Here is a 561,188-nt window from a genome sequence, read left to right on the forward strand (position 1 = left end):
ATCTGAACTGTGTCCATAGCACAAGTTCTATCCTAGGTAGGTTTGCCCAGCTCTGCCTGGAAGGCTGCATCCCCACTGAAGTCTGACAGCCCTCAGCCTGTAAAAATAGACACACCAAGTTCCTTACTGAGCAATCATTTAAAAAAAAAAAAAAATTAATGTTATTTCTTCAGCAGCCTTATTTTACCACCCAGGAAGAGTCCCTAACCTGGTGCTTATTGCACATGAGATATGCAGCTCTAAAACTTTGCTATTCCTGAGATTTGAATAGTTTAGCTATTTAATTGTTAATGTTATCTAAACTAATCATTCTAGTTTCTTCTATGAAGTATATGTAAAAAGCTGAATTAAAATGCCAAAGAGAAGGTAAAGACAAATTAATATGAAAAGGGCTTTCTCCTACAATAATCTAGTTCAAGGTGAGAATCTCAAGGGATCCAGTGGCAACCATCCTTCCACAATATCCCACCAGATAGGACTTTGCCCTTTGGCCAGCATATGTCAGGGCTCTGTGTGCATCATCAGAAATGCCAGCAACCAGCAGAGTTCTGGAGCAAAGATCTGAATCTGTCAGCTCCTGGGTTTACTGAGACAATGCTGCTACATGCCTCACTGACCACAGTTACATTCAAAACAAGAAGCTTTTCATCATTTATACCTCAGGCACTGACTCCTGCCAATTGGTATGTTTTTGCTCTGTCACTGTTCTTTTTGCAGGTGCTGTTGGACAATCAATGAACAGGAAGGATGGTCAGGCAGGTGGGCAAGGTGCTACTTTCGTATAGAAGATTTTCACTATACCCTGCTCTACATGAGCAGGGCCATAACTGCACTGCCCTGAAACCTTTACTAAGAGGGGTAATTTCAGCTTTTGTGCTTCTTTCAGGGCACAGCAATTGGCCTGGGACATCATAACTGAGTTCACTCACACCACAGAGCTATGAGCTATTATGCCATCATGAGAACCAATCTGAACTGCATCATTTTGAAGCCAGCCAGCCGAGTTAGAGGAGGTTTCTCTGGCATCCCACAGACTCCAGCATCTCAAATATGGTATCTGAATACAAGATTATGTCACCTATTACAGACACATTGGCTAACGTTCAAGCTGTTGAGAAGTAAGAGCAACTTGTTCCCATTGGTCTTCCTGTATGAGCTTCTGAATTACTCACCATCATCCAGAAAGTGGTAAAATTATATTTATGACTACTACGTAAAATTCAAACAAGACCTTTATTTACATTAGGTTTTCAAGCAGTGGGTGTTGCAACATACATAACAAAATTTCATACTACATTTTTTATAGGTATTCAGGTTGAAAAACTGATCTACAGAATCAATTTGTCAAAACTGGCTAAGCAAAAAATGTGTTAACTCGGCTTAAGAGTACTCTGTCAATTTTACATAATTTTCTATCGTTCAGAGTATTTCTGATGTCCTGGTTATAAAAACAGAATGCTCATGCAGGTTAATTTACAGTGAACTCTCTATAAATTTTACGTTCTTCACTTGTTCAGAAGAGCATACCAATACTCTCCCCGCCTTGTCTCACAAAGCAAGTATGAGTCCAAATAGGGAGAAAACTCAGGATATTTTTAACAAAAGAAAAAAAACAAAACAAAACAAAACAAAAAAAGATTTAGCAAGACAAGGAGTCAGAACTTTCATTCTGTGACTAAGTGAATTAGAATCTTTCATTCTGTAGAAAAAAGTTGTACTGTAAAGATTAAGCAAGTTCTTTTATTTCATACTAGCATTACGCAGCAACCAATATGAGTGTCTAGGTAAACAGAGACTTTGTGAAATGTTTTGCTGCAAAGCTGACCAGTAATGCACACAAATGATAAAGTCATCAACTCTGCTTATTGCCAGAAATAAAAAAAAAGGCTTCAGGAGCAAATAACACTGATTCATACTGTACTGTGCTCAAGCACTAGTAAACAAAATCTATTAAATTACATGGGTGGAAAAAAAAATCCAGAGCAGCTTTGTTATCTTAGTTGTGACACCTTATTTAAATTTCAGGCATTACTTCTTTATATCAGCATAAATATGTAGCCTTTTACAGGTTTTATGATGTGGTTACAGACATAAAAATGTTATAGTAGAAAGCAAGAGCTACTTCAAGGAATTCCAGACTTTGAAATCAGCAAGATACAAAGCTAAAATTCATATGTTCCTTTTCAAGTTATGAATACTTTCACTAAAACATAAATATTTTAACATATATTATTTTTTCTGACATTCAAAATTGTAAAGTCAATATGGCAGAATTATTGTTAAAAGCACATATTTACAAATATTCTTTTTTCCATACATAAAGTATTTGGCATAATTATAACAATCTTACTGCATACACAACTGTTTGCTTCTTTTTCACATAATGGTACACTCCTTATTAAAATTTACCAATTATGTACAAAAATACTTGAACATTTATTATAGAAAACTTCTATAACTACTGTCAACAGCTTGTAACTGCTGAAGGTTTAATTGAGAGAATATAAAAAAGTGGTCACTTTCTTCCAGTTAAGCTATCAACAAATCAAACACAGCTAAGATCAACATGAGCTTCCCAACAAAAGAGGGAGAATATTTTTAACAATGTGATTTAAAATGCAGTTCACACATCTGTTCCCAAGCACATTTAAACAGTCAATAAAAGAAAGAGGATACAAAACATACATACAGAAGGTGCTTTTTTTTTCTTTTCCCTCCACATTCCTATGTCTTGGCATTAGCTTTCCAGAGCTCTTCAGATGCCAGTCACTAAAATACAACCTAAGGCCAAACACCATTTTCAACAATAAAGATGATGGTGATGAACTCGAGCTAAAAAGCAAATCAAAAGCTTGGCTCCAATGGCTCATACAAATCCAAGAAACTGTTCAAAATTTTTGCTAGATTTTTACAAAATTATTAATGACTTTTGCAATTAGCTTTTGAAATATATGGATTGTAAACCAGCCATTTGTATTTTTAAAAATTGGCTCATTTAGTGAATTGCCTTGATAATAGTCAGTACTGACTCTTGTAACAAGTTAAAGGAGCAATTGAGTTGTACCTATTTCATACACAGATTGTATTTTAGGGTGAACTTTCAAGAACAGCAGAGAGCATTCACTAGAAAACTCCTAGCTTTAAAAAAAAACCCTAAAACTAAAACAACAACAACAAAAAATACATTAAGTGGAAGAATAAAAGTAAATTGCACCTCAAAAAGAAAAGGGATGTGTCACATACATGAATGGCACAAAACTTTTTCAGGATTCACCAGAATGGTGCTGTACGCTGAATGAGATACAGGTATTTTTCCATCTTAAAAGTAACATAAGCCAAGTGTGTGTTTCAAAATTTCCAAACCACATTCTTAGAACAGTCCTCTGCTGTATAACTTGCATTTTATCTCAGTTTTGCCACATACATTTGAAATGACCAACCTGTTCATCAGGTAAGAGAAACAACTTTCAGCCTACTTGCAGAAACATCCTAGTCTACAGACTACTTTGTTAGAAAGCGTGCATTTATCTCTAGTAGTAAAGATCCAGTCAGTATATTCTGCATTTTGTAAGAAGCATTCAGCTAACTCCGATGAGAGTTGTAGGGTTTTAGATTTTTCAAATAAAAATAAAGTACAAATAAAAGCATTTATCAGTATTCACCACCATGAAATTTAAAAAAAAAAATCCTCTCATTCATGCTTCCTGTAATATCTGGCAACCTAAATTAGTAATTTCATTTCAAATGTGCAACATAATATTAATAAGCATTTTGAAATTACTCAAAAGAAAAGGTGGACAAAATATTAAAGTGCCTAACTAAATGACTTTTACCATTTTTAAAAAATATTATTTCTTAAACAGTAACGAATGTGTAGCAATTAAATATAAAAGTGGCTTCTCATAGCTGAGAGACTTTGCGGGGCAGAGGCCTGGGCCGGGGAACCTGCTCAGTCCTCCTGCTGCTGTTTTCCAGGTTGTTTGGCCGAACCAGCTGTGGCTTGGGCGGCAGTGCCGGGGGGTCTGCGGTGGGCGGGATGGAGAGGCTGTGAGGTAGAGGAACAGGGCGTTTCAAAGTCCGCTCATACACGCTGTAAGGTGGTGGGGTTTTGCTTTCTTTTCTCACAGGTTCCTCAGAAATGCTGTAGCTTGGGACAGTCACTGCTGGTTCGCTGCCTTGGCTTTCAAAGCCTGATATTTCTGATGTGCTACATCGGCTGAGTGAAGAGATGCCGCTGCTGTAACTCCCTGACAGCGCTGGGGAGTTGGATATGAGCCCCGAGGAATGATACTCCACTGGAGACGGTGTGAATGATTGCACAGACCCCTGCTCAAAAGAAAGGGCAGAAGAAGAATTTACCTGGCACCCAGGAGGGAGAGTATTTCTCTGCTCAGACTGAAAATATACACAAACACAGTGCACATAACTCTGAGCTTTGATAAACAGAAATGGTTGTGCCCCTGTTTAATCAAGACCTGGTAAGAAACTGATAAAAAGCTCATTTCAGTAGTGCCTGGGTACACCTTAGATAGTGGACATGCCAGTAATTCTTATAAGTGGAAATAAAAGTGCTTTTAAATGTTATCTTACTATCATAATACCCTGGAAAAATCTGGAAGTCTTTAGAATACAGCCTTAGTTTTCCCAGCTGGAAGTGGAACGCATCACTGGGCACAGGGCATACCTGGGGGTATCCTGCCCCCTAACGCCAAAGCTCAGCCACTGCTGCTACCGCAGGCTCTCATATCCCAAATTCAGTTTCCAAAGCTTTTCCTCACATCTTTTAGTGCATTGCCATGCAGTGAAAAGTGCACTTACATCATGGCATCGTTTCTGAGGGTACTGTAAAACCAGTGTTGGGGGAGTAGCACAAAGCAGGTATCAAGGTAAGAGCCACTACTGGGTGCCAGCCCCCTTGTCTGCTGTTCCTGCTCCCATTTGGGGCAGCAGCAGAATGGCAGGAGATGACAGTATCACCACCCTTCCTCTCCCCCATCTCCCAGGTGTTCCTTTGACATACAAACACAACACATCACGTGTGCCTCAGGGAACAGGGCCATATGGAGGGCACAGGTGGCCAGAGGCTGCACCAGCAGCCTCACAGGTCAGTGAGGGAAGGTGAGGGACCAGGAGCTGAGGGCCCAAGCAGCAACAACAGTGCTGATGACAAATAAAAGGCATGGACAATAAAGGCATTCCTAAAACCACTGAGCAGTTCAGTCCACTGAAGCAACTTCAACTGAAAACTGTCAAAGGTTAGCTCATGCTTTCCAAGTTAAAATTTTTTTGCAACATATTTAATTATGACTGGAGTAATCTGAGACAATCCCAACTTATTGGCCTCAAGCCTCAGGCTAAAAAAGGGATGGAGAAATAAAAATAAAGACAAATTTCTCACTCCTGTTCTTGTTAGACTGGTTGATGCTCAGTTGCTCAGCTTGAGGTGAGAGTGGGAGCCATGCAACAAGGGATGGGAGTGGAGGAAGAGAGGGGCAGGGGTGTACAGAGCTGGCTGCACTGACTTTATGCTGTTGAGATAATTTTAGTTATCCATCTAGGACTGGATCCACAGAGCACTGAAATCAATGGAGAAAAAAAACTTCATTTATATCAGTGGATTTTGTTCTACGATGGTTTTCTCTGGTAGCTCGCTGTTAGAAGAAAGGCTAAAATCTGAGCCCTGTGTATGACTGGAAAAGCAAAGCAAGTTTTATTTAAAGCTCAACACCTGGTGAAGACATTTCAGACTTTCTCTGGAGCCTGTTTAACTACTCATTTCATGTTCCATTCCTCTGTATGCGAGGAAGCTCCAACTGCACTCCTACTCCCACAAACACCCACCGTCAAGGCTTTCAAATAAATCATGTATTTGGCTCCAGTTCCAAGAACACTGGACACTTGGAGTAAGTGATGATATATAATATTTAGGACTTTTGCTTTTGTCTTTCACAACAATGGCAAATATGTAAAGCCTGCATGGGTAACCACTTAGTTCTGGTATAGCAGCATAGACCACTTTTACCAGTAGCAAGTAACAGTCTAGACACTAAAACAGTCTCAAAGTGAGATCCAGCAGTTCTCAGAAGTATTTTGGGCCAGCATTGCTCTTCCAAGCAGCAAACCAGACCTTGTAAAATGCTTACATTCTGTCCAGACCTATAGAAGAAGAATGTTAGGACAAGCTTCAAACATCCCTAAGAATCATCAGTGGTCACAGCAGTATGTGTTCGTTAAGGATGAAAAGGAAGGGTCACTCCTCTTTGGACAAGATCCGAATGTTCTAAAGAGCTTCCTAGGAAGCAATTAGGGTGAAACTTGGGATCGGTACTCACTTCAGCAGAATGGTAATAGGACTATGGGGCACTCTGATGGTCAGCAGAATTGCTTTGTTATGAATTTGGACCACTGTGCAGACACAAGTTGTAATGTTACAGGCTTATGGGAAGGCAATCAGGACAATGAGTGTAGACTTGCAATTAGGGACCTCAAGGGGAAGGGAGATACTTTGGGGTGCTGGTTTCCTCCTCAGGCAGCGTGTATCTCTGCAGTATTAGTTAGGCATTGGGTTGCTGAGGAGTTACTTTGGCAGGGCTGCTTCCCTCTCTCCTTGCACCTGAGTGCCTGAAACACCAGTCATGCTCCTTTCTATTTGCTCTCCTTCCATATTGTTGACTCTTATATTTCTACCTGCAGAATCATCTCTGCTTCAATGGGGTGGCAAAGGCTATCTCCAAGACCAATGACATGTACTCTGCCAGCACTAGGGTTTGCCTGGAGGAAGCAGGCTGCATGTTTGTATGCTCCAATGCTGCGGAAAACACAGATTTCCCAGTCAAGTTTTCCAGAAAAAAGCTGGTACCAATATGTGGGTACCAACATATGCAAACATCTTGAAATAGAAATGAAATCTGCTCAGTTTAGCCTGGATCTTAAATTACTTTGGATGTTTAACTACCAGAGAGGAACCAGTGTTTAGTCACAGCCTATGCTTAATGTGTCCTACTGGCAGATGTCAAACTACTTGCATCTTCTTCTAACTGCTCTGGATCATCCTGCAGAGGAAAATGGGTATTAAAATGATTGAAGCAGGAAATACTGTCTAATGAGCCTCTAATCTTACAGCTCTGAATGCTGGAAGAATAAAACCAATGGGTTGCACAACAGGTTTTCCTGGCACCTCCCCCTCTTCCATGCTGGAGACAGAATGCTGGTTTTTGTACAGTATTTGATAAGAAAAAGAAAACATAATATAATCCCAAATAATGCACATTAAATATACACCATCTACCCCACCACACATGAGACCTGTCTCACAAAGGCAATTCACTGCAGTAAGACAGTACCTTCATTGGTGATCTTCCAGCAGGAGAAGGGGAAACGGAGGCTATGTGTCTTGCTGGTGATGCTGTAAAGGTAGAAAGATTTCAGTGCACTTGTGGCATTACAATTTTCACTAAGAAATCTTTTTAAGTGGATAGTCGATCATTTGATACATAAACATAATCTAGTTCTCTTGGTTGACGGCTGTAAACAGTTTTAGAGATTTTGTTTATTTTGATTTGTTCTCTGGGTTATCTTGCAGTGCAACCAAGTACAAAAAATTTCTGCATCTGCCTTTTCTGACAAATTTTATATCACTTTAAATTGATTTATAATCTACTAAATGATAAAAAGTTAAAAAAAGAGTCAGTATAACAACTTTTCCCTTTTTGTTCTTAAGAAATATCTTATGTATTTGTAAGTCAAATAAGGAAAATAGAAAATACATAATATACTTATATCAAACATTTACCTCCAAATCTACTAGAAACATGACTGGACAAACTCAGAGGCTTAAGTATAATACAAAAAATGTTTACTCACTTCTTTTAAAACAATTATATTTATAGTATCACTTGAGCAGCCTTTCCTTTAAAAGGAAATTAATCTTTTGAAAGCCAAAATGATTATAGTAACTGATGTACTTTCATGAATGCTGTGCATTTTCTGGCCAGTAAGATTCTTTGTGGTTAACGATCATTTCTGATTGCTAACCTCCAATTATCATAAAATCAAAAGACTAAATTTGATCATCCTTCCTCATACTAACATGAACTGTCTGAAACTGCTCATTCATTAGTGAAGGGGCAGAGTATTGGAAACTGCAGAGAACATTAATGAGATGAAAATACCCACAGAGGCAGTTCTACAGCCTTTCATGTAAGAAATCAAATAATAAGTTAACCTGCCCAAGAAGTTAAACATCAAACAGAGTGGAAAGAATCTAAGCCCTCAAGTACTGGAGCTTTACCTGAGATGTCCATGAACTCACCAGTCTGTGCAGGTCTTGGTGGTACAGGAGGAGATATAAGCTTTCCACTTTCTGATGTGTTTCTGGCTTCCTTCCCACTGTCCAGGCTCCAGCTGCTGGGGGTGGTGTTCACAGCTGGAAGAGAATGAACAAACTGTCATAGGCATCAACACTTCCAGTTCTCTGACTTGCTTTTATCCATGGCTGTAAAAACAGTCAGAATACAAGCGCCTAACAACATCTGCACTTACAAAGCTCTTGAAGAGCAGCCATCAATGCCATGGATGCCTGATGGATGCACCTGGCCCTCAGGTCAGTTTGTGACCAGCAGTGGCAGCCATCAACAGCAGCAGAGATTGCACTCTGTGCGCTGCAAATCCAGCCACAAAGGGAGATAAGCTTGAAGCCTTTTAATATAATCAGTTTATCTTTGCACCAGACTCCTATTTAGAGGTTTCCAGGCAGGAGGGAATAGACTATTCATAAACTGTTCCCATTAACTCATTTTATATACAAAAGGGACTAGAGAAAGAAACTCTCCAAATTCATATCGACCTCCTTCATAAAGCTTTCTGTGCTAACATTCCTGTGTTACCTGCATAGACTACCAATCCAGAATTGAGAGAAGATGGAAAGAAGGGTGCAAAATGTAGGGAGTAAAAATTGGAAGAAATTAAAAGTGTCTGACTGCAAAAAAAATCAAATTAAGAAATTATTATGGACTGAGAAAATTTCTGTACACTTTATATCTGTGGTCAAGGATCTCTGCTTGATTATGTAAATTGACTACCACCTTGACATGCATAAAAGTGGCTGTTTTCTTTATCTGTTACCCTGATCAAATTCTATGATTTTAACTAAATGATCCCATAAGGTCTGGAACATCTTCCTTGATAGAACTGGATTATCTCATGTCATCAAGATGTCACCAATATTGGAAAGAAGTCAGACAGAAGGAGAAGGCATTTAACATGGGCAGGACAAAAGCTAATTTGAAAAATACAACTCTCATTACACTTCTTAAAAACAAAAAAAAGGAGTTGAAAATAACCACTTCAACCTTCCATTTTTTTCCTAAATACTCCACCAAAAAAATCCCCCACCTTAAAACCTCAAACCTCTTGCTTTGTCATGACACTTTCCTTCTTGTTTACTTATTTCAATTGTGAGTAGAGAATCACATGCAAGGACCCTGTGTTTATTTACAAAGATGAAATGAAAAAGCAAAGTATTGCTGCTAACTGATGGCATCAATTATCACTATTGTAGCAACTCTGAAAGCTCTCAGACTGCAACCCCACTACACACCAGACTTAATACAATAAGTACAGTAAAAATAACACTAATCTCATATCTGAAACAATATTGTTACAGTATAATTACACTTTAGTTGACCCTGTGACCAATGAACAGAATAATCTATTTTCCAGAGGATCATTTTGCTTTGTTATTGCCAAAATATGCAATACAGTATTTGCTTTTCAATGCAAGCTGTCACCCAGCATGGCTTTGCCCTCATCCTAAAAATCACCTGGCACCAGACCTAGGTACTTCAAATGCCTGAATCTCTTGACAAGCCAATTTTTTTTCTTTTAAGTCATCCAAGCAGTCCATTTTTTGGACTGCTAAAGCCTTCAGGAGAGAATACTTCATTTTAACAATTCTGTGATGTACTTGGCTGCACGGGCCAGTGGAAAAGTTTTGCTATTTCCATGTTAAATTATTTCATATGTTTTTCTGCCATGTGAAAAAATTCCACCTGTGTTTCATAACAATGTAAACCCAAAATTAACTACAAACCCCAGCTTTTATTAAAGCAAATCTGATTCCTGGTCAGTACTTATTACAGTATATTATTAAAAGTTACTTTCTATACATTTATTTTACTGTATCCTTTATTCAGCATACCACAAAGGTACCAATATGAAATGATGGAGCATATTATTGATGTGAGGCACAAAATGAAATCATGGCAAAAAATTACTATGCTAGCAATATTTGATTTCCCCATATTCAAAATTATAAGAGGCAATCTTTTTTCTATGGAAATACATATATTTCCCATTTACGCTAATTAAAAACAAAAACCCCATAATGCAAGAAGCAGCAAATTGGTGTTTTCAATCCAAGTGTAATCAGAAGCACACTGAGTTCTATTTGATAAACGGGACTTGCAGGAACCAAACTTCAGGATTCTGTCCATCTCTTTACCTTCCCTTTGCTCCATTCTCCAGATCTGGCTTTTCCCCACATACGTCTCTCTTGAGAAGCAGAAAGAACAGGTCTCACAGGCAGCCCGATGAAACCTGCTGCTCCATCACTCCCTCCTGCAAACTTCTGGGCCTAATTTGAGTGCAAAATACAGTCCTCTCCTCTTTGGCAAAGTGTTTTGACGCTTAGATCTATTAGCATAATTTATTTATTTCCTTAGAATGTTTTGACACTTGGAGATGACAGTATGCACTCAAAAGAACAGGCACTCTACAGGAACATGACGGAGTAATTAAGTTTTCATTCTTCAAAGATTGGCATGTTGTAGCACGTCTGCTTACCTTTGTCAGAGCCAGGCAGATTGGAATCACTTCGTGGCAAAGCACCATCTCCAATATGATTAAAGAGCATTCTCTGTAAATTGAGAACAGCATGGTTTACACATAGCTCCTGCTATATTTCAGTAGCCTTTCAGAAAACAAATATATTTTTTTATTATCCCCTCTCATGCCCAGGTCTGCTTAGGAGGCAGAGTGATAAACATCACATAAGAACATAAACAGTTTAATTAAAGTATGTGTATACAGATAGGGAGTAGACTAGTTTTCTGAAGATTGCACACGCAGAAATTGGAGGGAGGATTATTATGTACTGAGTTCTGACAGTTTCCAGCACCTTAAAAAACATAAAAAGCTAATTCCTAAAGAGATATCTTAATAGATTAATTAAAATAATTGCAATAAATTCATTACAGAATTAGGATCTGAACAAGATAATATTCAAGTTATGGCTGTTACCTAAGAAAAGCATTATGTATTGTTTTCCAACCCTGACTTTTTTTTGGTAGCAACCTTCTTACTTCTCTTGTGGATAAGAGCTGACCCATAAAGCACGTTTGTCTTTAATTTTCTTAATATCCATTTTGTTTACAAATCACAGTAAATGTATGGAAAAGAAATTCTACCATTGATTTAATTTGGAGCATTCAAATAATCCATGGATCACTAGTTTGTCTTGAAAACATATATAAACAGCATACAGTTAATCCTACAAGTAATTCAGACATACTTTCCAGAGGAAATGGCAACAGATAAACATGCGGGGGTTTTCTTACTTTTTTTTTTCTTTAAAAGCAAGATCAGATTATCAGTGAAATCCAAATAAAATCCTATTCTTGTGTCTCTTTCCAGGGCTCACAGAGCACTGTGCCAAGCTGGTGAGGCACTATGCTGGGGTTCCACAAGATGGCAAACCCAGCTGCAAAGCAATCATCATTGATCTAATATGTTGCAGCTTTGTGTCAAAAAGTGAGGAACAAATACTTAGACTCAATTCAACTTCACTTTAAACATCTCAGAGACAGAATGCTTTTGGCACACTTTGAGCTACAGTAGGTGTGCTGTATATCATATGAGAATCATTCTAGGTCAGGCAATATCTATTTTCCTGGAGTTACCATTAAACTGAGGTGTTAAACCTACATATGTACTCTGATGTGACAGAGAGCGTGACCATATGTTCCTGCTTGGTCTGGATTGAGTGACCACTGCCTAGTGAGCCTGCAGTGCACGAGGATGTGATGGACAAGTGTTGAAGTCCATTTTCTGTTGCAAGGGTAAAGAGCAATGGCTGAAATAGCAACTGAAATTGGAGGAGATAAAGAGACAAAAGCTGAATGAAATATAAAGAAACAAAGACATACTAAAAAGAATGAGATAAAAAAACCATATGGAAGAACAAGAACAATCACAGGATGTTTAATGACACACAAATAAAAACCCCAAAAATGTGAAATTCAAAAAGCTTCAGTAGGAAGAATAATTGCGCAAAAAACTAAGGAGGCTTGTTGACCAGTCAATAACAGCAGCCATTCCTCTTCAGAGTACAGGAAGAGCTGGAGAGACACTGTACAACCATTCAGCCAGAGATCACAAAGCAAGCACAAATGGATGTTGACTGAAAACAGCTGTACATAACCTTGAGCATCAATTTCAATGAGGAAGCGGATGAAATACTGCTGTGGTCTTGTTCTGTGAAATCCATCAAACTTCCTTAAATAAGGGAGCTATGGCTTGAAAGACTTGAAGTTCAGGACTTTGCCCATGAATCTCACATCTCCTGGCTGAAACACTAATGTGAAAATTGCCTTCATCAAGATGTATGTAACAAAGTAATTCATAAACGGGTGGTCCTTTCCTCTCAGTGTGAAGCTCCAACCAACGCTGTTGAAGTGGTGTTAGAATGAAAGGAGGAAGGACAAGGAACAGTTTGAGCAGCTAAATTTAAATGAGAGTTGCAGATAGATAAGATAGCTCCTTACAATTGTCCTGAGGAATTCTTTTCCCCTTCTTTATCAGAAGGCAGAGAATCAGGATTTTGTTTCTGATCACAGTCCATTTTTACTGCTGAGGGAACAGCAGAGAAAGAAATTTCACCTTTCCCTGGAAAGATATATCCTTATTTACAGTTATAAGGGCAGAAAGAAACCGTCAGACTTTCTCATCTTTGAAATGTACTTCACTGTATGAGCAAGGAGATTTTCTACTTACCCTCTCATGGGACACTGAGGGTAGAGACAGATTGGGAGACTTTCCTGCTGGGCGAGTCTCAGAGAGAGCGGAGACTGGGCCTACGAGCTCCTCAGCCTCCCTTATGCAATCTCGGATAGAGTGGGGGACAGAAGTCGCATTCCACTTGGCAAAGCAAGAGTTTGTAGTCTGGGAGCAAAAACGGGATAATTTTTCTTTGCGGCAAACTGTAAAACCGCTTTATATAAAAAGAGCATCTCCTGATCTTTCCTGTCTGTTGTTTTGGCTCCACTACCACTGACAAAGTGCCCAGTAGATCTATCTGCTCTAAGTAGTTCCTGAGAAGTGTCCTTAAGTCTGGCTAAGCCTCAGTATTACTTCTTAAGCCCTCAGGTAATAGCATGAGGACTTAAACAGAAAAGAGATTAAAAAGTAAATCAAGAGCCAATTCAACAACCAAAGAAACAAGGGACAAGAAAAGAGCTAGTTAGAAACCCATAAATAATTTCTAAAATAAAGACTCCTGGAGCTGGTTTTTGTCAGTGGTAAAACTTCTGAAAGACATGAGAGTGTTGAAAGGACAGCTTTTAACACTGTATGTATGTTCTCATCTTTTTCAGCTTCAGCAAAAGGTGCATTGTGTGATGGCAGGGATTAAAACAGCAGCTGTGTTAAAGAAAAGCACTTTGGGAAAATAGGTCCATTAAGAAGAAAAGATGAAATAAGGACTCAGTATTGGCCAGCTTACCAAGTTCATGTTGAATTTCAGAATACTCAAAACCCACACATTTCATACATACAGACCTGTCTAACAATATTTTAAGGCAAGAACACAATACATTGTTTTCTCTGGTGTAACAAAATGTCTATCATTTTTTTCTGAAACTACATTGGAAAATAGGAATTGCCACATGGAATGGGTTATTATCTCACAGTGGCTACGATTAGATTTCTCAGAAGGAAAGAAAGGGGAGCTCAACAAGGACAATTGACATGATAAGAGCTTTTCGTTCTTTGTCTTCTTCCCTAGATTGAACAAATGCTTGTTGTTCCAACAAGCAGGCTGTGTCATCTGGTAAGTCTCTGCATCTCTCTCTCACTTCAGTAAGTAAATGTAAAGAAACAGACCTACACTTAAAAAAATCAAGCAGAAATATGACCAAGCACTATGTACTCTTCACATCTCTTACATCTAAAATATTTTAGAGTATTTGCTTATAAAGCTATTAAAAAAATCCCTTGAGAAGTTACAACAGTGAACAGGCACTGAATCTGCTCGAAGTTCAGTATGCACCTTTATTGTCTTCCTAGCTATCTGTGCTCCAAGGATTCCCAACAAACTTCTTACCTGAGAAGTTTCCAAAGGAGTCGGGTAGATGGCACTGCAGGGCCTCTCTCTGGGAGACAGGCAAGAGTTTTCTCGGGAATGCTTATGTTTGTCAGACAGCAGAGGAGAAGCTAGAATATAAATGTGTCTAGTGATTAAATTCATGCAGTGAAACTCAAGACATTTCAATTCTATGCTTATGACAAAAAAATCCTCTGTCTCTAATAATTCAGATTCTCCAAGTAATTGGCTAAATACCATGTCTGACCAGTAACATCATGCAGAAATTCAGCTGTGTAACATATCAAGAGTCTTTTAATACAGTTTACCGCAGCAGAGAAGCACTGACCTCTGGCACTGGATGGAGCAGAACTGGTCACATTAGGTGAAGCAGAATGAGTAGAACTCAGGCTTGAGGTAGATGGACTAGGCTGTGCATAGAAGAGATGTCATTGTTACCAGATCACTTTTACTGGTTTGGAAAACAAAAATTTATAGCATACTTTTCACTAGAACAAAAACCTTTAACTTCTTATCAGTAATTCAAAATAGCAAATCAGTATAAAAACCCTTAATCTAACTACACAAAGATGTAACCAAATACTAAATAAATAGAAATGTAATTAATACAGTAAAATAATTACATCACAATGTAGCAACTGTACAGAAAAGTCTATGCACTGTCAGATCACTTTGTATCATAGTCCATTGCTACTTACTACATTTGTAAAAAAATTAATGCTCTAATTTAAACGACAGAAAACAGTTATATAAAAAAATATTTCTAAGTGAATGAGTTTAACACCTCACTTAAAGATTTGGTTTTTAAAAGAAACATCAGCAATAGTTATGAGATTTCTGAATGAAATAATAGAAGAATTAATTTAGTAAATAGCCTTTTGAGAAAGATTCTGTGCAGTTTGAAGAATGACAATAAATTATACCTGCATGTTAAAAACTTCATCTGAGCTTTCTGACTGCCCAGTGATGTTGCTGACTTCAGCAGAAGCTTGGGATGACAGCGATGAGGAAGAATAGCGATTGACAGCTGGGTAACTCAGGGGGCTATGATAAGAATAGTGAAATATAAAATGGTTAACTCTAATTGTCAGTCATAATTTTTCATGTGAGAACAGCGCATGTTTATTAATCTTTAATTGGGGGTGGGAAAAGAAAGAAAGAAGGAGAGAGAATACATCTACCAGCTATTCAAGGCTGAACACACTTCAGCCAGACCATACAAGAAAGCATGCACATAACAGAAGTATTTATGGGTCATCTTCCATGGGTAGCAAAAATATGTGATTACTAATATTTAACTTGCCTGCGTCGTGGTATTACCCTGGCAGCATCAGGGCTCATAGAAACAGGTATGGAATTCCGGCATACACGAGGACTTCCATTTGGGAAATGAACAGGGCTAGCTTGTACACAGGCAGAAAAGTCCTGGTGAGTCAATAAAAGAAGATTAATTAAAATTAACATAATATCTTAAGCATTTAATAAAATAGAGATATGTAGATAACTACATATAAATGTAGTTACATGGTATTTTGGATCAGCTTAATCATTAATAAGAAGAATATTTTAAATTTTCAATAATGATAGTTAAACATTACTATTAGTAAAACATGACTACTTTTCTCTGCATAGTATGGGAAGTTTATGTTTCTCTTTGCAGTACTGCAAAAAGGCTACAAGCTGTAATAGGGACAAACAACCAAAAGATGTCACTGTTTATTGCTTGGGAAAATGTACCAGCCCTTAATGCAGCTGAACAGCCTTCTGTTCTATCCTTGCACCTGCTCATGTGAGTACCTGTATTCCCAAACTTGACTTCATCACAAAGAACTGATCCACCAGCTTTTTGTGCAACGGCCTCATGTCCTGTGGCACCACCTTCTCGTGCACTGCCAAGCCAAATTCTAGAATCTGGGCCTGCAGAAAGGAAAAAAATATTTTTGATCCATTTTCTTTAAGCTCTCATCATCAATTAGGATACCAAAAAAAAAATAAATATCCAAAACCTACCTAAATCTCTGAAAGACCAGTAACCAAAAAAAGGCTAGGACCAAAAGCAAGCCTCTTCCCGTTCAACTTTCTCAAAGGTTTCACTTATGCAAATTCAACTGTAATACTAAAAAACACTATGGATAACATAGTGAAAAATCTGACTTAATGGGAACTTTACAAAGGAGTAGTTCTAAACCCTAAATAAAAGCCATTTTCTACAAGAACAGCTGTAAAAAGCATGAAACAACAGCAATTTTCAAATCCTCTGTAATATATTGGCAATGAAGTCCATGGTCCCCTATCTTATTTCAACTCCCCAGAGACCTCCATAAGTGGTGGCCTGATGTATATCCTTGACACAAGGTATGACATGCTTCAGAATTAGTGCTAAAACCTTAATCTTGCTCAAATTTGGTCACGTGCATTCAAAATATTGAACTGGTTACATGAGGAGTCAGAGAAACTCAGATTTAAAAACAAAATAGCTAGGGAGTGCTGTAATATCTTTGGATGAGAGCTCCTGGCTGATGTTTTCAGGCAGCCTGTGATCAGGCACGCAGCTGTACAGCATCCCTGACCTGGGGTCAGGACTGCAGCACATCCATCCACACACAGAGCCATGCCAGCCCTTCCAAATGCTCTGTGCTAAATCAGCTCTGGGTGCCAGAGAGGGTTGAGCTGCTGTTGCTTGGAACCCACATTTTTCTTACAGGAAGTTACTAACTCCAGTTTTATATTGTAAACTTAGTGAGATTAACCATAGCTTGAAAAAGTTAGATTATAATGTCAATTACTATACATTCTCTCAGTGAAACTAAAGCAAGGTCAGTGAATCTGTTGTGATTTATACTGTCTGAGGACCTGTCACTTGGCTGATCTGACCAAAAGATCCGACAATGCTGATGAAAAATGGAATTTCCATCTTGCCAAAGTCTAAGCTGGCAATAAAATTTGAAACTTCAACATGCTGCATAGAACAAAAATAGATAAATGCCAGTTAAAAAAACTGAAGTATTAGTAAGATCTTTGATTTTAAAATATTCAGCATTTTCAAATGGAAAAACTTCATCTTTGAGGCTGGTAGGTGATTGGCTTATAAATGAATGGAGAAATAATGCAAAAAACATATAACACATAGAATACTCATACATTTAATTTGATCAATTTGTGTTTATCTTACTGCCTACCCACTTTTCCAATTAGTACTATTTATCTTTCATTGCAATAAGATTTTGAATGCTTTTTTGCTCTTAAAGCAAACCTTGTAGTGAAAATACTTTCTGTAATATTGGTAAAATAAAAATATATGCCAAAGCCATCAAATTTTTCAATGAAATAATGTTTATTCTGTCATAGTGATAAAATATTTTGTGCAAATATTTGTATATGAGCATGACAAGACAGGCCTCTCACTCAACCTTTATTTTACACAAACCAGTTTGAAATTATTAAGTTGATAATGGAAAGGACTAGGGAAAATATATTAGCATGGCCCAGAAACCTGCTTGTATAGAAAGCTACTCTGTTCTTGGAATCTAACTCAGAAAACATTGAAGACAACAGGGCAATTAATAACCTCTGATATTTTTTATTTTATCTGGGGACATTTTTTGGTAGAACAGCTGAACAGGCCATCACGTCAGTCTTTTCCCCACTTTACCTGCTCAAGTGTAAGTTCTCTTAAGCGTGTGATCTTCTCTCCATCTTCTGGATGGTTCAAGATGTATTCTTTGACAAAGAACGCCTAAGCACAATAAAATGACAAAGTAAAACAAAGTGAGTAAAAACACACCACTTTTATTTCTTTTTTTTTGAAATCAAGTTTCTTGATAACATTTTCAAATGTTTTCTAAGTTCCTTTGAACTGCAATAATTAATAATGCATGTTAAATAAGTAATTAATCATATAGTCATTGGTGGAGACCATTGGCAAAAAAATGTAGCCACTAGTGAATGGATAGGTTCAACATTTGAAATATGAAGGTGCTGAAATATGAAGCTTCTTCCTCATCAGAAAATAAAAAAAAAATACAGGAACTCATTTAAAGAGGAAAAAGAGGGAAGAAGGAAGACAGAATCAAGAAGGCAGCAGATAGTCAAAGGACACTTTTTAAAAGTTGGAAGTTGCCTTAAGGGAAGGAAGATAATAGTAAAGACATGGTCACTCTTTCCTTGAGAGCAAATGCTCCCAGTGACTGAACTTTGAGCTTTGTACAGGGCAGAAGGGAAAAGCAGGTGAAATGGAAAAGCATTTACAGAAAACAGGACAGCAAGAAAGGTAGAAGATAGAACTGGCAAAACAACAGGTAGACATATAAAGACTGAAAAATGGACATGCAATGAGAAGAATTGGAGAGAAATGGAAGAGAAAAAAAGCCTCACAATTATTGCTAACAGTTTTGATGTTTACAAAACAAACTGCTAAAAAGTCCTATTTCAATACAGTGAGAGACAGAGGGCAGAAGGGAATCGAAACATGAACATTGTCTAAGAGATCAAGAATTACAGCCAAGGACAATAATGAGGAGCAAGCTAGAACCTTTGATATGCTTGTGAGGAATGGAAGCTGTGCAGTCACTGAGCTAGCTCTGACACTGCTAATTCAAACCAGACATAGTTCTGACATGACTGTATTTCTCCAGGGACTCCCTTCATCGTGCTTCACTATGCTAAACAGTTTTGTTGTTGTTTAAAGGCAGTTTGGAAACATAAAAAATGTTACTGCTTTGCTTCGGTCTCACAATTTTCATAACACTGCAGTTTTGATGACAGATTCTAACACTTTGCTGGACTCAATTTCTTGTAGTTTAATTAAGATGCAGTTTTACCAAATTTAACACTGTTGAGTGAACACTGAATCCCTCAGCCTTTGAGACAAGTGGACAGAATGCTATTCAAATTGACATTTTCAAGGGAAAAACCAGCAGACCCAAATATCTCATAACACTATTTGGAGAAAGAGAAATATCAAGTTGGGCTGCAAAAAAACAGTAACTCTTTTTTTTACTGAAGTTTCATAATTCCACTGAATTTTGTATAAATACAGCATCCCAAACATTTAAGGCTTTCCTATTGTGATTCAGAAATTATAATAATGAGGAACAACTGTTAGAAACAAATCCAGTGCTAGACATTTCTAAATTGTATTTATTTTTTTAAATGCCTTTCCCCCCTCCCCCCAAAATAGCTTTTCTTAAAACTTGGAAAAGAGATACAAGAAAGATCAAGAAAATTATGATTCTTTAAGATAATGAACTACTTGTTGAGAATTTATGTGTATGTGTGTGTGTGTGTGTATATATAAAATAAAATATATATACATATATATATACATGCATATAAAAACTAGAAGGTTAGCACAAAAAATAAAATTTGTTAGTTGGCCAGAAGTAACTCCTAAGCCAGAAAAGCAGTGTATTATAATAATTTACCTACAATTGACTGGTTAATTGAAAATTTCAAAAAAAATCACTGAAGAATGCAGGGTTAATTGTGAATTGAGTCATCTTTGGAGTAAGTTTATGGTACTACCTAATGCAAAATGGTTATTTCAATAAACCACGTCACTTAACATTACCTAACCCAAAAGTGCAATATAGGTATAATTACAACAATTATTCATACAGCACTTTCTGTCCTTAATTCATACAGAGGAGCTGCATCTGTACAGGGAAAGAAATAGGATTTTTAATAAACAGAAAGTAAATTGCTTACCTCTTGGTATCTAGCAACTCCACCATTAACTGCTGCATCAATGACCCCATTTAGACACATTGTGAGAGGGTTAATGTTCTGCATCTGTCGAGTTTGACACTGACTAATCAGTGTTCTTAACTGCTGGTTTTTATTTTCTAAAACTTCAATAGCATTCTCAAGGGGGCTCATTTCCACCTGAAACATGAGTGAGAAGCATTGCAAACAACTTAATCTTCAGTTGAAAGATGAAATATATTGCAGGTAATTTTTGATTTCTTAACATAAAACAATATTATTCCATGTCGTAGAGTAGTTTCAGAGACAAAGTACTTCTCAGCTGGGGGAAAGATTTGATTTTATCATGCAATTAATGATCAAAATAATCAACTGTCACTCTTTTGTAGATTCATTATCTGTCCTTGAGAGATGACCCAGCCCTTGTTGCCAAACATTAACATACTTTCAGCCAGTGGTGGAACTCCTAGAATTCACGATTAAACCTTCCTTGGTAATTACCTAAAAGAGGCTTGGGGTCAGGGAGCTTAATCACTTTAAAGGTAGAGAGCAGAGCTGAAGTATTGGTGAGTTAGTTTCCTCATCCAAAGTGAAGTTACCAATGAGACTTTATGGATCAGGAATTTGAATGCAAGCTTTGAGCTAAAATAATGATCAAGTTACAGTCAAAGGCAGCCTTGAGCAGGATGTGCCCCTCAACTCTCAAGGGTGGGGAAGTTCTTTCAACAGGTAATGTGAACTGCCAGAAAAAACAAATGCTGAGTATTGGGAAGAGTACAGGCTTGCAGCTGCCTATAATTTACCAAAATACACAAATGTAAATCTGAGTCATGACCTCATACATGCCCAGGAAAATTTCTTGCAGTTTACTTTTGTAAATGGTGACTGTAAGGGTAAAATGCTAGTAAACTGAAGGTCTTCATATCAGTGGTCATATTAACCTAGTAAAGACTGAGCAGGAGTCAACTAACAAAATTTTTCATGTGACATACATTTTGATTTTACTAAACTCCACCTTTGGTTTTCTATAGGAGAATATCAAGATGGTGACATTTTCCTGCTACGATAAAAGTAAAACACAGCAGAGTTTTAGAGAAAATCGATGGTACTATGGTATCCTTATATTTAATGGGATTATTCTAAGACTAGCTTTGACAAGAAGGAAGAAAGTTACAGATGCTATGTATACTCCAGGGCTCAGCAATTGACCAGTTATTTAGAGATCTTTATAGGAGGAGCCCTCCTCCAAATATATCTAGAATCTATTTGAGGATTTTTTAAGTAATAGAACAAGGAAGGAAGAGGAAATTCCAGTGTGTCAATAACAGAACGGTACATTTGCTGAGTTTTAAGTAATTTACTGACATTAAATGTTGCCTTTGGGTGTCCATTATTGTTCTCAACTTCTTTTTCCTCAGCTGTTTAAATGAATCCTAAGGGTAGTTCTTAAAAATACTTTTCAAGACAAGAGAAAGCAGACAACTCAATATACTTTGTAAATAATTTTGTTGTAGCCACCTTGAGAACTTGGTCAAAGAAATTACATATGTGTAATAAATCTTAAAGCAGTTCATTCACCAACATATGATTAAGGAAGTAAACCAAGCCACAATATGTATTGACATGAGTCTCATACTCACCACTTCACGTTTTTCTACTTCAAACCAACGAGATATTCCAGGTAAACTCTGCACCAAGATCAGTGTGGTTCTCTCTACCCATAGACTCTGAAATATACAAAAGCAATTTATTTCCCTATTTGACTTTGTATCTTCCTTAATTATTACCAGTTTCCTTTATGAACACCTTCACTAAAGTAACAGTATACATTAAAAAAAATACTAACATCCAAATTCTACTGAAATGTAGAATAAGTCAATGACACTTGCTTTTTTCTTACTTTCTAGGTCCTACTACTAAGCAATAATTTCTGCTCATTCTTCACTCTTAAACTTTATTATATATTGTCCACAAATCCCCAAAAGTCACCCACAACTGCATTGGTATTTTAATATTTCTTTTCTGATCTAACATCTGAGAAGAACAAGAGTTCTGAAGCAGAATAACTTACAGATCAGAGAGCATGATTAGGTTTCCTTTGAGAAGCCCTATTCAAGATTCCAGAATGCATAGCTGATGGGAGACTCAAATATCATAGTGGTAAACATTTTGTGCCAGAGGTTTGTCAAATGACAAATCAACACAGAGGATAGTGCTTACAGAAAAAATATATGTAAGCTGTACAGTTAAAACAAAGCTCAAACATATATCAGAAGACAACAGTGACTCAATTTAGCTAATTTATTATCTTTACAGTTTTTTCTTCTAAATTTATAACAAAATTATTATGGGATAACTCTTTTTGTCAGACTGAATACCAGAACATATTCAGCATCAGGATGTTCTTCTAGTGGGTAAGAATTAACATTACACCAAAAGATGAATTTTCACTGTGACATTTTTAGTAGAAGGAACAGAAGTGATTTACCTATTAGGGAAGGTACTATTGCATTTCCCTGAGACATTGCATTTCCTCTAAGTTCAGAGGTAGTTTTTAGTCTTGATATCACAGGAAGAGGTCATGATGCTGCAGTTCAGTCTAAACTGTCTCTCCCTTGCTCTAGAGAGAAATAGCTTTAGGCAATCCTATCCATACCCCAGACTACATCCTTAATGTTTTCCCATCTGCCTGAGAAACTTTTCTGAGACTGCTCTGTCCAGTTCTGCCTTCTATACAAAACAACGCAAAAAAAAGAGGTAATTTTTTCAATTTTAGTCACATTTACAGCAAAACCTCTGCATCTCCCATATATTTTTGATACTATTTTATTAAAAATACAAAGTGAAATACTCAAACCTGAGATACCATCTCCTCTAGAGAATTTGATGTACCACACTCAGCTGAATAATGCAAATGCAGATGATTTTTAAATAAGGCACTTTTGTTGATGTTACAAACAAATCCATAGGTCCACTAGATCAGGAAAGGGCATGATACTTTACCTTGAATTCGTTTTCCTTGTCCTTGGTCCCTTTGTGAAATGGTCTGTCATATCGGAATCGCCAGATGTGATTTACTTTGTAAAAGCTCTTGATATTATCAGGAATGCCATCTCTCTGCAAAACTTCCTGGTTTTCTGGAATTGGTGTCACTGCATAAATCTGCAAATCTATGCGTAAGGAGTTAAGGCTATCCCACTTTATTCAAATTAGCAAAGCATATTGACTCCTGAAGCATTACAGAAGAAAAATTCTTTAAAAAGCGTGCCTCATAAAATGCTTTTATACTGTTAATGGTTTGGGAAAGGAACCAGAGAGATTTTTTGATTGAGATTTCTTTGTACTGTTTTGTTGAAATTTTCATCTTTATTTTTGAAATAGAACTACTTACAAGGAATAGTACATAAAGGGATTTAGTTAAATATATTCTTATATAATATGTCATGCTATGCTAAAATAATGTTGTATTGTAAGAAGTTAAATTACTGTACCTTGAACTGCTACACCATTATCACAGTGGTGATAGCTCTGTAGGTATTTTTAGCTAAACAAATAATGTCAATAACATGTCAAGGAATTCTTAAATAGAACCAAAATTACAGAAGGAACTTCTCAACATAATAGAGTGAACTGGGACAAAATGCAGGGAAATTCTCACCTGCCATTTATTTCAGTGGAGGCACCGTGTGATCGAAATTGGCTATAGGTGTACCGACATTTTTTACAAGCATAGAAAATGTAAGTGCAGAGTATGGCTTTGTGATTATGTGGATACACTGTGCTTCTGCCTGAAAGATGGTCTCATCTGGCTGATTAGCATGTTGCATAGCAATGGCATGTGGGAACTCATTCAACATTCGCTGCTGGAAGGCCTCCAGCCTTTCATAGTCATGTCCTCGGCAAACAAATTCCTTATTCTGAGAGGAATAAGAAAACAAAAAGCAAGAGCAAGTTGCATGAAAATAAGTGGGATCCAACACGCACTTAAATATTGATTTTCCAGACAACTTTTGCATCATTTAAAGAAGGGAAAAAGAAAAGAAACAAAAGGCAAAAAATAAGGAATACAGAAAGAACAGGTTACTTAGAAGAAGGACGTTTTATCACATAAGTTATGTTTTATTCAAAAGTCTGGAAAAATGTAATAATTACACTTCAAAATTTAATAAAAATCTAAAGGGAGAAATTTTTCTTAGTGGATCAAAGAATGCAATTAACGTGATATATCAGACTGCATAAAATATGTAACAGAAATATAACCCAACAAACATTTAAGACAATGAAATGGGTTCGAAGTCAATTCCATGAGGAGCTAAGAAACTTTGTTCTGATGTTGTATAATTCTGAAGAAAAATATTGCATAAGAAAATTATAAAGGCATTCAACTTGCCTTACCCTGTAAATGTTGATTAATTATCAGCTTGGAAAATTAAAATGATCTAGTTTTTACAACACAAAGTAAAAGGATGCTCCTGGCATTGAATTCTCAGAACGGAGACTTTCATGGGAATTGCTACAAAAAAACCCCTGTAACCATATTATTGTTCAACTACGAATTAAAATGCGAAAGCTTTATTACGAAGTTTAGTCTTTATTTCTTCTACAGCAAACACAGTCAGATTTACAAGCTGCTTTGCCATAAAAAATTTAAATCAAATGTATTATGCCTGTCCTTGTTGGTGTTGCAAGCATAAATACGTGCTGTGTATGTTTAACTTCAAAAATTCATAAGAGGATGCATAAGCAGTGAAAGACTTAAGGTTTGAAAGTACTGCACTGTTGTGCAACTCTTTCCATTACTTTTACTCTATCAGTTAAAGTCTTTCGGATTAGTATTTTCAAACTGGTTTATATAGAAGTTATATTCAGATGAATATTAGGTAATCTCAAGAAGTATCTTTCCATCAGACTCTTTTTGAGCATTATTTTAAAAGGCAGAGCTTCATGCTATACTTGCCAGTTAGAAATAGTCATTTTCCCCACCACTAAGGTAAAGACTAATCAGGCTTTTTAGGCCTCCACCACATGGGAGGCTCCTTCATCATTTATTTTAATTACCACAGGAAGAGGAACTTGGATTATGATTGCAGCTGCTCCATGAATAAGACAAATTCTGTTCTCTTCCCAAGGTGACAGTCAATGCAGCTAAACTACTGCAGACTGTGGAAGAGGGGACAGTGTAAACACCACTGACATTTTCAAGGGCACTTCAGTAACTTCAGAATTCCAGATTAATGATCAAGATTATTAACCTTTTTATTTGTCAGTTTTAGTACATTAATAATCAATTAAATTCAGCATATAGAATTTCTAAGTCATTTTTACAAAAAGGAACTTGGTAATTGCTTAAATTGCTAATTGCTTAAATGCTAAATTGCTGATTATCCCACCACCAATGGATACTACTTCTGACAGACTTTGCCTGAGTACCTTCCAGCAGGAACAGAACAGAAGAAAGGGAACAAACTACCATGAACCACTGGTCTGTGGAACAGTGTAGGTGCATGGTTTCCAATAGAAATGTGAATATTGTGTTTCTGTGTGACTCTAGAAGCCTAGAATTTGGCTTTTCATTAGTCAGGAACTTTTCTTAGCCATGAAACATGAAGGTAAAGAATTTCTCACAGGATAAGTACTTGCACATGGTATGAACAAATTTTAACACAGTGAAAGTGATTGTGAATGACAGCATTACTCCATTCTGTTTATTTTCATTTCACTTACCCTCAAGAAGAATGGGAACTTTTTCCCATAGAAACCAACTCTGAAAAATTCTGGCTCCAAGCGCTGTTGATCCATAATTTTGTCATACAGAGATGCTTCCATCATCTGTGTGAGATTGGGAAGAAATGCAATTAGTCTTTTTTGAAAGTGTGTTTTTACCATAAATTATCACAAAAGGGAATGTCTTTCACCTCTGGAGTAATGGAATTGCAATATATCTCTGAGCAACAACTAGGACACCCAGAAGTTTCTGAATGCATCAGATTAAGTAATTATACCTCTTAGGGATCTGAAGGTTTCCAAGAATTAAAAACTAAATCCTTTAAAATATGAAGTACTAATATTAAAGGGGTAAAATAGAAAGACAGTTTGAAACATATGACCCAGTAATCTGCTAATCACCCAAACACATGGCACTAATGTGGTCAGTTAAATCAGCAAAGTCTAATTTACATATTCAAGGCAATTGTGTCCAAATCACACCAGATTCCAATGATTTAAGCATCAAATATGAGCTCCTTTAAAATGTCCCAATAGCAATTAGCATAACGTTTGATCAATACATCTGTTTTTTATTTCACTCATAACACTGACACAAGGGGAACTTAATACCCAAGTTCCCTTTCTCTGATGATATTTTCAGCAAAGTTTTCAATACTGTGGAAAAAGCCAAACAGTCTTAGCCCTATTTCAGGTATCACAGACAGCTATTTAGTATGCATATGATATCAATAGCTGCCTAATTATAATGCTATGAGAAATCCCCACACCTCCATTTTTGGATTAACATTGGTGGCACAGATACAGCAAAAGAATATTTCAAACACAAAACACATTCAGTACAATTAATTAAACATGCATAAACTAATCATTTTATTCACATGACAATAGTCAATTTGCTTTTGCTTACAGGATTCTGCCATTGACATATCAAATTATATATGGAATAAGCAGATAACAGAGAGTCCTGCCACTTGCATAATTTTGCATAATGTTGTTAAGCAGCTCTGAATTAAAGGGACTTCAGTCAGTCCTAGCAGCAAGTATCCTATATGTATAGGGAGTTTATAAGGCATGTTGTAATACAAAATTGAATCCATCAGAAGGAGGTAAGAAAAGAAGACTCAATAATTTTTAAAAAATACTATCTGAATAAATGAGAAACAATGTTTAGAGTTCTAAAATGAAAGATACAAGAAGACTGTACCAAGAAACACAAGAAACATTCATTTTTACTATTTATTATTAAACAGATCATATTTTTAAACAGTAAATTAAAAAAAAAATGTGTGCATTGCCTGTGGCTTTGCTTGCAATTACAACTGCAAAGTCATGCTGCTACTCCTAGTGAAGGACTGCACACAGCACATTTCATGGATAAACTGTAGGAAACTAATGAAACTTAGTTTGTATTGTTATTTTTCTGCATAAGCATGCATACAAAAAGGATGCTGTACAGGTACAAATATTTTAAGAACATTAATTTATAATTAAGAACAATAATAAAATAAAGCAACCTGGTCTGGTGGAAGGTGTCAAGCAGGGGGGCTGGAGCTAGATCATCTTTAAGGCTTCCAACCCAAACTGCTCTATGAAGATAGGATTTTCTCATTTTTCTTCAAAAAGCTCACACTCCTTTTTTATAATCCTTATTGTAGAAAAGATGCCTCAGGGTAAAAAATAAGAGTGCAAACCAAACCTAAGAACCATTCTGCGGTAAATTTAATTTCCTCAGTAATATTTTATAACCTAAATTAAAAAGCATTTGGATTCATGATTGATGAAAAGTGTTCAAGTACATTACCCTCATCTTGCTGAGGTTTCTGTAGTCATAGTAGCTCTCATATTGTTCTGCAATTTTCCTGCATAAGATAATGCCATTTTCCCAACACTGCAAGCAAATAAAAGGTGCTCAGTAATTCAAAGCAACTGTTTGACAATTTGTGATTTATTAGTGGTCCGTTCTATATATACTAAGCCTTGTTGCTACTGAAAATATTTGAACCCACTGTCTCCTAAACATGCTGATAGCTTCTGAGTAATACTCATGAATTCTTTGAAGAATTAAAAATATATTTAGAGACTTATTTAATTAATTATTCTTTCTGCACTATGCACAAAACGTAAGTCATTGCAAGAGTGATGGATGACTATTTTGACGCTACATGAGATGGATTCAACACAGTATGATTTTTACATTTTAAAATTGTACTTTTAATACATCTACCCTAATTTTTTTAGGTTGTACAGTACTTCATTGCACCATGTAAGTTAAACTATATAATTACAGCGTTGTTTGAAAAACATGATGATCAACATCCATTTGATTACTTGTTTTAGGCTTACATGAATTTTACACTAGCTACACAAAATTGTAATGCATTGCATGTTTGTCAGTAAGATGAATCAGAGCACTATGTGGATATAAAATTTTAGACTACAGGATAATTACACTTGCTTAATTCAGAATAGGCATTTGCAGTAATGACAACGAACTGTGATTCCCTCAAACAAATTCATTTTTAGTTTTTAAGAGATACAACATGGCATTGTAAGGTGTAAACATAGCCTTTACAATCCTCACTTGGTCACTTAGTGAATTTCATTAGCTTTATAAGGCTCACTTTCACCACCTTTAAAATGGGGGAAAATGATACCACCTTTTATAAAGTGATTTGACAGTTACAAAGCCAACTGCTATGCACATGAAAATTATTCTTATATGTAAGTGGGGGATTTCTAGGATGCAAACACAGAATTAAACGAAATGTACTGCATCGGTAAGTAACTGCTTAATCAAGCAAGAACAAACACTTCGCCTCAATACAAGAAAAGAGTGCAACCCTGGAACTAACATCCTAAAATGAATAAACTACCCTTCCCAGATCCACTCAGTAAAAGAGGACTATTTTACCTTTCCCCTATCGAAGTTTTGAATGATGGTCAGATGGAGACACTCCTTGCGCTGCCACTCTGTTTGCATGGGGTAGTTGAGAAATTCCCTGAGCGGCCGGTCTGACCACTCCAGCAGCTCGTCGTACAGCAGGAGAGTGTAGGCAGCCTCTGCAAGACAAACCACAGCACGGCACTCACCAACTCCAAACACATTACACACACAAACAAAGTACACAGAGATGTGAATGCTTTTCTTGAGAGCCACCTTTCTAATGGGTAATTGATTTATTTTGAGTATTAGCCAGATGGTATTGGTATTTTTTGGACAGAGTTACTATTACAGCTATAATAAAAATAGCTTAAAATTTTCATACACTATTTAGAGTCACTGGGGCACTTCTTCTGGAGTCTCAAAATACAAAGGAGACAGAAATTAAGTAAGCATTTCCTGCATAGCCCCAGTCTTCCCTAATGCTAAGGAGAAACCCTCAATAACTCTGCTGTCTGAAAAAAGGAACAAGGACTGGAGGATGAGGAACATCAGTAGTGAAAGAGGAAAGACAACAAGACTGTGGACACAGTCCAAAAGAGAGGGCTGGGAGGAAAACAGGGAGGCAGATGTGTGCTTAATAGAATCCACTCCTTCCACAGAGAAATAAATTCCTGATAGCTGAGCCTTACCAGCTGGCCATAACAAGAAATTTAGAAGTGTAATATTTTTCTCTTTTTAATTTTTAAAATTTTATTTAGTTTTTGGTTCGGCAGGAATCAAACTGGTTGTCAGTCTCTACTCAGAGAAGTGTGTAGTAATCTTTATATTAATCAGTATAAATTATCTGGAATATAAAAATTATTATTTTTTTTACATTGATTTCAGAGATTCCTCAGAAACAGTACACTAATATAATATAAAATTAATATTTTTATTGGAAAGTCAGACTTCAGCAAATTACAAAACACCAGAATTACTACTGGCTACAACAATTCAATTTGGCTAACTGAGTATATGTATTATTGATTTCCAAGCTAATATTCACAGTTTATGTTGCCACTCACAGGACCACTTTGCATGAGTGAGTCAGCACAAAGATGGGCCATGTTCTGGAGATGACTTCATTGGAGAAAGAAGTTCCCTACTGACTTATTTTATTGCAGATTTTATAGGTTGTACATAAAGCAAAAAAAATAACAATAAAGTACTAAAGTTCTTTTTGTGCTAAGCTAAGTTTGCCCCAGACAGCCACATCCTACTTCTGCCTCTGCCATATGAGCTCCCATAAGACAGGCGATTTAAGCCAAATTTTACGGGATTTTTTCTAGCAGTAGTGTTCCTCTACACGTCCAACTGAGAACCTGTGGAGGAAAAAACATCACTGCAGCAGACAATTGTGTGAGAGAGTGCCTTGAACCCCAGTATTGCAAAATGCTAAGTGTGGTGCAAAGTGGTGCTGTGCTGTGGTACACCCATGCAAGGAAAACCAGCTCGAGTTCCACAGACAACCTTAATTCTGCATCACACTCAGCAGCTCTCAGGCTGCTTGACTGGTAACCACCTTTGTCATAGCTTCAAGCTACATTTTTCTACTCAAGAAATGAAGCACATCTATATGACAATTTTAAAAATCCATGAAGCTGATAATAAATTATTCAAAATCATAAGGAAGCAAAAGATAGCAGAACACAAGTAGCTGCTCAGGATAGCTCACTGTGACCTTACCTTTCTAAACTTGGCATCTAAGTCCTTAACAAAATTTTGTCTGCTCTAACAATGTAGTTTTCTTAAATTATAATAAATTTATACAGAAGGTTTCTAAAATAAGAATGATCATACTGGATTACAAGTCTGAATGTTTCCTCCACCCAGCATGTCTGGCAGTGGCCAACACAACAAATAAAATACTGATACCTCAGAGGAGAGAGGAGAGGACTGTAACTACTGACTTGCATCAAAGCACTAAGGAGAGATAAATAGGGTTGACTCATGATGTGGAAAATTCAATTTATACAGGAAATATTCAAAACACTAGATTTTTCTAAGGTGGATAGGTAAAAAGTCTCATTACAGTTCTCAGGAGGAATCAGTGCATTTATGTGATTCAGCCTCAAGAGTGGTATATTTATAGCCCCAACTGAGTGCTGTGTAAAGAAAGATTTGAAATAATGTTTTGTGTAAAAATTACTTTTTTTTTTAACAGAGCATTTTTAGAAAAAGTCCAGTAAATCATACTATGGAAATGAGAGAAAAACCATTTCATCCCTAGGATGAAACAATGCCATTAGCAAACTAGTGCTGCAACATGAAGGAATGCTGCTGAAGTATCAAGCTTATTTTCCTAATTCCAAATTCTCTAGACCAGCTGATTTACAAAAATCTGTATTGTCTCTCATAGGGCAAGGCAATGAACTACAAAAGTCTGTTTTCTAATTATGGGAGTGAGACAAGTCTTATTAAGGCTCTTAAAAAAATTAAAAATAATAATAAATTTTAAAAAAAGGAAGCAGTAAAATCTACCACAGCAAAGAATGCAAAAATCACACAGATGAATAACAACCACATGGGAAATATAACAAAGTCCTGGAAAAAAATTTTGAGCAAAATACTGTTTAAAATCAGAATGGATGGCAAAACAATTGCCATCCAATTGCCTAAAAAAATTAGGTTCATATCATAGTTGAAGGTAAACTGGACACATAATAGTACCCAGTGCAAAAAAGAAACTCAATACTCCTCAAAGAGTTACTAAGATCTACTATGCAAAATAATAGCTTTATACAAAAGCCAGCTGTGGCAAAGAGACTTCTTAATAATCAAAATTCTCTCGTGACTCACTATTGCCAGGTCACATGAGGAAACTAAAATCTCTTCTTAACAGATCCTGCTATCTAGTCCACATTTAAATGCATGAACTGCAAAGGGAGTGTGGAAATTCCAAGTGAACAATGTTTCTTATGGACAGCAGAAAAGCATAAGGAAAGTTGCTGTGACACCAGGTACCTGTAAGCTGTTTACTGGAGACTCCCAGCCAACTAACCTGCTTGTAAGAAAATTCAAAATCTAGAAATTTTGAACATATGCAATTGCAAAGACTGGGGAAAAGCTGGAGGTATTACAAGGTCAGTAAAATATTATGGCAAAGACAGTGTGATTTAAAAGGGTACTGATTTTATCTCCTCCAGCACTCACTGATGGCAAATAGTTCCCCAAATGAAATGTGTGTTTAGCTGTATAAACAACAGCCATGCACAATATTTTCTTATTTCTTCATGTAAAAAATAACATCCTTGGCACAAAATTAGAGAAATCTTGGACAATAGTACTGCAAATGTGGTATGTGAAGATTTAGAAAGACATCATGAAATTGCAGTACTTGTCATAGGTTTTAGGATATCTACCTCATTATGAGTAAGTTATATGGGTCTTCCTTTCTTTTATTTCTTTTTTTAAACCAAAAATGAGGTTCTGAAACACAGCTGTGTTGAAACACTTCACCAAACAGATAGCGAGGAGCATGACAAAAAAATGTATAGGCTCAGATACCACTGAATGAACTCATAAAAACTTCTTCCAAACTTCAGTCCTTTTGGGTGAAAAATGACCGTATCACACATTTATTGCTAGTGGGTATCAACAGAAGTAATTTACATTCACCATGGCTCAGCAAATAATAGTGCCGTGGGGCTGAAAAAAGCAGTATTTTGAGACATCAATTAGGCAAGGAAACTCAGCTGTTGCCTGGGTTGCTATGTTCTGCACTGAGGATACAGCTTACAGGCTTGCGAAAGACTGCAAACCACAGACCAGTCCTAAATATCTTTTTCTAGTTTGTATTCAGTTACCTGTGAAGTTTTGTGCTTTCAGATGTAGGTCATAGAGCTTGTGAATATAGCGAATATACATCTCTTCCTTGTTCAGTTCAGTCTTGTAAAAATTCTGAAATAAAATTGAGTTTTGTAATAAAATGTAGTAGCTAATAAATTTATGATAATGGTTGTAAATAAAAGACTTCAAACATAATCTTCTAGAAATATATGCACAGATTACATTTCTGAACATAAACCTGCTATTTGTTGTTACATGGATAAAATATGGACTACAATATCATAAATCTTAGTTCAAAACCTTCTTTATCTGTTTACAAGCCCTAAAGCAAGGTATGAAAAAGTTACAGGAAGAGGAGTGCAAGCCTATAGTGCTGTTCACAAGTACTGCCACATTCACAATGGTCATGCAGCTTAAGTCCTCCTGCTAGACATACTCCATGTTCAGGATAATCTGCTTTGGTTAATAAAAATTTATAGGCTAGAAAAGTCTAAGCACTGGTTCTCATTAGCAATTAACAATTTCTGTTTTATTATTTAAATCACTATTTTAAACGATGCAGTTTTTCTTCTAGTGTACAGTATTCATATTCTGTGCCACTGTTTCCTAAATTGAGTTATTATCAAGGAAAAAGGTGGGAGAAACACTATGAAAACAAAAAAATAAAAACTTTATAGAGAAAATATTTTTAAACTGATTTGAGAAAATTTAGCATTCATTGTCTCTCTGTTGTGCAAGAGTATTAAAAATTTCTTTGAAAATGATTAGGGTATGAAATCCACCTTAGCCCATATGAGTCATTGAAAATCGTCTTAAAAAGTAATATGGTGTTTTTAGATTTTAAAATATTTTCATTTTCTTTTCATACAAATCTTGGACACTTTGCTAATAATAGATTAAAACCTCCTTAGGGATGAAAATAATCCAGGTACTTTAAAGAATTCAGATCATGCAAGATATTTTGACAGCAAGCCAGCTGCTTTATAGCTTCATAGTAAATATCATCCTTATTTAGAGCACTATTTTTCTACTGAAGAAATCCTTTGTTCTCTTATGTATGACTGCTACTTAGAAGTGATCCCAAATTGTTTCACTGACGTCAAAAACGCAGAATTACAAGTCAGCTTATTTTGTTTTTTTCCCCTCTGGCTAAAAATACAGCTTTTCAAAAAATTCACCATGAAAATGGAAACTTTCCAAGGTTAACAGAAGTCAACAAACTTGTCAGTGGAAACTGGCCTAGAATCAAAATGCGTCTTGTAAACAAAAATGACATCTTTTTCATACTATGGTTTAGCACTGTTGGTTTGTGGCAATAAAGATAGCACGACAACAGGAGGTCTTGAGCAGCATTTCTGTCTCTTTTACTAGGGAGAGAATAGTCAGCCTGCAGTTTTCACAAGATATCCCATACTATATGCTATATTAACAAACTTGCATCAGTTATTGGAAGAAAAGGAACAAGAGAAATCATGTAGGGTTTGTTTGGTTTGGGAGAGGAGGAAAGGCGTGTTTGTTTCTACAAACTCAGAGACTAATTAAACTTGGAAAGTACTTTGGTAAAGTTTATCCAGTAGGAAGAGACTTAAAACTGAATAATGCAGTTTTGGAGACCTTTCAGAACCAAGCTAGGAAATGCCAAGGAAGACTATCTCCCTACTGCACCAATCTCAGCCTGGAAAAAATAATCAGTGATCATAAGTGTAGTGTTACTCTGTCAAATTCTACTCAAATTGCAACAAGAAGCAAAGTATATCCTATTCCAATGTGCATTTGTTCAACTGAAATCGAAAAGGGAAAGAGAAAGTATCATACAAACCAAAAGGCTAACGGTGCAGCCAATCTTTTTGCCATCCACTTCTCCCATTTTCATGCAGTCCCTAAAGCAGAAAGTAATGAAAGTCAAAAGTTTATCCTCTTACAGTGAAGGACACCTCAGAAAACAGATACATTTCACTTAGCAAGCTGACTGAAAGGATTGCATTTAGCTGAAGAGCTGACCCAAGTAGCTAAGAGATTTCGTGCCTCCTTTTATAGTACATTGAATACCTCAATTGTCAAGAAAGTCAATGTTTTCTTTTTGGCTCTGTCATTATTATGTGACCTTTTTTTATCACATAGGGAAAAAAAGTAGCCAGTATAACCATGCTGAAGTAAAAGAATAACAGGCAGGCATCACCACATAATCAGTAAAAGAAATTTAACATGACTTTAAAACATTCTTGCATACATGAGCCAAACAATTTTCCCAAATACTCTCATAACTAACAGCACACCACTGCTTTGAAAGACTGGGAGTCCTAGAGGTTGTAATCCAGCTGGTCCCTGAAGAGAAATAGCAGTGCCATACTTCTAGAAATTAAGAGCTCGGTCTCTTTGTTGATGAAATAGCTTTCTTTCCAAGCTATCAGTGATGACAGCAAGTGCAGTATTAGGTCTCACCATGTGTCCCTACGGAATGAGGGAGAAAACCTTACAATTAAGCTCTGGACAGTGCTATAGTTGGTGGCAATAAGGAGGACTGAGCTGAAACGTGAAGCCTCTACACAGGCTCATAATTGACTGGGAAAATTGCTTTTAGTCTCGCACTCCTGAAAGAGAGAGTACCTGCCTCTCATTTCCCTCTCCTTTGATCACATGGTAGAGTCAGATGCGAGGTGTTCATCCAGAGATCATGTCTTTGTATACACACTTACTGTGCCAGCTGACACCACAACTAAGCATGATTGACACAGTAATAAGAATTTTACATATTGTGTAAAACAACTGTCAGGTGATTAGTACTGAGCTCTGTGTCTTCAGACAGACTTGAGTCACCAACCTGCTGCCAAAAGTTACTACATTGCCTGACAGCAAACTCAAGCCCACCACTGGATTTTTTGCACCATGGGGAGCCTCCTTGGTTGTTTTCATCCTGCCAGTTGCATTTTCCTGTTGGCTAAGCAGCTGCTGTCAGAGATCCTGAGCACTTACAGCTGCTCTATCCACATATCCATGTGCAGTCAGCATTGAGCAAGATAACTGTATTTGTTTCCTAATATTTCAAAGACGACAACCCTACCTCTAAACTGCGATAACCACTCACCTGTAGTCCAGGAGCCTCTCCATGAGGCGAGTCACAGTGGCAATTAATGAAACACCACTTTCCCTCCATGTTTCCCGCTCAATTTTCTTCAGCAGACTGGAAAAAAACAAGCCAGAAAAATGTCACTGTTTATTTTTAACTGTCACTATGACAACCTCTCTGCTTTTACCACTACCTTAATACCTTAGCAACATCTCTGATAGTTAGATTTTTTTTTTTTTTCACAAACACCCTCCCAAGAAGTGCAATTTGCAAACAATGTCTTACCTAGGATAAGGACCAAAAAGTGGAATTCTAGTCCAGGAAGCATTGACAAAACAAATGATTTTTATATTAGCTGCATAAGGTTAAAAATATGTCAAATACCTAATTTTCAGAACATATTCATATCCCAAAGACTAAAACACAATTCTTCCATAAAATTTTTATATTCACTTCATGCTGATATGTCAGAAAATGAGGAATTTAAAAGTGCTCTTAGAAAAGAATATTCATCAGCTTAATATACCTTCTAAATTTTTTAAAAAGATTTTTCTTTCTCTCCTCTCTTCTCTAATATTTCAGTAAGCATGATATTTAAGAATAGAGTAGGGATTTGAACAAGATGATTCCCCCACTTCACTTAATGTTTCTTTCTGAGAACACACTATACTGTACATGTAAAATTCCAGTACCTTAAAGTGTCATAAGATTATTTTGTTAAAAACTGTTGTGCAATGTAAATTCCTACCATGCATTGAAGTGGAAAGATTTCAAAATGTCAGTAAAACTGTACAATATAATTCTCTTTATTATTATTGTTCTTTATATCATTCTGCTACAGGCCTCTGTTTTTCATTGCTTAAGTTTATCAAATATTTGTCATTTAGGCATGAATTTCCACATTTTCTCTATAAGAGTGAGCAAGGAAATATTTATCTACAGAGCTGTGTTGCTTTTATACTTTGGTACAGGAGCTCGGGTGGATGACATGTCCATGGAGATATTTCAGCAGACTCCCTGAAAATGTACTCAGTTATGGTTTATTTAGAAGGATCTGAAAATTCCCACAATCATATCCTTAAGAGCTTTTAGAGCACCTCTGAACCTTCTGTCTGTCAGCTCCACTGACCTTCATCCACCCTGAGCATGCTCAGTCCCAAAAACCTCCTACATCCCAACCTCAAACCTGTAACAGCGCTCAGGAACTCCTACCTGCCAACTGCACTAGCTGTACACTCCAGCTCTGCTCCTCACAGCCTCAGGGATGGCACAGATGCAATTCTCCAAGCAAATTTGACCTAAATGAAGCTGTGCTCTGCTGGAACCGAGGAGCAAATACTGATCTTCATCCTGCACTCTTATATGAATCCTAAACTCACTTCTTCTCTTAAGGAGGCAGTCAGATGTCTTTCCCTCACAATCAGAGGCTGACTCTTTTTCATTGCTAGCAGGCAGATGATAAGGCCATCCTTAATCAGGAAATGCTGAAGCATTAAGCTGGCACCTCTGTTTTCCATACAGAATACCTTAATTAATTTTTGAACCCCTTATGTTCCTTCTAATAGAAGCTTTTGTGTCTAGTAAGAAATAAGAGTAGATCCCGTCATGTTATTGAATCTTGATTACCACAGGGATTTTTCATTTCTACTGTGTTTTAACCCTATGTTAAAAAGGAACATTTCAACTTAGATTCAACAAAATAATTACTGATAGCTCCTCTAGATCCTCTAGAAAAACAACAGAAGCATGACTTCTCTTTCAAAACAGATTGTTCTTATCTGCCTTCGACTTATACATTTTCTTTAAAATTGCATTGGCACGTTCCTTATAAACACACAATTTGTAATAATGAGTTGAGTTGGTACATTCAGAGTACTTATACAAACTGACATCAATGTGGTCAGTTGAAAAAATTAAAGACTTGCCTTCTGATGCATTCCTCCCTCCCCCCCCCCCCCCCCCCCCAGATTTCCAGCACAATGCACAGAACAAACTCAGAATGAAAAAGCTACTCACATCCATTCTGCCTAAATCTAGATAGACCTGAATCCCTGTTCTTACAGATCCCAAAGCATAGCCGAGATGCTTGGCTATTTGTACAAAGCACTAAGGGGGTTAAACAACAAAGGGAAACTATAAAAATGTTTCTGTCTATGCATGCTAATATAGCCTAACACCTGAACTCACCTGAACAATTATGGTTTGCTTTGTTTTGTTTGGTGGAGGGAAAAGGAGGTATATTTAATTATTTTTAATCTTGGGTACCCCAGGAGTAAAAGAATAGTGATCCAGAGGACCAGAGTTCTCCAGGGACAAACAGCAGGCTTAGAACAATGTTCAGGCTAACTCAATCATGTAGTAAATGGATTTTGTATGCATTATTCAGACTTTTAGCACACAGGCAGCTAATCCTAGAGGTGCTTTAAAACATCTGGATGCTTCTTTTAGAGTTCAAAGACTTCACTATAGCCAGAGGTTCCCTGAACGAGTCATAAAGGCTCTCAAAAGGCTCACTCCAGACAGATTCTAATGGACTGGGCAGTGATGAATTCAGTCATGCATTTGGAGAAGAAATTAAGATGACTGAAGACAGCAGAAGAAAGGTAGCAGCCATCACTTTTTATATAATAGATTCATGGTTCAAAAATTCATCCAGAAACTGGCAGAACTCAGTTATAAGTCCCTGCTCAGCTGAATGTCAGCTACAATCTCTTCAAAGAGAAGCCTCACTGCCAGGCCCCCAAGCAGAACCCATTAGCCCAGGTTTTGTGCTTCAATGGGGCCACCTAACTTCCAAATCTGAAATGCCCTGTCTTAGGCCAAACTGAAATACAGCTGCAGAAGTAATAAACTGCCAGCATCCATCTGATTCAGAAGAAAGACCTACTTCTGAGGATTTTATTTTAACCACCAAAAATAAAGCAAAATCATTCTTTTCCCTGTACTAATAAATTCAGGAATTCAATTGCAGTATTACAGTGTAAATGTAGATCAGAACAGCTTTCATACCATATTTACAATGGATAGCAATTGCAACATCTAGTTTCTCATTATAACAAAATGTTCACTACTTCATGCTTTGCATTTCCTTCAAATGACATCAGGAGCTAATCAGTGAATGGTCACATTCAAGTCCCTAGAAAGACATTGATTCAAAACAAACAGCAGTCACCTTCCCCCTACTTTCTCTTTTTATTTGATATAGATAATTCCATTGTAGGCAACAAATTCTAAGCACATATCTTATCTATCTCCAGAGATGCTTATAATTTATCCTTGAAAATAGATGTTCAAAGGAAAGAAGCAGTGATTGTCTCTGGGGAAAAAAAAGCAGTTAATGGGGGAGTTAAGAGATTTAAATTCATTTTCCAAATCAGGCAAAATAAACAGCATGACAAAACCTGAAAGTCTCCCACCCACTGCAGTTCCCAGGCTGTAGGTGTGTGCATCCCCTTGGTTCCCAGTGATACCTATCAAAAGTAACCACGCCTAATCTTCAGAAAGATCAGGTAACATTGTAGTATTTTCTGTCATTGAAGACCATGAAACCACAGCCTGCTGCAAAACTGTATTACTATTCCAGCTTTTGGGTACCTGCTACATCTCTGCCACTTCAGCCTAAACAAGTCTGTTTTCGTGCACTTTGTAAAGACACCCTAATATTGCTTAGCTTAAATTGCCCATGGAAGAAATAAAGAAACCCCAGAATCTCAGGCTAACCAACCAACCCTGTCTCTTGCAGTCAACTCCCCAAACTGTCCATCTGATTTTCATAATTTGTCTTCACATGCCCTAGAACAATATGACATTCTCCATTTCAGATCATTAGTATCTTCTACAGGCTCTCCTCTTGAGAGCTGGTAATGCATACAGACAATCAAAGTAAAAAAAAAGAACAAACTAATAATAAATACTACCTTTTTCATTAGCTGGGAGTGAACTTGAGCACTTTGAAATTTCACAGAGTTTAGTTTTAACTTCTGTTATACCATGATAGAAACCACATGTATAATGATGCTGTGAGACATTTTGCAATTTAAATTACCATGACTATGTTTTCAGCATTTAGATTTATAAAAAGCTGTCAGCATTTTTCACTGTATCATGTTTAACATTCTCCAGTTGAAATCTAACTCAAAATCATAAAAAATTAGGCATTGTATTTGATACCAGTAAGCTTTCTTATAGAATTTTAAGTTATTTCAGGGATAGGCACACTGATGTATTTTACATAAGCTTCATTTTATAATTAGAGCTTTTCCTTAAATGACTTAATTTTACAGTTAGAATACTGTATTACTAAAACATTGAAAATATCTTACCCTTTATTTTCTTTACTCAGATTGGGAAAATGTCATGAATAATTACAGGAAAGTTCTGCTTAAGCATACTGTACTGCTGTTCACTATTATTCATTCAATTCCATACTATTCTGCCTAATTTTCACCTTTGCTTCCGTACATGATAAATATTTAAAAACTCTTTTTTAAACTCGGTACAATTACAGATTATGAAGTGTTTGCTATTTTCAGACACCAAGACCTGACTCTTGTTCTTTAACCAAAGACAAGAGAGCCAAAAACAATACTTAAGGAAGAAAGAATTATTAAGAAACAATACAAACAGGGAAAAAAAAGTCATGTTTTTAGTATTACTGAAGAAAACACAGCAGCCTGGAATCCTGAAGATGAACAATACATCTCCTACTGAAATAAACACATCAGAAATATGTGAAATCTTTCACTTTGGTGGAATTGAGCTCTGAGGAACGAGAGAGACGGAGCCCTGTTAGTTATTTTGCATCTGTACTCTGTGACAGTCATTTATTTCAGTCAGTGAAACAATTTATGCACAACTTTAGGGACTTCAGCATTATCATTAGCTGTTCCTATTAAATTTAAGTGACATATCATTTATTAAAAAGCACTAAAAGCTTAGCCAGTAATTTATCAAAAAAATTAGAAAGAAATAATCTTATCAGAATAAATACAATTGTTTACATCAAACAAGAAATCAACAAGTGACATTACTCAGAGGACTACAAGTAGCAATAGAAAATCACTTATTAAATGCTTTGTTGAATTGTCATGCCTTGTTTTCAAATGCTCCATCTGAGCTCTACCTGCACCCTATGCAATTATGAAGCATTTCTTGCTTTTCTGATTTTAAAATTAGTAGGTAGAGAAAGAGAATGCTCTGTGATATAACAGATTTAGCCTTTCCCAATTATAGCTGTATGCAAGTACTGCCAGACTTTACAGATGCTATGCAACACCATGAAACATTTTATTCTTCAGATTTTAAGGAAATAAAAAAAGAAAAAGAAAAAATGAGCATCCCAACTGGTTTAAGCATTACATTTCTACAATGACATTAGCCTGTGATACAACCAACTGAACTCAAGGAATGGTAAGATAAACATATTACTCACATACTGTTGAAGAGCTCTCGGTATGTTTCATCACCTTTACCTTCTGACATTAGGCTGTCCAGTTTGTCAATCAGCTTTGCTTCCACCTGCAACATATAAGTGTGGTGTAAACAGCTTCTTTTTCCTTTAATGAGATTAGAGAAAACGGAGGGAAGATCTGGTTTTATGTAAGAGACTTTGCTAAATGCATATTTTAGAATTATTGGTCAATCATGTGATAAGCCACTTCATCTCTTTGAAGCTGTTATAATTCCCGAGGTTTGTAGGGCTTTCTTTTTTTTTTTTTTTGTGGTGGTGGTTTTTTGAGTTTTTTTTTGGAGGGAGGGAGCTAATTTAAATTGAGCAACGTGACTTTAAAACTACAGGCTGAGTAGCATTTGCTGCTGCTAAGGCAGCTATCTATTTATGGAGTCGGAGGAAAAGCACACAGCCCAAATAAATTGCCTGAATTCTCATTGCAAGGCTGTAAGCACAAGATATTTTCTTAGGCTGAAGTAAGAATATAATCTTTTCCTACCTGCACCTCATTCATTATAATTTAATATACATAAATGTCTGCACTGTTCAGAATACTTGGGAGCTCAGACTCTCCCAACATTCTTACCTGCCCGTATTTCATTAGAAAGCAAATTTCCTGGACTTACATATTAGCTATCAAGGAAACTTGGTGGTTAAGAATATCCAGTGCTAATGATTCCTTCAATGCATGTTTTTAAGTGCATTGATTATAAAAAATATAGAGCTGATGGTACACTGTGTATTTATATTTCAAACCTCCTTCTTATCAGTAATATATTAACAATCACAAGTCTAGGGGAGAAACCAAGCTATTATAATTATTTTATTACAGAATAAATCTATTACAACTTACACTTGAAACCAAACTTAAAAGACAGAGTAGCAGAACAAGTGGATTTTCTTCCTTCTCATTACTTGTTAACATTTCTGTGGTGATTTTTAACAATAAACTTATATATTGACATTGAAAAGCTACCTACTCACATCACCTGCACTACTCTTGTTTTCAATAGTTTGGTTTGTGCTTTAGATGCAACTCCCACCCTAAGCCTTATGATTGCCTGGGAGTAATTAAAATACTTCTACTTTCCTTCAATTTGAAGCAGCAGGAAGGAGGGCACTGAGAATGGTTTGAGGCAGTCTTAACTGAGTGGGAGCTGAGGGAGCAGATGGCATTCTTGGTAGTTCCTTCCTAGCCCATTAAGAATGTGTTTGAGCAACAAGCATTCTTGGATCTTTACTGAAGAACATCTGGTCTTTTTCCATAGTAACCAAGAGGGAAGCTGGTTGAATCCTATCTAACCAGCAGTCTGTACCACTGTAAAGCAGAGGTGAAAATCCACCACAGCAATCTTGTTAAAAACAGCTCCAGTTTTGTTCTTCACTTCATGAGGCCATGGATTTTTTCCTCATCTCACATAAGTAACATGATAGTATTAACATCTCACATAACTAACATGATAGTATTAACAGGTGAATCTTACCAGCCCTGCAAAGAGAAAAAAGGGAAAGCCCTTGTGGGTACCTTCTCCACCCTGAACCACCAATGGAACTCCAGGTTCAAGTCTGCTAGGACTCTATGAAGTGCTTTATATTCAGTGCTGTTCTATAAAGAGCTTCACACAAAGTACCTGTTTGAAGTTGCCGCTTCGCCTTTGCTCCCAGTCCATCATGTCATGGAAAATAGGAATCATTACATTCCTCAGGTCTGGCTGAGGGATCAAGGTCACTTCCAGGAAAGGGCCAATCAATGCTGGAATAAAGTGAAGCTTGTGTTCCCCTAAAATGAAAATGAACATAAACCTGAATGTGAATTGGGTGTCCTGTGAGTTATCAAGCAATCCAAATGCTGTCTGAAGAATGAAAAAATAGCATTTTAAATGCCTATAGTTTTTTTCTTAATCACACATATATCATAGCATGGGCTATTTCTTAAGCCCAAAAAGTGAAAGCTATAGACAAATGAAGAATATAAGGCAAACATAATTTATGAGATTTTATTATGCACTACTGAGTTCAGAAGTGTCAGTGGGTTAGCCATATCTGAAATTAATCCTCCAGCAAGTTAACAAAGACAGACAAAGTACTGTCTCTGCATTTCACAGAATCACAGAAATTCAAGGCTGGAAGAGACCTATAAGATCATCAAGTCCAACGCATGTTCTAACAATTCAACTAGATCATGGCAGCAAGTGCCACATCCAGTCTTTTTTTGAACTCTTCGAGGGATGATGACTCCACCACCTCACTGGGTAGATGATTCCAGTATCTGACCACTCTTTCTGTAAAATACTTCCTCCTTAATTCTAGCCTGCATCTCCCTTGACGCAGCTTGAGACTGTGTCCTCTTGTTCTATCTGTTGTCGCCCGGAGAAAGAGACTGACCCCCAGCTCACCACAGCCACCCTTCAGGAAGTTGTAGAGAGTGATGAGGTCACCCCTGAGTCTCCTTTTCTCCAGGCTGAACAACCCCAGCTCCCTCAGTCGCTCTTCATATGGCTTGTGCTCCAAGCCCCTTACCAGCCTCGTTGCTCTCCTCTGGACACGCTTAAGCAACTCAACGTCCCTCCTAAATATTATTATATTATTATAATATTATAAATATTATATTTCACGAGAATAATTTGGTTTCTAATCTCTACATCCTTGTGTTTACAAAATGGTTAACTGTCTGGTATTCTGTGCTCATCAGAAAGAGGTAAGTACTTTGTTTTTTACCCATCTTTAGTTTTGCAAGTATAGAAATGGAAATATGTGTTTCAATAGCAGGAGAATAAAAATATGACACAGCTGTTCTCAAAACAACTTGCTTTAAAACCAGTTCTAAATCTTACCACATTCCACTTAAAGGAAAATTAAGTTCTTGCCAGAAAAGCTAGAAATGGCAGAAATGGCATACAGTAAACACTGACCATTCAGTTTCAGTTTTCCACAAGTGAGACTTCTGACATCCTCAAAATTAAGAGATTATGAATCAGGATGCATTGATTTTTCCAAGCTAGGAATTCATTTACATCCAGCCTACCTCTGGATATTCCAGTGGGCATTTACCCCTGGTTGCTGTGTGTTCAGTGTTTGAGTTTGCGCAAAGGAAAACAACAACTCCCTTTTCTGGAAACATCCTAGGATGCTTATCCCTATGAAAGCAAGGTGACTGTACAAGGATCAAGGCTTTGGTTACCATGACTCTTACTGCTACAAGAACTGTAAAATGTTGACCAGCACAACACCAATTGAAATAAATATCCTAGCATTTAGTTGGACATATTACCAGATGAGTTCCTTATTACAGGGGTGAGTTTTGTGGAGATGAGCTCCACAAAACTCACCCCTACTGAAAGGCGTCATTTGCCTGCATCCCAAGCTTCTATTGAGCAGAGAACAATATGAGTGGGGAGGTGATGCACACTAAGATGTATGAGCAGGAGAATATCCTTGGGAAAATATCCTTGATACACCAGTTCTGAAATACCCACCACGTATCCATGTAATATAGAGGGATGTCTCAGCAAGTCAGCAATACTAAATATTGTAAATTGTAAAGTTTTCTGCGTTCTTCTTTTCGCTGCTGATTTATGTTCGGCCGGGAGATAGTTCAGGGAATTCCACTTGCTCGGTTTCTCGGCTGTTTTGGTTTCTGTGGTGTTTTCGGCTGTTAACCGAAAGGTTGGTGGTTCGTGCCCACCCAGGGACGCCACTTGTAGGGTTTTCTGGCTGTTGCTGTTTAGGTGGCCTGGAAAGGCCCAGGGATGGCCTTGGAGAGCCGACGCTTCAAAGAACGAGGAGAGACTTCTGATCTTGTCTCGGTCTCGGTGTTTATTAATTGTTTATCTAAAAGATTTTCTTTCAGCCCGACAGAGGTCTGCACAGCAAGTCAGCCATGGGCACACTGCGAGCCCCCTGGGCGGTCACTTATCTTTATACTTGAAGTTACGTATACAATATTTACTATTTCTCCCCAATACCTTCTACCCTTATTAACCGGTGCACTTTTAGTAATGACCAATCCCAAAGTGCCACCACCACCACAGAAGATGGAGGCCAAGAAGAAGAAGAAGAAGGACAGGACACGCCCCAATTCCTCCATCTTACTTCTTTAGACCCCCCTGTACCAAAATCCTAAACCCTGTGTTCTACACTTTAACTAACTTATCCCTTCACCATTCACCCAGTGAATTCCTCCCAGCCCTCATACAGGTGTCGTCTCCTGTGTAGGATCAAAATCCTGCCACCAGACACTTCTGGCAACATTCCAGGATTCCCGAGCCCCCCAAGGGTGGTCTCGGCCTCTCTGCACCTCCATCCTGAGGTGCTGAGATCCCACAGTAAATAAGTAAAATATTTTTTTCCCAAACAATGTTCAACTGCATTTCTCTGACACTCATAATTTCAAACAGTTTGTACAATTATTGCCTAAAAATATAAATGTGTTCCTAAGTTTATATTCAAGCAGGCATTTCTCCCATGTTGTCCAAATTCTCATTTATACATTAGTCACTGACTTGTTTATGCCTTTATATTTTAGTGCAACTAAGACTTCAGAGAAGACTTGATGCAAATCCAGGATCTCAGGAGACCTTCAGAATTAAGACATGTCTTGTCCTTAAACAACAATTTGACAACAGGACTAAAAATAAGAACCTAAGTATATTTCAAGGCATAATAATTCTTCCCAAAAAGAGTAGTACTTTCTTTCTCAATTTTCTCTGATGGTATTTTCTCAGTTGTCAGGGAAGAAAAGAGGATGGGTCAGCTACAGTATCAAGGCACAGAAAGCTGAGTTTAGCTATAAAGAAGGGAATTATAAATGGCAAACGTTTTGCTAAACTTGAATCAAGACTTCATGTCTTGAATGTAATTATCAACAACTCATCTATCACTGGGAAGTAAAAATAATAGGCAAAGAACTAATAATTTGTTTTCATTTTAAGAGTTACTGATGATGTATTTAATCACTTACCTAAATTTTGCCACATACTGAAGATTTCACATCCCATTGTTACCCGCATGTCACCATATCTGCAGTGTATTAAAAAATAAAGCAAGAAAGCAAAAGATAATTTAAGAAAATCAAGTTTATATGCCATTCTGTGACATTAATAAATGAAATGTCTCATTTGTCATCTCCAAAAAAAAATCCTTTGCTGCCTTCTCCCAAGTGTTTTGCTCTTTTGATTGTACCCCGTTAAAACTGGATTTTTGAACCCAGGTTTATTTGAAATATTGTCAAAATGCTACACATCAGTAACACAGCTGCAAAGCAAAACCTATTTTTGCCACAACATGCTCCAGTTCTCTCTCTGAGAGCAAATGGTTTTGCTGTAGCTTCAAGACATACAATTAACTCATACATACAATAGCATGGCAGAAGCACCTGAACAAGTCTGAGTGACTAATGCTTTCACTGGCAATGAGTGGCTCTTTTCCTCCCAGTGTCTGAAACTCCCAGTTTAGGCACTTATGAAGGTTACTGGCTCAAAGACCTGTACAAAGGGCCAGAACCAACTCTTGTTCTAGTCAGTGGACATACCATTACGTTTTTCTTTTGGTGGGTCCTTTTGCAACATCCAATGTCTTGCATTTTGAGAAATTTTAAATCTATTACAGTTTTCTACAAGCTGATAGCAATACTTACTTTTCTAAAACCTTTTTTTTCTTGGAAGGTGTGAACATCTCCAGTTGCAGACATAACTGGTTTATAAAAATGACAGCAAGGAAAAAGTAGGAATCCCATATCTATAATAAGCACATGGCATGTGGTCATTTCATTTTCTCAGTACGATCTATGATCACCCAAGAAGCAAAATTTCCAATCACAGCCCTTGTTTCAGTTTCAACTGCTAAATTAGTCCACCTGCTTTAGACTAAATTTCTTTGACTCGAAATATACTTTCCACCAGCCCCAAGATGTTCAGCAGAAATGCATCTTTTACATATTCTACATCTCAAAATGCAAAAGTTTCAAAGTTACAGATTGGACTTTTTCATCCCTCCAAATCAAGAAGCCTTACTTTTGAAAGTTTCCGTTGGTTATATTCAAATATAAAACTATAAGAGTTATGTCCATAAGTCCAAAACCCAAAAAATTCTGACACCTCAGAAGTTATCACATAACAGGACTGACATTCTCTGTCCATCAGATTTTATAATACTATTTGCAAGTCTCACTTGCTGCAAGCTTCACTGGACAAAACTAAAGCCAAATTTTCTTAAGATGTTGCAAATATACAGATTTTTTTGTGCTCATGCTTTATGAAATAGATGTTGAATATTCTACTTAGAAAACTTAGCGATAAAATTAAAGATAAAATGAAATACTAATTACTATGACCCAATTATAGATGCTCCATGACTGGAAGTGTAAAGGGAGCCCTATTCCAGGCCCTGCAGTTCAGCAGGACAGCAATAACATTGCTAATCAAGTCTAAGCAATATAGAGGCCTTGTCTAAAGGAAATTCTTTCAGCAGTTTTAGCTCTGAATTTACATAAATTCATAAAGAATAGGCTTCCTCATGTTCAGTTAAGCAGATAAATCTGCATTTCCGCCTATCTATCTAACAGGAGTCTGGATTTTCAGAGAAGCATCCACAACCCTGCTGGAAGTCAACAGGAGCTCAGGGTCTTCTCTAGGAAGGACATTTTGCACTTTTCATGATGCAGCAGTTGGACTAACATCTCTTGGTTGGGCAGAATATTCATTCAGGTTTGTTCCCATGGAAATGTGTCTTTCCAGACACATTCCTAGATCTTCTCATCTGAATCCTAAAAGCATAATCTGTAATTCACAATTTATTATAAATGCAGTATCTCACTGTATGAGGTATGCACTAACATCTTTAACTACATTCACTGTGAAGTGTCATAATTTTCTAATTTTAATTATGCAGCATGTTAATTGGTCTGAGAGAAACTACAAAAATATAAATCTGCATTTTATATAATCTGCATTGATTAAAAATCTGAAATACTTTCCCCTCTGCAATAACTCAAAAACCCAGCTAAATAACTTCATTAGTTTTTAAGAACCAAAAAATTGCTACACAAAAATCCTAAGTAAGCAGTCTAACAAAGAGGCTCAAATAACAAAATGAAAAATTAGATGAAATTAAAAAAAAAACCTCGCAGCACTCATTTATAAGATAGTCCTGTATTTAGGAAAAAACATCCCTGAGCAGTTGAAATTGCTGATTTTGTACATATTCTAGCTATTTAGACGCTGGAGCTAAGTGTAATAACCACCAAGCCCCAGGATGATATAGCAGCTATTGCATCTATTGTTTACCTTGTAATCAAAGTTTTCATTCAAGAAGTTTTTACGAAGTGCATCTGAAAGGTACAGGACTGTAGTAATGATCACACTGGGAAGAAAAGAATGAAAAATACAGGAATTTTCATTATATGGAAATTCATATTTAATGCTCAAAGCAGGACAATTTTCCAGTGAAGAAATAGATGTAGCGTGTCTGGTGGCATTAAATAATACATTTTCAACATATCATATAAATACCTAACAACATCTATTAACAGAAAACATGCTCATTAAGATAATGAGCGCTGAAAGAAGGTGCACCAAAACCAGACATTCTATATAGAACATAATTTATCAAGACTGATCATAAACTTTGTTCTGAAAATAATTATGATTTCAGATTTATTATACACCTTAATAGTATTAATACCCACAGTTGTACAATTTGTTTTCAGCTTTCTTGGTATTGAAAATGTGTGCATACAGATTATAAATATAAAATATTTAGTAAATGCTAATATTCAACACTGACACCCTTATGGACAAAAAGTGTCTTTAATGACAACAGATAAATGCAGAACTGTGTGAGCTCTGAGAGAAGGATCTGCTTCTAAAGATCTCTATGCTGTAAATGTATGTTGCAAAAAGTCATATATTACCCTACATTTACACCTGCATGAATTATGATTATCTTAAATAAATATATATGACCAAGATCCTCTCACAGTGGTTGTCACCAGAGATCAATGATGGCTTTCTTTAGTTGTAGCAACCAACTTTGGTAATCTACGGAAACAGAACATTCTTTGAGATTATTTAAATACACCTAATTCAGTGGTTCAAACTTTAAGCTAACCTCTTGTCTTCCAACATATTTAGTCAAGCTAGAAATCCATGTAAAGCATTACATTACTTTTGAAAATAGTCAGAAGTGAATACTTATGGAGAGAAAAAAAGATAAACACAGAGAGACAATATTTTTGCTGTTATGTATTTTACAACAATCAACTGTTTAAAGATCTTCTGAGAAAAAGGGTTATATCTACACATTTCATTTAATTACCATCTGTCTATTATTAATACATTTAGTTCTTCTTTGAACAGAGATCTTGACCAGCATGTTGTTACAATGCTAAAATGTGTTTCCATTTCTATATTTTGGACTTAATCTGTTCTACTATTTTTTTGCAATGCTTTCAAGACAAAAAGACTTAAAAATAACAACAGCAGTATATATATTTCAAGGTTACAATATTTTTCATTTTACAACACTGGAGAATTAAATGTAAGCCAATCCACCTAGAATATAGACTATATTTTTCTTCTAGAACTTTGGACAGTTTTCGCATTTATAAATAAAAACTGGCTATCTGTAATTTCACATATTAGTAGTTTAAATGTTTACTTCCATCCTCCTATTTTTAAAATTACTGTCCCTGCCAAACTTTACCTTTGCATTTGATGTGCCTGAACACCTGCACCAGCCAGTTCTGAGACTGTTTTTAGAACAGGTCTTGAGTCTCAAGTTTTATTTATTCCTATTCCACTGCTCAAGTGTATTTTCATAGATATTATTTTCTCAAGGATTACACTGTAACTTTTCTATCCAAGTAGTGTTCCATGCTTAGCATTCATCAGTAAGTTAGCCCCACTTTTTCACCAATGGAGAGTTACAGCCTGTGTACAGCACTTGCTCTTGCAGCATGGAACACAAAGTGAAATGTTAGTAAAATGCAGTATAAGCAAAGTTAATAATGGAGGCATGGATAAGAACAGAGCCCTGTCATTCTTGTTGTTGTGCATGATTTAATTCAAGGTCCATATGCTTCACAGAATGGAAATAGTTGGTATATTTCAGGACGACATTCTGGTAGAAAAAGTCAGTTCATCTGAATTTTTGCTATATGAAATTTCCATCTAAGTCCAAAGTAATAAATCCCTGAAAACAGTGCTCAAGAGAAAATTCCACAAGATCCATAACCATACTGCCAAGTTTACATGACATAGTTCTATTTATGTCTGAGACAATTCCTTTCTTGCTACATTCCTTCCATGGCAGGTGAAATTGAAGAGAAAGATCTGCTTCGAGTCTTATGAAGTGAATGCAGCTTTCAGAATATTTTTTGAAGAATGTTCCTGAGATAACAGAATAATTGCAATGCAAGTATTTCTTCCTGCAGGGAACTTAGCTCAGGTTTCATTTATTTGGTAAGTCAAAGTTATGGTATGGATTAGTTGATAAAATGTGGATGTCTAACATGAGGGGATACGTTGTAGATAAAAAAAACCTCAAAACACCAGATGCAACACACAAGGTTGAAGACATTGTTTTCGACCTACCATCTGTTATTCTGAATCTACAGCAGTCTAAAATCAGGTAGAACAGAAAGCAAGCTAGCGCTAGGGATGCTCATAGACAAAAAAAGCAGAAATGCACAAAGCAGAGGCAGCAGCCAGAGGACAGCTGCCTGGTTCGGTACAGTACTCACATTCCAAGTTGATTCCCGGCCAGTGATTGCCAAACAACAACAACATTCATTTGAAATCCATCTGAGTATCAAACTATAAACTACTGAGCTTGTGACAAAACTTGCTTTTCTTCCACTTACCACCTGCCACATATTTGTTCAGAATACCTGTTTTACAGGAGAAAACCCTCTACTTTTAGCGACTAAGTTATTCTGGACTCATACACAGGATGCTAACCCAATGTCTGGTAAGGCCATTGTTGATGGAATGGCTTTTCCATCAAATTTTCAGGGCAAACCTTTCTGCAATAAGCTCTTTGAAAAACCCAGAAGTTCAACAACTGCTTACTGCCTGGGCTATGCTCTGGCAACTTGGCTTTTGCCTGGGCAGCCAGTGGCAGAAAATGAAAATTTCCTTTTCCATGGTGATATAGGACAAATGTGTAGCATTAGCTTCTCATTCCATTCTTTTCTATCAGAGTGAAATAATCCCAAACACAAAGGTATTCAAACAGAAATTTCTTTCATATTTCATAAAGAAATGAAATAAATCTTGAATCACATAAATGTGTATTTATCTATTGTTATAGGTTTATGAGCTTATTTATATATGCATGCCTATGCATATATGTTTTTTTGTGAAGGACAGAATGCCAGGTTCAGTTGCTAGCAACATTTTGCATTACATAAAAGCAAAAATTTGTTAGCAACACTATGTATTACATAAAAGCAAGAATTTTTGTTCATTGTAGGAGTCTCAGACTCCCACACCATGGGAGCTAACAGGATTCTTTAGAGCAGCCATTATGATGACACTAATGCTGATTTGATACCTTCCCTTACTGTGTATTCCATTTGAGTTACTTTTATAATAATAATAATAATAATAATAATAATAATAATAATAATAATAACAACAATGTATTTTAGCCATTACTGATTTTTATAACCAAAAGGATCCTCTGCTTAAAGTACTTATGCCCAACTGTCAGTAGATAGATTTGAAATTTCAGTGTAAGCAACATATCATGTAAACCTTACTTTACAGATAAATTATTTTACTATAAGTAATACTATCTGTACATCTATTTGCATGCTTATAATATTCAAATTGAGGATTCGATGACCTAGCATCTCTACCATTACGCAGAACGCTGATAGGCTATACATTTTTAAGTAATTAAGTAATAATAATTTAAGTAATTAAGTAATAATAATTAAGTAATTACACAGAGATCTTGAAAATTAAAGCCTCTTGTATACCAAGAAGCAGAAAAATAGTTCTTTGTGCATTTGCCTATGATACATAGGCATAGTATATTCTGAATACCAAAGATTTGCTCAGCAAGTAGTTGAAGCTCCTTTGCTCTCCAAGTCCCTCCTCAGCTGTTAATAATACAACATATCTGAAAAGCTCAGCTGAGTGTGTTAACTGCTCTCAAAAGAAGCCAGGCATTAGGATTAGACAGGTCATTCTTCTCCTAACTTTAAGGTAACTGAAGCCAGTGACCATTACACAGAGATTTCCAGGTGAAACTGTGAAGATCTTCTCCAGAAGTTTCATTTTTAGTCAGGCATATTTTGCTATAAAATTTGGTATTTCTCTCTGGCACTAGGCAACTGATTCTGACGTCTTCCTATATTATGTGGTGCTCCTCTGCAGTTACAAATAGAAGCTAGATACTACCTAGCTGATGTAGAAAGTCTACTTCTAGAACTTAGAAAGAAATTAAAATCATCATTTTCATCGTAAACATAAAGTCATATTTTTCACTTAGTAGTAACATTCATGTTAGAAATATTAAATGACCATAAGTAATTATTTTGCTTTCCTGCATGTGGGCTGATTATCTCAGATATTACACAGTTATGAAACTTTTAACAGTTATTTCTTTCTCTTTGCTCAACTGTTAGGAGCTAAGGATGTTTTTGCATGTTCTCTTTCCATTACAAAATACAACTCAAAAATGTATTTCTCTGCTTTAGTGCTAAATTTGCCTTTTTAAATGTTACTTTATTTCCCAAATTTTAGAAGTCAATTGGCAGTTTATAATGCTAGCCATTAATACTTTCACACATTGGGCATCAGAACATCCAGAACTATAGATCATGTATGTGTCATCTTGAAACATCTTAATTTCTGAACAGTTACAGATTTGACTTCTTGAGCTCATAGTATCTTCTGGTTTTGGTGGGTTTTTTAAAAATTTCCCAGACAGCATCCAAGTATCAGATGCTACATAATTACTGAAAATATTGCAACTAGAAAGAAGAAAAGCCCTTAGGAACCAGGGGGCAGTGAGATTTTTATATGTAAATACTGTATAGTGTACAAATTATGGCATTTTAAGACTTAAAAATATTTCATGTAAATCTAGTTCTGCATACATAAGAGAAAAAAAAAAAGTAATTTCTCTCTCAGGAAAAGCTTACTCCTTGATTATAGCCTTGCTAAGACTTATTTCTTCCCTAGGCTCAGACAGGCTAAATCTTTCTTCCTGTAAATATCAGACAGTGTGAATTCGTATATCACTCTAGGCACAGGGAGGAAAGCAGTGCAGCTGTTGATGTGATGGCAGTGATGGGTGATGTGACCACACACACACTGCCTTCAGGTGAGCTACAGTGAGTGAGAGGCCAGACAGATAGAAGGCAGCCATGGGATATAGGAAATACAGCACCTGCTTTATTCCTGGGAAGCAGAAGTTTGAAAAGACCTGGACTGTTATTGGATCACTCAATTCTGCTCTTAAAAAGATGGGCTAGAACTTCTAGCTTTTTCTTTTAGACATGAATGGAGCAGAGAGTTCAAGAAGTTCTGCTTTCAGTCCTGAAGAGTCTCAGATCCCTGGAAGTGCTCTGGCTGATGAAGTCTACTTCAAGCCAACTAGGACTAATAATAGCCACAATCAGACTAAACCTCCCCAAACTAGCCTTCCTCTGCATCTCAACCCATGCATTCTTCAAAGCCATGCTCTTCCTATGCTCAGGCAGAGCAGCTCACTTCTCTCAGTGGGGCAAGCAGTGCCTGATTTCACATCCTGCCTTTAGGCTATTTCCTTTGCACTTAAATGTTTTGGGCTGGAACAATTCTAGCAAAGCTACTACTCTGTGCTTTTGAACACTTTGAGGAAGCTGAAGGAAGGCAGTCACTGCCATTGCAGTGAGGAACACGAGGTAAAGGAAGAAGCTCCCATTCAGAAACAGCTCTGGAAAAACTCTCTGCAGCTGACGAGAGAACAGAAGCAGATTTTCCTTTCTGCTGCCTCAAAAAGGAGCAGAATAGGAACATAGGAATAACGAGGCTTCAGCCTTCACCACACATTTAAATACACCTGGTCAACCCTCTTTTTCACAGCAAACTAGCTCTTCCTCCACATAGGAACAAATTCCTAGCCAAGCAATTATTCAAAGCTGAATTGGTAAAGATGTGCTCATAGCCCACTTGCTATAGTGGGCAGAAGTGCTTATGGAATTGTGTTATCAGGATCAGTTAGCTGGTCTGATGAGCTCCTCGTGGCCAATTCCCACCAGCAGTTACTGTCAGCTTCTGCCTATCTTCTTGGCCTGACAGAACTGGGCAGAGACTCCTAGATGCTCAGAAACAACATGACATGCATTAATAAAGGGAGATGTGTTATGGTTACTGAAACACTGGAAAAGAAAAGTGCTCCTTTTGCAGAACTTGGTATCATCTGAGTATCACCAGCTATGTAGCTCATGCCAAGGTCATTCCTAAACCTTAGTTCTGTACATGTCAGCTGTTGCAAAGCCATCTGCCAAGCCAGCTGTTACTGGAATACATAAAAATTTCTAAGATTATTCATTTTGTCTAAAAGTTCCTATCTTTTTTTTTCCTTCCTTCTTTCTTGTGTTTCACTGTTTATTTCTTAAACATAATTACTAAATGTAGACTGGTACCAGTCATACCTTATTTAATATCATACACAGAAACAAACGATCATATCCATTCTTTAATTAATAACTTTTTTTTTCTGGAATTCAAACTTTAAAAGATTAGCAGCACTGAGGTAATAAAAATTAACAAAAAATTGTTTCAAGTCATGACAAAGTTTGAATGAGTACTGTTATGCTTAAATACCCATACACACACATAACAAATAAAGATCATAAACCCAAGTGTTGTTAAATTTAATTGTATCAATTATATTGCTACTAGTAGTATGTATAGCACCACAAATTTAAATTGGCCTTGAAGCTAGCAGGCACAATGCAGACTAAAACTGAATTTTAATCAGGCATTGCAATATGTGTCATGAAAGTTTAATGATCCTTCATTCTGGATTCCTAGGTCTCCCAACACAGCATCCTTCCTCTGCTGACACTCTTTGCATAACTGTGCTGACTGCTCAGCTGGGTTATCTGATCTAAAGCTAAGACTGCAAAAAAAGGATAGGTGGTAATAGACATTAAATAAAACTTAATATATTGTTTCAGACCTGTTGTAGTTACTTCTTAAAAATGCTGGGAACTCGTTTCTTTAAAAATAAGGCCTGAGCAGAGAAAGAATGGCTGATGGGCAGGATTCCTCTGAAAATCTCACTCAGCAGTGCTTAGAGCCTTACATGACTGTTGCCTTGTGCTGTACCGCATTTCCTGATTTGTGATTTTTCTGACAAATACTAAATGAAAAAACATGCAAAAGCATCTTTAACAATATTACAGTTAATAATTTCTTCTTGAGAGCAAACAGATCTTTACCAACTCAGAGTTTCAAGAAGCAGATTTGAAAAGAAGTTCCTTAGAGACTTGTCATTTGTTACTTGGAAAACAAAGCTGTTGATGCTTTGCAGCTTTATTCTGTAAAAGTGTTTCTGACTTTCCAGTTATATGTGCTTACTAAAATTCAGAACAGAAAGAGGTATAGATTATATCATAAATTTGTGGTATAAAAGAAGTGCAGAGATTTGAAATCTTAAATTAAAAGAAGAAAAATTGCAGCCAGCATTTAAAAACACATTAAATTTTTATTACAAACACCATATAACTTTATTTTTATCATGATCTGGGAATACTATTCATACTTTTTAGTAACATTAAAAATGCCTTACTTGTTTGCAACCAAACGCATGACTGTCCAGTCTTTTGGAAACATCTCTGGTCGTATTAGTATCCGAAACACTGTGAAAATCTGCAGCAGGAAATCCTTTGGAAGGAAAAGAAGTAGTCATATGTCTTTGCTGCTTTAAAAAGAGCAGTGAGCTTTAAAAGTATTTTAATCAGAGAGAAAAAAAATCATTATAGAAATAGCAGAATTCCACTTATTTTCACCATAGATAAACCTCTGAAAGCCTTTTTTTTATTACTTCCCAAGAATTTTCAAATAGTGATTTAATCCTTTCTTCTTAAAGTGATGAAAATAATATAATGTTCCATTTGATTGACAGCAATGCATAAAAGAAATGTCAAAGATGCATTTGGTTTCCACCCATACACTTCCACAAATGCGATGTTGAGAACAATTTGCAAATCAAAAAAGCACTTTACAAACACCAGAGAGTTCAGAATATCTCCTTAATCATGCCAGGTTTTCATCACTTTCAAGATTCATTCTAAAAGCAGCAGAGAGAGTGTAAGGACAATTTTGTCATTGACTTGACAAAGACCAGTGACTCCAGTCGAGATGCCCAGGCCCCATAAGTGGTAGTGCAGCTGGCTGGCTGTGTGCAGGTCACTTAACCTTTCTGCTTCATTTGCTGGATTTAAATAAAACAATCAACACCTGTGAGCTACTTTGAATGGAGAAAGCACTGCCTGAAAGCTTTTAACATTATCATTTCCTTTGTCATGTAACTCACTAATAAGTAACTAAACTATTCCTCTCAGCACATGGGTTTATTCAGTTTTTCTTTTCACAAATAAAACTAACAACAAGGAACCATCTTGATTATGTATGGTACTGGCAGTATTCTTTTAGTATGAAAATCGAGCTGTTGACAACATGAAGAGCATGAGGCAAGTGATATAAACACATCTAACAGAACCAGTGCAGTACCTGACCTTGAAATGTTTGGTATTCATTCTGCCCACATCATTTGTAGAGAGTTACCTCAAAACACAGATGAGATGAAGATACAAATAATTTTGAACACCAAAATATATTCTGGAGTGCATTTACCAAAGTGTAGATGACAGGCACTGCACAACAGATGCCTTTCATTAGAGAATCACTGTAAAGGGGGACGAACACAGGCACTGGGTAAGGCAGATGAGATCCCCACACCCACCCACCACAGAAGATTACATAAAAGAGACAACCTGTTTTCTGAGCAAAATGCCAAAAAATTATCTGTATTAAGGAGTATAAATAATACTCACTGCAGATAACGTACTGTTTGAAGGCAGGTGACCAGCTTTACAGATAAACAAGTACCTACCTCTACAAACAACACAGCTATGCCAGGCCATTTTTTTATAGGTTTGCACTTTGTATTTAAGTGCCTTTTTATTTTGCAGAGGTTACCTCCCTCCCCTGTGAGTAATCCCACAGCTCTGTGCCATAATCCCAACAATGAGGCAATAGCTTGAACATTGCTGCATATCATCTCCCAATAACATCCCAGATTCTTTCATATTCCCTTTTTATCTCCTGTCCAGACACAATACATGTTTCTGCCATTAGGGATCTCACCAGTGGACTGCTGAACTGAAGAGGCCAAATGGATGTTATTGGGAAACCATAAAACCATGCAGTGGTGTGAAGATTTAAAACCCAAGGTCTGTGTGAGGTGGAAACATAGCACCTTTGAGATAGCTTGTTGAAAAGTCATTAAGAATAACAGTTAGAAAGATCATATGAACTTCAATCCTTTGGGTAACTAGGCTAGAATCAGAATACATCTTTTATTCCAAGCAAACTTTAAAAACAAAGTAAATGTAGACACTGGCATTACATTTTGAATCATTAATACCAGGCTAATTATTTCTAATTTTCACTGAAAAAATAGAAAATTGTGTCATCAATGTAGCAATATTAGCTGCAAAACATAGATTTAGTAACAGATTTTAACATTTAAAAAACATTTCTGCCGGCAGTTTAAGTCAGCTAACATTTGGTTGGTTGAGTACAGATAGAATTAATGTCTCATATGTCTTCTATCTTAAAAGACACAAAGGAAGTAATTTTGTCTTTTACATACTCTAAATACCATCTCTTAATATTTCTACTTAGCGTTCATAAGGTCGAGTTCTATTTGTAAGATAATACTATATATTATCTTATTAGTAGTACTAAATTGGTAATAAACTATAAGGTTTACTAATTCCTGCCATTTAAACCACTTCACACCTGAAGGATGGGATGTCATCCAGAGGGACCTGGACAAGCTCAAGAAGTGGGCCCATGGGAATGCCATGAGTTTTAACAGGACCAAGGGCAAGGTGCTGCAGCTTGGTCAGGGCAACCCCTGTATCACCACAGGCTGGGGGATGAACAGATGCAGAGCAGCCCTGCCAAGAAGGACTTGGGGTGCATGAGAGGCTGCACTGAGCAGGCAAAGTGCCCTCCCAGCCCAGAAAGCCAATTGCAGCCTGGGCTGCACCAAGAGAGCGTGGCCAGCTGGGCAAGGGAGGGGATTCTGCCCCTTCTCCACTCTGGTGAGACCCACCTGGAGTGCTGCATCCAGCTCTGAGGCTTCATTGATCTCTTGGGGTACACCTATAAAGCATTTTCATTTGGGTCAAGAGTCCACTTTGAAGCTAATTGCATCATGTTCCACTTTGGTTCATGCTGTAGGATTACCGGGCTACATGATATCAAGGCTTTGTAGAGCGTCCTGAGTGCCAAAAGCCAGTAAGAAAGAGGGTGGTTCCACAGTGAGCTGGCTGGTCCTGGGCAACTCATCCATCCCTTGGCCAGTTCCTTTTCAAGATCTTCTCTGCTTCATTGCTTTCTTAATCTACATCAGAAGCCACCTAAATGAGTGGCTTTAGACCCACCTCTCTGCCCCAAAACTCATCCTTTCAGAAGTCCCACATGTGAGTGGATGTCCCTGCAGAGCAGGGGAAGGATGGTGGCTGGAACTGTGCTTCTCCACCAGAGACACTCCCCATGCCCAGGGATCTCACACAGCCTGTGTCCCAGGGGCCATTAGAGAGCAGGGGAATAAATCCACTTGGTGTTAGGGGATGGCACCCACCTTACCCTGCTCAGGCCCTGGAGCTGGAAGACAGGGATGACAGAACTAGTAAGATTTACACCCATCCCTATCAAATATTATCTTTTCCTTCATCAAATCTCTATTCTGTCACACTATGTCGGTACACTGCCAATGAATAAAAACTAGGCCTTCTGGTAGGTGCTTACTTGTTTTGTCTTCTTCTAATCTATTAATTAAAAACCCCAAACATATTGATCAATGCCACCATGCTTTGGTCAAAGCTGCATTGTGCTAACATAAGTTTTTACATTCACTTTCCCTCTGATCTCTTGCTATTCATAGCTTCCACTGTTACCTTATGTCATAAATTATATTTGAGATTTTCCACAGCAGCAAATAATCTGCCTAGAAGGTTGCCTCTGGTTCTATAAATTACTGTAAAATATATATACTAGGAGTAGAAAGCATTTTGTGGTAAGAAAAAAGATCATAACTTTAAAATAATATTGAAAGATAAAGGGAAGCATTTAAAATTGCTGTCTTGTTAAAGTCAGGGTTTCAAAAAAGAGAGTGAAGTATAGCATCTGGTTCTACCACTCAGTCATGAAACCCCTGTCAGTTCTTTTATACTTTATTTGCATCTTTTCAAATATAATATTTTCCCTATCTTCTGCTTTTACTGGAAAAAAACTCTCTTAAGAAGCTCATAAAACCAGTCACCATGTCAATTACTTTAGATAAATATATTTACAAGAAAAAAAGAGAATATTTGTATAAGCAACTGCTCATTTAAGGCATCACTCAGATGCATGTCATATAAATATGTGTACGTGTCATTCCTTTAAACTCTCCATTTTGCTTCTCTTTGTTTAGCAAGATGGAAACAGCCTTTAGTAAGTTTGATATACACTGCTAAACAACAAAAGAGAACTGCAAAACTTTCTTTCCTTCTTTGCAAGTACCTTCATGAGTGAGTATTTGTTTGGAGAAGTCATTTGCTGGGGGTATTTTTATCAACAGTATCACAAATGCTGTGCAAACATACATTCATGCAAGTACTGACATGGTCACCCTGAGAATTAGTCTGGAAGAAAGATGAAATGCCATGTGGTACCAGTGTCCAATTCTTTAGTATAGATGGTTATTATAACCAGAGGTAGCTAAAGCCAAAAAGCAGAGCACAAAGTAATTCAAAAGCCTAGGTTACACTCCCTTGTAAATAAGATAAGGTTTCCCTTGGACATATCCTATCAGATCTGTAACTCATAATGTGGCTTCAGGAAGACCCAGCTCACTTTGATACTACTGACTAGGGACAAAATGAGTAGTCAGAAATCCAGCTAGCTGATGGTAGTTATCACTGAAGCTTAAATCCCAACTAGCCACTAGATTAACTGAGGCTACCATTTTAGCTTCTAAAGCATCTCAGGGAAAAAAAATGCCTTATCTCTGATATTAACAGCTTTTGAATTTTCATTTATCCATACTGATATAGTTTTCTAAGATATCTCAAAGCAAAGAAAATTCCACACTTAGCAATCAAAGCTGAAAAGTAAAAAGGGAAGTAGCAAGATGGTTTTGATAGCCCAGTCATACATAATCACCTCATGATTAACAGCAGTGGTGGTCTCGCACACTAACTCTCATCTTTCCCTCTTGCTCTCAGTGATATTTGATATTTCCAAGTGAGGGGAAAAAACAATATATTATTTAAGATGCAGAAGAGAAGGAATGCTGCAATGATGATGATCAGACTCCTACCACTGAATCACAGGTTGAGCTGATGCTGATTCGATGAGATCTGAATGGAAATAAGAAATTCTGGACTTGAGTTCTTAAGACCTCTGTTGTGATAGCTGATGGCACCAGCTACAGCTGCTTTCCATATGTCTCTGTGTAATAGCAGAGTATGTGCGTGGGGGGAATTTCAATGTGTCAAATCAAACACCATTCAAGCATTAATTCCAAAGATTTTTATGAAAAATTCTAGAAGGAAGAAAAGTCTGAATAAACTCAACACTGTATTTCACAGATATATCAAACAGAAATAAAGCCTGAAACCTCTAGGAATACCTAGAGGTTCAGAACTCACACAAAAGGTAAAATATTTCAACTAAAAATGCCTAGGTTTCATAATATTTACTAAAAATTGCCTAAGGATAGCAACTATGCTAGGTGAAAATAGATGCTGTATTGCTTATATAACAATAATTCACCCCATACACCTCCTAGGTAGTGCTCTTGATTTCTTATAACCTCTTAGCAGCATTTTCTATCTGCCAAGCTCTATATGACCACCTCACTCAAAGAAAAGGCACTCATAAATGATATGCTCTCTTCAGCTCTAAGCAGCTATCAGGAATTTAAGTAAATCTGAAATTGCACCATGACAAGACTCCCCTTTCTGGCAGCACTCGAGTATATCAAATGGTAATTAAGGAGTGACACCTAAAATATATTATCACATTAGGACATGATTACTGGCTAAATAATGTGCATAAATGATTACTCAAGATTTTTTGTGTGGATCAAATTTGGTATTATGTAACTTTCCAGGGTCCAGTAGAATGGAAATCTTAGTGGTTACGTTTATGCAGGAAATCTTAACTTCAATAAATTTTTTTTTAATCCCACCCCTCCTCCATAAAGGAATTAAAAATGTTTTATGTCCACAAACCCAGTAACTCAATTCCTGAAACTGGTAGAAGTTGTCTTAAGAGACCTCTGCAGCTACTCTTTTCTATGATTGAAATGAGCAGACAGACATTAGAAGTCTGACACATCCTCCTGCCAATGGACATGCTGCACAGCTAAGAAAAATGAAGAGTTAGTTGATTATGCATTTCTCAAGCTGCATGTTTGCTATTGCCATACATAATTAATTGAATGAAAAAAATAAGCAAGTATAATAAGCCAAACATAAAATCCCCCAATTGCCTGACAGTAAGAATCTAACAAGAGCAGTGTAACCTTAGACTGACACAATCTTTAGGAGAGGTTTAGAGGCTAAGTTCATGGCTTTAAAGAAAATTTACAGTTTCCTCCATCCAAATTCTCTCTGCTATCATTGCAGAAGCAATAACAGCCTTGCCCCCTGTGAGAGTGGACACAAGTTCCCAATAAAAGCTGTGCAATAGTCAGCTAATCTGTAAAATACATTGCATTTAAATACTGAAGTGATTTGTCAAAGCACAGGGACATCTTAAAGGGAGATAAATCAAAAAGAGAAATAAAAAGGCCTAAGCAAGTGGAAACACAATTCTGTTACTCACCCTCAGATCTTCCTTTGTGCTGAAGCTATCCAGAAGCTGCTGATAATGTCTATCAGTCATTTGTCGCAAGAGTGACAATAAGCAGGAGACAAATTCCCCCTGTTCAGATAAGCCAAGAGGAGAAATTTTAGAATGTTTTCTGCACTTGAGCTTAAACTCTTATATTATAAGCACTTGAAAATAATTAACAAATGCAAGGGAAATTATTCTACAATTAGGCTTCAACTCCATATTTTGTGAAAATACATTGATTGCACTTCCTTCCCATTTAAGGAAATATTTTTTCCTAAATGGAGTTTATTTGCTTGGAAAAATCTATTTTAATTAGTTCCAGCAGGGTTAAACCAGTAAAATTTTTATTTGTTATTTATTTGTTTTCCTTGTATCTGTTTTTAAACAAATTACTTAGATTTCTAGAATTACAACCTCTTTAGTCAACTCAGCTTTGAAACAAACATAAACAAATATATTTTGCAAGAATTCTGGGAAGAATGCAATTGTTTTCCTTTAGGGAAGAATTAGCTGGGAATTATTAAAAACATTCTGTCATTTCAAACCCCCAAGATTTGTCAAAAAGAAAACTCATTCGTAGGACTGAACAAACTTCAAAAAAGTTTTGATCAGAAATTTCTTTGGGCTTACAGTAGAATTTCTCATTGAAAGAGCAGAGTACTGCACGGGGTATCTCCAGTGAGCAGACAAACCACTAAGATATTATAGGAAGGAAGAGGCTCTTCCCTTCACCCTTTCCTGTCTGCTTATTCAGTTTTGGACTGGGAAGAAACACTGAATGGTTTCAGTCAGGTCTGCCTGCAGAATTGATGAGGACAGGGAAGAGTCAAAGGTTTGGTTTGCATCCCAATGCTTAGAAAGAACAATTCTGAAGTCTCACAAGCTTGCTAAAGAATGGGAAATATATTTTTGCCTGTACCAGGATTGGAGAATGAGACTGAGAGAACAGACAGGTGATAACGGTACTTTAAAATTGTGCCTTTCATTAGCTCACCAAGTGAAATTTTGGGAATATTTCCCTCTATCCTTCATTAAAAACAGAAGATGATATTCAAAAGAAGCAATGTGTTTTCACAGGAATGACTGTTCTAGAGTTTACATTGGAAGGCCTAATTCATTTGTGATTATACCTGGTAATCATGTGTGAGGTGATGGCTTTCACTGGCAACATGGTGATATTTCTACACTGAAGTAATGATTCTAAATTTCTCACTTCCCTTTGTTTTACAGTAAACACAGCATTCATAGAAACAGAGAATCACAATCTCAAAACAATACCCTAAGGCTACAACATCTCTCAATATTCATGCTCCGGGCATAAACATAAAGGTTACAGCTGCTGTCTTGTAAATATCTGTATATCCAATTGCTAGCTTGAGTTACAAAACTCCTTCCCTGCCTAGGCATTTTAAGCAGTTCTTTTTAGTCACCTTTTTTCTGTGTTCCTACATTTGTTTCAACTTATATAGTAGTATATTAAAAATCACAACCTATTATAGAGAGCTGTACTATTATAGTTGACAGACAGATTAGTGTTATAAAAGTATAAACTTAAGCTTATTGTTAACTGACTTCTAAATTTGAGCTTTTAATTTGAATGTAGGTAGCTATAAAGGCTGATTTTTAAAATAGCAATGCACATTCAGCCTCACTTGTTGAGCTCAACATAAATGCACGTTGTAGGATTTCTGTCAGTGTTGGCCACAGATTAACTTTCAAATCATGCACAAAAGCAAATTCCACACACATAACAACTTTGCTAAAAAAAATTTAGGGTTCAATTCCAGTGTCAAAAGTCAAGCCAAGCAGTATATTAAAACCACTTAGGTAGATTCCTTAAGTAATTTTTTGTGTCTTATTTCAGGAGCACAATTATTAAAAGCCATGGAGCTTTCAATTAAATTGCAGCTCATTTAGGCTCTGAGGGACTGAACTTTCAAGATGTAAAATCAATTAAAGTTCACTTTAATTGGAGTGCTTTCTGCTAATTCTTTATATGCAAATGCATTTTTTCTGAAGGAAGTTCAAAGGTCTAATTCAGTGACAAAACAAAGCAGAAATTTCCCTTTCACCATTGCATTAAATTCCACGTTTGCCAACGCAACATCCGCAACACTGTCACCCTGAAGCCGCGTCTGCTTCGTGCTCAGTTTAAAGCATCACACCCACCTTGCAGGTTACCACTGAACAAGGCTGCTGACTGAAAATTAAATGGTATCCAGCTACCACAGCTGCTTGAAACAAGTGGTGGAGTCACAGCAGCACAAAGCCCGGAGCTGCCTGATCTGATGCTGTTTCTTGGTGAAGAAAAACAGTGACACATGGGACTACTTCCACAAGGAAGACTATGTCTCATTCAAACCTAGGGTATTTTATTAAGCGTGCTCCCATGGCACGTCACACAAGGAATTTTTTATGACACATGCAGTTTGAAATAATAGCAATATACTGGAACAGACTCTACTTCTGTACTCACATTGAGTACTTTATCATACATGCTCTACAAATAGTTCCAAGAATCTGGCTCCATGTGCTGCCAGAAGCCCATACTGCATGATATTTCTACATAAATGTATATAATTGCCTTATGCTGTGCTGTGAGTCACTTCCATCTTAAGTATTCTTTGAGAGCTTGCAGTGACAATAACATGACTTTTCTCATGCATAAAAGAAAATTTTGCAACTTGAAAGCACTTTCAGAGCCTAATTTTTTGATGGTGTAAAAGAATTACCCAGTCATGTTGTTTAATGAAAACTTAATCTGCAAGCAAGGGGATATCTCATAACAAGCCAATAAAATCAGAGCTTTGCTACACTAACAGTCTAACATTATCACCCTTTCTTTAGCTTAGATTTCCTTGTGGTGGCCTGATATGCCACATGGCATACATTTGCAATTTTTGTAATTTAAAGAAAAAACCTCCCAAACTCTTATATGCTTATTACTGTTGAACCACAGTGATTAAGCATTACAGAGCTTGGTCAGCTCCATAAAATACTCCATGTACATTTTGTTCTCTGTGGGTCTAAAGTAAAAGAGAAAACAAGCAAAAAAAAACCCAAAACAACGTGGCAACACTTTTTTTTTCTGCAGTTATTAAATGCTTTTGAAATGTTTGATCTCAGAGGAAATTCTGGTTTGAAAAGCAACCCTCTATTCATTAACAAAAACTATTACAGTGTAAACACTGAGCAACTAATTAATAAATGTATGAGATGATAAATCACTCAGCATAGTATGTTTTCTGCACTAAATGCTAACCCCTCACATTTTCTTGGGGTCACATCCCTGGCTATATTAGAACCAATTTTCCTTTAAAAAGCAAAGTGAAAACCTTGCTGCAAACAAAGCAAAATAACATTTCATTTTATTTGATCAACGCTCATCACAAAACTTTCTGTAAATGCCTGTATTTCAATCTTCTAATTTCCATGAGTTGTTATAGCAGGTTCACCAAAACATCATTTGCTAATCTTCTAAATCTATCCTGTATGCTCAGCTTCATGTGACAAAAACAAAGCTCAAATGCTCAGCCCAGAGAAAAACAAAATGCCTCTCAAGTAATAAATTTAGATTAGTACAAGTTATCACAGATTCTGCAGGCATCTTTAGAGTTGTTTCATCATGAAAAAATGTATGCATTTTAGGAACTATTATTGATTGGTACTCTTCTATTTTCAGGAATTCAAACTGAAGGAGAGTTTCAGAAAGTTATTATATTGCAAACAAAAGGAACATACTGAAATCATTATCAACCTGAAAGTTTCAGAAGAAGTGTTATCTTTTGGGCTTGTTTTTTTGCTTTGCTTTGGTTTTTTTTTTGGTCACAATCTATAAATAAACAATGAAAAAAATTACTATATTCACTAAAAAGTAATAGAATGCAAGAAAGGTTTTCATTGTTCTCCTCATTCTCTCTTTTATACACAAATCTAACACTGAGAATTGCAACATAAAGACAATATATTCACAAGTCTAGTAGTCCAACCAGTGACAATTGTGAGCTCTTTCATTGCAAGAAACTTACAGTCACATCTTGAAACTGGAGGCGCATAGCAGAGCCTGATGGTTGTGGTCGGCTGGTGATCTCTAGTATGGTCCTTAACAGAATATCTAGCAGACTGTTTACAATCACATCAATTTCTTCCAGGACTGATTTTTCCTTAAATAAGAAATAAAACATTTAAGATTTTAAAACAGAAATATGACCACAATTACAATTCCTCTGATGGAGTCGTAGAAACCAATTACACTTTCACTATGAATGCTACATTCAAGAAACAAGGACTATTGTCTAATTGTTGTTAGATATTGTTTAATTCTATTCTTTTTTTTCCTAACAGTTTTCCATTAATTGCATCACAGTTACAGGGATGATTTTGAATATGTAAATATTCATTAAATTACCATAGCTCTATTTTCTTCACTTGACATTTAGAAGAAAGCAGTAAATAATATACAAAAACTTTTCGGGCAAGATTTTTATAGGTAACGCTTATATATCTTCTGGGGAAATTGCCAAGAAAGGCTTAAAATCCAAAAAAGCAAAATCCTGTTTTACACTTTGAAACTATCAGCAGAAATAAGCAGATGGTGCTCAACCTTCAGGACATGCTTCATCAGTAAGGCCCAGCTATGCTGCTCCCCAGCAGCTGAGCAGCACAAACAAATCAGTTCGTGAATACCTCAGTTACCAGCATGAAAACACTAGATAAAGCCAAGTTGTAGTTACATCTCCTTTTTAATTCAGATGGAAATATGCTTTCCCTCCTTCAATGTTTAAAGTCTCCACTGCAGCAGAAACCAACATCTTAATCTGAGCAATTTTATCCATTGTTTACCATGACCCTTCTTCACAGAAAGAAACACTAAATAATCAAATGCACACAACCAAGCTAAAACTCAACTGACAAACAAATAGATCAGCTTTACTGACATTGAGGTGTAGGAGTGATTTGGGGTTTTCTTTTGTTTAGTTTTGCTTCCTAGACACCCTAAAGCATATGATTTGTAACAACACTCAAAATTCCTTTTTAGACTTAAGTTGAATCTAGTATCAAGCCATGTTCTCTATCCCTTCATCTAGCATCAAAGAACTGTTAAACTGGCTTCTTATGACAACAGACAGTACACAGTATATTTAGGAACTGCATCCACCATGGGGACCCTTCTCTTTACTACTACAAACTACTTTTGGAATGAGCAACAGCCTTAATTTTCAAAGCTGCCTTACTGCAAATTCACTTGTTCCCTCAATCTCAAAATCATCTTAATTATAATGGAAGGACTGAAATTCTGTACTGATGTACCAAAAAAACATGCCGAAGTCACCAAGTTCTTAACAATTTCAATTACTCAAAGAATACTAAAAATAGTATCTGTATATCCTGAATATTTGGGAGAGTCTTATGTAGATATCCACTTGTAATTGTGTACATCTCTGGTTTGGTGACTCCAAATGGAAGATCTCGTGAAATGCAGACAAGTTATGTAAAGTTTTGTCCCAGGCCAAAACCACAACTCTGCTTTAGTATCTATCACTTTGTCTTGTGATGAGATTTTATACTTATCCAGGAGCAACTGGAAGGAAGATGTTGTTGCAATGCCAAAGGTGCAAGCCACATCCTTATGAAATCCCTGGCAGAGCAACTTTAATTGCTGAAAGAGGTATGAAATGAAGAAGCACATAAAGGAGCTCGCACTAAGCATTACAAGGTAATGTATGCTGCCCTTGACATGCAAGTAATGCACTCATTACAGGCAATACTTGGTTTTAATTGCCTTATATCCTGCTGTATGTCAGAACATATCATCACCTTCCCATTTGCAATACACCTGTCTGAGCGAGCTCTCATATGCAGCTTTCACACATTAATTCACAAACTTCAGAAACTGGCCATGAAGTTTATCAACTAGCACCAAGTGCAATCTCCCTTGCAATGCTCATATCAATCTCTTTATCTGGATCAGCCCAGTGTCCCCTAAGAATACACCGCCCACAATAAAAAATGCCCCTAAAGAAAGCAGACATTTCTTTCTTTCCAACACAACGCTCAAGAAGCGCAAAAGCTTGTCAGAACACTATGTGATAAAATTAAAATACTCGTGCATGGAATGAAAAGGGTCATGAAAAAATCAAAATGGCAGGTTTATGTAGATTCATTACACAGAGAATCCCTTAAAATGCTCTTGGGCAAGGTCCAGCTTGTGTCATTAAATGTCACTGAGCCATATAAAGAAGTTCAAGTGGATGTGACACGGTGTTTACTCACTGAGCTGTTCTTCTTGATGAGGCAAAATATGTTGCTGAGGATACGGGCACACATTATAAGGTCCTTCTGCTCTTGTAAATGCATGTGGAGATGATGTAAAACTACTGGAAGAAGAATGCATCGAGAATCTGGAAAAAATGAAAAATTTCATGAATAGGAGCTTCTCATAGAGTAATTTAATTTTAATACATCTATCAAATATGTCTTCAGTCTTATTTCTGATAAGCAGAAGCTTTTGCTAGCTTTAACAAAAAGGTTTGAGAAGCAGAAGCTTTTACTTCACAATCATGAGCAAATGTTTGAAGAGTAAACAATATGCTCAAAGTCACTCTGTTATATCATGGATGAAGAAGAACACCACTGTGTGGAATATACTACATATAAAATAAATTTCAAGTATTTCTTGAACTGTCATCCAAACTTAATTTAAAAAACAAAAAGTAGAACAGTAATGTCTCTAATCATAACAATGAGAAATTATGCTCTAGTGTTCCTGCCATGTGACAGGATCCATTTGCACGCCAAGGTTCTGACAGACTTCAGCAGGAACTTATGTTACTCTACAAAAAAGTTCTACTTTACAGCCAGCAGCAGGATTTTCAGATTTCTTTCAGAATTTTTACTTTTACAGATTCCTCACTCCTACTGAGTATGAGCAACTTAGACTATTGATTTTTACATAAAATAATTTGCTTTTCCACTCTTTCATTTTCTAAACATAGCTCTTTGGTGTTATTTGCTGTCCTGATTTTGCTGAAAATTATGCAAGAACATAATTAACATGCTACTTATTTCTGCCTCTTTTTATTATGATTAAAGAAAATATTAAATGGGAAGAACCCTAATACTTATACTTGTGATAACACTTTAACACCTATTCACAACTTGATAAATAGGAAGGATATTACCTGTTTTCATTTTGTTGTTGTTTTAAAATATTTTCCATAATTAAGAAATTCTATTCCCATAGAAATGTACTTGAATAATTTCCTCTATTAAAATTTTAATGATTATAAGCTGCATTATAGATATATATTCATCTACTCTCTTTGTTCATTAATGCAATTATATGCTAAAAATTGATTTCTCTAGCTGGAAAATTACTCTTTTAAAACAATTTTGCCATGCAGTTATTGTTTGTGGATTACACTTTCTATAAACACTTTCCACCCCCTCAATTATTTCCTCTACTTTTTCGATGAGGAAGAAGAAGATATGTTTATTCTGAGATTTTATTTCTTTAATGTTTCTCTTGCTTACTGAAACACAGCACTAATCTTGTTATGCCTGACTATCCCCTTCTTTTCATTGTCTAGTCATCTTTATAATAAAAGACAAATCACATGGACAAGCCCATTTGTACACACTATTTAAGTATACCTGTATTTTTGAAATAAAAGCTTGTTTGCTCTTTCTAAATGGGTGTTTCATGCTTATTATTTATTCAGATATCCCTCTGTATCTTCCTGCTAAAGAAAATAATGATCAAAGGCTGTAAGGCAGTAAGTAAATGACCATCAAAGAGTTGAAAACCAGTGGTAGAGAAGCCCAACACTTGGCAATAAATAGCCTTTCTCCAGTGACAGCTTATTTCTGCAAGTGCCTCAGCAGGTTTTCATCAGGACTGCCCTGAGAGTTCCCATCTACCTGCAGCACCACAAATGGGGGAAGTTTCTCAGAGAAACCAAGGCAGCATATTCTTTTTCTCTTCCTCGGAACGTGGCTTAGCCAAGGGTTGTTCCTGGTGTTCTGAGATGTCAAATGTGCACAGCTGCCACTGACCGATCCGCTGCAAGACTTCTAGGGTTCAAAGGGTAACTGGGCAGGGAAATTGCCAATGTGCAGACCTGCGGTTGTAAAAGTGCCACCTTCTGATCCCCACTGCTAAATCTGCTTATTGATTCCTATTGGATGAAAAAAGAGAGCTAATGCCTTCAGCTGAAGCAGGATTTTCATATTTGTATAAAAAAGACTGAGCCCCTGGATTAGAGGGGATGGCTCCTTTTCCCTGCATTCTCTTAGGCCTTACACATATGGAATTCTTGACTATCTGGCAATCCATCATCAAGGGTTCACTGTAAACCAGTCTGTGACTCTGTGGCTGGGGTACTGTGCTGGCAAGCAGGTGACAGAAAGCTCAATCCAATCACTACTCAACTCCACATCTCTCACAGAGCAGTAGTAGTGGCTCTTTCACACATTTCATGTTATGAGCATTATGGTTTGGGCCACAGATCCTCTCTTCCAGCTACAACTCAAATCCCTCAGTCCAGAAGGTCAGAAGAAACCAGGAGTAGCCCTGTGCCAAGGTTTTTCTTCTTGGTTAACTAGATAGTTTCCTGATGAGCCCACACAGCATTTGGTACCTCACCTGAGGTGCCATCTACTCTGTGAACTGCTTACACATAAGTGCAGCATCATGAACTACATTTTGAAAAGGTCCCAAAAGTCTACATGTAGCAACACTTGACTTGTAAATAAGCAGCTTTTATACACAACATGACCTGAGGCATCTCAGGCAAAACTGAGCATCCTCATTCAACTGTTTCAAGTATCTCATTTTTGAAAAGCTTTATAAAATGATCAGAAACTCTGGTTAACCAGACCAAATGGACTAGCAAAAAGCATCTTACAATGACTTGCAAGTATATAAGGGAGGCAATAGTGCCAGTTATTCAAACAACCACCACATATATCACAGCTTTAGATATATTCCTTGCAAGCCCAGAATCTAAATACCCCACTGTCGTGATCTGTTTAGCTGGAGAGATGTAGTGGTATTACAGAAAAGGAGAGCTGGCTCATTCACCTCTGGATTCACCAAGGACTGGGTGAGAAAGTTTGAAGAATATTTGTCTGAGTTACTCTTTTTCCTGCTAATTGTCAGCTGCAGTGTTCGCCACTGGATATAGAAAAAATAACGAGTGCAAGGAATGGTGCAATAATCAGAACTCTGAGCCATCACTCACTGTCCTAATTTTTGTTCTATGCAGGAAGTCAAATTAGCTGACTGTTTTAAATGCTAATATTTGCCCTTTACAAATACTATACAGAAAGACAAGGAAAAAATCATGACACAGAGCTTTTCAAGTATGTGCTTGGCATAATTAGAAAGAGGGCAATCTTAGACTCTGGGCAATCCTTGTGACTTCCCTATGCAACATTAACATTTAATACACAACACATCTTTCCTCCCTAATTTCCATATAGTGGTAATGCCTCTGCAGAGAAATACTTTCTTCAGTCTTGTATATTTTAAAGATTACTTTCAGAAGGATGATACTAATTTCAATTACTGTACCTAAAGAGATGGTCAAAGCTTCAGCCTGCTTGGAAACATTTCCCTACACTATTTCCCTCAGCACCTGCTGGCCCAGGTACAAAGCACACAGTGTGAGCTCCTCCTCTGCAGGCAGCCCAGATAACCTCACCTGGGTTAGTGTACAGGTGACTCTCCACAGTTTTCCCAATGCTCTGCAGTTTAACAGTTTGAAGGGACTCATCCCCATGCATGACTGTTGGCAGGCTGCCCAAGGCATCGTGAACCAAATTTGCCACTTCTCTCACATCAAAGAGCTTCAGAAGTTCTGAGTACACTGATGGGAATGAGCTGAGAAACACAGCCTAGGGTGAAAATGGACAGTCAGAACAGTTTTGACATTTATAGAATTTAATAAACTATAGAAATTTAAGTAACTCTAGAGAAATGCCTGGCTTCCAGGGTAGGTAATAGCTTTAAAATTGTTTTATTTTCAGAATTAATAGGCTCACATTCATTAACAGACTTACACTTGTGACTACTTCCTTTAAGTAATATTTAATGATTGTTAATTCCTCCCAGGACAAAGTGCAAGTTCAACTCAGAGCAAAAATATTTATTCTTTAAATACACTTTTGCCTCTATGAGAGAAAATTTTTAAAAGAATGGCAGAATATAGCTGATGTGATACAAAAAATATTTGTGTCGGTTGGTTTACTTTGTTTTAAGGTAAGTAGTATAGCAGCCTCTGTATCTTCCATTTTTCAAATACTGAACATTTTTAATTTGGAGTGAGGCAGCACTGGTAGTCCTGGTTCCCTTCAACAATCTTTAAAATGGGTCAGAAAGTCATTGATGAATTTAAAAACAAAACATTGTAAAAATAAGGAGAACAATGCCAGAGGAAAGAAGCTAAAACTGACATTCCCTTCTACTACTCTAAATCCTCCTGTTTGTGAAAAGTTACACACTCACACTGGTGGCAGAACAGGCTAACATGAGTTAAAAACAATTCTAAATGTGGTTATTTGTATTCTTTTGTTGTCTTTTGACTCCAGCTGCTTACATGATATGACGTGGAAGAACTACCTTTCTAAGTCTGTTCTCTCTGATTTGTCATTTTCTTGGTGGAAGAGTTTTCTACAGAAATTTGGAAAACATTAATTCTTAACAGGATCTTAACCATCTCTGTTTACAGAAACGTGGGAAGAGGATGGTATATTTATATATTTATATATTTATATATTTATATATTTATATATTTATATATTTAATATACAGCGCTGTCTCCTGTGTTTTGCCTCTACACTGCAGCAGGAGCCCATTTTTGTAGTCACAAGTGAAATAAAAATATCATGTGAGTATTAAACCATATGGTTCATCAAGAATTAAAAACTTTCTGTAAAGCATGACAACTCTGATAGTAGTCTTTGGTATGGCTCAAATTCTTTGGTAAAAACCAAAACAGATAAAATGTTTTATTTGTATCCATCAATATAATTATAATAAAATTCAGTATAAATGTCAGCTTTAGGATTATCTATTCCAAGCATATTTAGAAGGTGCTGGTATGAAAATTTCACACTGTAGGATGGAAAGTTGAAAATGTCACTTTGTTCTAGCAAAAATGCATTTTCTTTCTGAGCAGGCACACATTTTTCACACTGGATGTGGAAAATGCCAAGAAGCCATAACACTTACTTGTAGCTGGGATAAAGCACTGGTTCCTTTGCTCTCCTGGGACAGGAAGAAGCGCACTGACATAAGGAGCTCTTGAATACAGCAGCGAAATTCCTCCTCATTTTGTCCACCAGTAGCAATAGAGAATAATCTTCTTGATTGAACTATGTATTTAAAGATATATTCCTGTGCCTATAAATGCCAAAATCAGAGGTAACTCACAAAAATGAACATGCTTATCTCCAAACAGAGTACATGTAATGATTATATCATTCAAATAAAGAAAAGAATCTGAAACAGGAGGCCATTAGTTAATTGTGATAAATCTCTCTATTGGAACACCAACAAAATTTTAATTTAAAAAACCAAACCAAAACAAACAAGTAAAAACTCAACACCACTTTCTCCTCCCACCCTGCCCCCCCTCCAAAAAAAGCTTAAATTAAGTTGCAAAACTGTTGGAATGCAAATTCAAAACACTGCCCTCTCTTAGTGGCAAGACACCAAAGTTCACAGCAGCATAGAAAAACACAGAAGGGTACCACATTGATACTTTATTTCCAAATTGTAGTACGTGTCCCACATGGGATTATTGTGTTGTATAACTCAGCCTGATGGCATGTTATGCTCTTCTGATAGCACAAACCAAGGCAACAAGAACAACCACAACCACCACAATCAGCAGAATTCCCTGGGGTCAGGACTGAACCACTAAGTCAGCATTTAGATTCATGCCATGGGTTACCAGTGTAACCTATATTTGATTCCTCTGCCTCATTCAGTAAGGAACATAGAGCTCCACAGACTAATGGTAGTGAGCCTCAATGGTCAGCTTGCTGACATAAACTGAAAATCTGCAGCTCCATAGAATTAGTACTACTCTTCCATCATTTATATATATTCTGCTTCATTCCCTAAGTTAAACCCACATGTACTGTATGAATACACCATTCAAATATATAATTCAATAATATTTATTACCTTTAGTACTTGCTGTATGTGATCATGAAGCTCCACCTCAGTGACTCGATCAATATGCCACTTCAGTACTTTTATAAGATCTCTATAATAGCACATCAGAAAGCATTACAACACAGAGGTGGGAGAAGGGTTAACTTTGCACATAAAATGCAAACCAAAAGCTGTCATATGAGAAACACTGGCAAAATAAAAAATAGATCACTAGATTTCACTGATCACCACAGACTCAATAGTACACTTAGTTTTAAGTCTGCTGAAGAGCAGCACCTAATAGATCTCTGATGAATGGCCAATAATACCAGCACTAAGTAAACAGTAGAATGATTTTAACAAGGATACACTATTTGCTTAACCTAATGATTGATTCTTTTAGTATAGTAAAACTGTCAGTATTAAATCAGATAGAAAAAGTACAGACTTCACCTGTATGCAAGTGCTCCTGCAAAATGACTTTCAATGTAAGTGTCCATTACTGGCTTAAAGTGGTGAAACTTGCTGTCCTGCAGCAAATTTATTATATGAACCTAAATGTGAGAGAAAAAGGAAAAAAAAAAAAACACCTTTTTTTTTTGTTTTACTTGGCTTTTAGCTAGTGCTAAGCATGATCACAAAATGAAACTTACCAAGCAATCAAATACTTTTGATCCATATTTTTGAGAATTTTCATCTAAAATACCAAATAAAGTGTCTAGCGTATCTTGAAGAAACTTTATGGAGAGAATAAGAGTGTTATTAACAAGATGCTTCTGTGACATAGAAATACATTATTTCCTTCGTATCATCTAAAAGGATGAAAACATATATACCTTCACTATTTCTGAACCATCAATTTCTTTTAATTTTGAGAGGCAACCTGCAATTTTGTCTGGGTGGGTTCTCCACTTCAGAAGGTCAAGCATATCTCCTGCAAAAACAAAATGCAAGATTAAAGTTGGAAGCAAAGCAGTTTTTCCTATTTTAAATTTTACTATTACAGTTCACTCAGCAAAATCTGGCATCATTAAAACAAAACACCTTCAAATTTGCTATAATATGATCTTTCCAAGAACACATTTTCATTCCATTCTGTAATTGCTCCACCAATACAAACATAAGAACATGTTACTGGGTCACTAAAATCACTCTCCTGTGGCCACTCTATCATGCAATCTCATCCAGATACTATCTTAAATAAAGCAGTTATTTGCCCTCTCTCATCCCATTGAAGGCTGCCTTCCAGAGGTACTCTGGAAGCCAGAAACAATCTCCTAATTGCTACCTTGACTGTATTTGAAGCACTCATGTTTCTATGGCCTTGTAGAGCTCAAACATGATGCCTCTAAGATCCCACTTGATTAACAAGAAAAAAATCTCTTCTGGAAAATGAACTCTTCTGAGCTAAAAAATACCTGAGTATGTCCAAACTTCCTCCAGTTTTAATTCCTTGTCCTTCAGCTTCCTTAACCAAAATGATAACTACATTATAGATAAGATTACATCATTTTCTACATCATTAGCAAGCTCATACATCTCTTGTAAACACCTGACATGTACATTCTAGAACTTGAGTGTCTTTTAGATAGACATATTCATGTCACCAATATGATGCTTCTCCTGTTTAGCACTATTCAGCTCCCTGGATAAAGAAGAATCCCCAGGAGTCTCCACTAGGATATCCTGCCTTTTCCACCATTAGAGTCAATCTAATTTCTACTCTTTCTTATTATTTAAATCAAAGTTACAATATTTTGCTGTATCATAGTCCCTCTCAACTGATGAGACCTTTCAACAACATATTAGCAGAAAATTGTCTCATATTTTAGTGAAGTCACTCTCATCTCCACATCCTTCCAGTGCTTTAAAACAGATAAATCCCAGAGATTTCTTCATATCTAGTAGTAATTTCCATCTGCTCAGGAAGGAAATTCCTTTCACTATAGTGCAACTTTCTGCTTCCATTTTAACTTTTACTTGCTTGTTTGAAAATTCTTATTTCTAATCTATATGTTTTCTTATGTGCTGCATTGCTGAACTGCTGCATTTCCTCCTGACAGTAAATAAAAAAATTGGAAAAGCAAGATTAAGAAGTTCATTCTGGCATTATTTGTGTTTGATAAACTCATCTTACAGCACATCTGAATTAGTTACACATTGATTTTTTCATCCACGGTTTCTTGTAAATACTACCAGAAAATTCATCATGGACAGATGGCCCAATGACTATATCTGCCCTTCCACATATCTTAAATGTAAGTTCTACATTTAGTAGTCTTTGAACACATGTTATTGCTTCACAGAGGTACTAAAAAGCCCACCTTGCTATAAGATTGAGAATTTCTTGTTCCATACCATTCAATATCCTAAAATAGTTTTGCAAACTTGGCTTGGTTTTTCAGCAGTTTTTCCTTGCTGAACTCAAACACATCTGCAGAGCTCCTTTCAAGCTGTATTCAGTAAAAGCTACACATATTTTTGACTGTTAAATTAAATAAATTCCAAATCTCTTTTATATTCAAGTTTACTACTGCCACGCTTCACTGACCAGCTTTTCAGAAATTCTCAGTGCCTAGTGGTTTGAAGCAGAAAACCTTAATCACCATCCAACCCTTCCACCAGTTTAAGCTACAGTCCAGCTGATCACTGCCCTGCACTGTGTCAGAAGGAGCCAGGGTTTCTGAAGAGTTCTCAGTAGCTATTAAAGTAAGAAGTTAATAGCAAGTTTTCCTTTTGGTTCAGCACCTTTTTGGCTGCTTTCTACCACAGACTGTTTTCAACACCCATGTTTGTGTCATCTCTTTCCTGGTTTGCTCCAGGGAAGTTCCTCTATCCCACAAAAAAATGAAGTAATAATTTTTACTTTATTAACACTAAAAAATCTCCACTTACATTCAGATTTTGCCATAGATGCTAATGGCAAACAACCAACATAAAATTCCACAAATATTTTGCTGCCTTAATTGCTTTTGATGGACACAGACTGTTTTGATGCATTTATGTGTTATATTTTTGCTTTACTTCAAGCTGTGTTGCATGGAAAAAAGACATCCTTGAATTGCACTGAATGTTGAAGAGTCCCACACATGTATCAGAGACACATCCCAAAGATCAAGGACAAATTATAGCTCTTATTATTCTTTCTGGCAGGAATTTTTAAGGAACAAGATTTACAAATCCAGCGAATTACGTTTGTCTTTCAGATAATTAAATGTCCTTCCACACTTTAAGCCTCAGCCCAAGCTGACGAGTAGCAAGCTATAAGTTCAGAGCAGGAAAAACACTTCTTTACAGGTTTGCTGGAGGAACTTGGTAGAAAATGGTTAACACTCAATATTAGGGATTTGTTGGGGGATTTAAAAAGAAAAAGAAAGCAAATGTAAGACACTCACTTCAAAGAATTTATTTCAAGGGAAGTGCTAAGGAGGAAAGACATTCTAAGATAACATTAGCAAATAGCCTAAGCATAAATGACATGAATAGAAAATCTGACGTGAATCACAAGGGAATGGATAGCAGTGTGTAACGTAGTAAGAGACATGAAAATATAAAACTGTTCCCAGAATAGGCCCACTAGGAAATCATAGTTTTGGAAAAGGGAAAAAGTCACTGGTGATGAGTAATTTTGCTGAAGAATAAAAATATTTCCAATGCATTATCTTCAAAATAATCAAGGCCTGTATGTTTAAAACAGACTACACCTGACCTGTTATCCCTACCAAATAAAACATGTCCTCTCTCAAAGCATGCAATTTAAATCCAAAGAGCTACATTTAATTGAAAGTTTAGAATCATGAGTTTAAGGAAGTGGTTTGGGATGATTTTCCATCTCTCTCACATAAGTCCTGAGACATCAGAAATTGACTTGTTATGACACTACTACACTTCAGGAGGAAAAGACTGAATTTCAGAACTGGCAGTCAGCATGTCTCTTCCAACAGGCTGCTTCTGTGGTCACCAACACTTCCTCCATAACTAGAGTTATTTGGAAAGCTGCCCAGTGCTATTTGTGTTTTATTGATTCACTGGTTTTTTTGGTGTTTTTTTTTTTTTTTAATGCAGCTAGAAGTATTTCACCTCCGCCATGCTGTATGGTGTGTTTGTTGCTCTGCTGCTGAACAGCTGCTGACCAGGGATGTCCCAATCAGTGCTGACAAACAAGTGGATGCCAACAGCTAAAATGTTCAGACTTACTGGAAGGATCCTGACTCTCTTGCAGCCAACAATCCCTGCTATATGTCAAACACAAAGACTGTTTTGGTAACTACTCAGTAGAAAAATACTGTGCTCTCAATCACTCTTTTGGGGTTTTATAGAGTAATGAAAAATAACTACCCATCTAAGAATATAATAGAAAAAAGCTAGTATACTTTTTGCTAATATTAACTGATTAGCTATCCAGGATCAAAAGGAAAAGAGAAGGAAAAACTAAATAGCAGAAAGATTAGATAAGGACGCGTTCTCAGCCATGATGAACGCACAGACTTCCCTGGTTAGAAGGTCTCTAAAAATGGTTTGGAAATAATCCTAACAACCCCTCCAAAGTGCCCAGGGTAAGGAAGTTATGGATCCCAACAACTAGGAGTCAGCCTCCATCCCCCAGTCCCCATAATTTTAATATGCATGAGAGCTGATGGCATGTGGGAACAATCAATGAGAGAATGACAGCTGAGTAAAATTTCCCAGCAAGTGAGTAAAGCTGCAGCCTAATTCAGTCACACCCTTTACAAGTCTGGGTTTGGGGTCCTTCCCCACCCCATAGCCAGACAACAGAATAATTTTTAATTCATTTTCAGACTGAACATTGTTGTTTGTAAACAACAGGTGAATCTCTGAGACATTCAGAAAAAATCTCCAAACTTAAAAACAAATTAAAAAATAACCAGCAATTTTCAAAAATACCAATACAAATGCTTACCAAAAAAAATTAAATACACAGATCTTTTTAATCCTGTGGTTTTTAATACATAAGCTACATTCTCTCAGGGATAACTGAAGTAATGCTCACATGACCAAATATCCACATGCTTTGCTCTATGTTCATTTTCTGAGCATGCAATAGATTTTGGCAAATTTTTGTTTAAAAGAATGGGGATTTGGAAACTCACCAAGATGAACTTCCCAAAGAAGATCCTTGGAGAAAATATGAGCCTGTCTATTGAAAATATTTCCACCCTCTGAAGTACTGCTGAAATAATTGTTAACTCTTTCAGAGCTGAAAAGGGGATCAATATTATTCAGATATTCTACACCCTCTTACTCAGAATATGGTTAAAAATAGGAGGAAATTTTGTGCCCTATGCCACACATCTACTTAAAATAAGTACAAAATAACTTCTGTACTGTAAATAAAAATTATTACTAGAACCACAGACAGCAGGGAACTATTTATCAGTGAGACACTTGTAAGTTCCAGGCAGCACTTTTATGCATGTCTAAGTACCAGTACATTAATGTAATTTCCTAAATCAAGGCCTTTAACTGAAGCAAATTTAGTCTCTGATTCCCTATTAGCTACCTTTGGGAAAATCTTTCATTGAGTAACTTCATTACTATGGTAATTGCTATGAAAATACAAAATGGGTGTGTGCAAGGAAACAAGCCACTTACTGGTTGCACACAGTTCTATTTTGGACACTTGGTATTAAAGGGTGAAAATTAAGAGCGCTATTTCAACTTTAAAAGCTGCTCTGTTTTTGCTAAACATCTTTAACCAATTTGCAGGCAGTTAGCAATTCTACCATCATACACACAAGATGAATAAAGTCACAGATATTCACACACCAGAGAGATCAAAGAATCAATATATAATTGTAGGTCTATCAAAGAATGGTCAGAAACACATTACCAAGCAAATACACAATATTTAGAAATTTTTGGAAAACTGTTCCACAGTTTTTTTGTTTTAGTTACAGGTAGATCAGTTATGGCAGGTAAACAAGAACCTCAAGAACTTTATACATAACACTAGTTAAAAACTTTACACAGAGCACTGGTAGAGTGTGTAAACACAAGTATTTAAATCTGCTGCTCCTTATAGCCAGTGTATAAACTGTTTTAAGTAGTAATAAATGTTTGTTGGCTTGAAGAGAAACAAAAAAGCAATATATGCCTAACTAGAAACAAACTGCTACAGCCGAAAGCTGACGATAAGTATTTCATAAAAAATCTACAACAAACAGATTAAGAGGTTTTATAAAGCAGCTGGGTTTTGATAACTGATTCCAGAAGTGCTGCATTTGATTCCAATATCATGATCATCTAAAAAGCATTCTTGAACTACTTAAAAACAGTGGTTCATCATGATCCATTTGTTTCCATCTGGATATAAAAAAATTATGAAGAAAACCAGTTCACAAAATAGAACATAAGCTATTTTTGAGTACATCCATGCTTGCTTGGCATGGAAAAGACTGACTATGACACTCATTTCAGCTCATCATGTTTTAAATAATCAACATATCCTACCATTTTGTGTGAGTTTGGTGGAGCAGAGAAAGGATGTAATCCAGAAGGACTCCTTAGTGGATTTTACTGCTTGGCTGTTGTTTCCTAGGGATATTCCCTTTGAAAAGGGGAGTTTGAGGTAGCGACCAGAATCCTGAAGGTTTGCATTTTCTTCACACTGCGGAAACAAACCAGTTAAAATAACTGTACTGCATAAAACAATTGACCAAATCTCTAAATTATATGAATCATTGTTTCTCTGTCAGAAACTGAAGAATTTCCAATTTGCCTGTTGCAGCTTTGGTTTTAGAACATAGCATTCAAATTTAACAAATTTGCACAGGTTACATTAAATTAATAGCTACAAATTTTCATGTTGAAATCTAAACTTTATCTGGGAGCACATAAAATCTGCTGAACAAAGTGACAGTTCTCATATGTGGAAAGAGAATTCCACAAAATTAAAATAACTTACCGTTGTGAAATTCATTGTAACACAATGTGATATAATAGTAAGACTTAGGAAAACCAATGCACTGAAACACATACCTAGATTCAATTGCAGTTTATATCAGGAAGGTGAATATTAAACAATCAGCAATGGATATTTTAATGGTGACAAGATTATCATTTATTTGATAATCAATACAGACTTTCTCAATTTAATGTCTCTGGACATTCAAAGTAGGTTCCAGTGGAATCATTACTGCTAATGACTGCTAATTCAAATTACCTTGTGTACAATTAGTTCATGGGTGCCATCTGGCAGAGTCCTCCCATTTTCCTGCATCAGGGGCACGAAAGAAAAGCCAAACAACTTCTTCTCACCCTTTTCTTTTGCTGAAATGCATGTATAAATAGCAGCAGTTAATATTATACTTTTTAGACAAAATAAATGTATAAATGCAACATAGGAAAGTACACTGGAGCTGCAGCTAGTCAGATGAAGATTATCTTGAATTGCTGTTCCAATTTGCACATCATCTCCTTTTTTATCTTTAAATCAGAAGGGAGTATTCTGAAATAATTTAGTATATATTAATAACAAATAATGTAAGCCACCAAGTATGCAAGCTTAGCAACATATAGAAGTTTATCCTCCTCTGTGGAACCTTTCTTTCATGCCTTGGAATGCAGAATGTGGAACCAGTCAGCAGTTTTTACCTCAAAATCATCTCTAAAATGTTTCATAATGTTTTAAAGTTTTTAGAATTTTGTAAGCAAAAAAAGCATTACAGAGAAAGCTCATGCAGCTGTCTTTTCCCTGAGGTGTTATGGAAACTCATGTGCTGACTGCAGCCCTAATGGGGAGGGCCAGCAGAAGTCATGAGCAGCACTCACTGGAGCAGTGCCGGAATTCACAGCGGATGTGAGCGCCTCGGAACTTATCCACAGGGATGGGAAGCTTCAGCAGCTCAGCCCACCTGGGGCCATTGTTGTGATAAAGCACAAAAGAATGGTACTCGCTGGCTGGTGGCTCTCCAGAGCCAAATGAGATAAAATCCTAGTGAAGGAAAAACACGATTAAGGATAGATCAATTCACTGGTAAAATAACATCAAGGACTGCTCTTCCAAGGAAGACTATTTAATGTTTACATTCATAACATAAATGCCAAATGTGGTACAATGTTCAGTATCTTATAACCCTCAAAAAAGGCAGCACTGTTTTTTATACTTGCAATTAGAAAATTAGAAACAGCAAGAATCATTCACATAATTCAGAGCAGAAGTGTTTATCAGGGTGTACTGGGTGATCAGGGAGGTTTAAGCAACACACGTGTTGTGGATTCCCATGACACAACGCAATCCTGCCAATGTTATGCCCCAGCAACAAAGAATGGAACTGAGACCAGGATAGCCCAGCTCAAGATCTTCAATCATCTGAAATAAGCCTGTAACCCCGGCACTATCAGTGGTATGTCCCAGGATTAGAAAATAAATGTGGATTCTGTGATCAAGAGGAAGCAAAGTGTTGGCTGCCTTTACACCACCCATGATGGACTCCCCATAGCAAGGCAGACAAATGGATTTGTCTAAAGTCCTGACTTGGGGATATCTATTAATTCTCTGTGGGAAAGGTAAGGTGCAGCTTTTACAATTATAATCTCAATATCATGTTTATGTTTAACATACACACACACTTATGTTTATATATATAAAATGGGTCTACACTGGATGCCACGGATCAATAAGCACAATTTCACTTCAGATACAAAAGCACACAATTTGAGCCAGGCTTTCTTCATTTTGTTACCCCACAAACCATGAAATCATGCAGAATATATGAAAATACTACTTCCAAATTTAAAACAAAACAAAAACCATATAGAAATATGTGAGGAAAAGTTTGAATGCGAACAGAAATCTTTCTGGTATAGTAAAATGTTGAGAAACAGTCATCTATTAATAATTAAAATTTAAACCATTGCCTGTTTGTAAGCCATCACCAGCCTCATAAAATAAAATTTGAAGATGAAAAGGAATATTAATTTCTTTTTTTTACTGATACATGGTGCTGACTTCTGCAGCAAGAATCCCTAATTTATTAAAATCAGACACAAAATTCACAATTATCAAGAAGTTATTCTGTGTAACATAAAAAAATTGCATATTTCTAAGAAGAATTTTTAGGAAATACAAAGTTTCCCAAACTTGATCTTCCTTCAACATTTTCCAACATTTTAATGGAATCATCAGTTATTTAGTTGGCAATTTTACAGGTTTATCCCAATCATGTAATTCATCACAGAAATAAAACAAACATATAATAAGGTTTAATAATATAGACATTTTATAAATCTTTTAAGCAAAGTGGAAACACTTTGAATACCTAAAGACAGCAAAAGATAAATATGTCCTTTCCAAAGCATTTTTGTATTCTTCAATCAGTGCCACAAAAGAGGATTTACACGTGAAAAAGTGTATCAAAATTAACTACAGCAAGGAAAAACATAAAACAAGGATACCTTTAAAATTTGACCACTGCTGTCCACCACATGCATTGTCACTTCCACATTTCTGGCCACACTTTTCCCTCCTTTCTCAAATTCTCCTCTTTCTACAGTGATATATAAATCATTCCTCATTTCACCTATTAAAAAAGCAAAAACAGAACAATGTGTCCAAAATTCAGTCCAACTTGCTAAATTTTGCTTTCAGTACTTCAGTAGATTTTCATGATATCTTACAAAGGACAGTGCTGCACCCACAATTTATCCGCATTTTTGGATTTTAAACAATAATTGTGCTCATAAACCAAGAAAAGCAAAAGATCTTCATCCCTCTCAAAAATCAAAGATTATTTGCCATACAAAAGCAGTTCTAGGGGCTTCTACTCATCTGTTGAGTCTGTTTGGTCTTTTCATTGGCTCCTCGAGGTATACTGCAGCCAGTGTCTAGCTCCACCTCACTTAATTCTTCTTCTAATCTAAGGCAATATTAATGTATTTCCTTTCATCTGTAACTGTTACAGATCTCTGTTTAATTGATTACGACTTTTCTTCTGCTTAATCTTAACAGGAAATGTATTATTTTGCAAAAGGGAAAACCAAGAACTGGTGCTCTTTCCATTAGAAGGGCAGTCTTCCCGGATTATGGTTATTACAATTTGTAATCTAAAAAAATCTCAATATATTTTACATTAATAGGGTGTTCCAAAGCTTTTGAGGGAAAAGTTTGCTTAGTTAGCTTATTTTTTGCTTGTTGGAAAGGCTTCTCAGAAATTAGACTCTTCATCAGGACATTTAAACTACAAATCCAATACAGACACCACCTAAGTACCATATGGTATGCACAAGGACTGCTAGCACATCTAAATTTAAATTCTTTTCACGTTCATGCAGTATCACACTAAGTAGTCTGTCAGAACACAAACAGATCATATGGACTAGATCAATAGTAATTTTATTTTAGCTTCAGTTGACACAAATTGCAAAGTTTGATGAAAAGAGGAAAGAGTGGTTGCAGTGGGGACCTGGCAGGGGTAAAAGCAGTACTGGTAGTGACTCAAGTGCCATAGTAGGGAAACCCCTGTTCTGTTTAAAGATGCTGAACCTATTTGTGAAGAGTGCAAACAAATCCAACTCTTGAACAAAGTTACCAGAACTACTTTGAAGCAAATGGACATTCCTTGTGAAAGGCAGAACAATGAAGGATGAACAGCATCATAATTAGAAGAATTTTCTAAAATTCTTATTTCTGGACTTTGTTGAAACAGAAATTGAGATTATATGTTTTCATCTAGAGAAACGCAAGTTCAGTGAAAAGGGAATTTCATCTTTTAATAAGGCAGATTTTCACTCAGCACTGCTGAAAGTGTGATAGTTTGGTATATTTATAGGTGTGCCACTTGGAAGGCAACCATGGGATGTGTACTTGTATTGTGGGTAAAATTAATTATAATATATGTAACATAAATAATTAATGCATGTTCAATTTCTAGCTGCATTTTAATTTGCAAGTAGAATTTGATATGCTTGAACTTTCCGTAATACTCTCATGTTTCACATACCTTACATTTTAATGCAACTCTCTAGTAATTTTTAAGTAACAGAAACAATGATCTTGCTATAGTTAATCTAATATTTTTATAATATTATTACATCACTGGATGCAAAATAATTAAATGATTCCTCCAAAGCACAATCTAAATGATAAAAAGATTTAAAGAAGAAATTGCCATATCACAGATGCCTCAAGACCCATGCCCACAAACAAGGGGGGAAATCTGCCATTGTATTACCTTATTATCAGTAACCTGCTGAAACAATCATGGGCAGAGGCTAGAATACAGCTAGACAGAATCAACAGAACAAATACAAATAGTATTCACTTAAGAGTGTCTGAAGTCAAGGATGAAAGAGCTGAATTACTAATAAGTGAGAGCAACCACCAGATCAGGCTCTGGTTCCTGGTGGGAAACAGGATTAAAATAAGCAAAAGGTGATGGTTATTCAGGTGATGGCCTTGTAAGAAAAAAAACCAAAAAACCCAACACCAAACACAAAAGCAATCTCAAAACAAAACCCAAACACAAACTCAAAGCTTTCCAAAGGATGTTATGAATGTAAGTAACGTAAAATGATGAAAGGAAAAGATGGAGAAATTGTGAAAAAAAAATCAGCTACAGGATATGAAAATGGCAATCATAAGGACTCAGGAAATCCCTTGAGTTGAAAATAGCTGGAGGCTGGGAGACCATCCGGGGGTAATTACCATACTCTTAGGTGCATACTCAGCTTTTACAAAAATGCCATTTTTCCACCTTCCTTAACAAAAATTCTCACTCCAAAAATTGAAATTGTCTGTTTAAATTAAGTTAGGGCATTAGTTTGTGGTTCCACTTCCCATAAAAAACATTCAAAATCCTCTATAAAGCATTCAAACATCAGCACATTGCTGAATATATCTATATCCTTTAACTGATCTTTCTTATTTAGGGTAACTATAATTACACATTTGATTATAAGAATATGCATCATTTTTCTATGGGATCTTTGCCTTCACCAGTCAACCAGACAGATTAAATCAACTCCTTGTCACTAAGGTAGTCAATTACCACCATAAGTAGCACTGAAAGGCCAAGTCCAGCTGAATATCAGAGTTCTGAGGTAGACTTAGGTGAGTACAAAAGGTATCTTCAGCTGAACTTATCTGCATGACTGAAATAAATCTTACAGGTGTATGTGTACTGAGACTTTACAGTGTTACACTTCACCAAATGTGAGGAATCAACACAGAAACAGGAAGGGCACATTTCAAACAGCACAGTACATCAGATTTTAATTACTGGTTGAAACATACCTACAGAATTAAATCTCTATCAGACAGAGGCTTTAGATGAGATTTAACATGCAACACACTAATTCCAGCCCATTTCTGTGTTGAGAAATACAGTGTCTCCTTCTCCAAGCTTGTCTCAGAGAAAACATCCAATGGCTGTTTTCAGCATGAAGTTTGGTACAGGAATAAGCAACTGAAAACAATATTAAAAAACGTGCTCAGCTTTTGAAGTGACAAACCTACCTCCGCCTATAATGATACTGAGTGGTACGCAAGATCTAGAGCACTTGAAAGTATTTGTTTCAAAACAAAGGGCAGCTCATTTCTCCCTGCTCTGATGGAGCATTTCCATTCCCTGGCCCCTGTTATTACAGGTCACTTTCACCTGTCTGAATTTAGGGCATCCAGACTGTGAAATGAACACGCGGAGAGCAATACTCGGTTAGTAACATTCTTAGCCAGAGTCAAATCCCACATCAAATCAGCTTTGTCTAGGACTGTCAGCTTTCTGGGTAAGAAATGACTATCAAATAATGAATCACACACGTTTAAAATCAATAAACATTTTCTGTGAAGCTAAACTACCTAAGTCTCCTTAGAAGTCAAAGATACTTCATGTAGGTTATGAACTGAGTCAGCAGATGCTGGAGAAAAGCAAATTAAAGAAGCCTTTTGTAGCATTTCTGTGTTATTTGAATGATTTCACTGCTTAAAAAGCTGTTTATCTTGGTAAAGCTACTTTCTAGACATTATTTCAAGAAAAAAAATGAGGTTAACATGTTACAACCAGCATAGGTAAGACAGAGGATTGTTGTACATTGGGTGTGAGATGGTAAACAACAAAGAAGACATAAAAAAGTTGGTGTTGGTCCCTATGAGAGGGGGAAGTAATAAGCTGTTTTGGGAAAAATCAGAACTGTGAGGACCAAGGAGTGTATCTAAGGAAGTTGGTTGTCCATCTGACAATCATGCAACTGAATGTGTTGAAAAGGGTTATATTCTGTCCTAATTACAGAAGTGACCCAATAAGCCCAACACTTTGGGACTTAGTTAGCACCCTATGATTTCACCTTTTCACCAAAAGCAGGCTGACAAATTCCTACAAGAGCTTCTAGTATTAAGTGAGGGTTAAAGCCATATGGAAACTGAATTTTCACAGAATTTAACAACGACAACAAAGTCAAGCTGCAGTGGTGTGAATACAGACATAACATGCACAAGCTTTCAGTGCACATTCTGCATGGACAGCCACTCCGGCATGTGAATTTAATTGTAAATGAAATGTGTTGAATTGAAATGTCTGAGTTGCTAAATAGAAATGTGTACAGCACAGCACTGGCAGTACCTGCCTCATCATATGGTCCTGCCAATACATCGCAGGTTTAATCTGGCAAAATTATCTTGAAAGGACTCTCCATGGGCTAAGAGAGGAAGAGCTCCAAACCCCTCCTGTCCCAGCTGTAGGGGCTTACCAGGTACATTATAGCTCAAAAATTCTGACCTATGAAGCAAAAGCTTCATGACTTCAATCCAGCTAGCAATGAATTGTACCAGGGCAGAATGGGGGCGAGGGACAGACACCTGATCAGCATCAATTACATGCAAAATCTAATATTAGGAACAGGAGGAAAGGCCAATTAAAGTCAAAAACAACCACAAGAGGACTGATGGAGGATGCAGTGAATAGGGTCAGCCTTTCTTAACCTGCAAACTACAAACTACAAATATTAAATAAGCAGTAAAGAGAAAAGAGCCAGGAGTAATTTCCAGGCTGGAGATGACAATGTGTGTTCAGGGACCTATTATGGCCACTGCAGAGTTTTATTATGGGATGCCTCTGCAGGCTGCCTTTCCTTCATAGGTTGGAGGCTCCATCATCACTATCAAGGACCTGTGTACAAGCTCTGGTCTCCTGCTGCTCCCAAGTTGGACCTGCATGTAAACTGCCCCCAGCTCAGAGAGGCTTAACTGCACCCACAGAATCTCAGGTGACAGGAACAACACAGGTAATCACTAGTCAGGACAAAGTCAGATCAGTACAAGCCTCAGGAGAGCCTTTGTATGAATCCATCATTTGCACTGCTATTTTTATAGAAACATTTGCACCTAACCTAAGCATCAAAGCAATGATTTTTCATCACAAAATTGCTTTTAAACTTACACTGACAAACCTGTGAGATGCAGCTGCAACACAGATATTATAACAAGACTTTTCTTGTATTTCAAACCTATTTAGAACTGCAAAATCTCTTGTAGCATATTAATATGAAACAAGGTTTTCAAGCAGAAGATAGCTGTCAAAGATCAAAGGTAGTGTCTTCGTTAGAAACAGGAGTTTAGTTTGCCAGTTATCCTCAAAAAGCTTTCTAGTGAAATAAATTTCAATTTTATTATTTAGTAGGGTAACAAAACACAGCATGAGTGTATTTGAACAAGCATCTCTGATAGTTACTGCTGTACTGACAACAGCCAATAATTTAAAAATAAGTATACAGACCTCACTAGGAGCTTTTGTTTGGAACTGCTTTTTTGAAAGCTTTGCTCAGAACTGTAGGACCTTTAGAACCATTAATTGCAGAAGAGCAAAAAAACCTAATTTCATTTAAAGGAAGTTCCTGTTCATCTGTGTAAAATAGGGGCTAACGAGATGCTTTATACTCTAAATATATCTTGAACAGCTCTTACAATTTTTCAGTTGTAGGGACTGAAGATCTCTGGCTGTGGCACAGACAAAATGGTACTAACCCAGAAGGTAAACCTTGTGGATGAAAACATTCTAGAAAAAAGATCCTTAGAATACTTTGTAGAATGGGAAAAGAGTTGTGTAGCAACTGCCAGTGGGAGGATATAAAAAAAAAAAAAAAGCAGCAGAAGGTGATTTAAACTTTTAACTTGAGGAGAGTGCTAAGGAAGCTTAGCTAATCCCCTTCTGGCAGTTGAATGTTGATGATTTCATAGTCCAACTTCCATGCAATGAGCTGGGACATCTTCAACTAGAGCAGGTTGCTCAGAGCCCTCTCCAATTTTTCTTAAATCTTGCCAGGGATAGGACAGCTACACTCTCTCTGGGCACCCTGTGTTGGCATTCCTACCTTTAAAAAAAGTAAAATGATGCAACGTTTCCTTTTTTACAGTCACTGGATACTCCATATGACTGCCATGACTTTTCAAATATCAAGGAGAGTGGCTTGGTAGCTACATCAGCCAATTCCCTTGGGACCCTGAGATGCATCTTGCCAGGTCACACAGACTTAATTATGTTCAGATTCCTCAGGTGTTACTGTTTTCCTACAGAGGGAGGAACTTTGCTCCCTTCAGTCCCTGCCTTGAGATCCACAGATTTGAGAGGTTGAGAAGAGAGACTTACGGTGAAGACTGAGGCAAAAATATTGCTGAGTACCTCAGCCTTTTCTTCTCATCTGCTGAGACCAGTTTAGCAGTCATGCTGATCACAAGGAGTATGCTTTTATTTTATTTTCTGGCTGAAATACCTACAGAAGTTCTTATTTTTCTTTGCATTCCCTTGCTGATTTCAGCTCCAACTTTGCCTTTGCCTGACCCCATCACTACACAACTGGGCAATATTTCAATATTTTTTCCAGCACACCTATTAGTACTTTCACTGCTTCTGCATTTCCTTGTTGTCCTTTAGTTTGACCAGCAGGTCTTCACTCAACTATTCTTTTTTCTTCCCTTCCTGATTTCTTACACATTTAATTTAAAAACAAAAATTAATTTTAAAAAAATCAAGTTAAGCAATCTAGGATCATTTATGAAAATTGTAATACAGAAGAATGTTATCTGAGAGAAGGGCATTCTTAAGGACAGCAGCTTAGTAGGACACACAGGCATGCTGCATTTCACAAAGAATTTCATCACTGTAGGAAATGAAATCCCATTACTGAAACAATTTCCTTTTTGTTTTGCCTTTTAGAAGATACTGAAAGACTGACTGGCTGCTTATCAGGGAATATATTCAGCACTTTCAAAAAGGGGGGCAAATCTCATTGACATGCTTGAAGCTGCCAGTGAACACGTTTGAGTTTTAAAGACTGTGACAGCCACCAGTCAGCTGTCTGTTCAGCGCTTTTTCCCCACTGAGCAGATCTTCACTTCTCCATCACTGAGGCAAAGAACAACCAAGCAAGTTTTGCACACATTCAAAATATTTATAAGTAATATACACACATGACTCAAGAATGAGAAAAGCTTTTATTTAGTGCTTAAATACATACATACAAAGAAAAACTCAGACTGAGACCTTCTGGGTGACATTTGACAAAGAATTATTTGGGGCAGGTTGTATGTCTGTATTTAAGTATATTATAGGGAAGAGGCAGAAAAAATTAAGGCAATTTCTACTATTTATATACTAGCAGCTACTTTATATATTATGACTAGTATTCTTGTTTATGTATGGGAAACTTAATTAAAACAACTCTGCATATGTTAGGATTTTAGGAGCATTGGTCACTTTGGTAACATCACTGCCTTTTTATTATTGGATTAAGTAGACTTGGACATTTAAATCAGAGATGAATAAACTGATTTTTTTAGTACTTCCCTCAGTTACTTTACTTTTATTTTTTAATAAAACATTATCTGCATTTTCAGCTTTACTACAGAAACACTCAACAAACTCTAAGACACACTCACCAGAAAACATCTGATTAAGCAAACGAAATGCCCTTTACAAGGAATTCTCTAATACTTTCATATCTCAAATGGATTGTACATTTACCACATAATACCCAATTGTTCCGTGACTTTTTCTCTTCCTTCTATCAATGAAATGAAAAACAAGCTGCTTTAAACAAGAGAGGAATAAAAAAATTGCAAGCTTTTTTCAACAGAAAACTTTGACTTGTTGACTTTGTCAAACTTCAAAATGAAGAAAATATTTCCAACACAATTGTGAAAGACTGTTTGCTTTAACAGAGCTAAAACATTCATTTGTTAGTTTGCCAGTGTTCCTTACCCAGTTTATAAAAAAAAAAACTTCCAAGCCATAACTGTCCTTGCATACACCTCCCATGCATCACTGCTACTTATTCTATACTCAGTAGAAAGCCAGCTTATTCTTCAAATACCATAAACTGCAGAAGACTCTTTTCCCTATTCTTCATTTCCAGCAATTTTAAATCAAGGGAAGTACAATTAAATTCTGGCTTGTCTTCCCTTTCCAGAGTTCTCTTCTATTTTTTCCCTCAGTTTCTAATGAACCAAAAAAAATAAGATAGAGGAGTAGAAAGGAGAAGAAAAACAATATACAAGTTCCTTACACTTGTCTAATGAAATGCATCATACCCTTCTTTTCTCCAGTGACTTGTATAAATGTTAATTCCTTCAACAGATAGGATTAAAGTTTTTAAATAGTATTAAAATAGGATTTGAAAAGCAGAGGATATTCCTCCTACAGTACTACAGTTTTGTGAAAGGTCAAAATGCAGGGTTTGTCTTTACTCCACCATATTGCTCACACATATTTTGTGTAACTAATATATCCAGTGGCAGAAGTTAAATTTTAATTGTTTGTACTTCATATAGTATAAAGAAAAGTTTGGGAAAATTCACTCCATTGCTAAAGGAAGAAAAATGTTGAAGTGTGTCAGATATAGATTTCTTCTCCTAGAATCTACAGCTCTTTACTAACTCCAAGCTCACTGGCAGATACAGACATTTACCATGATGAAGACAACATATTCTATAGCTTTCTTTATGTGGAGGCCTGAATATATGTATTGTTATAACAGCAATAAGAATACAACAACTGGTGACCCCGACGTGATGAAGAACACACAGCCAAACATCGAGAGAAGGTATGGAATTCCCTGGACAGCCGAGAGCTGTGGCAGCCAGAGAGCTGACACTGTATAGGGGTATGTGTATATTCTATGTATATATCTAAGACAGCTGAGAGCTGTGGCAGCCTGAGAGCTGGGACTGTATGTGTATTGTAATTGTGTAATTGCTAAAAGAAAAGGGGGGAAATGTGGAGCCCTGAATATATGTATTGTTGTAACAGAAATAAGAATACAACAACTGAAATGTAGTGAGAGTCCTATGTATTAGATAAGCAGATCCTAGCTATTCTAAATGAGTCACAGCTGCGAAGTCCTTAGTTGGCCAGCAGCTGTGGCTTGTAAAGATAGCTGGGATAAAAGGGGTGGGTCAAGAGCCCAGGAGGAGCCCCTGAGAAGAGACACAAAGGACTGTGCTGCAGAGAAGAACAGCTTGGTACAGTATGGGACTTGAGAAATATGAAGACAACATGAATACAACACCTTTACATTTTTGCAGAATCTTTTTCTATGCTTTGAAAGAATGACTGTCTCTAGTCAAAAATCACATAATTGATAATGAATGTTATCACAAAGATAGCATTTTTTGAGACCATTTGTATAAAAAGACAAAGATTCTATTTCTAGCTTTATTTTAAAAAGCTTCTGAAAATAGTAAGAAAGGTTGGTGTGTACTTGGACATGAAAAGGCCTTTTAATAATCCAGATGAAAGCACGATTAGTACATTCAGTAGCTTTGAAGGACAGGATCTGATGAGATTTAACTGGACAGCAAAAGGACATCTAATGAAGTTAAAAGGTGACAAACATAAAGCAATGCAGAGTGATAGGAAAAAAATTCAGTTACTTTTCTTGAATTAAGCATATGAAAGCTTAACATAGGAAACTTAAAAGCACAGCAATATCCCAGGCACCTCATTTTATCTGCTAAATTGCAAAAAAGAAAAAGACCATGTTGAAACAAAATGCAGTTTTTAATCTTGGACAAATAAGTTCGAAAGAATGAAAGTTCCTCTACAAAGCTTAATAGTACAGCTGCATGTAGAGTTTTTAGCAATGACATTTGTCAAAATTTATCGCAGAAATAAAAAAGGACCAAAAAATTCCAGGTTAATTATTACAAGCCAAGACTTCTCCAGTCAGGATTGACTAGCCCAGCTCTAGATACCAGTACAGATACCACACTAAGCTTGTGTACAAGGTAAACACTGGTCAATGTAGAACCATTGTAGGGATGCACCAATTCTTTAACCTCTTACAACAGCATATGATTTTAATAATTTGGATGGAAAGGAAGAAATATTAACTCTTATCCTTAAATCAAAGCATGTCATGATCAGCAGCAGCAGTAATGGCACCAGTTCAGATCATAAGCTGAAAAAAAGGATAGCTAACTGATATCTACCTGAGAAATTCTTTTGAGATGTCAGCCAACAGGCCAATGGTTTACACACCAAAGTACATTTTATGGATAAAGACATTTTGAGCTGCAGTCTCTAAGTCACTGAGCCTTTCAAAATCAAATCCCTAGCTGTTTTAAGTCAGAATTATCTTGTCATATTACTATAGACAAAGCTGTATAGAGGAAGTTTGTAGGTAAAATTCCAGGAAGGAAGGCTTGGACTTCACTGAATTGCTTAGTGAAAAAAGTATTCTACAGGAAGATGATGAGATTATTTTAAATGCTTTTGTATCACACTGAATGGATTTTGTCTTTGAATGTACCAAGCAGTTAAGACAACAACTACCAGTAAACTACCAGTAATAGACTTAGCACAGTTAAGATCAGTGTAGCTTAAATGAAGCAAAGCAGATGCAGTTCTGATCTGGAATGCACAACTAAAGGAGACATGCACCTGTATGTATGCTTACCACACAAAAGTTTAGTCTATTTACAACTGGGAGGCAGTGGGCATCTAGCAAAGCCAGTTAAGTCCTCATTTAGACAAACAGCTGTGCTAGGGTTTATTCCAATTCTAAAAACTCCAGGCAACACATATTAGTGATCAGCCTTATTTAGAGAATTAGATATTTTCCACACTGGGACCAAAGAATGTGTACATGCACGTGTATAACACATGAGCATGAACAGCACTGAAGGCATGCACTGATACAGGTGCTCTAAGTCAAATTTGAAAAGAGATTCCATAACACTGAACTACATAAAATAGCAAAAAACGCTGGTAAAAGTATGCATAGGAAAAGGACTTTCATATTTCATTACCTATTTTGTATGTAAATTTAACTTAGAGTGCTCCTCAAAAGTATACTAGATTTGTAAATACCAAATGTTTAATTTTATATATTAATAATGATGTAGTTGTCAGGAAGTGGTGAACACAGAAACTCAGTGTGCAAGCACAGGTATCCTTCAATGTTGTACAAAGCTTCCTGCGAATATTGGCTGTATATCTGCAGACAACCACACTAGAATGCTGGAAGAGAATTTACCAATGCTTGCATGGAGTCTGCCCTGAAATCCTGGTCAAACCTACAAAAAGCATATTGATTATCCTCACAAGTTGACACTTTCACTGCCTGCCCTTCTTTTGTTGGCTAGAATAAAATAAGTTATCTATTTCACAGACTTTTAAAATCATAGCCCTATACTTTTTTCCATCCATCTACTTCATTTCCTAAAATACTTGGAGTTCTTCATTAAGAAGTTCCAACTGTCCTGGACAGTGTATTTGTGGCTTCAGTCTGTCAAAGCTGCAGTGACACAAAACACATTACTCTATAAAAACATGCACTATTTTGTCAGTTCTGCTTTGGCATGTAAGCTGACCCCAGTTACTTTTCACAGCAAAACCTCCACAGAGAAAAGGATTGGTATGACAAAAAAGGAAGGTCAGAGAGAGTTTAAATATACCAGAATAGGAGAGAGACTTAAAATATGGCATTTCTAAGAGAGATACTGCAGTTTAGCAGCATGAAGCATTTCTTATTGAATAATTCAAGAGTCTTATTCACAACACTAACCTAAGTGTTAATTAGCCACAGCAACACCGTTTCAACAAAAATATAAAATAAGATCTAATTAATGACCATTTCTAGTGGCAAAAGATGAAGTTCTCTAATTTATCTGTGAGAAAAAAAAACCCACCAGAAGATAAATAGAATGAAAGAGGAGCTTTAAATTAAAAAAGCATTTCAAAGGCTAGGTTGCTGAGGGCATTTCAGGGCCTAGGGCATACTACTCTGCTTAGTCCTTGAAACTCATCATTGCAAGACTGAGATGATTATTTCTCTTTAGGAGAAATCCCTTCTATGCCAGCACACAAAGAAACTGTACATTATTTAAACTCATGCATGCATACAATTGGACTGAGACAGCAGTATACCAGAACCCATTATTTTTTAAATTTAAACAGTGACAAAGTGAACCTGCATAATTCTTTGAAACTGAGTCAAGAAACTCCTCCAGCAGCTGATTACACTACCCTGCTATAACATGTTTCTTGCAGTTTAGTACATTGTGTTATTTCTCAAGCGGAAAATGAAGGGATAAGAGATCTATTCATAGAACTTAGCAAATTTGATAACACAGAGCAGCAGGTCACTAAATCATAGATAACTGGGGAAATTATTCCTAATAGGAGTTACAGTGTGCTCAGTAAAACTGCTTCCACTGCTATCTAACAGACTATCTACAACACCCATTTTATTCAAATTTCAAATCCAACAGTAAGACAACAAATAAAGCCTAGCTAATAAGCCATAAAATGTCAATTGAATTGCTTGCATTAGGCATATATATAGAAACTAACTTCAATTTAAATGGCACCTGACTTATGCATTTCATTATTCTAAATACTGCAGTTACACCATTTTCATTGTAGTGCTGAAACTGTTTTATTAACTTGTGCTATTGTGCATGTTTTAAGTGACCAGTAGTGCTGATCAAGGATGCAGAAGGACAGATGTTTAATTGGCAGTAAGCACACAAGAGTGAATTCTCAGTTGTCAAGTTTCAGGCAGAAGTTCAAGAGAAAGACATGCCCACAGCTAAAGCTGAGCCTCATTACTGAGTTTCAAATGCCTGTTTAAGACCTCCTCGATCAGTGAAGTATGAAAGTTTATTTATTCTTGCCTCAGAACCCTAGTTTACTTCTGATTTAGGTCCACAGGAACGCAAAGACAGATCTTTATATGGAGAAGATAGTCCCTATTAAAAATCTGAAAGTCATGGGGATGATTTACATTTGAGAAAGTCAAGACTGTATGCGTGGACTCAGCTGAAACTAAGATATGAGCTCCTCCCTGCAACATTCCTCAGCAACAACATAACAGCATAATCATGCAAAACTGATCTGCTTGAAAGTATGCTTTGCCTTTAAAGAGACATTTGCTTCCTAATTTTCAGCAACCCACTGAACGTTTACAAAATTTCATTTCAGGGATGTAGTTATAAATTGTTCTATGATCTTCTTCCGCTATTTGCTTCTTCACAATCACACTGACACAATCTTTCCACACTCTTTAGCATTGGTTAAAGTATTTGCCTATTTTGTCATATAATATACACAAAATGAAGCCTCTACATCTATATTATTGTCCATTTCCAGTCATCTCTATTTTGGAGAAACAAACCTCATGAAAGCAGAAGCTGTACAGTATCAGTGAAATTCTGTGAGTCTTTATTTAAAAAGCTACCAGCTCCTATGAATTGGTTCTGCTGGTTATCTTTTTACCTGCATAGAGCTCAGCAGTTGCAGCTTGCATTCACTCATCTTCACCTCTGTAAAGGGGGGTTCCATCTCTCAAAAAAGGCTCCTATAGCCATAGTTGTTTTGACACTGGCATGACAACTATACAATATAATGTAATGGCGCCACTGGGACACGGTTTCTTCTATTTTTATGAAAAAATGGTAATATAAAAATCTCAGGAACTGTTTAAGATGTTTCAGAATGCAGTATTCATTTGAAAATCAAGTAATTTCTCATAAGTTCTTTCTTTTACTGCTTAGCAGGATAGTTTTCTCTTTAACTTACCAGGCATTATAATATTGGAAAAACCTAGTTTCCTTGTTATGGATACTCCATGCGTAAATCTGGATGTATACTCCCTCCTAATTTGTTCTATGTCTCCATGAAGCAACTGAAGAGAAACTGCAAGACCTGAAAATGAAGAGAAAAGCAATGAAAACTTAGACATTCAAACAGTTTATCAGTACTACTTAAAAATTTTATGTATTTGCAAGTATATATGCATTCTTGAGAACAGGAAATTCAGGGGAAGCCAACCTACTTCAATTCTAAAGTGTATTTGTGAAGGGTATCAACATCAAAAAATCAGTAAAGACTTGAAAACAACTACCTATGAAAACATTAGCAAATTATTACTGATGTGTAATTGAACCACAATGACATGAACGAAAATTATATCAGTAGGGACAGACAAAATTTTAACTAAAAAGAGAACTAGAAAGAGAACTAGAAAGAGGTCAATTTGGAGAAATTTTGCTATCAGGGCATTTGGTATCATTTTAATTTTTCACTTCCTTCAACACAACCCTGCCTTTATTGACATGCAAGAAAAAGTGCACATACAATTTTTGCCCTGAGCTATGGGTGAAACACAGAAGTCTCATCACAGTGTATCACTTTGTATTAACTCATACAGAGTTATATAATTTATTCATCTAAAATTTGAAGAAAAAATTCTAGTAAGCTAATAAAATTACTGTCTTAGGAACAGTAATTTCATAAGGACTAAAATTACAATTTTTGTTCAACATTTACCAGATTTAATCAATCATACTCATTATGTTCGCTAGAAGACACGCAAAATGCAAGGGTGGCCATATAATAATTTTCCAATTTTTATTCCTCTAGAACCAAGGAAGCATAACTCCTTCTACTACATCTGCAGTACACAAATAAATTGCAAAGAGCATACTTCATTACAGTTGAGATTAACAAAAGCAACAGGCATGCCTTTTGGTTATTGCAAATATAATCACTGAGGCAAGTGTCAGAATGACACAGCTTGTAAAGATTAATCTTGCCTGACCTTCAGCATTACTACGGCATATCCTGTGTCAACACACAGATCAAGGAGAAGATAAAAGCTTTGTATGCACTCAACAACTGGAGATAAACAGACCACTCAGAAGAAGAGTCATAATGAACTTGAGATTAAGCTGAAGCAAATAACATGTACAACACAGACTGAACAACAAGGTCATCAGTCCTTTTGGCTTTGAAAGAAATTTTCCCTACAACCATATTACTGTTCAACTGAATAAATTTACTTGAAGTCTGGCAGTTGCTAAAATCAGGGCTCAAAACTCCGCACTATGTACTGCCAGTCCAGGCTCCAGCAGATCATATTTATAATCACCATGACAACTTTTATATTTTTCCCCTTACCTATGTTTACATTTTCTTATTTTGGCAACTCCAGAGAAAGTGATACTCTGACCAAACCTTCCTTCTCATAAAAACAGCTCGCCTACGCATCTCCAACTGGGTGCATAAAGAAATCTTACAAGAAAAAGCATTCAGTAAAGTCTTTTCTATTTTAAGGACTGTATTTAATGCCATGGATATTAATTATCTTTATAGGGGAATTTGTTCTATGGTTATACAGTGAACGACCTTTAGGAAGAAGTGACAATCATTATTTGGGCAGGTGAGAAAACAAACCACACCATGGCTAGCTGACAGTACAGAAGCTTGGTACAAAGCAAAATTCAGGCTCTGTTAGAGCAGGTGAAAGGTTTTTCATTGCTGTATGGGAAGAGCTCGGCTGGGTATAGCTCCCTGATAAATATGGATATTTAGACCACCCCAAATCTTGCTGCTTTTATATTTTAAGAAATTGTCATACATACACATGTATAATCATGCCCTCATATGCCCCCATTGCACTGTTTCCTTGGAAACCTGAAAAACCCATTTACTATTGTTACAGATCACATCAACCACAACAGCATTAATCAGATATTGCACACCACCTGGTGTAAAGCTATTGTGTTTTCTAAACAAAGGTTGAAGACTCCAAATTCAATTTTCTTTCAATATAAATTTCATGGCATTCCCTTGAAGAATTTTATTTAACTTTAAAATCAGATGTCAAAAACACCTCATCAATGGCTAAACACTTTTAACTTGAGAAAAAAAACTATCTGTCAAGGATTTTAAGCACTCGCTCATGCAAGGAAAGAAAGATATAGAGCTCTGCATTTCATGACATTCATTGTTGGAGAATGAAGAGTCATCTTTATACATCCAAAAGTATCAAGAAATCTCTCAGTGAACACACCTGAAACACAGGTTAGTAATTTTACTTATAGTTTAAATACATCTTTGGAATATAAATGGCATGCATTCCCCAGCTCTTCAGAAAAATGAAGAACACTGGATTACAGATGGCAAAGTTACTTAAAAAAATTTGGTTATATGGTGTAAAGAGGCTAGTAAATAAGAAAGAGTGAAAGTCAGCCAGAACGGAAACAAAGCAAGGATGCACAGAGAAGGAAATCTGAACAACCTCCAAAAATCAAGTCTTCAAGTGAACAGTTTTACCACTGAGGACCCAGCTGTCAAAAAAAGGGAATTGACAAGAAGTAGAACTGATAATTTCGGTAAAATGCTTAAGTTGGGAGCACACGTATTCTACCTAATCAATGAAAAGAACGTAATTCCCAGGTAAGCATTCAGATTGCTCTGTCAAAGCTCCACAAATTTTGGAAGACACCCAGGCTACCCTCCATTAAGGGCCTAAAATCATAAGAGGCATAGTGTTACTGAGGTGTGATGCCCACATTACAGAACAGGTTGCCTGAATTCCCCACAATATATTACTTTCAGGATGTTGAGAGGGGCAATAGGAGCATACTATATATCAAAGGGTTGCCCCCAGAACTGCTTTCACTCTGCTCTCAAACCCACACTATTTGATGACCAATAATTGGCCACTGGTGAGCTGTCCACAGGCCTCTAGTACCATCCTGTGCCAGTACTTCCAAGGTGTGTTATGGTCACATGTCTTTATTCTTCTGTGTTCCATGTTAGTCTAGGGTTAGAGCTGGTTAACTCTACACTAAGTACATGTCATAGGTATTTGTTACATACAAAGCATACATCCACCACACAACTGCACAAAACTAAGCAAGAGCTATAATAGGGCAGATAAAATTGATTATTTTGTAATTTGATATATGCTTTTACAAGTCAGAACAAATCTCCTGTCAGAACAACACAGGGTAAGACAAGTCCAGGCAGTCAAAGCCAGATAGCTAAAGAGGACCTTGCTGTCAGCCAAACACAAAGCCTTTGGCCAGTTGCAAGCCACAGCAATCCCATATTCATGGGTTTATAAAATTGCAATTCACTTCCAGAAGAAAGTAGACACCCATCATGACTGAGGAACCATGCAAATGTAATAAAAATCATGGGGAAGAGGTACTTTAAAAAAGATGGAATAACTCACAGAGTCTAGAGTTTGTATGCTTATTATAAACTGAGCTACCGGAATCAATAAGCATTAGCTAACATAATTCAAAACATACTGAAACATCACATTCCGATTTTCAGAAGGGTGCAGATTCAGCCTAAGAGGGACTCCCTCAGGCACATTGCAAAACAAAGGAGATTGAAGAGGAACTCACAAGCTGAAACACATCACCCTTAAACTAAAAGAGAGGAGCTTCAGATCAAATGTGAGGAAGAAATTCCTTATGGTGAAGGTGGCGAGTCACTGAAAAAAGATGCCTAGAGAAATTGTGGATGTCCCATTCCTGGAAGTGTTCTAGGCCAGGTTAAACACAGCAAAATTATTAGTTTTAGAAAAACATAGAGCATTTTGATGGGACAGCTGTTCACAGACAAAGCAAAATAGAAATGTGCAGCATGTCACCATACACTCCATCTGACTGTGGCTGATAGGACCACTACACCATTTATTACACCTGGGAGCCATCAAAAACTTCCTAACTATACATTTTCCACTTCTAGAATATTAGGAGCTAAAACATAACAAAAATTATTATCCAGTCTCTGAAGGACTGGCACATTTTTTTAATAATGTCTGTAGCCTAGCTTTGTCCCCTCAGAAAAAAGCTTCAATTACCTCCCCAGTGATAATTAAAACATCTTGTGTTAGCTATTACTCTTTATTTACCCCAGTTCTGAAACCACTACAACAATACTCTGTAAGGCACTGCAAATAGATATGCTTTTATTTCTTTTGCAAGCACATGAAATTTCTTACTATTAACTTGTACTAAATTTGAACCCAAGACAGATTTTTATTATTTAGATGAAAGGCAATGCAGAAAATTGTCAATCTGCTGAATAAGAATACCAGATTTTTGTTAGATTTGTAATTTTACCTTCAAACAGCTTTTGTGCTGCATTATTTATTTCTGCACTTAGTTATGACAAAAGGCATCTGTTCAATATGCTTATAGACCAACTTTATTTGCATTTGGGCTTCTGGGGGCAGGGGAAATAATTTACAGTCAGCTTCTATCTACTGGCAGCAGAGAGTCCTTGATCATATTAAGAAGAAAATGCCTAGCAGCTGCTCAGAAAACTGATAGAAGAAAAAAAAACCAACCTCCGACAGAATGTTATTCAGCACTGTTTGTATTTTAAGAAAAGTAATAAAATAAGGCATCTGTCCAAACAAAACTGCCTAAAGATGATAAAGCTTTTTGAGGGCTTACAGGTGTTCCAATTTCCAGTAGTGTTTTAAGTAACAAGGTAAAAAGGTAAAGGTAAAACCAGCAGATTTGCACAAACAAATGGTTTACCGATTTAATGTGATCTGGGACCAACAGTTGTATAAATCTTGGCCACAGAAAACTCTGAGTAGAAAATCCCACAAATTACAGTCTGGGAATAGAGAGGTAAAGAAGGAGAGCTAGATTCAGTCCTTGATGGCCTTTTTGAAGATTTCATTCTGATTAATTGGAATTATCAAATTAAACTTCAAACTCCTCTTTTCCTCAGTTTTAAATTCTGAGGTTTAGCTCACTAAAAAAAGAACGCATCAATGCCATTGCAACACTTTGACAGCTTTCTTGGAGCTCTTTTGTCAGGATTTTTGTCAGAAATGCCCTCAAGGGTATAAAGTAGGGATGTTTTTCTTCCTCAAAGGGAAGAGAGACACTTAAATGCAAATGAGATTTAGTTGTCATTCAAAACTGGCTTGGAATTTCTTTACAAGGTAGGTGAGAGAACCTCAAGTATTTCTTGCCAGACTTACCACAGGATGAAGGACCAAAAGGCTAAGTTACTATTATAAGCATCTAGCCTAACTACCCTATAAAGACAATAAAAATTTCAGAAATATTGTCTCCAGTTCTTGCCTTAACAACATCACTGCTGCCCTTTTCTATTAACAAGTCACTGGGCATGGCAGCACCCATTTGCACACTACAGTGTTACACTGCAAAGGTGAACCATCTTGCACAAAGATTTTTTAAATTACATTTATACAAACTAGATGGTTAGCTAGAATATTATGGAGTGTGCAAAATACACAATTCTGCAATTATAAGTGGTTTATATTGCTTCTAGTGCAAATAAAAGGTTCCAAGGAAACACTTGTTATTTTCTCCTTCATGAAGTGCAGTTCTTCATGGAAACAGAATTGTATTAGAAATTTAGCTATTTGTATTCCAGTTATGAGTCTTATTTCAAAGGAAACAGATGTTTAATAGGTATCTGAACAAAATGTTAAAAATCTAATCCCCACCAACATAAGAACCTAGGTAACAATTGTAAACAACTTATAAATATATTCTTTGAAGAAGTTAAAATCTTGTGTATGTGCTATATTAATAATTTGAAAAATTTTGTTTTGAAAAATTTTTATTTTGAAAAATAAAGATTTTGTATTCTTTTAGTAGATTAAATGAAGGAAGTCAACACTATATCCAGCAAGTAGAAGAAATTTTTGGAAAAGGCTTATAAAAACATAATGCAACTCCAAGATAGAAATATGAACCAGCTATTGTTACTATGCAGCCTTACCTAGGAATTTCTGGGTTTAAATTGAGAGCCACTTGAACCACAGGCAGCAAGAGTGTGTCCAGCAGGACCAGGGGAGGGTTTGTTCCCCTGTCCTCACCTCAAATCCTGTGTTCAGTTTTGAGGTCTTCACCACAGGAAGGAAGCTGAGGTGCTGAAGCATGTCCAGAGTAGGGCAGCAGGGCTGGTGAGGGGTCTTGGAGCACAGTTTTTATGAGAAGCAGCTGGGGAGCTGGGGTTGCTTAATGTGGAGGAAAGGAAGCTAAGGGGAGACCTTATCCCTCTCTACAACCACCAGAAAGGAGGCTGCAGTGAGCTGGGGGTCCATCCCTACTCTCAAGTTACAAGTTGCATTGGAAAAGGCTGCCCAGAGAAGTGCTTGGCTCACTGTCCCTGGAGATATTTAAAAGACCCACTTGGCAGCCCTGGGTTAATGGTTGGACTCCAGGATCTTAAAGGCCTTTCTCAGCCTAAACAATTCTATGATTCTATTATTGAACAACAAATCATAGTTTCTACTGAATAGATAATCTCCCTGGCAGTACCACAATGGCACATTTTTCATTCTTCCCTGAAAACAACATGAATTTGACTCTATTACACCCTTATCTCTTCAGGGCCAAATGATCTTGGAACAACACTTCATGTGCAAAATTCTCTATATGAGTAATCTTTTGGCTTTAGCATTTTTTGAGAACAAAAAAGAATGCCTTAATTCATTGTATACATAGTGAAGCACATAAGAGTAGTATTCTTATTTTAAATGTATTTCAAACAGCTGCCTGCAGTGACAACTAATTCTTAAAGACATCAAACTGGAATACACAATCTCCTTGTCACAAAACAAAGATTAAAAATGACAGATTTATAACTTTTCCTAGAACTAGAGTAACTAAGCAAATGCACTTGCTGTTTAAATGTTAGTGATGTGAAATAAAAAATACATTTCAAAGCAATGCTGACACCTGAGAACCTTGTTGATAAAACGCAAACATCAGAAATCTTTTCTGTGATTATATGCCCAGGAGTTGCCTAAAAGCTATGTACTTCATTCTGTTTTACCTCCTCAGTGAAGTTCATGCTATCATTCTCCGGCTATCATTCCTCCTCATTGCTCCCCAGTCATTGCTCCAGTCAATTCTTCACTGTAAGCCTATGCTTTCTTTTTGGCTAAAACCCATAGCTCTCCCTAGCAGGGAATGCACATTTAGTTTCCCATCTGAGATTTCTTGTGGTGGTTCACAGGAAAAAGCTCTCCTTGCAACAACTCTGAGTGTGGTAATGCTGTGAGCTGCTGGGGTAGTGTCACGTAAACACAGATTACTTCTGGTAGCTAGAAAATACTTAAAGTCACCACAGCTCTACTCCTTTTTTTAAAATTTATTCATTATATTTTATATGTATTTTATTTTAATTATATACAAATTTTAAAACATATATAAATATATATTATTTTATATGCATTGTATTTATTTTTTAATTTATTTATTGTAGACATATACTGAGCAAGCAATTCCCTGCTGCATTTGATCTCTTGTAGCTCTTCATTTCACAAGTGTGAAAAAATGATGCTCCCTGATTAAGGGGACTCTGTAGTTTCTCCCCTGCAAGGTAAATAATGACACTTAGAGGCTTCCTGCCCCAAACCAAGGAATTTGTAAGCCAAAGCTTACTTTTTGTGAAAGAGGAAATGAAACAAAGTACTTGTTCCCTTAAATTTCTCAGTGTTTGACAGTAACCATGGAGAAATTATATCATCAGAGTGCCAAGGGGCTGCTGAATGCAGGTGAACAGGCATGAGAAAGCCCCAAAGCACATATCACTGTTTCTAACCAACTGTGTCCATTGTCATCCCTGCCCCAGAACTTATATCTTGTCAGATGAGCTCATGCAGTGGGCTGGTCTACCTCGTGTCTTTTCTGACCAAGCCTTATATGACCACTGAGACAGAGACTCAGTGACAGGTATATGGTGGAAAAAAAGTCCCACATATGAGGTAAAAATAGTTCTGTACACTGAAGGATGTTCTATGAAGCTTACTTTAGGTTGGTTGAAATAAAGTTAAAATTATTTGCCTTTGAATGAGCATCCTCACTGAACTTCAAAAACGTTTGATCTCACTCTGAGGTCGGTTCCTGTTTCTGCTGGTGTTGGACCACATAACTTCCTGAGGACCCTTCCAGCCCAGCTTACTGTGTGATCTGATGAATAACATTCCTCCTTGAGATGACAGATTGTCCTTCTTCATGGTGGTAGTGTTGGCAAACATCTGTCAACACATGGGCTTCAAGACCTCCTTGCTTCAACCAAGGAATTCTAGTTTCAAGCACTCACAGCAATTAATGTATAATTAACAGTGTTCCCAGTGGAGCTGCAAAGTAAGTTTGGCATTGGTACCACAGAATAAACCACACTGTCCTCAGTACAAATGCAATTAGGTTACATCAGTCTTGTCTAGTTCATCAGAAAACTCCAAGATAATGGCACAAGGAAATACTTTCCCACTACATCAGTTATTTCCATGGACTTCACACGAGTTCAAAGCTACAGAGCAGCCACAGGTATTTATAATTTCTTACATCAGTAATTTAATCTCTATAGGACTAAAAAGGATTTTTACCTCCTTTGCTGTCACAACTGAAAATCACATGTATCCCTTCCTCAGCTTCCAAGAATTACTGCATGAGGCAAGACTTTTCAAAACTTGTTATAAGGAAATCCCAATCAGCATTTACAGAAAAGCTTACACTTGAAACTATTAGGAGCCTAAAGGGAAAAGCAGAGTAAACCAGAATGTCTTGCTTCCCCTTAAAAGTAAGTCATTCAGTCTTTCTTTTCATAGGAGTGTGAAGAAAAAGAAATTCATAGTGCATTTCATGGACATTTAAATATGATTTTTATCAGGTAACTCAATGGGGAGAACATTCATATATGTCATGAGATCCAGGCTTAAATCTTTCCTCTGAGAGACTGGTAAGAGGACATGAATATAGATCACACTTAAGAAAATTATGTGCTACTCAGAAAGCTTTAGAGCCACTTCTACTTTCCCCATGGTATCATGAATATTTTCAGATCATATACAAAGTTGAACAGTTGCTGCAGGGAAGTTGGAGAAGCCAAGCAATTAGTGTGCTCATCTGGGACATGCAAGACTGGCTGAAAATCCTTTTCCAAATCAGATCTCTGATTCCACAGATACAAAAATAGAAATGTGCTATTTTCCTCATAAAACTGATGCAATTAGGTGTGATGTCTATGCAGGAATATTAGGTTTTCCACTGGTTTTGAATTTAATATTTAAAACAAAGTAACCGGCTTCTAATTCTAAGAAAAAATATTTTACAGAAAATAGATTTTACAGCCAACTCTGCTCCAGATGTTACTGAAATCTGGTTTGTGTAATAATGACATTCCACAAATACCAGAAACTCTATGTAAGAAATAACAAAGCTACTAATTGCAGCAAAGCTTGTACAATTTGGCCTTTGCAATATTCATTTCATCCCTTACACCAGGCACCCAGGTGTTTTCCAGCAACATGATACCTTACACCAGCTGCAAAGACCAGTGGTGAATGGGAATTGCATCCACTACCTGCTGCTCCACTCTGTTAGATTGGAAATTCTTACAGAAAACACATTCCTGTTCCCACTCCAGCAAAGGATACTAAATTATCCATGAGAATGCACCCTTCCTTCCATTCCTGCACCACTGAGAAGAGGAATGGGGATGAACGTCTGTGCCCTGCTCCTTTTTGAACTTTATAAAAAAAATGACATTCATTTGACTTTATTTGATCATTTTTAGACACAAGCTGAGAGTAAGATGCGAGAGGATTCTGTACTTAAGAACTGCCATGAGTTCAAGCAGAAAAGGTAAGTTTTTGGCACTGGGGGATTGAGTGGCAAACACAAATGCTATAGTATGTCACTATGCATTTTACATGCAAGACACTCAAAGTACATTTTGAGTTCCTTTTCAGATTGCCACAAAAAATGGAAGATTTTTTTTTTCCTGAAGAATATTATGAACTATCTGATAAACTATTTTAGCAGGGGGACACAACAATTTGTGGGAACTAAAACATGTAAAATCTCCTGACTTGAAAGAAACTGTACAGGAATATGAAGAGGGAACAAGCTTGGAGAACAGACAATAGTCTGAAGCATCTTTGCTGTTGTTTTTACCATGCTTCCTTTTTAAGTATTTTCTAAGTATTCAAGGTGATTTGAAAAGGGCAAGTGTAATATAAACCCAAAAACATCAAGTTTTCCTACATCTGGCACATACCTACAACAGTTCCTAAGGGAGAGAAAAGACATCTCTCTCCTGTAATGCAAGGTGTTATCTTTTTTTGACAACAACAAGGTGGCAGCCAAAGCTAATGAGGCTTCAGAACCAGCCACAGAACACTACCACAGAAAAAGACAGCAAATAAAAAATAAAAAGTAGTGTAACAACAATATTTTCCATGAGGTGTCAGCAGAAGTATCTGAACATATTGCTAAAACCTTGCAAGTGCTTTTTCAGGCTGCTAAGGAGTCACAGGAGAAAGAATTTCATGTGTGTGCTATAAATAACCTTCCATAGTTTATCTTTCACTTGCTCAGTGCTGGAAGTGGCATTACTGCTCACTTCCTCCTTCTCTCTCCAGCCTTCACATTCACTGCTGGAGTTCTGTGCTGCTCTTCCCTCTTTGCCTCCCTTACCCTGAAAATTCTTTTCAAAATGCAGCTAATCTTCCATTTGCTACCTTTAGTTTCCAGCCTCCTGCAACATGTAAAAACATTCACATGCCACATCTTTCATGCTGAATATTCACATAATTTAGAATATTCAAATGTATCCAATGTCTCCTAAGAACTGCACGTTTAACTGTGAACTTTAATTTCATGAGAGAAGAATAGGATTAGCAATGTATCACAGAGTAAGCACACATTATATGGACAGTCAGAACAATGAAGAATAAATTTTTCTTGATGAATATGATTAACACACATTTAAGAAGCCAAACATTAAACTTACTCAGTAATGTGTCTATTTTCAGTACATGATTTTCATACTTATTGTCCAATAAGAGCCATGATATTCTAAACCTTAAATATATGCATATATTGGGCTAGATTCTATTATGAGAAAATAATCAAATTAGAAATGGCTAAATATATAACTTCAGTCTTGATAAATGAGCTTTTATGTGCTTCTTGGTTATGCTCTAAAGATAGCTTAACATACATTTTCAAGACAAACATTGTGCTTGAAATCAAGTTAAAGAAGCCTGCAATGCACAATACAGTTAAAGAAGCCTGAAGTCTGCTACAGGAAAGGCATTACAAATACAATATACTGAAACCTTGAAAATGAGATTTCTCTATGGGCATATTTCAACTAATTGACATTTCACAGGGAAAACCAACATTTGAATACAGGGACAATAGACTCATAAGCCTACATTTCAGGTTTCATTTCAAGTTTGACGGCCCCTTTGAATGACAGAATTCAGAAAAAGTTAGCAAGTTGATATTGAAAAAAGAAAACAAAAAACACAAATTCATCATCTCCTGTGAGTCAAACCACCATCTCCTAATAGCAAAGGTCAGTCGTGTCCCATTCCTTAAGTCTCACACCCCAACTTATCTCAGACAGTTCCAGTAACATACAGCTGACCATGGGGACTATTGGTAAATTCTGAAATTACGACTCTTTGCATTTGCTCAGGTGGAATGCAAAGCTACCAGCAGGAATGCAAATTGCACTTCCATTTTCTTCTGAAGTGTAATAGATGATTGTTCTGGTTTTGGCCATGAGGGGTGAGGTCTGGAGCCTTGTGGGCTTGTCTGGGTTGCTGTTCTAGAGCAGCTACATCATGGATGGTGTGGAAGTAAGGAACTCTGGCTTCCAGGAAGGAGAGGTCAAGACAGAGCCTGGAGGGAGGGGAAACTCATCCACCATTGCTGATTGTTGTCCTTGGTGAGCATTTGCATGTGAATCACCCTCTTTTGTACACTTTTGTTACTAATATTGCTGCTGATTCTGTTTCTTTCTCTTATCTCATTGCTCTTTCCAGTGAATTGTTTTTATGCCACCTCAGGATCTCTGCCTTTCGTATATCCCACCAGAAGGGGCAGGAGAGTGGTTTGCTTTTTAGTGTGAATACTAAACTGGGGAATACCATTCCTAAAACACGACAGCAATGTCCATGGCAAATTTTATACTCCTGGTGAAAATGTGAAGAAGAAATGTCAAGCAATATGGATCAATAATTTGATCAGCTCCAGAACTAAACAGAACTCCAGCAAGCTGTAGGTCTTCAGCACAGAATAAAAGTTTATATTATATAGCTCCTTGAAAAAAATTAACTTATTTTTGTTATTTTTAAATGCACACATGAACAGCAGTATTTTACATTTTCATCTGACTATTTTTCTCTATGTGCAAAAATGTTTCTTTCATAGATGTTAGTGATGTTAGTCTTTCTACAATAGAGCTATTTAATTTGCAAACTAAAAAACCCCTAAGAATGCAAACAGAAAGGCAGCAAATGACTCACCTGCATTGGAGCCTGTCAAGTTGTAACGTGCATTCAGCTTTTTAATGATATTTTCATGGATCTGATACCAGTCACTCTCTGTGTTGCACCTAGAAAAATTATAACTTTTTAAATTCTGAAATGGGAACACAAGTTCATCAGACCGACTTTCCAACATATCCCTAAATAAATCCTCTTTAGCTCATGAATCAACTAACACAGTGGGAGCTAACAAAGCCCCATGGAACCGCCTGTCTCAATGGAAACAGTGCCCTTGCCATTTGAGAGAGGCACCATGAAACACCTGCTTCCTGTGGCAAAGGATAGGAGAAAGATTGGAACAGCTATGCTGAGGAGCTCAGCCATGACCAAATTAATTTCTGTATAGATCTATCCTTCAGGGCTAACCCACACAGAAATCTGTCTTGTGACACTCCAAAGGAGACACAGGACTCAGAGATGGTCTTAGTAAACAGAAAAATCTGTGCCTCAAAGTTACTTAAAAAGGTTGTTATCTTCAGGAGGTAGTGAATGAAAGAGCAAATTACATTTCAGTATACATTTAGAAAATAGCTGGTTTTCCATAAGGAAAACCTGACTGTGATGAAAATCTGACTCTAATGATCTGATTTCTAGTGATAATTCTTCTTCCACTGTTTTTGTTATCTTAAATCTAACAGGCAAATTTTGTGAAAAACCCAAAATATATTTGGTAGACAAAACTAACAATTTGTTAACCAAGAGTGAACATTTATCTGACTTTAATGTTCTGGGAGTCTAAATAAGAGCCAGCCCACCTGCCCAGTGTTGCACTAAGCTGCTTTTCTGCAGCACGGATTCCAGCAGTTCTAATTCACTACAGATGTAGACAGAGGAAAGACACCCATGCCTTCAAGATTTGAGTGCTACCCCTGGGAAGGGCAGAGCTTTCTCACACACATGACAATACGTGTCCCAGACCACTCTACAAAACAGTTCTTACTCTAAAGTCCAAGATCAGCAGGAAGTTGCATGCAATAAGTTACTACTAGAAAACTGAACTTTCTGCCAATTGCTATCAGCCAAAATCCATTACCTAATCAAGCACTCAATTCTAAATCTACTTTTGATTTTTCATTCTCCAGCACTGTCTTCTATATTTTTGTTATTCCTATTATATAGTTGCTTCATTTCATAAAAAGATACTCTGCTGTTTTGTTTTTCTTTTCTGTAGCTACAAAGTACTTCCACTAGATCCCTTGGCAGCACAAGGCATTAAAATTAGTCCAAAAAGCACTTTATGTTGCCATAATAAGAGAGCTCCAGAATAATGTGAAAAATGCTGATATATACACAAATACCTCAAAGCATGTGACCTTTACCTTTACTATTATCCCACTTTATAAGCATACCTCTAGAACTAGCCAAAAATTCCACACTGTGATAGAAAAAAAGCCAAAAAACCTAGCAACTGTGCATTTTTGGAAAAGAAAGGAGATAGAGCTGTCCAGTCACACTGCATTTAACACCACTGATTCTGATGCAAATGACTCGAAGGTACTTTCAAAAATTAAGGAAAAAACATCTCTTACATGTATACTTTTAAGACAAGGTCATCCTTTGAATCTCCTGCCAGCAAATCTGCAATACTGAGGACTGCACAGCCAAAGGGCCGCCTGTATTGGACATTGCAGGCGTTTTTCTTTTCTCCAGCTCCCATTCGTCCTGCCAAACAAAACAGACATTTGGTGCATCACCCATGGAACTGTGTCTCTCCAAACCACAGGAGGGAGGCAGCAAGCAGTCCAGCTCAGACAACGCCAAGTGTGCTCCCATTGGGAAAATACCTGGTCCATCTCTGTGCTAGATTCAGACAGCAAATGGTACAGCAAGTCCACTAAGCATGTGGTGACCCTGAAAGGTCTCAGACCAGAGGTTCTGCTCATCCTCTCATGACCCTCACTCAGCAAACACCACTTTGTAACACCCAGTCATAGAATCCTCATGACACTATCAAATTAAATTTAGAGCTCAAACATGACAGAGTGTTCAACATTCACTGTCTGGTAAGAATTATTTTACTGCGGTTGTTGCTACCTATCCTTTATGTCAGAAGTGTGATTGAACCATTACCATTTGGTAATCAAACGCTCTTTCCTTACAGGCAACTGGAAAGCATGGGGATAATTGACCAGTTGCAGAAAAATAAAGAGATGAAACACAGAGAGAAAAGATGAAAAAGGGCAGAACAACAATTCATGGCAAGGAAAGAAAGAAGGCAGTCAAAGAAAAGAGATGCAAAACAAAATTTTTTTTCTAGCCTTTTTTATTTGATTTGAATACAATTTATCAATCTTCTCACTGTGTTCTGGCATTTGAAGCTGCCCTCTTTCTATCAATTCTATTCAATTGTGCACTAGCAGTTATTTATCTTTCCCACCAAGTCCTTATTTCTGTCAAAAACACCTATGGCTGCAGTTGCTGCAGGACAATGCCTCCTCCAAATATCCCTATGCGTCACAGCAGCTTGAAGAGTAATTGTTCATTTTCCCACCGCAAAGCAGATAAATGTTGCTTCAACTTTTTCATATTTCAGTGGTTCACATATGAACTTGACTGTGAATATATCTGAAACTTATACAACTGGAAAAATCCTACTCTTTAATATTTTTAAAACATTTATTCTTCTAACTGTACTTACATCAGAATTTACCATATATATTCTAAAATCTTGTCAAAAAACCAAAACACTGTATTTTGATGAAATACCAAATTAGCATAAAAATGCATGGAAAGTTATTTCTCACGGCTGTAAAATAAAGAAACAATTCAGTAACAATTTGTTACTTTATATCAAATTGTTTCTGAACTCAGCATAAGTTACAGTGACTACACCTCAAACCAAAATGCCTTTCAAAAATAGGAAGAAAAGTTATATTTAGTACAGCACCGAAGCAACTAGAGGCAGTTTACAAAGAAAACAATATATCTAAGAGGTCAGAAGCAGACCCAAAGATTATTGCTTCACATCAGTACAGCCCAGAGGACTTCTTAAAATAAGTACACAAGCATACACTTTTCTTCTTCTCCACTTTTTCTCTAGAGGACTTGATATCTGTCTATAGCATTAGAGATTAAAATGTTTATGAAATATTGTCCATTTTTCCCCTGTCCTCCTTTTTCAAGGAGTCAGGGAGAAGACAAAATTCATCTGAACAGTATCAGATATACATCAGATATTAGATACAATGAGGTACACTAAATGCCCAGACAAGCTTTTCTATGTTCAAAGGATGCTTGAAATTACACTTCAGAATAAGAATGGACTCCCCAATGACAACTCCATCATCCTAACACAGTTCATCTTTGACCCTTTCATTTTGTTTTGTGATAGCGACAAAGTACACTGCATCTACATTCAGTTAGCAATATACCTGATAAATAATGTAAAACAATGCTGAGAAATCCAAGCAATTTTTCCAACAAACAACAGGCATTTTCTTTTCCAAAAGTTTATTCAAAAATCGAGCTATTATAGCAAATCCAAAAGCTAGCCCCAAGCAGTTTTCTTTTATCTACTGCCAAATGTCTAACAAATAAAACATGATACCTACCTATTCGGATAATGTGCACAGTGATATAGATGTCCTTCCTGAGTTCACTGCTACCCAAATCCTGCACAAGATCAGAACCTCATTATTTATGACTCCTAATTAAAATGCAACATTTAAAGAGACCTGTACACGCTGCTTTCACTGTCAGTGAGTTCATTTATACAATATTAACAAATCACTTCAACACTTTAAATTGGCAGCCATGTGTTTAAAATGAGTGTCCTAAAATATCCTGGTTAGGATTTGCTGTAATGTAGCAAAATCAGTGGGAGGGCACACAGACTTGCTGTGTGCCTTGAAGAGCAGTGATGCATTTGTGCAATTCCAAATATTCTGGAAGTACAGAGAGTGCTGCACAAGCAATTGTTTGGGTGTAAAAAGTACAAGGAGGAAACATAGCTGGTCTTTGTTGCAGAGAGAATGACTGGTACATATGCCTACATGGAAGTTCAATGAGTGTCCACACACTGCCATAAAACATCCAAACTGGGGGTTCACCCATGCCCTTCAGCCCCTCAAACCAGCCTTTAGATTTGATGTTCATAGCAAGGTACAAGCTTAGGGAGCAGCCCTGAGTCAACCACACAATAACAATTTAATCCAACTTCTATTCTCAACATCCAGCACAAAAAAAAAAAAGATTGAGATGAGGAAGAACTCACCACAAAGAGAGAACAGTGTCTTTCAGGCTTTTCTGGACATTTTGGCAAACCATTTCTATTCAGTCTTAAAAAAAATCTTTCACTGTAAGAAAACAAATATGACAGATATGTTGAACAACACTACAGCAAAAGTAGATCTCATTTTGATCTTATTTCCAGATTCAACCTTTCTCAAGATAAAAACAAATGTATTAATTTCTTTCTGAAAGTCTCAGATGTATGAATGAAAAAAAAGGGAGATGCTAGTGAAGGGTGGTGATTAACTTAATCACCTAAGAAAATTACTAAAAACTCAATACAAAATAGGAGACTGATTGTCATTTGGAAGAATGATATTGTACATCCTAGTACACAGAGAAACACAAGCAATAAAATCCATTTATCCTAGAACTAAAATTAGATGTGTAGTAAGTTGGTATTGATTCTTGTTAAACAAATGTCAACATCGCCATGTTTGTATTCAACCAACATTCTTTTTCATATGTAGGATGATGATTGTAGGACACATTTTACTTACACAGCTCTGTTAAAACCTCTTACTACAGAACACTGATTTTCACAGTTTTATAAGAGTCTTAAAGTTCCAGCAGGGCAAATTTCATTTTTGAAATCCTGTTTTGCAATCAACACCCCACCCTGTGGGCTGTTAAATGCTACAGCTGATACAAGTATTAATACTGCTAGTAGGGAGATGCAGAGAATTCTTATTTCCAAATAGAAGAGGGCCCTAGAGCACACTGGAAGAGAAATTATTTTTTAAAATATTTCCATTAGATAGTAGGATTTAGGGATAAACTCTAAACTCTATGCAAACCTGGCAATTCTTGCATGGTAATATTATGAAAAAGGCAACCTTCCATGCTTTGGAAAATTTTCTCTAAGAAAATTAGCCTCACAAGAAATGTAACAATCATATTTCTGTAGTGAAAGATGTGGAAGATGGAAAAGGCAAGTAAGTGTTACAGACATTTCCTTTCAGCCTCTCACCCCCAGCAGGCCAGACACATGAGTCTGGATGTCCTGTAATGCTCAATCAGAAATAACATTTCATAAGTCCACATATATTTTTTTCTCAGCTGTATCCACATCTTCTCCTTATTCCAGAAGCTAAACATGGTTTACCACTGCTCTATATGAAGCATAGCTTTTCAAAACGCAGCTGGAAAATCACTAGGAATATGTTGGATAAGATCCATCTCAATAGACTAATTAAATCTTTATTTCACCAGCATTTGCCTTGTAGAAAATCTGCATTGATCACTCACAGAATCAGTCATTCACATTAAAAGGGACCTCAAAGGGCTTCTAGGTCCAAACTCCTGCTCAGCCTGGGGTCAGCTATCAGGACAGGTTAGCTTATCAGAGCTTTAGCTGGGCCATGGAAACCTTCAGCTATGGAAACCACAAAGACTCTCTGAAAAAAACCCATCCCAGTGCCTGACTGTCCTCAGCTTTTTCTTTACATCCAGATGCACACCTTGTTCAGTCTGTATCCCTTGTCTCTCACTGTCCCACCATTGAAATAGTCAGGTTGGATGGAGTGCTGACCAGCAGGACTCCAAGGCTCAATGATCCTGGAGGACTTTCCCAACCTTAATGATCCTGTGATGATGTCTCCACTTGTTGCAGAGGGGCTGAATTAGATGACCTTTAAAGGCCCTTTCTGACCCAAAACATTCTATGCATCTGAGATTATTATGTGATTTAGCTCCCCTCTAAACTGTTTCTTCTCCAGTCTGAACAAGCTCCACTGCCTCAACCTGGCCTCCCAGTGCAGGAGCTCCTGCCCACAAACAACATGAGGCTTTCTGCTGAATTCACTTCAGCTCATCAATATTGGTCTTGCAGGACCCAGAACTGGCATGGTCTGACCAACACTGAGCAGGGGATGATCAATTCCCATGAGCAACTGGCTGTGCTCTTGTTGACACAACCCAAGATGCTGTAACACTCTAGAGCACACTTCTTGAGAGCTATTTCTGGAGAACTCCCCATGCTTTTATGTGCCAGCTATCCAGGCTGATCAACTACATATTTAAAACTTTCCTAATCAGATTCTTTGAAAACTTTTATGCAATCCATCAGTACAGCTTTTTTATCAAACACAATAAAAGGCAGAACCTAAGTAACAGTAGAGTGGAGCTCACATACCAAAGTACACGAAAATGGTATTTTATCAACAAAATGCTATTTTTCTCATTCACTTTTTATGATACAGCAAACTTCTGCAGCTTAGGTCTCCATCAGAACAATAAAATTGAGTTTTAAAGTCTGTTCATGTAAGTGTATTTTTACAGAAAAACAAGCTGGTATTTTGCTGTTGATTTACAACTGGTTTCAAAATAATTATGCCTTTTCATTTAGAATTGAGTTAATTTGCAATATTGAAAAATACAGTAAAAAAAAGTGTAGAGCTTTGTTTATAGGGCTCACACAAAATTAGTGTACACTGAACAAGAATTATTAATTATATTGTCAAAGTAGCTAAAGTTTTAGGACCACATTATGTGTGGCACCACTCCAGACTGGATAGAAATGAAAAAGTCTGTTCCAGAAGTAACAGAGCTTCTGTGCACTTGGTATGTGTCAATAAAAATTTGGCTAGTAAAGGTGACTCCGATTTTCACCACTTTATCTTCAGGCTATATAGCAATTTGAAAGCAATTTGTACATACATACACATCACATCTCACTATGTTTTTGTCTTTAAAACAAATGTTAGATATGTTAGTTCAAAGAGAAATACCATTCATAAGCCATCTTCATAGTTTACCTGTTAACTGGAAAATACAGAACGCACTCCCAATTAAATGTATTTAAGTTTATATTCCACACAAACAAAGGCATATCTTTTGAAGGTTTCCTATTCACTATCTACTACAATACAAAATTTTCAAGCTCTGCTTATACTCACAGATCATGAGATTATGATTCACAACACAACTAAAAGCCAAAGACTTGTGTCATGCCACAAAGAAATACACTGATTGCAACAGATATGTAATGGCTATGCAGATCTACTTTCCTCATTTGCAATTGAAATTTTCTTTCACTGAAGCAGAGTGAAGCAATGAAAAAAGCAAACCAAAAACAACAACAAATCTTAATCCCTGCTTGGTGCTTTATCATAGCTTTTTTTTTCCACTAGAAACATATGACAGAACCAGTTACACCTCAGGTTAAAATGGTTATCTTTGAACATTTCCAGGGAGCAAATGCAAGCAGTTAGACTTGCGAGATTACAAGACCAAAATGGCAGTGTTATATCTACGTACATAGAGCATGGGTATTTATATACCATTTCAAGGGATTTCTGTAGAGACCAGCAGGCTGGAAAAAGTGCTAAAGAAAGCAAACAGCCTTCATCAAACAAAATGAAGACAGACTTCCCAGGATCTGAAAGCTTGGCATCAAACAGCAGTAAAAATCTCAGAGGGTTAAACCTAGAGCTAGTATGTTACTGCACAGCAGTTTTCTCAGTCACACATACATAGATACAGCAAATATACACAGCAGTACCACACAACAGAAATACCTCTTCTTTGTATTAAGACAACTTGATTTCAATTTAGACTACAACAAGCTTTTCAAGAGCACCAATCTCGCCACTTAAACATGCCGTACACATTTAAACTCAGCTGTCTTCCTACTGAAAATAAGGAAATAACTAATGCTGGAGAGATTAATTTAAGAAGGTCAGCAAGGGATTTTTGTACTGTAACTTCTCATGCATTAGCAGAGTAACAACATGTTCCAAATCTGCAAGCTTAACAGATGCATTTTAAAGGAACATGGCTGAAAACTGTTCTATTTTCATATGTGACCCCTATTTCCTTAGTATTAGCAGGAAAATATTACCAGTCACATGGTACCAGTCTAGACAGATTGCTTGCTCTATGATTTATAAACACACTATCAAAAATAAAAAATCTGGCCAGATTTATACCACATGGCATATTCTTGTGGCAAAACTATGACATCAAATAGTCATAATTCTCAGTACAGCTCCACTTTCAGACATCTTTATAAATGCTCTCTACTTGAAAATAGGTTACAGTGATTTCCAAAGTAAACAATGAGGAACAATAAGAGAATTCTGCCACATAATTCACCACCTCAAGTTTATTACATTCCAGAACACTGTCAATGGATGTTCAATAGGAACTTGAATCTGAATTGACTTCATTTACAGCTAAAAGCTCAGTGGTTTCGTAAAACCCAGATCAGACACAAAACGTTACCCTCACATTTAGTGGTGAAATACAGAAGAATGTTGTACAACATATCTTAAGTTACTGAAAGATCATAAAGTCTTCAAGTATATCCTTAACCAGAGAATAACTGAATGATAAACGTGCCAACATGACTTAGCAGTACCAGCTGATTCACAGTAAGTCAGGTCCTGTATTGCATCTGTTATGTACTTAAAAAAACATTCTCAAATTTCTCACTGTAAAATACAAGGCAATGAGCAAAGGGGGACAGAAAAGGAAGAATGACTACTATAAAAATGTCAGCCAATTTCAGATAAAGATCAAAGCAAAAATACCAACAAAAAAACCACAAAAAAATCTTACTATGGTACGTCGAAGCTTATCTTTCTGTACCCTAGCCATGCTGACAACACGAGGGAAGAAAAAAGCATTCAAAGAATGTTTATAGATTTATGCAGCGAAGCCTAATTTCCCTTGGCTAGCTGTACAGTTAACAAGGAAAAAAGAAAGCAGAAAAGGGGATTGGAGGAAAAGCAAAACAGATTTACATAGTTAAATCAAGCTCATGCTCTCATCCTCTTTTACCTCTTTATTAACTGAAAATAGCCTAGAGAAATTAGTTTTTTTACAGATTTTATGAACATAACCTATATTATTTTAGATATTTGCACCTGTATTTTAAATGAAAGATGGCATCATACATTTCTTAGAAGAGCTAGACAGCAGTAACTTTAGATTACTTTTCATGACATACCAGGAGCCAGAGGAAGATGACAGTTTTAAAACAGAAAAGTGTTTTTAGGAATTTATCAGCATGTATTTACAACTAAAGAAAAAACATATACCAGAAGCTGAAGCCTTCACTGATCTTAGTCTGCCACCAGGGATAAACATTTTGCATCACAGCATTACCAGCACACAGACCTACAGATCCTTTAAGCTGAATTACAGTCTTGATTATTATCCTAGTCAATGACTGAGCTAACAGCATGGATACAAGCAGATTTGCAGTATCTTTCCCCAAAGATTAAGCCTGAAGGGAGCAGGAGAAGTTGGTAAAGTGAAGGGAAAAAACAGCATTTAGGAAAATTCCCCTTCCTCCAACACCTTCTGGCTTCCTATGTATTCAACACCATTTGGAGGTTTACAAAGAGCAAGCCTGTATTTTGTGTCAATCCTAACATGCTTTTTGCTGGTAGCCAGTGCGACTGCAATATGTTCCTCATGAGATGATCTTTAAACCAACTATACACACACACATATATACACATACACACACACCACTGGGGCTCAAAATAGCTCACAGTTACTGAAATCTAGATCTTTAAATCTAGTGCACACATGTCATGGCTGGTTCACATGTTCCTACTCCAACACCACATTATTTCTGAATGTAGCTAATTGTTTAAGCTCCACCAGACACATGACAGGTCACCTCTTCCAGGGTTTTCATCATCACATTTAAAAAAGAGTTATTTCTCCTGACAGCTTTCAATTTTTACAACAGAATCTGTAAGAGGGTTATTTGTTAACGCATTTGAGCAGCATAATTGATACCACGGGTTCCTCTTTGTGTTTATCTACTTTAAATATGTGTCTATCTATACACAAGCTCAGATCAAAGATCTATATCAGCTAGCATCCTTAGTCCAACTACAGCAAGTAGAAGATATTTGAGAAAGAATCTTTAAACAGTGGATAAGAGGGTGGATTTGTTTCACTGAAAATGGCTCTTTGTGAGAGGAACTGAACTACATCATGAAATACAATTAATTTATAACACACCCTCACTCCTGGGAAGGCTTATGGAAGGTGTAATTAAATGGGGCTCTGTCTACCCATAAAATGCAAAACCAAACCTTCTCAGAAGCATTTTCTTGCCAGACAAGACTTGTAGGGTTTTTTTAGGAGCTTATTCATACCACATCTACCTCATTTTATTTATTCACAAATGCAATTTGTTGTAAAATCACATGCAGCAGCTCCCATACACAGGCTGAATAGGACAGTTTAGGCCATCAGGCCAAAGAAACACACTTGCTGAAACATCAGTTCCTCAAAAAATACTTGAATTAGCCTGAATAAAAATGTTAATTCTCTTGCAATTCAAGAATGGCCAGTATTTAAAGGGCAATTTATCAAAACTGTCTCATTAATGACAACAAATTATACAGCACTGCAAAAAGTCAGATAAAATGAATGGTTCATAGAAGTGCTGTGGTTTAACCCCAGCCAGCAGCTCGATCACCAGCTCACTCCCCCACAGTGGGGTGGGGGACAGGATCGGAAGGGTAAAAGTCACAAAAGTTGTGGGTTAATGTAAAGGCAGCCTAACACATAAAGCAGAAGCCACACATACAAGTAAACAAAGCAGGGATTCATTCACCACTTCCCGTGGGCAGGCAGGTGTCCAGCCTTTCCCAGAAAAACAGGGCTCCATGACAGGTAACAGTGAGTAAGGAGGATGAATGCCATTACTCCACTGCCTTTCTTCTCTTCTTCCCCCAGCTTTCTATGCTGAAATGGTGTGTCCATGTCATATGCTGTGAGATATCCACCCCTGTGTCTGGGTCAGCTGGGATCAGCTGTCCTGGTTGTAACCCTTCCCATCTCCTTGTGCACCCCCAGCCTCCTCACTGGCAGGGTGAGGAGCAGAAAAGGACTCAACCTTGTATAAGTTCTGCTCAGAATAGCTAAAACATCCCTGTGCTACCAGCACTGTCCTCAGAACCAATCCGAAACACAGCCCCACACCAGCTACTGTAAAGAAAATGAATGTTACTTCAGCCAAACCAGCACAAAACGTAAGTATTACTGAAACTATTAGAACCTCTTACAAAGCAGGTTTGATCTCCTGGTGTTGTGGGTAACCCAAACCATCATTGCATTCCTGGGGTGGGCACCATTTGGAAAGCCTCAGATGCCATTTTCCCTTTGTGTCCCTACACGGACAGCAGTGGGGGCCACCATCTCAGGAGACGGTGGTACCCCACCAGTTTGGGTTCATTCCCCCTTTATTCCCCCTTCTGTGATTTAGCAATTTTGTATCTAGTGATTATTTACTGAGGGTTTTTTTGTTGCTGTTCCACTTGTTAGTAAACTGTTACTTCATCACTGATACCAACTCACACTTCCTCCTTATTGGTGGAAAGGGATTGGTTAAAACTCAGGGGAGGTAAACTCATTTTAGAGTGGACACCTTAGATTGTCTTAAACCAAGATACCCAGCAATGAAGGTTAATTTTAATCTGTAGAAAATATCTTTTTACAGAAACTACCATAAAGCCAAATATTTAGCAGGAGGATACAATAAACATTCCTTTCAGGCATCTCCTTCACACTAGATGAATCCTATCTACTTATACTATTGCTGTTAATGAATATGTAAAACTGAGCTATGAGTAAAATTAGTCAATTGTGAGGAAGAAAAAAAACATATATTTGCTACTGATACTGGTATCCCTGCCCATGGCAGAGAGGATGGAACTATGTGATCTTTTGGATACCCTTCCATGACTGTATGGTATCTGAAAACTAAAAAATTAAAATACCAATAAGTACAAAGCAGAAACAGGACAGACCTGTAGAAATATTTGTAACATACCAACCCATTGATTTTGAAATTTCTCATTGGTCCTGGTAGCTCCTGTCAGGAGTTTCTAAATCCAAAACAGATTTCAGGTCAAAACCTGGAATCAGACTTAGGGAAAGAAAAGACAAGCAAGCTTGAATACCCATGGGATACGTAAGAGCTCAATTCCTATGTTTGATTATGGAATGCTGATTACATTACAGGTCAGTATAATAGCTACAGTAACTGTTTTGCCATGTAAAACAACAAATGACAACGTGCTACACAGGGCACACAGACTGACTGGGCCAGTGCTTCCATGCTCCTGCCTGTGGAGGAATTCCACAGCAGGCACAGACAGTACTCTCAAGCAAAGAAGCAGAATTCAATTGAGGCACATCCTTCACTTTTCTAGTTTGACTGGGACCAAGAAGTAATCTTTTTGCCAATCTCCACTGGTAATTCCCACTCCAAAATATCACCACATCTAAGATCCAAGCAGAAAGACTTTTACTACTACACTACTCCTCCCAAGAAATGGTTAACAGCTTCTATATGACCTGACTATATTTCCTGCTCACAATGAGTAACTGGAAAAAATAAGTATATTTTCTGAGGGGAAACTTTTTAACTTTCTGGAACTTCAGCTTCTTTTTAAAGGTGCTTTTTGTAAGCCAAATTATAGCTGTACTAATATATTCTTGTCCACAAGAATGTGCATATTACCATATATCTTAAAGCTAGTAACAAAATAATTAAGCCTACTTAAATACTGTGTATATATAAGCATATATCAATATATAGGATATCATTTTAAAAAATAGTAACCACATTCAGCAATGTATACACCAAGTAAGCCATCTAAAGGGGTATTTTTATTCCAAACGCATAAAAGATTGGTACAAGAGTAGCGGCTGCTCTCTTGTCAAAGTGACCTTTACGTATTCTTGAGGTGTTTTAACCTTCCTGCTAAAATTCGGACTAACTCTTGAATTCGCAGGACACAAATAAAGCTGGGCTGGTTTTGTTCAATTTTTCCTTCTAAGGAGCAGCAACGTGACAAGAGCAGTAAGTGACTAAACTACAATGGAGGACTCCTTTAAGCATCTGCTAGCCAGAAAAACCAAGATGCTTCATCTCTCCTGCATCTATGAGGCATATATACATATATATAAATACGCACATGCATTGATTTTCTGTAATTCCCTGTAGCGCAGTTTTAATACTGTGCAAGATTAGATATTTTTGTGAACACAGCACAGGAAATTGAAAACAACACTGAACTACCCTAAGCTGTGACCCACTAGGAGTGCAATCATGCTTTTGTGGAAATACTGTAACAGAAAAGTAGCTCTGAGCTAATTCATGGGGTGTTCCCTTTATCAGAAAGGCTGCTAGTTCCTTTATCTTAAATCCCTGCACTGCTTAGCAGGCACACCTGCATGGAAAAAGTAAGGATCCAAGAGTACCTCAAGGCAAAAAGCATCCGTGGATAATGTGGAAGTATCTGAGGAATAATTTCTAAGGAACAGTATGAATGAAGGTTAAACACACTAAAAATAGTATTTTATGGGAAATAAGTGGAGTAGATTATCACCTAATGATAGATTAAAAATTCTAGGGAGCACCGGGATTGTGCTCCTAATATAACGAATTCATATTGCTGAAAAAGTACAACAAAGTCCAGCGTGAGCTCTGCCTTTAGTCATTGTTCACACCTCCCAGAAATTCTGTGCTATTGGTACCAGTTAATTATGTCTGAGGCACATTTAAAACACATTCTTAAACAACTCAAAAATACCACATACACTTTTTTTTCCCCCCCCAGAATGATACTAATTCTCATAGATAATGCTAGAAACAAACCCCTGTCTTTATGCAGGGTTATTTATTAAAATAGAGCCCCTGAATTTCCATGACATTCAGAGACGCAATGTGGTGCTGCGTCAACCTTAAATATCAAACAATCAAATATAGAAAAAGAAACCATATGCAGAAGCAGAAAATCTTAATACCAACTAATGTGTATGCATGTATGCTCATATATTAAAATTTTTTCACCATCTCTCTCCAGCTTTTGTACTTGAGATACATTGCACCATTTGAAATTATTTCCAAGTCTGGACTTAAAGTGTCCTCACAATTATTTTCCATACAATTTGCTTTCATCTCTGATGTCAGAATGAAATAAAGAAACAAGAGCAGTAAAAGAAGATGGAAAGTGATAACAGACTCACACATTGTAGACCTGGGCATCTTGATAGACACCAAGTCAAACGTAAACCAGAAATGTGCCCTTGCAGTAGAGGAGGCCAGTTATATCCCAGGGATGCATTAGACAGAGTATTGCAGCAGGATGAGGGAAGCGATCCTTTTCCTCTCTACTCAGCACTGGTTATACCCCACTTGGACTTGATTAAGGACGGGATAGAATGCTCTGACAGCTGGGTCTGTTCAGTTTGGAGAAGAGAAAGCTCAGAGGGGATCTTATGAATAAATTGGAATATATCTAAAGAGAGGGTGCAAAGAGGACAGTCAAGCAAACTTCAGTGGTTCTAAGTGAGGCAATGGACATAAACTGAAGCATAGGAGGTTCCCATTAAGCATCAGGGAACAAATTCTTCCCTGACAGAGGTGTCTGAGCACTGGCACAGGTTGCCCAGGGATGTTGTGAAATCTCTGTCCTTGGAGATACTCAAGAGCCATCCAGACATGACTCTGGGAAATCAGCTCTAGAGTAGTTAGACCAGATGACTTCTGGACTTTCCTATGAGCTCAACCATTCGATGATTTTGTGATTATGTGCAAGTACCACATACAGGCAGCCCAGACAGCCAGCTAGGTCATTTGGGTCTTTATGGAAATATGTTTTTCTACAGTCTTTTCCATCTTGCACCTCTGAAAGTTAGCAACTGCCATGATGCAACATTCTGCCACTTGTGCGCTTCCCCAGAAGTTCCAAATAACTACAATTAATGAACTATCCCTCACAACAACATGTGACATGTTTTTTGTGAGCCAGAGGGTCAAACTTGAAGGTACTGTACCTTTTTATCAACTTCTGTAGTCTTGCACTGAAGTTGCAAGGCTACAGCTTCACAAATACGATCTCCATCTCCTTTGTGGTCTAGAGTTCAACACGATTTAGAAGCAACAAAGAATTTATTTGAGCCTCCTGCATTTAGAGTGCTGATGTCTGGAGTACTGATTCTAAGTAAACGAGGTACTGAAAGTCAAGTGTAACCCATTTCTGTGCTTAAAATAATATTGAATCATTGAGCTCCTTTAGAAGAGAGATCATAGGGATATATTAAGACATCTTGGGCTGTTAGTAGTGAACCTTCAGGCTAGAGAAAATGCATTATTAGCTTGACTCTAGAGGTATCCAAGCCCTGTCTTTGCTGTTGCGAATGGTAATAGTGAGTTGAGTAAACTTTACTCAGAGTGATGGCTAAAAGAACAGTTCTTTGAGATGAGCAGCTCTCAGGTTTGAAGATGCTGATGGACATTGCAAAATATGTCTTTAAACATTCTCTTACTATACCAAAATCTTTTTAACATTGTTGTGGAATGAGGGGGAACAATGACAGTATGCTTTTTCAAAAACCGTTGAATAAACAGTTGTGTTATGTTGTTTTATAAACAGTTGTGTTATGCTGTTTTAAAAACTAGAACACCGAGTAGTGAATATTTTGACTAATTAATGTGGATTTTAGCTTTTGGCAAGTGATTTCACTGAATTAAATGAATAAAAAATCTGAAATAGGAAAGGGCTAAAAAGATTGATGATGTGGGTGTCGCTAAAAGGGTGACATTGAGAGTACAACAAAGGAAGGGTAATCTTATCCTTTGGTATGGTCTGGAGTTTACACAATCATTAAGGATATAATCAAAAGCTCACAAAAAAAAAAAACCAAACAGTTTGCTTTCACTGGCCTTGGATAAACAGCCTATTCTCTTTGTGGTGTTTAAGAATCTCTTCTCATTTGAGGGCAATATGATAGTTACAAACAAGGTTGTTCAAGGTGATAGCAAAAGGAGGATTAGCATGCCAACTTATCTCTGCTCCCCACACAGATGGGGCCAGAGGCATCAATCATTTCTGATAAGATGTTCATATCATATTGACACAGACACAAAATGTATATCAATGAAAGAAAATCTCAACAGGCTCCATCTAACTGAAGTGCTGCCTTGAAATTTTCCCACTAATAGTACTGCTATTTGGAAAAAAAGAAAATGTTTTAGAATGCTATCTAAGAACTATGGGTCACATTACAGATTTAAGAATTTCTGCAGCAGTATGTTGGCATAAGACAGAGGCACAAACTCTACATAAATGTAAAGGTCAGCAAAGCAAGCGGGACTCTGAGCAGGAGATGATGCAGCATTTTTATGCATTCTCTTCAATGCCAGGAACAGGGGCCACAGCCTGAACTGAACAAATGTAGGCAGCAGCCTTAACACCTTCCATTCCCTTTTTGTAATACACTACCCAGTTTTGCTGGTGTTTTCAAAATTCTCCTGAAAAAAAACCCCGGCAAGATCTCTAGATGGTAATGTGATACATATATTAATACAGCCCTATGGCATCTGCACTGGAAAGGTGGGAATTTCAGAGGACATGGGGATAACTTGATTTTCTGAACACAGTCATCTGGTAAATATTATCCTTGGGCTTTTTGGCTTTGTTTTTTTATAGCAGCAGAATATTCTTATAGCAACAAATAAAGTTAACACTGCCTTGGTGAATAATGTACATTGTCTAGAAAACAGCTAAGCTCTTATTTTGTCCCTTGCCACTTGTTAAACTGATTCTATTAAAAGCTAATAAGTGAGATATTTCCAGGATCTGATAAGAAAAAAAAAATCTATATTTTTGATTAAATGATTGGTGTTCTTAGAGCTCCAGTGTAAATGGGCCCCCTGGCTATACTAAGGTCATCATTGCTGAAAAAAAATGCTGTATTGAGTAGCTGACAGTACATCTGTACAGAAAGCACAGACTGCCATCATAATCTTTAATTTCTTTGAAAAAGTACCGCTACAAAATTTGTAACTGTGTAACCGCTTGAAGTATTTATCACTGGCTTTTTAAGTGTGATCTTACTGCTGAAAGAAAAGTTTGTTTCACTAACTTCTGTTTGGGTAAGAGAAAAAGATATCCCCAAAGCCAACAGTCATCACCACACCCACTCTTCAGTACTCTTAAAGCTGGGACTCTGTATATTCACCTTCATATTCCAAGGAATAGAAAAACTTCTAAAACTTCACAAGTGACCACACACACTACAAGGGATGCTAATAAAAAACATCAGAACACAGGATTGTTGCAGTGTGCTGAAATGTTGCAATCAGATTTCCAGTTTTTTTGAGCTGTAACAATGGCCTACCTCTTACCTAAAGTTATTGTTTCTCATTGCTTGCACTCAGAGTTCCCTAATCCCTTTGAACTCTAAATTGTTTTTGCAATGTGATTGTAAACAATTATGTCCCAAAGCACAGCTGAGTTACTCTCTTTTACAGAACTTTCCCCCATCCAAACTATGATCCTGCAATATCCATCTTACAAGCACTATTTTATGATCTACATGATCAAGTTGAATTAGGTGCTTTTGAAGACAATCTTCTGATCATCTCCACATTTTGATTCACAAGCCAGAGCTATGAGTCCAAACTAGAACATATGCTGCTGCCACTCAGTCCACACAACCACAGATTTAGTCCACAGTAAACATTTACACATTAACATTGAGTCTAGCATGAAGTTCTGCTCTACAAATCCACTCCTACAGGATGGCACTACTTGCATAAGTAAACAGCAGTCTTGGACTTGCAAATTGTTGATTTGCTGACAACAAAATTAGATTCTATAAAAGCAAATCATCAAGGCTCTTTACCACATTGGTAAGTCCTTCTGATTTTGCTTTTCTCAAACATTTGTGCAACATACATGATTCCAGAACAGATTTTATAAAAGCATTTCTTTACCAGCGTGAAGCACCAGTACAGACCCCCACAGAGTATGTTTGAGCTCATATACTTTAGGAACCACTTCAAGTAGACAGCAAAAGCTCAGCAGTGGCCAGAAAAATAGGATTGAACTAAAAGACAAATCTCATGAGATGTGACCATGGATCTCTTTCATTTTCCAACTACAGTAACAGGACCTCTCTACAACTGCACATGCCAAAATGCTTCCTTTAGGATTCTACACTAGTGAAATTACTTATAAAATTTAGGTGTCATCATTAGAGTATTTTACTTTCTTAAAGTAAAAGTGTTTTGGTTCTTAAAGAACCAAAAATACCCAAGGAACACAAAAACTGGGCTTCTGAACTTAACAGAAATAAAAGAGGAACAGAAACACATGATTAGAAGATAAAACAGCACATAAGCCAAAGAATTTTACTGGAAAAAGCCAAACGGTTGTATCATGTTAAAGCAGTGCCACTCACACTTGCTCTACCCCACTCAGGGGCAATTACTGTTCTAGCAAAGCAGCAGGAAGGGGAGAAAAATAGAACATGATACAAAAACAAACCAGGGAAAACTCCAGGAACCATCAGGGGCTGACTTCAGCTGTTTATTGCTAATTTAAGCAATAGCAAAAATTATTCCTAGCAGCTAGTTTAGCCAGAAAATATGGATATATACATATGCATACAGATCAAGTGAAATTAGCATGCACCAATTAAGTAGAAAATGAATGACTTACAACTGTAGCCTTAACAAGCATAAGCATGTCATGAGTCAGATTTAACTACTTGACTTAAATACTGACAGTTTTTGTGCTTCCATAGAAGTAAATAGTCAAATTCAAACAAAGTCTTTTAAAGTGGGAAGGCCCATATTAGACAATTATTTTAATATAGGAACAGTCTGGAAAATAATATTATTATTGTTTATTAACAGGAAGAATAAAGTCACAGATAAATCTGAATTTTATTATTACCCCTAACAATACAATCCATTATTTTGGATGCCAACATATTTAGAAATAGTTATTTTTAACAGCTATTTCCAGCAACAAAAGAACAGTCTGGAGAAAAGTACAGTCTCATCCTGTCCCAAACAAATGGAAAATTATCCAAAAAGAGTATTTACCTCTAGATTAGTAAAACGTATAGAAAACCATTCCTATGGCCCAAAGTGGGTGCTGATCTCACTAAGTTAGGTGTAAGCAAGGCATAACAACTCATATGAATCCAGAGAAATCTTTAGACACAAAGTCTGAAAATAAAAAAACCTTGAAGCATCTCTGATTTTTTTCTGTCACTATCTGATACCAGATATCTGCTCTGGGGAAGTTACTAATGCCTTTCAAAATCAGTTTTTCACATCTCATGAAAAGCCTATTATCTAATTCTCAGTACATATTACAAAAATTATGAGCATTTATACATGCTGTTAAAGATGAAAAATATTTAATAGAGAGTTATCTAGCTATAAATATACTTAATTTTTTTTTTTTATTCATAGAATCACAAAATGGTTTGGGTTACAGCACACCTTAAAGATCATCTAACAATGATCTATTCAAAACACTAAAGGAATACTAAGAAGCATTATCAAAACCAGAATAACTAGGAAATGATTTTATGGCTTTAGTTTCCATCTCTTTACATATTTTAAGAGCTGGTATCCCAAAGATGCACTGGTAGGTCCCACAATGAGAGCACTAATGCTTATGTTTAATTAGGAGAATATTCCTTAACCATATACATTGCCTACCACAACATATCTGCTCTACTTAAACTAAAAAAAGAAACCACCACATACTGAAAACAGTAATTTTGTATACATATATATATTTTATCAGGTTTTTTTGATCTGACTATCCTAAATCCTTTGCATATATTTAAGAGCAAATTCAGGGTGTTTTTTCCTATAGATTACACTCTAGAGGGCTGATGTCAAAAACTCAGATAACTAATACTGAGAATTTATATCCTGTATGATTTCAATATCAACTTCTTCTGAACTTGAAGCCTCAAACTTTACTGAGATCTAAAGTAGTGATACAGAAAACAAAAAGTAGTAGACTAGATTCAGATCAAAATTACTTCAGGACACACTGAGCAGCTCCTTAATCACTACCATCTATGGATCCTAAGGAGCTTTCCAAAATGTCCTAAAGAAGGTGCAGACATTTCACCAGCTGAATTGCTTTCTAGGCTTTGCTGACTCTAACTAGCAACTAGTTACTGGAGATGCAATTCACACAAAGATCTTAAGTTTAGACGTCTTTGGGGCTGGATTCCAATCCTAAAGTCCACTGATTCATCATTCTGAAATCAGACAAAAAGGAAAGCATTGGTTCTATGTCTTAATCTTGACATTTACTTGTGACTGCAGAAAGATACATCCATCTACACAGATTCCAGAGGTGATGCTGGTGGTCTGCTCCTCCCCCTGCCATCCACCTGAAGACGTACTTCATTTCAGGACTAATTCATGTCTAGCGATGCACAACTACTCAGGGGAACAAAAGATGATGAAGAGGAGCAAATTCTGAATTTAATTATAAAGCACTTCGGGGATTTTCCTTTTTTGTTTTTTTAATAAAGAGGAACAAAAGTGCAGTGTAGGTGAAGAATAGATTTATATTAGTAGGTGTGGTTCTTTCTTTAAGAGAAAAAAGACGCATGCCCGATTTCTCACTCTGCCTTTGAATATTCAAACTTACACCTCCTATCTGCCAAAGAATCTGAACTCTTAAGCCACAGTAATCTATATTATTATATTTTACAAGCCATAAAAGGAATTAAAATTACTACTGTTCTCCTTTTCCTCATCTGCTTGTCTCTACAATGACAAACAGTACCTACATTGCTTCATGTTAGATTACACTTCTGCCAAGAATAATTACTAAATGTAGCTCCTGTGGCAAAACATATGGGTCACAAGAATTAGAGAGAAGTTTTGTGCTGATATTCAGGCGCATAGCTTTCAATTTGATATCTAGTTTTTTTCCACTTTATACATCTGTATTCTTTTAATCTGTTTTTAGCAAGTAATGATACAATATTTCCTTATTAGACACTCAATTCTGGTCCCACTAAGCCAACACAAGAACTGTTAACACACTGTGCTTTCTCCTCATACCTTGGTTTGCCTCAGTTGTTACAGAATGCTTTTTTTCAGAGAGAATCTATAACTGTACAAGAAAAGATTTAACTATCTTTCATTGCTCAGTGGATATTTTCTAAGTCTGATAATTTCTTAATATTGCACAAGAAAATAGTTTTAAATTGCTTATTATATTTATTATCGTTTAAAATGGGCTAAGTAAAATCCTATTCTTGTGCTATAATACAAAGCTCAGCTATCAAACCATGCATTCCCTACGTTATGAAGTACCTTCCTTTCACCTGACTTTCCAAAGCATTGACTTTTCCACAGGGCTTTTTCTGGCACTAGTCTGGACTGGAAATATTATTCCTTTTTGGAGAGACTTTCCTCATCTCAGTATCCACAATTGCTATTCTGTTTACTGTGATACTTGAACAAATATTGCTGTTCAAACAGTTGAATATATGATACTGATAACATAAAACCAACAAAAAGCTGTGGAAAAAGATATCCAATCAATGGAAGAAGTAAACAGACAATGTTTTTTTAGTCTTCCAACCATCTTTTAAAGCTGCTATTTTCAGTGCATATACCTGAGGATAGAAAAAATAAGATAGATTTATTAGAGATAGATATATTGATGTACAAAGAGCTTACAATTGCAGGTCCACCTGAGAAGAAGCTAAGTTAGTTTTAAAAAATTGTATTATTAAATTTGAATTCTGTACTCTCTCCAACAGAACTCTTTAAGAGGCTACAAAGCTGACTTATGTCAACTTATATGAGGTAGACCATGAACACTCTATTATGCATTCAAACAGTCTCATTAAAATAAACAGGATTACCCACCTGAGGAAAGCTTGGTACACATACAGTTGTTGCAAAATTTAACATATAAAGTAGCAAAGTCCAAAGAAATAAAGTCCAAACAATTCTAATAATATAAGCAATGATTTGGAGAAATAAATTTTAAGTCATTTATATTCATATATCTTTACCTGGGCTAGTAAAAAAGTTTCATCTGTTCTTTTCATTACATTATTCCACAGGACCAAAAACAATGACTTGGGAAACCAATGGACAAATGACACAGCTAGGTTCTGACAGATCCTAAGGTGTAAGGATCTATACTACAGTACACCCAGCTTTTGACAAGCCCTTTTGCTAGAAATGAGCAGAAGAGTCGAGTGTCCATCCTCCTCAGCTCCACTGCTGCCCGTAGGCTTTGGCATCACTGCAGGGTGTGAACTGTGGGGGCTGAGGACACTGACTCCTCTCATGCATCAGCATCCTTCTGAGGAGATTGTTCATGTCAAACATGCATCAGCAAGGGCCTAAAGATCTCCCGCCCATTTCTACTGAATAAAAAATACACATTGTACCATACTGTTGTGCACCACAATCAACCAGCTTTGGTTTAAGTCTGTAATCAACCAGTTAAGTCACTTCCACATCTAGTCCAGACAGATCATATAAGGACCAATCTTGGACAACTCTGCAATCCAGAGTTCTTTCTGTGATACAGATATACCTTGCATTTAATTTGTTCTTGTGAAAGCTCTCTTAAGTTTAGCTTTTCCAGTACGTGAAGAAGTTTTTGTTTGTTTCTTGGGAGGGTTTTTTTGTTATGCTTGTTGGGGTTTTTTTGTTAGAGTTTGGTATGTTTGTTTGAATTGCAGATGGTGCAAACTACCTTCACAAAGCTTATCCTGTCATTCCCCCCATACCCTAGAGAAGGCAGTTTGGATTTGTAACAACACATTTCTTCAAGGTTTGCCAGTAATCGGATGAGGAAGTTTACAGCAGCTGAAAACAGATGCTGGAGTCAGGAATCAATAGCTAAAGGTCAGATCACAGCAGGCACGTGAGAAACAGCTCTAGAATTTGTGCTTTCATGTAACAGGAAATCAAATCCATTTGCTTTCACCACCACCACTGCCTTAACCTTGTTTTCAGCAATCCATATCACCCCAAATTGTTTTCTGTCAAAGTCTGCAGGTCTCTTGTAAATCTATCACCTGCTGTGGCATTCATTGGAGTGAACACAAACAACATGTCCTGATGCACTTTTAATTCTCAGAAACAACAGGAAACTGAATTTTCGTGATGACTGTCTGAAATGCCGACCAGAATGAAATGTCAGTATTTAACAGCTAACACTGTAACACTAGCTGAGTATACATGATCTCACTAACCATAAAAATTAATGTACTGAATATACTCTTCCTTCTAAGTACTGGTTACTTATTTTGCCTGCACTGCAAAGCACAGACATAATTTTGTCAAATTCAGCCCAACTTCCACACAGTTCCCCAAACTCCTATTGCCATATTTAAGACAACAGCTGTGGAAAGGATTCAGACTGGAGAAGCTCATGGAAAACAGCCTCCTGTGGGAGGGCCCCCAGGCTGGAGCAGAGGAAGAGTGTGAGGAGTCCTCCCCTGGAGGAGGAAGGAGTGGCAGAGTCAATGTGTGACCAACTGACCACAGCTCCAGTTTCCAACCCCCGTACTGCCAGGGTGGACAAAGGAGAGAAAATCAGGAATGAAGTTGAGCACAGGAAGAAGGGAGAAGTGGGAAGGAAGATGTTTGAAGGTTTGGGTTTATTTCTCATTATCCTACTATGATATGATTGGTAATAAATTCATTTACCCCATGTCAGATCTGTTCTATCTGTGATGTTAATTGGTGAGTGATCTCTCCCTGTCCTTATCTTGACCCGTGAGCCTTTTGTTCTATTTTCTGTCCCCTGTCCAGATGAGGAGGGGAGTGACAGGGTGGCTGTGGCTGGCTGCAGGCCAGGGTCAACCCACCACACCCATCACCACTGCACAGCCACTCAATGGTTCAGACGTCCTGGCCTATTCCTCAAAGGGAACTCGCTGAGCTCTTGCACTAACTGTACTCTCCTCCTGTGCTCATATTTCTTAAATGCACAGTGGCTTCACTACTAATCACTCCCATGTTCTCTCTCTTAGCCAGAATTCTGAAAATAGAAGTAGCTATTGAATATTTTAAAAATCAAAGGTTATCAGGTCTCTCACAGAATTTAAACTCCAGGACAGATTGATTTTGACAGTTTCACTGAAGAACCAGCACCTTCTCATAGAAGCAAAGTCCCCTTTTACAAAAAATATGCATAAGTCACTGACTAAGCATTTATTGGAGCCCTCCAATCTTACGCACCGAGGAGAATTTCTCTTATAAATATTACAGAGAAAGCAAAAGTTCAAAGTTTTGAATGTGCACTGATTAGGAGAGATGAAAATAGGGATACTTAAAAATTACCATTCTCTATATGTATATAAACTTCTCTACAAAGAAAAAAAACAACTGGAAAGTGAAATAAGTAAACAAGACAGATACATACATTTTTGAATACCTTAAATAACACTACAAACCATTAGACATAGCAACTGAATTTCAGAAGGAGGCAAAATATTCTCATGAAAGAAACCCACCTTGCCTTTGTTTCTAAATGTGGAATTTGTTACCTGTATCAAAATATACAGGTTTTATTGTAAAACTTATGTAAAATCAGTATTTAAATAGAAATCATATGGTACCTGATGGGTCGATTTTCTTTACTATCAAAGAGTGAAAAGATTACTTCCAGTTCCTCTCCCAGATTGGAGCACATTAAACTCTTCATCTGAACAAAAAGATGGTGGCTGCTAGCTGGTACTGGTGTGTCTTTTTTCCGATGGCGATGTTCCATCTAAAAACACCAGAAAAACAGTGACCAGTTTGAGTCAATTACAAAATTCTCAAAACAAAAAGCGGTAAAATATGTAACGTAGAACTACTTACTTATTTCAAATTAGTATTTTTTTAAATTAATACTAACTTGTATTTTCTCCTTTCTCTTTTTTTTTTTCTTTTGCATCTGAGAAGGAAAACACAGGGAATTTACTTTCCCAGTGTTACATTTCATCATAGTTATCTCTAGGTGAAAAACAGTAATCTCTAGAAGTTTGGTTTTTTTCTTTTTCCTCTGAAAGTGTGGAGCCACTTTAAAGCTTTGTGCTATAACAACATAGTATTTCTTAGCTGGTTTAAGCAGTTAATGATCTGATATTCCACTATTCAAACACATTAAAAAAATGCTTTTGCAGAACACTAAATACCAGTATTTTAAACTGGGGAAAAGCAATCATACCTGCATTCTATGATCTCTGGCAAACTGCTTTGTACAAGCTAATAAATTGTCTTGATTTGATGTCACAGTTTATACCTTCTGCATTTTAGTTACCCATTAAATGAAGGACAATATTAAGTTGTACTATCCCTCTCTTCCAGTATAACAAAAATAATTTTAAACAGCAATCTTTCTAAGTTACATAGTCTTCATACTGAGGTTATCTTTTTCCCAAGTACACTCCATGAGTGCCATTACTAGTTTTCTGGGTCATTTTTCCTCTGTATGTTTCCTCTTGTGATTAATGGTTCCTCACCATATTTCATCTAGTGCTTCAACAGGATTCCATAATATCACAAATCCCTTTGAAATTACTCAAAGGTATACTGATTCCAGCACAAAGAATTTACTATTTGTCTTGACCCTACAAGTCAACAATACAAGTAAAATACAAATTAAAAATTATTACAAAAATACGTCGTTATTTCAGATCCACAAAAGTTGTAGCAATTGATGGTTTTGGGGGGTTTGAACTTAAATACAAAAGTTGTAATAAATAAAATTCAGCTTAAATACAAGTTTAGTCTTAAGCACATAAAGCTCAGAACTCTGTATCTGTAGCAGCTGCAGTACTTAAATATGAGCCAAAGCCAACATAAATGAATTGGCAAGTTTTCTTAGACCTTGCTGGAGATTTAATCAGAATGAGAAATATCAGTGCTGATTTTAGTAGATCAAGATGGGCTTTTAGACCCAAAGGAAAGCTTTCTTATGCAATTTAACTGCTATTTACATTAATATATTAGAAAGTACCAAGAGCCCAGTATGATTAATTGTGACAATATTATACCATTATTATATTTCCACAAAGCTTATCTAGACAGGGTCATAAGCCAGGTAAAGCTCTAATGATAAAGAGTCCCATAAGCTTTTATTGATGATTAAATTCATATTAACATATTAGCATAATTTTAAAGGTATATGAGAAACCAAAACTTTTAACAAATAATATTTAAGCATGTATGCAAAGACAAATTTAATATCAAATCAAAGAATTTCATACATATTTAGGGATGACATAGCTGTTAAAAAAATTTCTTTCCTTATAGTAAAACTCATTGCATTATGAAATGCCAATATATTGGATCAAAAAAGATAGTTTCAGTTAAATAGAAGAGTGGACTTTCAATACGTAATTTGAGAGCAGAAGCATCAAACATTACATTCACCTACCAGCCTGTAGAGTTCTGTAATGCTGATCTCTTCAGGATCCACCATAGCATATTCTTTTCTTGGAACTAAGTCAAGTCCCAGTTGTCTGTATGAGAAATGGAATAACAGTAAGTAGCTTCTACTTTCAAAAGAAACAAATTAGCTCTGCATGCATTTGTTGTTTATTTGAATAAACAATGCACACGTTAATTTGTACTCTAGAATTAGTTGACTTTGGTTTTATTTTGATGCATTTTGGCTGTAACCACCATTCACATTTGACTCATTCCCTTTCTCCACTTTGCAACATTAATACAATGTTTTCCCACATTTTTAAAATCTGTTTCACAGAGTGGACAATGTGCAATCAACATTGTCCTTTGTACTATTGTGAGCATTTCAGTGTGAATGCACTAGTACCGTCAACTTGAATAACAACCACGGAAAGGAAGATAAAAAGAAAATCCATCAAATACTAAAACATCAGCTTATTTTCAGTTTGGAGTGGATGGTATCAAAAATGCTAGACTGTATCCCCTGAACAAAATAGGGAAATGAGCTTGAATCAACGGCAACACAATTTATTTCCAGCAGAGCAGGCAAGCAATAATGTTTAAGAATGCATAAGGACACGGAGGCAGTCATTTTAGGAATTTAGTCAATTTAGGAAAATTCAAAAGATTATAAAGTTTTTCAAACATATGTTTTAAGGAGCAGGAACTCTCCATGTAAAAAACCTTAACAATTAATTTCTTTCAGTTACTGCAAAATTCTAAGTAGACAGGTAATCATACACATTTACTCACAACCCTTTCACTCTGTTAGATATTTATGCTGTCAGACAGCTGTAGAAACTCTGGAAATTGAGGTAATCCTACTACTGAATATTGCTTCCTTTAGTTAGCATTTATCTGTACAAACATATGCTAAAGAAGAGACTTTGGAAACAGCACCTAAATACCAGAGGGCATTTTAACCATTTTCTTGCTTAAAAAAAAAGTAAGACAATAAAACTTGTGTAAGCTCATTTCAGTTATTCAGACTAAATGAAGATGCAGAGCGCAGTAGCTGAATGTATGTTAGAGATGCCCAAGTAGGAACTCAATTGTGTGACCAAGTTAGAAAAGAAGCAATGTCAACCAACATAGTTTCAGTTAGAACACAAAGCTCTGCTGAATGCATCATCCAGGCATCATGTGTATTAGAAAGATGTAAAATGCTGCTTCAGATTGGAATAAGTACTGGAATTGGAATAAGTACTATCTTATAGATAGTACTACTGCTACATAACTTACACAGATGTAAAAAAAGCAGAACAAAATAATCCACTTTTCGCTGTTAAAACACAGTGGACAGAAAAACAATGAAGGAGAAAGTCCATTGGAAAAAAAAGTAACACTTGTTAGAAATTTGTTCTTTATTTCACCATTTGGCAACCAGCCTAAAGAGCTGGCTTTGCAGTTTGACCACATTTGATGTCTGTACATTGACTCACTCGTTGCCCCAGTCCAGCCGAGCCGTGATGTGGCGCTTGACGTCCTTCATGCGGTCGTGGGTGAGGTGGCCAATGAGGACCTGCCTCCGCAGGTCCAGGATCTCGTTCATTATGTGCCACAGCCGGTGGAAGAGATCCCCCTCATTCCTCTGTGAGACACAAACATGATTGCCTCTGCATCACCTGATAATCAGGATACCAGCTTATAGACTGATAATCCTAATAAATATATACATGAGGAAACAAGGAAAACCCCCTTTTCCCCTTACTTAGTCTTTTATTCCCCATCACACTGTGACCATTTTACCTGCATGTGAGCGTGTGCATATAAAATAATTTCAGACCTGCCACAGACCTTGTCTATGCACCACACCCATCCCAATATTCCAGTCCAACTCCTTGTGTCTCCCTTACATTTAACCTAATCTAATGTACATGACAGGTATGACAAAAATTCAACAAAAAACGTTCACGTGTTGCATGACACAGCATTGTTTTATTCCAAGAGTATGTTCACTCTGTGCTGCTGTCTCATCCAAACTGAAAACATCATCTATATTTCAAGACTACTTGAACTCATACGCATAAGGGATAGAAAAAGCAATAGCTCTGAGCATTCAAACACTGAACCACAGAGTTAATTTATTTTACCTTTCCCTTGCATTGGTATAACTTTACATACTACCACCTTATCATAAATAAATAGTATCACACAGACAGAATCTTGTCCACACAGTTCTTCTTTATCTAACTGTGAAGTAGGAGAAATTACGTGAATATGATTGCTTTGAAACCACATCCTCCTACTCTAATTATATACCAGCTATGGGCATAACAATTTCCCATAAATGCACCTCTGTTCTGGAAAAATCTATTAACTCTTCCTTCACTAATTCTAAGTAATTTTACATTGTTTTTTTTAGAACCTTTAGGTTGAGAAATTACTACAACCTTCATCTAAGTGATTCATCACACAAAATTGAAGAAACACTCCTGTTAAGATTTGTTCTGTTAATTCTCGCCAAAAACCATAAGTCTTTTTCCCTTTGCTTTCTTCCTATGAATAAAAGGCATAAAAATAAAGTTCAGCTAGTTCTGCTGCATAAGTTAAACCTAAAATTCATTCAGAAGCACCATTACTCTCCACCAACAACTTTTATATTCCAAGCACTCTGAAAAATCGCAATTTGATAGATCTGCTCTTTTTACTTCACATTCTTTCACTTCATAAGCTTACTAAAAGGGCATTAATTTATTATTTGTCTTGGCTTTCTGTCTGGAAAGGAAGAAAAGCAGGGTAATTTTGAACATGCAATAACAACAGCAGTGAAGAAAATTTTTGCCAAAAAGAGCTGTGCAACTGCTGCAACAAAAAGAGGGAAATATGAATGTTCTAAGTAAAAGAAAACCAAGGGAAAAAAGGTCATAGCATTAGTAACAGGAGACAAAAAGGACTTTGTAGGAACATTATAGAGAGCTATACTGACAGTATGTTTTCACAATTTTCCATCAGACACTATAGAGCTTTAAAGCTATAGAGCTTTCATTTCTGCAGTCAAAAAACCAAATTGGATAAACAGTAATTCAGGTGCATCTTTGGTCCTGGTATCTGATAAGTTCTACTTAAGTATATTATTATTATTCATATGAATACAAGAGACACACTAATAACAATAAAATAAGATTTCAAGGCATTAGTAAAACAATTTAAAAAAAACCTGAATGTTTTGGATTTTTTCTGAAATATATACCTCAACTAAACCAGACCATCTAAAAACAGTACACCTTTTGAGATCACATTTATTAAGTCAAAGCAATAGTATTCAGGATACTTACCACATAGAGTTGTTTCCACATTGTTCCCCAGTCTCTTAGAGTGGATGTCATTTCTGTAATAACAGAATCTTCTGTTGGAATAACCATTTCAAATTGTCTGTAACATGCAGAAGAACACATGATATTGCACAAGCATTACTAATCCCATTGCAGTTACTAATATGTAGACTTCCTACTGCCAACAGTGATATCTGTCAACCTACATGAGTGCTCCCTTCAGACCATGACACTTTTTATTTGTACATTTATTGAATCCCCATGGAAAAACTTTGGGTGAAAATAGCTTAATCCCCATGCAAAGTCTTGGCCCCAGAGAAGTCAAGGTGAGTTTTTTCTACTATGAGATAAGCATATAAAAACCAACTTTCATAGCAGAATAAATCCCATAGTTTCCAGGGGGATCTTGACACTTCAGCTTTTCATGCCTGGATTACTTTTTTCATGATATCTTGTCTCTCTTGCTAAATTAACGTAACAATGTGACAGCTCTTGGCCATGATGTGCAGCAGGGAACATGGCCTGAATGGGAAACTAACTAACAAAGGAAATAGATGCAATAAAGATTGAAATCCATGCAAACATTCTCATGGTATCCACTAACAAAAAGTATTCTGCCTTTAAATTTTATTTTATTGTGATGGCTTACAATTTTGTTTCACCGAGCCTTCAGTTTTAGTTACAACTTGAAAAGGAAAAAGGGATCCTAAGGCATGACAAATCACATGGGGCTGTAACTTCATAGTGGACAACAGGGAGCTTAACAGTAACATGGGGACATTTTCACCCGTGAGAATGAAACTTGTTTTAATATTATTACAGTCTTCATTATTATTTCTGCCCATTATGAATAATGGATCTGCAACACACTCATTTATGCTCCTAAAAAAAAGGGTCACTTCATGTTCAGGCATCCACCTATTATGAGAAATGTCCTTACCTAAACAGTTTTCAAACTGTTTTGTATCAGTTCTCTACTAATAAATCCAAATGAAGGATACAATATGAACAATTACAAATTAAGTAAATCTGTGAAAAAACTGTTAAATTCACTGACAATTTTTAAGTTTTAAATTTTTTAAAGTGATACCACCAAGGCATCAAGTTTTATACATTAAAAAAAAAAAAAATCACTGTTTCTTTAAGTCAGACAACTTGTATTCCAAAACAAAATTTAAAGCCTAATATTAACCAATGACTCTGGTTTTTATCTGGTTTTTATTCTTCTAAATGTGAAAAAACATCAACTGCTGTCAAAAATAAATACTGGCTCTCCATCACCTGAAAAAAAGGAAAACCTTTCTCTAATCATTTATAGGTTTAGCAAAATTTTTTGCCATTAAACTGATACATTTTTTACGCTTTTTTTTTGTAAAATGGCAACTGGTAGAGCTACAGCCCTCAAAGAAAAGAGCTAATCTTAAACAGCAGGTTGAAAGACAGCTTATGTACAGAACAATTTCTTCAAAATAAGGCAATGCCGTTTTCAAGCCAAACGTAACATAATTGTTTCCCCTTTTCTCTAAGCAATACAGAGTGATATTCCCAATTGCATTCAGTGCCTCTTCTGGATACAGCATTCCAATTTTATGACTATGCAGGAGTATCAGGTTAGGTAAAGACAACCATTTCAAGTCCTCTGGCAGTAGGCTGGAGCCATCATAACATAACTAAATTATTTACTTTATAAGCAAAAGACATTTGGTACAAGTAACTGGCCGTGTTTAAATATTTGAAATCAGAACATTTCACACATACCCTTTGTTCTTAACACATGCATTCTTCAAGTGAATGTAGTTAGATGGAAATATGCCCTGAAAAATAAAAAGAGTTTAGGTAAAAAGTCCGCTTACATGAGTTTGGCATTCCATTTAGTATAATTCAATAAGCAAATACATGCTGAATTCAAAGTCCTCCAAATAATTAACAAAAAACACAAGGAAAGAATGCAACAAATACTCAGTAGAGCTCTCACAGAAACTAAAATGCCATATTTAGTAGAGTTTAAAATCTTCAACACTTCAGACAATTAGAAGATAAACTCATGTAGAACAAGGAGATTGTTTGAGAGCTTCCTTATGGCAGACTGTTTTATTCATTATTTCCACCTTGATAAGAAACAGACCAGCTGTTGGGGGATAATGTCTTATCAACTGCATCTTAAAAAGAAGCATTTTCAGAAAGGGATTTTTTAAATTAAGCAGAATAAACGAAGTTAACAATGTTCAATGAAAATAAAGTCAAGTAGACAGAGGAAATAAAAACAGAGTCTAATTTGGTGGCTGCTCTGCCTGCAGTGCAAGGAAAGTTGTGGCAGATGCCTATGACAGCGCCTGTGCCTGCCAGGAGCAGCCCCTTCCCAGCTGTTTAGGCTCCCCACCATCCTGGCGAGCACCCAGCATTGCTGCAACAGTGCCACTGCTCCCACAGCACACTGGCCTGCACAAATCACAATGAGCAAAATGAAGCAAGCTCCAAGCCTCTGGCTGGGAAGATAATACACTACAGCTCATGCAGTGAGAGAAAATACATATATGGTGTCTTCATAATAAGCACAGCTGCATACAGCTTTCCTTTGTGATGATGGTGTCCCATTTTCTTTTCACACAACCATTAGACCTTCAAAACCAAATCTACAGTGTAGAGACAGCTACCCTTTTAAATGCTCCTGCTCCTCTGTAATGCAAAGCAGTAGAGGGGAGCATCTCCCAAGGACAGTAGGGCACAGAGCCCTGCAGGTGCAACAGGGATGTGTCAGGGATGCAGATGCACCCTTACTGCACACCAGCTGCCACACATTACTGCTTCCAGTGTCAAAGCTGGCACAATAACAAGGCAAGAATATTTACAGAGCACTACCAATAATAAGAGGAGGTACAAGGTGCTCTTCTGATTTTACTTTTGGAGAGACTCCCTTCAAAAATCCAAGTCAGAAAAACTGTTTGCATTCACGCTAGGAAAACAGAGAATATATATCTCATCTCTTCACACATCAAGTCATGTTTAGAAAACCTATTCATAGCTTCCATCACACATCTGACAGACCACAAAGCAAGACTGACAGCAAGCATGTGGTGAGAATTGCAACAAAAGACACAGAAGATGCAATAACAAACCACAACTGCTCATGTCTTATAAATCAAACTGTAAAATACATCAATGAGGTCAAAGTAGTAAACATCAAATTAGACTCTGTGGCTAAATTTATTGTTTGAATCGACCTTCTGTATAAAGAAAGGAAATTTATGTGATTAGAGACCACAGGCCTTGGCACAAAAGGCCAATAATTGGATATAAGGCCCTTGAAACTTTTCAAAATTATTGTGTATGTGCCTTTTTTGCAGCTGAATCATCTTGGAAATGAGGACAGAAAAAAGAGCACAGCTTATAATGCAGGTTAAAGGATGAACAGGTAATTTAGGATCTTTCTTTCTCATGAAAAAAATATCAGTACAATCCCAGAGGCAAGACAACAAGAGAGGTTAAGAAAATAGAAAGACAAAAAAGACAACTAAAGCTTAAACACACAACTTGAACAGACACTGAAATATAAATTTCCATAAGTTTTCATGTCTGAATGCAGAAGAAATAAATCAGTGAAGTCTGGTTTAGAATACTATGCTGCTATGGAAACCAAAGACTACACATCAAAGAAAACCAAAACGGAGCATCTATTTTACATGGCAGTACATATGTTTTATTCAATTGATACCCGGCATGGGGCTCCTATAAACTGGCTGTCTCCACTGGCTGCTCTAAATTCATTCGTAGCTTCAAGAGAAACAGGCACTGTTTAACCAACTTTTCCAACAGTTTTTACATTTTTTATTCTCAATAGTCTTTTCCCTTCAACTCAGCTTTCTCTGAGTGGAAAATCTAAAGTTTGGAAATGAAAGAAAATTCACCACAGACCTGGGTTTGTGAAGTGTATTATCCTAATACACAGAAGCATTTCAAAAGGGTAATCCATGTCCAAATCTAATTAAAGTAGTACCAATAATATACTTAACATTAAGCTATGGTTTTCTTTTAAGAGTAAATATCATACACTTACAAGCAGATTATCAACTTTTAAAAAGTAAATATATATTTTTGCCCAAGAATGCAAAACTGCAATTGACCTTTACCTTAAGATTGGGGTTTTTTAAGGCAAATCCTCTGTACCACCCTGTGAAGAAAGCACATTTTGGTTTTTAAAGAGTGCAAATCATTTACATATGTAATACAGATTTCATCTTTCCATTTTGGACATATATGACAATTTCACAGTGCTGTCAGACTATATTAATTTAAAAGATTTTCCATACAGTGAAAGGTATTTAATTTAAACTAGTTCATATTTGGATGACTTCATTCACACAATTTCAGGAATTACTCTAAACCCTAAATGTTTCTAACAATATAACCTAGGTAAATTCTGCCTTGGACACCACAGCGGTCAAAACAGAAATAGTTTCTTACTAACTCAAAACATTTACAAATCACTTCTGGACTTGAGGTTCTACATCTATCAACTAGAATGCTATATAAAACTAATAATATACCTGATTCAACAGAATAGATCCTATGCCTTCTAAAAGAACATTTCTTACAAGGTTAACCATATATAATCCTGCTATGATATTACAAAAAAAAAAAAAAGGTCACCAACAAAAAAATCCCCAAACCCTATATGATCCCAAATGATAAAAAAAAAAAAAATCAATGTGTTGATTTTTAGATGTTAGGGAGGCAGATTATAAAAAGAAAATGCAACTTTATTTCTCTAACCTGAGCAACAGACATTTGTTAAAATTATATTTGCATTCTCTAATGCAAAGCAGAGGACAATGCTTACACTGCTTTAAGATTTTAAGTTGTGATTTTGAATGAATTTGAAAATGTCTTGATGGCAGCCAGGTTTCCCTCACAAACACCAAGAAAGCAAAAGAATCATGAGAGACTTTCTTTCTGTTACAATTCTTATCCTCTGTAAATGTTTATTAAAGAGAGATTAAATAAAAATTAATGTACTGCAAATTTATTATAGAGATTAGAGCTCACTGGAACTGTGGAAAAAAATTAAGAGGCCAAAATATATTATATTATTGATTTCAAAAATGTGTTACTTTAAGAAAATAAATTAATATTAATGGGGTTCAAACCATCAATACACAAATTCTCACTGGAATCACCTGTGAACTCACCATCGCATTTCTCTAATATTTGAACTGTGTCTCCAATCTCCAGTGATAGGCCATGTGGGACTGTCCCTCGAAAACCAGCAATTACTGAAAAATATAATATGCCTCAATTATTCACAACATTAAAATATAAACTATTCCTATTGTTAACAAAATAGTATATTATCATGAGAAGTTACATGTTAGAACAAACAGGCTTACTCAAATTTAATAAAGTGTGAAAAAAGTAAAAAAAAAAGAATAATTAAGCCACTTTTATGAGCAGAAAATTCAAAACACAGGACTCAGAAATAAACCTAAACACAGCCTTATGATACATGAATGGAAAGCTTGTACTGGAGAACACTATTAGCTAGTATAAGTACCCCGAAGGACAGAAAGTGTTTTATTCCAAATGCTTACACTAACACGCATCAGACCTCAGAATTTTGTGAGCTGAAAGTGCCAATATTTTTGTTGTCATCCATACCACTCACACACCATGAAAAGAAAACCTTATTTCACATTTGCTTAATGGATGCTATAGACCCAGCACTCCATAAAATCCCAAATGTGAGGAAATGGTTAGGGGGTGGAGGCCACTAAAGCATGTTGTTCACTCCAATACATCCAGGGCACACTAAGCTTCCCCTGCAGCTTCACCAAAGCCATTGAAGGGAGGTCATGAGCTCAGGCTGGGACAAGAGCTACAGAAATGGAGCTGGAGATAAAACAAAACATCCACCAGAGCAGTGATGGTCCCAAATATTTACAATGGCCAAATAGTAAGTCTTAAATTGTTAGTTCTAAAACAATAAGTCAGCTATTATTTCACTCTGAATTAAAACAGAATACCCAAAAGCCACTCAAAGAGCTCACTCCTAAAAGTGCTAAAAATCCATTAATATGTTAGATAGCAATTCAGCTATTCAATCCTGTTCTTTCTGTACTTGAAATGCTCAATTAAAATATTGCCTAATTCAAGCCACGAGACCAAGCAATAGTGTTTTTGGTTCTTTATATTGTAATCCTCTTTCAGAGCTGAATTTTGAAGGGGAAGAGGAAAACAGCCTATCCACCAGGGCATGATGCACAAAAAGACTTTGCAGCCTAACAGCAGTCTTACTGCTGCCAAATATCTACCCATCCAGACAGGAAACCTCAAATGTAATAGCAAAAAAGGAAACCCCACTAAGTGAGAGGCATGACAAGAAAACTTCACAAATAATATGCAAAAGGAATTGCATATATGCAAGGACATATATACGCTCTTGCCTTCTGTTGGACGTGTCCCCTGCCACAAGCAGACACAACGCTCAAACACAACATAACCTGTCATCCACCATCTGTGCCTGCCACATTGTTCATCAAAGGCAGCAGGAGAGGTTAGCTGGCAGCAACCACAGAAACCGAAAATTTATTTGTGAATCTTCAGAAGAAAGTTTGGGATTTTAAGAGTAAACCTACAGGATATGGTTTATGCTATACAACAGCACATTTAAAAATGCACAAAAAGTACTTTTTTGCCAAATCCTTCTCCAGAATTTGAAGACTTCAAAAACTCGTTGTATTCCCTCATCATTTCACTCAAGAGAAAATCATCACTGTGATTAACCCACAGTCTTTATCCCTAAAAAAACCCTGTGAGATTATATCCCTGGACAGTCCCTAAAAGTTTGACACAACATGAGACAAGTATTTATAGTATTGATCCTCCTCAAGAATGTGTATTGAATCAACCTCTATTTGTTTTGGGGCTATCCCCACTCTTCAAGCTTTTTACACTGAACTGAATACTGTGAGATTTGCAGCAAGAAATAAAAAGCTGCTTTGGTTCCACACCATGATCAAGTGCACCATGATCATTTGCAGCAGCTCAGTAACAAGACAGCATTAGTACAGTGAGAAAATTTGTCTAAGAGTTAAAAAAAAACCAAAACAATAACAAGAATTCTTTAATTAATTATTTTACAAAGAGCTGAAAATTAAAACAGTTTATTACCTATGTAGAAATAAAAATAAGAAGCAAACTCCCTGAATATCAATGCAAAGTGCATCTATATTCTAGTGTGGCACTGGAATGACAGAAGTCACTCTGGTCACCTTTCTAGTTTGAAAGACTCAAAATTTAAATATGAAGCCTGCCAAAACAGCATGCACAGCAACCAAAATAAAATTAAGGAATTAACTGAAGAAGTATGCAAAACAAACCAAACCCTCATTTGTTATTACAGTTATGAGATGTCTTATTTTTAAACTCCATGAAATAAAAAAGGGACAGTAATTTTGTCCTTATGAGACAATATATCCTGTCACATTGTTATGATTTGACTTTTCTGTGACATTCAGTTTTTATTACTTAGTTACTAGAGATGTTAAAGATCTTTTTCTCTTCTCTTTTTTAGGTGTTTTATTTTTTTTAACTTTCAGGATGAAACGAGATTGAAATCTGACACAGTGTAGAAAATAGCTAGAAATCATTTTAGAGCACTTATAGAACGAAATTATACCCTGAAATATCTCCTAGAAAGATGGCCTGCAGAGTACCAGAAAAAGACAAAAAGAAATGAGGGCACCATCTTTACCTCTAAGCACATTCACCTGATACGCTTGAAAAACACTCCCTGGATTCTTGTGGTGTAAGGTCAGGCTCAAAACAGGGAGCCTGTGGTGTTCAGCAGTGTCAATCAAAGCAAAATAAAGAGCATTGCAGAGCAGCAGAGGATTTAATGAAAAGCACAGGAACCCACAGATACATTTACCTCACAAATGTTGACTCAGATAACTTTGTAATAAATCAAATCATGCAACTGAACTGGGACCAAGACAGAAAGTGGCCAACACAACAACTGTTACAGCAACTGGCAACAACAGATGAGGGATGAAGTACCCAACAACTTTTTCGCCTTGGTCTTAAAGGGCAACCAACAAGATACTTGAAATTATTATCTCACATGAGATACAAGAGCATGTAGCCATAGGACAACGGGGAATGACTTTAAACTGAAGGAGGGTAAGTTTAGTCTACAACAGAAAAAATTCTTTACTGAGGGTGGTGAAGCACTGGAACAGGCTGCCCAGAGAGATTGTGGATGTGGATTCCTGTGAACACTTAAGGTTTTGGATGGACCTCTGAGCAACTTGGTCTAGTGAAAGTGTCCCTGCCCACAGCAGGGAAGTTGAAACAAGATGATTTTTAAGGTCCCTTCCATTCCTCCTATGATTTTGTAGATTCTATAGAACTGTACAGAATCCATAGATTCATCTGTTCTATGATTCATGTCTTTTTAGTTTTTCTGGGCTATAGATACATAGAATACAGGCAGGATAAAAATTAAGGCATGGAAGGAGGTAGCTGCTGTTCCACCAGAGAAGATCCCAGGGTTCAGCAAGGACATAGAGCTCTTAAGCAAGCCATAGCACAAATTTCATGTCCTAAACATCTCACCTTTTTCTCCAATGACCACATCATTCTGCAAAAGCAGATGCTCCTTAATTCTTTCTTCTAGTAACAGTAATTATATAATTAATCACTCTGCAGTGACCATGGCTTAAGATGTGGCTCAATCTAACTTAGGAGCAGTACATATTTATCATACTCACAGAACCAGACTTTTTTTATATAGAGCATTCACTGTCACATTTGCATTATATATGTCCCAATTTAATTCTTCTAACAACAACAGCTGTTGTGACTATCACTTTCTCTATCTTCATTGCAAGTGTATGCCAGACACCTTGAGAAGGAAGATGGACAGGAGAAGAAAAAGCTACTCTGAGTACAGATCATTTACCAATACCTGCAGTCTTCACAGATGGACAGTCACATGCATGTCCCCAGGAAACTATGTATCAAAATCACATCTAGATATATTTTTGTCATTGTAGTAGCTTAAGGTCATATAAATGTCCTTTTCAAGCACACAGTGACTGATATCCTCTTCAATCACCTCTTGGCCACAGGAGAAATTTGTAACTCCACAATAAAAGTTTGTAGCAGGATATGTCCTCAAATATTTTAGACACTGTGTTCAAATACTGCAGCCAGCTGGCATTATTAAATATTTTTTGGCTGCAAAGGGTGCTCAGAGAATAAGAAAACAAGACAACAACACAAGATACAAAAACCTAATCTATACAGAAGGTGAAATCATACAGTGAGAACTATACTGTGAGAACTATAGCCACATGCAACATTAAAGCAACTTCAGTTTTGGTCTGCTCTGAAGTTCAGCTTCTCAAAACAAAATTCATCTTTGTGCTCTCATTCAAAATTTCTGGTTGGACGTGCTCACTGCTGGACAGTTTTACGTATGGAAGTGCCTGGTGTGTGAGAAGATCTGTCCAAGCCCAAGGTCCTAACTAAAGCCTAAACTAAGTGGGGGGTTTGGGTGCAGCTTCTGCTCATGTAGAGTGCTGATAGCACTGCTGCTCTAAAAACTCAAACAAGATAATTTTCTGCTTGCAATTAGTAGATACAAGCCTTACCTACAAGTTAGCATTATAAAGAGGATTTGAGACAACCAGAGCAAGCTGTTTCCAAGGCTGGCTTAACTTTATGTTTACAAGATGAAAACGTCTCCCCACAAAGGGTGCAGACTTGACATGGTGCTCAAGATGACCTCGTCACAAGTTAGAATTAAGGCCAACACCACAAAAGGAGACACATTACATTCAGTTCTGGGCTGTGTGGCAGGACATACACCCCCATATAAAAGGGGATGAAAAGAAGTGATATCTACAGTAACTGCTTGATGCTCAAAAATTAGCACTTGTATGAAAAAAGCATATTTGGGTTTCACATAATAAAAAACAGTCTTTCAACTGAAGAGTGAGGAAAAGATGTGAGGTATAAGACCAAAAATTACTTTAATTATTGCTTGGCCATATCCACATGCAAAATACTTGAGTAAAAAATAGACTCTAGTTCAATGCCCTAAGTCATGATGCCCCAATTAAGAGAGGCACACAAAGCACACAGAAATGTGGTAAGTACACACTAGATGATCAGATTTGGAGGATGGGAACACCGTGTCAGAGGGACTGGCTTTGACAGGGAACAAGATGCTCTGATAGAAAAGGAATTGATTAGCTGGCAACAGGGGTGGTTGGCCCACATCAAAGTTTTGCTTGGGGTTATATTCTTAAAATTTTTATGCCTGAAATAACTGGAGATCTGCATATAAGAACTAATGAGGCAGACACTGTTGTTCTTTTCCTCCTAACAGATGGCCAGAAGCTATTATTGATTCCAGATATTATCTGCTATAATTGAAATCTGGTCCTCTTGGTAGCAAAAGCAATTTTTAAAGTTTTTATTCTGGACTTCCAAGTGCCATTCTCTTAAGAGATTGAGACTTTCAGGAACAACTTGTTTCAAGGGGCTTTGCTTCTGTTCAGCAGTTGAAAAAAAAAATCTATAACAAATGAAATTGGCATGTTTCTAACATTACGAAGTCATTATATTGGTTAAAACAGTCAATATAGCATTTTGACTTGATGACGGAAAACTGACCTTGCTTTTATGCAAGTTTTTAGTTTTTTAATGAGTAATGATATGTATATGTTACCTTTGAGGAAGGTTCAAATTCAGTGGTCTTTTTGCAGAAATATAAAAACTATCCTTTGATATGGCCTTATGCATAGTAAATACAACAGACATCTGGCACTGTGAGCAGCTGCAGAAAGTGCAACATCATCTTCACTACAGCCATTATTCAAAAAGAATAATAATCTGTCAACAACACTCCCGAGCATACTGTTTGTAAGTTCATGCCTGAAGCTGCTGGCCACAGGCAAGCAATGCAAGAATCCAGCAGTACAACTGTCAGCATTTTGTGGCATGGGGTTCTCCTGAGCCAGACATGGTATTTCTGTGTTTAACAACCATGGATGTCTTTTTCTTCTATGAATTTTCCTAACTAGAATTTACATGCATCATAATATCAGTGTCCACAAACTCACAGTAAGCTTTCCAGCTTAAGCATGCTCATGCAACAAAAAGTCTTCCTTTAATTTCACAATGCAATTTATTGCGCCCTTGTTCTTGTGGGAGAGTTTGAATACAAAATCTCTTGGCACCCTCTCTGCTGTACTTTTTTCAGGATGAAGCCTTTTCCTCCTCAAAAGAAGCTGAAGAACCTTTCCAGGTTTCAAAATAGGTAGGATTTCCAGCAGCAGAAACACATGGAGGCATGCAGCTTTCCTAATGCCAAATGGGCAGAGCTGACTGTAAAAGGCCATCACGTGCACTGAGCTTTGCCGACACATGAATTGATCTGGATGGAGCAGGACCACAGCACAGCTACACACTCGTGCTTCTCACACACGAGTTAATTCGGGCATCTGTTCATAATGCGTTGTGCTGCCTACAGCCACCCCAGGAGGCTGCTGCAAACCAGCAACAAGCTAATGAAGACAGAGACAGAAAAGAGAGAGGGAGCGGGGTGGGGAATCAATTTAATCTCCTTTCAATAAACACAATATATACAAATGTTAGTTTCAATAACAGAAGCGATCCTTAAATCTCTTGCAGATTCCCGAGGATAAACACTTTCAAATTTGTACTGAGGATAAACATTTTTAAATTCGTACTGAAAAGAATGTGAGTTCTCTTGTTTGTGTACACCACAATTAAAAGGATCAAATGCATAGTTCAGATAATGACAGCTCAGTGTGACTTTTGAATATCTCAAGTGCTGCTCACATGAAGCAGTCAGGACTAAATGTGAATTTTCTTAAGAGATGAGGGCTTGCACAGAATTTTCCTAACATGGATATCTATAGACAGCTATTCATGAATATATGTCTAGGCACATGAAAAATAATCAAAAAACTTTGCATCAATGTCCAAGCTCTATATAATACTGAAAATACTATATAAAGTAGAATAGATATAGAAAACTAATCTTCAGATGGCTGTGAAACAAAAATTTGGAATTCCTACTGCTAATATCACTGACTACCTGTACAGATAAGGTAAATACCAAGTCTGAAATACACAAAGGACATGAAGCTGCAGCAGATTGTATTCCCTCCTGTACCTGGCTCAACATTTGAATTCAGCAAGGTAATCACTTTCAAATCCCTGATTACAGTGCTGCCAAAAACCATAGGACAATTCTAACACAGATAATCAGTTTAGTGTGAATGTCTGAATGCGTGTCAAGCTCTCCTCATCCTGCATCTCAGCTACAGGCAGGCACGTTATAATCTCTTTGATGACAGCTTGATTGGTTCTCTCAATACCTGCAAACTATTTTGTTCACTCTTTGCTTTAGGTATTAGGACTATATATAAAACCAGAGCACTAAAAGTAACAAGGGCTGGTGATACCTATTTGCTCTTGAGAATAGCTGTCCATCTGGAACCCCAGAATTTTTTGCAATATTTCAGCATGCACCACCAGTGTCCCTGTCCTTGCAGGTATGAGATGCCATTAATTGTTTTCTTTCTTCTATCAAACATCTAGTTAAGCCCTTTATATTCCTTGAAATCCTGCTTGATATATTTTTATGTCTATGTCTTGTCTCTGCTAAGAGCATTTTCTTGTTATCCATTAGTTCTGGAACAAGAAATTTAAAAGTAAAAAGAAAATAAAACAAAACTCTTTACAAGTCAAGAAAATCTAGTACAACTTAAGAGTTTATGAATAAATGGCCCAACCCTTCCCACGAACTTGGTCAGGAATGTCCTTTACAGAGAAGGAATGTCAATGTAAAACCCACCAGAGACATGGAAGAAGGCAAGGTGGACTCCATACAAACAGGTGTAGTCTTCATGCATTTAATCAAATTCTGATAAACGAACTAGTCTGCAGCCAGTTCAACCAGCTGCTCTCACTTTAATTCTTTTCTGTAGAGCTAGAGATGCATTAAGACTGCCATGTTAAATAGGAAGGATTAAATGCGGATTTTCTTTTATTACTTGGAAATAGCAACAACTTAAAAATCCAGCTAGTAGAAAGGAGTAGGTGAAAAAAGTAGGCTATGTTCAAATGACATTATCTGTAAGAACAACCTCTTTTAGCTTAAAATAACAATGTCTTTTATTAAGACTAAGTACTTCCAAAGTTTTAATAATTTTTAAACTTTCTCAAGGAATTGCTTTAATTTTTAATATCATGACCAAGGAAAAGAATTACAACTATTTACTTGGAAAAGTATTTATGCTTCATTCATAGCCTCTGAGGAAACAGTTTCTGAGCAAAATCAAATAAACCAGCAAGGGGTTTTCTAACTTCATGTAAGTGTCAGGTACGATAAAGAAGGGATGATGAGAGAACATAGCCAGAAGCTGCATCAGGGGAGGTTCAGGCTGGAATTCAAGAGGAATGTCTTCACAGAAAGGGCTGTTAAACACTGAAAAAGACTGCCCAGGGAGATGGTAGAGTCACCATACCTAGAGGTATTCAAGAGACTACAGGACATGGCACTTACTGCTCTGATCTAGTTGAGAGGAGAGTGATTGAACAAAGGTTGGACTTGATAATCTCAGATCTTTTCCAACTGAAATGATTCTGTGATGTATCCACAGCACACGTGCATCATCTGAGGCCTACCACAGCCAACAAAGCTGCATATGCCAGAGCTCACAGCAACTCCTCAGTACATTTTGTTCCTCATTAAAGCCCACCAAAACCTCCAAAAACTTCAGACACAAAGTTGTACAATGTTTAAAATACAGATCTATAGTGTAATTTTGTATCTGCCAGAGGGTTTGCTGGCTACATGTCATATCCCTACAAAGCCAGCAGAAATAAGCAGAAAATTAAAAGCCTCACATGATTATAAACACAGGTGTTATCTTCCAGGAAACAATTAAATTTTCCAGAATAATAGGATAACAATTATTTCAAAGAAGGCTTCAAATACAAGAGTATGTGCTTACAATTGAATGCTGAATAATAATGACAGAGCAGTTGGTATGGTCCAAAGTCTAATAACCACACATTTCTCTGTTCTCCTCTTTCCTCCCCAAAAACATTATAACGCAACGTGCTTCTCTGAACTCAGGGGACATAATTTCAGAGCCCTGAACAAACTTTGGGTAACACCATGCAAACTCAGGCTCAGAAGGGCTGTAGTCTTATGGACTGGAAAAAAAAGGACAACCACTGTGCAAGAATTACTCTTCACCAGCTGAGAGGCACCCAAGAGGAACACGGGTAGACAACAGTGCAGTAGCTCAAACTCCACGTGCTTGCTATCAAAGACTTTGGTAAATGAGACTGGCTTCCTCTTAAAATTGCACTGTTTGCTCCCATTCAATTAATAAATAGCATTCCAGGAATGCCAAGAAAAGCAGAGCTTAATTTTCTTCACTAATACAAGAGACAGGACACCCTTCCTCCACAACCAAGTCAGGTCTGTCAATTGAGATGAAACACTTTCCATGTATTGTATGCGGTCTTGTATTTCCTTTGGAAGAGCAGGGTTTAATTCTATATTTGACCTGCCATCAGTGGAAGACAATTAAATAAAACCAAAACCAAACACACTAGAAACCTCACATACACACAAAACCAAACACAAAACATACAAAAAAATCAACACAGCCTGCAATTTTCAATGGCATTGTTTTTCAGCTTGTTTGGTATTGTATTTCAGATGAGTTTTAGCCTTCTGCTAAGCTGCATTTCTCTGATATTCAACCATATAATTATAAATGTATTTCAAGTACTTTCTTTTTAACAATAAGACTTCTGTTTACTTTGTCTTTAGCCTTCATGCCATGTTCTCTATGGCATTTTATAACTAAATAAATTGTCCTGCTTTTCTAAGCTATGAGCCTTAACCACATTGCTACTTACAAAGAACACTTATTAAATAGAATTTTTTGCTGCACTTTAAAAATTATTGCGATATTGTATTTTTCAGAAACGAAAGAAAAACCTTACCAATTTATTCAACATGCAAATTGTGCAATTTAGCTAACACAAAAAATAAACTGGAATTGTGAGCTTCTCTAGCCTGTCCCACAGATCAGCCAATTCTCTGATGATAAAAATATCAGAAAATCTCCTTAAAGAAAAGAAAATTTTACAAGGTGTGGAATTAAGTGCAACTAAGGAAGATGATTACAAATCACTTACAAGTACCTTGGCATATGCTTTTTTATCTTAAATGAGGCAGAACTTTCTTAATCCAGTGTAATTGAGAGGCATTTCAAACACACTGGAACACAGCTATCAGGACTAGTAAAGCAAAACTACTTCCTCCTGTGAAAATCCTCAGAGACAGCTGAATGCAAGTTTAAACATCCCACTCTGGCTTTAAGCTGGTTTATTAGGTTTAATGGTTGGAAATAACCACTGCACTTTTCAGCCTGATTTCAACAGCTGAACCAGCAGAATTCAGTGTATTTAGCCCTGCAGGATTTCATCACTAATCCATAATCTCTGTGAATTTAAAACTTCAAGTATATTTAAAGAAATCCTACAATTATTTTAAAATGTGTGACCAAATAGAAATATAACAAGTGCATACACTATTTTCCTTACTCAAAGCTCCAAAAATACTACCTGAATGTATTTTAACAGTGTTTCTGTGGCACAGTACACTTTCAAAACTCCAAGCGTAGGGTTTCTTGGCAAGTCAGAACCTTCACATTCTGCTCATTCTTGTTTAAGAATCGTACCTACTATTCCAAAATTAAGGGTGAAGAGAGTTTAGGTTCAGTTGGCAACTGCTTATAAACACACAAAAGAACATAAGAAAAATGTATCTGAAAAGTATATGCAACCAACTAAGATAATGAAGGCTGCTGACAAGGGGGAGATTCTGTTTGATGCTATGGGAGAAGGAGGTATATGAGCCAACAGCCCTTTTTAAAGGTTTATCTTATGATTCATTGATTCATCTGAACTTTTATCTTTTTTTTTTTTCTGTAAGAGTATTTCAAGAGACAAGATAGCTCCTTTGTTTTTTAACACCTTGGAAAAGTCACTAAAAATCCCTGTGATTGTAACAGTTCTAATTTTCCTCTAGATTTGCCACAGAAGCCCAGGAATGCGTTCAGATACCACAAGTGCAGAAAAACATGAAAAACAATGATGTTGTTCTAAGAAATTAGTACTGTAAGACACACACTATCATCTGGAACCATAAAATACTTCCTGAGGGAAACTAATCATGGTTTTGACAAGCAATTGGGCAGTTCCAGGCAAATCAGACACAGGGACTTATTGTATTTAAGTATTAATGCATTTTTCAACCTTTCTTCAGTTGAAAGTACATACAGGACTCTTTCCTGAAACTTAAACACAAAACCTCCCTTTTGTACCTAAGAAAAATTGGCAAATACAAGTAAAAAGATTTTTGTGTCAACGCAGTGTCTGCCAGCAGGTTAGGAACAACACTGAAATAAGCGAACACAAATTAAGGAGATTTGCAATCTATCCGCTTGGCCACTGTCCACACCATTAAGCCAGACGCCACGTGCTTGTTTTGCACTGAATCAAGCTACAAAACTCACAGAGTTAAAGAAAAAGCCACTGCCAAACTTCCCTGGATGTGGCATGGACAAGGCAGGGAATGAGGGGACATGAAAAGTCAAGGCAAGACCTTCAGCAAGGAATGCAGAGCTGCCTAGGAGGGACAGAAACAAACTGCAGCTCCAGGGTTGCACTTGGCCTCAGAGAGCCATCACATCACACACCTGACAGAATTAATACACTGATTTAAAATCATTCATTTTCATAAACACTGTAGGATTTTCCCTACAATTAATAGCCTCCAAATAGAATAACAGAGCACATGGAATTCATCCGGGAGCTAAAGTAAGGGAAAGACAAAATTGTGTTTTTCTCCCATGCTTGAAAAGACCTTCTGAAACAAGAATATGAAACCCATGCAGATATTAGTGTCTTGGTTCAGCTTGATAGTTTTTCAGTGTCTGTACTCCACCAAGCAGTTTCTGATCTCAACTTCAGTAGCAAAACACAGGTGTTGAACATTAGTAAATTAGGCAAACAGTTTACTGCAAGGTTGGTTTTGAAAGGAAATGAAACAAGTCCTTAGGACTGATAAGATGAACATTATGTGGCATTTCTACTACACGGAGAATTCTTTTTAAAGAAAAGACTTCCAAAGGCACTGAAAAAAATTTATTTGCTGAGAAGGAAATCAAATGGAGAAATTGAATATGGTTAAGCACAAACACACTTAAAAACAGTAACTTGCCTTAGTCATAGCGACTTTAGAAAAACTGCATGATTTGGTATTTCTGCATTATTCTCTTCCCCTCTCTCAAAAAATCTTTTGCCCAAGAACTCTGAATTTTAGTCAAGAGATAGATAGACAGGCAGACAGATAGAGTCATCTAGACTATGCACAAGTTCGTGGGACCCAAGGACATTCATCTGCGGGTCCTGATTTTTAAGGTCCATTCCAATCCTTAACATTCTGTGATTCTATGAAATATTGAACCCCTGGAGCACTATACATGAACAAACACTGTTTGGATTTGATTCAGCAGTTGGATTTGATCCGTATCCTAATTCCACTCAGTAATTAAAACAATTACAGATGTGTAAATAATCAAAAACAGACCTAGCCTGCAATGGGCTTACTTTTCCTAACAGCAAATTGAAAGGACCAAATGAAAGAAAAATGTCATTTTTCCTTGCAGAAAGAAAGCAGGAGTAAAAAAGAGCAGGAAGGGATTTGCAGCACCCTACACAGTTAAACTTGAGGTAGAAAAGGAAAGTAAGAGGCACACCAAGGCTTGCAGCTTGCTTTTAACTTCCTTAGACAATTCCAACTCACTTATTAAAAACATGTTATTTATTAACTCTAAAATTACCATCCAAATTAAAAGAAACCCCTCTTCCACTTCAGTAGGATTGCTTGAAAGGTCAGCCAACAATCACTGCTGGGCTCAGACTGAAATTCATTATTTCCAGCTAGCAGTAATGTTAATGGCTGTGATAATTAGAGTCATTGGTGATTTGGTTACTTCTTGTGCCAGAAAGAGATACCATTATGTGACCAACATAATCCCATCTGATTCTTGAAGGCTGGCATTTAAACCACAGAGGTATCACAGAAATAAAAATAAATATGAGCAAAATCACTGAATTGTTATGACTTTTCACACTTGTTTTCTAAAATGTATTGAAATTAGATTTTTTAATATTTTCAGTATCCCAAAAGGATAGGAGATGTCAAGTGAGCCAAAACAGAACATTCTTGCTCAAGTACATCTTGAGGAATTTGCAGCCTTTACATTTCAGCTGGATTAGAAGTGAGAAGACACTATGAATTTTAATTGGAAATATCCCTACCAATGCTTCACCTTTTCTGAAAGTTTATTTTCATCTTAACGCTATCATTTCTTGTTGTCATCTTATTGCAAAGGTTCCATACCTTCTGGGTGATTTCTCATGGGTATCTCCTCACAGCATTCACTCCGTCACAAAGCAACCAACAAAACTCCAGCTCTCTTCACAGCACAACCAACCAACCCCATCTCTCTCCTCACCCAGCTACCCCACTCTTTCACAGCACTCGTCTTCTCATTGGGCACAGCTGTGCCCCATTAAGGGCAGGCCTGTTCCTAATCCTTGGTGATTGGTAGAGCTGCAACTCCTCAGGTGTGAGACTGCCTTCTGCACTATCTTTATTTTCTTACATTCTGTCCCTCCACAATTTCTATTTTACTGTTTCAATTCCTCACCCTCCCTTAGTCATTTTAAGGACTGAAAAAAACACCAACACTGGCACATAGAGTGATCAGGTTGTGATCGACAAATTAGAATTAAATTAAATTGAAGACATCTTTCATTTGTGGCTTTGTAAAATCAGCAAAGTAGTACCTGGGACACAGAAAGGACGTGACCTTAATTGTGAAGACTGGTCACCACTACAAATACTAAATTGATCAATGGAATTATTGTAATGTAGGGCAAGTACCTGCCAAAGACCATCTCAACCATTTAACCTTCCAACTCGCTTTGTCCAAACTGTTCGGGTTTTGAATGTACTCCATCCAGGACTAGGGATTTACATTAAATATTCAGGCTTGACCCAGTTTCATCAAAGTTAGCCCTATTTAAAACTTGCCTAGCTAGGACTAGGAAGTGGAATTGGGTGACAGATCAAGGGTGTTTTGAGTTTTCTGGTTTGGGGTAGGTTTTTCTCCTTCAGTAATGCTTAAAATATATCTAATTTGTTCCAAAATTATTAAAAAAGACAAGGTCTCTGGTTTTAGCAATAGAAAAGCTAACCAAAGTATGGCAGAGCAAAAACTGGAACAGTTCAGATAGACGTATTTTATCTTACTCCTCATTAATTCAGGGTAGTACTTAATGAGAAAGAACTCTCCAGTTTTGTCTCCTCCCTTATTAAAACCCTGCTTTCTACCTTTGGAAGTGTATCTTTTGCAATTTAGCACTTCATACTTAATTTTATAGAATTGATAACTATAGAATTATAGATAACTGATAACTATAGAATTGATAATGAAAAGGAACTAATAATTTATGCTTTTCAAAGCTATGAATTATTCATAAACTACAAGACATGACCCATGTAGAATCATGTATTCTGATTCCTACTGAAGTAGCTTGAAATAGTAGCACCAGTGGCAAAATAGCCACTATCAGAGTCATAGAATCACTTAGCTTGAAAGGGACCCTTAGGACTGAGTCCAAACATAAAATACCCTGCAATGCATCCATATATGCTACACTGCACCCATTTCTCAGCAGGCTCATTAACTCCTGCCTACTTATCACACAAAAATATCTAATCTTAAATTTGTTATCAAGAAAGTTCTTCCAGAGAAATTTTGGTGTCTCTGCAAGACACTACACTCTGCCATAGAGTCACAAAAAATCCAAATGCCAGAGAGGCTATGGTTCATGTATGTGGGTTTTACTCTTCTTGTATTTCCAGAGTACCTAAATGACAAAAATGAAAACAACTACCAGATTTTGACAAAGCTGTGGTGACAGGAAGAATATTCTGGCAATGACCTACAACATTTTGGCACAGGACAAATGTTTCCAGTTGAGTTTGCCCAGGAATTCATAAGGCTGACACTGGGAGGACAGTTCAAAGCCTTTAGCTGCTGTATTTTGTCTGATATGTTAGAAACTTAAAAACATGAAAACAAGACAGTATTCTCTTACATAATGAACAATAAAAATTATAAAAAACCCTCAAACAACAACAAACAAATGAAAAACCAAGAATCAAAAAAATCACGGAAAATCAAAATAAAGTCAAGGGAAAGGTATCAAGGAATTAATCAGAAGCTTGCGATGAGAAACTGTGCATTATTCCCAGTAAAACAAAGTGGTAACAAACACAAGTGCTGAAACTACTGTATCCTGCAACAGGGAATTTACTGAAATTCCTAATCTCATCATAAGACTCTAAAGTAGGTCACAGCAAGCTTAAAAACTGACAAAAAGCAAAGAATAAGGGGTAATAGCATGCAAATCACCTTCTTTGCAAAGTTGATATTTCTTCCCCCTCCCCCCCTTGATTTTGACAAAGCCTCAAATACAAAAGGATTCATTGTCTCTGAAAACAGAAAAATATTTATGAACACACCATGAAAAACAGGTACTAATGACAAATCATGTGCTTTTAAACCATGTCTAATAGATCTAGAATTCCTTCAGTAATTATTTTTCCTTAATTACTGATTTACATCTGGTCAGTTTTATCTTAAATATTGTGATTAAAAGGTATTAAAAAGACCAGCCACATGATATTGAAATCCTAGTTAAAAATACACACATAATTATAAAAACCTTTTTTTGCCCCCCACAAAATTATACTCTCACAACTTAGGAGAATTTAACCTTACTTTTGCACAGAAGTATGTCCAAACAAACTTCAATTACATTATGCTCTTGTGAAAAGTAAAGAGGAAAACAACAGTTATTTCTTTTAGAGTAACAATTGTAAATAAACATTGTGCAACCAAATTTATCTTAACATTCAGCACATCCTGAAAAATATATTTTTTGGTAAAACAAAGAAAAATTAAACAAGAATGAAAAAGTCTGCGAAGTGTCTGGCTTGATTACATTCTGTAATTATGATTTTCAGCACTTAATATGCTTAACACTTAGTAACTAGGTGATAATTGTCTCCTCCCTATGCCCAACAAGTTAACTTGGACTAAATTTAGGATATCAGAAGCTCAAAACAGTTTTCTTTGGTCCAAGGAAAGATCAACGCTTGATAATAAACTTCTCCAGTTTTAAGTAAAATTCCTATAAGCAGCTCCAAAATCACATTCTTAAATCTGAAAGACATATTCTGATAGACAACTAGCAGCTAGAAATTTTGTTTCCAGCTCAAGGTTTCAGATTTCACTCTGGGAATAAAGCATTGCACTCATTATATATTCATTTAACAGTGAAATGCTACTGCACCAACTCTGCATTCAACACAGCATATCAATCTTATTCTATATTATTATACCCAAGAAATCATCTTCCTCCTGCCAAAAAACACTTTATTTCTTTACACCCTGTTTTAAAAACAATGTTTTCAGACTTCATTACTTTACAGGGCAGGGCTCTGATAGAAAAAGGACAAAACATAAGTGGTGATAGTAGGGAAAATTATGCTGGATACAATACAGTGACCAGGTGAAACCATGTGTGTTCAATTTTGAGTTTTGTTCTCTAGATTTTAAGAGCTCCAGTACAATACTTGCATTTATTGTCAATATGCAGTCATGTTTTCAAATGTCTGCTTTGTAATCAAGGTAATTGTAAGTAAGAAAATCTTTCAAACCCAAATTTTATTTAAAGTGCTGGAATAGAACTTCCTAAAATCACTTAACAAGACTAAATATTCAGTAAAACAACTGCCACAGTTTAGAGTATCTATCTATCCCTGCCCAGGTGATGCCATAAGTACTTTTCCTATTGCTAAGAGGTTGGTGACATGTGTCTGCCAAATGACCTTTGGGTGGCCAATGGGAATCAACAACATTAAACTTCAATGACTTCTGTGAGGACCAGACTATGTCTGTTGTAAAGGAAAAATACTCCAAGACATTAATAATTTTGTAAATTAATAACGCAAGTTCTTCTAAATCTTGATCTCAGGTGAGCCAAGGTAGAGAGATTTGGAGGAAGGCACAAAAGGAAGTGGAAGAACTGAGAAATCTGAAGAGGTTGCAGAAAAGTTCTGCAGGAGAGAGAATGATGGATGCCTATAGGCATGAGGTTTTCAAACACTCCAATGTAGGCAAAAGAAAGCCAGCATCAGAGAAGTTAGAAAACTGAGGCAGGGAGGAAATGTTAAAATATGTCACCTGTGAGAAATGGAACATTTATGTGAGACATCTTTTGGGAACATATTCTTAAATATTGTTAGTATCCTTTCAATAGAACATTTGCCTAGAGAGACAACCATGAACATTCAGTGCCAACAGTACGGCTACACCAGCACCTTTTCAGGACAGAATTCTTCTGAGAATTTGAATGGTCCATCAAATCAGAGATGGTCCCAGGACCTGCTTTCATGAAAAAGCAGAATACAGATAACCCACCCTAGGCAAGTGCAGCTGAAGCACTGGATGAATCCACCATAACCTGAGAAACTCTAAGGCTGTCGTTCTGAAGTGACACCCAAAAACGTTAACATAAGCCTACACTCTCACAGAGCTGGATTTTGGTATTTATTCAGACAGAAAGTTAACTGCTGCCATAAAGGAAACTGCAAAGGACCCTAAACTGGAATAAAAAAGAGAGGTGCCAAATTAAGAAATGCTGGGAAAAAAAGCATTTTGGTTTTGGCTTCTCAGACTTTTTGCCCCAAAGAAAATCAGCAAGTGTAAATGCTGTTTGGGGAGTTTTGAGGGGGTCTTGTTTTTGCTTTTTTTATAATATTGTCATTTGTTCTCAGAGAATGGGACTAAGACCAGAAGAATCATTCCATGTAAGCCACTAAACAAGGAGCAGATTGTTATGATTTCTGGACTAGATTGACCATTTCAAAGGTGAATGCCCCTTCTGACTAGGCACCAGCATCCCTTCCTGTTTCAAAACATTATTTATTGTCTCTTATTTAGGCAGAGGCCAAAATAAAATGCAGTCACCATTTCATATTTGACAGATTTCAGTATGAAGCGATTTGATAGTAATTACTGTGCATGAAAGCCTCAGTGTTGCAATTTATCACGACAAAAGCACTGCAATAAACAAAAAAAATTGGTGATGAAGGGACACTGCAAAAGTCTGCAACATCTTATAGACAATGAATTGTTGGTTTATAGTTGTACAAAGCTAAAATTTAATAGAAAGCAACAAACTAACCTAAAGGACCTGTATTTACACAAACAGATGAATTAAGGAGATTAATTAACATTATGATGCGCCAGAGAAATTAAAGTGTCAAGATGCGAAGGGAAGAAAAGATATTTAAAAGGTAAGAAATAATGTTTCTAGAAGAAAACTAATTAGCAGCTAATTTATCACATTGCAACCACCTACCATCCTGAGGGGGTTTCTGCCAAGCTAGGAGGGGAAAGCTAGAGAAATGCTGCGCAGCAGATCTAGGGCAGTATTCTAGGTCAGTGTGCCGAGAGCAGCCCTGCAGAGGCATTGCAGCCTCACAGCTGCCACGGGCACAAACCCCACCAGGACTCATCCCCAAAACCCCAGAGACATCCTCCCAACACAGCTGCAATAAAAGCATTCTTTTGGAGGAAAACCTCAGAGATACTGTGAGAAATGTGAAGAGAGGTTGTAGCTAAGCTCCTCCTCTCCATGAGCAGGGAAGATCTTGCTAACCCCTGTGAATTCCTGCTTTTTGAGGACATGGTGGACAACTGCCTGCAGGTGGGACAAGGCTTCACTCTGATGGCTTGAGCCCACCATGATGAACCTCCTGCCCTCTTCGTCAGCAGCCCTTTGTCCTACTCGTGGTGGAACTTGAGCATCTCCTTTCAAAATAGGCAATTAAAAAACAAGGCAAATCAAGTATTTCAGAAAAACAGCCGAGGTAACTGTGATTTTAAAGGCTGTTTTAGGACACAAGGAAGTAATAACAACAGAAAATAAAACAAAACAACAACCCCACAAACAATCAAAAAAAACCACCCCACACAAAAAAATCCCCACAAACCCCAGCAACCAACACAACCCTTCCCACAAGATTTGCATTAGTATCTCAGTCCCAAAGGATGACAATTCATTTCTTCAGTTACCTCCCCCATATCCTTTTCTAAGCATGTGTTAAAAAAGTTTGTCACATTACACTATATTTTAAACTCAAGATGACTGAAAAAATTATACTGCCATAAATATAACCGTCAAAGTTAGGTAACTCCAAACTGCTTTTTCTTCCAAACTGAAAAATTTGTAGTTTATTCTAGAGATCAGGATAGACACGTCCAAGTAAATTGCAAATATCTTTATCCCAGACTAAACATTCCAGCAAAATCTGAAGTAGCAATTACAAAATAATTATCTACTTCATTTTAAAGGACAAAAGGACATCAGCTAGTACCTACAAAGGTATTTATAATGCAACAAGCCTTCAGTTAAGACAAGCCCAAAGAAATGGTTCTAACATCTAGAAGGCCCTAGTCGACAGCTCAATATGCATAGTGCAGGAGTCCAGAGAGATTTGGGTTTGCTTATAAAAATATTTAAAACAGATAAAATACATTAAAGAGATTAATTATAAGACATCTTTAAAAGTTCAGCAAGGAAAAGCAGGAATCTGAAGCAAACTCATTAACTTCAATTGAGCTCAAAGTGTTTGCTGATCCTAAAATTCTGTGTTTGGACTGTCAAAAATGTGAGTCTCTAAAATTAATACTGTTTCATTCATCTGACAGACCTGCAACAAAGCATCATTCTGAGTTACTATACCTGGAACAAACAGAAGGCATGGTCACATGTCAGAGCCAAAGCAGCCTTTGTGAGATCCAGCTACCAAGTGGCAAATTGATAAAGCTTTTAGTATTCTTGAATTAGTTTTCCAGTATTTTTTCTCATAACTATTGCTTAGGCATACATGATGGTTTTGGCTATGGTTTTTCACCTAGCTGTATTATTTTGAACAAACATTCTGGGAGTCTGCCAAATAATTTAATGTAAGAGACAGAAACATGAGGCTACCATAGGCAAAACAAGTTATTTTGCTTCCTAATTTCCAGCTGTGGCATACTGTTAGTCACTCAATTTATTATTTATTTATCCAGGACCAACCTTGCCAGCCTGCAGATCCAAGAGAAATATGGAAAGTGAGCCTCCACACCCAAAAAGAGAAGTTAGCAAGTTATTTGCTTATATCTTGTGCTGGTTTTGACTGGGACAAAGTTCATTTTTTTTCATAGCAGCTCATATGGGGCAGTGTTTTGGATTAGTGCTGAAAACTGTGTGGATAACATAGGGATGTTTCAGCAATTGCTGAGCAGAGCTTACACAGAATCAAGGCCTTGAGGCTGGGAGTGCACAAAACCTTGGGAGGGAACAGAGCTGGGCACACTTGGCATTGCAGCCACTGCTGCTCACATGTTGCAGAACTAAAGCTCTTATAAAATGCAACTTTAAATAAGCCTCTTTTTATTCTTTCTTACTAAACTGACATAAGTATTTCTGGCAAGTTCCTACTTGAATATCTTACATCCCCTTTAGTTACTAGTAAATGAGGTTTCAGATATTGAGATAACAATCTATTTAATGCTCTCATTACAAAAAAATGGGGAATCCTTCATTTAAAAACTACCTTATTCATGAAACACAGAGTTCACTCACAGCATAACAAAGTACCAAGAAATCAAGCATGGATATAAACCTGAACTATTTCAATGTAGTAAGGATTTGAGGTCTTGAAGTCCTCCAGTTTCTCCAAGAACATACAGAGATTTGAGATCTGGCAAGAGAGCACCATTAAGAGTCACTAACAAGCATCATAATTGCATGAAATTCAGCAACTATGACATATCCTGTGAACCACACAATCCATTCCACATGCTGATCTTGATTATCACAAGACCTACACAAACACGTAGTACAAACACCTATCAAGCACACCCACCAAACACACCTTCAGGAATAAAGAAATAACACTGAGGTAGAAAGCAAGGGTTCAAAAACTAGAAGATCAAACTGTGCAATTATGACAAACAATTAACAAAGGAACAAAAGCAGACATTGCCTATTTAAAACACAAAAGCACACAGAAGTACAAAGGGACTTTCTTCACTTCTTAAAATTTATTAAAGGCTTCTGCAAAACAGCAATGAGGATAAGCATATTAGCTCAAACCTCAGAACTCACTGCATACATAGCGCAATCTGTTACAAAACTAGAAATACAGATCAGCAAATGTTTATCTGCAGCTTAAAGATACAAGCAGCAGATTAGAACAAAAGATTTCTTTTTTAAATAGCTTGACACCTCCTCTCTGATTTTATTAACTATGTCTTGGTAAGCAGAGTTGCATGCATTTTTCCCACTTACCACTCTAGCTTTCTGATGAAAACTTTTTGCTATTCTAGAGTTCAGTACTTTTTATCTCTTAAAAATGCATGGTTACTCCAATTTTAATAAGATACATACCCTCAAAAAGATTTTTACCTGTATTAAATACTGTTACCCTGCAAACAAAGTCTCAAGCTCTCACCCTCTTCTGTAGGTCACATTTATCAAGAAAAGCACATTTATTCCTAGAAATGGCCTTTGCTATGTCGACAGATTTGTAGGAAAGAAAAAATAGAAAAGAAAAAATGATATTCATGTAGCAGATTTGCTCACCATTTAGTACACTATGATGAATATTGCAGGTTACTTACTAAATTTGCCTTTTACAAGACCAGTTACAATGATTTCCATAGTGCATTGAATGGTATGAAATCACCTGGGAGCTTATTTGTTTTGAAGGACTTTTAAATCTCTTTAATTTATCCAATCACTTCTTACAAGAAATTCAAATTATTCCTGGAGATGAATGGCATTACATGACCTGGTCTCCAATTTATTTTTTTCAATATTTCTAGATAATCTCCAATTTCATCTTGTCTGAAGTACCATCTACACATCTGGGTAAAAAAACTACTTTTCAGTTCCCAATTAGTTCTTGGCTTATCTCTAATTTCATATTGTCCCAATAACAAAACTATAAACAACCATTTTAACTTGATTTCTGACAAGAAATAGATTCAATTCACTGATCAAGCCTGCTTCAGTCTATGTTGTGACATTAGAATTCAACTCTACTACTCTGGCTGAAGGCAAATCACCATGTCAATGGATATCTTTTCCACACTTTTGCCTATCTGTTTTCAGAAGAGCTGAAGAAGCCTATTTGCTTGTGGCAGTATAATCTTTCAAATACACTTTTAACTCATGTTATTCTATCCTTAAACAGAAAAGAACTACAAAATAACCATGACATCTTCCTTTGCTTTCCATTTGTACCAGGCTTTGAGTATCAAAGAAGCATTATGGTTTTATACATAATGCAACCATGAAAGCATTCTTTACCTTAGTTTCCTTTTCTGGTTCCTTTTGTCATCATCTCTACAAACTTTTAAAGAGCAGTGCTTGTGGGAGATTCAAAGGTTATGGACACATCACATCAGTGACACCAGGAGAGGTAGGAGGGAGGAGGATAAAATAGAAGCTAAAGAGGGCAAAGGTTATGAAGGAGAAGAATGGAGATAGGAAACATGAGATAGATTCCTTCTCCTTTTGAAATTCTAGATTCTTTATATCTGACTTTTGAAAGGATATAAGGAAAAACTGTCACAATAAGACAGTACAGCAGAGCAAGAGGTTGTCAGGAAGGTTGTGCAGTCTCCTGTACTCTAAGTTTTCAAGGGTACCAACCAGAGAGTGCGCTGAGTAACCTGGTCTCATCTCACAACTGATGCTGCTTCAAGCAGAAACATGGACTAGAGACTTTCTGACGTCCCTTCCACCCTGAATATGCTGTGATTTATTCTGAGCTCCCAAGCTGAGTTTGTGAATACATTTCTAAATCATGCATGAAAATTATAAAAGAAACCCGAAACAAATAAGCAAGTAAATTCTGAAGAATCCTTTTACTATGATTACAGCTTTCCTGGCTGCTGTCATGTTCAGAAGCAACATTAAGAGTAATCTGCTTGATCTTCAAAATAAGGAAGAAAAAACTGTTATTCAGTATTCCCACAAAATCCTTTAAAAGCTGTTCCTGGATACATTTTGTACCCAGTTGAGATGAGACTACAGTGAATATAACTTGTACTTAAATGAAGACAAACTTCTCTAGATAAAGCCTGAAGCTCTTCAGAGCAGTGGTTTGCCTGAGCCCTGCTCTCAAAGAGGGAAAGGGGAATTTCTGATGAACCACTAGAATCAACAGCACTCCCAGGTCTTGCTCATGTACATCTATCTGAGTAGCAAACACTGCTGTTAGTGACAGAACTGATATCCAAAATGACAAAGATGTAACAACAGTCTAACTACTGAAGGCCACCTAGGAAATCTTCAAGATATATCCAAAGCAATACACAACACCTTTCCCTCCATGTAAAATCAAAATATAAATGGTTTGTGGAGGGAAAGACTTAAAGACAACATACAAGTTATTTGGATCTGCACTTTACTGCACATACTGCAACAAAATAGGCATACATTAAACAACAAATTAGGAAGATGTAAATAAAAATTATAATAGTAAATAGTGACAATAACATTTTTAGAAAGTATGGTACATCCTGAATTAGCACAAAATAAGCATAAGCACAGTCTTATTGTGGAAAAAAGTAGTCCCTAAAAACCAGAGAAATGGATAAAATCACTTCTGTGTTAAAAGTAGAATAGTGAATGGCAAATTCCAACAAGTAGAGCTAGAACCAGACATCTGGACTTTAGATTTCAGTTTTTCATGACAACGAAACAGAACCACCTTTCACCTCACTTTGCGTTGCTAAAAGTGTACTAAAATAAAAGTAACAAAAGGAGAGACTGTATCTATCACCTCAAAGGGGAGGATGGGGGAAAATGCATTAAAAGAACACCTATCCCTCAAAAACCATCAACAGAACAAAGTATCAAATAGATAATGCCTGAAAAGCAGAAGTTCCTTCACTTTTGCACTTATAAACTACACAGAAATATATGTAAAATTTTGGTAATGGGCTGAGTGTGGGAAACTGAGACGGTAACACAACAAAATTATTCACTAGGAGACTGATGAAAAAGAGGCCCATTAAGTAACATCTTGCATTCAAGTTTGACTCCCTTTCAAACAAACAAACCCAAACATGAAAAACCACTCCAATTCCCAATAACCCCACTACCCCACCATCACACAATCATCAAGTTGCATCAATGAAAACATACAAACAAAAATCAAATATGGTAACAAGGTATTTCCCAAAAAGCTGGATATTGACGAGGTGATCCTGTTTGTATACAAAGAACTTCATATCTGAAATTCTTACAGTTCTATACAGAGTGGGCTGTTACACTGCCAGGAAGTCAAGCTAGAGGTGGGGAAAAAAAGCAAGTCTTACCTTCTCTTCTACCCAAATTACTCCTCAATGAAGAATTTACATTTTACACCTCTATTTGAAGTGAATGATAGTTAGGAAGAAAAGTTATCTATGGGGTCACTAGTGAATTCCTGTACCAATGAAATACTATATCTTGCAGTACACAACAATGTTTCATTCAATCTAATTTAGACACCAGTCAATAGCACTTTCCAGGGATGATTGATTGCATATACTCCATTGGAAAAAGCTGTGCTGTTTAATCCAAATATTGTGTATTTAATTTCTAGACTCCAGTGACAGGGAAAAATTTCCATCTTTGAGTTTTGTTCTTTGTAGTATCCTCCTGCTTTGCACTGCCAGCCATCCTCCACAATCCCTCAGGTGAAACTGCTTCATCCCATTGTTTTTTCCTCTCACTATGTATATTGAGACAGGGCTGTAAAAGCTGCTCAGCTCATGCAACACTTTCCACTACAGCAGCTCTGTCCAATACCAATTCAATACAGATAATGAATGCAAGGGAAGATTCTAGAGGCAATAATTTCATGGGATTAAGGAGTCTTGGGGAGACTGGTAACACCAGTTACAAGCAATTATGGGGAGAAAATAGCATGTAAAGCTGGGATAACAAATAGCTCAGGAGCCCTCAGCGACAAGAAAGAAAACCAAACAAAATCTAATGATAAAAAACAAAATAGGGTTTACAAACTTTATAATAAATCCTGAAAAAGCTCACCTAAACATAACTCAGATAAATCCTACCCATACCTTCAACTCATAGGCTTTTATTACCTGTGCATCAATGTTTCTGTGGCTGTGCTGGGTTTTCACCAGACTGCTCAGACTGCTCTCCCCCATAAATCAAAAGCATCTGCTGAGCCACAGTTTCAGACCTGTAGCAGACTGTGCTTTCAACTCAGTTGACAGGAAAGGTGGATCTCAATTCTTAACTTGCATTTTTACAGCTATAGTGTCACTTCTTTCAGCTGAACATTTACTGCAGGCCCACACACATCAGTGTGTTGTGAGTGGTGGTGTTGATGTCATTTGTCTGCTCGGTGGCACCTCCTAAGCACATGATTGCAGAGATGACTGCCACCACATAAACTCCATGCAGCATCTAGTGCTTAGCAGAACTGCAAAAAATAAGCCAGATAATGAAAGCCCAAATTGTCAGCTTGTTCAAAAAAGAGCCCATGGCCTTGGGATCAAGGTGAGGCATGAGCAGAGTAATAGCCTTGTCCAATCCCTATCTCACTTTGAAACAATAAACCTAATTTACTAAGCTTAACTTTCAGAACAAACCCACACGTTTAAACAAGATAGGCAAACTACCTGGGACTATGCAAATTGATCCATTATGGAATTTGCATAAAATCTGAGGGAGAAAAGCTATGAAACATTTGGCACTTATGCTTTAATCTTCATGCTGTCTCCCCTGGCAGGCAGAGAAAAGGCTCTCTTCAAATCATCACAAAACTCAGCATTATTAATGGCCACCTGCCTCAGAGACATTTCTGTGGAGAGGGTTTTCATAGCTCACATTAATATCTGTGCAGCAAATCATTTTTATTTCATTTTTCTAGTGCAGTAAGCTCCAATGTACCAATTACAATTGCTTCACAGAATTGCAAGTCTAACATTCCCAGACATTATCTCATAGAAAAGAAATAAAAAAGTAAAGACAAGAGAGTGTGGAGTGGAAAGAGATTACTTAACTGCAGTTATATATTTCTGTGTACTGTTACAGCATTTGGCTGAATGGAACCTGAATCTTCAGCTGCTAATAGTCCCTAAGTCACTAAGTAATGAAAGCACTTCTCTTCCTCTTGGTCCTGTCTGAACAAATGCCACAAGCAAAAGGCATTCCTAGTATTTATTTTTGGACTACTTAGTCTACCTGGCCCAAAGTAAAAAGAAAAGCCATTCTTACTTCTAACTGCACATCCTCATGTGGACAAATTTGATGGAAAAAGTTCTCCCTAGGAAGAAATATAAAGTCTACTAAAAAATTTCCTGTTATGGTAAGTCAAAGAATAATAAATCAGGGCTTCTCTTAATAGAGAGTGCCTTTCTATCCCCATGACATTAAAATCTTAGCAACACAGACTTCTTCAATGTTTAGGGGAGCCTGTGTCACTAAGAAGTTCTGTTTTCAGCCATTAAATATATGCAGATCAAGTAAGCTCTCTGTATTCCCAGGGAACTCCCCCACATCAGACATGCCTATCATGAAGGCCTAAATTAGAGAGAGAGCAATTTAACTTGCCCTGTGCACAGTGAAATAAAATCTTCAGTTATTTCACTCTCTGGAAAACAAAAACAGAATAAACTTCCAAAATACCTAGGAAAACAATAATCAGATAAACTGATAAAGCATTACAAATAAATGCATTGATTGCTAACATTTAACCATACTATTTCTAGCAGATATTAGATTGTTTCCTGCAGTTGAAGAATGGTAATCAAAATTAGTACAGGAAATCTAGTATTGAAATTATTTGGCTACCACTTTATTTCTCAATATTTAACAAAACTTTGAGACCTCAGGTACTTTTCAGATTTTTTTTTGGGTTTTGGACACTGCATATACACTTGATTCTGTTTCATGTGAAACTTCCCAGAGAGAGGAGATGAATGCAGTCAATAACTCAGTGTGAGAAACGATCTGCACCACTGAACCCTGTCCCACTTTCCAGCTAAAGTAGGTTAGCTCAGCTGTCAGCAAAACCGTCAGGCCCTTTCGGGGAGCCTGCTTGGCACACAAAGGGGTCCTCACCTGTTTTCAGCACTTAAAAGCAAAGACAGAAATCCACAAGTTATAGAAATTACTCATATAAAAATAGTATTTTAATACTATGACTCATATTGCTATCATTTAATGAGAATACTTGAATAGCATTTTGAAGCATCTTCCTAACCAAGTGTAGTAATATCTTATGCCAATGCAAAGATCAAGTTGCACAAAATAAATGTAATTTTTAATAATTAATTTCAATAAAAGTATTTCAGACACAAAAGGAAAAAATACTTTAAGACTGGAACTTTTTTTTCTATTAGCAGAAAGCTTTTACCAGAGTAGAAAGTTGTCAGCTCCTGGAATGCTGGTGAAGTGTTACCCCACACCAGGTACTGGCAACAACAAGCAGGTACAGCATTAACGAACTGCCTTCCCTCAATCTTCAAATCTCACCATGACTTAAACACAATTTGCCATTCTGCTCACAGAAAACCCGATCTGAACTAGTACTGATGCTTTTTAAACCCAACAGCCTGCAGCCCTGAGCAGTGTGCCACAGCTGAGCCTCCTTTGAGCAGAGCGACTGGACAAGATGATCTGCAGGTGTCTTCCAGCCTTTGCTCTCCTGTGATTCTGTGATCTCTGAAGAAAGCACAGCTGTGAGTCAGAAAGCTGTACACATCTGTACAGATGGGCTCCTTCTACCATTCAAAACCAAACAAAAACCAGATAAACATGAGCGACTTTGCTATGAGTGGAATGAATAACAGATGTTGAAAGGAAATGGCAGGACACAATTTTATTTCATCATGGCATAACAAGAATCCAGGTCAAAGCTACAGCATTCCCAGCATGGTAGCTCCTAAGGATACCATTCTTTTGATCCAATCAGAGCCCTAGCTAGGGAAAGATGATCTCTTCCTGTTGACATAAGGTATATCAACCTGAAGTACTAACCACAATAGAATGTTCAGCTATCACAGGTTCAAAGTTGGAAGAAACCCAATTTTCATGAAAGAACACTATCTAGACAAACAGAATAGCTGGTCAGTCTCTGAGGAAAAACTCTTGACTTGTGATTAATTAACTCACAGAATAAGCACAAATGCAGCTACACTGCCACAAAGAAAGCAAGATAGTCCTGCAAATTTTCTTCTTGTGTCCCAAAGGGCTTGATATCTGAAACATAAGTTGGAAGGCTGCCACTACCAACCACTCTAAGCAGCGCTCCTGGATCTAGTGATGATACCAAAGGACTTTATTCTCTCCTTTCCCTACATCTTTTGTACAGTTACACAAGGTCAGCAGTGTTCTGTCTCTGCTAAATGTTTCCAAACCACAGAAAACAAAGTCAGAAATAGCAAGGCAATGTTCCTGTTGATTGTGGATGGGATATCATGGAGACTTTTCCAAACCTACTGCTCTTTAAGCATCAACCAAGCCATTGTTTTGAGAAGCTTTTCACAGAAAGCTGTTATGTTCTCTCTCTTACCACATTAAGATAGAAAGGCAAAGGAGGACAAAAACAAGTAGTCTGAATAAGCAACTAGAAGCCAGTGGGAGCTTAATATTTTTTTTAATTCAAGTTAACATCAAAACCATTTGTTAAATGCATCCTATCACTGTAGTGTGATGCACCTGCATTTTCAGTGCCTTACTAGCACCAGCTTCCACTGCTTAGCAATGAGTGATAGCAATTCTTACCCCACTTAAGACATCAGATGCTCCTTATACAGCCAATGACAATTATTAGCTCCAGAATTCTTGAAAAGCTTCTTAATAGTAAAAAAGGCTGCTTGCCTTACATCAACCTCTTAATGATAAAAGAGCCTAATTTAAAGCAATAACGTTTGACAATCAGTGAATTCTGAGAACAAAGCATGCAGGCTTTCAGACTGTTTTAAAGAATATTACCTTACTGAAAATGAGCATACTGTAAGACTTTTGTACTCCTATTAGATAATATTTGAAAAATATTAAAAGAGTATCAGGTCTCCTACAAACATATCTATAAATTTAGTATAAGCTTTTATAAAATAAAACAACAAAATATTTCAGTCACAGTCTATATCCTACATATTCCTTCTGCTTTCTCAAACTGGTACTCATTTGCATTCCTTCAATGTTTAAATCACTCAAGAAAACCAAAACAAAATTTAAGAACAATTACCAACTACTGTAGCAACACTAGTCAAAAGAATGTTGTGTTCTTGTACCTCCCTTTATCAAAATTGCTGTTGACAGCTGAAGAGGGTAAGTTTAGATATAAAGATGCCACAGATATTTTTCAGCCCTTGAACTGTTGTACCTTACCGCTGCTTCGTACCAAGAGGCAGCTGGCAGTCTGCTCTGCTCTCTCTGGCCAGCCAGGTACACTGGAGCTGCTCCCCTCTCAGACACCATCGTTACCACTATCACAGTAACTCTTTGTTTTGATAACACATTATCATTATCACAGTAACTCCTCACAGCAGCTCACCAGGGCTCGGTGGGAGAGGCTCCCTGCTCCCTGCTAACCATCAACTCCTGCTCAGCAGCTCCAGATCAGAAATCTCAGTAAATTTCTCTAACTGCCTCTTTAAGAACGTAAAGAAAAGGTAGTATTTTAATAAAATAAAACAAAAAATTCTTTAGCGCAGAAGTTGGAAGACATGCTCAAAACTCCACTGCATTAAGTGCCACACGTAGCTTAGGTGATGATGTGCCATAAAGTAATTTTTAATTTTAAGCAGTAGTAATCTTCTGACAGAAAGAGGAAGTGGACTCATCAGCTGCAACTCTTCTTGGTAGCAGTCCTTAAATCCCACACCTAATCTCAGACTGTTTGCATTTTTAGTGCTAAGGTTCCTAAAAAACCAAAAAGAAAAGGAATCACAGAAAAAAAAAAAAAAAATTTTAAGGGCCTGAAACTGGCTGTTCAAACAACTAAGCTCCAGTTCAATTAAATGGATTTTTCAGCTAACTTCTTGCTACTTGGCATTTTGAGTCATAGGAAGATAATTACATTATTTTTTCTGTATAGGACAAGGGAGAGCTGGCCTCAAGAGTTGAGCAGAGGAAATGTCACACTTTTAAAAAATAGCAAACAGCATCTAATTTTTGTAGATTGACAGGGATGATTTCACAGACCTCTGCATGAGACCTACAGGTACCCAAAGCTTTAATGAAAATTCAGAAAATCATAGCAAGAGCATTAAAAAATCTGCACATGTTCTGTAGTGCTACTCTCATTTTTTCCACATCAATCAATTGCTGTTCTTTTCAACAGAGCACTAAGCTAGATCAAATACCCCATTCACTTACTACTCAATAGAAATAACATACTCCATAGTTCACTACCATTGATCTGTTGTAGATGAAGTTAACAGTCATTATGCAATTAATGGAAAAACAGATATATTAACATTGGGCTACAGAACAATGATGGCTTCTGATTGGAGCTTTGATATAATTCAGCAGTTCTATAAATTGGAGTAATTTGTTGTAGAATTAGTGTATCTTCACTGGCCTTTAGAGCCAGCAGTGCAGTTTTATAAGAGATGCTTTACAAGCAGCTGAGGGCCTTGTTTACATTAATAATTTACTCCTGTAGTAATACAGTATATGGTGCTTTCAATTACCAATTAATGTTTGAAAACAAACAAAAAACCACCCAAGCTTGTCATTCCAAGAACTAAGCCAAGAGCAGCAAGTTGCTTTTGTGTAATTCTGCTGAGTTCTCATTTTGATTTACTGCCTGTGCATGGAGATATGTAAAGTGGGGTGTGCTTCACTTTTTTAATCAGTGTTAATTTCTCCCATGTGCTAGCAGTGAGAGTGGCTGCAGCAATTAAATGATCATGACAGCAGCAGTAGCAGCTGGGGCCATGGCAGCAATCTCCTTTCTTTGTTTTCCTCCTCTCCCTCCAGAAAGGAAACAGGTAAGAGGAGGGAAAAGCCCTTCATTCCCATTTCAAACAGGAGGCTTATGATGCTGTTCATAATGGTTTTGCCCCCAGGAGTCTGCAGCAAGGATTGCTCCAGACCCTACCCTATAAAATGAAAAGCTCTACTGGGAAGGCGAAGTGAGCCACAATCTGCAGAGCCAGGGAGTAAATGAATGGAAATGAGAAAAGGTAGTGCAAACAAATGGAAGGGGAGGGAAAATGAGGGCAGCAGATTCAACGAATTTTCAAAAGGCATGAGTTTTTATTAAAGAAAAAGAAGCCACAAGTATAACAAAAAAGGGTCACTGAATACTGCTGACAGCACCCACCAGCTTCTGAAAAACTGCAGATTTCCAAAGCACAATGACCAGTCACAGGCCATGTGCTCAATGCAAGCCTCCTTTTAAGTTTCCTCCCCATCCCCAGAAGTCTGGCTCAGTTGGCAAAAAAAACCCCAGAAATCTGCAGTGTGTTGGAGTAGCAAATATCAGGCAAATGCAAAAAGTGTCACTAAGTTCTGTGAGAGAGGAATAAGGAGCTTGTGGTCTTCACAGGACAAGGTGCCCACAGCACCTGACTCTGTAGCCCCAGGCATGGACTGAGGTGCCCCAGGGACAGCAGAGCATCCTCTCTTCTCCCACTCACTGGGATGGGTGTGGCTGAGGAGCCAAGGCATCCTGATCACCTCCTGCCTTTTCCCCACTACTCTGGGAACCTTTCAATCCATAACCCATATTTAACCCATATACAATACTATTAAATTAAATATCTCGAACAAGAAATACCAACTTATTAAACATATACACCTCAGGTGGAAAAAAAAAATTAACTTTATGGTAATTAATCTAAAAATAGGAAACAAGGCGGCCATTGGAAAGTATGTCTATTAAGCTCAATTACAATCAATGGATGATTTCCAAAAACTACATTTACTATGTGTATCTAAACGTTTTTTGAATGATTCCTACATTGCAGATGTTGCTTCAGCTTCTTTAAAGCAATAAATTACTTCAGGTTTGTGGGGGTTTGTTGGCCTTTTCTTTGAGGATGGGGTTTTATTTGTTTGTGGGGGGGGTGGTTAAGTTCAGCTGCAAAAGAGCCTGCAGTCTTTATGGCTGCTGTGTGCTAGTGCAAGTGTATCCTAGCATCCAACAAAAGAATGTCTTCTACTATAGCAGGAAGCACCTAGGAGGAAGAAAGAAGCCTGTCCTCAAATCTGACTAAAAAGCTTCAAGAATTCTAAGAACTCAGCTGATTTAAGTTTAAATAAAGTAAAATACTTGTCAAAATGATACACTGATTGTCTAACACAGCAATATCAACTCTCTGAAACTAATCTCATGTCTGATCTCTATCTCAATTGCTTAGTGTCCAAAAATTGAGACAATAATGGAAGTAATTTGTTTTCTTCAAGGATTTATGGGATTTTCAGCCTGATGCTCAAGGAACCCGCTATCTACACTGCTATGCAAATCCACACTGACTGAAAAGCCTCATAAGGCTCAGGGCTCATTACCTACATATACGTTGTATTAAGGAATGTTGAGCATTACTGTAATAATGCAGTAGGAAGGGCAGAAAGCACACCTTCTACATCACTGCCATTTCCCCTCACTGGTTATATTACAGGCACATTTTTAATATCCTGCAGAATATAGTAATTAAATTATATTTATGGGTATTTTCTGTGTGGAACTTGCAGGACTACACAGATTTTCTTTTTCCTTTTACAACACTGAGCGAGGACTAAAATCATCAAGAGAGTTTTATTTCTAGATGTTTAATTGCAAAAGGAACAAGTGAAAGCCACACCTAGTATGAAAAAGCCTTTACACAAGTATACACACCCAGAGCATGGGATCAAAGAAGAAGTAAACACATTAATGCAGAGCTCCCACATTATTACAATATATTGAAATGTGTGTGTACCCAGCCTCCAAGTGCTGAGCTACCATTATTGGAATATTACTTCAGAAATTATTTCCTAAAGACTCTATTTAGAAGGTGAAATACACTTTGAGGTTTTTATTCTACACCTCTAGGCCTATGACCAATAAAAAGTGGTAAAACAGTTCATGTTAATGGATTCTTAATTAGTTTGGGATGCACAAAAGAAATTTAACATAAGAATAACTCCTAATTCTAAATTTTAAAGCACTAGAGAGCTTCTCAAACTCAGCAGCAGCAATGTGCATTCCAGTGTCATAGTAAATAGGAAAGCTGCAGGTTTAAATTTATAACTGTAGAAATCCCTCCTGCAAAAAAGGAAAGTTATTTTCAAAAAATAAAACATCAAACATAAAAGTAACAACAACAACAAAGCCCAGAAACCTCTACATTTATTTTGCAAGTATTTGCAGCACATTAAATTATATCAAATCAGATTTATAAACTCCCTGATGTTTTTAAAATCCCGGAAGACGAACAAAAAACAAAAAGCCAAAGACAACACACTAAGTTTTTCCAGAAAAAAAGATCTACCTCTAGTAAACAGGGAACAGCAAGTCCCACTGTTGCCCCAGAAGCCATCCAAACACAAATGTCCAAACATGACTGCAGAGCAATCCAGAACTGACTTGGTCTTGTTGCCATGGACCAGAGGTGTAACATTGATCTCGGCACCTCTGGGGTCCAATCCTAGCTCTGGACTCCTGGCCCCTCTCAAACACAGAGGCAGGAGCACAATTCCATATCACCTTTCAGCCTGGGATAGACAAAAGCACCATCTCATTCTATTGATGATCTATTGATTACTTGCAGTCATACCAGAATGTTCAAACATAATAAGTTAAAACAAAATTCAGGTTAGCATACACCATATCCATGACAAATATTGTTACACCAAAATATCAGACAAAATAGAGCCTTCCTCCACAAGCTGTACCATTGTACTACTTCACTACAAATCTGAACCACAGAGCACTCTAACACTGTTTTGTGCTGAAAGGTCTTCTATAGTACCAAGCATGGTGTTTTATTTTCCATGATGCCAGCTTTACCCTCCATCAGTGCTAAAGCAGAGTACTATTATATGTGGCTACACTGTCTTTGAGATCCCTGAGCAAAGTGAAGTATTGACTGGACACAGGGATCTGTGTTGATCAGTTTTGCTGCACCCAGTCTGGGTCCAGGAGACAAAATTTCCTCTCCAAAATTTCCTTTCCATTTCCTCTCCATGAATATGACAAAAAAGAACACAAGTCAGCAAGATGAAAGCATTTTCTTGGTAAGCCTTTCTGAGAGGCACTGGCAAAGACTGGAAAGCATTGTGCTGCTCTAAGAGGCAAGAGAGCGCAGCAGTCATGTTACAGCTAATGTACTGTGCCAGCACAGCTCAGGGTTGTGGCTCCCTCTGCAACAACTGAGTAAGGAGAAACAAAGAGTAATGTTAAGGCTTGAATTAAACTGGCAACCTACAGGAGCACAAAAAATTCACATGAAAGCCTTTAAAGAAGTCAGGGGAAAGTAGTTCAATTAAAAAGTGGGGGTGGGTTTAAAGATTAGTTCAAAAAATGCAACAGAATTATTTACACTACAGTATTTTGCTTAGCAGGAAATACCCTTTTCCCATTCATTTCTCTCTGCATTTTTCTGCCTTTCTTCTTCCATGCCAAAAATGAAGATTAGCATGTTGAATCAGTTAGAAGAGTCTTTGAAGGTGTAGAAGCTAACTTACAGGCAGAAATAATTAAGTCTTAACAATTCTGATGATGTTCGAACGTGAATAAATTCAACACTCTCCCACAAGTTGTTTACATTTCATGTGTGCATGTTTGTGTTCATGGCAGCCAGATCAAACAAAGGCTTTATCTAGCATTTAAAGATGTTTTGGTAGATCCTTCTTATAATCCCATCTAAGCACAAGTTTACTTATCACTGGCAATCAAGAAAACCTAACTTTAATGAGACATTAGTTCAGTTGCTCGTTGCATCCAATAAAGCTGACTTGAAGTTAGTCATAAACACAAGATCTCCAGAAGAGCAATACAGCCACTAGCAAGTTTAAAGCTAAGGTTCCACCTCTCAACTGTAATTCTACCACTTTTTTTTGTACTAAAATTGGAAACCTTTTATTCAGTTTATACATCTGGAAGTGTTACATCAAGTATTAATGGAATTCATAAAGGCAGGCTGTGCAGGGAGATGGAGAAGAAAAAATGAATTCTCCATACTTCATGAGAATTGAACTTGAAGGATTTCTGGAGGTTTAACAGAAAGGGACAAGTAGGAAGATGAAAACAGTAAAAGCCGAGGGCAGAGCATAACTAACAGAGACTGGTAGGCATAAACAACTCAAAATTTTTTACAAGTGCTTTGAATGAAATGTTATCAATGCAGGCTCTGATGTTATTTGAGGAAAATTGATCATTTTTTCTCAGTCTGATGTAACCAAAGTTGAAATTATTAGAGGGAAAAAAAGTCTCATTAGCAGGCTTTGAACACCTCAAGAGTTACAGAAAGTAATGTTGGGAACTGCTGATTGCAATTCTAATGACAATTTCAAGCAAAGCTGTGGGCAGGTATTAAAAGCATTCTATGAGAATCTTCAAAATGCTGCAATAATAAATGGATTATAATTCCACTGCAATCTTTCTTTTTCATTAACTCAGATACCTATCTTCTTCTGCTAGCTCAACATCCTATAAACTAAAATGATTGCTTTAACATCAAGGAAGTTATATCAACATCTGATATTTATTATGTAAGTACTAGTCCCAGCCGTGCCATTTAATCACCATTCACCTGATAATATGTGACATCAAGACATTTACAGCAACATTAACAGGTAACCCAACAATTCTGTTTCCTAAGAACTCTTGCACAAGACTCGTAAAAGATGTTTCAAGATAGCCAAAAGCAGATTTGTCACATTTTAAACCATCCTTTCCAGATCTCAAAATAAGAGACTGAGATGGTGGCTCAAAAGTCTTCAGCACATAAAACCACAACCAGAAAAAAACCCACTGCTTAATAGCAGTAGCTTTTGAAACTGTATTTACTTGAAATAATTTTGTTGATGTTGCTTATGATCCTCCAGACTGAACTAAAGCAGTAAAACTGTTTAATAAAACATATACAGTTCCAGAAAAGCATAAGATATCAAGCCAGATGTCTGTATTTCTTAATATTATTTATACAAGTCATCCAGACATGGATGCAAAATAGAACCAAACATTTCTTCCTTTTAGAACCAATTTAACCTTAACCCTTTGATTCCAGTTTATGCTGTCAGTCTTGTGAGAACTCCTCATAGACTAAAAAACATAACCTGAATGCAGTATTAAAGAATTTGGGTATTTTAATATCTAGTAGTTTTACCGAAATCTTTCCATCTTCAAACACTTGCAAACTGCATCAAGTACAAATTCAGATCTAAAGAAATGCCATAAAAAAATTGAGTTTTAAGTTCCTATTTGCTGAACAGTAAAATAATTTACCGTGAACTTTTCTGAACATGAAACACACAAAGTACATCAGCTAATGCAGATAACACTGTATGTCTTCACAGAAATACAACAAATTGCTACATTCAGACTCCCAGCAGTAATAGAGAGCTAATTCAGCAGGATTTTTACATCAGCCACATGAGAAAGATTGCATGCTTTAACTATTTGTTTTTAGTGCTCCTTCTGGATGACATACAAATTACTGTTTTGTTTTGCTTCTTATCCATCTTCACAGTAGTGAAGTTCACAGTAGGAACCACAGGCTGGAACAGCAATTCAACAAGCAAATGAGATCCAGATGACTTTCTCTAAATGTTTCATAGTGGTTTATAATATGCCACAAGATTTGTTTTTATGTGCATCATCACATGCAGAGATGCAGCTACAGCTGTGATCACAGAAAACAAGACAGAAAAAATTCTTAAAAGAATGAACATACTTTACATGGCATTTCTTTGTTCCTTTCCTCAAAATATAAATAATGGCAATACAGCCACATATTTTACTATCGAGACAGTGGCTTATTGTCATAGAAAAGTTGGAATTATACCCAATACACTCCATCAACTGCTTCTTCATTTCTAACAAAGAACTGATGATGGCAGAGGCTAGTCCTACAGCTCTCACATAACTGAGAAAGGGAAAACATGCAAATATATATTGAAGAGACTGCAATTTGTCTTAGAAGAAATTGAAAAGCCTGTTAACTTAGACCTGTAGCTGAAAACTAGAGAGCTTTTGAAAAGTTTACTATAATGGAAGAAGTGGCTTTATTGCTTCCAATCCAGACTGATTGCTTCCATTAAGCTTTTTGCATGTTAAAAAAAAATCTTTCAGTGTCAAAAGTGTACTTTCAAAATAAACAGAAGCTGCTGCTAAGTGGAAAAAGAAGACCACATCTAGTACAGCTCTATCATAAATCTTAAATCCTTGCAAAGCCATCTATGACCAAAAAAGGCCTTTTGCAGGGAACATGAAATAGACCCAGACTAGGGTTTTCCAGGTTATCTACCCATATTTCCAAGGTTGGAATTGCTGCTGTTCTCTCTCATTCACTCACATTTGTGGTTTCTGTTCCATGTCAAAATTCAGCAAAGCCCTTAAGAGTACCAGTGCTATTTAAATGTTGTGCCAAATCACATCCCTAAAAGCTGCAATTAAGGATGAAAGGTCAGGGGTACAATCCACACAATTTGCATAACTAACCATAAAAACCAGACATCCTCAGATGCTGAGATTTGATGAAATATGATTGAGCCTGTAGAGAAGAATTTGGTCTAAAATATGAGTGCTTCTGATAGTCTACAAAATTAAATACTTTGTGAACAAAACAAGGAGTGGGATGGGAAAGCACAGAGAAAAGGGACAAGAAAAAGAAAACAGGAATTAAAAAAGGCAGTGAATAATGAATTGCTGGAGTAAGTAGAAAATCCTGAAGAGAATGACCTTACAATGGCAGCAACTGGGAAGCAGTGGGGATGAAAGAAAAGAGGCACAGCCAATGACTACTTCTTACAGGACTTCTCTTAGTTTTGGCTGGGTTCACTCAGTTTTTATTTTAAACACTAAGCATCAAAAGATTGACAGGGAGAGGGGGGGTTTAATACCTGATTTAAATATATTGCCATAGCTGTTTATTAGGATTCCTTTTTAATCACTGAGATTTCAATACATGGAGAGAGACCAACAGGACACAAGTGTTAAAGTTTTAATTTGTATTTTACTCTTAATTTAGCACAGAAGATTCCTCTTTTAAATTCAAGTTCAAATTCCATGGACATAGTGGGAAGCTCTAACGGGCTCTTGTGGCAGAACAGCCATTTACAGAATTTAGAGAATGCAATCCTAATTCTCTCAGATTTTAAGACAAGTGTGAACAATTCTTTTAAAGAAAAAGCATCAGTAAGCAAGCCAGAAAAATAAGGCTAAATTATGTAGGATTCACTATGTACAACTAAATAGCAAGATGAGACAATTATGATTTCAACATTTTCCTGAATTTTAGAAGAAAGCTAATAGAAGACCTAGAGAACATTTTCAAAGACAGAGTCAGCTTTCAAGCATCCTAGTTAACTTCCCTGTTACAAAGTTATAATGGCAAGGGGGGGCAGAGAGAAGAATGATCACAGGCTTGGATTAACAGCTGTATCACTTCTAGTACCAGCATGGATCTGGAAAATTTACTACCCACTTGGACTATAAAGCTGAGCTAGTTTTATGCAGAAGCAGCTCAGGCATGCTAAGAACATAATCCTTGAATTGCTATGGACTCCAGGCTGCAGAATGCCCAAGTTCTCCAGGTCTGTCCAAGCATAGCCAGGGCATGTGAACTCCAAGGCACACCAGTTCCAGCTCAGCTTTGCTTGCCAGGGCACCGTGAGAGGTCCCTGCTGTGCCTGTATTCCTGCTGCACCCATGCACAGCCTGAGCACTGCAACAACACTGGTTTGATTTGAAAGTCACTTCGAGTCCTGCGTGGTTAATGGTGGTGAATAAATCCCATTAAACGTGAGGCAAACATTGCAGAGTCACTTAGGTGTTTCTGTGTTATGTTCCTAGCACTCCCTAGTTTCTTGGCTTCTATGGGGTACACCCATTTTACACAGTCCAGTTAAAATAAACAGTTAGAGAAACATGTTCAGACTGGAGACTTCACTTCAGGAGGAACAATAGTATTTCAGTGCAAGATCCAGGGCTGGTCTCCTGAAGGTGGCATCTTTACACTGAAGTCACATCTCATTAGCTCACATCATTTCACAGCCTGCCCTCAACATGTAACAATTACTGCTGTTGGGCAACTTGGCTTCCATAGCCATGGGCTACAGCACACAGCCTGCCTGAAAGATGAAGTGAAGGAAAAAGTTTTGACATACTTTAACGTATTAAAAAATTGTGTTTGAGGATTTTTAAATTGTTATTTACAATACACTGTCAATAACTTCTGACTCAGAGAAAATGTCTTCATCATGACATGTCTGAGATTCATATTAGAAGTTTCAGCCATAAAGAGAAAATTAACATTATTTGATTTTTCATATCCAATATATTAGAAGTCTAAGAAAAGCTTTCCTTTTCAAGCCTTCCCTATCAGCTGTAGACACGAGCATGTACAAGAATTAGTGTCCAAAGGGCCTAGGCAGAATTAGTTTCCATTACTCTATATCTATATATGCATACTGCAACATCTGCTACAGATTTACATGTATCAGCAAAGAAGATGATTATGAAAATAATGAGAAATAAGACATATGCATTCAGGGGAATATTTCTCCAGGAACTTTGGCTCTTCCATTCAGGCAGTCTACTTCAGACACACACTACCAGGTACAATAAGGCTACAAACTAAAGTATTCATTGTAACACAGTAAGTATTTAAGCAGCTCAACAGTTAACCACACAGAATCCACAGTCTGGATTCCAGAGGCATAGGGAGAAACAGCTTTGAGGAAAAAAAAAGTGGATTTTGCACAATAAGTTTCTGCTTCTTGCATAGTTCCAAATATTTATATGAGGAACAATAAATAGCAATAATTTTTGAGATAGCTCCCAGTGTAGACAGAGCAGTCTAGAATATTTGAAGCTAAGAGATCCACTAAGTCCTACATTAATATTTCAGAGAAGGGGAAGGGACATCATGTACCTACATTGCTGGAAAGCTGATTCAGATTGAAATACCAGTAGTTGCAACTGCATGGTCTTTATTTTAGGGCCCTGCATTTTAAAATACCTACCACAAATTGTATTTTACTCTAAAAAGATTTTTTTTTAAATCCTTTTTTTGCATGCTTCACAAAAGACAGTCAGCAGAGTTGCTCAAGCTCAAGCACTTGCTCTCAATTGTGTTGCGTATGGGCTGCCCATGAGCCTTTTCCTACAGAAAATCTGCCCCTGAATTAATGCCATTTTTGATCAGCAAGACCCCAAATTTAATGACTCTCTAGACAGACTCCAAAGTCCAAATTCTATTTTGGGTGAAGATAAGAATTTGACAGGTTTTTAAGTTTGTGACAGAGGGTGATGAATTCCACTCCTTTTGGTGTTCAAAGTCTTCCTTATGTTTCAATAGGAAGAGACACACAACTGCAGTCTGCTTGGGAAAGGCTGTGTTAAAAGCTCAGAGGTGTTCATACACACATGAAAGCGAGTACATGGTCATAAATATTTCACACTTCTTCAAGGCAAGGTCTCTCTAAAATTATTACTTATTAAATCACATTAAGCAAGTTTTTTCATCAAATTTGAAAAAGCCAGATGAAGAACACTAAGCACTCAGAGTTTTAAATCCACATAGATGCACTGACAGGTTCCATACCCAGATTTCACTACTCCTTAATCCAGAGCTACCCCATCTGCCTAGCAAGGCGTCCTAAAAAGCCCCAGCAGGGTATTTGTAGGATTTGCTAAACAGTGGTTTAACATACCAGAGATAGTTGCTTATTTGGGGTTTTTTCCAAGCAATCTGACAGAAGTTTTTGAGACACCCAACAGCCCCAAGGGTGCCCGAGGTGAGAGCTGGCTGTCGGGCAGCCTCAGCCAGGAGAGGCCTGGGCTGCACAGCCATGGACAGCTCCAACACACCTGGGCAGGGTATGGCCAAGGTCGGGGTGACTCAGGGAAGCCGCCTCAGAAAGGGCCAAATGCCTGAGGGACAGAGGAGAGGGCAACTAAAAGAGGAGGAAAGCAGCACCCCAGTCAGTGAAGGAATGGGAGGAGATGCTCCAGACACCAGAGCAGGTATTGCCCTGCAGAAGACCATGGGGAGGCAGCTGTACCACTGCAGCCCATGGAGAATCCCCACACTGGAGCAGGCAGAAGTGTCCCGAATGAGGCTTCTACCCATGGAGAAACCACACAGGAGCAGGTTGTTTGTAGTCAGCTGCACATTGGAGCAGCTCTTGAAGGACTGTGCCCTGCAGGGAACCCGTAATGGAGCAGAGAAAATGTGGAAGGAGCTGTCATGGAGTTATTCAGTTAGCAACTGCCCTGCACTGCTTGGGTAGATGCAGGAGTTGGGAATGAAGGAATGCAGCTGAGCCTGAGAAGAAAAGAGGGACAACTGCCAAGAGGTGGTAAAACTTTTGCCACTGTTTCTCACTATCCTGCTCTATTTTCAATAAGCAATAAAGTAGCTTTCTCCAAGTCAACCCTGTTTTGCCTGTAACAGTAATTCTGCTCCATCTTTGCCTTCATCCAAAAGCTTTTGCATCTTACATTCCGCAGGGCCTGCTTGAGGCAAAGAGTGAGAGCAGCTGGGTAAGCATCCAGCACCCATCCATGGTCAATCCACCACACCAATACATCATTAGTACCAGTTTTCTTGAAATACTAATTCCTCTGTCTGACCTACCTGAACCAGGTTTTAGCTGCTTTCATCTGCTATATACACAGAACAACTAAGATTTTGTTAATATTTTCCTACTGCAGAGAATAACAATTCTGAATTGGAACGGACACCGACTTAATATGATAGGAAGCATTATTCAGGGTTCCAGGCTAAATTTTTACTTCATATAAATGTCTCAATACACCCATCATTTAACCTTTTTATAGAACTTAATGTACACCTAATATACTTGGAGAAGCTATTTACTTCAAATTATCTTTTCTTGAATCATTTCTCCATTATGGAAATTATGTTGAACAGTCAGTTTAGACAAGTTAGCCATGACTAAATATTCATTTAAATCTTTTTAGCTCAAACTGGTACAGAACTTTATGATAAAGACCAAATCTCTTCTTACACACACACACAGAGCATAGTTAGAGACTCATTTCTTCTCTGAAATTACCATTTTCAATGTCTCAGTAATCCTTTACACCAAGCAGTTTTTTGGCCTTTACCCTGCTGTATTCTGGCCAGCACCTTCTTGTGAGCATCCCTTGTGCTTGTGGACACACAAGGCAACGACACTCAAAGGCAGAAGAGACAGGGAAATGGATTTTGGGTACCTGTGCATTCACACACACACATCAAGCAACAGAAAATACTTGTGCAGAAGATTGTTTCATTCAGAAAGATAAACTGCAGAAGGCAGAAGAACACTTTATATAAGTGTAAAATTTGCAGAAGAAAAAGTGTGTGGTTCAGTGTTTCCTTTATTTATTAAATTTCTGCTTTGAAGCCAAGCTTCCTTCTAATGCATTTCTAACACTTTCAATCTAGCTGGACAGCAGGAAGAAGGTCTTCTCAAGCTTTAACAAAAGAAATTTGTTTACAATTAACACATTAAGAGGTATTTAGTTCTTTCATAATGTTAATACTGTGACACAAAATAGAGGGGGCGCGCTTTTGGATAGCCAGCTATCGATTGTAACAACACTTAGTTCACATTTATAACCAAGAGGACATTGTCTACCAATGGCTTCTTTCATTTCCAAAACAACTATTTTAGTTTTAAAAGAGTTTCTAGTGAGGATCAAAATCACTACTTACTGAAGAAACTGATTCAACACAATAATATGTTGAGGCAACTCCTTAATATCCTCTTGGAAGCAGCTGTGCATTTCTGATTGTTCCTGATGCACACACATACTATCCCCCAAGCAGTCAGAAAAAGATCAGCGTGATGTCCTGCAATCTATTTCTAAAGCATGATTCTAGAGACATTGGAAACAACTGACAAACAGTGAATTGCAATAAGTATGCATCATAGGAAGTGTTGTTTCATAGTTGGTCTTTTTGTTTGTTCCTCCTTTTCTACCAGAGCAGTTTCAGTATCTTCCACTTGACACTTGATGTCATCAAGTGTGCAGTAGTGTGGAACACACCTCCTAATTCTCAAATGAAGCTTTAAGCCAAGGAGAGTCTTACAGGTATTTTTCAACCTTATAAAGACAACTTCTAATTTCTAGAGCATAACTGATAACTTTGACTTTTTTCATAAAAACAGTAGATGTTTCTCATACATTTCATTCAGTACTTTGATATTTGAAAAAAACTAATAATTCCAGAAGTTTATGGGGCATTCTTTCAAAAATCTTTATCTGCCCATATCAGATGAAGTATCTTTCTTTTGCATTTATATTTAGCTCAAGTGTAGTAACAAATACTTGACTTCAAGCTGGAGTTCTGTCTACATCTCATCAATTCTTTGAATCAATTTCTTTAATTCTTCTCAAGAGCAATTTTTATTAATATGTTCATCTCCCAAGTCTTATGTCTCCAGTTAGCCACATGAGAGATTTTAACTCATTTTGCACGCGTCAACATTTAGTTTGGCCTTTCCCCCATTTCTGAATAAGCAGAAACTGGTCAGAAGGAACTAAGTTCTGGAATACTTGAAATGAAATTAGTACTCAAGGAGAAAAAAAAACAAAATTCTGAGACTGAAACCAAGTATGTCAGAGAACACTCAACCAGATTTCTCAATTATGTCAATGTTGCCCCTTGCGCAATGTTCAGAGCTGCTTTGAACTGCACACATTGTTGACTGCTCACCAACTGGCACATCAACAAGGCCACTGACACTCAAACACAGCTTATCACCAACCTATCTCAGAAAATACAGCAAAAAAATTGTTTCATGAATGAGACTGGTAGATTCTAGACAGACAGGGAGAAATTGTGCAGACGTTCTGTATTTTAAGTCTCACTAGCATTTGTTTTGTGAATGCTATTACCACTGTGGTAACAGTAACTCCATATTAAGTGAGAAAATTAACATTAAAGGGGACAGAGAGGATGTATCAGACACAATGAACTTGAACCATCTTGTTATTTCCTGTACTTCCATGTCAACTGCATGGAAGAAGTAAACAATATCATTTTGCTGAGATTTTCTTTAGACTGTAGCCACTGACTCAGCTGTGGATTGATTTAGTGTTTATCTACACACTCTTTACATCTTGCCTTGTTTCTTCTTCATATGCACATTTATTCTGAATTTGCATATTCATATAAACCTTATTGCAAAAAGCAACCCTGGTAGTGGGAGAATGAGTTCTGTCCCAACAGCTTCAGCTTTTTCAGATTTCAGAGCCTGTCTTCTGCAGGAAACAAAATGAAGGCAGCAAAAAGAAATGTTTGCAAAAATTAAAATTTACTGTTTTTCTGTTTCCCCCTTAAAAGTTCGTTTTCCACAGCCCTTTCAAAAAAACAAAGGACTCCAGTGCATATGAACATGGTTACATGTTCCAAAAGGATAGGCTACATTGATGAAGAAAACAAGAGAAAAATGGTTTCTAAAAATACTTTGGTTTCCAAATGTGCCATGATGGGAAAAAAGGAACCAGCACTGTCAGTATCACTCCCTGTGAGGGAGTAGGAAGACAGAAGAAGTATTTCATAATCATTACAGAAGCTCATTACAGCTGAGGGCTGAGCTTCACCCCCAAGCTCCCTGCTCCCCCATGGAACTGCATTGAAATGACAGCCCTATAGATGCATTCTCTACAGCATAAAATTCACATTTCACCTGATTTCAAACTACATTTCTTCAGAAGGACATCCCACTTCTGAGCTCCCACCAGGATTACTGGGGAAATAAGTTAAACTGCCTTGTAATCTCTCATACCATGATAGGGTTCTAGTGTGCCTCTCTCTTCCTAAGGTGAGATGCTCACCATTACCACTTGGCACAGGCCCAAGACACAAAACTGACTGAACCCAGTAACACACAGACCCATACATGAACTGGGACAGGGGACATGACTGCCACTCAGAGGCCATCAGCAATTGCTGTTTGGATGACAGTTTTTCAGGGCTTGCACTTACTGTGTTGCGAAAGCAAGTCCAAACAGCTGCTTCCAGGTCAATTTTCCACACAGCCACACAAGTGCAGCAGCACCACCAGGCAGGAAAGGCTACAAGGGACCCATGGTCCCTCAGCTTCTCTCTCCATGGCTGTGGCTATCCAAGCCAGGCAGCCAACATTAACACAGACAGACATGCAGTGGCACTGCTGGCCCCTGCCCCTGTTGTGCTGCCCTGTCTCCTGCCCTGCTGACTTCCAAGTAATGCAGCAGCTGCTGCACTCTGCTTACAGACGTGTTGCCATCTCAGAATATCTGTTCCAGGCAGCAATTCTGAATAGCATAATATTTTTCGTGATCTCAGACTTTGGTTTTAGAAAACAAAGCTACATGATTACTGACAGGAAGCCATTTTTCCATGGCTTCCCAGAAGGAGCTCTAGAGAGTATTTTTAAAGTAATTCTTCGTCTATTTTCTTGAGCATCTCTTTTGATTTTATTTCACACATGCAACCAGCCAGAAAATAATTAAGGAGCTAAACTAAGGTATAGTGGGTATCTTCCTCCCTCTCTTCTCCAAATATTTTCTGAATTGGAAGTTAAACACATTTTTTTTTTCCTGTTATGGACTGTCTTTTGAAAAGCAAGTAGCTTGCTTTCATATTTAAATTTCATTCTTGAATTTTTCACCTAATCTAACATCTATAATCTCTTACATATTGAGATTTTGAGAGATGAGCAGGTCCAATCCATGATCAGGCAAAAAGATTACCCACATGATTAGTTTAGTTTCCCAATACATAGAAACACAAAGAGAAGTCCCTTTTCCTAATTGCATCCATGCCTATTCCTGTGACCATAAGTAATTTTTGTCCTGAACAGCGAATTTACACAAAAGCCAAAAGAAATTCCACACTGCCAATAAAGAATTATTGCCCATACCAGCTCTCACTAAGCCATGTGTAGCAAAGAGTAACTACTGTCTGCCACAAAGAAGTGACAGTGCAAAACTAAGCCATGTGAATTTGAGATCCCTACCAAACATCCACTGAAAGGGTGCCTTGAGTAGAGAGAGTTGGTGAATGAGTACCATCCATATATTCTAATGCATCTGTGGGACAGAGAAAGCCATTATCAGAACAGGGTTTGTCTAGAGAACTGAAGTAGCACCTGAAATAGCATTGTAAATAGTACCTCCAGATGAACCCCCAAATTCAACACCAGCCACTGCTTAGGTCCAATCTAAGTGCCAGCTTTCCTAGCTGTAAGCAAACTCTCTTTAGAGGCAGAAAAAAGTTCACATTTCCATAAATCTTCTACTGAAGTAAACTCATGAAATAAGGAAAATAGTCAAAGTCACAGCATGCTGTGATTTTTAGCTATGACTGATCTTACCTTGAGGGCAGAAGGAAAATTGCACACATGTAATTCAGTATCTAAATACAGGAAAGCTCATTCCTCTGTCCTGGAAAAAAATCTTTTTCTTGCCAGAGGGTAGGAGAAATAGTGGTAAAGTATCTAGAAGTGAGAGAATCCACCTACAGCAAGGTATTCCCACTCATAACAGCACCATGTTTTATCAGTGAAATATGAAAAAAGCAGAAGAGAATATTTCCCTGGAGAAAATATCTCCTTTCAAAAGCTTTCTTACCAGTAGCCAAAAAGGGAAAATAATGTTCTCTGAGGACTGACAATAGGGAGACCACAGCTTCTTAGTTTAGCCAAAGCAAATTTTAGATTAGGGCAGTAGAAATGTAATCCAATGAAGGGGTAGAGAAGGAGTTGTTCGCACTGAAAATAAAGTCCCTAAAGAGGCAACATGGTACAGATATACAGTGTAATGAACAGCACAGGAAAAGTAGGTCAGGAACATCTATTCAACATTTCTCATTAAATTAGGAGTAGACAATGCAACTAAATTAATACTGGTAACAGAAAAAAACTCTCTTTATATAGAAATACTTGTTTATACAATAGTTATTCTAATTACAAGAAACAGAAGGCAATCACTTAATAAAACTGACCCCAAAAAACTGGATATTTGCAAAGGTCCTCAGCAGCATAAGATGTAGTATTTAAAATGACAAGTATTTTGAAAGAACACAAACCCCCAGCTCTAGGTGATAACCATTACCCTGTAACAAGCAAGGAGCCTTTCCCCACTGGCAGGTTGTGTGTCTCTTCCCAGGGAGCTCTCTTCACACCTCCCACTGAAACAGACCCTGGCTTATTGGAAATTAATCACTCCTTCAATTAAAAATGCAGTTTCCATATACTTTAAACAAAGTCTACATGATCCATCTGTAAGAAATAATTTTCCATATTAAAATTTTCTTGTGTGCAAAAAAGAAAAAAGGTCATTTGTTTTTTAGCATGTCTGAAATAGAGGTCATTTTTTTTCAGTCAGTAATAGCATTAACCATGATAAAGAATTTTGTCATATACACATTCTACCTCAACTTTTCTATTTCCATTTCTTGTCAGCACCTAGGTTGAGGATTTTGTTTTATTTTTGGTGGTGACTTAGTCAATTTTTTTCTAATTATAGATTATTATTTCGGTGGTGGGGGTCACAATAAAAAGAAAAGTTGCCGGCTATTCCATATAACTTCATTTAATAAAAAGTGAACGTTTCCATGCCTACATAACTTATTAACTTAACTTGCAATGTGGTTTCATAATTAGCCGTACAAACTTTCAAGGACACTGAAAAACAGAATAAACACAGCTGAACAAGTCAATCCCTCTAAGCTTTCAGCCTTATACTCTTGATGTTTAGGTCACAAATGGAAGCATTTCGAGTTTTGTACATGTTAACATGTAGAAGTGAAGCAGTCTGTAAAACTCTGATGGATAATTACTTTCTTGAGCTCCTACTACACCCTACTTGAACACTCCTGATTTCTGTTAATTTAAAGTGATTTATTGCTGTTCCAGTAGCCAAATCTCTAGCCCAAGAACACAAAGTAGGTACGGGGAACAGTTCAAAGTGATCACACACAACACTTTACTGAACTGCAGGAAAATAAGGGGAAGGGATTGTTCCATATGGCAAGGTTAAAGTCCTTGTATCAAACAGAAAAACTGAACACTTGAAAGATATTAAATTGAGCAGCAGGAATGTTAAAAGAAGAAATTACTTTGGGAGAGTTTTGTGCTGAGATTCATTTATTATGCACTACACTAAGCTAGCATTTTCACAAAACCAAGAATTACATATCTCAAGTGACAAAACTCAAACTGTTCAGTGGCAAAATTTGAAATAACTCCCCAGAAAGTTACCTCCTCAATACATTTTACCATTTATTATATTGCAGTCCAGTCTGTATTAGCCCCCATTGTCATGAATATCAGTTCCATCAAAATTCATAACATGAATTTTTCACTTCCTATATCCCAAAACACCATGAATAATACCAGCTATTCACTCCACAGATTTCATTCCTTATATTTTTATTGCCTGGCTTGGTCTTTGTCATCTTGCAAACTGCTTTTTTAATGTCTGTTTTTATACATTTGACACACCCAATTGTAAGGAAAAATGAAAAAAATAGTAGAAAAGCTGCATTCACGAACAGACACTCAAGAAAAACTCTAAAGGAAGTAAAAATTCTGCCCTTACTCAAAAATTTCATCCACATGAACACCAACTCTGTAGTTTCTATGACATAAATATTAAAAACAGCTCCATTATCCCCAGGTCACCCAATGATTCAGAAAATTTGCCACCTTGAGAAGTGTCATTGAGAATCTCCCATTATTGCAGAATTCAGAATTCAAATTTGGTCAGTTAGACATGGAGACTGCAATTGATAGAGAAGTAGAACAGTAAGGCCTCTAAAACTTAATTTGAGAATCACTATTCTAGATGGCAACAAATAAGTAATTTCAGCTTTCTGCTACTGTTTATAGTCTTTAATATTTGTTTTCTTTTCCTTGCGTGCAGAGTGTGCGAATGTAAAAGCAAACCTACATTAAAGAAGCTGTATGCAAAGTGATTGCTTAATCATGGAAACATAAGTATAATGGGAACAAAAGAGTGAAGTGTCACCTAGAAGAGTCATACAAAAAAAGAAGTGGATAACTTCCCAAAGGGCCTTAGTCTACCAAGTTACTTCTTTTAATTAAGTTTGGCACCTTTTGAAAAAGCACATCCTAGTTCACACACTTTGCATGAAATCACATATTTATGTCTCCTTTTAGTATTTTCTTCTATTCTGGTATTGTTTTTCTCTGCATTATAACATGTCAAAAGATTGAATGGTTTCTTCTACTCTTACTCAATATCCTAGAAATTGCTCAGTGACAAAACCCAAAAATATCTTCCTTCCAAGAACATCTTCAACAGCAATTCTTAAAAGGAAAAATAACAAGAGAAAAACCAAGAAGTAATACTTCCCTCCATATACATTTTCAATTCATTATCACCACCAAACATTTGATGTTACAAAGAAGACAACAGATCTTTAAGACCAGACCATAAAATACACACACACAATTATTACAATTCAAAAGGAAGTTTTAGTGTTCTACATTAGTTCAATGTATGTTATAAACTTAAGTAAATTTATCTAAATGCTAATTCCCACATTTGAAATTAAAGCCTTCTTAGGAAAAAGGCATTTCTCATTTTCAAAGGACAAAAGGAAACCTAAATGGCTAGGTAAGGCACTGTTGAATTGTACCCAAGTAGCACATAAAAATCTTTAAAGTACAAAGCACAAGAAAATAATGCCATGTACATCTTTCTAAATTAAATAAAAATTTAGGGACAGAAGCTGTATTAAGAATTCAACTGATATCAATCTACTGACATCCTGACCTATGGAAATTTACTCAAAAAACTAAAATTCTGCTGAATATCATGAATTCATTACAGAAATAAAGAAATAGCTTCCAACACAGCTAAATATTAGTAAAATTAATTGTGATACTTCCTGTACAGTTCTTATCACTTGACAGTTACTGCTCTTCTTTCAGACAGGATGGGCCCAAGTATTGAAATTTAGTCAAAACCCCTAACTTCTTTTTCCAAAACGTATTACAAAGGGATTCAAGAATTGCTTTGTTCAAAGAATAAGACTAGGCACAATAAAAATAGAATGGGTAAGTTTGCTAAATGGCTTAAATATTATCACCTGAAGTTATATAGTCTTTTAAAGCATCCATCATTCTGTCCTTCATCTCATTTTCCTTTGCCAGCAGAAGCAGATATAGAGAGTGGAGATACCCCTTTAAACAGTACATTTATAACTTTTACATGCTGACTTATCAGATCTAGTGAAATTTTTAAACATTTAATGGCATACCATTCAATAAAAATGAAAGATTTATTCTCTTTACCCTCCCTGCTTTATTCTAGTACAAATGTCTGACTTCATACTCTGCATAAAATGTATTTGTTTTAACATGAATAAACATTCAGTCACAGTTCAGGGCTTAGCCACCAACACCCAAGTGCAAAAGCTGCTTTGCCTTTGTGGAGCCAAGGACGCATTGCCCAGCCCCAGCCCACCCTGTGAGGAGCTACAGATCTGCCACTCAGCCAAGCCACAGGCACTATTAGTTCAAATTCAGAGATGCACGTTCCCCTCAACCCTACTTCTTGTGGAGGACTCAGGAAATACAAAAAAGCTATTGAGCACTGAGAAAATGCTCTAATTCTTCCTCACATTTAAGGGTACACCACAGAAAAATGGAGGCTGGCAGTGAAGCCTGACTAGGTCAGGCAGAGCGTATTCAGCTAATAAATTAAAATGCGTTTTACCTGTGATGTAAGTGACCACATTAAGAATTCTCCCCACCACTCCATCCATCAAGCAACAACCAAACAGCTCCAAATAAGAAAGAAAATTCCCTGTTCTATGCAAAGAAGCACATATCAATGTCCACGCTCAATCCTTTTAAAAAACAAAAAGCCTTAGGGCCATAAATTTTTATCATCCAAGGGTAAGTTTACCAGAGGAGAAGCTCAAGTTAATGGAACTGTGCCTGTATCCAGCAGCCAAGCAGTTGACCTCCATTAACTCTGCTACTTCAAAATACGCCTTCAGAAAGAACAATTGCCATGTAAATACAATGGCTCCTTGCATCCACATACAGCTGGGGTTTGTTCATGGCAATCATTCCAGAATAATAGACTCCCTGGGTAAATGTTAATATGGTGTATCTTATGCAGTGATCAAGTACTTCAGACAGAAGGGAGCTCATCCCTGTGAGTCAGGTTCCATGGCACCACAAATCTTCTGTTGTTCTGACCAAAATAATTCACTTTCTTCTGAGCAAGAGCCAAATTAAAGCCTTGCACTGAAAGTGACTAAGTACACTTAAAATAGGACTGAATAACAAAGAATCATTCTTTCTTCCTTCCAATTTGCCCAAGTAACCTATACTCTAAAGTTAAAAAATAGAGAAAACCCTGGATTTAGCAGTTTGTCTCAAAATAATTACAACTGATCTTGGGAATACAACCTATCTTGTCAAATATAAATCTTTCTATTAATTATGACTTAACAAGCTATCACATTTCTTTTTTTTTTGAAGGCATGTCATTTCTAGACATTCCAAAATTATATACGTAAGTGCATACAATTACACAAGCTTAATACCAGGATAATTTTTTTCTACTTATACATTGTAAAAAGAGAGGAACACAACTAAAATATACCAAATGTTGTTTACTGTCTTGATTATTTAGCAAGCAGGTACTTTTACACACAACTACATTTCAAAACACCATACTACATATTATTTATAGTTTATCTCAACCATGACATCCAGAAACTCCCTTTCATACAAAAATCTAAAAATTAGGAGTTTAATTTATTACTTTCCTCTGAAACAAAGTTTATTTAATAGAAAAAAAGACATTTGGAAGGAGTAAAAAATACATACAGTACATATCAATTAACTGAGGTAAATTTTAATAATTCACAAATGTAAGGATAGAATTTTTTTCCTAGGCTTACAAATGAGTACCCAAAGGGATCTGGTGATTTGCTGTATGCCATAAAACTAAACTGAGGAACAGATAGAAATAGAGCACAGTTTCCTTATTCTCACCCCAGGCCCTGTACATTATGGCATAATTACTATGGCTAAAACTATACTGCAAGCAATTTGTGGCTGACAGCAGCCAGACAGTAATTAAAGGACATAAATGAACAATGCAAATCCCACAGTGGAAGTCCCTAAAATACCTTTTTTAATCCCTAAAGAAATTTATTTGGGTTTTATCAAAATTGAAAAGGGCAACTAGAGGTTTTGTCTCCATTAAATATTGAAATAAGAAGCCTGTGATAAAGACTTTAAGGTTTAAATACTAATCACAAACTGATTAGTTTTAACTGATTAATCACAAATCTGACTCTATACTTGGTCTACAGTTGTCAGGTGTCCCAAAGCAACTCTAAGAATCTCCGCCAGACCAACTCTAAACAAACATTTCATTTGTAGAGGGGAAATACTTCAATCCCCTGGAAAACCTGCACATTAAATATTGCACAAATACTTAAGACACAGACACAGCAACCCTCACCATTCCTGGGCCTTTGTTTGAGCTACAACAACGCCTGACAGGGCCCTGCCCAAAGCCTTTTCCTCAGACCTGCTCTTTAGGAGCTCTGGGAACGGGTACATAATGAAGTCATGCTCTTGGCCCATCACCCAGCACAGATGCGAGCACTCGGGGCTGTCCAGGGCACTCCTGAAGCCAGCTAACCTCAGCTAAAGCAGAACTGAAGCAAGCAGCTGGCCCATCACATCTTCTGCACCATCTACTGAAGGCATTAAGTCAAAGATAAAAAGAGATGCTTCCCCCACTTCAACATGAAAGTGATCTTTAAACCACTTTTTATAAATATGAAAATTTTTGATCCTTTCTGAATCTGATGCTACAAAGGACAGCTTCTTTACTAAGTCTGAATTATTTGCTGAGTGTGCCAACAGAAAAAAAGGCATTGAAGTTCATCAGTGGCTGAGATAACAATCTGGTGTTTATTCCCTTGTGTGCAATCAGGATTATTAGATGTTCAAAAGGTGATGCATGCATCACCTTCCACGGACACACTCAAAGCCTGGGGACAAGGCAGTGTGGGGAGAGGTATCCCCACTGATATCCCCATGTGCCTGATGGCCACCTCTAAAGTCCAAGATCTGACAAGCAGGACTTTAGGAGATGGTGTATCTCTGCTGTGGAAGACATAACCCTGTGCCACAGACCACGAGCTACAGCTTAGCAAACTCCCCTACAAGAGTAAAGGGCATTCTTTTCTACATAGTAATGCAAATATTCCAGATTTCCTTATCTTTCAGTCATGCCTTACATACTTCAACTTATTTATAAATTCAGTAGCTCGCTACTGTGGCAAAGTGAAGATACCTTACCTAAAATACTTAAAATAAAAGTACTTTGTCAACTAAGTTTTCCTTAGTTTTACTCCTACAAATTCAGTGAAGAGACAAACACATGTCCTCAAATAAAGCCCATAAGATGAAATTACCCAGGAAAACTCAGTGAGAGCACTACTGAATAAAAAAGCCAAAACTGAGCCAAATGACAGCAAAAGAGGAGATTGTAAGAGCTTAGTTGCTTCAAACACTGTCATGGGTCACAGAAGAAACAGAAGGGCAATCTCATCTGCAACACCTTCTTTCTGTCATTTCTAAAACTTCAGAAAAAGCAGGTAGCCAGTCACCAGAACAGAAACCCTTGTTCTGTATGACAAGTACAACATAATTGCATATTATGTACAATACTACTGCACAAACTCTGTCATTGTTAAGACTTACACAAAAAGCACATAAGCAAGAGTTTAAGGTTATCTTCACACAGTATATTTACCTTTACTTTTGCTGCAGTTAAATCAGTTCAAGTGTGTACATAAACCACATCCATTTCTGAAACCCTACAGTAAGAAGTTAGTTTCCATGGCAACATAGCAACTGTGGGATGCTTTGGGGGGAGGTTATTTGTTTTTAACAGATGGGGAAAAATATAATGCTATTCTCAAGCTTCAGTTTCATTTCAGATTTGCTAATATTAAGCCTTTAGGCAGAAAGCTGTGGTAGGACTTTTTAAAATTTTATATTTTGATTGAACAGTGCAAGGCTTGTTAAAATCAGCTTAATCATGTATGATGGGACTAAGCAAGAATAGCTTTGGCAGATCACTCTTTAGGTACTTCTCATGATTTTTTTTAAAAATAATTTTAAATACTTGAAGATGTCCCAAAGCTTGAAATTTATCATCAAGGCACTCCAGATTTAATAAAATATATTTATTCCCACTGAGCATAGTAGTAGTCATTTATCCTAGCTCGTAGAGTTAATAGCTTCAAGTGCAGAAGCCCAGGAAGTGATTTATGGTCTATACAGTGCAGATTCTGAAACAAACCTAGTGAGAGCAATGCTTCAAGAGTCACAAGTTCAACACTACAAACACACATGTGTACAGGCACAAACCTACACAACATCCTGCTACAAAACACAGTGACTGGCCTGGTAGCCAAGAGGAGAGCAGTGGGCAAGGTCCACCTGGACTTCAGTAAGGCCTTGGACACCACGTCTTGTAAGACTGTCCCAGAGAAGCTGATAAAGTGCAGGATGAGCCAATGGCAAGGTGGATGAAAGCTGTATGGATGGCCAGGCCCTGGAGTTGTGGTCAGAGAGAGGTGACCAGTGGCACAAAGCCAGGTTGCTAACTAGAGGTGTATCCAGGAGCCAACACTACACAGAACCCTGTTCAACATGGGCTGAGCATAATCCCAGCAAGTTGGCTGATGACACAAAACTGGAGGCAGTGCATCTGGGGGGGCTGATGGGAACATCCTGAAACTCAGCCATGGGAACTGCAAAGCCCTGCACCTGGGAGAGAACAAACCCAGGGACCAGTATATGCAGGGGGTGGTGGCAGCTATCTGGAAAGCAGCTTGGCAGAGAAGTATCTGGGAGTCTCAGTGGACACCAAGTTGAACACACACCAGCAGTGTGCCCTTGTGGGCACAATGATACCCTGAGGTGCCAAGTATTGCCAGCAAGAGTGGTGATCCTTCCCCCCTTTCAGCACTGGGGGTGGCCACACATGAAACCACACATGAACTATACCTATTTCTGAGCTCCACAGGGCAACAGACATGAACACATTGAAAAGCACCCAACAAAAGGTCAGAAAGGTGATGAAGGGACTGCAATGAAGAGTTGAAGAAAACTTGCTGCAAAAATGCTAGTATGCAAGGTGTAGTAACTGCATGGTTTAACAGATTTGTATAATTACATGCTTGCCAATATTCATTGAGCATAAAACTTTTTATGACATGTAATAAAAGAAAGAAAATAGAAAGTCTGCTGAACTCCAACCTATGCTGGCACTTCTTTGCAGAAAGTGGCAGGAGGAAAAATAGGATAATAGAAGCAGAATCCAACGTCCTTGGGTTGGAAGGGACCTTAAAGATCATAGAGTTCCAACCCCAAGAGCATAGGTAGGCATGCCACCCACTAGACCAGGTTGCTCAAAGTCCCCTCCAACTGGGCCTTGAAAACTTCCAGGGATGGGGAATCCACAGCTTCACTGGCCAACCTGTTCAAATGCCTCACTACCTTCTAAATAAAAAAATTATTTTAAAACATCTAATCTAAATCTCTTAGACCTTTAGGCCATTCCCCCTGGCCCTAACACTATCCACTTGTGTAAAGTCACTCTCTCTTCTTTCTAAGCCCCCTTTAGGTAGTGAAAGTGACCCCAAAGCCCTGTCTTCTCCAGGCTGAACACCCCCAGCTCTCCCTGCCTGTCCATGTAGGAGAGGCGCTCCAGCCCTCCATCCATATTCATGGCCCTCCCCAGGACCCACTCTAACAGGTCTGTCTGGTGCTGAAGACGCCAGAGCTGGCTGCAGCACTTCAGGTGGGGTCTCAGCAGAGCAGAGAAGAACATCCAAATCTCCTCCCCTGACCTGCTGCCCACAATGCTTTTGATGCAGCCCAGGACGCATTTGGGCTTTCTGAGCTCTGAGTGCACACTGCTGGCTCATCTCAGATTTTCAGCCATGAGAATCCCAAGTGCTTCTCTTTTGGGCTGCTCTGAATGTCTTCTCTCAATCTGTACAGGGCAGTAATTTTTCTTCAATTATATCCAACATATTTGCTGAGGTAAATAGATACTTTAAACATTTTAGTTTTACAATGATTCTGGAAAAAAGGAAAGCAAACATCACTTTGCTTCTAGAGTAGATCAAAAATTTAAGACCGCTTCCACCTTTCATAAGAAGAGTTTTAGATTATTACATTAAGCACTGTCTACTCTAAAAGAACCATTTTTCTCTGCAAAGAATTTGTAGAAAAAGAGACTGGCATTTATTCCTCCGTAAGATAAAGGCTCTCTGATATCTTGCAGAAATATTGGCACAGATTAATAAATCCAGACAGGATAGATCTTCAACAAGGCTCCTCTCTAACATAATTCCTCTTTTTAAAATACAAAGGCCCTACTTCATTTTGTCAATCATTTGAATCATCATGAGCACAAACAAGTCCAGTACAAAAAAATGACTGTACTATATGTACATTGACACAGCAAGAAATGCTAGACACATTGGAAAAAAAAAAATCACTACAACTGGTTTTGAAAATTATCACATAGCTGTCTATTCTCTGTATAGAGAGAAATGGAGGCAGTTTAATGATAAAAAAAGATCTCCAAGCTCTTCTTCCAGGAGTTTCAGAAGCAGTCATTAAAATTAACTGAGGAGCCAGAATCTTTGTAGCTTGCAGTAATTATTTCTTTTCACTAGCTTGCTTTTATGAGTTAGTGTTTTTGATTAACATTACATTCATTAATATAAAAAAAATCTATTTAGGCAAGAATGAAATTATTTGCTAATTATGAGAAGCTGCCAATTAAATTATAACACTTCATCAAAAGTACTTGTTAAAATAATATATCTACTTGAAGTTACACCAATAATTTTTTCCAAGGATCCGGTTTTTACTATACATTTATATAAATGAATTATTAAAAATAATCAATTGCTTATGAAAATAAAAGCACTTGGCATGGTGTGTAAGGAAAAAAGACAAGTCCTTCCTTCTTTTACTCTGGTTTAGGTAAGGTCAAATATCTTCACTAGTATTACTTCAGGCTGACATTAAAGAATGGTATTCACTCCACTACTTCCACACCCAGATGCATTGAGACTAGCTGAAAACTGTCACAGTCTTTGGTGTCGTGTGAAGCATGGAAAGATGACCGCTTCTCACAAGGGTGAGACAGCCCCTTGGAAATCTTTTTTGTCCTCATGTGCCAGACAGCCTTGAGGCTTGACAAAGGCACTAACCTACTAAACTCCCTGCTAGCCCAGGATAGCAGTTTTCCAAAATTTTACACTGCATGACACACAAAAACCTCTGCCCATATACATGTGTATTGTCTAGCCAAGTATGCAGTGAATGTTAACCCGGAATTAATTATTTGGAGTTTATAAAAGTGCTTTGACGACATATTTAAAGCATTCTCAAGTTCAAGTCTAGAGTTCTCACATCATGACTTGGGAGGTTTGCATTTCTGAACTTATTCTCAGCAATTACCTGGTGCAGCCTCAAGTTATCCACTGCTTGACAGAGCTCAGATAGCTCTCAAAGTACACTTTACACCAATCCACTAATATTTTGTGACTGCAGGTCAAAGGGAATCCATATTGAAGACAAGTGTGGTCATTTTAAGGCATAACAACTGGGTATGAATGGGGGTGGAGACCTCAAGACCACAATAAAGGCCATTACTTCTGTCACAATGGAGCCTGAAGTCCTTGGGACTTTAGCATGCTAGGTACCAAATATATTTCATGAGAGCTTTTAAGCCACCACTACTGAAGTCCTCTAGGAACTCTAAAAGCTATGACATGAAAGTAATAGGGTATACTTAATTTGAAGCCTTCTCCATTTTTGCATCAAAGGACATTGGAAACACTTTTCTTAGTACATGCAGGTAATAGGAAAAACTGTCTTTGCACCTCTCTTTTCCACCTTCCAAGCTGGTACAGAGAGGGCCTGAGGGATGAGAGGTACATCTATGCCTCAGCACTTGCCAGGCAATCAGAAACTGAGGAAAAGCAACAGGAGTCTGTTTCCATCAGACCTGGGCTCCTGTACATGCACCAGAGGGATGAGAGTATGTGGATGAAAAATAACCAAACAGGTTAGAACAAGGAGTCCCGGACAGCCATCTGCCCATTTGTCTGTTTTCACTTCCTCTCCTGAAGCTCCAGCCCGTGACAGTTCTGCTTTTCTAATTCCTCAAATCAGTCTCATTGTCTTCTTGTCACCAGCTCTCTCCACAGCAACCTGCTGCAAGGCATGCAGCTTGAAGAGGAGAGCTGGAAACAAGGACATAAGTTGGGAATCAACTGAGGAAGATGTTATAAAAGAGCTGAGCACACCTGCTCAGCCCAGGCTGCAAAAGGCAGTAGCAATCCAGCAGAACACAACATGCCTGCACAGGGCACAAATCAGAGCACCCACATTCTCAGCCTGGCAGTGCCAGCTGCACAATCACATCCCCACTGTCCCCTACTTTAAAATAGCTAATAATGAGGCTTCTGATAAATCACAGACAACAGGTGACATTCCTAATTCAATTATCTTCCCACATCCATGGGCTTAGGAAGAGTTTGAAAACAGCCAAAGGCAGACAGCTCCCCCATAGTCAGTCCTTCCCCACAAATCCTACTTCTGTTGCACCAAGGTCTTCTCTCTCAAATACTTTCCCTGATGGTTTCAAGCTCCCATTCTTACATGTCTGTGCTCTGGCTTCACCCTACCAAACTCAGAGGTTTTCCACCATTTTTCCTCTTCTGTCTGTTACTGCTTTGTATGTCCAAACTATGTGCAGAGTATAACAAAATAATGGATGTAGCTAATAAAGTCTCAAGGAAGTTGAAACATCTGAACTTCAACAGTGGTGCACTTCAAGGGCTCCTTTTATCTATCACTTTCAGAAATAACTGTTTCATGTTAAAGATAACTGTTGAGTGTTGCTCAAAACCAACAGCCTTTTTGTATTCCTTTAACTACAGGGAAAAATCTCTCATTTCCAAGTAAAATGGGAGAACTAACAGGTTTTTCATATAAATACTTAAGGACACAATCTCAGGGCTATCTGAAACACAGGATAGTGTAAGCACCTTAAAAAAAAACCAAGGAAAACATGCAATTAAAAATATTTAAAGTAAGCCATTACTCTTACAAATGCAGGTGCTTCTTCAGGGGATATATACCTCATTGAGCCTATAAAGGATTTCTAAGATTACTGTAACAAATCTAGAAATATATGGAAGTATTGTTGTCAGGAAACAATTCTGGTCAAGCTGAAAACGTTAACCCCAATTCTGCATAACTGATACAATCAAAATCTTCATATCAGCAGAAATACCATTAGGATCTAAACACATTTTAAAAATACCTTAGAATAAGTGGACATTTTTGAAGAAATTCCAATTTTACCTTGTCCATTTTTCCTTTCCTACATCTGCTTGCTCCCCTCCAGCAGCTAAGAAACTTCTAGTCTGACTGATAGCAATGGGTAATCAAAGTTTGGGTCCTTTCAGGAACTACAGATCTGTCAGTCAAGAAGTCTGCCTTTGTTAACAAGGCCTTTCTAGGTCCACACTTTACAGAACCTTAAATACTGACCCAAAATCAATGACCTGACAGCACCATTTCCTTTTATTTTGCAATAAGTATTTCCAAACACATCAGCCCCTCTTCCCCTCTGAGATGGGTTGACTCTGACTGGAGGCCAAGTGTCCACCTCAGCCACTCTATCATTCCCCTTTTCAGATGGACAGTGCAGAGAAAATAGAACAAAAGGCTTGTAGGTCAGAGTAAGGACAGGGAGAGAACACTCACCAGTTGCCATCATGGGTAAAACAGACTTGGCCAGGAGAAAAATTCATTTAAATTATTACCAATCTAAACAGAGTAGGATAACAACAAAACTAAATCTTAAACACCTTCCTCCCCACACTTCCCAGGCTCAATTTCACGCTGAGTTTTCTCTATCCATTCCCCCAGCAGCTTATGAGGACTGGGAAAGGAGGCTGCAGTCAGTTCAACACATGTTGTGTCTGCTGTTCCTTCCTCCTCAGGGAGGAGACCCTCACACACTTCCCCTGTTCCAGTATGGGGGTCCCCTACAAGTCCTTCCCAAACTTCTCCAGAGGCTGTAACTCTTCACCAACTGCTCCAGCGTGGGTCCCTTCCATGGGTGCAGTCCTTCAGGAAGACACTGATTCAGCAATGGGGCCCCCAGAGGGTGTCAAGTCCTGCTCCAGCACAGAGCTCCAGCTCCTCTCTCCACAGGGTCACAAGTCCTGCCAGGAGCCTTGTGGAGCCATGCTCCCACATGGGCTTCCCACAGGGTCACAGCCACCTTTGGGCATGCCCCTGCTCTGGCACAGGCTCCTCCATGGGCTGCAGGTGGATCTCTGCTCCACCATGGACCTCCATGGGCTGCAGGGGGATCTCTGCTCCACCATGGACCTCCATGGGCTGCAGGGGGATCTCTGCTCCACCATGGACCTCCATGGGCTGCAGGGGGACAGCCTGAGTGACCAGGTCTGCATGGGAATGCTGTGGCACCTGGGGCAGCCTGCCTTCACTGCCTCTGGAGTCTGCAGAGCCATTCCTCTCATGTAATCTCTCCTCTCTCAGGCTACAGCTGCTGCCATGTAGCAACTCTTCTGGTGTTAAATACATTACCCCAGCAGCACTACCACCAACCAGCACTGGTGGGTTCAGCCTTGGCCAGCAGTGGCTCTGTCTTGGAGCTGCGTGAAGTTGGCTGTGTCAGACAAGGCAACACATCAAAGTCCCACCTCTGTGCTGCTAGGAAAACCTGACCATGCAAACCCAATCCACCATGCCCTCAACAAAACGTTGGCCATTCACACTGAAGACCATCTGCCACAGCAAAACTAATTCACTGATGATTTAGTCATGCACTGAAGACTCTTCTGGGTCTTGAGAGCAGCTTGAGAACCAAGACCACTCTTTCTCCAGATGACACAAAAATTATCAGTAGCTCATATATAGCACATTCACATCATAGTTAATGTGGCACAACAAAGTCAGGTGTGAAATCTTTAAACCAGGCTAAATCTCAGTCTCTTTCTCCAGTGGCACTGTCTGGAGAGCACCAAAGAGAATATTGACCCTGTTTTTTCTTTCTATAACCTAACAAGGTAAAAATGGTCTCAAATCCTGATGCTACTACACCTAATTGCTTTTGACATTGATAGCATCTCTAATCCAAATACATGACAAATAGTTAAAGAAAAAAAGACAAAACAGGCATTGCATCACAGAATTTCCAGATCTGTGCATTTATTTTGAGAAACAAAGCCTTAAATCAGGCATAAAAACATAACTTGGCTTTATGTTGATCACTTACAATTACAATTGAAAACAAAATGTTCGTTTTTCCTCATTACCTTTTTTAACTCTCACTAGCAGATATGCATTGAAGTCTATCCAGGCTAAAACCTGAGTATGGTGAACACAAAGCCAGTTAAAAAAGAAGTAAATCTCTGGAGAGCTTGGATGCTCTACCAACACTCCCTAAGATACACCAGAAGAGCTGTTATTCATTATCCTAATCCAGATACTACCACTGCAGACTTGCAGTGGCACATTGCTGGCATACAGCAATCCACTACTTGTCTGGACACTACTGTGAACAGAAAAAACACAAAAAACCCCAAAAAAACCAAACAGCTGACAGCATGTGATTTGCACAAAACAACAACAGCAAATGGTCAAAGAGGTAATGCTTTCCTTAACCCATCTTTATAATACACAGTGTTTTACCACTTGGGAAGCAAAAACTCTATAAACAGGATGCACAGAAATCTTCCCCTGTATTAGATGACACCAAGCTAGACATTTATCCCTACACTTGGTTCTGAATGCTCACAAGTAACTAAAGAAAATTGTTCCCATGTGTATTGTTTAATTGCACTGTCTTTCTAATGTGCTGAAAGCAGAATACTAGATACTAACTGGTACATGTTGAACTGGTTTGCATTTTGTTGTAGGAATCTTTTGTGGAGTTTTGGTTTGGATTTGCTTTTGGTTTTGGTGAGTTTTTTGTTTGTTTGGGTTTTGTTTGTTTGCTGGTTTTTTTTTTTTACAAAGTTTTATCATGTTGCTTGTTTAATGGTAGATTCTTTTACAAAGAAAGGCAGGAAAGCAAAGAAATGAATGAACACTGTCTCTGAAGTTCATCTTTGGTACCCAAGAGATAAAAATCAAAAGAGATAATAAATATTTACTGTAGAAAGCTTAAGAGTGGGAGCTCAATTATTCCACTTTGGTTAAATAAATTATCAAAACCAGTGAAATATGCTCAAAGGATTCTTAATATTTCTGTTGAAGCCTCTGTAGCATGACAGCTTAGAGGAAGTTCAGTTTCTTGACAGCACTGACTCACCTTAACTAGGACCCTCCTGACAATCCTCTAGGATCCAGCCCCACACCTACAGAGAGCTCATACAGACCCTCAGCATCTCACAGCAGAGGCTGCACAACCACATCCTGATGCCAGATCCCCTGGTTTAGCACACCAAATACCCTCCCAAATGGTAGAACATGCAGACTTCCCAACCCAGGCTCTTTGCCTCCCAGACCAAAGTTCCCACTTCAGCATTGCCAAGTGACTAATCTGTCTAACAACTAATACTGCCAGATTACAAAAATCACACTCATTCAGACAATGCTGCAAGTGTGTGCGTAGCTGACTATACTTAGATCAGATTCACAGCCAGTGCCTGCTCAGTTCATTCTTTTCTCCTGCCTAAACCATGAGCAAAAGACAGTCCAGGTAGTCAAGCCACCTTTTGAAAAATGACATCTATTGTAGGTATTACAGAGTGCATTGGAAACAAGAACAAAAATAGAAGTGAGAGTTCATCAAGCATTTTCACAGCTTCTGCTGTACCTTCCTATTTCACTCTATCCACTCCACTAGGCCAAGCCTGTGGGAACACCAAATGCAGCCTTCAGATGCAATAGAAAAAAGCAGGACACAACTTCTTCCCTTGACTGATGCATTTTTAAGGTGCAAGATAAAAACAATCCATTGGCATTTACACTGAAACCAGAAGTAAATTATGATTTTTCTAGTTTAAAATTTAGTGCACCCAAATCACTGCATCATGGTTATATGTCTTGACAAAAATGGGGCAAAAACTTTAGAAATCACCAGCAGCATTTAACGCATGAGAAGCCACAGAACAGCCATCCATTTTTCCTTTAGTTTTCATCAACCAACCACAGACGTAACTCCTGAACTATCTCAGCTATGCCAGATGAAACAAGTACACAAGCCTTCAGTCAGCAGTGCTAGCCTGCTTTTCAGAGTGCTGCTTTACAAACCAGGCACTGAGGTCATTTGGACGTAGCCAATGAGCAGATCAGTAGATGTGGGAATGTAACTCACTACTGAAGATTCCCCATTCAGCACTCCAGTTACATTGGGCTATTAAGGGATTCATACTCAAAAGCATTTACCACTAGGTCTCAAAGATATATTTATGACTAGTGTTTCCTTTTATCCAGTTTTACATATTGAAAAGATATGAACAAAGACAAAGAATTTAAGCTGCTTGTTCTGAGAATTAAAGCTATATCCACACACTCCAACAGCACATTGACATTACCTGGATGTTTTCCACTGAGGACAGCCCCCAGGCTCATGCAGAGCAGGAAAGCTACAGCGAGACTGAACGCAATTACACGGCTGCCACTGAGTCTTGCAATCCAAAGTGTGGGAGCATGGCTGGGGAAAGCAAGCATGGAGCTGCAAGAAGGCACCATCCTCTGTTCTTTTCCAACAAGCCCACGCTTGAATGGCTGATGAAAACTGAAATGACTACAAGAGTCACAAAGACACCCAAGTGGTCTACAGTACAGACCTTACCTCACAATTTGATTTCTTTTTGTGAAAGGCAATGATGAGATGCCAGAAAACGAACAAAACCTACATTTGCAAAGGGAATGGAAAAACAGAAGCAGGTGGTCAAGTAGCTAAGCTGGCAGAGCATTTGGATGGCAGCCGAATGGCCTGAATTCGGTCGTCAGTAAGGTCACCAGTGTCTTCCACCACACACACAGCTGCACTATTTGAAAACTTAAATCATACTTGTGATAAGAAAACAGAAAGCACTTCCAAACATGTATTTAGGATTTTAGAAGTGAACTATGTAAGAACAGACATCTAAAACATTCAACTACAATTATTCATTTTTTATGAAACATGTATTATTTTCAATAAGAAGTATGACAGTATGACATCAGACAAACACTATAGGCATTCATCACACTTCTGCTGCACAGTTCATGATGATACAGACTCAACTCCTATCACTCTCTGCCACAGCCCCTTGTGATGATATTTTGAGCAGTACTGGTATACATGTACTCACACATGCTTGCCGTGTTTTCTAACCAAGAGTGCCTGCCAGCACACTGAAGGCTCACTCTACACAGAAACCTATTAAAATTAAAGAAAAAGAATTTGAAAGAAAAAAAAATCCTGCAGTCCATCTTACTTTAACAAAAAAACTGTCACTCATCACTTCCTACACTGCTGAACAAATACATACTCTTCATTTTATTTAATAAATAGTATTTTTTAGTACACAAGTTCTACTGGTCTGTACTTTACTGACACCTCAGTAAAATACAGACTAGTAGAACTTGCGTACTAAAAAATACCACTTATTAAACGAGGTGACAATACAGGGAATGGTAGTGTATTGTACAGCAAACAAAGCATTTCTTTTAAAGCCAAGTGAATGTGTAATTTAACCAAGATAACTTCCAAGTGGCGAAACCATACTTAAAAACTAATTCAGCCTCGATTCCCAGCAGACACAGGACACTGACAGAATCCACTACCTTGGTAAAAAAGCATGAACATCTTACAGATGAGATCTGCAGTGTCTAATTCTTTCAGCATCTACCACTGTCACTGTCTCTGTCATTTGTCGGTCACACAGTGACTGAATCCTCAAGTTGCAGCTGCATGCTGCCTATTCCCAGCAAATTCAACAGCACCTCAGTGGCTGGAGCACATAACACAGCAAACAGCATTACCCCTGAGCTCTCAATTCAGTCACTTCTTTGGTCACAATTAAGTATTGAGCCAAAAGTTTCCAAGCAGCCTTCTGGAAATGAGAAACTGCATATTTTCAGGAACAGTTTGCTCAGATAGCAGGGAGCCCTGAGACAGAGGACAAGGACTTTGATTAGCCCAAAACTCATTAGCAACATTCAAGAATCTCTCAGAGTCGTTATCTAGCAAACTAAAACCTGCATGACCTACAAACTAAGATACAGACAAGAGATTACAGAAAGCTCAAATCTACCTAAAATCACACAGCTAACATGATCCCAGAAAAATTCAAGCTGAATCAAGTACTGCAGAATCCTGACACGGTCTTGTTTCTGAAGAGTACTTTAGCAGGATCCAGCTAGCACCAGAAGTAATCTTATGTATATGGTTTCCAAACCATAATCCCTGACAAACACATCATCCAGAAACACTCCCCAGATCTGCTTCTCCCACTGTCTTTATTCTGCAAGTTTTGCAGCAAACCTTAATTACAACTCCCCTACTGGAAAGGCAGGCAGCAGATGCCACAAAACAGGCCATTAGTGGAGCATAAAAAAAGTTTCCTACAAACTTTTCCACACTTTATTTTTCTGCATTTCACTATAGCCATAACTCCTCCTTACTCTCTGTGTCTGACTACCAGCTTTTTCTCCTGTAAGTTCATTAGTAAACCCTGATAAAACCACATGGCAGTTCTGACCTCTCTGCCCCTGCCTGTCACTTCACTTGCACTCCATAATCCCTCATTCAGTCTCTTCTGAAACCCAGTACCTTCAATTTTCTTCTGGGTCTGCCAAGCCTAAATTTGTAGGCACATGTGTCCAAGTCTCCCTTCACTTCCAATTCAAACTGCTACAATAACTTGCATCCATATTTACCCAAAAAGCCCTTCCAAAAATACAAATAAAATACACACTTAACATAACTTTTTTCAGGTCACTTCATGAATTATAGCAGCTCACCTTTGCAAGATTAACACGCAAAAGGTTTCTAGACAAAAGCAGTTTGCAAGCAACCACAAAACAATTAGCATTAGGTCTTTGCATCTCCACGCAGCTGTGCAGGTAAATTTCTTTTTCCCATTAGGAGAAACATTAGCCAATTGTGCCTGAAATTGACTTGGTACAGAAAGTACAAAAAACATCGTATTTGGGAGAAGCACATGGGTAAATTAAGCAGGGGGAAGGGTAGAAGTTCAGCTGAAGTCATTATTGTAGGAGATGTTAGAAGAGCCAAGTGCCAGCAAAGCCTGCCAAGTGCTATTCACCCACTCACACACGAGTGTATAATGCTGCCTTGAGGAGAGCTTGACATGAGATTACAAAGCAAATTCTATGAAATTCTGCTCCATCTGTAAGCTTGAGGAATTCGAGGTATTTAAATCAGGTATGCCACGCTGTTTGTGTGCTGCAGCATTTCACAGCAGCAGTGGCAGCGTTTCAGGGCCGTATCTGAAGCTCCAGCATTCCTCTCACCTCCCCAGGGCCCCTGTGACATACCACAGGCTGCAGGAATGCCTCATGTATTCATTAAGTCAACATCCACACAGAACACAAATTTCTTTGTAGCTAGCACAAAATAACTAATACTAGGGAAAAGTAGAAGTGTTTTATGCTGAACTATACACTGATGAATTTCTGGAGGTAAAGTTCTCCAGAGAGGAAGAAAAACGACTGCATCATGGAATTACACAGTATCCAGCCTTTGTAACTAAAAAGAAGCCGAACCAGACCTGCCCAAACAGCTTTCCTATTAAATATAGATCTGAGGAGACCAAGCTATTCCTTTCAAAACCACTTTTGTATTTCATCATGAAGCATCCTTTGTATCTACTCTTCCATAAAGATATCACTCACCAAACACTTCCTTTTGCAAACTGATAGGAAGGAGTTGTCTAAAAAAACCAAAAAAGTAACATGCATACAGATGAAAATGCTAAGGGTTATCTAAACTCTCTTTGCAAAAAGCAAAAGGAACACCAATGCCTGATAACTATTTGCCCCTAGAATTTTAAAGGTTCTTCAACAAATCAAGACTTCATGACAAAAGTAAATATTGACATTTTCAGACAAGTTACATATTTTAAGATCACACTACGGAACTCTTTATAAACAGAACCCTGGATATGAGCCAAACAACAATTATCGGACATATGATAGCTCCTTTTTTCTCCTCCTCCCCTCCCAGTTCATTGTGGTAGGGCTGGACAGCAGGGACACACACATTGAAAACCTTGTGTGACAACTGGTAAAAAGCACACTTAATTGCAGTATCACAAGCCAGGTGACTGACAATTTGAGGAAACTGAGGAAAAAAATATCCACAGTTTATGTATGGCATTCCAGTTCCTGTTCTCATACATTTCTGTACATTAAACACACCCACTCCCAGAGGGCATTTCAGATTTTAAAAATGCATTGAACACAGTAAAAGCCAGTTCATAACTAGACTAATTTAAAAGGGGAGAAAACACTGAAGAAAATGCCTCCAGTATGATGCTACATATGTGATGTCCCAGCTTTACAGCTACCATACCAGAAATAAGGATGCTGTTTTGTACTTAACAGACACTGAGAAGTCTGGTACCCATATAACATAGCCAAATCAAACAATTCCTCCTGTGCTGAAGGTTCTTGTTATGTATCCAAAACTTATTTTGGTACAAAACAAACAATGCATAATTAACCAAAGAGTATTTTCTCTAAGCTTGAGTTGTAGTTTTCAGACAGCCAGAAGTGAGACAAATGAGCTGGGGGACAGCAGAGCCAGAAGGGAACGTGACTGTGGCCCAGGCACTCCACTGATGGTTTCCAGGAGAGCTAACACAGAAATAGCCACAGCAAAGAAGAAATGGGACAAGACTAGTAGAGATAGTTGGAAGAAGAAATTTCCTTCCTCAAATTTATTCCCCAGTCTACGCTGACTGAAGAGGCAATGGCAATGCTTAAGAGCCATCATTCTGGAGAAGCAGCAGTTTTTATTCAAGTTCTCATAACAACCACATTATTATATGTCATCATTACAAAATGCTTATTATGAAGTATTTGTATAACAAACATTTTATTGTGAAATTGTCAAATATCAAATATTGTTATTACATCAGGCAGAACTGTTAATTTTTTCTTTTGCTTATTTTGATTTTGAAAGTACCTTATGTTTACCTGCTTAAGTTCTGAATGCAGCAGTAGGACAAAGACTTCTCATAATTATGTTAGAAGCATGACATCTGTGCTCATTTTATTTTACTGTGTTATTTACATCTCACAGGACTCCTGATGTACATTTAGCAGTTCTCAGTTCTGTCACTTTCTACCTTTTTCCATAAGTTCTGCTCCATGGCATAATTTGACTAGTCTTACATCCACAAAATTGAAATTACATCTTTAGAGTTTTTATTTTCTGATCTTGTGACACTCAAACTATTTTAGCAGCCTGCTAAGGGCTCACAAAAATCAATCTCAACTTCATGTCCAAAACATATTTGGACAGTCCTGCTTGTTGCAAGGAAGACAAAATTTGAGATTGTAAAAACAGGTAGTTGCTCACAAGGTAGCCTCTGGAATAAGAAAGCACTTACTGTGCTTGGCAGAAACTTAAAGTGTGTAAGAGTTTTATAAATAACAGTGGATTGTGTAAACAAACCACGCATGAATCCAGACCAAGCAGCTGGATAAGATGCCATACAGTTTATGTATCAGTTTGTTACTTGCTCCTGCCCCATGAAAAGTGTGATATATTCTCAATAGGCCACCTAAACTCCTCATTAGGCTGTAGCTTTCTGTTACACCTCATCTGATGTGCCTGCAGGCACAAGCAGAGTGCTGGGGTCCTGCCATCCCCTGTGCTCCCAGCTGCACCCCCTCTCACTCCCCCCGCTCTGGCACACTCTGGCAGACAATCCAAACCCAGCTAGAGGAGCTAATGCAGTGTAAATACCTCCCTGCCAAAAAAAGTGATTAGCTTCCAGCCAGATCAGCTCTCTCAGTTGCTCATCAGAGAGGCTGTTACAAAGACATGGGGGGAAGCACATGGCCAGAGCTGGGTGAGCCCCAGAGCTGGCCTGGCCATGGTCATGGCTCCCAGACAATTAAATTCTGCTCAATATGCTATTCTGAGTTTCCTGGATTACTTTAACATTTGGTAGGGTAGCTGTGCATACTCATATATCCTACACAAAACCTGCTATTTGTAGCCTGCAGAGTGCTTTTCAAGGTTTTGCATAAGGCACACAAAAACATAAATGGTATTTTACACAGGTTATTAACAAGCCAAACTTATGATGGCTCAGCAAACAATAAATCCACTTCGTAGACTAATCAAAAGATCCTAACTTGCTAGTTTAAGAGTCCATTCAGTACATATCAGCTAAATAGGTTTATTCTGGACCTTTTCCTCTTTGAAAAGAGGCATCTCCTCATCAGCCCAGTCCCTTTCTATTTGGTCACTGTTTTGCTGGGGAACTCAAAAAGAGGCAAAGCACACTGATAATGACCACAGATTTCTATCATCTGTACAACCATATTTGCATGTCAATTATGAGGCTGTTAGCTGACTGCTCAAAAAGAGCTAGAGGCAATATTTATCAATATAAATCCAAACACATCTTTGTAAGAATCATGATGAAAACCAATGCAATTTTTCTAATGTTGCAGCTGCACTTTTCCTATTTACTAGGTTACATTTTTCAGATTAGATTGGGAAAGCAGGGACCAACATAATTTGTGCCTACTTGACAGATAAAGTGTATCTCAGCCATTAAAAATGTATATTTAATAGGTGTATTAAATGGCAGCAGTTTTAGAGGCACTGCTATTCAACCCCAGCCAATTTGGCAGAATCAAGTCTTTGCAGAAGTGAAACAAAGGAATACTTTTCTTTGCATGCAAACACATTAAAGATCAACAACTTTCAGTCTTAAAGGCTTCCCCAGGAATTTTCTGAATGTAAACAAGCAAGAGTACACTTAAGCTCGGAGATACAAAAGCAATAGATTCAGTCCAACGCTGAGCAACAGAGAGGTAGGAACAGCACGAGTGACACTGCTCATCCTTCATGCCACCAGGAAGCCAAGGCTTTTCATCAAGAGAACAAGTTTGATGTGTTGCTTCTTGAAGCACATTATAATTGCTCAGGTTGAGATAAAGCCACTATTCATATTTTTTAAAAAATAAAACAATAGTGTTTTCTAGAAACAACCACTGACAGCAGCTTAAAAGAAGTAACACTGCAGGCAGTTATGGAATAAGTGATTTCCATGTCACCATGTCTGAGGCTGGAGAATCCATTACCTCAGATTCCTCAGAATACTGCTCACCATGTTACCTTTCCAAACACTATCTCCAAAGAAGATTAAACCAACAGCTGTCTCACAAGCAAGAACATCACATATTTGCCTGGAAAAACACATTAATTTGGTATTTTACATATTTTCAGCATCTCTTACAATGCTTTTTTAATTAATTGGTGAAAAGAAATTGTCTTTGGATAATTAAATCATTATGAAAAGCTTAACTTGTCTGCTGTCTTTTGTCTTCCAATTCAATCTGGGAAAAAAAAACCTAATCAAAATTTAAATGATTTAATTGAGCTTTCCAGTAATGAAAACAATCAGAGAATCTGTAATTTGACATGCTTACTATTACCACTGGCACATTTCACCACGACAAACAAAATGGCAAAATATGTGCAGGCAGATATATCTGCCCTTACTTCACCTATTTCACCTGGCAAGCAACAGGAATAAGCCCATTGTTCAACACAACTGAGAACTTAGAACTAATGGCCCAATGAGAAAAGAGGATATCAATATGATGATGGTTTGACTTACAATCAGATAGTAATTTTTTTCTGATCGGGGTAGGTGGAAGAATAGAGGTTACAAACCAAACAGAGAAGTGACTTGTGCTTCTTACACTGAAACAGAACAACAGGGATCTTCTGTTTTCCACCTTAGGATTTCCTCTTTTTTTGTCCTAAGCTTTACAGACCAAAAAAAGGAAGGAAGCTGGGGGCAGGGGGCGAATGAAGAGGAACAGGGAAGAAACAGATAAGTTAAGAATGTTTAAGAAGTTTCCACTATTAACCATGAATAACAGAGCAGCTCTGCCAACTGCTGTCCATTAAATTGTTTCAAAAATACAGACTCATATTTCTTCTTTATCAGACTAAGAGGAAACAATCTTAACACCAGAAGGAGCACTTCTAAATCCCATGCAAAGACACAAACTGCATGTCAAGCTCTGTATCCTCTTTGTACTGACAGGCCTAGTACAGACATGAAGAAAGGAACCATGTAGACTAGGAAAAGAGGCATATTCCTCAAAGTTACAAAATATTATCCAACTTTATTTCTTATCAAAGCTACCACTATCACTTACCAAAAAATAGCATTTACAGCCTGTGGCCCATCTCTATCCTGCTTAGTTTCAAGCAGCATACCTCAGAGCTGCACCAATGTCAGAGTGCTCCTCATAGTTGTACCTATGGATTCTGTGGTTCATAGTGATACCTCTGCTGACATTTAAGTCACCCCATGCTATATTTTTCTCCAAAAGATAGATAATGCACTTAAAACCCAATAGCCATCTTCACACAGGGCTTTTCTCAGAAGAAAAAAAGTTAATAGTCTTTATTTTATAGGTAACATCACCTACAGAAGTATGAATGCTACCTTACAAAAACACAACTACTGCACACTTATATAGTCTATAACACAACTCCTGCTTGATCAAGGATATAGCTGTTATCCATTAGGTTTCTATAACAAAAACAATGAAATCATAGAAGATTGCACTCAGGGCATGGAACAAAACAAAGCATCACAAGTATTGGTGTATCCTGTTCCAACCTGTCCAACATCTTGTACATACTCACCTCACTACACTACTCAGGAGAAAATCTAAAATAAGACTTTATGGAGTAATCATTTAATTTCTGCACTGTAACCTGTAATTAAAGAGTTGCAAAAGAATAAACCAATATTCTTTTATGTAATACCCTATTATGTAGTAAATTATTTATGATAATAAAAGAAAATGCCTTTCTCTAAAAACAATGAAGGAGAATTCCATCATTTCTATTATTGAAGAGTCCCTGTTACGCAGTTATAATGTCCTGTCCACAGTGTACGTAGATTCTCACTTACTACATGGTAAGTATTCATGACAATGCTTCAGTATAGACCCTTATTTTGCACTTCCAAATAAAACTCAGAAATCATAATTTCAGTACAAACAACAACAAAATTCAAATCAAGAAATCCCAAGCAACGGATTTCAAATGGCACCAAATTTCTTCTCTGCTACAGAAAGGACTGAACAAGCACATGATTTAGCTAGTGACTGCATTAGACCAGCCACCACCTCCTTCCAGAGCCTTGAAAGCACAAAAACACACACTTGAAATCCAGTAACACAAAAAGCAGAACTGAAATAAATTTATTCCTCAAACACCTTAACTAAGGCTTGGTAATTAACAACTCCATTTTCAGTTTTATTACCTCATCTACTAGTGTGGTTTTGTACACAAAAACTATAAAGAAAACAAATTTCTTTGTACTGAGTAAACACACCTTACTCACTTTTAGTTGAAGTGATTTCAGTAGTTACTATTAAAGTAGATAAATAATTGCATTTGAATCCCAAAAAAATCAGTTGACTTGGTTCCTTAACTGAAGAAAAATGAAAGATGCAGTCAGTATCATCAAGGGGTTTTTTCCTACAGTAAGACTTTTGATTTTTTAATACTGCAAAACTAATTTTTATCCTACTTTCTTATTCCAAACAACAACAAAAAAAGAGCAAGCACAATGCATTACAGATTGCAAAATCCAAGCTTGTTTCTTTGTCCCTATAGCATAGGTGACTTTCACAGCTACACTGTTTGCAGCTCTCCTATTCACCCATGAGCATCTGGAAGTTAGATCAGCATTATTTCTAAACAAAACATTTCAGGTGCCTAAAAATGCAAAGTTGACAAGTTACCATATCATCTTTAAACTACGTAACTGGGAACATAAATTCTGAGTAACCAGAAAAATGCATTATAAAGAGAAACTGCAAGCAGCTGACTTTGGTGTCTTGTCACTGTAAAACTCTGAAAAATACATTCCTTTAAACATACAAATGCAAACTAATGGCAAATCATTGTGGCATCCAAGCATCTTTGGTTGCTTATCATGCTGTGCTTCTCATAAAAAGATCTGCTTCTGCTAGTGACTACAGTTCCTAAATGTCATCTCTCAAACCTGTCAAGCAGGGTGCTTCCAACAGGCATGTGAGAGAAGGGAAATTTGGGAGTCAGTGTGGCTGACAAATGGAATAAATAGCATCAAAGAGAAGTGCCATTCAGTAAGGAGACAGAAGCAGAAATCATCAGCTGACAAATGCAGGATGGAAGGAGGGCCGTCTAGACAAGCGCGTTCCGGAAAAGGATCTGAGGGATTGATCAGCAGCTCCCCACAGAACGTGACTCAGTGCAGCGCCGCTGCCACAGTTACCAAACAAAGGGCACACCAGAGTGACAAGCACACAGGACACAGCACCTAAAGCACACACTAAGATTCTCATGCTTTACCTGAGAAAGTTTCCCTGCCCAGTTTTGAACGTGGATCAATTGGTGATAGATAAGAACATATCATTTACAAGGACAGAATGAAATGACTGGAGCTACTTCATACAAAGAAAAGTCCTGGCAAGTCTTCATGTACACCTAATTTTACATTCAAGAGGAAAACTGAGTGCTCAACACTTACTAGGTAGTGAAATTGCTAAGTATTGACTACAGAAGTTGCAGATCCTCTGCTTTCAGCATTTTAAAAAACATATTGGCAAACATACTCCAGAAGTGACAGCTAGAATTGACCTGGCCTTGAGAAAGCAGTATAATTAAATCTCTCAAAACTCTTCCTAAACATTTTTCTATATTTCTATTGATCATCTTCAAGAAAAAAGAAACTTGAAAAGCAATCCTCTGTATTACATTATGCTAGAAGCTTTTAAGACACATTAAATGCATGTGACAAATAGAGACATTTCCCACCAGGTTAGTCACCTGGCTTCCAAATCACTGTGAAGTGGATGATGGTCACCTCAAAGTCAATCTGCCCAGCTCCTCACAAACAGATAGCAAGAAAACAAAGAAAAGCAAAAGGTTACTCAATGATGTACAGTTCCATGCAAAAAAAATGCCACAGTAACAAAAGAAATTCCATGAAATTGAAGCAAAACTTCTGCATTTCAACCCTTCTGTGAAGAACCAGGCTTTGATGGGTTATCAAGTTTGTTTCCCTGTACTTTCACAGAACCAACAAATCCAGTTAAAAGAAAAAAAAAAAACCACACACAAAAAAAACCCCCACAACACAAAGTCTTTAAAAGCCAAAGAAATGAAGTAACACATTCCCCAAGGGTGCAAACTGTCTGCTCAAAGTGCCATGTCTCAGTTGCTGAATACATTCAAGTGTCACAAATGATCCAAGCAGTCAAATGCTCTCCTCAGGATTTTCCCCAATCCCAAAACTCAAATTACAGAGAACTTTATAGTACAAAACCTACATATTGAATTACACTCAGAAATGAGCTGGGAACTATGGAACATCATAGAAAACATTGTACCAGGCTGCAAACATGAAACCCAATTTTATTCTGAAGTTTCCTTTCTGGGTGCAGGTTAGGGAAGCAGAGAGATGAGTCAATGGCAGACACTCTTGCAGCAGTGCAAAAGCTGCTGAGATCTGCATGGTAGGAGTCCAGTACCCAATTATAGCTGCCTTAACAGAGAAGTTAGTGACTCCATCTCATGCTGCCTGAGCGTGCAGAAACAATCACACATTACATTAGCCTATGTTAGATTTAAAAAAAAAAAAACAAACAAAATCTCCTTTTCCACAGGGAGAACACAGTCTCACCTTCATGGCTTACATCATTTAATTCACCATCGTTCTATCACATTTTGGATAAATCCAGCCCAGCTAGTAGCCTCACAAGCCCAACAGTGAGAACTGTGGTAAAAAACCCTCAATACAGCAAAAGAGGAAGAAAGAGTGACATCAGTATACAGCTAACCATGAAACAACCACCAGAAATTTTCCTCAGTAGCTCCAGATATGTAGAGAATACGAAAAAATTTGGTCTCTGAAGGGCACTATATATCATGCTAACAAGCCAGCCAGCTCTGAGCTGTCCTTGGGAAATAGTGAAGACATTCAAAACATTGCAAAGCCATAAGGAAGTCTACAGATTTTTGGAGGCAGCTTTTTAAAATTAATTTTAAAACCTTGATTTAGCCTTATTTCACCACCTAATTTGCCTGGTCTAAGACTATTCTTATGACCCAAAATTACTTAAGAATCTCAACTTTGTGTTCTGTACTCCAACAGAACACAGTCAGTGGATTTTTTTGTCCAAAAGCTGCAAGTTAATTCCATTTTTTTAAAGACATTGAAAGTTACTGCTTATATAAAAGACTAGAAAAAAATACCACCTTTATTTGACTGACATACTAAATTGATATAAAAGCCTCCATGACAAATGTGTCATGTGTCAAAAAGTTCCTATAGAAAGTGTGTGGGTCTCTGATCTCGGATAGCTGGAAATGGGGGAATATTTCATAATGGACTCCCACTGTCCCAGTGAGGCCAAGGGAGCACTGGTATCTGCCAGCCTCATTCTTGGAGCCCCATGGTACCTCACACCTTCACTTGGTTTCAAGTCACCAGCCATACGAACAGTTACAAGATGTAACTAGAAAGCAAAAATCACCCTTCAACTGCCCCCATTCAAATGAACCCACAAATACATTATATTTTGCCCTGCCTCAACTCTCAATAGTTATTTAGACAACTTGATAGAAGTTTTGGATATAGCCCATTTTCTGTAAATGTATTAGTCTAAGACAAAAATACAAAGTGAATTCCACATAGAAATGTGAGGCACAATTAATGGAGAGGAATGGAGGAAATAAGGCTTGATTAAAGACTTTATTTGTATTGTTTGAAGAGGCACACAGGAAAAGCAAATGAAGTGTTTATGTTTAACAAAACACATTATACCATGCTATTGACAGAGCTACTGTTGAGCTAAACAAATCAAGTTCATTTACAGTAAAGTTAGTGCAGCCAGAAAGGGGATTGCAGCATGGAGATAAGGATATCTCTGCTATGTTTCAACAGGACTGCTAGCAAGACTAGTTTGGCTGCAACTCAGAACAGGACACAAGCCAATTGATGTGGCTTTTGTCTATGTGCAAGTCAATACTGCTCCCGTGATCAACTAATAGGCCTCTTTTTCCTCCTTTGAACCTCAGCTTACAGCACAAAGCCATTTGAACCTTACACTTCTCCATCTATAAACTAGGAGATGCACAAATTTCATGGCCCTCTCAGAAAAGCACGTTTATGGCTTAACCACACTAAAAATATCAATCACTATTTCAGCTTGGCAGAGTTAAAATGGTATATTTTGCCATACAGCATCCGGAATACCATTCTGCTTATAAATTGAGTGATACATTCAGCAACCATTTTTAATTAGTCTCCTTAATTAATCTTTCCACCTTAATCCAAAAAATGCCTTGCAGAGAAATGCTGAGAAACTTTGTGCTCAGTGAAAAGGGTAAATGGCCTACTTTGCAGAAAAAACAACTGCACCCTTACAGATTCAGGTAAACCAAAGAAATCAGATGATTTGGCAATATGCAGATCTGGTGATACAAAAACAGATATCCTGAATATAAAGGATGAAACAGAACTTCTACTTTTCTCCAAACAGCAGCTACAAAGTAATTACTTAGTCCAGTGATGAACTAAATAATTTATTACAGCTGAAATTTTCTAGTACACACCAACCAGTAAGAGTCACTTTTGAAAGCTACACTAACTGCTTTGCTGCCTGCAGAGCATCCAAAGCTAGGCAATCTTAAATTATTCATATTAACAAAGCATTTGATGATTTTTCTAAACAACATTGGTCATTGGTTGGACTCTATGATATTGGAGGTCTTTTCCAACCTAAATGAGTCTGTGATTCTTTTGGGTTCTGAACTCACATAGATCAGCATATGGTATTCATGCAAGCCAAATCCATTTGACATCTACCACATTTAAACATTATTAACAGCAAAAAATCTTACCTCTCCTACCCTTTAATCAGCATTCTCTGTGCTAAATACTCCACATAACTGACCTCAGGATCCTTGGTACAATGCCACCACAGCTGAAGGTGTGACTCAAAACATATGCAATTTCAAAGTGAAATATACAGGCTTAACCTTCTGTTGTGAAAATACAGATATCCAAACCCAAACAAAGCAAGTTCTCAATATTGGAGAAATATTCCTATTTCACTTTTAGCATCCTGATGGATAATACAACATAACTGACAAAATCTTCAGCCTTGGAAATAAAAAACACACAGCTGTAGTATAAAAGGTGGCACACAAATTTGCAGTAGTGTTTTCCTCATAGCAGCATGAATGTCTACCATGAAATGAACAAGCATGTGTCTGCCTATTAGTAAATGAACTGTGAGTTAAGCAACACAGTCAGTGAAAGAAATCAATCAGATATTATCAATAGCTAGAAGGCAGAAGTTAAAAAAATATAGAAGAGAATGCTGTGACTTGTATTACCTGTCCCTCAAAGTGGGATCAGTCAGGCTGTGCCAGTGAGCAGCAGCCACCTGGTACCAGCAGCCCTTCAGTGCAACCAGGTGGCTCTTGTCTGGTTATTCATCCATTTTGGCATCACAGTAGAAATGTGCAGCACACAGCATGTGCTGCAGAATTCAGACTGAAAATGCAGATGAGGTCTGATGTTGATGCAAGTCCTGAGCTCTTTGCATAAAGGATGCATATGCTTGCTACAACTAATCAGGATTCTCAAAGGCGTTTCCTAACACACCCATTTTTCCAGAGCAGATAAACATACAAGTATGAAAATAGCTGTTTGGAAATGTAATAATTCTATCAGCAAAACAAAGAAAAAAAAAAGAAAACACATACGTTGGTCTAGGTGCAAAATGCAAGTTTGATTTATGAGGTCCACTTCATATAAAGTTTAAACAATTATGCAGCAAGATACAAGCCTTCCTCCTGCCTCCCCTCCACAGCTATGTTGTACAATAGCTTACAGGGTAATTGGGTGTGAAAATTTTGCAGACAGCACTCATCATGCAGGTGAGTGAGCCCACAGCACAAAAAGCAGTCCAAGAGAAAAATCAAATTTCTTTAGGTTAGTATTTCAACATTTTGCAATAGTCATATTGAACTATAATATCATTCCCATTCAAGGGGTACAGAGAAACCAATTTGAACAGTGGCTTTTTGTTACTATCTTGAATAGCCTTTGGAAGCCAAATCACAGAAAACCAGGAAATTAATTTAAATAAGAATACGCATCGTTTGGGTGACTATATTATATTTGCACAAAGAAAGACAATCTTTGTAGTGGGCCACATTTTCTGGTTGATGCAAAGGAAGCTCTCTGTTGAGAAATTGCAACTGTATCTCTTTAGCAGGAGTAAGATTTCAGTGGCACCAGCTCTGGTAAGCAAGGTAGAGCTGAAGGGCAATTCAATTCACCTCTAAGTGCCTGAAAAGGGTTACTAAACGTAGGAAAGCTTACTTAAAGGATATCTCTTAATTGTTTAGCAACGATGGGATAGTTATTCAAATAGGGGGGGCAGTTTAATCTGTTTTTTTCAGTATAAGAAAGATAGTGATTTTTAACTCATTTATGGGGGGGCAGGGGGAGAATGCTTTCAGTTGTGAAATAGCACACTAGGATCAAAAATAAAAATAAACAAGAAACAGACAGAGAGGAGGGCTGCAGCTTGAAATACTTGACTGCTAATATCCAGCATGCCATTCCAGGGAGTCCCAGAGTGATTTTTAAGCCTCTTGCCCATCCTTGTAAAGAAAGGCGGGTGGCAGGATTAATCAATATCTTGCAACCCAGCTGTGACCTGACAAATAAAGAAGTCAAGGAAAAAAAAAAAAATCTCATCGATGATCTGTGTCATTTAGCATTCGGAGGACGGCAACATCTGGGCTCAACTCCAGATGGGACGGAGCGGCCCCGCGCTCTCGGCTCGCCACAGCGCTGCTATACACACACACACACACACAAAGGAGAGCTCCGCGCTCCTCCCGCTTTTCTCCAACACGAACAACTCCGCGTTCAAATAAACACACGGAGAGCTGCCTACTACGCCGGCAGGTCTGTCCAACAGTTGAGCGACACCCGTGTCAGAGGGGGCTATTTTCCGGGACCAGCGGCCGGCGCTCACGGGTGTTGGCGTAGGCGGTGCCAAGAAAAATAAAATCACTGCGAGCCTCTCCGATCGCAAGTCAAACCCGCGGGCTTCAGAGCCCTGCACCGGGCAGAGGGGAGCGAACAGGCGAGGCAGCGCGGCTCCCACAAGCGACACTTTGTCTGGCTTCCAGCGAAGCAGCGACAAAACCCCCGACGCGCGAACAATGCCCGCGGCCCCGTCGCCGCTCCTTGCCGGGCCGCCGGCGGACACCGTCTCCCACCGGGTCTCCGCTCTCAGCGATGTTTTTAGGCTGCTTTGTTCCCCGTGAAACGCCAGCCTTTGCACCCAGCGCCGGCGGGGAGAACCGAGCGCCCGCCTGGGGGACCGGGGACCGGCCCCTGCCCCATCCCCTGGCAGCAGCGGGAGACGCCGGAGCCGCGGCTCGGGCATCGGCCGCCCTTTGTTGTGCCCCCGGGAAGGGGCCGCACCCCCGTGCCCTGACAGGACCTGGGCTCCCAGCGCAGGGCGCCCACACGGGCAGGGCGCTGCCTTGGCTCCAGCGGGAGAGAGCCGGCAGCAGCGCCCCGCGGGGCGAGCCCGCTGTGCCCGGGATGCGCTCCCCGCCGGCAGCGCCGCTCCTCGCCCCCGCGCTGCCCCGCTCGCCTTCTCTTGCACTCACCCACGCCGTACTTCTCGTGCTCCGTGGGTATCCACATGCTCGCGGCGTGCGAGGGCCCGCTCCCCCGCCAGCCCCTCCGCCGGGAGCGGCGCTGGCCGGCAAGCGCGTCCGCTGCCCGGGGCTCCCGCCGCGCTCAGCCGCGGCTGCCCGGCCCCAGCGGCGAAGGCATTGTTCGGGCGGGCGCACTGACTGAAGCGCGCTCGCCGCCAGCCACTTATATTCCCCGTCCCGCTGCACGCCGGGGAACGTAGTGCCTCGATGCGGCCGCGCCCCTCGCCGCCCGCGGCCGCGGAGAGACTACGAGCCCCGTCTGGCCCCGCGCTCCCCGCCGGGGCGGAGCGGAGCGGGGCGGGGCGCGGCTCCCGGGGCCGCCCCGTGCCGGGCGGGCCGAGCGGCGGCAGTGGCGGCAGTGGCGGCATGGCTGAGTCCCGAGGGGCTGCGGGACCGCCGGCAAGGGGAGGTGAGTGCCCTGCGGGAGGCGTGCGGGTCTCACGCTGCGCTCCCCCGTTCCGGGATCCCGCACGGACGGGGGGACGGGGCTGGCGCAGCCTCCCTGGGATGGGGAGCGGCGGACACGTGTGCGGCAGCCGGAGCGCCAGGGCCCGGCGCGGTGGGGCTCGCTCGTCGCCCGTCGGAGCGGCGTTCCGCAGAGAGCCACGGACAGCCCCGTGCCCTCCTGCCGCTGGTTACAGCGACCTGAGTCGCTCTGGTCCTACTGGTGCCCGTCCTTCCGCGTTTGGCACACGGAACTGCGGGGACAAGGAGAGTTTCCAACAGCGAGTCCGAGTGGAGAGGGAGCTGGTGCCGGCAGCGCGGGAGAGCGGTGGGACACGGGGCTGATGGTCCGGGGAGCATTTTGGCTCCTCACATAAATCCGTTTGTCACCGCATACATGCACAGAGATAGTGCAAAGCCGGCGGTGCACAGCGAGGAGCACAAATGATCCGTGGGGAGTTACTGCAGGGATAAGCCAGGTGCCGTAAGCAGCCAGAACAGCGGGGTTTGGGGTTTGTGTCCTTGTCGAGAGGTCTGTATGTCTGTCTGCACCCTCCTGGAAGGAGCTTAGCTAGAGCTCACCGTGGGTAAACCGCAAGAAATCCTCAGGCTACACTGGTCCTTCTAAGAGAAAGCTGAGTGTTTTGAGGCAGGAGCAACAGCTTGGGTTGTATCTTCTGATCCTGTGGAAAGGCACACGCAGAAAAAAGGGAGAAAAACAATGATAATGATGCTGCTTTGCTGGGCTTACCAGGTACAAGTTATCTCTAAAATTAGTGTGTCTGGTTTTAGAAAAGTGTCCTCCAATGAAATCCATATTCTGAAGTGGTATCTAGAGGTTTTATGGGTTTCTTTGGTTTGATCCAAATGAAAAAAGTAGTTTAATGTTTTTGAAGAGAGTAGCTTTCAGTTTAAGTTGACTTTAACTTCTACTGTCAAGTCATTAATAGTGTGAAGGACACAGTGAAAGGAAGTCATGTACAAGGAGGCAGTTTCAAATCTAGAGTTAGAGCACTTTTATTCTGTGTTTGGGCCTTTGATAGTGAGTGGTCTTTCAAGTGACATTTGTGTTGTTTAGTGTGTGTCCTTATTCTATTCATAAAAGTAATATCAATTTATGCTAGTAGTTAGAGCAGTACTCTTGCCTTTTTTGTGTGTAAGAGTATGTTGGCATGAACGTCATACATGAAAAGCCAGACCCTTTTAGAGCATTGCCACACTGGTGTAATTGCACCCGGAGGCAAAGCTGTGCTATTCTAACTATTGGAAAGAACATGTGCCTGAGTCTGTGCAACTCTTCTGTGTATACATTGGTCTGTGTGCTAGAGATGATGAGGTTACCCTGAGGTTTTTTAGATAACTCTTGTAAAGATATCAGTTCAAAGGAAAAAAGGCACCAGTTCAAAGGAAAAAAGGAATTTTTTTTGAGGAAAATGGAAATTCAGAGGCCTGTGCTGTTTTCCTTTTATTGAGCACAAACACTCTTTGAAATGACTAGTGGACTTTCTCTGTCTTTGCTCCCAAACTCGCTTTGCATTTCCTGGCAGATCATTTGGAGTCTCTAGGTAATGAAAAATGTAAAAATGACTGTTGAGAATCAAAATAATAGATGTCAGGCTAAATTAACTTTTATGTCAGTCTATAGACTTTCATGTCCATCCATGTGCTTCATCTCCCCATAAAACAGGTCTGCCAGCATGCTGGCTGGGAGTCATAAAATTTTGCTCCAACCTTGTAGCTGCTGTCTCTCATGTTAACCATGACTGACTTCAGCATTAACAACCTTCCCTTGGACAAAGGCAAGCATGTCCAATAGCTCTACCAGCCTTTTCAAAATTATTTGTTTGCAACACACTTACTTAAGGTCAAGAGATCTCAAGAGTATAAATCACATTTTCAATGGGCAAATAAATACCCCACCCTAATATTTATTATTTTTCTGCCTCTGAACAAAATATTTATTCATTCAGAAGTTTAACTTCTACAAAACTGGTCTCTCTAGCAACATCTTGTACTTGCATGTGCACCTGAGGTGTGTCACTTACTTGGAGGCAGCATCTAGGAAAATTAAATAATATACTATTTCCTGGCTTGCTGATTCTATTTACAGGAAAGCCTGTGGTTTTATATTCTAATCCATGACAGTGTTGCTTTCTCGTTAGTTCCTTCCAGCAGCCTTCACCAAGTGGCTTTTAATAAATATATCGCTGTCCACAGTACAGTTTGTTCAGTCTGCATATCAACACTTCTTTCAGCATCTGTTAAAGGATTTTAAAATGAGTATTTTTTCTGGAAGTGTGTCTTTCATTGTTGCATCAGTAATCTGACAGTTACAGTTTCCTACTCAAGTTCTTCTTGTGCTCAAGTGCTTTTGAACACATGCTGCTGGGGTGCACCATGTCCAAGCACAACATGTTTGATTCCTTCCATGTATCTCTCTCATACTCCATTTTTAAGAATATTCAGTTTGCTCTGGAAAACAAAAGTTTCACTGGTCTTGCACATGTCTGCTTTTTTTGTTGTTGTTCTACCTAGAGGATACTCCAGTGAAAGCTGGTTCATTCCTGAAAGTACAGCCATTGCTTCTTTTGCTCAACTCTCTAAGTTCTGTTAAGGATGCTATTAGAGCTGCTCAATGCAGTCGGCTCTGGAATGCAGGCTTTTCTCTTTCCTGGTCACTGAGAGGCAGTCCCATGTATGGAAAAGAATTCTCCATACAGGTTAATGGATGCATTCCTTGTTAGATTCACAAGCACTCCCATGTTCACAGGCCACTTCATGTATTAGTGCGGGTTCTTAAGTCTGTTTAAGTCCATTTCATAAAGTATACAAAATTTCACTATCACCTTTTGATCTCATCCGCAAACACCCTCGAAAATACCATAGTACATATGTCACACATTTCCCCTTTCCTATCAGTGACAAAAGTTCATCTTGACCCTGTTCAAGTATGTGTGAGTAGTTCCTTTAATGCCGTTAGTTCCCATATTGGCAGAGACAACTTACTGTCTGTTTTCACCTGCTCATTAACATTTGTGTGCAATCTACCATGTCTCTTGTTAGTTGTTGTTTCTTTTATACTGAATAGTCCTTAACCAAATAACTGATGGACTAGATGCCTCCCCAGCCCCTGCTTCATTACTCTACCACTCCTATTCACATCAGGCTGAGTGCTTTACTTCTTTCCTCTCTAAAATACCCACAGAATGCACGGTGGTGAGTGGGGAGCTGCTGGCTGCTCGTGTCTGTGGGTGAAACCTCCAGCAAGGTGGCAGAGCAGCCATTGCCCCGAGCACAGAGCAGCCCCTGAGCACAGAGCAGCCATTGCCCCGAGCACAGAGCTGCCCCTGAGCACAGATCTGATCTGCTCCTGAGCACAGAGCTGCCCCTGAGCACAGATCTGACCCAAGCACAGAGCTGCCCCTGAGCACAGAGCAGCCCCTGAGTGCAGAGCAGCCCCTGAGCACAGATCTGATCTGCTCCTGAGCACAGAGCTGCCCCTGAGCACAGAGCAGCCATTGCCCCGAGCACAGAGCTGCCCCTGAGCACAGATCTGATCTGCTCCTGAGCACAGAGCTGCCCCTGAGCACAGATCTGACCCAAGCACAGAGCTGCCCCTGAGCACAGAGCAGCCCCTGAGTGCAGAGCAGCCCCTGAGCACAGATCTGACCCAAGCACAGAGCTGCCCCTGAGCACAGAGCAGCCATTGCCCCGAGCACAGAGCTGCCCCTGAGCACAGATCTGATCTGCCCCTGAGCACAGAGCTGCCCCTGAGCACAGATCTGATCTGCCCCTGAGCACAGAGCAGCCCCTGGGCACAGAGCAGCCCCTGAGCACAGAGCAGCCATTGCCCCGAGCACAGAGCTGCCCCTGAGCACAGAGCTGCCCCTGGGCACAGAGCTGCCCCTGCTCATCTCCTCTTTCTCAAGAGACCCTCAGAGCTTGGCCCGATGAGCAGCCCACGTGTATCCGCCCGTTTCTGTCTCATGGGCTTAGAGGTTGATGTCCTCTCAGTACCCTTCCTTGAAAACCCCCACCTGTTCCAGATGATCACACATGGGGTTGCATCCTCATTGTTTTCCCCCAGGGCACTTTGAAGCATCCAGAATACCACTGGTGATTTCTCAGGTTAAATCTTTGTGTGCAGTAGAGGATTTCAAGACCTGAGGCTTCCACCATACTGCAGATTTTGGACAGAGAGAGAAGAGAGTCCTTTTACTAGTAGGCATTATGAGCTCTGTAAAGGATGCAGTTTAATCATTGTGAACTGAACAATTAGCAATTACACCTGGAGGATAGGTTCACTAATTAATTCTGGAAGTGAAACGCAATTTATTTTAATATGATTACCAGAATGGATCTCCTAAAGCAGTATTATTTAAAAATGTTTAAAGAGCCTTTTTTGTGATTTTTAATTAAAAATCCAATCTCAATGTAATTTTAAACATTTACCTGATAAGCAAGTGGATCTTTTGGAGGACTGGAAATTATAAATTATTGTTGCAAAAATCACCTTTTATGTGCTTTTCCGTTTTAAAATTGAAAAGGCAGAATCCTTTCATGTAACTGTTGCAGTAATATTTTAGAGGTTTTAGCCTTCACATCACATTTCTTAAATAACTGACGATGGAAGAATATACAAGTGAAACTAAATATTTCATTAAACAGGTCATAATGGCTTAATAAAATAAGTGATGGATTGTATTGGTTGGTAATAGAGATCTGAAGTGCCCATGATTGCTGCCATAATTTTACAAATAATTGTGTTGTAAATGTGCAGTGTATTTTATCTGAAGACAAGGGGCATCCCCACACCTCAGCATGAACGCATAATTTCTGTTAGCACAAGGCATAGGATATGTTGTATTCCCCAAAAACACCCAATAAAGATTTGCTATTTGGTTTTCTCTGAATTCAGAAGACTTTCATAGCTTAAAAGCAAAGATGGATGGCCTTTATCTTTCATTCTGGTGTGCTAAGCTGCTTCTTGCCCTCTCAGTAGCAGGTAAAGGCTTTGATACATGAACAAACTAGAGAGTATCAGCTCCTCTATACCCTAACCAGAGCTCATTTAGAAGTGAGCTGCTGCAGACTGCCTGGTGAGCAGGTACAAGCTCAAATATGGTAACTTGTTTACTTTTTACTGTGTTAAAGCCTCCCAGTTCTTTGAAACCTCTGCTCAGTCATGCAGCTACCAGCAGTGGAGTAAGAATGAGTGGTGTTCCATCAGTCCTCAGACTGATGAGGACCTTTAAACTGTTTCTGTATGGGAAAATATCTAGTTCTTACCCCAAAAAAGGGTTTCTCATCACTTGAACAAATAATAGATGTGGACATGCTTTATTTAGATGTAGAGGTATAGGCTAGAGAGGTGCTTCAAGTGTTCTGAATGTTCTGAGGGTAACACAGATGCCAGGATAATTTGTTATGCCTCTTGAAACAACTTGTTCACTGCTTTGTTTTTCCTGGCGAGTGCTGGTTTTCTGGAAGAGCACAAAGTTGTAGATTCTTGTAGCAATGATGACTGCCACAGGGTCTGCCTGACATATAAACAGATCTTAGAGTTCACCCTTTGAGACTTCAGCCTGCTTTCTTGATGAAGGGGTGTAGGGGTTAAACTAGCACATGGTTGTATATACAAACAGTAGGAAAGGAAGAAAAAACTTAATTTTTTATTATGAAATTGAATGAATTTGAATGAATTGATGAATGAAATGAAAAATTATTAATTATGAAATTACAAGCGTTAAGTATCTTAACTTCAGTATAGGGTAAATTTGTCTATCCAAAGAGCCTTCATAACCTTTCCCAGCTCTGTGTGCTTCCTTCCACCATGTCCTGTCCTGAAACCTTTGCTAGAACTCTGCAACTTTGTGTGACCATTTATATCCTAAAACTGCAGTTGTTCCCAGTCTCTCTCTGAGGTTTTTGCTTCACATTCTCATCCACAAACTCCCAGCAGGCTGAATCTGGGAGAAAAGCCTGAAAGCATTTGAATGTCTTTCTGTGGGCTTTTTAAAGTAGCTTTAAATATTGCATCAATAAAAGCCTCACACAATGGAGGAAAGAACAAGACATTCAAGAAGCAGGAGAAAAAAAATGTGGTGAGTTTTGTACAGCTTTAAAGCAGGTCTGTGCCTCTGAAGAGCTTGGCACATCATCCTGAGCAGTGTCTCACTGAAATCAGGGAAATGTGTTTGTAAAAGTCTGGGTTCTTTGCAGAGTTATTGTCAGTCAATAATTAATTACAGTCTCTTGAATAGGAAAAGACTAGTGTTCAATGACCTGATGATTGTTGTATTAAATAATGCATTAGTCAGTACCACTAAAACCACAAAACCAGACTAAAGTTGTGCTGTGGCATCTCTGCCTGTGCTGGGGGGCAGGTTGGAACTAGGTGCTCTTGTAGGTCCCTTCCAACCCAAACAATAGCAGTACATGTTAATTTTAATGTTTCCATAGGAAATTGTATAGCTGCAGTGGTCCAGTCATTGATCCCAAGACCTGATTTTCCAGCAGGCGTTTCCATGATCACTGCTTGTTTGCCATTCTGTCCTGATATGCTGCTGTAGTAGATCTTTAACTTAGAAATTGTAGTAAGTGTTTTGTCAGTGGCTGCAGTGGTCCACAGGCACCTGTCCTTTGTAATACATTTCCACTTTGTTTCTTGAAACTTGCCTTTTGATTTTTTTGCCCCTTGTTTTCACTGGACACTTGTCTCCCAATTGGTCTTTTTTTTTAATTTTGTGTATTTTTCTCTTATATTTTTACGACTCACAGGCAGTGGCCAGTGTGAAATGGCCCAGCTGGTTTTGTTTGATTCTTGCTCATTGAGATGTCATCTTCCCATTTGTCTTTGGGGACTCTGTACCCAAGGAGTAGCCACTTGCTCTGTGTGGTTGTAGCAAGTTAAACACCTTCTCTTTATCCTTCTGGTGTAGAAGCTCTGTAGCTTGACACTCCATCTGTTTCTACCTCATGTTTTTTTGTGGTATGTTGTGGCTCTGTTACCTGAACAAATGATAAGGCACAGTAGATGAAGGTGCCACGGTCCCTGCAACTACACTGCACAGTTTGGCTTTTCTGCTCACGTGAAGTGAGTGCTCCCACACGGAACAGCCCCTTGGTTTAGATCCAGGCATTTCTGTTCAGGGTTGGGATGCATTTTTCATATACCTGGGCTCCAAACAAACCCTGTTCACATGCTCTGAAGCTGGTCTCTAAAGCCAGCCAGTGCACAAAGCAGCTGGAGAGTGACGGGGGCTGCAGGACTCCTGTGAGGGTCAGGGGTGCGAGAGCAGAGTCAGGGCTGGTGGGCAGCATGGGGAAGCTGGCACAGCACCCTCCCACCCAGAACCTCGTGCCAAGTTCCTGGCATGTGCCCCAGGGTATGGCTGTGAGTCCCGTGGTGGAAGTGCACAAGGCTCACAAAATACAAACAGCGGGTCGTGAAACAAATGTGTGCAGTTCTAAGGGATGCTGCTGCCAGAGGAGCATTTTGCTAGCATTTGTCCTGACCAGTGTGCCAGCGCCGAATTTTATTATGACTCTGTAATGCATGAATAAATGAGGTAGAGCTTTTTCTCTAAAGACCAGTATGTTAAAAAAACATCCTACTGGAGATTTTAATTTGATTTTGTCTTATACAGAATGAAAACATGCAGTCTGTGCTGTATTTTTATTATTTATTATTACTGTACTAATTTAATATTCAGGACCCTACATGTATTTATACAATTAGTAAAATGTTGCCTGGAAAATACGAACAACTTGTATCACTAATTCAAACATTCTAATTCTGTTTCTTGATAAAGTTAATTTCAATTATTGTATCATCCATGTCCACGAGCTGCATTAGTAGTATCAGCAAGCAAATATCATACTTAGGAAGTCAAGTTTTGTGTTATATGTTTAATAAATGCGCTGAGACAGTATCACAAAAATATTTATTTCAAACTCTGGGACAAGGAATAATCTCATAGAAATTTTATATAGCTTGCTGTGAGATGTCTCTGGGATCTATACGACATAATTATTTGAGCCCTGACTTAAAAATACTTTCCTCTCAAAATAATTTTCAAAAGTGTATGTGCAAAGAGTATAAATAGTGGATTATTTGAAGTACAATCAAAGCTTTGTTTTCCTGAATCATGATATCAGGCTAAAGTATGTTGATTCACATCACTGCACACTATAATGAACTTTCCCTTTGAGCCACTGTTTTTCCAGTTTGAATACCAGTTTATGGAGGTTTGATTCTAAAAGTAGAAACAACTTATTTTTCTACTTTCCATCTGGAAAAGCTGCAGTTCACTGAGAAAGCAGCAACAGACCACAGAGATTGTAACATCACAGGGCCTCTTCTTCATACAGATTCTTCATTAAGTATAAAATTCACTTCGTTCAGCCTTGAAGGCTCTCTGTGTGTCAGGAAGCTCAGTCAGAATATCTGAGAGAGATTTCAGCCTGTTCTGTCAGTATGACACCCACACACCCGAGGATGCTAGAAACGAGACCTCTCAGGATGCATTTTGAGGTTAGTTCTAATTTGTATGAGTCTGAAAAAATTTAAGTGCTATTTAAAATAAAAGTTTCACACTATTTGCAGTTGTTTTTTTCACATAGTTGCCTTTTTCAAGGAAAGTCTACCAGTGGAAAAGTTGTAAACACTGCAATGCAAATGTTTTAGTTAGGAGCATGGCAGAAATTGCCATCATAATGACATGGGGGTGTCAGGAACTGCTAAAGTAGGCTTTATGTTTTTAAGGCAAATCACACAGCCTTTCCTGTAGTTACAGAGAGTAAAGTAATTGTTTAAAAAGACCACGAGGCAATTCTTTTAACATCAGAAGGATCAACGTGCTTGGAAATTGAATCCTCCTAGAGGAAAAGAACATGTGACAAGAAAAGGAAAATCCTTGTAGTAAAGCATTATTGATCACTACTAAATGATCACAATAAAAAGAAGAGTAAAGTAATTAACCTGCTTTACATAGCAGTGCTGGCATAGAAGTTACTAAGCTCAATACAGTATTTTTAAAGGCACTGCAAAGACAAATTATAGCAATGAAGTATTACTATCCATGTTAAACACATTGTTAAGACCCCTCCTTTCTGGGAGAGCTGAGGTCACAGACAGAATATGTAAAGTAAGACATGCCTTGTTCCAGCTTGCTGCTCTTTGCAGAGGGTTAAGCAGAACTGTGGCAATGGTAACATACACAAGTACTACATTTGCATATATATTTTTTTACTTGTGATGCCTTCCAGTATGTATTTTTAACATGTTTTTAATTATAGTCTAGAGCACCTTGACACAAAATTGTGCATTTTTTTTCTCTTCTTTTTTTCCCCAGGAGTTTTCATATGAAAATAGCAGAAATGCAATCTTTATACCTTAAATTTAAACAGCATTGTTTATGCTTTATTATGATGTCTCTGGTATATCTTTTTACTAAATAGCAAGTTTAACAGAAAAAAGCTGCTAATTTTTGTTAGATAGATTTGGATGATAAGTACAAAAGAAGAACCTGGATGGTCCCTTTTGTCCTTCCATTTCAGATTCTTCTGTTGGATATTTTCTTCATCTTCCTTGTAACTCAACATTCTGAGATTCAGGCTACATAATTACTGTGTTAATCTTTCCAGATAATAGTCTAGGGTTTAATCATTGCTTCTAATCCCTTATTTTAGTAGATAATGTGGATCTCAGCTCTCCATGTCTACCAAGTCACATGATCACACTAAACAAGGAAAGGTAAACAGAAAATTTGTTTAACAATGGCCATAAGAAATCACAGAAGCTCTAAAGAGTATAATACAATTATTCAGTATATAATGCTGAAGTAGATAAGTGTTCTTTCATATTTGTGACCAAAATATAAAACCCTCATTTTAGTTACCCTAATGTAAGTCTCTGTCATTTACCCAGGAATGAGGCATTATACAGCTCTGAACCTGCTGTAGTGTGTTAAATATTTATAAATTGCATATTAACATCAGCATTTAAATACTGTTATGAATACTTACTGGGGTCACTTCCATTAGTGTGTGTGTGTGGGCATGTGTGTCCCTCTGTGTGAGAGCAGTAGGTTTGCTCTGGTCTTTACAGATGTGGGGGTTTGTCTGGGCTCCAGCCGAAAGACAACAAGCAGTGGCATGTATCTGCTGCTGAACTGGGCAATAATCTAGTCTATTATTTAAACATGATCTTATTGGCAAGCACATTGGTTTTGTTTTATTAAAATTCCAGCACTTCACATTTTTATTAATCACTTTCCCAGTGCTATTCAGTTGTGTTCTGGTGCCTGTGCTGCGGTGCCATAGCAACACTTGTTAATGCTAATGAAACTGCACCATCCTGAGCTCCCCGACAGAGCAGCCCTGTTAAATATGGCTATTAAGCACAGTTGTATTTCTGTTGGTTCCAGCTCCCAGCAGACACCTGCTCTGCAGAAACTCTGTTCTGAGTTATTAGGATTCGGTAACTTACAGCTTTTCTTAAAGCTGTCATTTAACTGGAATCAAATTCTCATATTCCTAGACAGCAAATGCTACAGAATATGTACAGTGTCTGTAGAACTGACAAGCTTTAGCTGTAGGATTAAGTGTTCTTCTGAAGTGCTCATTTGCATTCAATGAAAAAACAGGCAGGGCTGGGACTGATTGATCTTGGGGGAAGCTACAGGATGTGTTCTCCCCTAGAGCACATGGACATTTTAACTAAATGTCATTCATAGTGTGTTAACAAGCAGAAGTAATAGGTAAATAATTCCTCATGAACTCAGACTTAATTCAACTTAATAGAAGTACTTGAGGGTTTTAATATATTGAGGTAGGAGATGATTATGTACATCAATTCTTCTTTCATTAGGAAGCATATTTGCATGTAGTATTGGTGAGGACCATGACAGGGTGTTTTATTTTCATTATTCTGAGTTTTGGCTTTGAATACTGTTTATTTGGCAAGTCATTAGTCATCCATCTTTTGTGCTCTGGAAAACAAAGGAAATATCCTGTAATCAGTGTAAAATTGCTTCCAAGAATATGACCACAAATTAGGGAATGCTGCTGTGCCAGCAAATAGATGCTGCAGTGCCAAGGCTGCAAAACAGGGAAGCTGTCATGTATGTATTTCAAGTGTCAAGCCCATCCTTCTCCATACTCTTGCACCATCTCAAAAACAATTGATTCCAAGACAAAGCTTTAAAACTGCTCGTTTCTTAAAGAGTTTTAAATGCAGCACTCTTTTGTGCAGAATTACCTATAGGAATACAGCCAGTTTCCCCAATGTACTCTCCAGTGGGGTTTGGTCATTTTGGCAACTAAATGGTTTTGCCATGTGGTCAGTGAGAATTTGGGGGAGGGTGCTCAGCCTTTTTGTTTTCCATTCAGCATCTGTTGGGCTGCCAGTGTGCAGTGCCAGGTTTGCTAGGTGTCTTTTGTTTTCCTGTCATTCCTTCTTCCCTTTGTTCTTTATGTGTCTAAAAACCTGTCTTTTGCTCGTTATTTGGACTCCTGTGTTCACCAGTATGTCTTTGTTATGTTCATTTTTGTTTTAGGATCATTTCAAGTTCTTATGCTGATCTCCTCATAATATTAACCAGCTGTATTAATGAGATAATAAACCAGATTTGTTGGTGATGAATTGATCCATTCAACTATTGGATTTAATTAGAAAGACACTTAACATTCCAGCAGATGTTCTTATTTTGTTTCATTATCCTTGTGTTACCAACAGTGGGATATTTACATCATAAAGTCCTCAGCTTAAGGCCTTGTTGCTGTGCCATAGACTACAAAAAATGACAGGAAACCCATAAATATGTCTTAAGCAAATTTTGATTAATTCCTTTTTCATAATTTCAATTCTCAGACTTTGCAATGCCTTGAATTTTCAAAGTATTCTTCATTTAATAATAAATAGATTAATCTGTTTTAAAATAGTTTGATTTCTTCTTCCCTAGTTAAAACCCCTTGTCTTTGGACTTACCTCCTTTTCGTCTGGTCCTGTGACTCGCACACTGTGGCAGGCTTATGCTAAAATTGTGTGAGACAGCTGAGGCTGTAAAGCTAAGGAGGTTCTGCTTCACCCTACTGCTGCTCACCATGCACCCCTTAGTTGGCTCTTGCCCTTGGTGGACTCTTGTGGCAGCATTTTCAACATTCTTGAGCAAAAAGGAAGGAAGGAATGGTTCATAATGGTAAAGAGCTGGAGTGACTCATCCAAGGATTTGGCAAGCCTGGGAGCCAGCACAAGCAGAAGGGCAATGGCAGATGGGTAGGAGTGGTGGGATAAGGTGGAGAAAGTCAGGATAATGAGACATCCCTGTGCTTCTTGAGGGCACCAAGTGGTTACACTGGGGACCATCTCTGGGGACCTTGCCTTACAACGCTCCCATTCAAAAGCCAAATCTTTCCTTACTTTTCTTCCTGATAATAATATCTGTTGTGTTGGCCATAGCATTGCCTTGCATATTGCTTTGTGATAATTGCATGTGTGATTGTGCAGGTGGAGTGCACTGCCTGCCCTGCTGTAACTGTGTTATAACTGTGTGGGTGGAACATTTACTTAATTGTGCAAACCAACATTGGTTTGGAGCTTAGAATAATTGTATTCAAAAGTAAAGATGTTCCAGTAAGGAAAATTAATCCATTTTCATCTTGTTGGTTCACTAGCTGTGAAGATTAACTAGTCTATATTGTAACAATTCATAAAATAAAATAAAGCCATGTAATTTCAAAGCCAAATGCCTTCAAAGTATTTATTGCATTTTCCCCTGAAGAACTTGGTATACTTCTTAGTTTTAGTTTTCAAAGAAGGTGTTCCTCTGTTCTCTTCATTCTACTAATCTACCTTTTTTAGCTCTGAATTAGGTGTTAAAGACCATAGTTTTATCTGTCCTGTTAAAGGTTGAGCAACGTGGTGTCAGCTGCCAGTTCTGTGACTGAGAAAGGGATTTTCTTATTTTCTGAGTTCAGGGGGCTTTCTGTGAAGCCTTTGGGATGTCCCGTTGCATAACAGTCATGCTGCTGTTCTATTAGACAGAGAGGAAAAACTCAGGGGCAACAACATGATTCATCCAAAATTTAATGGATGGGTTTTATAAGGCTCTCTTCTCACAGAGAGTCTCATGTGTCCTGTGCTGTTCATCACAGACACAATAAGCAAAGGTGATATATTTTGCTGTTAATACACCTTTTATTTTCCTAAGTGGTAAGCAGGAGGGCCAGCTGAAGCATTGCACGAAATCTCATGTTATTTGAGCAAATTGCACCCAAAAAAGTGCTATGCAATGTTAACAAATGCAGAGTAACACAGGAGTGAACACACAAAGAGTATAACCACTGTCTTGTGCATTCACACCTGATTTACAGTTTAAGAGACTGAATCAGAAGAGAATTCAGTGGTTAATTCAATGGTCCTAAAAGCAAGTGAAATACCAGAAATAAAAGGTAAATAGAAGAGAGATCAAAAAAGAAAAAAATCTGTGCTGATTTAGAAACAAATTTTCTTCCACTCTTGGACATTTTCAGGCTACCTCTTCCACGTTACATGAAGGGTAGAGTAGAACTAGCCTTGAGTTGAACCAGGACATCAAGGAATAAAGGAAAAATTTCATAAAATCATTACAAAAATATGAAAAGTTGATGCAAGTTTTTGTCGGTGTTAAAAAAACAAGAATTTCAAATAGTGCAGGAATATGTCAATGGAGAAAAAAAAATAAAAGCTGCTTTTCTGAGGGGCTCATATAGCCTTTGACTTAAACTCTCCCTAGTCAGACTTCTGGAAGACTATTCTGTTAGTGTGATTTCTGTTTGTTTGCCCTATTTTTGTGCCATTCCTAGGTAATTGCTTCTCACCCTTGTCAGCCAGGGCACATGCACCAGGGGAGTATTTAATCCTTCTCTGTGAAGTTATTCTCATTGCAATAGATTCTAAGAGAAAAGCTTGCTACTTTTCCCTCATTTTCAAATGTCTCTGCATGTAGGAGTCTTGGAGTCTGAGAATACATCTGAGAGTTTTTATTTCCCTGTTAGCCCTGAGCTGTGCTATAGTTAACAGCTTTTATTCAGTACCTGTAGCCACTCTGCTCCAAATATAGAAACAAAATTAGCTGCTTTTGCAGAGATTTCAATATTATGCTTGGATTTATTGGTGCTGTTTTGAGGTTTGTGCTACATTAGTCCAGTAAGTGCTGTGCTAAAGGCTGTACATTTGTTCAGCTCTGTGCATTTATTCTCTTGTTCAGTGTTTTTTGTAGCAGATGAGTATAAAGATATTTACATGGATTCCTTTTTCCTTCGCCTCTTCTTTTGAGTGCCTTCGAAAGAAATTGCATAAGCTTCTGCATTTGCCAAACTGCTCTGATAGCCTAAAGTTATTCTCTTGTAGCATTAGCTACTCTGTTTGGGCAGCAAAAAAACCCTTCACCCCAGTTTATTCCTTTCATCAACTCGTGACTACAGTTAAAGACTGAGCAGTTCTGTTTTTCCAGCCCAAGCAGTTGCTATTCACAAGTACCCTTACTAAACAAGGCTCCTTGCCCAAGTTTTGTACCAGTTCCTGCTGCACACACCTATCTGTTGAAAGTTGATTTATTGAGGCAGAAAGGTGCTTATTTATTTGGATTTCTAATGGTTTAAATAGGTTATTACAAGAGAGCTATACCAAACATTAGCAAAAAGCAGTGTTGCTCTTTGCTGGGTTAAGTTGAACTGGCTGACAGAATGTCTTCTTAGTTCACTTGGCATCAGCAATTGCAAAGGAAATTAAGTTCTGCTTTTCTCAGTAAACTTGGTGTAATGCTTCTTCAGGCCACAGGACTGACTGTAAGAATGGACAAAGCTGGACTCTTGCAGGTACCACAAATTTTGCTTGGGAGATTTGACCCTTTCATGAGGATTGCTCTAGCACATGGTGTAGCCACTGCTGTTCTTAAAATAGGGCAAAATGGAACAATTTCTGCAATGCCAGTTTAATAAAGAAATTGCTAAGGGAAGGGAATGAGCTGAAGTGTAGACTAAATTATGAGAAAAAAAAATGTTAGGTTGTGCACAGCAGCTGCATTGCTCCAGGTAACACCAGGCTCTGTGTGCTGCCATCCTTCCTCAGTGCTTGGTTTTATGTGAGAAATTGCAGTCAGTGTAACCCAGCCATCAGTGTTCAGTCAAGGCAGTGCCTTTCCAGGATGTTCTATGTTTCAGAAGTCCTAAATAGAAGCCTCAAGAGTTGTGCAGGACATATGTATATATATAAAATACATATATATTGTTCCAGGAGCAGTATAGAGCTGCTAAAGCTGTGTTCCTCTGCTTTTATCCCCTTTACCACCTGTGGCTCCCAGCAGCTCCAGCTTGCCCTCAGCCCCCTGGGGCAGCCCCACCATTGAGCCACTGCCTGTGCTGTGGCTGCTGTGGAGCTCCTGTTCCTCTGCCTGAACACAGATCTGTCACAGAACTCACACAGGCTTCCCAGGTCTGCCTCTCAATGGGATTCTCCAGCCCTTCTTTAGTTATTTCAGTGTCTTGGTAGAATGGGGGGTAGAGCCCTGATGTATTAACATATTCTCCTAGGAAGAAAGCTAAATTACTGTCATTTTTTTCATTATTTTTCAAATTTTCCATGTAAGCAAGTTACCAGACTGTCAGATTTAGTATACTTGCTAATGTATAACATATATATGTGATTTTTGTTGGGTGAAAGTTATCTGGTAAAAATTAAGGTTCCTTTAACCACGTGTACGTTAAAATTCATGTGTGACAAAATAACAGACTTGAGAGAAGGCCTTTTTCTTAATTCTTCAGGTATCTTCAGAAACTGATGCCCAGGAGGTGCTCTCAGAATAGCAGGAGATGGTTTTGCACTGTGAGGGTGTCTGAGCCTGGCACAGGTTGCCCAGGGAGGTTGTGGAGTCAAAGCCATTTGCATGGTCCTGTGAGAGGATCCTCCTTGACCAGCTGACCTCCAGAGGTCCCTTCCAATCTCATCCAATCTGTCACTCTGTGAAATTTCATTTTTCTACAGAGGTGTTCATGGCACTGCAGGAGTCCAGAGACAGAGCTTATTCTCCTGCTGCACAAACTAACTTCATAATACAGAACACCCATGTTTTCAATTTTCAACTTCAAGAGGGCAGGAACATGGGAGCTTTTTTCTGTTTGCTTTTTGCTATCCAAGATTGATGTATCTAAAACTGAAGATACCTGTTGAAATTGGCATTTGCTTCCAAGATAGACCCTAACCCAAGACTGAGGTAGGATTAATTTGGAAAATGAACACCACATTTTACTTCTGGACAGCTGGAATTTGGTTTGGCTAATGGGGCCAACTGTTTAACTCTCTTGGTCAGTGTGTCTTAATGAATTATACTAATTTATGGAAGAGCTTATGAGTTTAGACCAGTGTTGTTGAAATGGGGAGCACACACATGTAACCCCAGGACAGCATGTGGCAGTGAGTCACCTCTGTGTGGTGTCACCTGGGGAACCTGTGTCTGGCTGGTACAGTGTGGTACAAACAGGGGCCATTCACCTTTCCACATGGAGCCTGGCTGCCCCTTCCTCAGCATCTGTACACTTAGAAAGTGCTGCAGTGGGCACAGGCATCTGGTGGCAGTAATCTTGATCAAGGAAAGTCTTTTGTCATAGAACAGGGAATTAGATGTTAATGTGAAAAAAAGGCAAGACAAATACATATCTTCAAGAGTCAGTCAGAAAATTATAGAAGTATTCTGCAAAAAATAAAAGTATAATTGGGAAAATTAACATGCAAAACAGTTTGTGGTATGCAGTCTAAATCCTTCCTGACACTGAGCAATGTGGCTCAGAGTATCAGGGAGCCACAAAGAGTGGTTTCATTCATATCAACAGGTAGATTGGATAGTGAGAAGAAGAAAAGTAGGTTTCCCATCATAAAATTTCTTTAGTGGTAAGCAGACCACTTGGATGTGACTGACTTGGTGTCAGCTGGGAGTTTCATTTGAGAAAGACACCTGAGAACTGTCCTGTCCTGACCTCCCACTGTCCCTCTTGGAATCAATGCAGTCAACCTGCTTACAAGTATCTTCTCCTCAAGTGATCCATGAACAAAACCAAGACTCAAACAGGTTTTACATGTACTACCTAAAAGTACTCCAAGAGATGTACATTTATTTACTTAGTCAAAATTAATTTTTTTATTCTTATTTTAGATACCGAGTGTATTTTGGAGCCTCTATCTCTGCCAGAAAGTCCAGGTGGTGTTGATGCAGTAGAAAGTTCTCCCTATGTGCCTTGTATTTTCTGCACAGAATGCTATGTCTTAGCAGACCAAAACCAGCTCCTGAAGCACATGATTATTGAACACAAGCTCGTCATAGCAGATGTGAAACTGGTGGCAGATTTTAGAAGGTAAGGGTTATGTCATTTTAAATGAGTGTGTGTGTGTGTGTGTGTGCAGATGTTATTGAAAGCTTTGGAAAAGTAGAGATCATCTTTTTAAAAAGACATTGTGGGAGGATTTCTGCTAACTTTTCTTATGAGCAATTTGCTGCTGGGCTTTAAGGTTGTTTTCCTATTTCCTTTCCTCTCCCTAGTGCCTAGATGTTGCTGGGACTAGTGAGCTCAGTTTTAGAATACATGGCAATTCCTGTGTTTGGCATTTTTTAATATATCCAAGGGTCTTCTCAGGTCCTGTCACTGATCAACAAGTTGTGTGCAAACTAGAAAGCTGGTTTTTAGCAAAGCCCATTCCAGACAATCAGCTTTCCTACTCTGGGGTTTTATTTGTGTAGGGCAAAACTCTTTCTATCCCTGTACAATGTCCTAAAGCTGTGTATTGTACACAGAAGGTGCTCAGTACAGGATCTCTCACATTCTGGGATGAAATTTGTTTGTGCTACTTTAAGGACAGTATTCCCCCATCAAAATCACATTTAATCCTTAACTATGCTTTACAGTACTGTGATCTACACACAACTGTGACTCCTACAGCTGTGTCATTGATCATCTCACCAGGGTCACATTTGGCTTTCTCTCTCTTAACTTCTCCAGTAGCTGGCATGGCCCCAGCTGGCTTGGAACTTCAGAGACAGGGTTCTTGCCTGGCATTTTGCTTTCCACAGTAATGTGTGGGCCAGGAGGAAGGCTAGACAGTACCTGCCAGTCTGTAGATACTTCTGCTGTAGTATTTAAGTGTTAGACAGAAAATTCTCAACTAAAATGGGTTTTCTAGTAGGTCTTCTCTCACTAGTTACTAAGTCAAAATCAAGACCTTGTTTCTATCAAGACTCAAAGAAAAAAAGAAATAATACCATATAATTTAGGAAGAGAAATGTAAGCCATATAAATTAAATCCTTAATCAAATGTATGAGCTTAATGTTGCTTAAAATTGAAAACTGATGGTAGTTTTTGTTAGCTTTTCTGCTGAAGGCAGGCAGAAGGAGAATGTACTGTTCTTTGGAGATAGTACTAGTATCTTTGGGTAAGTGAAGGAATCAGAGCTGCTCAGTCATGGACCACCAGTCTAAGCGTGCTTGGGGGAATTATTTTGCATTAATAGAAATGTATTTTAAAATCACCCCTTCAAAAAGGGCCCATTTAGATTATTTTTGCTGCTAATGCAGTTGGAAGGTAGCCAAATCTTACAGAAAGTGGCCCCAGGACATGAAATGATGGAATTGTTGCTCTGAAGTGTGCTTTCTCTGATTTGCTGTATTAGTAAAATAGTCTAATACTATGCACAAAAAAGAGAATATATTCTGAAGTGTTAAACTGAGGTGAGGAAAATACAGGGATCAACTCTGTAAAGATAGTATTATTTTTATATTTAGCAATGAGTTACAGCCAGTCTTAGGAATACATTTCTTGACGGAACTGCAAGAAGTGGATAATCCATAAAGGACGAATGCTAATGGAAATTTTTTTTCTTTTCTTTTTAACTTTGAAGAATAAAGATAAGTTGGCATAAGGGCAGAGGGAAAAGAGATAAGGAGAATAAGCTTCTGCTTCATGACTCAACCTGATCACTCATTCTGTCTCCCTGGAAGTATCACAAGCCATTGGTTTTATCTGGTCATTGATTATTTGGGTTAAGTCTTATGACATGAAATCCCTTAACTGTAATTTCTGTGACACAGACAGTTGTGGGCAGGTGAGTTTGTACCTGTGTTCATTTCTCTCAGAGCAAGATAGAGACATTTATTAAATCTCTCCATTTGCACATTTATGCCCTAAAAGCTCAAGGATGACTTAGTCTGGAAGAACTGCAGTTCTGTGTAGCAGCTCTTTCAGTGAGCACTGCAAACAGGAGCAGGCAGGGGAGAAGGAAAGGCTCACCTCTCACTCACTGACATCTGAGATGCTGCTGAAGGAGCCCCAGCCACGTGTGCTGGCTCCACTGTGCTCAGCTGTCTGCTGCACCACAGCTCAGTCCTCTGCAGGTCAGAGTCAGCAGAGAGAGAGAAAGATGTGCTCATTCCTTGGCTGCTGCAGGTGAAGTCCTCAAATATATTAGGTGAGAATGGTAGAGGCAGTGTGAAACACTATGGGGTGTGATAGCTGTGGCAAGCAAACTTACAGATTGCACAAGTATTAAAAGCTGCAGCTATTTAAAAATGCTCTCATAATAATGAAAACTGATTTTTTAATTATCTTTTTCCTAATTTGGTGGCACAAAATAAGAAGAAATCATTGAATAGCCTTTGCCTTACCAACTCTCACATGATTTATATCATACATGAGTACAAATTTAAGCAAGCATTTAAACATTTTCAGACTAGTTTTTAGAGTAAAATTCTGATTAGTTAGCACAAGAGTTGCTTGGTTCCCTTTATCATATAAATGAAGTGATGATTTCTCCTTGGTTCGACAGTAGCTTCCTAGTTCAGTGGAAATCTCATCTCAGTTGTGTTCTGTTGATGCAGCTGTAATACCAACAAAGATAGTACAGAATGGTTTTTAAAACACTGTAGTTGATGGGTTAAACTTTCAAGGTATGTTTAGATCTTTTCTTATTCTGCCTGCTGTCTTACCCCCAGGTGTTCAGGGACTTCATTTTTCTGTCTTTCTAGTTGTCTGCCAAGCTACAGCTTTCACTGTAACTCCACAGGAGACCTGCCAAAACCTCACTTTTGTCAAGTTGTTGTTTTTTATTGAGTTTCAGCTTCCTGACTGCATCTTGCAGAACACAGAGCACAATATTTTGGGAATTTGAGAATGCTCTATAATATAGCTTTTCAGTAAAGATGCATCTGAGTGGCACTTCTGTCTTTAGATGTGAATAGGTCACAGTGTTTATGCAAAGCTTGGTGCAAATCTGCTTATTGAGTTCTTCACTTTGTCAGCATGGTTAAACCCAGTTTAAGTGAAACTGAATTAATTTCATAAATTTGAAAACTAATGTGAAGAAAGAAAAAAGGGACACAGGAGTTAAAGAAACAAAAACACATAAGAATTTAGAGCATGAGAAAAACAAGAGCTAATCAATTTTTTATTACAAGTTTTTCAGTGTTTCCTTTTTCACTGATCATCTCCCCCTTATTTTTAAAGCTACATCCTGTACTGGAAGAGGAGGTTTGCAGAACAGCCCATCACAGACTTTTGTAGTGTGATAAGAACAAATTCAAAAGCTCCACTAGGTAAGTATGCTGCTTGCTCACTCTCTGATGGGCAGATCATGGCATAATTTCTGGATAATATACTGCTGCTTTGATCAGCCAAGTGTGTCTGACACTAGGGCAGAAAACACAGGAGTAATGTTTAACTCTTAGGCACATATCTAAAGTTACCTTTTCCAAGGATTGCAACACATGCTTCAGCACTGTGCTGAGTGAGGATGAGATCAATAGAGGCTTAAATGTGCTGTGAACTGGGGCCTGCTGCAAATCAAGGCCTGGAAGCAGAGCTGCTCACATCGTGCCTGGGGAGACCTTGGTACCGATGAAACATCAGCGATGTCCTTCCAAAAAGATGAGAAGCATTCCCAGTGAGCTGCCTTTGCTGACTTCACCCTGCCCACCTCCTGCACTGATGCTGCTAATTCTTCTTGGACATCAGGGCCACATCCCCCTTCCTTTCCCCTGCCACAGTGCTCCCTGTGCCAGGAGATGTCATCCTCACAGGAGCCACACAATTGTGCAGTTTCCTGGGCTCCAGCACAAGTCTGAAACCACAGTTCACTGTTCTGCTGCATTGGTGGGGTGGCATATTCCATCCTTGGGACAGTGTTGGCTGTGTGAAGGAAGTGTTTTTCTCAGAAATAGCTCTGATGCATTACTTTGGCTTTCCTTTTCTAACAGAAAAACACGGTTTACCTAAAATAGATAACTTTAGAGCTTTTCTGCATCTTTAATTCTCAACTGAGACCTTAAAAGAGAGGAAACACTGCATACAGATGGTGTGAGAGATAGTTAGAAAGTGGAAACTGAGTACAAAATGGATGAAAGTAATTTTTTTCAATTATTTAAAGTAATTTAAAGAAAAGTAGCTCTGGAAAACATGAAAATCATTCCAAAAATCATAATTCTGTTTCTTTTACAAACACTTACCACTCAGTTTGAAAACTGCAAATCAAGCACCTGGAGAGCAGAATTATGAAATATCAATGAGCCTTCTCCCTCTCTCCCCCTCATCACCCCTCCCTCCCCCTCCAGAAAATTGTTCTTATCTTAACTCATTTTCTTTTGTATTTTCCTACATGCTGAGTAATTGTAATTCCTTTGAATAAAATTTGTTGCATTCTTCAATTGGATGTGACCATAAATAGTAAAAAGTTTGCTAAAGATAAAATATCTATAAAATATATAATTAAAAATGTAGATTAGGCAAGTCTCAATGTATGGTACTGAACAGTTGTGTATATCCACAGGTGGAAAACTATTTGATGGTAAAAGGTAATGTGATAGATCAGAGCAAGAGGAGGATATACCAAATTATGATAGCTTCTGAAAACTGACAGTTACTTAGGGAAATAACTGTTAAGATAAAATTAAAGGGTATTTCAAATTTCTTTCATGCTGACTTTAATCTGTAACCAATGTAAATGCTAATTGTTTTATGTATCCAGAAGAACCATCACAAAAATGAATAAAGCTGGTAGTGGAGAAAAGCTGTGCAGGACTTTCGCCTTCATACTCCAATATAAATATGCACAAATATTTAAACATGTTTCATTAAGTTATGAAATTAAACTAACTGACTTTTGTAGGTTAAAAATCACATCCTTACATTGTTAATGTATTCCAAAGTCTTAGCAAATTATCTGCCAGTAGTATCCAAAGCAGCTGCAACTTCCCATTCCTTACTCACACTTTCTAATCTCTTAACAGAGGAACAGGACAATTATTTTCTTTTATGTGATGTTTTACCAGAAGACAGGTTACTTCGAGAACAGCTTCAGCAAAAGAGACTGGTAAGAAGTTATTGTTTCATTTTTTAAGGTAAACACTCCAATAAAATAATATATAATAACTTAGCAGGCATTTTAAAGTGAAAGCATTTTTTGCAAGATGGCAAAATTCTGATTTTTTTTAAGCTCATTTCTCTAGCTGCTGCACAATCATACACAAATCTCCTGTTTATAGATTTTTCCTTGGGATAAATGTACAGGTTGTGTGTCAGTGTTCCACACAAGTGGAGAATACACCCAGAACCCTGAAAAAGGTTGAGTGTGCTGAACATTTTTCTGCTTGCAAGGATCTGCAATGCATTGACACACTCTCTTTCATGAAATAATACACATCTAGGGAAATAAGCAAACTAGAACTTGGTGTGAGATACGGTGAGCAGAGAAGGTGACATTTACCTACAAAACCTTTGAGCAAGCTGTTTTTGTGCATTCTCTCTCTCCCAGATTTCATTAATTCACAGTCTCATACTCACAAGCACCGTGGTGTGTGAGTGGAGAAAGTCTGGCCAGTATTGTTTCTGTGAGATGCAAAGGACATGAAATGCCAGCTCTTGGGTCCACATGAGCCATTCTGGTTCTTCTTGCCTGATGCCAGCCTAGTACTGTGGGCAGACCTTGCTGAGCTGTTAGGCATTGTCAGTTCTGAATGTATGTCAGTTCTTCAAGTTCAATCTTGCTGAGCAGCTTCCAGGAGTCTTGGGCCAGATTTTTGGGCAGTGGGGTTTTTCCTGGTTTCTTGTTTGAAATAGACATCTGGAGTCAGGTTTTGCTGTTGGGCTGATTTAGAAATGAATGTTACATGGTACATGGCAGCCTTGTTGACCATCTCCTCATGTTAGGATGCAGGGAATTCCACTGGAGATGCACAATACCCTGTGTCTGCACTGTGAGATGTGAGAGTGCAGGCCTTGGGGTCTTTACATTCCTCAGTTTAGTGCTGGCAGCCATGTCCAGAGAACTGTCAACACAGGCCTTTTAACCCTTTGTTGTGCTGTTTCTTCTGGTATGTTTATATTACAAGTTTGTACATACACAGCATGCAAATAAAGACACAGTAAGTGATGTGCATTCAGAATGAAGGAGAACCTTACAAAACCCAAGTTCTAGTCCTAGGGAAATTGGGATTGGCAGGCAAAATCCAGTTGGTTCAGCTACTCTGTGAGTGCTATTCCTGCTTGCTGGCAACAGTAATATTCTTCAGCTTAAAGTAGTGAATGACTAGTGAATCCCCAGAATTCGAGGAATATATACAAGTCTTACACAGCTTTCCATAGGATCCCAGCTTCTGAAAAGGAGAAATTCTGGTGGTAGTTCTTCAACTGGAGATTTCCCATGGAATTAAGAGTTATCTGAGCTGAAACCTGCCTTTCTATATAGGCCCACTGGATTAGCATGGATTCAAAAAACCAGCTGATGCAGTCATGCCTAGGATGCTTCCCTTCCAAAGCTGTCTGGGATCAATAAAAAAGGTTTGTCTGGATCAAAATCTTACCCTTGACAGCAGCTAAGTGTCTCTGGTATTTGCTGTCTTCTGATCTAGTAGTGATCCTTTCCCAAAATACTCACTTTGTCTCCTGCAATTGGCAGCTCAAAAATTTCTGAATTCAGTAATATGAGCCTCCAACTCTGAACCCACAACACCTTCCAGGATCCCCACTACTTGCAGGAGTGAGCTGTGCAGCAGCTTGACCACACACTGGGAGAGAGCCTTGTATTTGGTCATTTTGAACCTGTCATGTCACACCTGTCAGGTTTTTGTATTAGAAGAGATGGTGAAGAATTTGTCCTTAGTATTATCCAAACCATTCGTGACTTGTCTCCTGATTTATCTGCCTTACATTCTGTCTTTCATTAGTCCTGTGCTGGAGGGCACACTCATGGTGAAGAAGGATAACAACATCCTGGACTGGTTTAGGAAGAGTGTAGCAGTCAGGTCAAGGGAGATTGTCCTTCCCCTCTACTCAGCACTGCTGAGACCACATCTGCAGTGCTGGGTCCAGCTCAGGGCTCTCCAGTACAAGAAAGATATGGACTTCCTTGAGCAACTCTGGTGCAGGGGCACAAAGATGCTCAAGGGACTGTGACATCCTGCATAGGAGGAGAGGCTGAGACAGCTTGGACTGTTGAGTCTGGAAGACAAGGCTCACTAAGGGGAACTTACTGATGTGTATAAATACTTGACGAATGAAAAAGGAGACAGATTCTTCTCACCTGAGCCCTGAGGATAAGAGGTAATGGGCATGAATTAAAAACCAGGAAATTCCCCCTGAAAACAAAGAGACACTTTTTTTTTTTACTGGGAGGGTGGTCAAACACTAGAGCAAGTTACCCAGAGAGGTTGTAAACTCTTCCCCTGTGCACAGTCAAAAGAAAACTCAACACACTCCTGGGTAGCCAGGTAGAGGTGACCTTGCTTGGGCACAGGGGTTGGACTTGTTGCTCTCAAGAGATCCTTGCAACCTCAATGATTAAGTGATTTGAGGTTGAGGAATGCTATTTAGTGGTTCTTCACAGTGCATAATTTCTGCACTTCTCTGTATCTTTAACAGTTTTCTACAAAACTTCTGGGTTTGTGAAAGACATGTGGGCATGCAGTGTCATAATGATACTTGTTTCCCACGTGTATGTCATGTTTGTGGCTTTCAGGGAGGAAAAAGGGTTGTGTGCAGCTGATGTTTACATAGAACCATCTTATTACAAATAATATCTCCTAGCTGCTATAAATTGGAGTGTACCTTTTTGCTTTTTAAAGGGCATTTGTTTCTGATTTTGTGGTGTTTCTTACTATGCAGTTCTGTACCAACTAAGCCTTCTCTCCACTGCAGTGCCAAGGGCATGAGGAGTCTGTTGGCAGGTGAGCAATCTCATCTGCTCTGCAAGTAGACATTTCCTCAAACTCTGGAATGAGTGGAGAATTTAACCCAAAGCAAGTGCTGGTTTTGTTTACAGAGTAATTAAATTAGGAAAGAAAGAAATATGCATTTTTATTTTGGTGCAAAATCATTTGCAGTTATCACTGTTTTGAATTTCAGAATTGTATCCTCGGTTTTTACAGAAGGATTTTGTGAAATCGAGCTGCAGCTGTAGTTGGGGCTAATGGAGTCACTTCTTTAGTTACAGCAATAAAGTCTGTTTATTTTTTCATTTCCCTTTGCTGCAATCTGAGTGTTGACTTGCAAGTTAAATAGATATTTTGCTTTGTAAAGCCTTTACCTCCAGACAAGTCCAGCAATTAAGAGTGAGCTGGCAAATGGGCTCATGTGAGTTGCGTAGAATAAAGACCAGAACTATACAACTTTTGGTGATTTTTCTGCATCCTTTGAATCCTCACTGCTGTCTCCAACAGCAAGCCCAAACAAGGACAAATGCTGTCTTTAAAATGTGCTGCCTGAAGCATTTCATTCTGCAGTTTTGAAACTGCAGTTTAGGAATATTTCAGGCTGTATTGCAGCAGGGAGCTAGCCAAGGTGGATGTCATGCAGAGACATAATGGTGATTGTGATGTATTGAGAGAGTCCAAGGAATGAGCCTGAAGTAGGTTAGAGAGCACAGCTTGCTGAAATAGCTGACAAGGCTGTGAAATACAAAACAGATACAGTCTTTTGGAAAAACACAGTCTTGACAAAGATTTCCTAGTTGTGAAGCACTGCCAGGCAAGGAAGTACCGGCAGCAAAACTGAGGATACATGGAGGGGCAGTGTCAGAATAAGGCACCTGGGTGTTTTCTTTAAATAAAAAAACTAACATCCCCAGACCTATTTTTTTGAAAATACATGCTTCCTACAACAGCACTGACCTTGTCCTGCTGTCATGCATACAGATATTCACCCATCGTCTGACTGGTAGTTTTAGGTGGGAGCTTCTCTTTCTCCCAGTAAGTAAAGACCCCAAAGAGGAGTCTTCACCAAGACTGCAAGCTGTCCCAGCTTCCCAGGAAGAGCTGTTTGTGTATGATCCCCAGTTTGTCACAATCTGAGGCTGAGACAAGGTTCAGGAGGTTGAAGATATGCACTGGAGGGGAAGAAGGTGTTAGTCCAGTTTAGTGTAATGCAACATCAGGAGTGCTTGTGGCATGTGCCACAGCTTCTTACAGAAACTGCCAGGGCTGTGTCCTCTACCAGGAAAAAGCCCTCTAGGTCGCCTGCAAGTAGCTGTGTAGGACTGAATTTGCCAGTCCATGGGGTGTTAGGTGGTTACCCATAAACCTGCTCATTGATACCAGAGGTGAAGCTGAATCACAGCTAGAAACATTAAACTGATACATTTTATACAAAACTATTTAAATAGTTGCATAAGATCTCACCCTGGACTGTATTTATTTCCATGCACCATGTAGATAAAGTTAAGATAATTTTACTGGAGCTTAGCTGGGACACATACTGCCTTTGGAAAAATTTGGAATATCTGTGAGAACCCTCACTCAAAACATACTAACATCTGGTTTGTGCCAGCAGTACATTTCAATTTTATATGTTCATTGTTACAAGTAAGGATAAATATGTATAATAAACTTATGTGATGGAATGATTTTATGATTATGGTTTTCTCTGAATAACTATATCTGTTCCTTTTCATAGAGAGAAATTCTAGAACAGCAACAACAAGAGAGATATGACACAAGTTTTCATAGTGTGTGTATGTTCTGTGATCAAGAATTCACAGGAAACAGGTTTGTTTATTGCCCTGTTTGCTTCTGTTTTATTTTTTGATACCTGCTCGGCATCTTTGTTTATGTTTTCAATGTCATTGAACCAGTTAATGCATAATGGTAGGACTCAGACGCTAGAATTAACTTTAAGGTATAGTTTATGTATTTCTTTCAATTGAAGTGGCATTTTAAATAGATTCTGTCTTCTCAAACTTTTTTATTTATTCCAGTGCAATTATTTCTACTACACAGTATGCTGGAGTTGGGAACAAACCATTTTAAAGAGAAACTTCTTTTTGCAACTGTTTTAGTGACAAGGACAGCTGTGTAAGCTAGTGTGATGGTTAAAAAAACTTTTCATCCAGTTGTATACTTTCTTGTTTAAAACTCACCTAACTAGTGTGAATTTGAATATCAAATGAAAAAGAGGAGAGGAAAATTAGAGTGAGAGCAGAGGGCTTTACAACATCAGTCAAGTGTGAGCAAGAATTGCACTGAAGTGCATGCTCCAAAGGAACTGTGTTTATTCAGAGTAAATCAGTTTCAGTTGGGGAGGGTAAGTCTGCTTGCATGGGTAGTTCTGGTAATCTGGACAGATAGAAGCACCAGGGGTCATTTTCCTGCAGGTCATCCCAGTGTTCTGTGAGTGTCCCTCTCTACTGCCTGGTGACATCCTCTGCTTTCTCCTGAGTCTGACAGGCAGAGGGCATGTTTGAAAATCATGCCTGGACCAGGTAAAACCAAGCATCAACATTCAAATATTTCTTTAGTCCTCAAAAGCAGAAGCTGAGGCATATAGAGAGGTTGGGCACCTAAGGAATTTACCAGTATATGTCTGTCAGAAGAATATCTTATTTAAACATCCATTATTTTGTGTACACTTTTGAGTGCCATTCATGTTGCTGGTGTGAAGCAATATTGATGTAAAAGCACATTGCATCCAAGAATTTCTGCTCTGCTAATCAGCAGAGAGAAGTCTGACGAAGGGCTTTTTGGAATGCTTCTCAAGGGGGTTGTTTGAAATGTGATTTGCTTATACAGAGTAATGAATGAGCTTTGCTAACAGCGAGGGTCAAAATAAACTATATTGTAATTTTCATTTAAAGGATTATATTTCATGCATGTGGATGGAGCAGTTGAAATGTTACTGAACATTCAGCAGAGCTGAAAATGAAAAGCTTCCTGTTTCAATAAAATTGCATTCTTATTTCCTAGCAGTGGCAGCAAGACTATTACTGTTTATTTAACATTGGCTTTTATGCAGTTTTAGAGCCATTGGTGTATTTTAAATAAGTAATTAAATTATTCTTATGTATATGCAAGAATATGTAACATTCTATTTGAATGTCTTTTGTAGATCTGTTCTTCTCAATCATATGGCAAGAGAGCATGCCTTTAACATTGGGCTGCCAGATAACATTGTGAACTGCTATGAGTTTTTGGCTGTATTACAGGAAAAGCTTGACAAGTAAGTAGAGTTTTGTTTGTTTTCAATAAACTTGGGTTGTATTTCTTTTAACTTGGAAATAGTAAAAATGAATTCCACATTTGTGACTAGTTAAGAAGAAGCAAAGAGAACATGTAAGTTTATTATGAGTCCTCTTAGAAGTCTTTTTGTTGCCTTATTGAAAGCCAGTTCCTAACAGTTAATAAATAGTATGAAGTCAAGTGCCATGTTTCACTTAGGTGTTGCACAGTTTGACATCGATAATAGCACATGCCTTTTTCTCATAACTGTTAGCATTAATGTTCTTTCTCATTGTGACAAACTTTTTGCTAAACATCTCCTTAACTGCTGAATACAGAGTCCTTGTTCCAGTCTTCTTTTGCCTCCATCTACCATCGCTGTGGGATGTTTGCTCTCTCCCTTTTGTACTGCTTAGAGAGCCAACCCAGAGCAGAAGGGGATAGATACATGTTAACTTTTCCCAGAAAAGAAGACATTTTAAGAATGCCTTCTCTTTTATCATTGGTGTTGCCGAATGCACTGAATTACCATGCTCACTGATAATTTGCAGCTCTACTGTTCATCAGTAGGACCTGAAGCTTTCAGTTCAAGGCGGTTTTCTCAAACCTGATCCTCTCTATAGTTAATGCACATGCTGAAATTGTGTCCAGAGGAGTGAAAGGCCACTCCCCCTACAGCTGAGAATAAACATATTAGCTATGCTAGTAGAATAGTACCTGAGAATAAATTACTAGAGGAGAAAAATCTTGTTTCAGGCAAATAAAACTGCATTATGTATGCTGACAGAAAGCCTTCTGTACTCTTCATGGGAATGCCTTTCTCAAGTAGAGCAAACACTTTGCTGTTAGCAGGTGGAGCAAAGCAGATATTAAAATTCATAGATGTATTCTGGCATCAGACCTATGATTCCCCAGCAAGGCAATCTTGATTTGAAGTCTGCAAGCATAGGGAGAGCTCAAAACTTCTTAAATGTCTTGAAAGGCAGAATGATACTGAGAATCCTGAATTCCTGCTGCACACAAAATATCTGAGGGGAATCTGGAAACAAAACAGTTTTATGATGCTGATTTAAGGCAATGCATGTTCTGTTTTGTTTGAATTGCTCTGAAATACATACTGTGGTAAAATTCTCATTTGTTAATGAATGTTTTCACCTTCTTAAGTAATGTGTATATACACCTAAATAATACTTTCCTGTCTATGTACATACATATATGCAGGTACCTATGTGTATGTATGTCTGTCTGTGAATTATATTTACTACTCTGTGTGTGTGGATATGAATTTACTTACAGAATTTTACTTAGGATTTCAAAACCCATTGACCATCCTGGCAAACTTTCATTTGCCCTCCCTGTTGAGGTACAACTATAAAAACTTTCTGTTTAGCTAATTTAGATTGTTTCAAAAGATAAGTAGTGTGTTCACAGTTTGTTTCTTTTCAATCTGAATTACAAAGGAGCAATTACAGATGGATTGGATGTTAGTGTAAGTCCATGCTGAGTTACAGAGCTCACACAGTGAGCAATCAGCAGCCTTTCTGTGCCTGCTTTGGGTAATCAGACTTTTCTCCCACTTTGCATATGGGGCAAATAGTAAAATTTTTTGTTATCTATATTTATCATTTTTTGTGATTGTTATTTCTGTTTGACTCTACTGTGATCTAAGATTATCTTGTAATTATTTTTTTTTCAAATAAGCTTTCTGTTTCTTTTAGTTTGCTGTGACATGCTTAGGTTAATCATATTATATATAACTCCAGCTTATTTAAGTTTATTATTTTACACTATTTTCAGTTTAACATGTTTAACCTGTTTAACAATTTAACCTGTTTACCTTTTTATCTTAGCTTGCAGTGTTTATACTGTGAAAAAGTCTTCAGAGACAAAAACACACTTAAAGATCACATGAGAAAGAAGCAGCATCGCAGAATCAATGCCAAAAATAAAGAATATGACAAATTCTATATCATTAATTACTTGGTAAGTAGTTCTGTGAATAATTAGCAAATTGACTAAAGAGATACAGACATTATCTGGTTAAAAGTGAATAAATCCAAACTAGCAATTAGTATAAAGGTCAAAAATCAAGTGAAGTATTCTTAAGAAGTATGCTCATTTATGGTGTGATATTCTGGATAATTGTCAAACTTAAGCACTAGTAAACATTTTTTCTTGAGACTTGATTTTGAGAGATGCAAGAGTGTAGCTTGAAGAGACACTAATCATCATGTCATTAGTGCTCAGTCTCTGCTTTAAAAACAGAAGGGAAGGTGAGATTGAGCAATTAAGTAAATGGAGGCCTAACTTAAAGCAAGTTGGCTTCGAGCTCATTTTCTACAAACCTGAAGCTGGAAGTGCTCTTCAGAGGATAAATTAAATGCAAAGAGGAGGAAAATGAAAGACACAGAGATGAAAGAAAAACAGTTAGTTTTTAGCCTCCAGGTAGGTGTATGTTGCTAAATATTTTTTTATCTCAGACCTCTGAGAGAGTGTGCATGTGTATGTAACAGATTTTCATTTGCTGCCTTCAACTTATGAATATAGGAGCTGCTTCAAAAGCTGCTATGTTCTGTCCCAGAAATAACTGTGGTTCACCTGAAGTAGTCTTTGTGCCTTCTACATGTGCTAATATCCAGGTTATAAATAGGCATTCATGACTGTTTTACCTACTCTTTCCTTTTAATTTCTCTCCATGGGTGTTATATTAATACTGAGAACAAAAATTTATATGTTTAATGCTCTGCCAAGCCCCTTCTAACCAAGACAGAATGATTTCCCTTGGTGACATTTTATATTTTTCTTCCAAAGATCAGTGATCTGAGACCTGGAGGTTTTTTCCTAGATATTCAAATGTCTCAATGTTGAAAACTGACCTGTATTTGCTACACAGTGAGGAAAAAGTTGTGAAGCTGTGTAGGGTAGATGTTCTTAGATCCTTCACAGAACTGAGCATTTACTTCTCCTTTGGAAGTTAACAGATTTTAATTTCATATAATTGTTTTAAGTGATTTTAATAGTTTCTACCTTCTCTGCTTGTCCTGCATGAAATATTATGTTTTCAGAACTTGGCATCTTTTTAAATGATCTTTTGTCTCTCATTTGCATTCATTGTTTACATTTTAATCTGTTCCATCTTAGATCAGGAAATTGAGCTGGGTGACTCCCCAGAATCTCTGAGAACCATGAAGCACTACTTGAGAAATCTGAGAGACATGGGAGAGACAGGGAGGTCATAACATGGATACAGACACAATGGCTGTGCCATGTTAATAAGCAGAATATGCCAAAGTAAATATGACAGCAAGGCTGATATTCACATACCTAACCTGTTTTTTCCAGTTGCTCCAAAGCTGGTGGTCTTGCCCATATCACCTGAGGATGGTCTGTGTTCTGTGCTTGCTGACCCACATGCAGGTGTGCTCTGAGTGATGCTGCTGCTTGTGTGGCCCCAGACCATGCAGACTTTGACAGTCAGGGCCTTGGTCCCCTCTGCCTGCAGCTGGGATTCTGGCCAGCACCTGGCAGGGTGCCTTCCTGTGCCAGCCTGATCCAGCTCAGGTGCTGGTCACTGAGTAGCATCACTCAGACATGCATTCCTTCATGTTCTGGAAATTACAGACAACAGTAAATATGACTCAGATAAGCTATGTCAAACCACCAAAATGTTTAAAATTGGGCAGTGGGTACTGCATATGCAAGATCTGCGCCAGTACATCTTCTGGGACATACTTGAATGATCACAATTCTTTGTCTGGCTCTACATGCTCTGCTACAGCCACATTGTCTTTCCACACATTTTCAGTTGTCTCCACTACAGTCTACTCAGGGGACTGTTTCTGCTCAGCCTTTCTGATCCTTCTGACTATACCCACATCAGAATTTCTGACATTTCTTCTTTTAAAGGAAGAATTTTTTTTAAAGGTCAAAAACAGACTAAAAACTCTGTCTTAAACACTTATAAGATGGTTCACTAATAAAATACATGTTTGCACACAGGAAATTTTTTTGAATGTTCCTACATAATGGAAAGTGTTTGCTTTCCAAACAGCCTTTTATAACCCTTTTTTTTCTGCACAGAGACAGGAAGACTAAAAGGAACAACCTCAGTTTCTTCACTAGGAGTTCAGTAGATTGGCATTTACATTTTAAGGAGGAGATATTCTGTAGAGCACATACATGCTCTACAGTAGATTATATTAAATATGATAGGATGGATTTTTTTCAAGCTGCAGCTATATTCAGTAAATTCTAGATGTTACACAAGATCTGCTTTTTGTAATGGCTCAATGTAGTGATTTTCTTTCTCTCCCCTAACACCTCACAACTTACCAGAATTTTTTTTAATGTGTACTATCAAGATTTACTCATTTTTCCCAATGAGTGTTAGAGGTGTGTGTTTCACATTGCTGTAAATGCCCAGGGGATTATACAATTTCAAAGACACAAACATGGTTTACATATCACATCTGAAATGATTCCCCAGTGGATTTGGAGGTCTTTTGACTGTATTGTGTAAGTGTGGAAGATTATACCAATCCTACAGAATGGCTTGAAGTGTTAATTCAGAGACATGAATTGGCACTGGAGTGCAAAGAACTAAGCAACAACGTATTTATGATATACAGATGTAGAATTCCTTATTTTCTTTTCTTAAAAAAAAAAAACACCTAATTTCCTTGCTTCTCTGTGTGTATTATCCTGTGGCCCCATGGCACACCTTACACAAAGAGCCAAGTAAAAATGGAGAGAGAACTTTGTAATGTGGTGCCTGCTGGAGGCCATGAAAGAACAGAAGGCAGTATTAAAACTCTCTTATTCCCAGAGGAACAGAGGCAAACCCAGACTGACAAGACCTTCCTTTTTGTATTCACCTGATTGTTACCAGCAGCACTTTTAGGTATGGAGTATCCTTTGTAGGAAGGCCAGATGTCTGTTTTCAAATTGACTAATGGCATGTATCTATATACAGTATGTAGCATCAGTGAATTAATACACTTACAACTGAACTAGGCAGCTGAGAAATGGTACCTGCTACTTACTAGAAAGCTTGTTTCATAAAGCCTTTATTTTCCTCAAAAACAAAAAGATATTTTCTCCTTATTGCCAAGCTCTAGGTCATCACTATTATCTGGGGGCCAGGGGAAGAATATTTTATTATGGGAATCACTTTTTATATTTAACCTCTTTTGATTTGTAGTGTTTATTTTGTAAAATAGTAAAGGGAAACTCTTCATAAGTTGGTGATGATTCAAGATTTAATAAAATCCCCCAACTGGGGAATGCTTCATATTGAAATTCATCCAATGAGGATTAACTAACATTGGGGTAAGGCCATCTCCTCTTCCTGACGCACCATCTCGAGTCCTGCAGCAATATAAACCACATAACATAACTCAGATCATCACAGCAAGGCAGGTGAGAAAAAGGGAAAATTTGCAGGGGAAATCAGCATATGTTTGGAGTTTGTGAGCTGCCCAGGCCTGGATCTCCATTTGCATGTAGTTTGGGAACTGCTCTTTAGGGAACACTGCTTGAGATACCAGCTGCTGTTTCTAGTTTCTCCCATCTCTGCACTTTTTTCAAGATGGGATGTGTTGCCTCAGTGAGGCACACAGACTTTCTTCCTGTAGAACAGCACTGTAGTTGCAAAGGTAAATTGCCAGTGAAGCATTTCATCTCTGTGCATTTAGACTACATTTTGGAAGAGGAATTAATCAAACCACACACATTTGCATGTTCTCATTTTTCTATAGCATCATCCTCTCTGTGAGGCACACAGAAAGTATTTAAAAGAAAAAGTTGTTTTTTCTTGAATATATAGCAAGGCCTGCAGGGTTTTTTTAATTATGCATTTTCTAGTGTTTGAACTATTAGCAATGTCAAGTCTCATTTTTTCTCTGGTTTTGTTAAGAATTTCTTGGGAATCTCTAGAGATCATTCCTGGCAGCTCTTGCATCTTGGATGAAAAAGCAAAGAAAATTGAATACTTAACAAAGGCACCCTTGGTCCCAGATGCCCATCAAGATGGAGAACTGAAAAAGTGTTAAAAAAAAAAAGAAGAAAAACCTGAAGGATTTTTAGGAATGTTTCAAAGAACTCTTTTCCACCCAATTGCTCAGATTCAGTCTCCTGCCACTTTCATCACAGTGTTCCTAGTTATCCATTCACCATGCAATTTTCCAGTGATACAAGACCTGGTTAGCTTTTAGCTTTTTCCTTTTCTTTTTTCACCTCTGAATATAAATAGATGAGGGAAACAGAGACATCTTACAAGCTCCATCTCTGCCTTCTTCACAGAAACACCATTAAAAACATCAGCAATAACAAAGCTCAGGCATGTTTTTTCCCTTTCACCTTCAATTAAAAGGTGAAGCTTAAGGCTGCTGTTTTGAACATACTCTCTTGTGCTGATACACTTTGAGCTGGTAAGGGGAAACATGGTGAGCATTCCTCTTCATTTTGCAGTGGTTGTGAGCCACTATGTGCTCATTAAGGTGCTAGCATTAGCAGACATAGGAAAGGAGTGTGCAGCTGGGAGAACATGTGGTGAGAGGTGTTAATGGCTTCATGATATCTCACAGTAATGGTGACGTTAATGAGTCTCCCCTCTCACTCAGAGAGCTTACACACTACCATGTAGTATCACTGAATTAATTACACAATTTTCATTCTGTAATATATGATGACATTATGTTTAGAGCTGTCTAGGGACAATTGTTTATCATTTTCCTGATAGACACTAACAACTTTAAAAATTCTCATTAAATTGTTAAATGATGGATATCTTTTCCTTCTTTTTCCAAACACCCATAAAGGCAATAATCACACTTGTTACTAAGAATGTTATTAAATATATTTATTAGTAGGGATATTTCAATAAAATCAATTAAAGTATTATCTTTTTATTAGCTGTCTTTTTTTTTATGGGACAAGATCATCAGTTGTAATCTTTGTGAATCCTCCATAGCCATCAGGTTCAAAAATACTATTCTGATTACTGGTTAGTTTACTTGGGTTTATTTGTTAAGGCAAGAAGAATCCCAAGAAAGAAAAACACTAGCTAAAGATCACTGCTGGTATTTGAGTAGAGCCCTTCAGCTTTTTATTGACTGTTATTTACATCTCAGTCCTGCTGAGAGTGCTCCCATTGTGCTGAAGGCTGCACAAATGTATTGTGATATACTTCTTGCTGAAGGTCTTTAAGGTATAAATAAACAACACAGAAAGCAAAAGGAGGAACAGAACACCATGAATAGATGTGCTTACGTTCATGCCTGAGAAGAGGAGAGAAGACAAAGTGGAGCTCTGTGCCCTGGCTGTCCTGCTTTCTGGAGCACACTGGCTGAGCTGACACCGGAGCACTTTCTGGAGCACTTCAGCTAAGCTGAAGTAGTTGCAGGGAATGTTTTTTGTTTGCACTGGCACAGCCTTGGCAAGGACAGCTCTGAGTGCTGCAGCTGGAGCCCCACGTGGGGCAGCTGCATGGAGCAGCACCTGCTGCTGGAAAGGCAAGGTGGGCAGATGGGAGGGCAAACTTGAGGTATTGATAACATACCTGCCTCAGGAACACTTGGGAAGTGTTGCACTGTAGGGGGATAGAATATAAGAAAATAAAGGTAGTATAGAAAGTAATCTTACCCCCAAGGAATTGCAGCTGGGTTAATTATTAGAGGTTAGGAGCAGGCCTGACTTTCACAGGCCACAGCTGTCACCAATAAGAAGAAGAGTGTTATAAAAGAGTGGATTGGTGGGTTGAGGGGAAGTGGAGTTGGTTAGCTACTGCAGGAAGAACAGAGGCAGTGCTTAGAGGAGATGCCCATGAGAAACATTAAGGAGGTATGAAACTCTTGCAATAAGGAGACAAGAATATGAAACCTTTGCAATATAATGACAGCATTGCACCGCTGGTTTTCTTGAGAACTCTGTGCCGAATCATCTTCCTCTCAGCTCTGTGTGGGAAGTGCCCTGTTAAATGATGAAAATAATTCTTACTTTAAAAATTCTTACTAAAGTAGTGTTGTATGACTACCTTTTACTCACAGCAGTACTGAAGTGATCCAAAATAAGACATTGATTGTGACTTCTGAGATGTTCATTCAGTTCAGTGAAAATGTGTGATGAGAATTAGGAGATGTTTTTGTCTTTTCTTTTGTTTTTTCCCCCCAGGAATTTGGAAAGTCCTGGGAGGAAGTGCAGTCAGAGGATGACCGGGAATTACTGGATCGCCTAGAAGAGTAAGAGTTACTTATGTATCCATTACACAGACTTGCAGGACCATTATTTTTTTAAGTAGTTGCAGGGAAAATGCTGTGCACAGTTAGTACACAGTTTAAATTCATTTAAGCCAATCAAATCAGCTCCAAATTGTCCTCATTAAAAACACTTTTCAGCAATGAGCGCTGTAATTTCCATATTTCAACCACAAGCTTGTTTTTTGTTTCCTTAGAGCTCAAACAAGAGCCTTCTGTCTTTGTAATGATGCAGACAAAAAGCATTGTTGTTTAATTTTGCACCAGAAAACATTTGAACAGATTCTGCTCAAATTTAAAAATTAAAAGTAAGCATCAGAAGTGTCAGTATGAAGAAGAAATTGTATTAAAAATTGATAAAAAAAGTAATAACTAGAGATTAAAGAAGGATTTCAAAGGAAGCCTCTCAGCAGTGCTGATTCAGGGCAACATCCACCTCCTCTGCGTTCTTCTGTGGTCCAGGCCCTCAGATCACTGCAGAGGTGATTTCCTTGGCCATAGCAAATTGAATAATCAGAGAGTAATTTATGGGAATCAAGGTCCCTGATCTTCCTGATTCTCTCTGTGACTTGAGGGTAATTTTACTTGACTCTGCCTGGTGCAGTAATAGTTCTATCTCTCAGCAGCATTAGGATTTAAATGTTTTGGTAAAGTATTCTCTGTGTACTTGTCTAAATGTAGCATAAGTGAGTAATTAATATTTCATAAGTAAATAACACTTAGAGTCAGCTCTGCCTGATGGTTATTATTTTGGCTGGTGTATTGAAAGATTAGAAAGGTATACAGCAATTTTAAAAGACCTCAGAAAAATAAATACTGAAGGCAATATTAAATGACTTGCCAAACTGGATAGAAATTGAAGTTAGGATTCTGTTTATTAGTGCAGACAGTTTAAAGTAGGATTAAATGACTGTCTGCATAGAAATTACCCAATATTAACTGCTCAGTCTTTCTCAAATTTCTAATTTTTTTAGACTCTACACCAGATTGTAATCATGTATCCAGCTATAAATCCACGCTGTCTTTTCCACCCCTTTAAAATATTCAGTTTCTCTGGATTTATTTCTAGTGTTGTGAAAGCAGAATCTGAATTGCCCTTCTCAAAATGTCTCTTCTCTTTCCTAAGACTAAATGAATCTTTTTGACTTTTATTCATAAGAGATTGGTCTGACTGGGAAGAGCATCCTGTATGTGCAGTTTGCCTGTTTTGTGAACAGCAAGCAGACACCACAGAAAAACTCTATCTTCACATGCAGGTAAGAGTTCTTTTAAATAACAGCTTTTTCATCAGTGTGGAATTAAAAATTGTGGTTGTAACATCTTTATTAAGGTCAAATCAGCTGCTGCATTAATATGCCCTCTTCAGCACAGAACTAAAGGACCTCCAGCATCTATTCTTTAAAACATGCGGAGAAGTCAAGCTTTACATTAAGAGTATGACTAGCTATTACTTGTAAGTGTACAGACTGCTACAGGCAGTAAAGAAATAAATCATGAAACCACTATGATGTAAAAGATGTTAATATATCTTATGGTTAGCATCTGTGTTTCAGTTTTAATAAACTATTTAACAGTATTAAATATGAACGCAAAAGTTTCTGATGAACCAAGACTTCTGGGGTTTGTTTCATGCATTCACGCTTTTGTGTATGTGTATTCATGTATATGTCTGTGTCAGCCCATGAAAAGCTGAGCTGTTTTTAACTTGGAATAGTAGAAGTAGTGGAAATAAGATTTTTTTTTTCCTTCCCTTTTTTTTTCCTCCAGAAATCACATGGATTTCACTTTCCTAAAATAAAGTCAGAGCATGGTGAGTAAGAGGGGCTGTAATTGTCAGCATTTGCCACTAGTGTGGAGAAAACCACATCATAAGAATAGTGGAAAACAAGTTTATCTGTTTTATTTTTGTAGAGACATTTAACTTTTCCATAATGGAAACTGTTTCTGCCAGCTTACAAAAGCAAGCCAAGAACACTTTATTTTTATGGAGCTGTCGCTGCTGCCAAGGATGTGTGCTATTTTCTTTAGACCCATTGGATTCTTTTGCAGAGTAGCTTCTACAAATACCTGCTCTATGAGTTCCAGGTCTGGCTGCTGAAGACTTGGAAGTATTACTATTTTTACTATTATTGTTGTTGTTATTATTGTTATACCTGTTAATGCTTGCCTGCAAGCTAGGAGCTTTGTTTGGCCAATGTTTGCCTTCTGCTATAGAATAGAATCATTTAGGCTGTGGAAGACCTTTAAGATCCTTAAGGCCAGCTATTAACCCAGCACTGCCAAGTCTCCACTAAACCATGTCTCTGAGTGCCACATCTGCACTTATTTGAAATATCTCTAGGCATGGTGACTCAAGGATCCCTTACCCCCTTCAAATCTAGTTTGAAACTGTCTCAATGAGCCCTGCGAACTCCTGTGCAAGGATCCCTTTCCCCCTCTGATTCAGGTGTCTCACCTGTCACCAGTAGGCCTGGGGTCATGTTCACACACCCATGATCCAAATACCCCAAATTCTTCCAGTGACACCAGGCTTGGAACCAGGTATTGATCTGCTGGCTCTTTTTGCTTTTCCCTCATTATTCCTTGCAACTGGAAGGACAGAGGGAAACACTGCTTACGTTCCTGATCCCTTAACTAGTCTTTCCAAGACCCTGCAGTCTCTCTTGATTGACTTGGGATTTCTTGTTTCAACTTCATTACTGCCCACCTGAAAAATCACTAACAGACACCCATAAGGGCAGGAAGGTTTCTCATCACACATTGAACCTGAGCCCCAAGGAGGCAGCAGACTTCCCCTAAAAGTGAGCCTGGTTGGCATTTTGGCCTTCATCCCCTCCAACAGGGAACCTTCTGTGACAATGAGCTGTATTTTTTTTCCTTATGGGAGCAGCTGTTTTGCAGGGCACAGGCTGAGTTAACCCTGGTGGCACGTCTGTGCTGGGTGAGCCATTGTCCTCATCACTGCTGGGTTCCACTGCAGGGGCTCACAACTGTCACACCTGGGGACGTGGGGCAGTCACAGAGGAGACAGGTCTGCTGAAAGGGACTGCCCCTGTCCCTGAAGTCACTGTGCTCAGGGAGGGCAGGGGATGCTCCAAACCGTGCATCCTGTCTGCCTGCTGAGGCTGGCCCAGGGAAGCCAGGCTACAATGCCTATAGTCAGTCTCTCTCTCATTTCCCAAGATTCTTCAACCTACTTGCCTCCTCTTGAACCTCTGTCACTAAGCCTAAAGACAGACTGAGAGGAAACCAAGTGTTTGTAGTTCTTGCACTAAAAGAAGGGTTGGTTTCCCAGCAGCTGGGAGTAAACACTTATTCAGTTAATTTGCGAAGATACAGCATGCAGGCAGTGGTGTCTTTGGTAAACTCTTATCAATCCTTATGCTTAATCCAAGCAAGCATTTTAAATTAAGACTTATGTTACTTGTTCACTACCATCTCTCCCAGGTCTGAACTTCTATCAGCAAGTAAAGCTAGTGAATTTCATCAGAAGAGAAATCCATCATTGTCGTTGTTACAACTGCCAGGAGAAATTTGAATCCAAAGGAGGATTGATAAGTCATATGGAAGAGACCAAACACATTGCATTCCTGCCAGCCAGGTCTACATGGGATCAACCACAGTAAGGGCAAATACATTTCTTCCAGCATTTATACTTTTACTTGATAATTTCTGCGAAACAGTAAGTTGAAGGTTCTGGGATTTACAAATACAACAGTGCCCTGAGCTCCCTAACTCTAGTGGCTCAGATAAAATAATAAATGCTCTCAGAACTACTCAGAATTAGAAATCTCTATACAGTCTGAAGATAAAATGAACATAGGTTACTCCTCTTCTAGTTGCATCCAGGATGCAGTGTTCATATACATGGGATCTGCACTTTCAACTCACTATCCTAGAGAAGTTTGTTGTTGCAAAATTGTTCTAGAACCAAGTCAGGCCCTTTCTTTTGCATGTCTAATGTACATATATGCATGATGTCCACCTAACTTGAGGCATCAAAACCAATTGGTAGTTTACCCATAGTTTTTTCCATGGAAAATAGAGAGACAGTGTAACAAAGCACTGGTTCAGACTCTAAGTAGGCTGTATGGGTCCAGGAATGATGCTCTCTACCAGGTGGTAGAGCAGAGGGAGTGTTCTAACTCAAACACCTCAGTTCAGCCTTTGTTGGGGGACAAATATGGATCTGCAGTCTCTTTTGTAGTATCATATGGTTGAAGAAATAGGAGGAAGGGCTCATCTGTTGTCAGCTTTCTCTAGGACTCCTCTACACTGTTGATACCTGCACTGTGAAGTTGATTTTTTGGGTGTGCTGTTTACTCTCATTCCAGACAACCAGACTTGCTCATCTTTCCTTTCTAAAATTCTTGTCTCAGCCTCTCAAACAAAATGTGTGACTGTCTAGTAATCGTGTTTTGTTGCTTTCAGGTATTATTTTCCTACCTATGAAAATGATACACTCCTGTGTACGCTGTCAGACAGTGAAGATGCAAAAGTTGAGGATCAAAGTGAAGAAGTGCCTGTTGTAAGTGAAGACATATCCAGTCTAAAAGCTCTGAAACAGAGCAGTGTTTTAAACCAGCTTCTGTGGAAAGAGAACAAGAATCAGGAGAAATTTTGATTTGGAACTACAGTGGCTGTCCTTTAGTGCTTTTGTGCTTTTTCTGCAAGATGAAAAAAAAAACCTTTCAAGACTATTGGAATACAGTTAAACTCACAAATGTTATCATCATGGGATATTATGATAACATTATATATCATAAATGATAACATTATGAGAACATAAATATTAAAGAATGAATCCTAAATAAAAATTTAAGTGTTAACTTTGTTGGTGTATCTTCCTTTAAATTTTAGCTTTATTTTAAAATGGAATGCTTGATTTTTCTGCTAGGATCTTCAAATACCCTTAGTGTATTAGTGTTATTTACAATTTTTTCATCTTTTTTTAATTTGTCCTGAATGAATCAGAATATGAGTTCTATTTTAAGGCCACCTTGTGAAAGTTGAGAAGAACTGAGATGATACGTAAAGCCAGTGAGTAAATCTTCTGTGTGCTTTTGCTGTTAGAGAGCAGACAGAAAATACAATTCTTAATCACGTGTGTGGAGGAAATCCTGCTCATATTTACCTTAAAACTTTTGGAAAATAAAAATGTCTGTATATCTTTATTATTAATCATCAGTTTTTAAGACACATGGTGCCTGTTCTCAAAACTAGCTCAGAAACATCAGTAAAGCTTTGCCTGCCCCGTGAATATCTGACTGCATGAAAAGTTGCCAATCTAAAGTCTAATTATTATAGGAATAATTGCAATATTGGTTGCATCAAAAATCAAAATTATTTAAAATATATTTCTGGTATGATTATGAACTGAGATGTTAAAGAATGACTTAGGGAATTGCAGACACATAATCCAAATTAAATGCTAAAAATCTCAAATCCAGAAAAGCTGCCGTATTTCCTTTTCAAGTTCTCAAAGGGGCAGTAGGTCTTCAGCATGTCCAGAAAGAATCTCCATCTTGAAAGGGTAAAGCTGCTCAGAGCATAGGTCCTGCTAGGATGATCCAAACTAAGTATTCCTGAAATGTTAAGTAGTTCCAGAATTCAGGTTTCTCTTTCCATAATATGTATAACTTCTTTCAAAAGTGTCAGTACATTCTTGTTTCTTCTTCAGGTCAGTGTTAGAGCACTGGCTGAAAGAATTAAGTCTTGGCTCAGTGCCCTTTCCTGCCTTTGCACAGCCCTCATTACCTGAAATTCCTTGCTATCAATAAGAGTTGTTGTTGTTTGTCTTTTTATGGTGATTGTGAATTATAAAGCAGTCCCTGAGAGCAGGGGCTAAAGTGCAAATCTTTAGCCATGTTCTGCTAAGCTTCTATGTCCCCCTAATTCACCCTGCACTCTCGTTTGCATCAGTTTCTTTTCATTTGCACTGGACTGGTTTTCTCCTACCATTACACATCACCCTCTAGCACCTCTCTTTGCTTTTTCTTAGGTGTGGGTGCTCTGGAAATAAATTAGACCTACAGGATACTGAAAATGCACTGAGTAAGATCAATCACATAACTGCAGAGTGAAACAGAGACAGAAGCAGTATCTGACTTTGTCAAGGGGAAATGGGATGGAAGAAGTGCAGCAGGTGCTGAGAATACAGACAGAAAAAGGGAACAGTCATAGTCATATGTTTGCATTGATACAAAAATCTGGGAGGAGCAAGCACAAGCCAAATATTTTTGAACTGAAATGTCCTGACCATCTTAAATGAGCTACGATCTGTACTTCTTGCATTTATAAAATTCTTAATTTCCTACAGCAATTGCAATGGGTGTTGCTGCTTTTTTTGCCCCCTAATTTTCTCCAAGCATTTATTTTCTTCCTAAATTAGAAGTTGATTTCAGTCTTTGCTTTTTAGTCAGATTCTTAGCTGAGGGAATAAGAATTAATGGGGCTTACATTAGTGATGTGAGTTGAGCAATGGAAAAAATCAGCAAAAGAACTATGGCAACAGCACATAATGAGTTTTATGGCAAGCCCATCTCAGGAGGGCACATTAAGGGGAGCATAAAATTTTACTGATATATAATAAAGTGAAATGGCAAAACATTTCCTAATCATAAGGAATGTGGTGCTGAGTCATTCAAATCCCTACCAAATTAAAACAATGTCAGCAGTATGAAATGACTGCTGTTCTGGTTCTAAGAGAAATTTGAAAAAGCAATGTTTCAGTGTACAGTTAAGAGACTATCTAAAGAGAAATTGCATACATAACACAGACTGGCTGTCTATGTTGAGTGAAAAGAAAAAGGGATTTAGGAAGAATTCATAAGCAGTGTATAACTGTTTACTTGAAATATCAGGAACATGAGGAATCAGATTATGGTTGAGCTTGTTACTTCAGTTATGAACAGGCAACAAACTAGGTTTAAGTCTTTTGTAGGTTCACAGAGAGGGTTAGTTATGGACTCTAGGGTAAAAATCGAGCACTTTCATTTAGCACAATGATGCTTGTCATTTTGCTGGAGCATACTTATTTGTTCATATAATGCCCACAATTTTCCCTAGGCATTCTTGTCCTCTTATCTGTTTTAAAACTGCAGCTATTTTTTGTCATAAATAGAGGACACAGTAATGACTGCATACAGTTATTAGGGGCAAATATGGTCTTCTAAAAAAAGAGTGGTTTTGGAAGCATTGCAACTAAAGTAATAATGCCTTAATTCTTGGAGTGGACAGAGTTCAGGTTGGCAAATGCTCTTGAGAGAGTCAGATCATGAGAATGAGTACTTCTAATTGGTATGAAAAAATCTGCACTAGTTTAACTCCAATGAACATTTCTTACAATAATTCTTCCTAGTCTAGACCTGGACTCCTTATACACAACTCACTTTTCTGTGTCTAAAGCAATGTTTAGAAGGACCTGGGTTAAAGGAAGAAAAATGTTTGTGTCCAGGTGACTGGTAATCTTTCCTGCCCTTTTTACAAATATCTTTATTATATCTTTTATGCTTCTCCACACTCAGTTTAGTCTGACAAGTCTGTGCAGATTTAATCTGACTTAAGGAGTTAATGGTTGTTGGCTTCCATTTAAGACACTGTTTTCTGTTTCTGTCTACATTTGCCTGGCATGCTGTGAGAGCTGTCGGCATCTTCTCTTAGCTGCCTAAATGGTACCTGATGTGAGAAACACCAGACTAAGGCTCTGAGAAGTCTCTCTGCTGTTGTCCTTTCTCAGTGTCATCTTTGCCTCTGAATTCCAGTCAGATCTTTACCAGTGACTGAGGTGTTTGTCACAATCTATCTCTCTCTCCTTCTTCCATTTAACAGTGTTTGACCTAAATCTGAGGTGGGACGCTGAACTTTGAGGGGAAGTAAACAAGGTTACCAGTGTCCATTCTCAAATTCAGGTCCAGAGCAGACAGTGGGCATAGGCCTTGGCATCATCTACTGTCTACTGCCAATGAACAGCAGCAAATTCCCTGGCTTTGCTCATGACTTGATGCTGTGTTAAATGTCCTTGCATTATTTGCATTTTACTTAGATGTATACAGAGGCCGAAGAGAATCAATGATCCCTGGGGAAAAGCTGTAATTCACATTGGCAACATGAAAAATACTTCGTTTCCCCAGGAGGTTTTGTTAAGTCGGGATGCTTTCTGAGGCTTAGTAACAATAACAACAACTGAAGCATCTGTTTGTCAAATTATCAAATTATGCCTTTGTCTACTCTGCCAGGTATGTCAAAATTGGTTAGATAACAATTGTCACATGCAAGAGGTAACTTATAGCCCTAGCAGGAGTTACTGCTTCCATGCAGTAGTCTTTAAAATCAGCTGCTGTAGAAATAGATGCAGCAGTGGTTGCATGTAAAATTACTCCTTTTTTTCATGAGCATTCAATGTTCTGTTCTTTTGAGTGCAGTTTTTTTCCTTTCTGTAGGAAGTTTTCTCCTACTAAGCTGTGCTCAATTTGACTTCTTGCACCAGGAAGAAATTTTCAGTTGCTTCTTGAATTGGATTTTACATCTTTTGCCAAACTCTTGGTCATGAAGATGCAGACAAAGTAACTATTTTTGTGATTAAAATGTAACCCTTTAGTTGAATCACATTTTATTTTTAAATCCCTGATAAATTCAGTCTCTAAAATAATAATAAGAAGAGCGGGGGAATTAAGGATCTTTATAACTAAAAATACATCAGTTTGGTTGCATAAATTTGGATAAAAATAAAAGTGCTTTTTTTCTTCCACAAATGTACCTTTGAACACAATTCTCTCTATCTGGTTTATGATCTTGAGACTGAAAAGGTGGCTATGTGTAGATTACATATGGGTCTAATGTCCACCCTTGCGTTATCATCAGTAAATGTAGTCTGTGGATCCTAGAGTCATTCAGCTCACCCTAAAGAAGTGCCAGTGGCAGATTTCTAGTGTTACTGCTAGAACACTGATATGCTTCAATTGTAATTCTCAGTATAATCAAATGCTTCAAAATTTCACATTTTGTGGGGGTCATACAGAGCATTTGTCTGTCACATCACATCTTATGAGTGTGTAGTGAAATCCCTCACAATAACTGCAGGCAGATTTTTGGTATCACCTCCAGCCACAGCTTCATTGAATGTCAGGAGATTTACTTTTTATTTCTATGCTTTCTGGAAATAGCAAAACAATCTAGGAATAAATAATGCAGGAATTGCTAATTGCTCATTAGGGAGCCTGTCTTTGAAAACTGCCTGCACAGCTTTACAGAGCCAAGCACTGCTTTAACCTTTAGGTGGTTTTAAATTTATGCTTCCAGTTGTACTGAGGTCATTTTGTTACTTTCTGATGCATATCTGTGCCTTCACACCACTAATGGAAGTATTGCTATGGATCTTCACAAACATTTGACCTGTTGCAATAAACTGTTTTTTGTTAGAATCAAGGTGAAATGAAGAGCAGATAAGCAAAGATGGGGCTTAGCATTTGTGAAGAAGGATTGTGAGTATGTGGCAATGGATTTTTACAAACAGTGATTTACCATGCATTCTTTGACAAATATTGTTCCTTCCCTCTGCCTCAGTTTCCTAAACAGCAAGGTTGTGATTATATAACAACTTTTAGGAAGAAAACCACACATAGAAGACAGGATTCCAATGTATGCATGCAGCTTATCTGCATTAGTTAGGCTTTCAAATTTGAAATATTTAGTTCAGAAAGTGACTAGATCACAGTCAAAAGGTTTAATCATTCAAAAAGAAGAAACTTAATATTGGGATTACATTCCCATCAGGAAAGAAATGTTGGCCATTTTGAAAATGACTTTTTTTTAAAGAAGGGTTAACTTCCAAATCAGAGCTTCAGAATATTTCCAATTTGCCTTCAATTGAGATTTTCAAGTACAGAATGTATATTTTCTAGAAGGTCCTCTGCTTTTAGTCATGTTACAGATACTCCAAGTGTTCAGTTGCATTCTAAGGAAAATTGTTTTCCTGTAAGAGAAAAATGACTGCATAGCATAGTGTACCCATGGTTGGCACAGATGAGAGAAGTCGTCCATGCTGGTCTGCTCTAGCCTTAAAAGGTATAAACCCATGAGTTTGCTGAGATTAAAGAAAGAAAATTTATTGCAAAATGCTCTGCATCCCTAGATTCATTCAATTGATCCATTTCTTTATAAGCAGTCTCTATTTAAAATCCTAGCTCTTTAAAAGTTTCAGGTGGTTTAGTATTTTTCTCAAAAAGTATACATGTAAGATAGGTAAGAATTTTCAGACTCTCTTAAGCTTGTTATTGCATGTGCCTCGCCTTTCCTTCAGTGAAGGAAAGTCTCTGATTACAACAGGACTTCTTTTCACTATTAGAGATGATATTTGGATGTTTTCTTCTTAAAAGTTGCTGCAATGGTACTTTTGTTAATATTGCCATCTTTACAAGAGGCTTGAGTTTTTTATTTTGCCTTGAGCCACTCAGGCAAACAGTTACATTTCAAGTTAGCAATCTGTGAAAGGGCTCATGCTGGGATCCATGCTTCAATGCAACAGCATGGACCATTTTCCCATTTATGCTGGATTGTCCCTACAGATCTTTAAAGATGAAGAAGACGTTGTTGCTTCTGCCTCCTAGACTTGGTGACACTGGGAGAGTTGTTTAAATGCCCCTAAAGACTGATTTGAAGCCAGTTAGATAGGATTCCAATCAATACCTAAAATGAATGTTAGCATCCTACCGAGCAAAGATTTCCTGGTGTTTAGTTTTGTTTCTGGTTGGAAAAAACAAAACAAACATTCCTTAATATATGTGACAGTGTTTATGTACTAAATTTTTGGGGCTTTGTGCTGATTAAAAATAGTACAGTTCTAGAGCCTGCCCTCTCTTGTTTGTACTGCTTTATTCCTCATCTCTGCCACCATCCCTCCCATTACCACTGGCCACCTCCCACTCCTCAGTCAGGTTTACCTTGCAGTCTTGCATCTGAAAGCTCGACTAAATCTTATTCCAATATTATTCCAAGCTAAGGATTTAGATTTTCATACATGTGCAGAATGCCTCCTATGCAGACTAAGGGCTTTGCAGAGGAAAGGTAGATGAGTTAAATGTTTTGGAGTTCTCTAGTCATGAAGTAAAAGGCAAGAACAAGTTTTCTGCATGTACATGGGATAGTCTTTGTAAAAAGCAGTAGTTAACATTACTTGTCTTGTAAAAGGGCTTTTATTAAATCAATAATGATAAAGTATGTACTAATCTATTGGACATAATATTGGAGCATCATATAAACAGATGACAGGTGTCATCTGCTGTGCAGGCTGTAAATTGATGCTCTGGTAAGAGCATATAGTACAAATAGAAAAAGAAATCTGGATTTTAGGGCTTTTTCTAATTTCAAAGAATCAAATAGTATTTTATGTCTTCCTGTGAGAAGGCTATGTCCATTCAAGAGAGTTGAAGTTTTTGTCCAGGTATTTAGGGTAAACACTGCTTGTCCCTCTGAATTTTGATAGAAATTGAAGTGGTCCTTGATGAGACACATGGTGATAAGGCAGCCATCTGTTTAAAAAGGGGTCCAATAAATCTCATTTTCAGTGACTGAATTAAAATACCCTTTAGCTCCATTCATTTTATTAATTTTTTTATTAATTATTTTTCATTTACTTTATTTTTGTATCACATAACATGGAAGACAGGAGGCTTAGAGCCTGGAAATATAAATTTAAGAAAAGGCAGAAGCCATGTAATAGTGGTACAGCTTGAGATGCAGCATTTCCAAAAATGTGAAAGGCATGCCAATAAATGCATTTTTTTTTCCTGAATAATCAGAAATCTTGCAAAAATCTGAAATTAATTTTTTGTTTTCTGAATTTTAACTTTAATTCTCAGGAATGGGAGACATTGAGAATATTTATCACACAGAAATTATTAGAAGGCCTATTTAGGGAGCAGATGTAGCTTCTTTACATTTGAATACCAAGGAATAGGCAGACCACCAGAATTAAAACCTCCCAGACCTCATGAGTCCTTCCTAGAAATTCTCCTTCCCTTCCCACCCTCCTATTAGTCCTGATGTCTCAAATCTTGGAAGGTTTTGAGGGCCTTTGGTTTCCCATGGTTTCAATGGGAGTTGCCAGGAGTGTCTTTCACATTCAGCCACCCAATGTATTCACTCCCTTTGCAGACTGCTGCAGCCAGGAACTGCAATATGTCACACTACAAGATATTTTTCTAGGGAGCAGTGCCTGTTTATATGACAAAGAGCCACACAAGTGCTTGCAAAGACACCAAGGAAGGGAAAGATACTAATTTTCTCCCCTCCCATCTCCAGCAGGTGAGTGACACCACTTCTGTCCTGTTCTGCAGCCAACTGGCAACTTGCCTTGTCCAAAATACAGCTTTGCCTGTGGTGGGGGAAGGTAATGAGCTCCCCATCATCCAAGGACAGCCAGAAGAATGAGAAACCCTCCTGATCTCTTCTTCCAAGAGCACACTGTTTATATTCACCCTTCTCTGTTTTGAGGCAGAGCACACATTTTTATCCCTGCCTCATCAGGTGGTGTAGGGGTTGCAGGCAGATGGTTCACTGTCAGGCTCCAGATTTCTTTAATCCTTCCTTTCTTTTGAGGGCAATAACTAATATGCCAGCTAAAAACATGACTAACACACTACTTACTGATATTTTTTTTGCCCAATGACTGCTGATACGGAAGTTCACACATATGCACAGATTATTTTCAGTGAAATCTCTGAATTTCAGGGTTATATACAAGTAAGGTTTTGGGTGCTTTAAAACTGAGGTAAGCAAGATTCAAATTATTGGGTTTTACTACAGTGACTGTTTGTCTGGATTTTATGCTATTCTCTGAAGCAGAAATTGTCCCTCCAGACCAACTGCCCTCAGGATGGGGGTTTAGATCTGTGCCTGTTTTGGTGCCAAATTCATCTTACATCTCTTTTGTGACAAAACATCCATGAGACTTGAAAATAAGAGAAGGCTGCCTGTGAAAAAACCACTTTAAACATTTTTAGGCAGCGGAAGGTGCCAGACCAAGTCCCCACTCCCTATGCATCTGTACTAACTAGGTTCTTACATAGCATTTCCTCCCACAGCATGAAAGCAAGCAATGAACATATTTCAATAATTTAAAACCAGATGAAAACAACCTCCAGGGAAGACTGTGAGCTCCATATCTCACCTAGATGGAATTTCTGCAGCCCTCATACAGGTAACTATATGGTAGCGGATGCAAACATCTTTTCTGCTGGCTCTCTTTGCTGACTGCTTTGGGCTTTGTTTTAGTGTCGCTATGGACTGGGCAGGGAATGCAGGTAGCAGCTGGAGATCTGTATTTTGTGGCAAGGCCAGGTACCTGAGGGTTGTTACACAGCATCTGAGCTGCTCATAAGGGCCCCAGAGCCCCCCAGATGAGCAGAGTGGAAGAAGGGTGTGCAGCAGAGACGCTGCGGCACAGCAGGGCTCACCTGCTTCGGCTCTCTGGGCCACTGCACAGTGAGTTAATAAGCCTCACTCTGGGGCTCAAGGCAGCATTTTTGTTTCAGTGCTGTTTAAATTCTCCAAGTCCTGCAGGTAGTTGTTGCAAAAGTAAAAAGCACACAACTGCCACAAGTTTGCCATTATTGGATTAACAAGCTGCAGAGGTCCCTCCTGTCCTTTTCTGTGTAGCTTTGCTGTTTTTACTTGAAATTGGTTTTGTCAGCAGTGACAGATTGCGAACTGCCTCACCTTTAGAAAGTTGAGGCTTTAGGCTCTGCATCCATTACTGTCACTTAACACATTGAGAGAAAGGTAGAAACATCTGCTTCCATGCAACATGCTACCAACTTCCTATGAAAAAATCAGATGTGATGTTTCGACAGCTAATATTGCTTAGCATGCAAGGCAAGTTCTACCTGAGATGGACAAAACCGCTGTCACTGAAGTAGAAAACTTGAAATGCCAGCTTCCTGGGCTGACAGGAATAGTACAGAGCAGGAATATTCAACCCTGTTTGTTCATTTCAGCTTAGAAATTTGTGACATGCACAGAGTCACACATGAAGGATAAGTATTTGCTTTTCCCTGTCATTTTGGAAGCTGCCACTGGAGCACCTGGCTGGAAACCACAGACAGAACTCTCAGAAGAAATGAAAGGACTAAGTGTGTCCCACTTTCTGGTTAATGAGAATTAGTGGGTTTTGTGTGAAAATACGTTCAGTGGTATAAAAGTTTCCTATAGACTACAACAGGTAAATGGCAGAGGTGAAAGGGCAGGAAGAGCTGTGGGGCTGAAAGCCAGCTGTGCAGTGCTTCATTTCACCATTCCTGCTGCATTGCTTTTCTTAATGAAGTAAATGTTCAGAGATAGCAATCTGGGTCACTGAACTCAGATCATTCTGCAAGCACTTCAGCCCAGTAATACTAAAGAAGAGCTCAAATTGTTTTGAACCAATGATACATCTGATGATCTTTTATTCATTCTTTTCTGTGCATTATTGATTGTCTCTCACTTGTTTGCTCAAGGGGAGTTAAATTGCATTCAGGAGCTGAAAGTTTATATCAGGAGCTGAAAGTTTGTAATATCTGACGGTTGGTCTGGAGGCATCTCCTGGCTTCCAGGAGATTAATTTCAGATGTTAAACATGTGCATATTCACTGCTTTTTAGTGTTCTGCTAATACCCAGGAGGTAAGATGTGGCATCTGAACCACCTCCACCCCAATGGTTTCTGCAGGCAACACGTGCAGAGAGAGTATGTAGGGGTTCACCACAAGTGTAGGCCTACTGGAGGAGGCATTTGGAGCTTGTGGCCTCAGCCCTTCTCCCCTTAGTGTCTAGCATTTTTATATTTTATAATTAATTTCCTGGGAATAAATTCTAGTCTCTCTGACTTTCCAGAGGTTCTTTTACAGGAAATCAGTTTGAGGGTTTGAGAATGCTTTTAGCAAATATTTGTATTTGTACTCAGAGTAGCAAATCAAGCACATACATTATCTGCTGGTAGTTGTTTTTCCTTCAACAGCCTCATAGAACACTCAGCTCCAGCTCATTTTTGTGAGGACACATGTCAGACAGTCTCTCTCCAACTTGCTTGAGTGCAATGCAATTTAATGCAGGTCAGGCAATCTAAGAAGAGCATACAAGGCCAAGCAGCTGCATTTGCTCTTCTGGGAAATTGAAAGGAATTGAAAATTTCTCATTATACTTGTGCCTTTGTATTAGAAAGGCAGTTTATTCCAGCCTCAGAAGTTTGCTACCCAAAACTTCTGTGTTAGCATTTGGCTTTTTTTAGTGAAAAACTGGGGGGGGATATTACAGCAACCTGAGGAGGTCACTGGGGTGAGATAAGGATGAGAACCTTTTTTCTTGATCAGAAGGCTGGATTTATTGATATATGATATATGATACATTATGACTATACTAAAAAGAATAAGGAGAGAAGTTGCAGAGGCTTGCTAAGCTAAGAATAGACTAGAATGAATCCAAAAACAAGAGAATTCTCTGTCCCTGTGTTCCAGAGAGCTTGCCCTGTGATTGGCTCTTAATTGCAAACATGGAAAATGAACCAATCACAGGTGCATCCTATTGCATCTCACAGCAGCTGATAACAATTGTTTACATTCTTCTTCTGGGGCCCTTGCTTCCCAGAAGATGCACAGATCCCAAAGAAAGGATTTCTGTGAAAAAATGTCTGCGACAGGGGGAAAGGAAGACAGAAGTGCCGTTGTATTAGATAAAACTGCAAACAGAAGGGCAAAAGCAGCCTAGGTAACATTGTGATAATTTCTGGACAGTTTACAGAAAGATGCTGGACTTCAGTTCCCCATCCACTGTAGTGGACAATCATTTATCAGTATGACTGTACTTCCTGCATTGGAACAATTTGCCAAGAATGTTTTCTTGCAGAGCAAATTTTGTAACTGTTAGATGAAGATGTAACCCTTAAATGCGGGAGACAAGTGCAAAGCTGTGCCCTTGGAGGAAAAGTTCTCCAGAATTCCTTGGAAGTCAACAAGGCACTTGTCATTAAGGCTGTTAATTGGAGAGGGAGGCAAGCACTGTTCCCACAATTTCCAGCACTTGTTCTTGGGTCCACCTAAGGGCTGAGACAGCGGTGCTGGCTGTGAGGATGAAAAGCATTTCTAAGCATTACACTGCATTTCTTCAGCTCTTTGAATTAAATATGCTAAAATACTCAAATATGGTGACAATAGAGCAATATGCACCATAGGTATATGGTAATAAACTTTGGGCAACAGAGAAAGACGCTGTGCGTTATGATGTGAGAGTCCCAGGCAATCCTTCAGGATCAGGTGGAACCTGCTCTCCATCTTTGCTCACTGTGTGTCTGCTTGCAGTGATTATTTTAGGATATCATCCTGAAAACCTTTTCCTATTTCCAATACACATTCATTTGCATTCACATGGGATAATACTCTGCAGTGTTACTAACTAGATACTGAATAGCTTCTTCCAAAGAGAGGTATTGCTCAACAGGAGCTGAGGAATTTGAATGAAAATCCATAGTTACCCAGTGGGAATGAGGAATCATTTCTAATCTTCCGTCTGCAATTTCTATCTGTCATTGAAACACATGGGGTCTTATGTGAATCTTCCATTATCTGAGGAGGAAAAAAGCTTGCTACTTTACAATAATTGTGCTATTCTGCAAGGACAGCTGTGAAACCATGGCTATATTTTTAGTCTCTTTATCCAAACATTTTTTTTTTCTGACTTGACCTGAGTCTGCTTTGAGTTTAATTTGGAAACCTTTCCAACTCAAAACATATGGGAGTACATCTCTAGCATGAGGCAATTCAGTAGAGAAACACCACGTCACCTCCACATAAGAGCTTTTGGGTATGCTATTATGCCTTGCAGACAATCCTCAAGCTGTGCCAATTGTTTCATGGTGCCTGCATGCTACAAAAATTGTGCATATTAAAACTGGGACGGCCATTAAAAGATGTCTGTGTTAGGGAAAGGCCAAGGCAAGGTCTGCTAGAAGTTTGTGCTGACTAAACATCCTTGCTTTAAATCTTCACTCACAGTAAGAGGGTGTGAAAGGGCCATTCCAGAAATACTGCCTGTGATCTCTGCCTACAGACAGGGAGGTAGAGGTTAAACCCTAACTTGTCAAGCCCTTTTTAAGAATCATTCATATACTAATCCCATTGAGCAGTCTGCTATGGTTGGAGACACAAAATGATCCTCAGACATGAGAAAAAGCCCTGATAACTGCCCAGGGCTGCACTCAAAAGTTCATGTACAACAGCAGGGCTCAGTTAAATCCTCAATTACTGTGAATGCCCTGAAAATCTGGCATTTCCAGCTATCAGACATGCAAGTTAGGGGCTCTGCACAGCCTTTTGCAGACTGCTGTTTTGCAAATCAGACTCTACAAGGCTAGAAGTAAGTCAAGAAAACAAGTGAGGCAAGGGGCAGCCTGGCTGACTGCTTGTGAAACTCTTCTGTTGGAAACAGGCTCCATGCCAGCTTCTTCTTTTCTATGACGTTTCCCTTTCAGGTTTGAGTCCACTGTCTACCTCTGCCACTTGAAGATTTCTTTTTTCTTTGAACATTGCGTTCTTGCTTCACGGGAAGCAGAGCCATGGGAGCATCAGCAAAAAAGTAAACACCAACCCCACATTTGTAGCTCAAGGATCCAGAGTTCAGGCCTCTTACTTAATTTGCTTTTGGATCTTCACACATATTCAAACCCCCTACAACCTCAGTCCCTGCTGGCAGCAGTGGGTTTGCCAGTTGCAGATTTCTTTGAGTGTTGGAGGTATTGTTTAGGGCATCATCTATATCTGCAAGAGAAGGCAATTACTTTGAAACCTATGTAGCAATTGGGACCTAATTTCATTAAAAAGATGGAAAGACATTTTTCCTTTTTTCCTTAAAAAATAGGATCTCAGCTTGATCATGTCTAAGAAAGCTTTGAAACACTTGCTGAGCTGGTTGAAATAGATAAGCCTAAAACAGATTCTCCACAGGCAGTTACTTGAATCTGAAATATTGATCAGGTAAACTGTTGGAAAAACATGGTGATGTAAAGCTGTGTTACACAGCCTAGCCTTGCCCATTCATGCTTCAAGTAACAGCCCAAAACAGCCAAGTGCTCACATTAGTGTTAGAAGGAAGCACTTTTGTTTGTTTGTTTGTTTGTTTGGCTTTTTGTTGTTTTTTTTTTTTTTTTTTTAAGTAACTTTGCCATGTCTCAGGCTGTACATCCACGCCAGGAAAAGAAAAGGAAATGAAAATCTTTCTTAAGCTAGTTCCCCTCTGGAGAGCATCACACTGTGCCACTGGCCAGCCCAGACAGACCCACCCGCTGCTGCCACCTGTCCCAGCAGCTCCCTGCATCAGCTCATCGTCCTTGTAGCACCAAAGCTTGGGAACCTCTCCAGTCCCTGTCAGGGGCTTTTCCACACACAGCACAAAAGGCTTTGTTCAGGACTGTGCCAAAGCCAAGCCTAGCTTTGAGCTTTCCTTTGTTTTCTTCAGAAGAAGAGTCTGACACTTCCCAGCTAGCACAGTGGAAGATGCCCCATCTCCATCTGGTTGTCTGCAGCCATGGCTGTGTGCTAAGATGCTTGTGTTTTCAGATATCTAATGTTATAAAAAGACTATACATCTTTAGTAGACTATACACCAAAAGAAGTGTCTTTCTTTGGAATTAGTATGTATTTTGTAGCACATTTTCAGGAGTTAAAAACTGCATGGAAAGTGGAAGGTACTGCAGCTGTCATGAGTGGAGGGTGCAAAACCAAGATTTCCCAACAGAGCAATCACAGGAAGTCATGTCTGGGGAAGAGCTTGGTGGATATGAGGAGGAGAACATGGTCCTTCATGGCCAAGCAGAGACCACTGCCCCATTAGCTTCCTCAGTTCAAAGCTGAATGTCAGGATGAAGGCTGCACACACAAGGCAGTGCATGAGGCAACCTCACCAAGGCACCAGGACTGAGGCTGCTGCAAACTTCTCTGTATCATGGAGATCTCTGGGAATTTGGCAGCAAAAACACATAGACAGTCAAATATAATAAGTACATCATAACTACAGAGACTCAGAGTTGGCTCAGATTTAGGTGTGTTAAACCAAGTCTTCTCAGGCTGCAACAAGGGAGAAGCTGGTCTCATCTCTGTTCCTTGATACAAGCTTCAGAAGACAGGACAGTGATAACTGGTTTAAAACATATCAGTGTGTCTGCAGAGGTGGTTCCAAATAATTTTCCCTTTGGGTGAACAATTACAAGACAGACCTAATAATCTGCTATAGTATCTTTAACAATCTACTTTCTGTGTGTTTTGCCCTTTCAGGTGGTCCAGTTTTTTTGTAAAATGAGGTAATTTAACCCTGGTTAAATTACCATGGACAGGATCACACAAACAACAGATCATGATTTTCATGTCTGCAGCATTTCATAACCACTAAAATTACCATCAGAATAAATCAAAAGACCATAATCTGTCTATTTCTCTGCTGACACAACTACCTTATGCTGGACAGGCCACTTGAGAAAGCTTAAGATCAAAGAAAAAAAATCTAATCCTCCATGTAAACCACTGTCACTTGAATAACTAAACTGCACAAACTGTAATGCTGATGGAAACCCAGAGCAGAATTCAAACCAGCTTTAAATATGTGCAACTCATTCCTTCTGTTCTGCCGCATCATCATCCAAAGAGGAACACACAGACACAGAAAATGATTCATGCAGGAAATCCAGAATACTGCAGAATTCATCTCTCTGCTGTGACAAGCTCATCATAGTTTCATGTATTTTATTTCCAATGGAAATGTCTTTCCAAGACACTGCTTCCACATTTTATCCAGGTTACTTAGTATGTAGCACGAGTGACATACCTTGATACGGGCAAGATTTAGCAAATACAGCACAGTGCTTCATAAATTATTGTTTCTGCATTACAATCCTTCAGGCTGGAGGTGTCAGCGCTGCAGACACTGTTTAGGTAGGAGCCAAGTTTACCTCAAAGAGAATTAGAAGAAGTAGAAGTAGAAGAAGAAGTAGATATAATATTTCAGCTTGGTACTTTTTGGTACCTCACTAGTTTTTTGCCTACCCTACCTAATCATTTGTATTGCTGCTGCAGTCACTCTCTTCCATTGATGGCCTGAAAGTCCCCATCATATTTTTACAAGTTTTGAGAAGAACTCGGCAAAAAGAGGAGATCAGAGTGGTTTGTCATCAGCAACTAGGATGCTGCAGGGCTTGCTGGGGGTACAGGGCTTCCCCCTATTTACAAAAGCTGGTATCTGGTTGCAAGGCACAAAAAAACCCACAGGTAATGAAGAAAATGTAACTGCACCTTAAAACTGATATTTGCCAGCATCTGTGTCTCATTGTGAAATTCAGTGCACTGTTATGGAGAAATGACCAAGTTGCAAGGCAGAGTCTTTCTGGGGTACTGTTTTTGTGCTGGGTTAAAAGCCAGGGGATGGGGGAAGCACTTGCTTGCATGGGTACAGCAAAGCACGGTGTGAACTCGGTCCTGCTGCTGGCCTCCCTCTCACCACTGGCAAAAAGGGAGCTGACACAAGGGTAGGCATGAATGCATTATATTAAAGGACAAAGCAACAGGAACTTCCATTCCCTTAACAAATTTTGAAAATATTCTGCTGATGTCTCAATGTGGCATGTTTTTGCAATTAAAATCTCCTTTTTTGTGAGGGTGACTTTACACTCTGTGTTAGGGATCAAAGGCATAAAAACACAACATGGATGCACCTAAGACATAAATTAAGAAAAGTTAACAGAAAACAGAATGGATTTTAAGTAGCTTTTTAATCCACTTCTACTCCATGACTATGACTTTTGAAGGGTTGGTTTGACAGCACAGAAGGAAAAAAGGCACAATATTTTTTTTAGAAACAGTACAAAGGCTTTCAAAAGTTTTTCAGAACCATTTAATCCTACTTTGGTATTCTGACAATCTTCCTCAATTAAATACTTCCTCAGCATCAAAGATGTCACTGGTGCTCTCAGGAGAGTTCTGTGGCACTTCTCCTTCCAACAACCACCAGAGTGTTGCCCACATCTTTGCACAGATTCTCTGCCAAATCCTGTAGGTTTGCTCAGCAGGGGAGAGGGATATGAGTAACAGGCTTGGCTTTTGTTTGTCTTAGCTTTTTGAATCATCAGAACTCCCCATGGGTAATTTTTCCAGTAGGTTTTGGTCTCCCCACTCCTTTTCCCCTTTGGTATCTGCCTAGACAATGCTCACTGCTACCTGTACTTACACTCTAAAATTTTATTTTAAAACTTTCTAATACTGCCAATATGAAAGTGCCTAACAGTTGTTTGGTTTTTTTCTTTTCTTCCTAAAGTGCTTTTATTTCCCCTTTTGGTCCCACAGCAAGTTTTGCTGACTGTAGTCTATGTTAACAATAGGGCAAAAAATGGTGGGAAAGGTCAGGAGCTCCAAGAGATGGAAGGACACAACAGTGACTCTACTAAAAGGCTTCTTTCTGCTTCAGGCATGCACTGTGACTGAACAAATGGGAAGCTGAAGATAAGTTAGAGGAGAAAAGGAAGGAGATTACAAAAATAAAGGCTGTTTCTCCTTGGGGATGATCTCATATCTGAACAACTGAACTCTCACTTCCTCATCCTTTGTCTTCCGCTTGTTACCAATGTCGGTGAACGGAAGCCAGGAAGGAAACAGGGCAAAACAATTTTAGGGAGATAATGTTATTTGCAAATATCTGAGAATGCTAGTAGGAATCACCATTTTCCTTATTCATTAACAAGTTTTCAAAAAATCTCCTCAGCCCAACCTAAAAATGAAGGAAATATCTGAGGAACGCAGGTTTCTTGTGGTTGTTTGAAAGTAGCAATAAGTACTCATTGCAGAGCAATCATTTAGCTAGAGCTGCCTCCACACAAAAGAGATGCATTTCAGGCTCTGCCACAAGCAGGATGGAAGGCACTGACTCAGGACAGTTTGCTCAGGACTCGGTTCCTGCAGCTTGCTTTGGCTGTGGTGGTACCTGTGTGGCTGCACCCAGGCTGGTTGCCCAAGCCTCTCTGCAGGTGTGAGCAGAGACACGAGTGGGCTGTGCAAGGAGAGGGCTGAACTTCAGCATGTGTGCACAACCCAAATGCACCAGCTGCTGGTGGAACAGTGGAGGAAGATCTCTTCCACACAGGTGCTGTGGCCAGGAACTCTGCTCCCCATCAGTGCTCCCAGCCTTGCTGCTCCTGCTGCTGGAGGGCTCTCTGCTTGCCCCAGAAATGATGAGTGAAAGTGAAACCCCCAAATACATGGTATTGCTGCATATACTTGCAGGGGATTTATAGGTAGCTTTAGCCTTCAGAATTTGGAAGACGGAAAAAAAAAATATCATGGGATTTAGTTTCTAGATAGCTCACACACAGGCTTGTTGGCTCTTTGTTTTCATTGTCAAGGGAAATTAAAATACCTCCAGACTGAAAACTAAAGAATCTGGCCATGCCAAGCAGGTTATGGCATGACCATAAACAGAGAGCAGTGCCTTACCAGAGAGGTTTTCTCTGGTTTTCAGTGGAACCATGCATTCCACAGCAGCCCAAGTGCCTGCTCCCCAGAATGTTGTGATGCAAATGGCAAACATGGGTTTGCAGCTCCTCTAATTTTCAGGCAGTGGTATTAGCTGAGCTGCAAGATTGAAATGGCAAGCCATGAGTGAAATTAGTGTATTGTGGTAGAGTAAAAGCAGTCAGGCTGACTTCAAGTGCCATGCATAAGTAAGACACCATTCTCCTTCTCCTGCTTAGCAATTCTTTTTCTTTATACTCCATTTACCCTGTATTAAGTATTTATAAGAGATCACTTTAAACCCCTTTTGCAGTCAGCACGGGTGTGTCAAGACTCATGCCTATTTGCTGAGGCTGTATAGCCAGGAAAACACACTGTGGGTAATTGCTGCTGTGAGCGTTTTCACTGAACAGGTAAAAAGTATGTGGGTGCCTTTACAAAAGAAGCCATTTTTTCATCTGCCCACTCTTATGTATGCACAACTCAGATTCATTTAGTTAAGAATGCTGGCATGTGCTTGAGAAATAGCTGTTAAGCTGGGGAGAACCAAGTGAATTTCATGTTTTGTAACTGGAAAATTACTTTCTGCCCATATAATAAGCCAAGGTATGCACTGTGTCTGCGAGGCACAGCGTGCAGTGTGGTACTGCACCCTGTTGGTCTGTGGTGTTATGAAAGCCCAGCTGCATTCTCAGTACAATGAGAGGCAATTTCTTTTATATTAAACCTTTATTTCAGGCAAGCTGGTTCCAAATGCAATGTAGAGACAGGTGAGATAAAAAAAGAAACTCATTCTGGCACAGAGAGTGTGACCTACAAAAGTGAGAAGAAAAAGTTAGAAAAGCAGCTGTGATTGAAGTGTTCTCACTCACTAGGCAGTGCATGGAAGCAACAAAAAATAATCAACAAGCAAGGAAAAGGAAAGCAGGTTTTCATGTTACTTATAAAGAAGCAAGAAGGATGTTTTAAATCATTAGAAGAGTGACTCAAAAGTGTGGCTCATGTGGTTCAGATGTCTACGAAAGAGTCCGTTCAGGAGAACAACATTTTGGGAACTTGGTGCCGAAACTCAAATTCCAGAAAAGGTGAGGAAGGATGTGCCTGATTCAGCCTTATTTCCTAAGTACATGGCTACTAAACTCATTCTAGCTCAGAAAGATGACATCAAGGTGGCCTCCCAGCAGAGGAGGAAGTGCAAGCATCCTGGAAGGGGGCCAAGGCAAAGGACACAAGAGCCAAGGGTCTGGCAGGCTGTAGGAGGCAGTGTATGTGCGGTCACAATGCCACCATGAAGTAGACAGCAGGATCAGGGACATCACGTCTTATAAATCAGAGAGGTTCAGAGGCAGATCCTTGGTGAGGACACTCCTCTGCAGAGAAGCCTTGCCCGTGCACCCTGCTGATTATTTGGTCATATGTTCCTATGCCATTAGCAGTGTTTCATAGCTAAGCCAGGAAACAGTGCACACTCATCGGGCAGTCTTTGCCCAAGCAGGCTGCAAAATCCTGTTGAACCACTGACTCAGTGCTCACACAAGACTGTAACTTCCCATATGTCATAGGTCTTAACAGTTCATTCTTCATCCATTCCTACAGGTTGCCTGTGTTGTGCCACCACCTTTTTGGAGGGGACTTCCCAGTGAATGCAGAGATCAGCCAGTGGTTGTTCTGTCCTTGCTTGCTCCCATGCTACTGCCCATCCTCCCACATGCAGAGAGCTCCTGGTGCTGCCTGGCCTTTCCTTTAATCAGTCTTGGCCTGAATGACTTACCCTAAGGCTAAATAGGATAGAAATAAGCACCAAAGACAAGCAGCTGGTTACAGTAACTTCTGGACTAGCACCTTAAGGGAATGGGTTATAGGATGTTCAGAGTCTTTTAATAGTTGTTGACAGTAGTATTTTATATCCAATGTATTGCAATAATATCAGAAATTATGTGCAGATAGGATTGGGCTTTTTCTGTTTAAGACACAGGTTTCAGTGACTCTTTGTCTCATTACTTCCTTGCAATTTAAACTAGGGTGCAATATAAGCTGTACATGCCTGAGCATCCAAGTACCTACTTGTCACTTAAGCATGTGACTTGACATGATCTCCTGTGACTTTTCTTGGGTCCTGCATTTCAGGCAGGGTTCCTACCAGCACAGACCCACGTGTTTCTCTCCTCACCTTTGAATGCAAAGCAGCCCTTGCTCTGGGCAGCTTTACACAGTGTTTAAACCAGCCAGGAAGAGTGTTTGTGTCAGCAGCTGCGATCTGCTATTCTCCAAAGGCTGACAGAGCTCAACACATGCATACAGCCAGGAGCCATGCCTCAAAGGCTGCATGTTTAATTACTAATTTCTATGAGAAACCTCAGCATTTTCTTGCTCTCATTTTCTCTTGCACTTGTGTGTAGCCCCCAGCAGGAGACAGCTTCCTCCCAGCAGCCATTTGTCACACAGTGAAAGAGAGAGCTGCCACCACGCCAGGCAAGAGGCAAGGAGGGCAGTGAGAGCCACACACCCACCCCAGCTGTGGCTTCAGGCACCCACTGAGAGCAACTCTCCTAGGAGCACTGCAAGCAGTACACAAAAAAAGGCAATGCAGCAAGTGTGGAAACCCAGAGCCCTGGGAATATTTCTCTGTCTGCTCTGGGGTGCCCTGACCCCCAGGGGAGCACTGCCTTTGACCCTCATTAATGGAGAAAGTTTCCCAGACTTCAAGATATATTAGAACCCATAAAAGTGTGAAATATATTATAGACAGTAGTGTAGGTGTGTCACTTGGTGAAAAATTGAGGTTTTGGGATTTTTAGTATGTTGTGGATGGAAGCAAGATGGAGGGCACAGGGTGTCATCCTGGGTTTCTTCTTTACGCTTCTTCTTCCTTCTTCTTTGTGGGTTTGGGTGGCATCTTGTAATTGGGCAGAAAAGTCTGCATTGTGGGCTCTTTGGGATCAGTTATTGAGTTAAAAGGGAAAATAATCTAGGTGTCAGTTCTTAATTGGATAGTTTAGTCTTAAAAGACTTTGTAACAAGAGATTGTGAGCCATTTTGTGCCTTCTAATGAAAAGCTGCCACACTCACAGTAGTGAGACTGTTTTACTGATAAGAAATAATAAATACCTGAGTCCAAACATGAACTAATGTCTCAAGTGCCTTCAATCCAGACCCAGAGAAACTGACAACTGGTACCCTGACAGAGAGAAGGCTGCAGTGTTAGAGCAGCCTTCAGAACCTCCCCACCTTGCACAGGGCAAAAGCAAATTCAGTGTGAGATAGAGCGAACTGCAGTGAGGTTCACATGTGCACCACGGCCACACAGGGAAGCAAGGCAGGCTGCAGTCACAGAAATAAACTCTCTCAGGAGCCCACCTGCCCTAACAGAACAGGCTGGCAGCTGCTGGACACTGCAGGGCTGGCTGTGTGCTGCCAGTGAGACTGACAGGCAGAGGGAATGGGGACAGCAGGAGAGCAGGCAGAGGGGTGGCCACAGCACACCAGGGTCTCTGGGCAGCCCCTGGGGCTGCTGAGCTCCCACACCAGCCTGATTCAAACCTACACCTCTTCACCTCTCCAAAGGCAAGGTCCTTGGATGATTAGACTTGCAAAGTGACAGAAATAAGGAGTTTTCCTGCCAGGCAATACCCCAGGAGCTACAGCAGGAACCTTCTCCTCCTGCCTGCACTCCAGCTGGCCTTGCAGCTGGAGGCAGAAAGCAAAAGCAGCTCTCATTGCCAGGCCCAGCCCAGAGCAGCCAGCAGGATTTTCCTGTGGTGTTCCCTGTGCCTTTGCAGCCCTTGGCCATGTGTCTCTGTGCCACCAGGCCATGCTCACCGGGGCACTGCCTGCCGTGGCATCCACCAGCCAGCCAGGGCTGGGAAGGGGCAGCACACCCGGCAAGTCCCTTGAGATGTCCCCCTTGTCCACACTGAACAAAGAGCACATCAGCTCCTCCCACCCTCTCTAATTAACAGTCAGACAGGACTTTACATCTTCCCATACTACGAGCTAGCTTGAGGCAGAGCGTTGCCACTCTGCTGGGCTCACACACAGGAGATGGGACTTTGTCTGGGGGCTTCCAGCTACCCCTGGGGCAGTTTTGGCATTCAGAGAGTCTTGATGGGTAACTTTACAAGGGCCAGCACCAATAATACCGTGCAGTTAGATGGCTGAGCCCTTGGCCTTTCTGGTGTGATATCTGTATCTGTCCTCTCGCCAACCATCACAGTTATTGGGTTCAATCTAAGGGTAACAGCAGGTATCCAAAGTGCATAAAAACAGAAACAAAGCTTCTGGGAAACTCCCCAGCTCCAGTTCACTTCTGCTTTGGCAGGTGCAAGCAGCAATATCCTCTGTCGCCTCGGGGCTGGATTACAGGCAGAACATAATGAGTTCTGTGGATTTAAGGAATGGTTTAACATGCAAGGAGCAGGCAAGATCTTCAACACAGGAACAGAAGAGTGGGAATGGTGATCCAGCATCATAGCTCTAGCCTACTACTTTTGAAAAAGAGAAATTTTAATTTCCATTTGACAAGCTACCTGAGACAGGCAAATTTGCTGAAGAGCAGTCATAAATATTGCCATATTTCAAACCACTGAGAAGAGGCTTATCTGTTTTCAGTGTTCTTCATATATTCATCTTGATGAGACATTTAAGACTGTCTTTTCTTCCCGTGTCAGCTAATCCCTGTCTTTCTGTCCCACTTGTAACATGTAAGACTATCAATTGCTTATCCTACTGTTCAAACTGAAAAGAAAGAAAATTTAACTCTAAGCTGACTCATTATTTTATGGTGTCACTCATCCTCAGTCCCTTGACAATGAGAATATCAAGGCAAAGTTTCAGCCATTTCATCTTCTTCAAGCCCCCCTAGAGATGTTATTGTTATGAACACAGCCCTTCTTGCTTTTTATTTCAGTATAACAATGCTGCAGCAGTGCAGCCAGCCAGAGGGTGACCTCCTGTGATTAGCTGGCAGATTTGCAGGGAAATCTGGAAAAACCCTGTGTTTTTAACAATTCAGGGTTTGTCTCCTTGCATTACACTCACCAGGAGCTTCCCTGGTGGTGCCAGCAGGCTTCGTGTTGCAGGCAGATATTGCTGGGGACCATGCTCCAGGTTTGCTCAGGACTTGTCACTGGGATGGCTGAGAGAGGCACACTGTCCCCCAGGAGTGCTGGCCCAAATCTCCATGACAACAGATTTGGAATGGAGACCTGGCATGCTGAGTGACAGAAGGTCACTGCAGCAAAAAAACCCCAACCAAAACCAAACCAAACCAACAATGTATGGGGGAGGGGGAAGCAGCTGGGGAAGAGATCAAGGGGCATCTTGCAGCATCTTCATCATATTGCAGTTCTCAGTTCCTTGTCTCCATGTGCTGGGGCTTTAAAAACAGTTGTAAAAAGCAATTGCCATATAGAAAAAAAACCAGCCAAGTCCTGTGTATTTCTATCTGCTACTACTTTTATTTTTTTACTGTAATAGAGAAAACAGAGAGCAAAAATATGTTTCTTGGCTTGTGGATCTTGTGATAGAAAGTCAGGATGAGAGACAAGAAGTGTGGTATGCAGACAAAAGGAGAGGGTACTGAGTCCAGTCCCTTATGATCCATTTTTCAAAGTAATTATTTTATAGCTCTATTTTCTAAGGAATTGTAGTAGTATAATTGCAGTGACTGCCTCTCCTTCTATCTGCCTCCCCACTGTGCAGACTCCTGAAGCCATCCTGCTATTTTTACCAAATCTGCCAAAGAAGTAGGAGTCTCAAAGATATTTAGTTCCTACAAAGATCAAAAAACGCAGGTGACTGGTAGAGAGGCTGAGGAAGTGCCCTGGAGGAGGAGAGGAAAGGGCAGCCCAGCCCTCCTGCACTGCAGGAGGCACAGCTCCGCTGCGAGAGCAGCATGAGCTCGCTGGCACAAAGGGCAGCCCCCGTGGAGCTCTGAACCCCACAGAGCATATGTTGCCTCTTGGGCTGCCAAAAATAGAGAGGCAAGAGAGGAAGATAAAGCACCATCACCAGTGAGGAATTAGTGAAAACATGATGTACAGAAATGAGGGAAAGAGTAAGAGATACAGCAGAAATCTGGCCAGTGTTACATGAGGGCGAGTGCAGAGATGGTGAGCAGGTGACCAGGATGGGTGGGAGGATCATTTGAAATGATCTGTGGGAACTCTGTGCATAGAACCAACACTTGGAATTAACTCTTGTGTGTTGATGAAACTGAGTGCCTGGGAATACTGCTGGGCTGGAAAACGTGGCAACCCTGGTCCCTTCTTTAGATGGGGGAGAGGTATAACAGAGTCAACAGCAACACAGAGTCAACACTTGCCCCAGCAGTACAAAATACCTCCAGGGAAGGATGAGCCTGTTGCTCACTGAGCCTATTTCCCATTTCCATCCTGGGGTCAAGGCTAAAATTACTGAGCAGTGTAAGTGCAGTGGTATTACAACGACCTGTGTGGGCCGCTGCTGGTGAGAGAGAGACGGTGAATCGTGTATCTTGATCAGAAGGCTTGATTTATTAATATAGGATATTATACATTATAGTTATACTAAAAAGAATATAGAGAGAGGTTTGCAGAGCTGCTAGCTAAGCTAAGAATAGATAGAAAAGAATCCCAAACAAAGTTGTGTCCAGGGACTCAGTCCCCTCACTTGCCCTGGCGATTGGCCCTTAATTATAAACATAGGAAATGAGCCAATCAAGGTGTCCCTATTGCATTCCACAGCAGCTGATAATAATTGTTTACCTTCTCTTCGGGGGCCTCTGGCCTCCTGAAGACGCAGAAATCCGAAGAAAGGATTTCTGTGGAGAAATGTCTGCGACACAGTGGAAACATTTTGGAATGTGCTCTGACTCTCACTTGCAGCGCCACTACACTTAAATGTGTGTGCTTCCAGCATTCCTCCTGTTCCACATGCACACACAGAGCTCACTGAAATGCTCTGTTCAGGCTGTGATCCACCCACAAATGTTCCCTGCCATCTGCCTATGACAAAGGTAGGGGCAGTTTTCTCACAGGTATGCCTGCCATATATAGTGGTTATGAAAAAACAAATAAACAATAAATATTTTATATTTTCTGTGCACCTTCATTCTCACCTGTTCTTTGAGAAGGCAATAAATCTGATGTTCACTGCTGCAAGCAGCCTTGAATCACACCAGGCACCCGCCCACCACCATGGCTGTGACAGCGCACTTCCTGTGCAGTCCCTGCCCATCCTGTGCCTCCCCATGAATTCTTCATTAGGTCATACCTGTCTGTAATGTGTGCTAATTCTTATTCTTGTCCACACCTTCTTATTGTGACACATGAACTAGGAAGGCCATAAGTAGAGCAAAGAGAAGCACATCCTTGGTTATCTTATTCTGAACAGCAGTGATATCATATACAAAGTCCAAATTCTGATCATGGTTATTCCTGCGCAGTTTCATGAGAGCCAGTTGTATTTCACATGGCAATTGATAGTGGGATCAAAAAAAATAGAGATTTGCAGGTAAAATGACTTAGTTCATAGCATGGGGTAGGGATTCCTACAGAACATTTTATTGAGGAATATTACTTTACTCCACAATGCAAAGAAAATAGCTCAGCTAAAAGGTTAAGTTTTACATTTCTGAAGTTTACATTCATTTATAGATGAAAATATTTGTTGAGTATAAATGACTATGCTCCAAAGAGTGCTGTGCACTGCCAAAACTTTTTTGATCCCAAAATAATTTTGTCTGATCGTATGGAAACCATTCCTAACTCCAGAAACCTGGATGCCATATTGGCAGGCTGCCAGCCAGGGTAAATCAAAGATATTCTGTCCTTGGAGTGGGAAAGGTACATGGTTTGCAGAAGCTCTTAGAAACAAAAAAAAAAAAAAAAAATCAGCATCAGGAAGTATCCTGGCCAAGAGGAACTTGGCAGAGCAGTATTTTAGCTTTGCTGAGGGACTGTGTATGCCCATTGAAACAGTAACATCTGTGGAGGAAGGGCAGAGAACAGGGATACAATGCAGTTTTATGGCAGCACTGCTTAGTCAGGGAAAGGGGCTCCAAAGGGAGCTGATGCAGCCAGCTGGCTGGCTGATGAATGGACTAACGATTGTGGAAGAGATCAAAAAGCTATCAAGTGCTCCATCTCTCCCATAATGAATGTCTGAGGATTAGTGAAGCTTGCAGTTGAACTGTATAGGTGTGATGTCGGGAAATATTGAGTGTTTTTTTGCATTTTTAAATCATTAAAAATTTATTTGAACTCGCAAGCAAGCCAAAGCAATGAGAAAACTCTAAAAAATCTGAAATATGGCATGAATGAAGGGAATACAGACAGAATTCTGTGCTTTTGTTCACAAAAGAAGGGCAGAAATTCACTGTATTTTCTATTGGTATGATGGATTCCTGCTGGATTCAGCTGTGCACCTCATGGAGTTGCTCTCTTTGCAAAGCACAGCACAGCCTATTCATTTTTGCAGTGAAATGTGTTGAGTATGCAGCAAAAACAGCACCTAAAGATATTTATTTATGTATTTATTGCTCACTGAATTTCTTATTTTGCCTTTACTAAACTCCAGGAGATTTATTAATTTTTCTTTCATTTGCCACAGTTACCAAACAGCAGCAATTATAGGGACACTGTCAGCTGATCCATTCCAGAAGTGTTAATTAAAGATATTTCTAACCTTGCACCTCTCCTTGAACTTTCATGCATAATTTCCATTGTTAAAACATTAAGCATTCACCTGCTTAAACCCCAAAATGTTCTTTTTTTCCTACTCTGAAAGAGCTCTTCAAACAGCAGAGAAATTACTTCAGCAAAACCATAAAATTGATTGCAGAGTCATTGTGTCAAATGCCTACCAAAACACAGAGAAATACAATTTTTTTCCATATGTTTTCTAATATCATCATGGATGTTACATTGGTACTACAACAACAAGAAAGGCAGTTCCAGAGAACATTGAAATTTCCATCTGGCAGTGGTCCTTCTGGTGTGTATTCTCTTTTAAGATGCTTTCCTGGCATCTACCAGCTCTCTTCAGGAAAATTTATATGCTATTTTAGTTTGTTTAATTTCTCTTCCCTGCTAATGTGCCTTTGTTATTGCTGTGGGGAGTTCATTAACTGTACCAGGAGATGGCAGCAATGGAAACCACTTAGTGCCCTCCATTCAGAAATGATTTCCCGTGCTGAGCGACAGCAACCACAGCATGATTATCAAGCAACGTTTAAAAATTGTTTTGAAAAATCAAGCAAAGCAGTCTTCACAGCTGTAGACACCGAAAGATATTTTAAAAAGAGCTATGAAACATGAAAGGAACTATGGGATCCCTTCCCAGGATCTGAAGGTCATTTTTTCACCGCGTAAGTTCCAAAGGCCACAGATAGACGTCAGTAGATAAAACCATTGGCAGGCAGGACTTTGCCAGGCTACCATGAGCAAAAAGGTCTGACGTAGCTTTAATTCATCTGCTCTTCACGGCACAGCAGAGAAAGCATTTGAGTCTAGAGCAGCAGAGGGCTGGGGAGAGTCTGCAAAAACATCACAAAGGTCAGAGATGGCTTTTGGAGCTGCTGGACTTTGCCCCATGTCTCTGGTACGGTGAGAAGAGGCACAGGGAGCAAGCTGCTTATTTAACTGTTTTTATAAAACACGTGAAGGGACATGCAGAGCCAGACAGAACATCTACTTAGGAGAAATGCGAGTTTACACAGGCAAATTACCATACATATTTCCCACAGGACACAAGCATTATTAGACCTGTTACAAACTTTGTCAGCAACCACTGAGGAAAAAAAGAATCTTATTTACCCTTCTAAATACAGACCAGTCTTCAGGGTAATACAGCTGCTAAATTTACTGGCATGGATGGCTGTGTTACAGCCAGGATTTATCATGCATGATAAATGCAAAACTGTCTCAGCCTCAGCTACAAGCTTTTGTTCCAAGCATATTATTTATTTATTGCCCAAAATTAAGAACATATGGGTAAAATGAGTTTCCCCACCAGGGGGTAATGTTTGTGTGCCACTGAGCAGAAGGAGTAGTGGAGCTGGGGACTGTGGCAAAGTCCCAGTTCTGCCCTGACCCATGCCTTTCAGCACAGTTAGGACAACCATGGGCACATGTCCCCACAAAAGGTCAAGAGGAAAATGTTGCTAGTTATGTGCTCTCCTGAAAAAAGAATTGAAGTGGTGAGAAAACACAAAGCTCCTTGTCATGTTTCCTGTCAAATTTGGGGCTATAAGTCATCTTGCTGCCTTTGTGAATGAAAGGGAACTCCCATCCTGAACAAACGTGCTTTAATCATCAATGCATCCTCACAGAAAAGTCTGTAACACTTCAAGCTTTGGCTAATTGCTTGTTTTAATGAGACAGATAACACAATAAATCATGTTTATGGAAATCAATCTGTCCTGCATTGCACTCTTTCCATTAGTGGGAAATTAGTTGTGACTACTGGAAACAAATTATATTCTAAGGTTTTATGGGGCTTGCTTGAGTTAAAAAATGACAATATTGCCAGGAGGAATACATGGTTTTTGAAACTACAAGCCACTTCAATCATGGTAGAGACTTCCAAACAATTTTGCCTTCTGCAAATTAAAAATCCACAACCCTCAGGGTGAAGGGAGCTTTATTGCAAGAAAGTCGCACTTATACTGCTCAGAGATGTCCCCTCTGCAACTCAGGTCAGTGATTATTCTGATCTAAAGCAAAACTGTCTAAAAGAAATGCAGATCAAAAGAAGCCTCCTTTAGTTATATAAAAACCTGTAATTATGAGGTTAGTTGATTTTCAGAACAGAAGATCACAACCTCTGGGTTTGTTCATAGTTGAATATACTATGTGACTAAGAGCACATGAGGAACGTGGACTTTTGCACCTCTAATTGTTCCTGTGGTTAGTTTGTATGAGAAGCACCCTTTGTAAACACCACGATTGCAATTATGTCCTATTACTACCTGTGTTAAAAATTTTACTACAAGCTACAGTGAGTATTCACCATACGGGGGTCTACAATACTGTGTTTCTCTTCCTTATTTCCAGCTCCTCAATTGCATCAAAAGGCAACATGATTTATATTTTCAGCATGTTATCCTACAGGTCTTAGGTGCTTTTAAATAAAAAATGGAAGGGAAGGTACATGTAGCATTACTGGTATGTTGTTGATCTATAGGATAGGCCTCATTCCTCCAGCCCTAATTACATAACACATAAATAAACTAGTAAGATTTTAAGATATTTAATAATTCTAGGTACAATTATAAATAGAACGATTCTGTGATACAGGAAGAGGAAAACAGAGCCTAACTGCCCTCTGAGGAGATTTTCTCCATGCTGACCAAAAAGGCCTGGAGAGGTGTGCTATCACAGAGAATCATGGAGGTCCTGGACCACGAGGGGCCTGCTCTGGCTTTTTTGCTCCATCAGCTTCATCCTGCAGGAGGAGGAAAGGACCTCGGAGGCTTGTGAGCTCCACCTCTCTCCCTGCTTCAGTGTAGGTGCTGGCTGCCTTTAATAGTAGCAACACAGAACATTTCTGTGAGCCTCCTTTAAAAATGAGATGCCCTCTGAGATGCCTGTATTTAGAAGCAGATTTATTATACAGGCTAGAATAGTGATAGGCTGTCACCAGGAAAAGGGAGCTTTCTCTAAATTCAGTAGTGAAATCTAACAACAACAAAAAAACCAACTAGCACCAACCAAAAAAACCACATGAAAAACCCAGCAAAAATGACACAAATGGAAAACAGCCTGACAAGCATGACCTTGTCCTGCCTTGTCACTTGATCAACTTTCATAACCACAGCAGTAATCTCTTACACAATACAGTACTACGTTGTACTGTATTTTATCTTGCAATATCTTATCTTTTCCATTCTAGCCTTGTCCATACTGTTTTCAGTCCTGACCCCGTTGTCTCTGTCCTAGAAATAGCAGGGAGAGCAGTGGAGTGTAGCTGCTAGATGTAAGGACACCCCTTACCAGGCCTGACCCTGACCCTGTCACACAGGCAGGCTGATGTCCCAGCCTGGCCTTAGGCTGTCCCCATCCCCATGGATGTGCCTGATGGCTGGGAGTAGGGCTGCCAAAAGGCAGTCAAGATGTGAACAGAGCTTTAGTGCTGATCTTTTGGAGATGAGGATGTGGCTTTTAATGACATTACTGGCAGGTGTGGTGAGCTGTTGGCATCAGTCTGACGGGTTTAGGGTGCTGACCTCAAGGCAGAGGAATGCTGCTGGCAATACACACTGTGATTACCACCTCAACCAGGCAGCTCACAAGGCACTCATCTCTGGATATTTCCACTGTGTCTCTGCTACACTATTCATGACACTCTCAGCACTGGGCATTTTGAACCCCCTCGGGGATGGGGGTACAATCCCTCCATGCTGCTGCCTGCAGGGACACTCATCAGAGGTGGTGGCGTGGAGGCCCCAAAGGAATCTCTGAGTCTGCAGGCACATTGTTTGAGAGATGCCACATCCATGTTCCTCAGTGTATGATGAGGGTCCAGCAGGCTCTGTGTGCAGTCTTTTTCTCTCTTATATGAGGAAGCAAGCTGCTGGAGGCAGAAGATCTTACCCATGTGGAGTACACATGTGCAAATACTCAATATGAAACTGATGCAGGGACACATTTTATGTCTTTTTTTTTTTAAACAGAGTTTCCTCTTTCTGTTTCTGTTTTAAGGTTCTTTTGCTGTGAATAATCAGGAAGACAGCATTTTTTTACCCATAGACCTGAAATGAAATTCAGTATTTCTGACAGCAAACACACGTGTATCCTCCAAAAGTTTCTCTTGGAGATGGATATTTACACAAAACTTCTCATAATAAAATTTTGCTTTTCTTAAGCAACCTAAAAAAATTGCTCATATGCCATAGAAAAACATGGAAAGAACGGGGACATCAGGTGCCCTAAGAGTTTGTTCTTCTGTGTCCTCAGGTCTGAAAAATGCTTCAGTGTAGATGAGATCTGTGTGGCAGACAGGCACATCAGTGCAGTGGCCATGCTGAGCATGGACCCACACCAAGGTGACAAAGCTGGGACGTGTGGCATAGGCAACTGACGTGGCAAAAGTATTGTGGCTTGTCACGTGGCACTGCGTAGCTAGTTGTGAAAGACACTGTTTAAACAAACTGTTGTGTACATTTCCATGTCAGTACCTGTCTGTCCAGATTCTTAATTTTAAAATGCAGCTCTTAAGCACATTTGAATGAGTCATTATTTTTGGCCAGCATTGACGGTAACTGGGAAATCTAAACATTCTTGCGCTGTCCATCCTCTGCACTGCATAGATTGCACAGTAGTTTTTTGTATAGGTCGCATCCTATTTCTGCTCTTTTCTCTATTTGCATCTGAGAGCATTCTTTTTTGCAAAGAGCTCTCCAACTCCTGCTGGATACATACTTTCCTCCTATTGCTGTAAAAGCTCTTCTGTATAGCTCCTCTTTGAGCAAATGGTGACTACTTAGCAGTGGCAATTTGGTTCTTTTAATTTTATACATCAGTGTTTGAAATGGCAATGCACCTTTGAGAGATGAAGCCAGGGCCCTCAAAATCCCTTCACAGCCATGCCTGCTTATATATGTTTGCCTGAAATAGGGTCATTGTACAACTTGGCATTCAATCATTTACAGAGTATTGAAAGAATATTACAGACATCCTTGGGCAGGAATTGCCTGGTTCTGAGACCAGTTCAACCAGAAAGCAGTAGTTGGAGCCTCTAGTAAGCATGTAAGCACTTCCAACAGCAGTTGGAATAGGCCACCTCTGAGAAAATAAGTTGATGAAATCATTGAGAATATATCAATCTTCTCAGTTTAAGTTCCAAATATTCAAATAATTCTGTGAAAGAGAAGGGGAGCAGGATGAAAGAAAGGAGACTTGTGGTCCTTCCCTGATCCTGAGGGAAGAGGATACAAGGGACACTGAATCACTTGAAGAAGGAAAACTGCACCCAGATGCATAAGGGATACAAGGCCTGGAGAGAGGGAGAGCTTGGATACAGTGAATAGAGAGATGAGAAGGGAGTTACACAGTCATCTTGTAGGGAAGAGAAAGACAGGAATGCAGAAGTATATGGGATGTGACAGGATTTTGATCCTGAGGTAACCATAAGGCATACAGCCTGGTACTTCCATGTTTGACTTTGGTAGAACAAAAGTCATGTAGCTCCCATCTCTTTTGATACCACAGAAAAAGACCAGCTCTCCCTTTCTTGGAAATGACCCTTGACAAGTCTCTCCCTATCTTGCTTAATCAGCACTCTGTAAGCTAGCAGCTGATACACCCTTTTGTCTCCAACAATAAACCACTCTTCATATATTCAATTTTCAGTGCAAAGAGAAGCATGAAGTCTACATATCATTCAGAGTGTGGAACATAAGCTTCAGCAAGTCCCCACAGCTTCAGTGTGACTTGCAGTGAGAAATCACCTTTCATATATGCAGCAATTAAATAATCTTTCAAACAAGCAGCAGTTGCCAATGATGGAATGGAAAAAGAACTGCAATTACATGGTAGATGGCAACAGCCTTATTGTTACATTTCCCTCCATTTCAAGAACAGAAATATGATTAAGAAACAACGCCTTTCAATACTCATTATTTGAACAGCATGGCAAATGTATAAGCAACAAGTGGGTGACTATGCAACTATGCAAAAATGTGGACTTCTGACAGGAATTTCTTGCTCTTCAGGGGAAGCACCCTAATGCTGCCACTAATTACCAGGACACCAGAAACAAGGGGTTGTTAATGGAACTTAAAATTGCCATGTAAATTGGAAGGTGGTACCTTTACAAAGGAGCTTTTAAATACTGCCTAGGAAGATTTGACTATGAAGTCCAGGATGACGGAAATAAAGTAAGAATTAATAACCCATGGTGAAACATCACAGATTTCAGGATTTAAAAGCATTTCAGGTGTCAGCTAGGGTGATAATGAACTCTATATCATGGGAAGGGAGGAAGGAAATAGAATACAAATTTCAGACCTGTTTGAAATAAACATAATGGCAAACTATTTCAGACAGGGTACTTCCAATTGACAGAGATTTGAAAGCTATCAATGACACTTAGGAGAATTCATTTGGAATACTGGCCATCCATGTTCAAAAAAGAAGAATTGCCATGGGAACCAGTGCAGAAAGACTTCAGGACCAGTCAGGAGATAACAGCACCAAAGCCCAGATTCATGCTGCCCAACTTCAGGCACTCCACAAAAGACACAAAATTGGAGCCCAGTCACCAGGGTCTCCTGTAGTCAATGGAAAGAGATGGTCACCTCCAGTCATTCAGCCTACCTAAGTTCTGACTTGGCTTCTAAATGAGATGATTTATTTAAATACTCTAACTACAAAGGAAGCATATTGCTCCAGGGAATGTGTATAGCACCCTGAAAAACAGAGGGTCAGAAAGCAACCAGCTGCTCACAGAAATGTAAACATCACAGAAGAGGTCAAGGTGAGGTTCAGCAGCAAGACAAACTGATATGTGCTAGGCACAAACAAATTTTTCTGATAAATAGAAGGTTGATCTTTGGAAACAGCTTTCCATATGTAGATGGGGGAATAAAATACTTGCCTAGAACCAAAATGCAGCTGAATGTGTTCATTTAAGAGGTTCTATGGTGGACATAGCTGAAAGAGCAAACATTTGGACTGGCAGACACAAAAAGTTCCTGTCTCATCTGTTTTGCTATGCTGTTTTATTTGGACTTTTTGTTACTGAATACAAATAGGACTAATCCTTTATGCTGGGATAAAAGGGACTTCTTGTAAAAATGTGTTTTGAAAAGGAATTATTGGAAGGTGTTGCTGCCTTGTCTTTCTCCATCTGCATCAAGGGGAAGGAGAGAAAAATCTGTTTCCTGGGACCAGACCAAAACAAAAAACAACTACAGCTGAGCAACTGACCTACACTCAGCAAACTGAGCAAAATACTTGCTGCCCAAGGCATGGGAGGCCAGCTCTCCTAAGTAATGGGCAAATGCATGGCAAGGTGCTGTTTGGAAGGAACAGAAATGCTATCAGCATGCTCCCAGGTGTCACTGGCATAGGCAGCATGTGCAGTAAGGTGTACAACTGATGGCAAGTTAGTATCTTTCCAGTTTATGGCTACTGCAGCAATGGAAACTCGTTGTCCATGGACCAGCTCCACACACAAGCCTAAAGTGCTTGACCCATGCAGTTAAAGTGCCCCAGCAAATACAAACACAGAGTATTGATCACAGCTGTGTACTGCCAACAGGGTGGGAGAGCACAGCCAAGGGCCTGGCAAACAGAGAGAAGAGGACATGGGAATGTAAGCATAGAAGGATTTGGGCAGGTGCGTTGGTAGAAATGAGACTGAAGCATTGTCTCCTGTTATTTGATTCTTCCTGGTTTCCAATGGAATGACCCTCTCTGCACATTGACAATTAACAATGTGGCAGAATCAGAGAAATATCAGATTCTCCTACACTGATATTGGCTAACCAGTTGGGGCAGCAGCATGGTAATGCAATAGTAATGTGTGCTAAAAGAAACAAGATGCACACCCCTGATTATTGTATTGCATGCTGCAGAACAGCTGAGTCACAGTCCCCTCATTCTGTGCAACCCTGGTATATTAAATAACTTGGAAGGAATAATTTTGAAATTTATGTTTAAACCTGAGCCTGTGTCTAAAACTACATATATATTTCATTTCAGAATAGCAGAAGGTAGCTGGTTTTCCTGGGTAATTCTTAGCATGAATTTAGTGGTTGATATTAGGAAACAAAGTTTTGCAAAAGACAGAGAACCAAGTGAAGCAAGACACAAACTGACAACACACAAGGCCTTAAGAGTCGTGAAATACACAACCTTACAACAGTTTTACAGCAGCAATTGCATTCATTATTCAAAGTCACTTGTTTTTTACAGCTTGCCCCACAAGAAACAATAAGCTAGAGACAAACATAGAGTCATGTACGTTTTCTGTTGAAAAAAATGTGGTAATCCTTATTCCAACAAAATCTTAGCTGTTGCAAAATGTTTGCAAGGGCTTTATATTTGTCAGTCTTATCTTTCTTTTTCCATGGGGTCACAGTTACTCTGTAACACTGTTAAGGATAATGTTTATGGTCAGTTGCTATTAGCAGTGACAGTCAAAGTTCAGGTAACCAAATTTAGACATGAAAATAATAACAGCATATGTACCAGAGAGCCTAAGTATGCATTGTTTCTTCATGACTTACTGGGAAAAATTCTTACTGAGGTCCAAGAAAGCTTAGCATGAATAAATCATATCTATGGAGCCTCAGAAAATGGAGGTATCAGTATAACCTAGATAAAAAGAGACAAAATATCAGGATTATGAAGGCAGCTAAAAACCCTCTGCCAGGAAAGAAAGGATAGTGTGCCACTGAGGATGTGCTCAGCTGTATAAATACCCAGTGTTTCATAAAGAATACACATACCCTATTGCAGAAATTGTTAAATTAAAAAGGATTGTAAATTTGAGTGCAATATATCTCTATCACCATACATATAGTATGGATATTACCAAGGCTGTGGAGAGAGGATTTATCTGTGACCACTAAGCACTTACCTGATTTGCAGAGTCATGCCTCTGTCTCAGCAGGCAGACTTTTTAAATCCATCTGCTCATCATAAATAACTGAACTTCATTCCTGACTGTTTTCTTTTCCCTTCAAAATGTCTTCTGTGTGTCCATACACACAGTACTGCTGAAATTAGGGAAAAAAGGATGAGCTGATTTTGTGCCATCTTACTATCACAGCATATGTTGCAGTTGAGAAGCACAATACACAGAGTAACACCATACAATTTCAGAAGGCTCTAAGCATCAGCCCATACAGAGCAGCACCACTTCAGAAGGCTTCAAGCAGATGCCCTCCTTGTTCTTTAGCCCAACCTTTTATACCCTCATGTTCATGCACTGCACCTGTGTGCCCTCTGCTCCCTTTGGTGGTTGGTCAGTGCCCCTGGGCACTCCATGGCTCATGGCTGTCAGTGCTGCTCACCTGCTTTTCACAGCTGTGCCCATTGGGGATGGGGCTGGGCAGCAGCCCCACTCCCAATCACCACAAACTGTGTGCCTGCATCTTGCAGCTTTGGACTTCAGCCACCTATAGACATCACGAGCTTCCCTCAGAGTCTGAAGTTAATCCATCAGCTAAGATCAAAACTCCCTCAGCAACTAATAATAGTAACTCTAGTAGTGAGCCTGCTGCCACATTTATTTTATTCTTGGGGTTCTTGGATGTGCTTGGACCACAACTGGTCAGGCTTCCAAATATAAGCAAGACAAGAGGTAAGTAATGTAAATCTGAAAGGACCTCCAACACAGGTGGTTTGTATTTTTTGCTACAGTGTAATACTCCTGAAGTATTATATCAGGAGCTGCTTAACCCTCCAATATGTGTTCCAGCATTCAAAGGGAAAAAAGCTGCACCTCTTGGCTACTGCTGCATGCTAAAAATTCACGTCACTTGCAATCCCTATATCAGAAATAAGAGGAGTTCTGTGAGAATTGATCAGATACGTCTTGCATGTACACCTGGAAGTACATGCATTCATCTGAGCACCTTCCCAGTGAAGACCTGACATGAGCTTTCCCTTCTAAGTCTTAGTTTTTCTCCCGAGACACAAGACTGGGCACCCTACCCATGCAAAGGAGGTGAATGAGTTCCTTCTGCCTGCAGTCAAGTCAGCCCCCAAGCAAGTGTTTCACTGTAGCAACTGTAGCCAGAATTGAGGGGGCTGCGGCAGTAATTTATCATAGGCAATTTATTTTCAGCAGTGTGACTACATGTCAGTGCTGACAGCATTTGTAGCATTAAGTGTTCCAGAGAGAGGACCACAGCACTGCTTCGAGGCACACACTCTGAAGGCCTGTCAATCCTAGTAGGTCACTAAAACCACAAGCATTTTGCAATATTTGTTCAGGGAATGCCTTAGAAGGGCTCATTTTCCAGGTTTGGATGAGCTTGGGATCCTCTTCTGAATTCAAAGACAGTCATGTCTTAAGGCCCAGCAGAAAGGAAAAAGAAAATCCAAAGAATTTTGTATGCCAAGATAACAGGAGCATAGTGTCAAAAGAGGAGGAAAATACACCCATATGAATCAAGGATCCATATGATTCCCTCAATTCTGAATTCTTTACAACATTTCATAGTGTATAGACAGTATGCCTGGCCATGCCTCCAGCTGGTCATAAATTATGATGGTTTACATGTCTTCAAAATAAACTCTGGCACACAAATACTAAGCTACATAAACTGAGTCAGTCACATATGTATGTCCCTCAGCTGGGGTGAAGTTCTTAATTAGACCTTTTCTTGGGGCCCTAGTCAGCATTAAGCTGCCTGTGCTCAAAGGCAGCTCTGTCGTGGTGCAGCTGAGTGACCTTGGATTAGAGTGCTGTGTGAAAAAGAGCTACAAGAATTGAGGGCCACCTACTTTGCTCAAGAGCTGTGCCTACATTGAAGCACTCTCCCTCAGTCCTTGCCTCAGCTATGTTACAGGTATGACTGTGTCTGGCCACACACACTGATCCAGACCTTGACCCAGCTGAGATGATCTAGGATCCCTCCCATCACTGTGGGCTTGTCTAATGATGACCAGACTGGTGGTGGGTTGGTCCTGGTTATTGTCATTGAACCTCATTCTGACCCTGACTCACTGGCTTGGCTTTTCTGCTTGATCTCAGATCTCCTTGTCACTGTGTTCACTGGGATGGTTACTGGTGATCTGTACTCTTGGCTGAACTTCTAGCCACCACCAGAATTGCTTTGCTATTCTTGTTTGGGTGCTATGGCACTTGCTAGTAAAGCCACTGTCATGCATGCCTTACTGTCACCCTCCACTCCCAGCTTGCCTTGCTACTCCATGAAACACTTTTCTCCAAAGGATGTCACCTCTCACCTACCACTGGTATCACTGGTGCCACTGGGACTGTGACACTCCTGACACCAGTAGCTCTAGCACAAGCCAGACAATAGGAACATGGATTGCAGACACCATGTGACTCTCCTTTTAGCCAAAGATTTTTGTTAGAAAGCTGCCTTGAGCCAGCCTACTGGCGCCATGCATTCCTGCCAATAGGATAAATCAGGAGAGTGAGCAAGAAGTCAGCAATCAAGACAAAGAGTCTGTTCTGTCACAGACAGACAGCAAAACTAAGCAGTGATACACAACTCCTCTTATGTGGCCTCACTTAACTCTTAGTCAAATAATCAGGGAATCTCAGTAACCTGAAGACATCATATTTCAACAGCCCAAGCAGATGCAAAATGACCACAAACCCAAAGGAGTCACAAGTTGTCACCTTTTGTATTTTATTCTAGTTGTCTAAATCTGCACTAGCATTTCATATTTTAGCTGTTGATTTTCCCACCTCAACTGCAGCATTCTCTCCTCTCTCTCTCCAGGACACTAGCTACACCTCTCCTGGCAGGACCATCTTCAAGTATACAAAGGCTACAACACTTAACTCTTCCAACTCCACTGTGAGGTAGCACTGTTGTTGATCTGAGCTGCCACACAGACATGCACAGTTCGGCATATTATTCAGACTGTCACACCTGCCAGGATTTCAGCATTAAACTAAATCCTTGCTGGCAGCCTCAGACAGCAGTTGTGAGACAGGGCTATAAGCTGGATGGCAGAAATTTCAATTCTGTTGAGGCCAGTCAGCCTGCACCCCAAAATCAATCTGCATATTACGAGAACATACAACATACAGGAAATTGCCAGGACACGGCTGCTCTCACTCGAGTGGTGTTGGCATCTCAAAGCTCAAATACTCCCACCGTACTTGCTTGGCCCCTATTGGGTGTTGTAGTGTGCCCAGCGCTGCTCCCTTGTTCTAATAATGCCTTGCGTACCCAAGAGCAGCTTTGCCTTCTGCATTTAATTGCTATTCCTTTGCCAACTTACCTGTAAAGCTGTCCTTTGCTCTAACATTTCATCCTGAGGGAGAAAAAGTAGTGCCCTTGAGACATTAAGGTGCTGTCCTGTACAGATGCAGTACATAGTGACGTCTGTGTCTGCTCTTCTTAAACGGGATGCTAAAAGATCTGACTTAAGCCTTTCCAGGGATTTGAACTTCCCACGCCCAGGGAATTGTTCACCAGGAGTCTCACACTGCACAGCGATGGAAAACATTGGGCTCAGGTACAGCCAGCTGCCATTTACTAGAAACAGACACTTCCAGCATTTCCTGACCCAGCATGCACAAATGGGTCACTAAGGTCACTAACTCCTTTGTTTTTCATGTGGCATATACAGGTAATTGTTATGGAAGTGTGCCTTTCTGGAAGTCAGTGTGAATACGTTTTGTACACAACAGAATTTAAACAGTGTAATCACAACTGTGCCTTATGTAACCTTTCAGCAAGTTCTGCAAAACTGCCTTCCCTTCCTCAAACACTGCAGATCTGATATGGCCTATCAGTGAACACTTGCAAACATTCAGAGCTCAGAAACATAAACCAATCTCCGTTTGGTGGACAGCAAGGCTATTGCATTCCGATTAATTAATTTATTTATTTGATGTTTAGCAAAGAACATAAAAAAAAATTTGGATTAAAAAATGTAAGTCTCTACATTGGAAGATATAATTGACAAAACTCTTCTCTGCATTGGAAGAAAACCTGCTATGAAGGAGTAAGGCATCTATCCAGCACATCTGTTTTTAAGTGAGAAACCACATTGTGGTTCTGGGCTCCTCAGTACAAGAAAGGAGCTACTGCAGAGGGTCCAGTGGAGGCCCACAGAGACCATTTGGGGTGTGGAGCATCTCTTTTATGAGAGACTGCAGCAGCTGGGCCTGTTTAGTCTAGAGACCACTGTGAGGGGATCGCACTAACACATGTCAGTATCTCAAAGGTGGGTGCCAAGAGCATTATGTCAAACTCTTTCCAGAGGTGCCCAGTGACAGGATGATGAGCAGGGACCATGCACCGACACACAAGAAGTTCCCCCTCAACATGAGGAAGAACTTTACAGTGGCAGAGCACTGGCACAGGCTGCCCACGGAGGGAGATTGTGGATTCTCCCTTCTGGGGACATTCAAACGCCCCCGGACACGTTCCTGTGCCACCTGTTCCAGGTGACCCTGCCTTGGCAGGGGGTTGGACTGGAGGATCACCAGAGGCCCCTTCCAAGCCACACCGTTGTGTGATTCTGTGAACCCTTCCGGCATTCCCCGCCTACACGTCGAGCAGTGCCGGCGGCGGCACCGCACACCCACAATGCTGCACACGGCCCAGCCGAGCCTGCCCTTCCCACAGCCAGCGGCGCACATGGCGCGGGCCGGAAGCCGAGCCCCGCCGGCACGGAGGGACAGACACGGAGGGGCACGGAGGGAGCGCCCGGGCACGGCGGGCGCGCTTTGTCCGCCGCCCCGCGCGGCCTCACGCGCCCCCAGCACCGCCCTTGGGCTGGGGCTGGCGCCGGGGCCGCCGCTCCCGGCGTGCACCGCGGCGCGACGCGCGAGGCGCCGCTGACGTCCTAGCCCCGCCACTGGGCAGCGGCGTTCGCGCGTCACGAGCTCGCGCCGCTGAGTCGGCGGCCCACCGTCGCAACGCCCGGCCATTGGCTGCAGCGGCGCGGAGCTCCGCCCCCGCAGCACGGTGGGACTATAAAAGCGGCTCCGGCGCCCCCTCCGCGCCTTTAGCCCCGGGTGTCTGAGAGGAGAAAGATGCATCGACTCCGCTCACGGGCCTCCACGGGGATTTCTGCCTTTGCCGCCGGTTCGCCCTCCGCCTGCTCTCGCCAATCACCCCCGCTGCCCCGGCCCGAGAAGTCAGCCTCGCAGAGGCGTTGGAGTAAAAAGCGCTCCTGCTCTTCTATCGGGTGATTGTCGCTGATTCCCGGGCGGGGGGGAGCAGGGAGACCGAGACCCGGAGAGGGGCCGCGGGAGCCGAGCCGAGCGCCGCTGCGACCATGCCCAAGCCTAAGAAGCGGGGGAGCAACCACCAGCGCGGAGCCGGTGAGTGCGGCCGGGCCGGCGGGAAGGAGCGCGCGGTGCAGACGGCGTTTCCCGTGGCCGCGGGAACAGGGCCGCGCTGTCCGGCGGTGCCCCGCCTCCCCGGGGCGGTGGGTGGGCAGCAGGACGGGCGGGCGCGGCCGCGGGGCTCTCGCTGGCCGGGCCGGGCGGGTGACAGGAGCCGTCCCTGAAACCGCCTCCTCACGCCGCTGCGCGCATGCGCCGAGGAGCCGGGGCCGGCGGGCGCGGCCGCGCTGGCGGCGGCGGCGGGAGCGGCCCGGGGCAGCGGCGGCTCGGCCGCGGGTCCGCCGGCTGGGTGCCGCCGTGTCGTGCCTGAAAGGCTGCTGTGTCTTTATAGAAAAAAATCCTTTTTCTAGCCTGAAATAGGATATTATAAAATAAACAAATGCAGAATGTGCGTGTCTGAGGTGTTCATGCTTGGGACAGAACGGAGATTTTGTGGGTTGGTGAGAAGTTGCCCTCCAAGCTAGCATAGCTGTGTGCAGCGTTTGTTTCTAATACCAATTTTCAGGAAGTGAGCAATTTGTAGAGTGTTTCTGCAACTGCTCGTATTTTAGTTTGTGAGGGGCTTGTTGTTCTTGCCACTTCTGTTGTATCCCTGTTTGATAGCAGCACGACGGTGGGTGGCCATGTGAGAGCTACGGGCCTCCAAGTTTGTTCGCTCGTGCATTGTCTGGTGGGGTTTTTTTGGGTTGTGGTTAACGATACAAGTGGATACAGCTAAAAGTAGCAAAACTTCCGGAGTGTGACTAACATAATTGGAAAGTATTTGGGCGCTGATCCAGCTGAAAGGTGATTCTGCCTAGATAAAAATAGTTTTTTGGGGTCTTGGTAGTCAGGGAGCCTGCTTGAAGCTGGTAAGCCCTGTGTGCAGGCTTCTAAATAATTTAGAAAAAAATATAGGTGAAAGAACAGAATTCAGAGTTGTGCAAATGATGCTTTCGGAAGTGTTGGAGAAGTAAGGTGAACACTGGTAAAAAGACTATTTTCATCAAAAAGTCTGAAAGCTGCTGCAGCAAGGCCTTCTTCGTCCTGAGAGGGAAAAACTTCTGTCCCCCTTTGAAGCATTTGATGTAAATGTAGTTCAGTAGTAAAAAAATTAGACATAGCTGATCCTGCACATACTCCATCTAATCCCATATATCCTGCATTGAACTGGGTGATGTATGTTTGCCCAAAGGTTTGACTTACACTGTCTTGAAGTTCCTCAAAATTAAAAAATAAAGACTGCATGGCAGTTTTTTTAAAGCACTCATTCTAACAGTTAAATTAACGTATTTTTAAAGCATAGTCACAGAAAACTGCATTAACATGAAGTTGTAGAAAGATCCTAATTTTCCAGTAGGAATTCATCCAATTTCTAGGGTAGGAACTGGACCAGTACTAGGTGAGCCCTTCCTCGCTGCTCACAAATGATCTTCCAGAACAGAACTGACAGTCTTGAGAGTAGGTGGAGTAAAGGAACCAGCAGATGGAAATGTTCTTTCTGTGGTTGGGTCAGGGAAAGCAAATCTGCTCTGAGAGGGATCAGTTCTACTTTTGGTGCTCAGATCTTCCTTTTCTGTATGAGAGAACTGACCAAACTGTTGTATTCATCTTTGCTTAAGGTGGTCAGCCCAGAAACGTGCAGCCTTTTAGTGATGAAGATGCTTCAATTGAAACCATGAGCCACTGCAGTGGCTTCAGTGATCCTGCTAGCTTCACTGAGGATGGTAAATTCTTTTATTTATATCTGTTCATCTTTTAAAAACACAAAACCTGAGCTGATTTAGTAGTTTTAAGTAGAAGACTGGAAGTAGCAATAATGAAATAATGACATTATAGTAACACTGTGATGGCTAATCCAGTGGCCATTTTGTTTGTTTGGTTTATATATACATAAATATATACTCCAGGTTTCATGAGCCTTGTGAAACTATCAGGCTCTATTCTACTAGAATAGAATATAGATATAGAGACAATAAGATACAGAGTACTGCTATAGAGACAATAAAAATTTTAAGATGAGTTGTATGACATGGATTTTTATAAGAGGTAGTTGAAGCAGTAAGAACTGCAGAAGAGTTTAAGATGGGAAGAGTCACATTTGCCTGTTTTGAGCTAGATTTGTGCGTTGTCTGCTTTCCCATCTTTGCAACCTGGACAACTATAATGTCGTTTGTTGAGAGGAGGGGACCTGGAAGCCTGAAGCAGGGGGATAAGCAGGGAGCCATCTTTGGGTACATGCTGCTCTTAACTGAGCTCTGTTGCAGAGGTGTCTGAATTGATGCTCTGTGGGACAGGCTGCTTTGACTCACTGCATCAGCTGTGAGCACCTCACAGTACTCCAGGGCTAGATGTAGTGGACTGGATGGCAATGTGTTGACAGGATTGGCTGATGGTCATCAGATGGAGAACATTTATGCAAGACCTGGTTCGCTCCCTCATTCATTCCTGGCATGTGTAAGCAGCAGATCTAGGAGCTGCACAAATGTATCAATAGGCCAGTTTTTATGGGAGTATTTTAGGGCACAGTCTGATGTAGTAGGTTTAACACCATTATGCTGCTCTGATACTGAACAATTTTGAAGGTGTTGTCTATATTAGACTGCTTCCTTATTAATGTTAAAAGCATTGTGTTGGAACTACTGTCTGCTAATGAAATGTGTATCAGTGTGACTAAATTATTTCTTCTGGATTAGGGCCCGAAGTTGATGAAGAAGCTACTCAAGAAGACTTAGAATACAAGTTGAAGGGATTTATTGATCTTACATTGGACAAGAGGTATAGTCTGCTTTGAAGAAACACATTCGTACACTGTTTTCTTGCTTGATTTAATAAGGAAAATACTGAGATTTTTATTCTGGGGAGGACTTCTGGATCTAAAAAAACCCTTTTTTGTTATACTGGTTTTTTAGGATGGGTTAGGCTTTCCTTTCCTAATATATGGAAGTAGAGTGACTTTCTTTCTGGCCAGCAATACTGCTGTGAACTCTGTCTCCAAACAAAATTTTGCTGTCCATGAGTAAGAAGGCAATTCAGAGCATTTCATTTCTTCATAGTACTTCTGTGGATTACTCTTACTACTGGGTGTAGGCAAATATAAATCACCATAAAGCAAGGGTGGGGTTTAGCTGATATGTGCTGATTTCAGGTCTTCCTTTTCTCTTCTAACAGTGCAAAGACAAGACAAGCAGCCCTTGAAAGTCTGAAAAGTGCATTTTCTTCTAAAATACTATATGAATTTATCATGGAGAGGAGAATGACCCTAACTGATAGCATTGAGCGCTGCATAAAAAAAGGTAATTAACATGCATGCTATTAGCAATAATCCCTATGAAATAGCACATTGTTTAAAAGAAATTAAGATCTAGTACTTTACAGAGTGCTTAATAATTTAGGTAACGTTACTTTGTAAATGCAGGTGTCACACTTTAACTGTCCTAGAAAATTAACTGAAATTATCTTCTATCTCTTGGTTTCTGAATTTCCACTTACATGCTTTCAGACTATTATCTTTAAAAGATTAAAGGAAGCAGGCAGGGCAAAAGGTGGTTGCTCATCACTGTGTTTATTAATCCGTAGGTAAGAGCGATGAACAGTGTGCAGCTGCTGGGCTGGCTTGTCTGCTGTGTGTGCAGATGGGGTCAGGAATTGAAAGCGAGGAGATTTTTAAGACCCTTGGTCCAGTTCTGAAGAAGATTGTCTGTGATGGAACAGCCAGTATCCAGGCCAGACAGGCTGTAAGTATGACATGTTTGTTTGCCAGCCAGGGACAGAGGGCTGCTTCTGGCCAGCTCACTGTTGTGTAATCCAGGACGAAAGGTTACCATGCTAGTGTGTACTCATAATGTTGACATGCACCCTCAATGATGCATAGCAGTTTTCACTGGCTTAAAAAGTTCCACCTGAAAGCTGAACATGATTGTCTTCTTCAGCTGTTACATGTACTGCTTTGTCAAGTATCTGAACTCACTGTATTGAAGCTTCCTTACTTCTGGGGACTGATGTCGGGGTCCTAGGAAACATTTTCCTACTGAGTGATATGTCCTTCCTGTATTAATTTTATTTTATTCTTGAAATTTAATTTTATTCTTAAACAGCACAGGAATGTTGCTTAAGCATTTACATTTATTTTTGGTAAAATCACATATAGCACATCTGGAAACTACATAAACAATGCAGCCATTCTACCAAATGTATTTTTAAGTTACTTTTGCCTGGTCATCTCACCTATACATCAGCAGTATGCATGAAATAGTGAGGAAAGATTGTCCAAAGCACTTGCCAGAAGTTTTACTTTTGCTTAAACTTCAGAGATTCAGCTAACATTTTCTACCTTTCCTTCATCGTTATGTGGCTGGCTACTCTTAGTCAAGCTATGGCACAGCAAATACTGTCAGCTGCAAAAAGGAGGTGGTATTAGTTCAACAATAGTTATTTCTACAAACAAAAGCTACTGAAGTTTGTCCTGTTCAAATGTAGTTTTGAGTCCTGTGTGGTTGGTGCAAATATCACTTTCAAATGGTTTCCTCTTTATTCTTTGTAAGAGAAACTGGACTAGAATATGGGGCATAGGAAACAGATCTGCAGGAGAAGTTGAAAAGTTGTAGGAGCAGCTTTTCAAGAACAGAGTTTCCATGCTATTTAATTGAAATAGAGATCAGAAGGAGAAACTATTTCTCACAGCTGTTAATAAATATATAATTATCAGCAGAGTTTCTGCTTGTAAATCCTAGTGAGATTTAAAATCATTGGGTGAAAACAGTGCCACATGGAGCTTTTTCAAGGGCTTTGTAAGCTATTAAAAATAATAATACATGGAAAGGTGAAGGCTTGTGAGTAGCAAATGCTGTAAAAGCATCCTGAGAGTAGATGGGAATTTGGGAACTAAGTATTAAAAGGAAGGTGAATTAAGAATTGGGGACTTCTAGACTGTTCAGGTTTTTATCTCAAGTTTCTGTTGCTCCAGATGTTAAATTTCAAGGGTCCCAACTTTGAAACTGTACATTATTGTCAAATACTGACACTTTTTTTTTCTTTTGTGTCCAGTGTGCAACCTGCTTAGGGATTTGCTGTTTCATCGTGACTGATGACATTACGGTGAGGATGAGTGATACCTTTCAAATGCAATAAACTGACAGGATGAAAATGTGTGACTCCTAAACCACTTCCATTGTATTTTTCACTTGTACAGGAGCTTTACTCTACTATGGAATGCCTGGAAAACATCTTCATGAAGGCCTATCAGCGGGATAGAGACACTAATGGTGTGTCAAGTACCCATAATACTGTGCTTCACGTCAGTGCTCTTTTGGCATGGACATTGTTGTTGACCATTTGTCCAATGAATGAAGTGAAGAAGAAAATTGAAATGTGAGTATCTTTCTTGGAAAGCAGAATTTGTAATGACTCTATATGCAATGAAACAGTGTCAGTAAAATTTAGGTCTTAATGGACTATGATTTACTCCTTAGGCACTTGCATAAACTTCCAAGCCTGCTGTCTTGTGATGATCTCAACATGAGAATAGCTGCTGGAGAAACACTAGCACTTCTGTTTGAACTGGCACGTGAAACAGATGCTGTAAGTAGATGTCTGCAGCTAAACCTTCTTTCATTGGGATAATGATGAGACAAATTACTTAAACCTGTGTTGCACTCCACCCTGGATCTCAACAAGTACCAAAAAATTCCATGGTTTATGTTCCTTCTAGTGAGTCTGCCCCAGTCTTAAGTGGGTACAGCAATAATTCATAGCTATCATTTTTTACACTTCATTTCTATATTGCAAAACAGGGCCAATATAACAAAATGCATCAAATGCTACTTAATAGCAACTAGAAATATGGAATGCAAGATTTAAATCTAAATCCAACACCCGCTTTTCAAATAAAATTTTAAAAAGAGAGAGATTCCAGAATGAAACAGTATTGTTTACTGTAGTGGGATCACTCATCAGATGCTTATGCAGACAAGTTTGAGTAATTGACAGCCTGCACAATTCTGCTCTCAGCCAAAATCTATCATCCGGTAGAAAACAAGTTGACTTTAAGTATTGTTTTTTCAGTATTTTTACCTAGGTAACTTGAGAAGAATAACTGGTATTGCATGATGGTTGTGCAGCATGACTATTTTAGTGAGTTAAGAACTAGGCAGTCATTTTAAGGGGGAGGTTTTTAAAGAATTGGCACAAATTTCACACAGATATCAGTAATACTTCATTTGGTGAAATTTCTTGGAGTTTGCTTTTGACTTTGGTTAGGTGCAAACTGCTTGATATTAGCTTTCCACAGCTAAAGTTGCATTTACGTTCTTCAAAATGCCTTATTAATTGTCAGACTTTTTTCTTGACAGCACTGAAGGAAACAGCCTCCCTCTGCTTACGCATGGCACAGTTTGGGAGAGTTGCCTGAAGGGCTCCCAACTCAATCAAGGCTGCTGCGCTTTGCCAGAATGCTGCCTAAAGTGAAAGGATAACTCCACTTAAGTCAGGAATCATGACACACTAGCACAGCATAATATGAAACAATGTTAAGGCTTCTGTATAAATGCAAGCAGTGTGGATTTGAGTCTCTTGGCTATGGAAGTCAACTTTGAAAGGAAAAAAAGTAAATGGAAAGCAAAACTTGATCCTTTATTTGGTCAAGCTGACTGCAAGTAACTAAAATGTTAAAATATGTTGACAAATGAGACTTCACTATATCTGCTGTTGCATTGAGGAAATGCCCCTTTAATCATTACAGATTATTCTCATTGAATCCTTAACAATCAGTGCAAATTAAAAATACTTGATGTATTTGCCTTTGACCAGTTCCTGTCAGAAAGCTTGCAGTAAGCTCACTCTAGTCACTTGAAATGACAAAACATTCAGATTAAAAAAAAACCTAGAAGCCACAAAAACTTGTTTTTACATAAGTTTGCATGCATTCTTACTAGTCCAGGTGAACTACTGCTGAATTAAGTGCAGTGGAGAAAATATTTCAATATATGTAAAGCACATATTAATTAATTCCAGTGAAAAACACAAAGCTGTTTATCACAGTTTACTTAGTGTTTTGTTAAGCATTAAAAAAAAGCTTCCTAATTTCCCATTTCATACAAGACTTATAGCTAAATATTCCATACTCTCAGTCCAGTGGTGTCTCACAGTTTGCCTCCAGAAGCAGGAATTTTGTGATAACAACATGAAAGTGCCCTGAGTTTGTTGGCAGGAGTGGTTCAGCAAATCTGTTTAGCAGTTTGAGTCCCTTGGAATTGCTGGAGTTAGAGTAGAACAGCTTGGCAGGTGTACATGCACACTGATGGAGCTGTATGGGTTACATGGCTGACCAAACAGACTTTGTTAGTGCCCTTCCTGGTAAACTGGGTGCTGTGACTTTGTTCTTGCTGGTTTCCATGCAGCAAATGGAACTGCAGAAGCACTCTCTGTCTTTTTAAATAAAGTAAGAGGTTGTAGAGATCTACACGCCCAAAATTTAAAGAGATCCATTTTCTAGCTGTGGGGAAAAAGGTTAAGGCCATCAAATAAACTAAAATCTAAAAACCTTTTTTTTCTGGTAACCTAGGATTTCTTTTATGAAGATATGGACCTTCTAACAGAGAAGCTAAGAGCTCTGGCTACTGATGGAAACAAGCACCGGGCCAAAGTGGATAAAAGAAAGCAGAGATCTGTCTTCAGAGATGTTCTGCGGGCTGTTGAGGTGATTCTTTTGTCTTAGTTACAATCTAGACCTTTAAAATATATAGTGTGCAATTCAGTGAAAACAATTTTATTATTAAACAGAATTACTGTTTCAGTGAAAGAAACAGGAAAAAGCTATTTTAAGTGAGAATTGGTAGTCAGATCACATATGTGGACTAGAGCTTTTTTTAGGAATGTTGATAGAAGACTGGGAATAGTTAAATATTGTGGAAGCTAAGGAGAAGGATTGGCATAATTTGAAGTCACCTCTGGGATTCTGCCTGTAGAAGGATCTGAGTCACCTATTAGCACTTGTTTCATTCCATTGTCCCAAATACCTGTAAGGTAGAGACTAAATGAGGTTTATATTCAGATGTAAAGGTGACTTCTGTACTTGGAACTGGTTTTCCTGGTGATAAGTCCAATTCCTAAAGTAATTTTAAAGATGAAAGTTCAGTGTTTGTTTTTTAAAAACTTTGTAATCATGAAGAATATTAGCTAAAAGTTCTACGTGAGATTTGACTGTAGGTGTGCATCTGCTTTATGAACAAATACAATCTTTAGCATACATACACTGTGTTACTTGGAAGGTTTTGATGTGCCAAATTTGTCAGTCAGAATAAAGTTCACCAAGATGTATAAAATTCCTAGTACAAAAGACTGTTTAATTTAAAATTATACATGTTGTTTCCTTTGACTTTTGCATAGGAGCGTGACTTCCCTACAGAGATGGTGAAGTTTGGGCCTGAGCGCATGTATATTGACTGCTGGGTTAAAAAACAAACTTACGAGACCTTCAAGGAGGTTCTGGGCTCGGGGATGCAGTACCATTTGCAGGTGAGCTGCTCTGACACTTGCTCAGACTGTGTTCCTCTGTGGCTGGCTTCTTTGATGGAATTACAAAATCCTGAGTAGAACTTAGTGATGAGCCTTGTATTTGAGATGTTAAAGACAGCTCTTAAAAAATTAATTACAGTGAGCTACAGCTGTCTGGATAAGCTGCTTCTGAGTTGGTGCTTGGGTGTGCTAGCGTAGTAATCGAATTCTCCAAGAAGTAAGAGATTTAGGCTGAATATGTTTTTTGCTTCAGGGTTTTTCCTGAATCCTTATGCTCTCTTTCAGCAGAGTGGTATAGTTGTCTGGCTGCTATGAAACTGCATGCCTCCACCCTTCCTGTTCAAACCTATAAAAGAAAGGCAAAGTTTTAGTCAAAAATAATGAACACAGCTTGCAGCCCAGTGGTGACAGCATTCCAGAAGGGAAGGCATAAATCTTTATCTCTGTTCTGGGAACTGCTTGTTTACTAGTCATCTGTTTACATATGTAACAGAAGCAGGAGCTGTAGTTTAGGAATATGTGCTCCCAAATTGCTGTGATAATCATGGGGTTAAAATCTTCAGTCCTGTGTTAATGAATTCCTGTGTGACCAAGGCAGCTCAGACATGTAGCAGGTTTTTCAGTTTTTTCAAGTACTACTTTCACAGACAGATACTTTAAAACTTGTGTGTTGTGAAACCATACAGGTCTGTTCAGCTGCCTGGTTTTGTGTAGAACAGAAGAGTGTCTCATTTTCTAGGACAAAAATATCAAAGGAGGCAGGAGGAGCTGTCTGTCATTTCAAGGTGGCTGTTTTAGCTTTTCTCTGGTTGAAGGAGGAAGTGTTCTTGACTTAATTGCAAAAGATAGCAGCAATTTGACACAAATCTTAGTATTTCTTACTGGAATACTTAATATTTTACAGTAGTGAACTTTAGAGACTTGATAATTAGAAGGGAAGCTAATCATTTGGTGCGTTTCTTGTTTAGTCAAATGACTTTCTTCGGAATGTGTTTGAGCTCGGTCCACCAGTAATGCTGGATGCTGCAACTCTTAAAACCATGAAGATATCTCGTTTTGAAAGGGTAGGTTGTTGCACTGAAATGAATTTTCTTTACTTCCTACTCTAATTACTCCTGCACTTCAGAAGCTGTCATTGTTACACTGTAGTTCTAAGAGTGCCTCATATTGTCCTGAATGAAACCCAGGCTTACTTATATGCATCTATGGACCCTTAAATTTTCCACTGGGCATGTGTCTGCTTCTGTGTTTTCTCCAAGGGGTCTCAAGGTTGATGTGGTTGCTGATGGGTACTAGATTCATGCTCCACATATGTGAAACTTGGTCTCTTCTGAGAGATACATATTTTTTGGGGAGGGACCTACAGAAAGCTGTGGAAACTTGAGTTTTTATAAAGACAGTGTCCCAAACTCAACAATGTGATGTGCGCACTAGGAGGTTTGCCTTGGTCTGTTGATAGTGAATGCATTAAACCTGCATATAGTTTGGGGAACAGTGCAGTCAACTTTAATCTGAGGGTAAATGTAACCTACATGATACCTGCTGGATGTTCAAGACTGACTGGCTTCCAGAACTACTCCTAGTTCAGCCTTCTTACACAGGCCAAGTTTCTTTTAAATATCTGTCTGTATATATATGTATACACACACACAGATGAGCCTTTGGTGCAAAGATAATATACTATAAATTTCAGAAGGCCTACCAGTTAACTTCAAAGATTAATAAAAGGATATTTTCATTTGTTTTGTAACATGAAAAGTCTCTGAAAGGCATAAACCTTATGACACTATGTAATTCTTTTTTTTGTTTTTTGTTTTATAGCACTTGTACAACTCTGCAGCATTCAAGGCTCGGACAAAGGCTAGAAGTAAATGTCGTGATAAAAGAGCAGATGTGGGGGAATTTTTTTAGATTCCCTTTTCAATGGGATTCAATTTTCATAATTCAAATAAATTTGTAACCTTTAAATGAATTTTTTAACTTCTGTAGTCAGTTTGCAGTTGTGCACGGGTTTGTTACATAGTCTGTAAATATAATGCATGTTGTTGCTTAGTTTCATATACATTGTATATAGATTGATGTAACATTTGGTGCAGGGATATATTGTAATGCTCTGCATTAGCCCCCCACTAGCTCCAAGTCAATTATGTAGTAACCGATACATTAAATGGGGTGGATAACTAGTCAAATGCTGTGTCAGATTGGATTCTTTATATAAAGGTAAAGTCATTGACTAAGTGCTCTGGTAAGAATATGAGAAGATGACCATGTTTGTGTGAAATTATTTTAGTAACTTTTTAAAACTCTCTAGTGGTAGGCAAGAAATCCCTATGTAAGTATAACTTTATCCTGACAGGGACTATGAAGTTCAGTAACTTCCACTGACTGTCAAGTAGTGAATGACAAATACTTGCTTCCATGTAAAATAAAAGTAAGATTCTTGTGTTCTGAAATTGAATATTTAATTTTTGGAATAAAAATGTTTCTCACTGCCTGCTCTCTGTGTAAAAGCAATTACTCCATTAATGAAACACTGTAACATTGGCAAAACTAAAGGTTGAAAGGGATGGGTTTATTTGCTGGTTCAAACACCTGCTTGGGTATTCTCCGTGTGTTAGTAGATGCTCCGTGCAAGTCACCTTTGCTGTGTTTCAAAGGGGTCTTATACTTGCATGTGCTCTGCACAACCACCTAATCTTGATTTGCCATTGCTTCTCTAATGGTCAAACGGTTTCTAGTTTTGGTGCTGCAAAACATGTTGTCCTTTATTTTAGAGGAACCATTCCAGCTTCCCTGTGTTTATCATGTTGAAAACTACTCTTCTAACCTTAATTTCTGGTTCTATAGGAGTGAAATTTGCCAGTAGCTGAGAACTGAGTTAGGAATAGTGGGGGCAGGGTGGGGGGTGTTATGTAATAAAGGCACTGAAACCTGGCTAGCTGGAGCTTCTGAACCTGAAGATCTGTAAAAGTGCTTGTTTAAATAAACATTTTAAAATGTTTGTCACCAGATGAAGCAAACATTGCATTGAAAACAACACTGCCTCTGGAAACTGTGGCCTGCTCTGATAAGGGAAAGTTGAGTTTGGGGTGGAGTGGTTGTGGTGGTTTTTTTTTTTTTTTTTACCCTCCCAGTTTCTGATTACAGCTGAACCTATTCAAGAAGGTCAATGAATACTATACCTTCTGCTTGAACCTGTTTTTTTTCCCCAAAAATCCACTATATAAGAACTTGTTTGGCTTGCAAAACTGATCACTTGGACTACACAAAACCTTGAACTGAAAACTGATGATGGACTATGTGTCATCCAAGTAGAGCAAAAACTGATTCTTGAATGAGGTGAAGCTGTGTGCCTGTACTTGCCTGGCCAAAGACATTCCTTTTGAGCAAAACTGTTCCCTTGAGCCTGTTGGTGTCTCCTGCAGCTGCTGCATAGTCGCATTTGGTGTCCTTTGCCAGGCACTTTTGGTGGCTTCCTGTCCAGCGTTTCTGCAGCGCCTCCTGGCAGGGGGCCAAGCAGGAGGTTGCCCTTTTCCCTGGTACCCTGCAGCTGCCACCCACAGTGACCCACGTGGCTCTTCTGCAGCCCTGCAGACATCCCTTGGGTTTGCAGACCTTTTCAGCTGGAGAGGTCTGGGTCCTTGTCTTACAAGTACTTTGGTGTCAGGAGTTTTTGGGCATGGATGCCACACAGATATTTTTTTTTTTTTTTTCTCCTGGCTTGCACATCCTTATTTGGAGGGAGGACTTCAGGAGACTCCTGCAGAAAGGGAGCAATTCTGAGCAGTAGAACATGTCAGCTTAGGGTGAGAAATATGAGTCAGGTGATTTATTCTCTTTTGTTTCCTCAGAGAGAAATATGTTTATAGGCAGTTTAAAGAGATTCAAAATTTTAGACATGGGGACAGCTTCAGAAAGGATTTGTGGTGTTGAGCTGCAGTCCCTCTGCCTGTTAGCTGCCTGTCAGTATGATGTGCTGTAACACTGCCTTCTGCAATGTCAGCAAGAAAAAAGTGATCATAAGAACTGTCAGCAAAGGAGCACTGCTCACCACCAGTTCATCAGCATTTAATCTTTGAACAGCCAAGGATGCCAGACAAATTAGTCTACCACATAATACTGTCCCACTTGATTTCATGAAGTGTATAGGAGAAGGGGGAAGGACCCTGGTTTTTCTGGTCTATGACTTTAAAATACTCATGACTGCAATACTGTAGATATGACTCTTCTGCATAGCAAACTGGTTACTCATAGCTACAGTGTTGTAGATATGACTCTTCTGCATAGCAAATGCAGTTTAGACAAGCACTAAAGCCAAGAGGTTTGGCACTAACCAAAACATTAGTGAAATACTGATCATCAGTAACAACCTTCATTCTCCATGGTGGGATAGTATCAATTCCAATATAATAAAAATGAGCTGTGTATGTGCTGTTTTCTGTTTAGCAGATCAATATTGAGAAGTGAGCATACTTGGCCAAGCTGAACTCTAAATATAGACTGAGAGGGGCAGTCTGTTTCACAGCTATCTTTTATGGGTACTGCAGGACTTGAAAGGTTCCTATGGGACTAAAAGTAGAGAGAGGAACTGCAGAACAAGTTTTCTTCACATGATTTTCACTGGCTGATTTCTTCCATACTGGCACATTACCTGAGTGTAATTATGTTGTAAGTAATGTTTCATTCTCATATTTTTTAACCTTTTAGACTTTATTTACTTTTTCTTTCTGTGAAGAATTCTCAGTGTGTTTTCGTTCCAAGTTTTTTTTTTCTTAGGAAGAAATTTAAAAGTTGTATTGGGGAAAAAAGTCTTCAGGCAAGGTCAAAGTACAAGATACAATGAATCCAAAGGTCCCAATGTTTAGATTGATTTGTTGGGAATATAATCAACACTTTTGTCCAGTGGCACTAATATTTGTATCCTTTCTCCTTTGACACGTCAATGGAATCAAACAAATGTAATATAAACTTTCTTTAATTAATAATGGTAGTCCTCACTGTGTCTACATATGCAAATACTTAAATAATAAGTGCAGAAAAACAGAATTCATAATACTAATGAATCAAAGGTAGTCACATTTATTACACCTCAAGCTGTTAAGAAGAGTCTTCCCTAGAGCTGCAGGGAGGTATTAATCAAAAGAGAGAAACAACTGCTCTTCAGAATCTAAAAATAACCGGCAGCCTTTGTGCGTGCAATGGTGACTTTTGGCACACTGCTCAAACACAAAATGACTGTGTAGGCTGAGGATGTGCCTGTGGGGACACAGCAGGGCAGAGCCAGCTCTGGTGGGGATGTGGCTCAGACTCTGCTGCCCGGTGCCATGCCATGCTCTAGAGGAAGGACAGTGGACACAGCCATCTGTCCTGAAGTTACTGCTGCACACCCAAAGATCATATACTAGGTAAGGTTAACCCCTCTCATGCCAGCTTTTCTTACGTTTTCTTTGCACTTTGAAGCAACACTTCTGAACAGAGAAAGAAGAAAGTTGTAGTCTTTTCTTATGGGCTTTTAAAGAGAAATATGAAAGTATCCTTATAGTCCTGTCAGCCTCTACTAGCAGGAGATCAAGTCCTGTTGTCAGGATTGCTTTCAGTGCTTAGTCTGCAGAGGCTCATTGAGTGTCTGCTTTGCAGTGTGCTCAGATTTGGGGGAATTATAGCGATCTTCTGCATTTGGTTTGATGAGGGAAGGAGTGAGGATTTTCTGCAAACAATTAGGGTTCAAATTTTAGGTTTTTGATTTAAGTGTTTTATTAGGAATCTGGTCACACTGTGTTCTGTGTTCCGTGGGGAGGAAGAAAAGGCTCAGAAGCATGTCAAGAGGACAGTTAACCCATCTAGGATTCAGAAATCACCCTTAGGTGCTTAACACGAGTCATCAAGAGAGGTTTGCATCCCACAAAGTGCTGATTTATGTTGGCAGATGAAATTGAACTTGGGAGCTTTATAAAATACTAAATGGGTAAGATGCATTCTAATCCAAATTTAAACTAATCTGTGGGGGCACCCTCCTTACATTCACTAGCAAGAAAAATGTACGTTTAGGCTGTGATTCTAAGGTGAGAAAGGAATATCTTAGAATAAGAGGGATATTACCTGGAGCAATATATTTTTCTTTAATAATTACAGAGGGAGTTTTCAGTGACAATTGTAGACAAACATGGCTACTTAGAATGCCTACATCTCCTTATGCCTGGAAGTGTAGGTTGTTTCTGGAAGACATTTTTGCAATCACAGTAGTGTAAAGAAAAGCAAAAGACTGATAAGGAATAATATGCAATACATAGAAACCGCCTCCCTATGTATTGCTTTTTTTCTATATATAATCTTCTTTCAAAACTGTATTTATGTTAAGAATCATTCACTGAGTTCATGCACCTAGACTCTGCAGAGAAATTGCTTTTACTAATTGAACTTCCTCCAGTGCCTTTTTTAAAGCAAGGGGTACCAGTCTGAAGAAAAAGCTTTTAAAATTTGTCCAAAAGTGTGAAGTAGACTATATTTTTTCACAGATAATAGTGATATTCTAAGGTATATAAACTTTCTTCACAGTGATATTCTAAGGTATAAACAGACATATATTCTCGTTGCTTATCTCCTACATTCATACCTGCTCTCCCTGTTTTATGTCTCAATTACTTGATGCTGAAAGAAGAGGACCTGAGTGACATCTTTCCTAGAGGTGTTAGTGGAGGTTTGGCTTTTACTGTGGTCAGGATCTTACACCTCCTCTTACCACGTACTCGCCAAACCAAAGGATAATACACTAAATAGGTACCATTCAAATCAATGCTGGAGCCAGTCAAATTGACTTCTCTTTCTCTCTCTTTCCCCATACACATATGTATGTGAACAAATACAATGCAAAAATAAAATGTTTTAATTATTGAAGATTTTCAAGAATAAATAAGTGCTATGTATTGAGTTGTCCCTGCCTTCAAGATCTAATAAGTGTGTTAGTCCTTCAAGTCTCTGTATTTTAGGAATTGTTTAGGCCGCTCAGTATTTCCTTAGAAAAGGATACCAGCTGTTACAAGTTATTTCCCACAGCCATATGTTAATTTACCTTTTAAATTATTGTTTCTTTTAGAGACAATGGAGAGGCCTTCCTTGGAATTTAACCTGCCTGATACTCATGGAGAAGGAAAACTTTATGTAGTTGATTCCCTAAACAACCTAAACAAGCTAAATGTTTGTCCAGCTGAGTCCCAACATTCACTAGGTGTGTATGATAGGTGATCTGTGGATTTCTGTACATACAATCCATATTGTGTGTCACTGATGTCAACAGCCTAATAGGCCAATAGGTATGCCAAGCTCTGTACTGAAAAATGTAGGAAAAGGAAAAGATTGAAAATGGCATAATTTAGACAGATCAGACAATGATTTAGCTGAGTATTTCCACTTTAGGTTCCTGAAAATCCTTGCATTTAGTTAGGGATTTGCTTTCAAACCTGATCTTATCTTCTATTTCAGTTGGGATTTATGAGGTGATCTCTTGCAGAATAATGTGTCTAGTGATGCCCAATATACACCTACTATATAAATAGCATCATAGCTCTTCCCAAGCACTAAAATTCATACATGGCAATAGAAGCACCTGAGAATTTCTGCTCATTCCTTTAAGATTCATCTCCTAAGAACTCAAACCAGTTACCTGAAATATCCTGTGAAACCTTTAAGCATTTTACTTTCTGAACTTTCTTTACTCTCAGTTTCAGTTATGGCTCTCACATTTCTACTGGTTTGCTAAGGCTTTTGCCTTTGATTTCTCGCAGCAACAAGAATATTTTCACCCAGTGATAGCTACAATTTGAGTTCTTTGTGACATGAAAATATCTTAAAACCTGGGGCTCATCAGCAACATTCCACATAACAATATTTGAGTCTGCTTTTATTTCCCTTATTGTAATGGCAAATTTGAGTGAAGAAATTTATAGATCAGCAGCCATGTTAAAATGTGGCCATGATTTAATCATGCGTCTCATTATGGGTCTTAAATATTTTCTCCTTACTTCTGTTTCCAAGTCCCCCAACTTTTCCTAATCCAACTAGCTGAGTGGTGCTGTTTTCTGCATTTAAGGCAAATATTTTAGACATAAAGCACTAATTTCTCATAAACAGATTAACTTGATATTGTCACTTCTACACATGGAAAATGAGACAATGGCATATATAAATTTTAATTTTAAGAAACTCCTTTCAGTGTGACTGTTTTGCTTTCTTTTGCAATTTTATTAGACAGTATTATTTACTTTTAGGGTAAATATACAAGGTTCTGTGGGAACATATGTGATTCTCTGGAATAATCACATGCATGCCCCTCCCTACGTTTCAGCAGTAAAAAATGGTAGCTTAATAAGTATTTTATTAATAAATTTGTAAGATCCTTTGGTTCCTTCTAAGATTATTCTTCTAATGTAACTTTTAAGCTTAGAAAGTCTGTAGATATCTCATCCTGTCAGCTAACTTACCCAGCAGCATAAAACTCTGGTTCTCTTGCCAGAAAATCAGAGACATATCCAAAGCTGTTTGAAATGAATATGCTGTTTAGTTTCTTCGGTAGGAGCCATGCAGTGATTTCATGTTTTAGGTGATAAAATATTCCTACTGCTTGCAGTTTGACAAGAACGTGTGCTCACCAATTCCTCACAACACTGTAGCCTGGCGGGTTCAGCCTGATGAAATAGTAAGAAGTATTCATTAGGCAGAGCTAGCTCAGACCACTTTTGAGACCACTATTGATAACTTAGGATGCTTGCCAGGCAGCAGAATCAGGCCCTGGCCATCCCTATTATTCTGATTAGAAAGCAATATTGGTGCAGACACTTATTATATGGTGCATTAGTTATGAATGCTAAGCGAATAAGAATAGAACCTCAAAGGAGAAACAAGAAAATATTTCAGCTTACTCACAGACAGGAGTGTGTTAAATACAAAAATAAGGAAAACCAGAAATATTCCCAGAAAACTACCAGCTCAGTGAATTGCTCAGCCCTAGGTAGAGTCATTATTAAAGTCCTGTAATGGCATATGCAGCCTTTCCTCAGCTTTGTCACTACAAGCTCAGTTGCAAAGACCTCAGAGAATTCCACCAGCTAAAACAAGAACATGACCTAGAAATACATTTTTCACAGATGCACACTCTACTCTCCCTTTCATAATGGCAAGAGAGCAATTACAGAAGGATAAATTACAGTAATTTGCATGTAATTTTGATATGTATGAGACTGACACCAAAGTGAAATTACATTAGCTTTCTCCTCCCTCCAAAATAGAAAATAAACCCAAATCTTTGTAAGTTATTACAGTGGAGTACAAACTTAAGATTCAACAAATATGGCTCAAGTGTAAATTTTTTACATTCACATGAATTTCCTCGTGGTGTTCACTTGACTTATCTTTGGGGCTTACTGCCACCTCTCATTGACTGCAGAATTTCCCTATATATGCAACACATTCTTTAAAAAGCAATGAACTGGCTTGTTGAGCTGATTCAAGGTGAGCACTGAAAGTGCCTTTCTTTTTCCCCTCATCCTTCCTGTGCTCTAAGGACAACATCTGTAGTCTATGTGAGAGTCTGTTCCATTCCTGACAATTGGGAGGATTGGTGCCTCATTCTTTACTGGAATGAAACCAACAGATCCTAAAGATGAAGAAGAACATTGGAAACATTTGTTTTAAGATAAAACAGTCAAGACCTAAATTCATTCTGTCCAACATTAGGGGCTTAACTGAGGTGTGTACTTTGGGAGATTAATAATCCCAGGGATACTTCTCATTAAACAGAAAAAGAAGCATATCTAGAGGATGAATGTGTATGATGAATCTGTACCTTGGTTTTCAATATGAATTTCGCTTTCTTCCCTTTTGAAAAGGTTAAATACAATCAAGCCCTTACAAATCTGCCCGAAGAAAACTTCATTGCAACCTTTGTACTTGTACAACAGCTGTAAAACTCTGAACTGTAAAACAGGTCAACTTCAACAAAACACTGTATTTCAACACAGAAACATTTTTGTTGAATGTATTCTAACAGCTGTAACAGATGTATAATTTTTTACATTTCCAAATTCAAGCTGAGTTAAAGCTAATTTCTTCCCCTTTCATGAAATATCACAGAATAAAACCTGTTGGCCAAATATACAATGTATTCTGCATAATTTCGTGATGCCAGAAGCATTTTGTCATGCTTACCCTAACCAACCTTAAAAAGCTGTATCACCAAATGGTTTGCCATCTCTTAACAGACCAGGAAGACAACACGGGTGGTGCTGGAGAAAGTATGGCAGGGAGCAACGCAGGAAACCAGCGTTTGTTCTTCGTCACCTTTGTTCTTACTCTGACCGTCAGTTTGGCGCTTGTTTCATTTGTAATATTCTTAATATGTAAGTAAACCAAAGAGTAGTTCTTGAAAATGTAGGGCCAATTGGGAAAATAACTTTGCTGAAATGTGTCATGCTACCCTGTAACATGCTGCTCCTGTGTTTGCGTGGTCAAAGGCTTTGGCTGGTTCTGGGCACTGGGTCGTGGTGCTGGGGCAGAAGCACAGGCAAATAACACTGTCTCAGGGCTAAAAGGCATGATTTTATTCTTAGTGCTAAGGATTTGTGAGCTTCAACAGCTGTGAAGAATTTATCTCAGCAGCATTATACTGTCTTGCTAAAAATGCTGGCTGGAAATGAAATTAAAATTTAAAGGTAATTGTAAGGCAGTGAGATACTTTGGCAATGTGCCTCCCATTCCTTTCCAGATAAAACTCAGTATTGGGGTCATTCCACTGAACCTGGAATTCCACCCAGGCTAACACTTAAATCAGGCTACCTGAAGGAAGACCTGACCCTTTGTCATCAAAGTACTGCCTGGAAATTGATTTGGAACTAAGAAAGTCTTAAGCATAAGAAAAAGAATTAGATATTTATCAAGATTTGCATGTAGCATTGGGTCTATAAACACAATCACTGTTCCAGTTTTTTAGGGCTGCTCAGACAGGTTTATCTGAAGACATGGCTGGTTAATGGAACCCTTCTCATCTTGGGGTTTTCTGAGCTAAGAATATTGAATAGAATCTGAGGTGCATTATTTCAATTTACAAGACTATTTTGAAAGAGTTGGAACCCATATGAAATCAAGATTTCTTATATCCTGTAGTAGGGAATTTGCTGAAAGATAGCGAAAATCCTGATCTTTCTTTTAGGCCAGGAAATCTTAACCCTTGACTAAATTTTTTTACAGGCTCTCAAAGGAATATCAGACAAGTAAAGAACATAATGCAGATTTTAAGTAATATGATTGTAAAAGCCTAATTGAAATATCTCATACTTGAATTTCAGATTTATTTAACATGAAGCTGCTAAAAGTAGAGCCTTGGTATAGAAAAATTAGTACTGGGTTGCTCTAGTGGAAAAATTATAAACTAAAGTGAAAAAAAAAAACTTAAAAAATTAAAGCAGTTTGCTTCCACTCAGGATGGTGGAGGCCTGGGTTTTTGAAACTGATTTCCAGTGGTATTTCTGTTTATGTTACAATGTTTTATTAGATACATAAAGATATAGTGTGTTCTATAATCTGAGATGCTTGCAACCCACAGGCATAGGTTCATTTAGCCTTGCTACTATTGCACTTAAGCTTCAAAGCCCATGGGTAAAATTTTTAACTTCAGAAGGCCAAAATAAAAATAGCTCCAAGAGTGCATATTGGCATGCCAGAGGAGGCTGGCCTCGAAGTGCCAGTATTTGCAAGAATTTTTATTTTATTTAAAATAAAATAGATGCACATACATGCCACAAATTGGGTCTTGAGCCCCAAAATGATAAATTTCCCTGTTGATGCTAATGGATATGTTTCTGAAAACTGCAAAAATTATCTGATCCATATATAATTTTATTACTCTGCACTAAACTAAAAGAAGAATCTAGCAAATAAGCAAAAAAGAATGCAGTGAGCAGGTAAGCCTACCAGATATATGACTTCGTATTATTAGGTTTTGTAGTTATTTTCCTGTTTAATATTTTCAGTCATCATAATTCCTTACAAAGTCTCACAGGAATACAAGTGAGAGTAGTCATGCTCTTGACTTAAATGTTGCTAATTTAATGTGGTACATTCTCCTTTTCAAGTTCAAACTAGAAATGAGGTGGACCAAATATCAAGCAGACTACTATCTGAAAAGAAGAACATAGAAGAGCTGAAGAAACTTAACAATATTATATTAAAGCATCTGAATCAATCCAGAATTAAGGAAAAGCCTTCTGATCTTCGTGCTTACTTTTTCACCCATGCTGAGCTCAAAGTCCCTGGAGAATAAATTTTCTTTGGAAAGAAATTCAGCATATTCATAGCTCAGACATGTTCACATGTGGCACACAAGCTGCTGAAACATGCTTGCTGAAACATTGCTGGAAAAGCCAGCTGAATGAAAAACATTAGCAATTAGTATTTTACCCTGTTTTTTGTGAACATAGATTTGTAATAGCAAGCCCATAGGATTCACAATAAACAATGGATTGTCAGTCTGGGCAAAACTTCCAGATTCCCTGTGCATTGTAAATCACTTTAATTGTAAGTTAATGATCACAGAAAATCACGAGTTCTATTCACATGATTCCAGCATGACCTTGTTCACTTGTTCATTCTTCTGTTACCTTTGTACAAGCTTTCTGTTTGTTTCTATTGCTATTTGTAATTAAGGATAACTTTGGATTTCATAACTTATAAATAAATCCATTTCTGTTCTAGAGTTTTGTGGTTTTCCCTTCTGTGCACATAAATATACTGATATACTACTCTTTTTGTGAAAAATCATCCAAACTTGAATAACAGCAAACCCTTTCATAGGATGCCATAATCAGCCCAAATTTGTATTGACAGAGTGAGTGTCCTATTGCTTTACATGGAAAGTGTGTTTAGAGGACTCAGTCTGGTAATGCCACAGCATCATCACAAGCACTCTATCTCATAGCAATGACAATACACTGTACTCACAATCTGCAGGTGAAACCCAAGTGTTTTTATAAAGTGATGTGGGGGAAACACTACTTGTCCTTGTACTCCTCCCTATAGTTCCTGCTGGGCACCGTCAGAGAAGAGCCAGATAAAATATGGCTGGAACCTTCATGGTTTTAATGTTGAGTGATACCTCATAGGCTAAAAGGAGCCACCCTCTCTGAATTCACATGGCAGTGGAATGGCAGCTGACACTATGGAATATGTCCAACATCTTTTGTTTCACTTAAAGTTCTCATTCTCATCCAATTCTTTCTTATTTCTTCTGGACAGTTTTACAAAAAAAGTCACCAAACTCAACAGCTAGCATTGCAGTCTTCTTTTCCAGAATTCATTATATTCCTTTCTGTGATGACCACTTCATTGTCTGCAACAAAGGGAAGAACTAAGTGCAGGAGAATTTCTTGGTATCACTCTACCTGGATTGGCCCACCAATTCTATTCCTGCTATTATGAGTGATTTCCTTTACACTTATGTTTTACATCATCTTCTTTCTATTTCCTGATTTTTATTTTCCTGATCTGTTACTGTCAAGTTATTCACATGAAAATGGTGAAGATTGGTTTCAAGAGTTCATTACTCCCGCTGTTACTTCCCAGCTGCAATTTTAGTTATCTCCTCTGGACATCACAAGTAATTTTTACAAAGGTGACTCTAATACAGCTATCAGAGAATGAAAAAATAAGTGTATAAAAACTTGTAAGGAAAGGAACCCTGAAAGTGTAACCCAAATATCTTTCTGTAAATGCTATTAAGTGATAAAAGAAAAGGTATCTTAAGACTAAAATAATGACACTTGCAGTGTTGCTTCTCTGTTCTTCTCTGAGCTGTGACCTGCTTTTTAGTGACAGCATTAATTTCTCATCTCTCCCACTCCCATTGTAGCCACTGTAACTGCTCTTGAGCTCTGCCTTGCACTGACACACATCCATACTTGTGAGTCAGGGGGAAACACCATATTTGGCACTCACTGTATCTCAAATGTGGATTTGTCACATCCCTCTTTACAACAGCAGTTATCAGAGCAGTCTGTGGTCTGCTAAAACTGATACCAAAAGCCAATAGATTTTTTTTCCTGGCACGAAACTGTAAAAAAAAGTGTGCTAGAGAAGCAGTCCCAAAGGTATAAAAGTTTCCTCATCTCTTTGATGTTGTCCTCAATTATTCTTAATCTGGTTTTTCAATCAGTGCTCAGAATTAGTCCACTTTTTCTGTCTCTGCTATTGATTAGAAGTGTTGTTGTTTGATTCCATGGTTTCATCCTGCAAGATGGTGAGTGATCTCAACTGGCCCAGACCTGTGACCAGCTGAGTCAGAGGAATGCACAGGCATGCTCAGTGTCATACAGGACTGAGGCTTCAAATGACCTTTTTCATATTTAATTGCTTCTTCACATGCTGTGATCAGCAATTAGGATCAGTGACTGAAGAGGTGCAAAGGTAAAATGCTGATCCTGCTAGTGCTGCTAAAACACACCCAGTGTTGGGAGATACTTGCAGACACAGAGGGTGCGCGGTAGCAGTGATTAAGGCTGCCTTTGGCTTCTCAGCTCAATTTAACAATATTTAACAATATCCATTTACTGTCAGAACTGCTTCTTATGACATCAGAGCAAGGGCTGAGAGCAGAGTACCACAATCCCTCATTCAACACTTCCTGGAGGACCCCCTGCAATCTCCTTCAAGGGAACTTTGTCTAATCTACTGACATTTGAGTAGTCCCAAACAAACCAATATTTGACTCAAAACCTCCTACAAATCTGACCCTGAAGCAAATTTCAGCTCAGTTCACAGGCCCATAATCCTTATCTCAAATAAGCAGCTAAGTAAGCTCCAAGCTCCAGCTGCATGTGATGTAACCTCTGTGCTGTACATGGATGTTTTGATGTCTCCTGCAGATGTGGGTAAGATCTGCTCCTGCAGAGCTGCACATCTCAAGGGCCTTTGCAATGTCTGGTGTTACAACCAGAGGAAGGTGATCTGACAGCTTCATCTTACAATAATCACAGCTGTTCTTGGTAGAACTGCTTCTTTCCTTTTTCTCTTATTTGCAAGTTGTAGAGGTATCTACCCAAAGTAATTCATTCACCTTTCAGTAATTCCACTGTAATTGAAAAGAGTGCACAGAGGGTTCGGATAGATTTCACAACATGCCCCTGACACTCACCTGCTGCAAGTACCATCATTGCTGAAATGACAACATGGTTTCAGGAAATTTTCTGCTGAATAAATCTGAACAATGCTAGAAAAATGCTGGTAAACTAAGAAGAAAAAATGGAATATTTAACGAATAATATACCTCCACCTCCCATCAAAGGCATCATCATGCCAATCCCTGAAGGGCTGGATGAATCTTCAGGTTGTTAGGTAATATCAGTAGACAAAATACTTTCTTACCTTGGTTAGCTTGCTGATAAATTCACTCCTTTGTTCCAGATATCCACATCAGCCCTTGCACTTGTTAACATCCAACCATCAGAGAGCATCTGACAAGAAAATAGTGTCTGACAGTATCTCTGGGGGGAATATGCATTACTGAATAGTAGAGGGTCAGCTGGGGTAAGCATTGCTTGGGGTCATGTTACCTTGAGAATATCAGCTTGTACTTGGCCTTATGCTGCGCTAGAATGAAACAGCTCACACTCAACATCAAACAGCATGTAAGAACTGAGGGCAAAATATCCTTTATGGACACATGTCCATGTCAAGGATTGCACAAATCTGAACAGTGGGCACCTTCAACTGAAAATGAGGCACAGACAATAAAGAGGGAATCAGAGAGACAATCAAATCCATCCCTCTGCCTGACTGCAGCATTCAATTTACTCCAACAATTCCTGACAGAGGCTTGCCTATTCACATTGTAAAATATTCAAATAGTGGACTGTCCACAGGCCTCCCCTTCTAATGTGCAACTAAATGAACATGGTTAAATCTATTTTTCCTGAAGTCTAACTAAAATTTTCCCTGATGAAATTTAAGCCCTTTATCAACCAACCAATTTCTTGTGAACATGTAAAACAGTTTGTACCTTCCATAATTTCACTTATTTGATATTATACTAATTTCTTGAAAGAAAAAAGGTTAAAACCTTAAGAAGGCCTTTTTGCCCTCCAAGATACCTGGAATTTTAAGCTAGCATTTGTTCTTAAAGTCTAGTATGAGTTCAGTTCACATGCTTTGTTCATTGGTAACAATACAAAGCTGAACACAGGTTATAAAAAACAGTAACGATGATGTGAGAACTCTGAACGTGGAAAAAGAAAATACCAGAAGCGGCAAAAGGGTTTGTCACAAGTTTGTTAGAACACACGCTCTCAAAGGTGATCTGTTGTGTGTGGCACAAAATCCAAACTGTTCAGGAATCCTAAATATGGTCAAGGTATTTGAAAAATGAGCAGAGTGGAATTGTGTTGAACAAAGACAAGAACTATTGTCAGAACATGAAGTATATGAAGAACAAAAACCCACTGCATCGAGTTTTGAAGTCTTTGAAGACCTCATATTTACTTTTGTTTTATCAAACAGAATCTTGTAAAATTACACAAGACTGCTTACAAATATGAATTTTAAGGTCCAAAATTCTAAGTTTTCTTATTGATTTCACCCTGTCTCAGTGGAGTTTGTGTTCTTGAGATACTGAACCTACGCCATAGGAAATGGTAGCAAAGCAATGTGCTCCGTGAAAGCTTTACTGTCTTAAAAATATCTATTTTGACAGACAAAAATGCAATTAGTTCTAATTAGAACTCTGATTAAGAAAAAGAAATTATAAAACAAATGCCAAGTAGCAACTGCAAAATAGATTCATGTTTTGACTAGCAACTGAAAATCATTTGTCTGAGAAGATGCTTATCTTGGTCCTCTTATAGGCTGCTAGTATAATTATCTTGGAGATGTTGGTGAATAATGAAAGTTGGATTGAAACCTCCGATCCCAGCCCAGTGCTACTGGGATTAAGGGGATTGTTCTTTTCAATTAAGAAAAAAAAAAAGCACCTTCAGTCCATTACATGTTACTGCTCTTATTTTCCTGACAGATTAACAAGAATACTAAGATTTAAAGAGAGGGATGGAGGGGGTGAGTGTACTGTCACTTCCTCTGGGATACATGAGAAATAATAACAATGAGGCCAAAGAACTTAGTCCTATTCAAGAACCCAATGCATCTTAGAATTTAAGAAAAGGCTTTTATAGACTCTGTTTCCGATCCTTTCTCTGGTTTCTGGGCCACACTTCAGTGATGGAAATGCTGTCCACGATTCACTGGTGAGCCAGCAAAACCCCTGAATGGTAATGAGAACCTTCCAGCAGAAACAGTCACAGCACAGTGCTGCTGTAATTTGTCACTGTGAGCAAACCGCGTTACACACAAGGGTGAAAGGACAATTTAAAAATCGATTGCCTGCCAATTTCAATATCTATTAATAATTATGGGTTTGCTTTTGAGTTCTGCACTGCTCATTTAATCTTAATATCTTCTTCATCACATAACTGACTTTGGAAAACAGTGTCTGTCTACAAGGTGACACAAAATGCTGAAACTCCCAGACACCCTTTACTCCTGAGCAAAAGCTCATGGATAATTCATTACCTTCCCATTTCTAGGTTGGAATTTTTGTTCATTGTTTTTCTTGGTTTTTTGGAATTTTTGCTGGTTTTGGGGGGGAGGGTGTCATTTGTTTGTTTGGTTTTGGTTTTTATTTTTTTTTAAGCTTTAGATTTTTCTTAAAGCAACACTGAAACATTTTCTTCAGAAGAAATCTCCCTGAGTACTCAAAATTATATGGGTGGATATTCATCATGAATTAAGGTGATAGGCCAATGACTAATGGTTCAAACTGAAGAGAGAAAATTTATATTAGATATACAGAAGAAATCCTTTACTGTGAGGGTGTTGAGGCAAAGGAACAGATTGCCCAGGAAAGTTGTGGATGCCCCATCCCTGGCAGAGTTCAAGGCCAGGTTGGATGACGTATTGAGCAACCTGGTCAAGGGGTCTCTGTCCATGGCAGGGGGCTGAACTAGATGATCAGTAAAATCTCAAGCCATGGTATGATTCTATGATTCTGTATGTAGGTAATAACAACAATATTTTCAGTGATTTTTTAACAGAAGGTATGAACATGGATTCTATGTCTTTTCATGCATTCAGATTGGTATGCTTGAGCTGCTATTTTGATCTGAAACAGCTTTTAGGTTGCACTTATTGCAGGCATATGATGAATCAATGCTCCAGCTCCCTGAGGCCCTAGTGGTTAGGAGTTGGCTTGAGACTACATTCAGCTTCATGCAGAAATCTGCAGCAGGAGGATTCCCAGCTATGGGCTGTGAGTCAGCTCGCTGAAGTGCACGGGCAGGGAATGAAATCCAGGGAACTGATTCAGCATCTATAAATAAATGCTGATGGACTTAAGGCCTTCTCCTCGAGGAGGGGTGGTACTGACAACACATTGATAAAAGAGGAAAGCTTCCTGAGTTTGAAACCTCTTCCCAAACACTGTTCACATTTTTTGTTCTTCCCCGAGAAGCAGCCTCCAGCCTGCACAGATGCTTCTGTGCCCTTGTTCACGGGGCAGTGGGGGTGGCCAGTGGGGCATTCCCGGCTGGAAAAGCCGCCTGAGCCCGGCAGCAGCGCTGCTGGCTATCCCTGGTGGGGTGAGGGACCCCAGGGACACCTTGGTACCACCCTGGCACCACCTTGGTACTGTTATGAGTAGAAAAAGCTGCCAATTTTTTATTGAAAGGTTGCAGAGTGAACAGGTTGGACCAGTTGCTGCCAGAGTGGAGTTCTAGCTGTTTGTTATTGTAATCACCTGTCGTTTTGGTTACTACCTGTCATTGATGGTTAAGAATTCCTCCTTTTGTCAGTACCAGCCTGCCTGCTGCCAGGTGGATGACCCTTCTGGACAGTGAAAGGAGGAGACAACGGAGAGCATGCAAACAATCTCAGAGCCGGCATGCCACGGGAAAGCCACCCCACCAAACTTACCAAAAAGACCACAAAAACAGCGAGCTAACACAGAATTAAGAGATCAAAGTGATGTCTGGATGTGAGGAACAAAGTCCAGAGCCTGCAGAAATGCTGAGACCCTTTTTTGCCCCTCTCCCTAGCCAAGGAGGACCTTGGCTAGAGCCAGGACTCTGATGATCAAACCAGAAGAGTAAAAGATTTCCTGACACTTTTATGAGGATGGAAACCCCAGCTCTGCCCACAGACCAGTGGACAAAGCTGCACTCTTCCTCCTCCTCCGAGTCACTCCTGGGAGCAGTGGCAGCGTGAGCGCGGACCTGTCGGTTCTCCCCATCCGAGCTGATCACTTTTAATAAGGGCATTGAAAAGGAGAAAGGTTTCCTGCCTGTGTTTATTTCAGGCACCACCTTAGCAATACTGACACACCACCAGCCCTAATGCCTTTTTCATTAATTTTGAGATGCCCATTGCTATTTAATGGAAGTTGTCATGTACTCACCAGACTTGCAGATGAAGAGCAAGAAGGCTCGGCAAAAATGCAGCTGGTCAAAAACATTACTTTGAAGAGCAAGAAACATGATCTAGTACACATGTACTGTGTACCATGAACACGTACTAGTGTCAGTGTGCCTTTCAGTATCTGCAATCCAGTCTCAGCTGACTCCATTACCAGAGGCTGTGAAGCTACTCTGCTGTGGCCTACAGCAGTGCACCCAGGGGGGTCATGATCAAATCAAGTCTAGAAAGTAATTAAACAAGCAAGTGACCTTCGAAATGTGCCCAAGCCTTTCAGCATTCCCCCTCGCAGGAAGGAGGGAAGGAAGGAAAAGAAGCAAGCAAGCAAGAAAGCAGGCAGGTGAGGCTGGAAGATGAAGCTGGACAGAGGGATCATGTCTGATGATCCTGGAAAACATGAACCTCTCAAATATCTGCTTTGGCCATGTATGGGGCACAGCTGGTGTGGGGACTGTCATAGGAGGAACCTCATTCCATTTTGGAGGTGGGGAATGGGCATTGCTGGGCCAGTGAAGCCTGTTGTGTGCGTGGGGAAGGTCTGTGCTGGCCCCCGTGTGAAACGCTGCCCTGTCTGGGAGTGGGCAAAGCAGGAGCCCTGTTCTCAGCCTGTGGCGTTGGCCAGGCCTGGGAGCTGGGCTTATGTTTCCTGAGGGGTGCTTCACTTGGATCTGCACTAGTCTATTCAGCACCATTTTTTCTTTCTTTAGATTTGTGATAAAATGACATTTTGCCAGTGACTGGAATGGCCATTCACAGGCTGATGGAGAATGTACTGCTAAGCCTGTTGCACAATCACAGAAGCACACACTTTGGCACATGCATTTAGGCATATGCATTATTTTGGGGGAGATGTAGGTCTTCTGGAAAATTATCATAATACAAGAGGCAGTTTTATATCCATGATCTATTCATTCATTTTGAGATGTAGAATTTCTTATGCCACTTTAAGAACTCTTCCCAGTACACTATAGGGCTAGTAATGATGAATCCATTTCCTTCAATAAATGTCCTCCACTTTGCTTTATGGACCTTTTCCTCTATAGGAATTTGGGATTTGTAGTTTGAATTTCTATCATCCTACTGAAACAGCTGCACTATCTGTCTCAATATGATATTATACAATATTTGCCTTCCCAAAATAGCCAACAAACTGCCTCTTAGTGCTTTTGAAAGACGTAGTTAAACACTACAGAGGGAACTGGGTCTGTTCAAAAGGGGCCAGTCCTCTCATATCTGAGAGATGCAGTTTCCTCTGTATCCAGATTTCCTCCTAGGAGACCTCTGGTCTGGGCTCAGTCCTTGCTGGATCACTGCCATCTGACTGATTTCTTTGTTCTGAGCAATTGAAACCTGTTGCAGATTAAAATATTTCAAGATAAACTCTCGCTTGTCTCCTTAAAGCTGTCAGCCTAGTGTATAAGGAATTGTAACTACTATTTATAGTCAGTTTAGCTATCCATCTTGGCAGAAGTGAAGCACCTTATTTGTGAGAGATTTCATGATGATTCTGTGCATCTCAGTGCAGAGTTCTTTCTCCATTTAAAGGACAGCAGATTTCACATTTTTGCAACCATAAAAGTATTACACGGTGTAATTGGAAGGAACACTTACCCTTCCCAAACTGTTGATATAGTCTTCTATCCTTTACTTAGGAATAGCAAGTACTAATACCATTACTTGGCATGAAATAACTATTTGGAAAACTTTCCATCCAGGTTCTCCTTGCCAGCTCCAGGTGTCCTTGACAAGTAAAAAGTCTTCATGGTCATTTCCAACAATTTATGTTGCATAGCTTACTTCCACTTCTTTGTGAGATATCTAAAAAAGCAATGGGGTTTCTCATTTCTAATTAAGCTGCCTCTTCTCAGGGGATTCTTTTATGAGTACCACAGACTGTACTCCTCACCTGCTGTTAATTTCTTGCCAGCTATTCATGCACTGTATTTTCTTGTTCCTTCTGCAAAAAACATCATATGAAAGTCACAGAATCACAGATTGGGTCAGGTTTGAAGCAGCCACAGAGGGTCACCTGACCCAAGCTCCTTGCTCCAGCAGGGTCATCCCAGGGCACATGGCACAGGATTGCATCCAGATGGTTCTGGAATACCTCCAGTCAGGGAGACTCCACAGCCTCTCTGGACAACCTGTTCCAGTGCTCAGTCACCCACACAGTAAAGTTCTTCCTCATATTCAGGTGGAACTCTCTGTCCATCAGGTTCTGCCCATTGCCTCTTGTCCCATTGCAGTTCTAACTGCTGACACTTCTACTTTAAACAGTTCCTTTCTCAAATGTATTTTTTCCGTGTAAATGGTACATGGTTAATAGCTGTCACTGAGAGCAACATTTAAATGCCCTCTGATTTGAGCTTTCACCTGGGAAATAGGAAGCAATAGCTGAAATCTCCTTACAGCTACCACAGGATAGCTGAGCAGCCTCCTGTTGAGCTGGTGGACAAAGTGGGAGAGGGGACAATGACACTACCACTGCCTTTCTTGTCCTGTGTAAACCACTATTCATCAGAAGTGCTCTAAACACCTGAGCAGACTGGGTAGGGTAGGACAGAGTGATGCACAAACAACTAATTTCTGATTGTGAACTAGGTGCCAACTGACCACTATTGCCAGGAGAGGCTATTTAGATGTTCAGGAAAATTTTCTACTGCAAAGGTGGGTTTGCATATTTCCAAAGTTCCATTACAAATTAGCTGGAGTTTTGAAGATCTGGATTTTGAACATAGATGAATGAAGTGACAGCTGGAAATAAGGTGCTGGCAAAAAGCTGCATGATGATAACATTCAAAGAATCATTATCAGGATAAGCTAAATAGTGTGAGGCTTCTAGTGATAAGAATCAGATAATGGCATAGTTTTGTTTGGTTTGGTTTTGTGGTGGTGTTTTGTTGTTGGTGGTTTTTTATTTTGTTTTGGTTTGTGGTTTTTTGGGGTTTGCTTTCTTGGGTTTCCCAGGGAAAACAGAAGGAAAAACCCTACTAGGATCAATGGGCACAGTCATTATTCTATCTGTATGATGTAAAAGGAAGAGAGCTTCTTAACCCTATTACTCTTACTGCTGATCAAAGCTGGATCCGAAAACCAATTTTTTCTCTTCTAAGGCCAAAGGAAGCATCTTGCTCACTTTGGAAGAGGTGGGAAGGAAGAGGATACTCCATAGGTGTGCAAGACTTGCCTGGCAGCAAAGAGGAAGAGGGGATAGTAGCAATTGCATTTGCCTTTCATTAACCTTCTCCTTTCTGGAAGTTTCCCCTGACTTGATTTGGCATTTCAGTCTTGGCATCTAAAACACAGAGCATCCTGACACAGGTGACTGCCTGAATGAATACAGTGGGGTTTGGATTAATTTGCACTTGACAATACACCTGTGTGGGAATGAGGGGTTCCTGTGAAGCAGAGGAAGGGAAGCAGTGACATTCATTGGCAGCTCTTCCTCAATTTTTTTATGTTTTCAGTTTTCCTTTCACTTTAAAAATCACTGAATTGAAAACACAGACATACAGTTCCTCTATATTGAGACATATTTTTTGTGGAGTATATAATGTATGAAACCTTCAAGGAGAGTTTTGTACATCTTGACACATTCACCAGTTCGTGAAAAAAAGCCTAAGAGAAATACTTTGGCAATAAGTGCTGGTAAAAAGGTCTTACAATGGAAGGTTTAAAACAGGCATTAAAGGGAAATCTGAGCAAAGCTTTTTAGGAGACAGTACATCCTTTTCCCACTAGGTGGTGGAAATCTGCCACCATCGAGAGCTTTGAAAAACAGGAAAAAACCCACATAATTATGAAGGGCAGGCTGAATTAAGATAGAAAATAGCTGTAATAACAGCTTATGATGTATCGATTAAAATGAGTTCTCTGCCTGTTGAAGAGACAGTCACAGAAAATGATTCTTTATGTTATCCCCGACACAAAGGCAAAAATGTCAGTTAGGGAGGTTTTCTGATGTTTTAGAAAAGGAAATGAAAGGATAATTTAATTGAAATGAATTCTCTCTCCCTCTACAGAAGGACTGTCATCTGTAATTTCAGACCATAGGAACTCAGGAAATAAATCTCTCATGCATTTATTTATCTTCAACTGCCAAAATAAATTTTTTAATTAGCAGTTTTAATTAACATGCATCATAGATCTCTCACAGCTCAGGACTTGCTGCCATGTAAGCGCTGTTTCTAAAGATGTCCTCATGGTGGCAGGCAAACAATCAATTATTTAACAACAGATTTGAAAATTGCACCATTTTGTGTTGGTTTTGGCATGGTTCATGGCTGGAACAGCAGAGACAAAGCATGTGCTCTGGTGCTAACATCACAGCAGGAGCAAGGCTTTGGTAACTCTTCCAGTAGAGCACCAGCAGACAACTCTTGCTGACTTCATGCATTTTCCTTCAAAGCTTCACCCAAGACATACCTGACATATGATTCATGTTTTAAGATGAAAGCAACTATCAGAGTTTTCAAAGCCATTGAGGATGTACTGTTTTCACATCCCAGAGGTGAAGTCATCAAAGCTCCATTTCAGAAAAAAAAAATTAAAAATATGAGATACCTTCAGTTATTGAGTGCTCTTTTTGTCCTGCCAGTGAGGGTCATACCAGCTGTGCTTCTCCATGGCATTGCCAGGGAACATGATTTTTGATGCATTTGGTCTCTGTCCTTGGCCTGTCTGATCCCTGAGCAGCCTCCACGTTCCATGGGTACCCACTGACGTGTGCAGTGGCTGTGGTTCTTGCTCTTACCGCTGAATAAACCTTGCATTCCTCAGTATGACCAGCACCATTTTCCCTGCCATCTTCTGAAGCTCCTGCCTCTGCACTGTTCTTCCACGCTGCTTTCCTTCACTCCCGGGGTCAGACCATGATTTCTGACTGTGGTTTATGCAGTGATGCTGCAAGCAGGGAGTGTGTGCAGAGCTAGACTAGCTTCACATTGGTGTGCCAGGATACCTGGCTACATTTCCTACCTGATTGCCAGATATGAGGGGAGCATACAGTGATTATTCTGAAAGCAGTGTAACATACTTCTCAGTGAATTCATCATTCATGGACTTGGGTGGTTACTGAACCTGATCTACTTTTTCTGAGAGATTTTAGGTTTGGTTGTTTTTTGGGTTTTTTTTTTTTTTTTTTTTTTTTTTTTAGATAAATACTCTTTTGCTGCTCATCTGAGGTCTAATCCAAGTGTGCTGGCTACATATACACTAAAATGGTATGCCCAGCTCAGACCTGAAATGCAGTGCTATGGTGATGAATGACACCAAACCTCTGTTAGCTAGCAAAAAGTAGACATGTGTGATCATAACTAGATTATTTTTCTCCTATTAATTTAAGTCATTTTTTTCTCAGAGTGTTTTTTATGGACCACTGATAACCACAGCAAAAGATACTATATTGAAAATTCTAATAATGGAGATGGATATCCCCTTTTTATTTGATTTCTGGGGTGTCATTCAAAAAGTTAAGTTTTTGGAGAACTCAAGATGGCCTTATTTTCTGTTCTGCCTATATATAGGGAGAGGAATTTCCGCATTCCACAGATACTGTCTAATAGTTTCCAGAAATCTATTATTCATTAAATGTTGCACCTAATTTTAGGTCTCTCATTTTGCAATGTTATCCTTCACCCTCAAAAATCTGGTATCACTTACATAAAGGTTATTTTAGAAGCTCCTATTACACAGCATCACATTAGCAGTCCAAAGCATTTCTTCTCTATGTGGCGACTTCCAGCCAGGACAATATGATTAAAATGCAGGAGTTGCAGTACTTTTCTTCAGCTTTATTTGGAGGAGAGATGGCTTCTTTGGGGGCACCTAACAGCATCCTGCCAGTATGTGAGGGGAATGTGTCAAGGAGAGGGAGCCAGCCCCCACAAAGCAGTGCATGGCAGGATGTTGAGACAAGGAGCATGAAGTGCAGTGAGAGAGGTTCTGACTGGATGTAAGGGGCAATTTTTTCATGAGAGCAGTCAGGCACTGGTATGGGCTTCTTAGAAAGGTTGCACTATCTCAGCCTTGGAGTTTTTCAAAAACTGTCTAGATAAATCCTCTAAGGAACTTGCTCTGAGCTCACTGGTGACCCTGCTTTGAGAAGAAGGTTGGACTACAGACCTCCTGAGACATCTTCCAATCCTAGTTATCCTAGGATTTTGTTTGTTCATGATTGCTGACATTATTAATTCCTAGATGTACCACAAAACAAGTGTTCAGTGCAGTAGTCTTCAGTTTGACTCAACTCTGAGAGGCAACACCACTGCCAGTAACTCTGGTGGCCCAAGGTCAGTTTGCCAGGATGAAATATTCCCAAGAGATTGTGGATCACTGAATTCAGCATGGCATGAGATGATTTGTTGGAAAGTCTTCTTAGGGATCTCTCTAGCACCAGCGCTGTAACTCTGAAGAGAGATAAGCACAACAGCAATCTGAAGAAACTGAGATTTTTATCCATTCTTGTATGCCTGGTGTGATTAGGTAGCTCCCAACATAAAGTACTTGCTCAAGCTATGGACAGGTGGTGCATATGTTCCCTTTCTTTGTGTCTATTTTCAGTGTAAGCTCTTTGTGGTGGGTGCTGAGATTTTTATCTTGTATTTTGACTAGAACAAAGCAAATTCAAATTCAGGTGGTCTTAGGAATCATCATAAACCAAATGAATGATATTCAACTCAGAAACATGTACAACACATCCACGCATCAGCATCCATCAATATTGGAAGATATTGTAATTCCCTTAGTGCAAGAAGGACAAAGAGAGGAAGGCCTGGAGGACAGAGCACTTCATATATTAGAGTGCTATGAAGCCAATCCCTCTGCCTGGCTGCTTCAGAGCTGTGATTTTTGTAATTCTTACCACTATGGCAAAAGAGGAATTTCAGAGCTGTGAACTGGGAAGACAACCAAGGACTGGTAGAAAGTGAGAAGGAAACTTGATGGAGGAATAATTGTACTCTCCTAATTCCCATATTCTACATGGCTGTCCATGTGTGAAAAGGAAAACAGTAATACTTGTTTAAATAAAAGTATGAATATGGAATTGAAGATAAAGTCATGAAATTATTATTATTATTATTATTATTATTATTATTATTATTATTATTATTATTATTATTAATGACAAGGATAATAATAATACACTTGTATGTACAATATAACACAATTATTATATATAACATAACATAACATAACATAACATAACATAACATAATAATACAATTGTATCATTTGTGTGCATGCTTGTGTTTTCTGAGAGGCTGACAAGAGTGTTTTATTCATGAGTGGAACCAGTAGAAATCTCTGTGTGTCTGTGAAGAGTATTGTCACACTTTGGGGAGAAACAGAAATTACATTTAAAAAGTGAAAAAGTATCTATTAGTATTCTTACATCTGGATAAGGGAGCTAGTGCTGATGCACCAACAGCTTCCCTTCTAGGATCTTCTGATTTCTGAATGCCTGAAATAGGAATCTGAATTTTTTTTTGCCATAAGTTTTTTATATTACACACAGAAATATGCATGTGTATGATGTGCCCAAATGCACACATGCAAATTGTATTAAATTCACATACAACTAAACACATAAAATAGAAAATTTTAAAAAATGTTATTGCTCCTCTTAGATGCTTTAGTTCTTACAGATACAGTTACAAAAACAGATTAAAAATCCAGAAATGTAAGGTCACACAGATATAACTTTTCATCTTAACATGTACTTTTTTAAGAAGAGTGATCACATTTAATGTTAATTTAAAAAATACTTCTATCCAATGGGGGCAATTTTACACTAGTCTGGAAGATTGCTTGGTAATCAGGAGACAAATTCCAAGTGTAAAGTGTTATGTCTGACACTGAAATAATGGGAAATTGCAGAGTGAACATGTTATAGGAGGAATTTTCCTATATTTCAAGGTCCAGAATCACATACTCTTGTAGTGAAAATATCCTCTTTTCCAATTTCTACCATTTTTCTTTCTACCATGAATCTGATTTCATGATTTTTTTTCAATTTTATAGCCCTCCTGAACTGAATTTACCATAGGAATGAAGAGAAAAGCCTGTGCCCACAGACAGCAAGAGTACTTTAACCTGTTCACAGGTTTTCAGTCCTGTTCTATGAAGTCTCAACAAATACCAACAATAACTTGAAACTCTTTTTTTGTACAGATTGCTGTCATGTGTAAGGCCACAGCCACCAGCCATCACAAAGCTAGGACAGACAGACATGGCTACTGGCACCAGCTGCTTAAAGAGTGAGGAAAAGTTTGCATCAAGCCTTCTGTAAATTGCTGCGGTGGTGACAATTATCTTTTTTTCCTTTGTTATGTCCAAGCCAGAAAAAATTTCTACTCATCTGAGCACATAGTTTATTTCCTGTAATATTTTTCCCATATGGATACAAATGGGAGTTTTGCCCCTGACTTCAGAGATTTTCACCCAGTCATGTTTAGAACTGGGTGCAGATATGTGCCTGGAAGCTCTTGGAAACTTGACAAGTGGCTGAAGCTGTATCTGTCTCCCTGCGGCTCCTGGGAATGTTAGTTCTGCCTGAAATGATACAGGAAAATGTCAGGTGAGGCAATGTACATAAAAACTGCTCCACTCCTTGTGGAGGACTATGGACTAAGAGCTGGATCTTCCATATCCTGGTAGCAATGCTCTAGGTTGATGATTGCGTGCATTTTTTCAGCCTTGTGTTCTGAATTTGTGTATGAACCATTAAATATTCACTCTTGGTATGAATGCCCAGTTTCACAGCTAGGATGGAGAATGTCTCTCATTGTGGATTGCTTGTAGCCCTGTAGAGACAGCACCCAGCTGGTGTCAGTATACTGAATGAATTTACAGTTATTTTAAACTCTGCACTCCCCAGGGACTGAGGAACAGGGCAGGCAAACCCAAATTCAGCTCCTTGGCTTCAGGGTGCCAGGAACGCACACACAGCTGAGTGCAACTTGTATTGTTTTCAGAATGTAACTTGAGACCAGCAGCAGGGAGGGAGGGAGGGTTCCAGGCTTACCCCACAAAACTGCCCTCAGATCCACCAAGGAAAAGGATGAATCCTATTCTGGACCACTGTCCAGAATTTACAGTGTCTTAAGATGCCCCATGGCACGAGAGCTACAGAAAAGAACAGTGTTAGAGGGAAAGAGAAAACAAAAGGTCCAACAGCAAAGGTGAAATGAAGAATATGACTGTATTACTGGGACAGGTGTGTGAAACAGAGGAGCAGAGCAACTTCAGTGCAGTCCAAATTGTTTTATGCACTGTCTCATGTTGGATATTAGCATCATTCACTCTTTATAAGAAAAACTGGTGTAAGCAGCAGGTTCATCATGTGAACAGACTTAAACCAAACTTTTGCAGTACTGTCACAGTGCACCTGCTCATCTGATAAAAATATTTTGCAAGAGCTTCAAATTCTGCAAGATCTCCAATCACTTTGATGTGATTTTTGGGAAAGTTTTGATAATAAAAAATATTTTGAGTATATAAATAAAATCATTCTTCAGATCTGAAACTTGAACCTTTGCCCATTTTCTGCTGTTTTGAAACTCAGAGCATGTTAAAAATATATTAAAATGCTCAGTGCTGAAGAGAATATTTTAGCATTCTGAAATCTCACTTGGGACTGTAGTTCCAGGCTTCCATTTTATTGATATCTTGCCAGAAATTATTTCATAAAGATTTTTAAGGTTTGAAGTGATTGTATATATGATTGTAAATTTATTATATATTGGAAGTCCTGGAAATTATATCAAGTACTGTTACTCAAATCTAAAAAAAAAGGAATCAAGGCAGGCTGAGATTGATTCTCCTTTTTCAAATCTACTTTTAAAAAAGTGGTATTTTGGTATTATGGGATTTTTATCCAAAACTGCATTCTACCTTATTGGCTAAAAATGATGAAGTGCAGTTATATTAGAATGGGATGTTGAATCAGTCACAGTATGTGAACTGTTACAAAAGAGAGAAAATGAGCATGAAGAACAACTTAGCTGCAGGTTATTGCTTTACAATGTTTTACCATCTATGACTTTTATGTAGAAATAACCTAGAAGCTCAATCGCTTTAAGCCTAGTAATGCCTTCTGAATTTTAAACAACAAACAAATGAAAAGACCTGATTCAGTTTTATATTTTTATTATTTCTCCATGCCAACTATCTCTAATCTGGCAGTTTGAAGGATCTAAAAATGTCATGCATAGCAAACATCCTGAGAGACCTCAGGCTGAATACAAATGGCACAGTTTAATTGAAATTCCAGTTTTGGTATCAATTCCTGCTTCCTGACAAATGTTGTGAGGAAAAAGCTGTCCTTACATAGCAAAGCTTCTTCCTTTTTGATGGATCCTCTGACTCCAGTGACAATTAGGTGGCAGCTGTCCAGGCCCAAGTTGTTGTTCCTCAAACCCTAGCACTGAGCACAGTTTGTGCAGAGCAGCAGAGGAGGTGCCTGTGCAATCAGTTACAATCAGTAGGTTCCCTGATGGTGTGTCAAGTAACAGGCTCTGCTCACTCTGCAGCAGCAACATCCAGTGTAATTCCACTTTTATGTGCAGAATTACTGGAGCTGCACTGAAAGTAACAGCTGTGAACTGGGCTTTGTGGTTTTAGTGTGTCTGTGAAATGACTAGATTTGAACAGAGAGGCTACAGCCAAAAGAGATTGCTGTCTGTTAAGGAGTGGTGCTGTGCTTGCTTTTACTTTAGAACATTTGGGAAAGGCATAATTATGTGTAATACAAAATAAGGCCTTTTTTTTCAGTGTCCTGTGCAAGTTGTAGTCATTTGGTCAGTACACATGGATGTTGATCATTACCCCTTCAGGCTCACACCATGCAGGTCACCTTGGGAAATGCTGAGGTGGAAAGGGTAATGTGAGTAACATAAACTACATTTGGGCTAGGTAGAAGAGAATGTCCTACAATAGAGGAAATATCTTCATATTACAATATATCAGCTTGAGGTTCAGTTGTGCCATTCTTCCTCAGGAAAGCATTGACTTAAACACATTTTTGTAAGCAAGGAGAATAAAATACAACACTTCATAGTGTTTTCTGTATTTTATTGGACACATAACCAGCAATCTTAGGAGCTGATCACTGGTCATTTCCAATGTCCTTTATATACCTCTCTTCAAAGAGCAAAGATATTCAGGAAAAAATACAAATCTGGTATTTTTCTGGTGGAGGTCTCCAGTGTTTAATCACATTAGGAAATCCATTAAAATACATGGTAATCTTAGCAGATGCATAGATAACAGCTGCTGTCCCTCATACTTTGAGCTGTGTGAGAAAACTGTAAGTCTATCTAGTAGCAATTAATGGTGATTATGCTGAGGCTTATTCTATTTAGAGTTACATTCTATTTCCAATAAAATCTTTCTGAAGCTGCAGAATTAGAAACTCATTCTTCTATTTGTATGTGAGCATTCATTTTCTGTGGTTATATTTAGTATTGTTTGTGAACTTTAGTAATGATAAATTTGTAGGAATGCTTGAGAAATTGGTACTCTTTTGAAATTATTTTCTGTTACTTATTTTTATACATGAAAAACAGTTGTGTCTTCAAAGTATATCCATAAATCAGGTTAAACATTCCCATGTTTGTAATTCTAGAGAACAAAGCAGTCACTAGTTTGTCTGTGATGAGCAAATCTGCATGGGGGTTAGAAGGAAACAGTTTTCAGTAAAACCCTCAAACTTTTTAATGATAAAAAACGAGGTGTCAATATACTGAATGAATTTACAGTTATTTTAAATTCTGATTATAGTATTAAGTTAATATTTTTTTCTTTCCTCTTAATGTCAGCCTATAGATGTCAAGTTACATTCCGAAAACAATACAGATCTAAATTAAACAAGCATGCAAGAACTACAGAAATAAGCAAGTACTAATTCTAATTGGAGATAATCAGCATCAAGTGGTGTCCAGGGCATGCCCCAAGTAGGTTGGATTCCCTCATCTCCATGGCTTTTGAGGGCCATGTTAGACCAGCCCAGGCTCAGCCTGTGTACCTGAGTAGATGTAGCAGACCAAAGTTGGATGGCAGAGCACTGGAGCCTTCTTATCTTTAGATACACCCTTAAGTGTCCCGTGACATGTATCTGGCACTGAAATAGGAAAACAAAAAGCTCTGGCAACATTATTTTGAAGCAGTGCTTAAGAATCTTCTCTCTTTTGGTCTGTAAGTTATGCTATAAAAAACGTACCCACCATGTTGGAAAGGATTCGGTCCAGTTGTCCTGGCTCAGCTTCCCAGGATGGTGCAGTGAAATAAATCCCCTTTTGGTCTGGATCCCCTTAGCAGTTTTGGATGTTCCTTTGTTTGCTGGGCCTTTTGGATAATTATCCAAATTGTTCAGAAATACCTTTTTAGTCCCCTGCTTAAGACAAATTCACTTGTCTGTTTGGCTACTTGCACCAGCAGATTGCCCCTTAACTGAAGAACATGTAGGACAGTCCCTACCAACTGAAATGCCTTTTGGGTTTCATTTTACCCTGCTTTTGTCCTTCTGAGCACTGATACAAGGAAAAAGAGGACAGGAAGCTCCTGTTTAGAGCTTCAGTACAAGGCACATGGCAAAGTTGGATGCTTCTGGTCCTCATGTGGAAGATGAGGAACCATACACACCTGGGTGTCACTGTCATATTTTCTGAAAAATCCCTTTGCCAGGATTTCTTCTCCTGGGAAGCTGAGAAGCCTCAGAGAAAAATGAAAACAATAATTAACTGATTTGCTTCTCCTGCTTTTTGCTGCTGTGGAATGTGGTTCGGACATTGTTTACCAACTGGTCATTGTTTCATTGGTTTCATGGGAATTGTTTTAACTTAATGACAAATCACAGCCAGCTGTATTAAGGCTATGGAGAGAGTGACAAGTTTTTCATTAATATCTTGTTCAGCATTTTGTAAGTATCCTTTCTATATTCTTTAACATAGTTTAGTACAGCATTCTTTAATATAATATAGCAACATAAAATAATAAGTTAGCCTTCTAAGAACATGGAGTCAGATTCATCTTTCCTCCTCATGATGGGAGGAGGAAAAATACCAAAAATACCACACCTGGGTAGTTGAGAAAGCAGAGTTCGAAAAGAGCATTTGTGTTCAGATATTGGAAGAGGCTGCAGATATCAGATCTGCTACCAGAGAAGCAATTAATATTGAGGGAATGTTTGATAGACCAGGTGCTCCAGCACTGAAAACCAATCAATAACAGAAAAAAAAAGCTGCAGGTTATCTTAGGTTTTCTGTCCTGCTTTATACATGCTTGTTTTGTTTTATCTTCACAAAACAAAATTAGATTTCAACAGCAATAACTGCAGCTGCAGTTGCAATCCTTGTAACGTTTCCTTATTGCCCTTTGAATAGGATAACCACTGCCCTCTAAAAGGCAATTGTAAAGAAAGCATATAATTAATGCTTAATACTTTCAGTTGTTACTGCTTTCATTTTTCCCTTTTGCTGTCTGTGCTTTGATAAAGAGAACAAAAGGTTTTTAATGGTAGTTGACAGTTAGCAGGCTTCAGGAGCAGAACTGACAGATTATAAGCAACTATTGAATTTCATATTGTGACAGAGCTGTGTTAACAGTTTTAATCCTCAAAGTCTGTGCACTGCATCAAAATGATTCCAGCAGCTTTACAGGACAATTCTGTTCATTCTGTTCCAGTATTGAAAGGAATTCTAATCTGTGGACATCAGTAATATTCTGACTGTATCTATCTGACTACCTCCAAACTTTTTGAGTGCTTTGTCACCAAACAGGCTCTGCAGTCCTGTGCTCCTATGCTCCCCATACACCTCAGCACCACAGCAGTACTGTTACAGCCAGGGAACACAGGCATGTGAGGTGGCAGGGAAAGGTGACATCTTCTATCAACAGGCTGAATACAGCTGGAATACCTGAAAGTGCCACAACTTAATCTGAGTTCTGATCTGAGGAAATTTCAATTGACAGATGTGACTTAACCTTTAAGTAAAACTGAGTATCCACCGAAAGGTTTTAGAGTGAAGATCTCCAACACTTTTAACCTACACAGAGAAGAACTTCATGCTGGAGCTCTGCAATGACATTCTTTTCTTCATATGGAGAAGAAGCCTAGGTTGTAAGAGCATACATATCTGTGAGACTTTCTTGTCAAACTTTCATCCTTCCCAACACTAGGTAGGTGTTCTGCATCCCCTGTGTGTGTCTAACTCAGGGAAGGATTCTATCTCCTACCTTGTGTTGACTTGGCAGTGGTGGTGAGAACATTCATCCCATGGGCAGCATAGAGGAAATGCCTGTCTCTGGGTCCCTAAAAGGTGGAGCTCCTGAGTTCTATCAAAATTAAGACATATCTCAGCCTGCCCAGAAACAGGCATTGAAGTAGGAGATGCAGGAGATATTATCATGGAAAACCTTATACTTAAAATCCTAGGTCTACTACAGCAACTCAGCACTGACATTGAGAAAATAAGTTGTTACACATTCTCCTGGTCTTCAGCTTTAACCATAGAGCAGTTTTTCTGTTTTTAAATATCTCTGCAAAATATTGAAATAAATAGAGGACAGTATTGTTCAAAGATTAATTTGCTGCTGAGATTGTTTATGCAAACTGTATCTTCTGCCGAGTAGTTTAATGTTCTAGTGAGTCATATTGCAATTACATGTTTCCCCTTAGTTAGATGACAGTAATTAGCTATGCTACAGGAAATTGCCTAAATGGAAAATTTTATGTAAGCTTCCTAGGAATTTATGGAATACATAATGAAAATGGTTTTTCTATGCAGCTGAAAGATAGAAGTCTTCTCTTTCATCCCAATTTTGCGCTGTTTTAAACCTATTGATTTCAGGAAAGTTATGCATGGTTTACCCAAAAACAGCTTTTGTCTCCAAATGAGAACAGAATCAGGTTATGCTTCTGTATCAGAATTGGTAATGAGGCAACATGTTGCTTTCTTTGCACTTTAAAAAATTGTTAACACAGTTGCTTGTGCCTTGGTGGAGAAAAAGTGTTAGCAAATATACAGTCTGATCTACCATCTCTACCTGGGGTCCCATCTATTCAGTCCAAAGAAGATTTTCTTGTGCATTTATTTGTCCTAGACTTTATATATAGCTATTAAAGTATTTTGTAACATCTTCACTTTTATTTGTGAACAAACATACAGATATATATACATACATTTCTAGCCACATCCTTGAAAGGATAAGAAAAAACACACACAGTTCAGTACTGGTAGAGCTGAGCAATTTATCCTGATATGGAACACACAAAAATTAAAAAAGAATCTTAATAACATAAATTATTGTAATTTACTTTTTTAACTAAGATCTAGTCACATTTTTTTAAAAATTCTAATTGTGTGAACTCAGTGTCTTTGTTATACTCTGTTTAATGCAACATAAAAGCAGTCTTAAAAAACTCAGATTTAATTACATCTCAGTCAGGAAGCAACTCATGGATTTATTTTTATATCCTAAAAGCATTGAAACTGTGGAAAAAAAAAAAAAAAAGAAAAGAAAAAAAGGGATGTAGATTTGAGGAATAAGTGTTGCATCTTATTTATTTTAAAAAAAGGAAATGTTTGGATTTCTGTTTTATGAATAAGAAACCCAGTAAGTGTGGTGATCAGTGCAAGCAGAGTACAAATTCTGGTGCCACCAGTGTAATTGGTGGATGCAGAAAGGCTAAAGTACTCAGTCTAATAAAACCTAATTAAAACTTCTGCAAAGGGAGTTAAAAATGTAGACATGGCTACAGAAAGTACAGGGTAATGACTGGAGCATCAGGTCAAAACCAAAAGTCATGTCCTTTTCTCATGAATACTGCTGTGGGCTCTGGGCCGGTCAGTGCAGAGAAAGATAAAACACACTGCTGTGGGCTCTGCTTCCCTGTCACCTCTGCTACTTCTTTCTCGTTCCTAATGCCTGTCCATGCTACATAACTGCAAGAGAGAAATCCTTTTATTTTCTGTCTTAACCATTTCTAGAATGTGCCATGGAAAGCAAATTTTGAATTTCAGCTAAGCATTACCTTGGTGCTGCTAATCTAGCCCTGTGTTTGTATGCATTCAGTACACTCATTTTAAAGCTATTGCATATTATATCTTAGCTCAAAATCCTCACATTCTTTTTTAAAAAAAGAACACAGACTTATGCTAGTAGCAATCACATTTTAGCACCAGAAAATTTCCATCATCTGAAATGGTGAAAGGTCCCAAGTGCTCAGCATAGTGAAGTTCCATTATATGTGTCCTTTTAAGACATTTCCTGGGATTTAATTTTTATTAAAGTGAATTATTCTTGTTCCTATTTTAATAAGACCTACTGCTGGAAATCGTCTAATGCAAAATCTAAATTTGACTCTGCTAGAGTCTAAGGTGTTTTCTGTATGATGTATCTGTCAAAAAGGATAGCAGTCTTTATAACTTACTGTCTTTTGAAGAAGAAATGACAACATGAAAATAATACAATCAATTAAGTTACCTTTTTTATGGTCCCCAAATGTGCTTTGAGCCTTTATTTGGTAAATCTAACTTTACTAATTGCATTCCTTCTGCAAAGCTTTCTACCTAAATGCTTTTCTATGTTTAGTCCAAGGCCACAGGTTTTGATAAGGCTAACCCAATTGTGAGAGCACAATTTGTATTTAGTTCTTAGCAGAGTGTCTTTTTGCAGGTCACCATACGATTTATTAAAACGTTGATGTTTCTTGTTCTGGAATAACTAAAGTTGTTCAGTGACAGATTCTACATTCATCTAAATTCTGCTTGGAAAACAGCATGAAATATAGCCTGAGATACTTCAGTTCATATATAAGACCCTACCTACTGTTTTCATAATTTCTTACTGGCCCTGTAAACTCATATATTTAAAGAGACTCTATGTACTGCTTAAAAGGATTTTCCAGGATACCTTTCTTATATACAATGTAACAATGTAATCTGTGGAGCTGCCTATATTTTAAGTAATTTTGAGGGACTAACATTATTAAACTTATTGCATTTAAAAGCAGGAAATTTAAAAGGAGACAACTACCATTTTTTAAGTTATGAATGCATGTTATGTGTTGACTACTCCTGAAAGAGCATATAGACCTCTGAATGTCTGGTTTACTGGCTGACCATCCATCCTTTTTTCTGTTGTACAGCTCAAGTGATATTGCAGCTTGGAGAGAGATTAAATGGAAGAAAATGATTCAGTGAAAGCAGACCTATAAACATAACCCCACTGATGAAAACAATAGTGATGATGATCAGTGAATTGCCACAGAAATTGTGAGTGTAATGAAAAGATAGAGTACTTTTTTCTCTTGGGAGAATGGTTTCCTTAAAACAACAGTGGCTGTTCCAGTGGGGGATAGCACGTGTAGAATTGCCTTGGCTAGGCCTTAGCTAGGCTCGAGTGTTCCCAATCTCATATTACACAATATTGTTGTAATGGGAGACAGAGATTAAGTGGGAAAGAAAGAGAGAAAGACAGACAGAGAAAAATAGAGGAAAGTAAGAAAGAGACGAAGCTAGCTTCATGTAACTGGTCTTTTCTGAGGAGAAAAAAAAGTGGAATTGGCTTAGAGAATTTGGGATCATTCCTGCTCAACTTTTAAACATTTAGAAAACTGGTTTATTCATGGTGAAGGATAACTAATTTTTTTTAGAATGACAAAGGTATAATTCCAGAAGTAATACACTGTTTGGTGTTCTAGTTGCTCATCTGCAATTGGAAGTCATTGATAAGAATTGGGACCATGCCCAAACAGATTGTTGGTAAAAACTTTGTTTTAGATTATAAATGCTTAGGAATAAAATATTGGAGTGCTGAATATTTATTGCTACTGCTGCTCATGCCTGAATGCTCAGTTTTCTTCTTGTGTGCCAGAAAAAGACAACCACCTTCAAAAATGCATCTTCTACCATGATTTACGCCTCCAGAGATTGAAACTGCACTGTGTTCCTGCTCCCCAGGTGGACAGACTGATCTTCTGTAGAAGCATGCCACTGACTTTCTACCCTTTCCACAGCATTGCCTCCATAAGGAGACTGGTGCGTTGATCCTTTTGCTTATATAGATCTTTTTCAGAACAGATGTGTGCTATAAACAAGCAGATATTCCGTTCAGGATGTTGGAATTGAAATTTTTTTTGCTTCTTTATGCTTGCCAACACTGAATTGAGAATGATGGCTTGAATAACTCACACATTTCTTTTGTGGGTTTTTATTTGGATTCACTCACCTTTTGAAGGATAGGTTGCTCCTGAGGAGTGGCAGTCTCTCAGCTTCAAAATTTTAATGGAATGAGGAGAGGAGAGGAGAGGAGAGGAGAGGAGAGGAGAGGAGAGGAGAGGAGAGGAGAGGAGAGGAGAGGAGAGGAGAGGAGAGGAGAGGAGAGGAGAGGAGAGGAGAGGAGAGGAGAGGAGAGGAGAGGAGAGGAGAGGAGAGGAGAGGAGAGGAGAGGAGAGGAGAGGAGAGGAGAGGAGAGGAGAGGAGAGGAGAGGAGAGGAGAGGAGAGGAGAGGAGAGGAGAGGAGAGGAGAGGAGAGGAGAGAGGAGAGGAGAGGAGAGGAGAGGAGAGGAGAGGAGAGAAGAGAAGAGAAGAGAAGAGAAGAGAAGAGAAGAGAAGAGAAGAGAAGAGAAGAGAAGAGAAGAGAAGAGAAGAGAAGAGAAGAGAAGAGAAGAGAAGAGAAGAGAAGAGAAGAGAAGAGAAGAGAAGAGAAGAGAAGAGAAGAGAAGAGAAGAGAAGAGAAGAGAAGAGAAGAGAAGAGAAGAACATAGGGGCAATCAGGGTACTAAGAGAAAAGTGCTGTGCATCACTGTAGATTTTCCTCTCAGAGACCTCATGCTTTTGGGGAAAGTCTATTAGAGATAATCTTCCTTAGGCAGACATTACATCTTCAAGAAGAATTCTGAATACCTAAATTTCTGAGAGGCATCTCTCAGTTTGAGCCTTGTTAATCTAGGTGACAAAACAGACCAAAAATGACCAAGCGGGGGTTCTCAGAATTTGAGGTGAAGATTAGTTTTAAGAGAGACAATCTCATGATAAAATGTCATTGGGAAAATGATAGTAGAGATGTGTCATGAAGAAGGAATGTTGTACATGACTAAATATTTACCTGGACATGGCACCTGAAAGCAAGCAGGAATAAGAATTCAGGAGACTGAGTTCACTCATGAGCTCATGGCTGATCAAAGTTTGAAATTTCTCTGTAGTGCCTTGAGATGATAACAGTCTGAAATGGCAGATAACCAAGCTCATAAAAAATAGACAAATGGATCATTACACTTGACCTGAATTTTGAGTATTTAGCGCTTTGGAATCCAATCTACAAGTAATCTAATCTGATCCACATCTGATTAGATACCAATGCTTTGGAGAGACAAGAGCTTTTTTACAATGTAGCATTATGAAATTCAGTCCCATATTTGGCATATAGTTTTCCAGTCTTACACACTTCAAGAAGAAATAAAAGATCTCCAGTACCAGAAACTGACCTGAAAGGAAGGAGGCACAGTGGGAGATAACTGCTATCGTGATGTTTCTTAATCACTTTTTAACTGGAATGCAATACCAATATGTATATCTTTTCTCCTTCCTGTCCAAGCAATAGATTTTTCATTTTCTGTTAGCTTCATCATCTAATTGTGCTGAACTATTTTAACCCTCTAATAACCACTGCAGTAAGTGTGGCTGAAATAGTTAATCTTCCATTTTTCATTAGAGAAAACAGCCAGTAATGGAGTTGGGTGGTTAATGTTCTCTCCAGAAGGCATTATATAGTATTACTACAATGATACTGTTCACCACTTTCCCTGTTCTAGGTTCTGCCCAGGACAGGGGTGCGGGGGGCTGCAATTCAGTACTTGGGACTGAGGCAATGGGACCAAGGTGAGGAGACCTGCTGGAAGGTATGGAAAACAAAATATCTGTGTTTTAAAGATGTGTGATTGACAGCTGCGGTTAAAGTTCTGATTTATGGAAAATTGCATATTGCTTGCTGCTCTTAGCTAAGCAAGGCAGGATCTATGCAGGAATTTTCTGCTTCTGCTGCCCAGTAAGCTATGAATATTTGTTTTGGAGAAAGACCTTGGTGCCTAACTCTTATGTTAAATGCTGGCCTGTGATATATTTTTTACTGTTCTGTCTTTAAAAAGAAAGTGATGCTGTGGAGAAATGAGCAGCCTAATTATTTTCCAAGAGCATATAACACAAGTATTTCATGATGTGGAATGTGTGTTTATTTTCCCATGCAGTTTGAGACATTGGCTTTGAGCCAAAGAGCTCCTGAGTCAGCTTGGGATTTTTCTCTGTGTCCTTATGCACTGGAGGTCCTGGAATGACTGCGGCAGCGACAGCACTAACAGTGTAATATTACTTGTTTGAAAACACCAACACCTGCCAGCTGAAAGTTGTCTGTAAAGGGCTCTCAGATTCACAACCTGATTCTTTCTCTATCAGGAGAGAAAAATACCAGCATCCTTTTAGGGGAGCAAAATTCCAGCATCCACTGGTAATTAACGCTGGCAACAAAGGATTATTAGTCCAGTCCTAGGCTTTTGCTACTTGATAATGGGATTAGGTATAGATATATCCTGTTATGTGATTCCTTTTCTGTAAGACAAGGGAGCCTAGAACCTACAGCAGTATCTTTCATGCCCTCTAATTCTCATTAACAAAGCATGTTCAGAGCAGCTGTATGGGAGCACAAGGTCTCTGCACAGATGGCCTTTGCCTCTGACAGCATTTGCAAGATCTATGTTGATAATGGAAATCTAGAAACTGCAATTTTTTTCTTTTTTGTCACAGAAAGTGAAAGAATTAAGTTCATTCTGTATTGTCAGATGAAAGCTGTGATAGCTTTTTCCCTGCTCTTGCATTTATGTTTCATACCGAAAATAGGCTAAACATCATGTTCCCCACACTCCAGACCAGAATTCCATAAGTCAATAGAACATGTTATGTGAATCTATTTTGAAAACTGACAAGTGGTGGAAGGTGTTTATATTTTTAAAGTAAAAGCATATAATGCTTAATATTGGATTGCACAGTACAGCATCTCTCAAAATGATGTAGGTACCGTTTTTCAGTTTTTTAAATTAGCCATCTACTCTCTCTGCTATGAGTTGTAATCTTTTAGTTTATTTTATATGACAGAAGCAGTTATTCAGTGTATTAAGATTTAATAGGAAAACATGATGATCTACAGAGAGGAGCACAAGGCCTTATTATGCTGTTTTTTAGGCAGAATATGAATGCACTTATTTTTTTCCTAGTGGAATATGAATGAGCTTATTTTTTTCTTAGTAGATTCTCTGTTGAATTCAGCGTCAAAGGCCTGATTCTCTTAATTCTTCATGGAGAGGAAGAGGGAGAATGTTGCAGACAGCCAATTAGAGATGCTCAAATTTTACTTGAACTATGGGATCAACTCTAGGACTTTAAATATTTGATTTTGTAAATAAAAGCATTCTATAATTTTTAGAACTATATTTTTAATTTTAGAAAACATTTTACTCTCAGTTTTATAAAAAATTCCTTGCTTTTTATAGATATATTTTAATAATTGTATATCTCTATAGCACAACAATTTTCTTGATCTGAGAGAGGAATTAGGGGTTGGAAGTAAGGCTCAGTGAGAGTTTAGGCAATTAAGAAGAAGCTTGTGTTTCTTAAAGAGGATGCCAGCACCTGGGCATCAGAGCTGGTCAGAACCATGCAGCTGTTGAAGTTCCTTGAGCAACTCCAGCCTCAGCCTAACCAGAAACTGAGCTTTCCCCCTCTGTTCCCAAGAGAGGCTGACTTCAGAAGGCTGTGTAATACAGCACTTAGTGCTCATGGAGCTGGCTGTGGCTGTATTTTGAAGCACAGGTAATATCTGTTCAGCAGCTGAGACCTATTCCATGTCTCCCTCCAATCTGAGGCCTGTGAGATGCTAAAACTTTATCTCCCACCACAAAAAAAAACGCAAAAAACAAAAGGTGCAGTTGCCTGTGGGTTACTGCATGTGGCTCTGTTTTGTTCATTGAAACTGCAGACATCTAGAGAAAAATTCAAACTCCCTGAGAGATCACATAAGTGCAACTGAAGAAAAGGCTCTGAAGTTGGGACCTGACAGGTGATGCTCCAGATTTTTTGTCTCTGCACCTAGTATTCTTCACTTATATGTAATTATGTGAAATAAAATGCAGACAATAAAATATGAGCTTTAGTTGCAATGAGCTTCAAGGTCTCCTTACATAATGGCTTTGCTAACCATCAGTTCGTGAGACTCAAGCTCATCCCATCTCCTCCTGTGCTAGTTTCATGAATTTGTTGCACATTTATACTGGTTCAAGAGGGGTGAAAACAGCAACCCTGCCACTGCTTTTGTCACTTGGTGATACATAGACTTTAGTGCCTATATTCTCCTTCTGGATTTACCTGAAATCTCACCAGATAACTTTAATTAAAAATCACTTACAGATTCATCAACTATCAGCAATTCAGAATTGGAACAATCAAAATTTTCTCCTTGTTTATATAAGGTAGCTGATTTTTCCCCATTAACTTCTGTTCTTAGAGTAAAATATATGTCTGATATTTCTCCCCCTCACTTGGAAGTGAGAATTTAAGCCACATCAGTTCTTAAGTACTGGGAGAATCGATCACAGAATAGAGCAGAAAGCATGGAATGTTTACTTGCCTGTTTCCCTTTGTTCTCTGTGGGAACAATATGAATGGATTAGACAAAGGATAATTCAAAGAGTGTTTTCAGTAGCCTGAAGTAAAGCTCAGGTCTCAGAGCCTCTGCTAACCATGATATAATTTTTAAAATTTTTTTAACCTAATCGCCTCTTCATTCACAGGGGCATAAAATGGGCTGTCATTACTGTCTACCTTTTTTGCTCCAGGGCAAATTCTTTCCATGTTTCACAGCACCTGTTTCTGTGCTCTCAAGGTCTACATTACAATTTGGGGAAATGTGACTCTCTCCTACAGATCTCATCTTTGGTAAAAGCCAAAGCATTTTCATCTTTAAAGGTAGCTGCTGCACACAACTGTTCACTTTTATGTAACTCTACTTGAATTACCTCTTTTGTGGATAATTCTAGCACCTATGAACAGTAAAATAACAGCTGTGATGAAGGTTATTTTTCATACAATGTCATTTTGTTATGAGTTAGGACTTACATGTATTCTACAGCCTGAGTTTAAAAGGACTTCTATTTTGTCATTTCAGTGGTATGATTCTGAACCTAGATGGGCTGATAGTTTCAAACTGGCTTGTTGTGTGCTATAGTTGCTGTTTTGGACAGCTGAAGAAAATGTTATTTTTATTGTGCTTGGGATTAGAGCCTGCAATTCACTGGGAACTGAGAGAGAGGTCTACTATTCTGCTCAGAATTGGGCCTGATGGAGAGGGCACTACTTAAGAAAATGGAAGATGTGGTCTGAACGTCTTCGTGAGCAAAAGGGGTTTCCATATTGGTCTTTTACATACTACTGTCCTGCTTTCACTAATAAATATATCTCAGTGTGATGTAAAAAGAAGAATAGCAAGCCCTGCCCTGTTCTTGGTAATGGCATTTGTGAGTACCAGCTCTTGAGAGAATGTCTTTGCTGCCTCTGTGGATGAAAGCTAGCTCAGGAGCATAATCTCTGCAGAGGTAATAGGATATTGGATTTCCTAATCTGCATTTAATCTCTCTTGTCAGTTTTAGATACTCTGTTGCTTACAGGGTGGTATGGCTAAACTGAAGCAGCTGCTGCAAGTCCAGACAGTTCTGGTTTTTCACCCCTGCTCCCTTCTTTACTCTGTGTGCTGCAGCTGTCTCTCATTTGGCACTGGTGTGTGGTCCTGCAGAGAAGCAGTTCCACCCTGCTGCCGAGCTGGTTCCATGGACTGCCTTACCTGGCATCAGACAAATGACAGCTTTGGGTCAAATGCTTGGGACTGCTGGTACATATGGCAGCAGGTACATACGAGGTCCCTTTGATGTATTCCCAAATTGCCCTTTTGTGCACAGGGGGGTTTGAAGTATGTTTCTGCCATGCCAAACACTAATTTTAACTGTCCAGACTGGAGACAACTGCAGCAGTCCTATGTTTAATGAGAAAGTGCAGAACCTCTTGCATTATCCAGATATCTTAGCCAGGATGGTTCCTGTGAAAAGCACTGGCACACCTGGATGTGTCACAGCCTCTGCACAGGTCTGGTGTGCCCAGGACACATTACTTTGACTAAATATGGACAGGGGCAAGGGACCTTATGCATTCATGACTTGTCATTAGACAGAGCTAATGAATATGCAAAAAAACCCGAATAAACAGGAATAATTTCCCTCCTAAGACTTGTTTTGTTGGGGTTTTTTAATGTGGCAGCTCTTTGTTGTAGGAGTGTGCAGCTGCACTTGGGAAAACCATGGCAGCCTGATGCTTAACCATACAACATGTACATGATTCAGGACAAAATAGGTTAGAAAAAAAACCCCAGAAAAATGGTATTTCCCTACATCCTTCTAACCTCTTGCCATCCTCACTGTAGAGAAATACTTTTAGAGAAGCATTTTAAAAATAAAAGATAATAATTTTGAGGATTTTATGATTAAGCACTTGTAATACACTGTAGCAATCTAAAATTTAAAAATATACTCTATGTCCTTTAAATTATTCAGACATTTAAATTATTTGTTGTGGGTCTCCATGCTAAGATGAGCTCTTAATTTCTTGTTTTAATGAAAGCTAGAAGCCAGGAATCACAAAATCCACAGATGACTCTGAACAACTGCACTTTCCAAGGAATGGTGCCATGCTTATAAATGGATTTGGCTTTTAAAACTGGTTTGGGAAAAAAATTAAAATCCTACTATGAAAAGACTGGGATAAGTGTTATGTGTGTTTAATTCTGATTTACCTGGTTTATTCCTAAGGAAGGAAACATGTATGATGGTAGTTTTATGACCATTATTAGTCTTGTGCTGTGCTTTCATTTTTCTCAGGATGGGGCAGTGCCAAGCTGAAAATGCACAGGTCTTAGTGCTGCTCAGAAGGACACCCCTTTTCAAGCCAGATTTTTAACCTGATTTCAGAAAGCAGTTGTGCAGGAGGAAGGAACCCCAATTTCCCCTATTACTGGCTGATACCAACCAACACTCAGTTAATTTGTTACTCCCTTCTGTCTGATCTGCTCTAGTGCCCCTCCATTTATCTCTTACATTAGGTCTGGAATTATCTCTTCAGTGGTCCCTTCTTTTGCTGTTCATAATAATATTTTTTTTTACAAGCTTGAAGTAAATAATATTTTTTGTGTGGCTTGGTACCATGCTAAGTTTGCAAGATTTAAATTAACTTGTCAGATTTAAAAACCATCACCTTTATTTCCAAAGATTTTGTAATGTGAGATACTAATTTAGATCTTACATCAGCAGCAAGTTTCATTGTTCTAGTTAATGAGCGAAGGATTTTGTTTTCAGTTGCTGTGAAGCAGCATATTCCCATTTAATACCATAGAGCAGAGGGCTTTACAGAGAGCAAGTGTCTGTCCTAAGACTGACACCACCTGAAAGCATCTCAGAGGAGGCATTTGTAGTAGACAGATGTTTGGATATAGAGGCTGCACAGGAAAAAAATTAAAAGTAGTTTTCATTAGGGTAAAGAAAACTTAGGCAAAAACTAGTTATGATTCTGATCACTTAGCTGTAGCCTCACAGAAATGGAATCATCACAAAGAGGCTTTAGATGAACTCACTAAAGCAATAGAACTTTCATCTATCCTAAAGGTACATCTGCAGCAGGATTTATGGTATATTCATTGCATAATAGCCTGCTCTTTTGTGGGGAGAAGAACATCCTGGGTTCAGTGAGCTGCTACATTTTCAACCAGCGATTAGATCAGAAAAGTGTTTCTTTAAATATTTGTTGTCGTGTTTCAGGCTTGTAGTTTTTTATTACACTCTATTTATTCTAAAGTGATTGGCAACGGTGTCAGAATATAGCTACAGTACAGCAAAATTAGATCAGTGAATGTAATAAACAATACTGCATCTAGAGGCTCAGGTCAGACTGAGCTACAAGTAATCCATCTTCTGAATGTATTAAGTTATGCTTGCACACAGCATTAAGCATATTAAAAATTGAATTGTGAGATTTTTTTAAAAGAAAATGAGGTATTTTAGTGAGTAATGGAAAAGAGACTTAGGTTCCCTGCTTTTCTACCTACATAACACTTATCATTAGGTTTTATCCTTAATGGTCACTTTCTGAAATCATGGGTTACCTTTTGATACCTGCAATGCACTTGGAATTTTTAAAATGATGCATTTATAAATCTATGTCTGCCACTAATGTCAGGCTGATCTTACAAGAGTCTGAGAGTGCTTAAAAATACTGTGCAAGTACTGGGGGCGCTCACTCCTTTCTGGGATTGAGTCTTTTCTGTGAAATTTTGTCTTTTCTAATTCTTGTGATCTGTTTGCTGAACTACAGATGTGGAATAGAACTACACATGTGGAAATGGATTCCTGCTTGTGTTTGCAGGCACTATCTGGGATGCTTTTACAGTTATTGATTAAACTCACTTAAAGCAGTTGCATTGGCTTTGTACTTCTTCTGTAATCTTATTAACGTTTTTTTTTCAATTTTTTCCCCTCCAGGGGAATAAATTGATTTATATGAGCATGCTGTTAATATTATAACTCCTTGTCTAGCCCCTCAGGTTCTAATGTTTTTTAAACACAGTACAATTATGGGAAACATTATATTGGAATGACAATATAAATCATCCCCATAGGAGTCTGAGCAGTCTGGGGAGTTAATCACAGAGAGCCCTGCTGAGGTAAATAAGAACAGTAATTTGAAATAAATAAAAGACCAGTGGTGCTAATGCGGGTGTCTCAAGAATATCATTAAGTTTGTAATGGAATTGTTTACTTGGTGTAATGAGACTCATGTAGTCTAATGCTGCTGCTTAAATCAAAACTTCATAGTTCATGATCTGCTGTGTCTTTCCTTCAGAGGGTGTGCCAGGTTGGCCATGCTTCCACATCTGTCCAAACTCCAGCACTTGGCTGGAAAGCACATGTCAAATGTGTTGAGATCCTCTAGAACTCTGGTTCAATTTAGTTGACATAGATTGAATTTGACGTTCAAAAATTTGCAAATTTTTTTGGGGGATAATATTTTTTTTTTAATTTTTCTGTTTCTTACCATAATCAGAGTGTTAGAAAAGGTATGGAAGTTGGGTAATGAAAATATGTTCATTTGCTGGTCATCCATATTCAGTAGTGCAGGTGGTGCAAAAGGGGTCTTACACTGCTTTGTGCTTGAGAACAATGTGAATTTGGCAGCCCGATTGTTTTCTTCTCTTGCAGTATCTTCTTCACCAGTACTTAATTCCCAGAGATACTCCAAGCTATTCTCCCCTCCTTGACATGCAGGGAAAGTAAAGTGTGGGTTTAAAATACAAAATGAAAACAGTTAATCTGAAAAAGGACTACTCTAGGGATTTTTCTCAATCTTTGTTTTTAACATGTACAAATGACATAGTAGAAAATACTTCAAAAATATTACTTTTTCATAGAAAATATATTCCCTTAGAATAAACTCAGCAATATCATATGAATAAAATTATGGTAAAAATATTAAGCCAATATATTTTTGAGAGGTAATTGATCTTCCATGAGATTTCTTTTATAGATGCTAGGGAACTTGTATGTAAAGCAACTTATATAATTGAAAGCATCCTCTGTTTATGCAAAAATGAATGTAAAATGTTCACTGCATAAACGCAGCCTTTAGAACACATTGTTTGAAAATTTGATTGTATTAACTTTTAATGAATTTCAGAACCAATCTTGGAGCAAGATTAGACTTGTGCAGTCTGTTACACAGATTTATGTGCTTCAAGTATAATATGGCACTACTTTTCAGTGATAGGAGTGCTCTCAGTACAAGGCATAGAAGTTTCTGGGGGAAATGCTTCTCACATTGGGGACTTCATGGCATCTTCAACTTCGAATAAAGCAAACTTCACATTTTTAAAAGAAGGCTTTTAGAAACTATCAAGGACATGTTTTAAAAATTATAATATTGCATAGTCACACTGTATGTATTAAATGCACTGATGTCATTATTAAAAATTTCTGTTCAAAAGAAAAATCTCCACAGTTTATTTGTTACTCTCTGTTGCATATTCTCCATTGGTAATAAAAAATTGGAAAGAAGCAAGACATGATGTTTGTGATACTGTACAGCAGAAATCTGCAAATCCTGTAAGTAATCATGGTACAAACAACGTTTCATTTAAGACCATGAAAATGTATAGGAATTTTAGTTTGCTTTGTTTCTTATGCTTCGTTAAAAAAAAAAAAGAAAACATAAGGTGAAATTAAGCTTTAGTTTAGGCACTTTCATAACTTTTCTAAGCTGCTGTTTTTTCTGAATATAGCATAATGAGCATGTGTTCTGCCTTTCAAAAAATGCCTCTCCAATAGGGTTTGTCCTTGCTTTGGAGACAGAGGATGTGGAAATGTAAGGTCCACCCATAAAAAGTTTTTTAGTGGAACTGTTGAGACTCATGATTCCAGTGCTGTAGGAAGACCCCTTCAGTTTTTAAGACTTGCTCAGGTAACTGGCAAAGTTTGTAACTGGCTGGTCTTCACAGAGTAAGTGATTCTTGATCAACACTGACATCATGTGTATTAAAGCTGCCTGGGTGGACACAGGTTATTATTAATAATCCCTCAAGGAATCAGGAGGGATGATTTTGGAATCTGGTATCTATAGCTTCTCCACGTGCTCAAGCTTACTCAAGGAATCATCACTGTGTTCTTATAACTTTAATCCTATGTGGTTGATAGTCTAGGTAAAATTTCATTTCTATTCCCTTAACAGGCCTTTCAACAAAAAAGTTACCCGATTTTTGATAATGAGGACTCCTCTAGTCTTAAAATGGCATATATCCGTGCTAAGTGAGAACTCATTTGATTGTATAGAGAATAAAGAGGCTATCTGAAATGACCCATGAGGAAAATCTTTGATCTATTATGGTTTTGTTTGTTGGTCACTAACATGTTCCATACATGTCAGTGTGCTAACACTCTCAGCTCTGCTCCCTACACACCACAGCTCTGAATTCACTGAAGATTTTACTACATACTTTTTCAAGGAATGTGTTTCTGAATAGTAAAAAATGCTACTAAAATACTTAAATCCTTCCATTTTTTGAGAAAGCCTGTTTTCTTTCAGTGCAGCATTAAGGAGAAAGCATGCAACTGAACCACTTCTGCATTAAAAAGTGCAGCCTTTAAGTGCAGCACTCCAACCAGATATCCAGACAACACTGCGCTTTCAAGGAGGATTGTCTGCATCGGATGTGGAGGCAATGAAGGAACTGGGTGCAACACCAGAAGGCCTATTCCCAAAGGCCTGTTTCTTTTCCCCTAGAAATTTCTGTTCTGTTATTTTTGTTGAGAAGCATTTCTAGGTAAATACAGAAGTACATAATGCTTTTATGGAAAATAAAGTACAGTTCTACTTATCACCTACACAAAGTGTGGGCTGGAAATATTTTTGATTGATGGGATTATTTTACTAATATTACTATAATTTTTACTATTGTTCTTATTGGAGTTTCTTTGCTTATTTTGTTGGGTTTTTTAAAAATTGACAATATGGAAAAAATGAACAGGTGGGAAATGAAAGGCTCCTGGCTGTGGCTTTTCAAGACAGATAGATTACATTTCCATCAATCTGTAAAATATAATAAGCATAAAACAAATAAAATCACTGCAGGCAAATGACCAAGTTATTACTTTCAAAATCTGGCATAGATCCTGGCACCTAAATTAATGCTTTTCATTGATACTTACCAGGAATACTGTTGCTGATTAGAAGGAGTAGAGTTTTTTTCTTAAGCTCAGTTGCAGAGAAGGATTTTTTCCTTGAATGTGTCAAATTGATTTTTTTCCTTGAATGTGTCAAGTTGAATGAAAACAGTTAAAGAATAGTAACATCTTTTAGTTAGTGGCATGAGGAAGAAGTACTATAACCATGGGGAAGGTTCAAAGATTTTTTTTCCAAATACAGAATGCATTTGCATGTGTAGGTCAAAGAGTGAAATAACAGAGGAAAAAAATGTAAACTAATTGAAGTGCAAATGTAAACTCATTTCTGGTTGTTGTTGTTTCTCTGCAGATTGTTTTGCGCTGTTAGTTTTTCTAAGCACTAACGTGCAGGTAAGATGATATTTCTGTTTTCATGAGCCCAAAATAGGCTTATCAAAATTTGCTGTTCCAAAGGAGAAAACAGCAGAGTTGACTAAGCAGTTTTATATAATTCCTTTCCTGACATTTCCTCCGCATTTTGCCATCATGAAATATAAAAGAAATGGCTTTGGGCCATAATAACCCATGCCAGTACTTTCAGGCCAACAGATGGCTGTGTAGATATTAGGGGTCGTTTTGTCTGGGAACCCAGACAAAATTCAAAATAACTTTGATGTACCGGTGTTGGCATTTTTTAGTGACCAGTGTTAATGTAAAATTGAGGCCATTTAAAAAAATTTTGACACCACCATTTTGGTGACCCCTTTCAGATACATCCTGTAGGCTGCAGTCAGGTCCTCTCAGCCTTCCTCTCCTCCCTGTCAGACTAAATAAGAACTTTTCTCTCAACCTCTCTTCACAGCCCTCTGTGAAGAGCCCATGTGTCCTCTGCCTCATGAGCCCTCTCCTGTCCCTTCTCCAGTTATGTTCATTTTCTGCACAAGCCAGGCGGCACAAAGGCAGATTCACTATTCCCCATGTGTCTCACCAGGGCCAAGCACAGGGAGATGGTGCCACCACTGCAGTTTGGTGTCCGTACTCCCCCCAGGGTGTGCATTTTTTGCTTTCTGTGAGTGCACTCTTCTGTCTTCTGTACAGCCTGAGACCCACCACGATGACCCCAGAAGCTTTCCAGCAGGGTTGCTCCTCAGCCAGTTGGATTCCAATTTGTCATGATGTCTGATTTCTCTATCTCAGGCGCTGAACAGATGTTTCTTTTATCTTGATCCCCAATGTCTTGTCAAACTGAAACTGATATTTTTGAGAATAGAATTTTTCATTCAGTGTCTAAAATAATGTAGAATTAATATGGTGTGGTATTTGAAAAGTTTGAAGTAATCTAGTGGCAAATAACTTTGTAGTAAGCATTTCCGAACAAAATCTTTGGCCAGAATTTTCCTCTTGGTTGTAATCATTTTATTGCAGTAGAATTTGGGAAGGCTCCACTTGCAGAAATGGTGTAATGTAGTGATGAGCAAGACATGTCTTAACTCAAACCTTCTTTTCTCTAAGCTTGAAAGACACTATGTTTGCATTAGCCTTCAGTCTAATTTTATATCAGATATGAGGGATCCTATAAGAAATTTTGAAAAGAGGTAAATTGACTGAAGGAGTCCCAGGGTGAGATGCAGATTGATTAATAGTGACAGATGTTTGCAGATCCTTTAAGTTATTCTATATAAATCAAGCACATCTATATTCAGATTTGCAAATTAAATCTCTGTTCATTTCACGTGGGTTTGACTGCTTGGGAAGGAGGAGGGGAGACTAATAGTAACCTTCTCCCTTTTTTTGGAAATGTAGCAATGTTATTGAATTACACCTTTACTGCTGTGAAAGGCTGTTTACCAGCTGGTAGGATGATATGCCTAAGACTTTGCCTATTGCTCTTTTGTAACCTGGTTACAACTTCTCAAACTCATAGAAGCAAACCCACAGCTGTTTAAGCCCATCAAATAAGTGATTTACAAGAAAAGCCATAATCAGTAGTATCAAGTATTTTGTCAATTATATTAGCAACAGAAAATTAAAATGATGACTATTTGACAAGAGACTTTTTAAGACACTACATTTGCATAATATTTGTCTTTTCAAATTATAGAAAGCAATAAGACATCATAGAAGAGATATATCCATTATTCATGAATTTAAATAATCTGACTAGCATGTGGAAAATAAGACTGAACTAGATTTCAAATTGTTAGAGTGTTTTTTTTTAAATACAGGCAATTATTGCTTGTTGTTTTTTAACTAATCCTGTTTCTTCAGTCTGATTCATTATATGAATTGTTAGAGAATTAAATATCTTTTTTATTAACTTCAGTAAAATTGACACCTTACATGACTCAGACTGCTGAAAGTAAACAATTCATGCTGAATTATCCTGTCACATCTGCTAGACTGATTAGACATAAACATCAGTCATGACAATTCAGGTTTACTGCAGAGCATGTGGCTTCTCCAGAGGCCCCTGTACCATGAGTGTGGATGTTGACTGAGGCTGCTTTACAGAAATACATAGGTTTCAAAAGGCAAAAGTAAATAGGAAGAAGAATCATGTTACTCTATTGCTCCATCTTGGTTTTGCAGGCAAGAACTGTTTCTTTGGTTTGCAGTTTGCCCTGCCAGTGCAGGAATAGTGGCAAGACCTAATGATCAGTGGAGGAGACATAAACAAGCCCAGTAGGTACAGACCTGCTTACCCAGATAACAAATGCAACAACTACCTGCCAAAAAATAATGCCTGAAATTTGGTTAGCTCAAAATGCTTGGATCTCTGTGGGTTTCTTCTCTCTTTCCAGTGAAAAAGTGCAATGAAGGAACTCTGTTCTGTTGGAGCAACAGCTCTAAAGCTGCAACTTGCATCTCTGAAATGCAGGTGAGATTGTGTTGCATCAAGTCTAAAGCTTCATCAATTCCCTCTCACAGCTGCCCCAGTGAGATGTTAGAACATCTCTTACTCTATTCAGGCTTTTTATATCCAAGTCCTACATGTCTCAACTCCGCCAAGATTCTTTTCATTTCTGACCCTACAGCTTTATACTCTTTAAAGATAATGGTGTACTTTGTAGACTCTTATCTAGTAATAGTCACACTGAACTGGTAGTGGTAGTCTGAGATTGTAAGGGAATGAATGTTTATAGGTATAGGTAATATCTGTTAATTATTTTATTAGGTGGAACGTTCTGTAGAGCAATGAAGACTTTTCTGACATTGGTCTGAGCAAAACCAGGGATGCTGATAAAAGTGTGGATTACTACACAATTGAAGGAGGAAAATACAATTATGATTAATGTAAATTTATGGAAAAATGGCATTGTTAGTTGCAAAACAGATTCTTCCTAAATAATTTAATATTTTTATATCCTACCAAAGATATTTTTTAATTTTAATAATTAAATTTTAATTTTAATAATTTTTAATTTTAATCTTTGCTTTTACTGTTAATTAACTTTCTCATAGACAAGTTCAATTTGATCTAGGAAAATGCAGAGACTCTAGCCAGTGATGTGATCACGGGTCTTAAAGACAACCTGGATAGGACAGAATCCTTTGGAACTCACTTTGGCTTTGTGACCTGTTACAAACACATTAGAGGTCAAGATTTTAATATTTAATACTGTTTAAATGTTTATCTTACTGTGATAAATACTATTATGAAACAACCCTGTTCCATTATAATTTGAACTGCTTTGCTCATATTCACTAATATAAGAAATTTATTTTTTCCCCACAAATCTCCAACCTGAATAGCAGTTTTGTAGCTGCTGTTTACTGATCTCATTATCCATGAAGAAACATACTTGAAAAAGAAAGAATAGGTATTTACTTTACAGAAATGAAGATGATTCACTATGGATTCCATGGCTAAAACAGCTTCCTGTTGCAATCTTGTATAGTATTATATAATGCAAGAGGAACAGGACTGCCCCAACATGAGGCATCAGGACATTTTGAATTCAGCTGGGGTTCCTCATGACGGCTGCAAATCAAAGAAAATTTGATGACGAGCACTTGGGGTTTATTACATTGGAATGGAAAACCTTAATGATTATATTTATAAAAAATATTATATGTTATTTCTTGTATTTCTAAGAACAAGTGGCTAGAAACTTTCCTCCTTTGTGTCATTATTTCTTGTCCCTCTACAGTATTTTTATTCTTCTCTGATTCCAATTATTACAATCCTTTGGTTGTCTTCTCACACAGATGTCCCTCCCAGCTTTGTTTTCCATTTCTTCTCTGGACTGTCTTTGCAGGTGTATGTTCTTTATGTGTTCTTCCACTTAGTGAGTCAAGATTAGTCTTACAGGAGACTAGCTCAGTGATAGATAAAAAGTGTTGAAATACACTCTTCTCTCTGCATCTTTTTTGTGTCTAAGAATGCATTGTTAACTGTCACAGCCCACTGTGACTCTCAATGAAAGAGTGCTTGGAATCTCAACTCGAAATTGTTCCACTTAAAAATGAAATACTTAAATATTTTTTGGGCCATAAGGACAGAATGTGTTTTACAAGGCAAGGCTTTGAGCTTAATGCCCTGTGATTGGATTGTTTCACTGTTTCCTGTAGCTCCTGTGCTGGTAGAAATGTGGGGGTCTCTTGTTTTGACTGGAACTGCTGGATTTAAGTAGATGTGTTTGATTTAAATTCCACTTTAGACACCTACATTCTTCTATGAAACAGGAGTTTAATGCTTCCTGACAGAGGCAACAGCGGAATGAGTGTTTAGGAATTTAAATTCTGGGCCTCAGCACTGAAGACACATAGTGGAGATACTGAAATTCTGCAATTGCACACATGTATGGCCTTTGTGGCTATTTATAAACTTATACTGTTTTTTCAATTTAGCTCAAGCATGTGATTTGATTAATTAGCATTAGATGTCTTGATTCTTCTACCTGACTTCAAGTTTGAGACAGCTCTTGTGAACTCCTACTCTTTCAGCACATAACACCTCGTATTTCAGATTCCCTGTCTTATTTTTATTTAAATCAGCGGCTATAGGAATAGGAATGTTCCCATGTTTTGTTTGAATGATAAGAAATTTGTTTATCTGATGTTAAAGAAGGAAAAAATTCCTTTGAACTCTTTTGGATCATCTGGGTTTTGCTGGCTTTCAAAGCTCGTAGAGCATTTAATTAAATATTACTAGATTTACTCTTAGAAGTATCATCCTCTAACAGGAAGTATTTGTTATCTCACCACGGAATATGCTTCCTGCAGTTCAGGGTTGGGTAATAAATACTCTATTAATCTCATCATGCCTATGTTTTCATTTAGATCCATCTGATTAAAAAGGAAAGGGGAGAATATATTGAAATGTGTGTGGTACAGTGCCAGCAGTCAGCTAAAGTAAGATGATCATAGAGCATTTTAAAAGGAAAAATGTCTGGATTATTGGCACGGATAATCTGGTGAAGATTTTAAGATTTTTTACTACTGTAGAATTGTAGCACTCTAAATAATTGCACTTTTTGAGTCTAGTCATTACCAGGAAAATAAAACAAGTTTCCTGCAGTAATATGTATATCAATTTTAGTTCTGGACTGGGAATATTTTATTCTTACTCACACACCAGTTCTGAATGCAATTTAATTAACCTAATTCCTTAAAAATTTGAGGATTAAGCCTCTGACATATTCATCCTCTTGCAAAAGTAATGGTACAACTTATAACTCAAGTAAGGTGGAACATCAAAAGTTCCCCTGAAATTTCTCAGCACTGAATTGTTTTAAAACATTTTCTACTTAGAAATGGAAACGTCTGCTTTACACTCCTGATTCAACATGAGCGGAACGCTCTGGGTTTCTGAAGCTTTTACACCTTGTTTCTGGATTGGGAAGATCCCTGTTTCACCAGAACATTCTTCCCTGGGTGTGACTGAAGGCAGTGTACCTCAGGCTCCACCTGAGGTCTTCCTGTGTAGTATTTGCAAGACAAGTTGTGACCGTGGTCACAAGGGTTTTGAGGTGAAGACAGAGACGAGAATGTTGATTCTATGACTAGAAGGCTTGATTTATTATTTTATGATATATGTATACTACATTATAACTATACTAAAAAGAAATAGAAGGAAAAGTTTTTAGAAGGCTAGCTAAGCTAAGAATAGAAAAGGAATGAATAACAAAGATCTGTGTCTCAGCAGAGAGTGAGACCCAGCTCTGCCGTGAGTGGTCAGCAAATCCAAACATCCACCCGAGACCAATCACGGACCCACCTGTTGCATTCCACAGCAGCAGATAACCATTGTTTACATTTTGTTGTTGAGGCCACAGCTTCCCAGAAGGGAGAAAAATCTCAAGAAAGGATTTTTCACAAAAGATGTCTGCGACAATACGTCACACCTCCATCAGCACTTGTGCTCCTAAAATGAGATTACTGCCTGGGAGAACAGTGTTTGGGGTGCTCCAGAGCTGGTAGCATCAGCATCCTCTGGGAGGTGCTAGTGCTTTGCATTATTCCCAGACTCTATGCTGTGGGACCTGTCCTCCTAAGGAGGCACTGAATGCTGTTTTTTCATACACACCTTGGGGAAGCTCAGCAGTCTTGAAAAATTGGTCTCAAAATCATTATATCATTATATTCAAAGCATTAAAACATTATAGTTTTCTCCTTTTATTTCACTTCTTTTTGTGGCACCGTTAGAGTATTTAGAATTGCTGCTAATAAAAAAAGAAGCCAAACCAGAATGTTTGCAAATCTCCCTTTTTGGTAGAAAATGGAAGACTTTTAACCAAAACCTCCGTAATCTTTAACTGCATTTAACTGTTCCTGTGACAGAGATATCCATCTATGATGATACTAAACAAGAAAATAATCTCAGTCACTTATTTTTATCCAAGCCTAGATGCACATACTTCATTTTTAACAGGCAAAGTTATGACCATAATGCAGCAAAATCATGATCCTCTGTTGATTCAGAGAACAAATAATGAAAAGCAAACAGATTTACAAAGGCTGTATCCTATTTTTCTTGTTAAGCTATCACATGCTTAATGGCTATTTAAGTTTGCTGAAAAGAAATATTATTGTAGCATCAGAGTATTTTATTTTAATTTTCTCAGTGGAAATAGCTCAGATAACTACTGTGGCTACTCAGTGACCACCTTCTGCACTCTCCCTGTTCTTGCTCTGGAGATCTCTGTCTGCTCCAGGTGGAATATATCCCTGGCATTATAAAGCTTCTATTGTCCTTTTTTCACAGACTATAAGTTTTGTTTATGTGGGAAACCTGCAGTAAATGAAAAGAAAAAGAAACAAAGGTTAAATTGAATTTTGGCATAGCTATATTTTTCCATGCTTTTGTGAATACTCATAAAAAATTACCAGACCTCAAATAATTTCAGGTATTTAGCTTCTTTTAAAGCAGCAGTAAAATTTATAGTAAAAGGATTTTATCTTATTGTTAAGTTTCAGGTTTTAATCTAACTTGTAGCATCACAATGGTCTTGGATATCACAGTGTGAAGTTAAATCTGGCTGCCTTTCTGCATGTGTTGGTTCATGCTTAAGCATTCCGCCAGGATGTGTCCTGAAGGTGCACACACAACCTTGTACTCATCCTCACCTGTCCCAGATGGGATCCCAGAAATACAGATGGGAATTTTTAAACTACATTGCAGCAATTTAGGACAGACTCCCAAGTCAGCCTGCACCCAGAAAATGCAGCCAGAGAAAGGGATCTAAACACAGTAAGTCTGTGCTAGGTTTGTTCAGAATAAGAAGGCAAAATTTCATGTGTAATTTATTTAAACTGATGGTATTTGAATTCTTAACTTTAGCCACTAAAATGTGACCTAGTTTTCAGAGATTCTGTAGGCACAAGGAAACCTCTTTGAAATGCATGAATCTTTTTGGTCAGTATAATCCAGTTTGTAGCTGTAATGCAGAGACTTGTCATGCTCCTGTTTTCTGCCCTGCTTCTTCCATTTTTATTGTGGTCTCAGATGTGTCTGTTCCAGCAACTGAAAGGTTGCACTTCATGGGTAATCTCTGCAAATCTTTGACATTTTAGCAGCTGAGGCACACGTGAAGCAGGTCATCTTAAGCTTCCAAGAGGTTAAGTCACCATAATAGGTAAGGTGTGCATTCATGAATTAGTCTTCAGCTTCATCTGCAGATCATGTTACAGTGCTGACTGCTAGAATGAAGCTGGCATGCCCTTCAAATGCAAAAAGTGAGGTTTTTTGAAATCTAAATTACACACATGTACTCAAGACTACCTTGAAATCTAGCATGTCCTGTACTTAGGTGGAATAGCACTTGTGAATTAATACAGGCAGCAGTCCTCAGATTCCTTTTCCACTTCATAAACCAGGACTTTTTAGTGCAAGTGAAGGTCCCACCTTTTGTGAAGATGTGAACTGAAAATCATTAATTTATTTATATCCTAAATATTCTTCTTTACTCAGCACTTATCCTAGCCAGAGCAAAGCACCTTGTGCAGTTCTGAGGGACCTGCATGGAGAGCTTAATCCTCTCTTTAGAGGTGTTGGAGGAGGCCTCTTGGGTCAATAAAATGTGGCCCTGTGAATCTCCATTTGACAATGACTCTGGTGGTGACACAGGGTGGCCACTGAACTGCAACACCATCGGGTTCATGTAACGCTCATGCTTCTCATTGACAGAAATAATTCAAAGTGCTGAATTTAGAAAGGACTGTTGGAGGAAACTGTCCATCTCTTCTTTTTATTTAAAGGAAATACCCTATGAAATGATCTGCTTTATATGAGTTACAAGTCAGATAGTTCAAAAAGAAACTACCTGTTAATGTTTGCCACAGGCAGAGACTACAGGATGAAAAGCTGAGGAAGAGAAAACCTGGGGTTGCAATGCAGAAAAAGACAAATTATGGGAAAAAAGTGAAGTTTGGGACAACTCTGAGAGAATGACCAGCTGTGTAAAACTGGAGAAATAGGAGGAACTGGATTTGTAGGGGATAGAGGTCTGTTGCCTCTTACTGTGTACCAGGATCTTGGAAGAACCCATCCACCATGAGCCTGTGAACCTGGTGTCCTTCTGTGAGACCTGACATCAGAGCTCTTAATTCAACTTACCCTCTGATCACCTTGGTCTCCATGTCCCAGGCTCCACCTTGAGCAAACTGGGGAGGGCATCAGACACCACAAAGCAACCTTCAGCTTTTGCCAGCCACTTTTGTTTTGTCAGTACAGAATAATGCTGGCAGGCTCCAGCTTCCTGCTTCCCTTGCAGGTGCTCAGCACAAAGCATCCAGCTGGGGGGGCAGAGGGCAGGGGGCTGCTGCTGGGTTATGGGGGCTGTTCTGGGCTCTCCTGAGCTGGGCTGTGATACTGCATTACCCACTCTGTAAAAATACCCATCTGAGGGTACCTGCTTTGCTTTGGCTAAGTCAGTCCTCTGGATACCATTAACAGCCACACAAATGTGCCTTGAAGATTACTTTACAAAACAGTTCAAGAAAGTGGTATAGAGAATGAATGTTTAAAAATGGCTATTTTCCTGTGACACTGCAACATTTTGGATGAGATGCCAAATCCAAAACTAAAGATGTGTCTTTATAAGGGTATTTATTTCGCATTAAGTTCAGCCACTGCTCATAAAAGAAGCCACAGCGAACTAAAAATGCAAACCAGTTAGAGTGTGCTGACTGCCAAGGCATTGTTTGTTCTTTGGTTTGTTTTGAAGCTACTTTCAGTTCACTGCTTTTTGATGTAGTACGGCAAAGATAAGCCTTAATGCATGGCAGCTCTTCTGTTGTGTTTCACAACAGGACCAAGTAGTTCTTTTGCCTTCAGGCCTTATCCAGCTGTGGAGAAACTGTGGGCATTTTTACCTGCACATCATTGGCTTCAGCAGCAGAATACAGCAGTGGTACTGCAGCACTGTGTCAGCCAGCAAGGGTCAGACTGCTGTGACTCTGGGGAAAAAAGCAAGATTGCAAACAGACTTGTATCCCATGAAGTATCCCATGAAGTATCCCAAGTATCCCATGAAGGGGTACCTGAACCAAGAGGCATCTGGGTTAGCTCATTGTATTAACCAGTGAGTAAAAGAAAATTGTAGAATCTCTAAAGAAGAAGTAGCAGGTTTCATGAGTAGCAAAACCAAAAAGAAATTAGTTACCTGCAGATTTGAATCTCCTAGCTGGACCCTCTAATGATTTGATGACACTAGCCATGTTTTACACTATGGCAATAGGATAGTCAGGATGTATTTACTCCTCTATTCAGTAACCAGCACCCGAAGTGGGCTCAGCCTTTCATTCAAGAAGGGGTGCTCATTAAAGGTTCCACTCCATCTCCTCTGCATTCTACTTCCTGTAGGAACCTAACATCTCTAACTTGATGAAACAATTTTTATATTGATTACTGAGAACATACTTGTGCATCTACAGAGTTACTAATTGTCATTGCCATAGGAAACTGGGCAGACTCCAGATGTCCAGCAGTACTTTTACTGTTGTTTTGACAAACTGGGTGGCATTTCATCAGAGAGCAGCCCACAGTGAGCCTCTCTCAGCTGCTGACAAAGCCAGGCCCTCAGAGCTGAGGACAGCTTCTTGTGCAGAGGGCTGACAAGAGAGAGGTCCAAGATCAGACTGGATCAGCAGCCAATCTATCTGCTCCAACAGTGTTTTTAGAGAGCCACTAGCCAGATTTAGCAAGTGAAAGCAATTTTATGGACCAGTCTAGAAGCAAAGTGTCATTTAAAGCAGTTTGATTCACTTTTTTCATTAGATTGTTGAAATGACACCTATGACAGATGACTAAGCATTATGCCACAGTGATAGAGCATTTAATTGCCTCACAATGTAATTCTACAAGGGAATCCTACAGGGGTTATTGTAACTGGTGAATGTACTTTGTACCTATCTGCAGGATACACGGAAGGCACACCTGTAACACTGCCAAGCATTATTCCCTTCTCATCTGCTCTGCTATATCAAGATATATCCTTTCATGCCAGCAGCATTCTGTGAGGGAATCAATCTGCCTTGTGTCTCACTGAGTTTCCATTTGTCTTCTTGAACAAGTACATCTGTGCTCTCTAACACTAGACACAGTCTGCAAGTGGAAACCACCCAACAATTGTTAGCTTATTTCCTGCAGGCATTCAAAGCATGACATTTCTTCCATGGCCTTCCCAAGCATTCTCCTGCCAACATCCTCTCAAAGTCCTTCTTCCCTTTCCTGCTGAAGGGATGGGAGCTATTTCTGCTGATGGTCAGCTCTTCTTGACCAATGGTCCTCAACAAAAAATCACCCACCTGCCCCCTCTGGCCATATGCCACGGGAGAACACAGAGAGGATTCCTGACCATATGGCAGCTTACTTGTGGAAAACAAAGTGGGGAAACAAATTTTGTTTCCAGTCTAGGAAGATGCAAACTTCTCTTAACTGAAAGGTGAGGGAGACTGTATCTTTTAGTCATCCAAATAAGAAGCTGATGTTAGTCTGCCTGCTTTTCACAGTAATGCAATGTGAGCCATTTGTGCTGTCAAGCACAATTTCCTCCTTGGCAATTCTGAACAAGAAGGAGAGAAGAATCAAACGGGGAAGAGATTGAACAACACATAGTAGGTAGTTGAAGTCCAGAGGTGGGCCACGAAGTTGATAAGGAGACTGGGGCAACTCCCCTATGAGGACAGGCTAAGGGAGGTGGGGCTGTTCAGCCTGGAGAAGGGAAGGTTGCATGGACACCTCATAGCAACCTTCCAATACCTGAAGGGGACCTACAGGGAGCCAGAGAAGAACTCTTCATCAGGAACTGAAGTAATAGGGCAAGGAATAATGGGTTCCCACTGAAAGAGGGAAAATTGAGACTAGAAATCTATGAAAGAAGTTCTTTACAGTGAGGGTCCTGAGGCACTGGACCAGGTCACCCAGAGTAGCAGTGGATGCCCCGTTCCTGGCAGTGTTCAAGGCCACTGGATGGATCACTGAGCAACCTGGTCTAGGGAGAGGCACCCCTGTCCACAGCAGAGGAGTTGGAACTAAATCATCTTTAAGGTCCCCTTCAACCCAAGCCACTCCATGATTCCAAGGTGTTGACAGCAAGTGTTTTCAAGGTTGCTTTCAGGATCTCACAAGGGAGGAAAGAGAAAGACGAGGGTTAACCATCTTACAACTGAAGAAAATCTCACCATAAACAAATGGGATTGGAAAAAGAAGATGAGTGAGCACCATTGCTTCATTTTCTAAAATGAAGAAGGATTCTTCATCTGTATAATTGAAAAAAGTTCTATAAAAACATAACTTTCAGCCAAAGAAGTTCTCTTCTCATATTCAGCAATTTTCATGAAATATCTAAAGTATTTTACAAAGACTCCCTGAAGTTTTCATAAAATATAGATGCCAGTGTATAATGAAAATAATTAAAATCTCAGTGAAATATGTTCTAGGTTGGGCATACTCCAAGACAACACATGCCCAGTTTTTATGAAATTGTATGCTGCATTTCATGAATTCTTCAGACCCCATATTTTACAATATTCATTATGTTTCACTTAATAGCAACGTGCATACAACATTAAAGCATAATAAAACCCCATCAAAGCCACAAGCTTAATAAATCACAGAAATATAAATTGTCTTCCAATCTGCAAGAAAACAGATATCTTCCTTAATTTTTCTTATATTTTGTTAAAGGCAGACTAGCAATGTTTTGCAGAAGATTCACAAAATAGGTCTTAAATTCTCACCAGCTGTTTATAGGCTGGCCATTCAGAATTACAGAAAGCATGAAGACAGCATTGCTGCAGCTTCAGTGGAATTTATTTTAAATTATTAATTATTAAAAATAACCCCTTTTCATCATAGCAGGGATCTGACAGCCTTGATCAGAGACAGCAGAAAGTTCTTCTGGAGAGAGCAACTTTCTAGCTGCTCTTTTACCTTTGTGCCTTCATGTATATTTAAGCCTGTTAACTAAAAGTCTCCACCATACAACTTACCTTTTGGTTATCTAAATTCATACTTCATCTTTACCTTGCAGCTAATTAGACATTAGCTCATCAGCCATTCAGGACAAGGCTTTGTTGATCAGGGAAGTGGAGGATAAGGTGGATATTCAGGGGGAAAGTTGTCCATTACAGCAATTAATGAAGCTGAGGGAAGAAGTAGGTGCTTTACAGCACAGGGCATTGATGCTCACAAACATATCACTGCACTAAACAATCCTTTGGAGAAAGGGGCTCTACTAAAACACAGACACAATGGAACAGCAAGGAGGAGCAAACAAGGTTCTTTAATTGCTTCCCTCCTTTTGAAATCACATCATGTCCTACCTGCACCAGCTGAATTTTCTTTACATTATCAGAGGCCAGTCCCACCCCCAGCCAGCAGGAAACCTGCCCAGGTGCTGGCTGAGGAGCAGAAGTTTCTGGGTGGTGTGACTGGCTTTTGCAGAGTTTAGGAACCAGGAATTGGTGTGCTGCTTCCCCAGCTCTGCTGGCTTTTTATTCTATCTCTAGAGACATGATCTGTCCCATTACGAGGTTCCTCAGTTGGGGCAGGTGTGGGGAAACACATCCACCCTGCATCCAAAGAAATTATTTCTCTCTCCTTGTTTCTCTTTTTTAAATGTTTTGTTATACTCAGCTGTCAATGCCTGTGGATGGCAATGCAGAACAAAGCATCAATTAATGTGTGCAACCACTCAAGAGTAACAGTACTATACCTGTAATGCTAAAACACTGGGGCAGTAAGTTTTGCTGCTGCAGGGATGTGTTGTATTTGCTGGGCAATGGGGAGAGACACTGGGATTCTTTCTGGAGTTTATTCTATTACTTCTTAGGAAAAGTTTCTCCTAATGGCAGTTTTGTAAGAAAGTAGCTTAGAATCTGTCTCACTATGACTAAATAAGTAGAGATAAAGAAGTGCCGTGGTTTAATTTTTTTAAGGAAAATACTTACTAGTCCAGAGACGCCTTAAAGTATTCTATTCTCAGCTCCTACTAGGCCAAGGAGGGGCCATCTTCAGATTTTTCACAGGCAAAGAGCATTCAGGCTAAGTACTTTCAGGACAATTCATGTAAGCACCTGGAGCAACTGAATCCCACAGTTTTTCTCTTGTCTGTGTAGGAATGAGAGCTGTCATGTTGGTATTTGTGATTCAGACTCCAGCACTGACCACTTTCTCTATCAGTCACAGAACTGCTCCAATATATAAATATTCAATTGTAGTGTTAAATATTTCCAGACATGACAAAGCTGAAATAAAACATACTGAAGTGACCTGCTTTTTTAGTGTGTGTAGTGGCTGAGAGAGGGAATTCACATGCTCACTACTTGGAGAAGGGTAGAACAAACTGACAATCACATGCAGGGAAAAGAAGAGTTGGCATACAGTGCCAGCAATGCCTGGAAAACACAAAACACTGCTGACAGTAGGATGTTCCTGTGAAGCCATTTGGTGCCAGCTCATTAGAGTGCCTTGGCAAGGATATTTGGCATAAAATAGATCTTATTTAGACTTAGGGATTCTACTGCCCTGCTCTTGGCATGAAATGAACTTGTAAATTAAGCTGTCTTGTAATATAATGACATTGCCTGGTATTATGAATCATTTTAGAATTAGAGAAATTGATCTGAATAAGAAATTAAGGCTTGCTAAGAAGTGGAGAAACACATACAGCTGACATTGAGGGCTGGTAGGCATAGGCCTGTGGAGACTGCATTGCACACTGCCCCAGCACTGCAGAGCTGCTTCTGAGCCTGTGGCCAGCATCTGGGTCCTGGTTTGCAAATATTTTCACTTACTCCAGGGGTTGCTTCAGCAAGTATCCTTTCCTCAGATTCAATTTCTTTAAAAACTTTTCTTCTTCACTGGATGCCTCAGTTGGGTTAATATTAAAAATTTATACTTGCCAGGGGCTTACTTTTCAATTAGCAAAAGTTTGAAAAGTCTGGGTTAGGGTGGAAGAAGTTTTAAATACAGGGAGAAGGTGGCTGGGCATGTGACACCTCTCTAAATGCTTGATGAAGTAGAGAGCTCTGTTCTTGTTTTCCATATTCTGTACAGGGCAAAAACCCCATGGGGAGGGCTGTGCACTTTTGAAGCAACTCTCTAAGTATAAGTTTGGCTCATTTCCTAAAGCAACTTCAATATTTAAAAATCATCCCCAACAAAAACCATGAAAAAGAAGCCTAAAACAGTCTTTGGTGTTGCTGACCTTCTTACAAGAAATTGATACATTCTCAGTCTTATCAGCTCATTTCTCTCAACATTCTTCAAACTCACAAAATTACAAGTGGAGAGAACTTTCTTGGTATTTCCTGGCAAATATTTTTCTCTCAGATCAAAGATCAAAGACACCACCCAGGCTTCATTCTGAAGAAAGCTAAGTCAGGGAGCACTTCATCTATTTTCCTGCAGCCTGAGAATATGGGAATGCAATATGTTTTTCTGCATGTGTTGTGCTTTAGCATTCATGAGTATCCTTGTGAAGGCAAGTTTTGAGTCACATGCTGTGTCACACTACAGGGAAGAAGAATATCAATTATACACCATGCTTAATCATGAGAGGAAATAGATGTGACTAACTGAATATGCAAATGCTAATTAAAAATAAAATTATGAGTTCTTCCTGATGTGCAAAATGCCACTGGTGAAAAACATTTTAATATGTTAGTGCTGGACTTCAGAAGAGTAGGGCTTATGAAGGGAAAAGAGAAAAATGTAATTTAATTTCTTCTTGCATTGTATTATTCTTGTTGGTATTTTTCTAGTTTGGAAAAGTATAGCTGCTATAGCTTTTAAAGCACATTTTGGCATTTAAAATGCAGCTTCCCATGCTTGCATTCATGCTTGGTTTCCTGAATGAAGGGTGGTAAGTAAATACTGCTAGTTTTCCTGTGAACACTGTGAGGCCATACAGGATGGGATTTTGTTGTACACAAGGACAAGCTGCTTCTGGAATCTTACACCCTTGTCCTACTAAAGCAACAGCTGTTTGGCAAGGAGACAGGAACTTTCTTTTTTACCCAAAACTTGGTATTTACAGCTCATCCCTGGTGGTGTGGGTGGTCACAGTTCACTTCCTGAGGCTGCTCAGTGAGAGCAGCACCTCCTACCTGCTGCTACAGCAGTCTCTGTGGAGCACCTTCCCAGTCCTCATGGCAGAAGTGTTTCATCTCACACCCTGTGGTGGGCTGCTCACCCAGGACAGTGATGTGCTGTACTCAGGAGCATCACACTCTCCTGAGTGGGGAAACCTAATCACAAGTATCTTAAAATACTGTTGAATTTAACTGGAGTGTTGGCAATCAAAGCCAGTTTCCAGTGCCCTCAGTGGATACAGGAACCTACTATTGAGTTAAACAGGAAAGTCTCTTTCCCCTCTTACAGCTCTCCTATAGAGCTCATGTTTGGAGGTCTTATCTAATCACAACTACAAGCTTGAGCTTAATAAGGAGACTGTATCCAGCTGACACAATCCAGCTGGAGGCCAAGTGCCCACCAAAAGCCACTCTATCTATTCAGGGCCCATCAGCCTTGTCCTGCCTTGCTGATGGCTTCAGAGATCCTTGCACACCTTGCCTTCCTGAAATGCTGGGTGTGGGTAGCACTACTGCACCTTCAACCCATGTGCTGGTAGTAGGTGGAGGCTCTGGGGCAGGGCCCCCCTTCTCCTGGAGGAGGGGAAATGGCCAGCAGTGTTTCTCCAGAGGGCAGCTCTTCTCTAGCCCTGAAGGTGCAGCCTTGCTGTGCAATGCATGTGAGGCTGTACACAGCTCAGGTGAAGGAAGAGGATGTTGCTGTACACTAATAAAACCCAAATGGAGGGCTGAAAGTGGAGATGAATTTGTTTAGGTGTCAGAATAACATTTGGTGGAAAAGTGCTAGCTGAATCCTACCACGTATCCTACAAAATTGGGGGATTTTGTAGTCTGTAATGTTTCCTTTTGACTTGTCAATAAATAAACCAGTGCTTCTTAAGACTGTACAACCTGTAGGCAAAAGCATTGATGTGGGTGTCCAGAGCTTTACAGATACAGAATTCTCCCATGAGAGCACTGGGATGCTTCACACAGCTGCCTGCAAGCTCAGTGGTTACTCTGCTGGTGCCATTCTCATTATGGTTTTGTCTGAGTGGGGTTTGGGGTTAGTCTGTGATAGCTTGAATAGGAGCTGCATCTAAGCCATGCACTCAGACTGGGGATTTCTGCTGTGGGAAATACTACCACACAAATAAATGAGAAGCAAAAGATGGATGAGCTGGAATGAGCTGTGATCTGACAGCTTTGTGACTGGTTTTGACTTATTTTCTTTTTGTGGCCTAAAGCCTCATAAATTCTGAAGACATCAAAAGTCTAACTAACCCAATGAAAACCACCCTAGCTTCACTGGAAATACAAAGAGCAGTAACTAACTAGAAGATAAGAGACAGTGAGAAGGGAATGATTTCTCAAAGTGCTGGTTTTGGGTATTTACTTCAGTTTTGACATTACAGATCAAACCAGCACACAGACAAATTTTGGGTATTTAAGGTCACACAGTGACTGTCCTACAATCTCATATGGGCCTAGAGATGAAAATATTTTACTGATGGATCTTGATCCTGGGATCCCCAAACAGATACGTGCTAGTGCAGCTCAGCTGTGAGGTGACACATTGTAGATGCCATTTGGCAACCACCAAGCAGTGTGCTGGTCTTGGGGGCTGTTTCATACTTTGCTCACTGTGGAGACAGGAGGGCAGCAGGCTTTCCGGGGGGAAGGATGATGTAAAGTGAGAGCAGCTGCAGTGGAACTGGTCAGAGCCCCATCTAGCCCAGCACCATGTTTCTCAGAGTGACCAAAGTGGGACAAGCTTTAAGAACGGTTCAAACAGTCCTGATCTTAGGTTACTAGCTTTGTGTCTCAGAGCCCAGGGTACAGCTTCTCCCCATCAATCTGTCCCAGATCTCTCAAATCAATACAAGCATCTGCACCATCCTCTGGCAGGACTCATAATTTAACCCTATTAAGGTTATTTAGTGAACAGCTGGGTAAAAAAGTTGGAAAATGAACGACGGTAACAATACTCCAGCTGCAACTTGATATCCAGAATCATGCAATGACCAACAAAACTTCTCCCCAGGGTGTGTATAAGTGAGAGCTGTTTACTTTTCTCTGGCAACAGTTCATTGTGCAATTGTGAGTAGCAACATCCCAGCTGCCATCAATTTCTTTTGTTTCCTCAAAAGAGCCACAGGGCACCTGACACACAGCAATGAATTGCAGAAAATGGTTGGGTTTGGTCTGATGGTTGGTTTCGGGTATTTTTTGTCCCCTTTGCAGAAATTGTCTCTAAATAACACAATTTTGTAATATCCAAGTGACATTTTGGAGCAGATGTTCAGGAGCCCCACATTTACTAAGCTTAAGTCTAGCATCCCCAAATTGCTTGCCCCAAAGTGAAGATGCCTGAAAGACTCTCTACATCTATTACAAGTCTCCAACACCTAATCTTCATGTTCATGTACACATTTTTGCGCATCAAGAGCAGGCTGGTCCAAAAACTTCCTCTTCCTTTTTTCCTCTGTGGGTGGTACCAGTCTGTTCTGGCTTTTTCAGATAAGGGCAAGCTCCTGAGTGGCCCTGGCCCATTGTGCCCTTTTGTGTTTGTAGCTGAGGTAGGCTGCAGGTCCATCATCTGAATCCTTCCTGGTACTCAGTTTTATGCCTTTTTACACACCTATGCCAAACAAGCAGGAATAACAAAATACTTAACTTCCTGATTCAAGCAGTCTTGTGGTATGTCTGGATGCAAGACAAGCAGGATGCTGTTCCTTTATAGGGCTCTCTTCCCAGCCCTCCTTTCTGTCCTTCTCCAGTTCACATACCTTGTCCATGGATGCCAGCACTGTATTCTGTCTCCTTTCTCAAATCTTTTACCACAACACGCTCAGTCTTTAAACAATTTAGTTTAGTGAGTACTTTTTCTTCTTAGAAACCTAATAAGGTTCTAATTCAGGCTGGAATTACCATGTTTCCTCGTCCAGAGAAGCATCTGGAGACCCACCTGAGAGTTAAAATGAAACAGAAACAGAGAACCAAGACCCAGCTTAAGTGGTTTGAGCTACCTTCCTCACAAGGCATGGCAGAAGATGGAACCTCCTTCAGTGCTGCAGCAGATGTTTCATGCACAAACATCACTGGGGGAGTGTGCTCAGGAGTAGGGAACATCCACTATAGCCTTGTACTACAAAAGCCCCACTGCTCAGCCAGCTGTAGCTGTTCACCCAAACCTGTTTTCAGACAGTGTATTCCACAGATAATAATTTTTAGAAGCCATCCTCAGAATGTTAAATGGCGCCAGGACATGAGCCTAGATGGAAATTTGTCTGTCCATCCTGTCAGTTTGTTAGGATGGGCCACAGCATACTTCTGGTGTGAGGTTACACAGGTTGCCTCCACAAGAAACTAAACTGATTAGTCCTGAAGCCTTTCTCTAGTTTCCATGATTCCATGATTTCCATGACCCACCTGATAATACTACTTTTTCTCTAGGCTTTTTGTTTTCTTCATTCTTAACTTCCTTTTCTTTGGCCCCTTCCTTTCTTCCTGAGAAAAGAAGTAAGCTTTATCAAAGGATATAAATCTTTCTATATAGTAGGAGTCCTAGTAAAATATCTGTATTGTATAAGTGGCCTGCCCTGATCCTAGTTATTCTAAATGGGCTGCAGCTGTGATGTCCTTAATTGGGCAGCAGATGTGGCTAATGAAGATAACTGGGATAAAAAGGGGGTGGGTTGGCTGGTCAGGGAGAGCTTTGGAGGAGCCCTGATGAAGAAGCAGGAGCAACACTGCTGTGAAGAGCTGCTTGTGAGAAAACCACCCAGAAGGTATGGGACTCTAGAAATATGATAGCAACAACAATATGAAATACACCATTTCTACTCTTCTGCAAGGCAGAAGAAATCTTTAGGGTTTTCAGCTATAAAAACCAAATTTGTCAGCTTCTCCCCCCATCCCCCATCTTTCTTAATGGATCTCTTATGCATTTATAATGCAGTCAGCACCATAGTACCTAGGTACCTTATGAAGAATTTATAGAGCAAACATTTTTTTTTTGCAAAAGGTTTCTACTTCTCTTCTGGCTGTTGCCGATCTCTGAATCTGTTCTCTTTGATTTGCATAGGAAGCCAAGTTGCCCATTTCATACTCTTGACACAGACTGTCTTACAGTATCCTGGCTTTGCATTTGGGATAGTAAAACCAGGTTCACTGGGATTTGTTTTAGCAGTTATTAACTACAAAACTGACAGTAATAAGCAGAGCTGGCTGCTTTTGTCCACTGGCACATCCTTAGCTCTGTGCAGAGTGGTATCTGAGGTAAGAGCCCAGAATGTTTTACTACACTTGAAGTGACTATATAATTACTTCATAGGGAAAATAATTCAGTGCTGGCAAGGAGGGAAATTTTAAATTTCCATGTCACTAGCTGGAGCTAGTAAGGAGCTGGATGCTGCAGGCACCTCTAGGGAATATCATCTTCCTCCTCAGTATCCTAAATATTTAGACTGTTGCTTGCAGGGTGACCAACCCCTCACAAACACCTAAGCTGTATGCCTGTGATTGTGTGAGGAACTTAGACTCCTTCAAGGCCTGAGTTTGTAAAGGTGAGCTCTGTAATACTGAGGGCCTTTACTGAGCCAGCTTTCTGGTCTCCAATATAATCCAGCAGTAAGAGCTTTATTGTGACTTTTCAATGCCAACAGACACCAGCTGAGGGCAGTGCTGGTGTGGCAGGGAACTGTGATCAACTCCTTGGCGCCTTCCTCACCCCAAATCAAGGGGTTGAAATTTTTGCTACGCTTGTTTTCCAATAATAATGTATCTTTGTAACAACATCAAAGGAGAAACATTCTTTCAACATTGAAAGAGCTATTTGCTTTTATTCCCTAGGTAACCAAAAACAATTAGCAAAACCCCCAAACCCAGTGCCATGGATGGAGACATGTCTTGGGTTGTCTGGCTCCGTTCAAAGAGCCTTAGCATTATCTGCAGGGCAGCACTGAGGGTGAGCTGTGCTGTCCTCTAGGGTCACCTCTGGATTTGTGACTGAACAGAAAGCATCTACACAAGTTTAGTAAGGAAAGAACACTGAGTAGTAAATTACAAAATTAATGAATTAAATCACAAAGTACAACAGCCAAAATTAAACTCCTCCTGTTAAAAAACTCCAACCACCCAAGAGGTGCCACTAAATTATCCTTGTACTGAGGCAGTCAATGTGCCAGAAGAACTGGTCATGCCTTCTTGGCAGCTCTGGCACTGGATTACCACTGAGATAGCCATCACCCCTTACCACAGCACCACTCTGCTTCTCCACTGCCTGCCAAAATCCTCACTTAACAAGTCCAGGCCTGTTAAGAGGAATGCTGGGACTGTTCCATGAGGACCAAGTGCAGGAACCTCCCCAGTAATTTCTGTGAGAAGCAGATGTGTGGATTTGTCCTCCTCACCATTCTGCAGCAACAGTTTCCTTCTACTTCCTCTCCCAGGCTTGATCTCACACAGGAACCCTCCATCACCTTGATCTTACTGGAGATAAGAAATGTAACTAACTACAAGCACTCATGTAAAGGAAGTCTTCAATGATATCTCTATAAAATTATGTCTTGAAGTATAAACAGCATTTTTACTAGCTTGTTGAATAAGTGATAAAAAAGACAAGGTGAAAGGCATTAATAATTTAAGCTAGTATTTCTCATTTCTATTAAATTATTAAAGTAAAAATATTCCTTTAGAGTATTTTCAAAATACTCCATCTTCCATAAACTCTGTTGCAATTTCTAGTTATAAAAAACCTCTTGTGAAGCAAGCTGTACAGCAAACCCTCACGTAATTCAAGAGGGAGCACAGAAATCTGGAAAGCAATCAAGACACAAACAAAAAGATGAAACTGAAATGAGCATCCAAAACAGCAAAATATATTTAAGTAGTATCACAAATACACTCCAAAAAATCTATTTACATATCTAAAAACCGTATATTCAGTAAAAATCCTCTCACAAAAGGTATTTATAAACAAGAAAATTAATCTGATTTTGTTGTGTACTGCTGGCAACAGAGGTGCTTTACTGCTAGCAAAGCATTAACTATGCTTTTACAAAATATACAAAATTATTTTGGGAGAAACTTGAACTGAAGACTGGACAACAACTACAAGGCATACAAAGCATAAGGAACTGCAAGTACATCACTCTAGTAGTGCAAAAATGAAGAATAATGGCTTTTTTCCTCCCCAATACTTGTTCAGAGAAAAACACCACTGTGAATATGCAATTTGAACCCCTTTGTAGGACTCAGTGCATTTGCATGTTTCAGCAAGGCTGGTACTATACAGGAGGTAAATGAAACAAAGTCAACATAAAATCATGCTGTGACACAAGTTTATAACAAACTTTATAGCAAAATGTCTGAATATACAGTACAGAGACAAACCTTGCAAAAATGTTTCTCTCTACCCAGAAACCTGCACACGTCCCCACTAACCAACATGTACATAACTGATAGCATATGCAACATTCTTTGGAATTAGATTGAAATTTCCTTCAGGCCCTGCCTTCCATACAGGAATAGCAGAAGAACTCACGTAGATCACAGGAGCTCCCAGTGTTCGTCCCTCAGGCACGTGCCCAAGGCTGGGCAGAGACCTGTGGAGAGGCATAAGCACCAGGAGCTGGAGGAAAATTCCACCTGGGAACGTGGGTCACTGTAGGATGCTTTGACAGAAGTCAGTGCAGAAGTGAAGAACTGATGATGTTGAATTCCTCATCATCCATAGCCCTGGTTTGGTAAGTGTTTTGAAACACATGACAGTCTCTTTGTCCAAAAAGGCCTCATAATAGGAACAGCTGTAAACATTAATTTAAAGTTAGCATTTTCACCATGCCTTTGCAGTAACAAAATCAGAAGTAGGAGCACCTCAGCTCATGTTAGAACTACTTCAAATTTAGAAAATCAGAGGTCTATAATTGAGAAAATAGAAACAAATCTGCAAACACATGATTAGTTTTGCAAATAGTATTTTTGCTCTCTTTTTCAGCTCTTTATGTGCCTTTCAGCAAACAGCTAAATAACACCCAGTCTATCCTAGGAGAAAAATCTAACTTTGGTAAGTAAGCTGGAAACCATTTAATACCCAGAGGCAAAACAGGACAAACTGTTGCATTTATTCTGCCCAGAGCTAAGTCTGTCACTGCACTACACAGCAGATTCCTGTTCACAGATTCAGGAGAGGTCAGGAATCCCACACTTTGCTTGTTCCCTTTCATGTACAAAAAGAAAGACACAGGTGATGTTCATAAAAATGTAACAGTGGCAGGTAGAATCTTACCCATTAAGATCTGTCAATTATAATTAGTGGCAAGTGTTATGGTTGATATTTAAAGCTTTTCCAGAACAGAAAGAACTAACTTATTGACTTCAAATGTTCAAAATGTTCACAGGGTTGCTATGAGGTATTTATGGGGACTTTACTAAAATTTCTAAGGCTCAAGCTCTAACAGTTTATGATGCAATCAGGTGAACTTCTACTGAAAGAGAAGTCAAAACAATGGTGATTTTACAAACCAAGTGTAAAGGAGTCTTTATGCATCTATACTCAAGAGCTGATGACCTGGGATGGAAGACAGTGACTTCTGCAGAAGGCAGCACTGCTTTTCTGCAACCTGACAGATCCTTATTCAACCCAATTCCAAGTATCCACTTTATGTGCTTGAACAAGGAGCTTAGGTACCCAGCTCAGGCTCCAGAGGATGGCTTAGAGGTGCTCTAAGGTTATTCAAGAGATGTAAGGGATTTGTCTGCTTGACCTTTGGCACAGGAAAGCAAAACAAAAAAAAAATGCCCTCAAAAGTCATCCTAGAATAGAGAATAAACCAGTCTTCCTCTGGAAATATTTACTTCTACTTGCTAATGAGCAGTGGAGCATTTCAGGTCACTAGCATGGATTTAGGTGTTTGGTTTTTGAACATCTGAATTTAAATGAGATGACTCCTACCTCTGTCTCCCACATTAGGACCTGAAGTTGCATACCTGAAGTCAGGTGGTGTGAGAACCCTCTGTCCTCACTGAAAACTGCCACCTCTCGATTCCCTGACAGAGCTGCAATCACAGCATTTATTCAGAGAAGACCCAAAGGCATTTAGTCTTCATAGGATGTAACTCTTATTTTTTAATCCCCTTCTCACACTATGGAAGGGGATGGAGAAAGGGAAAGCGGTGTGGGAGGTGGTGCCTTGGCTAAACAACATTGTGTAATACTTACTAATGAAGAAACTTAGTGGCTGCCACTTGTAGATCTGAGAAAATCACCATTTTGAATCTGGTGGGTACAAATTGCTTTGGCTGTTGTAGCTCTCATTATTTATTTCAGGAGCTACTGATGGGTATCAGTGTTAGCAGATTTTTAACTTGGCTGGCTAAAAACCTCAAATGGCATTAGAAAAAGCCGTGATGGCAAAGACTTATAGAACTACATACTATTTGCATGTATTTAAATAAAAAAAATTTAATAAGTTATATTTTAGACAAATATCAGCTGCTTTCTTAACACTTTTATTAAAATACTGATGAAAACAGGAAAAAGTAAACTGTATGTCTGCTGAATTGCACACACATATGCAAATAAATGACCACAAATTGTACTGTTTTAGCCACTTACTTGTTTCACCCCTAATTCTCTGAACTTGAAAAAATGACATAAAAAAGCCATGCAGCTTTTATGACTGAAGGAAAGGATTTCTAGAGTCCCATCCAGCTCTGGAAGGATTAAAATCAGGACCTTGTGGGTGGGAGAAAAGAGTTAAGGAATACTGAGGATTCCCTCTTCTCCTAAGGGAATAATCAATTCAAACAAACTTTGCCTGTGGTTTTAATAGATAACAAACTCACTGGTCCAACTTTGTACTCAGAACTTCACAGAATCAAGACCTTAGCCACAACAAGGACTTCAGATAAACACGGAAGCAAGGCAACACTTATATTCCCATTTTTTAATCTAAGGATTGTTTTCTTTGTTAAATTCCTTGGGTTTTGTTTTGCTTTGTTTCTTCAGATTAGCTTTTCAAAATACAAACTAGTAAGAGCCTGGAAAATTGAGAATCACCTAACAGGTGAGGGAAAAATGTTCACTGCAGTTTTTATTCCATATATAAATTAAATTCTGGGAATGTATGCTTAAAGATCACCAGCAAGATATTTTATGCTGAAAGTAACACTGAATATTTTTAAAACTCACTTCAAAACACACTTCAAAACTGTCTGAGAAGTATCAGAGCATTAGGGGGTTGTTTGATTTTCTTGTTTTCCGTGGCAAATTTCCACTGATGGCAGTAGAGAACTGAGGCAGGGCACAACATGTAAAATCAAATAAAACTAAAGCTTTTTGGTAGCTACTTACATACAGTAGCTATATATTCTGTGTTTTTTTTTTTTTTGGCTCAGTGATCCCACCACATAATTTCAAGCACACATAAATTGATTGGGGTATTAGGTTGGTTTCTTTCTTGTATTTAAACTGTATAGTGAACATAAATGACAGATCAGCATCGTGTGACATTCACAGGCACTCCTGTCCATCAAACTGGTGTCTCTTAACAAAGGCTGCCTTAAGTAAGACATATGAACATGGGACCTGTCTCCAAAATGCATGGTCATATTAAATAAGTCTCTTACAAATGTACATGTAACAAAATTTAAAATATCATAGTTCTACCCTCTTCTGTTTAAGATTGCAATTTCTAACTGTTGCATATACTGTAGCTGCTCAAAAAGCTGAATGAAGTGAGTAGAGCAGACTTTTTCAGAGAAAAAGATAGTAATAGAAAAAGTTTTAAATATGGTACAGTGAGAAAGTTCACAAAGCTCTCACTTCATTTTGTCTTTGGTTGCTGATTAGGATTTGACGAGTTTGAAGCCCTGTCCTGTATCCAGCACTGTGGGAAGAAACCAACTCATTTTCAATCTTTTTAAGCACCTAAAGCAAGCTTTACAGACCCAGAACAGATTGAGCCCACAAAACCAGTTTGCCAAATGTACTAATGGATAGGTGATGCGTGGGAAGTACATCATCCAGTGCTTGGCAACATCACTTCCCGTTGGCAAATGCAAAGTGTAGTCGCTCCAGTGCTTTGACACGCCGTACACGGCTCTCACCGTGCGGCCCTTCTCAGACCAGCTGATGTTGCTGTCAGGGTTACAGTTGTACTCCACCCACTGCCTGGTGAAGTCACCAAGCTGTGGAGGGTCTGCTTCCTCGATGTCTACAACTCTGGCCATTTCTGCTCCTTGCACAGCAACATACTGGTCATTTACTTTTCTCACTTCTTTCACCCAAGGCTGAGAGTTCTCACAGTCTAAAACAATGATCAGTCGAGAACAAAAAGTGCCGTTCTTTTCTCTCCACCACTCCAACAGCGTGTCCAGTCGTAAAGCATCACCCCCTGCCACAAGGACAAAAAGATTTAGCATCAGGATGAAGAAACAGAAACTTCTGCAGAACTTTAACTGCTTTGACTGGTTCTGAGAATCCCTTACTTGAACAATATGTGCAGATATAACAGATGTTTTCAACTCATCCTTTCCATCTGTAAATGTTTCATATCTCCACAGAGGTATTAACTGACTTGCTGTGGCAGACAAAGCCATTAACTTAACTCTTGATTAGAAAGAAAACCCATGAACAATAACAAAAAAGGAATTCCTTTACAGAGTGAAAGAAATTATAGCCAACTGATGAAATCTGGAAAATACAGATAAACTGAAAAAATCTGAAATAAAGTAATAATTTTAGGAATGGGAATAGGACTCTTTTTTAGTATGTTTTTATGAATATTAAAAAAAGGCTCGTCTAAGAGATGAATTTAGAAGAAAATACATTTTCAAATCGTGGGAATCAAAGCAAGCACAAAAATTCACATGACCAGGAATGAAGAGATTCTCTCTAGAGATAGCTGTTTTCAGAGCTTCAAGAAAACTGGTATCAATTTACAACTCAATGAAACAAAAATCTCATTGGAATTTTTCCACAATATTTTTTCTTGTCAGGTCAGAAGACCCTTGCAACTAGTGTCCAACTTCTCGTGTTCTGTCTGAGCTCCTGTTCCAACAGCACTTTGAAAGAGGAGATTGTAATTAAACCTGGAATGTTATCTATAGTGGGAAGTCTTTCTGCTTAAGTGTACTGGATGCTGCAGGATCTATGTAGCTTTGAAAGGCAGACTACATACTCAGGTACCTTACTAAGGACAACATCTTGCAAACAACTCTCCATCATCTCCCCAGTGATACTAAAGTAAGGAACTGGTATGCCTCAGTTCTGGCTACTTGAAGCTATGATACAGGTTTACAACAAAATACTGAAGTTTCCAAATATCAACTTAAAAAGAAGAAAAAGGAGAAAGGTATTTAAAATAACTGAATTTTAATTCCAGAGTGATTTTTCACTAGTGACTATAATGAAGCAGTGTTTAAAATGTTGTTAGTTGCATATTTCAGCACTTACAGTTCTATCTGTAAGGGGTGACAAAAAATGTTTCAAATTAATATCTCAGAATTAAAGTGTTGTGCATGCTGTTGTAGTTAAAAGTAAAAGCAAAATTCCAGGGCTGCACCTTTCTCCAAGAAAATAAAAAACTGGAAAATTTAGTACCAAAGAAAATCTCTAGGATACAAACAAAAAGTAATGACTTGTCTTGGTACATGATCCTCAAATTGCTGCAGTTATTTGCAGGAGAAAATTATATAGAAGTAGTTTTCTTTTTCTAGGTACATCTTCTCTGTGAATTATCTGTAAAATTTTCTTTATTTGTTCACATTTTAAAGGCTTATCAATAAACTTTATTAAAGTGCAGCTGTGTACGAGTGCATGTGATTTCAAAAGAGAATTGGATAGAATCACCCAAAGAAAACCATCTCATCCTTCACAGATACAAGCAAAGACAGACTTGGCTTCCAACCCTATGGACCTAAACACGTGGGCTTGCCATGCAGCACAAGGTTTGGGCACCAAGCTGTGTAAGAAATGCAGGTACCTGGCCACCTCTGGCTCTCTGGCAGGTTTAGCAGGACAACAGGTACGCCAACAGCTTCAGGAACAGAGACAAAGCTTTATTAGCCCAGCTCATGCCTTTGCCTTCACTCAGACAACATGACCCCCAGGTCATTTGACTGCTCATACTTCATGCATGACTAGTTAAGTTTCTTTTATACAGCACTGTGCTCTATCTCAGCTTCCAACAACAGAGAAGCATCATTACTGAATTAATTAATTCAGTAAGCCTCTTTTGCAATATGTCATTACAAAGCAAAGACTACGCTGCTACTACTCTGCTGTACCATGGCATAAGCCAGCAGTGAGAAACTACTTTTTTAATCAGATGAATGGGTTTTTTTCATTGTTGTCATCTCCTTTCATCCTCTTTACAGGTCAGAGGACAGTACACATTACTGGAACTGATGGCCAAGGCTCCATCTGTCACAAAATGCCAGTGTCCAATACATGGGACACAATTACAGCCTTTATATTTTCAGTTTATACTTTCAAGTTCCATGCAGGAGCAGTGATATCTGGAAGGAGGATCACATTACATTCCAGCATTTAACTAAAATCAATCACAAACAAAGTGTGCAAGACCTCTGACAGCTGCCTGTTCTCCTTTATGTGACTATATGTGTATCCATGTAGAAGCTGAAGATGTGTTTGGACAGAGAACTGAAAAGGAGCTTTGTGAGGAAGTTGAACACCACTGTATTTACACACTGTATCTTTCAGCACTCAAAGTTTAAACAGTTTCCTTGGCCTTTCTCCTAAAGGCTAGATATCAATTTAGGTTACAGCTACCTACATGCTACAGAGGGACCTGAGGCCCCAGTCACACTCCAGGGTGGCTAGATGTAGTAAGCCAGGTCTGGGGTGAAAGCTGTCCAATTTTTGCAGCAACATTTGGCTCTACACATGCAAGGAAGCTGACTTTGTCTATGCTGCTGGCTGGAGCACAGGTGGGAGGTGGAGTTTTGCTGATACTCTGTTCCACCCAAGGTGAGGACACACTCAGCAATTGCACAGGGTGGCAGCTGCTCTTATGGACAAACCATCCCCTTCTCAGAGAAGTAATCTGGCCACCCTACATACACTGTAGCTCACCACTTGCACTAAGTTCACAGTAAAAGCTGTGGCTTTTAAAAATCTGTGATACAGATAAAGCCCTTGAGAGAAAATACACACTGCTCTTCAGCAGGTCTAAAGGTTCAAGGATGGAGCTGCACCAAAACAGGTACAGAGCCTCAGGATGGAAACTGATCTGTGCCTGAACACCCACCTCAGCCTGAGCACACAAGGAAGGGCATGCCCTACTGAAGGGCACATGAACCTGGAGAGACGCTGCTGACAAAGAGCCTGGAGCTCACAGGCAAAGTGCTATCCAACAGAAGTAATTCTATCCCGGGAAGCAAAAACCTACAAATTTTAAATGTACTTACTATGAGATTCCCGTTCTGCACACAGTGACCTCAGCTCCATATAGCAGCAGAGCAAGGCTAAACCTTGCAATGATTTGACAACTTCATTAAGTTTACCAAACAACTGGGTCAAGAAGGGGGGAAATAGTGAAGTCTATGCCAAGAATATGACAAGGCATTAAACTGGCACTTTAAATAGAGGTTTACAATCTTGAGGCTACACTATGCCCACAATCACTCCCGAAGTCCACAGTGTCACCAAATCATACCTGTTTTTATGACACAAGGTTTGTTATATGTTTGAAGACCTGCTTTTGTAGTGTGAATTGTGTATCTGCCTCCTGTTTCTTTTACTGATTCTGTCTTTTACAAAAAAAAGCAAAGCATATCTTAAAGACATAAATGCAGTCCTTCATGACAGTCAACTGACAGTGTCACAGAACACTCTGTAATTCCTTCTGTCATGTCCAGGGAATGAAAATAGATTACGCTTGTTCATTACAGTGAACAAATATTCCTCAAAATACTGGGGGAAATCTGTCTATAGAGCAGGAGTGTGTAATTTCCACTTTCAATTCCATGCATGGAAAAAAGCAATCTTTAAAGTTAATTTGTTGAATACAAAATCCATGTGTAAGGAAAATCAGGGGAATATGAAACTGTGTTTAAACTTAAAAGAATATATTTGGAGTCAACAACATTAGACAATTTTGAGAATAAGTGGAAGATTAGTTTGCTGTAAAATGATTTTTATCAAAGTCAGTAAATACTAAAATGACAAGTTAATGAAGTAACATACCTGACTGCCATACAATGCAAGGGAAGGAAAGAGCTACCTCTTAACAATAACTTACCTGCATACCAAAGGGGCTTCTGCATTTCTCCATTCTCTCCACTAGCAGAGGTAGTCAGCCTGCAACTTGGCTTGTTTTCTCAATTTCTTGTAGCCTCTGAATCTCTTAACAGTCATGCTCTGTAATACTACAACCTTTTCCTTTCTTCCCTCCCTGCCAGGAAGCTGTATCAAACTGTTCTCCAAAGACTGATTGTTCTTTGCCATTCTGAACAATCCAGTAGTAAGCACATTCAAAACTTCAAAGTTTTGCAATACAGTATGATTTTTTACAGAATTAATGAGTTGACTGTGAAAGGTTATCAATATCCAAAACAATTAACAAAAAAAAAGTCCCCAGCTCACTTACCTGCCAGTGCCCATTCACCAGTGCCATGAGAGTGACCACTGTAATACAGGATGTAGGTATCGTGTCTGGGTCCATCTGCAGTCCGAAGCTCAAGGAAAGATTTGATCTTGGAGTGAAGGGTATCGAAGGTCAGCCCACTTGTAGAGTAGTCACAACCGTATGTCTCAATCATGTGATAAGCAAAAAATCTTTGGATGGCATTAAGCATGCCAGTAGACCTCAGATTTAACTCCTGGACATGGTCAGGTGGAAGAAGAGTTGGTTGGCCATCAGGACTAAAGAGAAGGAGAACAGCTAATGATTACGGCTGATAATTATTTAAGGCTAAGTGGACTTCTAGTAGCTGCTGCTATTTTCCCCTGTGCATATTCTGTCTGCTGTGACGTAGCACTGTTCTAAATTCAAATTTACTTCAAATTTACAGTTTATAAACAACTCAAATTACTGCATTTGAGTGAGGGACCAGTATCTCCCTTCTGTCACACTTCAATTCCAAGCATAATCTTACTCAGCCCTATGTTATTCCTGCAACTGAGAGATAGAGGGAGAGAAGGAAGCTGTGATAGGAAGAAGGCAGGCACCAAAAATTTCATGAAGTCCCACTGAGGAGCACTGCCTTCACACAGGCAAGTTTTCATGAACTGCTGGGAAGAAGTGCAGAGAAAATGAGTGCCAATCTGCACAAACCATAATGCAAACTAGTTTCCAATAATGGATGAAAGAGAAATCCACATACACACTTTGCTCAGATACTCTGAAACATGGATCTCACACAAATACAGTAATTCGATATATAAGAAAAATAAAAGAGTCCCTGGGCTCCAAAATTAATTTTATTTGCATTGTTATCTATATTTTATATAAAATATAGATAAATATATAATAAATAACCCCAAATATATATGGTATCTAAAATATCGAATAAAAATACACTTTTTTTAGGTCTACACAGCTATTCATTAATCATAATAACAGGAAGTTTGGTCTTGCAAGACACCCAGCTAGGGGAGTGCTCTTCAGAATATATTTTCAGAAAGAGAAAAGCATTCATCATTCTTCAGCTGATGTAACAAGGGTAATGATAAGGAACATGACTGACAGCTGGGCCAAACTGGCCTCATTTATGCTCAGTTACAGACATGGAGAGGGTTTGGAAGTGAAAATATGGAGATAAGTCTTTACTTACTCTACTAATACAAAACATGACATTATTGTTGTTTCCCTATATATGTATATATGTGTGTATTCTTCATGTATTTTGTTTGCAAGCCAATGTGTAAGCTACCTAGTCTCCTTATTGGTCTAGCTAATTAAATTTTGCACCTTCTCACCTGTCTAGGGCTTTTATGAAAATTATTATTCCACTGGTACAGCTACACTGAATAGCTCATCATTACTATTTGTCTGAGCAAGTGAAGACTGAGTCCATCACTGAAACAGTCAAGCTCTGTTAATAAGGAAGTTTAGTTCTGTCAGGTCCTAAACAGTTGCTCAAGAGTATCTCATTTGCTCAAAATTAGAGGGAATTGCCTGTGTCAGAATAATATAATACAATGAAAGAATTAAATTGTTACCATAGAAACAAAATTAATTTATTTTTATTGTAATGTAAATTCTGAAAATCTGTTTTTCAAATCTGTAACAATAATTGAGAAGGATTTTTTTTAGGGTGCACAGCTGAAAGACTAAATCAGAAGCTCAGAAAATGTGTTATTTACAATATTTAAGATACAGTTATTTAAGATTAGCATACTATTTTCGGTTTCTTTGATGTTAAGTTCTTCCTTATCCACTAAATCCATTACACACACTGAAGCTGTGAAGTTTTCATAAATTGGGCAGTTCTATTTTGAAGCCTCTCATATCAACTTACTATATTTCTCTTGTGACTTGAAGAGATAATTTATATAGCTCTTCTTTATCACTTACAAAAAATGTGCACACACTGATTTTAATTTTATGGCAAAAGCAGCATTTGCAATTTAAAGCTTTTAAGAAAATCACACAAATGGGCAAATAATAACAGTATAATGCCTTTACAGTAATTCATTTCTCATATGGTAACATTTATGTTGAAACAAAAAACAGCTTCAAAATTCTCAACACCAATACATGACATGTAGTTCATCTGAAAATCTAATTTTAATGAACTTTAAATGTAGACACTACCTCATTTAATTGAATTCAAAATTATTTTGAACTGATCTGTTTGGTTTATTCAATCTCCTCATGTAAGGTACCTGGTCTCAGTCAAATGCCCCAATGCTCCTCTGCATGAGGTATGGGCTGTGAAATCTGCCTGTGCACAGCTGGTCTGTATTCATCAGCTTCCTAAAAGCAAATTACCTAGACAGAAAGTTGGAGTTACTCATTCCAGGGTGAGAAAGAGCAGAAATAGAAAATCTGTTAATTATTTGAATTGGTATTTCATTGTTGAAAATCCAAGTTGCCTCCATGAGCAAACAACACATTCACACTGTGAAGCTGGAAAGGACAGTAACCATACCTGCAAAAGTTGGTGGGAATCACAACAGCATACCCGACACACGTTCCTCCCAAGCAGTTTCCCAGTTCATGGAAAAGCCCATGAGCCATGGACTCCAAAGGCAGAACAATCAGAAATGCACTCATGAAGATCCCATTGGTTGGCTAAAAATAAAATGAAGACATGTAGGCATTGTATGAAAATCCCTTTGCTTGATCCCACATAACTGGGCCCTGAAACATGCAAAGTATTACTGGTAATGTATATTTATTTTCCCATGTATTACAGTGTGATTTACTATAAAGACAAGTGAAAAGCTTGGGGAGAAGGTGGCTGGTAAGCAAGGATCACTCTTTTGAAAAGAATGCATTTAAAAACACTGATAGCACAGTATTTAGCTGTAAAAACTGTGATCATATCTTAGTTTACTAACTGAGGCAAGAAAATCAAATGCCACAAAACTAACTATGTGCATAAAATAAGAAGATCTGTAAGCATCTGCAGGGTCAGCCTTAATCAGTGAGGTACAGCACAGATATGATGTGTCTAGCAATAGATGACAGCACCCTGGTTTACTGCATCCATCCCTGGAGGTATTTAAAAGATGTGTATATGTGACACTTGGGGAGGTGGTTTAGTGCTGGACTTGACAGTGCTGGATGTGATGATTGAAGAGTCTTTTCCGACCTAAGCCATTCTATGATCATTAAAAATATACATTTAACTTATGGAATACTATGTATCACACAAGAGATGAATTCTGAGATCATTTGTGATTATTTCAGTAAAAAAGACAATTCTTTGTCAGTTACATAAATACCACATGAGTAAAGGAACATCCTCTACAGGACTTCACAGCATTCACAGAGCCAATACCCCATATATGAAGCTTTCCTGCTTCAAAGGAAAAAAGCAGTTTTGGAAAATATTACACTTACTAATACATAGCTGATTTCTGTAAAAAACAATCAAACAAGAAGTTTCAACAGTTACATCTCAATCAATAGTACTAGTAAAATAAAAATGGACTTCTGAAATGCCAGATATCTCTGAGAGGCAGAACAGATAAGGATTCATTTTAGTTATTTAAGCATGATGTGAATGGGTTTAATCAGGTATTAAATTTTTCAGGATAGATAGAAACAGTATTATAATATACAATTAAACAAGAACTTTAATATCCATGGTGCATTTGCTAAATATTGATGTTTGCTATGTGGCAAAGGAAGGAAACTCATAGCTAGAGATTTCTGTCTTGAGAAGAATCCTGTGGTCTCTGACCCCCTCTATGTTTTATTTGTGCTCTTTGTACTAATCTACAATATTAATGTTGTTATTTCTTTTTAATCTGGATATTGCCTTACTGTGTAAGACTCAGTGACTTGATGGGCACTGGTAGTTCAACTTAACACAAAGTCAACACCATTAGTAATTTGGAAATGATATTATACTGAAAAAAATGACACCTAAACCAACCCAGATCTTGTTGGCACATGGCACAACAACATTCAGTTTTTAAACACAATTACTTAGCCTGAAAGAAGAGCTTTACCCATCTAATGCACTAAGAAAGAATAGTTGGCTACCTGTCCTGGTTTTAAAAAGTGTCCTATCACACTTCTGATGGAAGGATCTCACCTGTTTCCTTGAAATGGTGACAGCAATTAAACACCAGAATCTGATATTCAATAATAACTAACTGACAGCATTACCAACTGATAGCATAAATTACCTGAAATCACCAGAAGACAGGAAAGCTTAAAACACTGTATTATGGTTAACACCTCAATTTGTTTTGTTGTTAATACAGAGAAAAAAATCCTTTAACTAAGGAAATATAATTTGTGTTTCAAATGTATCAGCAGCAAGTGTTCCCTTTTGTTGCTCTGTTTTCCCAACACACTCTGAAAAGTGGCAATAACAAAAACTTATAAAGCTCTGGTTATATTTTTTTTCTGTAGAAACCTTATGAAGTATAAGACTTTGTTGAAAAAGTGGAGTTTTCTAGCTAAATTAATTTCAAGTCTTGGAGACTTAGTTTTCCAACTGTAAATTCCAGAAGGGTAATGCAAAAAAAAGGGAAGTATTTTTGTGATGAGTTAAGCTTTTACACCACATATAAATATATTTTCTTGGACTTTGCTAAAGCAAACTACTCCTATATTGCATCAGTGTTTCGATAACAGTGAACATATTACAAAATAAAAAATACATTTGCCCATAAAAACAAGAGCAATCATAATATCCTAAATAATTATTAAACTATTATAATATTACCTTATATTAATTTTACTGTAGTACAATTACAACAATGCCCTCTCATTCTAAATTCTCCCAGCATTTGCCCAATCCCCTAAACATAGGCAACTAATTAAGCCCACAGCATTCTGCCACAACACAAATCGAAATTATCACAAAGACTCACTCTGATTGAGTTTAACTCCTAAAAAATACTTACATTTAATTATTGAAAATGCTTCTACTAATATGAAGATACTGGCAAAGAAAATCCCCAAGTTCTTGTGAAATAAGGGTCTCACACAGAAGCACTAAGGATCATCTCAGTGATCCATCTTGCTCTTATCCTGCTTTGAGTTTGTACCAAATATTACAAGAGGAATGGGAAATAAGCTCTATAACATTACGAATCAACTCAGCTCCATCTGAGATTTCAACTGTCTGGTCTTTTAGTGGCCATTTTATGCCATGGAATAGGAAAATGTTGGATATTTTATATTTGTAGACATCCATCTAATGTAAAGATGCTTGCACTTGCTGTCAGCACTTTTTCAACAGTTTTGATTTAGAAGAAATATGACACAAATGTAAAAATGCCTAATGATGATCAGAACAAACCTATAGTAGGATAATAGAATATCTTAACCCAGCACAGCAGAAAAATGACTGGTAGCATTTAAAAATACCTAAACAAGAAGAACTTCAAATAGCAAAAATATCTGATTTAGTTATTGCAGTAAAACTGAAGACAGGTTCCTCCCTTAAGATAAACAGCTAAAATTCCAGATGGAAACTGTCAGTGCTTTATTAAATCCCAAAGACTTGGTGAATGGTCCTTAATGGAGCAGATGGCCATGGATGCACAGGCAGAGCCAGAAAGGGATTTTGTTCTTTCATGTGTTCAACCCATTTTCATTGTTTTCAATTGCACAAGCAATGTGAACCTGCAGTACGTCCCTGAACTCCCAGCGCCCATTGATTCCAGACAGACTGCTCAAAAAGCAAAAAGAAGACAGGGACCATCTAGGCAATCCTACTGAAAAAAACCCATGAGAAATCATTTTATCTCTTAATCTTCACGGGTTTTTTGGGGTTTTTTTTTGCCTTTTTCTGTCTTGTTCTAAAGGAATTAACAATTAAGTCTCATTTCAAATAAAGAAAAGGTAAAAGAAAAAAATCTATTTCTTGCCTCTGATGACTGGAATGACAGACAATAAATAATAAAAGAGTGGTGAAATTTCACTAGTGGTAGTGTCTTTCCACTTTCTCTTTTTTTGAGTACTGTTTCTTGTTAAGTGTAACTGTTAGAACACCAGAAGAATTTAGAGGTATTTTACAGCCAAGATGTCATTTTATACTCATGGATAGGACAACTTCCATCCCAAAGAATAACCACTGTTTGAAGCAGAATAACTCTGGAACTGTACTTAATTATGGATGTGTGACTGAAGAAAAAACCCCAAAATGCATAAAATGATAGTTTAAATTGGAAGCCAATTACAAAGACCTATAGAAGAGCCCTTCTGTTTAAAACAGAAATGAAACACTAAACATATGTCAACTAAGATGGCCACAGGATCACTGAATGTTTGGGGTTGGAAGGAGCCTCAGGAAATTGTCTGGTCCAACCCACTGCTCACACAGCAGGTGCCTGGGATTATATCTAACAGAGCAGTAACTGAGAAAGCTTGCAAAGATGCCTTTGTGCATTTCCAAGCAAAAATACTGTCCTGCTTTCCACTATCCAAGCTGAATATTTACCTGTTTTTATACACAGACACACAAAGATACACAAAACTCCCCAAACAAACAAAGTATAATAAAAGAACACCCTCTATGACAGAGAAGGCTCAGGAGAAAAAGGGTAACACGCTAACATTCAATGAATAGCTTATTTCAAATGAGGATACCATCTATATTACAGACAGAAAAAAGCTTAAAGACAAAATTTGTAAAGCTACAAAGTACATCAGCTACCAGAGGAAACAGTCTTATAACAAGTTACTGAACAGACAGTCTATGGAGATCAATAAATAATCCTTTACTTCTGACTATGAGAAGAGCAGTGGGAAAATCTAGGAAAGAGTTTGCAGAAAACAGTTGTCACAATCACTGGCAGATAGATTTAATGTGCTGTGTTTCCCATCCCTGACTCCTGTTCTAGCCATGGGAAAGCCTGTGCTTTTATCTAGCATTTGTTCCAGCAAAACCACGTGCAGTTATCAGTTTAAAAGCAAGCTAAAAGCTCTGATGTTTTTAAATACAAAAACGTGAATCCTGAAACTAACGAAATTTTAACAGCAAGCTAAACACAAAATAGACTCTTCAGACTCACAATGAATACTTGTCACCAGAGATCCCCTTCAGGACTGAGGAGCTCTCCAAGTGGTGGTGACAGCAGCAAGGTGTGCTGCCACTGTGGGTTTCAGCAGGCAACCTGAGGGAGCCCTCGGGATGGGACTGGAGAGGAACAGAGCCAAGGAGGGCTGAGCACACACTGGAGAGAGGAAGATAGGCAGCAAAAGTACACATGATAGAGGGTGAGCTTGAGAAGAAATGGTGAGCAGTGAGCAACTGCTCACTTAGGAGCACTTAGGGGGCTTAGGATGCAGCTTAAGAGCTGATGGAACAGTAGGAAAAGAGGGAATAAAGGTATTAGAAAAGAAACTCAACAGGAAAGTATAGTAACAGCAAAGCAAAAGTATTGAAGGCAAATCAGCAAGAAGAGGAAAAGCTCTCAGTGATGAAAAGAAAGGGGGGAACTAAACATGAGCAGACAGACAGATGAAAAAAGGCAGGAATGGCATGCACATTTGACAAAACATGGAAAGAGGCCAGAGGATGCAGTAGAGACTCTGGGGGGAATAACAGAAACAACAAAAAATAGTTCCAAACAAGGAAAGCCTGAGGAGGTTGGATTAAAAATACAAGCCAGGAAGAAAAGCAGGGGTAAAGAGAAGGAAAAAGACTGGATATGATTTACATACAAGTTATTCAACCTGTGATGTTAATAAAAGTATGTCTAAGTAAATATAGATGTTGCTATATATATGGGCAACCACACCAGAATAAAAACTACAAAATCATTAGCTCTCCCCAAAAGAGGAAAGTACTCATACATACAGTAAACTTATTTTGTCTCCTATAAATAATTCAAGTTAAATGGTACTGTCCATTTAAGTATGAGTATTCAAGCATGTAAGGAATACTATTATTTTACTAACTCATAAAATTCACTAAAACCAAGAATAATGTACTGAATAATGTACTTCATTCCATTACTTTACTGGCTCTAACATAGTTAATCTTTCTCCTGGTAATACTAAACACAAGCCTTCCAGGAATAAAAATTCTCTTTGGCCAGTAAGTAAGAAAACTTGTAGATACCTTGGCATGGAGCACTTAACAAAATTTGATTTTAAGTTTTTGAGAAAAACAGTGCCCCAAACCTTTCCAAGATCTTTGTCTGAAAATTAAAAGCTCTTCATCTGCAAAATTTTCATCATTTTACTGGATTCTTGAAGAAGTAATATCTGAGTCATTTGCATGACTTCTTCTGGATCTTGTCCAGTCCAAGGGCTTAATTATGATCAGGCACATGATTAATTGCTGAAATCAGCTGGCAATAAAGAGTCTACTGATCTGACTGGAATTACTCACACCAATGTAAAGGCAGGTGCTGACCGTTTCCTGCAGATTCTGCAAAGAAAATGTCTGTACATTTTCACCAACAACACAAAACATCGTTCCTCTGCAGCTATAGTAAGGATTATTCTCAGGAGCAGACCATGTCTGCTGAAACACGCCCCATTTTTTAATGCACCCAACTTTAACACATTATTTTTACAGCTCTCCCCAAGCACATACCCAAGTACCACAGACAGAGACTTCAAACCCTTGTCTCATTACAAAGGATATGCTCCCCTTCAAGGGAGGTCCTTGACTGACAGGACTTTTAGCCTCAACAGCTCTGCATCAGTACTGTCCCTGCTACAGCAAGTTAATTCACCTTACTTTAAAAACCTTTCTACAAAAGGAGATTTGATATTTTTCTGGCAATTTTAATAAAATAGGATATTTCTAGACACCAATTAACAGACAACTGGTGCTTTAGGTCTTGACTTTTCATACACATGAAATTCACACGAAGCATAGATATTACAGTTATTAGAAATGTTAAAAGGGCATATATAATGTGCCTGCAAAACATTTTCCATGAAAGGGAATCCCCCTCTTCCCACTACTCCATTTCTGGCTATAACTGAGCTCTTTTTATAAGCTATTGCTAATTATTATAGCTGACTGTTAGGAAGAACCTTTCCAAGGCTCAGATTTTTAGCAATTCTATTCATAGGAGGTGAAATGGCAGACCACAAGTAATTTTAAGGCACCTTTTTTATCAAATGCACTATCATTAAACAAGCTTTCAGTAGTGAGGAAAGGTATAAACAAAAAATGATTCATCTTTCAGGTCACTTTCAACAGATTTCAAATATAATTCACACATACTGAAATAGCTACAGAAATCCCAAACTAATGTTGCAAAGACTGAAAATTCTTACATCTTACATATGCAAAAAATGTTTCAAATAATCTTTAGAAGAGCAAACACATTATCAGGAACTGGAGACCAAGGAATACTTGGCATTCCTAAGAAACTGTAAGGAAAAATACGCTAAAAATGTAAATGTAAAGTATAAAAAAAAATTCCTTAAGATAAGAATGTATGAATGGCTGTATTGATCTGCTCCAAAGGCCCATCCAGAAGAATGTCTGGTCTCCAAAGAGGCCAAATTCATGCCTAGGAGAGATGTAAGGACAGAAAAACACGTGTTTCCTGAGTACTTTAACCACTAGTGGCACAACAACTCCCTGAGCCAGATGTGGTTTCCAGAGAGTACACAGAGCCCTGTGAATTTTGTCCAGCTTCCTCCTGGGCCTCTTCAATCATGGGGCACCCCACATGGCATGCCATGATACACAGCCCCAGAGCTCAGCAGCATATGAGGAAATATTCCTGCCTACCTGGCTCCAACCTGCTTCTTGCCAACTTGATTCCCCTCAACTTCTGCACTGAACCGATTGTATGGTTCTGTTTCCTTCTGTCCCTTCTGCAAGTCCAAACACCACAGCTGTGAGTGCTGATAATCTTCCAAAAAAAAAAGCAAAACTGCCCAGTGTTCCTTGGGGACTCATCTGTTAACCTCTCATACTCTTCATACAAAAAACAAAACCCCAAACCCAACACAGTTACAAAGTAACTGTTAATTTAATCTTCCACCAATTTCTTAAATACCATTCATCCACAAAGGTAATTAATCTGAGAAAATCTGCAGGATTAGAAATTCCAAAGGAGCAGGCAGGAAAATGCTCTGGAAAAAGTACAAACACATGTCTGTAAACCTGATCTACTGTAAAAGAATATTTTATGTACACTATTATATGTTTGTAATTTATAGAAGAGGTGAATGGACACAAATTTGTTATTGAGGTTTGTATCAACTTGAAAAAGAAATGCCCTGTTGCAACTATGACAACACACCATGTGTCTTAACTTGGGCACTGAACTAACATGTTGAAAGAAATGTATGTTTTCTGCTAAAGAAAAGACAACATCCTTAACTCATAAACGGGAAGAAAAGTCAAAGGACACTGAGTGATTTTAATGACTGGTCTTCCAGATACCTTATCCTGGGGTGCATAATCAGATTTGAAAGTGAGACACTTAAAGCTCATGTTATACCAGCGATTTATCAGTTTATCAGCTGATCTCGGATTCCATGTAATTGATTAAAAACAAACCAACATTACTGAAAATTACACTATTTAATACATTTCAATCTAATCAAAGTAGTCCACAACAAAAGCCCTAGAATTAGTGAGCATTACTAGGGTTTAACACAGTGATTTATTCTAAAAACAAATTTTATGGCACAATGAATTCAAAAGCAAAACAATTTCTAATGTAGATAAATGCAAAACACTTTGCTCACCTCCTTAGCCCTGAAAGCACTTACCTTTTCCCATGCTGCCAACATAAGGAAGCTGGTAAGCTGCACTTGCTCTAACAGGTCACAGACCAGGCAGCTTAAAATGTTAAGTGCAAAGCCCATGACAGTGAAACCACGCATTCCAACTTAACCCACAGCATACCATCAAATTTTAGGAATTTTAGGGATCCAGCAATTCTCAGGATTATTGTCAAGGGGAGATCAAGATAAAGAGATTATTATTTACCTGCCAAGAGACTGCTCCCAAAACAGCAGTGGCAACAATGCTGAAAAACACCAGCTGCTCTGAGATCAAACAGAAGTGACGCATTCCTTTAGATGCCATGACTCTGTCCAGGCTGTTGTTTTCTGCTCGGTGAGTATAGTACACCTTGTGGCAGTCATTGAGTTTTGTGTGAAATCCCCAAAGAGTTATAAAAAAAATCACATGACAGATCATCCAGAAAATCCCAAAAATAGAAAAACCAGGTATCACAAAATACCAGAGGTCCAAATCACGTAGTTTAAAGGCTGCAAGAATGAAAAAGATGAGTTCAATGACTCCAACTGAGATGACAGAAAGCCGCCTGCAGATTTTACCACGGTACAGGTACGGCTTCCATCGCTCAGTAACCGAAAGTCCGCTGAAGTAAACGTCGAGAAGGGGATCTGAAATGAGGCAGCTGAAGAAACATGCCAAGGCAAAAGGGTTTGTGGGGATCTGCAGTGATGGAAAAAAGAGCAGGGATGCAATGGCTCCAAAAATTGCCAAATTTGGAATTGCCAAAAAAGACTTCATACGTAAGTCGATAATCAACATGGCCAAAGCCAAGACCAACAGAATAATACTTAGAGATTTTTCTACCAGCATAGTTGTGCTGGCAATTGCAAATCCAACTAGCTCCAAAAACTCAACTGTTGTCAGCAGAGTTGGTCGATGATGGACACAACCACAAATCCTTTCAACTAAAGCACATAATATCCTTAAAACAATGGCAGAGAGAAGCAAATATTTTGTAGCTTCTTCTTTCACATCCATTTTGAAGGCAGAATTGTTGAGAAAACAGAGAAGGCCAAGCAAAAAACCAAACCAAAGATTGGAGAGACTCAAACTTGCTGTTTCCATTGAAAAATAGTAGTACAGTATGCTGGCAATTCCAAGAACAAAGAGCCCCAGAATAAATATTACCAAAATCAGTGCATCCGCAGTTTTTTCCCACCTGACATAAAGGCCCATGCAAATGGCAACCAGTAGGTTGATTCTGGCAAGATAGCCAAGGTATCTGACTGATGAGTGCATGTTCACTTCTCTGTTTGCCTCCTCCAGCCTTGTCATTGCTGCATAGAGACAGTGACTGACACAGTACCGCAGTGACCTACACATGTAAGCTGCAGGCAGGGCTTTCACCCACTTGAGCGACAGGAAATATTCGGGTTTCATCCAACAAACACAATGCAGCTGCTGCCTTCTGCAATGTCATTTCAGTAACAGTGGTCCAGAATCCTTGAAGCCCTGGAAGAGAATTAAGAAAAGTTTCAGTGCCAAATAATTCCTTGTAAGCCTATAGAACATAAATATGACCCATCCTGTCACATGAAGAAGTTTAATATCTAGAGTAAAAAGAACACATTAAAAAGACCAATTAAGTGTGAAAACCAATATAAAATGGGTTCTGCATAAATGTTTATAAATTGAATGAGAGGAAAACAATCCTGGCCTGTTTTCCACAAAACTCATTGATTAGGTATCTATATTAGATATGTGTGGATATCCAAAACCCTTCTATGATAACCACTTGCTTCTAGAACATTTCATAATTATTTTTGAAACACTATTTTATTTCACCATTACATTTGATAAGTTCTCACTTTCTATTAAATCTTTTCAGCATGCTTTGCAAGACGTCCTTTTAGCAGTCAAATAAGTATATGATTCACAAAAAGAACTTCCCACTCAGTTAATGAGCTTAACCCAGAGTAAAAAAGATATTATCCAAATTTCACAAAAGGAGAGTGGACACAGAGATATAAAAACTGATTTGGTGTGATTTTCAGAGATTTCTTATAATGTAAAATCAAAGCCTTCATTTGCACCCCTTCAAGTCAGTTTTCCCCCCTCCAAAAACAAGAAAACAAACAAGTTGATCAGGATAAATATTATATTTAGAACACAAGCACCTCCTACTCAGATCCATTTAACTGATGTGATTTTCTTTTTAATATAGTTACAAACAGACAGAAGTATTTCTAAGGGGCATTTTCTAATGTTATGGGCAGAGCTTCCAAAACATAAAAAGACACATGTAGCCTCTATAATTTTTTAATTAATTAACTAATTGCCCATCTTAGAGAGATTTCTGAAGAGTGACTGGTATGATAGTGAAACCAGCGTGCCAAGAACACTCAGTGCTAGGTTATAGCTTACTGCTTTTATTTATATTGGTGGGGGAAGTGTTAAAAGACACCTTGACTCAAATGCAGAATTTAGACTTTTTTCTCTTTTGATTTTTAAATTTTTATTTTTTAAACCAGAGAACAACAAATGATGAAGTGAACTGACTGATTTGCCCCTAAGTTTTGGCAGATTCAAAGACTGACACACAGTGTAAAACCAGCTTCAGTAATTGCTGGAGAGAGAAACCAGGCCTAAGAAATCCTATTGTTTAAATTACCTATTTGGTAACACATATTTTCAAATTATGCTATATACCAAACAACAATGCAGATATTACTTGGAAGATCTATGCATTAAAAATCTGTTAACCTGAAGCAGAATACACACCATATATTTAAAGCAAATTGCTATTACATGAAGTTATTATAAGTTAAAAGTTCTTTGGATGTCAACTGTGCATTTTCACAGTATTCACTGTTAGTAGTGTTTTACAGATATTGACTAAATTCTGAGTTGCCTGGAAGCTTAACATCTCACAATATCTCTACTTTCTGTTCCTCTCACCCTTTTGTTTTTCTATTATACAGATAACTCAAATGTGAGTTAGCTTTCATATTCCAGGTTTAGGTTTCACAGCACTGAACTGCATCTCACTGCTTCTTGTACTACAATCAATATTCATTTTGTGGACAACTTGAACCATTTATTTCAGCTGCTACACATGCCCTCCCCCTGCCTCCTGTTCTCTCTAGTTCGAACCATGAATACAGAGAAACTACTTCCCATCTCCTTTCAACCCACAGCACCAGCATGCGACTACGGCTGCTCTGAAGAACATATGCCATGACATCCTTTTAATCTGGATTCCTTTCTGGAACCCCTCCAAGTGGACGGGCTAACCCTATGAACGTTCAGTGGGACAGCAGCCCCAGAAAGCAGCAGGAATGAGCCTTTGCATACGAGCAAACAGCAAAGCTCCTGCCTCACACCCGGCTTAAAATTTTGCTGCAATCAGGGAACTGTTTTCTGTGGGATCACTGACAGCAGCAAACTCCCCTCTAGGCAAGCAGCGAGCCACTGACAGAACACAACTCTCACTGCCTCAGCTCGTGTGGAGTTTTGCTGCCAGCACAGCACAGAAACATGAAAGAGAAACTGCTCTGCCCCTCCCCTGCCAGGTGCTGGGGAACAAATGGGGCAACGTGTCTGCTCCTACTGCAGAGACACAAAATCTACTTGGGCACAAGTAGTGAAAAGGATTTGCAAAATGACGGCTCAGTCTGTGAATGCAATCTCTTCTTCCTCACTCCACCTTCCAGCCAATTAGCAAAAATGTGCACTACTAAACCACACTATTAAACATTAGCATTTTCCTAACCAAAATATATGGTTGACTTTTTGTGAAGTGGAAAAGGTGCGTTTTCAAGATTAAAGTATCCCATCGCACAGGTACTATCAAACAAAAAGACAATAGCAATTAAATTTTAAAGAGAAATATCAATAACTGTTTTGTTTTCTAAAACACACCTATTTGCTAGTAATTTCTGTCAATTCTTTGTTTACACAGGGAGTGCTCAAAGTCCTGGGGAGGGGATAGCGCTGCTGTGTTTGTTTTAAACTAATGACTTTAAGGTTGGGCACGACTTACAGATCTCAGCAAACCACATTTAGATTGCAAACAGAACGTAGACACCCACTTTTAACTATTTGTCAACTTTTGCAAATATAATTTCAAGGAAAACCTGGAGCCTCATTAACATTTAGAGACCAAATTATGTATTATCTTACATGTCTCTCAATGTAGTTTTAACCTTAACTCGTGTAAGAAAGTTGAAAAAACAACCAAACCCCAAAGCTGGTTCAGTAGTTAAGCCCAGGTGAGATCTATCTAAAATAGTGAATCCACTTTCCTTCACCTTTATTCTTCCAGTTTAGCACTCTTCTCTTTTTTTTTTTTTTTTTTTTTTTTTTTTTGCAGCAATTCTGCAAGACGGTTTTTTAAAACAAAAAGTCCTATTTAGCTAATACATAAACACATCAGAGTTGACCCCCGGTGAAGGGCAGCGTTAGTTGTCAGATGTTAACCCCGCGCCCACGGCGGGGATGGCCGCTCTGGGGAAGGGCGCGTTCCCGGCGGGAGCTCCAGCTGCGGGGCCGGCCCGGCCAGGGAGGGTCAGTGCCGGCACTGGGGTCCCTCAGCCGCCTCCCCGCCACGCCGATCGGTGCTGGCGGTGCCCGCCCGGCCGCGCTCGGCGAGAGCCCGCGGCGCCCCCGCCCCGCCCGGCCCGCTCTCACCTCACCGGGCGGCCCGGAGCCTGCCCGCCCCCCGCGCCGCCCGCCGCCATGTCGAGCCCGAGCGCGGCGCTTCCCGCTACGGGCCGCGCCGAGGCTCAAACACCGCCGCGCCGCCACGGCGCTGCCGGTTGGAATTGTGGAAAAGCCCAACCAGGCAACCCATAAACCAAACCCATAAACTCGGGTTCTTAGGCACGCAAGCGGGAAATCAGGATTAAATCAGGACTGCAAGGCAGACTGAGCCCTCCCCAGCCTGTGGTCCGGCTTCCTCGGCCTCGGAGTGCGTTGCTCCGCACTCGGTGTTGGAAATGCACATTTTTCACTGGCTCTCGCAGGCAGGTGAGCACATAGCGGGAAGGTTCTGGATCACAGGAACCCCACGGCCTGGCCGGGAGGGGCAAAACGCCAGGAGCTTGGATGACAGTGCTGCTGAGGCACTCTCTGAACTGCAGGTGGGCTGAGAAAGCCTTTGTTCCTGTAATCCTCCATCACCAACAGCACCTTCTGCCCCTAGTCAAGAAGCATAAACATCTAAGCTTGCCCCTCTGTCGTTCCTGACTCAATTATTCAGAGTCACAAGAAGCTCAGACATCCCCCAAATTATTACACCTCTTGAAATATTAGCTAAAACTAGCTCTAAGGCCTAAAAGTTACATGGGTTAAAAACAACTAACAAAACCAATGAACCCCCCAAAGAAACAAAACCCAACAAAACAAAAAAATCCACAAGCTAAGAGGTTTTCCTTTAATAAATAAATATTTCTGAGATCTGAAATCTCAGTTGCCTAGTCAGGGTCACATGCTTCAGCTGCTTCACCAGCATTATGGACAACAATTGATTGGTACTGTATTGATACAACTATTATCTTGTTATACTCCTCAAGCAACTATGGAAACTTCTTTTTGAATGTTTTACTTGGAGGGTAAAATAACCCAACTAAGTTTCTGGGCAAGTTGGTGAAATGAACCCTTTCTAAAAAGACAACTTGCTCTTCTACAGGTTGAAAACAATTGAGGGAAACAGAAAGAGAAGGAAAAACGAGCAGAAAACCTGCTGCCGACACATGGAGATATGATTAAAAAGCCTTAGAATGATCACACTGCTAAAGCCACTCAGGCAGTCCTCCTGAAACAGAATGAGGCAGAAAGGATGTGCAGGAAGCAACACTGAGCTATGTGAAATGCTATTTAGTCATCTTCCTTCTCATTTAAGAGATCAGAATGTACCAGGTAGGCTGTGCAGTGCTAGGGACACACTTCAGTTCTGCTGAAATCCAGTCTTCCTACAACTTGTATCTGAGCAGGAGCCTTGCATTTTCAGTTCTTTGGATTTCTTTTCCCATTGCCATCCTTTTCCCAACACCCTCCAGTATTCAGAATCACAATGTAGAAAAGTACAATAATGATGTTAAAGGGACAACATAAAATGGGAGCTGTAAAAGTATTTCAGTGAGATAGAAAAGAAATTAAAAACATGTAGAGGTAGATGAGAAGAAGTGCTTAGAAAGTGGTCACATCTAAGTGGGCAGGAAAGCAGCGTGGTAACAGAATCAACTGGAGGAACTTAAAAAACCCTTCTGAAAAGCAAAGACCACCACTGAGATGTAGAAGCTGAAACTCAAGTACCAAATTTAACATCCTTAGGGGTTATAAATTAAACCCAAAACAACTATCTCCTTGAAAATGTGATAGTTGAAAAAGAAAACAGCTTTGCATCGATTTCACTGGATTTCAGCATAAACAGATTGCACAGAAAGAGAAAAAGACAACAGCTGAATCCCCAAGAATTTTAAAACATGTTTTCGATTTTTCAAATTTTTTTTAATAAATGTGCTTTGTTCACAAAAGTAGTGACATAAAAGACAACAGAGATGCCAACACGTTTTCTTCTTTTTCTTCTCCAGCACCTTGCACAGTCATAATTTTCAAATATTTCATAACCTAGAAATAATATTCTTGCACCAAAGCCAAATATACAACAACTCCTGATATCACCACTTTATTACTAAGGGAAATGTAGGTATTTATGTAAATCACACTTTCCTCCTTCACCACCATCTACTGTCCCTTGTGAAAAAAAAACCAATACAAACCAAACAAAAAAAACCCCAAAAAAACAAAAAAAAAAACCAAAAAAACCCCAAAAAAACCCAACCCAAAAAAAAAAAAAAACAAAACAAAAAAAAACCCAAAAAAAACCCAAACCCACAAACCCACAAAACCAAATAACCAATAAACCCACTTTGGGCATTCAGAATGATCAGCAAGAAAACCAAGCTGTTATCAATCTCAGGTCCCTAAACCACAATGTTGTCACCAACCTCTCAAAAAGGATTAAACTTTAAACCTTAGTATTTAAGCTATTTGGGGGGGGTAAATCTTCATCTGAATTGCACTTCTTGGTGTATGAATCACAAACCAATTTACACTAATCAATGCCAACATATGTTTGATGGTGTACTGTTTCTAACAGAGTATCAGTTAAAATATTATGTATACTTTGAAGAATGCACTTACTAACCTCCCATAAAGAGCTGAATTTACAGCAGCAATATTTTAACATGAGCACTGCTGGAACCAGTGGTTAATTGGGAAGAAAGGCTTTCAATGACAAACATTTGAATGAAAATACTAAAAGCCAATTTTGAAGCCATTGTGTACTTCATTAGAGAAGTATTCTCTGTAACAAAAAATAACAAGTGAACCATGACTCTTGTATGTCTAACCTTAATTCTTTTTTTCTTTTTACACATCACAGTATAACTGCTTGGTTTGTATAACTCTATCATTCAGATTGAATAATAAATTTGAATTAGGAATTTGGGAATGCTTTAAAGTTAAGAAGAGACAAAAAGCTTATGTTAAAGAATACAGCACCACAGTCCAGATCACAACTGAGTGTAAGCTGGACCAATGTGATTACTCTATGTAGGAAATACTATAAAAGAAAAACAGGTAGGACAAACTGTGACATATTCAGTGCAAAACTTCAATGGAAGGAGTAAGTTTCATTTTTGTAGCAAGCAATGTAAACCCCACACTACAACTTCAATTTATCTAGCAACTTTCATATTATAAATACAAGGTGGCAGTTTAATGGAAGATATTTCATCTTGTAAGATCATAATAGCCTGAGAAACTGTATTAGTATTTTTTTACCAATTTTCAGAAGTCCAAAATAAATCATGATCTGGCACCTAGTTATAATAATTTACAACTAGGCACTTACATATAGATTTAAGAGCCTAACATCCAAATCTGAAAATTCTGGCCATTATTTTTAAATGGAGGAAAACCTAAGCTAAACTAATAATGAATCCTCTTTTTTAACCACTGAACAGAATTTATTTTTCCTGCAAAAACTCACAGGTTCACTACACAAGTTAAAAACTTAATAGATTTAAAAATGGATGTTTAATCCCTTTACAGTGCAGACCAATTTTCAGTCAGCTATGGAGTTTTTATTGAACTGAACAGAAGTCAGCTGGGTCCTAATAAGCAAACAAAAAGCATGTGTTAAATTCTTGTGTGTGGTCTGAATTACATGGCTTTATGCAAATATGTGTATCCTTGAAAAACTTGTAGAGTTATGTTCCTTCTTACAAAATCAGTTTGTAGACCCTGTCTACAAATAAGGACAGTTCATGAAAAAGCTGTTTCTTTTTAAAATGCATAAATAATTTACTTTTAAAAAAAGACAAAACCCACTCTGTCCCCCAAAAAACCCAGTTGGAAAAGAATACAGAACACCATAGTTGGGCAAATACTGATACACATTAGTGCTTGTATACTCATAAAACTGCAAAACATATTCCAGCTTTGAAGTGAAACATAATTGTCTAGACGTACCATACTCCTCTGGGGGAAAAGCCTCTTCAGAAATTGCTAGTTATGCAATGAAATTACACAGTATGTAGAACTATGGATGCATATATTCCAGTGTTTTGGTGTCACGTCACAAGGGCTGCAATAAACAAAGTCAAATGTGCAAGCATTATTGTTTCTCCAGCCCAGGCTTAACCAGAGTGAAACAAATTTTGGAAGAAAAAAAGTTTTGTTCCATAATTAAGAAAGGACATTTGCAACCAAGTGTCTTAACCTATCTGCACATTTAATTAAAGTGCAAGTTATTTCTTCCTACATATACTTCTCAGAAGCCCACCAACTCCAGTGCCTTAAGCTCAACCACATTGAGTTAAAATACTGAAACAACATTTAACAAATTAAATAGAATTCACACTTCACAGCACTAAAGAAAAGAATGGTACCTTTCTGGAAAAAAAAAATAGTGATACAAATCTAAAGAAAGTAACAGCAATTTATGCTATGACATGAGTCATTTGCATAAAACTTGTATTTTTTCACTTTCATACAAGAATAAATTTTAAAATTCAAAAGTAGAAAAAAATAGCAAACTCTGTAAACCTTTGCATTTTCTTTATGCAAACCATTTTTTCTGTGTTGAGCCCACGTTAGTATAGCAAAATTAGTTAAGCAAGAAGTTTGACTGAAAGGGCATTTCATCGACTACATTAACTCAGAAGCAATATAGGATCTTCTAGCTCATAGAAAGGAATAGAACTAGACTGGCTTTCTCCAGAGTCTGAGTCATAGGGAGCATCAGGCAGCTCCATAAAACCGTAAGCTAGCTGTTCATCCTCTGTGTCTGACCGAACGTAGCAGGCAGTGCTGGAGTACTCCTCATCCTCTATACTGTTGAAATCCTGTGGGATATACAACATCCCTGGGTAGTTCCTGCTAACTAAGTCACTTGTTGTTTGCAGGGAAGTTTTCCTAAATGCCATCAGGTGCATGTGAGAAAACTTGGAATACTTGAAGCGTTTAAAACCCAAGGACTCTATGGCAATTTTCCAGCTTTTCATCATCATGGCCCGGCGATTCTGATGAGATGAATCAGGAGTTATTACAAGCAATAAGCCATTTAATACCAGAAGTTCATGTGCCTTCTTGCAGCATATCCATCGTTGATAGGGTGATGGAAAGTAAGAAAGAAGGAGTGAGAAAACGACAACATGGAACAGTTCTCCAGGTAGAGAATCAATGGGATTTTTCAGTTGCTTAAGAAAGGCATCTATAGCATCTTGTGCCAGTTGAAGAGGTTGCTGAATTTGAAGATTTAGGAAGTCACATTTGTATACGCTCTGGTGGAGTGACAAAAACAGAAAACCAAATATCAAGGTTAGTTTAAAGAGCAAATACAACCAAAATCCACAGAAAAATAAATTATTCCCTTAAAACTGATTGTTCAGAGTGACGCGCTAACTTTACTCAAGAGTAAACTTTACTAACTTTACTTAAAGAGTTAAAAAGTTAATGGTCACACATATACAGTTGAAAAAAAACAATTTAGGCTGCATTTCTGAGTAGAGGAGAAACACAAATTAGTAATGCAGAAATAATGTTAAAGACAATTTCAGGACTAAGGTATGTTTCAAGTGGAATCTGTAATCACCTTAGGACAAATCTGCTACTGAACTTTTGATATACAAGTCTTGAACTAATGTTTAAGTCCTCACAGACACTAAAAGAACAGTTATCAGTGCATCTACTGACATTTAAGAACACAAACCTACTTATGTGGATAATTTGCACAGATATTTCACACAATATTCTGAGTTGGAAGGGACGCTCAAGTATCAATATATATATTCTAATTTTTAACTCCAGTACCCTTCCACCTCTTTTTTACTTTTTTTTTTTGTCTCAGACTATATTTACTCCAAGACAGCATCTGCTGCACATGCCAGTCTCAGTTTCTATCCTCCTACCATCTAATAATGCATGTTTCCCTCAGTGTACTTTACCCCAGGACACCAGAAAGTGAGTGCATGCTGCTTAACTAAAGAAAATATTAATCTTTTCTTGGTAAGCATTTTCCCTCTCTCTCAAAACCCAAAACCCATCAATGGAAATATATTTCCATATTCAACAGTTTGCATTCTCTGTATGTGAAACAGAGATTCTAAAACTTTTGAAGACATTTATGCTTTAGTTACGTAACTAACATTTCAGTTCCCTTCCTTGTATTTCCACAATTATATCCTTCTTATTCCTCCAAATTAATTGAAGTATTACTCAGGTACTTAGTCTATATCCAAAGCATTTCTATATGAAGGTGGATGACATTTTTTTATTAAGGAAAGAACTATTTAACCCTCTGATCAACATTATTTAAGAAACTGGCTTTGTAAGAAGCCTCTGTGCTTCAATTTGTTTTAAAAGGTACTTTAGGGTCTCACCTAAGAAATCTGCTAAATCAGAAATTTTTACCAGTTTATTTTCTTTTCAGCTTTTACCACAACTTCTCAAAATAATTTTTTTCAAGTCAGGAGATTACATTAACTACCATAATTAACCCCTGGTTGTTATTCCAAAACCCTTAAATCAGCCCAGGCAACTTCTGGCCTTAAGAGATAAATTTATTCAGAAGGTTATGGTGCTGATGCAGCTCAAAGAGGAGTCATCTTCAGTACATAGGGCTCATTAATTCTGTTTTGGAGGTAGGACGAAGCTTATTCTAGCAGATGCATTTGACTGCTCACACTGTACTCCCTGTCCCTCCAAGAACACTCGCTAGCCAGGCTTCAAGGTGCCCTGAGCAAACCAAAGGATCCAAGATAATCAAAGATGTTGGTGAGCCTGAGACAGGCCCAGAGCAAGCATGTGTGTCACCACTTGTACATTAGCACTCTGGGAGCTCCTCCCATGGAGCTGTGGTACTAACCATGTCAGACAACCAGAAATCAATTATCTTACTGTTCCCTTCTGCTGGGAGAGAATCTAAAGAACTGGTTAGTACACAGAAATTGCATTCAGGACTTTTCCCAATAAAGGTTTTGGTCACTGCACATTTAAATTGATTTTCATGAGAAGACATGTAGCTTTCTTAGGAAAGCAGAACAACAGACTAGTAGACAGAAAAATATTAACTAGGCATACTCAAAAAATAATGTTTAGGTTCAACTCATATAATGTTAGGTATCTGCCATTATAGTCACTGGAGAATTAGTCAATACACAGTGACCCAATTCACCTCACCATCAAAGAACAGCAGATATTTAGGTTTGACTATTTCTAGTAGATCTTCACTGACTGTAATTAGAACTTAGAACCTGAGATGTAGACACTGAGGATCTATGTATCATAGCTAGAAATTCACTTGCCATGCATTACCATTTTAAATGCCACAGGCTCCTATTTCAGTGGCATGTGTCTTTTTTACCTCCTGTGTCATGCCCAACAGCCCTTTACAGTCCTACAGCCTCCAAAGTGGTGGAAAGTAATCATGATGCCTGTGTTTCAAAGTAGGCAAGACAAAATCTACTCAAAGTTTGTGTTTTAGACAGAACTAACATTGAATTGCTTTTAAAAGCAATTTATCAGGCTCAAATTTTTAAAGAATCTTTCAGTATCTCTCAGCATATATGCATAAATACAAATGAGGTGTTAATGGACTAAATATGGTAACAACAACAAACTACCAGGCATTTAGCATGTAAATCACACTGCAGCATATAAGAGAACATTACTTTCCAGTTAACTGTATTTTTTCACCTGTATACTTCTTTTCACCTCTTCACTTCTAAAGAGGGTTACCTTAAGCCACAGATTTTAATAGAGCCTGATTTTTAACTGTAAGTAGTCAAGGTGTGTATAGTCAAATGCTTTTCTGTTTTTTCTCAGGAATGTATTTCTGTGTCTTTTTTAAACATATTTATTCCACTTTATCCTTTTGCATGGTTGATAAATGCAATTAGTGCTGACAGAAATTGGGTCAAGAGCAAAAGACAGAAAGAAGATATAATTACAGCAGAATTCAGGCATTTGAGAACCTTACTGCCTAGGGAAAACAAAGTAATTTACCCCAAATATGCCGATAAATTTGTCCTCTGGATTTTGGAAGCTCAAAAATATTTCTAGCAATAAACATAAATGCTCCCTTATAGTGCACGTCTGAATACTAAATCTCCCCAGAAAATCTCACCAAATACAGTCACTGATCACTTCCTTCTGTCAGTGAATGCAGCTTCTGAGAAGCTCTTGTCTAAGCACAAGCCTACTTAATTGTTATTTATACCTTTTGAGATCCAAGGAGTCATCTGAAATATCGTTAAAAGATGGCTACTAAAATTTTCAGATTTTAAAGATTAATAATGCCATTATAAAGGCATGGTTCTGGGAAAAAATTGTATTTTTAAAAGAAAACACAACTAGGACTTTAGAGCCTGTTCATGGAAAAGGATGTAGTGTTTAGTTCCTACTAAAGCAAATATTTAAAAAGTGTGTAAGTATTAAACATACTCTTTTACAGTTATTTTGAGGCATTCCACAAATTTGAGGATCAAGTTTATACTAAATACAGCATACATTACATACCTCAACAGCTGGAACAATGTCTATGCCAACTGTCAGAAATTCTTCAAACTTCAGAAATGGATTAAAGCAGCTACCAACATCAAGTAATCTGATCTTCCCCAGGGAGTGAAGGAACCTAAGAAGCAGCAAGAATTAAGTTTTATCAAATGTAACTTTTAAAGCTGTATTCTGAGTTACAATTTCAGGCAATTAATACAAAAGATTCTCAGAGAACACCACAGCAGTGACTGATAGAGGTGAATGCCTTACTTCAATTGCTGAGTTACCTAAAGAACCAAGATCCATCAATAAAAGCAGGTGGTCCTCAAGCAGAAGAGTTTTGTTCAGAGAAGGTGCAATAAACTATGCACTTTTGCACTTGTAGCAAGTAAATAAAATGGCAAATTGTGTGTCTACTAGACAGACTCTCATAATGTTTTGTGTTTCTCACTTAACTTTGTAGTATTTATTGATTTTGAAGTCACACTGGACACCAGAATTAAAGTTTCATGAGTTGAAAAGGGAAACAGACAACAACTACATAAACAGCACCATTTACAGGGCTGCAATCTAAAAAAATTCCATGATGATTTGTAACATCTTGGAATATCCAAAATCCATTAACAGAGGCAAACAAAGTCACAGCTTTCACAGGGACTTCACAAAGATGAGAATGCTAATAACATTTCAAAAATAAAATGTTTTTTGCTTCAAGTTTCTGTAGCCAAAACCAACTGGCATCTCCAAAATGTAACTTGTCATGTTTCTGGGAAAGGCTCAGCCCTGGAGAGACAGATAACTGCAAAAAACTTTCAGAAACAGAGGTGCAGGGCCAATGCAGTCAAACCAAGCCATGGCTATACTCATAGCAACAACAAAGCAGAAAGGAAAGAAAAGCCTCAGCAGCAGTAAGAGATCTGGGCTCCTTCTAGATTCCCAGTAACCTACCAGAGAGAGGATGTTGGAAAAGCAAGATAAAACATCTTGATGCATTTGGCAAAATAATGGCAAATTTAAACATTTTGCTTTTGCATAGAACAGAAGATATCCAGGGCACACTTCTCTCAAAATACCACCATGACCAAGGCAAAGAGTGCAACAATTACCTTTAAGCTAAAGCTGCAAACATTACCAAGCTGCCTCCTAAGTCAATCAGTACTGAGTGTACAGAATGAAGATGAAAGCAACAATTTTTCCAGACTTGGAACAGGAATTTGGACACTGTGTAGGCAGATCCTAGTAGCCATAAATCACAAACATGGCTGGAAGTCAAATCAGAGATCTTTTCCCACATAAGGGTAGTTTGTGGTTTCTCAGACCAGTGTATTTCCTTGTCTAGCAAATGGAGGCACTAATGGCAGATCCCTCCTCACTCAAACACAAAAATGTATGCCTGCATGAATGCTTACATTCTATATGAGAGTCTAATATGGTAAGATCAAATCAATGGACACATGGGACCACAGGAAGCATAACAAGAGAAAACTGGATACTACGGTGCAGACAGGACTTCCCATGAAAAAGAGAGAGCCTCTAGAGATCTAAACATGTTCCCTTTAAAGTGTTCAATGAAATACTTATACAGATTGAAATGAAGCAGCAAATCCCAGAAGCCTCTAATTTCCAGGACAGTCACTTCACCTATGGTACAGAGAAAAGATCACTATGATGCATTCTGTCTTCCTATTTACAAAAACGGCCTTATTTATATATATTTATAAATTACTTGAGAGAGGATTATATGTGGGATGAACAGAATAATTGTCTTCACACCTACCAGAGTAAAACAAAGAGTCACAGGCTTAGTCATACCGATAGACAACCCCACACTGTTGTAGTGCTACATGACCAGAATGGAGTGACAGTGTTTGAACACTCTGTGGGTTCCCCGTATCCCCTGTACCAACTTTCAGACTTCACTACAGAGCAGTGAAGCTCCATGCTAAAGCATTTCAGGAGAGATCTCTGTTTTATGTAATACACAATCCATTTTCTTTCTGATAAACTCTGTAATTTCTTCTGCAAGGCATCAAGAAAAAAAAAAAAAGGAATTTTGATTTCTCTGGGCAGTAACTTAGACCAGTTATGCCTTGTTGTTCAAAGTCTATATGGCTACTAAGAACTTACTACCGTTTGTAGCTTACTCAGGTAGATATTATAAAACCTGCCTTTGCCAGGTATGTCTTACGACATGTGTATATTTTTAAACTTCTGAGAATGAAAATAAAAATCATCAGCACTCACTATACTAACAAATACTTTAAAATAATTTATAAAACTTGTCTATTAACTTCTTTCTGTACACATTATAACAAAAGGGAAGGCTACAAACAACTGGTAGCAAGAAAGCAGGTGAAGTTAGCTCTGCAACAGCCACTATTACCTGCAGAAAGTATGGAGACAGAGATCAAAGAGAGACCAAAGAGATGCAAAGAGAGAACCAATGCTTTATCCTGACAATGCCTCCCACTGCTAGAGAGCTTTAAAGTAAATATGATCATCAAACCTATTGATTTAAACAAACATGAAAGACACAGAAGACACCAGCTCCTAAGGACAGACATAGCTACTAATAACATTTAGTAACATGTCATTCTTTCCCTAACTTATCCTACACCTAGCTTGAAGTAAGTGCTGATCACAGCAGACATTCTACAATAAAGGAAAAAACCTCTTTACACAATAGAAAAAACACTACTGGAGGAAGTTCTAAGAACTAAACTATAAAGAATATGAAACAATAAGTATAACTTTTATAGATTCTATGCTTATGCATTCATTATTTCACTGTACTTGCAAAATATGATTTTTTTTCCATCACACATGAATAGTCACAAACATGACACATTATTTAGGAAAAAAAATGGAGGGTGGGACTTCAGAAATAATAAAGTTGGTCTTGGATACCAAAAATAAAATTCTTGCTTGAGTGAAGGTCACAAACAAAATTAAAACTGTTGTTTGGAAAATACCTCAAGGATACTACAAGTTCTGCAGAGCCAGTCATCAGGAAGCTAGTACATTAAAAGTTAAGGGTTGTAATTCCAAATTGCTTTTGAAGTGTGTAATTGGAATCAAGAGTTTCTCTGCAATTATTTATGAAGAGAAAGTTTTAAGTACTCTGATATTTACATTTGGCACTTAGTACTTACATAAGCAATTGACTTTTCAACAGTGCTGAACAGCCATTAGATTCTAACTTAATTAACATCTCCCTTATTTCACCTCAAGGTTTAATATAAATTGCACTGCACACCAATGACATACTAAAGTGAAATTGCTTTAGCACTAAAATGAAGATGACTAAGTTGTCATTCTCAAGCAATTTTTTATGGCATTCACCAAAATATACTACAACATAAACAGCTCTTGAAATGTATATATTCACATGAAAATTGCCTTTCTTAGCTATTAAAAATAAATCAGACTGATCGAACATGTTCTGGGTAAAGGACATCAGGGTAAGTTTTAACACTCAAAAAAGGGGAAAAAAAGTCAAAACATGTAAAACTTACTCTTCTGTCACAGCTTCATGATTTGTCAAGCCAAAGTTTGGCAAAGGATCTTCAATCTTGGGAGTCTGAGGAACATTTAAAGCTGGAGTGGTTTTAGAAGCAAGAAGTGCTCTTTTTTCATCTTTCTCAAGTGCTTTTCTTTTTCCACCATTCTGAAAATATTCTCGGCATACACTGAAAAGACAAAAAGAAAAATTCCCCAGGAAAACTGAATGCTCTTGTTAGTCGCTATTACAGCTAAGAGACATACCAGAGGGTTAAGAGATCAAGTGCTGTCAACTTTTAAACAAATCTAAGTTTTATTTCAAATTTGGTAAATCAACTTTAAAAAAAGATGTGATACATCCAACAGTATGAGTGGTGGGTTGGTGGGTTTTTCCCCCCAAATTATGTCATAAGTCACAGCTGAGTATACATTTAAGGTTTTTTTAATCTGGATAGACATTTAGAGTAAGACAGCAGAATTCTTGTCAGAACATCACCAGAAGGTAAACTTCAGCTCAGCTCTCCAGTACAGTGCAAAGAGTTATGAACTAGCTCCCTGTCAACACAAGGTTTTGAAATGTGTTTCTTGCTGGCACATAAACTAGGGGAAAAGAAACCTAATCCAGATTTATGCCCAAACTTACATTTTCATTTTAATTGAGTTTGACTGGACATTTTTTAAATAACAGACAGCAGCTGTATTCCTGTCAAAGACTTATTTTAGCTTTCAGTTTTTCCCCATATTTACTTATTTTTCTTAGAGGAACTAGAACAAAATAATTAATCATATTTGAACAGAAATATTAGCCAGTTTAAAGAAATTAATGTTACAAAAGAAGTTAAACAGCACTTGTATTCTTCAATCAGTAGTCAGCATTAGTGTATGAGAAGCAAGCACTGTGTTTAAGAAAAACTGAATTTCATCCACAAAATATAACTGGAAAAAATTGTTGCTGTGAAATTAAAAAGCCGGATTCACCCTGCACAATTCAGATAAATTAAATCTGCCATCCAAGTATTTGCAAGAAAATTTCAACAGAAATAACCCTTGTTTGAATAATCTTTTGTGAACAACTCATTTTTATGGTGCTTTCTTGAAATTCACACCATTTTCCTCTACCAAAACTGCAGAAGTTTGAAGGAACATTCCACAAAAAGTAAATTCAAGTGTAGTTTAATAATATCTTATACAAAGCAGGAACAAGATAATGACACTCCACATCAAAGATTTAAGGATGGACACATTGGTAAAATGGTGCATTTAAATCACAAATAGTGACAAAGACTTGGAATACACACGGCTAATCTAAGGTTTGGTGATATTTTAGGCATCAAATATACCCAGTCTCTTCATCACATAAGATGTGAAGGACAACAAAAAAAAAAGTCATTGGAGTGGCACTGAGTTTCTTAGATGGAAACATACACAAACAGGCACAGTTAGAAATAACTTTACCCCAAGATAGGTAGGAAAGAAGTGCCTTGAGTCAGAAATTCTGTGTAATCACAGAATGGGTCAGGTTAGAAGGGACCTCAGAGGGTCATCTGATCCAAGCTTCCTGCTCAATTAGTGTCATCCCAGAGCACATGGCACAGGATTGCATCCACAGGGTTCTGGAATATTTTCAGTGAGGAAGATTCTACCTTTCTGTGCAGTTTGTTCCAGTGCTCAGTCACCTGCAGAACAAAGAACTTCTTCCTCTGTTTCAGGTAGAACTTCTGTGTATTAGTTTCTGCCTGTTGCCTTTTGTCCCACTGGCTGGCATGACCAAGCAGAGCCTGGATCCACCCTCCCTTCAGATATTGATAGACACTGATGAGGTCCCCTCTCCATTGTCTCTTCTTGAGATTGAACTGGCCCAAATCCCTCAGCCTTTCCTCATAAGACAGATGCTTCAGTCTAGGTTGCAATACTACCAGACATACAGACTGCAAAATTATAGCAACTTCACCCATTAGAGGCTGCACATATGGAAAGACAACAACTCTAAAACTAAGTATAACAAGCCAGTCACTTAGCAGGAAAAAGATTTTAAGGAGATCAATAAACAAATGAGAACACCAGAAAAAAACACTTGCATTACTGCTGGTATACTAATTAAATTATTTATTTATAAGCACATGATCAATTTAGAACTATTTAGTTCTGTGTATCAATTAGTCCAAGAAATGAAGCTTGAAAAGAAAAAAAATTTTGTCCATTTATCAGCTACTGCACCACTTTGTTAGCACCCTGTAGTCTCTATTTTTATTCTAAGTCTTTTTTTCTCATTATGCATCTTAAAACATCCAGAATCAACAGCAGTTTAAGTAGTGTTGCACCGACATGCAAGACATGAGAGAATTCTCAAGCTTGGAGGAATGTTTTCTTTTTCTTCTCAACTATTCATGTTATCAACCTTTTAATTCCCTAGAATCTGGTATGCTACCCAGCTTAACACTTAATGGCACGGGAGAACCACCTACTTGTAAAGTGCCAATTCATCTTGTCACTGAGAAGCCATTTCTTCCTCATTCTTGGTACTGATGCAAATGAGTGTTTCATCCATCTTTCTACCTCTAACCATGTCAACTGAGTTCTCATGATTCTGTATGTTTCACAACAGACCTTCCTCATTTGCACATAAGACACTACCAAGTTAACAACAAAGAGAAGCATCTCCTACTTTTTCATTTTCCCTGGTGGACAACTGGCCAATGCCACAGGAAGGCCCAAGAATGGATACCATTCTTCACATTCAGATCCCAGGGTCTGCATACTGGTGCAGTACCACAGGGTACCAAGGAACCCCAGCCAAATCCACCAAATCCCAAAAAAAACCTCAGATCACACTGCACTTCATAGCCACTGAGGGTTATCCTCCCTTTACACTTTTCTGATGTCACAGTCATTCTGGCACGATTACCACATGTTGTTGCCCTTTTGGCTCCTGAGCTCTCAGAGGAGTTGCCTATGTACTCCTCCTGTAGAAGTGACCTTCACACTTCCTGTGGGGTAGCAGCAAGCACATGGGCACTCACTGCACTGGCAGCTAGCAGAAATAATGCACTCTGTAGTTTACCCCAAGGTAATGTGCTGATGCAGCCAGATGTTGAACTTCACAGCCATTAAAGCCATCACTGATCACCCTGGTTTTGAGTCTGCAGTTATAAAAGACTCTACATTTAACAACTGTCTCAAGTAAGAAACAGAGCATCTCAATTATCTACAAAGCAAAAATGAAGGAATCTATAATTCTAAAATCTGACACAGCTCCATTTTTAACTGACAAACATTCAGTCTGTGATTACACAATATTAGCTCTACAATTAACACAACTGCTTGTGAAGAATTGTGCAATGTAAATGCTATCTGAGCTGACACTTGCTACAGTTCACACAAACTGCAAAATAAATATTTCAGGTCTAAACGGTTTCAGTTTCCTAGATGAGTGACACATTAGGTTTCTGGATGAAGTGTGAAGTTAATGTCTTTGCTTTAAAAAAGAAATAAAAAAATAAAATCTTTGTATTTCCTCAGTGAAACTAATTTTCCGTATTTCAAATATCAAATGATAAATAACCAGTTCCAGTTGACTCCCCCGCTGTCTGCCATTTGGGTTGGACACAAAAATCAGAAAAAGCCAATATGATACATATGATTTGTTAATCAAACATTCAACTGGCCATCGACCAGGAGCCCCAGCTCCCATTACGGTGCTGCTTTCCAGGATGCCATTCCCCAGTCCATCCTTACATCCAGGGTTGCCCCATCCCAGGTGCAGAATCTGGCACTTGTGTTTGTTAAAATTCATACAGTTTGTGATTGCCCAGCCCTCTAATTTGTTGAGGTTTCTCTGGAGAGCCTATCTGCATTCAAGGGAGTTAACAGCTCCTCACAATTTACTATCATTAGCAAACAATGTGTTTAACAGCAAAAAGTTAAGACTGTCATATAAATGTGAACATTGAACATTGTCCTGTCCCATTTAAAATGGTTCCCCTCCTGCTGGTTCTTCCACCTTCCTCAGTTCCATTCTCCTTGCAGTGAATTGCTCAACTAATTGCAATCATCAAAAAAACCTGCAAAACACTGTGGAAGGGACTTGCAAACACTCCTTCATTTAATCTTCCTATTAAACAGGATCAGCTTTCCAGTTCTAGCAGAGATCTGTTATTCTCAAAGATCCTCTAACAGATTACTTGGCCTTCTCTTCTTTTGACCAGACAGCTCCAGTTTCTAGAAAAGAACACCAAGGCTTTTGTGGAAAAAATAGAAGGCTTTTGATAATTTCTTTATCTTTCTTGGAGTTGAGCTGCTGTTTGTTATTTTTTAAATGCAGTGGCCAAGGTGGTATTTTGGCTAAGAGCAATGCTAAATTAAGTCAGAGTAGTACTTTACATATCTTGTGGACAATCTCATTAACACACTTAAGTATGATATTTGCCTCTACTGCAAAAGCATCCCATGACCACTTCATACTCAGAATCCAAATAGTTTTTTGAAAGATTGACACAATCAATTATTCCCTGGCCTTTATTTGTAGAGCTGATATTTAATATAGTAGATAATGTCCAGTATAGTTTATAACTGCAATAATTTTAATTCTGCTCTCAGAGTGACAGTTCCTCTCTCTTTGGTCTCATTTCCAAATTTAATAAATACACTTTACTCTAGCAGACTGCTAATAAAAGTATTAATTAGTTATGGATACAGAAACACACTCTGACAGAATCCTTCTCAGTAAATCACATTTTTAAGATAAGCTTCTCACATCTATTCTTGGCAAATATTTCCAAACAGTTCTGTACTCACCTGTCATTAATTTCATCAGAACTGTATTTCTTTACTCATTAAACAGTCAAAAGACTTTTTAAAAAAGTGCAGGTCTAGATAGTGTTTTGTCATGATAATTAGAAGATTTTATTTTTTTCTCTTTAAAAAAACCAGTCAAGTCAACACAAGTCTTAACACTGAGGCAAAAGCAACAGAAAGAAGCAAACCTGCTGGTCTGGCTTACTCTGTTCTAACTAGAACCAGAACAGGCTGGCATTCATTGTGTGTACAAAGGTTCACCAGCCTATGTATGCCAGCAAAAATCAAAGAGTTACAACAATTATTCAGAGTAAACATTACCCTAATATGTTTTAAGTTTTGTGTTGTAGTGTAAATGAAAGAGAACCAGAAGTGTTAATTTGCAAATATCACTTGCTACTTGCTTTCAATTTTCTAAATGTATATAAAGGAAGGAAGGAAGAAACAGCTGAGTGTTGCCCAGGCTTTTTACACCACCACTCAGGGGATCACAAATGTGGATCTGAAAGCAGATAAAGTTTTAACCCCTCTTCCCCCATCCCTCTCCCCACTTAAAAGTTCTGTAATGTGTTCCTGAAACAATAAACAAAATTGGCTCTATACAACTCAGCATATGGCCACCAGCACAGTCTATCAGGTACTGCTTTCCATTTTTTACAGTTTCTGGAGTCTGGATACATGTTCTTTAAATCAACACTAATGAAGAAGTAAAACAGTAAGTTTTATGTCATCCGGTTTAAGAGTTAATATCAGATTTTTTCCCAGTGTCTTTAACAAAAAGGCTTTTGAAAGAAAAACAAAATTGTTATTCTTGATCCTGAGAAGCATGCATAGCTTCTCTAGTGATTATTCTATGCTATCTGATTTATTTTATCAGTTCCTAGAAGAATACAAGGAAAATGAAGGAAAGAACAAAAACTCAAAGTCTTTTGTACTTTTTTTTCCTTTTAACTAGTGGAAAAAACACTTCTCCGTTTCAGATCACTGAAAAGATCGTCCTTCAAGTTAAAACAAAACGCAGTCTCTTCTTTCTTCAGGAGACATACACGGGTGCTTCCAATCTATTTTCAGCACTCCACTCACAAATTAAAATTCATCTAATATGAAACAGCTACCTTCCTGCTGTCATGGTAACATAGTAATAAGCATTGAGCAAAAGCTTTCACCTAAGTCTCAGGCCAAGTTCTCTTGCATGCAATTCTGCACCCGGGCACAAGGCGGAGTAACAGCAATGGGACCTGCCACCTGTGTGGCACACATCTTGGGCCCGTCAGAAGGAACAAAAAATTGCAGAACACAAAGTCAATCTGATATATTCTGGTATTTAGCAATCCAGACCTCTGTATAATCTGAGAAGTTAAAAGAACTCTCTCTTTTTCTACTAATGTAAAGACTCCCAATCCCTTGAGTTTGCAAACTGAAAAGCTACGTGCTTTATCTCAAGCTTTATACCAAGACAAAGCATTTTAGCATCTCTTAGTGGGTGGATTTTCTTCTTAATATGAGCTCAGGCTGCAAAGCCCAAATTGGACATTTACTTCAATGTTTACTCTGTAAGTGATCTATAACACAAACCAAGTGGGAGCCCCAAAACCTTCTATATATAAGTCATCACTGTCCACAAGAAACATTATCCTGTCCTACAGGATAATGGACAAACTTGCCACAAGCTATATGCTTACTGCTTAGCTGAAATAAAAGTAACACACAGCTCTATTTAAAATGTTTCAAATATTAGCTGACAATTAAATTGTAAGAAAATACCAAGCAATGTTCAATGGAATATGCCCTGGGTCCAGTACAACTAATTTTTTTACAGATAACCTGAACTGTGGGTCAGTTTCAGTTCCTCATAAATGATCTGAGAGTGATGCCAAATCAGGGCAGGGTGGGAGGAAGATGCTGCAAGAAATTGCACTATTAGAATTCAATTATCATTCAAGGGAGTGTAATGTAGTAAAGAGAAATATAAGTACCAGCATTTCCACAGAAGTAAAGAATAGCACAAATACAAGTAAACAACTAGCAACTCAGGAAGCCTGGAACACAGAAATAGGCAGCAGGGGATCACAAAGGAGCAAAAGTCAGCGCCATACCAATTACAAAAAAACCATACAAGCACACAAACAAAAGAACAAAACAAAAAAAGCCAAACGACCCAAAACCAACAAAATATCAAACCCCCACCAAACAAAGTCAATAGCATAAATGAGAGTCTACTACAATCTCAATAAAATCTATTTGATTTATCCCTGCAAAGCCATTGAAACCCTCAGTCCATTTTTGGGCTTAGTTCTTTATAACTGAGACACCTCTCATGTAATTGGGATACAGATACACAAAGCAGTCCACAAAGGTGTCTAGAAAGAAACACTTAGCTATGGCTTCTTTTTCTAAGCTAAAGAATAAAACATTGGTAAGTAAAGGAATAGTTTTCAAATATTTACCAGTCTATCACAGGGAGAAAACCTCAGCTTATTATTACTTGCTCCATCTCCAGAAGCCACAGAAGAGCTTAAGCTGCCACCAAGATCAACAGTCTCACAGTCAATTCCCTCCTCTCTTTTTTGTTTTATGGGCTCAAGAGAATTTAAATTTAGCAATACCACATCTACTGCTCTTTGCTCAGCACTTTGCAACACTCACCTGCAGGAGCTACAGACTGGCACACAAGATTACTTTCTGGTTTTCTGAAGTCATTCCCTTCCCAATGGCAAGACCATTGATACATTCTCTTCCCATTTAAATCTCAGCAGCATTTTGTTTTATTCTGCTGTACAGATACTGTGGTATGTCTTGGATGCCAACTGTATGCAGGAATTCTGAATGACCAACATCTCTCCTCTTTTTACTTTTTATTTTCCTCAGGGACTGAAATAGTTTAGTGCCTCATTTAATGACTTGACAATTCAGATAGCCCAACAAAAACTGGATGTTTATGACTAATAGGAATTTTAGAGTTTCAAACACATTTAAAACAATATTCACAGGGGTTAAAATCTGTCACAGGAGATTAAGAACTGAAAATTAAGCACCAGAGATCTGCATGTAGAGATGAAACACTATTATATGTACAAAACAAACCAAACCCCTGAAAATTAAACTTCACTTACACTCATTGCATTTATTCAGCTTAGGTTCAGAAGCATGGAAAATTACTTCATAGATTTATCTGCAAACAGCTTCAGTATTTGAGAAAAAATAGTTTGCTGAAAATACTTCAAAACAGGATCACCTAATAACAAAACACTTAAAAAGCTATTTCCTTAGTAAGCTGGAATACTAAGAAGGTATTTCTTTAAGAAAGCAATAAATTATTAATATGCTATAGGACAAATGCTAAATATTGGCAAAAAGTAAAAAACAATTAAGCTTTGCATTATAAATAATTGCAAGTAAAAGTGTGCAATTGCATGTTTCAAATACATTATTTACCTGCAACACCATTCAATTCGGCCTTCCCCTTCACAAGTTTTTGCCCAGTGATTATCTGCAAGGTTTTTCATTGCCACAGCATATTCACACAGCGTTTCCTCATCCTCACAGTGCTCACGCCAGATCTTATCAAAGTCTCCCACTAAACAAAACAAAATAAAAAAATTGCACATCAGATACAAAGTCTCTCATTATCTCCATGGCAAAATCCCCGTCCAGTTTAAACCTACATAATGCACCAAGAGCTTACTTTACCTGCACATAACAAAAACAAATTCTCCTTTCTGTAGTCATAAACACAAAATTCCAAGTTTTGGGGCAGGAAGGGGCTGTCAGGTACTTGAGAAACTAGAAATATCAGTACATTGGTTTGTGACATTAAGGTCCCTGGGAAGTTTTGCTTTCAGGTTTCTGTGCATGAGCATTTAACACGACAAAATTTTAGAAATGAAAGATTTAAAAGTTTCTGTTAGCATTCACATCCATGGCAAGTTCTGTAGGTGACATTACATGAAAAAGCCATGAAAGTTAAACCCACAGTATAGATTTCTTTGGGTATACTGAAAAAGAAATTCAAACTCTCATTGATTGCTGTCTAATCCAGCCAGGCCCAGTAAATTAGCATCTAGTACTGAAGAATCAAATCAACTATGATCAGGAAATCTCAGACAAATTCCTTTGCTGATCTCTCGGGACAGATCTATTTCCATGCTCCTCACCTCACTGAAAAGAAGTCTCGCAGGTTAAGCTCTGGCTCTTCAGAGTAATTACACATTATGTTTTTCCTTGTTTGCTATTAAAGCATCCACTTCTCCTAGCCTGCTTTACATAATGCACTGCTAAAAAAACCCAAGATAAACGCTAGTCATGGCTAGCCCCATTTCCTATACAGCATGCAAACCCTTGGTGTACCTTACTGAAAGGATATTTCTGCCCAAAGAAAGATGCTTTCCTGGTATGATGTTCACTAATTTATTTTGTGTTGCTTAACCACAAATGTGGGTACATATCTAGAATATATGCCAATCTGCAGAATAAAAAATATGTACTGACTTTGAACTTACAAGCTAATACAGCTAAAAATAACTTTTCAAGAACACAGTTATATTTTAAGCTTTAACTTGGACAAACAACACACTTTTCACAACATGGTTCCATCTTGTAGCATCTTTGTATGAGAAGGAAATACTTTGAAAGCATAACAGCCATAACCTAATAATAAATGTCTGTTAAAGCCTGAAAGTAGCTTACAGTATGACCTGTCCTCACACCAGTAAGAGATTGCTGTTTCTAACACACTTATGGCAATTCCTTTGATGTATTTTGTTTCAATTAGCAGTAAATCAAGGGTTTTTTCCAGTGACAACCTTTTTATTTGTTCCCTCTTGTGCAAAGCAGTGACAATCCTCACCTCATTTGTCCTCTGCTTACAGAAAGACTGGCCCTGACGGACAAGTATAGATGTATACTTAAAAGATTTAAATCAACCATCCAGGTTACTCCCTACTTAGGTTTGGTTTAGGGATGTCATAGCAATTTTCAGAAATAAGCATCTAGTACACTTGTACAATCATCAAAGTGAGTCATGTTTAAAATTAGGTGTTTATACTCCCTAGTCTGAGATGGCATTTGAGATGGGAGTGGCCGAAATTTAATGTTACCAAAATGGGGAAGCTGTGCAAGAAATTATTCATTCTACTTGCTATTCAACAAGCATAGATGAGAAAGTTATTACACTGGAAAAAAAAAAAAAAGGTATAATACTGAATGACATCCCTCATTATTTACCAAAGGATCCAAGTTCAGAGAGTATGCTTTATAAGAAATGGTATTAGCAAGGTCACCAGCTGACCACCAGAGCAGAGAAAACACTCAAGTTGCAGGCAAATCCCCACAGGGGGTTCTGCTAAAACCAGTGGGGCACTTTTCCAGAGCTTTCAGGAGAGCCTTCTGTAGAAACAAACATGCAGAACAGGACATACCCTACTGACAAAACAGTGCAGAACATGGCAGCAGTGACCTACCAGCACAGAGGGCAAAACAAACACAAGTCCTAGCAATCGAAGCACTAGCAAAGATCACTAGCAAAGTGATTCTCAAAAGCAAATTAATTCTGGTGCAGCTTAGACAGAGTGTTGCAGTTTCTCCAACACAATACTCTGAGTCCTGTGCATGCTCCAGACAGCTGTGAAATGCTTCAGTGACTTGCAGTTGCTAGAGACTTGTTTGAGCACGTGGCCGATGGCAAAGGTAAAAAGTAATCAATGAACACGTACTGAAGGAAAGTATCACAAAAAAAAAATCTGAAGTTTATTACTGTTCTTTTATTTCAATACTTCATCTGGTCTGTCCTGAAGCAATTATTCTATTTTCAAATACCCCTTTTCCTTAAAGCTTAAGAAATAAGGGAATGGGAAAGAAGACATATGCAAAGACCAGATGTTCTTAACTAGCCTACCCTTAGCAACAGAAAATGCCTTCTAAGATCAAATCCTGCTCTCATAGCAGCTGCTCTGATTTCCTTCTGAACAAATCAGATTTGCATCAGTTCCTGGAAGTCAGATGAGAGTTAAAAGCATCCACAGATGAGGGGTCTTAAACTGAGACATACAGCAACAGACCCAGAGCTGACCACCAGCACACTGGGACGGGAACTTTGGATTACAACAGAGCTGCCTATAAGAGTAACAGCATCTTGGCTCTGAGCTGACAAGAAAATAAAATTGAATTATACAGACCATGAGGAGAGAGATGCAGAACAAAAGTGAAAAATTCATCACAAAGTAATTCTGTCACACATCTTATATTAAGTTAATTCTGTGAGCACTTCTGGTTTATTTTCATTTACTAATGCAGAGATACAGAAATTGTCTACATGGGACAGATGCAGCCCTGCTTTTGTATGAGGAGCACTGAAATAGAAGAAGGCAGATAAAACAAGGAGAGGACTTCCACAAGATCAAAACTGACAGAGGGAAGGTAAATATGGAACAATATGGAACAACTTCTGGCTGTTCCAATAATATGAGACAGAAAGGGCTGCTTAAAAGAAAAAAAAAAGTTACTCCCTCAAAAAATGTATAACTAAGCCTAAAGTTCATGAAGTTCATGTAGCTGGGCAAACTACAGGAAGAAAATCCATGACAGACACCATATTCAAAGACAAGATTTCTAACTCAGGAGCTCCTAGACCACAAAATCACAAAAAGACAGAACGGTAAGCAAGCACAGCAATACTCCAGCAGCATTCTTCACTTTTTCTTGTCTAAGCATCTGCTGTTTACCCACTGTCAATACTGATTTTGATATGATGCCCATTCCTCTGCTTCTTCGTGGATACAAGCTACAAACAACTGCAAATAATGGGTCATCTTAAGGCACTGGCACTGTTGTGCAGGGCCTTTCAAAGAGTCTGGCATCTAATTTCATTTGAGTAAGTAGCATGGCAGTGCATTGTTTTGCTGTGGTGTTTGCTCCCCCATACTTTAACATAGCGAGCTTTGAGAAGACACAAACAGGCACACCAGATATAGGAACTTGAAATCCATGCTCCAATCATGCTCCAATACTGACCTGAAGATGCAAACTGTCCTTCCTATCTATAAGAGATTATGAGACTTTTGATACCTATGAGATTTTGAGATAGTGACTACAACCAGTCTTGAAGCATTCAATTTCAAAATGATATCCAGACAACAGAGAAGTTATGCATTAATTTTTTTTCGATCAGTATATTATAATCCACTGTGCACTAATTTTTCAAGCAATACATTATAATCCAGGTTAATGCAAATATGGCATTAACACTATACTCTAGAGGTAAACATTTATTTGTGAATCAATAAATTTTTGCTTATGTAACCAAATGGGCAGTAAAATATGCAGGAACATTTTATGACAAAACTAGTAGTTACTAGAAAAATAAGATCCATAAAGTCTTCTATTAAGTAATCGGTAACTGTAAATTAAACAGCAGTTTGTGGTAGGCAAATCTAGTAGAATAAAAAGAAAAGAATTTTGGATCTTTGACCACATCCTAAAGTCAAGATTTCATTTTGTGGATTAAACTTTTCATACTCATGACCATACCATAACATAAAGCAGAAGTTACACTTACCAACTACCTTTTATGCAGTTTAAAACCTCTTTTGAGTGCTGAACCTTCAGAGATCTTCATGGACCTAAGATCTCCAGCAAGGAGCCAGATATGCCACTGTCCCGCTGAAAAGTGTGACTGGCAAAACTAGCTCACAACAGGGAGTTCCACACACCTCTCAAAGCACTATACCCATGCTATTTCAAAATTAATTAATGCTTGTTCTGTTTTATTCAGAATTACCTAGAAAACAAATAAATAACCTACTCTTCACCTTGAAGGTTAACTATTCCTTTAAAAACAAAAAAGGTCAAAGCCCACTGCTTCCTAGAATTCTGTCACTGAACAAGTGACTGATAGACTTGTTCTTCCTAACACAGCCTTTGCAGTAACAAAAATCCAACACTGCTTACCTAGAACAGATGAATCCTTCTAAGTAATTTCCACCCACATTAATATTGCCCACAGAATATCCAAGTCATAACCCTGAACTCAACCACAGATGTATCAGCAGTTGCTGAATACTGTCACACAGAGAACAGGTCAGGCATGTACAAGTTATTTTTAAATGATCCTAATTCAAGATAATTTTAATTGTGGGTAACAGCAATAGAGACCAAATGTCAGCTGTAGCTTTTAACAACCAAAAATATTTTAAAAGAGAAGAATCATACAAAATTAGTAAGAACTCCCCTAGCTCTGCATCTATTTACAAGTCCTTATCAGAGGTTGTCAGAGCAGCATCAGAAGATCAGGTCTGCGATTCCTGGTGAGCCAAACCTACACTGTAATTCTTCTCTCCAGGTAGTCTGTTATTAAGGAAAAAAATTCAGCTTTCTTCCATCCCATTAAAAAAATTGTTTTAAAAAGTAATTTATTTGTAGAGTGTTAAATTGAACTGTCATTTAAGATATGCTTATAAAATAAACAAAAAATAATTAGGCAGTTTTCCTTCTGACAGAACAAATCACATCAACTGGTATTTTAAGAAAACACAACCTTCTGTAATATAAAAGAAATAGAGCACAGTTCTGCTAAAGGCAGTATTTTTCATTTTGGAATGGGATGAAATCAAAACCAGCTGATTTGAATAATTCTGTTTTATCAAGCTACACAGAAGTTATCACATAGAGTTGCAAAAATACTATCTGCACCTACAAGAAGAGATTTGTAATTACTATTTTCCATGAGTCCACTGGTGCTCTTTGGAAAAACAGTGCAGTCATCTCTACAATCTCAAAATTAACTACAGAATACTTTATCCATCAACAAACAAGACCTAGCATATCAAAAGTTAATTGGCACTGATACTGTGCATTTAAGTCTTCAGGTACAAGTAATGCAGGTTTAGATCTTAAGCAACAACTTCCTCCAAAAAAAGAAATTAAAAAATAGTAACAATAATCTAAAAAAACCCTAAAAACCCCAGAAACAAACAAACAAACAAAAACCCCCCAACCTCATCCATCAAAAAACAAAACAAAACCCTTGAGAAAAAGGGTAATTATTTTCTTCTGGGAAAATAAAATTCTCTCAATTCAAGGCAGCTTTAATTGGAAAAAAAAAAAAAAACACAACAAAAATAAACAAGCAAAAACAACAACAAAAAATAACCCTCCAAAAACCCCCAAAATGCCCCAACACACCAAAACCCATCCCCAAGTGTTTAAGGGTTTGAAGTCTTCTACATACTGGTAGATAACTTAGTAATGTAGAAAGCCAGATTGAATCCACTCCCTTTTCAATACCTTCATTCAACAATACACTGCCTTTCTATCTCCTCCTCTACCAGAACTTTGGCTCTGGTAGAAGAGAAAATGACCTCAATATATATAATAACGACAAAAGGCAAAACCAAAACAGACATGTTAGTATTTGCACAATATTAACACTACCTTAATAAAAATTACTAAATTTTCTTAATGGTAAGAAGGAAACATATCCCCACGATTAAAAAGTGCCCATGACAATGCTGGATAACTTTACATGACCAGCTTCTAGCCATAGCAATGCCTAGCAAGATTATTGAGGGTTTATTTAGTTTGTTGATGCAATGCACTGCAGAATGAAAAGAATTTATCTCATTCTCATCCTCTTAAGATCACCTCTCACTTGCTGGAAACAGTAAACTAGCTTCTAGAACATGCTAAGCAGTAAATGAGGAAAGCAGTCCTACACTGTTCACTAGGCTAAAACTGAAACCAAATTCCTATTAACATCTGACAAAATTTCCTCATTAACACTGTAATTGAGATTTAGCTGCCCTGCTAATGTATGGATGCTGTGGCAATGATAAGAAAAATTAATTACATGAGGAATATCAGCAAATATTATGAAATTCATAATTTTCATTGTATACAAGATAAAATTACTGAACATCTGTCTTACTGAAAGCATATTCAGCACTCCTTGCAAACAACATTGAGTATTTTTGGCTTCTCTGTTTTCCAATTTTACATGTCTACATACAGAACATGAACTTCATCTTGGACAAAGTTCAAGCAGAGATAGCATTTTCCTTCTCATGTCTGACTAGTATTTGCTTCACATTTCTTAGGAGTTACCTCAACTATTTTAGAATAAAATATTTTTTAAAAAATCAAGTGCAAGAATCTAACTTTATCTCAGTATCAATGCTCCTCCCTTCAACTTACTTGGATTTATTTGACCAAATGCAGATTTCTACATCTGGCCTCTCAGGTAAACTTCCTATCCATCTGTTTCCATGAAACAGACTCTGAGGCCCCAGCTGACATTTCAGCATCTACTGGAGGTCAGCTTAGATCACTCTGAAGAATAATTTGTGTCTCTGATCTGCTATAAATCTCTGATGGCCATCACAGAAACAGCATGGATGTGACAGTTTAAGCAATTACTGCCCCCAGGTGTTGGATCTACTCTTCTGGAAACTTCATTCCTCTCCTCTTTCCCAAACCTGACTTTCTGGGATGGACTATGTGCTGTACCTTAACACAGCCAACATAGACATGAACATGTCAACAGAAGCTACTGATTTTGGTAATTTTTGCAAATGCAGGAGCTAAACTTATGCTGATGCATAGGTACAGATTTCATTATGCTGACCCTGTAACAGGAACACCATCTTCCCTGCCAGAGCAGCAAAGGAGCAGGGAAGGTGTCACAGACCTGTCGGTTCAGTGAGTGCAAGCAAATGCTGTAGCCAGAACTTTTCAAATTTACAAGCTAGTAAATGACAGTACTAATTAAACTCTCCAAAATGTAAATCTTATGTGATTTCTAATGAAATCCTTGTTGCAAAACTGTGGTGTGCAAACTGTAAGGCCAATTATACCTCAATGCTCATGTCATAAACTAGAATCAGCTTTCATTTTAATTAAATAAAATTTAGTTTCTATTGCTGGAAAATTCAACAGTTATTATTACAAAAGTCTTCCTCTTCCAAGAAATTATTTCAAGTGGTAAAACACAAATTAATACCTTGAAAACTTCAGTTTATTTCTACTGTAAATCAGTCATATTTAACAAAAAGGAGTAACAACTATTAACTTATCGTGTAGAGTTCAATGACAAAGTTTTTCCTGTCCTGTGAAAAATGACACCATTTCAAAATGTTTCCTGTTGCACATTAGGAAGAACTTAAGCTCTCTCACGGTTTTTCATGAAAAACATGAGATGAAGAGACCTCATGTTCAGAACAACCCTTCTGTCTAAATGTCTGAACCACTTACCTACTTGGGTTACTTATTATCATCAGGCAGGGTCCTGTAAATTTTCCCTGATTTTCTGAAAAAACCTTTTAAAAAGTTCCCTTTCTTTGATGTTCCAACAAATACTTCTTTTAAGGAATCAAACTGCCACCTAGAAGTGTTTTTGTCAGCTTCTGTGATGTGGTAACTAGTAACAGGACAAACAACATTTCTGTGTGATTCTCTAAGCCTCAGCATCCTTAGCAGGCATATGTTAGGAGAAATGAACTATTTTAGTGAACACACAGGAAAACATTTCATAAAATACCTTTACAGATACCTCAGCAATTTTTTTCACTTGTACTTCTTAGAGAGTTTTAAGGGAAAAGTAGTCTTGTAAATCATCTTTCAGACTACACACACAACCATCTATAACTGAGGCTCGTGCTACAGAGAAAACGTTTACTTGATAAATACAGCTCTGCATGACTACAAAGGTAATAAACAACTGAGAGAAAAACAGGATGCCTCTGTATCAGGGGAAGGGATTTTTATCCCAGCAAAAATTGAACCTATTTAGTTACTACAAGCAATTGGAAGCGAACAAACATACATCACATCGCAGATGTTCAGCAGATCTTGTGCAGCTCCTCAGGAACCACTAAATCAGCTTTTCCAGGTCTGTCTGTCTGTCAGGCTCAACACAATCAGCCTGCATGCAGCATATGAAACATTCATGCAACGCATGCAACACGCTCCAGCCCATGGCTGCAGGTGCCCAAAGATGCACTGAGGAAAGCTCTGTGAAACTCAGGGTCACCTGGGGTACCAAGCAACAGAACCAACAGGAAGCAACTAAATCAAACATTGGTTTTGCCCCATCTCCATGTAGTAACAGAAATTCAAACATTATGGAAAATCCTAATTTCTATACTTTCTAAATGCTTGTGTCAAGCATCCAGAACCACTGTGAAGCTCTGATAAGTGAATAACTCACTACTTGAGAGCAGTTTCAGCTTTTGGATTTTACTGTGGTGTGTAAAATAATAAAGATTAAATTACTCTGTTTGAATAGGAATCAGGAATACAACTAAAAAATCCCATGAGCTTTATACTAATTAGAGAGACTCCTAAGTGAACATGTTGCATCTCAGAGCTATTCTCACTTAATGTTTTCTTTATTATGAGAAAGTTTATAGGCTAACCTCAGGAATTATGTTTATTTTTAGGAACTACTATATAAGTACTGTTTCTCTATCAATAACTATTAAGAAGAAACAACTTCTTAATGGTTTGCTGATTTAGTTGACACATTCACTCAGTGTGGATAAGAACCAACCACTTTAATTTAAAACCTACACTCATTTGCTAAACTTCATTAAATAATTTCAAAATATCACATAGAATACTACTGCAGAACTCACAGTAGAAAAAAAAAGCAGCCTACAATTTCAAAAAACCAAATCTGCCATGGCATTTATGATGACATGATATTCCCTTTATTTTCTTATAAACAACAAAGAGGGGAAGGGAAAGGAAGGGGAAGAAAAGGAAATGAAGAATAAAAAGGAGAAAAAAATTGAAATATTCCCACTGTAAGTCATACTGGGAATATTCAAACAATAAAAAAGATAAGTACTAGTCACACAGGAAAAAACCTAAAATTGTTGAAGAAAACAAAAAAATGTATTTCAGTGCAAACTCAAAAGCATTTCAGCTGCATCATTTAAAAGATGGTAAGTGCTTGTCATGAATGGCCTTATGATATGACATAAGGCACAGTACAGAACTGCATGTAAAATCCATGCACCATACTTATAAGTATAACTGATTCAGTAAGTGCAGAAATTAGAAAAATAGCCAAGGTTCAGCTTTGATTAATCTCCAGTTTTTCACCAGGGAAAAAAATCAAAATCAAACCCTGTACATGACATGATGGCTAAACTTTATTCTAGTAATTCCCTAGTAACTGCAAAAAATTTGCTGCAATGCTTCCCTAGTTAAGAAATGTTGCTCTTGCACTTCTAACAAGTATGCAACTTCTTCAAAAACATGTTGGCTTGCAATTTTGGAGCATATTGTCACTTTTTTACTGGCTCATCTTCAAAAAAGAAGGGAACCATTGCAGAAGATGAAATAAAATTTTAACAATGGTGCAGTTATAAGCAACTCAGTACTGGCGTGCCTGTTACAATTGCCCATTAAAACACAAACCTTGATACCGTCAGCAAGGCAAATGAATTAGCAAAGAAATCAGCTTATTAAAATCAAGTCCCAATAAAATCTATCGGCACACATCTCAGTGTATCAAGGGTGCATCTATTTCCTTTCAACACTTCTAACAGAAGACAGTAACTTAGGATCGTATTACAATACAAAGGGCTTTCTTAGACTTATCTACCCTGTACAAAATAACCATATAGCTTTTAGGATAATGAACATGACTTTTCATCTACCAACAAAATTAATATGGGATTCTACTTTAGCTTCTACAGACAAAGCACTGAAATCCATGCAACAGCACTTCTAGCACAGTTTGCTTATTTAGACAAAATGGAAATTAGCTTCAGAGAACTCCAGTAAACCATGAGAAGACAGAGTAGAAGAAGAAAATAGAAAAAAATAAAAGATTGCAGAATAATGCAGAATTATGTTTCTGTTTCATATGCAGGTGAGAACACTGAAATGTGGAGTCAAGAGGCTTTCCCAGTGTAAAAAGCTGTAAAAACATAAGCAAGGATGAAGGGATTTTGCTCTTTGCTTTTCTATACTCAAGCTATAATTCAAATTGTACAGCAAAATTACAGATGACTTATTGATTTTTTACTTCTATTTAACTAACTTTCAACTTGAATTTTGTCAGGAAAACATACTTGCCAGTCAGCCTAAGTATTACAAAACAAAATTCCAAGAAAAGACCTTTCAGAGATCAAGCATGTCCCAGTATTACAATTTCTGAATGACATTAAAGGCATTTAAGAAGGAGATTCTCAAATCTGCCTTTAGAAGCAAAGGCAGATGTAGGTAGAAAAGACTCCAAAACTAAAATTCTCAAGCTGAAAGAACCTAACATAGGAAGTACTACCGGCTACTAAGCACTAGTAACTTGTAAGTACTACCTGCTATTGGATGAGTGGGAAATGGGTAGAGCATTTCTTGTTGCACAGATGTGATGAATTGTTTGGTTTTAACTCAATGAAATGGTTCTAACCCTCAATGAAATTACATATCATGTTGCTACTTTGGAGTGACTAGAAAAACCATTGTAAAGTTTTCATTAACACATGCTTTACAAGCCATAGGAAGTAAATGAAAATGCTGTTGGCTCTTTCACTTAACCAGCTGCACACACCTTACCCTTGAGCACAAACTTGTTTTTTGCTAAGAAACAGACTTACAAAAACTTCCTCATTATTTAGGCTCTCATCTAAAAAAAAATAAAATCAGTTGCTACAGAGATTGCTCACTTAAAAAAAAAAAAAGTTAACAAAGCCAATCCTTGTCTATCTTAATCTACAGGCGCTCTGAAATAACACAGAAACACGTACTGCTAAAAGCTGGGCTACTTTGCCATGACTGGAATGTTTAAATATACTATGTTCATTCTCCCAACATTTGAGTAAAGGGAGATCCTCCCTTAAGCTCTGCCTGACCAAGGCCAAAATAAACAGCGACTTTTGATCAGCATCTAGATAGGTGGGTTTTTGTGCCCAAATCCCATGAACTGGCTCCAGGGGAGATTTTGGGAGTCCAGAAGGCAGGATGACCTTGTTTCTTTCACAGAAGTGTCATATGCAAACACAGAGGAGAGGCAAGAACTTGTGCCTACAAGAGGAAGAGCTCCCACTTCATGTGTGCGTTCTTCTGGAGGTGAGCTGCAGGCTCACCAAAAGAAAGGATGGATGAATTTCCTGTGACCTGCGCTAGCACTTCAGGGAGGTTTTAAAGCATTCCAATACCACCCATAAAAACCTTGCATAAGGGCATTAAAACTGACGACAAAGTAGATTTTTCAAAGACTACGAGTAATTACAACAGCTTTACCCCAAGCCCTTCGGTTAGTGCTCCTGCCTGAACTAGTGCGCTACGACTGAAAGACAGGAGGCACAAATAATCCACAAAGACCTGTCCTTCCCACATCACCATTCAATCTCTTCTAGCATTCATCATCCACTGTTCTCACGCTCGCAGATCCTCAGTTTGGAAAGCCCTGCTGTACGGCCGGGAAGGGGGCTCCGCTGCGAGCCGCCCCGGAAAGCGGCACAGCCCCGGCAGACCCGCCCGGCTGCCCTCGGCGGGGCTGCGGGCAGCCCACGGCAGCGCCGACCCCGCTCTGCCGGGAGAAGCAGGAAGCGAGCGCGGAGCTGCTGCCGGCCGCCCTGCCCCGACACCGGCCGGCCCGCCCGCGGGGGACACCGCGATCCCCGGCCGGCGGGGGCAGCGGGGCGGCCCGGCCGGGGCGGCCCCCTCCCCCGCGTTACCTTCCCGGTACTTCTTGCGCAGCCGCCGGTGGACGCTCTTCACCACCCCCGACAGCTTCTCCTGCTCCAGCTTCCGCTCCTGCTCCGGGGGTGGCGGCGGGGCGGCGGCGGCCCCGCCGGGCCGGGGCTGCGGAGCGGCCTCCATGGTGTTCCCGCTGCTCGCCGCGCACCGCCCGGCCCAGGGGGAGGCGCGCGCCGGGCCGGGGCTGCGCGGGGCGGGCATGCGCGCTCCGCCCCCGCCGCGCGGGCCGCCGGGACATGGAGTCCGCGCGCGGGCCCGCCGCCCAGTGGCCGCGCCCCGCGCTCCCGTGTGCGCTCGGCGCCGCGCTGCGCCGGCAGCGGCCCGGGCTGTGGGACGGGTTATTGCCCACTGAGCTTCCCATCCGCGCGTCTGCAGCGGGGCACTCCGCCGTGCCGAGCAAAACAGTGAGGCGGGAAACACAGGCATGTCCGGGGCAGTGCGGCTTCCCCTGTAGCTGTGTGCCTCGCCCCGGCTGGCAGCCTCCCCGAGAGACCCCCGAGAGAGCCGGCCTGGAGCCCGTCTGGCGCGGGGTGGCAAAACACATCCCCCACCTACCAACAACCTTGCGGAAAAAACCTGAATTCAGAACATACTCGAGCAAACCTGGGCGGCTTCGTGGCCGTGGTGTGGGCGCGGGCGCTTGAAGAACACAAATTTTGTTCAGCTATTTTATGTGTTCATGGAGCTGCTGGGCCTTTTCTCTTTGCAGCCCTGTTTCTGGCATCCTTTGGGTGGAAAGGCGCTGCCGGAGCAGGAGCAGCACCTGCAGCCAGCAGAGCTGCCCCTCGCAGCGGGCACCTCCGGATGCTGCTCTCTGTGCCCGGCTGCTGCCCCTCCCCAAACCCAAAGCACTTCAGTTCTCTCTGTTGGTAGCTGTTGGAAATAGATGGACAAAACCAGTCCTTACGAGATCATGGCAGGGAAATATGGCATGAAGCTGCTTGTTTGGCATGGCCAGAAGCCGCTAATTGTTTTCTTTGAAGATGTTAAAAAACGTGAAGGGCGAAGTTGCGGCTACAATAAATCTGTGCCGAATCCGACAGTAGGTAGGGGTGAGATTTCATCCTGACGAGGAGTCTGTGACACACGACTTTGAGCAGTGGGATGTATAACAGGTTCCTATCAGCACCGTGATGCTCCTGCCAGAAAAAAAATTACAGCCAATCGCAGAACACAGTGGTTTTCTGCGTTTCTGATAAAATTCTTTTGAAGGTGCAATTATCAAGGCAAAAGGCTAATGTCCAAAGAGCAGGTTTGCATTGTTACTAACTGCAAATTCACCCCTTGTTCACTCACTCTGAGTGAGGTACACAAATACTGATTTCACCCATCACCTTGAAGTGCCCATGTAATGCTCAAAGGTGCAACTTTTTCTGTGCTGATATTTTTTCGAGAGTGTTTAAACAACTTCTTTATATTTTGGATCTTTCATCACTATGTGTTATGTATTTTATTGTATGAGTATTTCCATTTTGTTTTGTTGGGTGGTTTGGTTTTTTTCTTCAAAAACAGGAGAATAATGGAAGGAGAATTTAAACTAATATCAGCAATAAGAAAGAAAAAAATCAATGTAGTGACTGAGTTTTTCCTTTAGTTATGTTTTCCTTCCTAAGTTCTGAAACTGAAGTAAGTGATCATGTGTTAATGAAAAAAACACACCACTGTATATTAATTTTACTTTGATTTTGAAAACATCCAAGAGTCATTTTCTAGTGTGGATTATTGTATTCCATACCAAACTAGTTCAGGAAGTTAAATCTGAATCAGAAATAAAACTTCATGCTGGGGCTAATTATGTCTTTCTGAAATATTTTTATGTCTACTTTTATATGCAAGTCCACCTAAGAAGGATTAAGATGATGTAAAAAGAGATTACATTGATAATTACTGGGACAGGGAGCCTACATTGTGGTTAATGTTCTTTACATTTTTCCATTGTGTAGGATTTGGGGAAGCACAGGCTGAGGAGGAAAAGCATGAGCCAGTGTTCTGTGTGTGGCATCATACCAGGAGAGCACTGAGGGAGGCATCTTGGAAGAGTGGGAGTATCAGAGTGACAGAAGAGAGATGGAGGCATTTGGAGGATGCCTGAAAAATACTGCTGTGGCATCAACACTCCCAGTCATGAGCCTCCAGACTTGGAATGTAGATTGCACAGTCAAAATATGAGTGTGTGTGTGTGATTTGAAGAATTGGAAATCTACTTGCAGAATGGGAAAACTGGACTGAAATTATACTTGTGTGAAATATACTCTCTCAGAATAATAAGTTATTATTTGAATTATGTTATCACTGTTGTTTTTCAGTTCTCAAGGTTTCTTTCTAAAACTAGCAAAGTGGGTTTAAATACAAAGTAGTTTTAAATTTTCACAATGAAGTAACACAGAAGTTTAGTTTCAATAAGCATGTCAAGTCTTTCCAGCCATGAGAATTAAAGAATATGTGATGAAGAGCCATTGCAGTCACAAGACACACAGATATTTTCCCTGGAATAAGTGATGGTGCTTCCCTGGAGTGCTGCATGGAAATATTGGTGGACAAAGGAGTGGACAATTAAAGCAGGACTGGTTCTCTAAGGCCTGATGGAACTGATGTCCCAGTGCTCTGACAGGATGGAGAAAAAAACATGTGTGATCTATACATTTCTTGAACACATTACAGGAAGACTCAAGGAACAAATTAAGATGAACATAAATGTATTTGTCCCTGAGGCATAAGAATAGAATGAGCAAGAAGGATGCATGCATTACTCCAAGGGGATAAAAGCAGTAAACTACTCGTGTCCTGATAGAGGTGATGGAGTTTCATTCTCTGGGAAAGAATGGTTTTGAGCAGCTGGACTTACTACCTTGGATGTAGAAAATGGATTAATGATCCTCTATGTGTTAGTTACTTTCTAAATAAATTAATTAATTTTAAAAGCCAATTTAGGGAAAACTAGTTTCTTTTGACATTTCTGAAATATTTTAATGCCCATCACTTTTCATGAATAACATTGGAATCAAAAGTCTTGGTTCAAAGACTTGGAGGAGGAATAATGACAGCACTTTCCAGTACTTGTGTGGCTGGAATATTCACAGAGGATGTGGGAAAACCAGTTCACATCTCTGCTCTGCCCACAGGGATCTGAACCCACATCTTCCCCATGAGATTATATGAAGTGGAAGTGCTCTGCCTTCCTGAGGGAAGGGTGAAAGTAGCCTGTATTTTCAGTCTTTCTCCCAGTGAAATTGAGGAGGAAAAGTAATATGGAAACTTTATGAGCTGTGACTCAGCAACGCTTTGCTTCCATCTTTTTCAGTGGCAGTTTTGACAATCAAGTCTCCCCAGCCTCTTCTGTCCTGTGTGATGACATCATCATAAGAGTCTCTAATGCAATGCAATCTGCAAAAATATTACTGAAAGCATGTGATTGTTTTAATGGAACCTGAAACACGGTGTGATTTAAAAGGAATAAAATGTTCTTTGTTAGATGTGGAAATGGTTTTGCTATATGTATCTGAATGGCAGACAGGCAGCACTAGAATGTTTGGGTTGAAATTAAGATTTTCTTCTTCATTAACTGTGGAGTCTTATAAGCCATGAAAATAACATAATATGGTTTAAAAAGTGGGAGTCCCATCCCTGAATTTGTACTGATGCAGTTATTTAGAATTGGTCCATTATTGCATTCTCCAGACTACACACTGCAGTAATTTAGTAATTAAAGTTACATAGTAATTAAAACTGCTACCCCATAACAATAATTTTATAACTACAGATCTTGGATTCCATTTCTGGAGACTGACACCTTTAAAAGTAAGTACACACCTAGTAGTCCCTTTACTTAGTACCCTGTGTATTTTACTGGAAAAAAATAGGCGTGATATTGACTTTGGTTTGCATCTGAAGTCCCAATATTTACATAAATAAACATTTTGCCTTGGAAAGCAGAGTATTTTTCTACTGCAGGACAAATTAAAGTTGCTCCTCAAGTGGTTAGAGACACCCAGCTTGTAGAAGGGTTAAAATACTTCCCAAATAGGGGCTCATTCTGGAATTTAATTAACTATCTTTAAGATAATGAGAATTAGATGGTGATAAAAGTTTTTATTGATTGAAATTGTGTCTTTTACTTGCTAGCTTGTGTTGCAAAATGACAGGAATAGTTTTAACAGCAGCCAGCATTTCTGATGAACAGTACATTCTCTATCTCTGTTCTGGCCAGCCGGTAGTGTCTGTCTTTGTCCGTGAAAAGGTGTCGCAGACATCTTTTCATTAAAAATCCTTTCTTAGGATTTTTCTTCCAGAGAAGCTGAGAAGCCTCAGGAACAAAATGTAAACAATGGTTATCACAGGTGTGTCTGTGATTGCCCCACCTTGGATGTTTACAATTAATGGCCAACCACAGCCCAGTTAGCTTGGACTCTGTCTGAGACACAGACCTTTGTTATTCATTTCATTCTATTCTTAGCCCAGCCTTCTGAGGAAAACTTTTCCTTCTATTCTTTTTAGTATAGTTTTAATGTAATGTATATCATAAAATAATAAATCAAGCCTTACGAACATGGAGTCAACATTCTTGTCTCTTCCCTCCCCTGAAAACCCCTGTGACCACTGTCACAGAAAGGAGCTGTTTCTTTTGACACAGGAGGGAAAAGTTATGAATTTGTAAGTCCCTTCAGACTATTACTTGTGTAATTGTAAAGTGGGAGTTAAATTTCAGGCAACTACTGAAATGTGTACTGAAAAGCAGCAAAGCACTTTATACCTAAATTATCCTGGATGTTATGTGCATGAGTAAAAAGTAAAACAAGCCTCTAATGCTGAGAACAGACAATGCACTTTTTGATAATTGCTGTATTCATTGCAACTCCTTTCAACATGAGCATCACAAACATACTTAATGCTCTAGTAACAAAGATGATTAATAATGATGATAATTTTTTGAAAATCAATCCTAAATTCCCTTAAAAATCGGTTGGTTTTTTAAAATAGATTTTAGTCTGAGCACATTCCTGTGTTATTTGGAATGTATGAATTATTCAATAACCAGAGCTGGTATCATGATAACTTTAACAAAGAGTACTAGCCACTCTATCTTGATCGAGTTTCTTAGCTGGTTTCTTGCTGCCATGAAGGATTAACTCAGAAAATCACTTCGATTTAGCAAGAGATGTCAAAACATCCAGCAGGTCTAACTGGTTTTCTTCTAGTGTCATTCAAAATAGTATGTGGTTTTAGCACAGGTTCATGTTTCTGTCAGCTGCTATCTATAAATTTGCAGTATAATCAATTCAGACATAGTAACTTTAAGAAAGTTTGGTACTAGTACAAAAACTTTTATGTTCAATTGTTTGTGTGTCTGCGACACCTAATAGTCTTAAAGACCAAGACTAGATAGTCTAAAGTCAATTTTTGGGATTAAAATTCCAGCCTTCCTATATGGGTCAGGTGTGTATACTTTTAGTACCTCTCAACAGCAATATAGCTGTTCAGTAGGTCATTTTCAACTTGGGAAATACTGCAGTTTCCTGTAATCTTGTATTGCAGGTATGATAGCCTGACTCATAAACTATGACCTCAAAGTCTGATTGGAGTAGTGTATGCTAAAAAATTGCACAGGGAAAGGCTAAGGTTCATATGAATTTTTGAGTTAGGAAAACAACTAAATTTGTGAGGAATAATCTATTTCTGTGATGCTGTATACAGATCAGGGTATGCTGTGTCATTTCACTTTTCTCCTTCTTTCCCCTCCTAAGTCCTGGGAGGGCGTGGGAGAAGATATTTTAGGTATCTTTAGATATGACCTATAAAAGAAATACATCTCTAGAATGAATAAAGTGTTCTTGTCTGTTCCAATGATTGCCCAACTCCTTTAAATCTCTCCTGCCTCTTGAATGCTGTCATTTGGCTTATTTGGGACTCTACTAAGTTCAAGTCAATTTTCTGCTAAGCAGATGAGAGAGCAACAACAAAGTCTATTCATACAACATCAAACAGAGCTTTATCTTCAGGACAGCATATTGCAGGCAGTATGATACACTTCAGGAAGAGCGAGGAATGACAAAGCTCTAGCTTGTCCTGCACACATGGTATTTGGTTTGCGCACAGATCATGTGCTAGGCTTGGTTAAGTCTGGCCTCAGTGACAGTAGTATCTAAGATGTTATCAATAAAATTAAAAAGGCTAGTATTCGCTTCATCATTTTGAAGGAGTCTAAAGAATGGTGGTAGGAAAAATGAAGTAATTAATATTAACGCTGCTTCAGAAATTTTGACTGGAAGAACACATAGGTTTGCAGTAATTTTCCCGTATGAGCACCACAGATAAATATTATCTGTTTGAAGAATAGTTTCTTTTTATTTCTCCAGAACATCTAAAAAAATGTCTGTGACACAAATAGCATGAAGTGAGCATCCTCCACACTAGATTTTGTCAAAAATTTATCTCCATTACTATGGCTTAAGAATGATCTGAGAGCAGCTGCCCTGAGGTATGAATTATACTACAAACTGTAGAAGAAGAAGATGGCAGTTCTGAAACGCTTATTTAAAGCTAGGTAGAGTAGTGATAAAATTAAATAACCATTTCAATTTATTGAGGATACAATGATAGACTGCTATATTTAAAAAGATAGGAAATACAACAGAAAAGTACTGTAGCAGTTACTGAAGACATACATTTCTTACAAGTGCTCAGATTTTAGTTAACATTTAAAGTCTTTCAGATTTCTGCCTGGTAAAACTGTTGATATCCTCTCTCTATGTGTAAAGGTGTTCCTGGACATTACCCATCTTATTAATGCCTAGAAAAACTTTAGATTGGAAAATACCTCTTATTTCATCAAATCCAACTATTAACCCAGCACTTCCATGTCCACCACCTAGTGATGTCTCTAAGCACAACATCTACATATTTTTTCAGCTCTTCCAGGGGCAGGACATCTTGATTTCTTCAGAGTTGTGGTTATCTAGTGAATCCCTTGTCTTTACAGAAAATATGTTCTGCTTTTCAAAAGAGGCTAAATTTTGCTGGGGATCCAGTATTGAGGTCCTCACATTTGCTGTTTCACATGTTGCTCAAAACATATTGCATGTAACATTCTTTGTCAGAAACGGTTCCAAAACAGTGCAAATGCTCCTTACAAATGTTGAGAACTTCATTATAGGGACATATTATAAAGAATGCTTGAAAAGTAAAAATATCTGTTTTGGCTACTCACTTCTCTGCACTGGTTGTCAAGGAGAAAACTTCATTTTGGAAGCCATTATGACAACATACTACAAAACAGATACAATTATAACATGGGAGGTAATGTAAGAAGGTTGTAAGAACCAGAGACAGCCCTCCTGCTTGCTGAAACACGACAGGTGGACTTTTGCTGAATTACTCCTTTAAATCCAGGAGAAATAGCTGTCAGCTAGCAGGACGTATTCTCAGCAGGAACATAATTTCATATTATAAAGTTAAAGTATTTGCCTCTTTCAGAGCCTGACATGATCAGCAAAATGCAGCCTGTGGCTTATCACACTGCCTGACAGGGACTTGAAGCATTGATGTCCTTGCTTTTTTAGAAGGTAGAATGGTTTCCTGCAGGCTTTTCTACATAAATAGAAACAGTATTTTCTTAGGAGACATAGAAATAATTCTTTTTTTGAAACAGCAAAAAAAGTAATTGTGGCCAATCTTCTGAAATAACTTGTGAGCTTTCAATTTCTGTTTGTACTCAATAAGGTGAATTTTACCAATCATTACCTAAAAGGTCCCTGAACCAGAACTAGAAGCAGAAGCAAAAATCTATTTTAAAAATAATATTGAAGCCAGTATTTTTTTAACTTCTTTTTCTTTTTCTTTTTCTTTTTCTTTTTCTTTTTCTTTTTCTTTTTCTTTTTCTTTTTCTTTTTCTTTTTCTTTTTCTTTTTCTTTTTCTTTTTCTTTTCTTTCTTTTTCTTTTCTTTCTTTTTCTTTTCATTCCTGTGTGAACAGGTGGGAGGAAATTTTTGCTTTAAAAATATTGCCGATTGTACATTCCTTTGGTAAAAGGCTACATCCATTTTTTTACCATTCAGACTGAAGTCTAAAGACTAACAGATATATCAGAAGATCTGTCTGACCTTACAGTTGTTGGAGGGTTGTCCATGTGAGTAATTATTTCTACATAATCAGCTATTTCAAAAGAAGTTGCCTGTGTAGGACAAATAGAATTCTGTTGGCCTGTGAAGGCTCATTTATGAAAGAAGAATCTCAAAAGAGGTGGAATGTGAAAGACATTGGATTTAGTATGGACACCAGTCATATTTAGATCATGTTTGGCGAGTACTTAAGGGGTCACTTGTATTTTCACCTTGTTCTCAGATCCAGCATTAGGCATCCTATGAATCCTTGTTGGCAGGTTTTTTTTTCCAGGCTACCTACAAATATAATTTATTCTATGGTCTTAACGTTCCTTAGGATGCCTAGGATTACCCAGGACAAAAATGCATTCTCAGTTACGATTTCTGCCTGAAGTTTTTCCTTAATTTTTGTACATAATTTGTGGTGGCCCAGCTGTTACTTCACAAATAATGGAGGAGAAACCTCTGAATGAGAGACAGCTGTGAACAGCAGCTTCTCTAACCACCCCAGTGTAACCTGCAGGAGACCGAGCAGTGAGAGAAACAGGACAAATGGCCATTGTACTTCAAATTCATACCTGACTTGTTAGTTTTGCAATAGCTGTTTCGTGCAGATGGTCATGAATGGGACCTTAGCCAATTTTGTTTTGCTGGAAGAAACGTTTGCTTCTGGGGATAGAATGGGTCTGCCAACATTAGCAGTTAAGAGCACTACATAAATGTTTCTGTGATGTGAATTGCCCTTGCCTGTGGATCTCCTACACTAGATCTTCTGTAAGTTACATTACTTAAGGCCTTTGGAGGACAGGAACTAGACTTCTTTCTGAAGAAGCTTAGCTGGAAATTACAAAGAAGGGATTTTTCTAACACACCCTAAAGGTAATAGGAACATGTAATCTTTGGGCTATTGGGAAGGAATACAGAGGCTGATCCTGTTACTATTTTGAATTGTATTTCTTCAATTTCCTCTTTTATCCTGAACAAGAGAAATACCAACACAAGGGTGAACTTTTAAAGCTCTTAGTTGCTGAGATTTCATTGCTGGGATTTCCTTTTTGCAATCTGATTTACTTTGTGAGATTTTTGAATCTATGAAGAGAGAAACTTTACAAAATGCCTGTTACTGTTACAGGGTAAGAGACTTTCAAAAGACTTGGCTAATATTCACTGAGTCACATTTCTAATAGAATTTTATATTAAACAAATTATCTTCTAAATTCTCTCCACTCTGGGATACGTGCTCACTGACTGTAATACTTGTTGTTCTGATATATCGAGTTGCCAGATCATCTGTGAATGTTTCTGAGACTCCTCTTCCTGAAGAACCTGGCACCTAAATAAAGGTGACAAGCAAATGACTATAGTCTGAGGTCTTCTTTTGCTGCTGGGGATTGCTGAATTCACATGTGCTTGCTGGGTCTTGGAGATGACTGACATTTGCAGCCACCACTTCTGACAGCAGGTGCTTATCAGGTCTAAATTTGATTCTCTCAAAGTCAGGAGCAAGACTTGGGTCAATATGGTTAATAGGTGACTTGTGATCACTGCATATACTAAAATATATACCAATATACAAATAACTTAATTAATTAGTAATTGTAACAAATAATATATAATTAATATAATTAATTATATATTACTCATCAATTATGTAACATACTAATATATACAATATACTAATTATACTAATAATATAAGATATACATACATACATATATATATATATATATATATATATATATTCTGCATATACTCTTTTTACAACAGTTTTACAAGCAGTTGGCTCCAGAATAATGTAATCAGTCTTTTTTCTAGCACAAAACTGGTAATGGCCATTAGATCACATGCTGGCATCTGGTGTGTAAATGTGTAAATCCTGATTGATAAATAGGCAAAATAGCTTCACTGTTTTGGAAGAGGCTGCAATTGTGGTTGCAGGAATAGTAGTCAGTATGTTCAGAGGAACTATATTTTCACTTAAGTCCTTCACTGTTTCTTGTGTGGTTTTATAATTTCACATTGGTAGAAGTAAGTGCAAATTTATTTATAAACTTATAGAGTTGTGCCCTTAAATAAGAAGACCAGAAGAGATTGCAATCAGAAGAGATTTGTAAACAGAATAAAACAAACAAAAAAATACCAAGCTAATTTTTTTATCTTATATACAAATTATTGGCACTTTACACTGTTTTCACCTTTCCTGTAATTGTGTTTAATGCGGTCATGAGTGCTACAAGAACAACTTACCATAAATCAGTTTTTTGGTCTTGATACTCTATAATAATTTCTGACTCCCAATTTTCTACTTTAATTGCAAGTAATACTTCATTTTTGAAGAGTACATAGTTTGAAATGGTAACTTTAGCCTAGTATTATTTAAAAAAACCCAAAATTTACAATGGGACATGACTGGAAGTGACCTAATGAACCACAGAAGAAGAGCAAAAATTAAAACTTATATTAAATATCTGTCTTTCTAGATTTCACCAGACTTACTTTAAATTTATAGACTAAGTGAATATAATACTTATGAGACTGTAGTTTCACAAGGATTTTTTTGATTTATACTGGTGAAGCTGAATTATAGTACTTGCAGATCTCCTGTAAGTAAAAACTGTAGATTTCTTACCAGCTTATGGAAAGTGACCAAAAAAATACAGTAGAGACAGAAAACAGAGGAATAGAACATTTTTCTAAAGCTCAAAATGTGTTTAAAATAACAAGAGATATTATTGGAAGAGTGGTCTGCAATCAGAAAGAAAGAGTTGCAAACTGTTTTCTAATATGCTGTAAAAATTTGAGAAATGGAAACCAAGAGGAGGAAAGATCCCATGCCAGGAATACTATTAAATCCAATCATCCAGATGTGGTCAATCAGACAACACAGCAAGGGCAAACAGATCAATGGCTCTATCTTCAAATGCAAACATATGTGTTTATTTACCAACATCTGCATCTTTAAGATAATCATAAACTCCTTTCACGTCAGTTAAAATTCCAAGTCTCATTGGTGTTGCCTCTTTTTTCCCTTAAACAATTACTTTTGTATTCACTTATTTTGCCCTTACCTGACCTTGAGCAGGGACAGGGACTGGCTGCCAGAAAGGAGGCAACCGCTGATATCCTGCAGCTTTCCTTAGAACTTCCTGTAGGAAGTTCACAGAACTCATTCTCTTTCATGCCAGAGTCACAGATTCAGACCTATCCTAACTGGAATGAAAAAGGAATTAATTTCTTAGTGGTTTTCAGTAGCTTCATATCTGTCAGGGACAGTTTCAAATGGACAAGTGCCTGCCTGGCAGCTGGGTCACTACTGGTGTCTGCAGGCTGGTCTGGGGGTGCTGAAGAGGGACAGGTCATCCTACTTATGTGCAACTCTGAAGTTTGCTGCTCTTAAAACTGAACTGAAGTCGATTTGAAGTAGGGAGTTAGCCTAAGTGAGGAAGGGTCTTCTTAGGAAGGACTGTTTCAGCACATAATAAAAGCAACTCTTTTTACAAAATATTTTATTCTTTAATATAAAGAAGGGAATCTTCAGGAAAGAGGAAAGTGTGCTGCCACTTCCTGAGCCATTTTCAGAATGTGGGAAAGAAGGATGCATTTCAGGGTACGAACCTAAAAGCTTCCACCAGCCCTGCATTTAATATCAAGAGTCACTTTGGTCCTTGTGTTGGTGAATTCATCAGGGAAACTTCCAGTTATAAAGCTGCACAGTGTAGAGATGGTTGTGTTTAGCCTTGAGCTGTGCAAATCAGGCAAAAGATGCTCTTGTTCTGCCTGGTGTGCAAGCAGTAACACATTGGGTGCAGTAAAGACTAGAAAACCCAGATTTGTCATTCTTAAGCTTGAGAAATTGTGTAAATGCTTCTTAAATTATACTTCTTGTGAAACAACTTGTTTGAAAACACATAAGTGATATGATTGGTCTTTATGAAGATACTGTCTACAGTAAACTCACCCTCCCACCACCTCCTCCTCAGAATCTAAGTATTGTGCTGTTCATTTACCTGGGGGAAGAAAATCAGCTGGAGCCACAGCTGCACTGGAACAGATGTGACAGCCATGCTGCTCCTTGCTTTTACATATGTATGAAAAAATCCTATTTACATGGAGAAGCAAGACACTAGTATGGTGGTGTCTGAGCTATGGAGACTCAGCACTCATGGATGAAATGAGTGAAATTAAATACAATCAAACTGTGTGTGTCTAGTAAATCTAAAGCAAGTTTAGCTGATACACAAGTGCATCAGTTCTGGAAGACACAAGTGGAGATTTAAACCCAAATCTTTACAGCTAGACCTTGTCTTCCCTTTACTGAGGAAAAGTGTGAATGTGAGCAGCTTTCTCCAGGTGTGTAAGCACTGTGAAAATGCAGGACACTTCCAGGGAAATGTGCCATCAGTGCCTCAGTGATTGTGTGCAGTTACATTATATAGTAGCTGGACAAAAATGAGTTAATTACAAAATCATACTCAAATCCTGTGTCCTGCTTCCTACAAGCAACCTCTGCCTTTGTTCAGTCTTTAGGTTTGGTTTTAAGTTAGAAGTCACAAGGAAAGTTGCAAATTTTGGGGAATTTAGCTGCTAGAGAAGTATGAGAACACACACATCATATATTTTTCTGGCTTGAAGTAGGTAGGTGTAAAAGGATCCAAAGGCACTCTGAGTTCTGGGAAGAAGTCTTGGGAGAGACTCAGCATGCTGCAATTCAGAGCAGCTGTGGGAGATGAGAATGCTGGAATTTTCTCAACCTGCTTTCTCGTCACTTGGTTTTTAGCTGCTTTGCAAAGTCTAAGTTTTGGTGATTGCTGTCCTCAGCTGTCCTTGGCATTGTCTTATTGATGAAACTTCTAGGAAGAAGCCAAGCTCCCTCTCTCTGTCTGCAGTTACACGGCTCAGGTCAGGGCTCAAAGGCGAATTCACTCAATGCTGACAGGAGCAGCATGCAAGGAGTTCATTACTTGCTGTGAGTCACCCACTCAAGCTGCCAGAGAGAAAAAGATCTTTTGTATTTTCTGCCTTCTCCTGGCTCTTGTTGCTGTTGTGAGACAGGAAAAACAAAACATTCTTTGACTCTGTTTTTATTTTTAGATGAGTTTTCTCCTCTTGCCTTATTCAGTATTTGACATCAGTAAAGCACTGTGATACAATTGACTTTCCTACCATTTTAACAGAGAGACCAGATTCCCAGGAATGTTTGGAAAGAACTTGTGGCTGCCATCTACTCCATCTCCTGCTTGAAGCAGAACTTACCTTGGAACTAAATCAGATCAGCCATGGATTTGTCTAGCCAAGTCTGGAAAACTTCCAGGGATGAGGATCCCTTTGCCTTTATCAGCATGTGCAGTGTACCAAGAGTAGAAACAAGCTGACCATGGTGTTTCCTTTTTCACAGGTTTGCTGCTTGGTAGGAATGCAATCAGCAGAAGAGAGACTGCCTTTCCAATCAGGAAGTTAAATGTGCAGCAGTTAAGCTTGATAAAAAGTAAATCCTGTTGTAAACTGGTGTTTATTTTCTTGATTTTCATGAAGCATCAACTTTTAGAATCATGTCAACTGAAAATGTCATCTTACTCTGCTTTATATGTAGGTTTGTGATGTTGCTGATTGCAGAAATACAATATAAAATATAACTTCAACATACTCTAAATTTAATAGCGTAGGGCCCTTGCCAAGCAGAAGAAAGCGGTCCACTTGCCACCAAGCAGGAATTTTCCAGCTGTGAGGGGCTTGGAGGGAAACCAGAGATGGCAACTAAATGCTTCAGAGAGGAGTTGTTAATGAAAAGGTTCTGGAGCAAAGGATAATAATGCAGTAGTTCTTATTTCTACTCTGAGGTGTTAAGAATGGCAGGATTGTGGCAGGTGCTTGGAGGAACATTTAACCTATCCCTAACAGGACTGGAGCCTCTGGCTCATTTTTTTACATGTCCTTCTCTATTTCCTCTCAACAAAGAGGAAAATAGCAAACTATTTTAATGGCAAAAACCCACAGCAAAGGTTTTCTGAGAAGTAATTATAACAGGATTGCTGTGTGGTGGGAGTAAATGTGCTTATTTGCAGTGTGACTAGAGAAGATGGAGTTGGGAGAGTTGAGTAATATTCTATTAGATTGTCTGAATTCCCAAAATTCTGGGTAAGTGTTGACTGAGTTGGTTATTTTTACTAAAGGCTATTTCCTTAATCATAAATTTCAGAAATGCAGAGGAAGACCTGAGGGTGATGGAGAGCAAATGAGACAGGAGTTTACAATGTGATGAAGTTGCAAAAAATTAGTATTGTACCAGATATATAAATAGAACATGACTTTTAAGGACAGGAAAATAATTCTGCTTCATGCAACTTTGCTTACACTTAGGAATGCTGTGTCCCAGCTTAAAAATGATTTTGAAATTTGATGGAATCCTGGACAGCTGACAGTAATCCTGAGGGTTTGGGGAATCATTCCTATGGAATTAAAAAGGAATTTAAGTCTAAAAAGAAAAAAGCTGAGGTTTTACTCTGGTTCCTTATCCTGGAATAACCTATGATATTTCAGTCATGTGAGACTGTTGCTGATGTAAAACAAAGAGGATGTTCTGAAATGAAAACAACTGTCCCACTATTTAATTCTAAATGAGCTTTGGTGATTTTGCCTTCTTTCAAGAGTGGTTTTATGTACCATATTAGGCCCGTGAAGTGTTTCCTGCATCACAGAAAATTGTCACAGATGCATCAATACCAGGATGGTAGTAGGCACTAAACTCCCCCATATCAGCTTGTCTGACGGCAGATCTTAAAAATACAAGTTATTCTTTTCCATAATTTTACAACATGTGAGTTACTACTACTGAGCAAGCCTAAATGAAGAATGCATATTTCTTTCCATCTATAAGCATATTTCCTTCAATTTCCATACAACCATGCATAGAGATAGCAGTATATCAGTCATGAAATGTGCTTTACCTAAAAACAGAGGTCTAGAACTAAGTATAGGAGATGGGTAGAATACTAAAGATCAATATGTTTGCTAGCAATTTGCTTAGGGTAGTAAGATGTTAACATCACGGATTAAAATCAGGCAAAGAGCTGATGATGTAATTAGGAGCTGCCAGACTGAATGCATCTACTAACTCCAAACAGCTTCAAAGTTTTTATAGGCTTTCATGAATTTACACTCTTTACGGTGGTTTTAGTATGTAATGCATAAAAATACTGGATCTGCCTATAACAAGAGACGAACCCCCCCCCCAAAAACCTAAGCTATGTATTTGTCCAATTGCTTTACAAGTAATTTGGGAAAAGCAGACCCTTACCTAGTCTGATTTTACATCTCTAATATGTCTTCTGGAAATCAAAACATCATAGATGCCAAATACCAACAGGATGCCAGGCACATCTGGATGCTGCTTTAGTGAGCAAGTACAGGTTATGTGGCTAATGCCAAGAAAAATATACAGTCTTTAAATTGCATGCTCTTGTTACAGACTTTTGCTCCGAATTCTAAGAGAAGAAGCCAAAAGAAGAATTGATAACTGAAAGCAAAAATCTTTACTTCTAGGCCTAAGTAGTTAGTAAATAATAATCTCTTATTAAATATCCAATGGGTGAATTAAAAACTCTGTTTTTGTGAGAAGTCTCTACATTAGAAAAGAACACTGTTGAAAAGCTGAACAAAGTTTCAATTACTAACTTCTCCTTTTGAGGAGGATATTTTTCCTAAGAAAACAAATATTTTGATTTTTTCAATTATGATTGAACATAATCAATCATAAGCTTTCTTTTATCTTATTTATAAAGAGAAGTAACATTTATGTTAGATGCATTCAAACTCTAATGACATCCTTTTCCCAGCACTACCTCTATTACACACAAGCGACAACAAAGGCAGGGATAATATCATGAAAGATTTACTCCTGGTGATACAAGTGGGAGCTTGCAGAAAGTAAGAATCTTGTTGCTGTTTGGTATTTTGTGTCCTTGAGGGCCTATGCATCACTGCTGGTGGCTGAATCCCAGACAGGGGGGTTGTTCTCCTGACTTCCTCAGTGCTGTCAAAAATGCATCTCATCAAGTGCAGAAATTTCCATGGGCATGTGACCTGTCTTACCTTCACAGTTTTACTTCTCTCCACTAAATAAATACATTAAGTTCAAGGCAACCTTTCTCTTCTATAAGGCCCTTAAAGACATTTTATGGTATACATCTGGTATACATTTGTACCCGAGTATACAGCAGCTGTCAACTCGGGTACAAAGAATCTGACTATCAAAACACAAAAGTCAGGAGATGAGGCAGCACTTTCCTGGACACTGATCCAGGATCACTTCTGATCTCATTACTCTCTGGGCGAGACAGAAGAGGAGCTTGAGGCCTGCCTTCATGCATAAAAGCTCATGGACCTGATTATGAATGAACACATATGCAACTTTTATTGCAAAAAATGGGATGGACACTAAATGACAGATGCTGTGGTTTGTGGGTTTTTGGGTTTTTGTTTGGTTGGTTGGTTGTGGTTTTTTTTTTTGGTTTTGTTTTTGTTTTTTTGTTTGTTTGGTTTTTGGGGTTTTTTGTTTTTGTTTTTGTTTTTGTTTTTGTTTTTTCCTTGTTTCTTATGATAAGAAAGAATGGCACAAAAAATAAAAACATAAAAACTTGAATGGTGCTGAATAACCAGGCCTACTGTTAGCTCCAGTTGTCTTTTCTCAAAGGCGTGGTCCAAGGCTGAAGCAAAGGTCCTGCACAGACATAAACATAAATATCTGCTAAAAATGTAGATGCATCTTTCTCCCCTTCACTGTGCATTTTCATGGGGGCCTTGTGACCTAAGAGGTCAGTTCAGAGGAGGACTGCAAGGTTCTGTTTCTTGGAGTTTATGCCTTTTCATATGATGCAATGAACAACGTTTTCTGAACAACGGCTTCATAGTACTTCCTTGTCCTTTGGCATAAATGGGTTGCCAATATTGAAGCTCTTCTGGCTTCCTTCAATAATTAGCAGATTTTGATAATCCTTGGAAATTACTTTTTGCAGCTCTGCTAGCTTAATTCCCCTAACACAGTATACAAACAGACTTCCACAAACAATTTTTTAACTTATGGTGGCCAAGTACGACTTTGCAACTGGTTCTGTACAACACTAAGCCCTGCATTTGCTCCCAATGAACAAAGTTTGTGCTGTATGCTGAGTTGCTTTTGGTGTTTTGGTTTTCCTCAGCCTCTAATAATGCAGAACTAAATCATCTATGCCTCTACCCATTACCTGGCAATCAACTGAGAAATCAGAGAAGCCTTTTGACTGAACTGGCTTAGCTGCTTACAATACTGACTTTAACCTTAGGCAGGAGTTTCTGTTTCAGGTGTCATCATACATGGGAATATTTAATTACTCCTTCCTTCCTCTGAATGAAAGGTACTTACTAGACTTTTGTGAGTAATGGATATTGTGGGGCAAGCATAAAAACACATTTAAAATTGTTCGGATATACTCTACATTAAATGTATCATTCTGACTAGGAATGAGACTGTAACTTTGGAATGTCAATTGTTTTAATTAAAAAACCATTAAAACTATTCACTTAATTCAAACTAATTGCAATCCTTTCAAGATTTGCCTTTCCACTTGTAATTTCTGATCTCTAAAAATGTTTTCTATCTCTACTGTTCACTTTATCTATTTACTTTAAAGGTATTCGTAAATTAGTGACAGTCCTTCTTATGAATGCTAAAATTAGACATTTGGGGATCATAGTTTGAAAGGGTCTTTGTCTACCTGACATTGATTTTTGAATCCTTTTTTTTGAGGGGGACTTATTTTCAGATTCATTCTTTCAATGGTTGCTCTCCCTAAATACAGAAAAAGCAGTCAAATTCTCTTTTCCCAGTGTGTCATCTAAATGTGACTGTCCTCATGTTTTCTTTTACTTGAATTTGTCTACTTATATTAATGGCTCATCTTCTCTTAACACAGGCTTGGATTTCATGACCCTGTTCAATATCAAATGACTGTAGTAATTTCTCAACCATTGGTAATTTCTGCCCCAATCCTCAACCTATTACTCTTTCACATATGTATGTGGTAAAGCTCTTCATAATCCTCTTTTCTGTTTGCCCAGCATTACTAACATGAATTCTGTTTTTGATGTTGCTCTTCTTGCTGTCCTTGAAATTTGCTTCTCAGAATATAGCTGTTTAAATTCTGAAAATAGACCTTTTCATGTTATGCCAAGAAAACAGTGATCATTTTGATTAGTTCTTCAGAAAGGTGGATTCTCCCTTGCTTAAAATCTTTGATTCCAGGATCATAAAATTTTAGCCTGTGTAACCTTGAAGGTTTATGCTAGCTTTGACTCATGATCAGAAAAAAATAATATGCATTGGAAAATTCACATCTGCTGCTAACTTTCACAGATTTTCAGGGAAAGGAGTGAGGTTTAGATGTTTAATAGACTAGACTAGATAGTCACTCATACACTTTAGGCCTGTGATGATGCAATTATGTTTGCTGTTTTCAGTTGATGATCAGTGAGGCCTTGGAGCTTTTCTGGTATGCAGGTAAGTCCTTGTGTTTTGCTTTTTGAAGCTTTCCATTGTTTCTATTTGTGTAAATGGTATAGTGACATTCTCTGAAGATATGATCCAGTACATTTATTATGCAGTAAGCAAGGCTGTGTGACTTTGCATGCTAAATTCTGTATAATCTTAATGTACTCTATAAAAAACCTCATAATCTAAAAAGAATTGAGATGTATAATGTTGATGTATAATTCATGCACTCATTTATGGAGAGTGCAATATGCACATGCTAGCAGTTTCCTCTGGGGCCTGCAAACTGAATGGAAAATTGTTTTGACTTATGTTCAATGTAGTGTATAGTTTAGTAATTTTCCAAGATAAATCTTAATTGTTGGAGGAAGAGGTGAGTTCCTAGCTGAAGTAGAAAGTAGGACAGCAAAATCTATGTCATGTCAAAGTCAATAGTCCAATCAGAATGCAAAGAGGAGGGACCTTGGAAGTGCTAACCTTGTCAATCATAAAGGAGAACAACCTCAAAATTGAGATTATTCACACAGTGATTATTTAAATGTTATGAGTGTCTTCTTTTATCAAGTGTTTTCAACTCATACGAGCGGTGTCTGACAAAATAGATCAGGAATTCTAATGGATGGTTGGTTGGGAATAAGAGAATAAAATCATTATGTATTGAAATCATATTCATTTACTCTTCATATTTGTGAGACTAATGGGAAAAGCAGATACCAGACCTATTCTAGAACTTATGTAGTATTTTTCCTGGGATTTTTAGCAAGGAAGATATCTATATTATCCATATTTGATTAACCAGATCTTGTGATTTTAAAGGTACATTAGCAATGAGTACAAAGTGTTAACAGGAAGTACCAAGAGAATTATGGGAAAACCACTTGTAAATGTTTGTGGAGCTTTTTATTTCTGTTCTTTTTATTTGTGCTGGTTTTTTTGGTGTTGTCGTTGTTGTTGTTTGGTTTTGGGTTTCTTTTTTTTTTAACTGGCATATGTTGACTTTCCTCAACATTTTGGGGTTTTTAAAGTTTGTAAGTTTCCCTCTGAAAACGTTTTCCTATTCTTGGCTTTTTTCCTTTCTTTGTTAAATTTTCATACTTTTTCCCCCTTATCCACATCCTCTCTTTCCAGTCCTGTCTAGCTACATTACCTTGAGAAGTCCTTGTCTCTGTAGCTCCATCTCTTTGAGGTCAGGCATGACCTTTCTTACCTTTCTTTCTATTGCTCAGTGTTTGTAACAATTCAGAAATGCTTATTTCCTCTATGATTCACATGTTATTCATCTAATGCTCAAGTCAGTTATTAGAGTATGACAAGGGTTTACACTGTTACATTGTTCTGTAAGCATTACATCACCCCAGTGTGGGCAGATATCTCCTCCTGTAGCTGAGGACTCTGGAACAGGAACTTCACTCCTTCAGTCAGCAGCAGAGTCCAGTTGGAGCTGGTCTTGGCACGTATCTCTCCTTCACTGAACTATTACTGTTTATTCCTGTAGACTGAGCCACGTGCTGGTCAGAATAGAGGTCACATATACTTGCAAATGGCTCCTGCATCTTTAGCAGGGAGCATAACAGCCCTAGAAATTTCAAAAATGTTTTCAAGCTGCCTTCAAGTAACAGAGGAGTTGTAGGTCTATACTGCCTGGCTACATGGAAGAAAGCTAAAATGAATTTTTCAGAGAACTGTTCTGTCTGTCAAGTACAGAACATTATGAGAAGATCTGTGCACCCACCTGAAGTGAATTTTAACATTTCTAGGAACTCCAAAGCAGGAGAGTAGCTGGACCTCAAAGATCAGCTCTGAAATGAGCAGTCTGGCTTGGGAAGGCTTAGGGACACCAGGCCCCTCTTGTGTGAGCTTGGGTGAGCTGGTGCTGATGTCAGGCACATCAGCCAGGTTTCTTACACTGAACAGAGTGCAAAAGAATGTATCTCAGTGCTTTGGAGACATATCTCTGGGGAGGTTTTCTCCCAGTTTTGCTTCTCTTGTCATTCTGGGGCATGTGAGGTTAACCACTACAGTAAGCAAAGTGATGGAGTTTAAGAAATAAGATCCCCTCTGTACACATTTCTGTATCTATGGGGCTTCTTTCAACCATGGGCTTTCTTCCTTCTGCTCATGACAGCATGGGCAGCATAAGACTACTGTGTTAGATAAATACATTGGTGGTGCATTAATTTTAATGAGATGATCAGTTTAGGCAGCACATGGCTACCATAACTTGGATGCATTCAGAGATCTGAACGTCTTTGTTGGAGCCCTGTCTGGGGTAGTTACTGTGCCCATGGCAGACAAGAAAGTGATGGCTAAAGCCTGTGTTGGCTCATGGCCAGCTGTGTCAGCTCTTCCAGAACTGCATCCTATGTGCTTCTGCCACTGGGGTAAGCATGAGGGGAGTGAAGGCAAATCTCCCTGCCTGCCAAAGCAGGCACAGCCTAAGTGACTTCTCAGTTGGACTAACTGTCCATTACAAACACACTTTGACACTGGTCCACAACCCTGTTTTCCTCTGAAGGGGAGCATCTGAACATCTGAGTACATGCCTTTTGCATAAGGAAACAGTGGATGGGTAAAACCAGGTATTTCATAGCTGAGGTACCTTAAAACTATTACAATTCTGTGAACATGAATTCAGCCTCTGTCCCATGAAGTAAACAGTTCATGTGTAAATTAAAGAACAGCACAGAAATAAAATAAAAAAAATAAAAATAAATAAAATTAAAAAATACTAGCGGGGAGCACAAGCTGGCAGTGAGCATAATGGACAACGGTGTAACTGCTAGCCAAATCTGCTGCCTGCCCAGGTTCTGTGGGCATTGCTGTGAAGGAGTTTTACAAGGTTTTAGAAGACATTGTAAACTTTTACACTGATGTTCACTTGCTGAAATGTTCAGCAGAGTTTTGGAAGACTTGGTGGACTTCTATAATGAAATCCACTTGTACATGAGGGAAGTATGGGGAAAAAAGCAAGCTATGAAAACCTTAGGCATAGCTGCACAAAAACTGCTTATGAAGTTAAGAAAGGGGGAGAAGTAAACCCCAGACATAGTGGTAGAGCAGAGAGTTATTGAGTTTAGCATAAATAGAATGCTGAAAAGGAGAAGAGCAGGTATTTAATCATCACTTGTCATCTGTGTCCATCACAAATCCTGCTGATATCCTGGACACAGCTTTGTGCCCTATGGCACAGTGGTGGTGCAGTGGGCAGGTGGTGAAGAGCTTTCCCTTCCCTTCCCTCTTCCCTTTCCTCCTCCTCCTCCACCTTCTCCTCCTCTTCCTCCTCTTCCGCCTCTTCCTCCTCCTCTGTGCTCTCCACAGCCGGGGCTCAACCACCTCTAGGCTCTGTTCCCACCATGGCTTTGCTTTTTTCACCCCACAGAGCCAGTATGACAGCCCCACCAACTGGAGTGGCTTTGGCAATGTATTTTCCCACTGTTTGCAGCTCCACCTCCAACAGCAGTTGTCAGACACTCTCTTGCCCCTTTTGTGATCCCTCACACACCCCTGCAGAGTGCTATGGAATACTGTCAAGCAGAATAGTACTTTATACCCACTTTACCCAGACATAGTGACTGTGCAGAAATCACTAAATTCCACAGAAGCAGAGAACAAGTACACAGTGTTCTGAAAAGTAATTAGTCACTGTATGTGAAATATCAGTGAAGCCTTAAAGGGAGAAACTGCTAAATGAATCAGTCTTGAAAAAGTACATCCATTTAATCAAGTGAATTTAAAAATCAATCTGGTTCATCTGGCACAAATCTGTAGTGTAGGTTTCTATCAATCCTTTTAACCCTTGTGTATATCAATTTTGCTCGTGTCAATAAATTACTGATGGTGTGCAGTCATAATAAAGGCCTTAATACCCATGAATTAGGTGCTCCAGTGCCTGAATTCTAAGAGCTTGGAGTAAATTGCAATCATATATTCAAGCATCCAAGCTCCTAGTACAGGCAACAGGAAGAATTAAGTGCCTGAGATGGGGTTTGAACCAGCCCTTGTGCAACAGGAATCTCCTCTGAGTTAGTGATGGGGGATGTTGAGTACAGAGTTATGTCTGAACTTTTTGGAGTTTTAATGCCTAGCCTCAAAAAAGAGGTTGTGAGCCTGTATCAAGAACTCCAACCCATTTTTGGGTGTCTGCAAACACACATAATTTTAGAAGCCTTGCCTTCTGTCTGGTCATGCTTTCTACTTTCTGCATAACAGCTGAGCAGATGGAGCAGTTTCCCAGGGACTGGGAGCAAGCCCAGGGCATCAGCTTTCTCAGGCAGGAAAACTGCGCTGGTTACTGCTGTTTCACCAGGGGAGGCACCTCCTGCCCCTTCTGCAGGTATGGCATGCCAGGGAGCAGGGAGCACAGCCATGAGGTGTTTGGAGAGCAGATAGCTGTGAGTCTAGGGGGGTAGCTCAGAGGTGGGGAGGTTCCCCAAGACAAGAAAATTCTTGTTCCATAGAAAGTCACAGGGTTTTAGCTAGTGAATGTAAACCAACATGCAACACATGATGTTTTCAGGGAACAGGATGTCTGGTTGGAGGCACCTGCCTCTCCCAATGTATAGCACTGATGGTTCTGTGCCTTATCTGAGCTTCCTTTAGAGGCAAGGGACTAAGGACTCATTTTAAAATGGCCAAAGTTTGCTTAGACTGAGGTTTGAGGCCTTGCCTCTGCAGATGTTTGAGGCTGCCCTTTTTTTACATCTCCTTCATGCTCATGTTGTGTTTTCATATGTAAGGTAAACCCTGCTTCTGCATTCAAGTGGCAAGAGGGGGATGTGCAGAAGAGGAAAGGCAAGGCAGGTTGCTGAAATAAGGCTCAGGATTGCCTCTACTTGGCCCCTTGTGCTTCATTTATGTGTATGAAGCAGTGTTCTCTGGGGAAGAACCAGGACTGAAGGGAAAAATGCACAAGGTCAGCCTCATAGTGCACCTAGCAGATCTGCACAATTTCTCTGTGAGAAGGGATGAGAGATTCAAGTGCCAAGTGGAGAGGTTTATAGACTAAAAAATGAGGCATCATTTTGCCTTCAGGGATTATTGAGAGCATGTGCTATTTGACCTCAACAAAGCAATCCTAATGCTGTTTTCATCAGCCTCATGGAGAATTTTGCTTAGAGACCTCCTGGAGAGTGCTGGGTTAGGCTAACGTCTAATTGAGTTACCTGAGTCTAATTCTGTTGTTGTAATTGCCTGGGGGAAGTAGAAAGGGCTGGTTATCAATTAAGATTTTAATGTAATTAATTTAAGAGAGTTTGAAGGGCATATGTAGTCTAAGGAATCTATTTAATTGATAGGAAAACAAAATAAATATCCTCCTGCCTCAAATTCTAGCTGTATTCTCTCTTCAGGGAATTCAGTTTTCTAATTTTGCTTTTGAAAGGTCAGGTTTGTGCAGCCTGCAGGGGGCTGGCACAGTCATGTCACGAGAAGCTGAAATCCAGTCTGCAGCTCTGACTTTCCACAATGAGGGGCTGGGAGAGGAATGGGGAGACACCCTCTCCTGCAGAACAGCTGTAATTCATGTGGCTGCTTCGTGTTACATCAGTGTTTAGATGGCTCAACATCTAATTGCTGTCTTCCAGTACAGAGAGTAACAGAAGAAGAAAACATCTTAGCAGGAGGAAACAGTAAAGACTGATAGATTTCTTTTAGCTTCACAGTGTTTTGTTGAGAAGAGATGAACCGCCTCCTAGAAGTTATAAGGGAAATGTTATGTGAAATTTTTGCTAGGTGACCCCATCCAGTTAATTTTTGTGAACTTCAGCTCACAACTGACCTGAAGTACAGAGTACTACAGTACTACAAGGAGGAATACTAAAATGTGGCAACCCTCCCTGTGCAGATGAAGATTACTAAGTCCTCATGACTGAATGGTTGCTCCAGATATTTGTGAGAATGCAAAAAACCCCAATGAAACAACAGCACAATTAAATATTAAGCAAAATCCTATTTTTCTCTCCTAATTTTTTTAATAAGAGAGAGGATGGAAACTGTTACCTGTTTAAACTGTGACCAAAACATAATCCTGTGGTACATTTTAGATTTGTGTTTGGCCACCCAATAAACAGCTCCTGTACAGGCAGTGCATTCACTGAGCCCAGTAAGTCTCATGCTACTGGAGTGACTTTTGGGATGCTGAGGTTTTAGTAAGGTAGCAGTAACTTTATAAGGAGCAAAATTGCAATGTATAATAGAAGCCGCAGAGTTCAGCTTCCCAGAGTGTGACCTAGGGCAGATGTGTCTGTGTGATCCAGAGGGACTCTGCCTGTGTGACCTGGAGGGCAGCCCATTGTCTGCCCATCTTCAAGAGCCAGGCACTGCTATCAAAGCACAGCTCTGCGTGGGCTCTTAATGGGCTCTTTGAAGCCTCAACAGCAGAGAAGGTGAAGTGCTGCAGCTCCCTCCCTCCTTCTGAAGAAAAGCCAGCACAGCATGGCTCTCCAGAAGTTACATGTATAAAAGTAAAGAAACTGAATAGGATTTTATGGAATACCCTCTTGGAGAGCTCCTGTTTCTGTTGAGTTACCTTATTTGTCACTGCTTTAACTGTAAAGCCCCGCTCTGCTTTTGATAACACTGCTCTGGGCTGCAAGTGGAGAAACCTGGTGTTGCCTCCTCTACCACTGCAGTCACTTCTACAAGCAGAAAGTGATACCTCCATGATGTTCATGGAAATGAATACACAATATGGAAAAAAAACCAACAAAAATTAATTTAACTGCACAGTGACTTAAGATTGGCTGATGCTTTAGTTAAGAAACTCATGCAGCCTATTTCCATAGTGGCTTGGTGGTTTTTCTGCAGAGATGGCAATTAAGTTAGCTAGTAGGAGTAATTGCCAAAATGGAGAATAACTGAATATTGAAAAATATTAGCGAAACCCAGTACTGAATTCCTGTCTTCTCATGGGTAAATTTATGGTCTGATTTATATCAGTGCAATCAAGATGTATAAAAGGTACAAAAAAAAAGCCCAACAAAGCAACATGACAAATCTATTGAAATAGTTCATTTTTTATACTGACTACTGGCAACAAACTACTTACTAATGAGGTTCACAATGTCAATTATTGTTGAAATGAATCCTTGAACAGTTTTGTGTAATGTGTTGAAGAAAATCACAATCTGTTTGCAACATATTTCAAAGCAGAAAGAGACTAAATTAATTTCACATATTATATTTCTTTCCAAAAAGCTCCTGGCCCTAACAAGCATTTCTTACTGGACCTTTTTTTTTTTTTTTCTGGTAAAGGAAGACCTAGCTAAAATAGAAATTAAATAAGCAACTGCAGTGAATATTCTACTAAGTACTTCAATAATAATATGGCTTCTTTCCCATGAGAAATAGATACCAAAATGTTAACATTAAAGACTTCTGTTCTTTGTTGTAACTTTATTCAAAGTATATTCAAAGATAAATCAGCAACTGATAATCCTGTTACAAATTATCATTTTCTGTGTCTTTTCAGTTTGATCTTTACTCACTTATAGCAATTTATTACCTAGGAGTTAAATTATTAGAACTTATTTTCAGAACTGTGAAGGAAAAAACCTATTCTGTTTTCTCTCTAGTCATGCTTCAGCCTTGCAAGTTCAAAAGAACCCTCTGGGTTATATTTGTGCCTGCAGACTTTATGCTGCATGAGAAAATGTTTGCTTGTGTTATGGTGGTGCAAACTTTATAAAGGTCTGAAGAATGACTCCTGGCTTGACTTGCAGTCAAACTTGTGAAGTTATCCTTTCAGTTAACAGCCAAAGCACCAAAGTGCCTTTGGGAATTCCAGTAAGTGCCCACTGAGCACTCAGAGTTTACTTAGAATGGTGTGAAATGTGCATGCCAAAGTAGAAATAATATTATTATGCTTTCGTAGCTTTGTACATAGGTGATGAATTGGGATACTGTATTTCAGACTGGCCCTGCTAATATTAATAGTGATGGAGCAAAGACACACATTAATGAAACACTTATGGGCTCTGATGGTGGCAAGAAAGACTTGAAATCAGTGAGTTTGTAGAAGCCACCTTCATTTTAGTGTCTGTGTTTCTTGAACATGCAGGAGCTGCCTCAGAGATAATACACAAGAGTCAGGGCACACAAGTGTGGGCATGCCTTAAATCTTCCAGTTAAAAAAGAAAATGGCAGGGTTTTTTTGTTAATTTTTGATTTGGGGGAACTCAAATCAGTTATTTCTCTCATGGCAGGAATTCCCTTGTCTCCAAGCAAAGTGGCAAAGGGAAAATGAATCTTGAAGCATGAGCCTGCCTCAGTCACAGCTTTGAGTTATTGTTTGTCTTCATCTGCCCTTGCTCAAGGTGTAGGTGCCACCTGTGCCACCTGACAGGGCCCTTTGGTTTGTCCTAGCTTTCTTGTGTTTAACAAAAACCAGCTGGGTTAATGCAGAAACCTATTTAAATTGCTGATACCTTTTCTATCCTTCACTATTGAAGACTGAAGTTACCCCACTCTAATTATTTGGTCATGTTTTGTTTGTTTTCTTTGAGCACTTCAAGTTGTGCACTGATAGCAAAACCTACATATAATTTTCTCTACCTTTTTTAATTTGTCATTTGCTCTTATAGATTATTCAGTAAACTCAAATTGCTTCTTGTTTTAATTGGGTCTTATCTGCATTCTGCTCTGGTCAATTTTCAACCTATCACCTAAATTGCTTTGTGCCCTAATAAGAATGACTGTTCATAAAGGGTGGTATAACATTTATTTTATGCCTCAGATTCCACTCAGCTTGTGTAGAAAATTAATTCAAGAATTAACATATTTTACATCTGATTCTAGCAGACACCATTTTGCCAGAATATCTTGCTAGCTAAAAGTAACTGGAAGAAGACTGTTCATCCAGGCTCTCCCTTCAAACATTTAATTTTTTTTGCCATCACCCATCTAACAGTAAAATTTTCTGAAATCAGTTTTTAGAACTTTTAATACTTTTCTCAAGTGTGAACTGAACTTTCCTGGCTTACAGTCTGGGTTTGTTTCATTGGCACAGAAATCTGAGCTTGCTGGAGTTCAATGGCTCTGTTTTCTCACTAATTAATAAACAACTGTTGTGGTACCTCCTCAGCTCAGGCCTCTCCCACTCTTGGATCTGTGTTGTTGGTTTTTAATGCACTTAAGTAACCTCATATATTTTATTAAAACTAAATGTTATATAGTGGGAAATAGGCACTCTGAATACTCCAATGGAGTCATAATAAATCTGCTGATCCTTGTTCTAAAAAGGACACATCCTTGTTTCTAACTTCTCCCAGCTCATAAGAAAAAGTTCAGTGAAACTCAAAAGGGATGCATCAAAAGGACACATTTTCGTATATGAATATAGCTGGTTCTATTTAACTTATATAAAAATTTTCCAGAGATAATTTTTGTGTGACACAAAAGAGAGAAGGTAAAAGAGCAGTAAAATTGTAGTTTCTTTATTTTCAAATAATCATCCCAGAATTTTTGGGAAAGAGTTTAGAGTTTGTCAGGTTTTTTTGGTTTAGGTTTTTTTTGGTTTTTTTTGCAAATGAAGCGAATCTTTAAGTTTACCTCACCAATGAAAGTTAAAAATTATGTATTTATGGGAACAGAGAGATTGTTATAACTTGTTGTCTCTGGAGAGGTGGCTTAGCTGCTCTGTTTGGCTCCCTCCAGCTCCACTGGGCCGTCTCCATATGGGCTCTGTGTGTCAGGGGCCTGGTCTAGATGGGCACTAGGCTCCAGAGCCCTCTGGTACCTAGTTTAGATGGGTGTTGGACTCCAGAGCTCTCTGGTACCTGGTTTAGGTGGTCATTGTGCTCCAGAGCTCTCTAGTGCCAGGTTTAGATGGGTGTTGGGCTCCAGAGCTCTCTGGTACCTCGTTTAGATAGGCATTGGGCTCCAGAGCCCTCTGGTACGTGGTTTAGGTGGGTGTTGGGCTCCAGAGCCCTGTGGTACCTGGTTTAGATGGGCACTGGGCTCCAGAGCCCTCTGGTACGTGGTTTAGATGGGTGTTGGGCTGCAGAGCTCTCTGTACCTGGTTTAGGTGGGTGTTGGGCTCCAGAGCTCTCTGTACCTGGTTTAGGTGGGTGTTGGGCTCCAGAGCCCTCTGGTACCCACCATCTGAAGCACAGAGTCGATTGAGCCATGCTGGCACCTCCCTGGCAAGGAGAAGCAGCTGCTTCCCAGAGCCACTCCTGCTCTGTGTGTGAGGAGTGCCCTGCAGCAATGTCCTTCTGCCCTCCAGGTCCAGCTGTGCTGCAGCTGTGGAGCAGCAGCTGGCCCTGCACTCAGCATGGGGTTTGGGGGGCCGGGCTGGGATTTTCTGTCCTTTCCTGCTGCGCATCCATTCTGCCCTAGCAGGGAGCACAGTCAGTGTTGCGCATGGTTTCTTCCTCCTTACAGATCCCATCAGCTGGGCTGAATTGGGCCTTCACTGGGTCTTCCAGTCAACAGAAATCTGGATGTGAAAGCTGTCTGGCTTTTGCCAGCCATGATTACATGGCAATCATCAGCTATCTTTCCTTACATTATCTCCCTTGATTACTTGTGCCTGACGTGCTCTCTTTTCTCACTTGTGTTTCAGCTGTTAAACTGTCAGGAAAGGCTGGTGTTTCATAGTGTTGTAGCTGCATTCAGGGTTTTAGGTTTTATAGATTTGGTTTTTATTGCGGTTTTTTTCCTTACCTGTTAAAAATTGTAACTTTTTTCCTGTTTCCATCACAGTATAAAAATTAATAGGTGGCAGCATGGCTGCATTCTTCTCCAAACTGGTTAGGAAATATGAAAAATTGAAAATTTTCCCATAGTTTCTTGTTCATGAAAACTAATCTCTAGTAGAAGAGTAAGAAATATACATATAACTTACTTATCAGTATTATCAGCACTGTATATTCTTAACTGAGGATATATGCATCTTCAAATTGATGAAACTTAAAAAATGTACTTAAAAAAAGGTTTTTTCCTGTTTATGTATTCTTATAATAACAAAACAAAAAATCAGAAAGTAAAAAGTAAAAATCTTGTGTAGCCCAGAAATAGGATGTTAAAAAGCCCCCAATTTTATAGCGTTGCCACAAAACAAAAACACATACCCATTTTCATTTGGCAGCACACTATCTCTATGAAGATTTGCTATAAAGCTTTCAAAACAACACTATGTTATCAAACAACCCTAAAACTGAGGCTATAGAGGCTTTGTTATTATTACCAACCACTTTATTAGAATATAAATGTCATATATAATGTCATCACTGTACACAAAACAAACCATCCTATAAACCATTGTAACACATCAGGGTGTTACATCTGTACATTTTATAGGAAGTTTCATACGCAAGCTTAAATTAAAATAACTTGTCTTTTTATAATTAGTATGTCAAAATGGGTGAGAAACTGAAATGCAACTCTAAGAGCAGAATTTCAGATGTTATTTTAAATTTCTGTCACTTTTCTGAGAAAAAGTACTTCATGTAAATGTTCCCTTCCAACTTCACCCCAACTGTTTTCCCATATTTCATTTTAGGCTTAGGAGGAAAATCTATTTTTTAAATTTATTTTTTCATTATTGTGGATTATGTGGCAATTATGGGTTCTTTTTCCATAATATAGGAAATTTGCTCTAGTGTAGTATGGAGAAGAATATAAGCTTTTTCTGCTGATGTCTTCTTTATATTTGATGCAAGTATGAGGCAGATACATTGTAATTTTAATGCCCTCAACTGGCAGAAGCATTGATTAGATGATGAGGAACAATGGGCCATATTTCTCCTCCCAGTTCAAACTAGTAATGAAACTTCTTGTTATACTGTCCTGAAAATGCTGTCCTCCCTCTGAGGGAGGAGAGTTCAGATCTGGTGTTGCATTGGCTGATCCATGGCCTCGATGTTGTGAGAAGTTTTGGGACCCATGGGAAAAAGGTGGTTTAGCCCCAGTCTGTGTTGGAGCTGTGGAGAGGATTTTTCCTAGCCCGTCCTTCTAAATTCTCTTTTCAGACAGTTGTACTAAGGCGCATAAATTCATTATGCAGAATCTTCTTGTTGAAAATAAGGTATACCATGGCGATGCATTAGAAGATGAAGATATTTGAATAGTTTGGGTTTCAGCTATTTCTCACCATTCAGAGTTTGCAAAGAAGCCAGTTGCTTTAACCAGACCTATGTTTCTGCTCAACATGTTGGAAAAGTCCTCCCCAGCCTGGGGCTTCTCCTGTTTCTACTTTCCAGCTTTAGCTGTTGCAGCACCTTGACAAGAAATTCCTCTGACAAGAAATGAGGTGGCAGGTAACTCTCTGGCGTTTTAGTCCCAGCCCTGGCCATGCTGAGCTTAGAGGAGCTGCAGGGAAGGGACTCAGGGCTGGTGCCTGCTGTGCTCTGCCCCTGCTGTCCCAGCTCGGAGCTCCTGGCTTGGCTTTGGGGGCTCCTGCGGCTTCGCAGCTTTTGCAGAGTGCTTGTGTCTCTGTTGCTACTCTGCTTGTCCCGATTCCCTCCACTAGTGTTGGCCCTGTGGTCTTTAAGGAAGGCTGTATCTGGGTTATTTACTTAATTGCTGATCATTAATTATAAGTTCCTTCTAATTGGGGATATAAATTGGTAAGTTTGACTAATTATTACATCTTACTCAGCGCTGTCTACTTTTCAAGCGTGCAGCTAGATTTGTGCATTGTTCTATTGACAAAATCATGTTGTTTCTTTTTATAAAAAACCAAAAGTTATTAATGTGAGTAAAGTAAGAGCTTTAGTCCTTTTCTGTAGTATTTTTAATTTCAAATAAGTAGAACACTTTCCCCTGCACCGCCTTTTAGCAAATTTCCGCTGTCACCCATCTTTCTTGAGTACATAATGCTTGCTTCATGCAAAATCGGTCTGGTTTTTAGTATTGAAGCAATGAAAAAATATCTTCCCTATTTAACAGCTGTCCTGTGGATGTAAATTTTTTTGTGCACTGAATGAATAGGCACTCCCTCACTGCTTTTCATATCATTCTCTGTTTCTGATTGAATTGCTTCTGTCTACTGAACCTCATAGGGATTTAAAAAAATTTAAATATCAATTGCATCTTAAGTATATATAAAGTATTTGAATAAAAGCAAAGAAAAAGTCTGGAAATAAATACAAGATTTATGAAAGGAAATTTTTTCAAAGGATCTATTTTTCTTTTGAAGATTACAGTGCAGTTTTAGCTAACTTTACCCAGACATCTTATTTTCTATATCCTTTTTTTAATATAGCAACACTGGTTGTGTGCAATTCTCCCCTTATTCCTGTGAATCCCAGGCCTACAGACTGTATTTGGCTTTCATCCATTTTTTGGCATTCTGGAACTTCTTCACTGCAAGTTCTCATATAAAAGGTTCTGCTTTGGCCCCTGGGGACTGCAGCACAATATTGGCTGTGGAGGCAGTGGAGACCTGACATGGCTTATTTTTTGATCTGCTGGAACTTCTATTGACTTCTCATCCTTCTCCTCCCTGACAAACTACTGGGGATAGAGAGGAACCCTGCAAAAGGGATAAGAAAGCAGGGATTTATAGTGTTCCAAACTCAAACATGCAGAAGTGCAGAGATACACCCTTTATTAAAGGCAGCGATTGTACTAAATAAAACAAACAAACAAACAAACCCTAAGTTTCAGGAAAATAAAAGGAAAGACTAAATAATTGATCAAGAAGGAAACCTATTAAACTGACTGTGTGCTCATCCTACATTGCTGCAAACAGCAGATATCCTTGAAAACAGCTCCAGGATTGCTTGTTTGTCTTGCTAGAAGCCTTGTGTTCATACACATTGTTGTAGCAGGTGAATTCCAATAAAATTGTTGTGCTCAACTGATTTTTTTTACCCTGTTCTGTCTTGCTTTGCAAATAAATTAAACAGGAAATAGCTGGGATTTTAAGAAGTGCACATCTTTCTGCAAGCAACTAGACCAGAAAATCTTTGTAGTAATTGACCTGCTGACACTAATTCAAATATCCAGTGGTTCTTATGTCTCCTGCCATACTTCACCAAAAACCTAAACACAACAATCTTCAAGAGCAGCTACAGGAACGACTCATTTCCCCAGGATGTTGTTTTTGGGTAAGCTAGAGGGGCAGGGAGGTGGGAGGCAGGAAAGATGCCTGAATTGGGATTGCAGGGCCAGGTTTCAGTAGCTGGGGTCTACAGGGGTGGCTTCTACGAGAAGCTGCCAGAAGCTTCCCATGTGTTGGATAGAGCCAAAGCCAGCTGGCTCCAAGACGCACCTGTTGTTAGCCAAGGCCAGGCCCATCAGTGATGGGGATAGTGCCTCTAGGATAGTGTATTTAAGAGGACAAAAAGCCTGCCCAAACAGCAGCTGCACCAGAGCTGAGATCCCCCTGCAGCCCTTGGGGACAGCCCAGAGTCTGGCTGTCCCCCTGCAGCCATGGAGGTCCAGGATGGCACAGAGAGCCAGCTGCAGCCTGTGGAGCACCCCACACTGGAGCAGATGGATGTCCCAAGGAGGCTGAGAGTCCATGGGAAGCCCGTGCTGGAGTAGGCTCCTGGCAGGATTTGGGATTTGGGGGGGACCCCAGCTGAAACAGTCTGTTCCTGAAGGACTGCACCCATTTTGTGAGGAGCTGCAGCCCGTAGGAAGGAATCACCGTGGAGAAGTATGTGGAGAACTGTCTCCCATGGGAGGGATCCCACCCTGGAGCAGGGAAAGAGTGTGAGGAGTCCTCCCTCTGAGGAGGAAGGAGAAGCAGAGACAATGTCGGAAATACTGACCACAGCACCCATGCTCTGTCACAATGTGCTGCTGTGGAGGAGGATGGAGAAAAAATTGTGAGTGAAATTAAACCTAGGAAAAACAAAAGGATGTGGGAGAGGTGTTAAAGATGTGGTTTTATTTCTCATTATCCTCCTCTGATTTGATTGTCAATAAATAAAGCTGATTTCCCCAAGTCAAGTGATTTTGCCCATAAAAGTAGTGGATGACTGATCTCTCCTTCTGCTTATCACAATCTTTCATTCTTTTAAATCTTTCATCACAAGTCTTTCATTCTTTTTTCTCTCCCCTGTCCAGCTGAGGGGGAGGAAGATGGAGAGGCTTTGCTGGACACCTGGTGTCCAGCCAGGATCAACCCACTACCACAGTGGTGTACTTGAGTGGAGCTCCATCTCAAAAGCATTTTCAAGCTTGTTTTCTTTATGGGGTTTTGGGGAAAGGTGTTTTGTATTTAAGAGATGTTGGTACATTTGTTTTACCTTTCTAAGGGGAAAAACCATTCTGGAGCACTTTAGGATGGCATGTGTGAAAGACTGAAATGTTATGGCAGCTGCTGTACATTGCTTATGTACCTGCTTTTATGACTTCTTGCCAACCCTGAAAAAAATATTCTTTAAATAATTTCTTCAGGCTTAAACCCAGCTCTATTTTCCTCCATGGCCAACTTTTCTTCCTGAGGAAATTCAATTGAAACGTATTCATTGTCATCTTCACTGCCATGGTTGGTGGTTAAAATTGGAGTTCATTTCCCCGAGTGTGCCACCTGCACAAGAACATGTGAAGGACAGGAAAGTGTGTTTCTCCAGCTCTTGTCAGGGCCCTGCTACCCTGGTTTGGTGAGCATTGGAGCCCTCCCTGGGCACAAACCCCTGTCCTGCTGCTGCTGCTGCTGCTGGCCAAAGCAAGGGTAACCCTGGGCAGAGGTGTGAGGTGTGATTCACTGTGTCTCACTCAGACCTTCTTGACCAGACCATGGCTGCAAAGTCTGGCTCTGGGCACTGGTTTGGACAGACCTGCAAGGCAGCACAGCTGCTGCTAGGATATATCAGAGATATCAGAGATAATGTGAGATTTAATCCCATGCACAGCATGAAAAGCCCATGGGACATAGCTTTCCTTATGCTTTTGCATACAAGGCATCTGAAAAAAGAGGTTTTATACATCTAAAGCTGGGTGGCCCTATGCTGCCCATAAAAATATTTTTTTTTGTGCCCATGATTGACTTGTCTGCTGGGAGTAATGGTTCTTCCAGCTTTTTGTGGGAAAGCACACAACCAATAAGGACTTCCCCAGATGGGATATTAATATCAAAGTTGCAAGACAGCAGCTATTTTATTTGCTATAAATTCACTGCTCCAAGAGATTGGAGAAAGGCAGCCATTGGTTTCCCAGCTTGAAGTCATTCACCACAAGTTTTCTGTGGTTTTGAGGATCTCAAAATCCAATTAGTGTCCAGGGCAAGTATGGATATTTTGGAGGCACCTGGTCTTGACAAAAGACCAAAAAATCCTGGGTGGGATTTTCCAAATTCCTCATACTCGATGTCAGACATGACACAAAGTGAGTATTTTAATCAGGCAGAGGGACTGTTGAAGTAATGGGAAGAAGGGACAGAGATGATGTGGAAGAGCCAGCAGATTTTGCAGTGACTCAATGGTATTTGTAATTAATTTATCATTACTATATGTATCTTATTCTCTTATATCTGCATTTTTATCCCAGTTTCATATTTGTGGTTATTTCAGCTCCTCACAACCAGCCTTTGACATGTTCAACTGGCATTAGCCACGTCTGGGAATGCAATCAGTTTAATGATGTTTAAGGGGTTCCTATAAGGGACCAGCACACAACATATTTTGCTCACAAAGCCTTCTCCTCCCTGGGATGAACAGAGCAGCTCTCTTTGGCTCACGTGCACATGCAGGGGCAGAAGATCCTCAGTGTGCTGGTACCCATTCCCACCCCAGCTCCCCACTCCATGTCAGAGTGTGACAAGTGAGAGGTTTGAGAAGTACCAGAAAGAAGGTGAGGCTACTGTGATTCAATTGTGAGACATGATTAAATATATATATATCAAAGAGAGCTATTAATTCTGGTGCTCATAAATGGTTTCTTTTTATTTTCCCATATAAAACCTAATTTGCTTCATTTTTCATTGTCTTTTCCAGCTCCATGTGAAATCCACAGCCAGCAATTGATCCTCATTCCCTTCTGTCAAATAGGTGGCATACTGAACAATTAAGGTTTCTGTTTATAGTAAGCTCAATGTCTAAAAGAAGAGGCTTCATTTTAAAATAATCTGGAAAATCAGAGGACAGTCTGGTGTCTCATAGAAACCAGGCCTTACTTTGTAATATAGTAAAAGCCTTCCCTTTTTTTAGGACAATGAAATAAATTTTACCACTCACCACTTTTGATTTTCATCATTTGCAATTGCTGGGGGAGGTAATCTACTTTCTATTGTCCCAATCTGAGGTGATCAATGGTATATCATTATCTAAGAGGGTTTTCTTTGCTGTTAGGAATCCTGTCCTCAAAGAATACCACCCTCTCTCAGTGGAGCCAGTGTCAGTAGTGCCTGCACTGTGTGCCACTCCAAAACCAATTGCAAAGCTGTTACCAGGAGACAGACAGTGAAAAAACCCCTGCACATGTACTGGTGATTCTCTGCACCTCATTTCGCTTTCTAGAGCTGGCTGATTCAAAACCAGCCCACACATAATCTGAAAAAGCAATTTTACTTATTGTTGACTTACTTAAAGTCTTAAACAGCTGAACACAGCAGTAACAATTTAAATTAAATTATAATGTATGATATATAGGAAATAATATTGCTGATTAGTGACCACATTAGTCCAAAATATGCTTTTACAACTCAGTTATGAACATTTGGAGACATGTCTTCCTCTCGATTTGAGCATGAAAAGGGGAAAAATTACTAAACTTGAAGTAACCTTGTATGAATGGCAGATGAGATGCAAGTGAAACATGTTGCAATAAATTAATATACAATTTGAGTTCTATAATTTTCCATTGCATTAATTTGTCTGAATATATTTAGAGCACTAATTTAGACTGGAAATTAAGGCTGTTTATGGCAACTGCTGCATGTTGATGGAAATATCGTTTCATGTGCTATTTTTTAAAACCATGTCATTGACTTTTTAAAACTGCTTCAAAGTTAAATGCACAAAATTCCTTTAGCAAAATGTTTTGCCATACAATTAAAACATAAAAGATGAGAAGTTAAAGGTCTTACATATTTATGCAAAAGTTTCAATTTTTCCAAGAGCAATTTAACTGACCTGAAGTTACTTTTATAGAAAGATGCTGTCAGATGTAGTAAAAAAATCTTAGCTAAATCTTGCTTTTCCACTATTTTCAGTTTGAAATTCTACATTTATTGATATATGCACAAAATTATTTTTTGGCATTTTAATTTTACAAAGCCTAATAAAACCATCCTATGGTTATAGAATAAGAGCAGAGTCTCAGGAAACTCTGTGAGAGCTCTGATTTAATGTTTCACTCCTGGGAGAACATACTGAAATTGCATATTTTCCTTCATAGTGCCCATGGACTGTGTGAGAGAATTCTTTGCCTGTGCACTTATAAGTGGGTGGACTTTGTTCTACCATTTCCTTTCCCATTTCATCATGAGTAATGCCAACACCTTTGCAAAATCATTACCTCTTGGAGGAGACAGAGTTAAGTCCAGTTTTATCCAGATCAGTGATGGATAGCGCAGAAGTGTTCATGTAAGTGAGTCAAATTTTGCCAGTGTCCTGGGTGTCCAGGGGAAACAAATGATCCCTTCCTGCCAGGACACCTACCCCAAGAGCTGTTGCTCAGCCCCAGGAGAGGACAGACATGTTTTGTCTGCTCCTAGAGATAAGTAGGAGTGAGGAGGAGAGGGGAGGCAGATAGCAGATTCCTGCTCCTGCAGTTCTTGGTGCTGGAAACCAACAGACTCCAAAGGTTACCCACAGTGGTAGGGAAGGCTGGGGTTGTCTTCAAAGAGAAAAGCAAGAGGGTGGGTGTTTGAGGAGAGAGAAGGAAACAGCACAAGCTGTGGGGGAAGAAAGCAAATAATGGTAATAATAAAACTCTCAAAATGAAATGTCAATAGTTGTAAAATTGAATGCTGTTCCTAAAGTAACAAGTAAGGCTTTGGTACAGTTAAAACTTTCATTTCACTGAGAGAGAGGAGTGGAATGAAAGAAGTAAATTTCATTAAATACAGAGAGAGGTTTTAGCCTGTGTTTTCAATTGTTGACTCTGAAGGGGTGCTCAGAAGAAAATGAAAACCTGAATAACTCTGTGGAAGGTTCTTGAATACACATCTCCTCTTTCTAATTGAAAATCATCATGGCAAAGCCTCTGGCTGACGGGCAACTCTTGGAAAAGTAGCAACTGAATCTGAGTGTCACTATTCCTGATTGCCTCTTCTGATATGCTTTACAATGTGCAATAAAAATAAATACATAACTGGGCAGGACTGATGACTGGTAATTACTGGCATGCAGATCCACAGGCTGCAATTGCATGACCATTGCACTGTTTGTAAAGACAATGTTTGAAATTGTTATCCATTACATACAGGTACTACAGTACCCTAAAATGAGAGAAATGCAGATATTGCTGTAAGCAATTAACAAATATGAAGTTTAGCAGAGATATTATTCTTCATCCTAAAGATCTGCTCCATTTTTTTTTTTTGTGGTAAGTTATCTTCTATTTTCCCTCTCTTTTTACACTGAAAGTCATTTAAAATTACTTGAACGTGTTTAAAAAGTGGTTTGATTATGGAAAGAAGGAGAACTTAGACAAGTGCTTTGAAAATGCTTAGAAATGAATCATCACTTTCAAACAGATTAAACTCTCATATTCTGCCTCCTACACTTATACAAATAAAAAAATATTATACAATTCCTTCCACAAACTGCATTTTAAAAACATTTGGAGCTCTCATGAGCCATGATATTCCAGTTGAAAGGTTGTTGCAAAAGTTCATTTTTGTTTAGATATTCTTTCTAATCCTTAGAGCTATGTTTAGATCTTCCTTCTAATTTCTAGGATGTAAGTAATTAATATTTGTTTTCATGTCAGTTTGTTTTGTGACTGGGTAGTTCTCTTCCCTTCCTGCAGTTAATAAGTGAGTCACATCCTTTCTAATCCTTCTTTTTAACAGCCAACACAATTTTTTTCTGGTATGATAACCTGGGCATCCCTAGTCATTCAAGCAGTTTCCTCTGCATCTACCTGGCTTAAAAGTGGAAAAGTGGTGGTTCAGAGGACCCAGTGGCCACACATTTAGGAGGTTTCCATTTTAGTCTTCACTCAGTCTCTTTCTGTGAGCTGAATGCCTGTTAGCAGTCAGGGCATTTTCAATGTGCCTTTTCAGTCTATCTTCCAGTTTAGTTTCTCCTCCATGAATTAGCTCCATGTGCTCTTTGACCACTCTGTGGTGTGAACCAAGGTCAGCAATGATCCACTTAAAAAACACCCACCTTGTCCAGGCCAAAATGCTGTTGCTGACAGTCCCTGATAGCCCCACTGGACTTTCTCGAGGAACTGGGATTTAGAACTGTGTCCTTTTCCAAAACTCTTCAGTCTCTGTCATGTGCTAATTGTTTGTTGCCCTCCACAGCTATCCATTATAATGAATAATTTGGTTTTTTAATGGAAAAGAGATGCAAAGGCTGCCATAGGTGATTTAAAAGTATGGCCCTTTTTATTAGCCTAAAAGTATTGAGATTCTATTTTTCTCATAGAATAAAACAATTAATAGAAAATTAATTTTTAATAGGAAACAATTTTAACAGGAAAGTATTGAAAAGAGTGATCATTTAGACACTTCAAATAAACGTGCTTTTCAGTTTTTGTTTTAAAACAAAACTCAGTTTCTTTGTTGGTTTTTTGTTTTGGTTTTTTTTTGTTTTTTTTTGTTTTGTTTGGCTATTCCAGAATGGCATGATCTTACTTGGTTCTAAATGTGTTGAAAGGCACATTAACCAAGAGAGGGGAAAAAAAGGAGCTATATATAGTTTTACTGTCCCTTTAGGGAGTCATTGCTTCAGCTTCATTAATATGCATTTTAGCACAATCTAATTTACTCATATGGCTGGCCCCAGGTGTTTGGAAAGGCAACCAGAGGAAAATCAGATCATACTAAAATTAGAGGCAAGAAATATTGAATGCCTTCCCTTTTAGGTCCTTGAAAGCCACATATTAATTATAACTGGATGAATTTATGAAAACTAATACTATGAACAGCTCCAATAGCAATTATTTTTGAAAAATCATCTTTACCAATAAGTGTAGTATGGTCAAAGTGCAGGGAAAATCTTCTATTAAAGAATATATTATATACTTTCCCCTCCAAACATTAAATTTTTGGTGCAGTGTCCCTGTGGCATCCTTCTGATATATATTTAATCACTGAAAATCACAATGAAAACCCTTATTTCGTGTATGCTGTTTTTAGAATGGTTTCAAATGGGGCACTCGAATTTGATGGATTTGGCAATTTTTTCTAAGAATGCATCTTTACTGGATTACAAAACACCAAGGCCAGAAACACTGGTGAGGGAAAAGTGAGGAGGTGTGGGGAAAAGAGGTTGAAAAATTCTCTCTTTGTGATCTGATTAAAAGCTTCATGCTTCCATGATGCCAATGGGAAGCTTTGGCGAGCAAGTGTTCCCAGCTGGTCTCTGAGCTGCTGACGGGGTGGAGTGGGTCAGTAAAGGGGCTTTGTATATTGTTTTCCTAAGTGTCATTTTGATTTGCAGCAGCAAGTGTGAGCAAAGCAATGTCAAACACATCATCCCTGAAGGTGCCTTTGCAGCAGCGCTCGTCGCTCTGCCCTTGCCCGCGCGCTCTGAACTCCTGCCTGGGGAAGAGACTATTTCAGAATCAGTCTTTAGGGGTTGAACAGCATGAATTACAGTGCTAGCAGGCTACTGAGGAATGCATATGTTATGAAAACACTTAGTCATCTCTAGTAAGATTGTGATCTGAAATATCTGACCTTCCCATGATTCAAAAATAGCGAGGCTCCAGCACAGAGGACAGTCACCACACGAGCAGCAGCACGGGGCCTCCATGACCTGTGCTTGGAGAGGCAGTGCTGACTAACAGAGCTGCTCCACCCTGCCATCCGCACCCAGGAGACAGTCGACAAGGCTTCACTTCTCTCTGGGCTTCATGTATCTCACCACAGGTTATTCTGAGGAGTTTTATTCCTCTGGACAGGAATTTGGTAAGAGATCCCGTTATTTCAGCTTGGACACAAATTTTCCAATTTGGAAAGGAGAGCAGTTAGTTCTGTTTCAGGTAGGATGTGATTTCAGGAGATACCCCACTGACATGTACTCACATGCACATCTTTGGATGTTTGTTGACATACTGCTCCTTACTCCTCAGTGGAGTGCTATGGACAAACGCTACTTTGATGTGATAAGCAGGGTGACATTAAAGGTGAATACTAGAGTTCACTATTAAGAAGGAACTTAAAATATACTTACAGAAAGGAATGGAGTCTCCACAGAGGGTGTCATTTAAGAATAGTCCATCTAAAGAACATTCCCCTAAAGCAAAACATCAAAGAGAGGATAGGAAATATGTTTTAGGCTGCAATTCTGGAAAGAAATCAAAGTCGTATGAATTTCATTAAATCACCAAGGAGTTTAAGAAGTAGATTCGAAATGCACATGAAAAATATTGCAGTAAGTGAAAAATAAAGTATCCAGTGGCCGGAGAAAAATAGAGAAAAGAAGGTGATGAAAAATGATTATTCAGAAGTAACTTAGGGAAAGAAGTTACCCCGATGGATAGGAAAACATACCTATGGGAAGCAGATTTTGGTCCTATCTGGCCACAAACTCAAACAAAGTCTATTCCCAGAACCAACCCACATATAAATATGATCCTTTAACCTTGGCAAACTAATAGGACCTTATAAAAAGAAAGAGAAATTGTTGAATCAATTTCCTGTCTACATGCATCGTTTCTCCTAGACTAAGGCAATGAGCTCATTTACAGGAATGAGAACATTGCCTTTAATAGTTTAACTACCTGTTAGCAAAAGTACATGCTTTTGCAATGTGTCAACAAACCACCCTTCTCCAAGTGTCTCAGTAAAATTGCTGCATTAGAGGAATGACCACAAGTCTTAATGAGACGGAGATTTGGTTTGCCATGGCACTCCAGCATCCACCCACACACAGCTGCAACCCGTGGCCATGTGTGCAGGATAAACTGTGACTTGGGGAGTAAAAACCCAGGCATGAAGAGGGCACACAGAGGGAAACAGCATCCTGGTGCAGAATGAGCCATGGTCAGAGACCAAGCGCTTGGCAAAAGGAACTGAATGAGGCCAGGGCCTGGCTAAGTCCCCTTCCACAGTGCCAGCAAACCTGCAGCAAGGCCCTTCCCCTCAGCCAGCTGCTCTCCCATCTCTACAGCTGGGCTGCAGCTTCTGGCTGGGGAAAGAGAAGGAATGTAGGGGTAAGGAGAGATTGGATTGGGGCTAGAAGTAATGGCTGGGGTGTCATGTGACAATTAGTGCTTTAATTGCGGGAAGAAATAAAGTACTTGAGCAATGCTAATTATGTCTCTTCCACAAGACTTTTTGGATGAATAAAGTCACAGAAGAACAAGAGTATCCTTCAAATGATATTCTGTGTGTCTTCATTACATATGGTGCCACTGATATATGTGTTTTTGTACAAAAAATTGCATCCACTAACAAGATCCGCTTTTGCCAAGAGTGTGTTGACAGGTAATGGCTCAGGGAGTTGCAGAGAAAAATACCTGGATGTCTCAGACCATGAATCTATACTTACACTATCCTTTGAGAAATTGTTAAGTGTATGTAATCCTGAACACTGGAGTTTTACCTAAGGATGTACCATCAATGTTGTACTTAAAAACAGGTATATTCAAGGAAATCCTGATATGTACAATAGGCAATTATGGTTTCTGTTCATTCAGAAAGTTGAATTCATGAAGAATCTAAAAGATGAGCTGCCTCTGGAGCACTCAGGGTAAGTGCTGGACTGGTTAATGAAGAAGCAGAACAGGAAGAAAAAGTGGAACAGACAGACTGTGGCTACTTAGTCTTACTTAGGTATGGAAAGGAGTTTGTGCCTAAATTATACCATATTTAAGCCTGAGTTGTACACATTTACCACTTGGGTAAGAAATTATCCATCTAGAATTAACTGTGTGTTTTTGTGTATATAATTGCATGATTTTGTTGCAGACTTGGGAAAAGAAAATTTTTTGGGTTCTTGGCTTTACTGGCCCTGAGGAACCCACGCCAAAAATTTACATCCATAACTAAACTATGCAACTGTTATTATTAGCTAGTCGTGCTTCACTGAAGTCTGAAATTCTCTGCTTGGCACATGCCAATACACTGTGAATGGATATTACTATGATCAGCTCAGTTTACATTGTGTCTAAATCATCTTTGCAAAGAGCATTTTTGCCTTATCCTGGCTGAGAGTTCCTCAGGCACCTAAATACAGGCATCTACTTCACCTGGACATGTGCAAAATATATTCCCTGAAGAATATCTATTGCAATCCAGAGTTAAGGGGACTTCTCACCTCAGTTCACCCCTCAGATGTGCTCTGAAAATCCTAACACCTAGAAAAATATAATTAGAAATGGGAGCTGAGGGTCATCAAACCCTCTGCTAGCACCAGGCTGGATGAGTTTGTATCTATATCCAACCTGTAGCTCAAGAATTCTGGTGATGGAGAATTTATTGTTTCCCCTGGTGAGCTGTTCCAGTGCATATTTACCTTGCTGTAAGAAAATGTGCCTTTTATCTAGCCCAACTATCCGATTAAATCCTCCTATTTCTTGTCTTACCACCCCAGATATTGATAACAGATCCTACCCACTTAGCAGCAGTGTTTGAGATACCCATATTTCTAATAATGACTTCCACCAACAATCCCAGATCTTCCATAACCTTCCTTCTAAATTCTGGATTTAAGCCATGGCATCATTCCCACTGTTACAGTGTTTTCTCTGTTCGGTTCTTCCCATTCCCAGACTGAGATGCCAACAACTCCACACTGAGCAGAGCAGTTCAGTTTTGAGAACCCAGCACTGAATGCTTGAGACAAAGTCCAGAGACTTCACAGAAAATATTGTTATTTAATTCATTATCAACATGGTCATACTTATAGGCGACATTTGGAAGCACTTACCCAGGGACAGGAAATTCTGATTTTTACCCATTCCTGCATTTGTAGCTGTTTGGATCCACACTGTCCCTCTACCTGGAGAGTGCTCTTTTTTCAGCTGGTTCAGTTAGCTCTGCCTTCAGCTGTAGTTGAATCACTCTGCAGCTAGAAAAACATCCACTTGGACAAAGAAAAAAGTTTCAGGATGGAAAAATGCAACCTAATTATTATGACATTGGTATGGGACTGGCTTCTGGGAATAGTCTCTGGTTCCCATCTTTATTTTTATGGTTGGCAGTCCTCAATTTACTCTAAGAAGCTCTAATACAGGGCAAACTGAAGAGGACAAAACATGTTGCAAGGGTTTACTCTAGTTTGTCAGACAGGGTACAGGACTCATGCATTCAGGTTCCATTTGCACCATTATTCTCATTCCACATCACTGGAGGAGGCATGCTTCTGCTTCATGGGAGCTGCAATAGGTATGATTCATTTATAATAAATAAAATTCAAGCATAAAAGCTCATGCATAGATACTTACAGAATAAAGACCAGAGTTTAAGTTATATTGAATTCACTAAGATCATAATTGGAATTACCTTTCTTTAGAATAACAACAGCCTTGGAATAAGAAATCACTGAATAAAAATTTCCACTTTAGGCAAAGGAAAATTCTGTCACACATATTGTGGGCATACATATCGGCAGGGATGCATGTGTGTCTGCAAGAGAGACCTGAATTATAACCTGAATTAAAATGATAAAAATAGAAGGAGCCTGTTTGTCAGAGGTAACATAAAGAGACCTCCTTAGGCTCCCAGTAATGCACACTATGGTTTAGCAGCAGCCTGCTCTGTTTTGACCACCAGTACATCATCACCCTGCATTACAGTGCTTCCTATCTCATTCTCCCCTCATTTCTCAGACATACCTCTTACCATTCTGCCTTTTGGGTCAGTCATGGTGCTTTTGCACATCATCCTTTTGTTCTCAGCTAAGAGGATTTATTCACGATGAGAGGAGGAATTACATATTTGGTTTGGGTTTGGAGTGTGACTTGCCAACACAGTGCCCTTGCAAAAGCCCCTGTTAATGATCTCTGTAATGTAACCAATAAACACTTGATTTGACAGCAGGATAAACAGAAGTGTTTTCATCTTCTTTTCAGCTGCAAGTTTGAGGGTGATCACTTGATGAGGTCAGATGGGCACAAGAAAGAACAAGCCACAAGTGAAAAGAAGTTGAAATTCAACATTAACAAATTATTTTAGCCATCATTAGAGTGACCTAATTATGTAAGATGATTTTGGTACCAAATCAGTTTGGTTGGCCAGCCAGGCTATGGCAGGTGTTCTGCCATCAGATTCCTCCCATGTTTCTGGGATTTCTTACACACAGAGGCTGCCAGGCTCCACTGCCACATTGCCATGCAGCAGGTGGGATGGATGGTCCGCAAGGGCTGCAGCAGGTGGGCAGTGCTGTCTCCAGAGGAGGAGGAGGAAGAACCTTTAAAGCAGAAGTGAGTTAATAGGCATTAAGGTTCTTTTCTATAACTGAGTCCTGCAAATTTCCCCACTTAGAAAGCAAACACAGGTTTGATTTTCCTAGCATGACAGTAACGGGGAATGGCAAGTTCTGTCTTTGCATTTGTGATAAGGCTCTTGCCCTTAGCAGCCTGGCCTGAGAAAAACCAGGAGCATTTCTGAGGTGTATATATAGTGGTGGGCTACGTGAAAGGGAAGTATGTAATCCAGAAATCTTATTTGTATTTACAAATTTTTTATTCAAATTAGCATTATTATACAGCCTTCTCAAAATTATGCATATTTAATGGTAGTTTCTTTATTAGGTTGAAGAGGTAGTTCTTACAGGAATTAAGAAAAAAACACAGTTCTTAAAGCTCAAGCAAAAAAACTTTAATGGGATTTCCAGTGCCTGAATGAGTTGAGAATCCACCAGCATGTGTCCGAGCCCACGTGAAACATCAGGGAGAAAACCAAGGGAAGCTGCTGTCCTGCAGCTCGGATGAGAGGCTTGCCACCAGAGGGAGTCGTGGGAACACAGTAAAAGGGGCTGCTCTGGCACAGGAGGGGTCAGTAGACATTTCAGCCAAAAGGATGCACGATCAAAATTTTCTCTTTAGCCACAGCTAATTTTTGAATAATTCATCATGCAGTAAAAATCAGCTTACAATTTTTGCTTTTGGCTACATGTGCGAAATTTTCTTGCTAAAAATGCAACCTTGATGTTTTGTATTCAACCTTCATAATTTGGGTGAAATATGCACTTACTGAATAAAACAAAATTGCTAATTAAGACACACAGATTTCATGCTTGAAAGTACAACAACAGAACTGAAAATAAAGACATAATTTAAAATACCATGTAAAATTTCACAGACTTAGTATAAAAATTGTGGTAATCTGAAATTTTTCTGGCAACACCTTTGCTGATGATAAAGCAGATCACATCTGATTGCTGTAATGGTTCTAGATTGCTGATAGCTCTGACTGAGCTACAGAACATCATGCAACAAATAGTCTGGCTCTGGAGATGATTAGAAGGTGGAAGAAATGCAGCACTGTTATTGAAGAATTATTCTTTTGACTAGATTCAAAGTTTAAAGAGGTACAGAATCTATTCAAAATAATACTGAAGCACTTTATACTGCCCATATGGTTTGAAAGTGCTTACAAGAGGCAAAAAGAGAATTATATGACCTGATGCTTAGCAAAAGAAAAACAAGTCTTCAGAGAAGTTTATCCTTTTAGTTCCCTCTTTGGTCTAATGTGCTATGCTTCAGCTCCTGGTGCTTCTGATAAATGCTTTTGTATGGAATGTATGTACACCCCTCCCTGAAGTGACAAACCTAATACAATTTTAGGAAGCCATTCGTTGCTCACTTAAACTCAGGTTCCCATTGCTGCACATGGTTAAGTGCTGTGTATCAGAAATTGAAGAAACAGCAGACTGGGAATGAACTCAATAAAAGAGAAACATCAGTTTCAAGCCCTGAGGGTGCCCACAGATCCCCCACAGTGCTTTGTGGCAGGTACTGGGTGGAATTAGGTTATCTTAGATATATGTAATAAATAATATGTATAAATGCCTCTGCTTTTCCCTGCTTGCTGCCTATTCTCCCTTTTACTAACCCACTCACTGCTCCTCCTCTAGTACTTACACAATTTTTCTGCGGCTCAGCCAAACCAAAGTTCATTTCAAGGCTAGAGCATGTCACAGGAGAGGTGCTGATGAGTCTTTAAAGTATTCATCTCTTTCACTGAGGGTGAATTCTTTATAAGCTTTAGATTTCCTGTCTTTTGGGAATTGTGACATTTTCATTCAGACAGACCAAACATCCTTATGATCTTTGCAATTTTCATCATCCTTTTCCCTTCAGCTTACAAGAAATTCAATGTCTAGGGCTTGTAAAGACTGAAATAAACCACAAAGATTTTACTTCCTGCCTTGATTTTCATACCTATCAGAATGGAGCTGTTCTGGTAGGAACCAAGTAACTCTTGAAATTATGGCAGCTATAGAATACCACCTGTTCATAAACACAAATGTAATAATTAAGGAAAAGATATTTGTAAAAGTTTTATTTTTACAATTTTCATACTTGTGAGAAAATTGACAAATAATTAAACATATATTAGTTTAAATTATAAAATATTAAAATGGAATTTATAATTTGTCTCAACTATGCTGTTATTATTATTATTTGAGACTATTGATACAATCCTTCTTCATTTTTCTGGGGAAGCAATGTGGAATTTTTCATTAGGATCCATGGAGGGAATTTCATCACAGTTTGCAGGAGTAGAGGGGAACCTAGTTTGCTGTTTATTTTAGAACTCAAGCAAACTTTGTACTGGAGAATAGCAGAATCTGCAAAGATCCGTGATGCTCCTGTACATTCCTCACTTTCCTGCTTTTTGTTCTTCGCTCCAACAGATTGTCATGGGATGCATCTGTACATCACAGCTTCTGCGCTTGGTGGTTTTCAGGGCTTTTGTAGCACATATCTAATGAAGTTTGTGCCTTCCAGAGCTCTAGATATACTTGTGGAGGGAAGGAAAATGACTTGACTTTTTTGGAAAAAATCATTTAAAATTAGTTCAGCACACTCAACAGTGCTAATGTCCCTCCATAAGCAATGTTAAATACAGTTATTGTCCTAACCTGCAGCTTTGGATATTAAGAGGTATGTTCACACTATTTCAAATTGTACACATGCAAAATTCTGGCCCATTTCAGTTTTACAGGTTCAAAATATACAACAAAACTTGCACCTGTGCAGGTATTTAAAGGATTATTTTACTTTAAAATGGATCATATTATTTTTGGTTAAACATCTTCTGACTATAGTTTTATTAATTTTTAAGTGTTAGTAAAGTATATTTTACTATTTTTAACAGAAAATTTATTTAAATTTATTAAATTTAATTAAATCTAAGTGAAGAAAAATGGCTCATCTTTATGGGATAAAATTCTCAGTTCAACTATAATTTTGAATCGCTGTAGATTTGAATGCTAAATATCCATTTTAATGTAATATTTTTCATATCAATATTTTCTAATGTTCTTATGTAAAACAGTAGGTGTTCCAATATTAAGGAATCATTACTTCTGCATAAATATAATTCTGATTTTACATCTTTATCCCTGTTTAGAGTAAAAGACTGTGAAATATAGTGTTTTCCACTGATCTACACATTCTGTTTTCTTACATGTTTTATTTCACTGTTTGAAAGATGCCACTAAAACCAGTTCAAACCTGATACTGTTCCATATCGTGAGCAGGAAGTTCATAATGATATGCTTGGTGCTTCTAAGCTTGAAGACCATGAGTCAGATTCTGTACAGTGCTTAGATTTGTAAGTACTTTTTAAAAACATGACTAGAGCAAATCCTTTACCTTTAGTAATATTTTAGTCAACACAAAAATTTCAACAATTAAAATGTTACTTCCAAAGCTCATTATTTCCCCATATCAAATGGGAAATATACAGATTAGAGAGGGTTTTTTGTGTGTTTCCTTCCAATTTAGTAAGAAAAACAATGTAGAAGAAGGGCCATTTTCAGAGCTGATTAGAGAAATCTCAGATGTCAGGGAATATACAGTTCTTTTAAGAAAAGAAGAATATTAAGTAGCCCTTGAGCAGCACTACAATGTGACATTTTTAAAAGGAACTCATTTGGAAAAAAGTAAAGAGCAGATACTCAGAAGAGACTCAGAAGAGTTTAGCTATTATGCATTCCTATCATCTGGAAAAGGTGATGACTTTTATTCTTATCCACTACAAAGTATTCCTCAGCAGAACCAAATCCCAGAAAAACAGATGTTGTTTTCGAGGTCTGTCTTCTTAATTCTTCCTTTTTATTTTCAGTAGCATTTGTCATTTGTCATTCTTAAGGTATTGCTTCTAATCTTGGAAAATTAAGCAAGGTGTTAACTGCTGAGAAGAAATACAAATGCTTATGGGAGGAGAGAGGCAAAGAGTTACAGATCCACTCATGAACAGCTCTTGGGTACTAAAGAGCAGTTTCCAGTGGCAATGAGGTGAATATGTTGAGCATTCTTTACAAGAAAAGCCTCTGCTGTATTTCAGAAGCATTTCTACCCAAAAGGCTGCCTGGAAAAAATCTCCATAAAGATGCTTTTAGGGCAATTGCTTCTGGTGTTTCCTATAGGAACTGGATTTTGTGCAGCTGCAAACATGCACAGGAGCTGCTCTCAGTTCTGGCAGACATCCATGGATGACTTCCTCAGGACCCTAAGCTGCTGCATTGGAGTGCTGCTTTGGATCCCACCTCCTATGAGAAGGACTGAGAGAAGTGTGGCATTCACATTCTCTGAAAAATCCCTCCACCCAGGATTTTTCTCCTGGGAAGCTGAGGAGCCTCAGAGAAAAGCAAAACAATTCTTATCTCATTTGCTTCTCCTGTGTTTTGCTCCTTTGGAATATGTTTGGAGATTGTTTATCTACAGGTGATTGTTTATTTGGATTGTGGTGTGAGTTGTTTTGACTCATTGGCCAATTGGGGCCAAGCTGTGTCAAGATTCTGGAAAAAATCACGAGTTTTCATTATTAGATTTTTTAGCCTTCTGTAAGTATCCTTTCTGTATTCTTTAGTATAGTATAGTATTCTTTAATATGTATAGTATCATCAAGTAATAATGATACTATAGTAATGATACTAAAGTAATAATTAGCCTTCTGAGAACATGGAGTCAGATTCATCATTCCTGTCTTCATTGGGACATTCCCAGCAAATACAATAAGAGAAGGACAGGATGGACCTGCAGAGGCATTCTGTGTAATTCCCAGCCTAGTGGGGGAGTGGGACAAGGGCTTGTGTACCTGGTACAGTTGATACCTCTCACAAGCACCACCTGTTGTAAATAACCTTCCCTTATTCTGACTGAAGGCTATACATGTAGACATATAATACATATATAGCAGCTGCATAGCATGTTCCAAAATAGTATGCCCATTTTCACCACTGTTGAGAGGCAGAACAGCTTACTTGGATCCATTGCTGCTGTGTGAAACCATGCGTTTGATTCTCATTCAGGATGCTCTAAGAGAAATCATACAGGAATTCATATGAAAACTGGGCAAATGAGAGAACAATTAAGTTCATTTTGTGCAGTTATTTCCTGAATGTAGAAAAATGCAGATCACCTCCTGCTGGCTTTGGATTATTCAGCTGATGTATAACACCTTTGTGGAAAGCTGCAGTCTGCTGAAGTGACTCTAGGCAGTCTCAGCTTTTAAAATTTGTCTTGCCTGTGTACTTGCAAAGATTACAAGACAAAGTTTTACAAACCTGTACCTATCCTTGATGGCTTAAGGAAGAAAAAAGCCCATATGTCTATTTACTAAACTGAAGTGGCAACATCTTCTCTGCACCACTTCAGGGCTTTATATGAGAGAAATTACAATCCCTCCTTGGAATGAAAACCTTTCTCTGGTTAGGTATCACTAGATTTACTAAGGGCTACATTTCTTCTCTTTGTTTGTTTTGTTTATTTCTCCTGCTGCTCTGGAGAAAGGGAGCATGGAAACAGATAATATGAACTGGTATATGAAGGAAAAAAGGAAAATATCATTCTCTATTTCTCCTACAGAGTTCCCCATTGCCCAGCCACATTCCTCAACCGGATGCAGAGAATATTTTAGCCTGATGAAGACATTTTGCTGGTAGAATATAGAGGTTAAGACTGATATAGTTTTCTAATACAAAAACTTAGTCCTTTTCATTTCCTGAGAAAATGTTATTTTTCAGATTGTGTGTGTTTCAGAGCAAGTTTGCTCTTTGATTTACAAAGACAGAGGCTAAGCTATGAACAAGCTTCTCATGTCCTCTCAGATATGCACCAAATACTGTGCCCTTTGAGGATCACCAAGCAAAGACACAGTAGACTGGGCAATCTGATGTAGATTCTACCTCCCAAACATGATGCTCCTGCATTGTTATTGCATGGAGAATAGATGGGTGTTTGGGATTACCTTCCCCCTCCAGCAGAATTTTTCCAGGAATGAAGCAACTTGGTGTATGACAGAATTTTGTCTTGGCATAAGGCGAGTTGGAAGCCTACTCTTTGTACACATTCTGTGAAAGAAGAGGAGCACGAGGCTGTATTTGCGAAGTCAGATGACAAGAAAAGGACGCCCGAGTAGAAATTCTACAAATTACCTATTTTTCATAATCATCAGGAACCTACACCTTTGATTGCCTGTAGTTTATAATTTTGTAAACAATCCATGGGAAAAGCCCTTGACCAGTGTCTTAATTAGACCACTTGTGTTTAGGTGAATTTTAACAGGAGTTCAGCATGAGTGATTCTTTTGCAAAGTTCGAAGCTTGAGAAAGTGGCATTTAGTCTGGAGCATTTCATGAGCTCTAACATTGTCTAAAATCTCAAGAAGTTTTGTCTTTCTTTTGTTGGAAGCTGCCTTGGGTAGAGTGCATTGGAGGGTAAGGTGTTAGCATGGTTAGCACAGACCCAGGAGAACCAAGTTCAATATTCAGCTCCAATATAATCTTCATGATGACAGTTCATTGTTTCTGCTTCAGTTCATCATTTTTAATTCTTCTGAAAGAGAGATGAACAACATTCTAGTTTTCTTTTCAGGCCATAAGTTGTTCTACTCAGTCTGGGAGTCACTAAATGGAACAGAATGGCCTGAAAATATGGGAGGTTAGAGTGAGAAAATTTTATATCCCTGGGAAAAAGGGATGACACTACTCCCTTACTTAGAGCTGTAAGGTCTACTGAGATATCAGTAACTTGGCCCATAAAGTAGAATGTCTAAAAATAAAGTGTTCTGTTAAAAATCTGATACAACAACAACAGCAACAAAGTTTTTAAAATTGAAATCTCTAGTATTTGCTAGGGAAGGTGGCAAGTTTCAACTTTTTCAATTTCTGGAAATCCTGTATCAATGGCAATTTGACTACTTGATTATATAAACCAACAAACAAATAGTGAATACTTGAATCAGAAGGTTGGTCCAAATTTAATTGTACAAAAACTCATATTTTTTAATACACATGTGGACTTTATATGATTTTCTCACCATAGCCAGGTAACTAAGAAAACAGCCATTGAAGCTGCAAAAAATCCAAAGAGTTTTGGTCTTAGTGAATCAATGACAAATCTTCTGTTGTGTCAGTGCAGCCTGAATTTCACTTACAAAGTGAACAGAAGTGTAGCAGATGAGAAAAAAGTATTGAGTTTTCATTTACTTGTATCAGTCACCATAAAAATTGACTTAGAGTCCAAGTTTACATTTTGTGAGGGTTTTTTTGGAAGGGTATAAAACATTTCAAAGCTTTTAACACATAAACATTCCCAGGGTTACTAGGTCAGATGAATCTGACAATCCATCTTACACTTTATTTTTCTCTTACCTGAGCTAAGTGACATCAGAGTTAGAAAAAAATATTAAAATTTATGTCTAAAATATGATTACTCAAAAAAGGGACCTTATTTACAAAGGCCCGAGAAAGGACAGCAAAACTGAGTTTATTATGATGCAATTCAAACCAAATTGATTTCTTTGTAATAGAATGAAGGATGGATGATTGGAGATCCCAGTCTAATATTGCTCATGGAAGAATGCTTAACATGAAGATGCTTGTCTCTCATCAGTTGTAGAGAAATGTACTCTTTAGTTTTGAGATGAAGAACTGCCTCTGCTGTGTCAGTAGCAGTGCAGCAGATGAAGGTGCACAAGTCAGCTTTCCCCCCTCTCCTCTTCCCTGGCCTCTACAGTTGTTCAAACTGCTGTTAGAAGAGTTTTTAGTCATGCAAAATGGGTGGCACCTCTCTCTCCATGTAATTGATAAAGAATGACTTGGCAGAGCATCAGAAAGGATTAGACATATCAGCTTTATAGCTCATGTCAGATATTCTTTGAGATGAAACTTTCACGTTTTTGAATAATATCCATCCATCCATCCATCCATCCATCCATCCATCCATCCATCCGTCTCCTACTTTAACAGTAAGGCTGAGATTTGATGCAGAAAAACTGTGGGCCACAAATGAATCCTAAATATGACATTTTGCAGAGTAAGATGGAGGCCTAAAGGCATTGTGAGAGACATAGTCTTTGGTTGTTCACAACATTTTAATGACTTGACATGAATCTATGAATTTGCATGTGAGTTTAATACAAATAGAAGACCTGGCCCAAGTTTTAACTGTTTAGTGTTTGGGAATTAATTAATTTGTGAATTAATGTGCAGTTTTGACACTGTAATGGAAGAACATTCATAAAAATAAATTATAACAGAAACCAAATTCTGGGACTACTTTTGACTTTTCAATAATTTGAACATGACTGAAGTTTGCTGTCTTACCTTACATCATCAACATAGCTCTCCCAGGAACTATTGCAGAGGAAAATTAAATTAAAATCCTTCATTAACACCTCTTTCAACTTATGGAAGATGGAATGAAAACCTATTCCAGACTCTTTTTTGGGACTTTGATTATTTCTGAGAAGATGTTACACTCCATATTCTGAGCTGTCTCTCACAAGTTAATTTCCAGCTGAGGAGCAGAAATGAGTATTTTGAACTTATAATCCAATATTTCTGGTTGTGGCCTACGAACCAATCAACAGTGATCTGAAACAATTAGGAAAACCAAATCAAACAGAGCATGTAACACGGTTCGGTTATACAAATTTGACTTGAACATGAGATACTTACTTGAAGCTGAAGAAAATTGCTAGAAAAAGATTCATAGGTGTAACTCTGTCCAGAAAATAGATTAACAGTTACATAAAAACATGTGGAGAAGGTACACAAATTGCTGAGTCAAAAGAACAGGGTTACCTTGCTTTTTGCAATATTCTATCGAAGTTATGAGACAGCATTTAAAACATTCCACAGGTAAAACATGATCCACACATAATGATAAAGTTCTACAGAATTTAATTTGGAGCATTCCTCCAGACTTTGTTCTAACCCAGTGTATGGAATTTTCAATGATTTATCATAGTCCATTACATTCCAAACCTTTTAGAATAATTTCATTTGGTGATATTGATTATCAGTGGTCCCCTTGGTCTCTAATTATAATGCTGCAGGACTTGACAGCAAGTCAAGTGACAAAACCCTTCTCAGTGACAAAACCCAGCTCCACTGTGACAATGGGACAGTCTTTTTGAAAAACCCTGTTCTCATTAATGTTTGCTCCAGAACAGTATCCACATGCTGTCCTCTGTCATGACTGAATTGCATTTAGGGTGAAAGGATGAAACTTAATATGATGCAAAGACAAACAGTAAAATTCATCTTATTTGACAAATTTGTAATTTTACTTACAAATTTCATCTCCATATACTTACAATTGAACTTGAGTTTGCCAGCTTATCTCCAGGCTTTTGCAGAGTCCTACCCTAGCACGGGTATTGTGACCCTACGCAGTTATTTCTTCAGCAGATAGTAAGGTATAAGACAAAATAATGCAATAGATGTAATTTTTCCTTTAAAATTATATAAAAAGGTAAACAAATCCATCTCTTTTTAGGTAAAAACTCATACATATGTTTTAATTTAAACTTGTGTTTTCATCATTTTGAATTCAATGGAATTTTTCACATTGATGCTTCCCTGGGCTGGAGCTGTAAAGAAATGTGTGAGGGAAGATGTAAGCCAATATATGAGAATATACTGCTACCAGAATTTCAGTTGAATTTTCATGATAAAATATTACAAGCAAATAAAATAAGTAGAAATCTGTAATATCTATTGCCTAACCTTCATATCCAATATTATGCATGGTTTCTTCTTTTTCTGTTTAAATACAAATAATTTGATATTTTTAATAGGAGCTGTAATGTGTGCACACAGAACTTTTCAAAAGAGTCTCAGGAACATGAATTAAAGAATTATGCCCTTTGGTAATATCATGAAACACAGAATACAGTCTTTACCTTTATTTTGAAAATACAACTTCACACTGTCATGTCTTGTGGAGTTGGGTAAGCTGTTGGCATTAACATCCTGACAAAATGCTTTTCTGTAGAAACTTATCTAACCTTGAAAATGAAAAAAATGAAAAAAGGATTTTCCTGAGATTTTACCAGTTGTATCCTACCCCATGACACAAGTTTTGCATTTGAAAATTTTAGTGAACCTTAAGAAAACTAGTAATATGCATATTCATATTGTGACTGTAGTTGCAATTTCTAGAGATCATGCTAATATTTTTTTTCTGTGGTCTGTAAGACAGCTTGCCTTTCAGCAACCTGGGAAACTTTGTAGGTCTCAGGTATCACTTCATAGGAGTTTTCTTGAGTAAAGTAAAAGTTCCAACATTTAAGAGAAATGAATAGTTAAAATCAACAAATTTCAAAATGGTTATTTTCTGCCAGCACTGGGCAGATACCAAGCAGGGAGAGAAATAAATGGGGTCTGGTGTCTGGGACCTCCAAGTAAATGAGGTCATGCTTTCCATTTTACATGTGACAGAAAACACATGGATGGAGGGCTGGAAATGTGGGGGGATGTTCAAGGAGCAAAGCAGCATCCATGTATCCACACTGAACAACCAGAACATCACACACTCAGAAACAGTGTGGTTTTTTTGAAAATGTTGATTCATTTTCAAAAGTGTGTGTTTTCCTTGTCAATACAGAGCATACTGTAAGATGATTCTATTTCTAGACAAACAGATGCCAGTAACTTAATATATTTTTCTTAGGTTTCACATCTTATGCTGTGTTTGTGAAAGTTGTGTCCAGTTCCCCATGATGTTTTTGCTACTGGTGTAGATACTCTAAAAATAACATATGTGAGGGTAATACTCATTTTGGATTACCTTGTTGTTGGTTGAAATCGCATTAATCTTGTCTCTGGGTGCTCAAACAAATGTATGTACCTCCTTAGGAGCATAGTTATAATTTAATATCAACATCCTTTTAATAGAGGCCTCAGTTTTAATGAAAAAATGTAAGACTCTGAGGCGGATTTTTGGAAAAGACTAGCTTCTATTATTTTTCTCAGATAAGGATGACAGAATACAGAATAATACAAAACTAAATTGGTCTGGAGAAAGACAGAAAGGTGCACTGTGAACAAAAGCATGGATGAGTTCCAGATCTTGGACCCTGAGAGTGTTGTCTGCATTTCCTACCTTTACTGGGTGCTGTCCATTCAGGGAGGAACAGAGGCTGAGATGCTCTGTGCTATTGGCTCCTACACAACCTGGGTAAAATACAGATTTTGCCCACAGAGGGCAGTGACAGAGCCATCTCCTGACTTTGCTGGGAGAATTAATCCCCCACCAAGGAATGGTGGGGATGTGATTTTCACATAAGCACTGATCCCATGGGTAAATTGCTGTTATGTTAAATAAACCTTAACAAAAATCTCCTTTGTGTCATTCTTGTACATGGCACAATGTGTATGAATAAAATCTGTTTAACAAAGGTGTCTCTCTGTAGCCCATCTCTTTGCTGTGTTGCAATAAGCTTCTAATTTAATTGAGGATTTCTAAGTTAACAGCATTTTTTCATTTAAGGAAAAGGTGGTCATTTCCTGTCTTGAAAATATCTCACACTAAATTTCTTTCCCTTCAGTTAAGAGATACTTTTTGACATCTTTAATTCACTGATCTAATAATTTCTGACAGCATCAGTGTGCTTTAGCCATGGCATGCTGGAATTTCTATTGCTACTATTCTAAAATAGAATAGAATTTCATGCTACTATTTCTAAAAGTGTAAGGGAAGATGACCATCATTTTTTATAGTTGGAAAAAATAGGAATATATATTTATTTTAAAGGCATTTTAAAATAGTTGAGAAAATGCTGGTTGTCTTTCTTTTGAGAAAGTCAGGTGCTATTTCACAGAATCATAGAACTGTAGAATTGTTTAGGTTGGAAAAGACCTTTAAGATCATAGAGTTTAACTGCTAACCCTGCACTGCCAAGTCCACCTCTAAATCCTATTCCTGAGTGCCACATTTATATGTCTTTTAAATACCTCTAGGCATGGTGACTCAACCACTTCCCTGGGCAGCTTATTCCAGTGCTTCACCACCCTTTCAGGGGAGAAATTGTTCTTAATATGCAATCTAAACCTCTCCTGGCACAACTTGAGTCCATTTCCTCCTGTCCTATTATGGTAAAAACAAGGCAACCCAACAAGGGGAGAAATTATCTGGTTTTATATCAGAAGGCTAATGAATTACTTTATCATACTATATTATTCTATACTGTGTTACATCTAAACTGAACTTGCACAAGCACTCAACTTTACTCAACTGTACAGAGTGTTGTGACTGTCTGCTGACAGTCCCGACACACACGCATAGATTCAATTGGTCAATGAATTAAAACATTCACACCAGAATCTAATTACTAATTCCCTTTAGGTAAACAAACTTCTACAATGCATTCTACTTGTTCTAAAACATAGGAGTAGTAAATGAGATAAGAATTGTTTCCTCTTTCTCTGAGGTTCAGAGAATGTGAATCCCAGAAAATATCCTTGGGAAGCTGGGCCCTGTTTTTCTCTGTGAAGAGAAATGTGGCCACATCCTGTTGCTTGCTATTGGAAGAAGAGGCCAAACCCCACCTTGCTGCAACTTCCTACCAGATAGATGTAGGGAGCAATGAGGTTGCCCCTGAGCCTCCTCTTCTCCAGGCTGAGCACCCCCAGCTCCCTCAGTCGCTCCTCACAGGATTTGTGTTCCAGACCCTTCACCCTTCCAGACCCTTCACCCTCCACTGTCCTTTCCTGCAGTGAGGGGCCCAGGACTGGACAGAGCACCTGAGGTGCAGCCCCACCAGTGCAGGGTACAGGGTGAGTACAGGGTGACAGTCACAGCCGTGCTCCTGCTGTGACACTATTGCTGTTCCAGGCCAGGACTGGGCACGCACTGGCTCCTGCTCAGCTGGTTGTAAACCAGCAGCCCCAGGCCCTTTTCCACTGAGCAAATTCCACTGGCACTCTGCTGCCAGCCTGAAGCACTGCCTGGGGTTGTTGTGACACAAGGGGAGGACCCAGCCTTTCTCCTTGTTGAACCTCTTACAGCTGGCCTTGGCCCATCAGTCCAGCCTGACCTGATCCCTCTGTAGATCCTTCCTGCCCTCCAGCAGATCAACACTCTTGCCCAACTTGGACTTCCCCAGTTACCTAGGGCTGCTGCTGAAGAGGTTTGGTGAGCTGTTCTGCCAGTTCCTCAGCACCCTTAGGTGGATCCCATCCAGCTCCATGGATTTGTTGTTTCTAAGTGATGCAGCAGGCCACCGACCATTTCCCCTTGGATCACGAGGGCCTCATGATGCTCTGTCCCTGTCTTCCAGCTCAGAAGGGTGGACACTTCAATGGTCTTACCATTAAAGACTGAAGCAAGAAGAGCATTAAGTAGCTCATCCTTTGTCACTCACTATGCTTCCCCCCAAACCCAGTGAGAACTGGAGATTCTCGTCGGGCCTCCTTTTGTTGCTGATGTATTTAAGGAAATACTTCTGTCACTTGCTGAGAACTGCTCTCTTAATGATACAGACCTGTGCTTTGTGGCAGAGTCTTGAACCTCAAAAAGATTAGGCTGAAAACACTCAGGTCCTTTTTGGAATTTGGGAAACCTGACTGTCTCAAAATTATGGCAAATTCTGCTGTTAAAAAATACCATAGCAAAGAGCTTTCAGGCTGCTCTCTTTCTTTTATTTAATGCAATATTAAACCATCCTTAAAAATGCCTTTCAAAATCTTGCACAGAGGCAAGGGTTTTCTTTCTATTGTCAATATCTTAGCTCGTTAGGGGCTCTCCAGCCAGACATTTTGTGTTGTTTTCAACAGAATATTTTTTCACTATTTGGGACTCATTTAAATAACTCATGCTTTTAATGAGCAAAGATATCTAATAAGCAAACATGGTTAATGAAACCTAGTCTGACAACATTCCTATCAAGGAAACAAAAATCTGTGCATTAAAGAAAATTCAGGAATTCATTAGGAACTGGTGGTAATCATCATGGTTCCTTGCTCATAAGAGCTCTATGTATTCATGACCTACCAATATGAAATCAGAAATCCAATCCTTCTTGCTGTGTATCACAGTGCACAATCCCTTGTATAAATGCTGAGCAAACATCAAAGTTACACTTTTGTTTACTTGCTGCACCCCCCTAGACATCAGAAAAACTTTCAGCTGAGTACAGGGTTCCTATAAAATACATTACAGAGGATCACCTTCCTCTTTGGAAACCACTGCATTTTGGTGCAGTGATATAATTTTTTTCCATATTATTCATCTCGTCCAACACATTCCCCCATCCCACTCTCTGTAAAATATCTTTAAAATCAAATCACAGCTCCCAGAAATGTATTTGCAGAGTCTCCTAAAATATTTCTTCCAGAAACGAAAACTGTATCTCACCAAATTTCATAGGCATAGCACTACTTGCAATTCTACCAGTCTAAATAATTAAATTAGCTCTTGAAAGAAAATTGTAGCCTATTTATTGTGGCAATATGAAAATTTGAGTGTAAAAAGGTACCTCTTACTACAGACTGATCACAAAAATTATTGGAAATTAAACAGCTTTACTCATGAGCTCTGTGACAGCGTTGAAGGGGAAATTGTGGCGTTAATGCCTGTGATGACATTATAGCTCTCTCCATGCTGCAGTTCATTAGTAGGGCCTGCAGGCTATCTGAAGCAAAGGACTGCAATTTAGCAGCATGCAAGGGGTTTTCATGAACACACAGGAGAAGACCTGTGCCCAGACCCTTTCTCTCTGTAGCAGCCTCTGCTCAGAGCTGCTGTCATTCCCTCTCTCCAACAGTCATCCTGTGTCTGATCCTCCAAATCTCCACACAGTAATTTGTGAAGGCTAGTAAAGGATGTGGATTAGAAGTATTGGTTATTTTCTAAGCCTTTTAAAATGAAACCTACCTTTTTTTTTAATTGTTACTATTATTATTTTTTCCAGCTTTCCAAACCCCAGATAATTTTTTGTATGGTTCCAGGTAACCTAGAATCCATCACTGTGGCATTCCATCTGAAAGTGCCTTGAACTTTCAAAAACCATCTCTCTCTCACAGGTTCCAGGTTCAGTAGTCCAGAACCACAGTAAAACTAGTAAATATATAAATATAAACAATTTCTCCTTTATTTTGTCTTTTGTCTGTAAATAAAATAATTCCAATAGATTTAAGACACGTGATCTTGTTTATTTGTGTTTTGTTAGTTTTTATTTTAAATTATGTAGCTCTGTTGTCACAACCATAGTTGGGCTATTTTTTATTTGGTTTTACTTTTTTCTTGCATTTAGAATGACCTTGAATTGGATCAAGTCTTCTTGATCAGTAAGTTTGGGTTCACCCTTCGAATGTTTTCTTAAAAGAGCAGTAAAACACTTTTTAAATTTAAACCTCCAATAAAGATTTTAGCAACAGATCATATACACTGCTTGCATCTCCTTTTAAATGTTCATCTCAATTTTTATTAATAAAATCAGACCTCAAAATCACTTAATTTGTATGAGGGTTTTGGAGTTGTAGAAACTGAAGTGTGGGATGGTGGAAGGATTGTCTCAAAATCAGCCAGGAGACCAGTGTGAGGGCTAAGAGCTCTGATTTACATGTCCCAGTGCATGGGTAAGACTATATCTCAAATTCCATTTCAGTTGCACTGCAAATGCATTCATATGGAATTAGTTTCCCTTTATTTTATCAATTTGCTTTAGTACTGTCTTGAATATACGACTTCAATACAGTCTATTAGAACAAGAAGGTGCTGCTATATTCTCTTTGACAAGCAGCACTGTAAAAAAATGTAACTTCTCAGCAGCACCTGTAGGCTTCTCAATTTGTTTCTTTAAAACTCTGATAATTTAGCCCACAGTATGACCCATCATTTGGATACAGTCTGCCTAACAGTTTTCTTAGCCCACAGCCTGTTCCTGCTGCCTCTCCTCCAAGTTCCCTCAAGGCGAGGAGTGGGATGGAGATTGAAGTCACGGTTTGCCAGCCTCTGATGTGTTCCCTGCTTGCTTCGTTCCTTCCCTCCACAGCCCCTTCATCAACACATGACTGATGTGCTTCTATCATGTGGCGAAAATGACAGCATCTCCCATTAAATTAGGGGTTTGTTTCTGGTCCTTGGAATGCACTGGCCAATGTTTAAGTGCTGCTTGTGTGCTGTGGTGTCTGATTTTGTTTTTCCTGTGCTGATTGACTCTTTATGTCCTTCTTTGATATTGGTTCCTACTGATGTCCCCTGGTAGAGTGCCTCTTTTACCTCTTAGATACAGGACACACAATTTCGTGCTCCATTGTTGGCAAAGTGCCTCACATGAGAAACGTGTCTTACTGGATTTGCAGGGTAGATCCAATATGAAAATGTTTGTTTGGCTGACTTAAAAGAGAAAGATAAATAAAAGCATTAAGTCAGATATCTCATTTAGATTAATATTTCTGTCCAGTTCAGACACTTGTTCAATTTTCAAAGACATTGCTTGTCTTTGTGTTCTTCCAACTAAGCCCTACTTCCTGCAAAAGCAATTCCCTACTTGTGTCGTGCTTTGATTCTGCTGGTCTGTTTTACTCAGGGCCTCACCTAGGCACACTCCTAAAGTTTAAAACTTACCTAAATGTTTTTCTTTCAGTGTGTTTATTTCAGTAGAAAGAAGGAAAAGGCTTATTTTTATTGGATGGCCTACTTTAAAATATGTTTTATTTTAAAAGAAACTGTGATGCATTTTTCAGGTAGTGCTTATTCACCTCCTCAGTCTTCCTGTTTCTTGGAAAGGTTCTCTTTCCCTTAGTTCCATTTCCCTCTTCACTTGCAAGCTTCTGAAACAGAGGGGAACTGTGCACTGAACCAGGAAACACCAAAACCTCATTTTTGCAAATCAGTTCTGTAAAAAAGGATGGGTTCAGATGAAGTGGCACTGAAGTGCTTTCCTGAATTTCATTTCACTGAGATCCTGGTTTCAAGAAACTGTAATAACGTTCCTTTATATACAAAATTTTGTTGCAATATACTATAGCTGTTCCAGCTTCATCAATAGAAGTCAAATGATCCATTTAAGGTTAAAACAGAATTGAGATCCAGTATATCTAGATCTTTTTCTTCTAATAAGTTCTTTTTCTCTGGGACTTTGCTATAAATCACTTGTCAAATATGTTTGTATCCAGCACCACAGGCAACTATTTGACATGAACAAGAAATACTTTAGGAAACAGCAGGCTTTTTCTTATGGCCTCATTTTACCTACATCAATATTCCAGTATTTCTGGAATACTGATGTGTTTAATTTGCAACTCTCTGGGGAGAACTTTTGGAGCCTCCAGGAAATATAACAGAAATCAAATAAAAATGTAGAACTATTATTTTTCAGAATAATCATCCTGGTTTATAAAGTTTGTCAAATTTAGAAGATTTGAAGTGACAAATATTCCATAAAAATTGTGTGCAAGAAAACACATTTTAGAACCTGGAAGAACATCAAGACATAGTATTGATAACATCAGTGTTTTCAAAGAAAAAATATAGTTGATTTACTCATTAGAATGTCCGAGAAAGCCTAAGAAACTCTTAACTTTTTCTTCAACTATCACTTTTCCCGTGAGAATGATGGAACTATGTTGAGATTTTTGAGCCTGTAAGGCCTTTGGGGAATAATTCTGATGAAGATTTCTCATAGAAAAATACAGAGATGGAAAGGTTTGTTATGATCACAGTTGGATGACAACCATCCTAGGGACTTGTAAACGGCAGTTCACAGAAAATATGCTATTTTTTTGTGAGTTACTAATTTTTCTAGAGACTTCTTCCTTGCTGTTTATTTAAACGGATTTTTTAAAGTCATAAAATGACAAAAGAACCTTGCTATAGGGACTGATATTACTGTCATCTTGAATAAAGATGGAACTTCATACTTTTTCATGTCAGTGTAGTAACTGAAAAAGGAAATGGAAGTTCCATATTCCTTGATGGAAATAAATACTACATTAATACTGTGGATATGAAACAATGTCAAAAATCTTTTAATGGGGAGTTATCCCCTTAGCACTTGAAATCTGTAGAAAACTTGAAAGCTGCATTGAAATCTGACTTACTGACTAATTTTTACCAACTGTGAAAAAAACAATACTTTTTCTCTCTTTCTAAAACATAATAAAAATATGTAATACCTGATAAGAAGAGATCCTGAGTCTGAAAACAGACTGAAAGTCTGTGATGATGGAACTTACATCTATGGGAGGGAACATTTAGGATCAGGTCTTTAAGATGTGATTATCTGTTAAACAAATGTGAGGAAAACAAAAACATTTGTAACAATTGATAACATTTGAGAAACACAAATTATGGCATGGAAAGGTAATGAATCTGTGTCTATTATCCTCAGATGTTTATCACAGTTCGATAAATAAATAACTTCCAAGTAAAAATCTTTACCTGGCCTTTTGTCTGAGGTCTGTACTGAGGTCTGGATGGGGTAGGCTTTATCAGGAGGCTGATCACTAAAGTCTGAGCTTTTCACTGCTCCTGGGACTGCCTCAGTATGGCCAATGAGAGGGGCAACTTTGTCAGCATCACCATCACTGGGTAAAAGAGTTAGTCTTTGCAGAAGACATGAAAACTCCTCTCTTGACTCTTTTTGACCGTAACAATGGAGTTCTGGTTCACAGAATCACAGAGCCACAGAAGGGCTGATGTCCAAAGGGACCTCTGGAGTTCACCTTGTCCAACTTCCCTCCTCAAGCAGGGCCACATAGAGCATGTTGCACAGTGCTGTGTCCAGGTGGTCTTTGAATATGAAAATCCCTCAGTCTCCCTGCACAACCTCTGCTGAACTTCAGTCACCTTCACATAAGGTGATGGTCAGCCTGCAGCTCCTGTGTTTCAGTTTGTGCTCATTGAGTCTGATTCTGTCACTGCATGCTACTAAAAAGAGTCTGGCTCTGTTTTTGCATGCTCCTTTCATCTATTTATGAGATCTCCTGGAGCCATCTCTTCTCTAGGCTTAACCTTTCCAGCACTCCAAGCCTTTTCTCATGGGAAAGATACTGCAGCTCCTTAATCTTACTCACAGCCCTTCGTTGGACTCCATCCAGCATGTCCATGTCTCTCTTATACTGAAGAGACCAGAACTGGACCCAATACTTCATAGGTGGCCCTTCCAGTGTTGATTAGAGGGGAAGGATTACCTCCCTCAGCCTGCTGGCAGCACTCCTAATGCAGCACAGGATACATAATTATTCTTTGCCACAATGACAGTTGTTGACCCATGGTTGATGTGTTCTCCACCAGGACACCCAAATCCTTTTCTACTTTCCACCCTGTCAGTCCCAGCAAGTTCTGGTGCTGGGCTTTTTCTACTCCAGGGACAAGACTTTGCACTTCCCCTTGCTGAGCACCAGGATGATGTCCCTGTTATCCCATTTCTGCAGTCAGGACCCCTCTGGTGTATCAGCCACTGCTATCAGTTTGGTGCAAACTTGCTGAGGTCGCGCTCTCCCCGATCACCCTGACCATACTGAGCAGAATTGTACACATGCAGAGTCACCCCTTGGGTACACTGCCAGCTGCTGGCCTGCACAATGACTGTGTAGCACAGAAATCCATCTGACTCATCACCCAGCCGTGGGAGACAGCTTTATCAAAGTCCAGGTGAAAAAACCACCTGCTCTCCCCTTGTCTACCAAGCCAGTCTATTTCATAGAGGAACATCATGTTTTTCAAGCTTTACCTCCTGTTTGTGAATCCATGTTTGGCTTTGCCTGTGTGCTCTCTTTTGCAGTTCTTTGTGCACTGTTATGACAGGGAATTTTAATAATCCCTTTATTCTAAAAATGCCTATGGCCAGTAGCTCAGGCACTTTCCTAAGAAGAGAGTTGTTGTAGCCTGAAGAAAATGAAAGAATTAGTAAACAAATTTGATAGTTACTATTAACATTGTTGTATTATCTGGATCTTAAGGTATTAATAAACAATTAGAAAAGCATTATGCTACCATCCATATATATAAATACAATATATCATGTTTAATTCAATAAGATATTTTTGCACAAAATTTTTAATAATTCCATATAAGTCAAATTTCCAGGAACTCTGAGAAAGTACTTGGTACTCTTGGTGCTCTGAATGAAGAATATGTACAAAGCTATCTTGAGTCACAAGCAGGTCATTTAAAGTATTTTTTAAAGTTTTCATTTAATAATATGCATTGAGCATCAGCTGAAAACCCCTGTTTCTAAATAAAACTGATGTTTGAAGTACTTGCAGTCAATTTGCCTGCTTAATCTATTCCATCTCTGAGCCAAACCCTTCATTGGAATTTCTGAAATGAGTTAATGTGATGGTTTACATTATTTCAGAAAGGACAGCACGGTATTTTTAGGACTGTGAATTATTCTTATGGGGTGCCAGTCTTTTGGATTTCATTTGGACAGAGTGTGCTATCTTCCAAAAAAACCAAAGCCCTATAAGCTAAAATTCTTTTGTCATAGGATCTGCTGTCATTTCCCCAGCAACAAAATTTCATTATGAATGACTGTATGATGTGTAGTATAATATATTACCAGGATTAACATATTAGTGTTAAATACTATGAAATAAAATGAATATGCACAAGTTTGTTGAGGTCAGTGTCAGACCAACAGTGATCCCTGCTTCAGGTAACTCTCACCCACGAACTCTGCTAGGTTAAATCCAGGGTTTACAGTGGTTTTGCATAAAGCAATGATAACTTGAGGGTGGGTACAAAATGAAAAGTGGATATTGCGTTGTTTTTCAGCTCCAGTAGCATAGCCTATATGCTGTTTGATGAATGAACCAATAATTTCTGATGTTTTACTGGAGAAAAATATGAGCTCTATATAGGCCAAACAGGATTATCTTCTTAATGACAGCAATTTGCATTATTTTAATAGGATTTATTCCAAGTGGCTTGTAGTGGAGAATGAAAGAAACATCCCAGCTTGTTCAAGATGTTCCCTGAATGGGTTCACAGGGTTGTATGTTATACTGGCATTGTATAGGCACTGCTGTACAACAAGGCTGAATTCAATGGCAGAAGCTAAAAGAATCACGGAGGAATTGTTTCAGTCCTTCTGAACATAAGCAAACATTTTGTTTACAAAAAGAAATTCTTGTACAATTTTTTGCTTTAGACAAGGCAAGGAGAAACAAAGGCTACAAAGCATGTTCTCTTGTGAGGAGCAGAATTCAGCATCTACAGGGCTGGTTCTGCCCCAAAGGCAGAATCTGGCTGGCAGCTCCTATTGCTGCTGTTGCCTTCTCCACAGAGACAGAAAATAGGGTTGGGCAACACAAGCTAAGACACAAAAAATTTACTGTAACTGATAAAATGATTGATATCTTAGGCCTTCCTTCTGCATACCAAATAAGGTTGCAATATTTCAGAGATTTCTGGTTAGAAGGGTCTAGTGGAAATGCACATTACCAGGGGAAATCTTGACTCCTGCACAACAGCCTGGCTGCCCAGAAGCTGCTCTGGCAACCCATGCAGTGAAGGTGAGGAGGTGATGCAAAAAGTCTCCACTATTAATATAAAAAGCAATACAATAAAGAAAACATGCAGCTTAATGATAGCAGTGTTTCAGATGTCATTTCATGCTTGCTGCATACCCACACATAGGCTAAGTCTTTGCATAACTTAGGCCAATCTCTTTAAATTGTGTAAAAAACCACATGCTACTTAGGAGCTTTGTGCTGGGGATTAGTAGGCTGCATAGTAAAACAGCTAACCAGATAGCCTTAACTACAAAACCTTGCTAATTTGTGAACTATTATGCTCTTTTACACTTTCATAATGTTTTATATGTTTTATGTTTGATGCATTTTTAAAGATAAACATAGAGACCAACATTTAACACAGTATCATATGGTGTAAGGTTATTTCTAGCTAAAATAAATTGAAATTATGTCATTGAAAAAACTATATTAGAGAACTAAAGCTGAAGGCATTCTGGTATAAGCTCCTCCAGCTGTCTTTATAATCTGATCACAAAATATTGCAAATATTGAGCCATGTTAATTTGAACAGAAACATGATCTGCATTACACTTTTCAGCATTTGAATAACTGACAACTGTTTGTTTTGAATGGATATATCTAATTGAAAGAAACATCAGTATGAAATACAAGCCTTTAAAACTAACTCTATGTCTTAAATTACTATAAGACATGGCGGCAGCTGGCTGACTCTGAAATCCCCAGAGGAAATTTTCCTTCTGAAGCGATCTTAACAACTGTATCACTGAAGTGTAACAATAATCAAGAATGATATTTTCATAGATTATCTCCTGTTGTTTGATAACCAGACAAAGTGTTCATGCCTTGATTGGAACCTACTGAAGAAATACAGGATAATTAAATATTCAAAGAGATCACATAAATAATCTGTACTCCCTGACCATCATACAGTTTTATTCACTGTAAAGAAAAAAAGCTTCAGGGGACAGTCTTGAGTTACTTTCACAAAAGCAAAGTGAAAATACTATGAAAGGGTAAGCTACTGAATGGAGCTAACCTGTCAGGTGTTTCGGTGCAGCTCTTCAACTAAGCTGAAAAATTCCACCTTCCCATCAGTTTCAGCTTTTAATCTAAAAACATTACTTTTTTCCCCCATGTACTATTTACCTCAATAATAACTTGTTTTAGTGCTTCTCAAAAGAGTCCACATAGGACTTAAAAATGCCCTGAACTACTATAAAGTATGTTCTGTACTTCTATTTGGCTAAAAAGAAAGCAGCCCTATCGGCCAAATTATACCAACCAAACTAGACTACTGAAGAGGGTGAAATTCATGACACCAAGAAATGATGGTCCTGTACAGTAGATATTATAGTAAAGGAGCCCAAGAGGACTGAACCCATGAATCACACATTCCTCATGTTGAGGAGCATGAACCACCTCTTTTAGCGAATAAGACTCTATGAGTTGGCCTGAAAGCTAAAAATATTACCTGTATCTCAGCCTTTAGCTACAGGTCAGTTTGGGCTGATCTGGTGACTTTCTGAGGAATAAATTTCTTGTACTTCTCCTAATGTACTCAGAATAGCATGGACAATGCTTTAATTCCACTGGCATAGGAGCTTAACTGGCATGAAGTAAGGACCTGCATCACAAAATGCAGTTGCATATTAGTAGCAAAGTCTTTTGTGTGGAGTCAGCAGAAACAGCTATGAAAATCTGAATTTGCAACAGAATTGTGACAAGACTGAGCTAGCTGTTACCTCTTGAAAATATTAATGTCAGGTTCTCAGTCTTCAGTTTGCTTGTTTCCTGTTTCCTTCAAGAGCTATTTTAGGTAATGCAGTTCTCTGCTGTTTGCTTTAGCTAAAACAGAGATCCCAAGAATTATGAGAAAACTCAGACAAGGAAAGGATCAGCCAAATTACCTAAATGGTGGGGTTTGTGTCTGCTGCTCCTCTCGGATGCCAGCTATACTTCCATGATCTCCCCATTACTGCTGCTGCACGTGTGCCCACAGTACCTCACTCTTGCATCAGGAATCCTCTCTAATCACACATTTTACATTTGTGGACAGGTGAGGAAATTATATTTTGGTTTGACAGGACTTCATCCTTGAGATTATGGTCCAGATCATGTTTGTTACTCCATGAAATTGCTTTCCCTGGTCAAACTGCAGGCTGCACCAGAGCCACTGCCAGTGACACAAAACATGCTCAGTGCATCCCTGTGGGCTGGCTTGCTTTCTTCAAGGCTGAACAGGGCTCTTACACACTCTGTCCTTGGGCAGATGAGGCAGCTGTGTAAATCAAGTATCATTAGGCAGCAGTAGTGATGTCTTAGAACAAGAGGCTCAGTCATGAAATACAGGAGCCAGTTTGGTTTTAGTTGCAGATGCAAGCAGGGACTGCACACAGCACAAAAAGAAGAATCCACGAGAAAGGTATGATAAGTCTAGTGCCATTTAGTGCGACAATGGCATAAAAAATGCAGGACAGAGACATCTGTGATGTCTCTTTGTGCCTATACTACTAAGGATACCTTTCAAAAGCTTGCCAGCAAACAGATATTCACATTTTTCAGAGTTGTAAGGATGCCTGTAAAAAAATTATCCATTTTATCGTATCTGTGAAAATGGTTCATTTTTAATGGTAATATTTTAAATAATGAATCCCTTTCAAAGCAGGGAATAAGCAAAGGCATTTTTCATTTGGTTATTCATCCTCTTTATTTGGAGCTGCCATGTAGGAATTCAAATTAAATTAATCTAAAGTGACTGTTTTTTAATATAGAACAATATAAAGTACACATATAAAATTATTCTACTTATGGATTAAGAACACATAATCCATATCAGAATGATGCTAATTCTGTATTTCTGCAGCTATTTTATGTCTTTCCCTTCAGTTGTTAGCCTGAGAAAAAATTAATTTGTTTTCCCAGTATGATTTCAAATTAAATATTAAGTAGTTGATTTATCAGAGAACTTAATGTGTTGTTTCCAAACAGCCTCCTTTTGCTTGAAACAAATTTAATGCAGGAACAGAAAATGTATATTAGTCATCAAAAGCTTTTTATAGATGAGTTTAAAGTGCTATCATAAGGATTCTTATGATGCAGACCACATTTCAGACCAATAGAATTACAGAACAGAATTAGTGGAGGATGTATTAAATAGCCAGAGGTAACTGAAAATGAGCAAAGGTAAAAATTTGCATTTGGTTTACGATAGAAATCCAATATAAACATTGATCTTTACTAACTTGGGGTGATCCAAAGCCAACTTTTGATATTGAGGCCAAAAATTTAAAAATTACTGCTTAATTTAGGTAAGTGAGATTCCGACTTTGTCAGATTTTTAAACTTGGAAATAATCCTGACTTCAAATGTTACTATATGAGTGCAGTCTCCAAGTGTGAAGAGGGAAAGCTGATTTTGTTGTGGGTTGTTTTGTTGGTGTTTTTTTGGTGGGTGAGGCATGACAGCTGAGTCTGGGCTGAGTGTGGACATCCTTTGCACTGCAGCTCAAGGTCTCTCTCCCTTGATCCTGTGCCTCAAGGGGTCTGACAGGCTGCTCAGTAGTTTCCTTACAGCCTCTGAAAGCAGATCTGTGCCCTTGGCACAAGATAGATGAGAACTTTCTGAGGCTTAAGAGCCATCGATTTCCTTCTAATGGTGGAGCTAGTTAATGGTTTCCTTTCTACCAAGCACTTCTTCTGTAAAACCAGTCCAACAGTCATCCACCCGCTCAGGGAGAAGGAGCCTCCAGTTTTAGGCTGTCCTCAGCCTCAGTGATGCCAGTCCCTACACAGACCAAAGGCAGAGCTGGAGAAAATTCCTCATTCTCCTTGCTCTTTATGAATTTCATATTCAACTAGGACTGGATGGAAAGCAACACGTTCTCTCCCCCTCAGCCATCTGTGACAGATACTGCCAAGGCCAGGAATCTGAATTAGGATTTCTCCTGCTGCAGTTGTGCTTAGTACTGAAATAAACTGTTGCCACTCTGCATTAAGTTTGACCTAAACCTGCATAATGGGGAAGGCTGGGAAGGACATGGACAACTTGTCTGTGAGTCTTAACTGGGAAAGGATGTGAGACATACCTGTCTTTTAGTCTGAGCAGCATCATTGTAGTTTGAATATTGTGTTTGCAAAACATTAGCATTGCTGTTTTGGTGTTTTTATCATCATCAGAATCATGAAAATGAAGGCGTTAATAGATTTTCTATTGCCTAGGGACCCAGACATAGCTTTGAGAGCTGCACCATTAGGATGAAGTGCTTCAGTTCCACTGACATCCAATGTCATGTGTCCATACGCCTTGTGGATCTGCACTAGGCTGTCCATGAGTGCCATGAGACACCTGGGCAAGCTTTGTGGTCCTGGGTTCATCAGCAACTTGAATCTAGCTCTGCATCCTAGACTAATATTCAGCAAAATTCAGAACCCTCTGCTTAAATTCTGTGTCAGCAATTGCTTGTTAAAACATCAGGATTCCCAGACTTTGTCTACTGTCTTCTGTACTGAGCAAAAAGCTACACTACCTGTACAGTACTGCTGTAAATTTATAGCTTGCAGAGCTTGTTGAAATCTTTTGGGATAAAAAAATCCTCTGTAAATGTGGGTATTTTATCAGCATGCAAGAGAGAAAATACATTTAAGTACAAAGTAAATACCTCCAGGTTGCTAAGCAAAGGTTAGCTGTCACTGCCAGTCAAGCTGGGACAGTGGCAAATGGCCTGAAAGAGGGACGTTCTCTAAGGGCAAGAGAAGATGCTCTAAGGTTGCATGAAATATTGAAAACAGACCCTTGAGCTCTTTTGTTTTATAGGGTCTTTCTTACATGTGGGTATGATACCACCAAGTGGGAGATATGCTTGTTCCTCCCTCAGAATCCTCATGGCCAAAGAGCATCAAAACCCATTAAAGATCTCATAGGACTATGAGGAGTGTTTGCCAGTAAAGATAAAGTTGAGAACTCTGAGAGTTTTTTAGGCTGTGAATTATAAATGGTCCTTTGTGGGTTTCCCTTCTCATGTCTCTATTCAAAAATGTATTGACTGTAAGAAAATTAGATGGGGATCCAGCATTTAGTGTAGTGACGCTTTCTTGTGGAGGAAAAATCTCTCATCAACTAAAGGCCTTGCCAGAAATGCTATTATATTTAATGAACCAGAAAATAATATACAGCCAGGTTAATATTCTTCCAAAAAATTCTATTATAGGCCACAGTGAGGGGAAAGGACACTGTATCAGTGACATGCGGTGGGAGGTCAATTACTGTGCAAAATCATTTCACCAGTTTCTATTTAGTGCTCAAAGCTTCATCTGGCCTGCACTAATTGGAAGGCAGCCTGCATGTGAAATGCCCTCAGAAATGCAGGGATGCTTGCAGTGGGTTACTGCATTGCAAATGCTATCTTTTGCATTTTTGTCATTTCCACACTAACAAACACTGGTGGCTTTGCCCTTTTAGTTATAATACCATGCTGCAAAACCCCCACAATGCCCTCACTAGGGGCTAAGTTATTTTAATGGAGAAATTTAATTAGGATTACCCCCCATTCCTCATTTTTGCAAGCTGGTGCACTTCTGACTTCGTGCTGAGATATTATGGAAAAATACACTTTCCCCAAAAAGGAGAGTTTTACTAGACATGTGAAATATTAAATGGTTGAGAACATTTTGTACTAATGAGGTTAGAAAATAATTCTGCTGATACAACTGATTAAAGTACGGTATGATAAATATATGGTTCAGGTAAGTACCAAGATCTAAGATGATTATCTAATCTGACCTTCTCTGTTTCTTTTGTTCACCTGGCCCTGCACAGCACTGATAGCAACGAAGGGCCAAGTCATAGGATCCTTTCTTTAATTTAGACTGTTTTTACAATCTTTTGTTACTGTGGAACCACTCAGTCCCAAAAGGACTCCACTATTAAAACACTACCTTTCTAACCCCCCTGAGAACACAAGAACCCAGTAAGGGACTTTGTAACAGAGTTGCTGTTTGATCAGCCCTTCTGCTGACCTATAGCAGGCTGATCTTTCAGCTAAACAAATTCTTTTTTTCCTAGATGGGATTAAGCAATAGCCTCAAATAAAAAAGTTTCTCCAGTCTTTCAAGTTTAATAGCCTTTGTACAAATTTGTTTTAAGTGCTTCTCTCTGCTTTTCTAAATCTTGATCAATTTTTCACACTTCCTCAGCCAGAAATTGGTCACAGTATTCTGGCAGCAGTCACATCCATACTGAATGTGGAAGTGAGATGGCTTCTTTACTCCTCTTCCACATGGTTTTGTTTAATACTGAAGAATTTAATTTAGTCCCTTCAGCCACAATTGTGCTCTGAGAACTGGTGTCTGCTGATTACCTGGAGAGTAAATCATCGTCAGAGTGATTATTCATTAGTACACAGCTCCTGATCTTTAAGTATGAGCCAAAAAACTGAACAGAAATGCATATTGTTGCTTGTGCCTGTTCAGAAACACCATCCAAATTCTATCAGTGATCTGTCAGCCTCATTGTTTACTGTTCCCACATGGTTTACTGCTCCCTCTATTCCTGCACACTTTGTCCATCATGATTTGTTTTTCTTCCATGTCACTGATAAAAACTGAAATCATCTGAGGCCAAGAATAAACCCTTGAAGAGTGTGGTAATTTTTTCTATTTGATGAAATTTCAGAGTCTATAGAGTCACACTGTCAGTGCAGTTTCAATAGCTTTAATCGGTTATTTTTGTGTCCTGTTTCTTAGCAAAAGGTTGTACAAGTCTAGGTCAAATGATGTACCTAAGTGTGAGTATGTCACACCTGCAATATTTCTTTTAATGATTAGATTTGTAATTGAGTAAGAAGTATTGGGTCAATTAATTTTTTAAAATTGGAATTAGTCATTCATTAATCCTATCATGAATCCCATCATTGGGACTAATTATTGTCTAGATTTTTCTATCTGTTCCTTATATACTCTGATATTGTTACCAGGCTAATCAGTTACAACTTAAGAAAACACTTAGAATTATTCACCCAGCATAAACATTTTTTTGCCGACTGTGGGCCAAGATTATTAGCATTTATTTTAGAGACTATCAGGTAGGCTACAATGCAATGCAGACATCTCTTACAGAAGAGTTATAATCTCTAAGATATTACCCCAAATTCTTTCGTGCTTGGTTTCTCTGCTTTTCAGCCTTCCCCAGGAGAGGATTCTGTGCTCTGGATCTCGATAGAGCAGGGCAGAAGGTCAGCAGAGTGTTCTGGGTTTATCAGTGAGCTCTCCCTTTGCTCAGTTCCTAGGTGTTCCTGGTTGCCAATTAATTTGATGCACTCCCTAATGACACGTTGACACCCTCTGAATCAACAAGTATGAAATAGTTGCCTCACCTTTAGCCATTCCAATGCCTAAATTATGGTCATTTTGATGGCCATTTTGGTTAAGTGAAGGGTAAAGAGTCATTGACTTTGCTGGCAGTGTGCCCACATGAAACTCCACATCCTCAACTGTATATTGATTTCACTATCATCACAGAATCATAGAATATGGTGAGTTGAAAGGAACCCATCAGGGTCATTCAGTCTAACTCCTAATATCAGAGGACCTGTGGCAAATAAAGACTTAGCCTATAATGGGTAAGCATCCAAATAATTGAGTTTTCTTCTTTCTTTTTGTAAAAAAGTAATACCATTCTGTTTCTAAAGAGAAGCTGTAAATTGTTCTAAATTTAATAGATTTATTATTAATCTTTCACCTCATGTATCCCTAAAGTGTTAGATGCCCATATTTTCTAGCAAAATTAAGGTTTTATTTAATAACTATACTTAAAATTGTACTTAATTTTGGTGTGTTGAGGATCTCAAGATTAAATTCAGTGAGGCCAATTCAATTAGATCTACTGCAGACCTCAGTGAAGATACCAGCTTCTGGAGAACATAGTTATTAATCACTATGAGCCACATCATGTCCCCTGAGTGAGCTAAATACACACATAGAGCTGGACTTAAACTGATGTTCTTGAAGACAAGACCTTCCACTCCTTTAGTGATTAAAAAATTATAAAAGTGCTATAGATGAGAAATTAGTTAAGAAAATTTTGACTATCCAAACCTGGAAAGGAACATTGTAAAGACTTTGTGTCTGCAGCTAGGAAAAAATCCTAAAGATCTCAAGTCATAATGCTAGCATCCACCAAAATGTGGCTGGATAATAGAAATAATTGCATAAACATTGGGAAGAAAAAACGTAACTCCTACAGTGATTTCTCATCCATGGTTTCTTCTTTGGCAATCCTGTCTGAAAGGGCTCTCAGAAATAAGTTTAAACGTTCCTCAGTGTATTTGTACACAGTGAATACACAATGCACAATGAGAATAAAAGTGAAGAAATCCTCACCTTGCAAAGAGAAGAGCCTCCATTTGGAGTTTTTAGATCAATTTTTAAGGAAAGAGTAACATAAGTAAACTTTGGAATGCTGTATAGAAAATTAGATTATCTAACAAAAAACTGAAATAAAAACAAACAACTTGGGTTTCTGATCTATTTTTACTTTAAGACACAGGTGAAGGGCCATATCTTCTTCATAAGTTATCTTTCAAAAGCAGCCTTAATCCATGGTCCTAAAATCAGATCCTATCACTTATCTAACCAGGACATGTGCTGGAAACATTGAATTCCAATTTTATTCCAGTTTGTATTCTGTGAAGAAAAAGTATTTGGATTACAGCTGCTGTCTTATAAATTTTACAAAATAAAATATTGGGGAAATTCAGTTTATTAAGGGAAAAGCAGCTTTTAAGAATGATCTTGCTGCACATATATGCAGATCAGCCGAGCTGACCCATGCTATCCATTTGGATCTGAAGTGAAATTAAAACATGCTATTAAACTTGGCCATCCGCACTAAGGATGCTAAGGGAACCTGTTTATTATTAGCTCTATCATATACGGCAGTGTTGGCATCAGTATTTCATAAATAGCCTCAGAGATAAAATGTATAGTAACTTCCTTTTTCTCCTACTTGCACAGTGGTCAACTGCCTAGGACGCTTATAGGAATTTGAAGCTTGTAGTGCCAAGCTAATTGTTTTCCCCTGATCAATGAAGAGAAGACAGAAAATCTTCTGTGTTATTATTTACTTTGGATCTCATTTCCCACATATGTATCAGTCCTGCAAACATTTATGCAGATAAACAATTTTTATGTTTTCCATGACCTAAATGCAATTTATGAAATATTTTCAGAATTTACCACTATTTCTAGATGCTTGCTTAGTTGCGGCTTATTATTAGTAAGATAGATAAAAAAACATTATGGAAACTTTTCCCCTTTCTTCATAGTACATTTTGGATTCATTTAGTGCCCCCAAAACCATAGAGAAACTCTCACAGGCTTCAATATATACTGGCTCAAGCCCTGGGGGAATAGTTCAGGAGTTCTGTTTCTATCATCAGACATTCACTCACACGAGGATCGCTGCTTCCCTTTTGCTGCCATTTTTGTTTGTTTTGATCCATTCCTCTTAGTCTGCTGGTATTCAAATAACCTTTCTTTCAAGTACAGCAATACAAGTTATTTATTCCCAAGTCATCATTTCAGTTCTTTTCAAAATTGGCAGCTACTGTCCTGATAACTTGGATTGCACTATGAATTCTTCTTAGGAGAAAGAGCCCCAGCACTGTGGGCTGGCTTGAAAGCTGCTTTGCAGAAAATGCCCTTGGATCCTTGTGGACCCCAGACTGAACACAGGCCAGCAATAAACTCTGCAGAAAACAGCATCCAGAGCTGCTCTAGGAGAATCCTTGTCAGCAGGATAAAGCAAGGGATCCTTCCTGTCTGCCCAGTACTGGAGAGACACATCTGGCACGATGGATCCAGCACTGGAATCCTCATGGCAGGAGACACAGACACACTGCAGGCAGTTCAACAAAGCCACAATGGCAATTAAGGGTTTGGAGCACCTGACATATAGGGAGAGGCTGGGGGAGATGGAACTGCTTAAGGGGGGATCTTATCAGTGTGTATAAATGCCTCAGGCATGGGTGAGTAAAGAAGCCAGAGTCAGACTCCTCACTGTGTCAGGATGAAGATCAATAGGCATAAACTGAAAATCAGGAAATACAACTTAAAAATAAGAAGAAATTGTCTTATTGTAAGGGGTGTCAAAGCAAGGAACAATTTGCCCAAAAAGGTTGTGGAATCTCCATCCTTGGAAGCACTCAAAACCTGACTGAATATGGGTCTGAGCAACCTTCTATAGCTGACCCTTTGTGGGGCAGATGTTTGCACTAGATATTCTCCAGAGGTTCCTTCTAACTTCCTATTTTCCATCATTTACTTTAATAGAAACATACTTTGTGGAGAAGGTATTGGAATGATTCTTAAATCCTTGAATCCAATTTCATGCATGTATATCACTGAGAATAATATCTGCCATCAGAAATAGCCATGATGGGTTGTTACTGTGTTTGCAAGACTCAGCCTTTCATAAACTCAAGAAATTCACTGTTAACAAGCCCATGCTTTCAATTAAGTGTTGTGGATTGTTCTTTAACAGAGCTTAGTACAACACAACATTCTATATACACTTCAGTGCTTAGACAGGTTTGATGGAAGGTGGGAATCAATAATTTAAATTCTTTTAAAAATATGCATAAGTACATCACAGAGAATATGGAAACTTCCAAAAAAAGGTGATATTATTATTTAATGCCTTGTTGATGAGGTTTATTTTGGTAAGCTTTTGACAGCACAAGGTAACATATCAACCTTGTGTTGGCACAAACACTATCAAAATATGAAAGGATGTACAGCAGAAAAAGAACTGCATCTAAAATAGATTTTTGAGAGAGCAAATTATTTTTTTTCCTTCACAATAGTTAGATTTTTTTTGTTGTTGTTGTTTTCAGAATGTTGCCAAATGCCTTTAAGCAAAATTAAAAAGAATTTTTGTTGCAGTAGGTCACTCTTTCCCGGTCTGTTTAAAATTCTCAATTTCTTTCTGCCTTCTATTCAATGCTGGAAAATATTTCCCAACATTTGAGATGGGGATGATTTTTTTATTTTTCCATTATTTTGGCAGTATAGCTGCTTTCTTTACTCACTACACTGTGTACACTCTGCTATTCATTTTTACATTGGAGACCAAGGCCTTTTCCTATTTTCCCCCTTTGTTTTTCCTTTGTTTGGTTTGCAATGAGCAAACTCTGTCTCTGAGAGCTCCAGAGGGCAGTGTTGTGCTGAAAGCATCGGTTCTCTTGGCTCTGCCTGGATATTTTTTGGGAACCAGGAGGCTGAATGTTATTTAGTGAATGTTATTTACAGACTCGCTTGAAGGGCTTAAGTCTCAATTCACAATTGCCTTGGATATACACACTTCATGGCTGGGGTCCTTGCAACAAACAAATTAGCTGAATTTGTGAACATACTATGATCTTCAAGGTTTTCCAAATGCTGTTAGATTAAATCAATTTAAAAAACAGAGGTAAAAATTAATATTAATTTCCCTCCTTGCATCACACTGCAAGGAAAGGAGGAAAGAAGGCATCCCCATGAGGGTGCAAGGCAATGCTGTTCCCCTTCTCCCCCAGGAGCTCTGCAAAAGAGCAGTTTCCAGTTCCAGTTTAGGCCTCTCAGGAGCACACTGCAGTGAGAAAGCCTGCTGGGGAAGCATCAAACCACACACCTCCTTCAAGTATGAGTATGGCCTCTCACACCTCCTCTCTCACTTCTCCTGCCTCAATGAGGTGTACACCAGAATTGCTACAGACCTGGAACAAACAGGATCACCAGGTACAAGTGCCACCGCCCTCCAGACTCCTTGAAAATTTTCAGACTGCGTTTTTTCTCATTTTCAGGCATGTTTCACATGGGCACTTAGTCTGTGTCTTAACTGACTGTGTGATGCACAGAATGGCTGCTAACAAAGGGTTACATCCCAGCAGCCTTTCAAACCACCTCACTCTCCCACTCGGATCCACATGTCTACCTCTCCAAGCATTTCTGCTACTCCATGTCCCTTTATCCCCGTGTCTCTTGTCATCTGTCACATCACCTCTCTTTTCTGACCACCCACACTGCTCCAGGTACTCTGCCTCTGACACTCTAATTCCTGCCACCCCTATGTCCTCCTCTTTCAGATTAAAGTCCAATGTCCACCACCTTTCTCTTGCTGCAGTTCTTCCCTTTGCCCTCCTTGCAGTGACCATTCTTTCTTTGGTCCTCAGAGACAATTCTTGCTGCTCAGGGCGCTGCTTGGGTCAGAGGCCTGAGCAATAACAACAAAGCTAGGAGAATTCGAACCCATCAACCACTTGGTTAAGGACATCCTATGCTACCACAGCTCTCAAGTACAGAAGCACTTGTTTACCCCCTCAGGCTGTAGAAATCACCTTGTGAGCTGTGTGTGGCTTACAGCCATAGCTTGAACAGTTTGGATGCAAGCCTGCATTCAGGAGGACACTCTCAAGAGCTGGCACACCACACCACCTTTCCCAAGCATGCCCTTCAAGCAGCAGCAATTGGACAGGCATAACCCCCATAGCACGGCCTGAACCCACCAGACATCCCAGAATACCAGTCTGTTTGGGTCCTTTGCAGACAATATGTATAGGAAGGTACTATGGGATGGTGATTGGGAGCTGAAATGGGAACCTGTGACGAGGGGCATGGAACATAGAACAGGTTGCTCTTGAGCCTCTGTGCCACTGAACATTGAAGATAGACAAAAGATGGGTGCTGCAAATCTTTACAGATTTAAGTGGTCCTGGCAGGGTAAATCACTGGGGGTAAATCACATGATATGTGGGGCATGAACTCTGTCTTCCCACAGTGAGACACCTGGCAGCAAGCATGGGGGCATCATGCAGAGAGAGCTCAGGATGTGAATTAGGTTTTTGTTGAATTTCTGTTGAATAGGGACAAATATGATTCAGTTCTTCAGTTGCTGTCCTCCAGAATATGCTGTCTTAAGGCTGTATCTAATGGAAAAAGAGGAAGGATAAAATAAAGAGTTGGCAATACTTGGGCAGGTCAAGTGCTGATAAGACAGTTGCCATAGAAATACTTCCACCCTGTATCTCCAGTAGCAAAATGTTCCAAGTCTGCTTTTATATTCTTTGTGTTGGATGCTGGCAGAAGTCTCTGCCCTGTGATGCTACTAAATAGTATTTGGATTTTAAGGATCTACTAGGAGGTGTCACATGCACCACGCAGGTGACATGGGATCCCTGCGGTTACCTACAATAGCCTCATTGACATGAACAGCAATTGACAAGGTGCTTGGAACTGCTCACAAGTGAAGCAGGTTTTCACCATCCTCATGAGACTGAGAAATATATCACTCTTTAGGGCTGCTCATACAGCAGAAGAAGGCTTTGCTATTAGCTCTGTCAATAAACATATCTCGGGATTTGTGACTTGAAGACAGTGATGCTCCATGCCGAGAAAAGGGAGTGCAAAAGAAAATGTTGCCATCTGTTTGTGTAGAAGTTTAAATTCATGCACCAGATCTCCTGCACTGTGAAAGATGAGTCTTCTCTTTTTCTTACAGTCTTGAGAGTTGAGGCAGTGTTCATATAGCAAGACCTGAAAATAGACTGAAAGGGTGTTCACCATCAAGCCTCAGCCTCTGATTCAGATGCTTACATTGAAAGCCCCCAGAAATCACAGAATCTCTCTCCAAAAATATCAATCATCCTGCTGAAGTTGCCCTGACACTCAAGGGAAGCTGGGTTGCTCATGTGAACCCTCAAGGTTTCCAAAATCAAAACAAATCTCCACAGTGCTACTCTTTCCACAGGGTCATTATGGGTCACCCAGGTTTGGCAGGTGTGGGTTCTAACCTTCTATTGGTATGATACAATTTCAAATACAAAGGTTTTAAAATGACATTGCAAAAATTCACCTGAATGATGACAACATTGCTGCCTGACAGAGGTAAATTAAAAAAACTTCAGGTATCAATACTTGTTTTTATTTACAATAGTTTGTGGTAACCCAGATATAGAATTGCCTAGACAACTGTGACTTAATCATGTGCAACTGCCAGCTTGCATTTTTGGAGGCACATCTACCCTGACAAAGGTTTTTAATATTTAAAATCATGCAGATTATCTATTCAGCCCTCAGAAAACTCATTGTGATTAATTCAGTATCTCAGTTTCAGGCACTTCAACTTCTGACACCTTTCTTCAGGCTACAGAGAGCTTTATTAATTGTACCAAAAATCCTGTGCAAATATTTTTAAAATATTATTTAGTACTCAGTTAATTTTTTTATATGAGTATGTTACCATCTATCAATGTTGTCACGAGTCTCTAGATCTCAGAAGAGTTTTTTTACTCTGCTTTTAAAACACAATTTTATTCTAAAAGTCTCTGTTTATGCACATTTATCAGTCATGTCTACTCAGAAATGCTTATATCATATCTGAGGTCAGGAATTCAGCTGCATTTAAATTATATGCCAGATGGATGGGCAATGCATACATTTCAGTTCTTTGACAGCTTAATGAACATATCTCTTGGCAAGATGAGGTTATCTGAACATCCCAAATCATCTATCACATTTGTCTCCAAACTTTTGGGTTGTAGTCTACAGTCAGCAATGAAAGTTGACCCTCACACTGTCTCATTGGCTTTAACTGAAAAAAAAACAATTATTTGCTTCCTAGTGCAGCATCTTACCATGGCCTTGTCAAGTAAATGGGGTAAATCCTGATTTATAATGAATTTCAGAAACTTAGAAACTTTATGTAACTAAATCTCTCACCCTTCAAGTAAGTTATTTTGTTAGTCATCTATCTTAACTGGCAAACTATGCAGAAAAAAAAGGGTTTTAGCACATATTTTCAAGCTGATGACTAATCTGGTTACCTCATTTTTGAAAGGCTACCTGCAAGTACTATTTGCTCTAAAAGAGTGGTCAGGAAACAGACCTTTAAAGAATATTTTCAGTTTCTCAGGAAGGAAAAGTCTGAGACATGCAAGTTGAAATTTCCTACAGAACACCGAAAGTTGGTAAAACAAGTCAAATAGGATATTTCTGATCAATTTTACCACCTATACACCAACAACAATAAAAGAATCTATACTTAAGGGTGCTGCATTCCCTTGGGAATGGATTCACTAGTGTCTTAAACTGGAGGCCCAAAATGTCCTTGAGTTTCTTAAAATCAGTGGATAGCTGAAAAGTTGGTTTATAGGAATCACCCAAGGTCACCTATGCACTGATTTTAGCGACAAAGCTACAATGAGAACCTGGAAGTTACTGGCTTTCATCCTAATGGTCACTTCACCAAACCAAGGCACCCCCATTATGGGAAACAATGATAATAAAACACAGCAGTGCTCTCAAATTGCACCAAAACTGCACTTTCACTGTTCTGAAAAGCTATCATTCAGTCTGAAAGTTAACAAAATTGCTGGGCCAACATGCTCTGAATGTATAGTGTCACAAAGAACATAGTTTTGCTTAGTAGAGTAATATTGCAAAAGGAGCAAGAGAAAGAATATGGAAAGAAAGCAGAAAATCCCGTTAAAATGTTAAAAAGGAAACAATACTAAGTAATGGAAACTATTCAGTCATTCTTCAAGTTCCCACTGAACTCAGGTGTAATACCAGCTGCAAGACATTGAGAACACTGAGATGAAAGTTCATAGAATCATAGAATAGCTGGGAATTGGAAGGGACTCTTTGAAGGTCATCCAGTCCAAACCTTCAGTTATGGGGGGGGCAGTTGTCCAGACCTCAAAAGGGTTGGAATCCCTTGGTATCCCTTCCCTTCCTTTTGGCATGGGTTAGCACAACACCATTGATAAGCAGAGCCTCTCACAGCCAGCCTGTTCCTGCCTGGTGACCCTCACTGCTGGCCCTTGCCATCCTCCTGGCAAGGCAGCTGCTCAGGGCTTCTTTGTGCCTCCCCCTCCCTGACTGACATCATTCCCATCTCTTGTTGTTGTCATCCTCTCCACCTTTCCCAGAGTCCTCCATCTTCTGGGATGTCAATCCACATCTTCCCACGCTACTCCAGGGACATTCATCCAAATTTGTTCTTTCTGCCAGCTTCCTGTCAGCTATTCTCACCCCCCATCACCCTTTCCAGTAACTAGCTCTGACTCTCAACACATCCTTTATGGTTTATCACCTTCTTCTGTCCTCTCTCTGCTCACCTAACCATTCTGACATCATGCAGTCTCTTCCTTAATTTTTAAAGAAAAAGAAAGAGAATGGTGCTCTCTACCCCCTTATTTTGGTAACCACTCAGCCATTTTATTCTACCTCTCCCTTTTAAGCTCACAGACTGCAATCACTACCTGGAGTCAATGTTCTTTGCTTTCACCAACTGTTTTCATTGAACCCTACTTTCAACATGACCTCTAATTACCTCTTTCTAACTAATGCTGTGAATCAGCAGTCATTTGTAGTCTCTTCTTCAGCTTCAATGTGACTTCATTCTGCTCTTCTTGGCCTATCATCTTTTTCTCTTTATCAAGAGATTCCAATCTGCTCATGTTGACAGACTACCACTGACAATTATCACTGACAATTACATTTTCAGGGACCAGCCTTTATACTTTCTCCCAAGCTGCTCTTCTCTTCTGAGAATCCACCCCCTTGTTGTTTTTCAATTCTTTTGAAACTTTACTTTTCAATCATCTCTCTTGCTCTTGAAAAAGAAAAAGAAACAGGAAAAGAAATAGGAAAAGAAAAAGGAAAAGAAAGCAGGAATATGCTAAGATTGCCTTGCTCATCATATTTACCAACACTGCCTCAAACAAACTTAACAGCACTGCCTCATAATTTCTTCAAATCCCGCTTGTCTATATCCTTCTTGTGTTATCTTTTAATTATTTACTTTCAGACAGAGGCTGCTTTTTCACAGAACCTAAGATAAAGGGGTAATTTCCTATAAAGAGGCTATCAAGCACCATGGTTATATAAATACAAATTACAACAGGACTTAAGATTTCAGAGTAAGAGCAGAGTATGAAGACCTCGATATAAAAGAAAACAGGACTACAAAGCTTAAGAACGTGAACTGGGCCTTAAAAACTCATTTCTCAGACATGCTGGCCATACATGAGTGTAATATATACATCAATTGTGTGGCATACCTCCATTGTCTTTAGAAATAGAGGTTTATACATAGAATCCTTTCTCCTCTGTTAGCTACAGACATTTTATCACTAATTTCAGTATGGTCAAGGGTTTTCCATCTGAATCTCATCATACACATATTTTAAATATTTGCAAAGGAAAAGGCAGGTAGAATATATATAACAATAAAATTTTGTAGTTATAGTCAGTGACTAGAAATTATCTTTACAGCTTGCTTTCTAATTCTATGTTAGGTTTGAATGCTAAGTTTGACAATACCCAGGTTCCAAAGCCAATATTTAAAGGATCACATGCATGACTAAAGAAAACATTGCTTTTTTTTTGGTGGCAGCTAGTTTTACATGGTCTCTTCTGAAATTTAAGTGAATAAATTATTCATCAGCCAGCACTTGTCCTTAGATGGCATAACTTAGATGTCAAAACCACCCAAAACATCCACATTTGCCAAACCTGTCTTGCATGAAATGGAATGAAGGTGTTTACATAAGAAAAATGCCAAAGCTGAAAATTAACCCCTTCAGGGCTTTAGTATAATCAAATATTGCAGTAATTATTATCATATCAAATGTTTATTAACTGATAAAAAAGGATCATAATACTCCCACTGAAAGTGTTTTTGCCAGTTGGACTGGTGGTCTTTCTGGTTTGGGGGGAACAATTGGCTTTTTTGTGATACTGCCTTTCAGTTAGTATGCCAAGAAGAAAATTCCACACAAAGTTTTAATACAAAACATACAAATTTGATTTGCTTCTTCTGATACAAAAGAAACTACTCACAGAAAACACTGGCAGAAAAGTTTCAAAAACCGAATCCATCTGGAGCAGATGTCTAGGCTGATGAGCTTAGTGCCTGTTAGTACCATGCAAGGTGGCTGGTGGAGGAACCAGGCTATAATGTGCACTGATTCCAGTCCATCCCTATCTAAAATAGGTGGACATAAGGACTCAGCTGCAGCATTACACCCCACCTACTGCAGATGCCCTTACCACTACTTAGAACTTAGAAGGAGGTTTGCAAATTAGGCCAAAAGCATTATTTACAACTACTAACATGGGAAGTTACTACTAAATGCCCCTCACCTTTGTTGCATCTGATTTTAAACTCACTTATCATACTCAAGTGTGATATCTCATGCCCTTCCAGGACTTGAGCTGTCCCTACTTGGTATCAAGTATAGTACATTGTTTTGGAGAGTCTGAGAAATATATCTGTGTGCCTATAGACTCCCTCTTGGAGACCACTGAAAGATTGCTTTTGCATATACACTATGACAGAGATTACATTTACAGTCCTGCTGTGTCATGCTTGCACTGAGAACTAGTCTAGTAAAAAACATAAATATTGATATAAATTACCAAGATCTTGTAGTCTTTATTGAGATGAGTTTCCACAAAACAGAGATGGAAAATTTTCCTAGACTAGGGATTGTAGGAATCGAGCCAAACCTACAAGGATTAGGTTTTGAATGGTAAGATACTTTCTCTTTTTGTTTTTTTTGCTTTATGCACATCTTGCTACAGCTATGACTGAATGTGTTAATCAAAATTCTATAGAACTGTACTCATTTGTGTGTGTGTTTACTTTTAATTTACATAATTATCTTACAAAAGGAGCATTTCTCCTTTGTGCTAGATGTCTTACGATGTAATTTAAAGCCACAGTTACCAAAATATCCTATTCCAGCAGTCCCATCACTATCGGTTCTATAGCCCAGTCATTACCATAAATTATTTTACAGGACCTAAATATACATTTCCAGTCTCATGATGTCCAGACAGTCCTTCAGTCAAAGAAATTAAATGTTCCCTGTGAGGAGTCCTAAGAATCTGCATTTTGGCACAAACAGGAGAAATATCCAAAACTAAAAAGGCCTTCACAGAAAAATCAGGAAACAACTATAGAATGCCTTAACTTAAAAAATAGGATTTGAGTGTTTGAAACACAGGAAATGCTTATGGAAATGAGCAAGAACAAACAGTGATACATATCAGCATAATCAGTGCAAAGCTACAAATACATTGTATTTTAAAGAACATACAGACTTGATTAAGCATAACATCAAAAGTTCAGCTGGCAATAGGTGGGATGGAATAGAGCAACTCAGATAGCATGCATTTTCAAAACAAACAAAACCCAAAGTCAAGAATGAAACAGGTCTTCTCAGTCACCTCTGAGGGGGCCAAGAGGGCACAAAATCCCAAGCAGCTTACAACAAGCATTTCTCTCTTGGCCTCTGGTTATTCTGTGACTTCTGTTTTGAGGAGACAAGCAGCTATCACCAGTCTGTAGCCTATGAATGTTGTCTAGGAATTTCTGACCTCAGTGCTCAGAGTGTGTGCAACCACAGTCCTGTTTAAACTCAGCACAGAGTGGTTTGCAGGCCTGGGGTGGGCCAGTCCCACAGAAGATGGTCTCGCTATAGGACACCAAACAGCAGGATTTTAAACAGTTCCTAAACAGGCATGAACACTTTTTGCATCCTTCCACCTTCTGCCTAGACTAGTCATTGAATATCTGTGCCACCCTTTTATACTATCTCGAGAACCGGACTCACCAAGATTATTGTAGGGCAAAACTCACCAATATTGGTGAAGGCAAAACTCACAAAGATTATTGGTGAGGGCAAAACTTCCTATTTCTAGCAATTTCTTCAATTTGTATAAGGATGTGAGCATGCCTGAACTGGACGGTTATAGAATGAAAATAAACACACATCTTTAACCAGACTGCTCTTTAACAAAGGTGAAGTAGAATTCTTGTGAAGTAGCACAGCATAGTTTTGAATAATCTCTGGAGACAGTAATATGCCAACCATTTGGACAAGCTCTGTACCTAATGCAGAGTTTGAGGTTGATATCAGATAACTTCTGGTTTTATATCTCTTGTGCTTATTACATACAAAGCAAAGTAAAAACCTGTGATACAAAGAAGTCTCTCATTGGCCTGCAAAAGCCAACTCAGTATCTAAAGACATTGTTCTTTAAGTACATAAATCAGTAAGTACAGAAAGTGTAAATAATTATTTCGTTACCTAAATTTTATAAAACATATTGATTACGGTAATTCCTTCATTTCAAATGTCTGAAGATTGTTGTTACTTATTTCCTTTCTAGACTACTAAAAATCTAACTCATTTACTGTGACACTCCTCTGATCATCATATAGTTATATAATTACACAGTTCAACTGAACAAAAACACCACTGAAACTGTTTACTATTTCTAATGAGCAATTTTTAAAGTTCCTCTTCTTTTTCCACACTGGATAGTTAAAAGGCTTTATCCATTTCAACTGATAGCTTCATCATACTTTTTTCTAAAAGAAAAACATAAACTATTTTCAGCCCACTCACACAAAGTCTTGGTGTATAATATCAAACTCTTTGATTTGTTGCATATGCATTGCAAAATGTCATCTTGTCCTTTTTCTAATGGCCATGGCCAGAGTACACTTATGATCATGGCTGATTTAAGTCACTGATTTCTTCACACTCAAAATCACTGAAGTATACAAAAGCAGAGAAGTTCTATTGAATTTTAATTTTGAAGAGCGGTATCTCAGACTGAGCCTTCTTTTTTCTCTGAAAAGTCAATCAGATTAGTAGTGTGCACTCATGGAGCTCTCAATGAATATAAACTAGAAGGAAGTTGCCTATGTGCTATGCAGAATTGTACAGGCAACTCTCAGTTGTATGTGGGTGTGTAACCCAGGTTGCAGATTAGCAGTGCTGTGCTAAAACAAAGCAGAAAAAAAAGGAAAAACACCCACCATTCTTCTTTGGATTTCTGATCTCACTTTTACTTGAGTTTAACTCCATTCCTTGAGAAATGTAATACACATAGGAAGTTCTTATCTAATATGGACATGCTTTGTATTACCTGGGTGTTAGCTTTATGTGGGTTAGTCTATTCCATTGCTAGTTTCAATAATTAAGAACTGACTCTGCAACTATGCAGGAGCCCAGCAGCCTACAGGTTTATTAAACATTTGCTAAAAACCAAGTACTTGCCAAAATATCTCCCTAACTCACCACAAAAATCATCAGAGTTCCCTTTAATATTATTTTTTTAAACCCATGAGTGATAAAAACCTGCTGCATTACTGGATTCCTATTAATATAAATAAAATTTTGAGATGCTTGAAAGTCAAAGCAAAAGCAAAACAAGTGAACAAACACAATGCACTTAAAAGCAGACAGACAGAATGGACTCCTCTGCCTCCAAGGTGTAGAGACTGACAAAAAGCCATTTTATAATCAGACTTTTTAGCTGTATCAAAAACCTTGACTTAATTGGCTAACTGTACATTTTATTCATTTAGAGGGTAATTAACACCGATTATGCTTTTAAAATACAATGTGCTCTTGGGCAATGCAACAAAAACAGTGGTTTCCTTGTGAAAAATTTGTGAGAGGGAAAATTGTTTCCTGCTGCCCCCTCCCCACTCTCATTTTTGCTTGCATAACACAAACAGCATCTACTTCGTGAGCAAAGCCAGAGGACGGAGGTAGCCAGCGTGCCAGCCAAGTGCCCTGAGAGCCACAGAGGCAGCTGGCAGGAGCTGGCAGTGCCTCTCCATCCTCAGGGGGGGACCCAGACACTGGCAAACCCTGGGAAGCTGCTGCAGGAGCTTTCCTCCTGGGCAGGAGGGGCTGAGGCACTTCCCAAGGAGCAGGAGAAACACAAAACCCAGCCTAGGAAACATTTGAGCCTGTAGAGCGATCACGAAGAGGCTGCCAAAGGGCCATGGGGCAACAGAGGGCAGGAAAGGAACAGGGGTAGAAAGCCTTTCTTTCAGGGAATCTGGGTTTTTTTCCCTCTCTCATTAGAAAATTTAAACTTTTGACTTAACATTACCCATGAACATTATAGATAAATGCAGATATAAAATATTGTGATATTCTTTGCTATTCTGAAAAGAAAGGACTAATCTACCAGCCCTGTATTCTAGCTTTGGCAATAGCTTAACTCCTGTACTAAAATGAAAGCAAAAGGCTCCTCATACTGTGACACAACAGTGAACTGAATTGGAATGAACCTTCTTGCTCCTTTGAATTTATACCTTAATACATTAGTTTTGATATGCTGACTAGGATCAAAATGACACTGATGGCAAAAAGTGCAAGCACTGCTTTAATTCATGTAAACATTCAGTTCTTTGAGGAACCTTTCTAAACTACTTGACATCCTGTATCAGTGTGTAATCATCCTGTACCCACTGAGTAATACCATTGCATAAAATGCTACTTTATATGTTGGATTTTAATTTCACTGAACATCCCCTTGTCCTTTCAACAGCGGAGAAAAATAAAACTAAATACTTCTGTCACAAGATTTCTTACTGGCACAATTCTTTAAAATCCACTTAATAAAAACTACCTGCCCTTTCTCAGGTAGCAATACAGTATTGTCATATAGCCAAAGGAATTATATTCATATCAAAAGAAAAACATTTATCAAAATATTTGCTTTCAGATTTGTTTACTGTTTATTATTTTAATTTACATCAGTTGCTCCTTGCAAAACTTCCAGGGAAATAATTTAAATTTTCTTTTCTTTCCCACTGCATAGTAAATACAGCCTTCTTAGTATTTCAGAAGTATAGTACTATAGAAATGTTAGGGCCTGCTTCTGCTCCAAATGAAGTTAATGGGAAAACACCAACTAACTTTATTAAGAGTTAGGTCAGGCCCCAGATTTGCAGCTTTTGAAATTTCATAGTTGAAAATTTTCTGGCTAATCATCAGAACTGACTACTTCTACAACTATATACTATTTACAACTTTATTTATATGTACTTCTTTATTACAATATGTAATATCAATGTTCCTTGTAAAGGTTACTATTTTAAAGAAATTAGACTGAAGTTATTGCCAATCAACCTTTTAATAAACTTAAGTGGGATGACTTTCAGAATTCTTCTCAACATATGATTCAGTTTTTATTCACTCCTTCTATCTTTGACAATTGCTTAACTACCTTAATTTCAAAGCCTTTTCCAGTGTAATAAAAATGTCCTTTTGGTAGAAGTTTATTGGTCCCATTTCAAATTACGTTCTGAAACATTCCTACACTGATGAGGACTCATTGTTTTAGCATTTTTTCTGTTTCAACACAGTATATAAAGCCATGCCTCTCACCAATCAACCTCAGTATAAAAGTGTAAGTGAGGTCAAACAGATCGCTCACCAAATCTTTGATCAAGTTGTCTGATCACATACAGACACAACTGTCTGAATTGTTGCATATGTTATATAATGTTATCACACAAATTTAAGCTTTTCCATTATTGACTGCTACTTGTGTATGCATACGTGAACTTGTTGGTCATAAAACTGCAACAAAACTGCAACAAGATATACCTATACTGAATTCAGACCTCTAGTCTTGTCTCTCCCAAAATTAAGAAAAATCTGTGTTCTTTATGACTGATCAACTCACGGTTTTGTGCTTCAGTTATACACATTTTCCAAAATTAAACTGTGAAGTTAATGTCAAATACTGTGTTGTAACTTTAAATATAACTGACATATTAGAACAGATAGATGGGTAATTATGATAAACTACACAATAGTGCTACTGCAGATAATATCATTTATCAATCCTGTGGTCCCCATCATTCATGCATTTACAGTTTGGGAATACAGTGACTGCAAAGGATAATAATTCATAATGGCTACATTCTCAGTACTTCATGCTAGCTCACTAGACAAAATAAAAAAGGTTAATTGTATAACTGGAAAAATGTAAAATTTTATTCCAAGAAAATTAACAAGCTACACAGGTAAATTTTGGCAAATGCAACTTTATATTGAAATCCACACATCTGTATCTTAAAGAAGGAAAGACTCACAGACTCTAATGTATTTCTAAAATACTAAGAAATCATAGTATATGCTTTCACAAGTTAAAACTTAAATAATTTAAAACAACCAATACACCAAAATGTGCAGAAAATATAAACAAGACTGTGCCTTCAGTAGAATAAATGCTTCACAAATTGTGCAAGATATCATACTAAGGCTGCGGTCTCCCCATGACAGCTGTCTTAAAATATAAACATACATCAACTGCCTGTGTTTCTCAGAACAAACTAGAAAGGGCGGCACACCTAGAAAAAAATCATATAATCCCAGTGATGTGCATATTGATTTTGGGAACCATTGGAGTAAAAAGGAAAAAAGAGGACTAAGTGATCTTTCATGCACTCCCAAACGACTGGCCAGAGTTATTGATTCAATTTTCCTTGCTTATTTGCTTCAATGCTAAACAAAATGGAAGATACTAGATAACCCTTTAAGGCAACATGTGTTTATTCTGTATAATTATAACTGTTCACTTATGACTGGATATTATCATTAACGTTGCCTAACAGACTGATATCTAGCTTTTTAGAAAATATAAATAAGAGTCTATTAAACTTTATACCAAATCAGCAAAAAACACAGAATACAGTTAAATGTTAGTAATTTCACTGTTAAGGAAAATGGTAATTAGAAAGAGTAATATATTTGGAGAAAAAAAAAATTAAAGTCAAAATCTGAACAAAAATACTGCTTTGGAATGCTCCCCAAAACTTACTCACAAGGCAAACAGATTTGTAAGTGTGATAATCCAATAATGCATGGCACATCTTTAATCAGTTACAGTACTTGAGTCCCCAGTTTTCAGTCTTTGCAAAATAATAATAGTATGAAATGTTTTAAAGGTCTTCAGATGTCTAAAATTAGTTTTATCAACACATTAACCTCATATCAACTTAATTTATTAAGATGTCCAATGCTAATCTTTTTGATGTTCTTATTTTATGTAGTGATATACACAGCATTTAGCACTGATACTTAGCACCTGCTACTTTCATAATCTAGATTTCAACCACATAAAGGAATTCAGGGCAGTAGTTCAGTCCTTTGTTCTTAATTACAAACCTTCAGCAGTGGTCAGCAGGAACATGTTTAGGTTTAAAACAGGATTAGAGGTGAGCTATTGCAGAGACTGCAGAATGTTGCCCAAATCCTTACAGCTGCTGACGTCCCATTCTTGATTTTCTCCTCAAGACATGGCTACAGGCCACAATTGCTTAGCAGAGAATGGTAGTGTTTCACAAGGCTAAAGATTTACAGATGCTCCCTCATATAACACAGTAAGGTTCCCTTGGTAACCTGGATTTTCTGCAGTAAAGAAGGGTTGTGCTGAAACAGCGCCTCAGCTCCCTGTTGGAGAAAATGCAGACAAAAGGATTGATTCCAGCTTGGGCAAAACTCATCCAGACAGCGGCCGTTAGAAATCCCCCAGGTACTACAGGCCCTCTCGCAAAAACTCTCCAGTAGCAGGCTACCAAATAGGGACCCCACAAGGTCAGAAAGAGGAATGTCATGATGTAGAACATTCTGCTGATTCTCTTCTCCATTTTGAATTCGTCTAAAACCAGTAGCCTCCTCCTGCCTGTGGTGTTGGCGTTCTGCCTGATTCCCAGCAAGGTTGGAGGCGTGGGACCCCTTCCGAATCCAGCCAGCCAATTCGCAGCCGCCTGACCGCTCGCTCCCGGACCATGGAAAGTCCAGTTCTGGCTCACTGCTGCAACAAACTGGACTGGCTTCATTTTCCTGCGATCGTGAACAAAAAATATCAGCTTGAGGTAGACAAGCTGTGTGGCTAGGAGGATAAGGGCAAGAAGAAGCATAAATCCCAATGAATCATTAGCCCTGAAGGAGCGATGCTGGAAAGTGCATTGGTCTTCCTCCCTAATGAACGAGTAGGTGCCCACATCTAGAACTGGGGGGAAAGCCATGGCTACAGAGAGAGTCCACACCATACAGATAACAGCCAGACAAGTCCAGAAGGTCAGTCTCTTCGTATAAAAACGGTGGTGGGCAATAGCTAAGTATCTCGTGACGCTTATGCAGAATAACATGAAAGCGGTGTGAAAGCAGGACAAAACCCCCAAAAAGGCAATCACTTTGCAAGTAAGAGTCCCATAAGTCCACGTAGAGCCATTTTTTACCGAGGTGAAAACAAAAGGGAAACAAATTGCAGATCTGAGGATATCTGAGCAGCAAAGATCCAACAGGAAGTAGTAAGGAGCTCTATGCAAGGTCTTATCTTTGACTAGCAAAATGGAGATCAGAAGGTTACCCACCACACTGACTCCTATTATGAAACCCAGTGAAGTCAGTTTCAGAAAAGCTGTTAAAGGAGAGAGATTTTGCAAAATGTTGTCAGCTGCATGGCTGTAGTTCGCCATAGATGGATGGATGATATGTATATTGCCTCAGTCAAGTCTCATGATCTATATTTAAGAACAAGGAAAAAATAGATCCATACATCTTACTGAAAATGTAATCCACAAACAGAACTGATCTTGTGTCTAGTCATACAGTACATCCTCTTCTTTCTGATTTGTCATGCCATCAAAATATCTGAAAAAAAATCGAGCTATCAGTTCTTAAGTTAACACAAAATGATGTCAGAAAGTGCTAGCAAAGATGTTAATTTATGGAGAACCGAATGAAGTTGTAAATTTGAGTACTATTGTTTGTTTTTAAAAAAACACGAGGCTTTTTTTTTTTTACTGACTATTTAGTATAATTGATTATTGGCAGATTTGTTACAGTTTCATGACTGACCAGTGCCCCTTATATTTGGTAGCATATATAATTTCACAGTTAAAGCCTCAGAGATTTTATGAATCAAAAGATTCCCAGTTTGCAAGCCCAAGAGTTAATCACTGACATCTTTTTTAAAGAATCCCCAAAGACTGCTGATATTTTGACATTACCTACATTTATTTTATGGCTACAGTATTTGTCAATGTTTTAAGAGGCAACTGCTGTGTTGATATGGATCACACCCAAAGAAACCCTGCAGAATTTATGTTTTTTAACCCAAGTCACCAAAGCACATTAATCACACAGTGTTAGTTTATGCATTTTGTAAGAGAAACAGTATTCACTACCCCCCTCCCTTCCTGCTATAAACAATAATTTTATCGTTTAGCCTTTTCGATAAACAGGTATCTAGACAGTCGATAGCAGTATGCTTTAGGGTGTCGTCCCCCCCGGCCTCCCCCCCTTCCCCCGTGCTTTAATGCAAATCGTTAAAGCCTCGACATAATTCATAATAAGCGACGGTCAGTGTAAATACTGAGCAAAAACAGCCAGCACAGCCCAGATATAATGCCCACCCTTTCGGGAGAGCTGGTTTTGGTTATGCTTAAATAAACATATAAATTGTTGGTTTTTTATTTTTGGTTGTTTTCCTTTTTTTGCTAATTAGGGCTCCATGATTCCCATTAATCCTCCCAGTGAATCGTACCGGAATACATTTCATGCAATAAAATATAATAAAGAGCTGTCTGTTGCTGCTTTTAATTTTTTTTTTCGGTTTTGTTTTGTTTTTCTTTTTTCTCCCTCTAGAGCCAGGCGCAGGAGCCACAGCGGGCATGATCAGGCTCCTTCGTTATTCACACGAAGTGTTTCCTATGCCACCTCGGGCGTACAAAGGATATTCCCACTGAATCCCAGCAAAATCCTTCCATTCTTACCGTCCACAAAAGAGCCTGATTGCTGCTGTGTAAACAGAGGCTGATCAGATCACGGCATCGTTTTAGAACCATGAAATCAGGCTCCCCCTCCCCCTCCCGGCAGCCCCGCCGCTCCCCCTGCTCGGAGGAGCTGTCCCCGCGGCGGCCGGCCCAGCCTCCGCACTCACGGAGCCCGCACGCCCCGGCCCCGCCGCGCGCTGCTCGCTCGCTCAGCGCTCTCACCGCCGCCGCTCGCACCCCGGGCCGCTCCCCGCGCCCGGCCATGCTGCGCTGGGCTGGCTGCGCCGCCCGGCCGCCGCTGCCTGGCATCAGCCGCATCTGCCGGAGCCGTGCGAGAGCCCCCCGCGGCGGGGAGCTGGGGAGAGCGGAAGAGGCATTGTCTGTCTGGGAGGGCTTCCATCATGCCCCTTCTTTGGAAACCAGCCCCGCAGCCCCGAGCGGGAGAGCCCTCTCAGCACGCACCTGCAGCCGCGGCAGCCTCGGCGCCCCCAGCCCCTCTCCTCCTACCTGTTGGTGCCGGAGATCCCCACATGCCAGAGCTGCTCCTTCCCGCGGACCGGGGGCTGCTTTACCCTGGCGGTCTTTTCTATTCTCCTCTACCGTCATTCATTCTTCTTTCTCTCAATCCTTTTCCTTTCTCCTTTTTTTTTTTTTTTAATTTCCTTTTTTTTTTTTTTTTTTTTTTTTTTTTTTTTTTTTTTTTTTTTTTTGCCTCGGTACCTTGGCTGAGGATCCAGTCAGCGGCTCGGGCGGCGCATGCTCGCCGCGCCTCCCCCCTGCGCGCCGAGCCCCGTCCTCCCCTGTCGCAGCGCCACAATCTCTCCCTGTAACGCAGCGGCGGCGGCCGCCTCAATGAGGGCACGGCAGGCTCGGCGGCGGCAGCTGCTGCTGTCTCAGAGAGGGCACGGCAACCTCGGCGGCAGCAGCAGCAGCAGCGTCCTCAGTGGTGCGCAGGCAGCCCCGGCGGCAGCAGCCTCCTCAGTGCGGGGAAGGCAGCATCCTCAGCGACGGGAAGGCAGCCTCCTTGGCAGCACGTTCCCATCGCGATGTAGAGCCCAGCTGGATTTATTGGCGAGCCCGGGCGAGCCAGTGAGGAAAGGGAGGGGAAGGAATTAGGTCCTGCGCTCCTTGTTTATGCCTCTGGGCTCCCCCTCCCGCCCCATTCGCTTACGACGGGGGTCTGGAAGCGCTGCGCGTCGCAGCCTGTCAGGAGAGGCACCGGGCGGTTTCTTCAGCTGCCGCTGCTCGATCCTCCCGCTCGTGGCTCCTTTTCCTTCCTCCCGATTCCCGCCCGGTGAATTCCTTCTTCCTGACGCCCGAGCCAGGGAGGGCTCCTTAACAAGCGCCGTTGTTGGCGGAGGGCGCATTCGCCGCGGGGCCGTGAGGACGCCGCACCTTTCCCCGGCAGCCCGCGGAGCGGCTCCCGCCGCGCAGCCCGAAGCCGGCGCAGAGCCGTCAGCGCGCTCGCAGCGTGGCGGCGGCGATGAGCCCGGTGGCGATGAGCCCGCTGTCAGCCCGTTCCGCCCGCGGCAGGGCCCGCCGTGCCCCTCGGCGCGCAGGGCGGCAGCGGCGGCCGCCGCGGAGGAGCGCCGCCCGAGCCGGCGGCCGGCGGGGATCGATCCCGAGCCGTCCCGATGATGTCATGCGGGCCGGTGGGCCGGGGCGGCGGCGCCGGGAGGCGGCGGGCTGCAGCCGGGGCCTCCCGCCGGCCCCCGCACCCGCGGCGCTGACCCGCGCTGGGGCCGCCGTGGCAGAACCGGGAGGGAGCGGGAAGGACTGGGAGACCCCTCCGCCCTCCCGCCTCTCCGGTTTGTGTGCAAGTTTATCCGGGAGAAGAGCGAACGTGAATGCCGTGCCCCAAGAGTAATTCGCTTTGGCTGCAAGGCAGTTGAGGAACAGCTTGTTTTGGGTCGAGAGATTTGGATCCCGAGGAACTTCTTCGCTGGGAGCTTCCGTTCAAGCCAGAATAAATCCTTCTGTGGGACAGATTTATAGGCTTGATTCATAATGTGTGTCACATCCGTGAGACCGTTAGTAGACTACAGGCATTTTTTAAGGCTGTTGTCAGGTTTGGGTTCTTTTTTTTGACACTCAGTAAAAGGCATTGGAATTGGTTGCCAAACCACAAAATTAGCTTCAGTAGCAGGCTGACCAAGCCTAGAGGTCTCCAGCCACTGGAAACTACGTGTATTTAAAACCAACATCACTCTACTTCAACCATGTGACTTGTTTCAGATAAAATTTATTCTTAGGCAGAAAACTGACACAAAGCTCAGGTGGCACACAATTTTTAATTTTCTCTGCAAACATACTTATGAGGACATGATGGTGCTCATCTTTGGGGTGGCAGGGGTTAGCTTCACTTTTAAAAACTGGGTGGTTGTTAAAGCTACTACTTCAAGTTGCACTTCTCATGTTGCAAACACCTAAGTTGTGCAGACTCTCCTCCTTTGCAGCGATGACTGGCCGGAGACCCTGTGACCTGGCTAGCTGAGAAGGTGGCCAACAGTCCCACTGCAGCAGGGGGTGTCAGCCCCGGTGGCAAGGCCCCAGGGCTGGCATCTTCAAGCACTCCTCGGCAGTAATAGCCTTGGGCTGTGCCTGCAGGACGAGGTCTCGGGGTAGAGCTGCTGAATAGGGCGGAGCAGAAAAGAGCCGGACACTCTCTGGGGTCAAACGAGTTTAATGTCCCGGGGGGCGACCAGCAGGGAGTGACCGCGCGCGAAAAAAAAGTTGGGCATGGGATTATAAAGGGAGGTGGTAACTGGAGGTGGGATTTACAAAAAACCAATCAGGGGAAGTCAGGGGACGTGCTTAACATAATAGACTGTAAGGGAGAACTAATCGATACATTATAAAGGAGGGGCCCCGGGACCTCAGCCAATCACTACTCCCACTGAGAGGAACATTCTGGAAGACTGGGAGTGGTGGGGAGTGATTGACTGGGCCCAGGGAGGAGGGAAAATAATACATATTAGGAGATACAGGGTGGGGAAATTACATGACATGGGGGCAACCATAGCAACTAAGTAATAGACAGAAACTAGGGTGGGGAAAACTGGGAGGACAGAACCATCGTAACAAAGGGGGGGAAGAAACAGAACATACCAACACACCACAACATCTCCCCGTTTTTTGTTAAATAAAATTGAAAAGAACGGAAAAATCTGTACTAAAAGGTTCAAAAGGCTGGATTCCGGGGCTGATCAGTCCAGGCGTCTTCTTCTTCGAAACACAGCTCCTGGTGGTATAAGGGAGGCGCAGCGAGCTCTTCTTCATCTGCGGTTTCCTCTGCCTCCGAAGGATAGGTGTCTCCCTCTGCAGATTCTCCCGCTACCACCTGGTTGACACTTGGAGCTGTGATCTTATTAACGAGTCTTTGGACCAGCCCACGGACCAGCGAAAAGCAAATCAAAAGTAAAAATAAAACTAAAACAACTTTCATAACCGATTCTAGAACAGAACTGGCCCAACTGCCCAAGCCCCAGCCCTTAAAAATGTCCCTCAGCCAATCTGATGTTTCTTGCTCCATCCGATGGACTTGGTCTTTCATCTTCAGGATGGTGTGTCTGACGTTCTCAGCTCTTGATGACAAATTCATGCAGCAGAGGCCCTCAAACTCCTCACATTGATGATGATGGAGCAGCAATAGGAAATCTATTGCTGCCCTGTTCTGGAGTGTCGCCTTCCTTGTTATTTCCTCGTCTGTGAGGAGGTCGTATATAGCAGCCGAAGTCAAATTGGCTTGCTTAACCACCCAACACTCTAGGCGGCCCAATTCACCTAGAGACTTCGCCACTGATACCCACGGCAACAGAATGGTAAAAGCGACGGTTTTGGAATGGGACCAATGTGTAATTTCATCATCACAGTCTTCTGGGAGATCTTTAAGATCTCTTTTGGACCTGGCCAATTCTGCTGTGATGTTAGTCTTCTTCCAATTCACAATTTGAGTCATGTTGGGGGTAAACAGCGTCAGCTTGCCTAATGTGCACGGCCCTCCGATCAGACCAGAGGGGATGCCTGCCCACGCTCGGTCGCCACAAATTAAGAATGCTCCCCTGGGAAGGGCGTATGGGGTGCGGCCCGTGGTGGTGGGGCCGCTGATCTTTAAAATGGCCTTGCACCACTGGTAGGCTTGATATTCAGCTTTATTCTGTTGCACCACCTCACTGCCCTTCTCAATAGAGGAAAAGGTATACTCAAATTGAAAACAAATAGAGGAATTGGCGGAACCGAGCAGGTGGAGTTCAGTGGGCTCGGAGGGCAAAGGATCCAGCTTTACCACTCCGTCTCTCCAAGCGTTGCTGGAATCAAAACTAGGAAGGATAGTAAGACTCCGTGCCAAAATCGGGGAAAGGGCTGACTGAAAAGCGGAGGGGAATTCACCTGGAGAGAAAGGGATCCCCACAAGGCACGACGACATCGGGTCCTCTGCTGATGCTGCGTCGAGGCAGATATGATCTTGCCCTAACGCCTGAGCCAAGGTACGCCAGACATTCACCTTTGGCTGAGGGACGATCCACGCTGCCCAGGGTGGAAGGAGGAGGCAGAAAATCAGGAGATGTAAAGGAGCGCTTGGGCGCTGCCACAGTTGAGGGCTGAGCTGGGCCATTCTGGCGTGGTGTGGGCCAGGCAAAGGGAGACAAACTGAAAAAACAAAACAAGCATGGTTATAACTTAAATATTTTCTTAAAGAGATGGTTCTGTCTCAAAAAGTAAATTAAGTTCGGGGGAAGAATCTGAGACAGGGGAGGAAGGTCGGGAATCAAGAACGACTCGAAAAGGGGCGCGAATCAATGGTGGAGAGGAAGGGGACCCGGTCGGAGGGAACCTGTGGAGAAAATAAAGGTGAGAGAAAGTGAGAGGTTTCCTCCTCCGCCGCCAACATGCCTCCTGCACCTGTGGCACAGTCTCGGATGTTTTTGCCTGCTTGGGGAGGAAGGGCTTGACCCATTTTGATGGTATCCATTTCGGCCCTGAGGGAGTGGACACGCAAGCGTATCCCCTCCCCCAGGTAACCAGGTCATATGGCCCTTCCATCCGCCAGGTCTCCGGATCCCTTATCAGAACCGGAGGCCTGGCCTTCGGCTGCAGCTGTTGGTGACTGCCGAAGTGCCGGACAACTGGAGGATTCAGGTTGTCAAAAGAACAGTTTAGGAAGTTTAAGGTGTACAAAGCTCTCGACAACCGGACGTGGGGGGTCTCCACCTTCACTGCCGCACGTTGTTTCTCCAAGATCCTTTTCAGGCTCTGGTGGGCCCTCTCCACCATGGCTTGGCCTGTCGGGGAATAGGGGATGCCGGTCTTATGCTCTATTCCCCATTGTTGCAGGAAGCTCCGCAGCTCCTTGGAGGTATACGCTGGGCCGTTGTCAGTTTTTAAAGCCCTAGGGATGCCCAGGACAGCGAATGCCAGAAGCAAGTGCTTCTGGACATCCGCCGCCCTCTCACCTGTGTGGGCAGAGGCAAAGATAGCTCCTGAGAAGGTATCGATGGAGACATGGACGTAACACAACCTCCCAAAGGATGGGATGTGTGTCACGTCCATCTGCCACACTTCACAGCTCGCCAAGCCCCTGGGGTTTGCCCCAGCTGCGATGGTAGGCATTTGATGGGCTTGGCATTGGGGACATGTGGCCACAATCGCCTTGGCCTGATCCTGCGTGAGATGGAATTGCCTGACCAGGCCTGGTGCATTTTGGTGAAAGAGCTGATGGCTGATCTTAGCCTGGCCAAACACATCTGGGAGCGGGCCCACCGTGACAGCAGCCGCGGCCAAAGAATCAGCCCGACGGTTGCCCTCAGCGATGAACCCTGGCAGATCAGTGTGTGATCTTACATGCATTATAAAAAACGGATGCTCTCGGTGGGAGACTAATTCTACGAGTTTTGAGAGCAAATTAAACAATTTTTGGTTAGAGACCTCCTGCAGAACTGCTGATTCCGCTCTAGATACTACACCAGCCACATATGCGGAATCTGTGACCAAATTGAAGGGACCAGGAAACCTCTCAAATGCTCGGACGACTGCGTCTAATTCAGCTACTTGTGGAGAGGCCTCCACAATGGCAACATCAGCCTTCCACCGCTGAGTCTGAGGATCCCTCCAAGTCATTACAGACTTGTGGGATGCCCCGGACGCGTCGGTAAATATTGTCAGAGCATCTAGAGGCTTCTTACTCTGAATTCCCTTGATTGATAATTTAAACTCCGAATTAAAAAGTTTATGGGCCGGCCGATCGACCGCAACGCGGCCAGTGTAGCTGTCTAATGCGAATTGAAGCATTTCATTGGTTTCCAGCAGTTCATTAAAGGTCTTTAATTTGAGTTGGCCCAAAACCAATTGAATTGGAAGGTGAATGCATGCAAAATCACAGCCTGCCAGCTCCCTGATCCGAGATCTTGCCTTTCGGATCAGTTCGGCCATCAGCTCTTGTGGCCTTGTCATCCTTTTGGACCTGTGGTGGCTGAGGAACACCCACTCTATGATTAAGAGGGGGTCGCCCAGACCCTGGTCCTTTAAACTCTTGTCCCACTGATGGATCAAGCCGTGAAGATGTGGCAGCTTCCCCAGAATAATGAATTTAAATGGCAGGCCCGGATGGTAGCGGTGGGCCTGCCTGGCCGAAATGATTTTCTGAACCTTCTCCAGGGCTACCTGAGCCTCTGGGGTGAGTTCCCTAGGAGAACTCAGCTCCTCTCCCCCTTTCAATAAATTGAAAAGGGAGGCTAGGTCTTCTGTTGGTATACCTAACCAGGGTCTCACCCAATTTAAAGACCCACACAGTTGGTGAACATCCGCTAGGGTCTGGACTTTCGTCCGGATGGCCAATTTCTGCGGAACAATGGTCCGCTTGGTGATTTCAAGGCCCAGGTACCTCCAAGGTGGCATCCTTTGAATTTTTTCTGCTTGGAGCTCGAACCCTGCAGCAACCAACGCACTGGTTGTCAGGTCAAGCGCATGGGCAAGTAGATCATCTGTTGGGGCACAGATGAGGATGTCATCCATATAGTGATGTAACAGGACGACATCCCCGAGGGCTGTACGGACAGGAGACAGCAGCGAAGCAACATACCACTGGCAGATCACAGGACTATTCTTTAATCCTTGCGGAAGAACTCTCCAGTGATAGCGCTTGGCCGGGGACTCACGGTTGATGGAGGGAACCGTGAACGCAAAACGCGGGGCATCATCAGGATGCAGAGGAATTTGGAAAAAACAATCTTTTATGTCGATTATAGCCAAATTCCAATTTTGGGGGAGCATTGTAGGGGATGGCATCCCTGGTTGGAGGGGACCCATGTCAATTATTTGTTCATTAATTTGGCGGAGATCGGTCAGGAGCCGCCACTTGTCTTTATTAGGTTTTTTGATAACAAACACTGGGGAGTTCCAAGGTGACATGGTCTCCACCAGGTTGCCTTTGAGCAGCTGCTCCTGAACGAGCTCATTGAGCGCCTTCAATTTTTGTTTATTAAGTGGCCACTGCACTACCTGTACTGGCTCATCTGATCGCCAGTCCAGCTTCCAGGTAGGGCGCTCCTCAGTGGCCACTGCCCGAAAAACCTGGGGAGCCTTTGGGAGGTCAATTCTGGCTCCCCATTGGGCTAGCAGGTCCCTTCCCCACAGGGGCTCGGTGTAATCTAAAACAAATGGGCGTACAGAAGCCAATTGCCCATCTGGCCCCGTAATTTGTACAATGCTCTTTGACTGCTTCGCCAATTTTAGACCCCCTACACCTTGTATGTGTCCGGCTGCGTTTTGCAAATCCCAATGTGACGGCCAATCCCTAGAGGGAATGATCGTCACATCTGCCCCTGTGTCCAGTAACCCCCGCACGATTTTACGGTCTGAACCCAGGGACAGTTGACATGTCAGCCTGGGCTTTTCTCTTCCCACAACTTGGGCCCAAGCAACCGTTGGAGGTGAGGACCCCTTAGATGACTGGGAATCCTGTACCTCCTCCGGCACTGGAATGGCTTGGGCGATGATTTGGCCCTTGGGGAGAGAAAGCGGGGGCTGGACGCAGTACAGCCCTAATGCAAATCTGTCCCGGTCAGTTGTTACTAACCCCGGGACTATGTGAAGATTGAATGGTGTGTGTTTGGTGTCCCCAACAATGATCCACCTGCTACGTCCAAGTCTCCTCCAGCTGCCGGGATGTTGAATGTCGGCAGTCACCAGGTGGAAATCAGTGTCCGGGAGATGTATTTCGCGGGTCAGCTGCAGCCTAAAGGGAGAAAACGAAGAGGTGGTGGTTAAAGCAGGTTGAGGCTGAAGCCAACAGGTACAGTAAGTCAAGTCCGGTAAGGAAAAGTCAAGTCCAGTAGAGGCATGTGGCGGGCTTCTCCCTGTTCCCTCCTCCCTGCCTGGTGCAACCTTGCCCGCCTTATTTGTATCATGGCGCAGGGAGGGGCTGCGCTCGCTTTCTAGTTTTTTTGTTGTTTTACTTCCTGCTTCCCAGCAGGACACTCCTTCCTTTTAAATGTTAAAAATTCTTGCCGCAGTGGGCAGTCAGGCATCCAGTGCCCCGTTTTTCCACATAGATGACACGGGTGGGTCTCTGGATGTCTCCTTGCAGCTCCTGGGGTAGACGTTCCAGCTGCTGCCGCGCTGTAATCCTCCTCATCGGCGCTGGAGGTCGACGCGAACGCCACTGAGTTCCTCTTGTTCTTCAGCTTGGAGTCAGGCGCTCCTGGCAGTGGGACTTCTCGTGCCACGACCTCCATCATTTGCTCGATGGTAGGTCGTGGACTACGGGGGAGGGTTCGGATGGCTCTCCGGCATTCAGAGTTTGCGTTCTTGAACGCCATCCGCCGCAACAGGTTTTCTCTTTCTCCCTCCTCGGAAGCTTGAGTCTCCACGTATCTGTAAAGTCTTTCTAAAAAACGTAAATAGGACTCGTGTGGCCCCTGCTGGGGCTCTTCCTCGTCTTGCTGAGAGAAGACCGCTGGGAGCTTGAAAAAGGCCCTCTCTGCAGCCCGACAGGACTCGGTGATCTGCGTCGGGAAGAGCACCCGCGCCTGAATCGCCCCACTGGCCCATGCCCCTGTACCCACCAGATGATTCGTGGATATCAGTTGGCCATCTGCGTCATGTGCAGTCGCTTGGTTCTCCCAGAGAGCTGGGAGAACTTCCGCGACTTCCCTCCCCCACTCTACCGCCCAGGCCCTAAACTCCATAGGTCCTAAAAGGCTGGAAAAGAGAGCTCTCAGGTCAGCAGGGATCAGATCTCCCGGTGCAAGGGCCGAACAGAGAAGTCCCCGGAAATACTCCGATTCCCGGGAGTACTCTCTCTGGGCCTTGCACAGATCTTTGATCCGATCTTGTGCAATTGGCACCCACTGAGCCTGGGAGCTCCCCTCCCCGCTCAGGCGGTAGGTAACCGGGGCAGCTTCAAAAACAGGGGCTCGCCCTGGCTTCCAGTTACCCACACCCCCCCCCCGGGAACACAAAGCGTGGGAACCGGAAGGGAAGGCGTGGGAACCGGAAAGGAGGGAGGCAGAGGCGGGGCCTGGCATCTGGGAGGGGTCAGCTGATGGGCATGGTGGAACTGGAGGTGGCAGCTGGGTTTTCTCCGCCTCCAAAGTGGAGTCCGGAGGCGGGGCGGAGACAGGAGGCAGGGTGAAGGAGGAGCTATTGAGGGGTGGAGCGCAGGGAGGAACAGAGGGTGGAGGCAGGGGAGGAAAGGGTGGATCTTGGGATAGGAAAGGATTTGACTGAGGGGTGAAGGGATTATGGGAAGGAGAAGAAAAATCGGCGGGAAAATGCACGTGGCCGCCCCCATCTTGGGCTCCATAGGAGCCATCTTGTGGAGGCGGTGGGACATTAACCGGGGGGACATTAAACAGAACACTCTTGGGAATGTCAACCGGGTACTGGGGAGGTTGGGAAAAGGGGTAGGAAAACCTGCTCCGAGGAGTCTGGCCAGGATCTCCTCGGAGTCCTCCTTTTGGAGGGCCAGGTCGGACCGATCGAGAGGGGGCAGAGGGAAGATGGAGCCTCTGCTGTGGGTTGGCCTTGAGGACCCCCCTCAAGGGCTCCGACCGAGGGACACGGGGTGAGGTAGACGGGGTAGGGACAACAGAACCGGGGGAACTGGGATTCAACCGCGACACTTATGAATTTTTTCGCAGTTCCCTCTGCTGAGACAACAATTGCAAAACTTTACCCGCCCAGTAAGCGGCCGGGTAAAGCTTTGCCTCCCCAGAGCTGACCTCTTGATCTAATTTTGCTAAAACAGCTTTCCAATAGAGAGGGTCTCTAATTTGCTCTGGGGTAGTGTTGGGGAACTGAGAAAAAATCCACTTTACTAAACTCTTTAAAGCAACCTTCGGGGGATCTAAACCTCCCCCAAGCAACAAACTTCTAACCTGGTGAAAGGCTCTTTTTAGAGGGGAGCTCTGACGCGCACCCATCGCGTAAATTAAAAGAAAACGACAGAGAAAGTAAAGAAAAGAGCACTCCTCTGATGACACTGACTGCCTAAACCGAAGTAAAAAAAACAACTAAAACAAGAACTGCCCGTCCGCCCGCTCCCACGCTGCCGCTTGCCTAGAAGACTGGTCCCAGAGCAGGCATGAGCCCCCAACAGCAAGACAGCAGGAAAGTGAAGGAAAAGAGGGGTTGGGAGCTGTCCCCAAAGCAGGGCTCAGGTCCCGGGAAGATTAAAAAGGTGGGAGGGAAGACCCCCAAGGCAGGGGCTTACCAATCAGACGAACGGCGAAAAGAAGATCCGGTAGAGGCAGAACTCCGCCCTCGGAGCTCTCCTTGGGTGAGAGGAGTTGTAGCTCCGGGTCCACCGGGAGCGCTGCTCCTATAATGGAGCCTGCTGCGACCGGTGGTAGATTAGTGTCCAGAGGTCCGATGACCTCGTCCACGGGGTCCGAGCAAGGGCCCCACGTTGGGCGCCAATCTGCAGCGATGACTGGCCGGAGACCCTGTGACCTGGCTAGCTGAGAAGGTGGCCAACAGTCCCACTGCAGCAGGGGGTGTCAGCCCCGGTGGCAAGGCCCCAGGGCTGGCAGCTTCAAGCACTCCTCGGCAGTAATAGCCTTGGGCTGTGCCTGCAGGACGAGGTCTCGGGGTAGAGCTGCTGAATAGGGCGGAGCAGAAAAGAGCCGGACACTCTCTGGGGTCAAACGAGTTTAATGTCCCGGGGGGCGACCAGCAGGGAGTGACCGCGCGCGAAAAAAAAGTTGGGCATGGGATTATAAAGGGAGGTGGTAACTGGAGGTGGGATTTACAAAAAACCAATCAGGGGAAGTCAGGGGACGTGCTTAACATAATAGACTGTAAGGGAGAACTAATCGATACATTATAAAGGAGGGGCCCCGGGACCTCAGCCAATCACTACTCCCACTGAGAGGAACATTCTGGAAGACTGGGAGTGGTGGGGAGTGATTGACTGGGCCCAGGGAGGAGGGAAAATAATACATATTAGGAGATACAGGGTGGGGAAATTACATGACATGGGGGCAACCATAGCAACTAAGTAATAGACAGAAACTAGGGTGGGGAAAACTGGGAGGACAGAACCATCGTAACAAAGGGGGGGAAGAAACAGAACATACCAACACACCACAACACTCCTTTCTCTGTTGTTAAATACAGGTACCCACAGTGACATGAACAATAACCTTTGAGGTCATTCTTAAAATATGAAGGGCAAGGAAGTAGCTTTAATGGTCTCTCTAATATTGAGCTCTCCAAATGCCATGCATGGAAATGAAACATTTGCAATGCAAGATTAGGAAGATTTATAATACTTAGTACTGAATGACTATAGTATGGTCATGGTCAGGGCCTGTTCTTACACTCTGGTATGTGTAAGAGTGATGATTTTTTGTTAAGAGTAAACAAGGCAACAGAATCATCATAATAAAATAGATCCAGTGACGCAGGTTTTAACTTTTTTTCTCTCTGGGATTTCTTTTAGAGACGTTACAAGATTATGTTGGTATATAACATTTTAAAACTTGCTCTCCTTTTAGACCTGTAACAAACTGCTTAGAAGTAACCTGTGAACTTCAGAATTCATTCACTGTTCAACCACCAGTTCAGCATAAATCCATTTGTCATCACAGGTGTAACCTGCGTTGCAGGCGTTCTAATTTTGTTCAACAAAATGTAGACATCTAGATTGAAGTGCCACATGACACAGTTCGTTTCCTATCATAGAAACCACTGAGAAAGATATGCATTAGGGAGCAGATTATCTCATTCTGAGTCACAAACTCAAAGTCCATCACATGGGTTGAACTCCATTCTGTTTGTTGTGAGGGTAGAGTCAGTCAAGAGAAACCTTTGTTGCAAAGTAAGAGGGTGGAGTGACAGGATGCTTCAGAAAGCAAGAGCAGTTGGAACATAGCGAGAAGAGATATGTAAGGACAGGTAATGAGGTCTGTGCTAACAAGTTCTTCAAAACAGCTGGACTAGAAATATGAAATGTTCATTAAAAAAAAAGCGTGAGGCAGCCCAAGTTGCATAGTGAGATTAGGGGCAGCCAAGAAGAATTTCTTGGGGTTTTGGCACAAGGAAGGATCCTGAGTCTTGAATAAAGTGTCCACCAAACAATATAAGGGGGGTAACACTAAGGGCAACACAAAGGAGACTTCAAAACACAGAGGACCTGTGGTCCCAAACAACCATATCAGAAGTAGTGATTACTCATAGGGAAATAAATAGCTTTCCTTGACATTTTTTCTTTTCATACTTATGTACTGCTGTGCCCCATGGAGGAAGGGTAGAAGGAGAGTGTAAGTGAAGTACAAGCACAAGAGGGCTCATGTACCTTGTTAAAGTTAACAGCAGACTGACTAGAACTTTCACTAGAAAATGAGAGAGGCAAGACAATTTCACTGATTTTTCACTGATTTAGATCAAAGATGAGAACCATCTACAGGTTTGGAAAACTGCTATAAAGTTCTTGAGAGTTATGGTACAGAGCTCTTTCATTTTCTCCTGTTTGAGTTATGTAAGTATCAAAGCTAAGAATAAGTGGTGAAATACTCAGCTTTGTTGGTGGTGACTGTTGGTGGATTCTGTATTCCAAGTCTTTAGGGTTTTTTTCCAAATTAGATACTATTCAAGAATGACCAAGGAACATTGTTTAGTGAATTGGATCCACTAAGTCCATTTTCAGATCAAGATCATCTTTTTGGAGACTCCTACTTTGATATTCTCAGTCCTTGGGATCATCTGCAGGTCTGGACAGTTCTCTCCTGTGAGGGGATGGTTGGGTGCACGTGGACAAGGAGCCAGGAACTTGAGTGCAGACATGGGACACAGTTAAATGCTGTTGAAGAGGAATTTGTTGGTGTGTAAGCAGCATTTGGGGAAGTTGCCATCTATTTCCTTTGAGGATATGTGCCTTGAAATTCACAGTTGTGAACCAGGTGAGGATGCTGTGTAATTCCCATGGTTTTGAACCCTTTCCTCAGAATGGGAGAGGGTTTTGGGAAGTCTGACACTGAGAAATCTCACTAATGGAGTCTGAGGTAGAGAATGGGTTAGAAGAATTACATCTAATTAGTTGATTAGATGGGTTGAGATATTGTCCTCACTAAGGTCATTAATGTCTCCCAATTATTTCAGTGGAATGAGGATTTCAGCATGGGGCCAGAAGTTGTCAGTAGCAAAAACATTTCAGTAATTAACGTGTTTACTGACTGTCTTGAAATCTGTATATATGTAATATCAACCTGTTCTGCATAATGTGAATTTAAGCACTGTAGGATTTTCCAATATTTCTACAACACAGGAGAAATAATCTACAAGGTGTGCCTACCCCTGTGCAGAGGCCAGCACAAGATTTATGTATTGCTTGAGAAACTGTGATAGGTGCTACTAAAGTGCATCCTTTTCAAAGGGCTCAAGCAATTTTTTCAAGGGAACTTTCTTGCCCGTGCAGTAGATTTGTGCAACTTTGGAGCAGTGTTTAAGTAGGACTTACATAATACAGAGACCTGTGTAGGACCCCTGCACAATAGAGAATGTCACCTGCAATATATTTGGTTCTTATCCTTAGTGAAGTGTTTTCAGAGTAAAGACATTTGTTGGCAGTGTCTGGCTCCTGGGCTGGCTCTCAAAACAAACATAAGTTTCACTCCACACTGAAAATCTCTTTAGTGGTCTCTGTCTCCGTGATGCATGTTTTCATCTACAACAAAATTGCATTCATGTGACTATAATGATTCTTATGGATAATAGTTATATTTTTAATGTTAGCGTTTACCCTCTGATGTTTTATAAATATTTCTCAAAAACATTTAATTCAGTATTTTAAAAAATGTTTCATAGTTGCCTTTGAAAATTAATTTGGTTTTTAAAAGTAGATCTATGCTGCACTTTTACACAGGAATAAATGAAGGTTTAAATACAAAAAAACTTATCTGCCAAACATCTGAAAAATGCTTTGTCCTGCAAAGAAAAAACTGCTCTGCATTACTCTGATAGGAGTGAGGCACCTATATACTTCTGAAAATCCCTTTAGATACTTACCTGTTTCCTTAGGCTTCTAAATGCCTTTCACCGGTTTGTTCACTAGGGCTGCATTTGAAAGATTGGACACATATGTTGCATTTAGGTTTTGTAGATAAGCTGATACATCAGTGTTGCAGTGTTAAGTTCAGTTATTGTGCAGTTTAGGTAGTGTGGACATGGAATTACTTGACTTTGCTTGCATATCAGGTAGTTAAAAGTGCAAATGAACTTAACTGTGGCCATGGGTAATTAGCAATGTTAAATTGCACTGCTAATTAGTTGTGTCTGCAAAAAGATAAGATGCATTTTTAAAATGCTGGACTTCAGAAATTGTGATTTTACATATATGATTAGAGGGAAAAAGAGAATGTTAGTGAGTCAAAGAAAGGTTCATCTGTTGTCTCTGTTGTTTGTGCACCATAATGTATTGTCCTGTGCTGAAGAATTACTGAAATGCTTGTTTTCATGGCCAAGGATGAGTGATAACAAGTGACTTAAAAAAGATAAAGCCAGTCACATCCGCAGTGATGCAGATCAATGATAAAGTTCCATAGAAGGTAAAAAAGGAACTTCACAATGTCTGAAGAAGTAGTTTCAAGATGATTATGTTTGTTGCAATAGTATTTTTGAACAGTTGAGAATACTCAAGAGTATTTTTCTAATACTTTCATCTTGTATCTCTCCATGCAAATGTAGAAATAATGTAATATTCAAAATGTAATCTTTATGCAATTTGTTTAGTTCAAGTTTTGGGTTGTTTGGCGAGATTTTTTTGATAGTGAAGGTAGGCACTATCTTATGTCTCTGTATAACAAATCTTTTAATGTGAATTATTCTGAACTTGCAGTTTTGTTAGTGGGAAGCACTGAAATTCTTATTCCATCAACAGCTTTTACTTAATATGGGCAGCACTGTAAAGATGCCTCAGTAACAGTGCCTACAGCAGGACCCTCAGCTGCAGACCTCAGGAAGACTATCTTTACCTGCACACCTAGTGCATGGAGAAATAACTTCTTGCCAGAGCATCAAGAGGATGTGAACCAAACTTAGTAAAGTTCCTGCTATATCCAGTCTCTCCACTCTCTGTCTATGTCAGAAAACTTGTTGGTGTTTTGATAATTGAATGTGGAACAGGAGGGAGAATACTTTCTTCTTTCTCTATACAAAAAATAAAATACCATTCCTTACAAATCTTGTAGATGGGATTTGTTGAAGCATATGCACAGACACACAGAATGGTCTTACAGAAATAGTGATTCATTTATTTAATGTATTTTCATCTGCTGTTTAATTAATCCAATTAATTGTAGATATTTTAGTATAATCTATAATAAAATATGTCTTTCAACCACTATAAATACATTCCTTCACTATTTGTTTTTCTCTGCATGACATACGGTAATGTGAATACATCACAGTGGTACAATCCAACAACCAAAATATTTGAAAGCAGCTGAGCACATTTGGAATTCATGACTAAATCACCATGGGTGAAAAACATGGTGATTTTTGCATGAGACTTATCTAACAAATAATATGAAAACAATCTGGTGAAAAACAGGTAGAAAGTATTCCAGAATTTAGAAGTTGAGTTGGGAGCACTGACCCAGGGCCATGCTGATGATGTTTTGTGTCTGATGCCCAGCTAAGCAACCTTGGCCTCTTCAGTGACTGTTCCCCTACCTCACCATATGGCACTGTATCAATGATTTTTGGGTAGAAGAGGAGCATGCCATACAAGAAAAGGTTTCCTGTCAATGCAAGCCAGCACCCCAGAACCACTAACATGGAAAGCTCTGTTAATTTACTACAGTGTTACAGTGATTTTAGAAGTGTTGTCTGCTAGCTCTAGAAAGCTTGTAGATTTTCTTTTTTAAACAAAGTGTTTGGTTTGTGTTTTCTGTGCACCTCACCCCTTCTCAGATATTATGTTTTATAGTCCTTTTGTCTCTGTGATTTTAATATATGATTTTCAGTAAAATGCTTTCCCACAGCTATACAAACACTTCTGGTTTACCTTGCTAAATGGAAATTCAGGTATCGAAATCAGCTAGCCCTGCTGAAGCACAGAGCAGCTCTGCAGTGTCATGGTCATTAACAGTGCCAATCACAGCATTCAGGAGCACATTTTTCCTATCACCATTATAGGCACCAGTGTGCCTATAATGCACACTGTGGAGCAAAATGAATGGGGTTAGTAACATTACAGAACAGAATGCTTGCCTTGAGAGACAAACTTGAAAATGCTTGAGAGACAGGGAAAAGATGACTTCTTCCAGCTGACCTGTGTCCAACATTTTTATGCATCCAATATAAAGCACAGAGACTCATGTGAGATGCACATAACTTTACCTGTTATGTAAACCTACTCTATCCCAAGCTCTTTCATAATTTTCCAGCATATATGGAAATGTGTGGAATATTCTTTGGCTGGGGTGACTGCTGTCTTAGCAGGTTTTTCTCCCATCCCTATTAGTGCTGTTGGTTCACTAGAGGTTATTAGCATGTAGTTGGGGCCTAATGAAAGGAGTGATTATGGTTCATTATTTTTCATACACCTTCTGTCATAAAGCTATGTAATGCCTAAGTGAATTTACACATATTTCTTCCCTTCCTTCTCTTTAAAATCTGAAGGCTGATTTTAGTGAAGTCTGATACATGAGCAGAGAGGTCTTAGAGGCTGGTGAGGTTCCTATAAATTTTGTGAATGTAAGTGTTGGCTGCTTGTCCTAGAGTTTACCTTTTCCCTTGGCTGGCCTCCAGGTTCAGACTGGCCACACCTCCCTAGGGACCCTGGTCTGTAACTGAGGCTTCAGTATGCAGTGATTCATCTCCTGCCCAAAAGTGGCCATGGCCTGGAGTTCTAGTCCCTTTCTTGTTTGGAGTCTTGGTGACCAGGCTTGGCTACACTCAGCTGTGCAGCTGAACAGGACCCTGGATATGTCACTGTGGTTTCTGCACCCGGGGCAGAAGGGCAGGTGGCAGAGGCCATGCTGGTTCTGTGGCAGGCTGCACATCCTACTGACCTGCTCAGCATCAAACTGATCCACAGCCACACCGCTGAGCTCCTCTTGCCTCAGTTACTGCACCATTTCTTCCTGTGCTCATGGAGTTATTTGCATGACTATTATCAGTGCAGAGGGATATGTGTCAAATCAATCCATTTTGTAGAGCTGAGATATGTAAATAGTTCCATTTTCTGCTGTCTTTAAGGTAGGTTAGAGGTGAACCATGGACAGTATGTTGTAGGATTACAGAGACTATTTGACAATAGAATTTTCTATTTCTAGCAATATACTGAGGGGGGATTTAAAAATAATAGGATAAAATAGGATAACTGTCACTGACATATTTCAAAGCTGTCTTTTAGGCTGTGCTTAGGGACAAAAATTAACAGTGTCACTGTATGAAATATTTACTTTTTGCTGATATGACCAGTTCACATCTAGGCATTAGCCTTCCTACAAATCTTTTGTTCAAGTTTTAAGATAACATATACGGTGTACACTTTCTATATTTATGTATAGATATGATATATATGTGTATATATATGTGTGTATTATATAGTATTGTGTAATGACTCTGGAAGCTCTGTAAAGAAAATATAAATTGTGTTAAAAGGTATACTGCTGAGTGATAATTGCTTTGAATGCACAAGATTGAGACAATGGAGAGTCAAATCTGCAGTGTCTGAGGTGGAGGATAAACATTGGTTTTGCAACCATTGAATATATGTTGTACTACCAAGCTTTAGGTCTTATGATGTAGAAAGTAAAAATAGTTTTGCATATTCATGTCAAATCAACTGTCAGCTGCAAATAATTTGATATCTAGAACCTTATGCCATGGTCCCGTTTTGTCAGTTTGTTGGATATTAAGCATGAAATAGTCTCAATTATATGTAGAATAAGGAGAAATAATTTTAAGTTTGTATACATGTGAGGATGCAGGGAACAGTCTCTCAGTAAAGGCAGGTCATCTTTTTAAGAAACACAACAGTTTGAATTCTGCAGATACTATCAGAACAGCACTGTGAGGGCATGGTAGAAGGAACTGCATGAACGCATCTCTGATGTAACTCTAAAACTGTAAATATTCATTTACTACTGCATTGCCTGTTTCATGGAGGTGTGAAAGAATGAATGTTTTATCTGAAATGTCACCTGCAAAACTAGTCAAGCCTAACTGTAGCAAATGGCAGTATCTTTTGCTAAATTGGACCAGTATTTGCATGTGGTCAGGCAATGTTTGAGTGTGATATTTAAAGAAAAGAGTGAAATATTGAGCAAAATGAGGATGTTTCACTGTACTAGATAAGACAGTTTGCTTGGGCGAGAAATTCATGGGATCTCGTCCCAGCTGCATAGATAGTTTAGTGCTGGTTTTGCTTTGTTTTCTCATTGATTATATAATGTCAGGCTCTGGAGCTGAGACCAGGACCTAAATCTTGCCCTAAGGGGCAGGTATCCTAAGCAGCAAACATGGAAGTCAGCCTCTTTTGCCTACATCCCACTGTGCCTCTCTCATTGCTCTTGCATTTTAATAGCTGGAGAATCCAGGGTAAACAGGAGACCATACTTTCCAGGACTGCACTGTCTAGTACTTCAGAGAACTTTTTTTGAAGCTGGGAGACTGGGCTTGAATCCTGGATTTTCAGTTTTTTTCAATGTCAGTAAGTACTAGGTGGAAAAAAAGCTGGATTTCCTGCAGCACTGGGGCATTCACTGCTGCTGCTGTACCCTACCTGAACACAGCACTCAGGTCAGACTCTGCTAGGGACATTGCTGGGAGCAACACTCATAGGTTATGCTCTGTGTCACTTCTGGACCTCTGGGATTCTACACAGCACTCAGGTCAGACTCTGCTAGGGACATTGCTGGGAGCAACACTCATAGGTTATGCTCTGTGTCACTTCTGGACCTCTGGGATTCTGCACTGCACATCTTGGTCAGTTCTGCATGTGAAAGGAAAGCTTGCATCCTAAAGTCTAAAGGGCAAATGTCAATTGAGAAGTTAGCACTGATAAGTCTTTCTGTTGCTGCAGTGAGGGATTGCTGGGTCCTTCTTTGAGGGATTTTGCTGGTCATGTTTTAGATAATTAAACTACCTCTTGACCTCTTAGAGTTCCTCACTGCATAATTTTATTGTCTCCCTGTACTTATTTGTTCTCCATTATTAAAACAAAATGTGGAAATAAGACATCCAAATAATATGAATCTGTTTTTCCTAATCTGAGATATGTATGTGGACAAAAAAGTGCTCTTTTAATGAGTCAACACACCAGCTCCTCTCAGTACAGTACCAGCAGTAGCCAAGTAAAACATACCTGTTGTGTAATTCTGTGCTGCATTGTAAATTTGGTATTAATGTAATGCTTCAAAACCTAACGGAACATTTAGTTGAAGTACTGTATCTCTCAATTATAATATCGCTATTATTATAATATCTCTTCATAGATATGCATGCATAACAAAACTGTAGTAATTTGAAGAGTTTATGTAAAACTTATGAATTCTCTATGAATTTACGGGTCCTCAAGATATATCTGTTTCAACCTGCATGCTCTATATTGATGAAAAGAAAGTTCTTTCTTTTTTCCTGGCCTTTATAGGGCACTGAATTTTCGAAGGACACTGCCATAAGGCCAACCATGGAACATAATGAAATGTTGGCAAGCTGAAATCAGATGGAAGACCTTCAGACATAAAGAGCTGGAAATTGCTCAGAACGATTTATATTCCCATATAGGTTAGTTACCAAAACATGGATCAGTCTTGGGAAGAGAAGCAAAAGTTAAAAAAGGGAAGGTAACTTAGTGGCCATTCTGGAGTAAGACACGAGAAATCAGAAGAAAAACTTGTAGCAGGAATGTAAGTTATTTTCTGCTGTCACAGCCAGACAGAGACAGTTGAAAACATAAAACTAGTGGGATTGCAAGGCTAGATTCAAATTCATTTTTGAGCAATTTAGGCAAACCTAGTTAGACAACAAATGAACATGGGATAACCTTCGGTGGATGTAGTGAGAAGTTAGAGAGAGCGAAAGTAAAGGCCTTAATTATGAAACTTTCAGACTTCTGGTATACTTGGCAATCTCAAAATACAATTATGAACAGACTTAAACCAAAACTATTTTAAGGTGAGGTAGGTTTGCAATCCTTAAACTCTTTAACCTTTACTTAAAAATGTGTAAATTGAGGGTATGGTTGTTCAAGTATGGCTCCTAGTGAACAGATACATTTTCAAAACAGAAAGCAAAATGCTTCTTTTTAATGTAAAAAGCCTACATGTTAATTCATGCCCGGGGGCTTCTGAAATTGAAAAATACAAGAGTAAGAGGATGAATAATTGCTTGTACTAAGAATATGTTGTGACTTTAACATTGAACTTCCAAGTGCTAAAATGAAGAAAGAGATCCAAGTCTAATAGACTTTGACTCAGCATTATGGTTTAAGGCTTAGGTATGCTGTGATGTGAAAATACTGCATTATATGGCAGTTTTGAGAAAGGATTTCTTAAGCCTCTCTACCAGGGCATGGTGAAAAATTTGTTCTGTCTGTTCTGTGTTAGCATCCTAGAAGGAACTTTTGGAACCAGTGTAGTTTATGGGTTTGTATGGCTTTGGTAGTAAGTTTAAAGAAACATATATACTTATAGTACTTTTTACAAATGTCCCAGTTTCATAAAAGCTACATCTTTCTCTGCCTTTGAAATAAGACCAGAAATAGTTCCTGTAAGCAGGTGACAGGGATTAACGGTTTAAAAAATGCAAAACACATTTTTTCACTCTTAAGGTTTATTTACTTAGAATATATTTATTGTGAAACCAGGTTGTAGATTTTGAATCAGAAGACAAAACTAAAGTGGGGATAAAACAAAAACCCAGTGCTGTAAGAGAACATAGAATTCTCACTGACCAAATTGCTTAACTACTACTGCATGAACGAGTACATTTAAGGTATGTCTGTCAGTGCTTCTGCCCTGTTTCTAGGACATTTATTTCCCAAAGCCTGTATTTTGCAGTGAATTGGGCATCTTTCATTGTCCTGAGTTACAACAGTTGACATTATGATATATTAAGGCAGCAGACTGGCAATTATTATGTACAGTCAATTTCAAACTATTTTGGTATTGTACATAAAGTGATCACATGCTTTAAATTCACTGCTGGAAGGTCAGCATCCCGTTGGAAGTAGAAGGGATTTTAATTATTAATTTCCATTAAATCTATTGGGAGTTGAGCAGAGAAATCTCTGGCGAAACTCAGGAAATTTCAGATTTCTAGTCCTTTACATTTCTATCTATAGCTATAATAATTTCCTTGCTGGCCCTTCTGAAATCGAGAGCATGTAATCCTTTTTACTGGAATTTTAGTGTTACTTTTGGACAGGAAAAGAAAATCTATGAAGTTCTTATTTAATACAGAGAACCTCATGTAGACTAGGTGAAAGGAGTTCCTAAGGAAAAGTTTGCCGCAAACACAGATTGCTTTTATTTCTGAAATAGTAAGAACAACAAGGCAGCAAGGTAAGCAGATATACATCAGTCATGTATGGCACACATACATTAAAAGTGTGCAAAGAGGCACTTTATATTAGTATGGTGTCCCTGAGAGTGTGTTGACTTGATTTTCCTTTGCCTTTCTTGATAAATCTTGGGGGGGCAAAACAGTAGAGTCTAAGTTGGATACACACGTTCTAAAGTGTATTTGTGGAATAAGAGTGGGGAGAATAATTTTTTTCCTAATATTTATTAAGATGTAGGTCAAATAATTTACTGGTAGCAGACTGGGAGAAAAAAAAAAGACAGAATCTATTTTAAGAACCAATTAGATTTTCACATAAATGGAAATCCAGAATAATTCTACTGCATTACACAGAAGTATAAGGGCTGGTGCAAGGTCAGAATGAAGCCTCTTGTGTTTTCTGTTCAAAATGAATTTAAATCAGGATGACTGCACTGATTTCAGCAACTTCAGGCTGTTTTTAAACCAGATAAAAATTTGGCTTTCAGTTATCACAATAAATAATTCAGCTAATATTTTTCTAAGAAAAGAGACGTAGATGGACACTAACGTGGCTGCGGTTCCCAATGAGCATCATCTGGTGCAAAGTGCACTACTGGTCAAATGCAGAGGCCCCTCCATCCCATCAAGGTATCTACTGCATCCAAACCTGTATTTTGTATTTGACCTTGTCCTAAACTCCCACTGATGCCAATGGGAACTCCATGTGCAACAAGGTCTTTTATTCTGGCTGTCAAATCTTAATATTTTCAAAATGTTGACTTGGGCAGGAGTTGACATAATTCACATTTGGGGCTTTACACTGAAGCAGTTGAATTCCATTTGGAGT

The 561,188-nt window shown here is 38.9% G+C and overlaps 7 protein-coding genes and 1 long non-coding RNA gene across 11 annotated transcripts; 3 read left to right on the forward strand and 5 right to left on the reverse strand.

The window, feature by feature from the left end:
• Positions 1-1,250: 1,250 nt before the first annotated feature.
• On the reverse strand, positions 1,251-225,421 carry DOCK4 (dedicator of cytokinesis 4). Its single transcript, XM_058804667.1, has 54 exons — positions 225,198-225,421; positions 144,853-144,936; positions 143,794-143,834; positions 141,425-141,480; positions 139,670-139,766; positions 137,834-137,982; positions 136,360-136,444; positions 134,555-134,706; positions 114,129-114,210; positions 113,467-113,527; positions 111,445-111,577; positions 109,895-109,983; positions 97,351-97,476; positions 83,738-83,862; positions 82,112-82,274; positions 81,504-81,610; positions 80,792-80,948; positions 75,157-75,254; positions 74,974-75,057; positions 74,774-74,874; positions 74,351-74,432; positions 73,391-73,561; positions 71,862-72,054; positions 68,431-68,558; positions 66,186-66,320; positions 62,146-62,244; positions 55,826-55,920; positions 48,319-48,394; positions 46,671-46,771; positions 45,996-46,054; positions 42,667-42,815; positions 41,018-41,103; positions 35,872-35,898; positions 35,605-35,700; positions 34,339-34,399; positions 32,537-32,630; positions 28,719-28,867; positions 27,609-27,695; positions 25,805-25,909; positions 23,856-23,997; positions 23,084-23,250; positions 21,721-21,807; positions 20,084-20,260; positions 18,030-18,113; positions 16,175-16,294; positions 15,681-15,802; positions 15,301-15,421; positions 14,706-14,787; positions 14,378-14,487; positions 13,051-13,218; positions 10,843-10,915; positions 8,312-8,425; positions 7,344-7,405; positions 1,251-4,326 (listed from the first exon to the last, which is right to left on the reverse strand). Exons 1-54 carry the CDS (start codon positions 225,232-225,234, stop codon positions 3,901-3,903), a joined length of 6,075 nt encoding a protein of 2,024 aa, XP_058660650.1. The 5' UTR covers positions 225,235-225,421; the 3' UTR covers positions 1,251-3,900.
• Positions 225,422-225,548: 127 nt separating this feature from the next.
• ZNF277 (zinc finger protein 277) lies at positions 225,549-267,841 on the forward strand. The gene is made up of 12 exons (XM_058805554.1): positions 225,549-225,657; positions 242,885-243,083; positions 246,223-246,311; positions 248,001-248,083; positions 252,658-252,749; positions 254,086-254,196; positions 256,046-256,178; positions 262,365-262,432; positions 263,607-263,703; positions 264,215-264,257; positions 265,895-266,069; positions 266,879-267,841. The coding sequence occupies exons 1-12, from the start codon at positions 225,615-225,617 to the stop codon at positions 267,069-267,071; spliced, it is 1,326 nt and encodes a 441-aa protein (XP_058661537.1). The 5' UTR covers positions 225,549-225,614; the 3' UTR covers positions 267,072-267,841.
• Positions 267,842-301,628: 33,787 nt separating this feature from the next.
• On the reverse strand, positions 301,629-302,812 carry LOC131558270 (uncharacterized). Its single transcript, XR_009274795.1, has 3 exons — positions 302,762-302,812; positions 302,525-302,663; positions 301,629-302,259 (listed from the first exon to the last, which is right to left on the reverse strand). It is a non-coding gene; the product is annotated as an uncharacterized LOC131558270 (long non-coding RNA).
• A 4,815-nt stretch (positions 302,813-307,627) lies between these two features.
• IFRD1 (interferon related developmental regulator 1) lies at positions 307,628-318,947 on the forward strand. The gene is made up of 12 exons (XM_058805379.1): positions 307,628-307,933; positions 309,559-309,663; positions 310,633-310,714; positions 311,108-311,232; positions 311,516-311,673; positions 312,983-313,033; positions 313,128-313,306; positions 313,408-313,516; positions 315,498-315,632; positions 316,322-316,450; positions 317,419-317,514; positions 318,272-318,947. Exons 1-12 carry the CDS (start codon positions 307,888-307,890, stop codon positions 318,359-318,361), a joined length of 1,305 nt encoding a protein of 434 aa, XP_058661362.1. The 5' UTR covers positions 307,628-307,887; the 3' UTR covers positions 318,362-318,947.
• A 2,015-nt stretch (positions 318,948-320,962) lies between these two features.
• Positions 320,963-329,190, forward strand: LSMEM1 (leucine rich single-pass membrane protein 1). Of its 2 annotated transcripts, none has more exons than XM_058805778.1 (4): positions 320,963-321,118; positions 323,544-323,675; positions 326,704-326,841; positions 328,573-329,190. In XM_058805778.1, exons 2-4 carry the CDS (start codon positions 323,549-323,551, stop codon positions 328,758-328,760), a joined length of 453 nt encoding a protein of 150 aa, XP_058661761.1. In that variant the 5' UTR covers positions 320,963-321,118; positions 323,544-323,548; the 3' UTR covers positions 328,761-329,190. The 2 variants fall into 2 exon arrangements, with proteins under 2 accessions (XP_058661761.1, XP_058661762.1); XM_058805779.1 differs by lacking the exon at positions 320,963-321,118 and adding an exon at positions 321,806-321,855.
• A 58,434-nt stretch (positions 329,191-387,624) lies between these two features.
• On the reverse strand, positions 387,625-411,845 carry TMEM168 (transmembrane protein 168). The gene is made up of 5 exons (XM_058805065.1): positions 411,786-411,845; positions 407,343-408,608; positions 398,889-399,031; positions 396,383-396,657; positions 387,625-392,164 (listed from the first exon to the last, which is right to left on the reverse strand). The coding sequence occupies exons 2-5, from the start codon at positions 408,534-408,536 to the stop codon at positions 391,617-391,619; spliced, it is 2,160 nt and encodes a 719-aa protein (XP_058661048.1). The 5' UTR covers positions 408,537-408,608; positions 411,786-411,845; the 3' UTR covers positions 387,625-391,616.
• Positions 411,846-414,087: 2,242 nt separating this feature from the next.
• Positions 414,088-444,339, reverse strand: BMT2 (base methyltransferase of 25S rRNA 2 homolog). The gene is made up of 5 exons (XM_058805479.1): positions 444,137-444,339; positions 431,892-432,033; positions 423,677-423,850; positions 420,183-420,297; positions 414,088-416,947 (listed from the first exon to the last, which is right to left on the reverse strand). The coding sequence occupies exons 1-5, from the start codon at positions 444,279-444,281 to the stop codon at positions 416,318-416,320; spliced, it is 1,206 nt and encodes a 401-aa protein (XP_058661462.1). The 5' UTR covers positions 444,282-444,339; the 3' UTR covers positions 414,088-416,317.
• An 88,987-nt stretch (positions 444,340-533,326) lies between these two features.
• On the reverse strand, positions 533,327-539,011 carry GPR85 (G protein-coupled receptor 85). 3 transcript variants are annotated; one of them, XM_058805440.1, is made up of 2 exons: positions 538,856-539,011; positions 533,327-537,199 (listed from the first exon to the last, which is right to left on the reverse strand). In XM_058805440.1, exon 2 carries the CDS (start codon positions 537,047-537,049, stop codon positions 535,937-535,939), a length of 1,113 nt encoding a protein of 370 aa, XP_058661423.1. In that variant the 5' UTR covers positions 537,050-537,199; positions 538,856-539,011; the 3' UTR covers positions 533,327-535,936. The 3 variants fall into 3 exon arrangements, with proteins under 3 accessions (XP_058661423.1, XP_058661421.1, XP_058661422.1); XM_058805438.1 differs by having other exon boundaries at positions 533,327-537,224; XM_058805439.1 differs by lacking the exon at positions 538,856-539,011 and adding an exon at positions 538,349-538,434 and having other exon boundaries at positions 533,327-537,224.
• Between the last annotated feature and the right edge of the window lie 22,177 nt (positions 539,012-561,188).

This window comes from Ammospiza caudacuta, chromosome 5, assembly GCF_027887145.1.
Source record: "Ammospiza caudacuta isolate bAmmCau1 chromosome 5, bAmmCau1.pri, whole genome shotgun sequence".
NCBI classification, from domain to species: Eukaryota; Metazoa; Chordata; class Aves; order Passeriformes; family Passerellidae; genus Ammospiza; species Ammospiza caudacuta.

Bases quoted from the DNA above. Each gene is read 5' to 3' on its own strand.
- IFRD1 (XM_058805379.1), top strand. From the start codon at position 307,888: ATGCCCAAGCCTAAGAAGCGGGGGAGCAACCACCAGCGCGGAGCCG. The intron at 310,715-311,107 runs GTATAGTCTGCT...CTCTTCTAACAG, and splicing joins GATCTTACATTGGACAAGAG to TGCAAAGACAAGACAAGCAG. The intron at 313,517-315,497 runs GTAAGTAGATGT...CTGGTAACCTAG, and splicing joins TGGCACGTGAAACAGATGCT to GATTTCTTTTATGAAGATAT.
- DOCK4 (XM_058804667.1), bottom strand. From the start codon at position 225,234: ATGTGGATACCCACGGAGCACGAGAAGTACGGCGTGG. The intron at 136,445-137,833 runs GTGAGTCAATGT...TTTCTCATACAG, and splicing joins CGGCTGGACTGGGGCAACGA to ACAACTGGGACTTGACTTAG. The intron at 13,219-14,377 runs GTAAGAAGTTTG...TTTTGCTCCCAG, and splicing joins CTCCTTTGGAAACTTCTCAG to ACTACAAACTCTTGCTTTGC.
- LSMEM1 (XM_058805778.1), top strand. From the start codon at position 323,549: ATGGAGAGGCCTTCCTTGGAATTTAACCTGCCTGATACTCATGGAGAA. The intron at 323,676-326,703 runs GTGTGTATGATA...ATCTCTTAACAG, and splicing joins TGAGTCCCAACATTCACTAG to ACCAGGAAGACAACACGGGT. The intron at 326,842-328,572 runs GTAAGTAAACCA...CTCCTTTTCAAG, and splicing joins ATTTGTAATATTCTTAATAT to TTCAAACTAGAAATGAGGTG.
- BMT2 (XM_058805479.1), bottom strand. From the start codon at position 444,281: ATGGAGGCCGCTCCGCAGCCCCGGCCCGGCGGGGCCGCCGCCGCCCCG. The intron at 423,851-431,891 runs GTAAATAATGTA...TTGTCTTTTCAG, and splicing joins CGAATTGAATGGTGTTGCAG to TGTATGCCGAGAATATTTTC. The intron at 420,298-423,676 runs GTAAGTTTTACA...GCTGCTTCTTAG, and splicing joins CATGAAGCTGTGACAGAAGA to GTTCCTTCACTCCCTGGGGA.
- TMEM168 (XM_058805065.1), bottom strand. From the start codon at position 408,536: ATGAAACCCGAATATTTCCTGTCGCTCAAGTGGGTGAAAGCCCTGCCT. The intron at 396,658-398,888 runs GTATGGTTACTG...CCTTCTCTTTAG, and splicing joins ATTCCCACCAACTTTTGCAG to TCCTGATGGCCAACCAACTC. The intron at 392,165-396,382 runs GTAAGTGAGCTG...TCCTTGTGGCAG, and splicing joins TGGTGAATGGGCACTGGCAG to GGGGTGATGCTTTACGACTG.
- GPR85 (XM_058805440.1), bottom strand. From the start codon at position 537,049: ATGGCGAACTACAGCCATGCAGCTGACAACATTTTGCAAAATCTCTCT.
- ZNF277 (XM_058805554.1), top strand. From the start codon at position 225,615: ATGGCTGAGTCCCGAGGGGCTGCGGGACCGCCGGCAAGGGGAG. The intron at 256,179-262,364 runs GTAAGTAGTTCT...TTTTCCCCCCAG, and splicing joins TCTATATCATTAATTACTTG to GAATTTGGAAAGTCCTGGGA. The intron at 263,704-264,214 runs GTAAGAGTTCTT...TTTTTCCTCCAG, and splicing joins AACTCTATCTTCACATGCAG to AAATCACATGGATTTCACTT.